This window comes from Capra hircus, chromosome 23 (genome assembly GCF_001704415.2).
Source record: "Capra hircus breed San Clemente chromosome 23, ASM170441v1, whole genome shotgun sequence".
NCBI classification, from domain to species: Eukaryota; Metazoa; Chordata; class Mammalia; order Artiodactyla; family Bovidae; genus Capra; species Capra hircus.
In genome coordinates this window covers 10,518,799-11,018,776 of record NC_030830.1, presented here as the reverse complement: position 1 = coordinate 11,018,776, position 499,978 = coordinate 10,518,799, and the positions used below count along the sequence as shown (strand labels likewise).

The window sequence follows — 499,978 nt, the reverse complement described above, 5'->3', positions numbered from 1 at the left end:
ACATGCCGCAACAAAAAGTTTGCTTGCCGCAACTAAGATCCGGTGCAGTCAAATAAAGAAATAAATAAATAGACCATCCTCTGATAGAGGATGGCACTCAGAGAGGGTGCTGGGTAGACAAGAAGCCCAGGGGAGGCAGAGGAGAAAGAGTTTATGGGGGGTAAGGTGGATGGTGGTAAGCGTGGAGAGAAAACCAAAATAAGAAAAACTTAGTAATTCAGAGAATTTAAAGAAGCTCATTGATTTTGGCTGGAAGATTGTTTGCTAGGGGCAGGAGTGGGAGCGTTTAGGAGGAAGAATGTAGAGACAGCTAGAAGGGTAAGCAGATCATGCAGAATCTTCTTGAAAATTGCACTTTATTCCACAAACAATAGTGAGGCATTGGAAAGATAATGACAAGATTAGATTTTTACTTAAGAAAGACTACTTGCTGCAGGCAGGGGAAAAAAAAAAAAGAGGACAAGAGATAGGAATGAGAGAAAACAGGGAGAAGAGCTTTAGAAAGGGCACCTGGTCAACGAATGTGTTGTTGCGCTAGTCACCCAGTCCTGTTGGACTCTTTGTGACCCCATGGCCTGCAGCTTGCCAGGCTCCTCTGTCCATGGGATTGTCCAGGCAAATATCAGAGTGTGGATCCTCATGCCTTTTGGAAATCCACCCCACAACAAGCTCATAGAGAGGGTTGGAGGGAGGAGAGTCAGTGATTGTCAACAACTGGGAAACAATAGAGCTAAATAGAAATGAGAGACAGAAAACGGTATGTTTGGGTTTGGGGCTTTTTTTTTTTTTTTACAAAACGCTTTATTTATACATAACTCTATTTTTATTTATACATAACTGTACCAGGCTTCCCTGGTAGCTCAGAGGTTAAAGCATCTGCCTGCAATGCGGGAGACCCAGTTTGATCCCTGGGTTGGGAAGATCCCCTGGAGAAGGAAATGGCAACCCACTCCGATATTCTTGCCTGGAGAATCCCATGGACGGAGGAGCGTGGTGGGCTACCGTCCACGGGATCGCCAAGAGTCAGACACGACTGATCGACTTCACTTCACTTTCTAGCTCATATAGCCTTCCTTGGTGGCTCAGATGGTAAAGAATCTGCCTCCAATGCAGGAGACGCAAGAGATGCAGGTTTGATCCCTGGGTCCAGGTCAGGAAGATACCCTGAAGGAGGAAATGGCAACCCACACTAGCATTCTTGCCTGGAAAATTCCATGGACAGAGAAACCTGGCCTGCTGAGAGTCGAACATGACTGAGCACATCCTCAATTTTCCTTCATATTTTTTCTTTTCTATTTCTCCTCTCCTCTTAATTTTAACTACCTCTTCACTTCTCTTTTTCCTTTTTTCCTTTCTCCCTTTCCTTTTTGCTTCATTAATTGACTCACAGATATTTTTGTATCCAGTATCTATTTTGTATCTACATGGTACAATGTACTTTGATACTGGGGTAAGAGCTGAATCTACAAAGAAGTCCAAGGCAAGAGCCTTATCCTTGAATTCATAGTCAGTGGATTGTATGACTCAGGAGTCTATGGTTGCAGGTAATAGAAATGTAGTCAACATAACTTCGGTAGGGGGGATGGGAGGAAATTGTTTAAGAGGTAACTGGGCTATCACCTGGAAGCCAAACATATAGATACAGACAGGCTTCCTCAACCATCTGAAATGGAAATTGAATACAATCAGGAATCTCTTTCCTTCCCTTCTTTTTTTTTCTTCAACTCTGAGACCTGACCTGCACACACCTTGGATCTCCCAGAGGGGCAATTTCTAAAATCCCATGTGACCATGTCAAAGGAAGGCTGTGCTGGGCCTGTAACCCTTCTGCAAGGTCTTCCTATCTCCCCCTTGAGCTTTGACAGATGCTGAAACTCCCCTAGGTGGGAGAAGTGAACTGTCTGCTGCCTATAAGCAGGGAGACAGACCACAGACTGGCTGGAACCAGCTTGATGGTGCTGACTCACAATTGCCACATCACCAAGCAATCAGAAGAATGCCCACGAACTGATCACAGCTTCCCCTTTGAACCCATGACGATAAAACTCCTCTCTGCCCCTTCCAGGTCAGGACACAGTTTTGAGGGAGTTAGCCTGCTGTGGTCCTCTTTGCCTGGCAAAGTAATAAAGCTGTTCTTTTCTATTTCATAAATAAGTAAGTAAATAAATCTAATAAAAAGAGAGGAAACTCCCTGGTGGTCCAGTGATTAGGACTCAGCGCTTTCACTGCCATGGCCCAGGTTCAATCCCTGGTCAGGAACTATGATCCCGAAAGCTTCGCAGCATGGCCAAAAATAAATAAATAAAAATAAAAAGAGGAGAGGTATGCTAGAGAATGGGTTTAGCTTTACTATGTTGAATTTCAGATATTAATGGGATAGTACGTGAAGAAATCTAATAGGTGATTATAAGAGTAAGATGCTCAAAGAACAAGTAAATTATTAAATATGTTGATTTGTACTTTATTAATCTAGACATCATTGATACCATGGGTGTGGATGAGATTACCCAGGAAAATCATGTGTAAGGAACCAACCAAGGGGCCTGTGGGGATCTCTGAAGAACACCAACTTTCAAGAGGATAACAGATGCAAGATAGCCAGCAAAGGAGAAGATTGAAGAGAAAGCAAGGTCATGCAAGTAAAGAGAAAAAGCTTTCGAAAGAAAGGATGCTGAACAGTACCAAATGCTGCATAGAAACAAAGTAAAAATATAGGAGTAGGGCTTCCCTGGTGACTCATTGGTTAAAAAAAAAACAACAATAAACCGCCTGGCAATGCAGGAGACAGGGCTTTGATCCCTGGGTCAGGAAACACCCCTGGAGAAGGAAATGGAAACCCAATCCAGTACTCTTGCCTGGGAAATCCTATGGACAGAGGAGCCTGGTAGGCTATAATCCCTGGGGTCATAAAAGAGTTGGACACAATTTAGTGACTAAACAACAATAAAAAGTATGTGTGTGTGTTAGTCGCTCAGTCCTGTCTGTCTCTGCAACCCCATAGACTATAGCCCACCAGGCTCCTCTGTGCATGGGATTCTCCAGGCCAAGAATACTGGAGTGGGTTGCCATTTCCTTCTCCAATAAAAAGTATAATAAAAAGTATAGGAGTTTCTAAAGAAGTCTTTCAGTTGTCTATTCTGAGATTATTGGTCTTTATGAGAGCAGTTTAACTGCAGTGCTAGGATAACAAAATACTATACGTTGCATTAGGTTAAGATTTCTTAATCGCAGCACCATTTTTTTTGTTTGTTTGTTTTTTGACTGCACCAGGTCTTAGTTGCAGAATGTGGGATTTTTTTTCTTTTTTGAGTTACAGCATGTAGGATCTGGCTTCCCTGGTGGCTCAGACGGTAAAGCATCTGCCTCCAATGTGGGAGACACTGGTTCGATCCCTGGGTGAGGAAGATCCCCTGGAGAAGGAAATGGCAACCCACTCCAGTACTCTTGTCTGGAAAATTCCGTGGACAGAGGAGCCTTGTAGGTTACAGTCCATGAGGTCGCAAGGAGTTGTACACGACTGAGCGACTTCACTTCTTCTTCACTTCACTTATGTAGGATCTAGTTCCCTGACCAGGGATTGAACCTGGACCCCCTGCACGAAAGCCCCAGAATGTTAGCCACTGGACCACCGGGGAAGTCCTCTCAGTACTACTGATGTTTCGAACCAAATAATTCTTTGTTGTGTGACCTGTCTTGTGCATTAAAGGATGTTTAAACAGCATTGGAGCCTCTACCCACTAGATGCCGCTAGCATCCCCCCTCTACGTGTGACCAAAAAATGTCTCCATATTGCCAAATGTCCCCTCAGGGTATAATACCCTGTCCCCTACTTAAGACTCACTGCATTAGATTGATGTGGGAAGGAGAAAGAGACAAAACAAGTTTATTTTTTCCAAAAATATATTAGGAGGTAACATCTTTAAAAAAAAAAAACTTTTTCTTTTCCTAGTATGCAAACATCTGTTTATTCTAAATTTCATTTTTTAAGCCCAAGCTGCCTATGGGTTTAAACCACTCAAACCTTCTCTAATTCCTTTAAATGAGTAATTTGAAAAAGGAAATGTTTTATTTATAAAAGTTTGAACTTATTTATAAATTAAAAATAGAATTTGTGGGGAGGGGAGGGGGGAAGGAAGGGCCTGTAGCTTGCAGGATTTTAGTTCCCTGACCTGGGATTGAACCTAGTCCCTCAGCACTGAGAGCATGGAGCTTAACCACTCGACCACCAGGGAGTACTAGATAGAAATATTTTAGAGTTACACATTTATTTTCTAAGAGGACATTCCATTTTGACAATCTTGTGACAATACTGAGGATTTCTAGCCAACTTGCAGTGGAAAACATTTTTCTGCCTCTGATATTATGATTCTGCCAACAGCAATGTCATTAAATATAATCTAAACATTGAACGATAGTCCATAAGCAGAAAAACCCCTCTCAACAGAGATGGTCTCTTTATTTTACAGCAAACAAAGGAAGTAATATCAAAGCTCTATCATCTCTATTTCTTTGGTCTCATACAATGAAACAATTGATAATGATATATTAATAAATGTGTTATAAATGATATTTGCTAAATTTAGAGCAAAATTAGATTCTAGGGCCAAAACTTGGTAAGCACTTATTCTTTGTTCTCTAGCTTTTCTTGTCTCACCATTTCTCTCACCGCTTCCTACCATTTCCTATGAACAGTATTCTCTGGTATCGTCAGAGCTAAAATATTCAGTCTATCAACCAGCTGGGTATCATTGCACTCACGTATTTTCTAATCTCAAATTACTAACCTGTGGACTTTGGCTAACTCTACTGAGACAGAGTATGATATCTGGTTTTTAGAAGAGCCAAATGTGTCACTATATTTACGCTTATGACCGGGTTAAAATGAGAAACTGGTCATCGGTCATGAATAAGCCACGATCATTTACGGAGCTGATATTGCTGGAAGGTCTTTAAATAGCATCCAGACAACAGCCTCATGCCACTGTCTTAGAACCCAAAGGGGATGCATTTCAATTAAACACATATTTTAAAAGTATTTTGTGTCAGGCATCGTGCCAAATACTGGAAGAGAATAATAAGTAGCATGGACGTGGGCTCTGCCCCTGAAACCTGTAGTCTGCAAAAGAGAGATACATGTGTGTAAGAGCTAGATGTGTGCAGAAGAAAGATAAGATATCTGTGTGCAGTAGATGTAAAAACTCCTCAAGGCACAAATGAAACAAAAAACTTAAGAATCAGGATTTTTAATGTTTCTAGAATAAAACCAACAAATATCTTCAAGCACATTCCCCACTGATCTCAATGGTACCTTATTTGGTTGTAATTATGAGTCTCTCTCTGAGGATACAGCAATGTCACCAGTTACTTCATATGTGGCCCCAGGTTGCTAGATTCTTTCTAGTTAGGTGGGGTGGTATGGCCCATCTGGCCAATAGCCAATGAGCAGCACCCTAGAAGAACAGGCACAAGTTCTTATCCTGTTCTGTTCCCCTAATACTGTGAACACTAAGGACTCATATTGAGATGATGAGACCTCAAGACCTAAAGGAGCTTAGAGCAATCACTAAACCACAGGAAAGAAAGCCCCACGGAATTGCCTAAACTGACCAAGAGCTTTATAGAGCGAGAAACAAACTTTCCATTGTTAAACTGTAAATTGTTTAACTGCTGTTGAGTAAACTTTTACCAAAAGAACCTATCTTATCCTGATATGTCATCTCATCACAATAAACAAAAAAAAAGCTCTGAACCTTCACAATAAAAGGTTGTTTCCATGTCCATGCATTTGGCAAATCCTTTTTTTTTTTTTTTTGGCAAATCCCTGTTGATCACTTACTAGGTGTCAGGGCCTATTTCAGGTGCCAAGAATACTGTGATGAACAAGACCAAGTCCCTGGATCTACAAGGAGCTTACATTTTAGTGGGGAAGACAGACAGTAAGCAACTAAAATTTTCAGGCAGTGGTAAATGCAACAAAGGAAATAAAGACCTTCCTTCTTCATCCTGCCCATGTTCAGTATGTCTCACCCTCTCATGTTGTTTCTTTTCACCCTACTCAGCTCTGATTCTCTGCTCCATCATTACATTCATTGTCCCACCCACATCTTCAACTCACCTTTCTCTCCTCTATTTATACTTCTCTGACAAAAGGTGAACCCGGTTAAATCCAAATCTTCACCACCTCTACACCTACTCCTAGTAGTTGAATATGGCTGCAGAAAAAATATAATCCTGGCTGGTCTCACTCTGACTTCATGGCCACTAACATCAATGGGTCCTCCTCGCCTCTGCCTGGCAACCCTACCACATTCATCCCCCATTCTCCCTTATGAATAGCTCCCATTCCTCTCTCTGAAACTGCCAACTGTCCTCTTCCACACTCACTGTCAAGGATTCTGCTCCTGATGTCACTGATATCTTAAAGGAGTAAGAACTTTTAAAGCTCCCACATATTTGCCAAACCCACTGGCTCATCTCCTTTGCTGCTTCAGCTTCCTCTCTTGAACCTCTAACTGCTGGTGAGATCCAGTGTACAGTCTTGACCCTCTCCTCACCTCTATTGATATTCACTCTGCTAGTGAGGCCCTTCAACCTAGACAGCATATTAAAAAGCAGAGACATTACTTTGCTGACAAAGGTCCGTGTAGTCAAAGCTATGGTTTTTCCAGTAGCCATGTATGGATGTGACAACTGGACTATAAGGAAAGCTGAGCACAAAGAATTGATGCTTTTGAACTATGGTGTTGGAGAAGATTCTTGAGAGTCCCTTGGACTGCAAGGAGATCCAACCAGTCCATCCTAAAGGAAATCAGTCCTGAATATTCATTGGAAGGACTGATGCTGAAGCTGAAACTCCAATACTTTGGCCACCTGATGTGAAGAACTGACTCATTGGAAAAGACCCTGATGCTGGGTCAGATTGAAGGCGAGAGGAAAAGGGGATGACAGAAGATAAGACTGTTGGATGGCATCACCGACTCAACGGACATGAGTTTGAGTTAACTCCGGGAGTTGGCGATGGACAGGGAGGCCTGGTGTGCTGCAGGCCATGGGGTTGCAAAGAGTCGGACATGATTGAGCGACTGAACTGAACTGAATGAGTTCCTTCAGGCTAAGGGCTTTCAATACCATCTACTGGATTGCCATTCCCTTTTCCAGGGGGGGGTCTTCCCAACCCAGGGATTGAACATGGATCTCCTGGATTGCAGGCAGATTCTTTACCATCTGAGCCATCAGAGAAGCCCTCTTATATGTTGACAATTCCCACATCTATATCGTGAGCTAGAGCTTCTCCTGAATGTGACTTTCACATCCAATTGCCTAGTCTGAATCTCCATTTGGAGTTAACAGGAATCTGACTGGGCTTCCCTGATGGCTCAAGTGGTAGAGAATCTGCCTACAATGCAGATCGCAAGTTGGACATGACTGATTGAGCACACACAGGTAAACCTAACAGGCCTCAGTGAAATAACTGATTTCCACTCCCCAAAACAAATACTCCTCCTCAACCGCTGAGGGCTTTTCCTCATCTCAGTAAATGGCTGTTTATTGGGGCTTCCCTGGTGGCTCAGATCTAAAGAATCTGCCTGCAGTGCCAGAGAGCCAGGTTTAATCCCTGGGTCTGGAAGACCCCCTGCAGAAGGGAATGGCAACCCACTCCAGTATTCTTGCTGGGAGAATTCCACAGACAGAAGAGCCTGGAGGGCTCCACCCCATGGGGTTGCAAGGAGTCGGACATGAATGAGCGACTAACACGTTGAATGAAAACCCTCAAGTCATCATAACTCACATTCGAAACTCTAGAGAATTCTTAGGAATATATCCACTTTCTCCACTGCTCTCATTTATTAATACGTAGGATCTCTTTTCAAATGTTATCTTATTAACAAGATCTTCCTTAAGTATCAATATGTAAAATAAAACCCCATCCATCCTACTGGTACTTCCCATCTCCTTTAATCTGCTTTACTTTTATAGCTATTCATCGTATAGTGTATTCACTTGTTCACTGTCTCAACTAGAACATAAGCTTGAAGATGGCAGCTCTTAGTGACTGGAAGAGAGGAGGTTTGCAACAAATATTTTTGAATGAATAAGTGAATTACTGAAAAAGAATGGAAAGGGAATAGTGATGGTATTGGGGTAGGAGAAGCACTTGAGCATAGAGCTATTGGAGAGTTTTAAGCAAGAGTTTTTGGGGCTCCAACATCACTGCAGATGGTGATTGCAGCCATGAAATTAAAAGACACTTACTGCTTGGAAGGAAAATTATGACCAACCTAGATAGCATATTGAAAAGGAGAGACATTACTTTGCCAACAAAGGTCCATCTAGTCAAGGCTATGGTTTTTCCAGTGGTCATGTATGGATCTAAGAGTTGGACTGTGAAGAAAGCTGAGCGCCGAAGAATTGATGCTTTTGAATCGTAGTGTTGGAAAAAACTCTTGAGAGTCCCTTGGACTGCAAGGAGATCCAACCAGTCCAGCCTAAAGGAGCTCAGTCCTAGGTGTTCTTTGGAAGGAATGATGCTAAAGCTGAAATTCCAGTACTTTGGCCACCTCATGCAAAGAGTTGATTCATTGGAAAAGACTCTGATGCTGGGAGGGATTGGGGGCAGGAGGAGAAGGGGACGACCGAGGATGAGATGGCTGGATGGCATCACTGACTCAATGGACGTGAATCTGAGTGAACTCTGGGAGTTGGTGATGAACAGGGAGGCCTGGCATGCTGCGATTCATGGGGTCCCAGAGTCAAACACGAGTGAGCGACTGAACTGAACTGAACTGAAGCAAGAGTAACTGAAAACAAAACTCCCAAATGGATTACCTTGGCTGCTGTGTGACTAGTAGGAGGTGGAGGTAGCAACGTGTAAGCCACCTAATCAGTGAGGGACTATGTCAAAATCCAAGCAAGAGAGTGGACAGGATTGAGTGGCACCAGTAGAGTGGGAGATGGTTTAAAATTTGAGGGAAGAAATGACAGAATTTGCTTGTTTTCAGACAGAACTTGCTTATGTTTTCCGTAGGGGCACAAAAGGAAAAGAGAAGATTCAAAGACCATGTCTAATTTTTGCCATACAAAGAGGAATCCATTCGGGCAAATTTAACTGACCCTGTTTCTAATATAAATACGTCCAATAAAAGAATCCTTTGGGCAGACAGTGGTGGGGCAGGCGGGGGAGGGGGGGCGGGGAGCGGGGTGGGGGGGATGTGAAACAATGGGAATCACAGACACAAAGGTGGAGCATTTGAGCAAGGTGTGGGGGAGGAGCAGTGTTCCGTTTTAACAAAGCCAAATGTGAGTTTATTGCGAGGGTTTTGACCTACAGGCCGGGAAACTCAAGGCTATGGGAGCAATGTGTTGTTGTTGTTTTTAAGTTTTAAAGGATTCTGCGGAGACGTCTCCAGAAGAGTCTGGACTGAGCGATTCCGTTTTTTCTTCTATTATAACGAACACAAACGACTTCCCCCTAACATTTACAGGTCTGGAAATCTTTTTGTCTCCGGTGACGCGAACTTTCTATGCAGTAGGATCTTCCTCGCGATGCACTTTGCAAAGCGATGGGGTCCTCCTAACAGCAGATTCAGGAGTCATCACCAGCGTGATCTCTGGGACCCAAAAGAGATCACTCAGTAATTCCCCTCAACCTTTGGGAAATAACTGTAGCAGGGACTTAACTGGATGTAAACTTCTTCACCCTCCCTCCCTCCCGCCGCCTCCCGGACCCACGGCCGCTCCTCCTCCTTTCCGGGAACGAGCCGCGGAGACAATACACAGGCAGGCCCCCTAGCGTTCTTCCGCTCAGCGCCGCCACGCCGGCCCCGCGCCCGCTCCCGCCCGCCGCCGCCGCCCGCGACGCGGCCTGTCCGCTTTCCCGGCGGAGCGCCGGATCGGCGACGGGACGCCACCGGGGCGGCGCCGGGGCGCGCGAGGCCCCTGCGCTCGCGGCCGGGGCGCCCTCTCGAGGCTCCACCCCGGCTCGGGGGGCTTTCCTCAGAGGCGAGCGCCCGCCCCGCCCCCCCAACCCCGCGCGCGCCAACTCCCAGCTCGCGGCCCTGATTGGCCGCCGCATTCCCGCTTTCCTTCCCGAACCGCCATTTTGAAAATCGTGTTGATTCTGGGCAGCCGAGAGCGCGGCGCGAGCGTCACGCCAGCGAGCGGCCCGTGCGCGTCCTCCTCGGCGCCCGTCGCCGCCTCCGGGAGCCTCTTCGTGCCCTCGCGCGCCAGGCCCGTGGCCGCCAGGACCCGCGGTGAGGGCCGCGTCGGCCGAGGGGAGGCCGAGAGGGCGCTCGGGGCCCCGCCCGCACCTCCGCGGCCATTTGGACGGCGGCCTGGGGCGGGGGGAGGGGAGGGGACGCGGGGCGGCCGGCGGCGCGGGGCCGGGCGGTGGGAGGGGCGGCGCGGCGCCCGCGCTTTCCCGCCTCGGCACGCGCGACGGTCTGCGGGGCCAGAGAGAAAAGCCGCCCCCCGGGGGAGTTAGCGCAGTCGTCCCGGATACGCGGGGAGGCAAACTTTGAGGTCGGGGCTCTTCGCGGCTCGCTGGAGCTGCGCAGGGTGGGCCGGCCGGTCGGGGCGGCCGGGGGCGAGGGGAGACCGAGCCAAGGGGTTTGGTGTCCTCCGCGCCCGCAGGTCCACAGCATGTCCTCCTCGGGCACAGCTGCGGAGGGAGAGGCAGCCCCCGCCCAGCCCGCGTCCGAAAAAGAGCCCGACATGCCCGGCCCGAGAGAGGAAAGTGAAGAGGAGGACGAGGACGACGACGAGGAGGAGGAGGAGGAGGAGGAAGAGAAAGGTGGGGACAGGACGTCGTCTTTCCTAGTGATGGATTGTACCGAAAACGCTTTTTCTGGCTCTTTGTGCACTTACAGACGCTCAGTAGGAGTGATTATTATTTTTTTTTTTTTTTCAGTAAGAATGTGGAATTATCTGGGGTTTGTCTGTGTGTGCGCGCGCTCCGAGCAGCAGCGGAGAAAATAACTTTGTGAATTCTATTTTAAAAAGAACAAAATCCTCGTTCCGTTGTTATTTCGGAGTGTAGTTTACTTTTCACCAGCAACAGACGTTCATAACATTGCACTGTTTGACAGGAAGTTTCTAAGTTTCAGATCTGGTTTTTTGCTTTTTTTAATTGCTGGCCTTGGGGTACTACGGTCATCTTTTACTTTTGCTCTTCAGTACACATCCTTTGCGTTTCGAAATTGTAAGTCTCTGACAGTAAGAATTGAAGAAGTTGTTAATGCTAGACCTGGAAATATTTTAATCGTTCGAGTATATTTGTTGAACTTAAGCAGACGTTCGTTTCAGAGGCTTGGGAGAGTTACTTTCACGGGGAAACACCGGTGAAAGCGGTTGCTCCTTAAAATAGAGTACGAAAGCAGTGAACTGTGAAAAGAAAGTTAAAGAGCTCAGAGTTGTCTCAGTTTTGGTGTAGAGGGAGAACAGTAGTGATCTATGTGACTGGACGCTTGAAACGGGGAGAACCTTACAGAATCGAGGAGTGGTCCTGCGGTCAGTCTTGAGGTATGCCAGCTTCATGAAATGTTTCCAGCCACTTAAAACTCCGTGTCAGAGATCTTAGCATTCCTTGATGATATTAGCCCAATCTGGATTTATTTAATACTTGATTACAACTCAGCCAAACTTGGGAAGAGGTTTGAGATTTTCGTCCCAAACCCAGGTTTCACTGTTTTGTTTTTTCCCAAGCCTAAACCAGTCCATAATCAGCATTTTATGAATACAATCTGGGTTGAGATTACTCAGTGTGCTCTTTTGTTTGTCTAAAGTGGTAGGTGCTCTAAGAGGGGAAGCATGTCTGCATTTAAGTACAGAAACGCTTAGGAGAAAAATACGGATTAATTTTAAATTATTCATAATGTAATAACTGAAAATTGGCTGCAGTATCTCACTGCTAGTCCAAGACTTTCTCAGCACTTTTTCCTGCAGTCTTTGCTTTTGGATACCAATGAGATGATGAATTTCTTCATGTCAGGAAAAAATTATAGAAGTCATGTGTTCAATAAAGGCACTGTAAATGACCAGTACAGTAATGCTTAGGAGATTGATAGTTCAAATTGTGGGTGTTTTTTTTTAAACATGAAAATTTTAAAAAAAAATTGCCCAGGCAGTTTTGTAGTTGTCTTAAATTTGTTACTGTTCTCTTTTCCTCCTCTGAGGAGTTTGTGTGACAATTTAAATGGAGGATGTTTTTATCCTACTGAGCCCTGAAAATATAACTACTAGTGAGGCATCTAGAAACACGGCACTGAAATTTGTGCCAAATAAGGTGTGGAACTGACTTGACTTGGCAGCGGTTTGGGGAGTGAGGGGAAAGGTGGCAGGAGATGCCTCATAAAAGATGACTTCGAGGTTTCTGTCGTTGGCAGCTGGGTAGATTATACTACCATTTTCTGAAAAGTAGAATTCACGAAGGTGAGTGAGTGGAGATGATTATGATTTCTGTTTTGGGTGCATTGAGTTTGGCGCCTGTAGGACATGAAGTGGAGCTGTCCAGTTGACAGTATGAAGCTCAAGAGAATGCTCTGGACTGGAGGTAGACCAGGGAAGTCATTAGCTTATAGATGGTAATCAACAGCCAGTAAAGGACATAAATCATTCAGGGAAGGAAAGCGGGGTGATCTTCAGAGTTGCTTTAGAGTGCTGTCTGTCCATTTTTCCTTCAGCTAATATACGCCATGGCCAGAGCACACCTGCTGGAGTCCCTTTTTTTTTTTTTTTTTTTTAAATTTCTGGGCTGAGCGTTACATCTGCAGATCTTGCCTGTCCTTCAAGCCAGCTCCAATGTTTTGATCCTTTTTCCATAATCCTAAAACAATGACTCTTTCATCAACTCACAGAACTTCAGTTTTATCTTTCTTGAAGTGTATTATCTTCTTTGGAGTATATTTGAGTCTCCTAGACTCTAGTAGATATAGTCTCTTTTCAGGAAATATTCAATTTCTTTTTTTAATATTATTTTTATTTCTTTATTTGGCTGCACATGATCTTAGTTGTGGCATGTGGGATCTAGTTCCTCAACTAGGGATCAAACCCAGGGTCCCAGCATTGAGAACTCAAGAGTCTTAGCCACTGGACCACCAGGGGAGTCCCTCAATTTCTTAATCCTCTGTTGATGCCCACTTAGTACCTAGTGCAGCTTTGCACAAAACAGGCATTCAGGTGAATGAATGGAAGGCCTTCTAACAATATGTATCATCCTCTTATTTGTCTGAGTTTATCTCAGTCAGAAAATAAATGGGTTTTAGAAAATCCAGCTTAATATTTTAAGTGTTAAAGTATATACTACCTAGCTTAAAAAAATGCAGTCCAGACTAAACATTGCAAAACTTTTTTCCCAAGGTTTTATGACCATTATTATGAATATCATTTATTGAACTACAAAGTAATGGCATCCCAGTTGATTGCCTTAAATGTTAACTTGCAGAATTTTACCCTAGCTGTAGTAACTAACCTGGGTGCTCTGTCTTATTGTTCTTCTTTTTCTTTCTTCTATCAGCTTACTAAACTACTGCTTTCCTTGGATATCGCTTGAAATTCTTTATCTCAATTTTAACTTGCTGTTTTCTGATGTACAGTAAATGGAATCCCAATAAATAGAATATGTCTAATCAAATTGTAGGTTAATGAGCATATTGGTGATTTTTCAAAAATTGACTTCTGTAGCAATAATTGTAGCTAGATAAAAGTTTGTTTGCTTTCTGATTTTTTTTCTTTTTAAAGCACCAGTTCCTCTGTTAAGTTGGCCAGGTCGATAAAATATTACATTTTTAAAATTTCAGTGATGATACTAACTTACCAAGTATTTTCACCTCTGTTTGTGTCATTTGCTTCTCTAAATCATACTTAGGAGGTACTAGGTTTCTACAGTTTTTTTTCTCCTACATGTTGATATAATACATCCTTTAAGCTTTTTGTTACTTAAGAAGTGTTAAATTAACTTGTAGAAAAGAGCCTCATTGTGGAAGGCAAGAGGGAAAAGAAGAAAGTAGAGAGGTTGACGATGCAAGTCTCTTCTTTACAAAGAGAGCCATTTACAATCGCACAAGGTAAGTTTCTATTCCTTTCATTCTGTAGTGAAAATGCCTCAGTATACAAAATGATGGTTAGCAATGTTTAGTTTTTAGTGTTTATTAAGTACTAATATATTATAGGTGTAATTTAATTTGTCCTGTGAGAGCAGAAGTTATATGTAAACTAAGCTCTAAAAATAATTCTCATTAAATGTTCTAACACATAATGGGTGTTTAACATGGTATTTTTTCCCCCCTAGGAAAAGGGCAGAAACTTTGTGAAATTGAAAGGATACATTTCTTTTTGAGTAAGAAGAAAACAGATGAACTTAGAAATCTCCATAAACTGCTTTACAACAGACCAGGAACAGTAAGACCTTTTTTATACTTTTTACCTAGTAGTGTACTTATATGTTAAAATACTTTACAACAGGAACATAATTTTAGTTCTGGAAAGGACTTTAGTTCCAGAACTAAATCAACTAGATCAATCTCCATTCCATACAATGTAGCTAGTTATAGCCATTAGTATTGTAACATCCAGAGCTCTTTATATTATTGTTTTTAAGTGAAAGTCGCTAAGTCGTGTCCGACTCTTTTCGACCTCATGGACTATACAGTCCATGGAATTCTCCAGGCCAGAATACTGGAGCGGATACCCTTTCCCTTCTCTAAGGGATCTTCCCAGCCCAGGGATCGAACCCAGGTCTCCCGCATTGTGAGCAGATTCTTTACCAGCTGAGCTGCAACGGAAGCCCAGGAATACTGGGGTGGGTAGCCTATCCCTTCTCCAGCAGATCTTCCCAACCCAGGAATCGAACTGGGGTCTCCTGCATTGCAGGCGGATTCTTTACCAACTGAGCTATCAGGGAAGCCCATAGTTGTTTTTAAGCCAAACTAAAATTTCAGATTGTGAAATCAAAGTTTTGATTTAGTGATCTTTAACTGTGTTAGAAGAAATTTATTTTTTGGATGTTTCTAGCCATTCAGAATAAACGATACAGAATATTGTGTCTCCTTATGAGGAAATATCTGATAAACCAGGGGATAATTTTTTGCCAGCAGTTTGTTAAAATAAATCAGTGTTTCATTTACTGGTCATAATACTGTACACACAACTTCAGTGTTCCATACACCTGAGGACACTTCGCTTTGGGCTATGCATGGGCAAAGTAAAGCTTAACATTGTTTGGCTGTCTGAAGAGTGGTAAGCTTTGTTTTCATGTGTGTTACCTCATTCCACCCTGACAATAGTCTGATCTACACAAGTCCCATTACTGCTAAATGGTATTGACTTCTGGAGGGACTCTGTTCTTTACTTTTTAAAGAATAAATCCCTGACTTTCTTATTTGAAAAATTAATAGTACTGGTAACTTATGTTACTTAAGGAAGGAATTTTTTTTTTTAAGTTATTTATTTATTTTGGCTGCACTGCCTGGCTTGTGGAATATTTATTCCCCAACCAGAGAATGAACCTGGGCCTTTATAGTGAGAACGGGGAGCCAGAACCACTGAACTGCCAGGGAATAAGAGTGTCTTTTAAGTAGAAGCTTTCCATATCCCTGGGTGTTATCAGATAACATTTAATTGTGGTTTTATAATTACTCGGGAAATTTCCCAAATGAAATACATTTTAATTGAAATTGGTATTTTCAAAGAATTAAGTTTGTAAACATTTTATAATGTTAATATTTTAGTAACAAATGCACTTTTCCATTGTGAATTTTAAAATGTGGAATAAACCGCTATTGTAACGTGGAGAAAATGTGAAAAGAAAAATGTTGGCTTTGAAATTTTTCTTGTTTACATTACTGGGTAATAAGTAGCATTAATAATAGGAGAAACGTTTTCAGGTGTCCTCATTAAAGAAGAATGTGGGTCAGTTCAGTGGCTTTCCGTTTGAAAAAGGAAGTATCCAGTATAAAAAGAAGGAAGAAATGTTGAAAAAGTAAGTTATCTTTATAAATAATCATGTTTAGATTAATGTGCTTCAGCTTTTTTTTTTTTTAACATTTAAGTATAACTGCCCTTACATTTTCAGTAGACTGCTGATTCTTTGCTTTAAATTCCAAGACCATGTCATCAGAAACTATTAACTTGCCTTCTGAAAAATAGTGGCTATCAAGATTATTGAAAGCTCAAAGACATTTCTGTTCCTTAGAAGAATGATACACAGAGGTAAATCATTCACACAGCTCCAAATTCAGAAGGTCCAAAGGGAATGTAAATATAGTAAAAACTCTTCCACTCCTATTCTGTGTCAGCCACTCCATTCCCTCACTTTTAAGTGCCATTTAAACTATTTTGAAGATAGTCAAGTTAATAGAAATAATTTCCACCCTAATGCAGACAAGATGATATATTCTTTTTAAACAACTTTTTTAATAAGATGATACATTGTTAAAAGTTTTTTGTTAAGGCCCCTGTAGTTTAAAACTTGAGTATTAAATGTGATTACCTATTACCTTCTTTGAGACATTGTCAGTAGGAATGCTCAGGGGGAAATGTAGTATTTAATCACCAGCCACAAGAATTAACAAGTTTGTGAATTTTAAGTAATGAAAAATTTTACATAATTTTCTAGTGAATGAAGTAAGTTTTTTCTTACACCACAATTAAAACTTAAATGGTAAATGATGTTTTCTGTTTACAATAGTACCTGGCTATGTTTTGTGCATGCACCAGTCAGGATTATTGGGAGTGCTTCTAAGATTCAGAGAAACACTGGCTGCTTGCTTAATGTTTGTGGCTGAGCCAGTTGGGTTAGCTCTTATCTTTATATTGTGGAGAATGTTTATAAATTTTCCTATGTAATCACATTGGCTTTTTCCGTTTTCTGTTTCAGATTTAGAAATGCCATGTTAAAGAGCATCTGCGAGGTTCTTGACTTGGAGAGATCGGGTGTAAATAGTGAACTGGTGAAAAGGATCTTGAATTTTTTAATGCATCCAAAGCCTTCTGGCAAAGTGAGGATCAATTCTTACTATTTCAGTAACAAATCAATTCTTTTTAGCTTCTCCTTTCTCTCTTTTTTTTTTAATGAACATGTTAATAGTTAGCAACATTGCTATCAATATTCAGTAATATCTTCTACATTCAAAGACTTTGCCTTTGGTTGACATACACGCAACAATTTTGATAGAGAAAACAGAAAAGGCATACAGATGTGTTCTCCCTTATCAAGCATAAAGGATATAAGATTAAAAAAGATAGATAATTGTTACCGAAATGTCAAATGGGACAGAAATACAAAGAATCCACCGTTATGTATCTAGAAGACACTTGAACAGAAATAGGGCTGAGGAGGAAGTGTTGGGCTGGTGAGGGAGGGTGTACAGCCTGTAATTAGATCCAGAAAGACAAGGTAGTGTGCTCGAGCCAGAGATTTAATAGATACTGGAATAAGGTGATGAAAAAGGGGTGAAAAAAGCTGGCTTTTTGAAGTTTCTTGGGTTGGGTTTCTGGACAGGGGAGTGAAATGGTCTTACGGTTTTTGCCATTATTCTAAAATCTGGATTCAGTTCAGTAACTCAGTCCGACTCTTTGCAACCCCATGAACTGCAGCCCGCCAGGCCTCCCTGTCCATCACCAACTCCCGGAGTTGACCCAAACTCATGTCCATTTAGTTGGTGATGCCACCCAACCATCTCATCCTCTGTCGTCCCGTTCTCCTGCTTTCAGCCTTTCCCAGCATCAGAGTCTTTTCCAGTGAGTCAGCTCTTCGCATCAGGTGGCCAAAGTATTAGAGTTTCAGCTTCAAATCTGGATTAGATTTGCCCAAATTGTTTAACAGTAGCAAAGGACATCACTGAATTGAAGTGTTACTTATCTGAACTTGCCTTTTCAGCTTAAGTCTTGTAGCAGTTATTTTCATATATTCTCATCGTAATGGGAAAGAATTGAGAAGAGATCTAGAAGGCCTAAGAGCTCAGAGTCCATTAGTGAGGAGAGAAGGGCGTTAAGATTAGAAAACTGGGAAATAACTCTGGGACTTTTATTTTTGCCTGCTCTTGGTCCTGTTGCTATTAGCTGGACAGTGATCCCTAAGGATATTTTTGTCATGGAGCTACAAATTGAAGAGGTGATGGGGATGGAATTCTCATTGGTTTATCTAAAAGATGAGTTTGAACACTGTTTCCCCAGAAGCAGTTACTAAGCTGCCTGAATTTTGAGGAATGTGTTTAATTCAATTTTTCCTCAGTGGTTTTCAAATGTATTTAGCTTCAAGACCCTATCACTCTCTTAAAGTTAGTGAGGACCTCTAGAGCTTTTGTTTTATGTGAGTTATTTTGATATTGGATAATGGTGACTTAGTCCCTAAATCGTGTCTGACTCTTTGTGACCCCATAGATGATAGCCCACCAGGCTCCTCTGTCCATAGGATTTCCCAGGCAAGAATGCTGGAATGGGTTGCCATTTCCTTCTCCAGGGGATCTTCCTACTCCAGGGACTGAACTCAGGTCTCCTTAGTTGCAGACAGATTCTTAGAGACTGAGCCACCAGGGAAGCCCATTTTGATATACACTGTATTCTAAATTAAAACTGAAAAATTCTAAAATAGCAACAGGCCCACTGCATGTTAACAAAAGTAATATTTTGTCTGAAAAAGAGCTATACTTTCCAAAATTTTAATGAGAAGAATGACATTCTGTTTTTGCAGATCTGTTTGTGTCTTGACTTAGGACAGATCTATTCTCATTTGCTTCTGCATTTCCTTCTGTTGCAATAATGTATTGTTTTGCTTGAAGTATAAGAAAAAAAAATCCAACTTCACACAGCTATGTAGTTAGAAAAAGGGGGGATATTTTAAAAAGCCTTTCCAGTAATTTTGGATAGTCTCCTTTGATACAGCAGTAAACCTCCATAGTTGGGGGGGATGAGTCTTAAAGGTTAGCTGTAATGTAGTATCTAAAATCATGCTAATAAACTTGGATCTTTTACCTGTGTGTGGTTTTCTGATAGGTACCCTCCATTTGGAAAATAGTGATTCCCTGAATTACGCATATCTTCCAAATGTTAGCACATTTCACTGTCAAAAAACGACATTCATTAACATAACTATTATCAGGGGGGAAAAAATCTTCAAGTACTGGGAGGCTGTCAGGCCCATGATAGTGGAGGTGAACTTTCCAAAATTTAATTTTCACTTGAAACTTTGAAATTTATCATTGGAAACAAGTGTTGTCGGTTTGGGGTGTTTTGGGGTTTTTTTTGAGATGACAGACTCAAATTCATTTTTCAGAATATGTCTTTCAAATACGAAGTCTGAATAGGCATCATTTTTCAATTATCCTTTTAAAAATAATGTTCCAGAGAAAAACGTAGCTAACTTTGCAACCCCGTGAACTCTAGCAGCCCACCAGGCTCCTCTGTCCATGGTATTTCCCAGGCATTTTCACTGCTCAGTTGCACAAATGCTTTTCGTCAAGAAAATCCGTGAACTTCCTCCTGGAGCCAGAGTACTGTATGTGAACCTCCCATTTTGTTGTACGGATGTTTTGAAGATGTGCTCAGAGGTTAGGTTGAGAGTCAACATCAAGGACTAGTGTGTGTTGGTTATGAGGTGGTGAGGAGTAAAATGACTACAAACCCAAGTTTCTGCCTCAGGCTCCATGAGGTATCAGTAGGTTTGCCTACCTTGTTGCTTAAGCAATCACTACAAATGTCAGGGCAGTGAAAAGAGCAAATAAATACTCTCTTGGTATTACTATGAAAATAGTTCTGACCTTTAGGGCTTTGGGGAAGGTCTCAGGAAACTCCGGGGTCCATGAGCCATACTTTGAGAACCATTGTTTTATCTTTTTTTTAATGATGTCTTATTCTGATATCCATTTTTCATATCTGATTCTGTGTTGATTACTCCTTAATCTAATATCATCAATCAGGCTGTTTTCTATGCTACCATCTGCTTCCATCATTTAAGGGAAACACTATAAAGTCTTAAGTATTCATCGTTTCTGCTCTAGAATAGTCTTAAAGGTGCTTGAAAGGGTTGATTTAACATTGTTTTACTCTCCTTTTGTACTTCTATCTTGTTTGTTAGGTTTTGTTCCTCAAAGGGATGGATGCTCTTGACACTGGTTTCCGATGAATATATTCAACTATTTTTAGAACCTCTAAGGCACTTATATATTATTAGTTTTAAAAAATGAAGATCTCTTCATTTATTTTTAGAAGTTGAATTTTCTTGATTGGGTTCTTGAATGATGAAACATCCTTTCATTTTCTTGTGCAGATTTATCCAGCACCCCCCCTCCCCGTTCCAGTCCTCATCTTAACTGATTTCACATACAGATTATTTTCTCAACACCTGCATCTGGTTCCTGAGCTGACATAGGGAGATCACTTTTTTCAAATATATTCATATCTTGGATTTCATTTAATGAGTAGTGAGTTTAGACAGAGTTAGCTTTTCTCTAAACACATATCAAAGAATTCATCAAAATGGATTGGTTCCTGGTAATGGCAGTAGTTCACCTAATGAGATTATCTGTATATGTTTATCCTACGAGATTTATGGAGAACCTCTCTGAGAAATATCTTTGTCCACTAACTTAGTTTCTGGAGGCACCTAGATTGACTGTTTCCCAGTCTGCCTTTAGAAGGGTAGGTTGGGCAAGTTGGAGGCTGTCCCGTGGGTTGTAGATAGCCTGAAAGTGCCACATTACACAAAACAGCCACTTCTTAATTTTGGTGTGGATAACAGTGACTCCAAAGCCTGAGAGTTTCCGGAAGGGAAGGGAGCTGTGGTTCTGCTGTATTCGTGAGAGATACTACTTAAAGTTACTGAGAACGTGTACACAATTGTGTATCTTAAGATTATGTTATGGAATTTTTCTTAATGTTTCTGCTTATTGTAGAAAATAACAGGCAAAAACAAAGACAAAAGATAAGCATAATTTTAATTCCTTAGTGTATATTTTTTCAGAATCTTTATGCAAAGTTACTTTATGGTTTTCAGTTTCTGAAGTTACCAATTACTCCCCTAAGAAAGCATTTAAAAATTAAATTTGTTGGTTAATATAATCAAATCATTTTCCTCATGTGATCTCTGCTTTTTAAATATGCAAGATTTAATTGAATATCAAAGTAATGGCAGTGGCACTTATTTTGTAGTTCCTAATTAGTTTCATAATTAACATACTCAACACTTACTGCTTACTGTGTTTAAACACTTACTGTGTTTAAAATCATAAGTGAGAATGTAATCCTGGCATTACTGAAAGTAGAAGAACCCCTAGGTAATATGAATATAAAATATATGGTTCATAAATTCAGGACGTGTAAAGTGAGGTTTTATTTCCTTTATGGATGATGTCTGTCAGTCTGTTGATTGGAGGAAAGCAGGGAGACAGTGACAGTTTTAATGTTGATAGGAATGAAATAAATTGAGTCTAACTGAAAATATTGTCCTGATGAAGTATAAGTAGACGTCTTAAATGTCACACAGTGTACACTCAGACTTCTAGTCCTATATCAGTATGTGAAGAGTCTCTTGCCTGGGTGTTGAGAGTTCTAAACAAAATGAAAAGCTATCGGTAATGCAAGCAAAAAGGTTAACGTGACACGTGAAGTTAGAGGTGTATTACTCTGTAAAGCTGCTAAGCTTGTGTCAGGAAAGAAGCTGTTGAGTTGAGAGGTAGTTATCAGAAACAGGTGATTGACTTGGAACTGTAGTATCTCATTGGTATTCTCTTAAGACCTCATTGGTATTTTTTATTTTACGCAGCCATTGCCAAAATCTAAAAAAAGTTCTAGCAAAGGCAACAAAAAGGAACGGAACAGTTCTGGGATGGCCAGGAAAGCTAAGCGAACCAAATGTCCTGAAATCCTGTCAGATGAATCTAGCAGTGATGAAGAGGAAAAGAAAAACAAAGAGGAGTCCTCAGAGGATGAAGATAAAGAGAGTGAAGAGGAGGTAACACGTTGGCGCTTTTTCCTCATTTCTTTTCATGCGGAGAGTTAAATATTAGTCTGTATAATAGATTGATCAGAAAACATACATGCCATGTTGGTGATTTTTAATTCCAAAGACACAGAAATGATGAAGTGTAAACCCTTTATTTTTCTTAAGGAGATTTTAGTTTTATTACTGTGCCAGAGTGTAAGAGTTGGAAGAGTGAGGTTGGTGTGGACTGGATTTGAGCTGGACCTTGTAGATGAGAGTATGTAAATGAAGGCGGGGCTGGGGTGTGTGTGACAGTACCATAAAAGAGATCTTAGGAGAATTTTTCCATAGTATATCAGTATTTTTTAATTGACTTGTGCTATTTTATTCTGTTTTATGCAAAAAAGGGATTTAAGGACCACTGTTTTATCTCACTTTGGGATTACTTAATGAAACTGGCAGCATTTGAAGTATATTTTGTTGGTGGGCAAATTTCGTATCATTTAGGAATGCCTGCCATTTTCTTTTATTTGGGAATATTTTTTAAATGTTGAGACTTTAAAATGTTGTCCATGGTGGCTCAGTGGTAAAGAATACTCCTGCCAATGCGGGAGATACGGGTTCAATCCCTGGATCAGGAAGATCCCTTGGAGAAGGAAATAGCAACCCACTCCAGTATTCTTACCTGGGAAATACCATGGACAGAGGAGCCTGGCAGGCTACGACAGTCCGTGGGGTTACGAAACAGTCACATGACTTAGCAACTTAACAACAATGAAATGTTGAGAATACTTGGACAACAATGAAATGTTGAGAATACTTAGTTTCCAGAGAGTTCGGAAAGAGAGTTGCTGAACCATTTAAGGGGTTAGCTTACCCTCTTCCTGAAATGTACCTTGAGCCAAGTAGATGAGGACGAGTGGGTACAAGGAATGATTTCCTGTTGTTAATAGTGGTTTGCTGACTGAACTTGTTTGGGTAATCTCCCTTGTTTTACTTAGGGACCTCGTTAAATTAACATGGCTTGACCTGGGTGGAGATGATTTTTTGGTGTGGAGGGAGGGCTGTCTTGGGCATTATAGAGTTTGCCTACTAGAGGCTAGTAAGCACACCCCTGCCCCCAACCTTTAGTTGAAACCAAAAGTGTCTTTAGACATTGCCAAGTGTCCCCTGGAGACAAAATCGCCTTCAGTTGACAACTACTTTATTAGAATAAAGATGTGGTAAACTATGTTTTTAAAGGTTTGTGCTTTGTGTTTGTCTTTGGGTATTTAAAAATCCGTGCGTGTTTTAACGTCAGATTCTATAAAGACTTCTGTAAAGCTAAGTATGAAACACTTCCTAGTTTTAAAAAGAATAGTACAGATCCAGCAGGTGTTTCATAAATAGTATCTTAATATATTTTTGGTGTGAGGAAGATGAGTAATTTGAGCACTGAGGTTTTTATGGAATAGATTTTAAGGAAGTGGGAGGAAAACATGTTATATGTGAATATGTAATAGTAGCAATTCTGCAATAGATTTCCTCATTCAACACATTTTTGATTATCTACTATGTATATTCATTAAACTTTTCAAAGGCAGATTTAAAGCATGAAAAGTTGTCTTAGAATATAAACATTTAATTTTTTCATAGAGGTACTATGGTTAGGAGCATGGTCTTTGGAAACTGAGTTCAAATCCCAGCTATGTTCTGATCATCACTGTTTGGCTTTGGGCAAGTTACTTACAAATTCTGTATTTCAATTTCCCATCTGTATAATGGGGATAATAGTAGTAGTATCTTCCAAGGGTTGTATTAAGCACTTAGAGCAGTATATAGCACAGTATTAAGTAAAATATTAGCTGCTATTACTGTTATTATTAAGATTACATTTTATCATATGTAAGATTTCTAAATCCAATCTTCTGTCATTACTAAGGTGTAACTTTAAAAGTGAGGATATTTTATACTCATTTTTTCCTTCAGATTATTGTCCCTTTGTTCTGAGTAGAGTTAGTTGCTGTCGGTGAATGCAGATAACTCCTGATTCATGACTATGTTGGTTGTTGTATAAGGATCACACGTGGAACTCTCCCACTACAAATCAGAGCTTTTCTTTCTACAGTGCCTTAAATGAGGGTCTTGTTAGGAATCTAGGTCAAGTGATGAAAATCGATAAAGGGAAAAAACACAAAAATGCTTTTCAGACATTTAGAATTAGGTTGGTGCAAAAGTAATTGCGGTTTTACATTGTTGAACTTTGCCATTTGATATTGGAGTACTTTATTTTGGAATACATTCTTAAATGTTATATTACTCATTTTAATATGCACATCTCACTTTTTTTTTGCTAATGACTTATTATTTGCTGTTTATATTTATTTTAGACTATAGAAATGATTGTTAGACATAAAGCAAATTTGAGCAATTTTTTTATTCAAGTTCAAAATGGTTTGTAAAGCAGCAGAGAGAACTCACAACATCAGCAACATGTTTGGGCCAGGAACTGCCTATGAAAGTACAGTGCAGTGGTGGTTCAAGAAGTTTTGCAAAGGAGAGCAGAGCCTTGAAGATGAGGAGCATAGTGGCCAATCATCAAAAGATGACAGTGACCAGTTGAAAGCCATCGTCAAAACTGATGCTCTTAAAACTACACAAGAAGTTGCTGCAGAGCTCGTCAACCATGCTGTGGTCATTAGGCATTTGAAGCAAATTGGAAAGGTGGAAAAGGTTGATAAGTGGGTGCCTTGTGATCTGACCGAAAATAAAAACGTTTTTCTTTTGAAGTGTTGTCCTCTCTTATTCTACACAACAATAATGAACCATTTTCTTGATCGGATTGTGATGTGCAACAAACAGTTGATTTTATTCAACAACTGGTGAAGACCAGCTCAGTGGCTGGACCGAAAAGCAGCTCCAAAGCACTTCCCAAAGCCACACAGGCACCAAAAAAAGGTCATGGTCATTGTTTAGTGGTCCCGTTTGAGCCACTACAGCTTTCTGAATCCTGGTGAAATCATACCCGAGAAGTATGCTCAGCAAATCAATGAGATGCACCAAAAACTGCAGCACCTGCAGCCAGCAGTGGTCAACAGGGCCCGATTCTTTTCCACGACAACACATGACTGCATGTCACACTTAACTAACACTTCAAAAGTTGAAAGAATTGGGCTACAAAGTTTTGCCTCATCTACCATATTTACCTGATCTCTTGCCGACTGACTACAACTTCTTCAAGCATCTCGACAACTTTTTGCAGGGAAGATTCTTCCACAACCAGCAGGAGACAGAACGTGCTTTCCAGGAACTCGTCGAATCTCACAAAATGGATTTTTTCACGCTGCGAGAATAAATTTATTTCTCGTTGGCAGAAATGTGTCGATTGTAATGGTTTCTATTTTGATTAATAAAGATGTGTTTGAGCCTAGTTATAATGATTTAAAATTTATGGTCTGAAACCACGGTTACTTTTCAACCAACCTAATATACAGTCACAATATAAAAGCTGTATCGTCATGCTGTATGGTTTTTCTGCTTGGGCTGGTATTGACAGACTTCATAAAATATACTAGTAAAATCTGGACTGAGAAATCTTTGTTTATCCAGTTAAATCACCGTCTCGCAAACAGTAATTTTTCATTTAAAGACTTTCAGATTTAGGGCCATTCTCACAAACTTTATTGTTGATTCCGTTACTGTGAAAGGCTCCAGTTGCCTTTGAAAGGTAAGTGCTGGCAGGAAGGATAGTATTTCTATAGTAACTTTGTTTTCCCTTTTTCTTCTATTTTTTGAAGACTCAGTTAAGTGGCAGCCTCATTAGGGACTTCATAAATGGAGATGTTTTTGTTCAGTACTATGAAAAGACCTCTTATTTCTAAGAGGCCATACAGAAGAGTTGCTGTTAGATGGGGAAATTTGAGGATTGCATATAGATAGAAATTTTTTTGCAGATTATTTTTCCATGTAAAATTGGAAAAATATTACTTTGTTGATATTTTTTATTTTTATTTCCTGAAATGAATTTTTCCTTCATAGATAGAACTTTTCCCTGTTAAGATTAACTTCTTGTTCTATTTTAGATTCTTGGAATAAATAAATGAACTTGTTTGTTTCTTCTTTCCTCTGTAAATTGAGAGCTTTGGATCGTATAATTTATATCGTATTGCTGAAGTCAGAAGTCTTAAGCAGACATCCAGTTCCAGTTATAGTGTTCACTAGCCAATTAAGTGAGGCTGAGTATTATTCACCCGGTCCTTTTCATATTTAGCTGTATGAAAGACCAGGATGCTTAATTTATAAGTAAATTTATTATTTTTAAAATACAGGATTAAACTCACTGAAAACTACTTAAAGAATTGGCAGGGTTTTTTGTTTTTTTTAGTCTTTTATATGAAGTATGTCACATTTAGCGTGTTAGCCAGCAACTGCTGAAATACTTTGTTTGAGGTTCTCTGTACCTGTACCTCTGTTTCTGTGATAGACAGTGAGGGGCTCACAACCATTTTTCATTCTCTTTTTCTTTTGAATTAATTCAAACAAGATGCTCTTTCTGAGAGTGACTGGGTAATAATTTCTTTATAAAAGAGCTGTTGTAAACCTCTCTATCATTTTGGCTCTTGGACATTTGCTTATTACTCAGGGTGGTAGAAGGAGAGCATTTTGGAACCAGGCAGAAACTGGTACGTGAGGTTTCTTTACAAAGAGAATAGAGGTTTAATTACTTATTAGGAAAATCAGTTGATTCCCACATTGGAATAGAATTTTTAGGAGAAGATTGCTGAGATTAAACCATGCTCAGGCATGCCTTTCACTACGTGTCACCCTAAGCACAGAAAACTCACTGAAGAGTACAAAGAAAGGAGAAGCGGTGCTTTCCACGTTAGTGAAAACAACTCTAATAATACTTTAGATCCTTAAGAGCTAGCTTAGTGCTGCTTCAGTTTTTGTTTTCTAGTGTTTTTATAAACACTCTATGTCTAGGAAAGTATAAAACTAACTGTGAATATTTACTTTGTGAGTATTGAATTTATCTGAAGATTCCCAAATACATCAGGAATATCTTCAGCTCTGTACTTAAAACCCCTACTACTAATGTCCGAAACAGGAGTTACTTTTTCTTTCAGGACAAGGAATCCAAAAACAGGCAATTCTGGGCCAGGACAGCAGCTCAAGAAAAGTGTTAAGAATTTAGGGACTATCTCCTCCTGAGCCCCGTCTTGACGTGTGCCATTTAACCTCATGATCTCAGGAAGATTATTTTACCTTTAGGCATTGTGTCCCTGTGCCAGATAGAGAAGGGCAAAAAGCTTTCTTTTAGTGTTTTCTCCCCTGGCAAGGATACTTTTCACCAGAGATCTCCATGTGCATTGCATGGGCCAGAGCACTATTACCTGGCCACCGCTGGCTCTAGGGGAAGCTGGAAAGACCCAGGTGTTAGCTCTCCTGCATCTGTCGGAGGAAGACAGATAAAAAGTGGGATGTTGAGTGAGCCATCATACAGTGTTTACCCAGTCAGAGAATTTTGCAGTTACAGTTTTGGTGAACATTTGGACCATTTGAGGAATTTGGTAGTGGTGGGAGGGTGAACGTGAAAGCTTTCTTAGCCCTTAATTATGTCTTAAAAAATAAGAAACCCCCCCCCATATTATGAAAGGAATTACAGAATATATAAACTATTGGAATGTTTTGTTGGAAGGCAAAAGTGAATAATTACCGAAATAAAATCTTGTTTTAGAGTTAAACTTGCTTTCCTGGCCTCTTGTGGGTTAGAGCAAGGCTTGCACATTCTTTACTCTTGGCGTTCTCGAGTTTTCTCGGCCAAGTTGTTAAAAGGATAGTGTATTAGAAGCTAATGCTTATTTTGTTCATCTGTTCACCCAGTACAACCTTTCTGCTGTGAGGACAGAATTCTGGCTCTGTGACAGGCGTCTTTTTTGAAGACCCTCCTTCAATAGCCCTGCTCCCTATAAAAGATAGGTAAGCTTTCTCCCAAGGGTTTTTTTTTTTTTTTTGCCCTGCTTCAAAAAGTGCTTGTGTCATTCCCCTGCTTCTGTACCTTCATGGTTATTAGATTACAGTACATTGTACTGTCTGAAATTACTGGCAGCAGTTGGTTTCCCTTTTATCTGTTTCCCTTTAGTGCATCAGAAACACCTACAATACTGATGGTTCTCATTGAACCACTCACAGCATCTTCAGAAATGGCAAGCCAGAATCTAGAAGTAAATCGCAATTTGGAAACTAGCTTTTTTTTTTTTACTTTTTTCCATTTTTCACCTAATTTTTTTCCATACATTTTGCTGAAAGACTCAAAGTCTTAACTTTGTTTGATTAAATGCAAAAGGTGTTAACTGTCATGAGTTCTTCCAACCTTTTATGCTACATAATGTGTTTATTATAATTACTAAAATATTCAAAGTATTTTTTAAAAGACTTAAAATAGGCCAGATCTTAGTTTTTAATGTAATCACTTTCAGTTGCTCAGTTCAATAAATTGAGAGTGTGCTATGTGCTGTTGGGGTTACAGAAGATATTTTCTACCCAAATATCATGAGTACTACTTGGTACAGGATTTTAAAAGAAAGAGCCTCTCTGTGTTGATGAGGGAAAGCTTTGGGAAGACGCTGGAAGAAAACCAGTTGTAATTGACTTTGGGGATAGAAAAGAAAGTTGCACATGTGAACAGAGATGGGGCATGGAAAGGCACTACACACGTGTCTGTGATTAGGTGGTTTGTCCAGAAGGAAAGCAGCTAGAGCAGTATACACTGAAGCCAGACTATAGGGAACCCACATGCTGGGCCTTGTTGTGTGAGTAATACAACCTCTGGGGACAGATTCAGCATTCTTGTTCCTTCAAAATGATTGCTTATTCTACCTGAGCATTTTGCTAAGTGGAGAAAAAGAGACATAGCTTCTGTCTTCCAAGAACTGACTGTTTAGGTGGGGAGAGCTACCAGTCTTTCAGTAAGCCTTTATTGGTGCATGACAAGGAGGATGGGCTTCTGCAGTGGCTCAGCGGTAAAGAATCCTGCAATGCAGGAGACCTGGTTTGACCCCTGGGTCAGGAACATCCCCTGGAGAAGAAAATGGCAACCCACTGCAGTATTCTTGCCTGAGAAATCTCACTGATAGGGGAGCTTGGTGGGCTACAGTCCAAGGGGTCACAGAAAGTCAGACACGACTGAGTGACTAACGACAGCAAGGAGGATACTGTTGAGAATCTACATGTGCCTTGTCCTTTACATCTTGTACCTTGTGTAGTCTTGACTCCATGAGAGAAGGTGGTACATTCTTATTTTTTGCTTTGGATATTAATTATCCAACTTTCCAGAGCTGCTAGTTCATATACTTCTGTCTTCAGCTCTATATCCAAATCTGATTTTAAGCAGTAGCTTTAGGAAAGTTTAACATGGGCATATATCCACGTCTGCTGGTGTAAATTTCAGCCTGTTGATTTCTGATTCTGCCTATTCTCTGTGTGTCTCCAATAGTTCATGACCTAGAACAGGAGTTGGCAAACTATGGCCTGTATGCAGATCCAGTTTTCATACAGCCTAGAAGCCAAGGGTGATTTTTCCAGTTTCTTAATATTTGTAAGACAAAAGAGTAAGACTGTACAACAATGACCATAAGGGGCCAGCAAAAGCTAAAATATTTACTATTTGCACTTCATAGAAAAGGCTTGGTGACAGACCTAGACCATACATTTTTCTCATTTTACATAGTTTATAGCTAGGTGAGTAAGCTGTGGGGCTTTTAAGAAATACATAGGTCCTCCCCAGCCCCCACCCTTAATTTTTTTTCTCTCTCTTAAAGTATACAATCTATTTAGATAAGTTGTGCCGAAAGACTGATAATAAAAATCAAAAAGTTTGGCTAGCTGCTATTGATAGAAAAAAATGTCTTAGCAAGCAGAGTGATTCTAATGAAATAGAACCTTGGAATTAGAATAGATCTTGAAAAGTTGTCTCCAAGGATCTTTTCCCATCTCAATTTTCCAAATAATTACATAGCAACGGCTAAGTGGTAGTTCTAAACTTGGCAGTGGAGATCAAGAAACAAGATAGAGTCTCGGTGTTAAGCCGTTCAGTCTAGTTGGCAGGAGGGGAGAGGTCAAAGATTAGGAGGGGAAAAGTATGGGAAAAAGAGTTAAGAAAGTGGTTTGCTCAAGCTGGAGTATTTCTTTCTGTCTATGAGCAGGTAGGGAGCAAAGATCCAGAGAGGGAAACCTCACAGGAGGTTACAGTTTGATCTGAGCCATAAAGGATAAACAGAGGTTGGCATAAGGAAAGAAACGGATTTGGAGAAAATGATACAAAATTGAATTACATGAAAGGCCCATCTTAGCATCACCAAAAAAAAAATTTGTAGAGAAATGATCCTGGAGCCCATACAGAGTTTGGAGGAAAGGGCCAGAGAGAGCCCTAATACTGAGTTTGGTTACATTTTGTTGCCTTTCTGTATTTTCTCCCAGCACTTTTAATTCTTTGTTATTATCAGTAACATTTGTATGTAACAGTGGGTTAGATCATGGTATTGACTGCTGCACTGGTTCAGTTCAGTAATTTGACCTGTGGCTTACAGAAAACTGCAGCTGCTTTGGTCCTCTTTAAGCAGCTAGTGCAGTAGGAGGCACACTGGACCTAACCGGGTCTTGCTTCTTCCTAGCTGTAAGGCATTGTTTCACTTAACTGCACAGATGTATTTTCCTCATTTATAGTAATGTCAGTTGTTTGTCATTGTGGGTTTTTTGTTGTTTTTTTTGCTTTGTTTTTTTAGGTCATGTGAGCGTGTGTATATGAAAGCAGTGCTGTACAAATGCCTTTTTCATTTTCCTTTTAATTTTTAACCACGTTCTGGGTTCAAAGTACAGATAAACCAGATCCTGCAAATGATATAGAGATGACCATAGCCAGAAGTATTGAAGTGGCTACTTTATGGCAGGTGCTCTTGTAGTTTTCAGGGACAGAGCTAAATTAGATAGGTGTCTCTTCTCATGGAGATTATCAGATAGGCCCCTAAGAAACTTGCAATGTAGTGGGGAACAGACATGTAAATACCTACACTTTGAAACACATAAATACGTTAAATGTTTTCTTTGGTGCCTTTTATGTATTTACTCATCTGATCTTCACAGAAGTTCTACAGATACGGCCATAGATGGTCGAATCTGCAGCGCCTGGAAGGCATCATTTAAATATAGATTGTAAAATGTATCCCAGTGTCTAAGATGTGGGAGTGGGGGAATGTTAAATTTAGCCAAGTCTACTATTATTACCTCTACTATGCAGATGCGGAATCAGACACAGGAAGAATAAGTGATTTGTCTGAGAATTCAGAATTGCTGTCTGGTGAAGTCAGGACTTGAATCAGGAAGTTTGGCTCTAAAAACCTGTATTCTAATTCACTGCTTCACAAAATCTTCCATAACGACAGAGCAAATAAATTGTAGGTCACGTACTGTGGTGGCTGCCAATTAATCAGGTTGGCTGAAAGATTTGGAGAAGGTGATTGCTGAGAGAGGTTTAGACTTGTGAGTGAAATTTTCCTAAATAGAGGAGAGGGAATGGAACTAAGGAAAACTTGAAAGGTCATGTAGAATTTAAGTGGGTGTGGTTTTTTACTTTCCTCCTCAGTTTTCCCAGGGCCTCTTTTCATTGCCTCCCAAGTCCTAGGTGATCTTGTTTGCCTTAACTTCCAAAAATTGTCTATTGTTGCAATGTCAAGGTCTGTCTGTTTGAGATTCCCTGTTTTCCAAAGTACCTAACATCTTTTTCCTATACCCAGTATCTTATATTCAGGGCAGCTGAAGTGGTTTTTAGCACCTGTAAGGCTAAAGCACGTGATGTGACTTATCTGATTGCCTCTCTGCTCAAGATGAAACACATGAGTTTCTACAGTTTGTTACTACTTGGCTTTCACTGTTTCCCTGTGCCAGCACTTACATTATGAAAAAGATACTTTACTGAATTCCTACCATGAGTTTGTCACATAGAGTAATGACCGCCCCCTCCAGGGTTCTTGCCTGGAGAATCCCATGGGCAGAGGAGCCTGGCTGGCTGCAGTCAGTGGGGTTGCAGAGTCAGACACAGCTGAGCAGTTGACACACTAAAGATTTTTTTTTAACTGTAATTTTGTCATTTTAATCTCCATATGTGTGTATTTTGCTTTTACTTGATTAGCTGAGTTAGTGTTTAAGAAAACAGGATCCGGATTATCCAGAGATCTGTTTGAAGCTCTTTATTTTATCATGTGACTGGACAAAACCTCTCTGAGCCTTCATTTCCTCATATGTTTATAAAAAGTTATTGAGAAACTACTTTGCACTATTCTAGGAGTTAGGGATACATCAGTGAACCCAAAAAGTTCAAAAAAATACTTGTTCTCTTGGAACTTACCTTTTAGTTGGGAGAGATTGATAATAAATAATAGAATAGTAACAGTACTTATATTTTACAGTTTTTTCCCCCAAGAGTAAAGTCTTCTGCATATAAAGTTTTCTCTCCATAGTGTGTAAGAAATGTGAGCACCTATTATTTTTAAAGTTTGATTCTTTACCTCACCTGACTAGTCCTGTGTTGGGATAAAATTAAGTTCCTTGAATGTTATTCATCTCAGGAGTGGACAGTTAGTAATAATTTTTCACTGGTGATATTGACCAATTAAGTTTCTCTAGTATTGTTGAGGGGTGTGGAAAGTAGAGGAATGGCAGTTAATCACTCATCAATATATATACTTTGTTTTTATTTCCAGCAGCCACCAAAAAAGACATCCAAAAGAGAAAAGCCCAAACAGAAAGCCACTTCTAAAAGTAAAAAATCTGTAAAAGGTGCTAATGTTAAGAAGGCAGATAGCAGTACCACCAAGAAGAATCAAAATAGTTCCAAAAAAGGTATGTTAGAAACAACACATTTTCAGCAACCCTAAAGATACAACTTATATGCTATAGTATGGTTTTTAAACATATATGAAAAATAGGTAAACGGAAGAACATTGAGGGGAGTATACCAGTTTTGTGTAGTTTATAATTTTTCAAAATTGACAAAAATTTCAGTGCGTGTTTTATAGGTACTATAGAGCTATCTATAATTTTTTTAATTTAGTACCTTTTGAAGAATCTGATGAATGCTTATAGAATCTTTCCTAATCTGTCCTGAATATTAATTTACTTTTCTATGTAAGAAAAAATTTATTTTCATGTCATAAAATATCTTACTTTTAGAAAGTGAATCTGAGGATAGTTCAGATGATGAACCTTTAATTAAAAAATTGAAGAAACCTCCTACAGATGAAGAGTTAAAGGAAACAGTAAAGAAATTATTGGCCAGTGCTAACTTGGAGGAAGTCACAATGAAGCAGATTTGCAAAGAGGTAAATTGCTTTTATTTGAAAAAAATCTTTTACCCATCCCTCAGGCTTACATGCTTTCATTCATTGAATAAGTATTTATAGAACTACATGCCAGCTGTTCTTGCAGGTGCTGGGGTACCACTTGCAGTAAAGTAGTCAAAACCTCTGCCCTATTGGAGTCATTTTATAAACAGTAGAATGTATACAGTGACTGAAGTTGAAGTGATACATTCCAAACTGCATAGGAATAAGTAATCTTTTTTCCTAACCTGGAAATAATTTTTATTGATGCATCCCTAGATTGTTAGTTTAACCAAGCAAAATCTCTTGGGCCACCTTACTTTGTGTACGACTATGATAAATGAGAAGGTTAGATTCTAGGTTAGATTCTTAGCTCAAATTTTTGTGAAATTCTTCTGATACTTCTCAGGAAATGATCTAGTCTTGAATATGATTCCATATTCTAGATTGAGATTAGATTTTAGAATCTAGTTTCTTATGGTAAAAGGAAACTAAAATGTTAAATGTACTAAAGGTGGAATATTCCTAACTTTTTAAAGATACTGATTATTGTTTTTCTAATTTATTCAGCATTAGCTGAGCCTCTGCTACACATCAGGCCCTGGGACAGGTGTTAGGAGTGGTATAGGGAAATGTACTCTCATTCTCTATAAAGTGTAACAACTTTGGGGAATAGTTAGGTAATATGTTAAAATTTAAATGGCAAGTACCCTTTAACCTAGCAATTCCATTTCTAGGTCTCTATCTTTAAGACATAGTCACATCTACACAAAATGATTTCAATAATGTTCAGCCTGTCTGTAATACTGAAAAATCAGAAACAACCTAAATGGCCTTCAATAGGGAAATGTTTAAACTGTACATCTATACTCTTGGAATACTGTGTAGCAGTTCAAACATCGAAAAACCTTCCAGGTATTTTCAAGTTTTTAAAACAGGTATTTCCCTGTTATGTAAATACAGAAAAACTATATTGCCTTTGACACGTTCATATGTTTGTATATAAACTCATTTCTAAAGATCTGGAAGAATAATGGCAAACTGATAACTGGTTTCCTCTGAGAGAAGATGACTGAAAGGAAAGTTGAAGGAAGACAAGTACTGTTCATTTTAATGACTTTGTGAACACATTTATGTAATTTTAAGGGGATTATTAATAACATGGAGAGGTCAGGTGAGAAGAACATAGGGTTTTTTTGGACTCTGTAAATTCAGAGAGAATTGTTCGCCTAATAGCAGTTTTGCAGGATGGTAGATGCCAGGGTTATCTCTTTGAGAATTAATAGGAAAGTGAATTAATTAAAGTTTCTGTGTTAGTAATTAAATTGGAGAATGATACAAGCTGATAAAATATTTACTAAGGTCAGGGAGGGAGAATAGAAGCTTGTGTTAGGCTAAGGGACAGTTGTGAGAAAGGAGAAGCTGAATATCCTGAGCCTTGAGAGATGGTCCCTGCAAAGGTAGAGAGAGAACTGTTGATGGATCCTGTACACATGAATTGGAGAAGGGGCAAGTTAGAAAGCTGAGGAAATTCAGAGTAATGCCTTCTCAACTGAGAGCGTGTGTGTGGGACACAAGGAGATAAAGTTGCCACTGGTAAGAATGCAAGGGAGACCTAATTAGAACTCCTTGGGATTTCTAGGGAGGCTATGACGTTGAATACCACGAACTTAACAGGACCATTCTTTTTTTAACTTTATTCAAGTATGGTTGATAAAAGACCATTCTTTTTAAATTTGTTACATTTTCCTCCAGAACTTAACCGTAGAAAAATTGGTAGTTAGACAAATTAAGGGTTGGAGTTTTGCAGAGAAAGAACAAAGGGCAAACAATTAGAGTAATGTAAGTGATTGACCATGTTCGCAGAGGTTGGCAAAATACAGCCTGTGGGCCATTGTACCACAGCCATACCCACTCCTTTGAGTATTGCCTATGGTAGCATTTATGCTGCAGTGGCATGGCTGAGTAGTTGTGACCAAAACTCATTGGAAAGCTGGAAACGTTTTCTGCAGAAAACATTTGCTGACCTTGAATTGTACAGTAGGAGTGAAGCCAGCCGGGTGTATATGGGCAGGTCAGGACTAGAAAGTCATTGTGAAACTAAGCAGCAAGTATCAGGTTGAGAAATCTAGAGGCTAAAAATTTAGGAGTGGACTCAAAGATATAACTGGATCTCAGTGATAATAGCTTTGGAGAAGGGATGGAGCAGTGATGTGGAGGCTGAAATTCATCAGAGTTGAAAATCATAAATTAAATGCATTAGATGCTATAACAGAGAAGAAATAAAAGGATACCTTTAAAAAATGACAGGTAACCTACCAATATAAAGAATTTAATCCACTTAACTAAGATCTTTCTAAATGGTTTCCTAATGCATGTATATTGTTAATTCAGCTGTACTCCTACTATATAAAACACTGAAAATATTTGCACGCTAGTTTATTTTCTGCTGTATATACACTGTTACTAAAACTACTCATTTGCTGTAGAATTCTACATGGTGAATGAACCATTGGTGGTTAGCATGTACTGTTCAAAGCTACATGTAGCTCTTTGTCCATGGCACAGATTTCTTCATTATCCAAAGAGAGAATGTTCTTGGATTTTTAAATCTACTTTTGTTTTCCCTTTTCACTATAGGTATATGAAAATTATCCTGCTTATGACTTAACTGAAAGAAAAGAGTTCATAAAAACAACTGTTAAAGAGGTAACTATCCAGCTTTCGCAGTTTTGATCATTTTGGACTCACAAGACACAAGAAATACGCGTAAATATTGCATATTTCTCAAAATATTTATGTCACTAAATATTTGTTGCTCAAAATTTCCTCAAAATAGATAGGAAAAGATAGTAATTTTCATCCCCATTTTAGAGCTTAAAAATAGAACATTAGTGACAAAACTTGGCCTCAGATGAAGATATAGGCTCAGTGTACATGGGCAGGCAGTCAGCTCCAAGGAGTTCACGCGACCACTTGAGCACATGGTCCTTCCTGTCCACCAGTGAAAGGCAGGAGAAAATCAACAGTAGCTGTAGTCTTCTATTGATCCCAGCTGATTTCCCAAGGTCACAGTAGTAAAGGAGAAGTTTAAAAATAAAGGGAGGTTTTGATTTATGTGTACCACATTCTCTTTTGTTACAGCTGATTTCTTGAGAAAGAGGACAGAGACAGATGACCCATGCACATGGAGCTAAAGATCTGATTTATATACCATTATACCAGCAAAGAGAATGTATTTCCTTTTCTAAATCTTTGCAAGCATTGTTGGTAGAACTTCCTGCTGACCTTTTTATCTCAAGTGTTAGGTGAATTGCGTTTGCCGTTTTAAATTGCATTTTTATGCAGTTTTTAGTTTAAATTTTTGCATGGCTACAGTAATTGTCCCTTGCTTTTATAGTTGTATTTTGTACATTTTGGATTTCTTTATATAAGACTATAGATTCTTGAACTGTTGTAGTTTTTAGTGTATGTGCGCAATATTAGCTTAAGTCATACTTTTAATCAAGTAGAACAGAAACTATGGTAATTGGCATTTATACATGCAGAGACTGTTGCAGTATTTAGTAGATAAAATATTTTGAATACACGTCTGTCAGTGTTAAAACCAGTGGCGGTGTGTTCATCATGTTAAAAATATATGAGCTTCAGCAGCCCAGATTACTAAATTGGAACTTCTCTCCTGCATGTATATATATGTCAAAATTGTCAGCATGACAGGAGTGACAGATGTTATTTTTGTATTTTTAAAAACGAATTTGTTGTATATAAAGTTTTTTTATTTCTTTTGTGCAGATCAATTTTTAAACTCATATAAGTAGGTATCTTTACAGTTATAAACTATGAAATGACAGTGTTCAACCAGATGGTATGACGGAGCAGTGAAAGTCAGAATTCAGTGAAGAAAACACTGAAGCAATAGTTAGTTCTCTGCTTTGCCTCGAAGTGTCATCAGTTTATAGTTTTAGTGTTAACTCCGCAAGTGTCTGTAGATACATTTTATATTAAGGGTAGACCAAAATCAAAACTTCAAAAATTGGGGGGATCTGGATCAAGTAGAAGCACGTTTGGCTTCAAATAAATATGCTGATTTCTAACTGCTTTTGCCCACATTAAAAGCTGGTGTTTACTGGAAACCTGGCCACCTTTATAATTATGGTTGAAAGTATCAAGTGTAATGCCAGAAGATGATAATGTATAGACAGTAGTGGGTATCTGACAAAGTATTTTTCAAAGGTGATGGACTTATTTCTAACGTTAAAGAAACGTAACATATTCACAGAATCAGGGGTGTTAAATTTTGGCCATTCAGGATTCTAGGTGATCAACACATGGACCACTCCTGAATGAGACTAATTTTGTCTTTTGATTGTGTTAATAAATTTATTAAATAATCTCTGAATTTTAAAACTGCTGCTTATGTGAGAATTAGGCCCTTGATGAACCACTGAGTGTTTAAAATATCTTTGCATCATAGTACAGAAATTTATAAAAATATGTTGACTGCTAACAGGTATTTTCACAGGTTTGACTTGTTTCTTGATAAAGTTATTAAGACATTAAAGAAAGGTTGAAATAAACAACTAAATGAGACTTGAGAACTGGCCTTTGGTTTTAAATACTTGATTTGTTCCTATAAACCTTGTCAATAAAAACAATAAATCAACACCTCTGTCTCTTTGCATTTGATATCTTAACATGTATTTCAGAGTAGAGATTTTTTTTTATGGATTTATTAGCCTTGTAGCCCGTATAATTTGGAGTGCTCATTGCTGGTAATTGATCACTTTTACTTTGAAAAAATACATTACAAAGAAATCGGGGTGGGGGAAGCTTGTGCTCTCACAAAACTAAGTTGATCAGAGTTAACTTAACTGTGATCATTCACTTGAAAAGCATACACAGTAATGCCTATGACCTGCACAGTCTAAAGAGGTTTGGAGTTTGAAGGGATTGAGCTGGTGTGTGTGAAAGACTGTGGTGAGGGTGTTTCTGCTGAGGAGTGTGTATTCATCACTACAGTGCACAGTGTATTTGAAAAACACGTTTTATTAAGCAGTTTACACAATCAGTTGTTCACAGTCAGCAGTTAAAACACATACATATTCACTGCTATTAAAATCTTCAGGCAGCAGTGAAAAACATACTCAAATAAGAAAAAAAAAGTACCGTGGCTCCTTAAAGAACAAAATGTTAGGTGATGTCACTTGAGACAGGAAATGAGGGGTTTTTTAAAAATACACGTTTACCGTACTTTATTTAGATAGGTCTCCCCCCTTGTTTGCTTATAGCACTATACAAGTTTAAGTGCCCAGAAACCAAAGTAACAATGGACTGTGAACCATTTCAACTTAAAGTTTTTGCATTTATCACTTGACACATGCTATTTGAACATTGTAATACAGGAAACACTTGAAGCAGAATACTTCCCAGTCAGTACCAATGACTTTCATTAGATAACCCTAAATATCAACCTTTTCCTGTTAACTTTGAAACCAATTTACTGCTTTTTTCTTTCTTTCAGTTGTATCATACTTCTGGGGAGGGAGGTGTGTCTAAGCTCTTTCTAAAGTTCACCATATATTCTTTGCATAAAATACAATTTCTACTTACAACCTGACTTTAAATTTTAAAAATACCTAATATTTTGAAAAGTGGTTTCAAAGTCATTTTGAGTCCTTTTTTAAGCTGACCAACGTACTGAAATAATTCTTCAAAGACTTTTTAAAACAAAAGCACTTAAGTTACCCATATTTCTAACCTGTAAACTGACGTTTCTTGGCAAGATGGGCATCCTGAAGACCCTGAAATCAGTGTTTATTTGTCATGAGTGAAAGAAGGAAAAAGAAAATATTTACTATGTTCTCAGGCTTTTAAGATATGGCTTATAAAATGTGTAATATGTATCCCAGGATATTTCACATTTTTCTGCAGTTTTCCAGTGGACCTGCCTATGGAATACTGAAAACATAATTCTATAAAAAATATTCCTAGAGACTTAATCAGTTATTTTAAAAAGAGGCAGTAGGGAGAGACTTTTATTAAATTATTCTGACAAGACCCTTATGCTAGTGGTTGCCAAAGTTAAGGCTATTTAAAATGTGCCATCTGCACAAACATGGCTCTAAGAAAAATAGCCATATTCTGAGTCTAAAGTATGAAGACCACACAATCTCTTCTCCATTCTCAATGATACCACAACGTGTACTGTTGAATTGAAAATTTTGCCAATGAGTGCACAGATCTAATGTTTTATTATAAAAGATACCTGAATTTAAATTTCTTTTGAACACCTAATGGGAGGAAATACGTACAATATAAAATACAGGTTTTATTTACCTTGGAAGAGTTTGTACTGTATCCAAAAAGGGAAGATTTCTACCTAAATTTAAGTAAAAGTCAATATTAGAACTATATAAAAATCTTAAGGCTCATTGGCAAAGATACTGATTAATTGTCACAGAAGTACATGGCTTTGTTTTTTTTTTAATGATTCCTGCTTGACTTGGTTTTTCAATGTGTGAAAATTGGTCAGCCAAAAAAAAAGTCAGATTTAAAGAGAATCTCTTAACCATGGAAGAATCATATCCAAGGTCTTAACTGAAGGTTATATTCTGCCTTACTCTGAAATTGGAACATTTAGCACTAGTCAGACCAATGGAAAATGCTATTAAATATAAGTGCTTAAAAAGGATTCTTGTAACCCATGCTTTCAGAATGGTAAAAACTGGTTTATATTACCATACCACCTTAGAACATTCAAGTTTTGCTACCTAGAGAGGATTGTTTGATTTTATCAAAGTGAGGTCTAACATGTTTTTCAAACCTTTCCATTTGGGATACAGAAGAAAGCTGCGTCCAGACAAATTCGATTTAAAATGCTGCAATCTTGCTTGCTTCTCGAACACCACTCAAATATGCCCCTGTAACAGTCTGTGGGAAATGCCTATTTGTTGCCTGTTAAAAAAAAAAAATTATAATTCGAGATCATGTATAAGAAATTTAGATGACTATCAAAATATAATACGAACTTAAACTTTTCTCCCATCCTCCTAAAATGTTGCCCCTCCTGTGTGCTCACAGGAACACTCGACTCACCCATCACAGCACCTGAACATTTCTGGCTTAGCTCACCATGTTTCACCAAATTCATTCTACACAGTCAGCACTCGTGTGAAGTACTGTGTGACATTCATGAAGGTATTATGTATGCCAGGGACTGGAGTTAAGAATAATGAGTAAGACACAGCCCCCTCCCATCAGACAATCACAAGAAGTGAATCAGTCCATCCTTGGCTGGAGTTTTGCTGGATGGCTACTAATAAGAAGAGGTGTAACAAACAAGAAGGGAAAGAAAAGGTGAGGACTATCAACAGAGAACCTCACCTGCAAGGAGGGTATAGTGGGAAGAGAATAAGCAAACCAGGACAGGAAAGTTAGGCTTGGATTTACAACTGTTAGGTATTTTCTGTCATTGTTAGGCATTCTTGCCTGGAAAATTCCATGGACAGAGAAGCCTGGCATATATAGTCCATGAGGTCACGAAGAGTTGGACGTGACTGAAGTGACGAGCACACATGCAGCCAAGACAAAATCTGGGATGTGATTATGGGAGAAGAGTAGCTAGAATGTTGTCAAGTAGGTCATAGAAATGGAGAAGGCAATGGCACCCCACTCAGTTCTCTTGCCTGGAAAATCCCATGGACGGAGGAGCCTGGTAGGCTGCAGTCCATGGGGTCGCTAGGAGTCGGACATGACTGAGCGACTTCACTTTCACTTTTCACTCATGTAATGGAGGAGGAAATGACAACGCACTCCAGTGTTCTTGCCTGGAGAATCCCAGGGACGGGGGAGCCTGGTGGGCTGCCGTCTGTGGGGTCGCACAGAGTCGGACACGACTGAAGCGACTCAGCAGCAGCAGCAGGTCATAGAAAAAGGAATGTTTAAGAAACACGAAGTTCCATGTGAATTTAGGTTACATGTTACCCAAACTGGCAGCTGACATGAAATGGAAAAACATCCTGGTGCCAAAGACTTTAATAAGTGGGAGGATGATCAGGAGGTCAGGGGGACACCATTACTAAGGGGAAAAGAGTAGCGGAGTAATAGAAACCTCAGAAGAAATGGGTTTTATACTTAGTCGCTTCAGTCGTGTCTGACTCTTCGACCCTATGGACTGTAGCTCGCCAGGCTCCTCTGTCCATGGGATTCTCCAGGCAAGAGTAATGGAGTGGGTGCCATGCCCTCCTCCAGGGGATCTTTCGGACCCAGAAATTGAACTCGGGTGTCCTGCACTGCAGGCAAATTCTTTACCACTGAACCACTGGGGAAGCCCTTTATAAGAAGCTGAGGTAGCAACTGGAGAAGACTTGAGAGTCCCTTGGACTGCAAGGAGATCCAACCAGTCCATCCTGAAGGAAATCAGTCCTGCATATTCATTGAAAGGACTGATGCCGAAGCTGAAACTCCAATACTTTGGCCTCCTGATGTGAAGAACTGACTCATTGGAAAAGACCCTGATGCTGGGAAAGATTGAAGGCAGGAGGAGAAGGGGACGATAGAGGATGAGACGCTTGGATGGACCGACTCAATGGACATGAGTTTGAGTAAACTCTGGGAGTTGGTGATGGACAAGGAAGGCAGGCATGCTGCAGGCCATGGGGTTGCAGAGTTGGACACGACTAAGCAACTCAACTGAGGTAGCAATTGTATCAAAGCAGCAAAGAAAAGTCAAAACTTCTAAAGCCCGTTCGTGGCCCTTTGGCCCTATTAGGGCCATCTTTTGGAAGCAGCTGACAATTGTGGCCTGGAAGGCAACCATTATGTTCTGTTCCTACAAAGTTGGCGCTTTATAGCCCAAAGAGGAAATCAAAGTCAGCTGGTTTTAAAATGATATTCTTTTGTAATAATTCAAAAACTCTGAAAAGAAAATATTAAAAACACTTAGATGAATTGAGGAGAACTGTATAACCTAAATGGTATTAGGGTATGAACACAGATGAAAAGAGTGCTGAGAATTTACTCTATTTTGATGAACTGGATGGATGTTGGGGGTGAGGAAGGGGTGGTGGGGAATAGCAAAAGCAAACTAATTCAACCCCAGAAATCTTTTTTATCATAATTTCAACAATAAGTACTGAAAAGAGAGATCTAGGAAGTATGAACCCCAACCCTGGAAAGTGGTAAGGAGGAATCCTGGGAGGATACAACTGCAGGAGTCCCCAAGATAAACTAGAGCAAAGAGAAGTCAGGAAAGGGGGTTTCAAGGAATGGAACCTACAGGCTGTCCACCAAGTGGGGAGGCTTGTGACTTCCCTGGTGGTCCAGTGGTTCGGTTCAGTTCAGTCACTCAGTCGTGTCCGACTCTTTGCGACCCCATGAATCGCAGCACGCCAGGCCTCCCTGTCCATCACCAACTCCCGGAGCTCACTCAGACTCAAGTCCATTGAGTCGGTGATGCCATCCAGCCAGCTCATCCTCTGTCGTCCCCTTCTCCTCCTGCCCCCAATCCCTCCCAGCATCACAGTCTTTTCCAATGAGTCAACTCTTCGCATGAGGGGTCCAGTGGTTAGCATTCTGCAACTCTGCGTTTCCATTGCAGGGGGCATGAGCTGGATCCCTGGTTGGGGAATTAAGATTCCTAGGCATGGCTCAACAACAACAGAAAAAAGTGGGGAGGTTTAAGAAGCAGTATAAAAAGAGTTATGGAGAAGGAAATGGCAACCCACTCCAGTATTCTTGCCTGGAGAATTCCACAGACAAGAGGAGCCTGATGGGCTGCTGTCCATGGGGTCGCACAGTCAGACATGACTGAAGCGACTTAGCAGCAGCAGCATAGAAAGGGTTAAGCTAATGAAAGAAGAGGCTACTATGATTGAAGAGGAAACAGCTGTGTAAGAAAAGAATCAGCGGTCGCCTTCCTGGCTCAGCAGTAAGCAACCACATCATATAAGCACTGACACTAATTTAAAATTAAACTGTGAAGTAAACAGAGGGAAGGGATGAAACAGGCTAAGTCTTTAACCTGACAGGAAGTCTGGAGGTGATGTCTTAACTTCTTAAATCCAAAGACAACAAAGTAAAAATCTTAAGGTATGAAGTAAACTCCAGAAGAAAACAGCAAAAAGAGTTAAAAATGGCTGCTCAGGGAATTTGAGGAGAATATTGTCAGGGTACCTGCCGTTCGTTGCCATAAGACTTTTGACGGTATTTGATGTTGCTTTTAAACTCTGAACACAGACCACTTCAACTAAAAGCAAGTGATCCAAATGAAAGTAATCGGGGTCGGAGTAATGAAACCCACCTCGCCAGCAAAAAAGACGGTTCCTTGTATTTCCTCAGCAAGGATGTCATAGGCCTCACCGCTGCCCCCCGTCTTCACGAAGCTGTACGCCATCTGGATCCAGGGGTCCGTGCTCCAGCGGGTGACAAAGTACTTGGTGGGATCTGGGACCTCCTGTGTCAAGCAGAAGGGATCGAAAGGGACTTGGACTGGGTGCAACCCAACCATTCTAAGATTACAGCCCTCCCTCCATCCGGAAAGTGAGTTAATCCCTGTGGCATCCTGGGACAGCAGTTCCCAGTATGACCCTCCTGCCCGCCTGTTGCTCTGCCCAAGCCTCTGTATCTGTGTCTCTTCCTCTGTCGCTCCCCCATCTTTCTGACTTTTCCCAACACCCACACGTCTCCTCACTTCAACACCTTGTCGTTCTGCCAGAGACAATTTCCCCACCTACCAGAGGTCATCACCAAAGGCTAAGAGTCCAGGCATTCCTCTTCCCTGGGGCTTCCCTGGCGGCTCAGACAGTAAAGAATCTGCCTACCAATGCAGGAGACCCAGGTTCAATCCCTGGGTTGGGAAGATCCCCTGAAGGAGGGCATGGCAGCCCACTCCAGTACTCTTGCCTGGAGAATTCCATGGACAGAGGAGCCTGGCGGGCTACAGTCCATGGGGTCACTAAGAGTCAGGCATGACTGAGCGACTGACACACACCCACGTTCCCCTTCTCATCACCTGGAATGCGCTGGACCAGAGGAGGAGAGGGACGGGCAGGGTCTGAGGACCTCTGACTGGAATTCTCAACAGGCTTCTCCATAGAACAGCTACACTGGTCATGTTTCACTCTTTAAGTTTCAGATAATTCTGTAGGCTGACCACTGCCAAGCGCCACCGTGAAACAGATTTCTGTACAAACTGTGTGCTAAGTTCCAAATAATTGATTTGGAAACAAATTTTGAGACAAAGTCCCAGGTGAGGGACTACTGTGAGAGAGAACTGCACCATGTGAAATAACTGCACCATGTGAACCCCGAGGGCCCCCCTCTTTCTAATGTACATTATGTCATTTCTCTTCTTTCTACTTCTGCTCCTTTATTGGGAAAAGACATACATCGTGCCATTTATAACTCTCCAGAGACGGTGAGATTTAGTAAACTGGCGAATAGAAAGTATCTTGAGCTTCTTGGAGAAAAGGGAAAGAGACTAGCAGTGAGGGGGGGGTGCAAGAAAATTCTGGACAAGGTCCCTTTGAATGGAAAACTGCTGTCAAAGCTTGTGAGGGTTTGGGAACAGGATACCCAAATATAGGATCTCTGGAAAATGCTGAGTCTTTTCCCTCTTGAGGAGAGAAAGGGGATGTGCATGATGTGAAGGAAAAAAAGGAAGAGAGTGTAAGAGGAGGAATGGGGTACTATTATAAGCTTCACTGTGTCCCCTACTCAAATTCAGATGATGAAACCCTAACCCGCAGGACCTCAGAAGGCAAGTCTATTTGAGATAGGAGTTTGATGAGCTAAGTCAATGGTAAGGACTTTGATGAGGTCATTCAGGTGGGCCTTGATCCAGGATGCCAAGTGCCCTTCTAAGGAGAGAGGATTTGAACACAGACAACATAGAGGCGAGACCACGCAAGGACACGGGGGAAGCAGCCTTCTGTGAGCCAAGGAGGGAGGCCTCGGGAAAAACGACCCCCCACCCCAACCCCTCAATCTGGTGTCTAGCCTCCTTAATTGTGAGACAGTGAATTTTTGTTGCTTGGACTACCCAGTCTGGGGCAGTCTGTCATGGTGGCCCGAGTAAACTAATGCTTAAGAGGAAAGTTGGGGCTTCCCTGGTGACTCAGACAGATGGTAAAGAACCTGCCTGCAATGTGGGAGACCCAGGTTCAATCCCTGGGTCAGGAAGATCCCCTGGAGGAGGGCACAGCAACCCATTCCAGTATTCTTGCCTGGAAAATTCCATAGACAGAGGAGCCTAGCGGGCTACAGTCCATGGAGTTGCAAAGGGTTGGACACAGCCAAGCAACTAACACTTGGATATTAAAAGAGAGAGGAAGACTGTGGCCCATTGCCCTGAGCCCCTTCGTACTCAGTAGGAACGGATTTTTTGGGGCCCACGCCACTCTGAAGAGCACAGGAAGTCAGCGGCAAGTGTGTTTTTCTCTTTTCAAAGGGTGTGTGTCTGACCTGCTCCTTGAAGAGCTCGCGCAGGGTGGCCATGCACTGCTGCAGCACCTGCTTGTCCTCCAGGCTCCGGACGGCCGCCACCGCCTCCCCTGCGATCACCGACATCAGCACGCTGTGCTGCTTCTGGACACGTGACAGGGAAAAGCACTTTACAGGCCGGGCTTTGGGGGCCCGAGTCTCCAGACGCGCGGGTCTAAGCACTGGGTTGGCCAAAAAGTTCGTTCGGGTGTTTTCAGCCGATCTCATGCAAAAACCCGAATGACCTTTTGGCCAACGCAACAGACGTGGCCCTCATCCTCACAGGACACAGGTCGTCATTTCCTACTGTCTTGTGGCCCAGGCCACCCACCTTCATCTACGCATTTTATTGTTCCCTGCTGGAAAAACTCCAGAAGTCATGTACATATCAAACCCCTGGGTTCTCTTGGCTTTTCCCTTCTAAGAACTTGTTTTAGAAGAAATGGAATGAGATTGAGAAGGGAACTCTGGACATAAAATAATGGGGGGGGGGGCGGGAAGAGCCCTTCTTGAACAATAAGGACATTCTGCTCTTGGCTCCCATGTGGAACCTTTGAAGATAAATTGTCTTGGGACAAATGCGCCGGAGGGAAAACAACTGTGAGGCTTTGGCAGGACATCAGCACAACCATCACTTTCTAGCCCAGGTGGTCCTCTCCTTGGTCCTCGTCCCCCAACCAATCACGTCTAGTGAACCCCAGACCCGCCCTCATGTGGGCCAATCATACCTGCCCCTCTCCCCTCAGAGGACCCTTGGGGAGTATATTTCAAGTACCATTCATTACTGTGCTATCACCAACTCACCCTAAGAGGAATCTGGAAGAATTCCTCCACTTCCATGGCAACGAATTCATTTCCCAGGGACCAACATTAGTACTTTAAGAAAATATGAGAGACACAGGGGCTCCTTTCCTACAGGGAAGCATGCCCTCCAAGTGTCCCCCCAGCATACAAACAGACATCCAGAGTATCCACAATGTCTATTAGTTCCTGGGCTTGACACGGGAGTAATTACCAAACCAAATTCTAAACTGTTAACAAGGGAATTCAAACCATGTTCTAACACCCATGACTTTACCTGGGGATCCATATCATAGAACACGGCAAAAAGCCCTCGCTTGCTGGCACTAGGAGGAACGTGACCAAAAAAGTCAGCCCCTTGAACTTTACTGTCCCAAAACCTGTAAGGAAATTGCAAGGCAATCTGGAAAGCAAGCAAGAGAAAGGTGGTTATTAAGAGTTCACTGAAATCAAAAGTGTGGCAGTCTCTAAGAAGCCACCCATAGCTCTTAAATACTTATGTTTAAAAAAAAAAAACAGATGTTCCAAAAAACTCAGACATACTCCCTTTCCATTCTTCTATCCTTTGTTCTCTCTGTGAACATCTGTTTTTTAATGCCATTCAGTCCTGTCTTCCCACAGATAATGGTGGGACCCACTGACAACCTCTAGGCTAATCTGAAGATGTGGAGTACTGCTGAGACTTAGTCTTGAAGCTTATGTTCAGGAGATAAAAGTCTTACTACTCATAGGTCTGTTGCTACCTACTGCAGCACTGGCAGATTCTGCTAAAGCAGTTTTTCAAGGCAAAGGAAGTAAAACACTCTCCTCACTGGGGCTAATTAGTGAAGGGTATGAGGGGTTCCCTGGTAGCTCAGCTGGTAAAGAATCTGCCTGTAGTGCAAGAGACCCGGATCTGATCCCTTGGTCAGGAAGATCTCCTGGAGAAGGAAATGGCAACCCACTCCAGTATTCTTGCCTGGAGAATCCCACGGACAGAGAAGTCTGGTAGGCTATAGTCCATGGGGGTGGCAAGAGTCGGACATGACTTAGCAACTAAACTACTATTACAACCACTACTAGTGAAGGGTAGATATGGAAAGCAGGAAAAAAAAAAAAAAGAATTGCTTATTTATATTCCCAGTTCAAACCCTGAATAATGAAAAGTCTTTCTTCTGAATCAAAACTTGCAGAGCTCTGTCCGCTCTGCTCTTTTTGTTTTGATGCTATCCTTCTGTATTCTTCAGGAACAATTACTCAAAGGAAAAGGAAGTCTTCGAATGTGATGTGGATTCAAAAATCACCTATTTCCCAATACCAGAAGTTTGGGGATCCCTGTCATCTGATACTCATCTCTCTAGTTGCCAGGCTTAAGTAATTCAGTCACCTTTTCAATGATGCCTGCTCCTAAGCTGTTGATGGCCTTCATCTTCTTGTCTGACAACGGTGGATTAAACTGAATGGCACCTTTCTGCAGTAAAGCCAGTGGCACAGTGACTAACACCTGTGGGAAATAATGAACCGTTTACATTTTGTCAAGTGTTTATCAATGTACTCTGTAGGGCTGGAAATCTTTCACTTATAAGCTGGGGTAACTTCCAATTGAAACTGTGTGATGCGTGCTGACTACTAAAAATACCTGCTTTCATCATTTCAGAGCAGGCTTTTTGAATCACAGCCTGAAACTCCACTCTAATTTCTCTAAAAGCCAGAATACAAAGAAAAAGAGCAAATGGGCCGGGTCAGGGTCAGGCAGAGGGTGACGCAGCAGGGTTAGCGCACCTAGCATGTTGTCCTGAACCACGAGCTGACTTGCAATTTTATAAGGCCTGTGAGTGTCAGTCACTCAGTCAGGTCTGAGTCTATGTGACCCCATTGACTGTAGCCCACCAGGCTTCTCTGTCCATGGGATTCTCTAGACAAGAATACTGGAGTGGGTTGTCATGCCCTTCTCCAGGGGATCTTCCCGACCCAGGGATTAAACCCAGGTCTCCTGCATTGCAGGCAGACTCTCTACCATCTCTACCACAGATTCAGTTCAATTCAGTTCAGTCGCTCAGTCGTGTCCGACTCTTTACAACTCCATGAATTGCAGCACGCCAGGCCTCCCTGTCTATCACCAACTCCCGGAGTTCACCCAAACTCATGTCCATAGAGTCGGTGAAGCCATCCAGCCATCTCATCCTCTGTCGTCCCCTTTTCCTCCTGCCCCCAATCCCTCCCAGCATCAGGGGCTTTTCCAATGAGTCAATTCTTCGCATGAGGTGGCCAAAGTATTGGAGTTTCAGCTTCAGCCACAAGAGAAGCCTACAATTTTATAAGGTAGTATTTAAAAATTTTTCTTTACCATTAGGAGGAATATTAGATATTGGCCTGATTCTCACCTGGGGAATCACAAATACGGATGCTACTGACAAGTAGTTTTCAACTCTGGTCACATGTTGGAATTACTTGGGAAGCTTTAAAAACATGACCAGACCAGTTCAGCAAGAACCTATGTAGGGTGGGGCTCTGTAACCTTTCTTGTTAAGCACCTCCCAGGTGATTCTACCCAGAGAAGGAAATGGCAACCCACTCCAGTATTCTTGCCTGGAAAATCCCATGGACAGAGGAGCCTTGTGGGTTACAGTCCATGGGGTTGCAAAGAGTCGGACATGACTTAGTGACTAAACCAGCACCACAGGTGATTCAGAGGTGCAGCCAGGGCTGAGAACTACTGCTAGTCCAAAGTCTATATGACCAATACTCACGACTTAGCTAGTTAATGGCAGGAACAATATGAGGAATTATCCATCCCCCCCGGAATTATACACTACCCCATCTTTCCCATTTGACATGCAAACCATCATTTCTGTGTGAATACCAAGGACTATGAAATATTTTTAGTTAACTGAAAAGCATAAAACACAGCTAGTCTAGGAACTGGTGACAGTTCATCGGTTTTTGGTTAACACTTCAGACATAATTAAATAGATCGATGTGGTTTATTAAGCCCCCTCCACCCTCAAAACTTTGTTTTCTAACACTACAGAAATCTCAATGTGTTTCATATATCACATTACAGCACCTTTCACAGTCTGCCTACTAAAGCTGTTTACAAAAAATTCAAATGATGTAAAAGTACTTCTGCCAGTTTCAAGATAAAAACACAGAGTGTTCTCGATCTGAAAAAAGGTTCTGTGGTACAAAAACAAAGACACCGCCCACTTAGAAACCACTGAATTAAACAGAGGAAAACAGGTTGCTCAAACGCAGGACTTCTCAGAGCCTTTAATATGCTCTTATTTAACCCGAAACACAGACTCATATATCCTACTTTACAAACTTATTTGGCCAAAGAATTTCTTTCCTTGTTCAACTCTCAAAACTAATGCAGCACTACCCAGAATTCCATCTCCCATGAATCTATATGCTGGTCAAATAATTAAATCCGCTTTGTACAACTACACACAACTAGTGGAGATACAGAATTCTTCAGAGGTCAAATAAGGTTCCAGGGAGATGGCTAAAGGCAAACTGCTTGGTGGAAAAGCCTGGTCTCCCTCACTCCCAGGCCCCTGGCAGCACCCAGTGGAAGCACAGCGCTTACCTTCTGCGCTGTACACACTGTTCCATCGGCAGTGGCAACTTGCACTTCATCTCCAGAATAGTCAATACTCTGTACCTGCTCAAGAAAAGCAATTATGGAAAACATAACGAGGGATGGAACCACACGATCTGGGGTCCTCTCCAATTCTTTGAGGATGGGAGTTTACATTTCCCAGGCTATGGGGAACTACTTCCTGGCATTTGAAGAACTAAACAGTTATCGCTTCCTCCAGGGAACTCTCACTCAGTCATTAAAATTTATAAACACTATGTCAGAATATGCAAAAATCTTTATAACATCGTGTAAGGTGAAACACAGACATATATATGTAATTGCCTCTATGATTATAACCACGTACATGATTTCATAGAAATGTATATTTGAAGGGAAAATTTAAGTGTGAAAAGAACCGCACTGGATCAGGGAGGCGGTGAGCAACCCGAACGCTTGATTATTAATAAAAGTGCATCTCAGTCACTATTGTTTCCAACAACAGCAGCGACCTAATCGACAAGGATAGTGCAACTGATCATAGTATCAAAAAGTACCTGCAGACACTGGCTGAACATCAAAGCAGGCGCCTGTCTGCTGTCTACAAATCCCAAACGCCACCAAACCTGAGCCACCCACCGCCGTGGACACTCACCGGAGACCTGAGCCGGATGTCCAGTCCCTCAGCCAGTTTTTCTAAGATGACGGAGTATCCGGGAGTGAGGAGGGTGTGGTCACCGGCAAACTGGGCAAAGAATTCATTGTGGTCCCAGGAGCGAGCAGACACCTGGGAAACACCAGGAGAGGTTGGAAAACAAGAGATGGTGGAGACTGCGGCTGCACCTAAGGGACAAGAAGAGGAGCCCAGGGTGGGGAAAGCCATCCCAGGCAGGGGGACAGAGGGTGAAACAGGAAGGGAGTGGGGGTGATGGACGAGCAGCTACAGCCAGGTGGGTACTGCGCCAGGTGAAGGAAATTTCTCAGTAATACACAGGAAAGCTTATTTTAGAACAAAATGTAGATATGATTTGGCCATGGGTACCACTCCCTGACAAAAAGATGTATTATACATCAACAACACTGGAAAAGGAGAATTCTATGAGAGGAGACCCGCATCTGATCAACTCCATATAGAAATATGCCACCTAGATGTCTTCGACATGGAAATTCCATAGAAGCTGAAATGCAGCATGATTTTAGAGAAGTGTTATTCCAATTGCAAAGAATCACCGAATGCAACGTTAGTTGTTGTCCCTCCCCCACCCCTACCAAAGAGGATAATTAAGTCGGGGATCATCCACAGAACCATGATTCAACGTGCAGCATATCCAAGTTGCAAGATCAGAGCTGGTGACATGAATTGAAAAGTGAAAGTTAGTTGTTCAGTCGTGTTCAACTCTTTGCAATGCCCTGGACTGTCACCCGTCAGGCTCCATGTAACTCTCCAGGCAAGAACACTGGAATGGGTAGCCATTTCCTTCTCTAGGGGATTTTCCTGACCTAGGCAATTTTAAATTTATTTTAGCAAGACAAACAGATCCTAATTGCAAAGATGCTCTATTCTGGCTTCTTAAGAGCAGTGTTTTCAGCTCCCAGTTGCACAGGCACGCCTTGAGGGCCCCCTGAAGAGGGCAGTGGACAGACACAAGCCTGTGACCCCTGCCCCTCAGCACAACAGCCTTCCTGTATTCAGGTTTATAGCGTGAGCATCTTCACAGAAATAATGCTTTGCAGAAATAATGCTTCTTTAAAACGTCTCCTGCTTTAAAGAATTTGTTTCAAAACCACCATGGGATTTGTATACTCTAAAGCTGTGGTTCTGGGACTTTTAAGCAGCAGACCCATTGATCCCCATTATCCAGACCATCATGGGCTCAACATTTCAATATGGAAACACACACACAGAGAAACAAGCATGTTCAAAGCCCACCTGATGGAGGTTGCTGCCACAGGCATATTCCAGGTTACTGAGATGGAACTGAAGCACCTGCTCCTCCAGCTCACTGAACTGGATTCCAGACTCTTTGATAAAAGCTTTGTAGATCTCCTCTATCTTTTCTGCAATGGGAATGGAGCAAAGCAGAAAAAAAAAAAAATTTGGATATTATGGTCCAATTCCTTATCCTTTGTGCTCCACCTCCTTCAACCCGCAAGGCCTCAAACTTTGGAAGATCTTTCCCAGGTGGTCCCGGGGGAAAGGGTCAATGTCTTGACAAGGTTGGTTTCTCTCAGGAAAGAAAAGCTATCTTAATGGGGAATGAAGCTATGAGGGTCCTATGTCTTCAACCCTGTTTCATTTTTGCTTAGTGGAGAACCAATTTTTTCCTTTGCTTGAGATAAAGGAGAAGTAACCTCCTGTCTGTATATATAAATACAGACAGAGAATTCCCATTCCCTTTCCGCTCCTACTGAACCACCTTAAAGTCAAGTTCTTTAACAGCTCTCCTTGACCAAAAGATTTATCATAGACTGACAACTGGCTATCGTCTCTCACAAACATTCCAAATATTCCACCATGGACTTTCACGAAGGTAACTCTCCGGCTCAACACCTTTAATTACCGGTTCTCCATTGCCTATGTAATAAATTCCAAAACCCACAGCCAGACAGTGTGAACACATTTTTAGCCTTTCCAAAGACAGCAAACCCCACCTGCCCACTCACTCAATCTTTTCCTGGTAAATGCCAACCCGGCAACATCTGCTACTACCATGCTTCTTCTTGGAATGCCCTCCCCCCCGTACCTCGGTCCCATCCATCCTTTATAGACTAGCACCACCTGGTCACTACCAGCCTCAGGAATCGCTCCCTTGGTTATCAACACCCAGCACTTATCTATCCCATTCAACTAGAACTTTCAACTACATATACACATCCTGGTGTTATCATTCCGATGATTATCTTAGATTCCTTTTGTGGGGAGGTGGAGGGGGAAAAGGCTTGTGCCTGACAAATATCTCAGCAAAAATGACTTCTTTATAATGTTCCCAGTGATGACAACCATCCGACGGAGACACGGCAGACTCAAAGCTTCTATAAGGTATTCTGCACATGCTTGACTAGAAACAGAACTGGGTACCAGTTAACTTTTTTTTCGACAACTGAAGGTTCTCATTAATACGTTCCATTCTTATGCTAGACTGCTGTACGGAGATATCCACGGCATCTCTGTGCTGCGCTCTTGTTCCTAGACCTCTGGGTTTTTTCCACTTTCAGGACCTTCTCATACCAATACCATCCTTGTCTCCCGCTATGCAGTTTCTGTTTTTCTTTAGGTTTCGTAAAGGTGTGGGAAACATCAAGATTGCTAAAATAGTACATAAAATTAAAGCAGAAGCAGGCTGAGAGAAGCCTTAATGTGATTTCTACGTAAATAACATTTTAAAGCTTTAGTCCATTTGCTTTGTGAAATTCACTCTAACTTCTAACTACTTATACTTTTGTCTTTTGAGCTAAATCTAATAAGGTGAGAGCTCGACAGCTGAGAAACCACTAGGCAGGCTCTAATGTAACCTCATGTAGAGATGGGGGCATTATTACTAAAGCTTTTCAAAAAAATATATCACTATGATAAAACAACTACTTATAGAGTAAATATGGTTGGTCCTCCCTTAATAACTTGTTTTAAGTAAAGCCAAAACAACATTATTAATTTCTGTAGACGATGATCCTGCAAGAGCTGTAAAGAGAACGCCGCCCAGCAACTATCACACAAACACTAAGCAAATTCTGAGAACATCCTGCAAGTCTGCCTAGTCGCTGTCTTCCAGAAAATTCAACAACTTGCCACTTGGTCTGGACACTGCCACATTTGGCTAAATGATCCCAGTCAAACCCAGGATGTTTCTAAAAATGTTCTGTTATGGTTTGTCTGTCAACACTTTTACTAAGGGCGGTTAGAAAGTGGGTCGGTCTCAGAGGTGAAGAATTAAGGTCATGGGGGTGGGGTGGGATGAGAGGATTAAAAGAAGAGACAGACAATCCCTGCTGAGAAATTTACCCCAAACAGAGATGGAGCGTATGCCAGAACCCGCACACAGAAACACAAAGTTGAAACCAATTAACACCCTGACAGTTGAGTTAAAATGCTTACAGTGTAAGTGACTCCACTATGCTCCGAGAATAACAAATGAATACATTCAGGTCATGAAATCATAGGTTAAATAAATATCAATTTAAGAAGCAATACAGTAAGATCTCAGCTGGTGCCCTCAGGGAAATGAACTGTTACTGTTAGGTTTTCTAGAGGGTTGCGATGAATATGGTCCATTTGGTACCAAAGCCTAAAAGTTTTGAATTAAAATTCTTAAATTATAGTACAGAGTCTTGCATTCTTAAACAAAATATATATACATTAAAAAAATCTTAACCTTCTGTCTGAAAAAGGAAAAGAAATCCTGGCACATCGAAACTCTTATCTAGAAAAGTCGTTATATGGTGGCTAGTTATTCACATAGAGCTTATCACATGCTTTCTTAAAAGCAAGCTCTTCTGGGAAACTGAAAATTAAACATTTATGTGATTTTTTAAAAACATTGGCTATGGTGTGAAGTAAGCTGTGTGTGTGTGTGTGTGTGCACACACACACATATCTAAAGGTCCCTGAGGCAGTTTTGCTCCCCTTTGTGGAATGGCCAGTCCAAAAGGGATGCTCCGAAAGTCTGTTCTCATTGGGTCCACCCAGGCTCATGGATGAATGATGCTACCGCTGATCAAGCTTAGGTTAGAATGAGACTCAGATGGAACAATCAGAACACCATTCTCCCCATACCTCCTAAAGGGACATCTTGGAGCTGAGTCTTATCCTTCCTCCACTCAGAGACCACATCCAAGAGAGCATTAAAATGAAAATCCATGCGCTTGTCAATAGTGGGGTCAGTTATTCTTCCACCTTCCTGAATTAAGTCACATCTTTCTCCAAACTTATGCATGCTGATGCCAAGCTTCAAAATAATAAGAATAAGAAGGTGAAAAGTTTTCCCTGGAAAAAATAGGTACAGGTTCTAAGCTGCAATCAGACAGAGCTCTTGTGGAGCAAAGGGTCAGTCAGGATCTCTCAAAAATACAGGCTGATCAGGGCATGGCCGCAAAGGCAGGCAGTGAAAAACCAGCATGGCACCGGAGAATGGAAGGGTGCCAACAACAGCTTCCAGGCCATGCCCTCCACCAAGATTTATCCGTGCTTCAGACGCCAGTGCTGCACACCGCCCCTCCCTGCTCTGACACCCCCTCTCCTCTGTGGAGTCTCACGGGAAAGAGCACACAAACGCACAGACACTCACAGAAGCTGAGGCTGAACTGACCGTCAATCAATAGTTCACAAAAAGCTTTGGTCTTCAAAGAAATCAGGTAGGGTTGCCCAACGAGAGACAGGAAGCCCAATTAATTCTCAGATAAACAATGAATACTTTTTTTTTTAAGTATAAATAGGTCCCAGATAGTGCATACAAAATATTCCATGTGATACTGGGACATACTTATATCAAAAAAATTATTGGTGTTTATCTGAAAGTCAAATTTAAATTGGCATTCTGTATTTTTGTTTGCTTAATCTGGCAACCCTACAGCAATAAGCTAATTAAGTGGCCTGCAAATTAACACAAATATAATTACAGACCGAGGCCGGGGAGGGGGGATGAAGTCTTCCAGTTCCACCTTCGGAGAAAGGAAGAACTGTACTTGTTCTTATTTACTTTTCAGAGGGGATGAGGGGCAACAAATCATTCTGGGTTTATTGCATGTTATCTAGAGGCATATTAATACTGCACACAAGCAAACTGAGACCATCTTTTGTTCACCTACAGTACAAATCTTGAAGAAACTCACTTGTTCACACATGAGTGCTACTGGGTTGTTAACACAGCCGTTGACAATCTGGGCTCCTCGTCCCACCGTAACGCCTGTGAAAGACTTATCATCCCATACTCGGCCTCCGATTCTGTCTTTGGCCTCCAGGACAGTCACCTAAAAAGACAGACAATCGGAGAAGCTGAAGAAGATGGAACAGTCATCCCAAATGCAGTACAAAGGTGAAGTGACACAGTAAGATGAGTTTTGCATCTAGTTAATATATTATCATATTATTAGAAAAACGACTTTAAAAAGAAGGCAGTGTGTCAAGGATCCAGCAATTCCATTCCTGGGCGTCTCTCTGGACAAAATTGTAATTCAAAAAGATACACGCATCCCCATGTCCGTAGCAGCACTATTCACAATAGCCCAGATGTGGAAACAGCCTAAGTGGCCTTCGACAGATGAATGGAAAAAGAAGATGCAGTGTGTGTATATGTACACACACACACACACACACATACAGCCACAAAAAAGAACAAAATAATGCCATTCGCAGCAGCATGGATGGACCCAGAGATGATCATACTAAGTGAAGTCAGTCAGAAAGAGAAAGACAAATACCCCATGATATCACTTATACATGGGATCTATGACACAAATGAACGTATCTGCAAAACAGAAACAGACCAAAAAAAAAAATCACATGTGATTCTATGCATGACCCCAGGGGCTTGGCCAGCACAGACTGGTCCCACAGCCAGATTACTTTATCTCCTCCAAATTTCTGATGCTGGAGGCGGGGGAGCTGCTCTCCAGTGGACAGCCCTGTGCCTCAAAGAGTGACTCTGCCCTTGGTTGTAGAAGCTGAAAATGGGAAGCCTCTTCGGTCCAAAAGCAGTCCTTTCACTTCTGGAGCCCTAGGAGCACTCCTTCAGATGGCTCCAGGAGGCTCCCCGAGCTAAGCATCTCTGAGGTTATTCAGAGGAATCTATTTCCTAACCAGGAGGGGTGGTTTCCCCAGAGAAAGGGGAGAACAACAGAGGTCCCCTGAATATTCTTCTTCCTTGGACCTAAATTCCTTATTTTCTCCAACTAGAAAAGGCTACAACTCCTGACTCTCCACCTTCTTTCTGACTTCAGATGACCCTAGAACCATCCATTTCCAGTTTCTTTTTTCATTTATAAGAGGAAGGCTGAATGTTAAAGAAATTTCCTCCTCCCCCGAGTTTGGCTAGAAATAACTTTTTTTTTAATCAAAATATAGTTGACTTACAATGCTTCTGGTGTACCACAAAGTGATTCAGTTATACATATAAATACATATGTATACATACAGTTTTTTTTTCAGGAATAACTTTCCCGTAAGATAATGTGAGTTTCCCAAGCAAAAAACACGTAAGAAACCTTGGTCCTAATATCTATTGCTGAAATATACATATGGCCAATTAAAATACCTCACAGCTTAATACCTCTTAGACAATAATTTGAAATGCAAACACACTTCCTATAAACTCAACTCAAATTCTCCCGTTTTTGTCAGTAGTATATATAGAATCCAAGACATAGATCTTGCATTCCACCAAAAGGAAAACCTCTGAGGCATAACCACTGAAAACTTTCTCATTTCTGAAACTCTGCCAGCAGAGAAGATGCTGTGAAAAATGTTGATTCTTTTAGCCACACAGAGCACGGAGAAAGACTAATTCAATTCTACCAAATTGATTTTCACGTTTGGTTTAATGGAAAACCAAAGTCCCTGCAAAACAAGTTTTTAAAAAATGGAGAAATGAGTCAGACCTAGGAAGTCCCAGAAATCTGGGAGACTTGAATGAATCTAAAGGAAATTAGATACTGAATTGCACAATTTTTTTGTAATCGACTCTATTTTGGCTAATTTTTAACAAGTAGAATAAGGCAACACACTAAATAAAAAGAAAGAATATAGCTAGCTAGTGGGAAGCTGCTATATAACAAAAGGAGCCCAGTTAGGTGCGTTGTGATGACTTAGGGATGTGGGGGGAAGGGAGGTCAAGAGGGAGGGAATATATATGTATAATTATGGCATACTCATCATTGTATGGCAGAAACCAACACACACAGAAAATAAAGGATTTCTAAAATTAATAAAAATAAAATGCATTTTGATATGAAAATAAGAAAGAGTATCTTTCCTTGGGGAAGAAGGCTACCCCAAATATGGTAGTTTAGTCGCTAAGTCATGTCCGATTCTTGCAACCCCACGGACGTTATAATGTATGCGGTATTCTTTGCTAAAATCAGGAACTAGTTTCCCAGTCTTAGAAAATTTGGACCAAAGGAGCAGTTAACCATCTGTTTTTGCCTCCATGTCCCCCAAGTCTTACCTTAATTCCAAAGTTATGCAGTTGCCTAGCAGCTGCTAATCCAGCTGGACCAGCCCCAATAATGATGACTGATTTCTTTACGAAAAGAAAAAAAGAAACAAAAATCCAATTAGAGCAATGAAAAAAAACGTACTAGAAGGAGCCAACTCCCAAGCAATGTTAGTTCATCTGTATTTCTTTGCTGTCCCATTTGCAGAAAGTTATTTCCCTAAAGAACACATCAGTACTTGTCCTAAGCCATCCACCCTTTCCTCTTTTCTACCGTCAAGGAGAACAGTAATTTATATTCTTTCCCCTGAAGAAACACAAAATCTACAAAAGTCTCGCTAAAGCTTTTACAGCGATAATGTGAGTTTTACTTGTATTATTAACGTACAATCATGTATCATGACCGTCGGTAGCAGCGCTGCTAGAGTTACCGTCACCTACGTTGTGGTAATCTTTAGGCAGAAGATGCTGGTCAGGGCCAACGCTGAGCACTCCTGTGTTGATGAGACCTTTCCTCGTCATAAAATAAAGTATCCTCTCCACCTCCTGAACGCATCGAATGCGCACGAGACCCCGGACGATGATGTGAGGAATACATTTCTGAGGAGTAAGAGCTTCCTGTGTTTGGAAATAAAACCAGATTGTTAAACTAACTAACCGAAAACAAGCCTTGGTTCCTCAAAAAGGGAAAACACAGAATGAACCATATGACCCAACAGTTCTACTCCCATCTACGTACTGGAAAGAGCTCAACGCACGGCAGCATTATTCGAACTGCCAAAAGGTAGGAATGAGCCAAGCGTCCATCAGTGGATGACAGTATACAGCAAAAGGTGGTCTGTCCATACACGGAATACGATTTGGTCATAAAAAGAAATGGAGTACGGACACACGCTGCAACAGGGAAGAACCTTGAAAACGTCATGCTAAGTAAAGAAGCTGGTTACCAAAGGCCACATGTTACATGATTCCATTTATGTGAAACACCCACAATAGGCAGATTTTACAGAGACAGGAAGTAGGCAGTGCTGTGCTTAGTCGCTCAGTCATGTCCGACTCTGTGTGACCCCATGGACTGTAGCCTGCCAGGCTCCTGTGTTCAAGGGCTTCTCCGGGCAAGAATACTGGAGTGGATTGCCATGCCCTCCTCCAGGGGATCTTCCCAACCCAGGGATCGAACCCAGGTCTCCCACACTGCAGACGGATTCTTTAACCATCTGAGCTATCAGGGAAGCCCAAGAACACTGCAGTGGGTAGCCTATCCCTTCTGCAGGGGAACTTCCTGACCTAGAAATTGACCCAGGGTCTCCTGCATCACAGGCAGATTCTTTACCAGCTGAGCTACCAGGCAAGCCCAGAAAGTAGGCTAGGGTTGCCAGAAGCTGGGAGTAGGGAGTCACTGTTTAATGGGTGTGGGGTTTCCTCTTGGAGTAATGAAAAAGTTCTGGAATTGCATAGAACTGATGGTTATACAACACTGTATATGTACTTAAGGCCACTGAATTGCACGTTTTACAATGGCTAAAACGGTAAAAATGATAAATCTCACGTGCACGTTTTGTGTGGTGTTAGTGCTCAGTTGTGTCCGACTCTTGGCGACTCCATGAACTGTAGCCCACCAGGCTCCTCTGTCCATGGAATTCTCCAGGCAAGAATACTGGAGTAGATTGCCACTCTCTTCTCCAGGGGATCTTCCCAACCCAGGGATCGAACCCTGGTCTCCTAAACTGCGGCAAATTCTTTACCATCTGAGCTACCAAATGAAAAAACAAGCTCCCAGGGTAACTGGAATCTACCATTTATCACTAAGACATAGTAAGACCAAAGGGAGGTCTGCCTGGTGAAGGAAGAAAGAAAGGAACAAAAGAGGCACACGGCAATCTCTGTTTTATCACCGAAGTTTCCCCTCGCAGAGAATGACTGATACGGGGAGTGTGGGTGCAGAGCACACCACAAATATATTCCTGACTCAGTAAACCACACAACAAAGCCCATCATAGAAACCCAGGCTGCTGCTGGCCCTGGGATCTGAAAAAGCTGGGTTCTCATCACTGATAAGATATAGGAGGAACGGACTTAGGAACTTATCAGAAAAAAAAAAAAAAAGACCCTGACTTTGTTTACTCCAGAAGCTTTGGCAAGGGTTGGTTCATCTCAAAGATTCAAGAGTAAGGTGGCCTCCTCGCAGGGTCGTGAAGTTAGAACAGGTTTGGGCCATGGGGCGCAGGGGGGAGGTGCCCGCTCTGGCCTTTCTTCTACTTGTCCCCAACCCCCAGCTCCAAGAGAACCTGATCAAACACAGGAAGATGACTACAGGCTCAAAATACGAAAGAAATAACATGTACAACGTTGGCTTGGATTGCTGCAGAAGATTAAAAACTGTGTTTGTATTCATGACTTAAAAAAAAAAATATTTAGTCTGACTCCTTGTTTGTTTTTCTGACTCCTTAAAAGCAACCATATTCCCGCTAGAGTATTAAATAGATACATCTTATGATCTTATTACAAATTAAAATAGAGCCACACTGATAAGCGGAGGACTTTTTAAATCAGAGTCTTCCACGGTATAAGTCCAATTTCAAAGTCAACTAAAAAGAAATGTCAAGAAAAATGAACCCAAGGCTGTTTCTGAAAAATGCATCTTCCTTCACAGTTTATTTACAGGAAAATTCTGACTACAGTTTTGTTTAGTTCAGCAAATGTTTACTACTTAGTTTAATACCTACTTCAAAGCTGCTGGAGAGGAAATGAGTAACTCTACCTTGCCCAGCCCACTCACCTGGGTGTAATTCATATCAACTGCATTTACAGCTGTAACTTAATCAAATCATCTAGGGCTGGGGTCTAATTCAATGAAATACCAGGGCAGACCCAGAATATCTTTCCTTAACCAAGACTGGCAGTCTGGCAAAATGTTCTACATTCAGCAGTCACTCAAATAATTGCAGAAGAAATTAATAAATTGGAAAAATACGAGGGTCAGGAAAGACTTTGCTTAAAAAAAAAAAAAAAATTGTAGTACCCCCACCTGGCCCATCCCCCAATTTATCTTCATCCCTTTCAAGGTAAGTGCTGTTTGACGCCCCTAACATTCATTCAGTCCCAGAAAAGAACCAATCACTGGTTTCAGATGCTTGAGGATAACAAACTGAGGAAGAATCCTGCCCTCCGGGGGGTTTATGATTCAGTCTTTAATGTTTCATTCCTTTTTCTCCCGGCATTGTCATCGAACTCCTTGACCCAACTTGGCACTGTACATGCTCACTCACCAGAGAGTCAGAATTCTGGTGACACATGGTCTAAAGCGGTGGTTTTCAGGTGGTGAGTCTTTGCCCCGTTTGGCAATATCTGGAGACATTTTTGGCTATCACACCAGGTTGGGAGGGATGGTGGTTGCTATGGCATCTAGTGCGTATAGGCCAGGGATGCTACCTAAACACCCTACAATGCACAGGAGAGCCCCCACCCAAACGTGTGGTGGAGACACACAGATCTAAGGAGATCAAGCCACTCCTCTAAAAGAAGTCTGTGTCCACGTGCTGCTGGCCAACCTGCCCCCCACTCACCTTGCAGTTAGTGAACCACAGGGCGAGGACGAGATTCCTCAGAGCCAGGTACATGGTGGGGTCCCGCGAATACTCTGGGAACTCATAGAGCTCATCCAGCTCCATCACGTCCGGCCTCACACACAAGGCTTTGCCGCACTCGTTGGGTTGGTAGAAAGGCTGGAAGTACCGGTTCATGCCTGGAACTGAGGGTAGAAGCAAAGGAATAAATCCCACAGGCTGTAAATTCCAAATCTGGGGAAGCATTAGTCGCTCAGTGGTGTACGACTCTTTGAGAACCCATGGACTGTAGCCCGCAAGGTTCCTCGGTCCATTGGATTCTCCAGGCATGAATACTGAAGTGGATTGCCATTTCATTCTCCAGGGCATCTTCCTGACCCAGGGATCGAACCTGGGTCTCCTGTATTGCAGGCTGATTTTTTACTGTCTGGGCCACCAGGGAAATCCGGGTAAGCTGAAGAGCATAAACAAAACCAAACCAGAAAGAAGGGCCTAGACAAGCTTCCTGGTCTGTCCTATGTAAATGCCTCCACTTCCTCTGTCCAATTAGACCTGCTAGGTGGAAATTAAAAAATATTTCCCTATTCTTTCCTCACAAATTCAATTTCTGTGGCACAGAAATTTTTTTACTTTTTTTTGTTAAAGAAAAACATGTGCTATAAAATCTGCCATCTTAATCATGCTTGAGTGTTACATATTCACATTGTTTCTCAACAGATTTCCAGAATGTCTTCATCTTGCAATCTGTGGTGTTGGAGAAGACTCTTGAGAGTTTCCTTGGACTGCAAAGAGATCCAACCAATCAGTCCTAAAGGAAATCAACCCTGAATACTCATCGGAAGGACTGATGCTGAAACTGAAGCTCCAATACATTGGCCACCTGATATGAAGAGCTGACTCACTGGAAAAGACCCTGATGCTGGGAAAGACTGAAGGCAGGAGGAGAAGGGGGTGACAGAGGATGAGATGGTTGGATGACATCAGTGACTCACTGGACATGAGATTGAGCAAAGTCCAGGAGATAGTGAAGGACAGGGAAGCCTGGTGTGCTACAGGCCACAGGGTCGCAAAGAGTTGGACATGACTTAGCAACTGAACAACAACTTCATTTTGCAAACCTGAAATTCCAAACGCAACTGAATGCCAAATCCCCATGGAAATATATCTTAAAAGAAACTATTATTGGAGTTTTTCTGATTAGAAGACAGGTTCACAGAAGTAAATAACAAATCACTAACTCCTGATAATCCTTGTGTAGTGTTAAACCCAGTCTAACCTACGTTGTTTCTAGGAAAGAAAGAAAAAAAGCCCCAAAAATGCACTGAAAAGGCTGCTTTTCTTACCTGCTCTTCAAGAACATTGTCCCATGTCATTAAAGACGACTTCCATGAACATACAATGTTATCTTATTTATTATCTACTCCCATATTTCTGGGCATTTTGATTTTTTCCAATTATTTTACTACTATAAACAACGCCACACATCTTTGGACTTACTTTTGATAATCTTTGATAATTTAGGATAAATTCCTACATCCAAAGAGGATCTATAGTAAGGTTTTTGATTCTCACTGCCAAATGGCCTTCATATATGTACACACCGACTAATTAGCGTCTTAGGGCCTGCTTCATTCCACCTTCGGTAACACTAGGATTTATCATTTTAGTTGTGATTTTGACCACATCCACATTTTTAGAGGGTCCAGTGCTACTAGTTAAAACCTTAATAAAAGCCCACAATGTCAAAATCTACTTGCACCAAAGATGAAGTCTGTTAGTGTGCAAGAGATGATCTAGAATTCTCGCTCGTACACAGAGAATTCTGATGGAGAATTTTTTAAATCCCCTGAAAGTAAACAGTCATCAGTCTGCTTGCCTTGACCTGAAGTTTTTTCAAGAGCGGGTCATTTGACTATAATTATCAATGGCATAATTAGAAGAAGAATGACTCAAAGAGAAGAAAGAAAAGTGGCTCAAGTCAAAACTTTCTTCCGGCATGTCAGGGTGAGTAGGCACGATCATCAAGTTACGCAGCTATCCAACTTTCAAAGAAATGCTCATTAAACTCCGTGGGTACGATTCCTAGCCAAGTGTTACAGGCCTTCCCAATGATTAAGGGAAAAATGAACAAATGTATATAAATAATACGAGTGATCCACAGTAAAACCAGATTCATGAAATAATGAGGTGCTTTGTACTAAGTGAACACATTTAAAACAATCAAACAAAAAAACCCATCTTTTCCATTCTGCTCACCCACACATTTCCAGGGCAAAGTAGGGGAGGGAAGGCAGGGAGGGCCAGGCCCAGCTCTCACCCAGCACAGAGGGGACCGCCTTGGGGTGCTCCAGCTTCCCAGGGCTGGCGTCGCTGGTCACGCGGCGCGTGCTGGTGCAGGATGGACTCATGCCCACACAGTCTGGGTAGTAGGCTGAGAGCAGGGGGGCGGCCACGCTGTCTTTCAGCAAAGGAGGTAAGATGAGCATGGAGTACCACCAATGGTTGGACACTTCCGACACTCTCTGCAAGGGGGCAGAACAAGACAAAGAGGGACAATGGCGGACAAGAAATGGACCTGCAGGGTCCACCAAGGACAGAGGGTTCTTGCCCTGTCATTCATCCTCATTCATCCCCAACCCTTCTCCTTTGCCTTCGCCCACTCCTCAGTCCTAGGCCAGAGTCCTATACAGGCAGATTCAGAAACAAAGTCCCCTGAGGAGACCTGGAGAGAATGTTTCTTAGGCCGAGTTCCTTCAGATCTACAGCAAGAAGTCTCTCTTCATTCCCCCGCAAAAAATGCCACCAACGCCAGTTAAGTCTTTTTTTTTTTTCTGGCTGCATCTTGTGGCATGAGGGACCCTAGTGCCTTGACCAGGAATCAAAAGCGTGCCCCCTGCATTGGGAGCAGAGTCTCAGCCACTGGACCACCAGGGATGCCCCAACATCAGATAAGTCTTAATGGTGCCTCCACTAACTCTCCTGGAAGCCTAGGTTTGTTTAAGTCTGACACGAGGAACTTCCTTCTGTTCAGGAATCATTTATCACCTGGCCCTTCCCCCTTTTAACTTAGGATCTAAAGATAATGGAAACTGCGAAATTCAGCAAAAAAAAGAAAAAAAAATTATCTGAAGTAGCAGTCAAATATTACTGCTTTTTGCTAGAGGTTACTAAAAATTTTTTTCAGAGGGAAAAATACATGACAATCAGCAAAATAAGATGCTCCATGTAGACTGAAGAAACTATCTTTGGTCTTAAAATATGTGATCATATTCCAGATTTTGAATTAACATATGGAGTCATTCGATCAAAGCAGCCTGGTGATGACTGTTGTGATAAAAATAAAATTTACCTGCTTCTAAAACAACACTGCCAGAAATCCTATACTAGGCAGTCTTTGCTAAACATGATCTTGAATGCATGCTTCAGGAAATTCTAGGAATCTAATAGAGGAGAATCCTGGGCTCAGGAACCCTCTCACGTTAGTTCTCCAGTCTCCAAGCAAATGCCACCTGCCATCAAGCTGTGGTTTGTGAATTAAAGATGCATTATTTGCCCTGCAGATTTCAGAGTCCAAATCTCAGGCAAGCATTTTCTCAGCTTACTACAAGCCCCAACATCCCTCATAAATTATTCCCAGCTGCTTCACACATTTTTTTTCTTTTTTTGATGCAGACCTTTTTTTTTTTTTTTTCACTTATTAAACCTGCTACAATATTGCTTCTGTTATATACCTTTTGTTTTTTTTCGGCCATGAGGCACGTGAGATCTCAGCTCCCCGACCAGGGATTGAACCCCCACCTCCTACACTTGAAGGCAAAGTCTTAACCACTGGACCATCAGGAAAGTCCCTCACACACTCATTTTACTTGCCTGGCCCCTGATGGCTTTTCAGTTTGCAATCTTTGTCCTCAAGGCTTATTTTAGGTTTGGCTACCCTTGACCAGCCTGGGCTGGACCAAAAAGAAGGAAAGTTCCATTTCATAAACCTGCCCCAGACTCTTTCTCAACTGAAGACAAAAATAAGTAACTGGCATATGAACATCCAGGGATGACTCTTCTGAACTTTTTGAGGTTCTTATATCCCAAGAATATGGCCTCTGTCCTAAAGTTCAGATTCCTTGAGAGCACAATGGTCTGAACAGTAGGGGAAATATTCATAAAGTAATTTTTAAAACTGTATTTAAAGTTATTTTTTCCTTTCTTTCTATAACGTCATCTCGTTTACCCCGAATCCAGAAATTATTTGGGCCACTGCTTTACTGTAAAAATGCTTGAGGGTACAGCTATTTCTTTTTTTTTAATGTGGGTGTATGTGTGTAAGCTATTTATTTATTCTTTTTATGTGTGTGTCTCACACAGCCCTTTATGTAATAGAACAGACCTGCCAGGTGTCATTTCGCCCTTTGCCTGAACATCAATCACAGTTCCTGAGTTTCACATGTAGAAAAACTACAAATTAACAATCCTGAATCACTGTCACGCAGAATAACTCAGAAACTAATAATTAAAAAAAAAATCATCTTCTGAAATAGCCGTTGGATCTGGCTTATGTGGCAAAATCAGTCAGCTCAGGGAGTAAAGTTTCCTAAGACAAGCAACACGTGGCCAGGCTTTGCCAGCTGCTGCCCCTTCCACATCTGGGCAGAGACGGGACAAAGCAGTTACGCTGAGGTCAGAATAACACAAGAACCCTCTCACAGCTGAATCTGGGCCAAGACCATCAAATCATGGGCCTCTTGTTCGTTTCCTGGAACGATTCAAGTGGCGAGAAGGTCATAAAGTCCCCCTTGGAAAACAAGTATAACAAGTCTGATCCTTGTAGGAAGGCATGGTGTCAGTTTCTGCCTTTTTATTTCCTTTAAACATAAAGCGATAAAATTTTAGTGTTTTTTTTTTCAAGTTGGGTGAGGATCACTCATAACACCATTCCTGCTAGCATTTTCATCACATAGTTATCACGGGAGATTAAAAAGCCTTTGATCAGCAACCAAATAAAGGCACTCATAACACTGTTACTGTGCTTTACTTATTGCACTTATCGCTGAAAGTGTGATGCTGGCTAATCTGAAACATGCAGAAATACTCACTAGATCCTCTGGGAGGGAACAATGGTCTGAGGTCTCAGGCTGCAAAACAAGACAAAAAGTATTAATTAGGTTTGATTATAAAATATAGTCTTTTTTTTTAAGAGTCTTTAATGTGGACCATTTTTTAAGTCTTTATTGAATGTGTTATACTATTGCTTCTGGGTTTTTTGGCCCCAAGGCATGTGGGACATTAGATCCCTGACCAGCGCTCAAATGTATACCCCCTGCACTGAAGGTGAAGTCTTAACCACTGGACCTCCTGGGAAGTCCCTAAAATACAGTCCTAAGTGTCAGTTTACCTTTAATAAGATATCTCTTTTCATCAATTAGACTGGAAAAGAGAAAGTGTGATAAAACACCCACATGAGTGAGGGTGCGAGGAAGACAGCTCCTCTTGAAAGGATATCCTCGCTGGCAACCTACAACAATGTGTAATAATTCTGGAGAAGAATCTGACAAAATATGAAACCTTTAAATGCATGATAATTTGGCATTATCTTGTATAACTGAAGATGTACATACTATGATCAGTTCCACATCCACAAATTCAGTCAGCCTTGGATTAAAAAATACTCCAAAAAATTGCAGAAAGTTCCAAAAAGTAAAATCTTAATTTGCCATGCACCAGCAACTATTTATACAGAACTTACATTATATGAAGTATTAAAAGTATTCTAAAGATGAACTAAAGTATACGAGAGGATGTGTGTAGGTTATATGCAATACTATGCCATGTTAGACAAAGGACTTCAGCATCTTCAGATTTTGATACCTGCAGGGTCCCGGAATCAAGCCCTGCAGATATGACTGCATGATGCCCAACAATTCTAGTCTTGCTATACAGACATATCTCAGAGACATTGTGGGCTCAGTTTGAGACCAACCATTGCAATAAAGCAAGCATCACAATAGAAGTGACTCAAAAGAATTTTTTGGTTTCCCAGTGCATATAAAAGTTATGTTTATACTATACTATAGTCTATTAAGTGTGCAATAGCTTAAAAAAAGAAACCTGCACATACTTTAATTAAAAAATACCTCAGGGACTGTCCTGATGGTCCAGTGGTTAAGAATCCACCTGCCAATGCAGGGGACAGGGGTTTGATCCCTGGTCAGGGAAGATCCCACATGCCGTGGGGCAACTAAGCCAGTGTGCGAAAACTACAGAGTCCAAGTGCCCCCGAGTCCTTGTGCCAAAATGAAGATTCAGCACAGCCAAAAATAAATAAATACATAAAATAAAAATACTTTATTGCTAAAAATGCTAACCATCATCTGACAATACAGAGTTGTCACAAAGCTTCAATTCGTGAAAAATTCGTATCTGTGAAGCGCAAAAAAGCGAAGTGCAATAGAACAAGGCATGCCTGCATTTTCTAGAGAGACGCTCGTCCACGTGCACCAAGAAAAGTATTAGAAAATTCTTGAAGAAGCATATTTTGTAAGAGAGAAAAGCTAAGCACAAGCCAGAAGTCCATCGAGAGCAGCAGGCTGAAACAAACTGTACTACAGTCAAACAACGGCACAGCAATGAGAGTAAACTGTATGGATGCACCTTCCAAACGTCACGGTGGGTTGAAAGAAGCCATACCCAGAACATGCATGCTGTATTATGCCATTTACATAAAGTTCAAAAGGAAGCAACATCCACAGTAAGTTGGAAGGGTAAGTAGGGACCTATAGCCATACCACCCTGAAAGCGCCTGTCCTCTCTGATCTCAGAAGCTAAGCAGGGTCAGGCTGGTTAGTGTTTGGATGTGGGAGAAGAGGAAGTAAGTAGTTACTCTGGGCAGGGGAAAGGGATGGACTCTTTGAGTGAAAGGCGGTGCAAGGGTGCTTCTGAGAGGCTGGTCAATTTCTTAACTGTTCAGTTCAGTTCAGTTGCTCAGTCGTGTCCGACTCTTTGTGACCCCATGGACTGCAGCACGCCAGGCTTCCCTGTCCATCCCCAACTCCTGCAGCTTGCTCAAACTCATGTCCATTGAGTTGGTGATGCCATCCAACCATCTCATCCTCTGTCATCCCCTTCTCCTCCTGCCTTCAACCTTTCCCAGCATCAGGGTCTTTTCCAGTGAGTCAGTTCTTTGCATCAGGTGGCCCAAGTACTGGAAGCATCAGTCCTTGCAATGAATATTCAGGGTTGATTCTTTTCAGACTGACTGGTTTGATCTCCTTGCAGTCCAAGGGACTCTCAAGAGCCTTCTCCAACACCACAGTTCAAAAGTATCAATCCTTTGGCGCTCAGCTTTCTTTACTGGGACCTGGCTAAATGTGGACTCTGAAAATTCACTGAACTATGGCATTTTGACTTGTGCAGTTTCTGTTTGTATATTTCAATTTAAAAAGTTACCTAAATAAAGTGAAGACTGGCATACCATATGGTCTGGGAAATCTAGCCCTTGGAATATATTCCAGAGAAACTCTCTGCGCGTGTGCACTAGGTAAACTGGAACAGGAAATGGCACCCACTCCAATATCCTTGATGGAAAATCCCACGGACAGAGGAGCCTGGTGGGCTACAGTCCATGGGGTCGCAAAGAGCCGGACACGACTGAGCACGGCACCAGGAGAGACGCGAAAGAACATGACACTCCCAAACTAGAAACAACCTTCACACACCTATGAGCAACGGAACAGACACACTATGGTAGATTCCCACAGTACAAAATTACACAGCAGGGACAATTAGCCACGCAGAGCTGTAGGCATCAGCATGGAGGCAACCCAAAAACCTCAGTGTTAAGGAAAAGAAGAAAGCTGCCGAAGAAGGCAAACAACAGGGTACAATTTCCAACCAACGTAAAATATGCAGAACTTCACATGTTATTTAGGGTTTCATACATATGTATCAACTCAAAAACAAAAAGCAGAGGAATAATAAATACGAAATTGGAAATACGGCTTGCTCTTGCAGGAGAGGCAGAGAAAGATAACCACTGAGGGGCACCCAGGGGGTTACAGAGGCATTGGTCACGCTCTGTTTCTAAAACTAGGGGTGAGTGTTCAACTTCATCCTTTATTCCTTACACACAAATTATAAATCCTCTTGTGGGTCTAAGAATTATTTCAAATTAAAACAGCTTTGATAGGACTTCCCTGGTGGCACAGAATATAAGAATTTGCCTGCCAATGCAGGGGACACAGGTTCTGTCCCTGAGCTGGGATGATCCCACACGTCTCGGAGCAGCTAAGCCCGGACGTCACGGCCACTGAGTCAGAATTCTAGAGCTCACGAGCCACAATCACTAAGCCCGCAGGCTGCAACTACCGGAGCCCGTGAGCCTAAGCCTGTGTCTGCAACAAGAGAAGGCACTGAAGCGCGAGGCCCTCGCACTGCAATGAAGAGTAGCCCCCGCTCGCTGCAACTACAGAAAGCCTGTGTACAGTAAGGAAGACCCAGGCCACCCAAAAATAAAAATACATAAATAAAACTTGCACAGGCACGAAGCTATTCACTACAGCGCACTCACTGACGATAAACGTTTAAATGTCACCTAAATGCCCTTCGACCATGGCAAATTCATCACGATCTATCCATTCAATGGACTATGTATTATACAGTCTTTACAGGGAAAGAGATCTCTCTGCACTGAGATGGAAGCATCTTCAAGATACATTAAATGATAAACAGTGAGCTCCCAACAGTGTGTGTTGTTTGCTACCATTCTTTTTAATGTTGTTTTACAAATAAACCTTTCCAGACTTTGGTCCTTGACAGAAGACCAAGCTGAAAACCAAAGGGCCTCTGAGTCAATAAACACCATTTAAATAAATATTTCAAAAGTTGAGGTTAATAGATGGTAATCAATCAGAATGGAGCTAGAGGGTCTCAAGGGAGGATTTCTTGGGCAGAGGGGATTTAAAAGATATGATATCATCCTTAGAGGCTATGATCGGCTATGATCACTCTGAGCTATACTTCTTTAAATCTTTAAAAAGTAGTTTAGATATTTGTTTCCAGTGCTTTAAAAAAAAAAGTGCCTACCATAAATACATAATGAGAGCATAAAGAAAGTTCTAGTAGGATAAATGAATCATTAAGAGTTGTTATCTATTAGAGTGGGAAGAAAGAGATGGTTTAAAGGGGACTTCCATTTTTCATTTACAGATTATGTGTGTGCATGTACTTACATATGCACACATATGTTCAATTTGCTTTTTTAAACTTGAGATTATATTCATGTAATGCTTATGTAAAATTTAAAACTATACAAAACAGAACTCCTAAATAGTCATACCATTTTTCTCACCAGTTTACTTTGCAAAATCTTCCAAATATGTTAATAATTATGAGTTACTTCAATAACATTTGTATCTTAAATCCCAGGCTTTGAAAAACTTGATCGTAAACATTATAAAGCTTTTCAAATGTTTCTCATTCATTCTTTAAAGAAGAATTTGAACTAAGAAAATATTTTGCTGGTGATAACTGCATATCTGTGAATATAATAATACCACAAACCAGTGAATTATATACTTTAAGAGGGAGAATTTTGTGAATTAAGCCAAAATTTTCAGAAAGGAAAAGCATCTTGCATCTGAGATTACAATTCCGAATATTCTTTAACGTACTGATAAAACAAGACACATTCTATGGATGAATGCTTTAACACTTTGAAGCAATTAGCACATTTTTAAACGCTAAGCAATTGTCAAATCTCCAAAGAGGCAGAATATACCAATTAAGAAAGACTGCTAACAGCTCAAACATGTTGTTGTCGTTCAGTCGCTAAGTCGTGTCCGACTGTTTGCAACCCCATGAACTGCAGCATGCCAGGCTTCTCTGTCCTTCACTATCTCTGTGTTTGCTCAAACTCCTGTCTATTGAGCCCAAACATATTCATCCTTTTCTCTTTACTAACAGGATCCTAATTTCGACGCTGTTATGAACGATTTCCCTCCAATTATAAAATATAAAACATGCAACAGTTATGGAATATCTTCTTCCTTTGTCCCCACTGTTGTTCAGACTAGCTGTGAGATCCTGTCCTGGCCAAAGAGCTATAAATAGAAATCTACTGTTGGAACTTCCAGGAAAGCTCCTGGTTTCCCAGTAAAAGGAGGAGAGACTTGGCTTACGATACTCCAGCCTTTCCCATCTTTTCTGCTTTGAACTTGGAATGATGGGTGATGGTGCAATAATGATCTTGTGGGAGAGCTGGAAACTAGAAGGAGAATTCCCTGGGCAACTATACCAGCTCTGGACTGCCTGCTTCTAAACTGTTTATAATGAGAGAAAAAGAAAAGCCTTAATCGGTTAAGCTATTATAGTGGAGGTTCTCTTTATACATGGGACAGTACCATCCTGAAACAATGACCAATACGATAAAGGAAAAATATATGTCATTACTACCAGCTGACAACTAAACTAACCCATCAATTAATTCAAACAGAAAACCAAAGACATCATACCTTAGCAGCAGTATTTGGTTTCATACCGCATCGGTAGGTCTTTGCTATCTGGGGAGTCAGCTGGATCTCCTTGGTAAGCTGCCTCCATTTCCTACACTCAGGTTTTGTACATTGAACCTAGATGGAAAGTAAGAAGTCAAGGTCAGTGAGTTAGCGCCTCTTGAGTGAGCATTTCTTCTCTCTTCCTTTGCCATCTCCTCCACATGATTTGGGTTAACAAGTGTTCAGCATCAAATGCATGAGGTTAAGTGAAAGAAGCCAAATGTAAAAGGTCACACACTGCCTGATTTCTTTACACAAAGCATCCAAAATGGTAAATTCAGAAGGACAGAAAGCAGATCAGGGGTTGCCAGGGGGTAGGGGTAGGGAGGAATGGGAGGTAACGGCTGAATGGGCACAAATCTCCTTTGTGGATGATGAAATGTTCTGGAATTGGATATTGGTGGTGATTGGACCACACTGTGAATGTACTGAATGCTGAGTTGTACATTTGAAAAGGGTTAATTAAAAAACCTTTTTAAATTTATTCTTTAATTGGAGGATAATTGCTTTACAACGTGTTGGTTTCTGCAGTACAACAATGCGAATCAGTCATAAGTGTGTGTGTGCTCTTTCTTCTTGAGTCTCCCTTGTGAATTTTTTGTGAATTTAAAGTTATGTAAATCTCACTTCAATTAAGAAAAATTTTAAGGTATGCACAGAAAAGCTCAAATTACCTATAACATTAAATAAACTAGCAAATAATTTATTGAATGATGGTATATTTATATTATATACACAATCACCAAAGTGTGTTTTCAAAGAATGGCTAAATAGAAAAAATAAAAGTTAATTTAAAAAAACCTAAAAGCTACTAAAAACTTACATGCAAAGTATGATTCTAAACCAAATTAGGATTTGCATACTAAGTGTGAAATTGTGTTTAAATAAACACAGAAAAACATGAACAAAGAAGAGAGATATGGACCAAACTTAGCAATGGCTATCAACAGCTGGTAATGAGTCTTTAGTTTCTTCTTTATGCTACAGGTCAAGTTAGGTGATTTTTCCACAAAAATAAAAAAAGTGGTTGGCTTTCATAGTTACAGAAAGAATAAATGTAATTAAAGAACACTTTCCTAAAAATTGGAATTTTCATCCATTTCTCTTGCATTTAGTGCTATAAATGCTTTTTCTGTTTAGTTGCTCAGTTGTGTCCAACTCTTTGCTACCTCATGGACTGTAGCCTGCCAGGCTCCTCTGTTCATGAGATTATCCAGGCAAGAATGACTGGAGTGAGTTGTCATTTCCTTCTCCAGGGGATCTTCCTGACCCACGGATCAAACTCCCATTTCCTGCTTGGCAGGTGGATTCTTTACCCTGGAGCTACCAGGGAAGCCCTATAAATGCTTCACAAAATCATACAGTTTTATCTTTTTTACCCAGTAGGGGAGCTGCTGGTCTGCCATGAAAGCTTTGGGACTAGGTTCAGTTTTTCCATTGCTTGTCCATATTTTTTTCCACGTAGTATATTTGTCATATCCATCCTTATGGCTGAAAAACAATAAAAATAAATATATCAAACAATAAGCTATTGAGGTTTTCAAAACAGGAGGCAGATAGAAATCTTATGTGAAGGACTTAACTAGCCACATTATAAGGGGGGAGGGGTAAGTTATCCTAGCACGCACAGAACAGGTTGCATTTTTAGTATCTAAAACTATCAAGAAGGGATGGTTACCTGTCTGTCCAGCACCCTCTAGCTGTCAGCATCCCCCACAAAATCTTTTCATTCCTGCCCCTTTGCACTGGCATAGAAGAGCAAAGCAGTGCCTTAATTTTTCAGAATTTGTGAACTACAGAGAACAACTGTCTCATGGCAGATACTTTCTGAGCTCTGAGTGTGCACACACAAGCATACACACATGCAAACTATAGCATCAAAGTTCTGGAACACCTGTAGTCAGTTCAGGTATGGATGAAACAGTGAAATAATTCAGTAACTCCGGGGAGGGGAGTGCTCAGACTTAACCATCTGACCCTCACCACTGCCCACGCCACCATCCCTTCCACCCTCAAAACTTCCAACAATCATCAGAACAAACCTTCTGTAGTAATGGTCAAAGCATTCATTACAGAAATGCTCCCCACAGGAGAGGTGATACCATCGGGATGTGTAGCCATTCTTGGCACATCTGAAAACAGCAAAAACAGATAGATTTGGTAACAAATAAACATGTCTTGCTTTTTCTGTTAACATTTATCAAACATCTCCTATGAGCCCATTTTACCTTACCTTCACTTAGAATCCTAATGACTGGATATTACAACAGAAGAAATGGCTGACTGACACAGAACAACGCATGGGGAGGGCACAGGGACTTACATCCGGTACCCAGCTGCCTGCTCATCAAAAGGCCCTGGGACTTAGTTTTATCAGGACTCCATGGAGTGATGATATGGTTTTAGGACGTGAAAGAAGGGATGGCAGCGGGCTTGCCGCATGTGTGTGAAGGAGGGAAGTGTGGTCTCTAGCAGCAACATCTGGCCAGCTGGGATCAGACCATCCCGTGGGCAATCTGGCAAATAAAACCTAACACACAGCCAATAATGTAGCAAAAGAATGAACTATAAAGCCACTATGAACACTAACACCACCACTTCTTTATGATTTAAAAAAAAGAAAGAAAGGATTTGTTTTCCAGGTTTCATTGAATCTTAACTGAAGATTTCTTTCCACTGGAAGTAAAAGGTCATGCTTGGATCATCCCAACAAAATGGCAAGAGTGCAATTAGCGACGTAGTTTGAATGAGCCCTGTATGTATCTTTGGAGGCAGAGGTATGCTCTAAGAGGGAGAAAAGCAGCCCAGAGAAATAAGCAAACACTGGTCTCTGTAGGAAGCTCAAGGTTCTCCCTACTCCCCCCTTACCTCTTACCCCATCCCATCCTCAAACTATCCTCCCATTCCCAACCTCCAGAGGTACAACTATGGGGGATACAATGTGAGCACAGGGGGTTGGTCACTGTGCAGAGCTCATACAGGCTAGTCTAATGGGGGAGTGAGTAGTGGGGTATGATGTGTACAAAATGTACCAGCAATGTCTCTACTGCAGGATAGCAGTATCTCTATGTATCTTTAGGAAGACTATCTTTGAGGATGAACGCGCTCATTGGCAGGAAGGTGAGGCCAAGACACACCGTCTAAACAGACCTTTCAGAAGTACTTGCAAAGCACACCGGACATGTGGCTGTACAGCCTGCTTTTTCACATTTCCTGTACTTCTTCTCTGACCCACCATCTTCATCCTCATCTGTCATCTCCGTGGCCTTTTTCTTTGCCTGAGAAAGAACCAGCTGAGGTTAAGATCAACACTGGCATGGCCCAGGGTGGAGGTGGTGGGAGGTTTACTCCTGAAATCACTTCCATGTTAGAAGTTCTAAGTGTGAAGATCAACAGCATCCTGGCAGAGGGGTAGGGGCTGACGATAACAGCAATTTCCTTGAGACTGCATTGTGCAAACAATTCACTAATCTGCTAGAAATCTGGAACCAGCACTTCGAAAACAGGTCTCTAAGTAGAGATCGAAAATGCATACTAGCTTCTTTTAGGAAAAAGCTGTTTCAACTCTACTTCAATATTGATTATCTGACCCAGATAATCTAACCAATAAAAAATTAAAAAGAAAAATTTTTAGGCTGTATCATAAAAAATGAAAGCCACTTTCAAATTGATTGTTCTCTTTGCTTAGAGAAGTTCTATCCTCTCAGTATTGTAGATTTAAAAACTACAATAAAAATCTGTAGACAAATTCTAGAGAAAGAATTACATCATTCAATATTTTCCTTAAAAAAAAAAAAATGGCCCTACAAGAAAGATGGCAGCAAGTAAGCCATCAACAGCACCCAACTAACTATGAATGCCTATGAATGATATCAAGCCAAGCATGATCTGGCCCCAGCTCACATCCTGGAGGCAACCACACAGCTGAACACCCTGTGCTGTTTCACAGCAATGCCTTTATCTCTGCCAGATAAGCTTTTTTCCCTACATTCTATCACTTTATCACACTGGAAATCGCAAGGTGAATTTTTCCACTAGACTGCAAGTTCCTTGAGGGCTGGAATTCTACTCTTTCATCTTTAATTCTTCAGTCCCAATCACAATAAGTCCGCTGGCTCAAAACAGGGTCAACGAATGAAGAAATAAGCGATACCTGCCTACCGGAACTCCTCAAAGGAAGGCTATCTGGAGAATGATCAAAAGATGCTTTTTTCTTTGTTCTCCCCCGTGAGGTCGCCATTGTATCAGAAAATCTGTCAAAAAAAAAGAAAAAACAGAAAATATTAAATAAGAGCATCTGCTAATACTTTCAACACTCTGGAGTCAAGTTATTAAGTAGTTTTGGTGGTAAGAGTGCATGCCCTACAGTTAGATGGCCTGAGTGTGAAACCACTGCTTTCAAGTTATTTAAGCTAAGACTAAGCCTCAGTGTTCTCATATATAAAATGGGCACAACTAGTGTGTACCCTAGTATTGTTGTGAGGATTAAGTAAAATAATTAATTGAAAGCACCAGGCCTAGTGTAAGTACTCAACAAATGTTACCCATTAGTAGTATATATATTTTACATATATACAGAAATGAAGGACCTATAAACAAAAGACACTGTTTATAAAATTCAATGAATAAAAACATCTTATTTTTGTTTATGTTCCTCTCTTTCTCACTATGTCTTAGTTCCCAAATTTTGATCTATTTTACTTTATAAGGTATACAGGCTTCCCTCGTAGCTCAGTTGGGAAAGAATCTGCCTGCAGTGCCGGAGACCTCGGTTTGATTCCTGGGTTGGGAAGATCCCCTGGAAAAGGAAATGGCAACCCACTCCAGTATTCTTGCCTGGAAAGTCCCATGGAAAGAGGACTCTGTAGGCAGGCCACAGTCCATGGGGTGGCAAGAGCTGGACACTACTTAGCGACGAAACCACCAACCACCACCATACTTTAAAAAGAAAAAGCATTCATTTCTTCTCAGTAAAACCCAACAAATAAATCTCAGGCACACTATCTGGTCGCTATTGAATACAGGAATCTGGGTTAGACAGTCACTGGACAAACTGAGTTCTCAAACTAGTTTAATCACAGCACAGTTAAAACATTAAGAATCAAAAGTCTACGCAAAAAAAAAAAAATGCATAAATCCATGAATGATCAAGACTTGTCATACTACCATTTTTTTCAATTAAGTTAAATAAGGAATGAAAAATGCTTAGCATAACTAAGTACTCGCTAGTATAAGGATCCTACAGTTATCAGACATCTCCTTCCCTGGTCCATATTTACTCCACACACATACTCACAATAGCATGAGAAATAAATAGGACATACCTACAGATAAGGAATTGAAAGTGGAATTTGAAAGTGGAGAAGTGTTGTTAAGACACAAGTCCCACATATATGATCTTAATCTTGGGGAAAAGCTTTGAAGGGCTTGTAATCCTATTGCTTCACTACATAAACTGTGATCCTACTGTTTACACCAGGGCTTCCCTGGTGGCTGAGAGGTTAAAGCATCTGCCCGCAATGCGGGAGACCCGGGTTCGATCTCTGGATCAGGGAAGATCCCCTGGAGAAGGAAATGGCAACCCACTCCAGTATTCTTGCCTGGAGAAGCCCATGGACGGAGGAGCCTGGTAGGCCACAGTCCACGGGGTCTCAAAGAGTCGGACACGACTGAGCGACTTCACTTTCACTATTTACATGAACATTTGTAAATTATGGATTTACGAACATCACATGTAAAAACTTTCAATCTGCCATCTACAACAACTTTGAGAAATCTTGATACCAACGTTATGGGTGGTTTTTCTTTGACTCAGTCTTCACTATCTCAAAATCATTATGTTAATATAGGAACAAATATACTGTATACATATTCTGAAATGCATTACAGCTCTTAGCCATTTTAAAAAATTGCCATTAGTCCTACAGCACTCATTATGTAGCTGGATAAAGCACTGCTGCTGCTGCTGCTGCTAAGTTGCCTCAGTCGTGTCTGACTGTGTGTGACCCCAGAGACGGCAGCCCACCAGGCTCCCCCGTCCCTGGGATTCTCCAGGCAAGAACACTGGAGTGGGTTGCCATTTCCTTCTCCAGTGCATGAAACTGAAAAGTGAAAGTGAAGTCGCTCAGTGGTGTCCAACCCTCAGTGACCCCATGGACTTCAGCCTACCAGGCTCCTCTGCCCATGGGATTTTCCAGGCAAGAGTACTGGAGTGGGTACCATTGCCTTCTCTGGGATAAAGCACTAAGTGGTTTTAGAAGTACTACAGTCTACCTTAATTCTTATACCCTAAGAAGGGCTTCTGGCTCACATTTTCAAAATAATTTACAATCTCTTTACATAAAACTTATAACCCACATTATTCATAAAATGAACCACGAATAAAGCATATGTAAACGTGTACACTGTATATGTTAAGTATTGCAGCAAAAATACTTGTGTCTAATGTACGGTTTAGGAATGCAAATAAAATCAGTTCAAGCAACATTTGACCATGTTACTTGGGAATGCAAGCACTCTCAAAGGAAAGCATAATTTCTGGAAATTTCATCAAACATTTTAACCTAACTGTATACTGAAAAACATATTTTTGATTGCAAAAGAATGATGTAATCCAAGAAATGGTTAAGAGGAAATGAAAACATTAGCTATGAAAGCCGTTAAGAAATCTGTGTGGTCTGGGAAAAATATGATTGAAGATTTTCAGAGTAGTACATTTTCACCTTTAATTATACAATTAACAGTTATGTACCTTCATTCTTTTTTGACACTGTAATTTCTTTATTTTCACTGTTGCTGGGTTCTTGGGGCCTCAAATGGAGGAAAAAATTTTAAATTGGGAGGACTACAGTTACTTATGCTTTTAAATATAATCTTAGAAATACTGACCAAGTGTTAGTAAAACAAATTAGTATACTGGAAGTGCTTTCCCGCTTTTCCCTCAAATTAATAAACACACCTAACTTTAAATATAATCAATTTGTTTCAGGTTCAGTATGACCTTATTAGCATAGTTCTTCCTAATTTTAAGTTCGTAGCTTTGGTTTTCTCTTAATATGACAAAAAAAAAGGAAAACATGGTGGGGGGGTACCTAAATATGTGTGAATATATCAATGTCTAGATTTCTAGTTTAGTAAGTTCCAAGATTTTTTCAGAAGTAACTGATTCAAAAAACTGAAAAAAAAAACCCACACAGAATCCATAAAAATATGAATTAAAGGACTCCAGGTTGAAATAAACACGTATAGTGGCATTAACATAATTTTTCGAAACTGGACAAACTACTAGAAACTTCTCCAGAGGCAACAGGGGCAAAAATTTCCCTTCGGGCCACTTAAAACTGCACCCACAAGAATCAACTTTCAGACATATGGATCCAGTTCAATTGCCCGAATGCTTTGTTTAGGACTTTCTCTGCACGGAGTATAATTAATTATTGGTCATTTTCTCCTGTACCTCCTGAAGAAAACCTTCTCTCCCACTCACCTTTCTTCCACTAAAGGCGGTTTAAAAAAATAAAAACCACCAACCAACCAAAGTGTAAAAGCCTTGAGCTGTGTGTGCACTGGTGGAGTGACCGATCCTCCAAACGAAGTGGTGTGGACGCCTGCATGCTCTCCCGAAGGAAGGCCTGGCCTCCATCTGGCTAGGTTCCAGGTCACAGAACCCCCAACTCGCTACAGCTGGGCCTGTCTCTTCCTTCCTCTTTCACCTGCCAGCTGCTGGGCTGTTGACTAACAGCTACCGAAATCGGGCCGCCCCCTCCGGGACCCGGGACCCGGAGGAGTCACCCCAGCAACCTGGCAATGCCGATAGCGTCTTAATGCGTGGTCCCCGCGCTGCAGTCCAGCTAACAGCACCTGCGAGGCCGTACCGGCTTCTCGTCGCCACGCTCTCAAAGCTGGGAGGCAAGCGACCGAGTTCCAGCCCCCGGACGGTGGGTGCCCCCTTCCTCGCAGCAGCCTCTCCCCGAGTGACAGGGCTCTGACAGCCCCCAGGAGGGAGCCCCCAAAGGCTCCCTGTGCCACGGGCAGCCGCCTCGCTTTCCGAAAAGCTCTCTCGACTCCTCCGAAGTCGGAGAAGCCGCAGCCTCCCCAGGCTCACCTTTGCGCTGGAGGCGTGCAAGGAGTCTCGGGGAGACGGCACCCCTGTACAGAAAGCAAACATTGTGAGGAGGTGGATTAACCCGCAACACCGCGAGGAATCCGGGAAGCCGGTCGCTCCAACACCCCAGGCCAGGAATCCACCCTCTCCCCAATTCCTCGGGCTGGGACCCTCCCCCGCACCCCTCGCCCCTTTCCAACCCGAGGACGGAGGTAGAGCCCCGAGGGACCAGTCCACCTCCCACCCGGGCGAGGAGAGCGGCTCAGGGGCAGAAGAGCTTGCACCCCGGCCAGGTTGCTTTGTGCAGAGCTGTCACCAGAAATCCGCCGCTGCCCCCACGCCCGCCCCCGGAGCCGCGCGTCCTCCCCGCCCCGCCCCCCCCCCACCTCGGAGCACAGGCGAGACCGAGCGCGCCGCCCCGGGCAGCGGGCGCCTCTCCGGAGCCGCGCGCTGCGCGCACAGGACAGCAGGATCCGCGCCGCGAGCCGCAGCCTCAACTCGGCCGCTGCCGCCGCCGCCGCCGCTTCCGCCCCTGTCACGACGTGACCCGTGGTGGGAGGAGCCGGCGGGACCGGGGAGGAGCCGGGTCCCCGCCTTCGCCTCCGCCGCGCGGCTCGCCCCGCCCTGACCATTTCCGCCGCTGCGCAAAGCCAGGGCGCCTGGGGAGGGGGGGCGGGGTCTGTGCGCCGCGGGAGGGGCGGGCCCGGGGGCGGAGCTGAGTCGGGGGCGCGGGTCCCCAGCCGGTGCGGCCCCTGGGGCAGCGCCAGAGTCAGCGGCCGGCGGGCGGACAGCGCACGAGGTAGGGGCCGCTGGGCGCGGAGGAGGGTGCGGTGACCAACGGGCACTTTGCGAGTGTGAGTGTGTGATCGGAATCGGGAACGGGGCACCCCACGGTGTGCGCACCGCCTGGCAATCCGCGCCCTGAAATGGACTCAAGGAGCGCAGTGTTCTGAGTCCCTGATTAAAGTGACCTCCAAATCACTGTCGGGCATGGTTGATTTTAAGAAAAGAGAAATACTTGCCAGAATAACGAGTGATGCGCTGGGGGCGGGGAAGTGGGAGAAATGGAGTGTTGTAAATATCCTGTCTTGCTCCATGGTAAATGCATAGGTGTATGCATATGTAATAAGAAATCACTGAGCCACACTCTAAAAATTTGTGCCCTTGAGTTTAAAATCTTCAATTTTAAATTTACTTCAGTTTTCTAAATTCTACAATTTACCAAAATTTTTAAAATAAATTTACTGAATTTTACTAATTTTAATTTAGGAAAATTTAACTTCAATTTACTAAATCTTCAGTTTGCTAAAAATTTTAAAATAAATTTAAAGCAGAAACATGGTTTTATCGAAAAGGTGAGGAGGAAACCAGACTTGGGAGAAGACCCAAGGAGATTTGTGCACATCTGCTATTTCTGCGTATGGGTAAGAATGATTATGAAATTAGCCTGTCCTGGTTCTTATAATTTTGCACTTTTATCTTGTTATAGAAGGAAATTTTTTCTTTCTCCAGAAAGGGATGTGGGCAAGTTAAGTACATGTTGAGAAGCTATGAGAACGGCTAAGAAATGACTAAATTATATTCATGATACCAAGTCTTTGTGAGAGGGGTATGTGTGTTAAGTTGCTTCAGTCGTATCTGACTCTTTGCGACCCAGTGGACTGTAGCTCACCAGGCTCCTCTGTCCATGGGATTCTCCAGGCAGGAATACTGGAGTGGATCACCATTTCCTTCTCCAGGGGATCCTCCTGACCCAGGGATTGAGCCCAGGTCTCTTAGGTCTTCTGCACTGGCAGGCAGGCTCTTTACCACTAGCGCCAGCTGGGAGGAGAGGTGGTTGTTGTTAGTCACTCAGTGGAGTCGGAGCTGAACTATTCCAGGCTGCCCTTGTGTTTAGTTGCTCAGTCATGTCCAACTCCTGCAACCCCACAGACTGGAGCCTGCCAAGCTTCTCTGTCCATGGGATTCTCCAGGCAGGAAGACTCAAGTGGGTGGCCATTTCCTTCTCCGGAGGATCTTCCTGACCCAGGGATGGAACCGTGGTCTCCTGCATTGCAGGCAGATTCAAAGAGAATATTGCTTGTGTCAGTCAGATTCTTTACCGACTGAGCTAGAAGGGCCCAATAGGTTGGCCTTGTTCCATGATAAAATGCTTCCCTTTTAGAGAACTGTTTTAATCAGGCTCAAGTTCAGGTGTCAAAATTTGTGGCTGAAAATGGAAATGGGAAAACTACAACTCGCTTTTCTGTACACAATATAGTCAGATACTCCTCTCACCTCTCAGAAGACTCAAGGATCACCTCCTGACATGTCAGGGCCTTTGAAAAAGCCATTTGTTAACAAATGTTGGCTGGAAAGTGATGTGTTCTTAATTCCAAGGGAGGTGCCTTCTCCGTTTAATCCTAAGCACACTGAAGCCCAATTTATCATAAAGGGAACTTTTTCTTGAATAACTTCTTATCCGTGATGTTTGCTGTTCTCACAGATGAATCATTAAATTAACTCCACTAAGATTAGCCTGCTAGTGTAATCCAAACCAAATTAGTTTCACTAATGATTCAAAGGGTACGTTAGAACTATTGTGTTGTATTGTCCTTATGTAACAAATTTCATATTGAAAAGACAGACATTTTCCACATACCTTCAGGTAGATTTGCAGTTATGTTCACATGTCTTTTTTCCTTAGTTCTCTTTGTAAAGGAAAAAAAATAAGGAACAAAGAGTATTGCTCATCATCCAGTTACACTAAGGGTTAAATTGCAACCCCCTGCAGAGAGTGATATTTATTTGCCAAGTGTTTCAGGACTTCAGGAAGGAAAATAAGAGTGAGGCATTATGTGTTTTGGATCAATGGCCCCTAGATAGCATGCTTCAGGGAGAATTATACAGTGGTCCCAGATTCCTGCAACTTTTTGTACACAGAAATCACTAAAATCATTAACTTGAAGTATCTGTTCTTTGTGATTAGCAGTAATCTTTTAGCAAGATGTGTGCTAGACTACGGGCTTCCCCAGTAGCTCAGCGGTAAAGAATCTGCCTGCAACGCAGGAGCCACAGGAGACGCATGTTCAATCTCTGAGTGGGGAAGATCCCAGACTTCCCCACTGAAGGACTGAAGGAGGGCATGGCAACCCTCTCCAGTATTCTGGAGAATCCCCCTGGATAGAGGAGCCTGGCGGGCTACTGTCTATAGGGTCACAAAGAGTCAGGCACGACTGAAGTGACTTAGCATGCATACGCACGCTAGGCTACATATTTTTCCTAGTTAAAAAAAAAAAAAAAGATCTTATGTATACAGAACATACATATTAGGAGCATTTTCCCGGAGCTATGCTCTGAAAGACTGTGCCCCTGAAAGACTCTCTCCTAGGCTATTGTCCTCAGTGAGGTCCCCAAATAAAATTGAAACTCATAACTCTTAGGTTGTGTGTTTTTCTTTAGATCAACACCTTTGTATGCATTTTCCATTCAAAAAAAAAAAGGTTTAAGAAAATTATTTGAAAATGCAGACTTGTGGGATAGAGGTAGGATACTGAATCCATGCATCTGCTTTTATTCCTTCTTGAAACTCCACCAAAACAACAACAGGATTTTTAAAGGCATAAAGGAAGGACAAAAGAGAAGAATTTCTAAATCAAGAAAGCAGATGGACAAGTGGTGAAGGATTTTGCAGACTGAAGAAGGCTAAATTCTAAACCAGCAATGGGGAAGCCAATGAGCAATCTTACTTGTAGTGTAGAATTCCCCAGTGCTCCCAAGTTAGCAGCACCAGGTATCTCTGGGAAATGGAAGGGTCTGGTCTAAATTAAGGCAATTGTTTGAAATTCTGATTCCTGAAAAGCTAAGTTCCTGATCCCTTCCCCAACTTCCTGCTCCTCTCGGCATCAGCAGACGTTTGGGGCTTTATTCCCTGGAGAGGGTGCAGTCTTTGGACTGGGAAGATACAGTTCACAGCTGGGGATGGGAGTACCATACTGAAGGTACAGAAATTAACTGAACACAAGCAAATGAATGCTGGCACCTTCTTCCGTTTTTATCCTTTTCTCATGGGCGGAGGAGCCTGGTAGGCTGCAGCCCGTGGGGTCTCAAAGAGTCGGACACGACTGAGCGACTTCACTTTCACTTTTCACTTTCATGCATTGGAGAAGGAAATGGCAACCCATTCCAGTGTTATTGCCTGGAGAATCCCCAGGGACGGGGGAGCCTGGTGGGCTGCCGTCTATAGGGTCGCACAGAGTCAGACACAACTGAAGCGACTTAGCAGCAGCAGCAGTAGCATGTGAGTATAGAATCATGGTCCCAAGGACTCAAGCTTTCAACAGGAATTAGAAGGTCCATTTATGGAAAGTCTTAAGTCCAAAAAAATAAAGATCATGACATCTAAGTTTCCAAATGATATCTGCTCACATCATTCTACAGTAAAGCTTAGAGTCAGTAAGCTCCATCCACAAACTTAACCTTATAATCAGCTTTTACTCTTAAATGTGAGTAGGTAATGGGGCTTCCCTGGCTGCTCAGTGGTAAAGAATCCACCTGCCAAGCCGGAGATGCCAGCTCAATCCCTGGGTCAAGAAGATCCCCTGGAGAAGGAAACAGCAACCCACTCCAGTATTCTTGTCTGGAAAATTAAATGGACAGAGAAGCCTGGCAGGCTACATACAGTCCATAGGGTCACAAAATCAGACATGACTGAGTGACTAAGCAATTGCTAGGCATTTAAGGGCAATCACTAGTTTGGAAGACAAGACAAAGCCAACAGAAAAAGTGACTCAGTAACAAACCATGCAGGTAAATAAAAGAAAATATTATAGCCTTTCTGTACATAAAATAAAATGAAAAGAGAGCATCAGAAACAACAACAAAAAGGAGCTCTTAAGAAGTAAAGACTTCAAAGCAGGAAAGAAAAACTAAGTAGAAAAATAAAAATAAGGTGATCTCTCAAAACACAGGGCAAACGGTGAAGAGCTGGAATATAGAAAAAATGTGAGCGATTTACAGTATTGGGTCAGAAGATTTTATTGCTGTTGTTGTTTAGTCTCTCAGTTGTGTCTTACTCTTTTGGGACCTCACGGATTGTAGCCCGCGAGGCTCCTCTGTCCATGGGATTTCCCAGGCAAGAATACTAGAATGTACTGTCATTATTTCCTTCTCCAGGGGATCTTCCCAATCCAGGGATCGAACCTGTGTTTGCTGCACTCTAGGCAGATTCTTCACCTCTTGAGCCATTTGGGAAGTTCTACAACCACATAAAAGGGGTCTGAGAAATAGAAACAGAAAAAAAAAGGGGGAGGGATCAAAATCATCTGAATAATTCAAGACTTCTTCCAGAATTGCAAAATATGAACTTCCTGATTAAAAGAACTACACCAAACAGATGTAAGTGGACCCAGAGTAAGGCACAGAATTATGAAATTGCACAAACTAAGGGACAAAGAAAAGCTTTGAGAGAGAGAAAAATATTGGCCACATCGAAAAACCATCAGAATCCGAATGTCTTTGAATTTAAGCATTAACTCTGCAAGCTAGATGATAAGGGAATGATTTCTTCAGAATTGTGAGTGAAAATGTTTTCCACCTGAGAATTCTTATGCAGCAAAACTACACATCAAGGATGGGGAATGCTCAGTGGCCCAGTCACGTCCGACTCTTGGCAACCCCATGGATTGTAGTCCTCCACGCCCCTCTGTCCATGGGATTTTCTAGCCAAGAATACTAGAGTGGGTTGCCAGTGGGTAGGGAATAGTATGAAGATATTTTATATATGCAAAGTTGCAGAAGAAACCCTTTCCTCCCATACGCCCTTTCTCAGAAAGCTGCTGAAGGTTATACTTTACCAATATAAGGGTGATAACAAAGAAAAGTGGGGGATAGCCAATTAAGGAAACAGGGGATCTAGCACAAGATAAAAAAGAAAGTTTCAGGATGATGATCAGGAAGGACCCCAGAAGGCCAGCTATGTACCAGGAGAAGAGAGCATCCACGTATGAAGGCTCTTCTCTAAGATGACGTTGATAGGATATCTGATAACTGCAGAGACTGACAGTGTACTGATAGGAGATTGGGAGAACTTAGTGCTGAGTTAGTAATAAGTACATAGAAATTTTATAAATGAAAAAGCCAGACAGTTATTAACTATAGATTTAAAAGGTTGTACAGAAAAGGAAAAGTAATCATAGAATTCTACATGGCTTAGCTGAGAATAGTATTTATCTAGTCATTGTAATATATACTTGAAATATTTAATCACAAATATGCTATGTGTGTATGGATGCAATAGGAAAAATGAGAAGGTGATGTGTGTGTGTGTGTTTGTGTGTGTGTGTGTGTTGGCAAGTTGAAAGAGGGCTAAATGCTGATATTTTCTAGATGCTTCCTAGAAGTGAAAAATTAAGATACAAAATAAGCATGATATTTGAGTCATATTTTGAGATATATGTCAAGATTCAGCTAAAAGAACTAAAGATGGTTGCCTCTCAGAAATGGGGACCTGCTTTCATAACTGTTGAGCTCTGAATTGTGTACAACATAACATTGGTTAAAAACAATAAGTAAACAGTAAAAGAAGTTTTCAAAATTAAAGAATGAGATGTTAAAGGGACTTCCCTAGTGGCTCAGTGGTAAAGAATCCGCCTGCCAATGCAAAAGAATGAGATGTTAGGAAAAGTTCTCAGCTAACAAAAGTTATACTGCCTGTTTATTTTTTTTATCCTCTCTCTCTTTTTAAAAAAGTTAAACTCTTTTACTCTAAGATGTAATTCAATTTATTTAAAGATCTTTCCTAATATGGATTATGAGGTATGCCTAAACCATCAGACTCACTGAAAAGTAACTTTCATGTGGCTTTTCCTTGAATATTGAAATATTTTTTTAAAGCTACATGGCTGAAAATATTAGGGTTTTATTTCATTTATCATAGAATTGAAATGCCCTTAAATGACAGCATTACAGACATTTTTCATTTTTAGGCACTGGGGACATTTGTTTGTGAGCCAGAGCCATCTACAAAACCATGGCTGATACAAGAGCAGTACTTGACAGTGAAGAGTACCCAGACACTGAGGTTCAGAAAGACCGGGTGCTGACTCTGGAAGAATGGCAAGAAAAGTGGGTGAATCGCAACACTGGATTTCATCAAGAACAAGGACATCAGTAAGAAATGTTTATATTAAATGTGGGTGTATAACAGAAATGCCCCATCAGAAACTGACTTTGGAAATAGAAATAATAATATAGGTACACATTACTTGACTGATTTTTAAGATGCACAGGTTTAGTTTTTCACATTTGAGCATCTCTGAAGTCAGAATGAGTCTGTGGCATGTCATGGTGTAATTGGCAGTGATATTTCTTCCCGTGGAGTATAAATCATGGTGCGACCTACAGTTGATGGCATCTTCAATTTTTGAAATATGTCTTTCTTTAATCCCCTGTAACATCTATTCATTGGTCATGTGTGTTTATACATACCCAGATGCTCAAGCTATGTTAATGCTGCTATCTCTTTATACTGAAAAGTAGTGGTGGTGTGACTTCGCTTTCCAATAGCATATGTCCAAATGTTAAAGTACTGTCTACATGGTGGAAGAAGAGAAGTTGAGAGAAATTAATGTGAGCTACATGCTGAGCAATGTAATGGTAGTCGAAGCCAGCTTTGAAGCAGCAGCAATAGACAATGGCCCATTGCTGAGTAAAGTGGTCGTGACAGATGTTCCTTCGTCCAGGCAGCCACCCTGACTGCCCAGGGGACACTGTTACTATTATCACGTTTGCACACTGAGTAATAGTTGGGGTATCTCCCAGAATCATTGTATGAGTTCTCTCTGTCGTGTAGCTGGCTTTAGAACATGCACACAGGTGGTGGTGGTGGTGGTGGTGGGTGGTCCGACTCTTTTACGACCCCATGGACTATGTAGCCGGTGTAGCCAGGCTCCTCTGTCCATGGGATTCTCCAGGCGAGAATCCTGGAGTAGGCTGCTATTCCTTCCCTATCACATAGGTATACATTTTTAAAACATAGCAACTAACGAAAAATAAAATTTTGTTTTTAATTACTAACCAGGAAAATCCCAGGTTTGGGTCAGGTTAACCCCTCACTAGTTACATGACTGAGCAAGCTGCTTAATCTTCCTGTTTCTTCATATGTAAACTGGCAATTTTAATAACCGAGGTTCTCTACTGAGTAAAAGTTGTTGGGAAATATTGCGTGAGATAATTCATGAAAAGTACTTAGTGTTATATGATTGTAGTCCTTTCCTCTGTGCCTTGGGCTAATAAAAACAATTTTTTTTTTCTTCCCAGGCTATTAAAGAAGTATCTGGATACTTTTCTTAAAGGCGAGAAAGCACTGAGGGTATTTTTTCCCCTTTGTGGAAAAGCAGTTGAAATGAAATGGTATGAGCAGATAAGCATGAACATCCTCTCTTGTCTTGATGATAGATACTATGGGTGAATATTTAACAGGATGTGACTTTAAAAAGTTCCTTTCTCAGGAAATGTACAGGGATTCTATATTTAGTAGACTATTACTGATGGCTTCATAGAGGTAATACTCTCAAACAGTGAAGACACTGCCGAAACAGAGGGATGAACTTGTGTTTCTGTATTGAGTTACGAAAAAGGATTAGTTTAGAACCATTGAGATGGGAGAGGGAAAAATGGAACCAGTCTTCCTTCTTAAATCTCCTTCACCTTTGTGCCTGGTTTAGTTTTTGTAGGTGTTTTAGGAATGTGGCTAAGTTAATTTTAGATATTTTAAATAGAGGTGGACAGAAAAATGAATTACTGCTTTTTGGCAAGAATGTGTGTAGTCCACAGTTCAACTCAACCCTCCCCTCCCTCAACCAGCACGTAGGAGTTTTTGTTTTCATGAATCATTGCTAATAAAACCAGTGATAGAGAAAGTGTTTCTTGTGAGTAATTCTCTGTGAAAAGAATTCACTTGAATTAACAAGCCACCCTCACTATGGGTTACCCTAAAGTCACAAACCTGACAATTATTTCCTATACAGAATTTGTTGTGATGATTGATGTACAGATGCTATCTTATGTGCCAAGATGTACTATTCATTTATAAGCATGAATGCTGAGAACTTTGATCATCAAGCAGGAAAGAAAAATAAAATACATGAAAGCAATTAGTAAGTGAAAAATACAGTAACTTAAAAATGCTCTGTTCCCTATGTAAACATAGGTGGCCAAACCACAGAATCTCTATGCATTGGGAGTGGATTTCTGAGTGGGGACAGTGACATTTTTGCAGCCTGCCACCGCTCCCGCAACTTGTAGCTGAGAGCTTTTGCGAGTGGCTGCTGTGGCTTAGAGTCTGCTGCTGCTGCTGCTGCTGCTAAGTCGCTTCAGTTGTATCCAACTCTGCGCGACCCCAGAGACGGCAGCCTACCAGGCTCCCGCGTCCCTGGGATTCTCCAGCCAAGAACACTGGAGTGGGTTGCCATTTCCTTTTCCAATGCATGAAAGTGAAAAGTGAAAGTGAAGTCCCTCAGTCGTGTCCGACTCTTAGCAACCCCATGGACCGCAGCCTACCAGGCTCCTCCATCTAGGTGGCCACAAAATTGAGAACATTACATCCTAACTGACTCACTGAATCAGACAAGAGAATTACTTTCGAAACTACCTGCAAGAAAAACATTAACTCTGTGAACAGAGTATCTTATTGTCGTAAGTGTTAACAACCTAGTTCTAGCAGAAGCTTGGAGGCAAAATTAGAAAACAGTGTAAGGAAACAGCCGATTAAATGTGATTGCTGAAGGTTCCTTTAGACTTCAGGGTCTAAAGTCATTTGTAATAGGAATTCCAGAACTAAGCTACTGTAACTGTATGGGTTTTCTAGGTGGGTCAGTGGTAAAGAATCTGCCTGCCAATGCAGGAGACATAAAAGAGGAGGGTTCGATCCCTGGATGGGGAAGAAACCCTGGAGTAAGAAACGGCAACCCGCTCCAGGTTACCTAGAATGTTCCATGGACAGAGGAGCCTGGCGGGCTACAGTCCATGGGGCTGCAGAGAGTTGAACATGACTATTATTGTATAAAAGTTGTTATGTTAGAGGATTTTTCACTTATGTAATAAATTTGTGTATTAAAGGTCTGTACAGGTATCCAGTGTGAATAGATAAACTATTAGCTGAAACTCGAAAACATCAACGTAAAGTGTTTAGGACATTTTCTTAGTTTTGGGGTTTTCTTAGGGCAGTGCATTACAGTATAATCCAGTCTGCGTGAATCTACCGTAGGCTATGCTTCATTTTTCCACATGTAAAAATTTGTACTTTTTGACTTCCTTCACCCATTTCACCCATCACTCACCCCCAGGCTCTGGCAACTACCAGTCTGGCCTCTGTATCTATAAGCTTGTTTTTGTTAGATTCCACATGTAAGCGAGATTATATGCTATTCTTCACTGATTCATTTCACTTAGCATAATACCCTCAGAGCCCATCCATGTTGTCATAAATGTCAAGAGTTCAATTATTTATGACTGAATAATATTCCAATGGGACAGTATAGTTTTTTTAATGTGTACCCCAACTCCCATCCCCATAAACTTCATGATTTTATTGCATGATTTTGCATGGTGCAGTGGTTTTTAAGAAGGCATGTATTGCATTATAGCATAAATGAGTTATGTGTTTATTTAATGTGGCATAAAAATCAATATTGTACCTGGGTAATTGTGCCACTAGTGTTGTTTTCTCTGAAGTCTAAGATCCCAAGACTGAATTCTGTAACCATAAAGCTAATCAGGAAAATACTAGCTATTTGCATATGGTAGTGAAACAAATTTCTGGACAGAGTTTAGTGTAAATAAGTGGAAATTTTAACATTTTTAACAGAGATGGATGTACTCCAGTACTATATCTATCAGCCCCATGTGGCTATTTAAACTAAATCACACAAGCCACGTCTCAAGGGCCCTCAGCTATGTGGTTAGTGGCTGCTGGATTGAACAACACAAGTAGAGATTCTCCTCTCATCACTGACAGTGTTAATGGACAGAGCTGATTTCGAGAAATGGAAAAGCATATCAAATTCATAGGATGCTGTTAAATCAAAAACTCTTCCAATCCAGTCCATTTGTAGTAAATCAACATTTTAAGGTATAATTTTCCAAGCTTTTAAAATTTCCCCAAGGTCCTATAAACCCTTTTCTCAGAACTCCACATAGCATAGGGTTTGAGAATATATAAATTGTATTGCATAGAATATACAGAGAATATAAAAATCTGCTTGCTATGGATCTACACGTTCTGTGAAACCCTGTGAGTCTGAATTCATACAAATCTCTTAAAATTAAGGAAAATATATGCTCATTGGTGTATACCCTTTTACTTAGTATCGTACTCAAAAGAAAACTTTAAGTGTAATTATATGATTTTATGCAGGTTTGCAGACCGAGGACACAGTGTAGTAGGCGTGGAAATCAGCGAACTTGGGATACAGGAATTTTTTATGGAGCAGAATCTTTCTTACTCAGAAGAACCAATTATGGAAATTCCTGGAGCCAAAATATTCAAGGTGTGTTTTGGTTTTGGCAAATATTATTTCCATACCCCCCCAAAAAGGTTTTTCTCAGCATGAGTAAGTGAAGGCACTGTACACATCAGATGACCCCTCTTAATCTTCAGATTTACCAGGACTTTGTATAGCATAAGGAACATAAAAAGATAGACCATAGCTAGATGTGAACAAATAGACATGAAAAGCCAAGATCAAAGCTTATTTGTCATATTTTTGGTTTGGGTTTGTTGGCTTTTTAATTTATCAACAAATGTTTCTGAGAACCTGTCAAGCGCCGCACCCTGCGTAAGACATCGAAGAGATGAAAGCACGGTCCCTGCTCTAAAGAATCGCTTAGCTTAGGAGAAAAGAGAAGCATAGGAGATTGTTTGTCATACAGGGAGCTCAGTGAAACGACTTGGGGTATTAAGCAAACCGAGAGGGAAGTTTCCTAATCCAGCCTAAGGGGAGCTTCCTGAAGTGTGATGACAGTTAGGACTGGGACAGGCAGGGCGTCAGGTCAGCCAGCTCAGATGCCCTGTGAAGCTGGTACCTCATTCTGCACCACAGGGTTTTAAGTAGGAACGTGACAGCCAGGTTTTCTTTTGCAACCAGCTACAGTGGCTCAGATGGTAAAGCATCTGCCTGCAATGTGGGAGACCCAGGTTCAATCCCTGGGTGGGGAAGATCCCCTGGAGAAGGAAATGGCAACCCACTCTAGTACCCTTGCCAGGAAAATCCAATGGACAGAGGAGCCTGGTAGGATGCAGTCCCTGGGGTCGCAAAGAGTCGGACTGAGCAACTTCACTTTCACTTTCACCCTTGTAGCCTCAAGGGAAGTAAGTTTGAAGGGCGGTAGCCCCCTGGCAGAGAGACCAAATAGGAGGTTGTGAGCAGTGGTCCAGGAAAGAACTTGAAGGGCTGCACTAGAAGAGCGATGGGGTGCTTAGAGGAACAGATGGCTTAAAGCTATGTTTAGGGTGTCACACTGGGAAGGCTTTGGTGATTAACTGAATGGGAATCCAGAGAGTGATGAGGTTACATTTCCAGCTCAGATGACTGGTTGGATGGCAAAGAATAAAGGAGAAACAAGTTGAACAGCAGAGAAGATGAGCGTTGTTCTGGAGATGATTAGTTGAAACGATGTGTGGTATGATAAGGAGGTACTGGCAACTGTCTCCAAAGCGTTGGGGGAGCGTCTGGGCTGGAAATGATAGATTTGAGAGTTGTCTTTTGCCTGTGACCAGAATGATCCAGTGAAACTGCTGCACTAGCTTGGAATAATAATGTGGAAATAAACAGAATCTACCCGAATGAGAACAAGTAGAGACTGTTTGTTCAGCGGGAGTCAGCCAATTGCATCTGGCAGAGGCTCAAAGCCTGGCAGTGGGGTGGGAAAGCTTCCTGGTGAAAGATGTGAAGGCTTCAGGTGCGATCAGCTAACTTGGAGCAGCACCCCGGTGACTGCTTTGGGAAGCGTGTTTGAGTTGGAAGAGAGAGGGAGGAAGGGTGGTGTTGTAAATCAGGGAGGATGGCGGTCAATTGACCACCGTCCTGCAGGGTTGTGGTTTGACTTCCCAGGCTGCTTGCTGCAGAAGCCATGGGTCCGAGTTCTCTTATCAGACATGAGTTGTTGGTACGTGCAGTCTGGCCACTGTGTGTTTGTACATTCAGTCTCTCGCAAAGTACTCGCTTCTAAAGATTGAAATTAATCCCTCAGGTCAGTAGGAAGCTTGAGAGTACTTTATTTTACAGCTTCCTCCCAGGTCATTCTTAGATCATCTAAGAATCCCAGTTGCCTCGGTCCAGAGAAGCTAGTCCTCCTGGGGGCCATGGTTCTCAGCCCCAGTTGCTGCTGCTGCTGCTGCTGTCACTTCAGTTGTGGCTGACTCTGTGTGACCCCATAGACGGCAGCCCATCAGGCTCCCCCGTCCCTGGGATTCTCCAGGCAAGAATAATGGTGTGGGTTGCCATTTTCTTCTCCAATGCATGGAAGTGAAAAGTGAAAGTGAAGTTGCTCAGTCACGTCTGACTCTTAGCGACCCCATGGACTGCAGCCCACCAGGCTCCTCCGTCCATGGGATTTTCCAGGCAAGAATACTGGAGTGGGGCACCATTGCCTTCTCCGTCTCAGCCCCAGTGGCACCTTTCAAATTGTCTGTGGATCTTTTAAGATTCCCAGTGCTCAGGCTAATTAAGTCATAACCTCTAGAGGTGGGGCCTGGCACCAGGTCTGTGTAAACCTCCCCAGTGAGTCCCATCTGCAGCCCGAGTTGACATTCATGGGCTGTTCTCCTGACCTCTAGACCCCTCCTCCTTGTGTTTCCAGACAGGTCTGCAAAGACCTGCGCTTCTCTCATCGTAGCCTCTGTTGGCGCCTCATTTCAGAATAAAATCCAGTATTTTTAGGTCCTTCAGTACCTCTCCTACCCTGCCCCTCCCGTAACCCCAGGCTCCTCACCGCCCACCACCGTGACGTCAGCAGATGCATCTAGCCGGTTTGTCCGCGGCCGCCTTTTGTTCCTCCTTTCCCCGAGCGAGGGCAGTGAAGTGAGGCCCCGCTCTGTCTGCTCTGTTCCCACAGTTCTGGGCACACAACCAGAAGAGCACAGCCCATCGTGTACCGTGGTGGCTCTCTGTTCCCACGCCTCGCTGCCCCACCAGGCTGTCCTCACCGGGGTCAAGGCCTGTCTCAGATTTACTGCAGTCTCTAGAACCCGGGCTAATCCTGTCCGCTAGACGCTTGGGAAATAAATGCTCGTCGGCCAGTGAAAGAAAGAGAGAAACTGGGGAGTCAACAGAACTGCACTTTTAAAATGTCTGCCTGGTAACTGAGCAATCTGTGTGCTCGTCTTTAGGGAGTTAAAATGTCAAGACTCTGCTAAAGGAAACCTTGCTAAAATTTAACAAGTTCCAGAGGGAGTAAGTGCTAACTGATCTTCAGGGTTAACCAATATCTGATTTTCCTTTTTTTTTTTTTGAGTTGATCCCAAAGAATCCCATACTGGTTTTTAATTTTTCTAAGTGCCATTATTTTCAGTTAAAAAATATTTGCGAAAGTTGCAAGGTGCAGGAAGTGAGAGGGGAAAAAATCGAGAGGAACTCACCGAAATGATTGAAAATCACTGTTCAGATGGTGGCAGGCAGGTTTTTTTTCTTTATTATGTAAATTCTTTATAATGTGGTCCATATTTATTTTACAACTTAAAAAATAAACATTTAACAAATGATGTTGAAAGATGATTTGCCATGAAATTATGTCCTTTATGTTTAATTACATATTCTTTCTCTACTACCTATGCTTTGTTTTGTCCCCTTTTTCTTTTTTTTTCCTCTGACCATTCAGGTACCTCCTAATAAAATGGATTTTTTATTTTTTACTTTTTCATTGCAGAGTTCTTCAGGGAACATTTCATTGTATTGCTGCAACCTTTTTGATCTTCCCAGGTAGGACTGATGTCTTCCTCTCCACTTTTAAAAATCTGAGTGTTTGCTAGACAGTGATGAGGTAGGTTAAGAATCTTTTTATCACTTCCATCCAATTTGCAGTAGCATCCATGAAGCATTCATTTGAGTCTGTTCTGCAGCTGTTTTTACTAGAGCCTACATGTCTGCACACGTGATATCTTTGTCCTTGAGTAACTTCTGAGCTCTGGAAAAATTATTTTGATCCTAGGAAGGTAGGGAAAAGGAGGGGGAAGAAAATGTCTTCCACTTCACACCTGTGTCTGTAACAGAAATGCATTTCAGTCTCAGATGGACAGAGGGGAGATCTCTTCTGAGAGTTCCTGATACCTGTTCCAGGGGCTGAGAGCAGAGTTGTTGCAAACTGTCCCTTGTGCTTCCTTTGTGCTCCCAAGTCCAAGCTGCTGTCACCAGTGCCTAGAATTAGGCGGAAATGGACAGCTGCACACACACACATACACACACACACACACACGTGTACACACGTGTCAACACATCCCTAGAGATTCTGAGGGAAAGCATCTGTGAGATCCCAGTTCCTTAACTGCTGGTGAGGTTCCAGCACATACTGTGGGGAACCCTGTCTTGTTAAAGATTCGGTTTTTCTTACAGAATTTTTTTTTCTTTTTCTTTCTGGTAGAGCAAATATTGGCAAATTTGACCGGATTTGGGATAGAGGAGCCTTAGTCGCTGTTAATCCAAGTGATCGCAAACGGTTAGTGATTTGGTTTCTTTAATTATGTTATTTCCCCCTCTCCCCTTTTTAGCCTTAATTCAGTATCTCATACTTTTTCTGGTTTCTAGAAGATTCCTAGACTTTTACTAGTTTGGAATAGCTTGCTGTATTTGGAATTAGAAGACCTGTATCTAACAGTATCTTGGTCTAAAAAGTATAGGATTTGGCCACGGGGGCACAGGTGCAAGACTTGTGGCCCTGTCACTTCTAAGCGGTGTTACTCTCATCAGAACAGTCAGTTCCTCTAAGCCTCAGTTTACTCCTCTGTTAACCTGTAATATTTCTACTCATACCACCCTCCTCACTTCCACTGACCCTGCCAGCTAATAATATTTGTTGGCTTGTTGCCGTGTGCCAGACTCTGTTGAAATTCTTTATGTCTATCAACAAGTTCATCCACTAAGTAGCCCTGTGAGGTATTAGGCCATCATTATTCCCATTTTACAGATGAGGAAAGTAAGGTCAGAGAGGTTAAAAGTTATATGTCCACAGGGTAGCAAGCAAGTGCATGACAGAATTGAGATTCAGGGACTTTCCCGCTGGTCCAGGGATTAAGATTCCACAGTTCCACTGCAGGAGATCTGTGGTATAGGAACTAAGATCCCACACGCTTCACAGTGCAGCCAGAAGATAAAATAAAATAAATAAAAATAGTTAAAGCCACGCCCATGCCTCGGCCCCCTCATACGGTTGTTGTGGGTATGGAAAGAAATGACACGTGCAGAAAGTGCCGTGTCGACCCTAAATGACAGTTTAAATATTAGCCGTTACTGCATTAGGGCTTTTGATCTGGATATTTTGAGTGGCCTTTCATCTGTACCTGGTCTTATTAGAAAATTAAACTATGAGAAGCTGTACTGAGTGAAATGTGATCTTTCCTGTGTGCTTTCCAACCCAGATGTCATTCACAGACTCATGTGGGTGTAGCACATAAATATTGAATTATTTAGTTTTATGGAGGCAGACTCATAGCACATGGCAAAAAGTGAAATGAAATCTCAGATTTTAAATGTGAATTGTTTGACAAATTAGGCTTGTTGCCACACCTCATCTTTTTTTAATTAGATCATGCCACATCCTCTTAATATGTCTTTTTCCCTTTTCTTTCTGACATTGTGCCTCTCTTCTTCCTTCTCTGGGACCCTTCCCTACCTCACATGCTTGAAAGACAGTGTTCCCTGAAGGACCATCCTTAGTGGGACTGTTCCTGCCTCTCCCCGTCCGCCCTCCTTCAACGATTGCTTCAGCTCTCCTGTTACTGGAAACTTTCATTCCAGTGTTCAACAAATACACGTTAAGCTCCTACTGTGTCTAAAAACACACGATGTTGGGGAAATAACTGAACAAGCGCACGTTGGTATTGGCCCTCGTCGTTTCTGTATTTCCAGTTCTGTTCTTTTCTGAAAGCTGCTGTGGAAAAAACCCAAACAAACTTTTTGGCCAACCCCAAATAGATATAAAATGTTAACACACAGTAAGTGAAAGTGAAGTCACTCAGTCATGTCCGACTCTGCGACCCCATGGACTATAGCCTATCAGTCTCCTTCATCCATGGGATTCTCCAGGCTTCAAGAATACTGGGGTGGGTGGCCATTTCCTTCTTCTAACTCATAGTAAAAGCTTAATAAATATGTGTTGAGTCAATAATTGAGAACAAATTAGACTCAAAGCCAGGGAAATGCAGTTTCCCAGTAGCCACTATTGCCTCCTCTGTCCTAGAAATGAAGGCCTTCCAAGTGGCCCCTGAACCGTCTAACTCATGGTAAGAAAGAGTCATGAGGCTCCTCTGGAGCTCTTAGAGAATCTAGTTCCAGTTTGGCTGTGGACTCTATTTCTGGCGCCCTTCTTCTCTTTTCTCCCCTTTCAGCCATCTCTGTGTGTGTGAGAGTGTCTGTGGTCACAGCCCCAAGAACTCCTGAGAACACTGGCCTTTGTTTCTGGAATAACTGTTTATTTTGAGCCATTGGACAGATCCACGACTTTATCTTACATTTAAGATACTTAGTGCTTTATCCCAGTCCTGCCCTCAGTACTGGGTGTCTTCCTGCTGAGATTACATGTGGGTGAGAACTGCTGTGTTTTCTGCTGTGACTCTTAAGCCTTTTGTCTGACATCAATCATATCTCTCATTTTTCTGAATTTTTGGAAACGAGTTGAGAAAGTCTGCATTCCAAGAAGAAGGATGCTGGTGGGCCCCAGGACACCCTGCCGAACCCGTCTGACTCATCACTTAATGGGGACAGCAAGTTCTTTCTTCTTAAAAATGATAATGGAACGTTAAGACAAGAAGGTTTCTGCTCAGAAGTTTGCTTAGGGCTGGTTCTTTCACACGCGAGGAAGAGCGACCAGCTCAAACCAGCTCGAGGTTTAGGGGAGTTTATGTCATGGATGCCGAAGGAAGAAGTCACTGACTTCTTAATACATACTGTGCTTAATACAGGTGCTTGCAAATATATACCAGTGCCTTTCTGTGCACTTTCTATGTGTGAGCTCACTGAATCCTCACAACCGCCTGTGCGTTCACTGCTAGTCTCATCCCCATTTAACAGATGGGGAAACTTGAGGCACAAAGGGGCAAAGACTTCGTCAAGCTTACACAGCCAGTAGGTGGAGAGGTTGGACTTTGAGCCTGGGGACCTGGTGGAGCCTGACCTCCTAATCCTCACCCTGGACAGCCTTCCTGATTTCTCCCAGGGCTCCGGACAGGGCTGGCATCACAGCTGGACCCGGTGGAAACCCGTATGCCAAGTGCCAAAGTGCCTTACCCAGAGCTGTGCAGCCTGTTGGCCTCTGTCTGTCTCTCTCACGGCCACTCCCCTCCTTGTGTGCATGTCCTCTGTCCTCCTGCCTCAGCACTCGGCTTTCTCCACTGACACACTCCTGTTCACACGGATCTGACTCACAGCCCTTAGCCTTCTCAGCTCCAGCCACCGCCCGGCACAGCAACTTCAGTCTTTAGTTCAAAGACCACAGCAAACTACCAACTCTTCTTTTTTTTTTTTTCTTTTAAACTTTTTATTTTATTTTAGGGGCTTCCCTGGTGACTCAGTGGTAAAGAATCCACCTTTCGATGCAGGAGACACGGGTTGAGTCCCTGGGTCAGGAAGATCCCCTGGAAAAGGGAATGGCCAACCCACTCCAGTATTCTTGCCTGGAGAATTCCATGGACAGAGGAGCCTGGTGGGCTACAGTCCATGGTGTCGCAAAGAGTCGGACACAACTTATCCACTAATAACAGCAAACAATATTTTATATTGGAGTATAGCCCATTAACAATGTTACGATATTTTCAGGTGGATAGCAGAGGGACTCAGCCATACATATACATGTATCCATTCTTCCCCAAACTCCCCTCCCGTCCAGGCTGCCACATAACATTGAGCAGAATTCCCTGTGCTATACAGTAGGACCTTGTTGGCTATCCATTTTAAATACAGCATTGCGTCCATGTCCATCCCAAACTCCCTAACTATCCCTTCCTCCATCCTCCCCCTCTGCCCCTGGTAACGGTAAATTTATTCTCTTAAGACTGCGACTCTGTTTCTGTTTTGTAAATAAATTCGTTTGTATCGTTTCTTTTTAGATTCTGTAAATAAGGGATGTCATAGGGTATTTATCCTTCTCTGTCTGACTTACTTCACTCAGTATGACAATCTATAGGTCCATCTATGAGCAACTTCCCTTTGGATCTAACTCAGTTTCCCAGTGGAGTCATCTGATGGGTCAAATTCATCATTCTGTCTCCTGGTTGGTCTGCTGATGGGCCCTGTTAGCATCTGGTCCCCACTCCGAACCCATCAGACACGGCTGGGAAGTGGTACTGCCTGCTGCCCAGGACACCTGCTCCAAAGGACAGTTGCAGTAGCACTCAGGGATCATGCCATACTTGCAGAACTTTAATGTTCTTGAATTTTGACCTGTTTATCAGTCTTGCATGTGGGCGTGCTAAGTCACTTCAGTTGCATCTGACTCTTTGTGACCCTGTGGACTGTAGCCTACTGAGCTCCTCTGTCCATGGGATTGTCCAGGCAAGAAGACTGGAGTGAGTTGCCACGCCCTCCTCCAGAGGATCTTCCTGGCCCAGGGATCGAACCTGCATCTCTTATGTCTCCTGCACTTGGGAGATGGCTTCTTTACCAATAGCGCCACCTGGGAAGCCCATTTATGAGACCTCTCCTGCTAAAAAGAGGAAAGGGGTGGTTTTGTGCCTCTTATCTGAGCCCCTGGCGACCACCCCGTCACCCAGAATATTTGTTAGACTGCAGCATCCCCGGCCGCACAGCAAACCTACTGACTCAGTCTTGGGATGACTGACGCCCAGGCATCTTTTCTTCCCATAGCTGCCCAGGTCATCTCGATGCCAGCCTGGTCTGGGAATCACTGCCCTAGAACTGACAGTGCTTCGGGAAATACATGTTCAAAGCTGACCAGCCTCCGGGGTCCAAGTCACTCTGGAAGGAGCCTCTCCTCCACTTTATTTGACGTCTTCTGGTCTGAGGGGCTCCTTCCTGAACCCGACTTCCTTTTTTTTTTTTTTTTCCGGTCTATTCCCCAAGGCATTTGGATCTTAGTTCCTCTATCAGGGATTGATCCCACGACCCCTGCTTTAGAAGTGCAGAGTTTTAACCACTTGACCTCCAGGGAAGTCCCAAGAGCTCCTTTTGATTCCCATCTTCTCTATCTCCCAGCTTAGCTGGGTAACATCATTTGCTGAGCCCATTTCTGGCTGTTTAGAATAAGACTCGACTTCATGTGATTTTTTCGGAGAATTAAACTCAGTAACAGATGAAAGGAAAGCTGGGCTTCCCTCCCTGCGTCTGGTCTTCCACAGGCCTTGACTTTGTAAAGAAATGTAATGTGTGCCTTTTTGTATTCTTTTCAGCTACTCGGATGTAATGTTGTCCCTGACGAGACCTGGGTTTCAGTACCTCTTGTCTGTTCTTTCTTACGATCCAACTAAACATGCAGGTAAAGTTTCCTTTTTGTTCTTTTTCCAGTTGCCTTGTTTTCTTGATTTCTGTGACGGGATAGCATTATTTTCTCCTACTTTATCTCATGGGAGGCGTCCTGCTTATATACATGGAGTCTGTGTCAGCCATGATGGGGGGGTGGGATGCGTTGGGCTGATGCCAACAAATACAAATACATCTTCATAGGAAATAGGGTGAGAAGCGCACGTGGGAAGGTAGGAGGTGGGCAGGAAAATCTCTGAACTATTCCTGCTTTTTAATTGCTGGAATTTTATAATTTATTGCATGTTAAAAATGTTCTCGTTCGGTCACTGAGTTGTGTTCGACTCTCTGTGACCCCATGGACTATAGCACATGTTAAAAATAACTATATATTTTTTGAATGTGTAATAGGGATGTTTTCTTCTGGATTCATTTAAATGTGTTTGAACATTAACACTTGACCTTTTAAGTCATGGCTTTTCAGGAAGAAGTGAAAACCAAGTGCATATACTTTGAATTTGTAAACATTCCCGTTTTGATTTTTAATGGAGCTTTTTAAAAAGTGCCTTGTTTTCTACATATTAATGTTAGTGGGGTTTTTTTTTTCTGTTTGAAGAAGTCAGATCTTGAAAACTCATTAAAAGATGAGACCTAGTGGCTATAATTAAGTCTGAGAACAGTCAGATGGAAATAAAAACTAAGGGCGACAGATGTCAGCCCTGCAAATGTGATTTGGCAACTTACTGACCAGAGAGATGTTAATACATCTTTCGTTTGTGTGTTGTGTGTGTGCTCAGTTGTGTCTGCTCTTCGCGACCCCATGGACTATATGGCCCACCTGGTTCCTCTGTCCATGGGATCTACCAGGCAAGAATACTGGAGCAGTTTTCTGTTTCCTCCTCCAGCGGATCTTCCTGGCCCAGGGATGGAACCTGTGTCTTTTATGTCCCCTGCACTGCTGGCAGGTTCTTTACCACTCTGCCTCCAGAATGTTATTGACTGAGCCATTTCAAAATTCACATACATCACAAATCGCCAGCCACAGGTGTTAGTTTCAGCAAAAATCCCCCAGTCAATAATGTGTTAAATTCCCTTCCTGAGCAGTAGGCCTAAGGAAGGGCCTGTGGGAAGAAGACAGAGCAAGCTCTGTCTGGGGCGGAGGCTCAGAATACCTTCTAGAATGGGGAAGAAGCTGTTTCCTTTAAAGTGCCCGCAGCAAAATGGGCAGAGTGTGTGGAATGAGGGACTGTGCATGGTCGAAAATCTATACTCTGGAAGCAGCAAGTCCCAGGGGCATTTGTTCATGAACTCCACTCTCACATCCCTTTTCCCAAGTCCCGTGGCTGACTCAGCGTCTCATGGAAGCTGGAGGTGCGCGTCTGCCGTTCCCAGTGGTTAGCTGGTCTTTGGTATAAGATGTGCAAAATAAGAAGCAGAAAAGGTGTCCCATCCTCACCTGTTTGGATAACCAAGTTGTATGTGGAATGAATATCCCTAGGTCATTGGGAATAAGCTGAGAAGTGGGCCCTGAAGGTTTGTTTCTCTTTAGAATTAGATCTGTAGAGCTTACTCTTCACCATGCTTCTTTTTTACTCAGGTCCACCGTTTTACGTTACAGATGGGGAGGTTAAAAAATTGTTTGGTAAGTTACAGATATGTGCTATAACTTTTTAAGTAAAGTCAACTGTTTTGAGCTGTTAGCAAACCATTAATATCTAAAGTACTTTAAAGTCCAAAGCCATTTTATTGGAGACTATTTTAATCCCCCCAAAAGGGACCCATCTCTGTAATATGCCTTTTTAGCTAAATGGTACGTTTATGTTAAAGACATCTCAATTCTTCTAGAGAGATTGTATATTTATTTTAACTCTTAGGAGTTAAAAAAATTATAATAACCTTCAGAGTTGAGAAAATGTACTCAGTATTTCCCCCTTTTCATTAAAAAGAAAGGAAAAATCTTCAGTACACACAGTTTTTAAAAATCACTTGATATGTTTTTGAAGAATTGATTGTATTCGTGATAAAATTTTAACTTGCCACTTTCTTTTTGTTTCAGGTTCAGTATGCAATATTCAATGTCTAGAGAAGGCTGATGTGTTTGAAGAACGACATAAAAGTTGGGGAATCGACCAGATTATTGAAAGGTTATATCTATTTACAGAAAAGTAAATGAGACCTAAATAGAAACAAATAATACCAAAATGTTTTTGAACAATTGAAAATTGTGCTAATGCTTGAAAATGGGTGACTTTTGGGGGAAAAAATTGTTCGCAAATCATACCACAGATCTTTGCTAAAAAATGCTTATGACTTTTTAGAAAAAGCACATATTTTAGAAAGGAGTGTATGACTGGGAATAAACGATTATACTTGTATGTCTTACAGATTGTAAGAATTTTTTACAATCAGCATGTATTACTTATATAATTAAAAAAGAAAAAAGAAATGCAATGTATGTAACAAATATAATAGAGAAAATGGTATCTTTTTGAAGTTTAGAAGCATTGAAGAGATGTAACTTTTAATAGGGTTCAAGGTAAAAGCTAACCATCTAAGACATTATAATAAAACATTAATTTTTACTATAAACCGTCAAATTGTACTAAATCCTAGCATTCCTTTTCACATTTTTCTTCTTATATAATTTTATATGTGACAGAATGAAGAAAAAAAATTTTAAACTAATGAAATTGACCACTCTGTATGGAACAAAATATTTTTTTCCCAAACTGTAAAAATAAATTATTTTTAGAAGTTGTTTTCCTGTGTTGGGCAGGTTTCTCTTAATTTCATCTTGTTTAAATGATGAAGTCTTCAGAAGTGAAGGTGTACTTAGGGCTGGGTTCGTGTCTGTTCATTATGAAATTTTAGATTCAAAACTTTTCATTTTTCACTAACAGTCACATTTTGTTAAATCAGACATTCCTCTTTTACTGCACCACCTAATACCTAAACGATTTAGCTTGTTTAGCTCATTTTAGTAGGCTGGGATGCATTATTAAAATTATTTACTGGTGTGTGTGTGAAAATTTGAGACGCGTTGACATTTCCAGATTCTCATTTCCAGCCATATAGCTCCAGCTCATTTTTCTGTGGGTGCTCAAAATGTTCAAGCCTCTACCACTTACCCCTTACCACTTACCCCTCACCGCCGATCCCTCACCACTGGAGCCGAGCACGTGGTGGGGCACAAGTTTATGAAATTAGATAGGCGGGTGAGTGCTGGAGGACAAGGTACCCTTGGGGAAAAGCAGAGCTGGAGACGTCACCTGAGCCCAGGTCGGGTCCAGGGACGGAGGTGACGGAGACCTGCCTATTACGGAGGTCCCCCAAGGCTGGCCTGAAGCTCAAAACTCACCAACCCAGGAGGGGTTCAGGCTGGCAATGGTAGCGAGTTTTGTTTCCTGTGTGCTCACAAGCTCGAGCTAAGGTGCCTACTGTCTTTGCTCCTTCTCGGTTCAAAGGTTGCATCTGTCCTCCTGGACTGAGATGCTTCTAGTCTGTGCCACTGGCTCTCTTCCTGCCTCTCTGATCCTTGTCAGGTACGCTCTGCGATACAGCTGTGTCCTTGGACTTGTTCTGGGATTCCTTCTCAACTGCATGTATGTGGTGTGTCTTCCCACGCTTGCAAAACCAGCAGCCCGCCTGCTGGAGCTCTCCCAGACTCCACGGCCTGTCGCCCGGCACCCCCTCTCTGCTGTCACCGCTTGAGCTGGGTCTCCATTTCCCCCCCTCTTCTGCCTGGTACTTTGCACAGGAGTCAGCCACTGACCACAAGACCCATTCTTCAAACCCTTTGTCCCCTTTGGGGCTCCTTCTGGGTGGAAGCAGGAAGAGATGGTCGTGCTGTTCCTGGGCCCTCTAAGGGAGGAGTATTGGAGGAAAGTACACAGGAAATCCATGGAGACTCCACCATGGAGGAGGAAAGATTCTTCATAGGAAACTCAGAGTTAGACTCAAGGAATTTCTTTTATTAATCATCATGTGTATATATGTGACAAGTACTCTATAAGGTACTTGAGAAACCCTTCAACATGGACTTTAGAGATAAGAAAGTGCTTAGCATGATTCCTAGATAAATGCTATTTTCCTAACAATGCTTCCTGTAAATACTAGAGAACCATCAAAGGATATATAACATTGGGTTTGCTGCCTGTATGTTGCATCCTTTTAAGTGTTCATTAGTTCATCCATTTAAAAAACGTGTTAGAAGAAAAGCTATGATCAACCTAGACAGCATATTAAAAAGCAGAGACATTACTTTGCCGACAAAGCTAGTCAAAGCTATGGTTTTTCCAGTAGTCATGAATGGATGTGAGAGTTGGACCATAAAGAAGGCTGAGTGCCGAAGAATTGATGCTTTTGAACTGTGGTGCTGGAGAAGACTCTTGAGAGTCCCTAGGACTGCAAGGAGATCCAACCAGTCAATCCTAAAAGAAATCAACCCTGAAAATTCATTGGAAGGACTGATGCTGAAGCTGAAGCTCCAATACTTTGGCCACCTGATGTGAAGAACCGACTCATTGGAAAAGACCCTGATGCTGGGAAAGATCGAGGGGCAGGAGGAGAAGGGGACGACAGAGGATGAGATGGTTGGATGGCATCACTGACTCGATGGACATGAGTTTGAGCAAGCTCCAGGAGCTGGTGATGGACAGGGAAGCCAAGCGTGCTGCAATGCATGGGGTCACAAAGAGTCAGACACGACTGAGCAACTGAACTGAGAACTTCCCTGGTGGTCCAGTGGTTAAGATTCCACATTTCCACTGCCGGAGTGCGAAGGTTCCATCCTTGGTGGGGGAAGTTCCACATGCCACAGGGTGAAGCCAAAAAAATAAAATAAAAAATTACGTGTTGGTCTCCCTCTGTGTACACAGGCGAGCACTAGGCGCTGCTCTCCTGGAACTTGGTTTCTCTCTTCAGAAAAAGAAGGGATGAAGATAACAGTTTTAAGATTAGATAGAAAGGGAAATTAGACTCCATACACTTGGTAAAGTAGAAAAAGGACAAGTGGGGGGAGGGGGTTGGGTGGACAGGAACGCTGGGGCAGTATCCCAGCTGTGAAAGATTGCAAACCTACACGTTTTTAGTTCTGAAGCTTTGTGTCACTGAGAAGGCCTCAGCTCTCAATCAAATGCCACGAAGTTAGATTTCCATACTCTACCGATTAGAGTCTTGACAGCAAATGGTTAGGGTCGAGTGTGTGTCGATTGTGCCACGGTGCCTTCCGGAACCACTGTGCTGTCTACTAGGACAAGCGATAGACCGATTATTGTGAACATTCTTAAAGAACGCGGATTTCTTGCAGGTTTGTCTGGATTTACCTTGCTGAACACCGTCAACCTCTTGGCGCAGTACCGCCGGTTGCCATGCGAGGGCAGCACAGGATCAAGAAGAAGGCAGGCTCTTCCCCAAGCGGAGTTGCCCGTCACAGTCAGCAGTGAGTGGCAGGGCTCGGGTGGTGGTCTTTGGATTCGTTCTAAAACAATGTGGGAGCAGAGACAAGTTAAAGGCACATCAAACATCCACGAAATCCGTCTGGAAAGCATCTTGAGAAGGTAATATACCAGAGACTTGGTCTAGATCTCTTAACTAGAGGTCTAACTGTTCCGCCGCCGTAATCACTCGCTGCATGGGGTGACTGAACTGAAAAAGGATGTGCTATAAATTTAAAATACACACTGGACTAGTGCTAATAAAACAGAAAGTGTAAAATATCTCAATAATTTTTACAGTGATTATATGTCATAAGGATAACATTTTGGATATTTTGGATTAAATAAAATATGCATATCCAATTAAGCTCATTTCACTAGCTTCTTTTCCTTTTTAAAATGTGCCTACTGGAAAATTTAATTTTATATACGTGGCTCTTATTATATTTCTATTAGACAACATTAATTCTAAAAACATTCCACTTTTAGGTGGAAATTTAGGTTTCCTGAATGTTTTTTCTTAAGGATTACTGCAGAAAGCAATTTCTATTTGGAATGAAAATGTATTATAGTCTGAAATTATAATATTAAGTTGATTACTATGTCCCAATACACAGATAATCTTTGACTCTTGTAATGGTAGGAAAATGTTCTTTCTTATCTTACATTAAATCTTCCTCCAGGGGATTTAATGGGATAAAGATTTCCTGTTTTCTCAGAAGTCTAGCAAATAAGAGGGTGAATGATCATGGTAATTATCTCTAAATGAGGAGAAATGATCTGATAAGTGATTTTGCCAAAGACAATGTTCATGCAGACATTGAGGGAGAATTCCTGAAAGTGATTGCTTGTAGTTCCACAGTAATTCCTGACAGACTATGTTACCTCCTGTTTGAAGATTTTTTTTTAACATATTGTATATTCTCTGTGTTTTCCATATTGATTGAAGTTGAAAGAATTTAACTTGATGTCATTTGAGGGACTTTTGTATCACTGGTTCTCAAACTTGGCTGTACGTGATAAGCTCAAAGGGAACTTTAAAAAAATCCCAGCTGCCCAAGGACTTCCCTGGTGGACCAGTGGCTGAGACTCCACACTCCCAATGCAGGGGAACTGGGCTCGATCCCTGGTGGGGGAACTAGATCCCACATGCCAGAAGTAAGACCCAGTGCAACCAAATAAAAATAAAACATCCCAGCTGCCAGACCACACCCTGGACAGATTAATCATTGGAGGATGAGACCCAGGTATTTGCCATGTGCAACCAAAATTGAAAATGACTGGGATAGTTAAGAACGTGGGCTCTGAAAACTGCCTGGCTTCAAAAGCCCACCCAGCCTGGTCGCTTCCTAGCCCCGTGACCCTGGGCAAGAAACTTAACCTCTGCAAACTCTATGGCAGAAACAGGGTAATGAAAATAACACATCCTGTCGGACTGTCGTGTGGTTTAAATAAGATAACCTATGCAAACCACTTACAAGAGGGTGGGCACGCAGTAAGTTGATTATTAACTATCAGCTTTCTAATTTCATATTCATTTCTCTGGAACACATTTCCAGCCTTAGTCCTTGCCTCTGACACAAATTCACCTGTGTATTTCATGTATTGTCCTATGACAGTCCTTCGTTCACATTGTTGTGGTTGTTCAGTCGCTCAGTCATGTCCAGCTCTTTGCGACCCCATGGACTGCTGCATGCCAGGCTTCCCTGTCCTTCACTACTGTCTCCCTGCGTTTGCTCAAATTCATGTCCATTAAGTTGGTGATGCCATCCAACCATCTCATCCTCTGTTGCCCCCTTCTCCTCCTGTCTTCAATCTTTCCCAGCGTCAGGGTCTTTTCCAGTGAGTCGGCTCTTTGCATCAGGTGGCCAGAGTATTGGAGCTCCAGCATCAGTCCTTCCAATGAATATTCAGGACTGATTTCCTTTAGGATTGACTGGTTTGATCTCCTTACTGTCCAAGGGACTCTAAAGACTCTTCTCCAGCACCACAGTTTGAAAGCATCAGTTCTTCAACACTCAGCCTTCTTTATGGTCCAACTCTCACATCATACATGACTATGAGAAAAACCATAGCTTTGACTATTGGGACCTTTGTTGGCAAAGTGATGTCTTACATAAATTCATTTTGCCAGTGTTCATTGAGCATCTACTTTACTACGAGAGGGTTTCCTTGGTGGCTCAGTAGTAAAGAATCCACCTGCCAATGCAAGAGTCACAAGTTCGATCCCTGGATTGGGAAGATCCCTGGGAGAAGGAAATGGCAGCCCATCCACTATTCTTGCCTAAGTAAACCCATGGACAGGAGCCTGGCAGGCTACAGTCGATGGGATTGCAAAAGAGTCGGACATGACTTAGTGACTAAACAACAACAACAACCTACTATGAGAATTATAGAAGGTCCAAAAGAAAATGCACACACCTGCCTCATCCACTTGGGTTTTAATTTCCCTCGTGCATCTGTGTTTTCCCAATAGTTCATAAGCGTCATGAGCTCTGAGACTAGGTTTCACACCTGGCCAGCCCGAGCCCCTAGCACCCAGCGCTGCTGACAGGAAATCAGAGGGCACTTTGCTGGGTACCAGGGGGCAGCCTGCTTGTCCTCAATAGGTGTCCTCAAGTGTAAAGGGAAGATGCTCCATCCATGACTGGTGTGAAGATTACAGGTCTGACCACGTGCTGTGGATTGTTGTTCAGTCACTCAGTCCTGTCCAACTCTCTGCAACCCCATGAACTGCAGCACGCCAGGCTTCCCTGTTCATCACCAACTCCCAGAGCCTACTCAAACTCATGTCCATTGAGCCGGTGATGCCATCCAACCATCTCATCCTCTGTCGTCCCCTTCTCCTCCCGCCTTCATCTTTCCTAGCATCAGGGTCTTTTCCAGTGAGTCAGTTCTTTGCATCAGATGGCCAAAGTATTGGAGTTTCAGCTTCAGCATCAGTCCTTCCATTGAATATTCAGGGCTGATTTCCTTTAGGATGGGCTGGTTGGATCTCCTTGCAGTCCAAGGGACTCTCAAGAGTCTTCTCCAACACCACAGTTCAAAAACATCAGTTCTTTGGTGCTCAGCCTTCTTTATGACCCAACTCTCACATCTATCCATACATCACTACTGGAAAAGCAATAGCTTTGACTATATGGACCTTTGTTGGCAAAGGAATGTCTCTGCTTTTTAATACGCTGTCTAGGCTGTGGATAGTTTCAGTTCAGTTGCTCAGTCGTGTCCGACTCTTTGCAACCCCATGGACTGCAGCATGCCAGGCTTCCCTGTCCATCACCAACTCCCAGAGCCTACTCAAACTCATGTCCATTGAGTCAGTGATGCCATCCAACCATCTCATCCTCTGTTGTCCCCCTTTCATCCCGCCTTCCATCTTTCCCAACAGCAGGATCTTTTCCAATGAGTCGGTTCTTTGCATCAGGTGGCCAAAGTATTGGAGTTTCAGCTTCAGCATCAGTCCTTCCAATGAGTATTCTGTGGATCAGTTCAGTTCAGTTCAGTCGGTCAGTTGTGTCCGACTCTTTGCGACCCCATGGACTGCAGCACGCAGTCTATTCTGTGGATTAGAACTTGTTAAAATCCACTGTCCGCCTCTCCGGATACAGTGCCGCGCGCGCCCACAAGGGGGCGGCAGGTCTCGGCCGAGCGGCCGGACAAAGTGGACGTCAGGCCCAGCGGCCCCGCCCCGTGGCCGTGACCCCAGGCCGCGCCGGCGCGGCGTCCTGCTCTGCGGGCAGACGGCGCGGCCGGGCGTGCGGGGCGGGGGCCGCGCGATGGGGGCCGAGGCCGCTGGGAGCGGGCCGGCGCTGCGGGAGCTGCTGCGCGAGGCGGAGACCAGCCTGCTTGAGTGCAAGGTGTGCTTCGAGCGGTTCGGCCACCGCCAGCAGCGGCGCCCACGCAACCTGTCCTGCGGCCACGTGGTCTGCCTGGCCTGCGTGGCCGCCCTGGCGCACCCGCGGACGCTGGCCCTCGAGTGCCCCTTCTGCCGGCGGGCCTGCCGGGGCTGCGACACCAGCGACTGCCTGCCGCTGCTCCACTTCCTGGAGCTCCTGGGCTCCGCGCTGCGGCCTGGCCCGGCCGCCCCGCGCGCCGCGCCCGCCGCCCCGGGGGTCCTCACCTGCCAGCACGCCTTCGGCGGCTGGGGGACCCTGGTCAACCCCACCGGGCTGGCTCTGTGTCCCAAGACGGGGCGGGTCGTGGTGGTGCACGACGGCAAGAGGCGAGTCAAGGTCTTCGACTCCGGGGGAGGCTGCGCGCATCAGTTTGGAGAGAAGGGGGACGCCGCCCAGGACCTTCGGTACCCGGTTGACGTCACGGTCACCAGCGACTGCCACGTGGTCGTCACCGACGCCGGCGACCGCTCCCTCAAAGTATTTGACTTTTTCGGCCAGATCAAACTCGTCTTGGGAGGCCACTTCTGCTTGCCGTGGGGTGTGGAGACCACCCCGCAGAATGGGGTCTTGGTCACGGACGCGGAGGCGGGGTCCCTGCACCTCCTGGAAGTCGACTTTCCCGAAGGGGTCCTCCGGAGGACCGAAAGGTTGCAGGCTCACCTGCGTCGCCCGCGGGGGGTGGCGGTGTCCTGGCTCACCGGGGCCATCGCGGTCCTCGAGCACCCGCTGGGGCCCGGCGCCTGCAGCAGCACTACCGTGAAGGTGTTCAGCGCGAGCATGCAGCTCATCGGCCAGGTGGACTCCTTTGGGCTAAGCCTCTTTTTCCCTTCCAAGATCACCGCCTCCGCCGTGGCCTTCGATCACCAGGGCAACGTGGTGGTTGCCGATACTTCCAGTCCGGCTGTCCTCTGTCTAGGCAAACCCGAGGAGTTTCCAGTGCTGAAGCCCATCGTCACCCACGGTCTTTCACATCCCGTGGCGCTGACCTTCACCAAGGAGAGTTCTCTTCTTGTGCTGGACAGCGCGGCCCATTCTGTAAAAGTCTACAAGATTGACTGGGGGTGATGGGGCGTGGTGGGGGTCCTGGGACCTGCTCCAGAAGCCCCGGAGCCGCCCCTGTTGAGCCCCGGATCAACAACTTAATCTTTTTATTCAACAGAGATGACTGTAACTGCCTGGTAGACTTAACAAAGGTGGGGGCCATTATTAAAGAATAATAATGAAATCTACCATTGATGGATTATGTATTCCTAGTGCTAAGAAATCTGTGAATATTCGCCCCTTCAATCCCTTCAGTGGCCCAGTGGTAATTTCTATTACCTATCTCATTTTAAGGAGGAGAAAACTAAGACCCAGAGAGGCTAAAGAGATTTACCCAAGGTCACATTTACTTACTCTGACAGTCACAAATGGAACTCAGTTCTGACTCCAAAACCCCTTCCTCTTAAATAAGACAACAGATGTGGAAAAATATATATGAGTGTATATTGTTGCTCCATGTACTCTATTTACAAGTAGCTATTTACTTAGAGGCACAGAGAAAGGAGACTTCATAGAGTTCAAGAGAAAAAGGATTTTGTGGTGGCCGTCAGTTTAGTTCAACATACAGTTCCTTTGATGGCTCTTTAGATGAGGTTGCTGTGGATCTTGAGTTACTTGAGAAGCAAAAGCAATCAACTTTGCTCATTCAAAAGGTCAACACTTCTCTTAGTGCCTATAACTCCTCTGCCATAGGCACTTGGGAAATACTACTTGGTTGGTTAAGAAAAGTTTGTGTTTTTGGTTTTTTTGTGTGTGTTCTAAGAAATCTTTACTTAATCAAAATAACTAAGATTTTTTTTTCCTTATGTTTTCTTCTACAAGTGGTATATTTTTGGGTGTCCCATTTCGAGTTGATTCCTGTCTACAACATGAAGTATGGGTTGAGGTTATTTATTTATTTATTTATTTGATATGAGGGTGTCTGATTATTCCAGCACTATTTGTTGAAAATAATTTTTTTTTTTTTTTTTTGGCTTCCTCGTGGCATGAGGGAGCTTAGTTCCTTGGCCAGGGATCGAACCTGTGCTCCCTGCATTGGGAGCGCAGAGTCTTAGCCTCTGGACTGGGAGGGAAGTCCCAGAGAAAGACTTGTGTTGATGTAAGTTCTGAACTCCTGTGGAGTGCTCTACACATGTACTTGTGTTAGAGGGCCGGATGATTTTTCTGTTAATGTAATATAGAGATAAGCCACCACAGTCAGTTCATGGCAGAAATGATTTTGCTTGCCTTTTTATGATCAGTGGTAATCTGAAGAACTTTTGTGATGGGGTTTTTCTCTGTCTATTTAAATCTGTCCCATATGTTGCAAACACCAGGCACTCAATAAATAATTCCTTTGACCCTGAGTTGGCATTTAACCACTGGCAAATCCCTCGTGGCTCAGACAATAAAGAATCTGCCTGCAATGCAGGAGATAGGGGTTTGATCCCTGGGTCAGGAAGATCCCCTGGAGAAGGGAATGGCAACCCACTCCAGTATCCTTACCTGGGAAATCCCATGGATCTGGGAGCCTGTTGGGCTACAGTCTGTGGGGTTGCAAAGAGTCAGACATGACTTGGTGACTAACACTTCCGCTTTTCACTTTCAAACACTTCAACTACTTCTTGATGTGATGGCTTGACCAAGATGATGCCTGCTTTAAGGTTGCATTGATTAAGTGACTAGGTGGAGATTTTAGGAGAAGTAGCTGCTTCTCTATAAGCTGTGTGTCTAGCTGGTATAACATTTCAGAGTTGAGGGCTGTTGGAAAAATGCCAAATAGCCAGCACCTCAGAAGCAGTAGCGAAACTTTTTCCTCGGGGAGGAAATAGTGGTTTTGAAAGGCGAGGGTTTGCTTTAGGTAACAGCTGATGCTTTATCAGCAATAGGATTCTAATTTACAAAGCATTTTCATAGATATAACATACATTCTAGAAACAGCCCCCAAATTATGAAAAAGATTGTAGTCTGTTCTTTGAAGCTAAAAGAGAGAGCTAGGCTCCCGCACCAGTCCACAGAAGCCCATTTTGCTTCAATGTTCCCGTTATGTAGCACTGATATGATTTCAGGCATCATGGACCAACCACCATTTGTGAATGCATCATCCCAAATAGGGCTTCTGGGAAGAGCCCCCAACACCCCCACTGTCACCCTATCCTTAGAAATCACCCTCAGGTCAGCAACATCACAGGTATGCTGAGTTGTATAACAAGAAAAGTTGTCTCAGATGGAGATACAGGTTCATACTTGGTCATTTATGAATAGGGCAACCATGGATTGAAGTTACAAATGTTTTCCTTGGGAACAATGACATTTTAAGGCCTTGGGGTCCATTGAGCCAAGAAGGTCCAAGAGACCTTCTCTTCTTTGGAATCATCAGTCGTATCATATTTGCCTCTAGAGCTGAGTGTGTCTTTCAGGCCAGGTGTGGAATATATGCAGCATGTATGAAGAGATCCCTTGTTACCATGTGGATTACCCAGCCGGAAGAATGGTGTGTGAGCTCCCAAGATGATGTGGGAGCAAATCACAGAGGTGATCACAAGTGATCTTGTTAACGGCTACCTTTTCTTGGTAGATGATCAGGCTGCAGATAGAGAGCAGGGTTTCCGAAGACACCAGTTTTGCTGTTTCTAATCCACAGGCGTGCACATGCTGAGGGGATAGGTTCAGTAACCTGTAACGGAGATGCTAAATTCACCTTCTGGGTGGTGCTCTTTAAAGCAAGCTGGTTAAAGTGCTCAAGCCACACCCTGCTGAACACCACCAGATTGTTAGAGGAACTGGAGAGTCTGAGGTGGGCCAAAGGAAATCATTGCAGCAGAAAGAAAGGTCCCTCGAAACTGTACCTTTTGCAGAGACCTGGATGGACCTAGAGTCTGTCATACAGAGAGAAGTCAGAAAGGGGAAAACCAACACTGGATATTAACACATATACGTGGAATCGAGAGAAATGGTACTGCTGCTGCTGCTAAGTCACTTCAGTCGTGTCCAACTCTGTGCAACCCCATGGATGGCAGCCCACCAGGCTCCCTCGTCTCTGAGATTCTCCAGGCAAGAACACTGGAGTGGGTTGCCACTGCCTTTTCCAATGCATGAAAGTGAAAAGTGAAAGTGAAGACGCTCAGTGGTGTCTGACTCTTAGCCACCCCATGGACTGCAGCCCACCAGGCTCCTCCGTCCATGGCATTTTCCAGATGATCTTATTTGCAAAGCAAAAATAGAGACACAGACATAGAGAACAAACGTATGGCTACCAAGGGGGAAAGGAGGGAGTGGGATGAACTGGGGGATTGGATTGACTATATACACTATTGACACTATGTATAAAGTAGATAACTAATGAGAGCCTGCTGTGTGGCACAGAGACCTCTCCTCAGTGCTCCCTGGTGACCTAAATGAGAAGGAAATACGAAGAAGAAGGGGATACATGTAACAGTAGCTGATCCCCTTTGCTGTACAGCAGAGACTAACACAACCTTGTAAAGCAACTACACTCCAATAAAAATCAATAAAATAAAAAAAAAATAATACAGTAAGAAGTTCCCAGGGATGGAGGAGAGTTGGAATGACTCTCCAGAGGTCAGAGACAAAAGAACTCAAGCACAAATAACTGGAGAAGGAAAAGGAATGGGCTTTTCCTGAAAATCCCCCTCAATCAGGTGCCTTTAGGCCAGCGCTACCCACCACCCCTCGCCACCTGGTACGTCCATAAAAGCAAGCAGAGGCCCAATCAGCAGCACTCACGTCACCCTCTGTTCTTGTTTTGCCCAATTCCTGAGGCTCGGACTGTCTCCTGGTTTTGGCCTTGTTCTGCCCTCTGGACTTGATTTTCACAGTCTTCTTCCTTGGCATTTCCTGAGGACTGTGGTTCAGATTTATATCTCTTCCCTCTACTTAGAGACACAAAGCATCGCAACTTGTTTGTGCCTCATCCAGACCTTCCCTGGTGAGTCCGGCGAAGACCTCACTGAAAGTAAATGGTGTGCCTTTTGAGGAAGTATTCCATATACCTCAGAAAAATGGGGAAGACCCACTGATGATGGCAATTTAACCATCCTCCACCACCACCGAGAGACGAGATGTAGGCTGGTGGCTGGCGCTCCACTAAGAGCGACCCGCTCCGGGGCTCCTGAGGCTTCCCTGTAGCTCAGTCGGTAAAGGAGCCTGCAATGCAGGAGACCCAGGTTCGATCCCCGGATTGGGAAGATCCACTGGAGAAAGGAATCGCAACCCACTCCAGTATTCTTGCCTGGAGAATCCCATGAACAGAGGAGCCTGGCAGGCTACAGTCCATGGGGTCGCAAAGAGTCAGACACAGCTTAGCGGCTAGACCATCACCACCCTGGTGGTGTACTATGGTCAATAAGGAGATGAAGGGTTTTCTTGAAGAATATGTAGGAAATATGAGAGGGAGGCTGCTGGGACTCACCACAGCGACTGTGCTGAGCCGTCATGGTTGTCTACCGTGCCCACCACCCCTTCTAAGGAAAACCTACTCCCCTCCCTGACAGGCCCTGCTGATGAGCTAGCCCTTGGCCGCCGTGCTTCCTAGTTGGATAGGAGTGCCCACCAATATGAAGAGCAACCTGTCCATCAATGTCCTGGCAAATAGATTCAATTAGATCAGGAAGCTAGCCTATGACTTGGCTTCAGATGAACAGCTTTTCTCAAAAGGGACAAGGAGATCCAGTTAGATTCTTTTCTTGAGGTGGTGGGTTGCCTTTTTTTTTTTCAATTGAAGTGTAGTTAGTTTTATGGGGTTCCCTCTTGGCTCAGTCGGTAAAGAATCTGCCTGCAATGCAGGAGACCAGGGTTCACTTCCTGGGTCAGGAAGATCCCCTGGAGAAGGAAACGGCAACCCACTCCAGTATTCTTGCCTGGAGAATCCTGTGGACACAGGAGCCTGGCGGGCTCCAGTCCATGGGGTCACAAGAATCGGACATGACTTAGTGACTAAACCACCACCAGAGTTGGTTCACACTATCGTTTTTGTTTCAGATACACACCAAAGTGATTCAGTTATACACACATCTTTTTTAGATTCTTTTCCCTTATAGGTTATTATACAATATTGAGTGTGGTTCCCTGTGCTGTGTAATCTATTTCCATTTTCAAACCGCTGATGGATAAATCTGGATGGACTAAAAGTGACGATACAGGAAGGCCAATTCCATTACATTTTGGAGTTAATTTCTGCAAAATTGTTCCAGTCACCTCTGGTGGACACTAAAATATAAATCTTAAAATTAGTAACTTTTCTTCTCTGACCAGTCAGTACGAAATACGTTATATGAATTTGTTACATTTGCTAGCAGCACTATCTGTGCAAGCTGAACACAGGATATTCAAATGCATTCTGATTATAGACAAAATCTGTTAATTCACAAGGGTTTTGGGGACAAGGGGAGAGTTATGTGTTTGTCAGGTTTTACTGTTAGGGTGGTGCCGGCCTCATAAAATAAATTGGGAAATGTTCCTTCCAGCTTTATTTCCTGGAAGAATTTGTATGACAGTGTTGTCATTTCTTCTTTAAATGTTTGATGGAGCTCACCAGTGAAATTTAGTGGCCCAAGAAATCTCCTTATGTGTGTCCTTTCAGAGTTTATGGTTGTTTTCTGTGGAAAGATGGGCTAGTTGGAGCTTACTCAGTCATACTGGAACAGGAATTTAAAAAACCTTTTAAATTTATTTGATATATATTTTTTGGGGGGGCAAGCATTTTATCACTGACCATTTCCTGTGTGCTCATTTCGTGTTGAGCAAGGTGCAAAGCTGTGAGGATGTGAAGGTTCCCAGGCGCTGATGGTCAGGGGTCAGGTGTGGAGACGGACAAGCTAATTAGAAGAATACGGCATAGGATGTTGAGTCCTCTGGAACGCACAAGCTGGGGGGATGGGGCGGGGGGGTGGCACGGGGAGACGGGCCCAGCAGCCAGAACAGAACAGATATTGGAAGAGATGACATCACCCTAGAATTCCAGACTGATTGACGTCATCAATGCTGGACACTTCATCCAAAACAAACTAAAAAACTAAAAGTAAACATTTGTCTTTAAGTATTGATTCTTCGTGGTCCTGACGTTAGGATCTATTTTTCTGTCGCTGTAGCCTGTCAGCATTCGGGGACTGTGTAAAGAAGGCAAGATGACAGCTGATGGTCAGTGATGCTCAGCTGAGTTTTTGAGCATCTTGAGGTATTTTTTAAAATATTTTTACATTTAGCTAAACACCACAGTATAAGTGTATTCTAAAAAGGTCAAAAGTGCCCTCTTTGGACAAAGCTCATCTGTTGTTACAGTGCAATCCTCCCCACAGTGAAACATTTTATAATCCTCTCCCACATTTAGTCCTTTCCCATCATTGTGCCGGTGACAGATTTTATGGGAGGAGGTGTCACGTGGACCTAACACGTACTTCCCCGATCCAGAGATGCTTGCCGTTGGAAGTGTCCTCCTGTTTCCTGTGGTCTTGACACCTCTCGATGCTTGGCACCTGCTTTGTTGCTAAATCAGGACCTTGCTGGGCCTCTTGGCCCTGATTACTCGAGTCCTCCCCTCCCCCAGCTTCAGCCACTCAGGGGACATCCCTCCTGTGCTGTAACAGGTCAAACAGAGGCAAACTATTCAAGAGAAAGACACTGCAGGTTTTCACCTGCAGCTACTTTTCATGGCTCGTAAACTGTATGTCAAAAGAGGCCAGAAACGGGAACTGCTTTCAAAGAACCATGATGGAGAAACATGAAAGATTAGAAGAGTTTTGGCTCCAGGCACCCAGCACTTGGTCAGAATATGAGAAAAGCTTCTCCAGGTATTGAGGGTTGATTTGGTTGATTTGGGATATTTCACAACTGAGTTTGAAAGTATTTTAGGGCACCGGGGGGTGCCTGGCACCCCACTCCAGTACTGTTGCCTGGAAAATCCCTTGGACAAAGAAGCCTGGAAGGCTGCAGTCCATGGGGTCGCTGAGGGTCAGACACAACTGAGTGACTTCACTTTCACTTTTCACTTTCATGCATTGGAGAAGGAAATGGCAACCCACTTCAGTGTTCTTGCCTGGAGATCCCAGGACGGGGGAGCCTGGTGGGCTGCCATCTATGGGGTCGCACAGAGTCAGACACAACTAAAGCGACTTAGCAGCAGCAGCAGCAGGGGGTGCCAGAGCGTGTGTCTATAAGATCCTGTCTTTGTTATGAAACATGCCAAATAATTTATGAATACTGCTTAGCACTATGTCTTCATGTGCACACCATCAATGAAAGGCTTCCCGTCAGGATGTGACCTTTGCTTGGGTTCCGTGCTGTCTCTCCCAGCCAGGTCGACTCGTTACCGTCTCCCTCGCAGGGAGGAGGGCTCCTGCCTGCAGCTCTCCTTTGGACACACTCCGAAGTTGGACCCGGTGGAAGCTGGTGAAGTTGGTCCACTCTGAAGTGGACATTCCGCCCCCGGACCCCCAGGGGCAGTATGAGAGGCTTCCAGTTAAAGGTTTTCCTGTCTGGTGCCTGGGGTCTGCTATCCAGGGCGTAGGCCTCACTACTGGCTCCCATCTAGGCTCCAAGGGCAGCCTGGACTTGGAGCTCTTACCCTCAGCACCGTGCTACCAACCCAGATATGACATCTGAACCCCAGCTTTGCTCTCGCTCGGCTGCTGTAGGCATCCTTGCCTCCATCCTTAGCTATGACCCATGGTGACACTTTCTGTCTTCCCTAATGCTGTTAGAGACCAGGGAGTGTATGAGGCTGAGTATTTTTGGACCATTACTGGGACAGAGGCAGAGGATAAGAGAGTACCAAGTGGAAACGGTGCCGAGAATGAATAGCTTCTCACTGGATGCAGAGACTCTGCACCGGGCACCAGCCTTCGTTTCTTACACAGACTCATCTCATCCTCATCATAGCCTAGGAAATATTGGGTTGGCCAAAAGGCCGATTCGGGTTTTTCTGTGAGATGTTCTGCATGTCCGTAAGATGCTTTCCATAATGTCTTACAGAAAAACTCAAAAGGAACTTTTGTCCAGTCTGTAGTTGCTAGTGGCATTTTTACAGGTGGGGAGACTGAGGCACAGAGAAGCTAAGTAATTTGCTGAAGGTCACATAGACAGTAGATAAACTGTTTAATCTCTCTGAGCCTTAGTTTCTTTCTGTAAAATGGAAATTTAATAGTGCCCACTTTGCAGACTTGTGAGGCCTGCAGAAGTCTATGCGTGTGCAGCAGAACACGACAGGTGTCCGGCCTCTCTTAGCAATCATTATTTTGCCTGAACTGTTTTGGGGTAAGGCAGTACCTCCGTTTTTAAGCACAGAGGTTAGCGATCATGAAGCTTAGACCTGCAGGAAGCCATCTGTGCTCGAGAGTAGGGAGAAACTGTCTGACAACAATGCGCGCAGAAAAGAAAGCAGAGCTGAAAGCCGGGGGAAGATGACATCTGTGTAACATCGTTGGGTCTCCCAGTTTTTCTATTCCTAAAGCTGGGTATCACCCTGGATGTCCTGTTTTTCTGAGCTGACAAGTTTCCTGTTCTAAAACAAGTTTGACTTGTGTGTCTGTGTTGTTGTTATTGTTTAGTTGCTCAGATGTGTCTGACTCTTGTGACCCGTAGACTGTAGCCCTCCAGGCTCCTCTGTCCATGGGATTCTCCAGGCAAGAATACTGGAGTGGGTTGCCATTTCCTTCTGCAGGGGTTCTTCCTGACCCAGGGATCGAACCCACGTCTCCTGCATTGGCAGGTGGGTTCTTTACCACCAAGCCACCTGGGTGTCTATGACTTTCATCTAAACGAGCCTCAAGAGAGTTCAAGGTCAGGCTCCTAGAAGATATCATGTATTCATATTACAAGGACTTTGCTTTACACCTTATGTCAAGGCAGCACAAAGCTGGCTTTCAGTTGGTACTCAGAGATCCACAATAGAAGAAAATGATTGGCTCCTTTGAGTTTTGAGTGAGGTGTCAAACTACTAATATGTTGTTGGACTTTTTCGTTTGTTTGGCTACACCACGTGGCATGTGGGATCCTAGTTCCCTGACCACTTCATTTTGAAGTACAGACTCTTCACCCCTGGACCACCAGGGAAGTCCTTACACTGTCTAATTTTTTTTGAGGAGTGGGAGGAGAGTCACCTGCTACCCATTGAAAGGATTTTTTTTTGGATTATCAGAGCTCCTGTGATACAAAAGGTTCTCAAGTTTGGTAGGACCATAGAAAGGGCTTCCCAGGTGATGCCATTGTAAAGAATCCACCTACCAGTGCAGAAGACGCAAGAGACATAGGTTCAATCCCTGGGGAGTAGGCAATGGCCACTCACTCCAGTATTATTATTTTTAAAAAAGATATGGAACGCTTCAGGAATTTGCATGTCATCCTTGCTCAGGGGCCATGCTAATCTTCTCTGTATTGTTCCAGTTTTACTATATGTGCTGCCAAAGTGAGCGCCCGCTCCAGTATTCTTGCCTGGGAAACCCCATGGACAGAAGAGTCTGGCAGGCTACAGTCCTTGGGGTTGCAAAGAGTCAGACACGATTGAGCTGGCACACTCACACACTCCCCCACACACCCTCACACACCGCCACACATACAGGATAACAGAAATCTTGACGTCTAAGTCCCTCACTTTCTAAATAAGTACATTGAAGCCCAAAGAGGTTAAGTAGCTTGGACAAGTGATTAATCTTTTAGGAGAAAAACCAGAATTCTAAACCTTGCTGCCATTGGAATTCTCTCTGATTTTGGATTTTCAGCAACATAAACTGCACACAGTGTATTTTCTACATAGATATGCAGAATCAGAGAGTCAGCAGCTGATGTCAGCTCTGCTGACTCCTAACCAAGTTTGGTTTTCCCATTGTTATCCTGCTTTTTCCTATAAGTAAACACTTTTCTTGTAACCACGGTATTTACTTATCTTACTGTAATGTATATAAGCATGTGATAAACATCTAATGTATAATTCTAGCCCTACAGGATATTACTAGGTGGTAATGTGGAAAAAGAGGTTCTGTATGTAATTAAATTTATGAGTTAAATGGGTTTCTTTATTGCAATAGATCTCAAAGCCAGCAATAAGCTATTTTGCATTATAAATTGCAAAATAAAGGGAATGGTTAGATACAGGGTACAGTGTTATCCAGACTTACCCAACCCCAGGTCTGCTGCTGGAAATACTGTTCTGGCAGCCTGAATTTTCACATTTTTCACTTTCTCCCCATGATTCCATTCTGCCCTTTTCTTTGGTGTTCTTGTTTCTGGGTCTTCATTTTCTAATTCTTACCTTCAAATCTCATCCTCCCTCCCAGGTTTCTGTCACTCCAAGTTCCTGCATTTGGGTGCTTTTCCAGTGATAACTCTCCTTCTCTAAGTCTTTGTGTGTGGACTTTTTTTTTTCTTTTTTTTTGCGGGGGAGAGAGGGTGAAGGAGGGGTAAAGAGCTCCAATGAGCCAATATCTCTTGCAGGTTTAGAGAAGAATGACCAACCTGGGCTCACTCAGATCAGCCTTGACTTAATTGTATCTCAACATATCCACGCCCCAAGGTGGGCTTGTGGGAAAGAGCAGTTCATACTGATGCCTTGCAGAGCTTGCCCAGAAGTGCCACGAGAGCCACTGGCCCCCTTTGTTGAATTCTCCTCACCTTTTTAGGAACAGCCCAGCAGCGAAACTTCTCTGCACATTATCCAGCCATTGGAGGCTCCCTCTAGACATCAGGTGTGTCACCCACAAGCCAGTTCCAGCCCCACATTCAACCTTTTGTCTCCAGACAAGGTAGCTCTCTGTGCAAGGTGGCATTTGCGCTTTCACTTGTACTCTGCTTTGTTCCTGCTGTTGCTTGGGCACCGCTTGCGGGATCTTAGTGCCCTGACCAGGGATTGAACCCGTGCCCCCTGCAGTGGGAGCCTGGAGTCCCTACCACGGGACCACCAGGGAAGTCTCAACATTTATACTTTGCCTGGGAGAATCAGCCTCCCTGATGAGCCCCAGCAGCTATCTCTGAGTGTTACTGTCTTTCATCTTTCTCAAATGTTCTGTGTTTTCCACATCATCTGCCTTATTGTATCCACAAAAACTCCAGCAGTAATTCTGAACATCCTTTACACATAGGTATGATTTCTCTTCATTTAGAGTTTTAAGGTTTAAAATCCCCTAATTTTCAAGGTTCTTTACAGACTTCATGGTACAGTTTTGCGTAGTACCGTTCTTCTTCCATAGGATAAATGGTATCAGGACCTACATTCATGCTGATCCAATTGAATGAACACCTCATGTACTTTTCTACTTCTCACAATTTGTCCCTCAGAATTTTTCCCATTCATTCTGAAACTGTGATGCATCCTACACAAGTCAGTTTTTTTGAGGCGTTTCGGGCCTGTGGCTTCATTGTGGAGACCACAAAGCCAAACAAAGCCATCTCTAAGGCCAGATGTGAATTATTGACAGGTAGTGCTTGGGATGGGCTTCCCAGGTGGTGCTTGTGCAAGAGAGGTGGGTTCAATTCCTGGGTTGGGAAGATTCCCCTGGAGTAGGAAATGGCAACCCACTCCAGTTTTGTTGCCTGGGAGATTCCAAGGACAGAAGATCCTGGCGGGCAACAATCCATGGGGGTCCCAAAGAATCAGACACACACACAGCAGTTTGGATCAACTTTATACTCATCTATGTTCATTTCAAAATTTGGTACTATCTGCAAGAGTAAATCAGAAAGCAAATTCTGAAATGTTGACGGTAAGTAGATTTTCTGTGTTTTCTATTTTAATGGCTTTCCTAGAGACATACATACCCTTCTTACTATTTTATATTGAATCAGACCTTCCTATGGCTGGTTCTTGTCACACAGGGCTGTCAGCTAGCGCTGACCATGTGTCATCTTTAAGCATTTTGGTGTGCGTTGGGATTTGTCCATAAGGAGCATAGACTCTAATAGGAAATAGGTAGAGAGCTACAACCAGCCACAGACTATCCCATGTACCCTTCATCCAGCCAACCAGCCGTGCCTCTGGGACTCACTAAGTGGTGATAGCCAGTGCGTACTCAGAAGGCCCTCTCCAGGTACAACTGAAGGAAACCGTAGCAGAAACGATGCCTGATCTGATAACACCCAGATCCAGGAAAGAAGAAGCTAAAGAAGGTTACTTCTGCTATATACCTGAGCCTCAGGTAATCTGATCGGTACTACCTGGCTGGCCATTAGTTTAACTAAGTTACTTGTTTGGGCTCAGGTATCACATCAAGGTGTTAAATTTAATCTCTAAAGACCTATGTGGTTTGGACTCAGAATGTTCTATGAACTCAACTTCTTTCCTTTCTAGTATTGCATCTAAACTCTGTAACTGACCCAGATTTCAGGACTTGGCTGGGAACCACAGGGAAGGTCTGAGGCAGTTACAAGATTCAGTTCAGGATGCTTTCAGTTCTGGTCTGGCTCTTTATTTATTTACTTTATGGCTGCACCAGATCTTCATTGCTGCTTTCCCTAGTTGTGGCAAGCGATGGTGGCTTCTCTTGTGGAACACAGCTCGAGGGCTTCAGTAGTCGCGGCCCATGGCTCACAGGCTTAGTTGCTCCATGGCATACAAGATCTTCCCGGACCAGGGATCGAACCCATGTCCCCTGCATTGCAGGGCGGACTCTTAACCACTGGGCCACCAGGGAAGTGTTGGTCTAGCTCTGACAGCCCAGCCTGTCCAAGGTTTCCAGTTTTCTGTCTCTCCTGAATGAAACTTAAAACCCTTGGACGGTAGAGTACCAGACTTTCACCATGAGAGTCCAGGGTTCAAGTCTGTTCAAAACTATGGCTCCATTCCTTTCTTCTATCATCATAGATAAAAGTGGCCACAGTGGTGAATTCAGATGGCCAGCTATTAGCTCACACTCTTCTTATGGTATTATTAATCACTTTGTAAGCATTCAAGTAACTTTTTGTTTCTCTTCTTTTCCTTCCTTGGACTAGAGTGTTCTCTTTCATGCATAGAATAATACAAGCAATTTCTACCTCTTTCCTACATAGAAATTTTGGCCTTGGACACACCACTAACAATCACAAATCCAGAGGTTTCCAGGGCATCATTCAGGTAACACATTGGATTAGCCAGGATAGAGAACCACTGACTTAGATGAATCAGGACTTATCCCCGAACCACATCAGGGAGAAGTGAAATCAGAGGTCAGCCAGAGGACAAGGGGAAATAGCTGTTAGATAGGCAACTCACAAATGACAAAGAAATATATGTTGAATTTCTCCAAAGAAGATGCACAAATGACCAACAAGCACATGAAAAGAAGCTCAGCGTCGCTAACCACTAGGAAAATGCCAGCGAAAATCACAATGAGATACCACCTCATACCCATTAGAATGGCTCCTATTAAAAAATCAGAAAAAAGCAAGTGTTGTTGGAGTGGGGAGAAATTGGAACCCTTGTGCACCACTGGTTAGAGTGTACAATGGTGCAGCCACTGTGGAAAACAATATCATAGTTTCTAACAAAATTAAACATGGAGTTACTGTGAAAAGTGAAAAACATTGAAGTGTAAGTTGTTCAGTCGTGTCTGACTCTTTGTAACCCCCTAGACGATAGCCAGTCAGTCTCCTCTGTCCCTGGGATTTCCCAGGCAAGAATACTGGAGTGGGTAGCCATTCCCTTCTCCAGGAGATCTTCCTGACCCAGGGATTGAACCTGCGTCTCCTATATTGCAGGCAGATTCTTTACCATCTGAACCACCAGCAATTCCACTTCTGGCAAAGCCCTCGAAACAATTGCAAGCAGGATCTGAAGAGATATTTGTCCACCATGTTCATAGCAGCATTATTCACAATAGCCCAAAGGTGGAAGCAACTTAAGTGTCCACTGACAGATGAATGGATCCACAAAACACGGTCTATACATACAATGAAATGTGATTCTGCCTTAACAAGGAAGGAAGTTCTGACACACGTGACAGCAGGAACAAGCCTGGAGAATATTATGCTGAGTGCAATGAGCCAGTCACAGGAGAACAAATATTGTATGTCTCAGTCAAATCCCTAGAGACAGAGTACAGAGTGTGAGTACCCAGGGACTGGGAGAAGAGGGGAACAGGGAGTTGTTTAATGGGTGTAGAGTCTCAGTTTCATAAGATGCAAAGAGTTCTGGAGATGGACTGCACAACAATGAATATACCTACCACTTCTGAACTGTACACTTAAAGATGCTTAAGATGGTAAATTTGGTACCACGTGTATTTTGCTACAACTGAAAAATAAAATGTTCACCGAATAGACGCAGAGCTGAGAACACCAGCTGGCTTCTGTACTGGAGACTTGGTGGAGAACACAGGTGAAGAAGCTGCATGGGGTGGGAGAACCCTGAAAGCAGCGTACTGCACTTCTTCAAAGAGCAGTGAACTTCAGATGCCTATGGTGTTCAGAAAGAGGAGGGAGGGTGGGAAGTAAGAATAGAGAGAGAAAATCCAGCAAGAGCCGGCACCTAGATAGTGATCAGCCCACAGGGGAACCCCTGCCAGGTGTTCTTTGCAAAACAGCCTGAGGACCTGGCAAGATGAGGCAGCCCAAGACCTCGTGGATTTTCTAAGTCTCAGAGGGGATTTTGCAAGGGGCAGGCTGAGCAGATGTCTGCTCACCCCTCCGTTTCCCGTTCTAATGAAGCCACAGGGACTGGGCAACCCTAAATCACTGGTGATAGCAAAGCCTCTTCTGTTTGGCTTAGGGCTGTGTATGAGTACTGATGTTTACAACTGAATGGATGTGATGGAGAGGGAATTTATAGTTCATAAAGGATGAAAATGAAGTCGTACTTCTAAGCTCCAGGTGGCGATGCAGGAGACATAAGAGACGTGGGTTCGATCCCTGGGTCTGGAAGATCCCCTGCAGAAGGTTATGGCAACCCACTTAAGTATTCTTGCCTGAAAAATTCCATGGACAGAGGAGCCTGGCGGGCTACAGTCCATGGGGGTCACAAAGAGTCGGACTCAACTGAAGCGACTTAGTCCTGGTGATGTAAACTGGAAGCTCTCCCGTCCGTCTCACCTCTTGCGTCTCCAGGTCCAGCAGAAGCCATCTGCTAAATTGCTCCCTACTCACATTCGCCAAGGAGTGTGGCCAGCATTCTGTAGGCCAATGAAAACCACCAGCTTTCCCCACCCTCTTCCACCACTTCCACACCTCCTCAGCTTACTGTCTTTTTCTTTTTTTTTTTTTTAACCTCAGCACTTCCTCAACAGGGCGGAGCACCTAATTAGATATTTTGGTGTAAAGGGGTTTTTCTTCAGGCTGTTGCCAATGAAAAGGGAAGTCATCTTAGTGCTAAGACAAAGACTTTGAAGTTTTCAAACTGCTTCCAGAAGTGTGGACGGCTAGCCACCTGACTTGGAATTACCTGAGAGAGCTGTTTAAAATGACACTTCCTAGGCTGTAAGGCCCACTGTTCCACGGTCTTTGGAGGTGGAGCCCGGGAACTGCCTTTTAACAAGGTGATTCTTAAGCCACTGAGAATTGAGACAGTCTTCAAGGGCAGTTACCAGAGAGAGACTGCTGAGTGAGTGACCTTGAGGCAAATAGGTGCAGAGACAAAGGAGGAAATATTGATTGATTATCTCCTTTCAAGTATTTTGTATATAAATTATACCATTTAAAGTTATCAGTGGAAGATTGCCAACAAAGGTCCGTCTAGTCAAAGCTGTGGTTTTTCCAGTAGTCATGTGTGGATGTGAGAGTTGGACTATAAAGAAAGCTGAGCACCAAAGAATTGATGCTTTTGAACTATGTTGTTGGAGAAAACTCTTGAGAGTCCCTTGGACTGCAAGGAGATCCAACCAGCCCATCCTAAAGGAAATCAGTCCAAGTGTTCATTGGAAGGACTGATGCTGAAGCTGAAACTCCAATACTCTGGCCACCTGATGCAAAGAACTGACTCACTGGAAAAGACCCTGATGCTAGGAAAGATGGAAGGCGGGAAGGGAAGGGGACGACAGAGGATGAGATGGTTGGATGGCATCACTGACTCGATGGACATGAGTTTGAGTAAACTCTGGGAGTTGGTGATGGACAGGGAGGCCTGGCGTGCTGCGGTCCATGGGGTTGAGGAGAGTCGGACACAACTGAGTGACTGAACTGAACTGAACTGAAGTGACTTGCCTAAAAGCTGAGAAAACTAGAAAGTGAATCTAGTTTGTTGTTTGTTTGTTTTAGACTGAAACACATGACTTAGCAGGTTCTTAGTTTCCCAGCCAGGGATTGAACCTGGGCCCCTGGCAATGAAAGCATAGAGCCCTAACCCCTGGGCCAGGGAATTCCTTGAATCCAGTTCTAACCGAAAGCCCGTGGCTCTGCCAGCTCCCAGAATCTGTTCACTTTTGCATTCGTCAGGAAAGCCTAGAGAGTGATGAACTGAGTGGCTGGGTCCTGTTTACCTCCAGACTCTGTGTTCATTTACGTCCATTGTACCCAGAGACCATTATATCTGTAATGCAAGCCCTTCACCCAATAGGAGGCTCAGGGACCTTCCAGGCACCTACTTCGTTAAACTTAGAATGTATAAACAAAACATTAAAAATGGAAACAAACAGCTCCTCCTCATGGGGCGAGTGTGACATCTGACAAAAGGAAGCGACACACCCTCAAACAAGGAAGAACGAGCCAAGTCCACGGGTGTGGTCTGATACAGCAAATGTTCCCCTTCAGATCACATTTGAGCTTTGACCAGCTGCCGTTTTCATTCACCAGGAAGAGTTCACTTTCTGAGCTCCTGTGTAGTTGGTGCCTCTTCCTTCACACCCTCGTCCTTGGAAAGGCTCTGGTGGTCACGGCAGTCACAGTTCTTGGGGAGGAGATCAGGCAGCGAAGCCAATCAGATGGGCATCCCACCAAGGTTTGGTAAGAAGCTGCAACTGTGTGCAAAAGTTAAAAATAAACAAGGCATCACACCTGCTCCCAAGGAGCTTACAGTCCAGTGGGGAGAGTCACAGTAGACAGCCTGTTTGAACAAAGATCCACACACAGTGAGTTTGGGGAGCACTATGGAGCAGTGCTGAATCATTGTGGCCCAACCCAGGACCGGGCAGCAGGAGAGGACAGGGAAGGCTTCCTGGAGGAAATTACATCAAGAAAAAGGCTTGGAGGGATGAGGGGGAGTGACTAGCTGAAGGGGGCTGGTGGAAGAGCCACCATGAGCAAAGCCAAGAAGGGAAGAAAACATAGTGTTGAGACTAAGGATAAATCTGCATCTACTGCAGGGATTCCCATCAGCCATTTCCATGTGGCTACATCAGCATGTCGTTTTCTAGCAGATTTTCCCAAAGCCTTTACTTCCCCAAAGGCCTTTTGGCTGTTGCCCTTTGTAGTTTCCCTAACCAGCTTTTTGGTGCTGAAATTAGCAGAAGTTCATCTGGTCTACCTTTCCCTCGATGCAGAAATCTCTGTTTTTTCCATTTGAAGTTTAGAGCATTCGTATTCTGCTTTCCACCTGCACTCAACAATTCCTTAATGTTTAGACATTCTGTTGGGAGACAGTTTTTAGTTGAAAAGGCTGAAACTATCTTATTTGATTATTGTGAGATGAGAGGGAAGAGTAAGGTATGTATCTGATGATGTTAATCTGGAAAGTAGAAAGCTTTCTTGAAGAGGTGGGATGACTCTGAGGGAGAGGATTGCCCATCCATTCGAAACACAGCCCCCTTGAAGTGTGAAGTGCTTTGGTCTGGCCAACCAACAAATGAGAAGAGTTCCCTCTTTTGGCCAAAGTCTTGAATTTTAATCAATGTATTTCATCATTCAGAGCAGGCCCAGCGCCACATAAACAATCTCCCACGTTTCTTTTAATTACTTCCTCATGAGAACAGATTTTTATGGATTGAAAGTCTATATTAATACAAATAGGACAAGAAACAGAGAAGTCTGAGCCAACTGACTATTCCTATGGGAAATGCCGCCACACATTCAGAAATTGATTGGAAGGGCCCAAAGATGTGGAAATCCTTGGAAATTTTTCTGCAGGAAAATAAAAGTTTGTGGAATTCCAATAATGAGCAGCGGGGCAATGGAGCATCAGTGATGACACATTACAAATATAATAAGCTTTCTTTTGACCTTAAAGGAATAACCCCAACCCAAGCTATGTGACCACCAGTGGAAGTCTTACAGCACAAAGTGTGACTCCTGACAGAAGAGTGAAATTCAGTTGTTCTCTTAAGTTCTCTATCATGCCTTTGTAATAGAATGATGAATCATAATTGCAGAGCCCAGGAATGACACAGTTATTAAGGACCCCAATCCTAAATGGAAGGCTAGACCACTGTGTCTTAAGTCAAGACTGACTACACAATTTGCAGGACCCAGTGTGAAATAAAAACATGGGGCACCTTGTTTATGAATTATTAATAATTTCAAGATGGCAACAGGAGAGTGTTAAATCAGACACAAGGTCTTTCATAGGTCACACACACGTGAAGCTAGCCCTACTTGAGTACTTTCTTTGCACACCCTGAGACTCTAGTTTATTTGGGAGGTAATTCCATGAAGCATCAGCAGGAGGGTGGGGAAGTGCCAAGGAACTGAAAATGACCATGTCCCTGGAGAAAAAGAAGAAAAAAATTAAAAGGTTTTAATATCTTTGTTATTGATTTTTAAAACATATTTATTATTTCTTCGGTTGTACTGGGTCTTAGCTGCGGCACTCAAGACCTTTGATCTTCATTGTGGCGTGCAGCATGTGGGATCTAGTTTCCCCCTCCAGGGACCAAACCTAGGCCCCATGCATTGGGAGCACGGAGTCTTAGCCACTGAGCTGTGAGGAAAATCCCTACCCTGCCTATTCTTGCACAATGTCTGTTTTTTCCATTAGACCCCTTAGCATATTAATCATAGTTATTTAAAATTCCTGGCTTGATAATTTTAACACCTCTGTGATATCTCAGCCTAATCTCATTCTTGCTCCGTCTCTTCTGTGTTTTTTGCCTTTTAGTCTGCCTTGTAATCTTTCATTCAATGCTGGATGTGGTGTACTGAGTTTTAAAAAAGAAACCACTCCTATAAACAGGCCTTCAGTGATGTGCTGACAAGGGGTGACATAAAGGGGAGCATTTCTTTTTAAAATCATCCTATGATTAGGACTCAGTCTTTTTTCTTTTCTTAAAAAAATTTTTTTTGTCTGTAGCATGCACGTGGGATCATAGTTCCCCGACCAGGGATTGAACCCACTCCCCCTTCAGTAGAAACACAGAGTCTTAACCACTGGACTGCCAGGGAAGTCCTGGGACTTGGTCTTTTAGTGCGCCTAAGCCTCTGGACTGTGAACTTCACACATAATTCTCAGTTTCCCGCCTCCTCTTCAAGTAGGACAGGATGACTGGAGTGGGCTCTGGAATTGGGTATTTCTCTTCTGTCACGTGGAAGGCTTGAGCCAGCTAGTTAAGTATTTTCCTCTCCCAAGATCAGTTGCTGCTGCTAAGTCACTTTAGTCATGTCCGACTCTGTGCGACCTCATAGACAGCAGCCCACCAGGCTCCCCTGTCCCTGGGATTCTCCAGGCAAGAACACTGGAGTGGGTTGCCATTTCCTTCTCCAATGCATGAAAGTGAAAAGTGAAAGTGAAGTCGCTCAGTCGTGTCCGACTCTTAGCGATCCCATGGACTTCAGCCTACCAGGCTCCTCCGTCCATGGAATTTGCCAGGCAAGAGTACTGGAGTGGGTTGCCATTGCCTTCTCCCCCAAGATCAGTTAGTCTTTGATAAAACCCCAGAAGATTAGCTCTGGTTAAGTAGTTTCTCCCAAGAACAGGGCTTGTTAAGAGCAGAATGTATTTCAGGTGTATTTCAAAATGACTCCTTTTCCTCTTCTGCTGGAATCACAAGGAGATTTTTCTCTGAAACTCACTGTGAGGACCTGATAGAGATTCTGAAGGCAAAGCTCACAAAAATGTGGAGTGGCTCCCAATTACTGGGTCCTAGTCTTATCCACATGGAGCCTCCAGGAATTTGTCAACTACAGCTCAAGTTCCCTACTCCAGCCCTGGTTCCCACAAAGGTTTCTGCTCCAGTAAGTTGTGATTCTTCTATTTGCTTGTCAGTCTGTCTAATTCTGGGGGCAGCAGTTTGTCCTGTGACCTCCCTTCTCTTACAGATTTAAAAAGAGTTGATTCTCAAGTTTGTTCAGATTTTTACTTGTTAGGGTGGTTCAGTTCAGTTCAGTTCAGTCGCTCAGTCGTGTCCGACTCTTTGCAACCCCATGAACCACAGCATGCCAGGCCTCCCTGTCCATCACCAACTCCCAGAGTCCACCCAAACCCACGTCCGTCGAGTCGGTGATGCCATCCAACCATCTCATCCTCTGTCACCCCCTTCTCCTCCTGCCCTCAATCTTTCCCAGCATCAGGGTCTTTTCAAATGAATCAGCTTTTCGCATCAGGTGGCCAAAGTATTGGAGTTTCAGCTTCAACGTCAGTCCTTCCAATGAACACCCAAGACTGATCGTTAGGATGGACTGGTTGGATTTCCTTGCAGTCCAAGGGACTCTCAAGAGTTGTTAGGATAGAGAGGTGACTTTTAGCTTCTTATATGCTGGACCAGAAACCAGAAGTCTTATTAGAGTTTATCTTTGTTTTTATTGTTAAATAACAGATTACCACAAATTTAGCTACTTAAAATAATACTGATTTATTATATCACAGTTCTGCCAGTGTGAAAACCAGGTACAACATGGCCAAGTTCTCAGCTCAGGCTCTCACAAGGCTGAAATTATGGTGTCAGCTGGGCTTGATGTGGAGACTTGGCTGATGAAGAATCTGCTCTGAGCCTCACTCAGGTTGTTGACATAATTCAATTCCTTGTGGTTGTAGGACTGAGGTCTCTTGTCTTCTTGGTAGAGGTTAATCTCAAGTCACTCTCGATTTTTAGAAGCCATTGCCCTGTGTCTCCCTCCATCTTCAAAACCAGCAGTAGAGAACCTTCCTGGTATTGAGCCCCTTTCCCACTTTCAATCTTTTCTTCAGGGTGAACGTACATGACTCAGTCAGACTCAGCAGGTAACCTCCCTTTCTAAGCTCTGCCATACGACATGACCCAATCAAAGGAGTGATTCTCATGTCATAGTCACAAGTCTTGAGGATTATGCAGGGTGTATGTACCAGGGCAGGAATGTTAGAGGCCACCGTAGAATTTTGCCCACTACAGACTAGGTCCTGGAGGGCAGAGATTGTATACAAAATGCTTCAGAGCTTAGCAGAGAAGCCTGCCCATAGAGTTGTTGTTCAGTCGCTAAGTCAGGTCCGACTTTTTTCAACATCATGGACTGCAACACACCAGGCTTCTGTGTCCTTCAGTATCTCCCGGAGTTTGCTCAAACTCAAGTCCATTGATACAGTGAGAACTGAACAACTATTGTTGAGCTAAAGAAGCACATCATTGACCATTGCATTTAAAATGGCCCGCCCTCAGTAACCTTTTATGTAGTTTATCTTCTTAGCACTTGTTACCACCTGACATTATATGTGTATTTGTTTATTTATTTATTTGTTCGTTTTCTGCCCTCCTATCACTCCAGTGAAAGCCACACTGAGGCATGGACTTTTTCTAGCTTATTCGCTCACCACTGAGTCCTCAGTGCTTAAAATGAACAGTGCCTGGCTCCTTGTGGCACCTGTTAATAAAAATTTGGTAAACGAATGAATGGCTGAACAATCGCAAACCATCCACACGTTAATGAAGGTGCTACTTTTGGACTATAGAGTTATATGAGTAAATGTTCCCAATTTCAATCAAGGATAACTTGCATGTATTTGAGAGACACCAAAACATGGGCATTCATGGAATGTATACCATGTGCCCAGGAGGATGCCAAGTATCTTAACCAGCATGGTCAACAGAGCAACCAGAGACAAAAACTCAAGACCTAAATCGGACCACGTCCCTCTTCTGCTCAAAAGCTTCTGATGGCTCCCATCCCACTCTGGGAGAAAGCGGAAGTCATCCTAATGGCCTGTAAGGCCCCAGTGACCTGCCCCATCCCCGTTGCCCCCTGCCTCATCTCCCTGTTTCCCTCTCTGTCTCCCCTGCAGTCCTCCTGGCTCCTGGATGTTGCTTGTACCAAGCTCGCTCCCAGATCAAGGCCTTTGCGCCTTCTACTGGGCCTGCTTGCATGAATGGTTCCCTCCGCTCTTTCAGTCTTCACTCAATTTCCACGTTCTAAGTGGAGCCTTCCATGGCCACTCTATTTACAGTCATAGGTATTGATTATCTCTCCTCACCTAGAACTCGCTCTCTTCCCTGCTCTAGTTTTCTCCTTGGCACCACGCACCACATACATTTTCTTTATTTGTTTTGTTTATTGTATTGCCTTCTCCCTCCCACCGGAATGAAAGAAAAGCAGGGATTTTTGCCCAGGTTGTTCATTGCTGTATCCCCAGCAGCTAGCACAGTGCCTGCCGCCTAGTAGGTCCTTGATAAATATTTGCATATCCTTGAGAGCTGACAAAGATACAGCAGCAGCTCCAGTGAACTCTGCTTCAATATTTACCTGGTTAATTTCAAATTCCCAGGCTCTCAGGCCCTCATCCCAAGGCAAAATGCAACCCCATCTCCCACCCTTTAAACAATTCCTAAACCCCTCAGGAGAAGAGATTTTGATGTCTTCTAAGAAACCTGGTTGTCTTATTCTTTTCAATAGCAAAGTGCTTCTTAGCAACTCCTAGTAACATCTGAGCCTCCTGTTGCGTTTGTAGTTGGCAGGAAGAAGTAGGCTAAAGTAACTGAGCCTTTTATCTGAGCTAATGAAAGCACTTTGAGTCATTGTTTGCAATGGCTCGACCCTCCTTAGGAGAACCGTTGAACAAAAACATAAATGTGAGGTCTTGGGAATTCAAAGGGAAGAGCAACAAAGGCTCAGGAGAGAGGGGAGTACAGAAAACCCTGTAGTTATTACGATGCCTGGGCATCATCCAGAGGATTTAGGCTTGGACGGTGGAGCTGTGTTTGAATCCAGTATTCGCAGTCTGTGATTGGCTCTCCTCCTCTGCCAGCCCCTGTTTTCATTTCATTCACTTTTTAATAATGCCACCTCACGTTTCATACAATTGCAGCTCTTGAACCTCACTCCCAGCATGACTTTATTCTAGTAAGCTAACCACACACAGCAGTTTCTAATGGATTCTAAACGGTGGCTGGACAACATCTGTAATTTGGGGTTTTGAAGAAAGTGAAAGGACCGTAATGGTCCTCTCTCCTGAGTCTCTCTCTGCAATAGATTTGTCCAATAGAAACTCAGTGCATGCTCGCAAGCCTCAGGTACTTAGAAGAATAGACACATCTCTTGGTGTTTTCTCAAGAACTAACCCCCTCAGAGCCTGCTCTGGTTAGCCTGACTATTGATATTTTCCTCAAACATAAGCGGGACTTCCCTAGTAGCTCAGTTGGTAAAGAATCTGCCTGCAATGGGGGAGACCCAGGTTCAATCCCTGGGTTGGGAAGATTCCCCTGGAGAAGGGAATGGCAACCACTCCAGTATTCTTGCCTGGAGAATTCGATGGACAAAGGAGCTGATGGACTACAGTCCATGGGATCACAAAAAGTCAGACACGACTGTGTGACTAGCTTTCCTTTCCTTGTCTTTCAGATATAAGGATGAGCCAAGATTTCATTTAACTAGTTTATACCATAAGAGATGAGGTCATTTGGACTGGCCAGGATGTGTGTTGTTTTTGAGTCCTAAGATGGATGTTGCATTGTCTATATGATAATTGCATTTTATATAAATATAAGCACCTGCTTATATGTGCAGAGCAGAAAAAAATGTGGAGAAAGAGAACAGTTCAGAGGTTGCCTGGGATTAAGAAGTGAGAGAGCAAGGATTGACTGCAGTACACACAGGGAACTTTTGGGGGGTGATGGAAGTATTCTAAAACTAGATTGTGATGAGTCTTGAACAATAGTATAAATTTACTAAAACTCATCAAACAGTACATTCAAAAATTCCAGATTTTTAAAATTCAATTTACACTAGCATCAAAAAGAATGAAATGCTTAGGAATAAATTTAATCCAGAAGATGTAAGACTTGTGCTCCGAAAACTACAAAACATTGCTCAAAGAAGGGAAAGAGCATGTAAATAAATGGAGAGATAGATTGGAGGACTTATATTGTTAAGATGTCAATACTTCCCAGATTGCAGAGTCCGTGCAATCCCAATCAAAATGTCAATGGCCTTTTTTGCAGATGTCCTCAAATTTACATGGAAGTTAGAAGGATCTCAAATAGCCAAAACAATATTGAAAAAGAAGATATATAAGTGACTAATGAGCATGTGAAAATATGTTCAACTTCACCAGGCGTTAAGGAAATGCAAATCAAAACCACAATGAGATACTGTTTCACACTCACTAGGATGGAAATGGTACCACCACCCCAATAACAACAGAAAATAAGAAGGATTGGCAAGGATGTGAAGAAACTGGGACCCTTGTACCTTGCTGATGAGAATGTAAAATGGAACAACTTCTATGGAAAACAGTTTGGTAGTATCTCAAAAGCAAAACAAAAAATTACCATAAGACCAAACAATTCCACTCCTAGGAATATACCCAAAAGAACTGAAAGAAGAGAGTCAAGTGGACACTTGTATGCCAGTGTTCACTGCAGCATCATTCAAAATACTCAAAAGATGTAAGCAAATCAAATACCTATCAACAGATGAATGAATAAACAAAATATAGCATACACATACAATGGAATATTATTCAGCCTTAAAAAGAAATCCTGAAGTCCTGACCCATGATCCAGCATGTACCCACCAGCATGGGTGGACCTTGAAAGCATTTTCCCAAGTGAAAGAAGCCAGACACAAAAGGACAAATGTTGTAGGATTCCATTTATATGTTTAGATGAGGCAGATTCATAGAAGCAGAAAATAGAATGGTGGCTGCCTGGAAAATGGGAGGTTATCATTTAATGATTACAGAGTTTCTGCTTGGGGTGATGAAAAGTTTCTGGAATAGACAGTGGTGATAATTATACAACACTTGTCAGTGTACTTAATGCTACTGTACACTTAAAATGGTTAAAATGGTAAGTTTTATGTTACATATATTTTACCACAATAAAAAATAAATAGAAGCAACTAGGGTCACTCTGGCGAAGTTAACTTGAAAATTCTGATTTCAAAAAATAATAATAATGTGTACTGTGTGCAACGACTCATCTGTTTCTTATCACCCCTGAGTAAACCCGGTCCTGTGTCATACAGAATTTGAGATACAGGAGCACTCATTCAACGCTGACTAACCCTTTAAAATGGGATGATAGAAAAATCAGTTATGAGGGGGATAGCTCTAATCTATAAAACTGGATTAAGATTTACTGGGTAACATTCATGGAGAGCAATCTTCCAAGCAATAAAACATGTTTCCTGAGTGAGAGAAGAAACTTCTTGCTATTGAAACAGTTGCTAGTCTGGTATGCTGCCAATGACGGAGTGCGGAAGATGCTAGAATTTTCCATGTACATGAATGACAAAAATGATAAATAAAGGGCACCAATTAAAACATCTTCCCTACTTGTTAAGGCAAAATATGCCCCAAAACACTGCCAACGATTTTCAGATGTCAGCCAGCAAATGACACCATCATCAAAGCTTTGCTAGAATTTATTTTTCACTCACGTCCTTGCCAACTCAAGCTTTGTAAACTTTGCATCTGAAGTTACATAGGCTGATGAGGACTGTTCCCACTCTGGTGATGGAATTTAGTGCAAGGCTTAGAGGGATGCTGGCTTCCGAGGTGGCTCAGATGGTAAGGAATCCGCTTGCAATGCAGGAGACCCAGGTTTGATCCCTGGGTCAGGAAGCTCCCCCGCAGAAGGAAATGGCAACCCATTCTAGTATTCTTGCCTGGAGAATTCCATGGACAGAGGAGCCTAGTGGGATACAATCCATTCAGTCGGACTCGGCTCAGCGACTAACACTTTCACTTTTCTTCAAAGGGGTTGTTCTGAGGCTTCCTTGTATCAGCCACATGTGAAGGACTACTGACCTGAGGAATCATCCACACTGGTTAGAGGGGCCACCGATGGGAAAAATCTTATTTTTTTTCTTGTCACATACTGCTTTCCATGTTACCATATCCCTCTTTTTTTTTTTTTTTTGATTGAAGTGTAGTTGATTTACAATGTTGTGTGAATTTCTGCTCTACAGCAAAGTGATACGCATATAAGAGGCTTCCCTGGTAGCTCAGATGGTAAAGAATCTGCCTGCAATGCAAGAAACCTGGGTTCAGTCCCTGGGTTGGGAAGATCCCCTGGAGGAGGATATGGCAATCCACTCCCGTATTCTTGGCTGGAGAATCCCCATGGACAGAGAAGCCTGGCAGGCTATAGTCCATGGAACTGAAAAGAGTTGGACACGACTGAGTGGATAAGCACAGGATGTATATATATACATTCTTTTTTATGTCCTTTTCTATTATGGTTTATCCCAGGACATTAAATATAGGATCTTATTATCTCCTCTATATATGATTTGTATCTGCTAGTCCATTCTAAAGAGACAGTCTTGGGTATTCTTTAGAAGGAATGAAGCTAAAGCTGAAACTCCAGTACTTTGGCCACCTCATGCGAAGAGTTGACTCATTGGAAAAGACCCTGATCCTGGGAGGGATTGGGGGGAGGAGGAGAAGGGGATGACAGAGGATGAGATGGCTGGATGGCATCACCGACTCGATGGACATGAGTTTGAGTGAACTCCAGGAGTTGGTGATGGACAGAGAGGCCTGGCGTGCTGCAATTCATGGGGTCGCAAAGAGTCAGACACAACTGAGCAACTGAACTGAACTGAACCCTAAACCCCCAGTCCATCCCTCCGTCTTGGCAACCATGCATCTGTTCTCTCAGTCTGTTTCTGCTTCACAGGCAGGTTCATTTATATTTTAGATTTCACATATAAATGACATCAGGTGGTATTTGTTTTTCTCTTTGTGACTTACTTCACTTAGTCTGATAACCTCTAAGTCCCTCCACGTTGCTACAAATGTTATGATTTCTTTCCTTCTTACAGCTGAGTAGAGTATTTCATTGTATATATGTATCTTATCTTCTTTATCCATTCATCTGTTGATGGACATTTAGGTTCTTTCCTTGTCTTGACTATTGTGAATAGTGCTGGTATGAACACAGGGGTGTGTATATCTTTTTGAATTATAGTTTTGTCTGGGTACATGCACAGGAGTGGGATTACTTCTGCATTGCCTGCATTGCAGCCGGATTCTTTACCACTGCAAGGGATCTGGGTTCAAAACCTGGTCAGGGAAGTAGATCTCACATGCTGCAACTAAGATTTCACAGGCTGCAACTAACGATCCTGCTTGCTGCAACTGAGAGCTGGTGCAGCCAAATGAATACATATGATACATAAGTAAATGTTTTAAGAAAAGGTGGTGAAGCAGACATCAGAGTTCTCCCTAAAGAGCACTCTGGGCCACACTGAGGACCAGGTTGGCTCCTGTAACAGTGGCACCTGCTCTCCTTCAGCCAGTGCCGGGGTTGGCCTTGCCCCCCATGACCGCTTTGTCAAGGTCATTTCTTGGTATGGCAATGGCTTTGCCTACAGCAACAGTGTGGTTGGGCTTAGAGCCCACGTGGCCTCTGAGAAGTAAGAGCCCCTTGGGCCACCAGCCTCAGTGAGAACATGAGAAGACGAGAGAGGCCCTTAGCTGCTGGGGAGACCTTGGCCCACCCCGGTTCCCCAACACACTGAGCATCTCCCATCCTCAACACGGTTTCCACCCCAGAACCCTGAAGATGAGGAGGGGCTAAGGAGCCCTACCTTGTCATGTGCCATCTATGAAGTTTCCTGTACCCCCCCCCAATTAGAGATACACTGTTAAGTATTAAAGCAAATATGCTAAAATGTTAATAGAAGCATTGAAAGGGCAGGTATATGGAGGTTAACTGCACAATCTTTTCATTTGCCCATACTTTTGAAACTTTTCCACAATTACATGTTGGGAGGGGGCTTACTGCAAGGTTGAGACTCATAATAGAATACAGGTAGCAAGTTATCAGGAATCATGTTACCACGGGGTTGAAGCAATCTGCAAGTAGCATGAGAATTAATTACACATATGGACTAATAAGTCTGTTTACACATCATCTAAAGACTTAATTGAGTGCTTATCCAACATGACCTTTGCTTTTAATCTCTGATGGGAAATGATTAAAGAGTGCGCCAGCAGAAAAACAGCAATCAGTTGCTACTGTGTACAGGTTAAGTCGTGTACAATGAAGACAAAGAAGAGCTTGTATTGCAATTCCCTGCCCCCCTCCCCAAACCCAGGATGGTGGTCGCAGGAAAAAGATTTGGGTTATAAACAATTAGAAAGTATTCAGTAACCTTATACTTCAAATGCTCTCTGTGGTCACTCCGTCATTCTTATTTTATGTAGTTTTGGTTGTACTGGGTCTTTTGCTGTGCTCAGGCTTTTTCTAGTTGGGGCAAGGAGGGCTGTTCTCTAGTGGTGGTGTGCAGGTTTCTCATTGCAGTAGCTTCTCTTGTTGTGGAGCACGGGCTCCAGGCTGCATGGCCTTCAGTAGCTGCAGTGTGAAGGCTTAACTGCTCGGAGGCATATGGGATCTTCCCAGGCCAGAAATCCAACCCGTGTCCCCTGTACTGGCAGGCGGATTCCTATCCATGGTACCACCAGGGAAATCCCATCCAATCATTTAATTCATTAGACAACTATTTATTGGAAGCTCATGATATGTTGGCACTGTTCAAGATGCTGAGGATTTTTTATTTTTTATTTATTTATTTTTTTAATGTTAAATTTTGTTTTTAATACTATGTATAGTGAAGACATAGCATGAACACATCTTACAAGAAAAGGACATGATTTAAAGATTTACATTTATTATTACCATAGTACCTTTGTTGAGAATTCCATTTACATTGTTATTATATCTACATTTGATCTGGTAACAGCTCACTTTTAAATTACACAAAATGACCATGGATCAGTCTACCTTATACACAACATGTATGTAGACAGCACCACGTAAACTCATCAGTTCCTTATTTTTAATGAGATTTATGTATAATTTTAAAAAAAGTTTTAATTAAAATTGTACAGTCCATGGGACAATCCATGGGATTCTCCAGGCCAGAATACTGGAGTGGGTAGCCATTCCCTTCTCCAAGGGATCTTTCAAACTCAGGGATTGAACCCAGGTCTCCTGCATTGCAGGCAGATTCTTAACCAACTGAACCACCAGGGAAGTACCTTTAATTAAAATAGTGACAAATTTCAAGATAAATTCTGTGACTGACGATCATAACTACTAAAGGTGCATCAAAAGTGGTGACATAGATAAGAGTAAACATCTTCACTGGTGAATTATACTATACATTTAATGAAGAAATAATGCCAAATCATGTAAATTCTTTTGGACAATTGAAAGGGAGGAAGTATATCCCAACTGATTACCCTGATACCAAAACAAGACAGTTCAGTTCAGTCCAGTTGTTGCTCAGTCGTGTCCGACTCTTTGCGACCCCATGAATTGCAGCACGCTAGGCCTCCCTATCCATCACCAACTCCCGGAGTTCACTCAGACTCACGTCCATCGAGTCCATGATGCCATCCAGCCATTTCATCCTCGGTCGTCCCCTTCTCCTCCTGCCCCCAATCCCTCCCAGCATCACAGTCTTTTCCAATGAGTCAACTCTTTGCATGAGGTGGCCAAAGTACTGAAGTTTCAGCTTTAGCATCATTCCTTCCAAGAATACCCACAACTGATCTCCTTCAGAATGGACTGGTTGGATCTCCTTGCAGTCCAAGGGACTCTCAAGAGTCTTCTCCAACACCACAGTTCAAAAGCATCAATTCTTCGGCACTCAGCCTTCTTCACAGTCCAACTCTCACATCCATACATGACCACAGGAAAAACCATAGCCTTGACTAGATGGACCTTTGGTGGCAAAGTAATGTCTCTGGTTTTAAATGTGCCATCTAGGTTGGTCATAACTTTTCTTCCAAGGAATAAGCGTCTTTTAATCTCATGGCTGCAATCACCATCTGCAGTGATTTTGGAGCCCCCCAAAAATAAAGTCTGACACTGCTTCCACTGTTTCCCCATCTATTTCCCATGAAGTGGTGGGACCGGATGCCATGATCTTCGTTTTCTGAATGTTGAGCTTTAAACCAACGTTTTCACTCTCTTCTTTCACTTTCATCAAGAGGCTTTTTAGTTCCTCTTCACTTTTCTGCCATATGGGTGGTGTCATCTGCATATCTGAGGTTATTGATATTTGTCCCAGCAATCTTGATTCCAGCTTGTGCTTCTTCCAGCCCAGCGTTTCTCATGATGTACTCTGCATATAAGTTAAATAAGCAGGGTGACAATATACAGCCTTGATGTACTCCTTTTCCGATTTGGAACCAGTCTGTTGTTCCACGTCCAGTTCTAACTGTTGCTTCCTGACCTGCATATAGATTTCTCAAGAGGCAGGTCAGGTGGTCTGGTATTCCCATCTCTAGAAGAATTTTCCACAGTTTATTGTGATCCACACAGTCAAAGGCTTTGGCATAGTCAATAAAGCAGAAGTAGATGTTTTTCTGGAACTCTCTTGCTTTTTCCATGATCCAGCAGATGTTGGTGATTTAATCTCTGGTTCCTCTACCTTTTCTAAATCCAGCTTGAACATCTGAAAGTTCACAGTTCATGTACTGCTGAAGCCTGGCTTGGAGAATTTTGAGCATTACTTTACTAGCATGTGAGATGAGTGCAATTGTGCGGTAGTTTGAGCATTCTTTGGCATTGCCTTTCTTTGGGATTGGAATGAAAACTGACCTTTTCCAGTCCTGTGGCCACTGCTGAGTTTTCCAAATTTGCTGGCATATTGAGTGCAGCACTTTGACAGCATCATCTTTCAGGATTTGAAATAGCTTAACTGGAATTCCATCACCTCCACTAGCTTTGTTCGTAGTGATGCTTTCTGAGGCCCACTTGACTTCACATTCCAGGATGTCTGGCTCTAGATGAGTGATCACACCATCGTGATTATCCAGGTCGTGGAGATCTTTTTTGTACAGTTCTTCTGTGTATTCTTTCCACCTCTTCTTAATATCTCCTGCTTCTGTTAGGTCCATACCATTTCTGTCCTTTATTGAGCCCATCTTTGCATGAAATGTTCCCTTGGTATAAGGCAAAATGGCTGTCTGGGGAGGCCTTACAAATAGCTGTGAAAAGAAGAGAAGCGAAAAGCCAAGGAGAAAAGGAAAGAGATAAGCCTCTGAATGCAGAGTTCCAAAGAATAGCAAGGAGAGATAAGAAAGCCTTCCTCAGCGATTAATGCAAAGAAATAGCTGAGGATTTTTTAGAAAGCAGTGACTAAAAGGGTAAAATAATGCTAGCCCTTATGGTGCTGACATTGCAGTGAAGAGAAAAAGACCACAGAAATAAATACAGTAGATGTCACCTGGTAGTAAGTGTGATGGAAGGGAGGGAGATAAATAAAAATACAGATGGGATGGAGTTAGGGGGTGCTGGGGTGGAGATGGACTGGGTTGCAGTTCCTGGGATGGTTAGAAAGGGGATTTCCAGAAGGGAGCTCTTGATCAAAGACCCTAAGTCAGTAAGGTAGTGAGCCAGGTGGGAACCTCGGAGAGGAACATTCCAGGAAGAGAATAAAGACCTTTGTAAAGGCGCTAAAGGGAGAACGTGCCCAGTGGGTCAGAGAACAAGAAGGAAGCCACTCTGGGCTGGAGTAACTGAGGGGGTTGTGAAGGGAGGTGAGGGCAGAGAAGCGGGGTGCAGGCTGGGGAGATGATGCCAGTCCTTTGAAGCCCTCATAAAAGTGACCGTGGCCACTGGAGGATTCTCGACAGAAGACTGACATGATGTGCCCGACATTAAACATTTGTTGGCTACTGGTGCTGTTCTAGAGTTTGAGCCTTCCAGGCCTGGAAAACCATAAGCGTAGGGCTTAGTTATTAGTTAAGGTTAATCTGGACAGTGAGGTTTCATTTTGATTTTTCCTTTCATTGGAAATAAATTTTTAAAATTATGTTGAAAACACATTCACATAAATTTTTTACCATCATAACCATTTTTAAGTATGCAGCTCAGTAGAGTTAAGCCTGTTCAGAATGTTGATCAGAACATCTCCACAACATTTTCATTTTGCAAAACGAAAACTCAGTGCCCGTTAAACAACACCTTTCCATTACTTCCTCCTCCCAGACCTTGCCAACTACCATTCTGCTTTCTCTGTCTATGAATATGACTGCTCTAGGTACTGCATATAAGTGGAATCATACAGTATTTGTCTTTTTGTGACTGGCATCTGTCACTTAACATACTATTTCTCAAGGTTCATCCATGTTGTGACATGTGACAGGATTCCCTTCCTTCTCAAGGCTGAATAATATTCCATTGTATAGCTCTAGCATATATTTTATTTATTTAGTCATCCATTGATGGATACCTGGACATTGCTTCTATCTCTTGGCTATTATCAACAATGCCACTATGAACATAGGTGTGCAATCATTACTTTGAGTTCCTGTTTTCAATTCTTTGGATATAGGCCCAGACGTGGGATTGCTGGATCATATGGTAATTCTGTTTTAATATTTGAGGAATCACCATAATTTCCATAGGGCTGGCATCATTTTACATTCCTACCAACAACACGCAGTGGTCCTAGTTTCTCCACATCCTTGCCAACACTTGCTTTTTTTCTAGTTTTTTGATAGTAGCCATTCTAATGGATCTGAGATTTCTCTTTCTTTTTTTTTATTTAATACCGCAAATACACAGATTCTTTATTTTTTTTAAAGAGACATTTTTTAATGTGGACTTTTTAAAAAGTCTTTATTGAATTTGCTACAATATTGCTTCTATTTTATGTCTTGGTTTTTTTGGCCGCGAGGCACGTGGAATCTTGGCTGCCTGGCCAGGGTTCCAACCCACACCCCCTGCATTGGAACGCGAAGTCTTAACCACTGGACCATCAGGGAGGTCCCTTTTTCTTTGTTTTGAATTGAAGCAGTCACTGTTCTCCAGTTCTCTTTACCAGTTTTCATTTCATCTCTTACACCAAGCAAACTTCCACTAACCCGTCTATTTCTATTTTTCTGGAACCGGTTGTCTGGATACGGAGGCCAGGCTGGAAAAATCCGGAGTGGCTGCGGTCCTTCCTTCCCCTGCCCCCCACCGCCCTCCCCGTTTCATATCAGAGGAGCTGCGCATAAACTTTGCTAGGTTCTGGGGACAAAAGGTCATTTTTAGCACTGTGTGTTAGGCAGATTTCACCACACAACACTTCAGAAATCTAGGAGAGAGGAGTTTGATTTGTATTAATAGTTCCCTTAAAGCGAAAGTGTCATCCTCTGGGCATGATGATAGCCACCCGACCAGAATGTGTTTTGGCCTCTGTCGTGATCCATACTTAGACCGAATCCCATGTTTATTGTCTGACCGTTAAGATGTGTGTCTCCAGCTGATTAGATAAGGGATTCTGAGCACGGGTGGAGGAGGAAGATGATAACATTAAAGACTTCTCTCTGGCAGTCCCGCTCAGCGAAGCCGGCCTTCACGCTCTGATTTCCCTCAAGGAGAGCCACTCAGTAACCATATCCTTGGCAAGTGTTGACACTTGTTTGAAAGTTTTCTGCTTTGAATAAAAAGTCTTTGATTTTTTTTTTTTTCCTTCTGCCCTTAAAATAAAAAATGCTGTAGTTAAGTGCCCTGGGCCAAATTCTGCTCTTGGTTACTATTTCTATGGCACTTGGGCTGTACACACAAGCAAACCCTGAAGTTGATTCCATTGCAGAGTTTTAATAACAGTTTACATCTTTGTATCATTTTATGTTGTAGAAAAGGATTGCATGTACATTTGCTCATCTGATACACACACACACACACACAACTGTGCAATAGGTAAGGTAGAAATATTTAATTCTATTTGATAGGCAAAGTAACTGAGACTCAGAGAGGTTAAGTGGCTGGTCTGAGGTCACACAGGCAGAGATGGGGCTCAAATCCAGACATTTCAGTTCTTAAATCTGTGCTATGGAGGGTTTTGTTTTTGATGATTATGAAATTATCAGTATACATAGATAATTATATTATTCCCACGTCATGTATGGTGCGTCCAAAAGATGTAAAAAGTGAGGAAGAAAACATAATTGAATAAAAGTAACCAAATTTGTCACCACACAGCTGGCTCGGGGTTAAAGAATCTGCTGGGCCATGCTAAGAGACACAAAGGACATAGATTCAATCCCTGGGTCAGGAAGACCCCCTGGAGGAGGAAATGGCAACCCGCCCCGTATTCTTGTCTGGGAAATCCCACGGACAGAAGAGCCTGATGGGTTACAGTCCATGGGGTTGCTAAGAGTCAGACACGACTGAACATATTTGCATGCAACTAGATTTGTGAAATGCAGGATACAAGTAAGAACTTTGCGGGAACCGTTTGAAAAGATTATGATAGACTGCAAGCTGCTAAAGGACAATGACTGAGGCTTATTTATTTTTGCATTTTGTATAATCCCCAGCACAGCATATCTTGTACCTAGTAAGCACTGAATGTATGAAAGAATGAATGAGAACAATCATCTTAAGTCCTAGAGGAAGCTCGCCAAGGATTCAAAGTGGCTGGGAGAACTTCATGGAAGTTTAATGGAAAAAAAAAATTTAATAAAGAGTTTAATGAAAATTTCATGAAGCTCTTCAGGAAATAAGGCCCAACTAGCTAACCGGAGATTCTGCTTCCGTGCACCCAGAGAACAGGAAGAGGGGAGGAAATAGATGAAGAGCTGGCATTGATTTACTGTGACTTTTATTCCGTCTACCTAAGGATCATATGGGTGATAATAGATGCAAAATTGAGCGAGCAACTTGTGCTGAGAATTTCCATTTTTTTTCTAGCCTGTCATTATTGCTTTGACCTATATAGTAATGTTAATGACTCACCAGCTGACCTGAGTGTCTGGGGTCAATTGGGGCAGCACCTGACCCACAGCAGGTGCTCAGTAAATGTTACTGAAAGAATGAATGAACGTCAAGCATTAACCAGACAAAAGCAGCCTGCAGGGATGCCCTGGTCAAGGACGAGCCTCAACACCCTCTCCCCTAATAGCCGCTAAAGAGTGGGACCCCCAGATTGGAAGAATAGCACCCCTCTGTCACTCTCTCCTTCAGACTTAGGAAGGGGAAAAACCCATAATCACCAGGCAAGCTCTTTGGCAAGAGCTCCTTAAGAGGTTGTAGGTATGCTGGTCACATCGCCAGTGACATCCATTGATGCTTCTGAGGTCCACTTTTCCAAATATCTAGAGGGGATGATGATGGTTTATTTTAAAAGATACAGGAAATTTCTAACTGGATTCGTAATTTACAGGTTTGGGTGTGCTCGGTTGCTCAGTCATGTCCAGCTCTTTGCAGCCCCGTGGACTGTAACCCACCAGGCTCCTCTCTATGTGGGATTTTCCAGGCAAGAACACTGGAGTGGGTTGCCATTTCCTACCCCAGAGGATCTTCCCAACCCAGGGATCGAACACTGTCCCTTGTGTCTCCTGCACTGGCAGGTGGATTCTTTACCACTGAGCCATCTGGGAATCTTTAAATGTTTAAAGGGAAAATTTAAATGTTTAAAGGGAGGCTATAACAATTATTAGGTACAATAAAGAATAGACATACACACTTCAGCAAATTGAAGAATTCTTTTGTATATTATTGCACCTAAAGTTACTGGTTTCCTAAGTGTGTTTTTCATATTTCCAATTTTGTTTAAAGTCAGGTAGCCTATATTTTGTAAATGTCAATTAGGTCCAGTTGATTGACAGTACAGTTCCGTTCAGCGATGTCCTTTCTGATTTTCTGCCTGCCAGGTCTATTAACTACTGATTGAAGAGTGTTGATGCCTCCAGCTATAATAGTGGCTTCATCTGTTTCTCCTAGCAGTTTTTGCCTCCCATATTTTGATTCTCTGTTGTCAGGCACATATACATTAAGGACTGTTATGCTTTCTTAAAGAAGTGACCCCTTTATCATTATGTAATACTTCTTTTTATCCATGATAATTTTCCTTATTCTATAGTCTGAAATTCACATGCTACCCTAGCTTTCTTTTAATGAGTGTTGGCATGGATTTATCTTTCTCCAGCTCTTTACTTTTCACCTGTCTCTGTCTTTATACTTAAAGTGTATTTCTTGGATCTTGTTTTTAAATTCTGACAGTCTATATCTTTTAATTGGTGTTATTTAGACTATTCACATGTAAGGTGATTATTGATATATTTGGATCAATATCTACCATGTTTACCACCATTTTTTTGTTTGTTGCACTTGTTATTTTTGAAAATTTTATCTTGTTTTCTTGCCATTTAGTTGAGCATTTTATGTGAATCCATTTCCTCTCTTTTCAGTGTATCAATTATACATCTTTCAGAAAAATTTTTCTTGGTGTATGCCCTAGAATTTGCAGTACATATTTGCAATTAACTGAAGTCTGCTGCTGCTGCTGCTGCTGCTAAGTTGCTTCAGTTGTGTCCAACTCTGTGTGACCCCATAGACGGCAGCCCACCAGGGTCCACCGTCCCTGGGATTCTCCAGGCAAGAACACTGGAGTGGGTTGCCATTTCCTTCTCCAATGCAGGAAAGTGAAAAGTGAAAGTGAAGTTGAAATTATCATATCATTTCAAATAATGCTGTACAAATTCATGGAAAGTGCAGATAGCTTTTCATAGAGCATTTCTGATTTCTTCCTCCCATCCCTTATAACATGGCTGTCATCAATTTCACTCACCTATATGCTATCATCATCTAATACATTGTTATTACTATTACTTTGCTCAGCTGCTAGTAGATAAATTAAGAATAAGAAAAATAGAGACTTCCCTGGAGGTCTAGGGGTTAAGACTCCAAGCTCCCACTACAGGGGACATGGGTTCGACTCTGGTCAGGAAACAAAGATCCTACATGCCATGTGGAACAGCCAAAAATAATAAATGAAATAAAAATAAAAACAACCCTGTAAAAAAGAATAGGAAAATAAAAGATCTTATTCTATTTTCATTTATTCGTCTCCAGCATTCTTCATTTCTTCATGTAGATCTGAGTTTCTGACCTATATCATTTTCCTTCTCTCTGAGCTACTTTTAATGTCTCTCATAGGCAAGTCTACTGTGATGAATTTTTTGTTTGTCTGAATAAGCTGTTTTTCTCTGTCACTTTTGAAGGACAATTCCACTGGCTATGGAACTGTAGGTTGGTGGGGTTTTTTCCTTTAAATGCTTTACATATTTTGCTCCACTCTTTCCTTGCTTGCATGGTTTCTGATGAAGCCAGATAAAATTCCTATCTTTGCTCATATATAAGTAAAACTATTTTTTTCCCCCATGCTGGCTTTGTTGTTTTCTTATTGTGAGAACAGGAGGAATGACTTCCAAGCATTTTACATGTTGTCACTGAAACTGGGCCTCTATACTTAGAAAGATGCCTACTCTCTATTCACCCTTCCTTCTGGTGGAGAGCTGAGAACACTAAAGCAGAAAGTTAGCAAGGAAGGGAGGCGAAGTGATAACATTCAATCCACATCATTCTTAGTTCCTAACCCTTGATGCTATAAACTGTGTGCTTATCAGATATACTCCTCCTTCCTCTTGACTGGGTCATGATAGAAGAAAATACTACCCTGGAGAAGAGATTTGAACAAGCTTTTCTACTCTGCCAAGGGTTTCATTTAAGCATGCACAAATAGGTCACATAAATCAAGGGCTTCAAAGTCTAGAGGAGGGAGTTGTAGTTGCCTTGTTGAAAGAAAGCCATTCATGGAATACATGTGAGTGAAGGCAAGGGAGGGGGAGTCACTTGGCTAGATCTCAAGATCTGACTAAACCCACTTCAGATGAGGAGGTTCCACTGTTTTCAGGCAGAAAAAGTGAAACTCAGCAATTGCCATGATGGCCAAGTTAGCTTTAAGCCCAAGACATGGGGTTTGAAGGGGAAAAAAAAAAAATGGGAGAAGGATCTGGAGGGTTTATCTTTGGAATCCTCACCGTTTTCTGTTATCTAGGCTGCCTTTCTCTAGTTCTTATGGCACAATCCTCTCTTCTATCTTTCTGAAAATATCCAGTACCCAGTTTTTGAAAGTCTGATTCTCAGGTAGTCATCAGCTACAGGAATGATCTTCTTGCTTGCATGACCACATCCTGGAACATGCAAAGGTATGACTTTCCCAAAGAGTATGTAAATCTTGACAAGGGCTCCCTTAGCAAGAAGAAACTCCTAAGATAGTCACCAAGGATATGTAGACTATGCTTCTCAGGCAGAGGATCCTATCCAACCTCTGACACCATATCCTCTCAATGCTTATAGATCCTCTCATTTCATAGAAATGATTTACCCTTAATCCCTTTCATTAGTGGGCAGAGGAAAAGTTTAATATTAATCTCTTTAGAAAAAAAAAAAGTAATTTTAGAACCACAGGAAAAGTGCCAAAGGAAGAGACACTGGGATGCAGCCCATGGGTACCCTACTTCTCCTTGAAAGGATAGCCAAATGCCATTATTCACAGCATACAATTTTCATTTTGAAACTGGTGGAGAAGTTTTTCAGAGAAAAGAGAAACTTGTGAAAGAGCTATTTAAAATCCAGTGTAGAGTAACTTCCTGGTTTTCACCTTCTTCTTTTGCCCCTGTTTCATTTTTTCAAAGCAAATATCTTCTACATTTTGGGGAAAGATGTTAGAATCCAGATTACTTTTCTCTATCATGACTTTATTCTTGTCCACCTCCAGTATGACTTTGAAGTGGAACTTATGAATGTCAGTCCTGGACAAAAGCTTATATTGTAAAAGAAGAAAGAAATCTTTATTTTTAACTAGAGAAAAAAATCCCAAGAATTTTTCATCACTTAGTGGATAAGAGCACCCATACATCTACAAGCCCAAACCTGTAATAATGCATTTAATCTTGGGCAATTCTTTTCTAGAAAGATAGATGGAAAACAGAGTAATTCAAAGAGGGGTAATATCTAACAGTATTTTAGGGATTGAGTTAAAGCAAAATAAAAAGACATTTTGGATACCTTATTTTTAGTTATTTAGTTGCTATTTAAGTTAGCTGTTATAATGGTATTGCAGTGAAGATTTTAAATATCCATAAATTCTGAGATGCATTCTAAAGTATATAGGGGTGAAAAAACATGATGTTTGGAATTTGCCTTAAAGCATTTCAGAAGAGAGAGAGTATTAAAGAAAGGAAAAAGAATAGGTAAAGCAAATATGGCAAAATTGTAGTTTTGAATCTGCATGATGGGTATATGGGGTGTACTTGTTTCCTGAGGCTGTCATAAAAAAGTCACTCTAAACTTGGGGGCTTGAAACAGTAGAAACTTATTCTATTGCAACTCTGGAGACCTGAAGTTTGAAACCAAGGTGTCAGTTCAGTTCAGTTCAGTCGCTCAGTCATATCTGACTCTTTGTGACCGCATGAATCGCAGCACGCCAGGCCTCCCTGTCCATCACCAACTCCTGGAGTTCACTCAGACTCACGTCCATCGAGTCAGTGATGCCATCCAGTCATCTCATCCTCTGTCGTCCCCTTCTTCTCCTGCCCCCAATCCCTTCCAGCATCAGAGTCTTTTCCAATGAGTCAACTCTTTGCATGAGGTGGCCAAAGTACTGGAGTTTCAGCTTTAGCATCATTCCTTCCAAAGAAATCCCAGGGTTGATCTCCTTCAGAATGGACTGGTTGGATCTCCTTGCAGTCCAAGGGACTCTCAAGAGTCTTCTCCAACACCACAGTTCAAAAGCATCAATTCTTCGGCACTCAGCCTTCTTCACAGTCCAACTCTCACATCCATACATGACCACTGGAAAAACCATAGCCTTGACTAGACAGACCTTAGTCAGCAAAGTAATGTCTCTGCTTTTGAATATACTATCTAGGTTGCTCATAACTTTTCTTCCAAGGAGTAAGCGTCTTTTAATTTCATGGCTGCAGTCACCATCTGCAGTGATTTTGGAGCGCCCCCAAAATAAAAGTCTGACAGTGTTTCCACTGTTTCCCCGTCTATTTCCCATGAAGTGATAGGACCAGATGCCATGATCTTCATTTTCTGAATGTTGAGCTTTAAGCCAACTTTTTCACTTTCCACTTTCACTTTCATCAAGAGGCTTTTTAGTTCCTCTTCACTTTCTGCCATATGGGTGGTGTCATCTGCATATCTGAGGTTATTGATATTTCTCCCAGCAATCTTGATTCCAGCTTGTGCTTCTTCCAGTCCAGCGTTTCTCATGATGTACTCTGCATGTAAGTTAAATAAGCAGGGTGACAATATACAGCCTTGACGTACTCCTTTTCCTATTTGGAACCAGTCTGTTGTTCCATGTCCAGTTCTAACTATTGCTTCCTGACCTAGCGTACAGATTTCTCAAGAGGCAGGTCAGGTGGTCTGGTATTCCCATCTCTTTCAGAAATTTCCACAGTTTATTGTGATCCACACAGTCAAAGGCTTTGGCATAGTCAATAAAGCAGAAATAGATGTTTTTCTGGAACTCTCTTGCTTTTTCCATGATCCAGTGGATGTTGGCAATTTGATCTCTGGTTCCTCTGCCTTTTCTAAAACCAGCTTGAACATCAGGAAGTTCACGGTTCATGTATTGCTGAAGTCTGGCTTGGAGAATTTTGAGCATTACTTTAGTAGCATGTGAGATGAGTGCAACTGTGCGATAGTTTGAGCATCCTTTTGCATTGCCTTTCTTTGGGATTGGAATGAAAACTGACCTTTTCTAGTCCTGCGGTCACTGCTGAGTTTTCCAAATTTGTTGGCATATTGAGTGCAGCACTTTCACAGCATCATCTTTCAGGACTTGAAACAGCTCCACTGGAATTCCATCACCTCCACTAGCTTTGTTCGTAGTGATGCTTTCTAAGGCCCACTTCAGCAGGCCCATATTCCCTTTGTACGCTCTAGGGAAAGGTCCTTCCTCACCTCTTCCAGCTTCCTCTGGCTTGAGGCATTCCTTGGCTTGTGGCTGCCTCACCCTGATCTCTGTTTCCATGGTTACATGGTCTCCTTCCTGTGTCTGTGTCTTCTCTTCCATCTCTTATGAGAATACTTGTCATTTGATATAAGACCTGCTGGATAATCCAGGGTGATCTCATCTCAAGATCCTTAATTACATCTGCAAAGATTTTTTTTCTGCATAAGATCACATTCATAGATATCCAGGGTTACAGCATAGCCTTTGGCGGGGGCTTCCCAGGTGGCACTGGCGGTAAAGAACCCGCCGGCCAATGCAGAAGACGTAAGAGCTGCAGATTCAATTCCTGGCTCAGAAAGAGGCCCTGTGGGAAGGCATGGCAACCCACTCTAGTATTCTTGCCTGGAGAATCCCCATGGACAGAGGAGCCTGGCAGGCTAAAGTCTATGGGATTGCACTGAGTCAGACACAACTGAAGCGACTTAGCACGCATGTGCATACTTTTGGTTCCCAAATGGAACCAGGCAGCCGTATTTTCCACTGGCCTCTCCTGAACATGGCTGGTTGGACCAGGAAGAAGTGCCTGAGCCAAACAGGGGTGGGCTATTCCTGAGCGGCCCATGACTTGCAGCCTGAACATGGCCAGGCAGCTACTGTCTGCCCCCGATTTGAACGGAAAAGCAGCCAGGAGTTGGCAGCTGGAAGGACAGAAGCCAAAAAGATGCAGAGAGTGATGCCCAAGGTACTTGCTTTGCGGCCATGAGGCCAAGCCAAACGTAAGGAGTAGAAACTACGATGACGCAGAAAAAACTCCCAGAGGGGAGAAGAGAAGTGACAGAGAGAGAAACAGAGGGGCGCCGTGTTCCCTGAGAGACGACAAGGAGGCTCAGGTCCCTGGAGCAGCCCCATTCCTGGCTCCTTTCCAGGTTGAGGGCCAGCGCCTATTCCATTTTTTCTCAAGATAATTTTTTTTCCCTTTTTAAAAAAATTTTCTTTTTTCTCTCAAGATAATTTTATTGGATCTTTCTTAACATCCAAAGTATCCAAGTCACATCACTTCCCAACTCTGTTCTGTTACTTGGAATCAGTCGTGATGGTGAGTGTTTACACCATGGATATAGGCAAATGGTGCCAATCAGGACTTTCTCCCACCCAACGTCCTTTGGAATGAGAGAGAAGGGGTAGGAGAGAAAGGAGTCAAAGCTGACTCCCAGGGATGTGTATAATTTTGGTTTATCCCAGTTACTCTTACCCCTGTTAACATCCCTAACTCGTAGAAACACAAATGTTAAGAATGGATTAGCTGTAATTTTCTTGCCCGGAAAAATCCCATGGACAGAGGAGCCTGGTGGGCTACAGTCCATGGGGTCATAAAGAGTTGAACATGACTGAGCAACTGAGCGCAAGCAAGCACCTTTACTTTTACTAGGCTGTTGGTAGCCAACACTGAATACAATTACTTAAATGTTAAAAAACAATCTAGAGATGTACTCCTATTTGAAGAACGAGTATATTTTCACTTGTTTTAGAAACAGCTTCCTTATTCCTTTAAAAATATTATGTTACAAGCTTGGTGTTCTTTATTTTGTTTGACGTGTGGGTCTATACAACATTCTGATTCTAACATTGGCCCCGAAGACAGGCTATGCCCAGAGTTTCTTTTAGTTAAAAGTTTGGGAGAGGCTATAAGGAATGTTGAGGGGATTGAGAATAAATAGAATTGTAGAGAACAACTAGGCTTCAAATGATCCCAGAACTCAGGGCCCCAGATTCCTAAACCCTCTCCAGTTGCTAATGAAACAGCTGTCCTCCCATATGAGTTTTTCAAGAGACACATGTGCATAGCCTCAGGAACACTTGATGAAAATGACTTTGGATCCGAAACCTCAGTATTGATCTCTAGGGAGCTAGGCTGGATCTTATTGGTTACATCACCTTAACTTGCTTCTCTGGCCAAGGCTTACACTTTAAGTGCAGAATAAGTCCTTTGTGCTTCTTCCCTAGGTCACAACAACCAATATCTCACACCTGGCCACTCCCATGTCTGTGGCTCCAGTGGATACTATCGTATGCTACCCAGACCTCCCTTCAGGACCCACACATGCAGTCCCCCAAGTGCTAAGAATCTTGGCTGCTGATGGCTTACAGTTGCATCCTTCTCCAAGGTTACAGCCCTCCAGGGTCAGTGTTGGGGAGAGTTGGGGAAAGGGGTTAGTGTTCAGGCCTGGCACTTTGGCTGATTTGGGACAGCCAGTTCCAGATTCCCCCATGAAATTGGCCAAGGCCCCTGCAATGTCTCCTATTACCTCCCTCGTTTCCTTACAAGTGTTGTTCTTAGGGATACTTCCTGCAAGCAAGTCTCTAAATCTCAGTCAGTTTTTGTGGAATCCACCTAAAACAGTAGCCATTTTGGAATATATTGCTAATTAATCACGTTGCTTGCTTTCTCTTGCTGAGCAAGATTAAATCGTGAGGGTCCTCAAAATAGCCTTCTATATAATTACAAAAACAAAAAAAATGCAGTGATAAGTTCAAACCCATTTATCATCCCTGCTCCAAGCCCTCACTTTAATATCACTTCTTCTTTTTTTTTTTTAAATATCAGTTCTCTAAACCTTAGTGTTCTAGTGGCAGGAAGAGACAAGGAGAGATAAGCCTAAGGAAAGAGCATCAAGGAAAAAGGGGGCTACTTGAATTTAGCTTGAGCAAAGCTAATCTAAATTGTTTTCCTCCAATTATCCATGGGTCCCCTACCTAGGTGGGAAACAGCCCTGAGCCAGTCAGCTATTTAGGGGAAGTCAATCCAAGTTGGATCAGTCGAACAAGAGGACCTGTCACTTATTTTCAACAGCTCTACTGTCTGTCACATCAAATTTCCACCACTCCCTCACACCAGAGCCATAAAATATCCTTGGCCTTGACCATTCATGCAAAGATCCAAGAACTATCCCTTGAGGTCAACATGGACTAAAAATCTGGTGAACTGTGGTCTGTTCCCAGCGCTTCCAAGAAAATCTGCTTATATTAGAATAAGACACTGGGTGCTAGCTTGCTCAGTTATGAAATATCTTGGTTAAACAATAAGAACCTAAATACTTGCTTCATTATGAGACCTTAGTAAAAATCCTTTGGTATCTCTGAACATTGTTTCTGAATCTATCAAGTGGACTGTATTTGTCAGAGATTTTGGTTGTGATGTCAGAAACACAACAGAAAATATCTTATATAGTCACTCCAAGCTTACACCTTTCTAGTTCAACAACTCCAGAGGAAAACAAGCTTCTGTCTTCGGAAGCGACTCTGAGTAGTGAAGCTGGGGTCACGAGTCACAAATCATCCCTGAGACTATCACTGTAGCTGGCTAGAGTCCATATACCCTTAGAGTCAGGGAGGAGGGGACACCTCTATCGGCATCGCCACTGGTACTACATAGAAGAGTAAGATGGCTTTCTTCAAGGAAAGATACTGGTAAAAAACTTGCTTACTAAAACAATGAAGATGATGAGAGTGATGATAATAATAAGGCCTACTCCAAGGCACTTAATTATAAGTTTTCTCAAAACTGAGGATAAACGAAGGACTTAGTTAATTTTGGATGCTTACATGCTGTCGCTTCAATTGTGTCTGACTCTTTATGATCCTATGGACCGTAGCCCGCCAGGCTCCTCTGTCCATGGGATTCTCCAGGCAAGAATACTGGAATGGGTTGCCATGCCCTCCTCCAGGGGATCTTCTCGACTGAGGGATCAAGCCCAAGCCACTTACGTCTTCTGCATTGGGAAGCGGGTTCTTTACCATTAGCACCACCTGGGAAGCCCAGTTTTGGATAATCATCATCAAAAATACTCCTTGCTGAGGACTGAGATGATCATGCGTGTGTTTCCTGCAAAAGCTATGTTTTCTGCAAATGTTCTCTTCTTTTATTGAAAGCCACTATTATTTTCCTTCCTTCTCCCCTTTGAATTCTGCCCGCCATAAAATAATAAGCCAAATCTCTTTTCTCTTGCCAGCAGAAAACTGTCAAATATTCAGGGGACTCATTCACAGAGTAGAATTCTCAAAGGAAAGATCTGGAGTCCTGTTGCATACTAGGGTTGGCTAAACTAGTTAACGAACCTCAGCCAAGTGATGCTTTTAAATTCATAACTCAATTGGAACATAAAGGTGTCCTTCTCTTGAAAGGCTATTTTTCAAACCCTCTAATGAAAAAGCTAGGGAATATTGCTATCAATTCTGCCTTTCCTCCCCAAGCAAATAGCATTCCTCCACCTTGAACAGATGGGGCTCTGTGTGATAAATGGCCCAGTGTTTCAGTCCAGCAGTGGATGGCACTGACGTCTTGTCCCCAGTGTTTATAAGCTGGGCTGTCCCTCTGCCTTCGTTTCCTTAAGAACTCATAAGCAGCAGGGGTTTGTTCCAGCCCGCCTTGCATTCCAGCCATTCTTTAGGATAATGATGAGCAGGGTGAAGTGCCTTCTAGGAAGGATTCTGGAGAGAATGGAGGTGCGGAGGAGGAAAGAGCACAGCCTTTCACGCCTGCACTGCTTTAGTGCTCGCTATATTAATAGCTCGGGCACTGACTGCTGCGCTGAATTGCTATTCCCAGAGGGTTCAGCTGGGTTTCCTTTTACAGAGGCAGTTCTAACAAAGAGGGTACACACACATGCATGCTACACACACACACACACACACACACACACACACATACACACACTACACACATGCCACTATTCCTGTTCTTCCAACTGTCTCCTGATGGTCTTCACTGGAGGCCCCCAGACTCACCATCATTACTAAAAAGAATGTCAATCACCACCGAGTGAGAAAATCACCCATCTCTTAAGGAACATCAGACCAGAGTGTTTGCTGTTCTAATGATTTCACCTGCATTGGATGGAGCTTAGAATATGATTAACGTGGCATCAAACTCCCCATTGTCATGCTCTTGCAAATAAGGGCAGACTGCAGCAGCTCCCTTCCAAAGGAGAAGGGATAGGCTATGTGACAGCAAAGGAAAGAGCCACTTCGTTCTGGAGCAAAGGGATCAGTGTCCATTTCCAGCCTGTGATATGTTCCCTGTGATGTTGAATATTCTTCATAAATATTGTGGGTTGGTTCAAAACCAATGACATTTGCATAGTTCTGCATATAAATACCTTTGGATACAATTTTCCTTTCTGCCTCTGTTTGACACTCATTAAACAAACAAAAAACATGTAATGAGGATCAGTTGCCAAGGGCATAATGTACATGATCTCTAAACAGTGAACCTCAACAAATCTTTCTTGATAGGCTCTGAATGCTAGGTGCAGGGGATTCTAGACCTCATGGAGCTTCCAGTTGGATCATTTAACGTGTCTCATGAGTGTGGAATCCAGGTTGCCTGGGGTCAGAAGTGGGAGGAGCGGCTCTTCAAGAAAGACAGTACTGGGGAATTCTCTGGTTTTCCAGGGGTTAGGACTGGGTGCTTTCACAGCTGTGACCTGGGTTCAATCCCTGGTCTGGGAAACTAAGATTACTAAAGCTGGACACAAACCATCCCAACTAGTGTGGCCAAAAAAGAAAGAAAGAAAATATAAATGTACTATGCCAAACTAAAGTTGAACCATTTTATGAAGACCTACAAGACCTTTTAGAACTAACACCCAAAAAAGATGTCCTTTTCATTATAGGGGACTGGAATGCAAAAGTAGGAAGTCAAGAAACACCTGGAGTAACAGGCAAATTTGGCCTTGGAATGCGGAATGAAGCAGGGCAAAGACTAATAGAGTTTTGCCAAGAAAATGCACTGGTCATAGCAAATACCCTCTTCAAACAACACAAGAGAAGACTCTACACATGGACATCACCAGATGGTCAACACCGAAATCAGATTGATTATATTCTTTACAGCCAAAGATGGAGAAGCTCTATACAGTCAACAAAAACAAGACCGGGAGCTGACTGTGGCTCCGATCATGAACTCGTTATTGCCAAATTCAGACTTAAATTGAAGAAAGTAGGGAAAAATGCTAGACCATTCAGGTATGACCTAAATCAAATCTTTTATAATTACACAGTGGAAGTAAGAAATAGATTTAAGGGTCTAGATCTGATAGATAGAGTGCCTGATCAACTATGGAATGAGGTTCGTGACATTGTACATGAGACAGGGATCAAGACCATCCCCAAGAAAAAGAAATGCAAAAAAGCAAAATGGCTGTCTGGGGAGGCCTTACAAATAGCTGTGAAAAGAAGAGAGGTGAAAAGCAAAGGAGAAAAGGAAAGATACAAGCATCTGAATGCAGAGTTCCAAAGAATAGCAAGAAGAGATAAGAAAGCCTCTTCAGCAATCAATGCAAAGAAATAGAGGAAAAGAACAGAATGGGAAAGACTAGAGATCTCTTCAAGAAAATTAGAGATACCAAAGGAACATTTCATGCAAAGATGGGCTCGATAAAGGACAGAAATGGTATGGACCTAACAGAAGCAGAAGATATTAAGAAGAGGTGGCAAGAATACACGGAAGAACTGTACAAAAAAGATCTTCACGACCCAGATAATCATGATGATGTGATCACTAATCTAGAGCCAGGAATCTTGGAATGTGAATTCAAGTGGGCCTTAGAAAGCATCACTATGAACAAAGCTAGCGGAGGTGATGGAATTCCAGTTGAGCTATTTCAAATCCTGAAAGATGATGCTGTGAAAGTGCCGCACTCAATATGCCAGCAAATTTGGAAAACTCAGCAGTGGCCACAGGACTGGAAAAGGTCAGTTTTCATTCCAATCCCAAAGAAAGACAATGCAAAAGAATGCTCAAACTACCACACAATTACACTCATCTCACACGCTAGTAAAGTAATGCTCAAAATTCTCCAAGCCAGACTTCAGCAATACGTGAACCATGAACTCCCTGATGTTCAAGCTGGTTTTAGAAAAGGCAGAGGAACCAGAGATCAAATTGCCAACATCCACTGGATCATGGAAAAAGCAAGAGAGTTCCAGAAAAACATCTATTTCTGCTTTATTGACTATGCCAAAGCCTTTGACTGTGTGGATCACAATAAACTGTGGAAATTTCTGAAAGAGATGGGAATACCAGACCACCTGACCTGCCTCTTGAGAAATCTGTACGCTAGGTCAGGAAGCAACAGTTAGAACAGGACATGGAACAACAGACTGGTTCCAAATAGGAAAAGGAGTACGTCAAGGCTGTATATTGTCACCCTGCTTATTTAACTTATATGCAGAGTACGTCATGAGAAATGCTGGACTGGAAGAAACACAAGCTGGAATCAACATTGCTGGGAGAAATATCAATCACCTCAGATATGCAGATGACACCACCCTTATGGCAGAAAGTGAAGAGGAACTTAAAAACCTCTTGATGAAAGTGAAAGTGGAAAGTGAAAAAGTTGGCTTAAAGCTCAACATTCAGAAAACGAAGATCATGGCATCTGGTCCCATCACTTCATGGGAAATAGACGGGGAAACAGTGGAAACAGTGTCACACTTTATTTTTGGGGGCTCCAAAATCACTGCAGATGGTGACTGCAACCATGAAATTAAAAGACGCTTACTCCTTGGAAGAAAAGTTATGAGCAACCTAGATAGCATATTCAAAAGCAGAGACATTACTTTACCGACTAAGGTCCGTCTAGTCAAGGCTATGGTTTTTCCAGTGGTCATGTATGGATGTGAGAGTTGGACTGTGAAGAAGGCTGAGCACCGAAGAATTGATGCTTTTGAACTGTGGTGTTGGAGAAGACTCTTGAGAGTCCCTTGGACTGCAAGGAGATCCAACCAGTCCATTCTGAAGGCGATCAGCCTTGGGATTTCTTTGGAAGGAATGATGCTAAAGCTGAAGCTCCAGTACTTTGGCCACCTCATGCGAAGAGGTGACTCATTGGAAAAGACTCTGATGCTGGGAGAGATTGGGGGCAGGACGAGAAGGGGATGACCGAGGATGAGATGGCTGGATGGCATCACGGACTCAATGGACGTGAGTCTGAGTGAACTCCGGGAGATGGTGATGGACAGGGAGGCCTGGCGTGCTGCGCTTCATGGGGTCGCAAAGAGTCGGACACGACTGAGCGACTGAACTGAACTGAACTGATGCCAACTGTTTATTTGAATGAATGTAGAAATTAACAAAAATTTGTAAAAGAGGCCCATCTGAGTGAAAGACCCATCTAATAAGCCTTAAGGCTCAAATGTTTCATGATAAATCCTCTGATGGGAAGTTAGGTATATCTTATCTCAGTTTGGGGCTTCCCTGGTGGCTCAGTGGTAAGGAATCCACTTGCAATTTAGGAGATGCAGTTTCGAGCCCTGGGTAGGGAAATTAACCTGGAGAAGGACCTAAACCCACTCCAGTATTCTTGTCTGGGAAATCCCATGGACAGAGGAGCCTGGTGGGTTATAGTTCATGGAATCGCCAAGAGTCAGACACAACTGAGCACTTGCTAAGCTAAGTCACTTCAGTCATGTCCGACTCTGTGCGACCCCATAGACGGCAGCCCACCAGGCTCCCCCATCCCTGGGATCCTCCAGGCAAGAACACTGGAGTGGGTTGCCATTGCCTTCTCCAATGCAGGAAAGTGAAAAGTGAAAGTGAAGTCACTCCAACTGAGCACTAAACAGCCACAATATCTCAGTTTTAGATATGGAAAACTCATACTCTGTCAATCGATGTCTGATTTGGGTTCAGTAAGACAAAGCATTCCACTACTTGTCAATCGGGGAAGTATAATCAAGGACCAGAGGGTATCCAAGTGGAAACTGCTCTTCCTCAGTCAAGGCACAGCTCAGATCCTGCTGGCAGGGAAAACAAGAGGCTGCCCAGACATCTCTGCTTTCATCCAAACCCGGGGACAGTTTGCCCCTCAAAACATTTATCACAGTCTTTGGTCTTATTTTCCATGGGGTTCTGGTCCTGGCAATTTGGATATTTCTGACTTTCATTGTGGCTGAATGTGCTCAGTTACTTCAGTCGTGTCCAGCTCTTTGCAACCCCGTGAACTGTAGGCTGGGGCTCCTCTGTCCATGGGTTTCTCTGGACCAGAATACTGGGGTGGCTTGCCCTGCCCTCCTCCAGGGAATCTTCCTGACCCAGGGATTGAATATGCATCTTCTGAGTCTCCTGCCTTGCAGGCAGATTCTTTACCGCTGGCGACTCAGATGATAAAGAATCCACCTGCAATGCAGGAGACCCAGGTTCTATCCCTAGGCTGGGAAGGTCCCCTGGAGAAGGGCATGGCAATCCACCACAGTATTCTTGCCAGAAGAATCCCATGGACAGAGGAGCCTGGCAGGCTACAGTCCGTGAGGTCCCAGAGAGTCAGACACGACTGAGCGACACTTCTTTACCGCTAAGCCACTGGGGAAGCCCCTCACTGCGGTTGGGCCTGGTTTAAAATTCCATATCTGGCCTTCTGTGACTGGTGTGTAGAATAAAGAAGATGGACTAGGTTATCATTTCCCAAACTTTTCCTCAGAGCATTAGACCTACAGGATGTGTACAAACACGGATAGCCTTTTGTATGCTTTACGACCTTGTAACCGAAAGTGGTGACAATCTCTAGGTTGTTCCATCATCTGCCACTAATAAGGTTGGGCTGTTCTTGATGATGATGGTGACAGTTATCATATATTTCTCTTCACATGTACCATCTGTCATCCTTACAAAGGCTCTCTGTGAGCCTGAGGAAGGATGTGTATCTTGCCCAAAGCCATACAATTGAAAAAATGGATCTGGGATTTAAACCCATGTCTGTCTGAATCTAAAATCCATCCCTGTTACATTTCACGGCTCTAATTCCTCTGGTAGGAGTTTCTTTGCTACTGCTACCATCGTCTTCTCCTAATTCCAATGGAACTCCGAACTTTTTCAAAAAGAAACTGCCAGGAAGCCTCACACATGACATTCTTACCCTCAGAGCCTCCTGAGGGTAAGTGGGGTTGTCAACGCAGAGTAGGGCAGCCCCTCGAAGCCTTTTCCTGTTCTTTGCGTAGCTCCTTCTTCAGTCTTGCTAACCTGAACTGCTCATTGGCACTTGACAATATTCATCTTTATATCTGATAGCAACACATACTGATTTATCTTCTTAAATATATGTCATATGCTATTTATGCCAGTAGACTGGTAAACCTATTGTATTTTTTGGAGGACTGTTTGGCTACCTTTCAAACGTCACTAAAATATTCATATTCTTTAACTCACTAGTACTGTTCCTGGGACTCGATCACAAGGAAAATACATTTCGAAAAAGTGACAGGTCATGATGCTTATAGTGGCATTTATATGATATTTCAAAAATCAAAAGTGAAGTGAAGTGAAGTCACTCAGTCATGTCCGACTCTTTGCTACCCCGTGGACTGTAGCCTGCCAGGCTCCTCTGTCCATGGGATTCTCCAGGCGAGAATACTGGAGTGGGTAGCCATTTCCTTCTCCAGGGGAACTTCCCGACCCAGGGATCAAACCCTGGTCTCCCACATTGGAGGCAGATGCTTTAACCTCTGAGCCACCAGGGAAGCCAAAGACCCCCTCCAACCCTAGGTGTTTAACAGTTCAGAGTGATGAAGTAAATTATATCTGAATGCTGAGATATTATACAGCTACTGAAAAGGATAACTGTGATAGCTGTCCTAACATTGAAACCAGTGAAAGAAGCTATGATCTAACTATGTGAAAGCAACATGCATATATCAGTACAGGTTGGAATGAGTTTCATAATTAGAAAATAGATGTACAGTTATAGTGGTGTGAGAACGGGTGGAGATTTTTTTTTCTTTTTTATTAGAATTTCTTCTTTACAATGTTTTTAAATTGATGGAATGGTAGATTGTTAAAATTCTAGGACAGTTTTTTTGGGGGAGGGGTCTCTTCATTAATACTCAAGTTCATCTATAGATGGCAATGGCTCTTCACGCCAGTGAGCGGTGCAAGTCCCAGGCAAGAGAGCTCTGGCTTCTCAACAGGTCTCATATCAAGAGTAACCTGCTAGAGAATTTAATTAGGGAGGAATGCATCCCATTGACATTGGAGTATGAAGGGCCAGGAAACAAGAAAATGGGATTGATTTGCACATCATTTTCAGCTCGAATACCAAACCAGGCTGGTCTGTAAACAGATAGGAAACTCTGAGGCAAGCTCAGTAAAAATGAATAAGGTAACCTAGTAAAAATTCAGGCTTTCCCCCAAATCAGAGATTGTTTAATTTTCTCCTCCCAAAATTCTTTCTTAGATGAACCCCACCTCATATGTTGCTCAAACACATTCTTCTTTGCACAGTAAAAAAAAAAAAACCGGGAATTTTTAATGGTGATAAATTAAATGTCTATCACTGACCCACTAGGATCCAGATAGTAAAATGTTAATCAGAGAAGTTAAGTAAACCATTTAAAAAATCTTCTGTCATACCAGTACTTCATCAGCAATGAAACAGACATGACTGATCTAGCCCCAGAGACAGAGGGCAGACTCACCTGCAGAAGTCATCTCAGAGACATTCCACAATGATGGTGTATCGTACAGGCCACGACGTGAAAGGGTTTGGTCAGGTTGGGACTCAGCAGCTCTCCCAGGAAGCACCTCATGCTTAAAAACTAATAACATTATCCCAGAACTCGGAGAAATAATGAACAGTTGGGCTTCAACCTTCAGATCACACTTGGTTTCCCCAGAATATCTGAATCCTTGAAGCTGGAAAAATAGGAAGGATGTTTGCAATCACATCATAGCTCTGGAAATACTGAACTTTCTTCAAAAAGGCAGGATGGGTGGATGTTGAACTAAATTCAAGGGTGTGTCTGTTCATCATGGGGTGGATCAGGATGATGCATAAGGGCTGCTTCACCTCCAGACAACAGGGTGATCTCAGCCCTGAGGAACACCTCTGTTCTCCAGGTACAGCCCCTATGGAGCCCAGGTTGAAATAGCTTCTTTGTATTATTAGTCAGGCACCACTTGTTTTTAAGATGAATACTCCATTCATCCTTGCTGTGTGACCACTGAAGTCTGAAGGCCCTGACTCACGGCCCTACAGACTGAATGTTCTCTGGCTGTATCTCTATAGTTCAGAGGCAAGATGCTGTGCTCAGCTGAGAAAAGGGGTGATTCCTATTGCATGACCAGAGCCTGGAGCAGGAGTCAGGAACCAAGGATCCAACATACAACTCGAGTTATGATGGGTATGGAGGGAAAGTACCGATACACACATTTAATGGCTACAAGAACAAGAAGCTCGGGTTAGCACAGGCCCTCCAAGAGTCAGATGTCCAATTGGGATTAAAGTGAGATAAATTTAGCAGGAAAACCCCGTGTGTGAGAGAAGATGAAGAGAAAGCCATGTGAGGCTAGGAGGACTATCAGACCATCATGCCAGTCTGGTTCTAAGTGAAGGTGAGAGGGAGGGAAGATTGGGTAGAAGTGTCCTCAACTGCCACGCAGTCAAAGAAGGCTCAGCAAACCATTGCGTAGCTCCCCAAACCACAGTCGTCAGCTGGAGAGGTGTCCCCTGTCTTGCTGAATGGCCCACCTTAGCATCTTTGCTTCCCGCAGTCCCCAGCAGGCCGTGGGGCGGGGCATCGCCTTAACCCTACATACTTTAATGGGTTTCAGAGCACAGGGCTGGTGTCTTTGGTCAGTTACACTCTCCAGAATTGAAGGTCTGTAAAGCATAGTCTCAGGGCTGTCTCTGAGTTGCCTACAAACCAAAATCCCACTAGTACTGGCAAAAAGAGTGGTTTGGGTTAAGATATAGATTGGTTTTTTCCCTTTTTTTAAAAAAAATTATGTATTTGGCCGTGCCAGGTCTTAGCTGTGGCGCATGGGATCTTTAGTTGTGGCATCTGGTTCCCTGCTGTTGTTCAGTTGCTAAGTTGTGACTAACTCTTTGAGACGCCATGAACTGCAGCACGCCAGGCTTCCCTGTCCTTTACTATCTCCTGGAGTTTGCTCAGATTCACGTCCATTGACTCAGTGATGCTATCTAATCATCTCATCCACTGCTGCTGCCTTATCTTGCCCTCAGTCTTTCCTAGCATCAGGGTCTTTTCTAAGGAGTTGGCTCTTCACATCGGGTGGCCAAATTACTGAAGTTTCAGCTTCAGCATCAGTCCCTCCCATGAAAATTCATGGTTGATTTCCCTTAGGATTGACTGGTTTAATCTCCTTGCAGTCTGGAGTCCCCTGTGTTGGGAGCACAGAGTCTTAGCCACTGGACCACCAGGGAAGTCCCTAGATTAAGTTAAAATAGGCAACTGATGGAAAACAAAACAGGAAAACCAAGAACCAAGCTTTGGGAGAAAGTAAGAAGGTGAAAGTAAGAAGGAAGAAGGTGAAGGAGAAAGTAAGAAGCTACTGGGGCTTCCCTAGTAGCTCAGTTGGTAAAGAATCTGCCTGCAATGCAGGAGACCCGGGTTTGATCTCTGGGTTGGGGGAGAAGGGAATGGCAACCCACTCTAGTACTCTTACCTGGAGAATTCCATGGACAGAGGACCTGCCAGGCTACAGTCCATCGGATTGCAAAGAGTCAGACACAATTGTGTGATTAACTTTCCTTTTCCTTTCCAAGAAGGTGAAAAGAGAAATGGCAGGATCAATTTCTTATCTTAATTTTGAGTGTAGCCCACTAACCTGCAAAATTAAACCACAAAAACAGACAAACTGACACTAGCCAGCTATTTTGCTGTAGAAAAGTCCACATTCAGTGACTACTGATTGTTGTGGGTTGGACTTCAGTCTCAAAAGATGAAGAAGACTGGATTTAAGCAAATGGAAGATTTTAGAATATTTTCCCCGAAGAACAACTGACCTGTTGGATATATTGCTCTGGATGGCATTGGAATAAACTTCTACCAGAATCTTGGCTATCTGCCTGTTTATTTTGAATAATACCAGATTAATGACATACAGGCCAAAGCATCACTCTGAGACAGATCGGTTGAATCAAATGAAACGTATGGAAAAAGACCCATGTGCAAATGAAAATGTACTATATGATAGAGCTGGCATTTCTAATTAATAGGCAAAAGATAATATGATTATATCGTGTTGAAACAATTGGCAGCCAATCTGGAAAAAAAATTTTGGATACTTATCTAATATGTTATACCAGAATAAATTAAAGAAGGATTAAAGATTTAAATATTAAAATAAAAGTATTGATGGTAGAATTTTAAAATCCTCTCTCAGTGGCAAGGGACTTTCAAAATGTGAAACAAAACCCTGATGCCATGAAAAAAATTGAAATATTAATTTGATAACAAGTAGTTTTTACATGGGGAAAAATCCTTAAAAACAGAAGACAAGCTATAAAAATATTTCTGCAGTTTGTATTTCAAAGGCCCAAATTCCCTAAAGTATAAAGAGATCCTATAAGTCAGTAAGAAAGACCATCAACCCAATAAAAAAGATGGGCAAAGGAGATGAAGAGTATATATAAATGGTTCTTCAGTTTAAACATGCAGCTTCACTCATAAGAAAAATATAAGTTAAAATTATGCTAAAAAGTGAAAAAGCGGAATTTCTTGAGATGCTAGATTTTTACCTATCATTCTGGCAGAGATGACCAACATGCTGTTGTAACTCTGGTATCCTGAGAAGCAGGGATCAAAATGGGATTAGGCATGCAAGAGGTGGATTAGGGGAACTCCAGTGAAGGCAGAAAAGAGCCTTTTAGCCCATGAGGCTAACCTGACCCTTGGGAAGGCAAGAGGGAAAGAGGAAGGAGGATGGAATAGGGAGAGTCTCAGGCTTTAGCACTTCTAAGAGAATTTGGCCAGATGATGGAGAGCCCTTGAGCTGAAGTCACCTGCAGAACAATCCCACATCTTTCGGGACTGGGCCTTCCTTAGGGTCCTGGCTGCACTGAGCCCCCGACTGGGAGGAGCCTCTGGGAAGCCTGGCCTCTGTGCGTGGGCAGTGGGGGATTCCGACCCTTCGGAGATTACATTTTCTGCAGCACAAAGTCTGAGTGGTGCGTTTTCAAGGCCATGTCATCCATGCTTTGGTAGCAAAGGTAGAGGAAAGCAGGCATTCTGCATTGTCGAAGGGACTGTAACTTGGTATCACCTCTCTAGATGGCAATGAGCAACACCTCTCAAAATTTTAAATGTACAAGTCATTTGAACCAGCAATCCCACTTCTGTGAATTTTTCCTAGAGACCTTTGTATGTTTGAGAGCATTCACAATAGCAAAAGACTGGTAAGAACCTAAATTGAGCCCTAATGTAAAGGTTTAGGCTCTGATGAACGTATACCCTTGGCCCTGCAGACTTCTTGCGCCATGAGAAGGGGTCTGGCTGAAGCAGGGCAGTCCTCTAAAGCAGAGCACCCAGGTCAGGGTTCACAGATGCCCAGGAATAAGAAAACAGCCCAGGGTAAGAGGACAGAAGGTACCTGGAGAAAGGCAGCTATTTAAGACAGATGGTCAGGGAGATTGTGAGACATTTTCTATTACTTTAACCTTCCGATTTCTTTATCACGGTCATGCTACTGTGTTCAATATTGTCATTGTGTCTGATCATGAATTATTGACGAAGTTCATGGAAAAACCTAATTTGCTTTGCACTAGGTTTGCAAATGACCTATTTTTGGTTCATCATTATCTCCATTTGCAAAATGCATCTACTTGTTTTGTGAGTAATGATCTGTTTCTAGTATTAAAGTCTTTCTTTAGAAATTTTTAATTAGTATTTTTATTTTAAAAACACTTTATTATGAAATCTTCTTAAACATTATGAATCAAGAGACTATTATAATAAACCCCAGCATAAAGTCACCTATATTAACTGGCATTAAGTCACTTTTGCATCATCTGTGATACATATTTGATAAAGAATTTAAAGCAAATCCCAGACATATTTGCCTTTAACTATTTCAGTATATATCTTTTTAAAAAATGACATAATTTACATAACCAAAATATTATTATTACTTCACAAGAGTAACAATTTTAAAAACATTTTACTTAATGATCTTGTAATACTCAGTCCATATTGAGATTTCTCTGATTGGCCCCAGAATGCCTGTTCATAGCCAATTTGTTTGAACTGGGATCAAATGCTCCATACTCTGGATTTGGTTAAGTTTTGTATGAAAGACTTTTATAGGAAAATTTATTGTTGCTCCTTTCTCCCTTTGTCAAATATATGAAGATATTTGACCTTTTATGATAATGATTTCATAGACTATGGAGTCAATACATACATATGCAGCTAGAGCCTTTTCAAGGTCAATAGATGCTTGAACTTCACAGAGCTCTCTGGAGAAAGCATTCAGTTAAACAGCCAGGGTCTCAATAGCCTCACAAGTGTTGCCTTACAACCTATTTTTGGAAACACATCTGTCCGCGGCCACCACAATGCATTACTCCCTCCTCAAAAATGTGGGGTTTTTTAATTCAAAAGGGAACAGTCATTTTTAGAGCTGTATTTCTCTCACTTGTCTCAGAATTTTGCCAAAGTCTTTAGGAAATGCTTTCTAAAATTACAAAGCTGTACCAGCAGCGCTACCTGGAAAGCAGAGCAAGTGAGAAGGGAAATTAACCATCCCTGAGCAAATGCTTCATATGGAAACCTGAACTCCTCAAAGCTCTTGCAGAAGATGTGTAGAAGTGTTTAAGGAGGCCCTTGGAGGTTAGGAATCCTAGTTCAAGGAATGGGCACACATCCTGAATCTTTGTGAAGGAAAAAGGGATTTTTCATTCCCATGGTAAGGTAAGGTGAAGTAAGGTGAAGTCGCTCAGTCGTGTCCAACTCTTTGCGACCCCGTGGACTGTAACCTACTAGGCTTCTCCATCCATGGGAGTCTTCAGGCAAGAATACTGGAGTGGATTGCCATTTCCTTCTCCAGGGGCTCTTCCCGACCCAGGGATCAAACCCGGGTCTCCCACATTGGAGGCAGACGCTTTAACCTCTGAGCCACCAGGGAATGTTTGGAGTCAATGAAAGGCAGCTGTAAATGAGATGGTTGGATGGCATCACCGACTCAATGGACATGAGTTTGAGCATATTCTGGGAGATGGTGAAGGACAGGGAAGCCTGGCATGCTGCAGTCCATGGGGTCGCAAAAAGAAACCTGAACCCCCTGCATTGAAAGGTGAAGTCTTAGCCAGTGGACCACCAGAGAAATCCCTGTCTTTTTCTCTTTTAATATGAAAAACTTTTAGTAGTTTACTCAAGTATCTAAGTGTGACAATTCTAGTAACAATTACTTTACTGATCTATAAAAACCCTTATTATACATATTATATTTTAGTTTGTATTTCACTCTTTATTGCATTTCTGTTCTGATCTGTTTTTCCTATTCTACTTGTTTCAAAGTACATTATTTATTGAATTTATAATACATATTTTAAGTAATTACTATTATAGTAAATCTTATTTTATTATTTTAAATCACTATCAATACTTATATGTTTTAATATTTATTATGTATTAGGCACAATGCTAAGTGCTTTAAATGGATTATAACACTTAATACTCAGACTGCTACAAACGGCATATTATATATCTATCTTAATCAACTGAAGTAACAATGGTTCAGAGAATGTAAGTAAATTATCCACAGTTACATAGCTAACAACTAGTTATCTGTCTTGATAGTAACATGACTAAAAGAAAGCTGTTCTTTTTAAACAAATGTGTCAGTGCTTGTTATTTCCAAGAGCATGGTCTTTACTGAACATCCCATGTAGGCAGGGGTTTGTGGGAGGTGGGGGCAGGAGCAAGGTAAATTTGTATCTTTGGTCCGATCTCAGAATCTGACAGATCAGTATTTATAGGAAAAGCCAATAGGAACCCCTCTTCACTGGGTTATGCAAGAGAATTAAGCTCCAACGCTCCATTGTGTATACTGAGTTAACTTTTCTCCCAGGCATCTAGAATGGGGCTCAGTTCAGTTCAATTCAGTCGTTCAGTTGTGTCCAACTCTGCGACCCCATGAATCGCAGTACGCCAAGCCTCCCTGTCCATCACCAACTCCTGGAGTTCACTCAGACTCATGTCCATCGAGTTGTTGATTCCATCCAGCCATCTCATCCTCTGTCGTCCCCTTCTCTTCCTGCCCCCAATCCCTCCCAGCATCAGGGTCTTTTCCAATGAGTCAACTCTTCATATGAGGTGGCCAAAGTATTGGAGTTTCAGCTTCAGCATTAGTCTTTCCAATGAACACCCAGGACTGATCTCCTTTAGGATGGACTGGTTGGATCTCCTTGCAGTTCAAGGGACTCTCAAGAGTCTTCTCCAACACCACAGTTCAAAAGCATCAATTCTTCAGTGTTAGCTTTCTTCACAGTCCAACTGTCACATTGATACATGACCACAGGAAAAACCATAGCCTTGACTAGATGGACCTTTGTTGGCAAAGTAATGTCTCTGCTTTTGAATATGCTATCTAGGTTGGTCATAACTTTCCTTCCAAGGAGTAAGCGTCTTTTAATTTCATGGCTGCAATGTTAACCTTGGGAGAAATGATTAAAGTGTCACTGGAATCATTTTCTTAGTTTTGTAGCTCAGAGGAGGAACTTGGGTTGATACAAGTCTACAAAACATCAAGTTAGAAGGCTTGGGCAGAGTTGAGGTCAAGTAAGATGCTGAGGCTCTCCAGGCCTGCAACTTCACAGAAAAGGAGTTTTAGATGAAAAACCTGTGACCTGGCCAAGGGTTAACATCCTGAAAGATGTTAGGGACTGTGGGGGGCTGGTGCGGACAGCCCTCTTCAAAGCCAGTCCACAAGTTCCACTGATGACATCTTAGCACTTTGAGGACTCCTCTTTTGAAATTGCCATAACTCTTATGAGAGCAAGACAGACTATTTTCACTTTTCACAGTTTATTTTCACTCATATCTTGGTTTTGAACCAACCAATATTACTCAGCGGATTCACTCATTTTATCTCCAGACTTAACTACAAATAACTTTAGTCTGTTTATGAAAAAAGTGAGAAGACAGTCCATGGAATGGGGAAAAAAATTTGCAAATCATATTTGGTAAGAGGTTACTAACCAAAACATATAAAGAACTCATATAACTCAATAGCAAAAAGCCAAATAACTCAATTTAAAAATGGGCCAAGAACCTAAAGAAATATTTCTCCAAAGAAGATATAAGAAAGGCCAACAGGTATATGAAAAGCTGCTCAATGTCATTAATCATTAAGGAAATGCAAATTAAAACCACAATGGGATATCACTTCACATCTGTTGGAATGGCCATCATCAAAACCAGACAAGAGATAATAAATTCTAGTGTGGATGTGGAAAAAAAGAGAACCCTTGTGCACTATTGTTAGGACTGTAAATTGATGCAACCATCATGGGAAACAGTATGGAGAATCCTCAAAAAATTGAAAATAGGGCTACTGTGTGATCCAGCTGGGAATATAACCAAAGGAAACTGAAACACTCACTCAAAAAGATACCTGCACCCCTATGTTCACAGCAGCACTATTTATAATAGCCAAGCAAGCCATGGAAACCACCTAAGCTGTCTCCGTTCATCAATGGATGAATGGAGAAATTGTGTGTGTGTGTGTGTGTGTGTGTGTGTGTGTGTGAAGGAATATTATTTAGTCATAAAAATGAGGAAATCCTTCCATTTGTGATAACATCATGGACCTTGAAAGCATTATGCTACATGAAATAACTCAGAGAAAAACATACTATATGATCTCACTTATATGTGGGATTTAAAAACCTAAACCAAAAAACAACAACAAACTCATAGTAAAAGAGATCAGACTTGTGGTTACCAGAGGCAGGGGGTGAGGTGGAGTGGGGCAGAAATGGAGGAAGGTGGTTAGAACATCCAGATTTTCACTTATAAGCTAAATCAGTACCAGGAATGCAAAATGATATACTATAGTGAACACTGCCGGTGATACACAGGAGAAGGTGGATGTTTGCTGAACCTATTTTGGTAATCATTTCACAATATTTGTCAATCAAACCATCCTGCTGTGCGTCTTAAACTTACAGTGATGTATGTAAATTATTTCTGGAAAAATAAAACTGGAAAAGATTCACACCCATCTTCCTGGCCTTGTTACTGACTGGCTGTTTAACATCCGTCTCACCACCTAATGTCTCAGGGGCCACTTTTTCTAAGACAGTGACTGGATTAAATGATCTCTAAGATTCCTTCCCGCTGGAAAATCCCAGGACCAGGCAACCAGTAAAGATCTGACAATGCTGAGAATGTTCAAAAGAAGGGATCACAGACTCTGAAGGGAAAATAATTTGAAAACGTCACAATAACCTGTGCCTTTACTTCCATGGTATTTTGCAAAGGACAGAGACCCTGCTACTCCATTCATTCATTATGGACTGGCCACATTCAGACGGGTAGGGCAAGATTCTCCCATACTCAACAATAGTAAGGATAAAAATAACTATCTTTACTGGGGTCCTTCAAAGTGCCTGTCACTTCATAGATTCTAATTCTTTAAGGAGTTCACAGTCCAAGAGGCAGACAATCAAACCAATGGACTACAGCTGCCTTTAACTAACTCCAAGTAAGTTTACTAATTTCCCATGGAATTCTCATTGCCTTGAGTCTGTCCTGATAGTAATTTGACTTAAAAAAAAAAAGTATCAGTGCTTGTTCACTGACAGAAGCATCATCCAGACTGAACATCATTACTAATGATGTTACTAATAATGCCCCGTCATCACCCATTTTTCTCATCTGTCTCCCACAGTGTTTTATGATGCTTTTATGGGAGCTACATACTGCATTAAACTGTAAATCATAATAGTAGCAGACTATTATTTATATTGCCTATTTCATTTTTTTTGGTGCCAGAAAAATATAGGTGAGTCAGGGGAAATCTATTATCCTTCTTATGAAAACCACTCACATGCATGTTTCAATTTGTATGTGCATTGAAATCCCAAGGCTGCCACTTCCCTTCCTTGAACAGCTTACCTAAATTTTCTCTTTTATTTTTTTACCTATCATACAGTGAAGGATAATAATAGTGTGTGTCTCAGAGGGTACTGTGAGAATTAAACAAAGAACCTGTGCTTGGGAGGTAGTCAATGTTGAATAAATATTTGCTACCGTGAACCATTGTGAGATGTAAATATTATCTTGGTAAATGGTTTGGAGCCCTTCTCTAAAGGAAAAAACCCACTTTGTTGTCCATCTACTTACTGAATACGTCTGTACTCCAAACGGGTAGGGTTTTTCCCCCGTATTAAGCAGTTCTCCAGTTTTCAGGAGATTCCAGCTGGTTCCCTACAGAAGTGTTAGTCACTCAGTTGTGTCTGTCTCTTTGTGACCCCATAGTCTTTAGCCCTCTTCTGTCCATGGAATTCTCCAGGCAAGAATACTGGGTTGCATTCCCTTCTCCAGGGGATCTTCCCAACCCAGGGATTGAACCCAGGTCTCCTGCATTGCTGGCAGATTCCTTACTGTCTGAGCCACCAAGGAAGCCCAATTTAATTCAATTCTGACAGCATCCGCCTGGACGTAGCGTCAGATCCCACAGGTTAAGGGTTCAGTCCCTCAAGACTGTTTTCCCTTCCCACTTCAGACATCAATAGCAAGTCCAGGTCATCCTGTACATTCCCATGACCCTCTCCTCTGTTCAGTAATTTGCTAGAGCAGCTCACAGAACTCATGAAAAAAGCTTACTTACTAGATCACTGGTTGATCATAAAAGGATGCAATTCCGGAACAGCCAGATGAAAGAGACACAAGGGCAAGGTGTGTGGCAAGTGGGATGGAAGTTCCATGTTCTCCACAGCAAGCAACCCTCCCAGCACCTCCACATGCTCACCAATCTAGAAGATTCCCAACCACCATCATTTTTTTTTTTTTTAATGGAGGCTTCCTTGTATATGACTCATTTGAAAAGACCCTGATGCTGGGAAAGATTGAAGGTGGGAGGAGAAGGGGGTGACAGAGGATGAGATGGTTGGATGGCATCACCGACTCAATGGACATGAGTTTGAGTAAACTCTGGGAGTTGGTGATGGACAGAGAGGCCTGGGCATGCTGCAGTCCATGGGGTCACAAAGAGTCGGACATGACTGAGCAACTGAACTGAACTGAACTGAACTCTTTGTATATAGATGGTTGATTCAATCACTGACCATTGGCGTTTGATTCAACCTCCTTGCCTCTGAGATGGAGGTAGAGAGGGTGGGTGAGCTTTTAATTTCCAGCCTTGTAATCACATGGAAGGTTTCCCTGGCAACCAGCCCTCATCCTGTGGTTATCTTTCCAAAAATCACCTTGTTTCCCCTTTAGTGTTCTGGAGCTATTTCAGGAATGAAGGATTAAAACCAAATATTGTAATGAAAGATGCTCCTATGTTCTAATCACTTAGTTAATTACAAGAGTTATAGGAGTTGTGAGCCAGGATCCATGATGAACCCCAAAATATATATTTCTTTAAAAAAACACTTTGCATCTTTGATAGAAAATGACAACACAAAGGGTGCACTAGAATGGCCACACTTTTATTTGGATGGCAGTAATTTTTCCTATCAGTTTCTCTTGGGAAGCAATTTGTCACCAGGCATAAATACATTCCTATCTGGTTCTCAGCTTTCTGGGAATCTTTCCTGGCTTTAATAATCCAAAATGCAGAAGGTGCATGAATGGAGATGTTTCTTGGTCCAGTGGAAACTGAGAAATGATATGCATAATTTCTGAGCAAAATCTTGAGCCATTGTGTGGTCTGCCATCTTTTTCTTTCCTTCGGCCACAAAATTGACATTGTCCCAGGAGGAGGCTGTTTCATTGGCCTGGGACTTGAAAATGACAGGAGCAGAGCCACAACCAAGCTTTGGGGGACAAGTCACCTGAGTTGGGCATAAAGCCTTGTTTACATGAGCCACTGAGATTCAAAGGTTGTGGGGTTACCATGGCATGACTTAGCCTAGGCTGACAGACACTGTTGTTAAAGTAGATTTATGGAAAGCCTCTTATTTAAGTATTTGCCTATGCCATCATTACTCTTTGATCCTCGGTAGACTTAAGCCATTAGCAGTTTTGACATCAGCCTGGCAGCCCCCTTCTGGCTGAAATAGCTTGAAATCAGATGATTCCAGAGTCCTTGGGATGTTTGTGATCAGGTGTCTGTCAGGTTCTTGAGATCCCAGGGCATTTCTGGTTTCTAAAGTAAAGCCCTACCAACAAGCTCTTCCTAACAAAGACCATATGTGTAAAGTACGTAGACTGGGTGGATGGGGATGTGTCTAGAGGACGCAGTAACTGCATTCATTGGTTATGTTGGACTTTGGGGATTGTAGAGATGCTTGAAAAGAAATCAGCAAAGCTCCCCAAAGCCTGTGCATAGCTCGGACCCACAACCAGGATCTTCTCAGTCTAGACTAGCTCTCTGATGAACCTTTAGTTTTGTACGCCAGTCTCGTGACTACAGAAATCCCAGTGGTTATCCATCTAAAAAGGAGCTGCCTTGCTGTTCCCTGAGCTGCTTTTTCCTTAGACCGACTCCAGAGTGTGACACTGTCTGTCTGGTCCCAGAATCCCCCTTGCTGCCACTAGAGAAAAGCACACCCATTCTTTTATCAGCGTTTTTTTTTTTTTTTTTGCTGCTTACTTCAATTAAACAAAGATGAGAATAAACCACAGCAAAATCCAACAAAGCCTTATGCAATAGGAGTCCAGATTCTTTTGAATAAGCCCATCCAGTTAAATTCCCTGGTCTACACCCTCCGACACCTTCTTAGATGGATAACCACTGGGATTTCCACCTGCCAAATGCCTGAGGTTGGGGTTCCCATAAGCACCCCTCACACCCTTTGGGAACTTCTAAGGGCCCTGGGAACAGCCCCCACCTCATCCCTTCATAGCAAACTGGCCTGAAGAGCCAACTGTGGCAGGACAACAGGCTCCTTTGTGGCCTTGAGTGGGTAGTGTGCACGTTTGAGGTGTTGCCACTTGAACATGTCAGAGCTGGAATCAGAACCCCGGCTGCATGACCCCAGGGAGGATGCCTTCCCTGCCTGCCCTGCGCTGCCTTTCATTCTTCATCATGTTTATCATCTGTGTCCTTCCTCCACATACGCCCCTTCTCTGGATGCAGGTCAATGCCAACAACATTTTGCGTCACTTGTCAACATTCTCCAAGCAGACAAAATACCATTGCTACTGTTCCATGAGCATCTTCTGTCTTCTCAAGCCCGTTGCACTTTTTCCCAAGTTAATTCTATTCTCTGTGTAGATTTTAGGAGTGGGAATTGAGCTCAGCTTAACAGAGCCTAGAAGAAGAACCTAGAAGGGTTTTAGAAACCTGGAAACCCAAACAGTTCTCACTTCCCTAAATGTCCTGCACAACGGCTTCTTTTGCGGTTGTGGGCCTCCCTGTGATCGTGAAGAATAGTCTCTCCACAGCCCTCAGGCTGACTACAGGGAGGTGCCAGCTTCCACTTACAATGCTGGGGTGAAACTGACACAGATATGAACACCTTTTATCCTCATAACAACCCTATGTAGTAGAGACTTTTCCCATCATCAATTCCCATCATCCAAATTTTTTCTCCAGGAATGCATCTAATCTTTATAAGTAAACACTGGGTTTTACGGGCTTCCCTGGTGGCACCGTGGTAAAGAATCCACCTGCAATGCAGGAGACGTGGAGACATGGGTCGGGAAGATCAGCTGGAGAAGGAAATGGCAACCCATTCCAGTAACCTTGCCCAGAAAATGCCGTGGAAAGAGGAGCTTGGCAGGCTACAGTCCATGGGATCGCAAAAGAGTTGGACACAGCTAAGAGACTAAACAACCACAACATCATCCCAATAAGGAAATTGAGGCCCAGAATAGTTAATACAGATTTTCTTGCTCAGAAAAGGAAGTTTCAGGATTCAAACCAGACAATTTGATTCCAAGAGTCGTAACTCTCAGTCACAACTCTCCGAATCCCAAGCCTCGATTTCCAGGGGGGAAGAAACTGATAGATTCAGCTTGTGGCAGGAATTTTACCAGGAATGTGGGGTTATACAGTACAAATATGGTAGCTGAGGTCCAGAAGTCAAGGGGTGATGGAGGGAGAGGGAACAGCTGTTCTCAGAAAAAGTGAACGTTGTATGCCGGGCATTTACTCAAAAAGGTGTTTAGTACATCTTGCGGGAGAGGAGTTCATAGTTCTTACTCATGAACCAGCTGAAAATTTGTTGTGGGGAGTTCAAAATTTGTTCCAGGCTACATGTGAGACAAGATTCAAATACAGTTTGTCTCATTCCTAAGCCTTATCTTTCTTTTTTTTATTTTTTTTGGCTGCACAGAGTGGCATGTGGGATCACAGCCACACCCCCTGCTTTGGGACTGAGGAGTCTTAACCATTGGACCACCAGGGAAGTCCCCTCACTTTGCTACAATCTAGTTTCAGAGATGGATGCCCACCACAGTTGAGAGAATGCAATATGCGGCAAACTGCATTTTCCAAAAAGGGCTGCAACAAATGTCTCCCACATCACATGATCTTGAAAGATTAACTCTGACGTTTCCCCCACTGAGATAAGGGGGCTGTAGTTCTCTCCTGGGATTGGGGAGGGCTTGTGAGACCACAGGAGTGGCACTACAGAACTTCTAAGGTAAGGTCATAAAAGCTGGAGGAGCTTACACTGCGACTCTTAAAATGCTCACACTTAGAACCTAGCCACCATGCTGTGAGGAAGTGCAAGCCGCCCATGCAGAAAGACCGTATGGAGAAAGCTTGAAAGTATTTAGAGAAAGAGGAATGCCTGTCCTGCTCCAGCTGCTCCAACTCCCACGTTCCCAGCTACCACCTGACTGCCATCTCTGCAATCTCATGATTGAACCAGATGAGCCCTTCTCAAATGGTTTTAAGCTGCTAATCTGCCGGGAGGATGTGTTATATAACCGCAGTAACTAGAACAGCATATTCTTTTTTAAAAAAATTATTTTGTTTTTATTTATTTATTTGGCTGTGCCAGCTCTTGGCTGTGGCATGTGGGATCTTCTATCTTTATTACAGCATGTGGGGTCTTTAGTCATGGCCTGCAAACTCTTGGTTTTGGCACGTGGGCTCTAGTTCCCTGACCTAGGATGGAACCTGGGCCCTCTGCATTGGGAGCATGGCGTCTTAGCCGTTGGACCACCAGGGAAGTCCCTAGTATAGCATGTTCTGAAGAACAGAGGTCTTCAGAAGAGCATGAGAGCCATTTTCAAGTGTCTGAAGGGCTGCTGGTGTAGGAGTTTAATTTGTAGTGGGGGAAGCTCCAGGAGGCACTGTATATCAACAGTTGCAATTTACAAGGAAGCAAATTTGATTCTTCTTGGTGGTTTAGTTGCTAAGTCGAGTCCGACTCATGCAACCCCATGCACTGTAGCCTGCCAGGCTCCTCTGTCCAAGAGATTCTCCAGGCAAGAATACTGGAGTGGATTGCTATTTCCTTTTCCAGGGGATCTTCCTGACCCAGGAATCGAACCCTGGTCTCCTGCATTGCAGGCAGATTCTTTACCAACTGAATTAGGAGGGAAGCCCTGTACAGAGCCCTTCTGTATCAGTAGAATGTTAGGGTCACCCATGAGAGAGCACTCTGCCAGCAAACAAACTCAATCAGAGGGATGACCATTTGGGAGGAGGGTTGTAGAAGGGTTGTAGGGACATGCTAAGTCATGGACAACTCTTTTGTGACCCTATGCATTACAGCGCACTAGGCTCCACTGTCCATGGGATTCTCCAGGCAAGAATACTGGAGCGGGTTGCCATTTCCGTCTCCAGGGGATCTTCCCGACCCAGGGATGGAACCTGCATTGCAGGTGGACTCCTTGTGGATGGAGCCACCAGGGAAGCCCAGTCTCACATGAGTTAGGGTTAAAACTGTTTTGAAGAAGAAACATTTGGTAAACTCTTCTCAGAGGAGGTGAGGGACTTTCAAGTTGAAGAGGGTTGGGAACGGTGGAAAAACAGGACTACTTGGCAAAAAACAAACAAACAAAACCCCAACCAACCAACCAACCAAAAAAAAAAAAAAAAGAGGAAACTATTTAACCAGCAATAGCAAATTAACCATGCCCCTCTCACCTTAAGACTTCTTATCTATTTATGGTGTGTTATGAGCCAGCATGGGCTTCCCTGGTGGCTCAGAGGATAAAGAATCTGCCACCAATGCAAGAGACCCAAGTTCAGTTGCTGGGTTGGCAAGATCCCCTGGAGGAAGGCATGGCAACCCACTCCAGTATTCTTGCCTGGAGAATCCCATGGATAGTGGAGCCTGGTGTGTGGGCTACAGTCCATAGGTACACAAATAGACATGACCGAGCGACACACACACTCACATGTGCACCAGCATCCTCCCAGACCCTCAATTCTCACATCCCAGTGCTGCTGAGTTATTTCACTCTTATCTCCACAGTACGTCCTGCTTCCTGCGTCTTTACCACGCTGGCTTTGCTCTAGCCATCATCACCTCTTATCTTGATGATAGTCTTAGAGTCGGTCCCGGCTCCAAACCCAAAGTCTCCATTCAGTTTCCCCTTGCCTTTAGAATAAAGTTGAAATTTCTTAGGTATTCCAGGCTTTCATGATATGACAGAGGATAGGGGTTCGGGTGGGGAGAGAGTCAAGCCCCTCCCTACTTGGCACCTGTTGGAGACAGAACTGAACATCTCAGGGCATCTGCCAACAATCCAGCGTCACACCTGACTCGGTGCTATTTTTCCCGCCACAGAGTGTGCGTCTGCAGTACTGGATGCAAGACTATTCACGTTTTTGTGTCCTCCACAGTACTTTGCACACAGTTGGCCCCCAAGACAACTTCGAATGACCCTATGAAAGATTGAATTTCTACATTTAAGCGACCTGGAAAGATTTCCCCTGATCTCAACTCGGGATTATAGACTCTGTGTAACGCTTCAACAGGCCCGGCACCTAGAAGTGCACGCCCAAGAAGCACTTGTTGAACCGCACAGAATAAATCAGATCCCCCCCCCCCAGTCCCGCCCTGGCAGCGAGGTGGGTCTTTGGCAAGCGCGCGACCAAAATCCATGACTCTTAAATTCTTATGTAACAGTTAATGACCCTCCCAGCCCACACTGGACATCTCTCCCGTCGGAGAAGCGCAAGGGCCGGAAAGGAAGCGAGAGTAATCTTTGCAAACACGCTCATTTGGTGGCGGAGGCACGGATTGACTTCCAGCCTCGGTTCACTATCGGAAAACGCCGCTGCGCGCTGGGCGCGGTGCGGTGAGGGGCGGGCAGAGGGGGCGGCCGGCCGGTGGAGGCGCATTTCACCCGGTGGGTAAGGCCTGCCCACCCGGCACGCCCAGGGGCTCCCGGGGGCTGCGGTGACAGCGGCCCCAGAAGGTGACTCGAGTTCAAGGCGGTGCCCGTGAGGTTCCCGCCGGCGCCGGGGCCGCGGAGGACAGGCCGGGCCCCGGGGGAAAAGCGAGCGCCCCGCTCCGGATCGCTGCGCCCCTCTCCCCTGCCCAGCCCCGCGCGCCGCCCGCCGGCCCCCGCTCCCTCCCCGGGTGCCGGCCGGCCGGGCCTCCCGGCGCCGCGAGGCGGGGAAGATGGCGGCGCGGCCCGGCCCGGGGCGGCCGCGAGGGGCGGCGGCGCTGTGCGCTCGGCTGGGCCGGCGCGGCTAGAGCGGCGCCTGGGCCCGGGCGGCGCGGCCTCCTCCCCGCCCGCCGCCGCCGCGGCCGCCGCGCCCCGCCCCGCGCGCCCGCCCGCCCGCGCGCCCGCCCCTCCCCGGGCCCGGCCGTGCCCCGCGTCGCGCTCCCCCGGGATGGCCCGCGCGCCTCGGCGCTGCCTCGCGGAGCTCACGGCGGAGCGGCGGCGGCCGCGCTCGGGGGGCGCGCGTGAAGGGGCCGCCTGGGGGCCGAGCGGGCGCCGCCAACATGTCGGATACCAAGGTAAAAGTTGCCGTCCGGGTCCGGCCCCTGAACCGACGAGGTGAGCAAGCTTTCCGCTCCTTTGCGCTTTGCGATCGGGGCTGAGGGCGGGGGGGTGGGGGGCAACTTTGGAAAACTGCGGGGCCGCCGGGCTGGGGCGGCGGGAGCGGGAGGCGAGCCGGGGCCGGGTAGCTCCGGGGAGGAGGCGGCGTCCGCCGCGGCCGCGGGCACCCGGTGCGCCGGCTCCCGGCTCGGGCCGCCTCCCGGGGGAGAGCGCCGCGCGGGCGCGCAGAGGCGGGCTGCGGGCGCGGATGCACGGCTCTGCAACACTGTTCCTCCCCTTTTGCTTTCAGAACTGGAACTCAACACCAAGTGCGTGGTGGAGATGGAAGGGAATCAAACGGTCCTGCACCCTCCTCCTTCTAACACCAAACAGGGAGAAAGGTAAAAGCGGGTGCCGACGGCGGGCGGGTGCAGCCCCGCCGCCTCCTGCAAGTTTGAGCCAGGAAAATGGGAGTGCTCTTTCCTATTGTTAGGAGGACGGCTTCAAGTTTGTCGCACGCTCCCGTCTGAAGCTGTTGCAAGTCCAAGTTCCTCTCTCTCCTCCCTCTGCCCCCCTCTCCCTTGTCCCCTCCCATCTAGAGGCAGGACATCCCGGGCCAGAGCTGGGACCAGTCCTGTGTCCCCGGCCCGCGGCGAGACACCCCGAGAGGGCCTGCTGGGACTCTCGAGATGATGGTCCCACGGCCACATTTTACAGATGAGAAAACTGAGGCCTGAGGCGAGGAATGACCTCCCAAGGCCGGCACCGTGGAACCCGGTGCCCCTGGTTCTTTCCACCCCTGCACTGGTGGCTTTATTTGGCAGACACTTGTTAAGGAACTTTGTGTAATATAGGGAGTGGGAGGAATACCCCCTCCACTCCCACCGCAGTTAAGCAAAACAGTTTTGTACGATGCTGGCTCAGGCCTGCACCATTTAAGATCTATTATTTTGTTGGTGCTAGGTTGAGATAATGTCTGAATGTAATGCGCGAATTTTGATTTTCAGGAAGACAAAAGTAGTGCCCCGGAGCTGTGTAGACACTGGGGGGATGTTTAAGAGGGGCTGCATTTACTAGATGGCAACATATTTGCATTTGAAAAGTGTTAACTGTTGGATCCTTATTAATTCAGCTCTATTCCACGCAACAGTATGGGAAAATGCCCTAAAATAATTTGAATATTTGGCATTTTTCTGGTAAGCCCCTGAGAAGAAAAGGGTTGAAATTCATTCAGTATAGCGGTGCAGTAGCTTGGAAAAATAGGAAAGAGAAACCAGGGAGATTTGAAAAATTAACTCTTCTGGAGTGAGTTTTTGTTTCCAAAAGTCGCCTGTTACCTGTTGATTGATGTGATACAATTTAGTGACGTTTTTGCTCTTTGGAGCTTTTTTTTTTTTTTTTTTTCCCCTCACTGAACAGCAGCTCTGAAGTAGGGTTTGTTACTTTATTGCTAAAGGAAGCAACTGCCTTCATTCTGTAATCATGCAGTGTCCAGGCATAGTTTACTAAATTTGGGGGAAGAAACTATCAGGAGGTAAATTTGAGAATTTTTTGCTTTTTGTGCTGAGGCTAGAAATTTTTATCTATTGTGCAAACATTCTGCTTCCTATAGCAGACTGGTATGGTGAAGGTAAATAGCTGTTATATTTAAAATGTGTTAAATGCTTTTTAACAGTAATGGTTGTATCCTTGGATAATATTTTTAGATACATTTTAAATATTTATAGTATTTTAGATCCATTTATAGCAATATAGTTGTATATTTCATGTTAATAGCAAGTAAACTCATTGAGTAAATTAAGATATTTACAAGTTACATTGGCTGCCTAGATCACCAGTACCTTTCCCTCATCTCCCCCACACCCAAACTGAATATTTTCTCATGTTTAAGAAATAAATTCTGCTGGGTCAGATTCTTCAAAGCAATCTACGAAATAGGTAGAATTGTCAACTCCTGTGTTTCTGTGGCTTCTGCTGGTTTGGCACCTGCTTCTTGCCACTCTTAACCATAAGGATTGTTACTGTTAGCTACTATTTAATGTTATAAAGCTTTGTCCATTGTGGACAGGCAGGGATTTAATTTTGTGGAATGTGGATAGACTTTACAACTGCAGACACTTGGCTGGAAAGGCTAAATAACCAGTTGATCATTTTTAGGGCCACCACTGTCATTACTAATCAGGATCTTTTAAGTAACGATTTGTAGTGTGATTTGGGGATTTCTCCATATGCTTGCTTCTTGGAATAGCCCGTTATCCAGAGCTATAAGAATAGGGCTGAAACATGTTCTGACCTCCTGACAGAATTATTTGAATGGTGGATGGGCTCTTTCTGCGGGTTTTGCCTAGGTACGTGTCATTCAGTTTATAGACAAACTGGGAGGGTTCAACCCAGCAGTACTGCTTGCACGTTAGGATTACTGTCTTTGCAAGGATGGAGACATCAAATGCATTTTGATTTTCATTATGCAGCTTGGTTTCATCTTTCTCCAGTGGATTTTCCCTTAAAGCAACAGCACATTTAAAAATAGAAACAGTTTCTCCCTTGGGTTCTAGGTTGATTAGTTGCAACAATGCTTCATGTTATGTTTGCAATTCATTTCTTTTTCATTTGTTTTGGACTCAAGCTCAGAGCTAGGTGAGACTAGTGTTTTTCTTACCTAGAAGTCCAAGGCTTGAAGTGTAAGAAGTTTTTAAATGAATCTTGGTAAACCTTATCATTGAAATAGCTGTTTTTCCAAATATTGCAGGAAATTACTAATGTATTAATGGTGGTTGGAATTTTAAGTTACTAGGTCCAAGTTTTCAGTCCTACTAGTAAAAACAAGCAAGAGTACATTGGTTTCCAGGAAAAGAAACAGGCTTAGCTTTCATAATTTCCCCCTTTATGGAATCGAAGCCAAGGCTACATGTTACGGTCTAAAAGAGTCACAGGGCTTCTGAGGTTAAAGATATTTGTTTTGGTCCTAAAATTCTAAGATTATAATGTACCACAGAAGTCTAGATTAATAGTTGATAGTTAATAAACCATTCTGAAACATTAAGAGTTATATGAATGGGTTTCTTAACATACCATTGCATTACAATGCAGGAGACATGTATGAAGTTCATTATGAAGTTCAGATCATGCAGGTACCATGCTCAGCACAGGGGATCCAAAGACCACTGTGGACCCAGAACCTATGCCAGAGGCTTACACCTTTGAGAGATGCGAGAAGAGAGAAGTAAAAATAGTTAAAATATAGTGTGGTAGATTATTTAGATTATACTTTTGCCATTATGTTTACCATATCACTTGAAAATTGCCTGTTTCCTCTTCCTTTCCTCCTTTTGGTTGTGAGCTCTGGGAAGGCAGGAACCTTGTCCTACTGACTTTTGTCTTCCATACCTCCAAACAGCACCTGGCACATAGCAGACCTTCAGCAAATGTCTGCATGGTGATGGTTTACACTGTGATGGGAACGCTGAGGAGGGGCTGTGGGCGTGACCCGGGGTCTTGGCATCTTGTAAAGACAGGTGGCATTTGTGCTGGCCATGGGGGTTGCTAAGAGTGCAGGTTCACTTTTTCAAGATCGGTAGAAAGTCCTTTGTCAAAGAAACTGAAAGCATACCTGCCACAGATTACTTCTGGCTGATTGTGTGTGCGTGCGTGCAGAATGTGAAGCAGCGTGCAGAAGCCAGGCAATCCAGGAAGGAGGACAGAATGAGAACCCCTAACTTGCCAAACTACATAATAGTTTAAAAATCAACGTATAACCAGGTGTCCATTGCAAAGTCTTCTCATTCCTGCTGTCATCCTTACACTTAATATCCTCTCACCTCTCCCCAAACAAAAAAGGTGACCTCAGTTATTGATTTCCCATGCATATTTTCAAATACACACACATATATATATATATATATTTTTTTTTCCGCAAATATCTTTTCTATCCTTTAATAGCAGTATGTTGACTCCTTAAAAAAAATCCAGTATGGGTGGTAGTTGTGGTTTTAAAAATACACATGTTCATCTGTGCTCATTCGTGTCCGACTCTTTGCAACCCCATGAACCGTAGCCCACCAGGCTCCTCTGTCCCCCATCTTCCTGGTGAGAAATACTGGAGTGGGTTGCATGCCCTCCTCCAGGGGATCTTCCCAACCCAGGGATCTAATGCATCTCCTGCATTGCAGGTGGATTCTTTACTGCTGAGCCACTGTGGAAGCCCATAAAATATATATATATATATATATATATATATATATATACCCATGTATATATCAATCTGATCTTTGTAGCTTTTAGGAAGTGAAGTTTTATCATCAGAATGTAATGGAACTTGCTTTGTACAGAAATTTTTGTTCTTGATTGTTTTAAACCATTTTAAAGTAAGTAACTGAAAGTAAGTAAATTGTAGGGTAAGCAACTGAAGCCATGTGCAGATATATCCTAGCTAAGTTAAAAGAAAAATTGGATAAATTTAGGCTCTTCGTAAAAGAACATCAAAGTTTTAACTTCTTGCCCAGTTTTTCCATACTGTAGGGTGGGCAGTGTAACTTACAAGGTACACGAAGGTCGGTCAGTGGAAGAAAGCTACAGCTTGGTCGATTTGACTGCATCTATATTTTCCAGTTTATGAATTATACGTTGCAAGTTTTTGATTGTTTATTCCCCCAGACTGGTTTCCCCTGCTATTACAGTGGTTTCCAGGATGGTTTCTTCTCCTCAAGTAAAACTGTAGAGTGAAAGTTGAAAAATTAGTTGAAATCATATCAAATGAAAAAGATCCATCACCAAAGAAGCAGTAATATTCTACTTTATCTAGGGACTTTGAGTTTTATTGTGTTTTCTGTGTTGTTACTCCTCTCTCTGGCTCAATATTACAAAGTTGATTGTAAGAAAGCAGAGTATTTAGATTTCACTAATATAGGAGTGAGCATTCTTCATGCATGATATCAGTGGTATTTTGAAGACTGTTATAATGGAATATTTTCATTAGATGTCCACGTTTTCCATTTTTGTTTTAGAATAGCTGGTCATCTCTCACTTTAAAAGACAAGCCTCAAAGTAATTATAATGTACTAAAGATTAGTGACTTAAAATTATTTTGTTCACAGTTAAAAATGTATTTTACATTATGCACCGTTGTGTGCACCTATATAAAGATTCAGGAAAAAATTTACTATGTGCAATATCTCTGTTATTTTTCTACCCCTTTCTGTTCTCATTCATTTTAGAAACGTTGGTTGTGACTTACCAAATTAACTTCAAAACCTGCTAAAGGGTAACAAGTTTAGAATTTGAAAAATACAAGTTTAGTGGGTAAGAAGTTGGGTTCTGCATACATACATATGTATAAATATTTTAAATCAGTGTAAATACTTTGAAGTGTGGAGTAGTTTTATAATTTATAAAGGCTCTGCCTGATGTAGCTGTCATCCTGGGGGTTGCTGCCACATCATTCTGAGAATTGCTTTTACAGACTCTTTTCTGTGCGAAATCTCTTGTTTTTCTGTTTCTCTTTCTTTCTTTGCTGCCTCAATTTTGTAGAGCATGTCCTTTGGTTGCTTCCCCAGAAAGAATTTTGGGAGGTGAAGTTTTTCATTTCAAAAATGAAAATATCTTCATTCCACCCACTTACCTCGTTAATAGTTTGGATGGGTGACAAATTCTATTTTAAAGATGTTGGTTGCTTTAATGTCTTCTTGCTTCCAGTCTTTCTGTTGAGAAGTCTGAAGCTATTTGGATTTCCAGCCCTTAAGACATGACCTAGATTTTCCCTTTTTGGAATCCTATAGAATATTCTTTGTTCTCCTTTTTGGTGAAATCACAGTGGTGGGCCTTTTGGACCTGGAAACTTGTATCCTTCAGTGCTGAAAAAATTGATTGAATTAATTCATTAGCAAATGCTCTCTTTTTATTTATTCTTTTCTGGAGCACTTATTTAGGCATGGGGTTTCCTGAACTGGTCATCTGATTATTTTATTTTTCCTTTCTGCTTTTCATCTATTGTTTTTGTTCTGCCTTCTGGGAGATTTCATCCACTTCATCTTCCAAACTTTATGTTAATTTTTTCCTCTGATACCATATTTTTAATTTCCAAGAACTCTTTTAGACTTAAAAAAAAATAGCATCCTGTGCTTATTTTCCAGTTGTGGCATTTTCTGTCTTTCTGAGGACACTAATGATATTTTTCTCTATATAGTAGCCTTTTCTTTCTTCTTGTTTTTAAAGTGCATAGTTTTGTTAGTGTTGGTGTCTGTCTTTTATGTTAAAGGCTTTTCTCAAATATATAGATTTGGGGCTTTCTCTAGCACAAGGACTATATATGATTTATCTTTGTATTCTCAGGGCCTAGATTCAACAGTGCCCAGTGGACAGAAAGCATTTTTGTAAATTCTTTGTTGTTTAAAAAAAAATTATTATTAAATGTTCTGTCAAATCCCTTTTCAACTTTCAACAATAGAAATAAAATTGTTTTTTCTTAAGAGCACGTATAAACGCTATAATTAAAGGTGGTAGTTGCCTTATGCAACTCTTAGTTACTAACATTCATGAAGATAATTAGTTGTAATCAGTACAAAAGTTGAAAAAAATTAGAAAATCTTAATTTTGTATTACTATTGCAAAAATGTTAGTTGAATTTTTCCCTTTTCTTTTGTTTTTTGGTTATTGTTAAGTTTAAAATACATATGCTTGTTGGGCTGGGGAGATTTTTCAAAATGATACCAAACTAGCCAGTTTATCATTCTACCACTTGGATTCTTCTGGCAAAATCTAATCAGAGACAAGTGGATAACTTGAAATGTTTCCAGTTTTCAATAAAATTGAAACATATGCTATGCACTTGTATTTTAAAAACATTTATAAGAAAACATCTTCCCTAAATAGTAGGCTTTCTGAAGACATCAAGGTTTCTCAGTTATTCAGCCACAGTTACCCTTTCTCAAATCTTTCCTGGAGCTAGAACAGAGAAGGTGTTTGTGCATTTAGAATTTAAAGGACTTTGGAGAACATTACTGGCAGAGGAAACAGAATGGCGGAGAAACCAACAAAATATATAGAAATACTCAGAGAATTTTGTACCTTAACAACAAAAATGAAATTTACTAACAACAGAACTATCAGTAGAGGAAGTATACTAAAATTCACATGAAAACAATCAAGAGTTGATTTATATGGAATTCAAGAGCTATCTCTTCAAGATCACTCTACAAAATATTATATCTTTGGGAATTTAGCTTTGCAAATATAAGAAGAAAATATCAGAAATTCTTCCTTGGAAATTAGTTTATTTGGTGTTTTACCATCCAACAATGATATGAAAACTAAGCATGGAAAAATGTCAAGTTTTCATATCTCTAAAATTTTATTGTAAAAATGAGTAATTTGTTTATTTGATTGTAAGATCTAAGGTTAAAAAAAAAAAGTTTTTTTTTTTTTTTTTCTTATAGGCCCTCATAGACCCTCAGAATTAGGAGGATAAACAGTCCAAGCCTCATCATTTGCTTGAATGCAGTCTCGATTTGATGTTTTACCAGCTGAGCCACCAGGGAAGCCCCCCGATTTTATTTTTTGCACTGGAGTATAATGGCTTTACAGTGCTGTGTTAGTTTCTGCTGTTGATTTCATTTTACTATGAGATGAACAGTTCGGTGAGTCACTAATAAAGTACTAGAACTATTTTACCAAATTGTTCTTGAAGTGAACTTTTCACATCAAAGCACAATTGTGTCTTTTTAAAAGATTGCTTCTTTAGATAATCTAAAATGTTTTATAAGAAGCATGGCAGAAATTTAAAAGCGGGGGCAGGGGAAAGTGTCGTTATTCAACCAAACACCTAACAAATCCATTATTCTTATTTTTCCTCTTCCTTCATTTTGTCCTTGTCCATAAATATAAATATTTGTAGTTAAAATGCTGTGTTTTGCTTTTGTCCCATTTATATTTTGTCATGCAACATGGTTTTCATAATTATAATTTTAATAGTTGAGTACTGTAGTCTGTTGAGTTTCATAACTTTAAAACCGTATTTCTGTATTTCTGGACCTGAAAGTTGCTTCTCTTAACAATTATAAATAACTGAGAGCATAAAAATAACTGGAACTTTTTAAAGACTCCTTTGCCAATTGCAAAGCGTTTCTTCCCAAGTGAACTTACTCAACACAAAAATGCATCTCTGAAATTGTATGACAACATGAACCATTCCCTTACATTACTATGGAGTTCAAAGTTGATAGCTTTCATATGTAGGTATGAGCTCAGTTCAGTTCAGTTCAGTCACTCAGTCGTGTCCGACTCTTTGCAACCCCATGAATCACAGCACGCCAGGCCTCCTTGTCCATCACCAACTCCCGGAGTTCACTCAGACTCACGTCCATCGAGTCAGTGATGCCATCCAGCCATCTCATCCTCTGTCGTCCCCTTCTCCTCCTGCCCCCAATCCCTCCCAGCATCAGGGTCTTTTCCAGTGAGTCAACTCTTCACATCAGGTGGCCAAAGTACTGGAGTTTCAGCTTTAGCATCATTCCTTCCAAAGAAATCCCAGGGCTGATCTCCTTCAGAATGGACTGGTTGGATCTCCTTGCAGTCCAAGGGACTCTCAAGAGTCTTCTCCAACACCACAGTTCAAAAGCATCAATTCTTCGGCGCTCAGCCTTCTTCACAGTCCAGCTCTCACATCCATACATGACCACAGGAAAAACCATAGCCTTGACTAGACAGACCTTAGTCAGCAAAGTAATGTCTCTGCTTTTGATTATGCTATCTAGGTTGGTCATAACTTTTCTTCCAAGGAGTAAGCGTCTTTTAATTTCATGGCTGCAGTCACCATCTGCAGTGATTTTGGAGCGCCCCCAAAATAAAAGTCTGACACTGTTTCCCCATCTATTTCCCATGAAGTGATGGGACCAGATGCCATGATCTTCGTTTTCTGAATGTTGAGCTTTAAACCAGCTTTTTCACTCTCCACTTGTACTTTCATCAAGAGTTATGAGCTAGGCCATGGAAAAAATGATTTTGTGTGGACAGTAACAGCCCAGGGGTTCTCACACGGGAGAGTGCATTAGGCTCGTGTGGAGAGCCTCACTCCAAAAAGTCCTGAGCCATAGCTTGGCCTGAGATCTTGCACTTGTAACAAGTCCCCAGGGTATGCTGATGCTCTGAGCTCAGGACCAAGCTTTGAGAATCACTGCTCTAAACCAGGGCTGGTCCATTAGAATTTTCTGTGATGGTGGGAATATTCTACACATCTGTTGTCCACTGTGGTAATCGCTTGTCATGTATGATGACTGAGGACTTGATATGTGGCTAGTGCAACCAAAGAACAGAATTTTAAATTTTATTTCATTTTCATTCAATTTATTTTACTTTTAGAATTTATTTATGGCTGCACTGGGTCTTCACTGCACTGGCTTTCTCTAGTTGCGGCAAGCAGGGGCCAGTCTCCAGTTGCAGTGCATGGGTTTCTCACAGTGAGAAACCCTGTTTTGGCAGAGCATGGGCTCCAGGGCTTGTGGGCTTCGGTACTTGCAGCCTATGGGCTCAGTACTTGTGGCTCCTGGGCTCCAGAGTGCAGACTCAGTAGTTGTGGCGCAGGGGCCCAGTCGCTCTGGGGCACGTGGGATCTTCCTAGATCAGTGATTGAACGCGCCTCCTGCATTGGCAGGCGGATTCTTCACTACTGAGCCATCAGGGAAGCCCATTCGTTTAAACAGCAGGTGGCTACTGTGTTGGACAGGACAGGCCTGGACATGGTTCTAAACCTTGGTTGCACATCAGAATCATCTGGCATGCTTTAAAAATTGATGCCTGACTCCTACCCCTAGCATTTCTGGCTTCATCGGGCGGAAGTGCCCCTCTGGCATTGGGATTTTTAAACACTTGCCAGGTGTCCCAGTTACTATTATTGTTTACAATTCATCCCCAAAGTTAGTGGTTTGAAAACATTATTTCTTAATGCCCCTGAATTCTGTGGGTCAGGAAATTGGATAAAGTAGACATCACTGTCTCTGCTCCTCGGTGTAGGGGTCTCATCTTGAAGACTAGAAATCTGCGCGTGTAGTCATCAGAGGGCTTGAGCGGGTGAAATATCTGAGGTGGCTAACTCACTTGGTTGGCAGTTGAGTCTCATGTGTAGCCAAGGTTGATAAACACTGATCTAGTTTAATAAATTTGGTTTTAAAGCCCATGGATTGTGATTATGTATGTACATTCTCAGAACCATTAATGTTCTCAAAACTAAAATCTGAAAGCCTCAGACAGTAAGCCTTCAGTTAAGTTCAGTCGCTCAATTGTGTCCGACTCTTTGAGACCCCATGAATCGCAGCACGCCAGGCCTCCCTGTCCATCACCAACTCCCGGAGTTCACTCAGACTCATGTCCATCGAGTCAGTGATGCCATCCAGCCATCTCATCCTCTGTCGTCCCCTTCTCCTCCTGCCCCCAATCCCTCCCAGCATCAGAGTCTTTTCCAATGAGTCAGCTCTTCGCATGGAATTTCAGCTTTAGCATCATTCCTTCCAAAGAAATCCCAGTTCTGATCTTATTTTACCTTATTTACCTTACTAAGTTAAGTGTTTTCCCTATTAAGGCAACTTATGGAAATTTACTAGAGTCTTCCTGTGCCAAGGGTATGTATGATTGTGAAAGTGAAGCCTCACAAAGTTAAGTACTCTCCCATTTTTTTTTAAAGCCTCCTATTTAGAGGTTTTTTAAAAAAACCTCTCAAGCCAGGTGTATTTCATCAAAATGCCTCTTTTTATTTGTTTTTACTTGGAATTGTGGCAGAGAGGGAAGGAATTGCCTCAGTTATCTAGATGCAGGGTACTTGCTTAGCCTTTAATCAACGGCTTCACCTGCCTGCTTGGGAGGCACAGGTTTTTCATCATTCTAAGAGCCTCTTGATGAAAGAGGAGAGGGAAAAAGTTGCCTTAAAGCTCAACATTCAGAAAACTAAGATCATGGCATCCAGTCCCATCACTTCATGGCAAATAGATGGGGAAACAATGGAAACAGTGGCTGACTATTTTGGGGGGCTCCAAAATCACTGCAGATGGTGATTGCAGCCATGAAATTCAAAGATGCTTACTTCTTGGAAAAAAAGTTATGACCAACCTAGACAGCATATTAAAAAGCAGAGACATTACTTTGCCAACAAAGGTCTGTCTAGTCAAGGCTATGGTTTTTCCAGTGGTCATGTGTGGATACAAGAGTTAGACTATAAAGAAAGCTGAGTGCTGAAGAATTGATGCTTTTGTTGGAGAAGACTCTTGAGAGTCCCTCGGACTGCAAGGAGATCCAATCGGTCCATCCTAAAGGAAATCAGTCCTGGGTGTCCATTGGAAGGACTGCTGTTGAAGCTGAAACTCCAATACTTTGGCCACCTGATGCAAAAAGCTGACTCATTAGAAAAGACCCTGATGCTGGGAAAGATTGAGGGCAGAAGAAGGGGATGACAGAGGATGAGATGGTTGGATGGCATCACCGACTCAATGAACACTAGTCTGGGTAAACTCTGGGAGTTGGTGATGGACAGGGAGGCCTGGCGTGCTGCAGGTCATGGGGTTGCAAAGAGTCGGACACGACTGAGCAACTGAACTGAACGGCCTGTGGACCACAGTTCCCTGCTTCAGGCCCTGGAACTGTATGGCATTCCTAGCCTTAGCTCCTATATCACTGCAGGATCTCAGGCACCCCTTTTATGTGGAGGGTCAGGATGGCGTGAGAGCTGGTTGGGAAGTCTGGATACTGCCTGGTCCTGCCGCTAACATGATCTGTATCCACTGAGCTAGTAATTAATCCTTTCCATCTGAGTCTTCATCTGTCAAACTGCAGGCTAAACTAGATAATCTGTAAGGGTTTTTTTTTGGTTGTGCTGGGTCTTCATTGCTCCATGTGGGCTTTCTCTTGTAGTGGAGAGCGGGGGGCTACTCTCTAGTCGTGTGTAGGCTTCTCATCGCAGTAGCTCCTCTTATTGCCTAGCATAGGCTTTAGGCACATGGGATTCCGTCATTACAGCACGTGGGCTCAGTATTTGCAGCTTGTTGATTCTAGGGTGTTCGGGCTCAGTAGCTGTGGCACATGGGCTTAGCTGCGCCATAGCATGTGAGATCTTCCAGAACTAGGGATCAAATCCATGTCCCCTGCATTGGCAGGTGGATTCTTATCCACTGTACCGTCAGGGAAGTCCTGTAAGGTTTTTTTAGCTTTAAAATTCAGATTTATCTCAACTGTTTTTACATGTAGGTGGTGGTGGTGGTGGTTTAGTCGCTAAGTCGTGTCCGACTCTTGCAATCCATGGACTGTAGCCTGGCAGGCTCCTCTGTCCATGGGATTCTCCAGGCAAGAATACTGGAGTGGGTTGCCATTTCCTTCTCTAGGGGATCTTCCCAACCCAGGAATCAAACTCAAGTCTGCTGCATTGCAGGCAGACGATTTACCAGCTTACATGTAGAGTTGAGTCAAATAGAGTCATAGGTAACATTTACAGCGGCTGAAATGGTTGGGTTGTAATTTGCTTCTTGTCAGAGTGTTAGGAAAACCAGGGAGAAAAGGTCACTGTTCTTGGGAGGCTGAGTTAGCCTGCAGTAGCTGATGGGTGAGAGGAAGGTGTCAAGTGAAAGAAGGCAGCCATGAGCTCCAGATAGTGGAGGCTGTTATCAGCCAGCCGGGGAGCGTGGGTTCCTTGCAGACATTCTACGAGCGTCTTGTCTCAGCTCAGACAGCAGCTTTTTCGTGTGCCTACCAGGCATTATAAATCTTCTGACTTGGACCTTTCAGTTAGTTTTCATCTGGTACAGCTGTGTTCTGTTGGGGAAAACCAGTGATTTTAAAGCTATTCTTGCTGGCATACAGCTGTTTTATGTGATAAGTATGTATGTATATGGGGGTGGAGAAATTACATTTCCAAAGCCTGTTAGCCTACCACTTCCTTGGGCGGCTTGTTTTGTTTGGGTTTCTGTTGTCACCCTACCAAAAGTATGGTTAATCCCCAATATTTCTTACCTTCCTTTGTGAGATGGATTCTTATCAATAGGCGATAGAGAGAGAGAGAGAGAGAGACGGGGTGAGAGAGAGAGAGAGACGGAGAGGAAGGGAGAGTGGGTGTGTGTTTCCCTTCTGGTCTGTGTCTTCTTAGCCATTCTTCTGAAAGCAGAGTGGAGTTATTGATTCTGTCTGGCCCTTTAGAGTCGGGTCTGTAGGTGTGATGAGCTCTGCTGCTGTTAGAAAAGGCCGAGGAAAGCAGCTGTGCAGTTCCCTTGAGGGAAGAAGTTCATTTTTTTTGTTTTTTAAACAGACAGGGATCAGGAAGGAAGGCTCTGAGGAAAGGGAAGCTTTGCTGTGGGCTCTTTGTGCTGTCTTAAAAAAAAAAGAAAACACTCCCTAGGTTGTCCACCCACTAGGAATGACCACAAGCATTCGTGTGGGGAAAATCAGAAAGGGCAAACCATGCTGAACCGCTCGGGCGTTCCGCTGCAAGTCCTGAGTCGATTCAGCCCCACTTTTGGAAAGCCCATGCAGTAAACCCTCATGTGGTTCGTTGAGCAGATTAACAAGCCTTTAGTATACTTAACATTTTGTAGTTTAATAAAACAAGTCCTCAGAATCGATGCTTTGTGTGCCTACCAGTCTCTAATCCCAGCTCAGTAGAGAATGTGTCTCGGAGCTAAACTTGTAACTGCCCTTTTTTAAAATTGGATAACAAACTGTTAGGGGTTTTTGTTTTGTTTTGTCTTTTGTTCTCTATCCTTAACGACTTCTATTTATATAGTTAATTAAAGTTTAGTAGTCACAATCCAAATTGTAGTGGGGATGGTTACTTTATTGCCTTGAGAAAGATCCTTAAAATTACTCGTTTGAAGAGCAATGTTTTGAGTAAGGAGGGAGGAGAGTGGTGGGGAAAGCTTATCAAGAGAATGGTGTTAAATTTGAGCAGCCTTATCCAGTTTTAAACATCTCCTTTTTTTGATCTAGAGTTACTGTAACAAATAGGTAACATTAGCATGGTAAGGTAACTAAGTTTTTTTTTTTTTTTTTTTTTCCTGAAGACTAAGTATTACTGGCTTTGAGAGAATAGAATTTCCTTCTCTACAATGACAGCTTAGTATGCATTTTTGTGTGTGTGACGAATTAGGAAATGGAAATAATTCCCCCGTTTTCCTTTTAAATATTGAACAAAGACTCTTCCCTATTTGTGTGTATAATTGAACTTTTTGAATGGCAGGGTACATCTTTGCTTTTGTAGTTTGATTCCTTGAACTAAGCTCACCTGTCTGTTTAAAAAGTAGCATAAAGTTGAAACATTCATAAATAAGCATGTGAATTACTTTGTGTTTGAGCCAGAGGTTTTACTCAGAAGAAATCTTGTGTTTGCCTTTTGTGTGTTTCTGTGGCCATCCACTGGGTGTAAATTACTAGTTTTGTAAAACACTGTCAAGTACTGTGACAGAGTGATGTGGTGGTCAAGAGCCGCTCAGAGGACTTGGGACAAACTGCTTATATTTGAAACTGACTGTGCAACTTACTAGCTGGGAAATGTTTGGCAAGTCCTTTAACCCTCTATGCTTGAGTTTCCTCACCAGTAAAATGGGAGTTATAAAATTATAGACCCATAGGGATTCTGAAAATTAGTTACCCAAAAGACTGGCTTCTCCTGTTGGTGGGTGTTAAACCAAAGACACAATCAAGAGAGAGCAGGAGAAGGAGGATTTATTACTTGTAGCCAGTTAAGGAGAACATCAGGGATCTTTCCCGAAGCTCTGGCTCCCCCATAGCAGAATTGGGGAATTTTTAAGCCCAGGGTGAGGGGGCTTGGGTAGTGTATGCATATTCATAAAGGGGCTTGAGCCAGGAGAATTCAGCAAAGAATTGGGGCAAAGGTCAACATTATTTCCATCCTCCTCCTGGGTGGATGGACTCAAAAGTATGTCTGCAAGCTCCAATACTTTGGCCACTTGATGCTAAGAGCCAGCTCATTGGAAAAGACCTTGATGCTGGGAAGGATTGAAGGCAAAAGGAGAAGGGAGCGGCAGAGGATGAAATAGCATCACCGACTTGATGGATGTGAATTGGCGCAAACTCCAGGAGAGAGTGGAGGACAGAAGAGACTGGTGTGCTACAGTCCATGGGGTCGCAGAGTCGAACACTTGATTTAAATGTGACACTCCATGCAGTGTATGTTTGAAAGACCACCTTTGTGGTATCAAATCAGCCATTTGCCATGTCTCAGCTGACAGACCTGCTCTGTGGGGATGGGTGTGTTGAATTTTCTTGAAAGGGAAATTCCCTCTATAACAAGTGTTTACCAGTCTGGTCATTTGGCAGTCATTCATTTGGGTAAAGAGTGTATGTCCAGAAATCGTATGTGAATACATTGAGAAGTAAAATGTTCTGGACATAAGTGTGTGTGTGTGTCTGTGTACGCTCAGTTGTGTCTGACTCTTTGTGAACCCATGTACTGTAGCCCACCAGGCTTCTCTGTCCACGGAATTTTCCAGGCAAGAGTACTGGAGTGGGTTGCCATTTCCTTCTCCAGGGGATCTTCCGCAGCCAGGGATCAAATGTATCTCTCTCTTTTTTTTTTAACATATAAATTTATTTATTTTAATTGGAGGTTAATTATTTTATAATATTGTATTGGTTTTGCCATGCATCAACATGAATCCGTGAATTCTTTACCACTGAACCACCTGGGAAGCCTGACACAGTTTTGACACTTTGGTAAAAGTTTGGGAAGAATGAAGGGCTGGTGGTGGGAGGGCCCCGGAGCCCTGGAATAAGATCTGAGGGGGAAACCTCATGGCAAAGAGCCTACCCCGGAATTTGACCCATCACCAAACTATCTGAGTAAAAGGAGAGCCTGTTTGGAGACCTGACCTGGGCCCTAGGGATGGGACTGTGGCTCTAACCCTGCAGCTTCAGCTCTGTGTTCTAGGTAGTTCATTGTTCCCTTAGACATAATGCATTCTCAGTAAATACCTGTTGTATTTGATCACACCTGTTAATTGGATATATGTTACCAGGCTGTGGTTAGTATAGGAGATTTGTAGTGGTTAGTCCTACCTGGTCATAAATTGACTTCTGAGGAAATGAACATCTGAAACTAACAAAACATTGTGTTCAATAATATTGGGTTTCTATACTTTTTAACTTCTTTTTTTTTCCTGAGGAAACTGACTTTATTGTCCCAGTCTGTAGGGCAACTCTCATTCCAGTGTTTATCATACTGGAGACATAGACTCACGGCCTCTCTGTTAAAAATTCAAAGTGGGGAAATAGTTTTACTTGTATATCTGGTTCTCTGGCATGCCTTAAGTGAGTGTATTTTATCGTGAACTCTCTTATTTATCTGTTTGTTGTGATCTTTTGGTTTTTAATAGCCTTTTACTGGCACTCTAAAATTCAGAAAATATATTTAGGGATATTTCATAGAAACATTTGAGTTTCCTATGAACTTGCTAGTCATTGTCCTCAATGTTTTTCCAAAAAGATGTACAAATATGGAAACCTGAACACATGCAGATGTTTGGTGTTTCCTTTTTTTTTTTTTTTTAATAAGGGAGAGATGTAAGCGGTCTCAGAAATTTTGATCGGATTATCTAATTTCCTGTGTGCAGAAATACACAAAAACTAAAGAGGAAGATGAAGAAAAATTTTGATGTTGTAAATACTTTGTGCCTTTACATGAATGAGCATCAAGTGTGTGTTTCGCTCTTCTCCTTTCTCCCTCTCTGTGTAAAACATCTCAGGCCCATCTCTTTGTTAAGTGGGGAAAACGTAGGCGTGTTGCTCCCATGTACCTTGCCCTGCTCTCAGCTGTGCTGTCTGATGTCTTCCAGGCTCTCCTGACTTCACGGCTGCTGCCCTTGTTCCACTCCTGGAAGCAGAGTGTGTGATGGGGGCGGTGGGAAGGAATTAAAGAATTTGATTGGCCTGGCCCCAAGCCTTGCAGGCCCTTCCCAAAGCCTTCTCTGTGATCTGGGGTCAGCATTAGGCCAAGATTAGGGGGGACAGGCTCAGACTTCGTGTGCTCCATTCCACAGCTGGAATGATTTTTAAAATATCAGAGGTATGTATTAGATATCTTGAGTTTTCAGTTGGGAAGATAAAGCCCTTTACTTGATTAGCCCTTCGTGATTAAATGGCTGTTGATCGGCCTGAGTCAGAGCCAGGTATTCCAGATATTCTCTCTGGATGCAGAGGAACATTTTAGTTTTCAGGATTCTGAAACAAGAGATCTAATGACAACATGGAAAGTGGATAGATTTCAGATCAGTTCTGTGCTTACAGCGGTTGGCCTGCTTCAGTTGCCAGTGTGGTTTGATTTTGGCCAGTTTCAACGCAGCCTTTGAAAGATCTGGATCCTGGATAGACCTGGCTCTGAGTGTTAGCGAGGAAACTCCTCCCTAAGCCTCTTATTTAGTGAATTCTTTCTAGGAATGTCATTGATCAGCCCTTGTAGGAGTGCTGAGCGGAAATAGGGTACAGTCCTTTAAAAGCCTTGAATCTGTTCTCCTGATCACTCTGCCCTTCCTCCATCCATGTGGTCAAAACCCGAGGCCCTGAGTGAAGACAGAAATAAGCATTGCAGAAGGCCGGCTTGTTCACAGTGCTCGGCTCTGTGGGCTGCTGTGAACATGCAAGCAGATTGGTCCTTGATGTGTTTCAAGGTTTGGTTGAGTAGGAGTCAGGTGGCATTCGTGAGGGGACTGAAAACTCCTGTTGGTATTTGGACATGTGGAAACTCAACCAGACCAAAGCTCCCTCTTTCTGGTATCCCCTCCTTTATTTGACCAGGCCCCTGGGTGGAATGAGGTAAGGTTATCCTACGTTTAATGTGTGCAGTGCAGGTGCTTACTGGCGGGAGCCCCTCAGCCCCACGCTTGAAGCCTCCCTCAGCCCTGCTCGTCGCACAGGTGCCCCGTGTCATTAGGACATCGAAGGCTGCCCTTTCTCTGAGCAGCGTGGAGTTGAGAGAAGCTGTAGTTCAGGAATTAATGTACATTTTGAGGCCTGTACACTGGGGGGATAAAGATGCCATTCATGTTTCTGTGTGTGTGTGTGTGCTCAGTTCAGTTCAGTCGTATCCGACTCTTTGCGACCTTGTGGACTATAGCACACCAGGCCTCCCTGTCCATCACCAACTCCCACCCAGAGTTTACTCAGATTCATGTCCATTGAGTCGGTGATGCCATCCAACCATCTCATCCTTTATCTTCCCATTCTCCTCCTGCCTTCAATCTTTCCCAGCATCAGGGTCTTTTCAAATGAGTTAGTTCTTCTCATCAGGTGGCCAAAGTATTGGCGTTTCAGCTTCAGCATCAGACCTTCCAATGAACATTCAGGACTGATTTCCTTTAGAATGGACTGGTTGGATCTCCTTGCAGTCCAAGGGGCTCTCAGGAGTCTTCTCCAACACCACAGTTCAAAGGCATCACTTCTTCGGCACTCAGCTTTCTTTATAGTCCATACATGACTCCTGGAGAAACCATAGCTTTGACTAGATGGACCTTTGTTGGCAAAGTAATGTCTCTGCTTTTTAATATGCTGTCTAGGTTGGTCATAGCTTTACTTCCAAGAAGTAAGCATCTTTGAATTTCATGGCTGCAGTCACCATCTGCAGTGACGTCGGAGCCCCAAAAAATAAAGTCGGTCCCTGTTTCCACTGTTTCCCCATCTATTTACCATGAAATGATAGGACTGCATGTCATGATCTTTACTTTTCTGACTGTTGAGCTTTAAGCCAACTTTTTCACTCTCCTCTTTCACTTTCATCAAGAGGCTCTTTAGTTCTTCTTCACTTTCTGCCTTAAGTGTGGTGTTATCTGCATAGCTGAGGTTATTGATATTTCTCTCGGCAATCTTGATTCCAGCTTGTGCTTCCTCCAGCCCAGCATTTCTCATGATGTACTTTGCTGCTGCTGCTGCTAAGTCACTTCAGTCGTGTCTGACTCTGTGCGACCCCATAGACGGCAGCCCACCAGGCTCCCCCGTCCCTGGGATTTTCTCTGCATGAAAGTTAAATAAGCAGGGTGACAATATACAGCCTTGACGTATTCCTTTCCCAGTTTTGAATGAGTCTGTTGTTCCATGTCCAGTTCTAACTGTTGCTTCCTGACCTGCATACAGATTTCTCAAGAGGCAGGTCAGGTGGTCTGGTATTCCCATCTCTTAAGAAATTTTCCACAGTTTATTGTGATCCACACAGTCAAAGGCTTTATTATAGTCAATAAAGCAGAAATAGATGTTTTTCTGGAACTCTCTTGCTTTTTCCATGATCCAGTGGATGTTGGCAATTTGATCTCTGGTTCCTCTGCCTTTTCTAAATCCAGCTTGAACATCTGGAAGTTCACAGTTCATGTACTGTTGAAGCCTGGCTTGGAGGAGCCTGTAGCCCACCAGGCTCCTCTGTCCATGGGATCTCCCTAGCAAGAATACTAGAGTGGAGTGCCATTTCCTCCTCCTGGGGATCTTTCTGAACCAGGGGTCAAGCCCAAGTCTCTTGCGTCACCAGCATGGGCAGGCGGATTCTTTACCACTGGCCACCTGGGAAGCTCTTATTCATGTTTCTGAAAAGCTGTCTTTCCTGAGAGGTCTTCAGTTGGTTGTAGCTTCTCACTTGCAGAATGTAGCCCTTAAAGAAGACTTTTCTCTGCTGATCTAGTGGTTAAGAATCCACCAGCCAATGCTGGGGACATGGGTTCTATCTCTGGTCTGGGGAGATTCCAGACTAAGCCCCTGGACCACAGCTACTGAGCCCACGTTTTAGAGCCCAAGAGCTGCAACTTGAGCCCTCGTGCCTGGAGCCCGGACTCTAGAGAAGCCGCTGCAATGAGAAGCCCTCGCATGACAACTAGAGAGCAGTCCCTGCTCGTCACAACCAGAGAAAGCCCGCATGCAGCAAGGAAGATGCAGTGTAGCCAATAGGAAATAAATACGTAGAAAATTAATTCTTGAAAAAAGACTTCTGCACTGAAAGCAGGTTGTTCCATCAGTACACAGAGCCACGTGGCACTGGAGTCCTGACTGTGAATGTCCCTGCGTGAAAACTATCAGTGGGGCCAGAAGCCCTGGCCAGGGTCTGGTGCCAGCTGCTCCGGGGGCTGTAGCGTGGAGGTCAGTCAGGTGGAAGCTGCCTAGAATCTTCTGTACTCCCTCTGACGAGAGTGGCAGACGCTAACGGGGCTCCTTGCTGTCCTGCACGGCTTAGTGAATGATCTTTGGGGTGTGGAATCTTCCAAACTTGAGGCACCTGTTTCTCATTTTGGCAGGCTGCATCCCCTTGACATTGGGCTGGACTTCTGGGAGGGAGCATGGCATTTTTACATTAAATAGACCATCCAGTCTTCTTTGTTGGCAGTTGGGAAGCTCTGTGGGTGGTAGAGAAGAGACAGAGCACGTCTAGGAATCACGTGGGTACCTTGGTCCAAGTACACTGACCACTTGCCACCTCCTTCCCTTGGGAGGGTGGTTGCATCCAGACAGACTTGCTCTGAAGAGGGCACGCAGGGGGTTCGGGTTACATGGCTCAGGAACTGTAGGTCTGTGAAGAGTTATTCCAGGCTTCCGGTCCTTCCCCACTAGTTTCTAGCGTGTTCTACAGACTTGAGACCTGGCTTACCGTGAACATTCTGTTAGCTCATGCGTGCGTGCTTCTGTACTTGCTTGCTTATTTGTTTGTTTAGCTTATTTACAAGCAGAATGATACTTGTCTAGCGCCTTGTGTTCACTTGTTGGCAGTTCATTATAGCTCTGTGAGTTCTGTCATGGAGTCCTGAGTCAATATTTTGAAACACTTGAATGTAAGAGACTAATAACCAATTCCATGGCCCTGGAGAATTTGTGCAAACAGTTTACTGCCTCTGCTAGATGTAAGCGTAGGGAAGAACGCCTGGTCTTGATTATCTTCGATGTTTCCTTTGTACCTTCCCCTTAGCAGCCAGCACATGCCGTGTGCATAGTAGGTGCTCTCTAGATGTTTATGACCAGACATGTGAAAGGTATGGATATGCATTTTGCAAGAAGAGCTGCTCCTGGTACGTGAGTCTGTGGGTGGAGTGTTTTTATTTGATTCTCAGGCTGTGTCTGTCATGTCACTAGTGGTTCTGCTGCTTCTAGTCAGGTCCTACAAGATCTTTAATTTTTGCCTTCTATCGTTACATAATGATAGGCTCTGCACTGTTTTGTGATTTGTTTGTTTGTTTCTGATAATGGCAGTACACATACGTCTCCTGAGTCTTAAAACTTTGACTAACACTGCCTGGAAAATCCCATGGACAGAGGAGCCTGGTAGGCTGCAGTCCATGGGGTCGCTAAGAGTCTGGCACGACTGAGCGACTTCCCTTTCACTTTTTACTTTCATGCCTTGGAGAAGGAAATGGCAATCCACTCCAGTGTTCTTGCCTGGAGAATCCCAGGGACAGAGGAGCCTAGTGGGCTGCCGTCTATGCGGTCGCACAGAGTCAGACACGACTGGAGTGACTTAGCAATAGCCGCCTGGGGCTAACAAGCAGAAACATAGCTGCTTAAGTAAGTAAGTAAGTGTTAGTCGCTCAGTGTGCCTAACTCTTTGTGACCCCATGGACTGCAGCCCACCAGGCTCCTCTCTGTCCATGACATTTTCCAGGCAAGGATACTGGAGTGGGTTGCTAGTTCCTTCTCCAGGGGATCTTCCCAACCCAGGGTCTCCTGCACTGCACGCAGATTCTTTACCGACTGAGCTACAAGGGAAGCCCATAGCTGCTTCATGTCACTTAAGTAAAGATTGATCCGGCCAAGGTGTCACCCAGACTTTGACAGAGTTTGCATATTTAATGTCAGCAGCACAACATACGTGGCAGCCTCAGCAGCGAGCTGTGTACGGGTAACTAGCAGAAGGGAATCCTGTTGTGGGCATGTCATGAGGCTAGGTACATTTCGCTTCCTGTAGCGCTAGAGCTGTTATCTGTCCCAGAGGCGGTATGTGGTCCCAGACTTGGGTGGGTCCCACAGCAGGCTGACTGGGCACTGGTGTGAGTCAGTCTGGGAAGAGAGGAAGTGTTATGGGGAGAGAGGGGAGGGGAGACAGAATGAGAGGAAGGAAAGATACTGGGTTGGGGGGCGTTGCCCATGTACCTGCTTCCAACTTTATCTGGAGTCCGGTGCCAGGTAACCTGGGTCAGCTCCCTGGGTGGCAGGGGCTGCTGGCCCACGTCCTCTACTTTCTCCTGGTGGATTAGGGGCGCCCCTCATCCTCTGGTTCCTAGGCAGTTGGGTTGATCCCACATCTTCTGTTTGTCCTCAAGGCAGTGTTTCTGTTGTTAACTCTGAAGCATGCATACCAAAGGATGCTGCTAAGATTATCACTCCCCCAGGGGTTCTTTGAGGGTGGTAGTCAATTTGTACCATATTGTCCAAAAATGCACGTGGGAGTGGAAGTCATGTGAGAATGGCCCTCACATGGGATAGCCAGTCTGTTTTTATTTGTATTTTAAGTAAGGTATTACAGACTTTACTGCCTCTCTGAAGTCTATAGAGACTTTATTACGTAAGCACTTTATTAACAAGTTTTGATACATCTCACAGTGACTACCAAACAGTCACTAGTAATAGTCCCATGGATGAGCCTTGTTGCTTCAGAAATCAGAGCAGGAAGGCAGAAGGCTCAGAGGCGAGCCAGCTGAGAGCAGCAGAGAACCCTGGCTGCAGGTCTTACTAGTGAGAGAGGCAGGGCAGTTACTGGGCGTCATTGCCAACAGCAGTCTGTATGGTCAGGTATTTCTTGACTCTGGAGAGAACCAGGCATCCAGGCCCTCGGAACATACAGGCTTCTGGAAAGCTTTGGAATGCAGATAATTTTCTCTGCTTTAGGCAAGTTTTTCCAGTCCTTGAGCAATCAAGTGTAAGATGAGGATGGGCTACTGCAGTCTTTCCTTTCTCACAGCACTTTTGAAATGACAAGAGTAACAAATAAATCTGTTCTACTTTTATTATTAGTTTTTCTAACTCAAGGAGCTGTGTGGCTGACCTCTTGGGAGCTCACAGCTGACTTTTGCATGGCTTAGGGCTTCCAAATGCAGGAAAGTAGGAGGCATATATCCTTCCTTCTCTTTTTGGAATCTCCAGGAACTTTTTAAATATCATTTTTCTTCTAATTATAAAAGTGATGCACAGTTATTGTTAAAAAGCTTAGAAAAGATAGCCTATTAGAGAGATGTAAATGAAATTTGCTCATCATTTGCTGTTAATATTTTGATGCAATTCCCTTTTCTTGTGCGTGATATTTTACACCGCTGAATGAAGAACTTACTTCGTGAGGTTATGAAAACACAGCAGTTGCACACTGCCTCTCGGCTGTGACGCTATCTAAAATTTCAGAACGCTAACTTCAGCTCAGAATTAGTCTAAATGAGTTCTCACTGACATTTTACATGTGGCTTTAATATCTCCCTTCACCAAAGCCTTCCCCTCCTCAGACTACTTTTTCCTCGAGAAAGTGCTCAGCACCAAAGGGAATAGAACCTCTACGCAGTCAGCCAAGCATGATCTGTGGAATATTTGGAATGTTCCCTCCCTCATAGATGAAGCGGCATCAGTGGCACTGGCTCTGGAATCCGGGCTCCCTGGGTGTCAATCTCAGCACCTGCTTAACCTCACCGAGCTTCAATTCCCAACTTTGTTTAAAATAGATAAAGCACTGAAAACGATTTCTAGCACCTGGAAAATACAGTGCTAGCTACTTTTATCGGTGCATTGTCACTAATGCAATATAAGAACTGTGAGAGGGATGATGCTGATGTATGATGAGTAATGATGAGAAGAACAGAAGTACTCTGAGATAAGTTCTCAGTTACTTGATGGGAGGATGCAGTTGTCTGTGCCTGATCTATGTTGAAACAAACAAACATTGTACTGTATTGGGATTAGATCTGGTTTTATTCATACCCTCCTTTTTGTAAATGCTCAAATGGTCACCAGTAAGAATCTTCTGAATTGTGTTCTTTCAGCTACGCTTCAGAACTTTTCAAAGTGTACTTTGCTTACTGGCAAAAGTATGTTCCAGAATCTTGAATACTTTGTCAAGCTATAAACTCATTTAGTGGAAAAGAATATTAGAGACAAATTCCAGTGTTGTACCACGTTATTTCTCGTAAGTATTAAACTTGCTGTGTTAAGTCACTTTAGAGATAGAATTAAAAATCTACACTTGCAGATTGTTAACTTTTTTGAGTTGACATTGATAATTTTAATTTTAACCTTTCTATGATCATCTTTGCATGAAAGAACTCTGGACGGAGGTTCGCTTGCTCCTTCGATGAAAAGCTATGACCAACGTAGACAACATATTAAAAAGCAGAGACATTACTTTGCCAACAAAGGTCCATCTAGTCAAAGCTATGGTTTTTCCAGTGGTCATGTATGGATGTGAGAGTTGGACTATAAAGAAAGCTAAGCACTGAAGAATTGTTGCTTTTGAACTGTGGTGTTGGAGAAGACTCTTGAGAGTCCCTTGGACTGCAAGGAGATCCAACCAGTCCATCCTAAAGGAAATCAGTCCTGAATATTCATTGGAAGGACTGATGCCGAAGCTGAAACTCTAGTACTTTGGCCACCTTATGTGAAGAACTGACCAAGTGAGAAAGACCCTGATGCTGGGAAGATTGAAGGTTGGAGAAGAAAGGGACGACAGGAGATGGTTGGATGGCATAGCTGACTTGATGGACATGAGTTTGAGTAAGCTCCAGGAGTTGGTGATGGACAGGGAAGCCTGGCATGCTGCAGTCCATGGGGTTGCAAAGAGTCAGACACGACTGAGTGACTGAACTGAACTGCCATGATCATACTATTTACCTATCTGAAAGTTTTTAGCCCCACTGTTGTATTTCTTTTTTATTTGATGAGCTTGTGATTATTCCTTAATCTAAAACTGTGACAAAAGCTAATGTGTGCTTTATCACCACAAAGGTAAATTTAAAATAAAGCAGTAAGGTCAACATCAACCCTGATAATAAAACTACTGAATAAGTTATAAGATTTAATGTCGCAGATGTCTTCGATGGTTGTGCTTGGAAAATATCTCACTAATGAAGCAAAGTTAAATTACTTTGTTTTGAGTCACTTGTAATAATTTCTTTCCCTTCCTGCTTCTAAAAAAAGAATGGAACTTTTGACTTAGTAAAAGCTATGTGAAATTTTGTAAGGGCCAGGGAAAGAGTTTCTCTGTCCGAACAGTTTCTCTCAATAATTCTTGAAATGCTGGCCAATAAAATGGCCTTTAGGAGACTTGAATCAAAATAGAACAAAAGCCTTATTCTTCCCCACCTATGATTTTTAGTATTTGAATACTGTTCTCAGATAGTCAAGTTTTAGTATGTTTAGCATTATTGGAAGTATTTATTTATCACCAAATTAAATATGTGGACAGACCACATATTTAGTTGTTTAGTTTTAACCATGTTATCATGAATTCGTTCACTTACCTTTTTATAGTTAAAAAAACCCCCCAAATTATAAGCTTGTTGAAAGAAAGCTTATCAGTTGCCTTTATTTTGATGCATCAAAGGTGTCTAGTGTGACAGAGGGCACTAACAGCATAGTGGGGGAACTGGTGATTTGTGGTGCTTGGAACTTCCTTTTTAGTGGTGGAGTCAGTAGGGCCTTCTTTCCAGCTCCCTTCGCTTTTGCTTTGCTGTTTCTCAGGCACAGCTCTATGATGGATAGTACATTCGCCAGGGAATTCTTACCCGTATTTTTCTGCGGATAACATTTTTCTCCTGAGCAATGACATAAAAAGTATTTCTCAAACATTTAAAACCATGGCCCCTTTGGATCAACCTGAGAACCTCATATCCCGCCGAGAGACAATATTCTCATATATCCTCTTGAGAAAAGGAAGGGAGAATCCTTTTATTTTCTCCCAATTACAATTGATATGACTCTCCTCTTACTTACTGATGTTGAAGGTTATTACTCTAAATTAATGGCTACTTTTTAGGCCAACCTGATTACATTCATAAATGTATATTTAGGGTATGGAAGGGAAAATTGTATTTGTGGAGAAAGTCTTGCTGAATGAAGAGGTCTTGGTTTTGAAGATCATCATGGTTGTTTTTAGTTATATTCATTTGTTAAGTTCACAGCAAACTGGGAAATTCTTAAAGAGATAAGAATACTAGGCCACCTTACCTGTCTCTTGAGAAACCTGTGTGCACGTCAAGAAGCAACAGTTAGAACTGGACATGGAACAACTGACTGGTTCAAAATTGGGAAAGAAGTACAATAAGGCTGTATATTGTCACCATGCTTATTTGACTTATATGTACATTGTGTGAGATGCTGGGCTGGATGAATCACAAGCTAGAATCAAGGTTACTGGGAGAAATATCAATAGCCTCAGATATGCAGGTGATACCACTCGTAATGGCAGAAAGTGAAGAGGCACTAAAGAGCCTCTTGATGAAGGTGAGAGAGAAGAGTGAAAAAGCTTGCTTAAAACTCAACGTTCAAAAAAACTAAGATCATGGCATCCGGTCCCATCACTTCATGGCAAATAAATGGGAACAAAATGGAAAGAGTGACAGACCTTATTTTCTTGGGCTCCAAAATCACTGCAGACGGTGACTGCAGCCGTGAAATGAAAAGTCGCTGACTCCTTGGAAGAAAAGCTATGACAAACACAGGTCGCGCTTTAAAAAGCAGAAACGTCACTTTGCCAGCAAGGTCCATATAGTCAAAGCTATGGTTTTTCCCATAGTCATGTATGGATGTGAGAGTTGGACCATAAGAAGACTGAGCGCTGAAGAACTGATGCTTTTGAACTATGATGCTGGAGAAGACTTGAGAGTCCCTTGGACAGCAAGGAGATTAAACCAGTTAATCCTAAAGGCAACCAACCCTGAATATTCATTGGAAGGACTGATGCTGAAGCTCCAATACTTTGGCCACCTCATGTGAAGAGCTGACGCATTGGAAAAGACTCTGATGCTAGGAAAGTATTTCCAGTCAAAGTAAAATCCAAAATTATTTTTCATGACCCTCTGTCCCCAAAAAGTTTTCAAACTGAAATATATTTGTCATATAACATTGTGTGAGTTTAAAGTGTACAACATGTTGATTTGGTAACTTTATGTATTGCAGTATGACTGACATTGTAGTGTTAGCCACTGTCTCTATCCTACCATATAATTATCATTGCTCTTTTGTGGTGGAAAAATTAAGATCTAGTCTCAGCAAGTTTGATGTTTATAACTCGGTGTTGTCTATAACTGCTGTACTGTGCATTAGATCGCCAGGATTTGTTTATCTACTCGTTGCAAGTTTGTATCCTGAAACATCCTTCCCCACCCCTGATAACTACTATTTTATTCTCTTTTTATGAATTCAGCTTTTGTTAGATTCCGCATGTATGATAGCATACACTATTTGTCTGTCTGCTTATTGCATTTAACATAATGTCTTCAAGGCCACCCACATTGTTGCAAATGGGAGCATTTCCTTCTTTCTCATGGCTGACTAATATTACACACACACACGCACACACACAGTATCGTCTTCATCCATTCATCCATTGACTGGCACTTAGGTTGCTTCCATTTCCATATCTTTGCTACTGTGAACAACGTTGCAGTAATCACGGGAGTGCATATGTCTCTTTGCTATCTGGTTTTTATTTCCATTGGGTGTATACTCCGAAGTGGAATTGCCTGATCACATGATCTTTCTGTTTTTAACTTTTTGAGAAACCTGCGTGTTGTTTTCCTTAGTGGCTACAGCAGTTTACATTCCTACCAACAGCGTAAAAGGGTTCATCTTTCTCCACATTCTTGGCTATGCTTGTTATCTCTTTTCTTCTTGATGATAGCCATTCTAACAGATGTGAGATGATAGTTCATTGTAGTTTTGACTTGCCTTTCCCTAATGGTTAGTGATGTTGGTACCTATTTGTGTACCTGTTGGCCATTGGGATTTCTTTGGGAAAATGTCCCTTTCGTTCCTCAGCTAGCTTTTAAATCAGATGTTTGGTTTTTGTTATTGAGTTATATGAGTTCTTTATGTATTTTGGACATTAACTCCTTATCCCATATATGGTTTGCAAATATTTTCTCCCACTCTATTTTCATCCTTTTCATTTTGTTGAATGTTTCCTTTGCTCTGAAGAATTTTTTATTTTTTATTTCCATTGACTCATACTCTTTTCTTATGATTCTACTGTTGGCAACTTTTAACTCCTAACATTTCTCTGCTGGTTGTGGAATCACAAATGCCATCCAAAATGAATGGACAATGCAACTTTTCCCAGACTATGCCCATAAGTGCCCTTGAAGGGGTCATGCTGATTGGTGGAAACGGAGAACTTTTAATTGCATGAAGAAACCTATCATTAGATGTCTCCAACATTCATATTCATTTTGGGGGTGAATACAGTGGTTTAATAAGTGTACATTGAAAGTTCCTGTCTTGTCTAAAGAGGAGTCCTCTTTACTTCAGGCAGAATGGTGTCTCAGCAGTAAAGAATCTGCCTGCAGTGCAGGAGACGTGGGTTTGATCTATGGGTAGGGAAGATCCCCTGGAAGAAGAAATGGCAACACTCCCCAGTGTTCTGGCTGGGGAAACCCCATGGACAGAGGAGCCTGGCAGCCTATGGTCCATGGGGTCACAAAGAGTCAGACGCAAGTGAAAGGATTGGGGATGCACACACAGGATATATCTCTGCTTGTTGGGGAGAAAACTACTAATACAAAGGGGTTGGGATCATCTTATTTTGGGATTGTTTAGTGACTGCCTGTTTCCAGCTGGTTTATTTTTCTAAGAATACATTCTTTCCTCTCCTGCTTTCCAACTCTTAACTTGTATGTGTCCATACAGAGAAACATCTGGTATTCTGAGAATTTTATTTTTGGTGGCAACTGAATATTTTGATAACACTCTTGTTTGTATTGTAGCTCCCAAACATAATGGAGCATGATTAATAAAGAGCGATTTGCAAATGTACATAACATACATGATTTTGTATGAGTATGATTGAATGTTCCATGAGGCTCTGTGAGCATAAATGAGAATTTCTCTCTAGAAGCACTCATGAGCTTCTGGCATCATGTCATTTTCACTTGTCCTTGTGTACTTAGCACAAAGACTTATAGTAAACCTTGAATGAATGGTAAGATGTGTATAGTTCCTAAACATGACTTGTATGTGGCGTACCAGCCTATTCATTTTTTACTTAGAAATAAATACATGAAATGTTCACATTGCCAAAGTAAGTTCATAGTTGGATTTTTATACATTCAAGAAAATAAATAGGGGATGAAAATCAGTTTAGTGTTGGGGTGACTAAAACCATGATGATGGGTTAGATGGAGTAAATGAAATTAAAATACAAGAATAAGTCATACATCAAGAATTAATTTGAAGTCTCACATTATACATTCAAGGTGATGATGAAGCAATTGAATAGAAGTTTGAAATATGAAATGCTATGAGGATAGTAGATTGGAAAAAGTAAGTTGTTGTTAGAATACCCAATTGTTGTGGTCTTTGCCTCTCAAAATTCAAATAACAGCTGTATTACATTTATAGTCTTCACTATTTATAGCTTGAGAAACAATGTTATAAGCAAGAAACTATGTATTAAGATATTTATAGCAATTTTACTTTATAATTTTAGATGCTTGGAAGTCTGATGTATCTAGTTTTCACCAGTTTTAGAGTTAGTCGTGTGCTGTGCAGAACCCTGTATGCAAAAAAACATTTTCTAAAAGAACAGTTGCAAGAAATTTTTCTGCTAAGAGGGGCCAGAGATCACATTTTCCAGGGAAGAGTTTTTGCAAGCCACTTTGGTGGGTTTTGAGGAGTTCAGGTTGACGTGAGGGGTCATCTGGACATAGTAGATGAAATCAATTTCACGAAGACAAATTACAGTTGATTAGAATGGATGGTGACTGTGCTTTGGTTAAATCCCTCATTGTGCAATAAGGTATAATTGTAACTAGATGAAAATGCAGCGGCTTGTAGAGGCGGATGTCTGTTATATAAAGAGTTTTCTATTTCTGTGTCAGGTTTCGGACGGAAGGCTGCTTCAATAGCAGGGCTTGGGGATAGTTTTTAGCGACATTTCATGGTTGAAATGTCTCTCTGTGATTGTTTCCTGTAATAAGACCGGTGCCAAGACTTTAGAGTGTTCCTTTAAAGCTTTTTGAAAAACCGTGGGAGCCATTGTGGTAGTTTCATGACAGTGTGAACGGGAGGGAACAAACCTCTATCAGGCTGTTAGATGCTCCATACATGTCATGTCTTCAAATGTTGTGAGAACCCCAGCACTGCTTTCACTAATTATTTTGTTTAGGCATAACTTCTCTCCCTAAATTAGATGATTAATTTCATGTGTATTGAGATCCTGTCTTGGATTCCATGTTTTTATGTTGGTTGTTCTTACAGTGCTAGGCAAGAAGTAGATGATTGGTAAGACTGTGCTAATTCATTTGGAAAGGTTGGACCATAAGCAGGTGGCACTCATAGCTTGAAAGTCTTTGATAGTCTTTGAAAGAGTGTGTTGATAATCTTTGAAAGAGTGTGTATACAACTGGATTTCTATGGACCTTCTTCACAGTGGACCCATAGAACAGTGGTTATAAGCACAGACTCTGGAGCCAGACTGCTACTGCTACTGCTAAGTCACTTCAGTCGTGTCCGACTGTGTGTGACCCCAGAGACGGCAGCCCACCAGGCTCCCCCGTCCCTGGGATTCTCCATGCAAGAACACTATCTCAGTTCAAATCCCAGCTTTTTTCAAGTATTGCTGTGTGACCCTGGACAAGTTCCCCGACCTCTCCATGCAACAGTTTCCTCATGTCAGTGAGGATGACACGACCGACTTGGGGTGGATATAAGGATCACAAGAGTTAACACTTGAAGAGTGTTTAGAACCGTGCCTGTTGGGACTTCCCTGGTGGTGCAGTGGATAAGAACCTGCCTGCCAGCGCAGGGGACATGGGTTTGATCCTTGGTCTGGGAAGATTCCACATGCCACAGAATAACTAAGCCCGTGCACCACAACTCCTGAGCCAGCGTGCTGCAACCACGGAAGCCCGCATATCCAGAGCCTGTGCTTCACAAGAGAAGCCATTACAATGAGGAGCAAAGAGTAGCCCCTGATTTCTGCAACTAGAGAAAGCCGGCACAAAGCAGTGGAGACCCAGAGCAGTTAGAAGGAAAAAAAAAAAAAAAACAAAAAACGGCACCTGGCACTGAATCTATGTATCAGCTTGCTCTGCTTTCTGTTCACCCTCAAATTGTTAGCCAATAAGATTTAAAGTAATATTTACTTTAAAAAATTGTATTTATGATCTGAAACAGATGGAAGTCATTTCAGAGAAACCTGTGCACAGGGATAATAGTCACTATCAGTGGCATCATCTTAAATATAAAAGACAATGGTTGACTGGTGTGATGAATAAATTTGCATGTATTTAAGCAATTATATGGATGTGTGAACACCAAGTTGGTATAAATTAACTCACAGGTTAATGCATGGAAATAAACCATATTGATTTGGTGCAACCTCTTCCTGGGACTTGGCAAGGAGTCACAGTAAATGGGGGATTGCTACCTTATACATAGCCCACAGCTTCTTTGGTATAATAAACCGTGATGTTCCTTTTAGCTGTTATCACATCCAAATGGCCAAATCATTAAAGGTTAGTTCCTTTGGTGTATTGAAGTAAGATAAATTTTGACCCAGAAATGGATACCTCTTGTATTCCAAACACTGAATAAATGTATATTGTTGTATTTGTTTAAGAAAGGCATTTGTTCAAGAATATTCTGAAATTACAGGGAAGATTTTATTTAGCGTCTATGTGATTTGTTAGCCAGATACCCAGATTGGTGTGCAGGGAGAGAAATTCACATGAAACTTTGTCCAATCAATTCTTTACCTGAGTGGTTCAGAGCTGAAAGAAAGCAGAGTGGCTGTTCAGTGAATTGGTAGAATAGATTTGTTGTTGTTTTGTTATGTTTAATAAAAACAGATGGAAACCCAGGTTCTAGTTCTGGCTTGGCTGCTGACTGCCTGATCCTAGACAAGTAAAAACAGCCCCAGTTTGTAAATTGAGGAGGTTGTACCAGATTGAGGAGGTTGGACTTAAGGCCTCATCTGACTGTCATGTTCAGCGATTCTGAATTTAAAGAATTGTTTGAAAGTCCTTGTAAAGGGGCATATACTATAACCAGTTGAATTCGGGTCATAGAATCAATAAAATTCTACCTATCGTGAAAATGTCTTCCATGTAAAGGAAGATACAATGTTGAAAACCAGGCAAAATCAAGTAATTGGAATGAAAACTAAGAAAAGGTTTTCTGAACACACCTAATACTGTGTTTTTCTTTAATTGTTTTTGGCTGTCCTGGGTCTCTGTTGCCGCGAGGGCTCTCTCTTGTGGAGCACGGGCTTCTGTAACTGTGGGGCAGGAGTGTAGTTCCTCTATTGAGTGTGGAACCTTCCCCAGGCAGGGATCAAACCTGTGTTTCCTGCATTAGCAGGATGATACTTTACCACTGGAACCCCAGGAAAGCCCCTAATACTGTATTTTGGTGGTGGTGTGGTTTGGTCATTAAGTTATGTCCGACTCTTGTGACCCCATGGACTGTAGCCCTCCAGGCTCCTCTGTCCATGGGGTTGTCCAGGCAAGGATACTGGAGTGGGTTGCCATTCCCTTCTCCCATTCTGTATTTTAAATTATGCGATATAGTATACTTTAAAATGTAATACTGGTAGCACGTTTAGTAAGCTGCATTTATTGAGCAGCTGTTCCAAACCCACGGAAGGATGGAGTTTGTGAAGACCTTAGTGCTCCTCCCCTCAAAAAGCAGAGGAAGACGTTGTCTTTGAACCTTAGGAGTTTATTATCGGTTCAGAGTTGCTGATCTAATTGTCTAATTTCCAAATAACTTTTGCAATTTCAATTAAGTGATACCTCGCACAAGGGCTTAAACTTTTCTTTTTTTTTTTTCTTGCCTTTCCTTCCGGTTGTTAAGAGAATAAATGATATACAAGAAACCTCCGCTTTCTCTTTTATTCCCTACCTCGCACAAGGGTTTAAACTTTTTTTTTTCCTTGCCTTTCCTTCTGGTTATTAAGAGAATAAATGATAAACAAGAAACCTCCGCTTTCCCTTTTATTCCCTAAAGGCAATCATTTTTAAGTTTGTATCCTTTGAGAAAGAGAGGGACTATGGATGTGTATCCAGGCACATGTGTTTACATGTATTTGTGTGTGTGCCCAGTCACTGAGATGTGTCCGACTCTTGCAGCCCTCCAGACTCCTCTGTCCATGGGATTCTCCAGGCAAAAATACTGGAGTGGGTTGCCATTCCCTTCTCCAGGGCATCTTCCCGACCCAGGGATCGAACCAGCATCTCTTGCATCTCCTCCATTGGCAAGTGGATTCTTTACCACTGTGCCACCTGGGAAGCCCTTTTACCTAAATAAGATCATCTGCATGAACTGTTCTCTAAACTGCTTTTTAACTTAACAGAATAATGCCTTCCTTTCTCTGTGAATGCATATGCAGCTACCTCAGTCTGTTTAACTGTTTCATTTTATGGAAGAATAATAATTTATTTACTCATTGATGGATACACATGGATAACTTTCACTATAAACGGTACTTTAATGAGCATCGTTTTTCCTTTAGAAGCCACAGAATGAGTTTATTTGGGGTTTGTTAGGACTGCAGCCCAGGAGACACAGACCCAAGAAGCCCTTGAGTTGTGTTCCACCAAAGTACAAAACGGGGCAAATTTATTCCAATGAGCGTCATTTTATATTTATCTTTACCTTCTTAATTATTTCCTTACAACAAATTTTTTGATGTAGAAACCTGAGTAAAAGGTTATGAGCATTTACAACTTAAATACAAGCCATCAAACTGCTTGCAGAAAAGTTGTATATAAAATATTTTTGAAAGTTTAAAGTTTGTTTAAAAAGTTAATTTTTAAATTAAAATATATGTAAATAAGTTCAGAAAATTTTAAGCACAGGGAATATAGCCAATATTTTAAAATAACTGAATGAAGTATAATCTATAAAAATTTTGAATCACTGTGCTTTATACTGGAAACTAATATATTATAGATCAACTATATTTTTCTATATATGTGTGTACATATATATATATGCATATATAGATAACTGAATCTCTTTGCTGTACACCTGAAACTAACACAACATTGTAAATCAACTGTTTCAATAAAAATTTAAAAAATTTTTTCAAGAGAAAAAGATTTGACAAATATGAGGCCCTGAATGTCTTACAGCTGATGACTAGATAAATAAAACATGATCTGTCCCTACAATGGAATATTACTTGGCAATGAAAAGGAACGAAGACCTGATGTGTGCTACAACACGCATGAGCTTTAAAACACTATGCTAATGAAAGAAGCCAGTCATAAAGGACCACATACTATATGATTCCATTTATATGAAGTGTCCAGACAGGCAAATTCATAGAGACAGAGTATGCTTGGTGATTGTCTAAGCTTGGTGGAGGGAGGGAGTTGAGAGGAAATGAGAGTGCAAACAGGTATAGAATTTTCTTTGAGGGTATTGAGAATGTTCTACACATAATTGAGGTTATGGCTGTGCAACTCTGTGACTATACCAAAACCCAGGGCTTTTCTGGGGGCTCAGGTGGTAGAGAGTCTGCCAGCAATGCGGGAGAACTGGGTTTGATGCGTGGGTCGGGAAGATGCCTTGGAAAAGGGAATGACCACACACTCCAGGTTTCTTGCCTGGAGAATTCCATGGGCTGGGGACCTGGGGGGCTACAGTCAACAGGGTAGCAAAGAGTCAGACACAACTGAGTGACTAACGCTTTTCAAAGAATTGTGTACTTTAAATTGGTGAATTGTATGGTATATGGATTATATCTCAATAAAGCTGTTATTTAAAAAATGAAGTGTATGGAGAATTGCATCAGAGCAGACATGGAAAGTGGATGTTGGCAGCATGGAGCTCTTTAGGCATGAGTTAGTAATGGGCCACATATTTAGTCATTCACAGCCAATAGTATTCTTTTAAGATATTTAAAATCAAGAAAAAAAAAAGTCCTGTAGTAATTAGAGGCTTTTCTAGGTGGATGGTTAAGGGATATTTCTAATCTTTATAAGTGTTTTTTAAAATGTTTTATTTGGATTTGGTTAGGTATGATTAAAGTATACTTGAGGATTATTAGAGGAATAAGGATAAATTCCTAAGATGGAGAGAGAGTTATTGCTTTGTGGTTTTGCAGATGGTCAACTGTTGAATAAATAATGCTTTTGTTAAAATTCCATGGGGCACTCATCCGGAAAATAGGGTATAAGAAAGGAATGTGTGTTTGTGTGCATGTCTTCCACTATCTGTGGTCCTAAAGAATGTAAGAAAGTAAGTTTGACCAGTGAAATTCACAATTACAGTGCTTTATTTGGTAGTCCATTAATGAATTATTTTGTTATATCACATGTATTTGAGTAATTATATTTTAAATCTTCGGTTTCTCTAATCAGAAATAAAGTTTGCAGTCAGATTTGTTCAAATCCCTCTGGTTTGTTAGAATTGAATCAGTTCGCTCATAGCTCCTCTCTTCCTTATACTTTAGGAAGCAGCGATTTGTAATTTTGTATTTACAGAGATCAACAGAAAAGATCATTTGCCCCACACTCTGAGACTCTGCCAGATGTAATTTACATTTGAACAAGGATTTACAAAAGAACAAGGATTAAGTTAAACAATTAGAGCAGTATGCTACAGACTATATCCTAGGAAAACTATTTGGGTCAATAGTTTTTGTTTTCAACAGGCTCTTGCATTGTGAGTGCCCAGTAAATTGGTTGTAATTAATAATGGTCTTAGTGCTATTCTTTGTTTAGGAAGAAGGGAGCTAACTAAAAGAAGTTTGTGACTGCATTTTGTATCATCTTGGTTAATCAGAGAATTTTATTAATCTAACAACCATTATTACGCTTACTTTTAAAGTCCACCAGTAGTGTATTCTTAACTGTGCTTAGGTCTTCCCTGCTGGCTCCATGATAAAGAACCCACCTGCTAATAATACAAGAGACGCAGGTTCGATCTCTGGGTCAGGAAGATCCCCTGGAAAAGGAAATGGCCCACTCCAGTATTCTTGCCTAGGAAATGCCCATGGACTGAGGAGCCTGGTGGGCTACGGTTGTGGTGTGCGCGCTCACGCATGCGCACATACACACACACTCGCAAAGAGTCAGACACAACTGAAAACACACACACACAGATGTGTTTGTGGATGCATGTGTAATTTCTAAGGGTGAAAGTCCATATCCTTCATCAAAATATCAAAGATCTCCACGACTCCAGAAAATTAAGGACACTGGCGTCAGGTGTATGTTATGATTGTGCTTAGTTAGAAGCATGTTTTTCTTTCCCTGTCTGAACTGGTTTCTTATTCCAGCTTCACTAACAACAGAATGCATTTAGAGAGCCAAGGTCTCTAGACTTTAGTCACATTGTTGTTTTTACCAAAGTGCTGAAATGTAACAGCAGCTGCCTGTTATTTCTCTAATCACTCAGTAGCCAGAATTAAAATGTTGTGGCTGGCTTTCATTCATTGCAGAAAAGCCTTTGTGGTCACTATAATAAATATTAATCAGAACTTCCCCAAAAGCCATTGGTCACATGCTTTGTCTCACTAGTAATTAACCTATCAGTGAGCTATGGCACACTCTGGTGACGTTTCCCTAAAAGATTTATATTTAAGGCAAACCAGGGCATGATAAATTTTTCTATGCAAAGTGCCTTTTTGACCCAGAGGAGGCTAATGTAAATTTCTAATGAGCTATGATGTATCGCGGTAGGTGAGTTTCAGCACTTCCTTTGAGATGGTATACACCCCCGTCTCATCTGGCCCTGTTTTTCCTTAGGCCGTGTTGTATAGTGTACATTTGACTTGAGTATTCATAGTGAATGTAATATTCTAAAGCAAGAAGCTATTTATCATTAGCTTTTGCTTTCAAAGAGCTGGTAATCTCCTGCATAGCCCTTCTGTGCTGTGAAAGTGGACTTGTGATCCACTATGTGTCAAGTTGAGGAACAAAAACATTTCCCTTCAGTGTTTAGGCAGCATAACTCATTTTGCTCTAGAAAATCCACAGTGCTGGAGAGAGTGAATCGATCCCTGTCACTGTTTTCAGAAGTTGGCAGACATCTTTTTGTGTTTCTTAGTCTGCAAAGAAAGCAGTGCTCTTTGTAAACAGTCGTTTGTGAATCCACAATGTCCTTATCCAAAGCACCAGCACTTGTGATGTCATAAGAAAGCGATTCACTATTGGATGACAGTTTTAGGCCAGGACCCCTTACTAACATCCTGTCGAGTGCTTCAGTCTGGTCATTCCAGAGTCTCTTCATCGGAGACTAGTGGGAGGGAGCAGGTAATGTAGTTCTGTGATTATTTACAATCCAGCATGATTAGAATAGGATCGAGGCATAAAAAAAGCATCCTCAGTATCCAGTGACATTTCCTATGCTGAGTTTTTAGTCTCTCTTTTCCCCCCCCCGCTCAGTCGTGTCCGACTCTTTGTGGCCCCATGGACTGTCCATGGAATTCTCCAGGCCAAAATACTGGAGTGGGTAGCCTTTCCCTGCTCCAGGGGATTTTCCCAACCCAAGGATCGAACCCAGGTCTCCTGCATTGCAGACGGATTTTTTACCAGCTGAGCCACAAGGGAAACCCAGTCTCTCCTTGGGCATCAATTTAACAATTTTTTTTGCAGCTTCCACCTTTTAAGCCTTTGTTGCTTTTGCTTTGTGATATCTTTCTGTGTATATGAGATATATATATATATCAAACATATATATAGTTTATTTTTTAAACTGTTTGAGAGTAAGTTACATACATCTTAGCCCTTTAGCCCTGAATATTTCAGGGTGTATTTTCTAAGAATATAACCAAAATTAGAAAATTTAACAATCAAATTTTGAAATTAAGGGGGAATGTGGAAATAAAATACGGATCAAGCCCAGGTCTCCCACATTGCAGGCAGATTCTTTAATAGCTGAGCTACCAGCGAAGCCTGGAAACAAAATAAAGTAGCTAGCCTTAATTATTATTTGTTATCACATTTTGCTAAGATAAATTTGTTCTTTTACAGTCGAGCTCTCTAAAACAGAGCTATGTAAATTACCTTTATTAAAAAGTTTTTGAAGCATTGCGTGTGTAGTGAAGGAGTACAGCATTCATATATGTCGGGTTTTAACAGTAAAGAAAAATGTTGAAGTACCCAATCTCACTACCAAGTTTGTACTTTTGAAGTCCCTTGTAATGACTTTTCCTCACCCCGTTCCTCTCCATGGCCCCAGAAGGAAGCTGCTCTCTGACTTTCATGTACTTCTTTCTCTTCATTTTCCTTATGACGTAACTAGACTTAATTTCCTGTTTGCCTGATAATCATGTAATTAAATCTTTTTCTAAATGGACTGATACTCTTTGTACTTTCCTCCCCACATCATTTGCTTCACTTTTGTGGGGGAGAGCTTTATTAAGGCAAAATTTGCATGTGGTAAAATTTACCCACATAATGTACAGTTTTTGGTGAGTGTTGGTACATGTATACCATTGTGCAGCCACCTCCACAACCAGCTTTGTTTTGATTCACTTGTTCCTGTTGATGGAAGTAGCAGTGGTTTGTTCCCTTCTGCTGTTGTGCGGTAATCCATTGTATGAATATACTACAGTTTATCCTTTTGTTGTTGATGGACATTTGGGTCGTTGCCAGGTTTGGGCTTTTATTAGCAGTGCTGCTATGCACATTATTGCTGGATTGTGGGATGTGCGTGTGTGTGTGTGACATTTTCTCCAAAGTGGTTATATCACCATCAGTGGTATAGGATAACGATACTACTCGTGCCAATGATAGTACTTTATATTATGCAACTTTAATTTTTTTTTTGGAGCATGTGAAATACTGTCTCAGTTTAGGTTTTAATTTGCTTGTCCTTCATGACTAATGGCTTCCCTGGTGGCTCAGATGGTTAGGAGTCTGCCTGCAGTGCAGGAGACCCGGGTTCTTTCCCTGGCTTGAGAAGATCCCCTGGAGAAGGAAATGGCAACCCAATCCAGTATTCTTGCCTGGAAAAGCCCATGGAAAAAGGAGCCTGGCAGGCTACCGTCCATGGGGTCGCAGGGAGTCAGACACAGTCCATGGGGTCACAAAGAGTCAGACTGAGCAACTAACACTTTCACTTTCGCTTTCTTTCATGACTGATATGATGAACATCTTTTCCAGTATTTATTGGCTATTAATTTGCTTTCTTTTTAAAGTGCTTGCTCATTATTTTGCCCACTTTCCTTATTTTTTGCCTTTTTTCTAATCGAGTCCTAGAAGTTATTTCAGGCTGTTCATATTACTCTTCTGTCATATACAAATATCTTTTCCCCAGCTTGTGGTTTCTCTTTTCACTTGGTTTTAATTGCTTTTGATCATCAGAAGCTCTAGTTTTAAAAATACTCAAATCTACTGTTTATTTAAGATTAATATCTTGTGTGTCTTGTTTTAAAAAGTCCTTTACTGCCTGAAGGCTATAAAATATCCTTGAATTTTCTTCCATAAATTTTGAAATTTCACATTTGAATCTTTGAAGTCCTTGAAATTGATTTTTTAAAATATGGTATGAGGTAAGGATTAATTATCCTTCTCTATAGATAACCTGTTGCCCAGCACTGTTTATTGAATAGCCCAGCTTTTCCCACTTATCTGTTCTACTAATTCTGTCATATCAAGTTTCCAGATAACCAAGGATCATTTTCTGAGCTCTTGGTTCTGTTTCAGAGCCCTTTGTATCTTTCCCTGAATACTCCATCCTCTGCAATTACTGATAACCATAGTGCCAGCTTCCCCTCTTTGTTCTGCTTCATGGGTAGATTGGTCCTTATAGATTTCCATTAAGAAATTATGTTGTAGGTCTGTCTCCCAAGGCAATAGAAATAAAAGCAAAAATTAACAAATGGGACCTAACCACATTTACAAGCTTTTGTACAACAAAGGAAACCATAAGGAAAACAAAAAGGCAGCCTAGGGACTGGGAGAAGATATTTGCAGATGACGCGAACAAGGTCTTAATTTCCAAAATACACAAAAAGAAATTATGTCGTGATGGCTTTGGGTGTATAGCTCAAGATGGAAAGAACTGACATCTTTATGGTATGGAACTTTCCAACCCAAGAATATGATGTCTTTCTCAATTTCTTCTTTAACAATAGATTTTAAATTACAGAAGTCTTCATAAAGTTCTTACACGGATTTTCTTAGATTTGCACATAGGCCCTTAAATTTGTTATTTTGCTATTATTACATGGTATCTTTTAAAAACTATTATTGCAGTATGTAATATGATGTGCAGTTTTTTTTCTGTATGTATAAATGCAGTTTGCTGAGTTTTAGAACTAATCACCAGCACCCTAATCAAGAACCAGAAGATTCTGTAGCAGCTCTGCTCATATTCCTTTAACTGCCAGCCCCCAAGGGCTGCCCACTGTCTTGACTTCCAAAAGCGTGGGTCAGATTGGCCTGTTTGTAGACTTGATGGAGATGAATTAGAGGGCTTGTCTTCTTCTCTAACTGGCTTCTTTTGCTTAGTGTTTTATTTGTGTTCATCTAGTTATAAATGTACAATAGATTCTCAATGTGTAGTATTCAGCTGTGTGCCTATACCACAAGTGGTCATTTTAAGTTGCGTTTTCTGAGTCTTTTTGTTATGCTAATGACTGTAGCAGATACTGATTTTTACAGGCTGTAAGCTTGCTCAATTCTCGTTAATTCTAATATCTCTTGGTAGATGGTTTGAGACTTTCTTTAGAGTTTCTCATATTGTTTGTTAATAATGATTTTCTATTTTGGGTTTTTTCCCCCCCTTAGTCCTTATATCTTTCATTTCTTTTGATTAAGATAAGAAACCAGCATAAGAGAAGCCAGAAGTGAAAAATCATGGGATATGTACTTTCTGAATAAATTAGACAGGTTTTCCTTCGATCTTGGAACAGAAAGTGGGCTGGAATTTCTAGTGTTTTTTTTTTTTTTCCCAGCCCTGAGTTCTGCTCCCTTCCAGTGCCTGTTCAGTTTGGCCAGGGGAGTCTTGAAGTCGGTGAGACCAAGGGCAGTAGCTCCTTTGCCTCTGGCCTCTGGTTCACATCTGTGTGACCGGAAATGAGTCTTTTTCCTGGGGATCTTGCCAGGCTGTCATAATTGGTTACTCTGTTCTTGGTTTACCAGTGCAGTTAGAGAGCCAAAGGATGTGGAGGTCATCTGTGTTCTAGCATATGTTTGTTGTTTAATTGAATGAAAATAGATTTGGGATGCACTGAACCCAGAAAGGCACAAGGAAGTTCCAGTCTCCTGGATCTGCATCTGAAGCACTCCAGTGTATATGAATTAGTCAAAACTCCTAGAAAACAAGGTGAAGTTTTAAAAGAAACTTAAAGTCACAGAAAGTCTTGAATCACAAGTTACCATGTGATTTCTCAGGTGATGACAGTGATAAAGACAGTAAGGCTCACCTGTGAAGTCTCAACAGGGAATTTTCTTCACCTGCAAATGAAAGCTGAATCGATCATCTGTATAGTAATGTAATTATAGCTTGAGATGCTGAGTAGTGAGAAAAGTCTTTTTTTTTTTTTTTTTGAGAAAAGTCTTAAATAAACATGTGATGATTAGAAAAGAATATTTCTAAGTCATGATTCTTTCCCCCTATGTGTTGAAAGTAGATGTGGAAAAGTGTTAGGCATCATCTTAGTACTACTGAAGTTTTCTTAACTGATCTCCGTTTGCCCAATTTGCAGCATTGACTGGTGTTCCCTGCTTTTTCTGTACCACAAATCAACTGATGTCCATGGTAGGTATAATGTTAATGAAGATTCCACTTGGACCCCCAAGCATTGCCTCCCCCTCCCAGTGGAAGCTACCAAGCATTTGTCCTCAAGTTGTGGAATTTAAGAAAATATTATGTAGGTCAATGAAATATGAATACAGAAATATTCCCATTCTGTGAAAGATGGAAATCTCAAATTGGCAGCATCAGCATCTTCTGGGAGTTGTTAAAAATGTAGATTCTTGGGCCTCATCACAGACCTGATGAATCAGAAACTCTAAGAGAAAGGCCCAGGAATCTCTGTTTTACCAAACCCTCCAGCTGATTGTGAAGCATGCTAATGTTTGAGAACCACTGTGCTGAGAAATATTGCAGTTGGGGGATTCCCTGGGGGTCCAGTGGTTAGGACTCTGGGCTTTCACTGCCAAGGGCAGAGGTTCAGTCCCTGATTGGGGAACTGAGATCCTGCAGACTGCATGGCATGGCCAAATGTATTGCAGTTGAACCAAGTACAGGAAGGAAGAGGGATTATAGAAATATAGGAAGCTTCTGCACTCAGATTGTGTTTCAAAGGTCTTTTAGTTCTTGAGTGTCTTTAAAGAAACACAAGCCAAAAGTTGATTACGAATCATGGTGTAGTTTACATAGAAAAAACAACCAGAACTTCATTCAGCAGACCATTTTCAAAGAAATGGCCTTCGCCTCGCAACTTAAGGTTGAGGAATGAATGAGCATATGACATCAATTGACATAAATGTGTTTAGAAGTGCTAGTATCAGTTTTTATGATTCTCCGCTTTAATCTCTTTTTTCCACTGACTGTCCAGCTGCTGCAGTGAGTCTGTAAGTGAGGAAAGCTTTGACTCTGTTAGATAAATCTAATAACCAGGGCTGATAGACATCTAATACATACTGGAAGGGCTGATCAGCCAACGTCTGTTCTGAAATCGGTTGTGTCGTTTAATCCATATCATACCTTTATGAAGTAGGTACCCATTTTAGAGGTGGCTGGGGCTCAAATTTGAAGACTGTACAGCTAATTAAAATGGCAGCACCAAAATTTAAATCTAGGTGAGCTGCAGGTTGTTCTGCTGGTGGCTTTGTGTAAATGTCAGTGAACAGAAGTATATACTGATATAGAATACCTAGCATCGTTAGGTAGAAAGAGAGCAAATAATTTGGTATCTGTGACCAGGCCTTCTAATTCTCACTAGGGGCTCCCTGTGCCCCAGCGTTATGTTCATGTGCTGTGCAAAATCGCTTCAGTCATGTCTGACTCTGTGCAATCCTATGGACTGTAAATTGCCAGATTCCTCAGTCCATGGGATTCTCCAGGTAAGAATATTGGAGTGGGTTGCCATTTCTTCTCCAGAGCGTCTTCCTGACCCAGGGATTGAACCTGTGTCTCTTATGTCTCCTTCATTGGCAGGCACATTCCTTACCACTAGTGCCACTTGGAAAGCCCTAAATTTTAACATGGTTAACTTAAAAGGTTTCCTAATAAGAAAGTGAATAGTATTCTCTGAATATAGGAGTATAGTGAGTTTCTGCTGTTTCACTCTGATTTGAGAATGAAAGCAAAAAGCAAATATATTAGTTTGCTAGGGCTACTGTAATAAAGTGCCGTAGACTGGGTGGCTTAAATAACAGAACTTTATTTTCTTGTAGTCCGGGAGGCTAAAACTCTAAAATTAAGGTGTGGGTAAAGTCGGTTTCCTCTGAAACGGCTCTCCTTGGCTTATATCTGGCTGCAGTTGCTCCCTGTCTTCATGTGGTCGTCCCTCTGTGTGTGCCCGTATCCTCACCTCCTTTTCTTATGAGAACACCAGCCATATTGGATTAGGGTCCACTCTAACGATTTCATTTAACTTAAAGACCTCCCCACCTCCAAATCTAGTCATGTTCTGAGGTACTGGAGATTAGAACTTCAACTTAAGAATTTTGCAGAGACCCAGTTAAGCCATAACAACAACTAAGATGCTTTTGGTAAATTCGAGTTTTTCCAGAAGGTCAAAATCCTTTATTTGAGATTTGAATGTCTTTCCCTCTTTTTCTCAACACAATTAGACCAGAGTTCAGGAACCAGGCTAGTTCGAAATCCAGGTAAGAGCAAACCAGCTTCTTAATGGGTTTTAGGAGAGTCATGTATTTGGGTAGCAGAATGGATTCCATCCTTCAAAAACCAATTAAAGACTCTTTGATGATTTAGAATCACATGCATTAATCCTAACCAATTAAGATTTCATTATAAAAACTGCCAACTACAGGAATTCGTGTTATAGAGGGAACAAACTTGTAGGATTTGAAATGTAAGTAATCCTGTTTTATGTCAGGTTAATTATTCAGTCATTACTCCAAGTCATGCCTTCAGCTGTATTTTACATACGTCCCTCCTATGATAGCAGCTTCTGAAAACACGTCAACTGTGTCTGCTAAGGAGAAATGGGATTTCTCCCTTCACTCTGCTGGTGCATCTTGAAAGAGGGGAAATAGTCATTGGCAGGACAAAGTATACACTGTGAATGATTGAGTTTTGACTGCTAGTCAGGTTGAATCTTAAGTTCACTCACAGTGTTTTCTTCCCATGTGTAAAATCCATGAACAGTAAAGCTTTCTTCTTGGCAAATAATTCCTGTGCCCTCATCTCTCATTACTCAGTGTGACATGTGTGAGAAGTGTAGAATCCCAGCCCCCACTCCCAGGTTTCATGAGCTGAAACCTGTGTCTTCACACGATTCACAGCTAATCTGTTGCATAGTCACGTGTAAGAAGCACCACTTTGAATGATGATAGTGGCAGGACTTTATGGAATTTTTGAAAAATAAAAAAATGTCCTACAGTGTGCTTTGCTCTGTTTTCTGTTCCAATGTTATATCCAGTGGGTCTCAGCAGAATTCTGGAAGACTCTGTGGCTTGTAAGTTGTGGCTTGTTGGTAAGGATTCACTTACCAACTATATAACTTTGTTTTCCTTTCCATTTTCCCCTCACTTATAAAAGAAGATAAGATCTTAGGAAAGATTAAAGGAGTAAATGTACATAGGGTTCTTAAAACAGTGCAGGGCACAATGAGTTCAGTCATGTTGACTTTGTTGTCATTATTATCCTCATTAATTATTCCTACCAGTCACCACTACTGCTACCATAACCAAATCAAACAGCAATTACTTAGTCTAGTAAAATGCCTACTACAGAAGTGAGTGATAAATATCACGATTACTTAATGAAGAGCAATCCCTACCATGAGTACAGATGTCATACCAACCTATCAGATAATTCACCCAGGCTTTTAAAACCCTCTTTGAAATAAACACCAAATTATAACAAAATATTTAAAAGCTTAGTGGAGAAAAAGTGTGCATAAAACCATCCATTTTCCCTTGCCTGTCTCCCATGAAGAAACTCAAGCTCTGTGTTCAGTCAGGATTTCTTTAACAGAAAATGTTGTATCCTTAACCAGAGAAGTTCTGGCTGCAATGGTACTATGTGTATGTATTTGGTACAACTGGCAGTCCAGAAACCTGGGCTCTGCTCCTGTGTGTCATTGACCAGCCATGCTGACCTGAGCGAATTTACACATATGTGAGATGAGATTGGACTCCCTCATCGCTATAGTTCTGATTTTGGGTGTCAGTAGCATGCTAGCCAGTACAACCTCCGTGAGCCTCATTTCCATTTCAAACGGTTAGATTCTCAGGCATTGACAGTGGAAGAGTTTAACGATAAGCTTCTGTTCAAGGAGTAAAGATAAATCAAAACACATCAAGTATAACTTCTATTTGTTATGTCACAGTGAGGTTTATCATCCCTGATTTAGATGATACTGGATTTCAGATGTACTAAAACATCTGTTGCTAGGATATGCACCAGGATGCCTTATGTCTTCCTCACAGGAAATGTTGTTTATAGACATCTTCTGTTGTTTTAGTATTGTTAATATGTAGCAGATGCCTGGGGCCGTGAGGGGAGGGGCAGGGGAGAAGGGGGACGCAGCCTTGAGCACCTTAGAATTGTTCCAAGATTTAAATTTGTTTCCCTTTGAATTTTTATTCTATAGGAACAAATAACGGAGGTCTTGAAGAAGAGATTTGTGCCAACTTGCTTGCATAAGAGTCACATATGTATTAGGGTGAAATGACGCTTGTCTTTATCACCATAGGGTTTTTGACATGTAAAGACTATAAAATTGAATGTGATTGGTTGACTATATTGAACTGATTTTACAGAATGAGTAAATAAAAATTAACTGAGTACATCCTACATATTAAAGCAGTGCTTTTACTGGTTAAAGATGTAGCTGCTTCAGGAGTTAGGTTCGAAAGACTTTCAGTTCTCAGAGAACGGTTTAAGGAAAACCTACATATGGCAAGGAGGTAGAGGAAAGAGATATTTTTTTTAAAGTACCATATTGAATCCATTATAGTTCAGAAAACTAAGGTGCCAGTTTCTGACATTTCGGTGAGACTTAGTTGCCAGGTTTCGAGGGAAAGATATTTCAATTAGTGCTTCTTTATTCTTCGAATGAAATTAATTTTAGATGAAGTCATAGTTGTGTGTTTCAAGGCTGCCAGAATAGAATAAGCCCTATCCTTCATTAGGTGGAACGGTAGACTGACAAATTCCCTCATCGTTCAGGGCCAGGGTGTATAGTCCATCTCCCTGAAGACAGTCATGATTTCTTCTGCTGTCATCTGTGTCTCCACCCCCCAAACTTCAGGAACACGTCATACCTTTCTTATCCCATAGTTCACATTTTATGTTATTCTACCATTTTTTTTTGGTATGTTTGTTTTATCTCCATCTCTCCCTCACCCCTTCCTTCCACAGGCTTCTGTTGAGCACCTACTGTGTGTCAGGTACCCTGCTTCCTAATTGGATTGTCACCTGTTTAAAAGCAAGATAGGTTCTTGACCATTTTACATCATACGACTAATAATTAAGGAACACTGATGCTTGAGGTGCTGAGTCTATCTCTAGAATTCTCTAATTTCACTTGTCAAAGGCCCCAATAAATCACCCTAGTTCTGCACGTAAAAGTCACCTTTGTTTGCTTCCCATAACTACATGAAGAGACCTTCTGTCACTTTTCCAAACCATGCAGTTAGACACACTATCTTCAGGGCTATGGAATAAGCTCTTGCGAGCTATGCTCAGCAGTTGCAAGAAACATCTACAAGGGTGACAGAGTAAAGCAAACACAGATCACTGCTATTAATACATCAGAATGTAATCCATACTGAGGGTGTGCTTTCTCTAGACTTTAGGACCAGCCAGCAATAACAGCTCTTGGAATTACCAGAGACATCGAATTGCTGTTCTTGGCTTTGGTTTGTTGGTGGCCTATGTGAAATCCTGACTCCCTTTTCTTTTCCCCTAACAAACTTTCCAGTTGTTGCTCTTTAGTTTTCCTTTTACCCCTAAGGAAATGAAAACACATTTAAAGGTAATACATAAATCTGCTTCATAGAAACCCTACTATGCATTTTAAAATGAATGTTTTTTAAAAATAGTATGTTAGTGTTATTGTTGTTCAGTTGCTAAGTCATGTCAGCTCTTTGTGAGCCCATGGACTGCAGCGCACCAGGCTCCTCTGTCCTTCACTGTCTCCTGGAGTTTGCTCAAACTCATGTCCATTGAGTCAGTGATGCTATCCAACCATCTCATCTTCTGCCATCCCCTTCTCCTTTTGCCTTCAGTCTTTCCCAGTCTCAAGGTCTTTTCAAAGACCTGTCTCAAAGTATTGGAGCTTCAGTTCAGCATCAATCCTTCCAATGAATATTCAGGGTTGATTTCCTTTAGGGTTGACTTCCTTGCTGTCCAAGGGACTCTCAAGAGTCTTCTTCAACACCACAGTTGGAAAGCATCAGTTTTTTGACACTGCCTTCTTTATGGTCCAACTCTCACATCCATCTATGACTACTGGAAAAACCATAGCTTTGACTATATGGACCTTTGTCAGCAAAGTGATGTCTCTGCTTTTTAATATGCTAGTTAGTGTTGCTCATTAATTTTACTTGTGAATATAGTTGAGACTGTTGCCTTGCTGGTTTTCAGGAGGGTTGTTAATTTTCATGAACCTCCTCTGTGAACCAGGGTAGTGGTAGCAACATCATGGGATAATGGTGCTTAAATGAGATGATACTTGGCACCAGGCCTGGCACGTTGTATTGGGTTGGGCAAAAAGTTTGTTCAGGATTTTCTGTACCATCTTCAATTTTTAAAATCTCCTTTCTCTAATTACAACATTGCTCATGCTTGTGAAGCCTAGGACAGTGCTTACATTTAAGCCTCTCAAAGATGTGAGGCTTGTGTTTGGGGGAGTGGGTGGGGTGCAGAGACATTTCACTGGCTTACTGAAAATATAGGGCAATGTGAAATAAGAACTGTGTAAATAGCCTTTGCCTATGTTCCTGACACAGAGCTCCTTAAATCCATTGGAGCTTTCTGGGTGATGAGGACATCTTTTGTTCTAATGAAGGAACTCTTGGTGGTCTCCTGGTTGAGGACTGTTCACAAGAAAGACCAAACCATAGAATAGAAACTTGGATCCTTCAACACCTTTCCCTACTTCTGAAAGGTGATTGGAAATGTAGTTAATAATCTATCATGCCTAGGCAATGGAGCCTCCTTTAAAAACCCAAAAGTTTGGGATTCAGAGGGCTCCCAGGTTGGTGAACAAATATCCATGTGCCAGGAGAGTGGCCTGTCCCCACTCTACAGGGAATAGAAGCTCCCACACTTATGACCTTTGTGGATCTCTGTCTGTGTATCTCTTCATCTGCTTGTCATCCATATCTTTTCAGTTCAGTTCAGTTGCTCATTTGTGTCCAACTCTTTGCGACCCCATGGACTGCAGCATGCCAGGCCTCCCTCTCCATCACCAACTCTCAGAGTTTACTCAGACTCATGTCTATTGAGTTGGTGATGCCATCCAACCATCTCATCCTCTATCATCTCCTCCTCCTGCCCTCAATCTTTCCTAGCATTAGAGTCTTTTCCAGTGAGTCAGCTCTTCTCATCAGGTGGCCAAAGTATTGGAGTTTCAGCTTCAAAATCAGTCCTACCAATGAACACCCAGGGCTGATCTCCTTTAGGATGGACTGGTTGGATCTCCTTGCAGTCCAAAGGACTCTCAAGAGTCTTCTCCAACACCACAGTTCAAAAGCATCAATTCTTTGGCTCTCAGCTTTCTTTATAGTCCAGCTCTAACATCCATCCATGACAACTGGAAAAACCATAGCTTTGGCTAGATGGACCTTTGTTGGCAAAGTAATGTCTCTGCTTTTTAATATGCAGTCTAGATTGGTCTTAACTTTTCTTCCAAGGAGCAAGGGTCTTTTAATTTCATGGCTGTAGTCACCATCTGCAGTGGTTTTTTCATAATACCCTTTATTACTTAATGAACCAGTGTGTGTGTTTCCCTGAGCTCTGTGAGCTGTTCTGGCCAATAACTGAGCCTGAGGAGGAGGGTTGGGAACCCCTGGTTTAGAGCTGGTTGTTCAGAAGCACAGGCGATAACCTGGACTTGCATCTGGAGTCTGAAGCAGTGGCGGGGGGTGGGGGGCAGTCATGTGGACCTGAGCCCTTAACCGCAGGATTCTGATGCTCACTCCAGGCAGACAGTGTCAGAATGGTGTGGTAGGGAAACCCGCAGATCTGGTGTCGGAAGGGCTGCGAGTGTGTGAGTAAAGGGCGAACAGTGGTGTTTTTCTAGACAGGCAATGAAGAGGCGGCCCAGCTCTCTCCTGTGATGTCTGATCAACTGTTCTAATAGTGTCGATTTATCACTGACTTTTACGTAAGTGCTAAGAAGTCACGATTAGTTGTTCATCTTCATTTGTGTTGGTTGTGTAGGGGCTTCTGTGTTATTCTCATTGGAGGAAATTTCTGTTTTCATTTAAGAACGACCTCTGCACAGTCAGTGCGCTAAGATGAAAGGAGGTGAGGTTTAAAAAGTAGAGGTCATGTGGTTCTAAGATCTCTTTAAAGCCAAGTAAACCACCAGATTCTGCCTTAACTCAGAAATTGGATTGGAAATGAATAATTTCTCTTTTTAAAAGCCTCATTTTACTAACCGGTATAGTAGAAGTTAACCTTTGAATTTCTAAATGAGCCAGTATTTGTTATACCTGTATAAATTGAAGAAGATAACAAAATTTTATTTACAAGGTAATCTTATGGAATTGTCAAGGGTAGTCTTCCTCCGTCCCCCTTCCCCTCTTCTGTAGATTAGGGCAAGAGTCCTGGATTTTGAAAGAACTGTAATTTCTTCTCCCTTGGGGACTTGGTGCTTGGAGCTTCATGGACCTACTAAGGTATTAATTCTCCGTACCTGGCTATATGTTCAAATCACTTGGGTGCTTTTAAAAACATATTCTGCATAGCCTATCCTCAGAGCTTCTGAGCTTCTGATCACTTCATAAGGGCAGAAGGATACAAGATGAATTGCTTTTGTTGGGTGGTTGGGAGGATTGTATGCTCAGGTATTCCACATCCCCTTCCTCAGGCAAAGCTGCAACTGAGCCAGGGGTCAGGGGCACTGAATTTCCTTCCCTGAGCCCCTGGGGACTCAGGGATTTTCTGCTTCCTCCTGCCTTGGGTCTCAAACTGGCTATACTTAGCAGGAATTATCTGCTAAAGACAGGAGGTGGTTAAGCAGGAATTTTTTTTCCTGAAGAGTATAAATGTTTCTTTAGCATCTGCTTGTGAAGTTTACTCAGGAGAGTAACTATCTTAAAAGAAAAGAATACTAAGGCATTAAAATGCTCATTGTAGAGAATTTGAGAACTGTGGAAAAGCAGAGACAAGAGAAGGAAAAAGTATCTGCAGTCCCCTCTCCGTGAAGGAGAACCACCATTAGCATTTTGGCCTTTTAATGGCCTTTCATCTTGCCCAGGTAAATGAGGAAAATGACAAAAACAGGCAAAACTAATCTTTCATTTATTGAGTACTTATTTGGGGCCAAAAAGTGAAGGTGCTGTTACCCTTAGAGTGGTAAGAAGCCTGAAGTTCAAGGTGTAAAGGAACTTGCTCCATGTGTTGCAGCTGATAAGCCAACATAGGATCCACCTGGTTGCAAGGTGAGGAGTTCTGATCCCTGGGAGATGGATATATGTATTGCTTTAAAAAAAAAAAAAACTGGGTCACATTCTACATTGGGCATTGGCCATATTTATGACGTGCAGCAGTTAGCACAAGAGTATTATTTTTAGATGTTGTCTTTCTATTATGACATTATAGGGGAGGGAGTCTGTGTTTATTAGAATATTGAATATTAGAATATTGCCAGAATATCTCATTTGACATTCTAGCTGTGGAAGCATGTACCATGGGGAGAGTTCAGAGTTCTTAAATTAGGAATGGGGTGGTATTCAGCCTCGTCTTTAGTAAGCAGCTGGCTGAGGTTTCTCGTGTGACCACCTGCCAGGGAGTAGGAGCTGCAGTCTGGACTCTGCTCTGACCCCATTGGGGTCACTTAAGGATTTGAAGAAGGGCAGCACCCTCTGGCCATTAGGCAGTAGTGACCAAGATATTGCCTCTTTTGTACTTACAATGAAAATCTGCCCTAGATTTTATTTAAAATTTTTTCCCTTAAAAAAATTTTTTCCACCTAAATGCTTATTGCCTCCATTTTTTTTAAAAGATGAAATTGACCCTAAATGACACAATATACATGGAACTCAGTGATAAAAAAGCAGCTCTTTTTGTTTGTATGAGAAAATACAGCTCTTAAGTCCTGTGTTTCCATAGTTACATTGCATTGTAATAAGATAAAAGTCAGGCTGAAAGATTGGAAAGGCACTCCACGAGCTGATGGAGATCAACGTGGTTAGAAAGCAGCAGCGCCAGGATTTTAGTCAGGTATTCGGCGGGCAGGCTGAACTGGTTGAAAATTCGCATTGGAAGAAAGGCGTTTCTGATGCTTTGTGTTTAAGGTAAAAATGGATCGAGAAAACTTGGACCATTACTACTGTGTTGGAAATTTGTCTTTTACCAATTCTTAGAAACACAATTTGCTAATGTTGTTCATTTTGGAAATGTACACAGTGTTCTTCCCCCATGCGGGAAATAAATAAAATGAAAATCTTAACTGCCAGCTGATCATTCTAATTTCTACCCCTTTTCAGCTCCCATTCATTTCATTATTTTCTTCATTCCATGAGTCCTGGAGACTTTAGGCCAAGTGTATACTTTGTATGCATGTGTCTGCTCAGTCACCCAGTCGTTTCCAACTCCTTTTGACCCCATCAGGCTCCTCTGTCCACGGAATAGTCCAGACAAGAATATTGGCGTGGGGTGCCATTTCCTACTTTACTGGCCCCAAATTTTTTGTTTGTTTTATTCTGCTTATTCAAATAGCATTACCAACAAGGACCTACTGTATAGAACTATACTCAATATCTTGTAATAACCTATAATGGAAAAGAATCTAAAAAAAGAATATAATATATGTACATACATATATATATAACTAAATCACTGTGCCATACACCTGAAACTAATACAATATTGTAAATAAACACAATTTCAATAAAGATTTAAAAATAAATGGCATTAATTTTTAAAAGTTATTTAGCGTGCTTTTGTGATTCCTTGATGAGACTTGGAGTGGGAGAGTGAGGAGGAAATGGCACGTGATCAAAAAATTCACCAATAATATTTTCTATTTGAAGCATTTATTATTTTTTTCACAGTAAAACGTGTGAAGTCATCCAAGTTGTTTGATTTTTGTTTCATTTTCTAAGCTTAATAGAAACTCAAAAAGGATTGATTCAAGATTTGGTATAAAGATTTCAATAGTGATTAATAGTCTCCACTATATAGTTGTAATAAAAGTGTTTGTCACTCAGTTGTGTCTGACTGTTTGTGACCCCATGGACTGTAGCCTGCCAGGCTTCTCTGTTCATGGGATTCTCCAGGCAAGAATTCTGGAGTGGGTTGCCGTTGCCTTCTCCAGGGGATCTTCCCGACCCAGGGGTTGAACCTGGGTCTTCTGTGTTGCAGGCAGATTCTTTACCATCTGAGCCACCAGGGAAGCCCTCATAAATTTCCTCTAACTCAGTCTTTTTTTTTTAATAGTTTAATCTTGGCTGTGCTGGGTCTCTGTTGCTGTGAGGGTTACTCTCTAGTTGTCGTGCATGGGCGTCTCATTGCAGTGGCTTCTCTTGTTGCAGAGTGCAGGCTCTGGGGTACAAGGGCTTCAGGAGGTGCAGCTCGTGGGCCCAGCAGTTGCGACTCCCGGACTTGAGAGCACAGGCTCAATAGATGTGGTGCATCGGCTTAGTTGCTCCGTGGAGTGAGGGATCTTTTCCACACCAGGACTTGAAGCCACTTTGTCTGCATTGGCAGGCGGATTCTTTACCATTGAGCCACCAGGGAAGCCCCTACCTTTAACTCCCTCTGCACTGGACCAGTGCAGATACACTGCTCTGAGGGTTGGTAAGGGTGCTTGTTTGCACAGCCGTCTGTAGTTTATGGATTAATTTATGCTGTTTTCGGAGATTCATAGCTGCTCTTTCTGTTTGACGTATCACAATTCAGCCTGATGTGTTTTGTGTATGAGAATATAAACAACTAACTCTGAAGATGTTTTTGGAACTTAAAGCAGGAACTTTAGACAGGCCGTGAGTGGGATTTTATCATTTATGAAGTTACTAATCTCATGGATGATCATTTCCTTAAAAGTCTGCTTTGTAGGATAATATTTATTCTTATTTACAAGAAAATGGAAGGTAGTCCCTGCTTTTTTAAAGCATCCCTCTCCCCTAAGCAGGGCAAGTTTACCATTTACTATCCATGGCATCAAGTTAAAAGGACATTTTAATAGCATAAAATGTCTGAGGGTAAAAAATGAGGTTGGAAAACCTGATTGAATTACTCTCTTAAGAAGAAAAGTATAAAATTTCTTCCATTTCCCCCCATCCCCTCTGCTTTTTTTTTCTGTGATTAATTTCAGGAAGTAGCTGCTCAGAACTTTTCATGTTTTTCACATAAAATGTATTATAAACATGGGTTTATTTCCAGGGCAAGGGCCTAATTATTTTTATGGTTCCAATTTATTTATATTGGTTTCAGTTATTTATTACAGTTCCTTCTTTTAACTTTCTGTCACTCTTTCAAAGCGCTTCTCCCTGTGGCCAATGTCATTCATTTGCTACCCTTATATTGTGCTTGTATTACCAGGGGTTGCTGCTGGAAGTTGTTTTCAGGAGCCTTCATTTCATAAACTGTGTGTGACATTTGCCTAGTGCCTGAAAAATAGCCATTAATAAAATGATTTTATTGCAGAATCAAATAAGATGGCTTTCCATGAATGAAATTCTTCATCATGTCATATTACTGCCTGATAAGAAGAGCCAACCAGATTATGGATGGGGCAAACATTCACAGGGGAAGTTGGTTCTGTCTTTTGTTTCCTAGTTACTTGATATGGAGAGTGGTGGCTCCATTCATTTTGGCCCTGGCCTATGGATTGTGATACCACTGGACTGGCCAAAACGTTGGTTCAGGTTTTCCATAACATCCTTTGGCCAACCCAATACAAATTGCCATTGTTAATACATGTGACATGGTTAATTTTTTAAGAAACAAAGCGTGCAATTAAAGCAAAGTAAACCATTTAAGACAGAAGAAGCATAGCTATTTTTGTAACCCAATGACAAAAACATATTTTGGTGCATGGTTTTGGTTTTCAAGGAGGGTGAACTCTGAGCGAATCGGTGGATTCTGTGGTTTGGCCTGGGTCTGATCAGTACCGCTCCGCTCCCTTTGGGTCATCTCTGCCTAATGCGGGCTGCTTTCACCTTCCTGGTGCGGGCCATAACTCTCAGTTTAAGCAACTTGTTGGAAGCCACACAGCTCAGAACTGGAGGTGCTGGGTTTTGAACTCAGTTTCTCTTCTGACCTATAGCCTTGAGTCTTTTCTTTGAGCTACTTTGTTTTCGTTTTTTAACTTTTTGTTTTGTATCGGAGAATGGCCGATTAGCAGTGTTGTGATAGTTTCAGGTGGACAGCAAGAGGACCAAGCCATACATACGCATGCATCCATTCTCCCCCAAATCTCTGAGCCACTTGGATCTCTAGATGCGCGTGGACAAGTTGCCCTTTGAAAAACAGTGCTGTCGTAAATGGAGTAGGTAGTCTCCAGTAGAATTTAGGACTAACTGACCCAACCCATTGTCTGCCTTGTTGGTGGTCCCAGGTCATCTGAATACATATTATGTGGTTTCTGGCACAAGCTATATTTTAGTGGTGCTTGCAGCCCATAGCTGCTTCATAGTTTCTACCTGTTAAGAACATAGTAGTATTATGAACAATATTGTTGATCATTCTAATGGCTAAAACATATAGATAAGAAGTCATTTTATGTACTTTGCACAATCACTTAATCCTCACAAAAATCTGTCAGTCCCATTTGCTAAAGGAGAGAACCGAGGTTCAGTGATGGGTGACTCGGGCAGTTCACGCAGTTGATAAGGGGTAAATCCTGCTCTCCAGTCTGGGCATTCTGGCTCCAGCCTGCATATTAGCTGTTCTCCACCATGCCTTTAATCCTATGCCTGCAACACCTTGTCGAGCTCTACTTGTGAAGTTTCTCACAAAGAAGAATGTACTCAGAATGGATTCTTTTCTTTGTTGTTGAGGGGAGAGAGTGCGAGCTAGTAAGTCTCTTACAGATGGCTGCAAATCTTGTTATACTCATAGCCCTGTCTTGGGTTTCCTTTGCGGCCATCATTTGTCAGCTCTTCAGGTCACCTTCTCCAATCATATGGAGAGGAAGCTGAGGCCCAGAGAGATTTAACAACGTGCCCAAGGTCACCGAGCTTATGTGTTTTATAAAGTAATAAGGACAGAGTGACTTCCCTGGTGGCTCAGACAGTAAAGCGTCTGCCTGCAATGTGGGAGACCTGGGTTCGATCCCTGGGTCAGGAAGATCCCCTGGAGTAGGAAATGGCAACCCACTCCAGTACTCTTGCCTGGAAAATCCCATGGATGGAAGAGCCTGGTAGGCTACAGTCCGTGGGGTCGCAAAGAGTCGGACACGACTGAGCGACTTTACCTCATCTCACCTCAAGGACAGAGTACAGATATTCTTATCTTACCATGCAATCTTTTTTTTTTTCCCAGTTAGGCTTTTTGGATAACCTTGAGCAAATAAAAAGCTTGCCTTTTTCCTCTGCTTTCCTCTATTGTGGTTTCCCGGGGGCTGGCAGAGATTTTTCAAAAGCTATGTGTTCCAGGACTCGAGAAATAACTTGGCGAAATTGAGCAAAATCCTCATTGGATATTGGTGCTGCTTGCTCCGGCTTTCTTTTCTTCCTGTTCTCACAGACTTCCTTCTTGCTTTGACCCTTGCCTGGTCATCTCACTCAGGAACCCTGGCCTGAACACAGGCTTCCACAGCTTGCGGTGCTTTTCTGGAATTTGTGCTGCGGTGGTCTGCTCTGGTGGGCAGAGGCGACACCAGCAATATTTGGGTGACAGTTCCCGTGTGTGCAGACTGGCGGGTCAGGGAGCTGCTTCTCACCCTGGGATGTTGGAAAACAAAAGTAAGTTTCTAAGTAACCCCAAAATAGAGTCATGGACAGGATAGAGAAGCTGTTACACATGTTACTTATTTTGTTTAAAAAATAAAAAAGAAAAGATCTAAAAACCTTATGAAACTGTTTAGGGATTTTTTTTAAAAGTGGAGTTTGTTAGGTCCCCACGTTGCTAACTGACTTGTTTATTATTCAGCCATAAGTGTTTTAGGCTGGCTGACTCTGATGTTTAGTTGCATCTGTTACATGAACCATTTTGTGATATTTTTCACTGAGGCAGAAGACATTCAGGCATAAAGAGTGCAATATTTAGGTAGCTTACGAAGTAGAAGTCTAATATGGGTTTAAAATTTTAAATAATGTGTATATCAACCCCATTTTGGGGAGAGAAAGGTGTCTGTGTGTTGTGTGTGTCTGTGTACGTGGCCTATGTTCAGTTCAGTTCAGTTCATTTCAGTCGCTCAGTCGTGTCCGACTCTTTGCGACCCCGTGAATCGCAGCACACCAGGCCTCCCTGTCCATCATCAACTCCAGGAGTTCACTCAGACACGCGTCCATCGAGTCAGTGATGCCATCCAGCCATCTCATCCTCTTTCATCCCCTTCTCCTGCCCCCAATCCCTCCCAGCATCAAAGTCTTTTTCAATGAGTCAACTGTTCGCATGAGGTGGCCAAAGTACTGGAGTTTCAGCTTTAGCATCATTCCTTCCAAAGAAATCCCAGGGCTGATCTCCTTCAGAATGGACTGGTTGGATCTCCTTGCAGTCCAAGGGACTCTCAAGAGTCTTCTCCAACACCACAGTTCAAAAGCATCAATTCTTTGGCGCTCAGCCTTCTTCACAGTCCAACTCTCACATCCATACATGACTACTGGAAAAACCATAGCCTTGACTAGACGGACCTTAGTCAGCAAAGTTAGAGATTCTCAAACCTTGGCACACATCAGAATGATCTATACATAGGATTTCTTATTCTGTAGGTCTGGGTTGGGAGAATTTGCTTTTCTAACAGGTTTTCACACACTGATGCTCCTAGTTGGGGACCACGTTTGGAGAACTATTGTGGGAAAGAGAAGCATAGAAAAAAGTCTTCAAGGGTGCTGTACCGTAATGTTGACAGCAAACCTCATTTCTGGGTAATGGAATTACAAGGGCTTTTTATTTTTATCATTATGCTTTTCTGTATTTACCACCCCACCCCTCATGACTATTACTGTTATCATCAGAAGAAACAGCATTTACAGTGTTCTTAAAAGTTCTAGTATTTCTATGCTGATGAGCACACATAGAGTCTATTCTCCATTATACCTCTGCCATTATTTTTTAAAAGTTCCTAGAACTCAGTGTTTCATGTCCCTAGTTTTTATTTTGTCTTCCCAAGATGTGATTAACGGGGCATTTTTGTCACATGGAGTTCTTCTTCCCAGTCATGGTGTGAAACATGACATGTTCGGTAGGTCCTCAGTGGCTCAGTTAGTTAGAATATCAGATCCTTTTCTGCCACATCAATCCTCTTGAGACCCCATGGGATCCTATTTCATGAATCCAAATTATATTTGACATGCCTTTGGAAGAGGAAAGTCTCCTCAGTATCTGAAAAAAGAGTAAGAAATTTGTCTAAGACAACCATGAGACCAAAATGATCATGTTAACTCTCTTGACCTCAGAATAAATCAACCAGCCGCCAACCAAAAAAACCCCCGGGACTGAACTATCACTTCATTATGTAAAAGGCCTTCCCTAGTTCACCCCTTAACAGTTTTAAAAATAATATGTGCATAATAATAGACATGAAAAGCAAAGCCTCAAGAATGCAGTGCTTTGCCACAAAAGAATGGCAAGGGTATGACGCATATATATGAGTTCCATTGATGTTTTAGAAAGGACCTCTCTGAATTGAAAATATATTTAGATGTTGACTCGCTGAGAAAACACAGTACTTAGAATCTGGAGAACTAGTTTCTGTGTCCAACTCTTATCAAACTGTAGGTGCATTACTGAGCCCCTTGGATTAAACCCTAGTGGGTCAGTGGGTATATCGGCCCTGTGAACACCCTGGGCAGTTACCATGATCAAGTAAGTCAGCTGTCGGGAAAGCTGGTTAAAAGTGTTTTACAACCTAAGGCAGTGGTGTGGTCTGAACAGAGAGACCAGCACTGCCCTTTCTCTTCCCCAGCCCGGGGGTCTCTGGTGGAAGCTGACGTAGCTCGTGGTCTTTGTGTCCGAGAGAAGGTTGTGACTCAGCTTGGCAGATCCAGGTACTTGTCCACCCTCTGTCCCGCCCGGCCCATCTGGCAGTAACACTGATTGACCTCTGGATGACCTCTGAAGTCAGACAGCTTTAGAACAAGCTAGATCTTTTCTGAAGGGTGTTTTTCCTGATAACACTGTTAAGTTCCTTTCCAATTATGATGTTTCCAGGAAGTTAAAGTAGTTACAGTCTCTATGGAAATCCATAAATCTGTTATATATAAAAAAAAATGATCTCTCACCTGAGGAATTTGTCACTTCATTGTTCACTCCCTGTCTTAGGAAGCTAGGGAACTAAGCCTTTGTGAACCCTCCCTTATGAGTTCGTACTGTTCTTCACTGTTTCAGCTAAGCTGACACTTCATCCGTCCACTTCCTAAGTATTAACAAATGTTCCAGAATGATTTGATGTGCACTGATGAAAATGTCAAAATTGTGAATTCTTAAGGAAGGGGGGGGGGGATTTGCTCTGCTTTCTGGTTCCCACAGTACCTGGCCAAGTTTGGTGGTACCTCTTAATTCATTCTATCCAGTTCATTCTATCCTTCAGAGTGGAAGGGTAATGCACTTCAACAGTGGTGCCATCTTTTTAAGTGTAGCCAGCAGACTCTAGCACCGTGTGTAGTTCCTTTTCTTTGTCTTAAGGGCTAGTGAGTCTCATGTAACTGTCTTCTTGCTCATCGGCTGTCCTTCAGTTGTATTCTGTTGACTGTGTGTGGTCTGTAGTCATGGAGTTGTTGCTGTCAGGAAGGTTGGTGAAGACATGCACATGCCAGGGCGTCATTCCTGCTGGAAAAGGAGGACAAAAAGGTAAAACCAGGCAACCGGAGTATGGTTTTTAGTCTAAAACATACATTATTCTCAACTCTACCAAGCAGTTAATGATTTAGAACATTAGTTATGGGAGTCTTACACCTTTTTCTTGAAGAGCTCCTCTACTTGTTGGAGAAATTCTTGTTGGAATTGTTGCTTATGACATAGCTTGTTCTGGAATGCTCCCGCAGTGTTTGTCATCTTGTTTAGCTTTTATGTTATTTATAGTGTCTGTGATCTTACCTTAAATTCTTCCTCAGCATTTCCATTGCATACTGGTCTTTCTATTAATAAGTTCACCTTTAAAATATTCGCATGACTCAAATTGTTCTGAAGTTGAAGTTTAGGATTTGATGTGACCTCTATTAGGTGTTTTTGCTAATGTCTTTTTAAATATTGTCACTTTTTTGGGTTATCTTATGATGGTATTTAACACAGTAGGGAAGGGAAGATCATTTTCCCTCTATCCTCTTGTGTTCATGGTTGAAACCCCCTGTAATGAAAGATTAACAAGAGAAAAACACACAAGTTTATAAACATGTATACGTGAGAAGGGGCTTCCCCAGGTGGGTTGGTGGGAATCCACCTGCAGTGCAGAAGCACAGGAGGCGTGGATTTGATCCCTGGGTTGGAAAGATCCCCTGGAGGAGAGTATGGCAACCTACTCCAGTATTCTTGCCTGGGAAATCCCGTGAACGGAGGAGCCTGCTGGGCTACAGTCAATGGGGTCACAAAGAGTCAGACACGACTGAAGTGACTTAGCACACACGCACGCATACATGAGAAGACCCAAGGAAGAATGAGTAACTCCCTGAGTTACATACCTTAAATATCATCTTTCGCTAAAGACAAAAGAAAAGGGTGTGTGTGTGTGTGTGTGTGTGTGGTCGGGCGGTTATGTGAAGTTACCAGGAAAAGAACAGTATAAACAAGAAAGAGGAAGGTTTGTTAGGCTGAAGATCGTGCCATCTCCATTGAGTTTCTTGTGATTTAAAGTTGTCCTTCTCTTCCTGGTACAGTGAAAGAGGTAATCTTAAACAATGGTAACTTCCTTTATAAATGTAGATATCCCTGAAAAAAGAGGAACGTCTCTGTTTTCTGAGCTTTCCCTACATCTGCTATTTCTCAAAATAATCCTCATGCCAAAGAAACATGTTTTGGGGTGGCACGATCTGCTACCCTTCAGCGCACATGGCCTTACTTGGAGCAGGGAAGGAGTTCTTGCTTCATACTGTTGTAATAGTAAGATGTCTTGGACTGCATGCTACAGAGCAGCAAAGAGAAGGTATTTATAGTGAGGCTCTTGTTGCTTTGCCATCTACTTGAAGCACGCAGATGTGGAGGCCCGACTGTACTTGGCCATTTTATATAAGGGATGGACTTGAGCACCTGCAGATTTTGGTATTTGGAGGGTGTCCTGGAACCAATGCCCTGCAGATACTAAGGGATGACTGTCTATAGCAGAATAAAATGAACTCTGGACTCTCTTTTCCTCTCCCTGAGTAGCACTCTGGTCAGTGACGTAGAACTCACTGTAGCTTGTTTCCCAAAGTGTCCTTTGGTGGTGGCCTCTGATGTAGCAAGCAAACTGGTTTTGCCAGCTAATAATTTGTTTCACCGAATCCCCAGCTTTTTAGCTCCCTGGCCCTGCTGCCACCACCATCCCAGGCTTCCTGAGACCATCTTGCTTCTTGTTATCTGTGCTAACTGGTGTGAAAAGGTTCCCTTTGAGCTCCATCCAAGACTGGTGTGGAGCACTTCAAACATTTTGAAGAATAAGAGATGTGAAGACAGCAAGGGCAGTATAGGGGTAGGGGATTAAGAGGTCCAAACTGTTGTGTATAAAATAACCTACAAGGAGGTATTGTACAGCACAGGGAATACAGCCAGTATTTCGTAATGACTGTAAATGTAGCGTGGGCTTCCCAGGTGGCTCAGTGGTAAAGAATCTGCCTGCCAGTGTGGGAGATGCAGGTTTGATCCCTGGGTTGGGAAGAGCCCCTGGAGAAGGGAATGGCAACCCACTCCAGTATTCTTGCCTAGAAAATTCCATGGACAGAGGAGCCTAGCAGGCTGCAGTCCAGGGGGTTGCAAAGAGTCGGATATAACTTAGTGACCGAGGACACAATAGCACATATTGCATACCTGTAACTTACATTAATATTTTACATCGACTCTACTTCATTTCAAATAAAAATGAAGCTCCAGGAGTACATTTACACAGAATACCCACGCTGTAAAGAAGCGTATACATATACAAGTGTTGTTCATTTTGGTTCATCAAACCGTATTTGGCAAAATCTGAAGGTGAGATGTGTTGGTTCAACTTACTGTCAACAGCTCCCTGACTCTGACTTATTTTCATGCTTAAACCAGCCTGGGAAGTAAAGGCCTCAAATTCTGCGGAAGATTTATCGCTTTCATGTATTGTGTTTTCTTACAGCTTGCACTTTTACCCAGTGTACCTAACAGGATGGTCCCGAGCGGCTTTTCTCTTCCAAGTCTGTCTTCACTTATCACCTGGCTACTGATGGTGAACAGTTCAAATGTCACTGCTCGCCAGGATCTGTCCCCGGGGTGTTTGGAGGTTGGGGCGCCAGTGCTTGAGGGGTGCACGTGACTTGTTTTACCAGGAGTCTTCTTGCCTGGGCCAGATGCCTCTGGATTGGCACCCTCCTGTTCCTTCTAGGAGAAAATCTTGCTCTCTTATCCGTCTCTGAACTCAGTGGTTATGAAAGTAAGGAATTATCTATTACTCTGGTTAGATTGCTTATTGTGGTGAAATATTCATGACATGCAGTTTGTCATTTGAACTGTTTCAGTGTGGAATTTGGTGGTTTTCAGTCCGGTCACACTGCTGTGCAGCCATCACAATTTTTAGAACGTTTTCATCATCCCAAACAGAAGCTTTCAGTTCAGTTCAGTTGCTCAGTCGTGTCCGACTCTTCGCGACCCCATGAACCCCAGCATGCCAGGCCTCCCTGTCCATCACCAACTCCCGGAGTTCACCCAAACCCATGTTAGTTCCCGTTAAACAGTAACTTCCCATTCCTCCTCTCCTAGGCTCTGGTAACCACTAGTCTACTTTCTGTCCACGTGAACCTGAGTATTGAAAGTATTGCAAGTATTGAAGTGGAATCTTTTCAATATTTGTCTTTTGGTTTCTGGTTTATTTCGCTTAGCATAAGGCCTTCAGTGGTTCATCCATGTTGTGGCATGTATCAGAATTTCCTTTTTAGGCTGAATAATCTTTCCTTATGTGGAGACATCTCATTTGGTTTATCCATTCTTTTGCTGATGGTCATTTGGGTTGCTTCCATGTTTTGGCTGTTGCCAATAACGCTGCTATGCACATGGGCATGTAAATACCTCTTTGGATCCTTACTTTCAGTTCTTTGGGGTTCATACCCAGAAGTGGGATTTTTGGATTCTGAATACATTTTAAGACACCGTTTTCAGATCTGACCACAAGGTAGTCTTCATCCGAATATTCCCGAGTTTACTTAAGCATTCTCTACTTATTATGCATTTAAATTATAGGTAATTTTTACATCACAGAAACTATCAGCTTCCTTCTTATTAGTCCTCCGCTTTCTCAGTGAGTGTGGGATTAGGGATATGGTCTAGTCAAGAAGCAGCTAGCTAAACTTTTTTTTGAATACCGGAAAAAATGTCTAACTGTGTTCTCAGAAATGCACCAGGAGATAAACAAGTTGTAGGAGCTCACGGAACTATTTAAGAACTGAATTTCTTGGCAGCCTTATAGTTTAACAAAAGATAATGTCTATCTTTTCTTTAATAGAAACTTGGACATAGTGACCACTTCCATTCCATGTTTGTCTGACGTCTTCATTGCAAGATGAGTAGGTTACTCAAGGATGAAATAAATAGGCCTGCATCTTCTGGTGTGATGGGCACAGCAGATTCTCATAAGAGTTGGATTAGGGGCAGGTAGAAATCACTGACAGCTTTAGTAAATGTCACAGTTTGTACTAGCCAACAGGTTTCCTTCTGAATTGTCTCTCTCCTAGACAAATAGTCACTTTAAGTAAGTCATTTCCAGAGCAAACTGAATCTAAGTATCTCTTTAATAAGTGTCCCCTGCCCTTCTAAGACGTAACACTTTGCTTTTGTCTTTCTATGTCTACCCTCCATGAATGACTGCAGTCAGTTGAACCTGTTTCTTAATGGAGTGCTGAGATGATGAACTCTGCTTGAACGCCCTGGGCACATATGCACACACTGTCTGAGATCTGGACCTGCCGCCAGGGATGTGTTGTTTAGATGTTCTTCTAAGTTCAGTGTCTGGGACGTTCTTCTGTTTTCTGATGTGAAACACTTGCTAGACTGTCTCTCTGTAGTGATGGCGAAACCGTCTACACAAGATAGAATATAATGTCATCCAAGTCCGAAGCTTGGAGGATCGTCTTTATTCTGACCTCTTGTGTGTCTAGACTGCCCACCTGCCTTCTCCACTTAGATGTCTGATTGGCATTTCAGACTCCTGCTTTACCTACCAAACTCATCTCTTCTCACAGTCTTCCCATTTTAGTAAAAGACGATCCCGGGCTTCCTCTTGCACAGGTCTATGCTTGGAGGCACAGGTCTCATCAGTTCCTCTCTTCCCAGACATTGCACGTTGGTTCATCCACACATCCCTGTGCTCTAACTTCAGAACATGTCCTGAAGGCGACACTTAACATCTTGGTCCCCAAGCGTGGACTTGCCTCTGTTTTTGCTCTTGTCAGTCCTTCCAGCTGGAATCTCCTCCTCCCTGGTTTCTGGTCAATGGATTTGAAGCATTTATTGATTTTTTCTTTTTCTTTTGAAAGGCATGTTTGAGGAGGAGTGAATTTAATTCCATTCTTAGATGGAGATCCTATGTAAGATAATGGAGAAGGCAATGGCACCCGACTCCAGTACTCTTGCCTGGAAAATCCATGGATGGAGGAGCCTGGTAGGCTGCAGTCCATGGGGTTGCTAAAAGTCAGACACAACTGAGCGACTTCACTTTCACTTTTCACCTTCATGCATTGGAGAAGGAAATGGCAACCCACTCCAGTGTTCTTGCCTGGAGAATCCCAGGGATGGGGAAGCCTGGTGGGCTGCCATCCATGGGGTCACACAGAGTCGAACATGACTGAAGTGACTTAGCAGCAGCAGCAGCAGCAGCAGCAGTGTGGAGTTAATACGTTTTCTTAAGACTATAAGACTATCTGTCCCTTTTCTTCTTAGATACTGCACATCATAAGGTGTAGGGGAGGTCAGTTAACCCAGGTTTTAGGCATTTGTTGCTGTCGCTTCTGTTTTTATTTATTTATTTATTTTGTCCATGCCACAAGGCAATGTGGGATCTTAGTTCCCTGACCAGGGATTGAACCCACACCCTTTGCCTTAGAGGCTTACAGTCTTGACCGCTGGACTACCAGGGAAGTCTCCTGTTGCTATCACTTCTGAACCAACTAAATGTTGCTAAATGTTCATATCATACCCACCTACAATCAATAACATGAGAAAAAATTGTACACAAAATATAATAATAATTATGCTATGTATATTTCCATCTACACAGGGAGCCTTTGCTGTTTAATAGTCTTCCCTGAAGGGTCTTTTTCTCCGTCTTGCCCTTTCTAATCCGTGTCTTCTCAGATCACAGTGCTGCCCTTTCTATAACTCTTTGTCCTTGTTCTGTTGTCTCTAACAGAGACAAATTTTTTCTTTGGGCAAAGAAAGAATATTTAATCCCCTGAAATGCAAGCTTTATTTAAGAGATGCTGTCCTCAGTAGAAATGTGTTTATTGCTTATAGACTTTTCATTTTACCTGCCAAGTCCTATTACTTGAAGGACTAAAAAAAAAAAAAGCTTATAAAAGTACTTTTATTGATTAACACAAGGAGAAAATTAAGCTTTTAAATTAGACAAAAGGAGAACGAGGCACACTTATACACTGAACTGTAAATTAGCAGCCTGAAGTGCAGCCTATGGACCCATAGTATAACTTACTTCAAGTCCAAGACTGGAAGTTGTGCAGAAAATCCCCAAAATGTCTGTTGTAAGCAGCTCTAACAAGTGTTGTAATTAGTGGCAGGAAAATATGCCAGACCAAATACAGGTCCTGCTGGAACCTATGGGTGTGACTTTTCTAAAATGTTAGTAAACTGTATCTCAGATATGTAACTAGAAATATAATCTCTGCTCACGATAGCATCTTTTAGCTTTAACAAACATTTATTCAGTAATCCTGAGTTTTTAAAAAAGTTTTAAATAGAAATAATTTAAAAATCCTAGAATCTTATTTTAACGTTGAGCACCTCCATGTATCAGCTGTTGAAGAAGCTGCTGAAGATACTGTAGGACTGAGATGTGGCTGACCTAACTTGCTTACTGTGTGTAATGTGCTTACGTGTATATGTGCATACTGGTTAGTATCTTCCTGGGGCTGCTACGCTGGATGAATCTCAGGGAAACATTCTTGAGAGTTTTGCCCTCCCCGCCCGTCTGAGATCAGACACCAAGACTGCTGGCATATTCCCAGCTGAGATGCTGGTGAAAGGTGACTGGAGAATTGGGGTGTGTTGGGAAAGAGTTAAAGAGCTTTTATGTGAACCTTCAAGTGCAACCGGAGGAAGGTTTTGGTCCCCTGCCTTTTTGCTCTCCCTTGTCATTTGTCTGTGTGGTTCACCTGAAAAGTTGTCTATTAATGCAGTACTTATGTGAGGAGGGTTGCTCCTAATCACCATATATTGTCTTTCCACAAGCATGAAAAAAATCTAGACTGCCAACTACCAAAAAAGCCACAGGGACTTGCATCTGGCAGCCTCCAAGTCTCTGGTACAGGGAAGATGTCATGGAATTTCCTGTTTTAATTACAAAGACTGATTGAATTCCTGGGGTGTTTTTGACCTCACCTTGGTTGATGAGTCTCCTGACTCATCCACTTTATTTAAAAAAAAAAACAAAAAAAAACTTCTTTTTTTTTTTAACTTTTTTTCTTTTATAGGAAAAAAGGAAAGTCAATTATTTTAAGTTTTGAAATCATATCTGTGTATGAGTTAGTTGCTCAGTCATGTCGACCGTTTGCAGCCCCATGGACTGTAGCCTACCAGGCTCCTCTGTCCATGGAATTCTCCAGGGAAGAATACTGGAGGGGATAGCCATTTCTTCCTCCAGGGGCTCTTCTCAACACAGGGATCACACCTGGGTCTCCTGCATGATAGGCAAATTCTTTACTGCCTGATCCACCAAGCGTATAAAACACACATGATGACTAATAATAATAAAAATGAACACCCATATGCTCTATTCATCTGAAGAAACAGATTACCCATGCTTAAGAAAAGGCGAGTAGGCAGAAAGCAGTATTGCTTTCAAAATAACCACATTCCTGATTTTTGTGTTCAGTATTCCTGAGCTCTTTTCTTTCATTTTTTTGAAACAGTTTTACTTTTAGCTCTGTATCCCCCAGATAATACTTTGTTTAGTTTTGCCCTTCTTGGAGAACTTTATAGAAATGGAATTTTGCTGAATATTTTGGGGGGCTTTTTTCTTTCTCTCAGCATTTGCTTTTGAGGTTCATTCAGAGTGATGTGTAGTGACTGTAGTTCATGTTCTTGCCCTGCTGCAAAGGATCACATTGTGTGGATCACCACTGTGTATTTTTCCATTCTCCAGGTTTCTTTCTTTACTGGGGTTTGGAAAACAATGTGCTGTGCTGTGCTAAGTCGTTTCAGTTATGTTCAACTCTGTGCAACCCTATCGACTGTAGCTCACCAGAGTCCTCCGTCCATGGGGATTCTCCCAGCAAGAATACGGGAGTGGGTTGCCGTGCCCTCCTCCGGGGGATCTTCCCCACCCAGGGATCGAACCTGCATCTCTATAGTCTCCTGCATTGACAGGCAGGCTCTTTTCCACTGGTATCACTGGGGAAGTCCCCCGGAAAGCAGAATGGACCCCAAATTCAGCAAGTCAGCTAGCCATAGAAAGCTTCAAAGATTGACCCCTTTCTAGCCAAAATCCCAAGTGGTTTGCTTTCATTTGTGGGAATGGTGAAGGCCTCATTTTTGGAGACTTTCCAGAGAACGGACTTGCTTTGCCTTCTCCAGGGGCTGTTAGCTCTTGACCTGATTTTACTCGGTCTGGAATCACAGCCCTGTTTCTGCAGGATCTTCCCGAGGCTTTCTTCCCTGTGTCTGAGTCCTTCCCCGTGTTCACCACACTCCTTTTAAGGGCTGATCTGTTTTGGGGGTGGGGAACAGCTAGGAAACCAGATGCTCCAGCTAGAAGGAGGCTAGTCTTCAGGGTACAGGAAGGTACTGAGGCTTTCTTCTTCCTGCGCTTGGCTTCCTAAGGGCCTTCTCCTTCCTTCCGCTCCGTGCCCACCTTGTTTCTCATCAGAAATTGGCAGATGTTCTGATGCACCCCTGTCTTAGTGTATCTCACAGTAGTAACCCTCCCTTGAATACTGTTTGGGAAAGGCATCGTTAATATATTTTCCATTTATTTACACTGGCTTCTTTTACCTAGATCTCAGGATTGCAGTGGAATCTTTTAGTACCTTAAGATAAGTCCATTTATCTTGAGGGAGAATGTGAACCGTTAAGGGCAAACTAATTTTCAGTTTACATTTGATTTAAAATGTATAGGCCAAATGATTTTGTGTGTATGTGTGTGTGGGTGTGTGAATGACAGTAGGGCAAAGAAGGAATTTTGTAAGTTGACAAGAAGAATACAGTCTTAGGTTTTAAGGGATATTCATTGCCCTTGGAATTATATTCTGTGAAAGTAGGAGAGTAACAGAAAGGGCCCAAACCAAAATTATCTTTTTGTAAATGTCTCCAGGCAGAGAAAGATTTTGTACGTAAAAACACTATGAAATGATTGATCTTCCTAATGATGGTAAATCAAAAATTCTACCCTCTTTCCACTCTTCCCTCCCACCATGCCTCCCTCTCTCCCTTCCTTTTTGGTAAGGGGGCAGAAGTGAAGGTGAAGAAGTCGAGGACACTGATTTATCCTTTGTTAAAAGACTTTGCTTTATGACAGGTACACGCTCTGCTGATCAGGGTATATTAGATAGATTTTGTTTGGGGCTTTGTCTAGAGTATGTTTTCTTCTGTTGGTTACTTTTCTAAATCCCCTTGACTTTGAATGTATTAAAGAGATGGAGACTGAAATGAAAACTGCATCTAATTACACCTTTTCCACCAAAATTTTAAACCTCAAAGCAGAGAAGCTCAATTCTGAATAACTGAAAATTGGGTCCAGTCCTTATGTAAAATATTTCTTATCCTGATTTTAAAAAAACTTCTTCCTGCTGCTCAGATTTTCTTACCCATAAGTATTTTATTGTGAGTAAAATTTCCAGCCAACTGGCTCCTCTTCCTTCAAACACCAGACCTTAACCATTTTGCCCTGTTTTGCACTCTGTCCTAAGCAGAGGCCAGAGGTGACGGGACGTGATCACGAGCAGCTGTTATTGTCCATGCGGTGAAGCGAGCTTGGCTTGCTCTCAGCTTCCCATCTCTTTTCACAGTGATGGGCTGTCAGGAGACCCATCCTGCTGCCACCTCCCTTTCGCCCTGTGTAGTGGCTGTCCTGTCTGCTGCATGCAGGAAAGCGAGATAACAGATGGGGGTGAATATTGCAGCCTCAGAATGGATGAGTTAGGAGTGGAGGCATGGCTGACCTCTTGGGGCTGTCAAACATCTATTTCTGGGGCTCTTACGCTTCCCTCTGGACACAGGAGGACTGAGGTCCCTGGGAAAGGGAGTACCTGCTGTTCTCAGTTCCCTGTAAAACCTTTGGAAATTTGTAACTACTTGTTCGTTTCTCCAATCTGTGTGTGAATCCTCCTTGACTCAGACATGAACAGAACTTTAAAAACTCTCTAATAGCCTTATCTCAGGAGCATCAGCTATTCCTTATATACACAAGACTGGCTGTGTGTGCATACTTCTCAAGGATGGGCTTGTTATGCTCTGTTGTTATATGGTGGATGTGGTGTGATGTTCCATGATGCTATATTACACTTATTCCCTTTCCATTTGTGTGTGTTTGAAATTTCTCCCAGTAAAGCTTTTGTGAAAATGCAGCACTGCATATGTATTTGATTGGTCTTCAGACAAACCCAAAAGAATGGAGTTGCTCAGGGAAACATTGCCGTTGTCTCAAATGGTACTATTAATATTAATAGTGACCTGGTGGTGTGTCTTCATGTATTTGTTCATTCACTTATATTTATGGTGCCTGACAATGTTCTAGGCACTGGGGACAAGCTAGAGGGAAGCCCCTATTTCTGTGAATCTTATAACCATTAGGTCCAGGGGAGAAGGTCTGTAGATAAGTAAGTAGGTAACAAGGTGGTTTAAGGCGGTGCAAGGTGCTGAGGAAAACAGAACCAAGTACTGTGAGACAGTGGAGGTGATTTGGTGCAGACAGTTAACGTGAAAGTTAAAGAAGGCTTCCCCAAGAAGGGGAGCGGGGTCATGGGGAGGGAGGGGTCCCCAGGCAGGGGGAGCTTCTGAGCAGGTGTCCTGGATGCCAATTCTCTGTGGGAGGTGCCTCTCATTTTTAGGAAGGCGGCCCCAGAGAAAGTGCAGTCCAGCCAGTTCATCCAACATATGACATACGTACCTCCCGACACCCAGAGTCTGAAATTCGCCTCCTGCCCAGTACCTGCTGCTTTAAGAGCTACCGAGTGAGCCAGTAAATAAGCCAGTAAACATATCCATATTAAAAGGGCTTTCAAATTAGTGGTTAACCAAAACAGTCACTTTTCTACAGTAGTAAAATAAACATACCCAGTTATTTGCGTAAAAATGGGCTTCCTTTCAAGTGTGACCATCATAAATGGCCTTGTGGGACACCAACCAGCCTACTTTCTGAACGTGGTTCTGAGGTTATTTTTTAATGACTGTGTGTATGTCTTTGGTAAACACATGTTCCGTCCTGTGCAGCAGGAGCTGTAGAGACTGGAAGGACAGAGCCAGGACAATCGTGACCCAGCCTCTGCCTGGGGGGCACCAAGAGTGGGAAGAGGCAGGGGTCTGTGACCAGCCCAGGTACTTACCATGTGCCAGGCGCAGGGTCAGTGATCATGAGCAGAGCAGACCTGGGCACAGCCCTAGTGCAGCTCAGCTTCAAGTGGATGAGACAGACAATAAATCACGATGCTGGCAAAGTACAATGGATGCCACGAGGAAAATTGATGGAGAATTCCAGATGGGATGGTCAGGGAAGGGCTCTCAGGGGACGTGACGGTCACACCTAGTGTGAAAAAAGAATCAAGGAAAAGGACGTTCCTGGCAGAGAGAGGGGCGTGGGTGATGGCTGTGAGTCAGAGAAGAGGTTTATGAGTTCATGGTGGGTAGAAAGGAGGAGACGAAGGATGGAAAGGTGAACAGAGGCCGGATCCTATTGATGACATTAAAGAACTCATTGACATCATTCCAAGTGCAGTTGGAAGTTATTGTAGGTGTTAAACAAGGAGAATGGTAGGAAATTTGTTTTCAGCATACCATTTTAGTTACAAGGTTAGATGTAGGGTTAAAGGGATTCATCAAAAGATCCTAATCCTAGTTTTTGCCTGGTCTTTATCCTAGCCATGCTGCTTACTTAGCTGTGTAGGCTGTTTGCTCATCTGAGAAATGGAGGTAATACAGTCCAACTCCTCTTGTGGTGAGGATTGAGTGAATAAGATAAGGTGTCAAGACCATGTGCAATGATCAGGATACGCTCAATAACATCACTGCCCTCCTTGTTCTCCCTCCTTCCTATGGAGTAAAATCCAGGAGCAAAGTATTCTGGGGTCAGTCTCTGCTGGCCTTGGGGCCAGCATCACTGAACCCAGTGGTAGCTCCATGAGGTGCTGGCCACCATGTCCCACTGTGGGGCTGAGCACGGAAGAATGGATGCTTCTGAACTGTGGTGCTGGAGAAGACTCTTGAGAGTCCCATGGACTGCAAGGAGATCAAACCAGTCCATCCTAAAGGAGATCAGTCCTGAATATTCATTGGAAGGACTGATACTGAAGCTGAAACGCCAGTACTTTGGCCACCTGATGCTTACTCATTTGTAAAGACCCTGATGCTGGGAAAAATTGAAGGCAGGAGAAGGGGGCGACAGAGGATGAGATGGTTGGATAGCGTCAGTGATTCAATGGACATGAGTTTGGGCAAACTTTGGGAGACAGTGAAGAACGGGGAAGCCTGGCATGCTGCAGTCCATGGGGTCACAAAGAGTCAGACACGACTTAGTGATTGAACAACAAGTTCAGGGTTGATCTGGCCCATTCAAGAACTGGATTAATAATGGAGGCTTTATCAATGGCTTGTTCCAATTGAGATAATTAGTTTAGTCTCACAGAGTTTCTCCTTTTTTCTTGATGCCCTTTGAAGGAAAGAACCAAGTTGCAAATGGAGCACCACCATTGCCCTTTCACTGATAAGTCTGAGTTCTCTTAGGAGGATCTACAAACCTTCATGCTTCTTGTTCATGTCTGAGACTCTGATTTAGACAAAAGACATGTTCTTCACTTGATTTTCTTGGACATTCTTGTTGTTTTGAATCTCTAAATATCTTCTGTAAATAATCACTTTCTTATACACTCTTGAGGGAGCATTTAATTCTCATGGACTCCATAATAGTGTTCATTGGGTTTATGTTACAAGTTTGCCTTGTGGGTGCGAGGTTTATTTGTTTTTAATGATGTAAATAAAACATGTGAAGAAAATGCTGTTCAGTGGTGTGGGGGTAATAAATATGACCCAGGAGAGTAGCAGCTGCCCTTGAGGTGCCTATAGTGTTAGGAATCCTGAACCTTCATGAATCAGCATTAGACTTAACGCGTAGTCAGTTATGCCCTGGGATGGATAGGCATTGTAAGGAGGTTTACACATGCAATGCTGGTTAGATGGTGTTATTTTTGTTGTTATTTTGTTTTTGTTATGTTTTTGAGGGGGTTTGTTTATTTTCGGCTTGGCTTAAAAAAATCTTTTTGAGTAAAAGCTTTTATTAGAGCCATTTGAGGTTCACAGCAAAATTCAGAGGAAGGGAGAAATTTCCTGTGTGCCCCCTGCCTCCACTCATACATAGCCTTTTCCATCATCAACGTTGTGCGCTCCAGGGGTACGTTTGTTACAGCTGATGAACCGACACTGACGCGTCATAGCTGCCCAAAGTCTGTGGTTTCCATCAGGAAGGGTTCACTGTTGGTGTTATACATTCTGTGGGCTTGGGCAAATGTATAATGAGATACAGCCATCATTAGATCACACAGAATATTTTCATTGCCCTAAAAATCCTCTGTACTCTGCCTGTTCATCTCTTCCTACCGTCCCAAACCCAGGCAACCACCCATCTTTTTACCGTGTCCGTAGTTTTGCCTTTTCCAGAATGTCATGCAGTTGAAGTTACACAGTATGTAGCCTTTTCAGACTGGCTTCTTTCACTTAGTAATATGCATTTACGTTTCCTCCCCTCTCTTCCTGGCTTGATAGCTCATTTCTTTTTAGTGCTGAGGTTAGATGTAATTTAATATCGACCCATGCATCCTGCCTTGAATGTTTTTAGATATACCTGGGCTCTGGAGTCAAACTGTTCCTAGTGGGCTGTCCACAGTGGAGGCTGAATTGTCATTTTCCTGCCGTCATGATTCAACTCAGTGTGACCTTGAAACTTAATGGTTCTGCATAGACCTCTTTCAGCACATGTGGGCTGCTGAGTCAGGGATGTCTTGGTCCCACAGCCCTCAAGGAGGGGGGTCCTGCAGGCTCGCAAAGCCCACAAGCATCTGGTGTCAGCAGTGCAGCTGTAGGTATGGCAGATGGAAGGAAGGAGATTATGTAAAATAAATGGCTAAATAGGTAAAATAAATGGCTGGAGGTGGGAGAATTCCATCACTGGAAAGTGGTAGTGGCAAGAATAGAACCGTGGCATCTGGTTTCTGCCTCCCTGCTCTTAGCTACCATGCTCGACTGGCTCTCAGAAAAGGCTGTTACCTGTCTCCACTCCTCAGCTCTGCTTTCATGAGGCTGTTGCATGGAGCGTGATGTTTGGTTCTGACTCCCTAATGTAGGAAATGTAAATATTGTTCATGCAGTTATAAGCTTGATATCATAAGTATATGCTGTGCTATGCTTAGTCGCTCTGTCGTGTCCGACTCTTTGCGACCCCATGGCTGTAGGCTGCCAAGCTCTTCTGTCCATGGGGATTCTCCAGGCAAGAATCCCATAGTGGGTTGTCATGCCCTCCTCCAGGAAGTATTTGCTATCTAGGTACAAATTCTCACATAAGTGGAAAATTAATCCTGAAAGACAAGTAAAACTGATAAGATGTATGCTTCTTCCAGACAGCATGTTAATTGAGGTCCTGTCTAGTAGTAGCAGCTGAGAACTAGCCCGAGAATGGCCTCACAGAGGGGCCTGATTCTTGATTTAAAATGAAGAATTGGTGCTTACTGCTGCCTTCTTTTTTTTTTTTTTTTTAAAGCTTCTCTGCATGGTCCTTTTGAAGACACAGCAAGAAAGTTGCACAAGAGCCATGTTTTCTCTGCTCAACTTTGTTTTGGTTAATCTAGTGTGAGTTCTTGCCAGGCTCCCTGAGCTGGGAGTTGCATCCATGGTGATGAGAAGCTAGAGCTCTGTGCAGTGGCTCAGAGAACTCTCCACAGAGACGGCCAGGGGCTTCTCAGAGGCCTGTCACCCACAGCAGTAGCTGGCTGTGTCTCGTTAGTCAGGGGGAATAATTCAGGCGTTTTCCTTGACAAATACCAGAAGAAAAAAGGCAGGAAGGCTATATCAGTGGATAGTAATTCCATCAAATAATGCCCTGTAACTTGCTAAACTTTCCAGTTGCTTTGTGTATCCATTTTAATTCTGGAAACACACACACACACGCACGCACACACACACACACACACGCACACACACACACGCATATTGAATGAACATCATTAGGTTGAGTTAATAGTTCCTGTGGATATGCTCATGTATTCCCCTCAAGTTTTGCATTTTATTGTAGCAATCTGTTTGAATTAACCAGGTCATTAATGTTTTTGCCATATGCATTCTTCTTGTGGTGGGTGTCAAGGGCTCTTCAAAATGTATATGTAACCCCATCTGCTTTTTGGGCTTCCCTAGTAGCTCAGACAGTAAAGCGTCTGCCTGCAGTGCGGGAGACCTGGGTTCAATCCCTGGGTTGGGAAGATCCCCTGGAGAAGGGAATGGCAACCCACTCCAGTACTCTTGCCTGGAAAATTCCATGGGTGGAGGAGCCTGGTAGGCTACAGTCCATGGGATCGCAAAGAGTCAGACATGACTGAGCAACTTCACTGGATCTGCTTTTTATAACTCATAGAAGTGCTTGCTATATAGTTTTGTATCTATGAATGTGTTCATTTGTTGGTATACAAGTATATGAACTTATCTTCAAACTACACTTAATAAATCATTGTGGATGATAAACCTTTATAGCCACTTATCAAACACAGTCCAACCCTGTGTCCAGTCTCTTTCTGTGGACAAACTACTGAGCTCGCACAATGCTGTGGTCCTCGAGCAGGCTGTGTGCTCCAGTACTCTTTTGCACTCAGGGTTCTTCCTGTTGAAGGGCCATTTCTTTACCCTATCAGCTGGGTGACTCTCTTCGCCTCCTAGATACGGGTGCAGGGGTTTCCTTCTCTGAGAAACTTCCCTTCTTCCCCAGGTGATCTTTCCCTCTGGGGCTGCTGTGCACGTCACATTGTATCAAGATTGTGTGTATAAGTTGCATTTATTGATGGCTGAAAGGCAGCATGTCTAATTTGTTTCTCAACAAAGCGCACAGTATATGTTAAATATTTGTGGACTTGAATATAATTCTTTGTTTCTGTCTGTGCTCCATCCCAGGCATCCCAGTCTACTGGATATTAGTTCTTCATGAATGTATCTGTCTCTCTCACAAGGTGTTGAGGTCAGAGACTATGCCTCATTCCTCTCTTATCCCTATGATGTTCAGTGTAGTGATCGGTACTTAGTAAATGCTTGCTGGTTTAACAGGGTTACTTGGACTCTGATGTTTAGTTCTCCAAGTGGAAGGTGAAAATCAAGGGCGTTATAAAGTATACGTCGTTAGAGTAGTCTCTAAGAGTAAAATATCATTTAATTCTGTATCTTTCTGATGTAGGTTGGCAATTTCCAACAATTAATCAAAACATTTTTTAGCACATGGAAGAGAATTTTCTGTTTCTGAAGAAAGCACTCATCATTCGTGTCTCTTGCAGTGCTGACTGGGGTTAGGGCTTGTGGATATTGGAATTTGGGGGCATCTGACTTGTAAGTAGCTCACTCTGTAGTTGATGGGCTGTAAATACTGGACAAAAGACTCCTTGCCCCGAGCATCATCTTTTGGTGTAAGGTGTGAAGAGAGAATGACAGCTACATAGGATTGTTGTCATTGTAATATGCTATTTATACTGCCTTATTTATTTCACTCTCTTGTTAAACTCTTATATAGCCTACTAAATTCAGTACCTACTCCTCATTTCAAGACCTGGCCAGATACAGGTCCAGGTTATCTTTACAGTCCCGTGTGTGTGTGTGTGTATGTGTGTGTGTGTGTGTGTGTGTGTGTCTGTGTGTGTGTGTGTGTGTGTGTGTGTGTGTGTGTCTTGTGTCTTCAAACTGAACCTGCATTTCTGAGTCTAGCTGACTTCTGAGGCTCTTGAGGACTTGATCCTAGCTAACATCCCATTGAACTTCTCTGTGTAAAATGCTCATCTAGAGAAATAATTCTATTTAAATAAGACATAGGAAATGGTCTCCATTTTCTGACAGTCCTTGACACCTTCCCCAACTTTGGAATTGTGAGATTGTGGTGATGATGAAAGAAAGGCTTCACATCTAGATTATGTTTAAGCCACAAGTGTACAAACTTACTTCTGAGTTCTTCCTGTGAGTTCAGTACTACATAACTGGGTGGGCTTGGCGTCTGAGATATCATGCAAGTAGTATGTGGTATGGCCTCTGCTTTCAAGAGTTTAAGTCTTAAGGATGCACAAGACTCGAATTCAGACAGGATCACTGAAGGTGATAGGACTTTATGTGTGGCCGTGATGTTAGGCTCTTTTGTTGACCGTAGGAATCCTCAGCTATCAGAGCTGGTGAAGGCCATGGTCTGAAACAATTGGTGAGGAATTGAGAGTGGAGCCTGGAGCTGGGTTTTGGAGAGGGGCGATTTGCTCAGGCAGAAGGGAGAGACCAAGTGAGTGAAAGGCATGGAAGTTATAAGAGTTGTGTGGGGAGTGCATGAAGTGTGGGTGACCTTGAAGAGGCCCATCAGCTTTTTTGTCCTGAGAGAGGAAAGAACCTTCGGTGTTTACAGAGTAGAGTTAGCGTCAATCAGTGTAGAACCACGCGTTCTTATTTTCTCTCTCAGCCTGTGTCTGCAGGTCAGTGAGTTCTCTTTGACGGAGTGTTCTTTGTAGTTCATTGGATGTTTGCTTAGCCAGGAATATTGTGTCTTTCTGTAAAGGAACCATGTAGGTACCAGCAATCGCCTGGACCTGATTGAGAATTAGAAGGAACTCTTTGTTAAGACTTTATTGATATAACCAACAAAGGCTGTAACTTAAAAATATATACTTTTAATATTGATTATGTTCATGATAGATGTTTATATTCATCTTTTTTCATAGATACATGAGAGAAAACTTTTATCTTTACATTGCAATATCACATTAGTTTTTCCTTTTTTCCCCTCAAAGGATAACCTGCTGCATTTGGTTATAGTATCAGTGTTACTCATGTTGGAAAATTTTTTCTTCACAATTACCAGAAAATGATACAGAGCCTCTGGAAATGGGGCAGTAAACTATGGTTCTGGATTAGGATGCTTAGTTTTTTATCAGCTAATTCAAACCTCAAGAAATGTTTATCAGTGAATGAAGTACAGTTGTGATAAACCAAATGACTTACTTTTCCTTCTGCAGCCGGGATCCTTGATCTAAACTAAATGATGAGTAATTTGGGTGGTGGCAGTTTCACTTAGTGACCTGCCTTTTCCCCTTGCATCCTGGTCTCCATTTTTTATTATTAATATTTTATATTTATTTATTTGTTTTGGTTGCGCCAGGTCTTGGCTGTGGCATGTGGGGTCTAGTTCCCTGACCTGAGATCAAAGCCAGGCCATATGCATTGGGAGTGCAGAGTGTTAGCCACTGGCCACCCGGGAAGTCCCTCCATTTGTTCGTAACAAACCATCCTTAGAAGCATAAAGGAAAGCTGAATTATACTGGCATTCCCATATCATGTGCTTTCTTTCTAAGACAAAGAGATACACTTACAGAGTACTTAAAATGCTGAAATAGGATTGGTTTCCTAATAGGAATAAAGAGAACTGTGTTGAAATGTCAATAAGGAAAGGCTCGCTCTATTATTGGATGCCAAAGGAGGTCAGCGTACTACTGGCTAAAAACCAGCACTTATTCTTTGCTGCTGGTGATGATTATTATACAGTCGTGAAGCACAGGAGAACCCTGGGGAAATCCCTGGGATTTCTGTGAGCATGTTCCACCCCCATTAGATTCCTTGGTTCATTGTAGCCTTAACGTGAAACATATATTTTACTAATTTGTCCCATGCTGTTTCATATGGTTGGTTTATTGTAGGCCAAGTCAAGCGGCTTTTCTTTACCCCGCTAAATAAAGCCGTGATTTAAATGGCTTTTAAAAAATAAAGCAGGCAATATAAGAGAGGGCTTTATCAAAAGTGCTGTGAGTGAGGTTTTTATTATTATTATTCTTCTACCTGTTCAGAACAGATGCCTTTTAGAGCAGTTGTTCCACTTAAAGAAATTTTCTTGGAAGAAACCTGAAGTTTTATGTACAGAGCAGAGACCCATGGCTCTCTTATATTTAAAAGCATGCATGCATTGTTATAACAACATCCATGAATGTTTGTCTTGTTTAAAAGGATAGATGCACAGAATGTTGAAACTTCTTAATAGCAGCTTGAGATACCAGTTTTTCTAGGTAGTTTCCCTCTGAAACCTGAAGACAAAAATCACATTCCTCTTGTCGCTGCCTGCGGTTATGATATAAGGATTCATTTCTTTTTAGCTAATTCATGGAATTTGAAGAAGATAATTCTTTACCTTCATCATTATAAGAAAGGTCATGATTTTCTTTCCGTAGATTTAAAGGTTAGGGTTATCTACCTAATTGTGGAATCCATGGAGTTTCTTTTCTTGATATTGAGCTCTGGGTTTTATTTGGGGGCCTCATAGTTCTGGGACAGATATTGAACACAGTTCAGTTCAGTTCAGTCGCTCACTTGTTTGACTCTGCAGCCCCATGGATTGCAGCAGGACTCCTTGTCCATTGCCAACTCCCGGAGTTTACTCAAACTCGTGTCCGTTGAGTCAGGGATGCCATCCAACCATCTCATCCTCTGTCATCGCCTTCTCCTCCTGCCTTCAATCTTTCCCAGCATCAGGGTCTTTTCTAATGAGTCAGCTCTTCTCATCAGATGGCCAAAGTATTGGAGTTTCAGCTTCAGCATCAGTCCTTCCAATGAACACCCAGGACTGATCTCATTTAGGATGGACTGGTTGGATCTCCTTGCAGTCCAAGGGACTCTCAAGAGTCTTCTCCAACACCACAGTTCTAAAGCATCAATTCTTTGGCACTCAGCTTTATCTATAGTCCAACTCTCACATCCATACACAACCACTGGAAAAACCATAGTTTTGACTAGACAGACCTTTGTTGGCAAAGTAATGTCTGTGCTTTTTAATATGCTGTCTAGGTTGGTCATAACTTTTCTTCCAATGGGGAAGCATCTTTTAATTTCATGGCTGCAGTCACCACCTGCAGTGATTTTGGAGCCCCCCAAAATAACGGCTGTCACTGTTGCCACTGTTTCCCCATCTATTTGCCATGAAGTGATGGGACCAGATGCCATGATCTTAGTTTTCTGAATGTTGAGTTTTAACCCAACTTTTTCACTCTTCTGTTTCACTTTTATCAAGAGGCTTTTTAGTTCTTCTTTGCTTTCTGCCTTAAGATTGATGTCATCTGCATTTCTGAGGTTATTTATGTTTCTGCCAGCAATCTTGGTTGCAGTTGAACACAATGATGGAGAAAGTGCAATGTGCTGTTCATGCCTATACCTTTTAGTTCCCATGCCCTCTGCCCAGGAAAATCCTTTTTTTTTTTTTTAATTCTCATGGTTCTATTCCCTATGAAGAAAGATTAAAGCCACAGGAAAAACCCCCATTTCTTTTTAACAATCATTTTGTTAATGGAGATGGTATTGGAGACTGGTTAAGAATAACTATATCCAGAAGGCCAAGCCCCTGTGATAGAATTACATACCATATAAACCATAGTTCAGCTCCTTAACTTTGTACACAATCAAAACATTTACCGAAGTTAGTCTAATGGTTTGTTAGTTTGAAAACTATTTCCTTTTCAGAGATTTTACTGGATGCAGAGGTTTTTTTTTAATGCAAAATTGAATGATAAAAAAATTCATGTGTGGTTGATGATAAGGATTCAATTTGCTTTTAAATTTATACTCAGGGTTGAAATATGTGAAAATTGTCATCTAAACAATGCTTTCTAAGTGGGGGAGAAATCCCATATTGATTATTTTTCAAAGGATATATATGTATATGTCAATTTAAAAAAAATTCAAATATGAAAATTGATTTTGAAGTATTTAACCACAAGCAATATGATTGCAGCATGTTTCTTTCTTTTTTTTCTGATGTTCTTTTTGTTGGCTATTTTATAATCATTAAAAATACTGAATGACTGGATAGATTCTATTAAGCCAAGGAAGAAACTTATTATGCCCACACTGTGTTTTTGAGCAAATATAAGAGTTTATTGCTTCAGGCAGTGGAGTAAATTTGGCTCTGATCTTTGTGAAGTAGAGCATATATTATTAGATCATGTAATCAAGATGCTGAGTTTGCCTTGTTTTTTTTTCTTTCATTACTTCCTTCTGATGTATCGCTGCTGTGTGGACAACCCTCTCTACTTCTGCTGCTGAAATTTTTTGTTTCCATCATTCAGGAAACCTCCTAAGGTAAGCACCTACATGGAATTTGGTATGCATGCTGGCCAAGTGTGCCAAAATTTCGAATTTCATCTATCACAGTGACCCCTCTGAAACACCTCTGCTTTTGAGAAGACAGCTCAGCATTCTAATGTAAAACTTAAACCATGAACAGTTAATGTTGGTAATGTTGGTCCTCTACATCTTATAAAGCACTTTCATACGTTATTTCATCCTTGGAACTAATGCATGGGTTTTCAGAACAAACCTATCTGGCTGTTGTTTATATTTTGTTGATGATGACATGAGGCCCAGAGAGAGGAAATAACATGATAATAACAATAATTCACAGATAGGGTAATGGAGAGTGAAAGTGAAAGTTGCTCAGTCGTGTCCGACTCTTTACCACCCCATGGACTATAGTCCATGGACTTCTCCAGGCCAGAATCCTGGAGTGGGTAGCCTTTCCCTTCTCCAAGGGAAATCTTCCCAACCCAGGGATCAAACCCAGGTCTCCTGCGTTGCAGGCGAATTCTTTACCAGCTGAGCCACAAGGGAAACTCAAGAATACTGGAGTGGGTAGCCTATCCATTTTCCAGCGGATCTTCCCGACCCAGGAATCGAACCGGGCTCTCCTGCATTGCAGGCGGATTCTTTACCAACTGAGCTATGAAGGAAGCCTTCATAGGGTAATGCAAAACTATATAATATCACCACCTAGAAAAAGGGAAGACAAAAATGGTAACATCATGGTAGGCTGGTAACTGGGTTATTGACTGGACAAACTATCTTTTCTGGGTCCTACTAAGAATCATTGATGTCATCCGAAAAATTCTCCAAACTTTTAGAGTTTCAGACGTCTGCCAACTTTATGTGCCCCTTTGGAGTTTCTAGCCAATTGCAAAGTCCACTAATTAGAACTAGCCCCCATGCTTCAGCCAGCCTTTGTTGGCATGTGTGCCAGTGAGAATTAAAGAGTAGGTAGAAAAAGAAGACAATGAGAAGCACGACATCAGCTGAACGATCAACTCTTGAATGAGTGAAGGCTGATTTCTATTACTGGTGAGTATTTTATTGGTTATCCAAGGGACACTTGGTACCAAAAGGAAGGACAAATGCAACCAGCCTCTGACCAGTGATGCTGGTTTGGTTTTTGAGATGGGATCAAGTCAGGCTACACCCACATATATTATATGGTCAGAATCTAAGACACGTTGGGTAAAGGGAAGAAATCCAGGATAGATTAGACTTACTCATCTCTGGGATTGGCTTCCCTGGTGGCTCAGAGGTTAAAGCGTCTGCCTCCAATGCGGGAGACCTGGGTTCGATCCCTGGGTTGGGAAGATCCCCTGGAGAAGGAAATGGCAATCCACTCCAGTATTCTTGCCTGGAGAATCCCATGGATTGAGAAGCCTAGTAGGGTACCGTCCACAGGGTTGCAAAGAGTTGGACACGACTGAGCGACTCACCTTCACCTTATCTCTGGGATTATGAAAGAAAATCTAACTTAGCTTTTGGAGTATTGAGACCTCCCTAAAATGCTAAATGTTATCCTTTATATTTATTAATGGTAGTATGGCAATTGTCCTTGGCCTTAAGAATTCCAGCCCCAGTAAGGAAGCCATGCATTGAACAAATAATATGAAATCTTTTAAGAAAGAGGCAGTGTATGATGTTTAGAAATATAAGCACTCACCTCCTGGCCAAATCTGAGGAATTAGAAGGTTATTCCTGAGCAATCATTGATATGGTGGGTGTGATCACTCATTTCTGAGTCTTTTGCGACCCCTTGGACTATAGCCCTCCAGGCTCCTCTGTTATGGGATTTCCCAGGCAAGAATGCTGAAGTGGATTGCCATTTCCTACTCCAGGGGATTTTTCCAACCCGGGGATTTTTCCAACCCAGGGATTGAACCCGCATCTCTTGCATTGACAGGCATCTCTTGCACTGACAGGCGGGTACTTTACCACGCCACCTGGGAAGCCCCTGTTGATGTGCAAAAGTGTAACCAAAAATGTCTCTGCTACTCAGAAAGACGTGAGCTCCCCTTAAGTAGCTCTTTCTTCCCTTGCTGTTGGTTCCTAAAGGTTTCAGAACAGACAGCCAACCTTGTGATGTATTTAATTCTCTCCTTACAGAAAAAGGCACTAAAATCCTGAGCAGTTCCACATAGGGTTGCTTAATGAAGGAGAAGCAGTGAAATGAAAAAGAGGCACAAAACCACATTTTTTAAAAAATCACTAATTGCTTTATATACAGAAATGTTCTGGTTACTTTCTGCTGCTGCTGCTAAGTCGCTTCAGTCGTGTCTGACTCTGGGTGACCCCAGAGATGGCAGCCCACCAGGCTCCCCTATCCCTGGGATTCTCCAGGCAAGAACACTGGAGTGGGTTGCCATTTCCTTCTTCAGTGCAGGGAAGTGAAAAGTGAAAGTGCAGTCGCTCTGTTGTGTCCAACTCTTGGCCACCCCATGGACTGCAGCCCCCCAGGCTCCTCCGTCCATGGGATTTTCCAGGCAGGAGTGCCGGAGTGGGGTGCCATCGCCTTCTACCTGATATATGATAGTTTCGTGCTTTCACTAGGTGTTCTAGTAATAGTTCCTATGAAGTGTCATGAAATTTCCAAGATTAAATGAATGGCATTAAATGTAAATATATATATACATGCAAGCACACACACAGGCACATATGTGCCTGTGTATGTGTGTGCTCGCATGCACATGCCGTAAGGCACATCTAGAAAGTATGAAGATCATCTTAAATTCAAATAAATGACATAGCAAACTGAAATTTTTTAAAAAGACGCTATGATAGATAAGGTGTTTTCATGCAGAAACTGTGAATATTGAAAGCAAATGGGAAACATATTTTTAATGATGACTATATAAGCATGAACTTTTACTTATTTCAGACAATGAGATTTTGACATGCATAATTAGTAAAAGCATCAAAGAAGACAAGTTGGTTTCATTTAACAAATATTCTGGGCAGGGGCCAAGTGCTGCGTGAACCAGACCAGATCCTAGCATTCTAATGGGGTTGGAGTACAGAACATGTGCATAGTGTAACAGAAAAGCAAGAGGAAACTATCTGTCAGACACATAGGATGGAAAGTCCTGTTCTGACTTCTGCAGAACTGACAGCTAAGACCGGGCAAAATATTAACAACCTATACTTGAACCTGTACATGGCATCTACACAATGACTGTTGAATGAATGAAGAAAAAAAAAGAAAGACCTGTTGTACCAGAAGGACACGTCACCAGTTTAGTAGAAAGAAGATTGAAATTTAGCTAAATTATGTGTTCCCTTCACTGGTGGACAGAACCACTTTGCTAAAGACTAAGCCAGAGAATAGGTGGGGAAACAATGGAAACAGTGACAGATTTTATTTTGGGGGGTTCCAAAATCACTGCAGATGGTGGCTGCAGCCATGAAATTAAAAGATGCTTGCTCCTTGGGAAAAAAGTTATGACCAACTTAGACATATTAAAAAGCACACAAAGGTCTACCTAGTCAAAGCTATGTTTTTTTCCCGTAGTCCTGTATGGATGTGAGAGTTAAGACTATAAAGAAAGCTGAGTGCCAAAGAATTGATGCTTTAGAACTGTGGTGTTGGAGAAGACTCTTGAGAGTCCCTTGGACAGCAAGGAGATCCCACCAATCCATCCTGAAGGAGATCAATCCTGAATATTCATTGGAAGGACTGATGCGGAAGCTGAAACTCCAATACTTTGGCCACCTGATGCGAAGAACTGACTCATTCGTAAAGACCCCGATGCTGGGAAAGATTGAAGAGAGGAGGATAAGCGGGTGACAGAGGATGAGATGGTTGGATGGCATCCGCGACTCAATGGGCATAAGTTTGAGTAAACTCCGGGAGTTGGCAATGGACAGGGAGGCCTGGCTTGCTGCAGTCCATGGGTTTGCACAGAGTCGGACAAGACTGAACGACTGAACTGAACTGAGCCGGAGGAAACACTCTGTCCTAGTTCCGTTCTCAAGGAGACCCAAATGCCCAGCTGGGTTGTAATCCTGATCCTCTTCTGTGGCCTGTCCCCAGAGGGAAAGTGCCCATTGGACCTTACAAATCTCACCAGCAATTTGGATTTTCTTGTCATTACATTAATTTGTGTCTTCCTGAGTAATATCTGCCTTTTCCTGTAGTCTGTGTTCAGACGATTATTGAAATCATGCCTAATGATGATGGTAAATAATAATCACTTCCCTATTGTATTTTCTGTTTGTATTATGTGTGAGGATTTTGCACATTTTACTTAAAAATATTCTAAGGTAGAGGTGTGATTAGGAGAAAGGAGGGGCTGTCTCTCGAAATATTTGGTTGAGTTATCACTGTTCCTACCCAACTGCTATACCGGAAAGAAGTCTCACAGTCTTCTTATCTATCTTTGGAACTGTACTCTTAGAATGCTCTGCTATTTTCATTGTTTCTATTAATAGTAGCTGTCTTTAATTCAGCACTTAGAATATGCCAGATCCACTTTAAATCCAAATTAAAATTTAATGCAAACTTGGATGCCTTCAGAGAAATAGGGGCAAAATCAGTGGTTGCCAGGAGGAGTGAGAGGAGAGGAGAGATGAATAAATAGGTTAAGTACAGGATTTTTAGAGCAATGAAACTGTTCTGTATGCTGCTATAAAGGTAGATATATGCCATTATGTGTTTATCAAAACTCATGGGACTGTATAGCTCAAAAGAGTGAACCTTGATGTATGGAGTTTAGTTGTTAATAATGTATTGATATTGGTTTATTGATTATAATAAATATAGCATAACTAATACAAGTTATTAGTAACGACAGAAACTGCTGAGGGGGTGTTTGCGAAGAGGGGGTATATGGCAACTCTGCACTAGCTGATCATTTTCTGTAAACCTAAAACTGCTTTAAAAAATAAAGTGTTAATTATGAAAAAATAGATATGCTTGGTATTCACAGAATAAAATAGAAAAAACTATGTGGAAAGCATTTGACAAAGTTCAACTCTTGTTTATGTTATAAACTTGCAGCAGGTCGTAGTAGGTAGAAACCTCCTCAAGGTGGTGATGGGCATGCATTAAACATATACAGCTGTCATCATATTTAATAGTAAAAGACTGAACACTTTCCATCCAAGATGCAAAATAGGTGAGGATTTAGCCACTTCTCTTCAGCATTGACTGGACTTCTTAGCCAGTGTAATTAGGCAAGAAAGAGAAAAGAAATTCAGATCAGAATGGAGGAAGCAAAAGCATCTTTATTTGTAGACAATAAGGTCATGTATTTGATAAACATTAAAGAATCTTTGAATAAGCTTCTAGAACTTACAAGTGGCAGGGTGGCAGGAAAAAGGTCAAAATACAGATTGTACCTCTTTAAAATAGCATGAGCAATTAGAAAATAAAAATGAACAGCAACCCAATAATTTACAGTAGCTTCAGAAACATTAGATATTTAGGGATATACTTAGTTGAAAATGAACAATACCTTTTTATTAGCATCTCAGATATAGTTGACCATTGGATTGCAGGCAGATGTGCCAAGAGATGGAGAAAATATCAACTGTATTCAGAGAATGACATCGTGTAGAGTTGGACTGCTGGTCCCTGGAAGGGAATCCTGGGTGACACACCTAGAAGGAGGTTGAGGAGCTTCGCTGACGGTCCACTGGTTAGGACTCTGAGCTTTCACTGCCAAGGGCATGATTTCAATCCCTGGTCAGGGAATTAAGATCCCCCAAGCTGTGTGACATGGCCAAAAAAAAAAAAAAAAAAACAGAGGAGGAGGCTGAAACCAAATCCTGCTGTGGAGGGCCTTGATACCAGGATTGCATCTCGATACATTCCGTGTCTCTGTTTTGAACAAAACAGTGGCCTGATTCAAACTCCCTTTCAGGTTAATCTGAAAGTAGAGCTTAAAATAAATTGGGTTTGGTCAGTGGGTGGGAAAAGGATGGTATTCAATAAAATGAGCCAGGGACGAGGTAAATTCATTACCTGTTTTTCAATACAATGAGAGATAATGAGGGCCTGCATTGGTGCCGTGCCATGAGAGAAGAGGAAGGGAAGAATGATCAAAACATTGCAGAGCTAAAGTGTCCAGGACTTGGATGCTGATAACACGTGGGAGAAGACAGTGCCGCAAGAGGAGCAGAGATGAGTCTGGAGTTTGAAGCCAAGTAACTGAAAATTCAGCAGGAACTGAAGAAGAAAGACCTGGTTTGGAGCAAGGCAAAGTGAAAGAGCACAGTTTTAGAATGAATTGAATTAGAAATGATGGCAAAGCATCTGAGAGACGCCTAGCAGGTAATTCACAGTTTGTAGTCTGCCCTAGAAAGGTCAGGTACATCCTGATGGGAAGGAGATAGGAGGTAAAGGAAGAGCGATTGATTATGTTGTCAAGGAAGAAAGGATTAAGTAGGATAGAAGACGTGAGAAAATAGGGGTGAGCAGGGTCCCATCCTGTTTTCGGGAATGGATGGGGAAGAGTCAGTGAAAACTCAGAAGAGAAACCTGAGACAAAGGCTCTTTATTTTAAACTAACGAGGAGGCATAAAGCAGGTGTCTCTATGTTTGTCTAAAAGCTTATTTTTCTTTTTAAGGGAAGTAGAAGGCAATGGCACCCCACTCCAGTGCTCTTGCCTGGAAAATCCCATGGATTTGTCTCAGGTACCCCAGTGGTGCTGCTGCTCATGGTGACACCAAGGACACTTATACTATTCTCGCCGAATTGTGTTTCTTTTGTTCTTAAAAGTTATTTTTTCTAGTGTTGTATTAGGACAAGGAAAAAATATTCTTCTGGTTGAACTGGAGAGTAAGATTGAACATTTTTTTCAAATTGCACGTGCATGTACAATAGAAAGAGAAATTTCCACAAATGTATCCTTGTATAAATTGTTTTGTACTACTTATTTGGATTTTCTTTTTGGTGTTACATTTTGTAAATTTGTACTCCAGAGTAGAGAAACATTTACTTCGGCATGGGCCTAGTGCATACCATTTAATCCTTTCACCAGTAGCATATCATGCAGTGTTTATTAGAGCATGTTCTGCTGCTGCTAAGTCACTTCAGTCGTGTCCAACTCTGTGAGACCCCATAGATGGCAGCCCACCGGGCTCCCCCGTCTCTGGGATTCTCCAGGCAAGAACACTAGAGTGGGTTGCCATTTCCTTCTCCAATGCATGAAAGTGAAAAGTGAAAGGGAAGTCGCTCAGTCATGTCCGACTCTTGGCGACCCCATGGACTGCAGCCCACCAGGCTCCTCCATCCATGGGGTTTTCCAGGCAAGAGCACTGGAGTGGGGTGCCATTGCCTTCTACTTCCCTTAAAAATAAAAATAAGCTTTTAGACAAACATAGAGACACCTGCTGTATTCCTCCTCGTTAGTTTAAAATAAAGAGCCTTTGTCTCAGAATTTTCAGAGTTGAGATAGGTGTGATTTTCCTTATTGTGTGTGTGTGAAGATCTTTGTCTAGATATGTGTTATGCACGCTCTATTGATGGAAACCAGGAAAATGTCCCAGTCATAGGAGCTTTGCCTTTCAAAGCCCAGTTCCAGGTCTCTCTGACGGCCCTCTGAATGTCAGACATGTTCTCGGACACTTCGCTTTTCATGCCTCTGTCATCTCTGGCACAAGTATCTTACTTTCCCAGGGAGCTACACGGAAACACATGCAGAGAAAAACAAATGAATTCTTCCTCCTCTTTCTGTTTTCTTCTTCACCCTTCAGTACTTGTTGAGGACTATCCATGTGCCAAGTGAGCACTTTGGAGCTGGAAGAAATGTCTGAACTGAGCCCATTCAGAGTCTGAGACTAAGGAGATGGAGGCTTAAGGAGTGAATTGGCCCAGACCATCCAGTGAGAGAGCTTTGGGCTGCAATTCTAGGCCTTCTGATTGCTGCTACTGTCTTGTAAAGTGGTTTTTCTGGTTTTGGGGTTTTATGGAGTGAAAAAAACAGGAAAGAGTAAGAAGGAAGAGTCTGAAGCAGAAGTAAATATCTGCAAGATCACTTTGTGTACAATCACATTCTTCGTTACACCGTTTGCTCATTTTTAAAGCCATGATCATCATTTTAAGATCTCTATAAGTTAATGTAAGAGTCATTTGAACAATTTGATCTTACTAATTAAACTCACTTTGAAGTGAAAATCTTAGTAGCTCAGTTGTGTCTGACTCTGCGTGACCCTATGGACTATATCCTGCCAGACTCCTCTATGCATGGGATTCTCCAGGCAAGAATACTGGAGTGGGTTGCCATGCTCTTCTCCAGGGGATCTTCCTGTTTTTTATTTATAAGCCCTGTTAGGAACTATTGAATTTAAGGGTGTTTAATCCCTCTTTTTTTACCCCTCTCTTCGAATTACATAAGTTTGTTGGCAAAATCTTGTTTGTATAACAAAATAAAATTGTTACTTTTTGGAGGCAGTATACTTTCAAGGGTCATACTGCTGTACCAAAAAACCTGACTTTACCAAAAAAGGCTCAGAAATAAGGAGGGAGAAATCGCTCTATACAGCTTATGCCATCTGAAGTGCAGTTTCATTCAGACTCATTTTACAGTCTGTGACCACCATCATTTTCATCATTCACTTTGTGCGTTTCTGAAAACTGAGTGGTGGCCTGAAATGAGTTGAGTTCTAGACCTGTTCTGTCCAGTACAGCAGCCACTTAGCCACACGTAGCATTTGAACATGTGCTATGTGGCTGGTCAAAACTGAGATTTTTGTGAGGGTAAAAATACACACCAGACATCAAAGACTTGGTATGAGGGAAGAAGTAAATATTTTTAAAAGTGTATTAGGTTAAATTAAAACATTATTTAAATTGTTTTATCTCTTGACTTTTGAGTGTGCCTACAGATACCAATTTAAATTACTTTTGTAGCTTGGATCATATTTCTGTTTCAGACCAAACATATAGCTGAATATGGAACTTCTTTTTAGCATCCATCCTGAGGTTTTTGCTCAGTTTCTCTTAACCCTGTTAAATGCAGCCACTCTGCTGTCACCCCTTACATTTCTGCCTTTATATCTGAGCTCATGAGTGTTGCAGCTGTATGAACTGAATGACAGCATAGCCCTACCCCACTGCGTTTTTTCCTAGGAGGCATTTTTACTTTATTCATTCAAATGTCATTTATTAATGACTATAATTGAGAACGTTTGTGGAAAGTACAGTGTGAAGAATTTGTGGGGCTCAAGAGGCGATTTAACTAGTGGTTCCTGCTCTCTGGAACTCCCAGTATGGTGAGGAAGATTAAACATGTACAGCGTGGTAAGTGGTGGAAAACAGATCATGCTAAACACCATCATGTCGACATGGCATGACTGCAGGGCTTTAATTCTTTTTGGTCTGGCTCGGTTCTCCAATAGTGTGGTGACACGTGAACGCATTTGGCACACCACGTCTCTCATAGGCATTGTACTCTTTCAAACGAACAGAGTTGAAGTAACCACCAACAGGACATGGGCTCGCCGATATTTATAAAACCGGAGAAATGGGGTTTGTGGAGAGATCTCAGGTGCAGTTCCAGAGTCGACAGCAGCCAGAACAAGCTGTGAGTAGCAAGCAGCTCAGTCCGCAGATGTGAACAGTGGGTGAATTGTACCCGGAGAGGAGGATGGCAGGATCGTGTGAGCACAGAGAGACACACTTCTTCGTGCAAAGCCCAGCCAGCCCACATAGAGTGGACTGTTTTCCCGCTATGGGAAGCCCTTTTCATTCTGGACTTGGGGGCTAGGAAGTACACAGTGAGGCTTGTGTTGTTCCTTTTGATGAGGAACTCGGTGAACTGTAGCAGCTCTCTTCTCATGGCCGTATGAACCTTCTTTGCCTTTTCATTTTTCTTTATTTGACTCAGCAAATACAGAGCACCTATCTACTGTGTCTGTGCCTGTAAGGATTAAAGAAATGAATTAGCACAGTACCCTGGCTCAGGAAACCTCCAAGCTTGATGAGAAAGTAACACGCTTAGGATAGTCCCTGCTACATAATAAACACTCTGTAAATGGAAACTGTGCCGTTCTGTTAACTGGGAGAGAAGCCCGTCCGTAGAGACTGTCAAAACGGATAGCAGTAGCTGCCGTAGACTTGAGTTTTACTGTGCGCCATGCACTGTATTGGTAGACACTTTGCTTAAATGCCCACAGCCCTCATTTAATATAAAATATGTGTTTATTCCAGTGGACTGTGTATTCGAGAGCTGAAGCTATTGACTGAAAGAGCGCAGAGGAGGGAAGTCGGGGACGCACTGGAGGAGGTGACCTTTGGGCAGGTCTTGAAGAATGGCCAGGGGGTGAAGAGAGCCAAGGCACTGTCAGAGGGGAGATTTTCTTAGACTTCCACGTTTTCCCTTCTCCTTTTTACCCCTGGACTTCCCACCGTGCTCATCCACCCAGAAGATTTCTTGGTCATTGGTGGAACCTCTCAGAGCTGGAGAGATGCCTGACTCTTGACATAATATGCTGGTGAATAGGGGAACTTGCTCCTGTGTTTTGGGAAAGGAGTGGGAATGCAGGAAACACACAGATCATGTCTGTAAGGTGACATTGGTCTTGTCACTTTCACAGTTGAGTGGGAACAGGCTTTGACCAAGTACTGTTGGCTAATCTACTAGCCTACTCACCAGTGTGGCCTGTTTTATTTAAGCAGCTGTCGTGTGTGACAACACAGATTTACGAGATCATCTTTAAGTGAATGGTCATTCACTGTGAAGTTGCTTTAAAAAGTAAATTCGCAGAGTATTTTTGTTTGGTGGGATTGTGGGCAGTAAAATCATTAGGAAAACCAAGGTCTTGACCTCTTAGAATTAGTAATGTAGAAGAACAAAGGGACTCTCTTATACATGTGAACACATACAATCTGGCCAGAGAGGTATGAAATTCAGAGTAAGAAAAAATAGTGTCCTTAAGAAAGGTTTCATAAGGGAGTGACATTTGAGATGATGCTAAAATAATTTAATAAGGAGAAATTAGAAAAGGAGTATGCTTTGATGCATTTTGCAAAAACTTTGATATGTATGTTTGGAGATGTTTCTTTGCCTAAAATTAAATTATCTTGAGAAAAGTATTGGGTTAATCACTTTCTGCCTGGAGAGGAGTTGAAAAGTACAAAAATTATTTTGGGGAAAAAAAACATGCTTTTTGGTTTTCAAGAATTCTTTTGTTTTGTCTTTATAACTAGACCAAAAGCAACTAGAGGACAGAAACACATGCCTAACGTGTCTTTGAGTTCCCTGTAGTACCTCAAAGTGAGAGCAGTGGCAATTAGCCATTGGTTGAATGCTTTCTGGATCACCTGTTTTATAATTGGAGAAAGTGTGCAAGTAGAAAGAGGTATACAGTTGAAAGTACCTTTATATTTGGTATTTATGGATCAGAAAAATGATTACAGGTCACATTTCTTAGAACCCTGATGCCCTCTCTTTCTTCAAGGAACGTAAAAGATGCTTTTTTTCTTTTTTTAAAATGGCAATTTGAATTTTGCTGACATGCCAGTGAAATGAGACTTTTCAATAAGAGTGGAGTTTCTCTGCGGTGCATCCTGCCTCTGTGTCCTAAGGCACGTTTGCCTCAGAGTGTGTATCACCCACCACATCTGCCTTATTGAAAACAGCTTGTGATCACTTTACAGGACGTTCAGTGGTTCACAGAGATGCAAAGTGAACATTTTTGGAAGTGTGCTGAAAGTGGAACCCATGTGTCCATCAAGCTTCAGAGAATTAATGCTGGTCTGAGTTTTACGAACTGGAAACCAAGAGGAGGGAGTGGGATTCCAAGCAGGTGGAGCCGCATTTCATTGAAAACAGTGAAGACAGTGGTTTTCAGATTTTAAAAACAACTGGGGAGCATCTGTACCTTTGGTTCTTTTTCTAGCTGAAGGCTCTTGGAAAATGTGGGTTGCTTTACCAAAAAAGTTCACAGTGTTGATTGGCATTGGTGAAATATGAAAATTATGCTTGGTTTATACAGATTTGATTTTGGGGGGAGAGGTCAGTTGTATGCATTAAAAAGTCCCCCAGCTCCTATACTCAAGATGCCAGTGACTTCATAATGAATAGGTAAAATAAATATTTAGGAATTCTAGTGAAATTAGTTAGAAGTCTTGAATAAATATATTTCTCTAGTATAATGTGCTGGCTTCAGAAAAAATGATTTATTTCCTTGTTATTTGAAGTGGTTAGTTTCCAAAGAATAACTCTCAGGAAAACAGTTATCTCTTTTGAAATGTCAGTGATTTTTTTTGAACTTTTTATTTTGTCCTGGGGTATAGTCGATTAACAACGTTGTGATAGTTTCAGGTGAACAGTGAAGGGACTCAGGCATACGTGCATATCTATCCGTCCTCTTCTAAACCCTTCTCCCATCCAGGCTGCCACATAACATTGAGCAGAGTTCCTTGTGCTATATAGTAGGACCTTGTTGGTTATCCTCTTTAAATACAGCAGTGTGTACATGACCATCCCAAACTCCCTAACTATCCCTTCCCATTGGCAACTGGAAATGTCAATGATTTCTATATGAGAAAATCAAAATTTCTCTAAGACCTAAGAAAACCAAGTCCTCTTTTGTTACAAACCTTTGTGATTAAGTTAAATAATTAATTTTTTTAAGCCAGGAAAAGAAAGATAATTGTTTGTGAACACTAGTTTATTTATAGTACTAACAAGATAGCAGGGGAAATGATCATGCTACCTAAGATAAATTATTTTAAACTTTTACACACTGTTTTCATAAGTCATACCAAATAATTATTCTCACAACAAATAATTATACTTGATGTGGTCATACTAGTTTATGCTCGTGAACCCTGGAATGATGGTGCCGGAGAGGACTCATCTAGTGACCAAATCTGTATTTGACCTTTAAAGGCAACAAGTTCCCCAAAAACCTGCATCTGAAAGTAATGAAACATCCAAAAATCTGTCTTGCAGTTTGAACTTCTACTTTTTCCTAAAAGTTCCTCATGCCCATTCCGTGTTCTTGTCTGCATTTCAACTTCTTCTCCTGGTATTATGTTTATTTATTGAGAAAATGTTATGTACAGTACTGCTCTGTATGAGATATGACCCAGACACTAGCATAAGACAAAGCCCCTGGCCCCAACAGGTTTGCCTTTAAGTGGAGCTGAGACCCACACAAGAAGAACTAAGCCGTGAAACAGGACCACATGTGAACTAAAGCTATGGGAGATGTAGAGTGCTATGGAATTTCATAGAAGGGTTGGCGGGGGAATCACTGGCAGCCTTTGTTAAAGAAAAAAATGACAGCAAAAATCTTTCCAGTTGCTTTGAGTTTTTAGGGAAATCCTTCAGATTTCTGGGCTTAACTTTCTTATGATAAATGTTGAGTAGAATCATAACCCATACTCCGTGACTGGCTTGAGGCGTGCCTATTCTAAAATGCTTGTGATCACAGGTTTTGAAATTTGAGACATAATTCAGTCTAGGGAGAGGCCAGTATTTGGCAGGCAATGAACAAGTGTGTCTGCCAGTACTATCAGAGCCCTTTGAGAAAATGTTTTTAACATTTGTCTGAATTTGGGAGTAGGGGCAAGCGCCTAAAATGAAATTTTCATCTTCCTTTTTATGATCAAAACCAACTTTAGACTCTTAACTAGTTTGTTAGAAATGAAAGTTGGCACAGAATTTGGAATGATTATTATTAAGCGTAGACCCCCAGTTTTAGAATGGATTTCATTTTATTTCAAGTGACATTACTGTGAATATAGCTTTCTAATCTTGTATGCAGAATAGCAAACTGTTATCAGGAAGTTTCTGGTAGGTGTGAAAAATTAGCATACAGGAGATAAATTGTGATTTCACTGTATGTAGCAGCTACTAAGAGGAATTCATTGGAGTCTCGAGGGAAACAGTATTTAGAAATTGGAAAGGAGCCTCTGTTGGCCATTTAAAGTCAGGAGAGTTGACTTAAGTCAAAAGGAAAGGAAAATACCCTGGAATTGAAAGTTAAGTGTTATAAAGATGCCATCAAAGGGAGGTTGTGGAATCTCCTTTTCTGGAAATGTTTAAAAACAAGACAGATCTTCATCTCTCAGGAGAAGTGTTGAAATTCTGTCCTGCCTTGAGGCAGGAAGATTAACTGGATTATGCCTGTGTGGTCTCTCAAGTCTTTGGAAGAGCACTAGATTGCAGTAAATATTTCACACTCTGTTGGCTGGAACTGTTGTTTCATAGCTGTTCATTTTAACCTTGGTTATTATGAGACCAGAGTGAATGTTCGTATACATAACAAAATTGAATTTGGATTTGAGGTTGATGATATAAGTTGTGTGTGGACCTGAATCCATTTAAAACCACTGAAGTACAGGTGGGGCTGAAACTATTCAGAGTGTAACTTAGTCTTTTGGTGATGTGGAAGGTACCTGCTTTCTTCCAAGGTCTCAGTGCCAGTAATCATTTAATAAATAATTATAAAGCAACTACTGTGGACACTGCATGATACAAATAATTAGGTATGGTTCCTGCTTTCAAGGACCTTTGTCTAACAGTGGAGGTAAAACCTATGCACAGATCATATACATGGTAAGTGAAAAAATAATTGTGATAGGAGTCACAGAAATAGGATTTAACAGTGTTGTGAGAGTTCAGAGAAGAGAAAGCTGATCCTTTTGGGTTTAACCAAAGAATGCTTCCTGGACGAAAAATATATTGGCATGGGCCTTAAGGAGTATGAAGCATTTTAAAGGGTGGAAATGAAGCAAATGACAGGGGTGGAATTGTACCTAGTAACTCCGAGGTTCGGACAAGTTCAGCTGAAGCATATGGCTGTTGGGAGACTTAGGCTGGAAAGTTCCCTTAGGGCCAGTTTCTAGGGCCAGGTCAAAGTGTTTGTTTCTGATTGCCCAGTGTTTACAATTCCTTGGAAATGATTAAACGTTCAAGAGTCTCTGGCCACAGGAGGATTGAATTTTACTATTCGAGTTGCATGGGGGAGCAGGGAAGGCTGGGACAAGCAGCCAAGAAAACAGCTGCTGAGTCACCTGAGTCAGTTAGCTTGAGGAATAGGAGGGTGATGCTGAGAAACACTAGCTTCAGGGCACATTAATGGCTGTTACTCAAGAAAGGGTCGCTGGGCTTCCCAGGTGGCTCAGTGGTAAAGAATCTGCCTGCCAAGCAGGAGACACAGGTTCCATCCTGAGGTCAAAAAGATCCCCTGGAGAAGGAAATGGCAACCCACTCCAGTATTCTTGCCTGGGAAATCCCATGGACAGAGGAGCCTGGCAGGCTATAGGCCATGGGGTCGTAAAGAGTTGGACATGACTTGGCGACTAAACAACAAGAAAGGGTCTCCTCATCAAAAGAAATTGGAGAAATAAAGTTACACAATCAAATGAGTTTATGTATGGATACCAAGGGGGAAAGGGGAGATGGGAAGAATTGGGAGATTGGGATTGATGTTTAATATATATATACTGTCGATACTATCTGAAAAATAGATAACTAATGAGAACATACTGTACAGAACAGGAAATTATACCTAATGTGCTGTGGTGACCTGAATGGGAAGGACAGTCCAGAAGGGAGGGGATATATGTCCCCATATATATCCCCATATATGTATGGCTGATTCATTTTGCTGTATAGTAGAAACACAACATGGTAAAGCAACTATACGCCGATAAAAATGAATTTTAAAAAAATGGGTTTATTTGCTGAAGACTTTTCAGCACCTTTAATATTGAGAATTGCATAGAAAATCTTAAACAGGGAAAATATGTACCATTTCCAACATGGTGTAATCTTTATTTCATGGACTATCTCAGGAAACTGCCGTCCCTTGGTGCATACTTTGGGGAGCATTGCCCTGTGCATGTGGTAAAGATGGCTGGAACATGAGTGATGGTCATATGCATGGAAAACAGCGGTTAGAGGTGTGTCTTTATGGAGCAGGGAAGCTTGGAGTGCTGCAGTCCACAGGGTCGCAAAGAGTTGGACACGACTGAGCAACTGAACTGAACTGATAGAGCTGCATCAACCATTCCTAGTACATAGTAGGCATTCAGTAACTATACAAAAAGCTAAAGCATGCAAGAGTGAATTGATATATTAACGATACTTGGCCCAGGATTGGGAGTCTAAGATTTCTGGAAATGTGGGAAGTTTTGACAAACCTTTAGCTATGCTAGAAATGATAGCGTCATGGAAAGTTAGGTGGGACTGATTTCAGTGAAAGTTGATCACTTTAGTATTTCTTGTGAAGCCATGGAAGGTCCACCATAGAAGGTCTACCTGGTCCACCATTTCAGCATCTGCTGACACTGCAGACTTGGGAGAGAAGCCGTTGTCTTTTCTCACTATATGTATAATTTAAAATACTTTGGCTAAGAGGTGTGTTTGTTTGAATATGGAGTAAGTAGCAATTTTCTTATACAGTTTACTCTAATACAAGAAAATAACCTTGTATTTCTTGTAATACAAGAAAATAGCCAGTTTAGTCTGAAAGAAACTTCAGGGTTAATAAAGCATCAGACTTCTGGTTTTTGTTTGTTCTTTTAAATCAGACAGAAGCAGGCATCCTCATCAGTGAATTTTTTTTCAGTCTGATTTACTCGTGGAAGTTAATAAGTTTTTAAGTTTAATATTCTGTTCTTTCATCCAGGTATTTGCATTTGATTATTGCTTTTGGTCCATGGATGAATCTAACACAACAAAATATGCTGGTAAGTTGATTGTCTCTCTCTACTTGATGTTGAGCCTCTGGCCTGTTCTTCTGTTACGTCAGTTTTCTTTAATTATTCCGGGGTTCTGTTTTTTCCATAAAATTTGCACTCATTCTTTCCAATTCTAGCATGTGGGCTTTGAAGCCAGTAAGATTTGGTTTCAGGATCTGGCTCAGCCATGTACTTGCTGAGAAACTGAAGACAGGTTCCCCCTCCCTGACCCCAAGCTCCTTAAGCGTCAGGTTCTTCACCTGTAAAGGGGGTATGAAGTATCTTTAGAGGTGTTCCAAGGATTAGAGATAACGGGGAAACACCTCGAGCTGTATTGTGGTTATCACACGAAAAGGAGGTTGAATGTGTCCTGTCTTCCCTCATCTCGGACTTGTAGAGAATGCTCTGCTCATTTAAACAAGCAAAGCACAGATGCTGTTGGTTTTCAGGACCCTCTCACGTCCTGAGTGTTCTAGAGTAGTCAGTGGTGATGTGAACTGAAGTTCTTCTTTCTTCAGGGAAACATGGCCTCCTGGCCCCACATTTTGCTACTGTTCCTTCCTTTTGAGGCATTTTATCCCTATTTCATTAAATACAAATGACTGCTATTAATAATTTTATTATTTGTGATCACAGGTGAATCTTTACCTTTCCTAGGAGTTAAAATAAGCTCAAGAGGGAAGCACTTGTTTTACTGGAGGAGGTAAAAGTCCTTCTGACTGTGACTCCTTTTCTTAAATACATCGTCTTAATGAGCATTTCTCCTTACTTCTACTTATGAAAATCTCAGCTGGGACTTACTTCCCTGGTGGTCCAGTGGCTAAGACTCCAAGCTCCCAATGCAGGGGGCCCAGGTTCCATCCCTGGTCAGGAGACTAGATCCCACATGCCGTAACTAAGAGTCCACAGGACTGACTTAAGACCTGGTGCAGCTAAATAAATACACACAAACATAAATAAATATTCAAAAAAAAGAATCTCAGTTGACTAATTTTTCCATTTACTGAACGAAAGGGCAAGAGGATGATGGAGAGTCTGTAGATCTTAAAAGATTAGAAGCCAAAGGAAGTCATCTGCTTGTAGGAAATTTTGTTTCTTGATAACCTTTTCCTTGCCACATAAAGAAAATTTGCTGAGAAATTATTTGATATGTAGCTTTTTCAAAAGTTAATCTTGAAGTTGGAAAATTCCTTCCGGGGCTCACGTTGGGTAAATAAGCCTTCTTTCCAAACATCATTCCTGCAACTTCAGTAGTGTATTTTATTAATGTGAATAAATAATTTTTTAATGTTGGCTGTAATTAATTTGTCTTTTTATTAGTCCTTTGAGATGCTAGATAATATATTCTACAGAGTCTGCCTTGACTGTTAGCGCTGTGTGTATTTTCATTCTGGGTGTGTGCTTTTGGATTTAAATAAAACACTTTGTACTGTGACAGAAGCAAATGAGGACAAATGCTGTGGCTATGCAAAGCACAGTCTCTCATTCTGTTCAGTTGATATTATTCTGGATGTAGTCCGATATAGCTCCCTGGATTGAAACTCTTAGGAAATTCTCAAATACTTTAGAGGACTCCTCATCACTTATAGATAAAATCTATACTCCTTGGATGACATTTAAGGTCCTTTATTATTAATATATAACCCCATCTACCTTCCCTACCCGCTGCTCCCGGTCTGCCTACCATCCATTCTGTGCTCCAGCCCGGTGTGATTGTTCTTCTTATTTAACCCAGGAAGCCAGAAAGATTCAGAATAGTTCCTTAAATATTCATTAAACCCCTACTGTGTGTGCAGCCAAGGAAGCCCTTGAGAAATTAAAACCTAAGTTGGAAAGCAAAAGAATGCAAACAAACAAAATCTCCAGGCATTTGGAGATAATATTTAAGCTCAAAATATTACAGGTTTTAAGTACTATAGAAAACCCAAGGAGAGGCAAAATCTGAAAAGACTGAAGTGGCCTGGGAAGAAATCATAGAGGAAGTGGGACTGTAACTGGACATAAAACTTTAGCATAGATTTAACCAAAGGGCAGTATGGAAGGCAGGCTTCCCAGGTGGCTCAGTAGTAACGAATCCACCTGCCGATGCAGGAGATGTGAGTTCGATCCCTGGGTGGGTGGGGAAGAACCCCTGGAGGAGGAAATGGCCACCCACTCCAGTATTCTTGCCTGGAGAATTCCATGGACAGAGGAGGCTGGCAGGGTACAGTCCATAGGGTTGCAAAGAGTCGGGCAGGAGTGCGCACACGCACAGTATGGAGGGCATCCAGACGAGAAGAAGCGTATGGTGTCAAGGAAAGCATGTGGACTCTGAAGTCCGCTCTGGTTTAAGTCTCAGGACGCTTGCTTTGATTCTCTTAGACAATTTAATCTCTCTGAGCTATAGTTTCTTTTCTGTAAAATGGGAAGCATGTCAATTATAGTACTTAGATGTTGTTATGAGGGTTCCGTAGGTAACTGCATGAGCTGGCCAGTGGAAGGTGCCCGCAAATACTTCATTTGGCTTTTTCATGAGTGAGGGTGCAGAAGTGGAAGTGAGCATGGTGTGTAACACCGGTCCAAGCAGAAGATGCATCTTATGGGGAGTCAGTGAGAGACTTACTTGTACATGTTGAGTGAAGCCCGATAACAGGAAATTTTAAAAATCTAGGCTAAGAACTGTTAAAAAAGAAAAAAAAAAAGAGGCTGTTGGAGTGATGTGGTTAATAAATGTTTTAGGAAGATTGTTTTTCTCTTCCTTTTCCACATCTCTACAATCATGTCCTCCATTAACTACCCATAGAGACCATCCTGGTGTTCTGCAATGTATCACTTATGCCTCTGAATGTAAACTTTTTTCCTACTGGAAATAACTTTATTAAGTACAGATGATACAATTCAAATGTGGAAGTCAAGATTTCTGTAGCTTTTCGCTACATATAGTATGTTGATGAATATATAAATAGATAAAAATGCTTTCTAAACATACTGATAGCCTAAACTTTACTAAATCTTTGTTTGCATGATCACAGTAAATTCCACGTTCCAGTTAGCCTGAAATAGGATTTTCTTGATTGATAGAGTAGCATCTATTTACAGAGTGTGGGGAGAAAGTTTCTTATTCTTTAGACATTCTTGTTGTGCAAATGCTGTGACCACCTCAGCAGTAAAATTCTTGCTCGCCACTCTCTTAGGTTTTTTGATACTCATTGCAAATAATCTGCCTACTAAATATATTGCTAGTAGATTAGTTGAGTGGTTTCTATACTAATTTTACTTTTTTAAATTCAATATTAATTTTTAATTGGAAGATATTGCTTTATAATATCATATTGATTTCCACCATATAGTCAAGTTTTATTTTATATTGAATTATAGTTTGATTTCTTTTCTGTTTAGTTTAAAAAAAAAAAAACGCAATTCCGTCTTAATTGTGAATGGAAACATTAAGATAGAAGCATTCATTCTCTGATTGGGCATAGAGGAAACGGAGAAGGGGAAGCACATAGTTCCTGAAACCGACCTATTTGTCAGGCTCAATAAAGAATGGCATCATTGATACTGAATCAGAGCTCTTGAGGCAGCTCTCAAAACTCGGGGGCCAGAAAGGAGGTGGGAGGGAGCAAGATGAGTGCCTGGACTGAAAGAGCAAAGGGAGGCTCTTGATTTCATGGGGTGTGTCAATGTTCAATTCTAAGTTATGTTTTATGTTACTCTATTTATTAAAGGCTACTACACCAAGCAAGAGCTTCCACTCTCAGGCTGCTGTAGAAATCTGTAATTCTGTAGTAGGTTTAAGGGCACAGCACTGGGTTGGGTGGAGTGATGGAAGCATGTGGGCTTTTAAATCAAACTGCCTGGGTTCCAGTCCCGCCTCCAGCACCTTTTTATCTGTGTCGGTTCAGGCAGTTCTGTTTCCTCTTAGGTTATATAATTATATTAATCCTGCTCCCATAGGTTGATTTGAGAACTGAATGACCTGTTCATGTAAAGTACCTTAAACCATAGGAAAAGCTCACTTAATATTTATCATCATCTTTATCACTGTCTCACTGTAGCAGTAGTAAGGATAGTAGCATCAGTCCTTTGGAGAGAAAATGCATTGTACGTGCTGGTATCTATGAGACCTGGTTTTGCCACAAACTGCTAAACTTTGGGAGTGTCTTTTTCTTCATCTGTAGAGGGAGGATCTATAGCCTAGAATGGTCTCAGATCTCCTCCAGCTCTCGGATTAAACATGAATCAGACATTTTATGCTGGCCGCACAGCTGTTGCAGTGGACTTTTCAGAGGCAAATCAAAGGCTTGTTTGTTAAGCCGTTTGAATTGCATTGAATCATGCTTTGAGACATTGCACATTTTAATTATATTATCGCTTATTAGTACCTTTTGGTTAGTGAGTCATAATAATGCTTGTCTGTGCATTGTTCCGAATCTTTAAGCAAAAACCTTTGTGACAGGGCTTAAAAAAAAAACAAGTAACCTGCAGAATTAGGCATTCAAAACATGGCATTTCTACGTAAACCCAATTCTCCTCCGCTTCCCAAGCCCATAAATATATATACATAAACAAAGATCCACACTTGGGATTAAAAAGTCAGCAAGTGATCTGCTAAAGGCCCGTTATTAAGAAAACCATTACTTCTCCATTATTTTCAGTAATAAGAAAAAGGTTATTATAGTGAAATTTTAGAGCACCATAACAGATAATAGGTCTTTGTAAATGTTTAAATCACTGCTAATTTCATTTAAAGACTTCTTGGCCATAAACCAACACATTTTTTATCATACGCCTAAAATGTGTCAGGTTGGCAAATAACAATGACTTCCAGTAACCTTGGTTTCACTTTCCTTCCTATTAGGAGAATATTTTTCATAAACCTGTTTTTCTATAAATCTTCATACCAAATAGAAATTGGTCTGTGATGGTATTTCTGGGCAATCTATGTGGACATGAACGTTTCCTGACCTGAGAGTCTAAACTGTTGACTTAGAAATTATATAACAGTTCTCACCATATGGTATGTTGCTCAGATTTGCTGAAGCCTGTGTTTTTAGTTTTTGTAGTACCCTGCAATTCAGGACAAATGTTTTTCATCTGATTCTTGTTCTACTAATGTTTCTTTGTACCATGAGGGGCCGGCTGAGTGCCCCCCAGCCATGGGCAATCTCTGTGGGGAGAGTAGCCATGTCTGAGTCTGTTCTCTTGATGGGAAAGTTTATGTGCTCAGAGGTAGAAACGATTTCTGTTTCATATTATTTAACTGTGCATCAAAATTTACATTCTAAAAAGTGACAGTAGCCAAAATAAAACCAATTTTTAAGCAGAGTTCCAAAGTATTCATTTTAGCATATTGTATTCTTTTTTAAAAAATATTCAAGTGTATATAAATCCTCAGCAAGTACCTTGCATCACAGAATTAATACTCAATAACTGTTAGCTATTGAGTTTGTCAAAACTGTGGAAGTTTTCCCTGTGATTATGAGAAGCAATAGTACTTGACTATGTGAAAAGTTAGAGATTCACTGGAAGTGGAGCATGCCATCTTAAAAAGATGTTTATGAAACAATCTGACTGTAGAATCCTTCTAGATTTTTCTTTGTCTTTTCCAAATTCTCACCCATTCCTAATTTGACAGTTGTTTTAGTGACTTGCCCTTATCAAGTTGTCCCTAAGCATCCAACCTTGTTTTCTTAAAACTAGCAACTCCCTTTTTGCATGTGTTAATTATGTAATTGTGGAGAAGTGCAATTGATATAAGCCAGTCTAGGAGCAAACACAACTGACCCTTTGTAAGAACATAACTCATCTGGTGGGAGTCTAGTGAGTTGTCTACCAGCTGGATGATTTAGTATGCAGCGGGCATGCTCCAGTGTATTTTACTGGGGAAGAGAAACTGTTCGTTAATTCAGAAAATTGGGTAAGTGAAGGTCAGTTAAGAAAAATTTTTTGGAGTAAGCTAGGCTGATACTGTTTAATTTTTTAAAAGAGTATATGTGTATTCTTTTTTCTCATCTCTACTCCCAGATTTTTTAATCCCACCCAACCCTACCTTCTTCCGCTTTCCTTTCTTTGTCCATATCTATTCCTTGGGGCGTCCCTCGTAGCTCAGAGGTAAAGAATCCTCCTGCAGTGCAGGAGATGTGGGTTCGATCCCTGGCTAGGGAAGATCCCCTGGAAGAGAAAATGGCAACCCACTCCAGTATTCCTTCCTGGATAATTCCATGGACAGAGAAGACTGGTGGGCTACAGTTCATGGAGTTGCAAAGAGTCAGACATGCTGAGCAACTGAGCATGCATACACATTCCTTAGGGCTGCAGTCCCCAAGCTTTTTGACCCTAGGGATTGGTTTCATGGAAGACAATTTCTCCATGGACTGGGCAGGGAGTTCGGGATGATTCAAGCACATTACATTTATCGTGTGCTTTATTTCTATTATTGTTACATCAGCTCCACTTCAGATCATTAGGTATTAGATCCTGGAGGTTGGGGAACCCTGCCCTAGAGTTATTTCTTGGCACCCAGAGACATTGCTTCACTTAGCTGGGTGCGTTTATGGGATGGATAATAATAATAACAACAGACAGTAGAATCCTGAGCACTAGGTTCCCAGCACTGTGCTCACTCCTTTACCTGCAGCAGATCATTTAATTGTCAAAATGCCCAATCAGTAGAATCTGATATTGGCCCCATTTTACAAAAGAGGAAACTGAGGTTCAGAGAGGCCCTGCTACTTGTAGGAGAGCTGAATGCAGTGGTAAAGGTGAATCTGGGTCCATGACAAGTACGTGTGAGGACTTTGTGGATTCTGCTGCAATCCTGGGCCCTCCACTCTTTTCTCTCATCCCAGCAGGAGGCTGTGCTTAGGAAATCATACTGTTGAAGTGTTCTGGCTTGGCATCTAGCCAGGAATAATACTGTTCGCCTTCTCCCTCCTGTCGGAAGTTCTCTGGAATCCTGATTGCCTGTGTTTGGTTTGGCTTTCTTCTTCCCTCGCCTCAAGTGCTGTCAGTCCCATGCACCCCACAGTCCAGAAGAGATACTGAGTCAGACCTGCCTCTGTGTCAGAGACTGTGGCAAACCGTCAAGCAGGTGGGGATGAAACACAGTGACTTTTTCAGCAGCTGTTGAATGTGAAAGCACCCTCCTGAAAATAACTCCAAAATGCGTTTTCTGCTGAGGCGGGCCCCACAGGTCTTTCCTCCGGGGACCCGATGCCTGACCCTCCTCCCCCCATGACTCAGCCACTTTATCAGGCGACAGAAAAAGGCGCTGAAGTTCACCGCCAGCTCATGACGGGCCCCAGCGCTGTCTCTGGGCTGGGCACGTCTGTCCGGGTGAGTCACCCAGGCCGTGCTGTGAGGAGGGCTGCTGCGGACGGCGGGGCTGGCCGCTCCCAGAGGCCACTGTGGAAAACAGCCCGCGTCGACCTTTACGCTCCAGGCCTAGGTTCTCGGGGTCCTGGTTCTTACCCAGCCCCTCGAGGGCAACCTTCTGTAGTTGACTAAAACTTAAATCTCATGTCACCGAGTCAAGCCTTGAAAGCCCTAGTCCCGCTATCTAAAGTCTGTAGTTTGGGGTCATTTAATGTCAACCAGGTTTAAGGCCTCTACCTGTGACCGTTTCTGAGAGTTGTGCTAATTGGGGGAGAGATTTACCGAGATGCAGCCCTCGCCCCTTCGGGTTTGTGTGTGGAGCCTGACGTCTCTCACCCCGTCCAGGTGCTTGGCTTGGGAGCCGTGCCACCTGCCAAGTCCAGACTCGTCACAGTCGCCAGGGCTGTCAGCCTCGGTTAGGAGTGGAAAAACACCCTCCCAAACGCGCAAGCCCAGGAATTCCAGGTCATAAATATATGCATTTTATTTTTTCACTTGAACTCCAGTGAGAAAAGAGATGGGAGAAAGAAGGAAGACTGGAGGTTCTGTTTAAAGTGATAAAATGGTGTTAAAATTCTGACTGCTCTTCTAAGTCACTACTTTAGAAATATTCAGTGCTTATGTTGTGTCCAACCCTGGATCTCCAAACTGAGTGCTTTGGTCAGGCCTGATCTATGTGAAGCTGGCTTGACTCATGCAGATTGTGAATGAGACAAGATTGTGCCCTCTTCGGGGCTTTCCCGGTGGCTCAGTGGTAAAGAATCCGCCTGCAGTGCGGGAGACTCAGGAGATGCGGGTTCGATCCCTGAGTTGGGAAGATCCCCTGGAAAAGGAAATGGCAACCCACTCCAGTATTCTTGCCTGGAGAGCCCCATGGACAGAGGAGCCTCCTGGGTTACAGTCCATGGGGTTGCAAGAGTTAGACACGACTGAAGTGATGAAGCATGCATGCCCATGCCCTTTTTGAGTTTCTGGGGGTTTTTTGGCCACGCTGCCTGGCATGTGAAATCTTAGCTCCCTGACCAGGGATCGAACATGTGTCCCTTGCACTGGAAGTTCATAGTCTTACCCACTGGACCACTAGGAAGTCCCAAGGTCACGCCCTCTTAGTTTGTTCTCGCTTTTCCTAGAGCGTAGCCACTGTGCAGAGTTGGCGTATGTGTGGTATGCACTTTCCCTCTCCCCTGGTTTCTCTTCCTCTGTACTTTGGTACCAGGGCCCTGCTATAGAGAGAATTCCCTTGCTTCTTCAGCTCCCAGTGCACATGCCTGGTAGCTCTGAGGCCATTACTGCTGTTCCCAGGAGGGATAGGCTGTGCACAAGTGTGGAGACTCAGGGTGTTAGCAATGGAGAGGTCTGTACCATGTGTGACTCAGGGCTGGGTGGGTCAGGTCTTCTGTGACTTGGCTTGCAGAAATTCCAATCAGGAGCCCTCTCTACAGTTCTGACATTGTGTTGTGGGTTGCTGCGGGCATGCCTGTGTTTTAAGACTTGTCCACACGGTTATAGGTGTCTAATCATAAGCCCCACAGAGGAAATTGGCATCTTGGTCATGGTTCTGAACAAGTGAGGTCAGGTTTGCCCCGTGGACTCCCCGCACCTGGCACGTGGAGCTGGCATTGGCAGAGTGGCTGTCTCCTGTTGGGCAGGGATCCTGCGGAAAAGTCACAGGCTCTTAGGTTGGACCAAGTTGTGCCTACGCGTGGTATGTCTGGGACAGAAAGAAATTCTCATAGATCCTTCTACTTCCATCGGGACTTCTGGCTTTCCTTTCTGGGCTGATACACATTCTCCTAGACAAGGGCACTTCATTCCATTTGTGAACTGGAGTCAGGAAACATTAAGGGTGGGAGCAGAGCATCTTTTATGGATTCCCCGATTCCCACCATCCAGCAGAAGCAGCTCCTTTTTTTTTGTTAGTTAACTAAGTTTCTAAAAGCAGTGGACAAGTTGCTTTTTCCTGTACTGAAAAAAAGGGATTCCTGTGTTTAGAAAGGAACAGATTAAAAACAAACACCTTCAGACTTTTGGATAAACCAGACTCTCCTTACTCGACTGTGTAAGGGGTCTTTGATGGTTAATATTCTCTGTCCATCACAGAGTGAAGTGTAGCCACTGTTCATGTGTCATGGAAAACTGATTATGCTGAGGAGGGCAGAAGAGTGTGTGGCACCTACGTGGAATTTTTAGGCTTTGGGAGACAGTCTTGGCTTTTTTTAAATGTTTGTTTATTGTACCAGTGGTGATTGACAGTCACCAAACCAAAGAATTGATTAAGTAGAACCCCAGGCAGGGATTCATCAAGCTACAAGGCACCAGAATAAAAAAAAAAAAAAAAAGAGGGGAGCTCTTTAGAGAATACTTCTGTTTAGTTTTATTGATATGATTTATTAAGTTGCTTTTTTCCCTGTACCTTTCTGAGATATCTTAATGTTATTAAAAAATGGTAAATATCTTTCCTCCGCTGGACAACCTGGGTTGGCATATACAGCTCCGAATAATTAATGATACTGTTCCTTCTTCCTCTTCTCATTATGACGCAGAACACACACACACACACTTGTTCACATGCTCCCTTTTTTCTCTCACATGTGAGTACACCATCATAAAATTTTGAAAGTGGGACCCCTAGAGGCGCTAGAGAAATAGCAACAAATGATTCCTAATTTTTGTTTCTAAGAATAAGTGTCTTTTATCTTGAAAATGGGATTGGATTGTCTCAGTGATTTGTTGCAAAGATGGAGGAGCTATTTAAGGAAAAATAATTAAATGAGTACCTCTATCTTTATACCAAAATTAGTTTTAGTTGGTTAAAAATTTAAGAGATGATATTAATTATGGATATTAGCTAAAATATATTCTAGACTTACAATGGCCAGACACTCTGGTAAGTGCTTTACTGTACTGCCTTATTAAATCACACCAGCAATTCAGAAAGAGAACAAGTATTATTCCCGTTTTATTAATAAAGGAGATCTTGCCCAAGGTTACACAGCTGATAAGTAGCATTCAAGTTTGGAAATAAAACTGGAAAAAACAAAATAAGACTAGAAGAAGAGATGCATAAATAGCTATGTAACTTGAGGTAATGATAATCCAGAAGGATTTTGAAAGTGTGATGTATACCATAAACGAAAATCATAAAGGAAGAGAAGAGATTTGAATGTGAAAGACCAAAAGCTTTTGTATGACAAAGAACAACATAAGACTGAAAGGTAAATGACAGACTGGGAGAAATATGTACAACATGTGACAGACCAAAGGTTAATATCCTGAATAAATGATGGGCATTTTTGAATGAATACTTAAGCAATTACTAAACCAATTGATTTATACAAGTAAACATAGGACTCAGTCAATTTACTGAAGAGTAAATACAAATGGACAATAAACTAAGGAAAGGAAAATTTTAATTTAACAAAGCAAGGAGCTTGCTTTTTCTGTTAATCACAATCAGGAAGAATGATAATAGCATTGTTGAAGTTGTAGGAAAAAAAGACTCTTGCATTTCTAGAGGAGTTAGTAATTCAATGTTTTTGGAGTTTTGCCTAGTAAAGTTAATAGAAAAGTGTACATAGATAAATACGTAAGGATAAATATTGCAGAAAAAAAGAAAAGGGAAACAACCTGAGTATCTCTAATAGGGAACTGCCTCAGTAAAGCATACAGCAGAAATGAAGCGGGGCTATTAAAAAATATAATGTTGATGTATTTTTGTAGAACAGGGAAAGTGTTCATTATTTCTTGTCTTAAGAGTAAATTTCCCTCGAGACATGAAGCCATAGTGATAAAATGGATTCTAGTCTTGCTAGACTCCAGCCTTGCTTAGATTTGTAAAAATCCATGGACTTTACAATATGGTTCTTTGTATTTACCCTTTTATAAATTGTGCTTTGGGGGTAGCTATTTAAAGACAGAAAGAAGAAAGATTCTTTTCAGAAACAGAGTATAACTGTTTTCTACTTTTTCATATTCCATTTTGTGTTCCCAGTTTTTTTCCTTTCCTAGTTATAACCAAAACTTTATGAAATACAGTAAGTCTGAATTACATTGTCTGTCAAATGTAACTAAGTACTTAACTAAAAGACCTTGACTTCTTGGAAAACTTACGTAAACATTTAGTGGACATCAAAAAGACTGAGTTATTTTTTTCAGTCACATAGATTTTGTTTTAATGACTAGAAGGTAATGTGGGTGTCACTAGAATCTGTAATTTTTGTCAAAATTATTCAGTTGGTAGTTACAGATGACGTTGACATGTGTGTGTTCACACCCTTGTTACCTTGTTCAACAAAGACTATTGTGGTCTTTGGGGCTCATTGGAATTTCAGAAACAGCTGTATTTTGACCAAAGTGTAAATCCTACAATTAACTTTTTTAAGTTCAACAAACAGTATTTTGAAACCTTTGCCATCATTTACGAGGAAAGGGGCCCCCAATTAAATACACATTAGACGGACGATGAAGGATCTGGGTAGCACTGAAGGCTTTTCAGCTTCCAAATACGATCTGTTTACGCTATGTTTATAATGTATTTAAATAAAAGTTTTCTCTGAAAAAAAAAAACACATTAATCTGAGAACAGCAATATCACCAGGGACAATTCTGTAATTAAGAGTGCATACGTGTGCCAGGTACTCTGCTAAGATGCCACAGCTCTTGTTTTCAAAGGAGCTCATAATTCAGTGGTGTAGAAGGATGTGGGGGAAAAGGTACTGGAGTGTAATGGGTTCTGAGAGTTTGTTTTTTTTTTTTTTAAATTACCATGGAAACCAGAGATGGGAGTAACTGATTTCCAGTGTCATGCGGCCTGAGTCACTGATGATGGATGGGCCTCGGTCCATCTGGGAGTCATCACCCATATGCCAGGTCCTGCCTCTCTCTGGTGGCCACATCTTGGGCAAATGACTTCCACTTTCTTAGTGGCCCCCTCATCTCCTTATTGATCACAGTCCATACCTACCGTATCTGGGTATTGCACAGATGCAGTGATATAGATAGAATATGTAAATTGTACTGCAAACAGAGCGGTTGACAAAAAAATTAATTTTTCTTAACATAAATAATAAAGGTATATAGGTTTAATGGGTTTCCCTGGCGGCTCAGTGGTAAAGAATCCACTTGCTAAGCACGAGACGAATTCAATCCCTTGGTGGGTAAAACCTCTTCCGCCTGGAGAAGGAAATGGCAACCCACTCCAGTATTCTTGCCTGGGAAATCCCATGGACAGAGGAGCCTGGCTGACAGAGTCAGACAACTTAGCAACTAAATAGCAACAATAATACAGGTTAAATAGGTTAATTCATATCCTGTTTAATATTTGCGATAATTTAGAAATAGGTCAAGCTGAAATTTATTCTTATATTTTTACCTGGAACATTCTTTTATCATTTGTTATTTTTAGTGCAACTTGAGTTTACATACCCTGAGTTGTTGTTATCAGTTGATTCATCATAAACCTATTTCATATAGCTCTATATATAGCATTCATTCTTGGGTGGGTTTTTTTTTTTTTTTTCCTTTCTGTTAATGATCTTTGGTTTAAAAAGGCCTTTCCTACCACGGTAAATGAAACCTCGTGACCTGGCCTTGAAAAAAAACATTGAGAAAATAATCCCTCATAATTCCAGCCTACTCAGCATCAGAGCAGAAACCAGAAAGTATTCCATCTCACTCCCTGATAAAAGAACAGATATAAATCCTTGATGAGTTAATGACTTCAAACTCTGTGAAACCAGAGTAAAAGCTCTTTGACCACAGTGCTTCCCCGCAGTTAAGTCCTTTTCATCGAGTCAAGTTCTTGCTTTTTTATTTTTTCAAGTTACTAAATATGAGTCAAAATCATGAATTACGGTCAGGATGTTTGATCCAGCCAAGTCTTAAAGCATCTTGTCCCCACCCTCACCAGATTCCCTTTCTCGGGGCTGGTTAACCAGTGTGGAAGATCAAACGAGATTGCTCCATTCATCTGTTTGTGCCAAGAAAGCAGTGCTTTTTGAAGGCTTTCAGTGGCACTTGGGTCCTGGCTAGGAACCACCATCAGGTCGCACAAGCCTGAGCAGAAGCTGTTTTTCATTCCCCTACGCTATAGGGGTATAGTGTAATTCTGCACTAAAGGGCTCAGGTCCAGATTTAAGCCTGTGTTTTGGCATGGGCCTTGGGAATACATGTGGAATAAGGAAGGTCCTTTGAGCAAATATATGAGAAAAAAAAATATCAATGGATATGAAAGATTGGCAACAAGGTGGGTAAGATACTTTCTTTTTTAAAAAATTAATTTGTTTTAATTGGAGGCTAATTATGTAGTGGTTTTTGCCATACATTGACATGAATCAGCCATGGGTATACATGTGTCCCCCCATCCTGAACCCTCCTCGCACCTCCCTCCCCATCCCACCCCTCAGGGTTTTCCCAGTGCACCAGCTTTGAGTACCCTGTTTCATGCATCAAACTTGGACTGGTGATCTATTTCACATATGGTAATATACATGTTTCAATGCTGTTCTCTCAAATCATCCCACCCTTGCCTTCTCCCACAGAGTCCAAAAGTCTGTTCTTTATATCTGTGTCTCTTTTGCTGTCTCGCAATAAGATCATCATTACCATTTTTCTAAATTCCATATATATGCAGTAATATACTGTATTGGTGTTTTTCTTTCTGACTTACTTCACTCTGTATAATAGGCTCCAGTTTCTAGATATTTTCTTAATGAGCACAAGACTCTTATACTTGACTATAACATAAAGGCAATTTTGGAAATGTGTCTTTAGTGGATAAGAATTTTGACAGTACTTTATTCTTCTCCATGTATTTGTGTATGTGCGCATACAATAGTCTTTAGGTAGTCTTCCTAACCCTTATTTTTAGGAAGCCCCCTACAGTTATAATCTTCTAAAAAAAAAATCCACATATTCCACCAACATGTTTTAAATGCCTCTTTTGTAGAACTCAGAAGTTGAGAACTAAGTTTATATAAATTTGGTATATTTTCTTCTGATCCAATTTTTTCTTTAACTTTAGCACACATAGAGAACACACATACATACTATTGGACATAAATTTTTACATTATATGCACAGTCTGAGCACGACTTTTTAAAAAACAATGTTTTTGAATTCTAGCATTGCTTAAACACATAGATTTGTTTTGCTTGTTTTTTAAGATGGTGTGTTTAAATATTCCATCATATAAAATAAATTTTATGTATCTACTACTCCCTTACTGATTGGCATTTAACTTGATTCTAACTTTCAGTATTATAAATAATGCTGTGTGAACATCCTTTTACTGGGGTCTCTTGGGGAGTGGGTCTCTAGGGCAGATGCCCCATAGTGGGCCAGAGAGCCAGGGCATATTCCTTTTTCTTGGTACTGTGAGTAATGGCTTGGAATGGCTGCATTCATTCATTCTCCCATCAACAGTTTATGAAAATACCTATTTCTTCAGTTCACTATATTGGATATTGTTGTGTGTTGTGTGTTTTTTTTTTTTTGCCAACCTGATGATTGAAAATATTGTTTCATGTTTACACTTTTAATTTGAGTCCCATTCTGTAGCTGTGATATGTCATAATGTAATGAGACTGCTAAAATCAGATGCATGAAAGAAAAACATACACCCAAGAGCTTATGTTATATTGCATTATTTCCAAATGTAAAAGGAATTGTCATTTGGATAAAATGATTAAACTGACTAATTCTCTGGACAAACATTTATTAAGCATTTCATACTAGGCACTAGGATTACAGAGATAAACAGATTGTGGACTGACAGATGTGTGACTGACATCAGTCAGGGGCTCCAGTAAAGGAAAGAGGTACTTCAACCAGTAATTTCTGCACAGAGGAAGGAGAAAATCACTTTAATTCTCTTGATGGTGGGGATTGCATGTTAGAAAGACATCCATTTTAAAAGGCGGTAAATGCCTCATTAAATGTTTAAAAAGATTTTCACACCTTTACCCTTCAGCTGGGCACTACATGACATAAATAGTCCATGATGGAACACCCCTAAGAGTCGCAGCGAGCTGTAGAAAGACTCACAGATGAGAACTTATTCCCTAACCCCCATGGGAACACCTGTGGGTTACCTGTGCTCAGCACACCTCCTCTACCAGCGATGAATGGTTTCTCAGCACATGGCATGTACTTAGCACCACGCTAGGTGCAGCGGGGCACACACATACCAAGATATGGGCGACATGGTTCCTGCTCATCAGAAGCTCAGGATCCAGGTGGGGAGACAAGGCATTTATATTGAATGACGCTTTCATACTAACTCAGGAAAAGGAACTAAACCGAATTCAAATGATGCTTCGATGCGACCCACAGGAAACAGAGAAATGTCTTAGAGGGAAGCGGTGGGTAGAATGATAAATTGTCCCAGGTACTGAGTTACGGTGTAGAAGAGTAAATAATAAAATTGCATTCATTATGCTCTTAATCCACAGCCCTGGTATGCAATACACTCAACATCTTTTTTGGATTGAGAGAATGTTACTAGTGACTGGGGCTCAGTTACTAATACAAATATGTCAAGAAAAATCAGTCTTTCTGTTTTTGTTGTTTTAGGTCAAGAAGTGGTTTTCAAGTGCCTTGGGGAAGGAATTCTTGAGAAAGCCTTTCAGGGGTATAATGCTTGCATTTTTGCATATGGACAGACAGGTAAGTAGCTGCTTTTCTTTATAGTCAGTGATATTAAACGTACATTTCTTAAAACATAGAAATTGAAAACACTTTGGAAAGCCGTAGAAAAATGCTTCTGACTGCACAGGTTTAGCTGAATTAAATGATCAAAAGTAATCTTTTTGAAGGTTCAACAGTTGTGGAATGAAGTAATTTAAGTGTTAGTGAGCATGCTAGTTTCAAACTATTAAGTGTCATTTTCCTAAATTATAGTTTTAACCTGTATTTGAGCTAGGAAAATAATTACCAGTTTCTTAGTACAAATGTTATAGTGAAAAACTGTAGAAAAACTCTTAGTATCTATCATCCTATACAGAGGACTTCACAGGATATAGAAGTGATGATAGGTTATTAAACAAAACTATACTAGTGGTTCAGCAATTAACACTGTGAGCCACCCATTATTTTAACTATAAAGTTGGAATAAATTAATTAAATAATAACAATACTGCATATTGTCACATCATGGGACATCAAGGAGAATATATAGCAAAGCACTTTCAAAAGTGTGAAATATTTTGTGGGTCAAATATGTTAATGTTACTTGATGTATAGTTGATATTTACACACTTTTTAAACTTTTCTGTCGTATGTTGGAGTATAGTTGATTAACAGTGTTAGTTTCAGGTGTCCAGCCAAATGATTGTTATACATATTTAGGCTATTGCATAATCTCGAACAGAGTTCCCTGTACTATACAGTAGTTCCTTTTTACTATACATACTTTTAAAGATTACGTATTTGTAGTGCTTACATTAGTACGCATCCATCTGTAAAGGAGATACTCTCTGGGTCTCACAGTAAAAGTCAGACTGGCGGTCAGGAATGTAATAGAAGGAACAGTAACTCTGGTGTCCGAGGGCCTGGCTCTGGGGGCCAGATTGTCTGTCCCCTTCTCCTGTGTGACCTTGGCCAATGTGCAGGACACACTTGTACGTTTGAAGCGTTACACGTTGCCTCCTCTACCATCCTCTCTTTCTGCTCACCTTTCTCCAGGCTCAGGAAAATCCTTCTCCATGATGGGCAATGCTGAGCAGCGAGGGCTCATCCCAAGGCTCTGCTGTGCTTTATTTCAAAGGATCTCTCTGGAGCAGAATGAGTCACAGACCTTTAAAGTGGAAGTATCCTATATGGAAATCTATAATGAGAAAGTCCGGGATCTTTTAGACCCCAAAGGGTAAGTTAGTGGTTGACATGAACCTTGTAACAGGGGTAGTAGTTTTAAATGATCCTGAAGTTAAAGTTGCAAGTGAGTTTATGTGTTTGAAGCCCTCGGTCACCACTCCCGTTTTAGATCGTTTTACTGAGAGATATCAGCTTCTTAAAGCCTGTCGGTATACCCAGGATTCATAGTTTATCCTACGCTCATGTATAAAGTTGCTTACCTATGCCATTTAGACGACTGTTTTTACTGTTTTGGTATTTTTGCCACTATGGTTTATTCATATTTATTTGTTGAGTGAAGAATGACGCAGTGGTATTTCCATCTGCTCTAAACTGGAGGTAAAGCGGTCTAAGGTTTTGAGCGACCCAGGCTAGACAAGCCATTCTCTTCCAGGAATGTACATTGGAATCACTTGGAGGCTTTTTAATGCGACACTGGCCTGAGCCCGTCCCTTAGGGCTGATGATTCAGTAGACCCAGGAGGAAACCCAGGCATCTGTATTTTTTAAAAGCTAGGTGATAAAAACCAGATGAGTTTGATTCATAGAGGAAGGAAAGGGCCACTTATCTTTTAATTAAAATTTTTATTGATTTAAGAATAATATATATAAAAATTTAGAAAGTAGGTAAAATGTAAGAAGAAATAAAAATGGCCTAAAATCCCATCACTCAGAAATAACTGCTGTTAATACTTAATGCATTTTGGTGTCTCAGATCTATGGAGTGGATATGTAGTGTGTGTGTTGAAGTTCTCTCTGAAATCAATTCAGTAGCCTGAATTTTTTATATAATATGATGAATACTTTCTCATGTTATTAAAAATATTTTTTAAATGCTTTCAGCAGCTGTATAATCAAGGATATAATCAGAGGTATAAGATAAAAATTAGGGATGGCAAGGAAGTGACCCAGTCATCAGAAATGTTTTTACTTTTAGCTAATAACTGTGTAATGCATATGAAAGAACACTTATAATACATGTAAGATGTAAAGAATAATAAAAATCAATGACTGTTCTGCTCACCATTTGGCTTAATAAATGGAATGTTTTTATATTGCTCATTATCTTCCTTCTCTTTAAGAGTCTATGCATAATTTTGCACAGTTTTTACCTGTGCATGGCTTCATTAATACATGTGTCCTTTGATGACTTGCTACTTTCCCCCTCAATGATTTGTTTGTTCTGATGTATGAAGAAGTAATTCATTAATTTTTACTGCTCTTTGGTATTCCATTGTATGAGACACCATAATTTGTTTATTCTATCTCCTCTCGTTCCTGTGGTTTCCATTTTTTACCATGACTGTCCTTCTCTGAGCATTCCTGTACATTCCTCCTGGTGTGCAAATGCAGGAGTTCCTAGGGAATGCATCTAGGAGTGGAATTGTGGGTCGCAAGCTATGGAACCTTCAGCTTTGGTATTGCAAAACTGTTCCCCAAAATCATTGTACCAATTTATACTCCCCCCAGTGGTGTACAAGAATCCCAAATGTTAGACACCATCAGAAGGACTTAATATTGTGCTTGATTTACTTTTTCTTGCCCACGAATAGCGATAATCTCTGATTATGCGAACAGAGTGAGCCAGGTTCTGGAGGCATGCGCAGCTAGGCAGCTCTCTTGAAATTGTGCACTTGGTGTGCCCTTGTTTTGAATACAACAGAATTGCTCATTGTCATTGCATTCTTCAAGCTTAAAATAAAGTTAGTAAAACCTACTTTATGGAGTTGTGAGATTAAGATTCAGATTAAGATTGAGAAGTTTTTGGGGAGCAAGGTCTAGATTTAGGGATGTGTTCATTGTTACTTTCTTCTTTCCACACTTGAGTGATGCTAGGCATTGACTCTTTTTTTTTTTTTAGTTTAGGCGTTGACTCTTGATTTGAAAACGTGATCAGTATCTGATCCCATGAAATATGTGACGTAATGCATTACGGCCATAATATATATTATATAGTTTTACCTTTCATCTCAGTTGTCTGTTGATAAGCTCTTCAAGTGGGTCCCAAACGAGGTTTGCCATTTAGAAATTCAAGAGTCCTAAAATCTTGACCAGCAGAGCCGGTTCTCAATATAGGATAAATATCAGTAACTACAAACAACTGCTTTCCTGTAACATCATTCTTTGTATAAAATGGTCAGCACAGCATAAATCAATGCTCCTAATATGAAAAGGTAACTTAAAAGTAAAACATTTTAATATTGTTCAATTCTTGCTTAAAACTGTAAGACATTACTTATTGAGAATATGCTTACTTATAAAATAGCCCGAAGGTTAAATTCAGTTCTGTTTGTTCTTTGCTTCGCTCCCTTCTCCCCACTCCATGTGAAATTAAAGTTCATCTACTAAAACAAGTTAGCCTAACCTAGTATTCTGTGTGCTGGTTGTTTAGTTTGGGAGTAGAGATAGAATTTTTAAAATAGTATGTTACTTTAAATAGAAATCAGAGTATAAAAGACATTCCTCATAAGGCATGCTATTTTGCTAATCCAAGTAAAGTAGCTTTTAGAATAGTTTTTGATTGTTAAAAGAAAAATCCTTTTGAAATTGCAATCTTAACTTCTGAGTACTTTTGCAAGTACTTTTTTTTAGAGAGAAAAGCTCCAGGTTGGGTATGATTCATTCATTCCTTTTTCCTTTCTCTTGAAGGAGTAGACAGTCTCTTAAAGTTCGAGAGCATAAAGTTTTGGGACCATATGTAGATGGTTTATCCCAACTGGCTGTCACTAGTTTTGAGGTAAGCGTCATTAAAAAAAAAAAAAAGACATTAAAAGCTGACAGTAAATTGAAGTGTATAGATCATGTTGAATATATTTTTATGTGAATGTTTTATAGCATATTGTTACAATTCATGGTCTCAGAAACCCAGTATCAACCACCCCAAATAGAAAATAAAGGCTTTTAATCACAGTCTTCAAGCCGCTTGATTTTGAAGGGTTTGCAGTGTTGCTGGGGGTCCAGCATCCTGAGGTTGCTGAATATTTTCATGAATAACACTCTAGTGAAACTCTTCTCCCTGAGGTTGCCAGCGATGTCTTTCTGGACAGATGTAAACACTATTTGGTAGTTATTTCAACCCTTTCTCTTTGACAGCGTCTCCGATCTTAGTTTGCATTGCTTTTCACTCTTCTGATTCTTCTGTTTTTCTGAATTGATCTCCCTCTGTTGACCGATCTGTTTCTTTTTCCTACTTCTTGACTTCTGTGCTTTCTCACATCCTGGCTTGATATTTTGTCTGTATTTTTATTGTCATTGCTTTGGGAATCCCATAAAAGAAACCGCTATCTGTTACCAAAGAATGCCGATCAATAAATGAGTAAACACATCCATCTACTTAGAAGTGCCATCTCTGTGTTATTTGTCCCTGCATCACTTTAGACTCAGTAGAACTAAAATTGATCTGCAAGGTAACTCTCTTCAGCCATTTAAATGTAGATAGTTTTAGTACTGCTTAAATCAGAAATAAAGGGCAGTTATCACTCCGTCATCAGTGAGATCCGGAAATCAAGACTCCTCTGGCAGAAAAGTGCAAAGTCAGCACTTTTGCTTAGATGCCTGGCTCAGGGTCACTGGGACCAGTGACCGTCTCCTCCTGTCACTTATTAGCAAGAGCTGGGACATCCGTGATTTGTGTCCAGTTCTGCTTCTTATTGGGCTCTCCAAGTGGCTCAGTGGTAAAGGATCTGCCTGCCAAGCAGAAGATGTGGGTTTGATCCCTGGGTCAGGAAGATCCCCTGGAGAAGGAAATGGCAACCCACTCCAGTATTCTTACCTGGGAAATCCTATGGACTGAGGAGCCTGTTGGGCTACAGTCCATAGGGTCACAAAAGAGTCGGACATGACTTAGCGACTAAAAAGCAAACAACTGCCTCTTATTAGATGTGGGAAGAGTTATTTGACCTCCATGAACTTCAGTGTCCTGTGTGTATAATCAGGTAAATACTTCTTTTATAACATTCATCAAACATTGTTTAAGAGTCCTAGGTTCTGGGTGTTCTAAAGCAAGTTGCATAGAGTTGAATAAGGAAAATTTATTTTTCCTTATTCAGCCACAGTGTTGGAAATTCACTGAGTGAAAGTGTTAGTCATTCAGTCATGTCCAACTGTTTGGAGCCCCATGGACTGTAGCCCACCAGGCCCCGCTGTTCATGAGATTCTCCAGGCAAGAATACTGGAGTGGGTTGCCATTCCCTTCTCTAAGGGATCTTCCCAACCCAGGGATTGAACCCAAGACTCCTGCATTGCAGGCAGATTCTTTACCATCTGAACCACCAGGGAAGCCCCTTGTTGGAGAAGGGAGGCTACTAATCATACGGAAGAGAGCTGTGCAAGAGAGAATAAAATAAGGTCATCATTGCTATTGAGTATCTGAGCACAGTAAATGTTAGCTCTTTTCTCCTTAGGAACTTGCAGAGGGAAAAATAGGTACTTAACAGAGAAAGAAGACAGTTGCAGTTTGGTAGGAATGGGTGAAACATTGCATCCACTAGAAAGCGCGGAGGGAGTGGGAGTTTGAGCCGGGCTCTGTGGAAGAGAGGTGGGAGTGTTCCCTGCAAGGGTGGTGATGGAATGCATCATAATGAATACATCCGCGGGTGGGCAGGACGCTGTTCTGAGAGGTTTTTCGCTCATAGTGTTTTTCTTGTGCCTGCCTCTAGGACATTGAGTCATTGATGTCTGAGGGAAACAAGTCTCGGACGGTAGCTGCAACCAACATGAATGAAGAAAGCAGCCGCTCCCATGCTGTGTTCAACATCGTCATCACGCAGACGCTGTACGACCTGCAGTCTGGGGTGAGCGATCGGGTAGAACTTTGGGTGACGGTGAAGGGGCTCACCATGGCTGGATTCCGTTCCCAAGAACGTTAAGCCAGCTCTTCTGCTTCCTGGATCAGCTACTCTGCTTACATCATGTCATTTGTTAGGTCTTACTTTATATATGTAGGGGTTCCCTGGTGGGTCTATGGTTAAGGCACCCACCTGCCAGTGCAGGAGACGTGGGTTCGATCCCTGGGTCGAAGAGGTGTCCTGGAGAAAGAAATGGCGACCCACTCGAGTGTTCTTGCCTGGGAAATCCCATGAACAGAGGAGCCTGGTAGGCTGTAGTCCATGGGGTTGCAAAAGAGTCAGACTCCACTTACCAACTAAACAAAGCAACAACTTTATGTATAATGTTAAAAAAAACTGGAATCTTTGTATAAACTCTCTAAAGACCAGGATGCTTTCACCATACCACTTCTAATATGTATCCTTCCATAGTGAAATTCCCCTAGAAACAGCTGGGTTTACCTCATAGTCATTAAAGAATATGAAAGAGGAAAGCACGACATTCAGCCTAAAGATAGCCTTTAAAAAAAGAAAAAGTGAGGTATTTGACCTGAATGTGCAGGAATCCTCATGTCCTGGAATGTTCTCATAGATGCATAAAAGCTCCAGCTTTCTGAATATATTCTGGAAAGGCCAGTGCCCTTACTACCCAGCTACAGAACAGAATCCCAGGCTGCCACACCAACTTTAATTTTTACCCTAAAACTGCTAGTCCAAAGAACTCTTCTTACCATTTAAAATCTTCTCAAGTTTGCCTCCTTAAAGCAGGATGGCTTCAGTCTTGGAGCTGACGTCTACATAGGTGTCTGTGTGGTTTCTGCACTCAACGTGTGTCTGTTGTTTCTCTCTCGTCTCCCACAACTAGAACTCAGGGGAGAAGGTGAGCAAGGTGAGCTTGGTGGACCTGGCGGGCAGCGAGAGAGTGTCTAAAACCGGAGCTGCGGGAGAGCGCCTGAAAGAAGGCAGCAACATTAACAAGTAAGGGGCCTGTGCGATCCCCACGGTAAACGTCCCACCGGCTTCCTGTGTGTCTGAGGCAACTGGTCCCCTTATCAGGGGTCAGATGGCTCTGATCACAGGTGATTCAGAGTCTGTGTAGCTTTAGAGAACTGGGTTGAAGAAAAACATCAGCCTGCCTCTGTTGAGATGCATGAGGTTTATTTAAGTGAAACAGCACGAGGCAGCCGGGGTCCAACGCTGTCCATACAAACACCCAGAATATCATTGTATAATGTAATTAATCTTAGGTCAATGCAAGTTGCAGTTTTATAAATCAAATCATATCTTAGATCTAACTCTAGGAGCTTATTCTAAAGAGAAAATCTACTTCAAATCCCTTCATAAGGCTAATACTTGTCTTCCCTGGTGGCTCAGTGGTAAAAGAATCCACCTGCCAATGCAGGAGATGCAGGTTCAATCCCTGGATCCGGAAGATCCCCTGGAGAAGGAAATGGCAACCCACTCCAGTATTCTTGCCTGGGAAATCCCATGGACAGAGGAGCCTGGCAGGCTACAGTCCGTGGGATCCCAAAAGAGTCGGACACGACTTAGCAACTAAACAACAAAAACAATGACTTCCCCCCAAAAGTAACAGTTATATAATAACTGCCATCCTGAGATCTCATTCTTTGCCTTGAGTGCCTGTAGCGTGCCCAGGGATGTGGTGAAGGCTGAAGGAGAGCTGAGGGGTACAAGGTGTGTAGGAGCTGGCCCAGTGGACAGGAGGTGAAGGCTTTCCACGTGGAAGATACAGCAAAAGCGCAGATGAAGGATTTGCCCTTTTATTTTTTTAATTGTGTATTTGTTTGCATTGGTCTCAGTTGTAGCATGTAGGATCTTAGTTCCCCCGACCAGGGATCGAACCCACGTCCCCTGCATTGGAAGGTGGACTCTTAGCCATTGGGAAGTCCCGAAGGACTGGTTCTTTGGGATGTGCTATCCAAGGATTCCCTGATAAACCGGGCATCTGTCTGTCTTCCCCAGCATGAGAGGGAGCGGAGTTCACCCTTTTAGGCGTGTATGCTTGAGCAGGACTGCCTGGGTTCATTCCTGCCTCTCCTCCACTTACTAGACACATATGTATCCTGGGCGAGTGAATGCACCTCTGTGTGCTTCATTTTTCTCATCTGTATAATGAGGACAATAACAGTATCTGCTTAATTGAATTGTTGGGGATTAAGTGCCCGGAATGTGCTTAGAACAATGCCTGACACATAGTATGCACTGAAGAAATATTAATGGCTCTAGCTATTATTTTTATAGCTTGTGTAAACAGCATAATCATTATTTCAGGTTCAGCAGAAAGAAACATGGTTTGTACTTGTATGTTTCTTTTGGGACATAATAAGTTGGGGTTTATATGTATACCGTATAGCTGATTCACTTTGCCGTACAGCAGATACTGGCACAACATTGCAAAGCAACTATACTCCAAGAAAAAATTAATGAAAAAGAAGTAACTTGAGGTTTTGTTTAGGACAGAAGGGGACAAGAGGTAATAGATTCAGGAACATCTTTGTGCAGCTTTCATTGCAAAATGGCACTAGCACTTTGTAATCTCACAAAAGTTTACAAAAGTAGCGGTGAAATATCACCCCCTCTATCAAACGGACATAGCTGTGCTCACTGCACAGGCTGCTGCTTGAGAGGGTCAACTCCCAGTCATTCTGTCTCTTGCTCTGATAACAAAGGATTTTGCTCTGCTTCATGACAAAGCATTGTAGGAGCCCAGACTGGCATACAGCTCTGCATTCTGAAATAGGTGCAAGACAGGGAACTCTGCTCAGTGTTATCTGCCAGCCTGGATGGGAGGGGAGCTTAGGGAGAATGGATACGTGTATAGGTATGGCTGAGTCCCTTTGCTCTCCACCTGAAACTATCACAACATTGTTCATTGGCTATACTCCAATCTAAAATAAAAAGTTTTAAAAATACAGAAAAAAATAAATGAGTGCAAGCACCAGGATGGAGAAACAGAAATGGGGGTGTGAGGAAGCAGGCACCAAAGAAAAGACTGTCACCCCCCTGGAGGTTTGTTTACTGGCGCTCAGCCACGCCAGCTGTTTGCCTGTGGCTGCGCTTGTGGGAACACACTGAGAGTTCTCTGAATTCGTGGAAACTTAGAGTATGGCTGGCCTTGACGTGTAAGGACCACCAACTCCCGTTGACCTCTTACTGTATCCTAGGCACAGTACTGTGTACTCTGTATGTAATAATTCATCTGAGCCTCACGTTTTACAGACGAGGAAACCAAGGCAGAGAGCTGTTAAATAATACGTCCAAGGTCATAGTACTCTAAGCGTGGATCTTAGACTTGGCTGTAGATAGTTTGGCTCCAGAGCCAAGGCTCACACACTGAGCTGCCCAAGTGTTGTATTGGCCTGGAAGAGTCCTGACTGATACATTCGTCCCAGAGGAAATATTAATAGTGCCCCTCCCCAATTTGGACACTAAATTATATAGTGTCGCAAACTGGACTACATCAAAGCCACATATAACATGATTTAGATATTCTAGCTACTGGCTCTTTTCCATTATGACTTAATGAATTGAATGGATTTCTCTTAGCATCTTGCTGTTTTTCCTTATATCCTGGCTCTTTCACAAATGGATATATGTATTCCTTACTGATAATCTGTGAAGTACCTACATTTTTGGAGTTCTTTTTAGTTTGGGGACACTTTCATATGCATTATTTCAAGTGAGGTTCATTATATGTATTTATTGTCTCTGTTTAAAGATGAGAAAATAGATGGTTGGACATACACATTTATATAATATAAATAAAAGCTGAGCAGGCCTCTGCTATGTGTCTGGCACATTAGATGTGGGGATGCAAGAGGAACTTTGTTCCTGACAGAATATTGCCTCCCTGCCCCCCTAAATACATCCAAGTCCTAATTCCCCAAACATGTGCATACGTTACCTGCAAAGGGGTTTTGCAGGTGTGATTAAGTTAAAGATGTTGCAATGAGAAGAATATTTGGATCAGTTCAGCACAGTTCAGTCACTCAGTTGTGTCTGACTCTTTGTGACACCATGCACTGCAGCACACCAGGCTTCCCTGACCATCACCGACTCCCAGAGCTTGCTCAAACTCATGTCCATCGAGTCGGTGATGCCATCCAACCAACTCATCCTCTGTCATCCCCTTCTCCTCCTGCCTTCAGTCTTTCCCAGCATCAGGGTCTTTTCCAATGAGTCAGTTCTTTGCATCAGGTGACCAGAGTACTGGAGCTTCAGCTTCAGCATCAGTCCTTCCAATAAATATTCAGGAGTGATTTCCTTTAGGATGGACTGGTTTGATCTCTTTGCAGTCCAAGGGACTCTCAAGAGTCTTCTCCAACACCACAGTTCAAAAGCAACAATTTTTCAGTGCTCAGCTTTCTTTATGGTCCAGCTCTCACATCCATACATGAATACTGAAAAAACCATAGCTTTGACTAGGTGGACCTTTCTTGGCAAAATAATGTCTCTGCTTTTTAATATGTCTCAGCATATTAAAAAGGTCTAGGTTGGTCATACCTTTTCTTCCAAGGAGCAAGTGTCTTTTAATTTCATGGCTGCAGTCACCATCTGCAGTGATTTTGGAGCCCAAGAAAATAAAGTCTGTCACTGTTGCCATTGTTTGCCCATCTATTTGCCATGAAGTGATGGGACCAGATGCCATGATCTTCGTTTTCTGAATGTTGAGTTTTAAGCTAGCCTTTTCACTCTTGTCTTTCATTTTCATCAAGAAGCTCTTTAGTTCTTCTTCACTTTCTGCCATAAGGGTGATGTCATCTGCATATCTGAGGTTATTGATATTTCTCCTGCCAGTCTTGATTCAAGCTTGTTCTTCATCCAGCCCAGCACTTCACATGATGTACTCTGCATGTAAGTTAAATAAGCAGGGTGACAATATACAGCCTTGACATACTCCTGTCCCAATTTGGAACCAGTACGTTTTTCCGTGTCTAGTTCTAACTGTTGCTTCTTGACCTGCATACAGATTTCTCAGGAGGCAGGTATGGTGGTCTGGTATTCCCATCTCTTCAAGAATTTTCCACAGTTTGTTGTGATCCACACAGTCAAAGGTTTTAGCATAGTCAATGAAACAGAAATAGATGTTTTTCTGGAATTCTCTTGCTTTTTCTGTGATACAACAGATGTTGGCAATTTGATCTCTAGTTCCTCTGCCTTTTCTAAATCCAGCTTGAACATCTGCAAGTTCTCAGTTCACATACTGTTGAAGCCTGGCTTGGAGAATTCTCAGCATTATTTTGCTAGCATGTGAGATGAGTGGGTCTGTTGTAATCGCAGAGCTCCTTACAAGTGAAAGGAGGTTGGAGAGCCAGTGTCAGAGTGACGTGGGGTGAGAAAAACCTCATAGCTCACTGCTCACATGTGGATGGAGGGAGGGGCCATGAGCCGAGACTGGGGCACCCGTGGAAGCTGGAAAAGGCAAGGCAACTTTTAGCCCAGGGAAACCCATTCTGGACTTCCAGCCTCCAGAATTATAGGATGATTTGTGTGGCTTTGAGCCACTACCCCTGTGATTATTTGTTATAGCATCATCACTGCCCTCGAAGAGGAACACATAGGTTGAGATACAGTAAGTTATTAATACTTTATGTGAAAAAGCAAAAGGCACATTAGAAGTATGCCATCGCCCAGCACTGAAGCATGAAACTGTCTTTTTTTAGGACACATTTACCAGCCCATGGGTGTCTGCCAAGTTGGTCTTGTGCTTTTCCCAAAATAGCTGGCTCGAAGGGAGTGGAGCTGCGTCTGAACCCTTTCCCTTGAAGCTCAGTCAGGCTGTTTTCATCCCTCCACCTGTTTCTCTCAGCTCCCTGAGTGGGTCCATGTATGCCAGGTGCCCACCACGGATCCAGGTCTCCACCAGGTGTCCTCCAGCTCTCCACGTGGTCACTGGTTTAATGGGACATCTCACAGGATGACCATGCCGTGAGGTCTTCACAGCTGTCTTAGAGACCTTCATAGAAAGACAACTACCTGTGGGCCCAAAATCCACAGTGAAGCCACTCAGTTGTGTCTGACTCTTTGTGACCCCATGACCCACCAGGCTCCTATGTCCATGGAATTCTCTAGGAAAGAATACTGGAGTAGGTTGCCATTTCCTTCTCCAGGGGATCTTCCCGACCCAGGGATCGAACCCCAGTCTCCCGCACTGCAGGCAGACTACCATCTGTGCCACCAGGAAAGCCAAAGTGCTCTGAAAACCAAACGCTTTTGCTGTTTCCTTTGTAGTTCACTTGTTGGTGAACCCTCATCTGAACTCGGATGAGGTCTTTATCTTCACATATGGGCTTTATGTACTCATTTAGTGTGGCCATTCATATGTTCAGCTGTAGAAATGTTCATGGATTTTACTATGGGCTGCTGTCCCAGATCCCCCTGGTGGTCTTATGTAAAAGTGTATGCACTGAGCTTCCTAAAATCCCAAAACATTCTGAATTTCAAAACAAACGTGGCCCTAAGGCTAGCAGATAAGAGATAAATGGACCTGTACTGCTTTGCTCCATCTAGCAAATAAGTGTCAAACATTGACTGGGCATAAGAAGAAAGGGGTGACTAAGATGAGACCCTGGCCTCAGGAAGTTCAAGGTCCAGTGGGGAAGGAGATCTTTGGTGGCAGAGTGGAGGAGGAGGGGGAGGAGGGAGTGATACTAATACATTAAGTGCCATCAAACTTAACACACCAGGTGTGGTGGGGACATGAATGACAACACGGCCGGAAGATTTGGGAGGGTTCTCAGAGGAGATACAGGAGTTTCTTAGTTACAGAAACTAAGGGTGTGACCCTTTTGTGCCTCAGTTTCCTCACCTGTAAAATGTAGATGAGGAAACATTCGGAGTAGGGCTTTTGTGGGGATTCAGTTAGTGACGACTCTTCGGCCACTTAGAACAGACCTACCCGTAGGAAGCTCTCTGTAAGTGTGTCCTAGTAACGAAAATAAATAATGTATCAAAACTGCTGCGCATTAGTTCCACAAATGGCTTACTAAGCCTTAACGTCAGTGCCCAGTGGAGGGCTAAACTGGAGGAACTCTCTGACATGTTTCCTGAGCTTTCTCTCGGCCGCCTATTGGGGTTTCTTTGGATGAAACACAAATAATCCTCTTAAGCAGACCTGGCGGGGACTTCACATAGACATTAGTGTCTGCTTAATGGGCTGTGGGTTTAAGAGCTCCATCTCTCCTTAAGCTCTTAAGAGCTTTACAGCACACGTTATTCCTTCACGTGGCGCGCCAAGGCACTGTGTGGCTGCTCCACCGTGGCCTGTTCAGGGCTGGGGAGGGAGGGGTCATCTGGAGACCATCTTCGCAGAGGACACACCTGGGACTGTCTGCTGTTCGCCCTTCTGCTGAGGGTGGAAAGACAATGTCTTTCCCTGCTGCCGGAGCCTGGCTGGTTCAGCTTCTCTGGGAATTCACTTATATCATGGGACACTCTCATACCCCGAGGGATGTCACCAAAGATGGTTCTGTTTTATCCTCAGCAACAGCCAACCTTTAATGCCAACAGTATTCATCTAATGAGTATCTTTCCCAGTCTATTTTCTATTTCAGTTACTGCGGTTAATAGAGTATATACCAAACATTTCTAAAAAATGGATTCTACTGAACACTTGTTCGAGGGATATTAATATATGTTATCCCTAGGATTCTGTCTTATAATTTATGTTGTCATAACTTTTAAGTACAGTGTTTGTAATGTTTCATGTGACTCAGTCCTCCTTTTTTTCTTCTTGAGTCCCTCCATGAAGCTGCTGATTTCATCTTGGAAACCTCATGTCAGTGGGTTTTGCCTGCATAACTCGACATGAGCTTGTATCTCGGAAGAGTAAAAGTGGCCTGCCTTCTGTCCATTATTCAAGGGCAGGTGGTGGTACTTGTTAATTTACCACTTGTACATCGAATGGTCCCCGTATGTGAAGAAAGATATCCACATATCTTAACACAAAGAGACCCATGAACGACACAGCAAAGATCTGCTCCTGGGAAGGTAGTAGCCACATCTTTGGGGCAATGTGCCATTGTCACTTTAGGCTTTCTCAAAGAATTCTTGTGAAATACTAGTTCCTCAGGTAGCTCTAGGGAGAAAATGACCCCTAGATAAATAATTTTGAGAAAGATTAGTTTCTAAAACCTTCCTTCAGAGGGACCTCCCTGGTGGTCCAGTGGCTAATACTCTATGTTCCCAATGCTGGGGGCACGGATTCGACCCCTGATCAGGGAGCTATATCCCACATGCTGCAACTGAAGATCCCGCATGCCACAGTTAAGACTTAGCGTGGCCAAATAAATTAAAAAATATTTCAGGGCTTCCCTCGTGGCTCGGTGGTAAAGAATCTGCCTGCAAAGGCAGGAGACATGAGTTTGCTCCTTGGTCTTAGATCCCACATGCCGTGGGGCAACTAAGCTCTTGAGGAAGCCACAGCTACTGAGCCCACATGCCCTGGAGCCCGTACTCCACAGCAGGAGAAGCCACAGCAATGAGAAGCCCACAGACCACAATTAGAGAGTAGCTCCCACTCTCCGAAACTAGAGAAGAGCATGCCCAGCAACGAAGACCCAGCACAGCCAAAAATAAATAAAATTATTATTTTTTAATACTTAAAAAAACAACAACAAATCTTCCTTTGGAGATTCCCAGTGCTAAAAGCTCTGAGAACCTGTAATGAATCTCATATAACTCTATCATTCTTGAATTTACTTGATGTCAGAATTCTAGGTATAACATTTTAATGTGTCCAGAACAAATGTGCCAAAGAACCTGTTTTGGGAAATGTTAGGACAGGCTTTTTAATTATAGCACAATCATTGGAATGGAAATGAGATTGCACTGGAGGAACGTTGATTTTAATGATTTCATCAGTCACTGGATAACAGTGGTGAGTGGAAATGAGGCCCATAACTATAGACGTCACAGTGTTCTTTCCTGTCCTGTCATATGATGGTGCTGTCCTTCCCCCATAATTTGCCACATTTTGCATTTCTCCTTTCCTGTAAGGAGTGGGGACTTTCTGGGGAGGAGTGCTAAACTCAATGCCACTAACTTGATCACCTTTCAACTAATTCTGTAAAAGCCAAGGATTACATTCTGCTGCAAGCAACAGAAGGAGCAGGAAATGGCAACCCACTCCAGTATTCTCGCCTGGAGAATCCCAGGGACAGAGGAGCCTGGTGGGCTGCCATCTATGGGGTTGCACAGAATCGGACATGACTGAAGCAACTTAGCAGCAGCAAGCAACTGAAACCACTCCAGTGACAACCAAGTGATGAATTCATCCTTCTTACTTAAAAAGAAGTCCAGAGGTTGGTCCAGCACCTCAGAAATGCCATCAGGCACACAGCTGTACTAACCTTAGTGTGTGTTCATGTGGTTCTCCTGACCCCAAGACAGCTGTACCATTTTAGGCATCGTATCCATGTCTTTGTTCCAAACAAGATGAGGAAAGGACCTTTAGCTTCTATAAGCTGAATATGTGCTTTTTTATCCACAGAATCATAACTTGCTTGAAAGCCCCTCCCACAAATGTCTCCCTCTCTGCCTCTCATTGGCCAGAACTGTGTTTCATGGCTTCTTCAAGCTGCAGAGGACTCTGTAGAGTTCTTAGCTTGACGTGTGCTTCCCAGCATATTCAAGTGTCTGTTAGCAAGTGAGAAAATGGAAAATGGGTATTGGGCTAATAGCCACAGAGTGTACCAAAACCATCATTAAGTTAGTCCTTTCTAGAAAGAGGTTCGTGTTCTGTTCTTCAGTGTATTCTAGATTCCCTGTAACTTGGCAAATATTGAATGCATGCTTTTTGTAAGCAAGGCTCAGTCATCTCTGCTACTCAGGTGATCACAGTCTATAGAAAGAGAAATACACACCTGGCTCTGATAAAGTTTCATAAGTACTACACTTATGATCTTAGAAAAAGGTAACTGGAAACATGATAAAATAAATTTGAAATCCATCATAGACAATACAGGTAACTCATATCACATCATATCTACTCCTATGGGAAGGAATCTGATGGTTAGAGTTTCAAGGGAACTAGGTTTAAGGAAGGTATCAGTTCAGTTCGGTTGCTCAGTCGTGTCCAACTCTTTGCAACCCCATGGACTGCAGCATGCCAGGCTTCCCTGTCCATCACCAGCTTCCAGAGCTTGCTCAAACTCTTGTCCATTGAGTCGGTGATGCCATCCAACCATCTCGTCCTCTGTTGTCCCCTTCTCCCCCTGCCTTCAGTCTTTCCCAGCAAACTAAACTGCAAAGTCAGTTCTTTGCATCAGGTGGCCAAAGTACTGGAGTTTCAGCTTCAGCATCAGTCCTTCCAATGAATATTCAGGACTGATTTCCTTTAGGTTGGACTGGTGGGATCTCCTTGCAGTCCAAGGGACTCTTAAGAGTCTTCTCCAACACCACAGTTCAAAAACATCAATTCTTCGGCGCTCAGCTTTCTTTATAGTTCAACTCTCACATCCATACATGACTCCTGGAAAAACCATAACTTTGACTAGATGGACCTTTGTTGGCTTGTGCAGTTATATAGAGCTTGTACATAAACTTGTTCAGTGATATAGAGCTGGAGGACCACTGTTAACCTCAGAGTGGCTGATATTGACCCTTGAGTCACTGAGCTCTTTATAGATGGTATGAATTAAAGTAATGTCTGCCGCATTTGGATATTAAAAATTAGGAACAGTCCAAAGGATTGCTTCCAAATGAGAATTCCATTTCAGTAGTTGCAAAATGGGGAAAATGCCCTGTATTCTTTATCTAGGCAGAAATGTGTTTTTGCCTTATATTGAACTCTTTCTTCCTCTATTTCATATAGGTCATGCACATTTTTCTTTCTTAAAATTGTTAACCATTGGTTGGGGACCTCCCTTCCTGGACCAGGAATTGAACCCATGTCCCCTGCATTGGGAGGCAGATTCTCATCCAGTGTCCTACTAGGGAAGTTCCTCATTCAGCTTTAAGAAAAGTAAGAGACATTTGCACCAAGAACTTTATTTAACAATGTAGTCCCTATTTGAATGAACTTTCTGGCTAACCCAATAACTATGCAAGGACCTTATTTTCAAAAAAGGACACACCTGAGGCTCTGCTGGACATGAATTGGATGGTGAGGGGCACTATATAGCCCAGGACAGTGGCTTTTTGTGTTTGGGTTCTTTCTCTTATCATTTTCAAGGTTCTTCATGTCATCGCACATGTCAGAACTTCATTCCTCTCATATGGCTGAATACTTCTCCACTGCAAGGACACATCACATTTTATTCTTCCGCTCATTATTCAGTGGACATTTGAGCTGGTTCCACACTTTTGGCTGTTGTGACTGTCACTGCTATGAAGATGCAAGTTTTCATATGGACATATGTTTTCGTTTCTCTTGGGGTGGATTTGTTTAACTTTTAAATTGGTCAATTATGATGTACATCTTTATGTCACTTGGCAGTAATGGGTGTTAGTTATTAAAATTCTGGCTCATTTCCTGCCTCTTGGCATTGCTTTGTATTTCAGTGACTTCTCCAGTGACTCACCTTTGGAGAATTTTATTTTGTGGGAAATATGGTTTTACTCCTTTCAGCTTATTTAATGGAAATCTACTGTTAACGTTAGGAAGAAACCAATGTTGTCTTTCACTTGCTAACCTCTAGTCCCCGGCTGATCTTCCTGGTTTTTATAAATAAGTAGTAGCATTTAATTTTTTCATCATTTACAAAACCTTTTGTCTTTGGGGTATCATGTTACCTTCCTAGCAGTCCCAAGAGATGTCCTGAGACTGATCTTTTCTGGCTGCTAAACTTGGAGGCCAGTTTATTTCTTTTAAAAGAAATATTAACTATGATATGAGGCTGCCCTTCATTCTTCAACACCACGAATCTGTTGTTTCTATGGTGATCTTTTTTCCAAGGACAGAGAATATGTATTAACCGCCAGTGGAGGTTCCCAGCTGGCACAGGTGGTAGAGAACCTGCCTGCCAATGCAGGAGACATAAGAGATGTGGGTTCAAGCCCTGGGTCAGAAAGATCCCCTGGAGGAGGGTACAGCAACCCGCTCGAGTATTCTTGCCTGGAGAATCCCATGGACAGAGGAGCGTGGCAGGCTACAGTCCATGGGGTCACAGGGAGTTGGACATGACTGAGTGACTAACACTTTCACTTCCACCAGGGGAAGTTCATTAGCCTAGACCAGTGGTTCTCAGACTCTACTTGCATTAGAATCTTCTGGAAGGCTTGTTGAAGCTCGGTTTCCTGACTCAGTAGGTCTGCATGGGTCTGGAGATAGTACATTTCTAACAAGATCTCAGGTCGTGTTGATGCTGCTGGTCCCAGCACCATTTTGAGACTCATAGGCCTGGCACCTGAATGTATGCATCCCTTTGGGTATTGTTCAGCCATCACGTCTCAAAATTTAATGTGCACGTGAATTGCCTGGAGATACCTTTAACTGGTTGTGACTGAGTAGGCCTGGGAAGGCTTCCAGGATTCTGTTTGGGTGGTTCTTTGTTTTTGTTAAACTGTGGTAACTCCACATTGAAAAAAGCTTGCCAGCTTTAAGCAGATAAACAGGATATACTTTGTAACCTATGGTGGAAATATGCTTTACAAGTTACTTGGTTACTCCTAGAAAATCAGAGGCCAGAGTAGTCCTGGTTAGACTCAAAGAGCAGATGGTTGAGACTTTAAACATAATATTCAGAGTAAATTATAATTCTCTCGAGGAATCTTTTAAATGTATGTTTCCAGGTTCTGAAATGTTTCACAGCTCCTGTCTCTTGAACAAAATAGATTCTACAGGGATTCTAAATTCATTCTTTTAAACTAAGGGAGTTACTTTTTGTTTTTCATTTTCTCAGCTTCTCCGGGAATGTAGACTTGATGAGATCAACTTCAGGGACTTACTGTTTTGCATAATTTTATACTTAGTGCCTAGAAGGATTATTATGTAAACAAAATAAATTCTCCATAAAACTAATTTTTTTCTTTTTCTCTTGGCAGATCACTTACAACCTTGGGGTTGGTTATCTCATCGCTGGCTGACCAGGCAGCTGGCAAGGGTAAAAACAAATTTGTGCCTTATCGCGACTCAGTCCTCACTTGGCTGCTTAAGGTAATTCATTGCTCTCATGTTCTTTCCCAGTTAGAAATTGGCTCTTTCAGTGGTGACAGCTGAGAGATGTGTGCAAAGCTAACCAAAGACAACACAGCGAACTTCTGACAGTAGCGTTGCTATGATCCCTAAACGTGCAAGGATGAAGACTCATTCCTGTTGCCATTTTTCCATTATAATGCTGTTCGACAGGCATTGTGCTTTGATGTGAATAGAGAGAGATCACCGTTCCTCTTGTCACAGAATTTTTTGTGAAATACAAGCCCATTTCCACATCAGGTTCTCTTCACAGAGAAGATCATGTGCACACATTTGCCACTTCCCTCTTGCCCTGTGTCTGGAACAGGCCCTGTTTCCTAAGATGCTATTTGAAATATGTTGCAGGACAATCTGGGGGGCAACAGCCAGACCTCCATGATCGCCACCATTAGCCCAGCAGCAGACAACTACGAAGAGACCCTCTCCACGCTGAGATATGCAGATCGGGCCAAGAGGATCGTGAACCATGCCGTGGTGAATGAGGACCCCAACGCGAAGGTCATCCGGGAACTGCGGGAGGAGGTGGAGAAACTGCGGGAGCAGCTCTCACAGGCTGAGGTACGGCGAGCCCGGTGCTCCCTGTGATCCAGGCTCCCTGGCTCCCGGTGTCTGAGTGTTGAAGATGAGCTCGCTCGCAGCTCAGCTCCCCTCGTGTCCTTCAGCAGCGCTGAGCTGATGAGCATCTTCTCCGTGCTAAGCACCGGGAGGACAACAAGCATGAAATGCAAGGCTGCATCCCAGGCACTGACGGTCGAGGAGGCAGACAGTTAAGAGAGTTGCTGCCACGGCCTGACTGTTTCCGGCAGTCAGTTGGCCCTTCACACTCTTCCAGTGTGAAATCCTAAGACCCAAAGGTGCTGCTTTGATTAACATTGTAGATGACAACTTCCACGTGGCCTTGCCATTTTCAGCGAGCTTAGCTCTGTATCATCTCCTTATTAAGTGGGGCAGACAAGGTGGTCAAGAATAATTAGTCTTAGGAGTAGTTAATTTTGTACTTTGTTCATTTGTATCAACTCCTGACAGGGAACCAAATCACTTTTACATTGTTACCATCTTCCTTGGCTTTACCCAGACTTCACAACCATACCCACTTCCCAGTAGCTGTTGCCAGGAGAGGCACTGTCTCACTGCACTAGGAACAGCACTGAGATGGGGGCCAAGTGCCTAAACTTCGGTTACATGCTTCTGCCTGCCAGGACTCGGGTGTGTACCCAAGGCTTCTGAGTTCACCTTCCTTCACACTGCTGTCTTCTGACCCCACAAACAAAGGGAAGTCAGAGCTAGGGACCTGAAGATTCTATCTACTGCTGATCATGGAGTTGCATTGTAACTGTTTGCTTATATGTCTTTCTCCTCTCCTGGGCCATGGGTTCCTCAAGTGCAGGAAGCATGTTTTATTAATTGTGTTTATCCCTAGTACAATAGCGATACTGGAAAAGCACTTAGCACAATGAGTTGCCCATGGGAAGTGCTCAGTAAATGGTGCTCTTTTTTATTATCATTCTAATCATCACTGAGTGCCTCAAGCTTAATTTGTTTTTCATTGATGCCAAGAAGGGTAGTAGAACACCTGGAAAATTAAAATGCTGATAAACTGTGATGAGAGTCATTCCTCGGAGGAGCGTGATGACTCTGGAGTTGGTCTGTAGGTGGCTCATCTCTGTCCTCCCTCCTGTCTCGGAATCTGCATTTCTGCTGTGACCCTGTAATCCAGGCCTGGTAGCCAGAACAATGCCTGGCCAAAGGGGTAGACCAGAGGAACCACACAGCAGGTTCATGCCGTAGCTCAGTCGTGTTTGACTCTTTTCAGCTCCGTGGACTGCAGCATGCCAGGCTTCCCTGTTCTTCACTATCTCCTGGAGTTTGCTCAGACTCATATCCATTGAAGTCAGTGATGCCATCCAACCATCTCATCCTCTGTTGTCCCTGGCTCCTCCTGCCTTCAGTCTTTCCCAGCATCAGGATCTTTTCTAATGAATCAGCTCTTCGCATCAAGTGGCCAAAGTACTGGAGCTTTAGCTTCAGCATGAGTCCTTCCAATGAATATTCAGGTTGATTTCCTTTAGGATTGACTGGTTTGATCTCCCTGCTGTCCAGGGGGCTCTCAAGAGTCTTCTCCAGCACCACAGTTCAAAAGCATCAATTCTTTGGTGCTCAGCCTTCACATAGAATTTTCGTGTGTGTCCCCTTGGGCCCAGCACTAATTGTCACTCTCAGGTTCTGTTAACACAGTGAGACACAGTTAACACATCCTCAGCCAAACCCACATCATCACCACTTCAGCTTCCAGTCCAAGTTCTGCCATCTTTCTTGTTTGTAGGGTTATCCTTTGCAGAGCCTCATGTTACTACAGAATGTCATAAAAACATATGGGGGCCAAGAAAAGGCCCCCCGAGATTTCTTAAGCTGCATGTCTATATTTAGACCTCTTAATTATTCTCACTGAGCAAACTCAGAGGGAAATTACCGCCCTTTTAACCAGATGTCCTGTTTCCAAGTGAGTAATAAGCATGCTAAGTTTATTACCATCAGTAAGGAAAGTAGTTCAAATGGCCCAGACTCAAATTTTAAAATGATTGAGAAGAGTCTCTACCTTTCCTGGTAGGTTAATATAACTGGGATGTGTTTATTAGTGATTTGTGTTGGTCTTTGTTTTATTGAAAAAGAAATCTAGTCAAGTAACTTGTTCTCATACTTTGCTGGTTTGAAGGTGAACTTTAGCATCTTTGAGGTCTTTAAATGTGAAATTTAAGTATGATGGATAAAATTACTCTGGGATGATTTATATCAATTTAATTCAGGGCACTGGAATTTCTTTTTCTGGCGTTAAGAGGAGCAGCCATTTATTCTTTCACATCATTTGATTAAGAAATATCTAAAAAAAACCCTGACAGTGTGTGGCTTAATTGCTTCCAACAGACAGTTGATAACCTCTTAAGGACGACAATAAGGGATTGTCTTGTACATAATGGTGGAAAAAATGAGAAAATCAGATATCTCTGCTTTCATTTTAAAGGCTATGAAGGCCCCTGAACTGAAAGAGAAGCTTGAAGAGTCTGAAAAGCTGATAAAAGAACTAACGGTGACTTGGGAAGAGAAGCTCAGGAAAACAGAAGAAATTGCACAGGTAGCTTAATCACCCGAGCCTAAAATATTGTGATTCTTTTTTTTTTTTTTTTTTGAAGTACAGTTGACATAGAGTGTTGTGCCATACAGCAAAGTGACTCAGTTATACACATATAGACATTCTTTTTAAAGATATTTTTTTCCATTATGGCTTATCACACAGGATGTTGAGCATCGTTCCCTGTGCTATAGTGATTCTGCTTCATTTGCCATCTTTTCTGTAAAACTACTTGTCATCCTCGAAGAGTCTTAAGGGGATGTCACTAGTGGTCCATTGAGTAAGACTCAATGCTCCCAGTGCAGGGACACGGATTCAATTCCTGGTCAGGGAACTAGACCCTACGTGCTGCAGTTGAAAATCCTGCATGCTGTAACTAAGACCCGAGATAGCCGAATAAAAAAAAAGCCTTAAGGAGCTTTTTCTGCTGAACTAGAGCCTATAAAAATCCATTTTTAGACACTTCATTGTCTTGTATCAATTACTGCTTGGTCCCTGTGTTTGCTAGAAGAGAGTTCAGAATTTATGCAGGCCTGGTACAGGAATCATCTTTAATGTGTCCTGCTTTTCACATTTTAGACAAAAATCTGTGATTTCAGATCACCTGGCAAAGCATTGGCAGAGAATTTATAATATATAGCACATCATAGGATTTTCAATGTGTTTAATTCTTTGGCTCATTAGAAAATGCTGTTATGAACTTTATTTGAGATAAAAGCAAGGACTGAGCATGCACACATGTGTGAGTGTCTGTATGTGTGAGATATGAATTCTACACTGTGCATTTCATGATGTTTTCATCTCATTGACCACCTGTAAGCACTGAACCACCCCAATCAGGTAGCTGGAAATCAGTAACTGGGACCTGGGCCAGCCTTCTGCTTATATGTTTTTTGTAGATATCACAAGCACACACCTAACTTTCTATGACTCCTACTTTGCTTTATTTTTCTTCATAGCACATATCACCTTAGGAAATTCTGTATTTTACTTGTCTATTTTGTTATGGAGAAGGAAATGGCAACCCACTCCAGCACTCTTGCCTGGGAAATCCCATGGATGGAGGAGCCTGATAGGCTACAGTCCATGGGGTCGCAAAGAGTCGGACACGACTGAGTAATTTCACTATTTTGTTATGGTCTGTGTCCTTCCACTAGAATATAATTTTTGGTGAAAGAAGTAACCTTGTTTTGCTTGCTCTTGTATTCCTAGCCCTAGGTTAGTACCTAACACAAAAAACGTTTCATGAATGACTTGAATGAATTCAAGGCCCTCTGCAAAAAGGAGAGGCCTGCTCTTCCAGCCCCATCTCCCACTACTTTCCCACATTGACTAAGGATTCTTTTCTTTTTTTAACTTTTTATTTTACATTGAAGTATAGCCGATTAACAATGTTGTGACAATTTCGGAGGCACAGCAGAGCGACTCAGCCATACTTATACATGTATCCATTTTCCCCCAACTCCCTTCCTATCCAGGCTGCCCATAACATTGAGCAGAGCCCCCTGTGTTATACTTGGGGTCCTTGGGCTAGGGGTTCTTGACACCTGCATTCATCCAGTGCATCCTGAGTCCTTACCATACTTTCCTCTGCCCTTACCTTGGAACTGCCCCGTTTCTTCCTCTTGAAATTCTTCCTGTGCCTCAAGAACCATCTCAAATGTATTCTCTTCCTGAAGCCTTTCCTGGACTATAAACCCATCGCAGTCTCCCTCCTCTGAAGCCCTGCAGCACGGCGTTCCCCTTCAGAGGCTCAGGGCTCTCCTCTTTCATTTCTAGCCGTGTGGTCTTATCCCCTCCACCGGACTGGAAGCCCCTTAAGGGCTGGACGGTACCTGGTTCACCCTCGGTGCTCCTGTGACACCGACCCAAGATGTCACATGTCTTAGACGCTCAGAAACTTGGTTGAGCTGAGTAGAATGTGTCATTTCCCTGGCATTGTCCCCAGAAGTAGTGACTTAAGCTTTGCATAGGTACATCTCCTGACTCGAGCAACAAACAGAGCTTTCCTGCTTTTGTCTGTCTCTGCACAGGAGAGGCAGCGGCAACTTGAAAGCATGGGGATTTCCCTGGAGACTTCTGGTATCAAGGTGGGAGATGACAAGTGCTACTTGGTCAACCTGAACGCAGACCCTGCTCTCAACGAACTTCTGGTTTATTATTTAAAGGTAAGAGAGTAAAATAATAGATAGTTGCCTACCTTATTCCTTCATGTACAATCCCACTTGGGTCTGGGTACCTGTCCCCATGATTTTGCTTTTTGTATCCAGCTTAGCTCTCATTAAAAGTAAGAGGAATAGTAGTTCAGTCAAGTTACCACTGAGCGAGAACTAGCTGTTTTGTATTGGGTTGGCCAAACATCTTTTCTATGAAATGTTATGGAAGGACCCCCAACAAACTTCTGGACCAGCCGATATTATACTGGGGCTGCCTAGCTGGGCTGATTTCAGAGGGGGAGGGGGGCCACCAAAGGTGTCAAGGTGATCTCTGGCTATGGCAACAGGATTCTGAGAAGCTCTGGAGAGTCACCATTATGCGTCTGAGTAATCCTAAGGGGATCTTGAGGTCAGCACAAGCCTGAAGCGGACTCTGATGGGAAATTACACAGCTAGGGTTTTTCCCTAGGGTTCTTCCATGTCCATCCCTTCTAAACCTGCATCCTCAGGAAGTAACTGTTGGTCCCATGATCACCCTCAGGTGTGGAGACGGGTGTGGGCTTTGGGGTTTGGCCCTGTGGCCTCAAGGTCATGTCACTGACCATACTGCAGGGGTCGCTGCAGCGGTTGTCAAACTCCTTCGTTAGGGCTTCTGAGCTGCCTCATGAATATGCAGAATACCATGGAGAGTAAGCTTGAGGTGAAGAAAGGAGCCGTAGTCTTCTAGAATCCTTGTTATTCTACCTTTTCCAGAAATAAATATGATACAAATAGCCCCTGACTTACTGAGGGTCCACTCACAGACTAAGGTCTATTCATTTAAGAAAGGATGAAGTGGTAAGGGATTGTTTCTGAAATCTTAATTTTTGAAAGACCATGTACTGCCCTTTCTCTGTTGAATAGGGAAGTGTTATTATCACAGAGACTGCATGATTTTTAGAGCAACAGAACAAGCAAAGGGGCTGCACACTGGGCCCAATCACCAGGAATCACAGTCCTCACATGTCTGCATTTTGAAGTACTTAAGAATCATGCTGACGTGTACACTGTATAACCCGCAGGCATGAATACTCTGTAATTTAGTATTAGCAAGTCAACTGTTTATCATTTTAAAAGTTGTGTACTTGAAAATATGATTTTCCGTGAAACTATTTTCAGTGGTTCTTGAGTTTGTATAGCTTTTCTCAAAGACTTTCACTGTTAATTCAGGTGATTCTTGAGAAAGAATCCTATTCATTAGATCATAATAATACTGTTTTGGTTTTGCAGGGAATAAAAAAAACAGGCTTAGAATGAAATGGCTTCGCCATGATCACATAAATAGTCATCAAGTTAAAACTGGAGCTCAAAGTATTCTATTGTGAAATCTGACTTCTTTATGTTCTAAAATAATAGCTAATCACTGTTGATTAGGGTTTTGTTTTGTTGTTTTCTATAGTATTTAAACATGTTTTAAATTTAGAGTGTTGAGGTAAGCTTTTGACTTACAATGCACCAGATCTCACATCTCCTGTCTGATTCACCTAATGTTGTTATCCATGTTCTGTTGGGTTATTCAGATTGACTGTGATAAACTTTTACTGAGTTACCTGCAAGTAAAAGTGTTTCTTTCTTGAACAATCTGTTACCAGGACCACACCAGGGTAGGTGCCGATACCTCTCAGGACATCCAGCTCTTTGGGATAGGAATTCAGCCTGAGCACTGTGAGATCGACATTGGCTCTGATGGAGAGGTCAGCCTCACTCCAAAAGAAAATGCACGGTAAGAAAAGTACCGTATAGATAACTAATGAGAGCCTACCGCATAGCGCAGGGAGCTCTGCTTAAATGCTCTGTGAGGACCTAAATGGGAAGGAAATCCGAGGAAGAGGGAATGTATGTATCCACATGGCTGATTTACCTTGCCATACAGCAGAAACTAACAGAACATTGTAAAGCAACTATTGTCGTCGTCGTTGTTGAGTAGCTAAGTCCTGTCCAGCTCTTAAACCCTATAGACTGTAGCCCACCAGGTGCCTCTGTCCATGGAGTTTTCTCGGCAAGAATACTGGAGTATTCGGTTGCCACTTCCTTCTCCAGGGAATCTTCCAGACTCAGGGATTAAACTCTTGTCTCCTGCATTGGCAGGCGGATTCTTTACTGCTGAGCCACCTGGGAAGCCCTAGACTCCAATAAAAATTAATTTTAAAATAATAAAAATAAAGAGATGGTAGGGAAGAAGTACCTTAACATGGCTTAAGTGCCTCATTTTCAGGAGTAGACTGCCCCTTTCTGTTTGTTCAGTTATCAAAGTTAAGGCCACACTAGCTTTTGCTTTCTGCTTGTAGAGAGCTGTGTAAGCAAAATTTAGAGCACCAGCTTCCGTGTGGCTGATTCTGCCTTCACTAGCTGGGTGATCTTAGATAAGATACCTCTTTTATCTAATCTTCAATTCCCTCATGTGATAAATAAGGCTAAAGGTAGACAAAACATACAAATCGCTTCCCTCAGTGCCTGACACATAAATATTGAATAAAGTTAGCTGTTACCGATATAATGCATTATATGAAAGCAGTTATTAATCACATAACCCCATTATATGAAGAATTCCTAAGGTAAGCTATAATATGTAAAAATTTGAGAATTGACAGGGTAATATATTTACTTTTTAATTTATACTAAATGATGTCTTCAGTTATTTTATAAGCATGTATAAAATGAAGTCTTAAAACAATATTCATTAACACACAGCATTATAATTCAGAACATACATTTTTATGAAGAAAACTGCATTCTTGTCAAATTATTCTGTTAATATCAGCCATATACATTTCCAACTGATGAAAACCTGAGACTAAAACTACCAACATGCATGATTCGTGAAATTTGTAGGTCTTGTGTTAAACTGATATATTGTTAACATATTTAATGATAAAATGATATTATTTCTTAATTTTTATTTATTCCAAGTTCAAATAAAATTGAGCTTTGTGCTGTACCCCACATTAGAAGCTCTGGAGTTTTTTTCCTGCTTTTTTAATTGACAAAATTATGTGTGTATGTATGCATACAGGCACGCACACACACACAACGTGACAATTTAATCATTTTCTCTTTCAACTCTATATCTGAAAATGATCTTATTCAGGAGATTTCCTGATACCTGATTTTACCTCCAAGTCTTTTTACCCTGCTTTTCTTCCCTTCGCACCCTGCCCAATCCTCCTTTCCTATACCCTGAGGGCAGCGGTTCATTCATTCAGTATGCTTGCTCTAGGCTCTGTGCTGGGAGTGTCCAAGTATAGTGACTCAAAGCCTAGTGGAGGAGGATGTATAGAAACAAGAGTGATTTTACAGGAAGCTCTGTGCTCCGTCTGAAGTGATCTTTATAACCTGCAAATCTGATCACTATAAAAGTGTGTGGGGGTTGCAGGACTTAGGATATGCTCTTGTCTTGGGAATACACAGTAGCAAAAGAAGTGAAGAACAAACTATATTTTAGAATTATGTAAGAGTTGGCGAGATTTAGTGATGTGCTCAGAGACAGCGTAGGAACTCAGTAAAGGAAAAGGAGTCAGCACTATTAAGTTTCTGTCTTAGAAATGAGATAAACAGTGGTGCTACTAAATCAAGATAAGGTATATTAGAGGAGGAACAGGCTTGCAGGATGATAGGTAATGAGTAGTAATGAGTTCAGTTTGGAATATTTTGAGTGAGCTGTCCTTGGGATATCAGTGTGAAGATTTCCAGGTGCACGTTGGATTTAGTGCAGTAGACCCTACACTAAAGATACAGAGCTGGGTGTTATGTGTTGCCTGTTTTGAAAGTGGATCTAGAATGAATAGTAGAAGCATTAAACCAGTGTCTATGGGATGATCTGAAGATAATCCATGAAGGGGGCTGAGACAGGGAGTCAGAGAGGCAAGGTACGATGATGGAATCCAAGGAAACAGAACATTTAAAGAAGAGGTCAGTATAGAAGTTCAAGAGCTTCTGTGGGACATAGCAGTTAGGAAGACATTAACAGCCAGTGGATGTCTGGGTACCAGGCAGTTGTGGGTATGGAAGGAAAATAAACAAAAAAGGAAGACTAGGAGGTGAAGAAGTGGGCAGAGAATCTTGATTGTGAAGATGGGAATGGGATTGGAGACATAGCAAGAGAAGGACTTGGGGTGAAGGGATAGTCATTATTTCCCTGACTCTTCCCCAAGTCTCGCTTCTCATGTCTTACCTGCAGCTTGAGTTGAATTGAATTGAAGTCACTCAGTCGTGTCCGACTCTTTGCAACCCCATGGACTGTGGCCCACCAGGCTCCTCTGTCCATGGGATTTTCCAGGCAATAGTCCTGGAGTGGATTGCCATTTCCTTCTCCAGGGGATCTTCCCAACCCGGGTCTCCTGCATTGTAGACAGAAGCTTTACCATCTGAGCCACCAGGGAAGTCTTAACTACAGTCTACTGAGTGTTAATCTCAGCATCTCTGTTTTTCATTTGTAGACGTCTAAGAAGTCTTTTTTACGATATGCCTGGTCTCTATTGGTAGAATTTTGTTTTTACTCCATTGTATGCTTTAGTAATTTTGTTGTTACTTACTTCATTGCCTTCATTTGGAACTGCTCTTCTTTGATGTTGTTGGGGCTTCAGTCCAACTATTTGTTGTATCTGCTGATAACTTTGCTTCCTGAAGCAGTTCATAATTTTTTAGATTTGTTCCTCTTCAGCGGTTTGTAGGAGTATTGTGGCCTGGATGAGGCTACACAATTTCCTGCAAAGAGATTTTATATTTGCTTCCTCCATGTACCCCTGGCATGTGTCCAAGTGGAAATTACTTCTATGCTAATTTCTTGGCTTGGGTACATTGCCAAACCAAGCAGTTTCCGTAACTTTTTCTTTTTTATATTATTGTAGTAAGAGCTTGATATGTTCATGTGTATGTTTGTGTGTGTATGTATGTGTGTGTATAAGCAAGTACCTAGAATAGTGTATCTAAAGATACAGTCACAGAAGTAATAAGTAAAAGAAGTAAATATTATTATAGTTCTCTCTGATTTACTCTGGAACTGTGTTTAGTTTTATTCTAGAATAACACTGCTCAGTAGAACTTTCTGAGACCACAGAAAGGTTCTCTATCTGCTGAGACCATTTTGGTAGCCACTATCAAGGTGGTGTGGGCTTTCCTGGTGGCTCAGCGGTAAAGAATCCACCCGCCAATGCAGGAGACACAGATTCAGTCCCTGAGTCAGGAAGATCCCCTGGAGCAGGAAATGGCAACCCACTCCATTATCCTTGCCTGGAAAATCCCACGGACAGAGGAGCCGGGAGGGGCTACAGTCCATGGGGTCGCAAATAGGTGCACACACACATTGAGGTGGGGCTCTTGAGAATTGACATATGGCTAGTGAGAATGGTGGCTTCCTTCCCTGGTGGCTCAGAGGTTTAAGTGTCTGCCTGCAATGCGGGAGACCTGGGTTCGATCCCTGGGTTGGGAAGATCCCCTGGAGAAGGAAATGGCAACCCACTCCAGTACTCTTGCCTGGAGAATCCCATGGACAGGGGAGCCTGGTGGGCTACAGTCCACGGGGTTGCAAAGAGTTGGACACGACTGAGCGACTTCACTCACTCATAGTGAGAATGAGAAACTGAATTTTTAACAGGATCATTCAGCGTTTAGAATAATAAAGGACACTGCATGACCCATTACATCTATTAAGAGAGTGTTCCCCCGCTCACCTCTTGCGCCCCTGGGTCGGAGTTTTCTGCTTTTTACTGTTCCGCTGACATATCCCCCACTTCGTGTCCCCCAGATCCTGTGTCAATGGCACCCTCGTGTGCAGCCCCACCCAGCTGTGGCATGGGGACAGAATCCTGTGGGGAAACAACCACTTCTTCAGGTAAGCGCTTTGTGCTCAAGATTATGTTCACTGACCCATCTTTTCTGTTACCCGAATGTGAAACACATTGATTTTCTCTAACGGTCAAAAACCCCACAGGATTAATTTGCCTAAGAGGAAAAGGCGAGATTGGTTAAAAGACTTTGAAAAAGAGACAGGCCCGCCGGAGCACGACCTGGATGCGGCCAGTGAAGCTTCCTCAGAACCAGACTATAACTACGAATTTGCGCAGATGGAGGTTATCATGAAAACGCTGAATAGTAATGGTGAGACTCTAAACAGTTACTTTCTCTCTCTCCTTTTTAAATGACTCCGAGAAGAGAGAATTGTCAAATTTCTGGCATATCAAATTGGGTATTCTGTTGCAGGAATAAAGATTTTGACCTTTTTTGTTTATTTCTGAATTTTTAGCTTCAAGGACCCCTCTTTTTAATTATAAAAATGAAGTATCAAGAAAAGGCCAGGTGAAAAAACAAGTGTGATGTATTACTATGTAGGGTATAGAATAACAGAACAGAGCACCATTAAGATTAGGGATTAAGGGATTTCCATGGCAATGGTTAAGACTCTTCTTCCAGTGCAAAGGGCACAGGTCCCATCCCTGGCTGGAGAACTAAAATCCCACGTGCCATGCTGTGGCCAAAAATTTTAAAAAGAAAAAAAGATTGGAGATTAACTACAGGGGCTTTTGACAGCGCAGCACAGGGAGGACCACAGCCGGGACTCAAGCTCCAGCCCACTCTGCCACTTGCTCACCAAGTTGGGAGGAGTCCCGACAGACATTTCATGCTCAGACAGAATCACGTTAGTGGGTCATTTAACAACATGCCTGAGCAGCAAGTTTCCTCTGAGTGGTTGTTTGGAAGCCCCAGTAGGTGCAGGGTGTGACAGGAGCGTGCAGTTCCAAACTCCAGGTGAAGGAACGCCCATTAGAAGGGAGCTTATTTCTTTAGATGCAGTTATAGACTTCTGGATGTCTCTGTTCTCCAGCTCTGCGAAGTATCTAAGTGGTATCCATTTAATCATCTATCTATCATCCTATGGCACACACTTCTAATTTCTCCAATCACTACCTGCTTATCATATATATATATGTATGATCCCCCTGGATAACCAATGAGTGTGTAGTATTTGTTAATCCCTCCAGTCTTCTTAGCCAGAGCAATTGGTCATCAGTGGCCTGGCTCATGGTGTTAATGTAAGTATCCATTTGTGTTCTAGATCAGACTTTGATCTCTAGTGTTGATTTCATTCATTTAAAAGTAATATTTCCCCGTCACTATGCTTTAGCCACTCCCCTTGCTAAGTGGAGCTCCCCCGTAGGGCACACCCATGTGCTCCGATACGATGCTGAAATGCTGGCGGCCGGACAGAATTCATACTCTTCACCTCTACTGCTTAGGTGGCTTCCCGATCATAAGCCTGTCTGCCTGGTGGTCGTCCCCTTGGTGGTCCTATTTGAAGATTCTCTTCCCTCTCATGTGGTTTCAGACGAAGCTCCTCCACAAACACTGGGATAAAGGTTTTAACTGATTGGCTTTAGCTTGAGGGAGCTTGATTGGTTTTTAGCAGGGCTGCTTGTCGGCGCTTGTGCTTTATGCTTTGGCCGGATCTAACATGATGGGGAAGACACCGCAGTCTTCTGCCTGGCAGAGGTGCTCTGAATTCTTGTTGGAGGAATGTTCTCTTTTCAGTTATGACTGCTTCCTCCCCGTTTCCGAATTCCATGGCCTTCCCAATGGTTAGAACCTGGTGGCTGTTCTTTTCCTCATGTATCTGACAGCAAGAAGTGTCTCTGGTATTTCTATTTCTGTCGACAGCACAGGAGTTCAGGATATGGTACTTCTGGGTAAATAGTCACCTGCATTATCCCAGTGATAAACTAAAATAGCGTATCTTCAAATCTCTAGAATAATTAATGGTCTAAAACCCAGTTCATTTGAATTAAGAGTAAAAGCAAACCTAGTATTTTTAGACCATAATGTGTTTTTCTCGACAACTGTTTTCACAGAGTCAGTGGCAGCTCTAAAGTAAAGAAGAGCTGAGGGGCTGGTGAAGGGTCCCAGAGCTTATTCCACCTGGAATTAAAAGGTTCCTTTTTCCCTCGAAGGATCTGTTCTGCCCTTTGATTCAGTGCCTTAGGCATCTTGATATGAATTAATTCTAATTCTCTGGGTCACTTTTTTTTTTTTTTTAAATTTTCTGGGTCCCAGGGCTTCCCTTGCAGCTCAGCTGGTAAAGAATCCGCATGCAATCCGGGAGACCTGGGTTCGATCTCTGGGTTGGGAAGATCCCCCGGAGAAGGGAAAGGCTGCCCACTCCAGTATTCTGACCTGGAGAATTCCATGGGCTGTATAGACCATGGGGTCGCAAAGGGTCGGACACAACTGAGTGACTTTCACTTTCCTCTGGGTCACGTAAATGCCCTTCAGCCTTTACACCATCACCCTCTCTCTTTCCCATACTGGGGACAAACAAGGAAGTTTGCGCTCATTGCGTAGGTATGTACCAGGCAGAGAATAAAGTAAGGAAGAAGGGAGCATGCATGCCCAAAGGAAAAGAGGTCCTTTCTCTTCTCCTAAAACACTCACCCCTTTGGTTTCTTGGCCTGAGGCTCCAGGCTCACTGAGTTTTAAAACAGTTCATTCAAGAGGAAGAAAGTGATGGTGAAATGAAGGAAACTGTTAACACTCTGCTGATAGTGGACTGGTGATTTGAGAACAGGCCAGATCATCTTTGGTTTCTGTCCTTGCACAGAGTCAGACTGACATGCCGAGTAGAATGATCTTTTTAAGAGTATGCGATACAGGGAGAACATGTACATGTACAGACATGGCTGAATCCCTTCGCTATTCACCTGAAACTGTCACAACGTTGTTAATTGACTATACCTCAATACAAAATAAAAGGTTTAAATTTTAAAACAAACAAAAAAGAATATGCTATATAGGGAATTCCCAGCGGTTAGGGTTCTATGCTTTTACCTCCAAGGGCCTGGATTCGATCCCTGGTCGGGCAACTAAGATCCCACAGGCTGTGACGTGTGGCCAAAATAAAAAGAATATGCTGTATAGTGAGAAAGGCTTAAAACAGGTCAATTAATTCAGAAAGGAAATGTTATCAAATATGTCTAAGATAAAAGTGTTTCCAGACTTGTATTGGGATCAGAAGAAAAAAGAAACCTCAGCCTCTGTACCTCTCCTGGACTCTGTGTATCCCGGCCGCATCTGGAGTCCCCGAGCAGGGCTTTCAGGCTGGTCCATGGCAGGCGAGGGGAAGGATGCTTGGAGTTGCTCTCTGGCGCATCCGTGTGTTGATCTGTGGCTCCTGAGAAGGCCTGGTGAGCAGTAGGGATGCTGTGTCATGACCGGTCACATCACCTGTGCGTTAGCGTGGAACCCCCTCCCCAGCCACTTGGGAATGTGTGTTTCTACACACCATTGACCAGCAAGTAGAAATAAGAATTAAACATCTTATTCAGTGTCTTTTAGCCAAAGCCCTAGATTATGATTTTGTGAAAAAAAAAAAAAAAAAAAAAAAAATTGGTGTGTTTTCCAGTTTTCTTTATCTGAAAAAAGGTTCATACACACTAAGTTAGGGCCCTGTAAATGGATGGTGAGAACCTGTCCTTTCTTTTTGACACCTAGAGTCTAAATAGAAAAAATATATATCTCACTGTTTGAGAAATATATATATATATAATTCTGAGAGAACTTTTCTTCTCTAGCCCTTAAATGTAAAAATATTTTACAACTCTCTCAAAAAATATTACCATATTATTCACAACTTTTCTTCCAGCGGTTATAAGGCTGAATCAGAAGTTCTAATCCTTTCAGTTCAGTTCAGTTCAGTCGCTCAGTCGTGTCCGACTCTTTGCGACCCCATGAATTGCAGCATGCCATCCAATCCTTTGGAGTATATCAGTTTTCACTGTGGGAAAGGTCTTGCCCAGCCATGGTCTGTCTTTGTGTAAGAAGGATTTTTTTTTGGAGTCCATTTTTCACTGGCCTTTCAGGTGATGCATTTCAGGGACTCTTACATCAGGACTCTATGAAGAAAAGTATTCTGCTTTGGAAAAAAAAAAAAGAAAATTTTAGAATTTTACATCAGCAAAGAACAGTATTTTTTAAACATCTGTTCTTTGGCAGAGGACTAATTCTGAGGAAAACATTGGAGGTAAGAGTATAATTTATTACTAAGTTTGTTTCCTGCGCCAGATAATTAATTCTGGTCTGAGTTCAAAACCCGGCTCTGTTGCTTTGCTTATTAGCTGTGCCATCTTAGGTTGGCCACTTAACTTTTCTGAGCTCCAGTTGTCTCCTCTTTAAAATGGGAATGCTGCCCACCCCTAGGTTTGTTGCAAGGCTTTCATGAGACGATGCATGCAAAGCATATAGTGTCTCTACCCTGAGACATAAGCCAACAGATGGTAGCATTATTATTGCTGTTGTGGTCATCATTCTTATTAAAACAGCTCACCTATACTGTGCATATCTAGTGATTTTTAAAATTACTTTTACTCTGTTTTGTATTCTTTAACCTCTTTTAAGCTAAAGTGCTATTTTTTCCCCCTCTTCTCATATAGAAAACCAGTAAAATATGAATGCTTATTTCACAAATTGATAGGGTCTTCTGGTCTAGTCAGTCAGTATCCATCATCAGTTGATGTGAAGATTCCTCTTAATTTCCTTCTGTTATCCCAGAAATTAAAATGAGAGTCAATTTGTAGAAATAGGACACTGCACTGAATAATAGGCAAGTGTGTAAATCGCAGGCTAGTCTGAGAATACAAGTAAATCTCCTAGGTCTTATGTACTTCAAGGAAATATTTACCGTTATGGTAAATTTCTTTGTTTACCATCCAGATTGTCTAACATACTGTTTCCCTATTATGGCCTCCTCACTTAGATGCATCATAGCTTTCTCTTTTGTACACGTGGTCTGTGCTTTCCTTAGTCTTTGTCCACTGCATCCAGGTCATCAGCTGTTACCGAGCTAATGTCCTGGGACAACCAATTAGCTCTTTAGGATTGAGTCCTACCTACACCATAACCACCCCTAGTCATAGTCAGGGCCCCTTTAAACAACATGTTAGTATTTCTAATACCTGTTCACCCACACGTCTGTTGGTCATCTCTCAATCTGCAAAAGCGAAAAAGCAGAAGTAGACTTTTGTTTTTGTAAGCGAATTGCTTTCTTGGCTATTAACACCTGAGAAATTGGCAGACCATATACTCAATTCATATTTTCAAACAGATGCTGTGATCTGTAAGTTTCCTCCCACATTAGAGGAATTCAGGAGAAACAAATTTCTAGCCATATTGGAACTATAAGCCCTTTGTCATTGGGTTTGTCAATGGGAACTATAAACCCTTTGTCAACTAAAACCAATGGTAAATGCACCTAAAAAGTGACGACATAAAATCAAATCTTGTGTGGCTCTGTCTTTGAAATCACCTTAGATTTCATCGAGTCTTTCTTCTCGGTGGATAGAATACCATCCCTTTTTCCTCTACCCTCTTCTTTTTGTAGTTGAGCCACCTATCTACACATCAGGGCGAGCTCATCAAATTGAAGAACGTAATAATAGATGTGAGGAATGTTTCCATACAAGGTGTTTAATCTGAAATGTTAAGAAAAAGGAAATGGAGAGAATTCCACCTGACCGGGCCCGGCCGGCCGCTCACAGACAAGCGCACTGAAGGGCTCCATCTGGGGGAGGAGACGGTTCTTGTTAGAAGCCTTGCTGGGGGTTGGGGGGCGCTGCCTGTCTGAGTCACCGCTGAAGAGCCCCTTGCCTTGTCTCTTGGCTCACCAGACCCAGTTCAGAACGTGGTGCAGGTCCTGGAGAAACAGTACCTGGAAGAAAAGCGAAGCGCCCTCGAGGAGCAGCGACTCATGTACGAGCGGGAGCTGGAGCAGCTCCGCCAGCAGCTGTCCCCGGAGAGGCAGCCCCAGATCAGCGGCCCCGACCGCCTGGCCTACAGCAGCCAGACGGCGCAGCAGAAGGTGACCCAGTGGGCCGAGGAGAGGTAGGAAGGGGACCCGGGGGCCTGGGGCAAGGCCTCGGGGCCTCGGGGGAGGCCGTTGTAAGGCACGTCAAAGGGGGACAAACCTAGCAAAGAGGGAAATCTTACTTCCATGTCTGAATTGTTAGCGGTCGCCTTGTCTTTCAAGGAAGGTCCCCCTGGAGGAGGAAATGGCACCCCACTCCAGTCTTCTTGCCTGGAAAATCCCATGGATGGAGGAGCCCAGTGGGCTACAGTCCATGGGATCCGAAAGAGTCAGACACGGAGAGACGTCACTTTTTCACTTTCAAGTATGTTTACTGTGATGTCAGTTGTTAAAGATTACACCTGCCCCCTTACCCTTCAGTAAAAATGGTGCCAAGTTAGAATATCACAGTTTCGTTTTGAAGTAAAGAACAATTGAATAGTTCTAAAGCATAAAAGCACGCTTCCCTGGTGTCTTTGACGGTAAAGAATCCGCCTGCAATGCAGAATAACCCGGGTTTGATCCCTGGGTCTAGAAGATCCTCTGGAGAAGGAAATGGCAACCCATTCCAGTATTCTTGCCTGAGAAATCCATGGACAGAGGAGCCTGGTGAGCTACAGTCCATGGGGTCCCAAAGAATTGGACATGACTGAGCGACTTTCACTCACTCAAAGCATAAAAAGCATTTTTTGTTCTGTTATTTCTCTTACTTTGGAATCAGTGTAAATGCAGTTTTAATGTTAAGAAATCTGTGAATTTTTTAAATTTACAACTTTAAAATATTTGTATCAGAACTGAGGCAGCAGTGGAGGAAATGGTAACAACGGTAAAGATAGTAAATTATTACAAAGCTCTGTTGTATTCTTGCCACAGTCTAGGAATGATGCTTTTTTATGATCCCAACAGCACCAAGTCATGGGAAATATTATTTCAATCAATCGAAATACCCTATCAGTCATGCTCTCAGTAAATGAAAAGGCCAGGCTTTGTTGACAGTCCATTAATAACTCCTCTGTTGTAATAATAATAGCACCGGACATTTCTTAAGCATTTATTGCGTGTCGACACTCCATGCCACAGAAAATCCGAGTGTAACTTTGCAGTTGGTCCTTGATATCTACATTCCACATCCACAGATTCAACCAACCATGGATCACAGAGAAAAAATTCCATATCTAAGCAGACCTGTGCGGTTCAAACTCATGTTGTTCAAGGGTCAGCTATACTCTTTCTTTTGTTCAGTGGGTAATTTTTGCATATTCTATGATGGGCCATGTACTTGGCCAGGAATTAAGTGTAGTGACAAGCAAAAAAGACATGGCCCCTGCTCTAGGGGTGCTTACTAAAGCTTCATAGGGGAGATGGATGTTATTAGTCAAATAATTATACAAATAAGTGAAAAATTGTAACTATGATGAAGACTGAAAATGAAAGTCACTCAGTCATGTCTGACTCTTTGTGACCCCATGGAACAGACCATGGAATTCTCCAGGCCAGAATACTGGACTGGGTAGCCGTTCCCTTCTCCAGGGGATCTTCCCAACCCAGGGATCGAACCCAGGTCTCCCGCATTGCAGGTAGATTCTTTACCAGCTGAGCCACCAGGGAAGCCCAAGAATACTGGAGTGAGTAGCCTATCTCTTCTCCAGCGGATCTTCCCGTCCCAGGAATCGAACCGGGGTCTCCTGCATTGCAGGCGGATTCTTATCAGCTGAGCTACATGACAAAGACTACGGAGGCAAAAGATGTGGCTCCGGGAAAACATGTAATAGGGCTTGCATCTAGTTAGGATGTTAGAGACACATTTATCAAGAAGCACTATCATTTAGAGTTGAAAAGCAAACTTCTGCTGCCCCAAAAGTACATACTTCTCACATTTACCAAGTGAAGAAATCACATAAAACACTTTCTCCTTATTCTAGATCTCCTCCACTGTAAAGTTTACAAAAGTCATAATGATTTCTTTTTCCTAAAGGAATGTTTTATTGGGCTTTTTTTTTTTTTTGCATTTTCATATCAAAATCTATTCTTTTTCAAATATTATATAATTTAAAACATGGTTGGAAGTTAAGTTACCCCATACATTTGCTTCTCATCCCTGGTTACCAGTGGATAACCCATGGAACCCCAGTGGGAAGAGGGAAGGATAAGAGGTGAATTGGCAAAAATAGGTTGAGAGATAATTGTCTGAGAGGAGATTCTTAACTACTTTCTAACAGTATGACTCACTTGGAAAACGGGATTGCAGTTTTCTTCCGGATGTGCTCACTTCCTTCTCTGCTGCTCACAGGGATGAACTCTTTCGCCAAAGTTTGGCAAAACTGCGGGAGCAGCTGGTGAAAGCCAACACCCTGGTGAGAGAGGCAAACTTCTTAGCCGAGGAGATGAGCAAGCTCACCGACTACCAGGTGACTCTGCAGATCCCTGCTGCGAACCTCAGTGCCAACAGGAAGGTAAGAATGCTCTCAAAGGGGAGGAGGGCAAGAGGTGCAGCAGTAGCTTCTGAGAGGTAGAACATCACCTTGACGTCCGCAGAACATCTGTGAAGAGACCCTGACGTGAGCTGGAGGGTTTGTTCTTTTAAAGACCCCCCCTAGAAACCTCTTTGGGTATATATGATCAGAATATGAGAATCTGGAGGGCTGAAAGAGTTGCTAGTTTAAATGCTTTCTTTAAAACATTGCAACTTGGGAATTCCCTGGTGGTCCAGTGGTTAGGACTCTGCACTGTCACAGCTGTGGTCCAGGGTCCACTCCCTAGCTGGGAAACTAAGATCCTACAAGCTACGCGGTGCAGCCAGAAATAAATAAGAAAACTAGAAATGGATATAACTAGCTCCTCTTGCTTTTCTCTCTCATATAAATGCCTCCTGAAGTGGGGGATATGTAAATATCTTATAATAGTACCATTCAGAGAGAGTTACAAGAAAGGAAAACTCCTATGGTCCCTGTTTTATATACACAGAAGGATTCTTTGCAGCCACTCAGAAGTTTCCATCATTAAAACTTCAAGGTTTTTTTCTTTAGGGAGAAACCTTGAGAAGTAATTTTTCCTCCATTCATTTTTCCCTCCGACAAGTGAGTGAGAAATGAGTCAGAGAGTATCTCATCAGCCTTCTTGCATTTTAGTCTTTTGACCAAGTAGTTCTCCTTTGCAAAATTTACTCAATCCATAATTACAAAAGTGTTTGTAAAGGTTTATGTGCTTTTGTACAAGGATGCTTATCATAGTTACCTTTGTAATAGCAAACATTTGAAACAGCCATGATGTTGGGCAGTAGACTAATTAATCAAATGAGTGATACATCCCCATAACAGATCACTTTGTTGCTATTAAACATTTTGCTCCTGAAGAATATTTAACCACACAAAAAGGTTCACTGTGGAGAAAGAATTGGGATGGGAAATTTGTATTTTTGCTTGGTTCTGAGTGTGATTAAAAATAAAACGTGCATGCACGGCCCTACAAAGAAGATTGAAAATAAACTAGAATATTCTGTATATGGTAGATTTCATCTTTCTTTGTATACGTTATGTGTCTTTTTCAAGCTTTCTACTTGGTGATAATGCATATTGCTTCAGCAGTCCAAAAACGTTATAACAAGATTTGCTGTTTGGTTTTTTGTCTTTGTTTTCCTATATTCTACAGAGAGGAGCAATAGTGAGTGAGCCAGCTATTCAGGTGAGGAGGAAAGGAAAGAGCACCCAAGTGTGGACCATTGAGAAGCTGGGGAATAAATTAATTGATATGAGAGACCTTTATCAGGAATGGAAGGAAAAGATTCCTGAGGTAAAAGGGACAAAATGTCAAGGAGTTTGGTTGCATTAAAAGGACAGAATATGAGTGACTTAACCATTAGAACTGGAGAAGGAAATGACAACCCACTCCACTGTTCTTGTCTGGGGAATTTCACAGATAGGGGAACCTAGTGGGCTACAGTCCATGGATTCGCAAAGAGTCGGACACGACTGAGTGACTAACACACAATCGTCAGAACACACACATGTGCATCACTGCGTATTTGTAGTGATGCTGGGGACATTTATATTAGAAATGTAAAGTGAAAGTCAGGTGGATGGGTCATAAAATATGTGATCCTCACACAGATAGGAACTACGTGAAGAGAACACCTAGCACCTTCTGCATCTTTGGTACATTTCAAGTGAAATGAAGTGGGAAAAGTGAATTTGTGCCGTTTTGTTGGTGGTGTTAAAAACCAGCTTAGATGGGCCAGCATGGGTTTTGTGTTCATTAGCATATGCTCATGCTCTCCTAGCGGTATTCATGGCTGGGTGCATGCCAAGAATAATTTTAGAGAGCATGGTCCATTGTTCGGACGTTAGTAATGGAGAAAAGGACTCAACAAAGGAAATGAAGCAAAGCTCAGGGAGTAGAACCATGCAGGTAGGGTGTGCCAGGGAAGAGGGGGAGGGTTGGGGTGGGGTGTGTGGTAGGTGGGGCTATAACTGATAGAAAGGCTTTCCACACCTTTTCATCAGTTATCGCCCTAACAAGCCCCTCCCGTGTGCTAGTTTTGTTTTATTTGTATGACATGATTCTGATTTTACTTTTAATCAATGTGGATAAATGCTTTCTTTTTGAAACATTTTTAAATAGCTGGTTTTAAATAGTATTAGGTTGATGTTTTCTTTCCCTACTCACCCTCTACCCCCAATCCCCTAACCTGTCCTGCCACTCAGGCAAAGCGACTCTGTGGGAAACGAGGTGACCCTTTCTATGAAGCCCAAGAGAATCACAACCTGATTGGCGTCGCGAACGTGTTCCTGGAGTGTCTCTTCTGTGATGTGAAGCTTCAGTATGCAGTTCCTATCATCAGCCAGCAGGGGGAGGTAAGGACAAGCCAGGCTGGGAGAAAATGACCATGGCCCAAGTGTGGTTTTTGTTGTTTTAACTCGATTTAAGTTATGTTCTTGGTTTAGATCCAGAAACTAGGGTGAAGCCTCAGGATCATGTTCTTTTTTCCCTACTAATATCATAGGAACTATCAACATTAATTCATGGCTTTAAAAGATTACTAGAGCATATTTTTTGTTTGTGGCTCACAAGGATTTTCTTTGTTTTAATCAAGTTAGAAATCTTTTGGAGACCAGATTCGGCTCTGTGCCCACATTGGCTTCTCTTTTAAGCTCTTACCTTCGTAATACCCTTTAGCTCCTTCCTGGCCCCTAAGTGGTCCTTACAAGATATAAAAGTGAAAGTGAAAGTCGCTTAGTCATGTCCAGCTCTCTGTGACCCCATGGACTGTATAGCCTGCCAGGCTGCTCTGTCCATGGAATTCTCCAGGCTAGAATACTGGAGTGGGTAGCTGTTCCCTTCTCCAGGGGATCTTCCCAACCCAGAGATTGAACCCAGGTCTCCCACATTGCAGGCAGATTCTTTACCATCTGAGCCACAAGGGAAGCCCTTATAAGATATAACTTGAGGGGATTATTTTGAAATCTGAAATATTCAAAGCAAACAAGCTGAACCATTCCATTGTTACCACCTCTTTAAAAAAAAATACCTCTCATATTTCAGTTATTTCATTATATTGGCCTTATGTCAGCCTGAAACATTTTAGAAAATGTTCAAGTTCAAACATTTTTTTTATTACCCAGTTCATTAATGAATGTCTTCATTTTAAATTTAGTAGCATCAATATTTCATGATGCTACTAAATTTAAAAGTAATTTGCTCTTTAATAACATGCAAACTTGGAAATACTAAGTTGTTTTTCATGCTTCTTTTTTTTTAAGTTACATTTTTATTTTACTTTTAAAATTTATTTTTAATTGGAGGATAATTGTACAATGTTGTGTTGCTTTATGCCATACATTGACATGAATCAGCCGTTGGTATACATATGTCCCCTCCCTCTTGAACCTTCCTCCCACCCCTTCCCACCCCTCTAAGTTGTCACAGAGCACCCGTTTGAGCTCTCTGCATCATACAGCAAATTCCCACTAATTATGTAGTTTACATATGGTTCGTGGTTCTTAGAGCAGGCTGAGGATAGGGCTCCACTCTGCCTGAAGTGAACCCAGAAAATAAACCCTAGGTTCCCAGCTGTGATGTGTAAATACATGTCTCATATTCCCACATGTGTAACCCTCCTGTGAACACTATGGTGTGGGAGACTAGTGAGCTAAGTTGCTTTTTCCCATGTTAAAAGTGGGCACAACTCCAATGGCAAAGATACCTAGTAGCTGAGTCCCTAGTCAGGGTTACTTAAGCTAGGGTCCATGGTGGGCTTTGCGTGTTCCATTGATACCCCTAAAATTTTACTAAAAATGTATTAGGTTCTCAAAAAACATTAGGAGTAAAAAGCTTAAGAAGTACCATCTTCTAACTGATTTCTCATATTTCCTTTCTTCCCTTTCTCATACTCCTTCCTCCACATTTGTCTCACTTGTCAAATACCATCAACTAATATCTCACAGGTCCTGGGTGCCAGGGCCGGTTGCTCTGCAGAAGGTGATCTGAGCTGTCTTTGAGAATGAGCCTCACTGTTTAAGATGACAGCAGCACCCCCTGCGCGTGTGTCCCCTTCGCAACTTGTCGTTACAGCCTTAAAGTGTGGTATCCAAGATAAACCTGGTTGATTACCGCACTCCAGGTCTGCGAAGGTTGGGGTCATTCCTCCCATCAATTTCAGTTCTGTGCCACAAGTTACAGGAGAGACACTGCTAAACTCTCAACGATCCAGAGAAACCACTAAGATATTCTGGAGACTTCAAGCCCCACCCACCCGCCTTTTTTTTTTTTAGAAAAACCATCCTAAAGGAACTGTTTCCTTATAACTTAGTGGCTTTGTATTTGTCCTCCCTGCTGGAGTAGGTCTCACCCCTCCCCCTGCTTCCAGCCACCGTGTAAGGTCTGTTCACATTCTCGCTCCCAAGAGGATAGAGGCTGTATGAGCCTGACTCTTTGGTTTGCTGTTGTAAACGCAGTGCTTAGTCCTTCCCTGGCATCCAGTCACTTCTCCGTAAATATTTGTCAAGTGGATAAATTCATCTCATGACAACCCACACATATCTCTGTTAGAGCAGTTAGTCTATACTGTTGTTCCTGGATTTTTAATTCTCTGTCTCCTCGTTTGACTGTGAGCATCCAGACAGCAGAGCCCGTGTCTATAAAGACATGTTCTCGGTGTTCCCCACGATGCCAGGTATTTGATCAGATGAGTATGTGAATGAATATATGAATAAGGGAAATAAATGACTCCAAGTAGCATGTGTTAGCTGCCTTTGTGCTGTTCGTGAACTGTCCTATAAGAAGGGTAAGAATGAAGATGATTCTGGGAGGCAGATTTTGCTCCAAGTAAAGCCTGGTGGTTGCGGAGCAGGTGATGGAGTGGACTAGCTCTGGAAGTTTCCTGTTGCTGGAGGTGGCCTGGTAGTCACAGTGGAGCTGCTCACTTGGGGTTATGGTTGCATGCTTTCCATCTCAGGTCGGTTTTGTCCACAGGCTGCCTTTTAACCCCATGGTGCTCTGGTTCCTTGACCCAGGTTGCAGGGCGTCTCCACGTGGAAGTGATGCGAGTTACAGGCGCCGTCCCAGAGCGCATGGTGGAGGACGACTCCTCGGAGAACTCCAGTGAAAGCGGGAGTCTTGAAGTTGTAGACAGCACTGGGGAAATCATTCACCGAGTCAAGAAACTGACATGCCGGGTGAGAGGGCGGGGCTGCGGAGGCTAGGATCAGTGACCTTTCCCATTCAAAACAATTTGATGGAAAATCTTGGGCATTTTGCATATAACATGAGTGAGTGAGTGAGTGAAATTCGCTCAGTCGCGTCCGACTCTTTGCGACCCATGAACTATATAGCCCACGGAATTCTCTAGGCCAGAATACTGGAATGGGTAGCCTTTGCCTTCTCCAGGGGATCTTCCCAACCCAGGAATCGAACCCAGGTATCCCACATTGCAGGCGGATTCTTTACCAGCTGAGCCACCAGGGAACCCCAGGAATACTGGAGTGGGTAGCCTATCCCTTCTCCAGCGGATCTTCCCGACCCAGGAATTGAACCGGGGCCTCCTGCATTGCAGGCAGATTCTTTCCCAACTGAGCTATGAGGGAAGCTCCTGCATTAAACATGGTACAAGTTAAACTTTCTGACAGCAAACATGGTGAGGGATAGTACTTCTTCCAGAAGTATAGCACACTTTATGATGACAGTTGTGTGAAGTTTCAAAAGTTTCTATGTATGTGAGCTGCAAGGAGCGTCTGTTGTTTAGTGAATCATGCTTTTCTAGTAAAGGTTGCAGCTGTGTCTGAAACTCAGTCATAGGAAAGTTTGAGAGCGATGTGTGCCTTTGTTGCCATGCTCATATACTGTGGTTACAAATGTGGTTCAGACTTCATTACAGATGCTCTTGTATGACTGTGTACTCAGTCACGTCCGACTCTTTTCCACCCCATGGACTGTGGCCCACCAGGCTCCTCTGTCCATGGAATCTCCCAGGCAGGAGTGCTTCAGATGTCAAATGGATGACTGATTTATTTCATCCCTATGAAAAGCATGCATAGTTTGTTTTCTTTATGAGAGTTATATTTGCGTTTTTTTTTTTTTCTTCTTCTTCTTTCTTCAGGTAAAAATTAAAGAAGCAACTGGGCTGCCCTTAAACCTCTCAAATTTCGTCTTCTGTCAATACACGTTCTGGGACCAGTGTGAATCCACGGTGGCCGCCCCTGTCGTGGACCCTGAGGTGCCTTCCCCACAGTCTAAGGATGCCCAGTACACCGTGACCTTCTCTCACTGTGAGGTACAAATGCCACTGCAAAATGAACTACTTGGGAGGCTGCCGGCCGGGGCTCAGTTCAGAAGTCGACTTGTAGCTTAGAGGTTTCCCCCATTATGAAACATAATATGTTTATTAGGCTTTTTAACCTCCAAGTGTACTTTATGTTTTACATACAGTTCCACTATATATTACAGTTATATTCCATGGGCAATTTGTAATAGATTCTCGAGATTACTTTTTTTTCCAAATTGTGCCCATTTTTTTTCTGGTTCTACACCTAGAAAACACCACTTGTAAAATTTAACATATGTAAAGTCTATTAAGTCTTTTTTTTTTTTTTTTGGCTTTTTAAATATATGTATTTAATTGAAGGATAATTGCTTTACAGAATTTTGTTGTTTTCTGTCAAACCTCAACATGAATCAGCCATAGGTGTATATATGTCCCCTCCCTCTTGAACTTCCCTCCCATCTCCCTCCCAATCCCACCCCTCTAGGTTGATACAGAGTCCCTGTTTGAGTACCCTGAAACCTACAGCAAATTCCCTCTGTCTATCTATTCTACATATGGTAATGTAAGTTTCCATGTTACTCTACCCATATGTCTCACCCTCTTTTCCCCTCTCCCCATGTCCATAAGTCTGTTCTCTATGTCTGTTTCTCCATTGCTGCCTTGTAAATAAATTCATCAGTTATCAAGTCATTGTTATTATGAAAACAAGTAGCCCGCTTTTTTAAAGCTGTGTTTACCAAGTCTATTTGTCAATTCTTTATTAATCTTTTGTGGTTGTTGTTTTCTGTATATTCTTTTAAATATTCCTCATATTTCTTTATAGCTAAAAAGTTGCTCCTTTAGAAGGGCGAAACCTGGATTTAAGATACATCCTAGTTAACAACTGGCTTAATAAATACTAGCATCAGAGGCCTTGGACTCACTATGTGACCTGGAGTTTTTTTTCGCCCTAAAATGTGTAGTTTGTGCTAATTGGTCATTAAATTTATTTTCCTTTTAAAAGTCTGACTATCTTCAAATATTCCAATCCCAAAGAAAGGCAATGCCAAAGAATGTTCAAACTACCACACATTTGCACTCATCTCACATTCTAGCAAAGTAATGCTCAAAATTCTCCAAGCTAGGCTTCACCAGTACATGAACCAAGAACTTCCAAATGTTCAAGCTGGATTTAGAAAAGGCAGAGGAACCAGAGATCAAATTGCCAACATACACTGGATCATAGAAAAAGCAAGAGAATTCCAGAAAAACATCTGCTTCATTGACTACGTTAAAGCCTTTGACTGTGTGGATCACAACAAATTGTGGAAAATTCTTCAAGAGATGGGAATACCAGACCATCTGACCTGCCTCCTGAGAAATCTGTATGCAGGTCAAGAAGTAACAGAACCGGACATGAAACAATAGACTGGTTCAAAATTGGGAAAGGAGTACGTCAAGGCTTTATATTGTCACCAATATATAATATACCAATATACAAGGCTGTATATTGGGGCAGGAGTATGTCAAGGCTGTATATTGTCATTTAACTTATATGCAGAGTACATCATGTGAAATGCTAGGCTGGATGAAGCTCAAGCTGAAATCAAGATTGCCGGGAGAGATACAATAATCTCAGATATGCAAATGACACCACCCTTATGGCAGAAAGTGAAGAGGAACTCCTCTTGATGAAAGTGAAAGAGGAGAGTGAAAAGGATGGCTTAAAACTCAATATTCAGAAAACTAAGATCATGGCATCCGGTCCCATCACTTCATGGCATATAGATGGGGAAACAATGGAAACAGTGGGAGACTATTTTCTTGGGCTCCAAAATCACTGCAGATGGTGACTGCAGCCTTGAAAATTAAAAGACATTTGCTCCTTGGAAGAAAAGCTATGACCAACCTAGACAGCATATTAAAAAGCAGAGACATTACTTTGCTGACAAAGGCCCATCTAGTAAAGCTATGGTTTTTCCAGTAGTCATATATGGATGTGAGAGTTGGACCATAAAGCTGAGCACTGGAAAATTGATACTTTTGAACTGTGGCGTTGGAGAAGACTCTTGAGAGTCCCTTGGACTGCAGGGAGATCAAACCAGTCCATCCTGAAGGAAATCAACCCTGAATATTCGTTGGGAGGACTGATGCAGAAGCTGAAGCTCCAATACTTTGGCCACCTGATGGGAAGATCTGACTCATTAGAAAAGACCTTGATGCTGGGAAAGATTGAAGGCAGGAGGAGAAGGGGACAACAGAGGATGAGATGGTTGGATGGCATCACCAACTTAATGGACATGAGTTTGAGCCAGCTCTGGGAGTTGGTGGACAGGGAAGCCTGGCATGCTGCAGTCCATCGAGTCGCAAAGAGTCAGACATGACTGAGCGACTGAACTGAACTGATCTCCAAATAAGAAGTTAGGTAGTATAATGTTAAACCAATTCAGCACAACACAGCCCTTCTATTTCCTTCCCTTTCCTGCTAATGGGAAGGAAATGAAAGTGGTTCCTTGCCTGCTGCTTTGTTCTGGGTGATTTGCTTTACTGCTCCGTCCATTCAGTGTCTATCTCTTCACTCATCTCTTTGTGAAAAGTTGGAGTGGGAGGGGCCTCCCTGGTGGCTCAGTGGTAACGAACCCACCTGCCAGTGCAGGAGCCGCGGGTTCAATCCCTGACCCGGGAAGATCCCACATGCCGAGGAGCAGCTAAGCCAGCGCACCGGAACTGCCGAGCCTGTGCTCCAGACTGTGGGAGCCACAGCTGCAGAAGCTCATGCACTCTAGAGCCTGTGCTCTACAGCAAGAAAAGCCACCACAGTGAGAAGCCCGAGCACTGACATAAATAAAGAGAGAAACCTTTTTTGAAAAGTTGGAGTGGGAGCATTTAAGAGCAAGAGTGCAGACTGGTGAAGATAACCATATAAAATTTAATTCTGTTTTTAGTCTCCTAAGCCATAGCAAGGAACAATCATAAATTCCTCTTTTTTTTTTTGCTGTGCTAATTGGTCTGTTCCAGTTGAAAGTTGGGGTAGTCTGGGGAAAAGAGACCGAACCACAAGGAAGGGAGGACAGGTTCAGCTCTGCAACAGCAAGCCGTGTGACATGGGGCGGCTACTTTCCTCAGTGTCCTCTTGTATTAAAGAAAGGAACTCAGTTCAGTTATCTCAGGGTATTCCTTCCCATCTAATATGCAGCAGCAGCAGCAATGGGGTTTAAGGTTGGGATCAAGCTAACATACTCTAAAGTGAATCTGTGTACAGTGAATCTGTGTAAAGTGAATTTTACAGATACCTTTCTGCATAATTCCTGTCCTGTTCTGTTCCCCCCGCTTATCCCAGGACTACGTGGTCAACGTAACAGAAGAATTCCTGGAGTTCATTTCAGATGGAGCACTGGCCATCGAAGTGTGGGGCCACCGGTGTACCGGGAATGGCAGCTCCATCTGGGAAGTCGATTCCCTTCATGCTAAGACGAGAACGCTGCATGACAGGTGTGTGCTTGGCTGAGGGCTTCAGACGCGGGGTAAAGGCTTGCACTTGGACAGTGGTTGAGAATTAGGACTCTGTGAGCCTATTTCCTGCTTTGTGAAATGGGAATGATGAAAGGAACTACCAGGTTTTGGGAAAATTCAGTGGGGAAAGGAACATCTTTTCAACAAGACTGAAACATCTGGGTATCTACTTGGGAAAAAACAACCTTGATCTTAATTCACCTGATTCCACAAAACCTAATTGGAGATGGATCATGACTTTAAATGTAAAAGATAAAACTGTATAGCTTATAGAAGAAAACAGAAGGGTATCATCTTTTAAAGTTGATTCTTTGCCTCTCCCATGACCCAGAAATCTTCCTTCTAGGTATTTACCCAAGAAAAATGAAAATGTGAGTCCATAAGCAGCCTGGTACATAAATGTTTATGGCAGTTCTATTCATAATGTCCCCCGAACTGTAAACCACCCAGATGTCCTTCAGTGTGAGAATGATGAACTGTGTTAGTAGTCACACAATAGAATATTATTCAACAAAAAAAAGGAAAAGGACTCTGCCCCACTCTTACCCATTTGGACGAATCTCACAAACATTGTACTGAATCGGAGAAGCCAGAGCTAGAAGAGCACACTACTGCATGATTCCATTTATATGAAGTTCTTGAACAGATAAAACTAATCTGAGGTTATACGGCTACTGCGAATGGTGTGGGAATTGAGTGGGAAGAGGCCTGAGCAAACCTGCTGTGGTCATGAGCAGACAAGGGGCACAGATGCGTGCATTTGTCAAGACTCATCCAGCTCTACACCTGAGAGCTAGACAGTTCACTGTGTCACACCTCCATAAATAAAAAGAACCTATACCATAAGAGGTTGTTTTGAGAGCTAAATAGGAAAATAATCTGTGATACACATAGCGCAGTGCCTTACACATAATAAATGCTGAGTGACTAGGGGCTTCTTCCTGTTGCTAATAATGTGTTTGGTTAATAATGTCATGGATGTGACTTTCCTGAGGCTCCAGTGGTTAAGAATCCATCTTCCAGTGCAGAGGACGTGGATTTAATCCATAGTCGGGGAAGTAAGACTCCTACATGTTGAGAGGCAACTGAACCCATGAGCCGCAAGTAGAGACTCTGTGAAACTACTGAGCCCAGGTGCTGCAACTCACCTGCCAATGCAGGAGATGCAGGTTCGATCCCTGGGTCAGGAAGATCCCCTGGAAGAGGAAATGGCAACCCACTCCAGTATTCTTGCCAGGATCATGCCATGGACAGAGGAGCCTGGCAGGCAGTACAATCCATGGGGTTGCAAAGAGTTGGACGAGATTGAACACACATATATGCTGCAACTAAGACCCAGCAAAGTCAAATAAATAAGAATAAATAAATGTTAAAAGAATAATGACTTGGTTGTTTGCTGGGACGTGTTTCTGCAGGTGGAACGAAGTTACTCGCAGAATAGAGATGTGGATCTCCATCCTGGAGCTGAACGAGCTGGGGGAGTACGCCGCTGTGGAGCTTCACCAGGCCAAGGACGTCAACACGGGCGGCGTCTTTCAGCTCAGACAGGTACCCGGTTTGCCTCAGCTTGCTTCATGCTTTCTCCCTGTCCCACCATCACAGACAGTTTCTGGAGCTCTCTAGTTCTTTGCCTCTCTGTTCCCTCATTCTTCCCCCGCTTTCCTTTATCCTCTTCGCCTGTCCCTCCCGGTTCCCATTCCTGGCACCCATTTCCGCATCGCACCCCCGCCTCTGCAGGGTCATTCCCGGAGAGTCCAAGTCACAGTGAAGCCTGTCCAGCATTCCGGGACACTGCCACTCATGGTCGAAGCCATCTTGTCCATCTCCATCGGCTGCATCACTGCCCGGTCAACCAAGCTCCAGAGAGGGTTGGACAGTTACCAGGTGAGACCAACAGGTTTGAAACAGAGTTCAACAAAGATTGGTTAATACAGAACTAAGGCAGTCCTCTTTAGGAATATAACTAAGCTCTTTGCCTTAACCATGTATCTGCCCCACCCCCACCCATTCATATGTCCATCCGTTGCCTTTTTCTAGGTTTAAAATACCATATTGGCTTAGTGCTGCATAGTAATAATTTTATTTATAAACACACATTGACACTATTGTGCTCGTTTACTTTAGGCAGGTTTTATTTTACATCAGGCCCAAATTATGTTGGATATGTGACATTGCTGGCTTTGGCCTGATTCCACTTTTATTAATATAAAATTGCCCCCAGATGCTGCCATAATTAACCAGCTCTCTGAAAGCTTTCCTTTTTTCTTTAAATTGAAAGTTGTCCTCATGATCGTTTATGTTCATTAAATCTCCTTTTGCTAAATCTTCTGTTTTAATTTTTTTTTTTTTAATTAAAAGGTGGAACCATCTAAGAGTTCATCACATTTGCCAATCACAATAAACTTTGAGATCAGGGACTTGTCCCCAGGTACCTGAAAGAACTCATGTCCTTCACTGAGTCCCTGGCTTGCTATCAATTATAATTAGAGACAAGCTTCCCCGATGGCTCAGTGGTAAAGAATCCACCTCCCAGTGCAGAACACCCTGGTTCCATCCCTGGTTGGGGAAGATTCCCCTGGAGAAGGAAATGATAATCCACTCAAGAATTCTCGCCTAGAGAATTCCATGGACAGAGGAGCCTGGCAGGCTGCAGTCCATGGGGGTCGCAAAGTCAGACATGACTTAGCAACTAAACAACAGCAATTTAGAGACTTGGAAGCATCAGATCATTGAATCCTGGTTCTCTCACTGGCACAGGTGAAGGCAACATGTGCCGTGTCATGAGGGGGAAAAAAGTTTCTCTGTAGAGCCTGGGCAGAAGCCCAGACTATCTGGAGAATGAGTCATCTTCCAACGCAGTTTCCTTTTGGCTTCATGGCAGCAAAGACTTTCCCGAAAGCTACAAAGGACATTGACTTGGACTGTTGGGCCAAAAGGAAGGCACAACTTTGTGAGACTCACCCCAGGCCAAAACTGCCTCAGACTCAAAGGCTGGGAAGAGTGTAAATGGAGCTATGAGGCTGGAGTCTATTGTTTCTGGGGAGGCTTCTCCACCAGACTTTTCCTTGTTTGTGGAGTAGATGTTATTATAGGCTGTCCCTCGCTTGGCTATTAACTTTGAGGGCAGCTACAGGGCCTGGTAGAAAGAGCTCAGACTTGGAGTGAGGATACCTAGTTTTGTTTGATTTAACCGAGTCATTTAAACCTTGAATTCTAGGACTTCCCTGGTGGTTGACTGGTTAAGAATCTGCCTTACAAAGCAGGGGACACGGGTTTTGGTCCCTGGTCGGTGATCCCTTTACCAGCTGAGCCACAAGGGAAGCCCAAAGGAACACTTATAAGTGTTGATTATTTGCACTTTTTAAAGCAGCTATACCTCTTGAGTTAAAACCTCAAAGAATATAGTACCTGCCATGCAAATTTAAGCAGTGACTGTTTTAGAGCTTTTGTTTTTCTTTGCACCATCCTGCAGGTCATGTCCAGTACCGTTTTTGTTGGTGGAATAGGACATTAGAATTATTTTGATATGATAGCTGGAGCCAATCCAGAAAAAGCTGATTTCAGAATAGTTCTCCATCATGAAAGCTCAAGCTGGTTTTCAGTGAATAGAAGTATCTCCTTGGTCTAAGAAATAATGATAAATTAGGGCTGTTTGTACTTTATTCATTAGTATGGGGAATTAATTCGAGGAAAGTTATTTTAGTATTGGGCTTGCATTTAATAAGTTAGAGTTATCCAAATGAAAATGATGGTTACCAAACTAAACCTGAAGTTTGTTTTAAAGTATACAGAGAATAATTTTGACAGTATTTTTTTAAGCACTTTTGAAAAGCAGTATATTTTGAAGTATACTTCAATATGAAAACAATGTAATTATATATTTTTTAAAGTGCTTGGAACAAATAGTCTTTTATATGACCAGGCCACTCCACTTCCTTTTTAACATTAACCCTGTAATAACTGCAGAAAAATGAAAGGAGGATGTTTCATTTTAAGCAGATCCTGCCCTCCATAGAGATGGATATTCTCTACAAATGGGGATTTCTTTATTTTTGTTTCTTTCTCTGTTTTTTGGCCTTGTAGCTTCTGGGATGTTAGTTCCCTGACCCAGGATCAAACCCAGGCCCTCAGCAGTGAGAGCCCAAGAGTCCCAACCACTGAACCACCAGCGAATTCCCTTTCCATCCTTGTTTCTAAGGAAAATCGTCTCAACTAAAACCCTTTTATTTTCAACACAATCATTTTGTTTGGCAAATGTTTTTGCCAGAATGCGTATTTTATGTAGTTATTGTAAAGTGTCGTCTTGGGTTTAGGACAGTTTTAGTTTTTCTCACCTGACTGGTACATGAATACTGGTCTGTCCTGCAGTGGTGGATGATAGAGCTGTGTGTCCAAAATCATGGGCTGTGCTCTTACCACGAGTGAGTGATAGTTGCTCACTCCTGTCTGACTCTTTGCGACCCCATGGAATTCTCCAGACAAGAATACTGGAGTGGGTTGCCATTTCCTTCTCCAGGGGATCTTCCCCACCTGGGATCCAACCTGGGTCTCCTGCATTGCAGGCAGATTCTTTATACCGTCTGAGCCACCAGGCTAGCCCCACGTAGTCATAAACTCTTACTGTAGTGGTTTAGTATACAGAATCTCTGCAGTCTTCCCTTGGTATCCAGGGGCATTGATTCCAGAACCCCGCTTTGGATACTAGAATCCGAGAATGCTCAAGTCTTTCACATAAAATGGCCCAGTACACTCCTCCCTCTGTATGAGGAAGCATCTGTGGTTGGTTGAATCTCCAGATGGGGGACTTGCGGATACAGAGCACTGACTATACGTGGAGCCTTAGCTTCTCAGTGGTTTTTCCCCTGGGATCATGTCACAGTAACTGAGGTGTGGTGCCAGGTCAAGGGCACAGACCTGGCCTCAGTCCTGACCCTGCCACTATCCGTGTGAGCCTTGGGTTCAGTCATTTCATCCTTCAGGCCTCAGCTGAAAGTGAAAGTGAAATCACTCAGTCGTGTCCAACTCTTTGCGACCCGTGGACTGTAGCCCGCCAAGCTCCTCCATCCATGGGATTCTCCAGGCAAGAGTACTGGAGTGGGTTGCCATTTCCCTCTCCTGCCTCATGGCTAAAACCAAGAGCCTGAGCAAGAAACTCCCCAGAGTCCTTTCTAACTTGGCCCACTCTAAATCTCAATTGACAGCTCACCCAAAAACTAATAGCAACTTTGGGGTAAGTCTTGACCCAGTGGGGTTCGTTCTTCTCCCCAGCTAAGAGAATCTAAGACAGTTCCTATTTTTAAATGACTGCTTTCTCGATGAAAGAAAAAAAGTAAAATCTTAAATTCGCTAAGTTAACTATAGGCAAGTGAATTAAATCCAGTTTTTGAGATTCCGTTCAGTGTTTATTATGCCAATGCTGTTTGTGTGTGCTGTCCTTTGTAATGTGTGTGTTAAGCTTAAAGATCTGTTTTCCTTGTGTGCTGTTTGAGAACCAAAATGCATGTCCTTTGTGTTTATTTTTTTCCTACCAGAGAGATGATGAGGATGGTGATGATATGGATAGTTATCAGGTATTACTGCTGCTGTCAATCCTGTGGCATGGGGCACAGCTGCTGCTAATTGCCAGCATCCGCAAAGCCGAGGGCAGGGAGGAGGAAGGACCGTAGAGCAAGAATATGCCGTTTTCACTCGCTTTTGATTTGCTTTCAGCATAATCAGGGACACAATCCTGTTTCTACAGATTTCCCCATCAGTTCAATATGTGTATGCAGATACTTCAATTTTGCCATGCCATCTCGAACTGCTAGCTTGTAAAGCCTTTCTAAACAATACCACTATCACTGTATTAAACTGATCTTAAGAACTGTAGTTATCCATCCATAATCTTTAAATAGACCTGTGTTTCCTATGTGAACCTGCAGTTAGCACCTTACATCCAAGTGAGTCACGTTGTTCTAACACGCCATTTGATTTTTAAAGATTTTTGCCGGATAGGAAAACTGGAGACATTTTAAGCACATGGTTTTGTTTAGCCAGTTTTCTTCTTTCTGTAAAGCCAGCCTTAGTTATTCATAACCTGGCCTTAAATCTTTCTGGAAATCTAGAGGAAAAAGTGCACAGGTGAAACTGTACTTGGTGCTGACCAGCCTGCAGTCAGTGGAATGTGGGATTACAGCAATGTCAAGGTGACAAACCAAGATGAAGCTTTCTGGGTCACTTCCCAGTCTCTGTGCTGATTCTGTACATAAATGTCAAGAGCATGTTTTCTGGTGTGCCTTCCTCCAAGTAAAGGGTGGGTCACCTCAGAAGTCCTCAGGTGTCTGTTCTTAATGGACCATCTTATGGGTTAGACTGGAATTAGGCAGTCAAAGCCTTCTGAATAGGGTTGGTAGGTGTCTTTCCTGCCTCGTAGTTTTACTGAGAAAGAAAACAAACAAGTGAAAACAAATCTTAGGGTAAATACCAGTATCCCCTTGAATCTCAGCAACGCCATTAACTAACGTCCTGTGGCTGGCTGTGCACTTCCTACCCCGTGGTTCACAGTCAGGTCCAGCATCCGCTTCCGGGATTTCTCAGCATGGCTGACTGCATGTTGGCTTTTTGCATGGGGCATTTTTGGTTAGCCTCATGGTAGCAGTTAGAGGTAAGATCTTTGCAGCAAGTGCGAGAGGTTCTCTGCTGATCTCTTCTCTGCCTTTCAGAAAATACACGTTACCCAAGCCATTGAGCTATGAATGGTGAAAATGTGATTCTCCATTTGCTGTTTTGAAATTGAGGGTCTGTTTCTGGTGCCCTTCCTCTTAGAATCACAAACCTCTTCAAACGAACAGCTACAACTTAAATACATAGATGCACATATTGTATAACAGGTGGTGTAGTTGGAGCTTCTCTTGCTTTTAAGTATAATTATCCTTTCGGAAGTCCAGGGGCTCTGATTTTCTGAAAATCAGGATCCTCAATCAGCATGCAGGGTTCCTAAGGCTTCTGTGCTTTCTTGCATATTAATCACACAGCAACGTTTAATGGCCTTTCCTAATGAAAAGTTTCCTAATCAATTGAAACACCTTTTGTTAAAAAAGAAGAAGGAGTTATCTGTGCACTTTACAGGAAAATGTTTTCCCTTCCTGATGCCAGGAAGAAGACTTAAACTGCGTGAGAGAGAGGTGGTCGGATGCCCTCATTAAACGGCGAGAATACCTAGACGAACAGATTAAAAAAGTCAGCAACAAAAAAGGTACATGAGATGTTACTCTTGGCTGGGAGTTGCCTTTTCACTGGACAGTGCGGGTAGGCTGTTTTCCTCCCTTAGCTACACAATAGTATCTCAGATTTTTGACCCTGTCACAATTATAGATATTAGTGAATTGTTGTGCAAGGTTGGTTTAAACAGGCCTTAAATTTGAAAGTAGTAAGTTTCATTACTTGAGTGGACTATGACATTAAATGTTAAATTCAGTTTTCATTTTGATGAATGCAAATGCCATCAATATCAACACGTCCATATGAGGTATTCCAGGCTCAGATCCTGGAACTGCAGTGAAAGGGTCCCTTCTGAACCCACAACACGTGGCAGGTGGGCCCCGGCTACCACTGGTCGGTAACCATGTGCTCGGCTTGTTGAGGGTGGCCAGAAGTCAGCCTGCGGCTCTGCTCACCACTACCCAACTTCGAGGATTCCATTTGCTTCCAACGGCCAATAGCCATTTGGATTCTAGAGCAGAAATATACTTTTAAAATGCCAGTTTCTCATCTAGACTGTGTGCTTCACTCAGTGAGGTTGATTCTCTACCAAAGCACATGTCCTGAATGTGAGTCCACTTCACATAGAAGTCAGCGAAAATCCTCTCAGCAAAACATCTTGGTGTCAGTTTCTGTATGTGCTCAGCCTGCTAATGAAAGCCCACTTTGGATTTCCCTGGTGGTCCCTTGGTTAAGAGTCTGCTTACCAATGCAGGGCACGCCAGTTCAGTCCCTGGTCCAGGAAAATCCCGCATACCATGGAGCAGCGAAGCCTGAGCACCACAGCTACTGAGTCTGCGCCCTACAGCCCGGGAGCCGCAAGTGCTGAAAGCCGAGCTCCCTAGAGCCCGTGCTCCACACCAAGAGAAGCCGCTGCGTGAGAAGCCCGGGCACCGCAGCTAGAGTAGCGCCTGCTCTCCGCAACTAGAGAGTGCCCGAGCACAGCAACGCAGGCGCATCACAGCCAAATATAAATAAATACATTAATTTTTTCAGGAAATGATAAAGTGCTGGGAGTTAGAACTTCAACATATCTTTAAAAAAACAAACTCACTCCAGAGTTAAATTAGGCTAAGAGGATTGCAAAATAGATCAAATAAAATCCCTTGCATTACAAGTATGAAGGAGAATAAGTTCATTTTGCAGAGTGCAGGAGACCGTGTTTAATCCTCTGTAAAATGATGTGTGGTTTCATAAAGCAGTGCCCTGTCCATTATTCCACTGGATCCTTCTGACAGGTGCATGAACTCGACATGACTTGTAGGATCCCTGTTGGACAAAGTAGGAAATGAAGACCCACCTGTGGAATAACTTTCCCAAATGACAGAGCTCTTAAAAAGACCCGCATCTTCTCATTCCTGCTCCACTGCTCTTTCCACTTTTCCTGGCTGAGGCTCTGCTAGGCCGGTGTTCTAGCCTCCATGAGCTGCGCAGGCTTAAACTTCAGAGCCTCAGATCCTTTTTGAGGGGGACATCCCGGATAGTTAAGCCACACGTGGATACCACCCGGTACAAACCGATTTAAATTTAGAAATTGTCCCTTCCCCCCTCGGTGCTCATGCCCCCGTTTTGCCCGCAGAGAAGACAGAGGATGACGTGGAGCGGGAAGCCCGACTGGTGGAGCAGTGGGTGGGGCTGACGGAGGAGAGGAACGCTGTGCTGGTGCCTGCGCCGGGCAGCGGGATCCCCGGGGCGCCTGCCGACTGGTGAGTCCCCCTCTCTTTCTGTGGTGGCCTGGGGCGGGTCAGGCGAGTGAGCTGCTGAGATTGTCACAGAAAATGTTAAGTACTCCAAGCTGCCCAGGGAAGGGCCGCCCAGCCCCAGTGCTCCTGTCCCTCTTGTCCTTGCCGTCTGCAACCACTGTCCTCTCTCAGGAAGCCAGAAATCATTTATCACTGGCCAGGAATCAGATACCACGCCCCTCGGTTCCCCAGAAGGAGCACCTCGGACACAACTTCCTGATCTCCAGAAATTCTCATTGTTGTTGTTCACTTGCTCAGTCGTGTCCAACTCTTTGCGACCCTATGGACTGCAGCACACCAGGCTTCCCTGTCCTTCACCATCTCCCGGAGCTTGCTCAAACTCATGTCCATTGAGTCGGTGATGCTATCCAATCATCTCAGCCTCTGTCATCCCCTTCTCTTCCTCCTTCAGTCTTTCCCAGCAGCAGGATATTTTCCAATAAGTCAGTTCTTCATATTAGGTGGCCAAAGTATTGGAGCGTCAGCTTAAGCATCAGTCCTTCCAATGAATAGTCAGGACTGATTTCCTTTAGGATAGACTGGTTGGATCTCCTTGCAGTCTGAGGGACTTTCAAGAGTCTTCTCCAACACCACAGTTCAAAAGCATCAATTCTTCGGCACTCAGCCTTCTTTATGGTCCAGCTCTCATATCCGTACATGATTACTGGAACAACCATAGCTTTGATTAGATGGACCTTTGTCAACAAAGTAGTGTCTCTGCTTTTTAATACACTGTCTAGGTTTGTCTTAGCTTTTCTTCGAAGGAGCAAGGGCCTTGTAATTTCACAGCTGTGGTCAAGAAATTCTCATATCTTGACTTAAAAGAAGGGTGCTTCTAGAGCATACTTGAAAAGGGCAGAAATGTCTTCTTATTTGTCTTCATGCCTATTTAGTTTGGTCACTAGCATAGAGTCAACACTTAAGTATTACATCAACAATGATCCATTAGTCAGTTGATTTTCAGTCAGTCCTGATGCTCGAAAGAAGCTAGGCAAATCAATCCAGCTTTCTGTACCAGCTCTAAAATAGTCACTTCTCTTCTTCCCATCACTAGAATTATTCTCAGAAAGACTTCAAATAATCTTTGTTTCAATTAATTACATGTAATTCATATAACTGGTAGTTCTTTATAGAAATCACACAAATCCCATGATTTGTGTTAAATAAGGATGATAAGAATTGTGAGAATGTTTCATTTTATAAGAGCTGTATCTATCTCCACAATGGTTCTCTTCTGCTTCCCTGCCTCTGTGATGTTTAGTTATTTGACAAAAGGCAAAACACGTATTTTGTTATGATGAAATATTGTTTTTAAATTTAGGATCCCACCACCTGGAATGGAAACCCACATACCAGTTCTCTTCCTTGATTTGAACGGTAAGTAGAAACCTGTTGTTCCAAGGCTTGTCACCCTGAATGAGGTTTGCAATCTAATCAAACACACAGCATTTTAGCCCTTAAATGACCTGTCTGATCCCCTCACATACCTTATCGAGGTAACAACCAAGTCTATAAAACCATGACATATAGAATCACTAAAAGACAGATGTAGAAATTTATTCTTCAGAAAAAAGCACTCGAGAGATTGAGAGCTGTATACAAAAACTGTAGTTCAGTTATTGCTCAGAAACAGTAACAGACATGGAAATTACATGAGAAAGTCATCACCCTTACAGTTCTGAATCCTTCTGTGTTGCCGGCGCTCAGGAATCTGCATTTCTGACTGGTGCCCTTTGCTCCCCACTGCCAGTGATGGTGTTTCTAGACCATGATGACTTATAACCCTACATGAAGGGTTGTCTGTTATCTAGATTGAACCTGGGTGAACCTAGGACAAGTGTTTTCCATGTGTTTTAGCAGCAAAATCTATTTTCAGTATGAACTCGTAAATGGAACCCCACATGTGGAATATGAGAGTAGAGCTGCTGAGTTTAGGGATAGGCAGGCCCTTCTGCGGCGCCCTTGGGATTCCCGAAGCACAGCCTAAGAACCTTTCTTCTGGAGGGAAGACCAGTAACCGATGAAGATATGGGAGGTTGGCTTTGTCTCTTCATACAGGCAATTTTTTTAAAAGCCTAGAAGTAGACTGTTACTTCATGAAGCAATGAGTTCCCCATTATTGGAGGTTCCCCATTATACAAGTAAAGGCTGAATAACTGTATCCAGAGATCTGTAAAGAGTGAATCCTACATTGGGTAAGGCATTGGAGAGGATGGTTGTCAGAGTTCTCCCAAATGCACAGAACTTTGTTTCTAAGTTGGAAATATAACCAAACAAGTCTCTGCTGCTGCTAAGTCGCTTCAGTCGTGTCCGACTCTGTGCGACCCCATAGACGGCAGCCCACCAGGCTCCCCCGTCCCTGGGATTCTTCAGGCAAGAACACTGGAGTGGGTTGCCATTTCCTTCTCCAATGCCTGAAAGTGAAAAGTGAAAGTGAAGTCGCTCATTCGTGTCCAACTCTTAGCCACCCCATGGACTGCAGCCTACCAGGCTCCTCCATCCGTGGGATTTTCCAGGCAAGAGTACTAGAGTGGGTTGCCATTTCCTTCTCCAACAAATCTCTAGTGTAAATTACATAAGTGGTACCATAAACTTAACACTAGTTTATAAGAGGAATTGAGTCGCACAATTGTAAGGTATGTTTACATGGTGAAAATGTTTGTTCCTAGGACTATATATGGAATATATTTAGTCCATTTTATAGGAGAGTCACAAAGACACCTTTTTGGCTCCCAGAGTTGTTTTTGTAAAGGATAGAAGCTGTTGTGGGCACTGGAATCACTGTTTTAACTGCAGAATAAGGGATGAAAAAGATAAATAAATAGCATTACCTATAAACCTCATCTGTAAAAAGCATATTTAAAATTTTGGGGTGCTTGCTTAAAAGAAATCTGATGTTTCCCCCACTTTTGTATCTGTGCCCTGGACTTCGTCAGCGGATGACCTCAGTGCCAATGAGCAGCTTGTGGGCCCCCACGCATCAGGAGTGAACTCCATCCTCCCCAAGGAGCACGGCAGCCAGTTTTTCTACCTGCCCATCATAAAGCACAGTGACGAGGAGGTAATGGGCCTTTAAGAGTCTCTTAAAGGGCTTCAGATTAATGCCCATGCCTGTGGGCCTGTCTGCCCATTAAGCTGCTATGGTCTGGGCTTTTGGAGAAGTGGACTGGGAACTTTAAAATGTAGAATAGATGTGTTATCCAAAAGGCAAGGGAAAGCATCTGTGATTCAGTAGAGTTGCATGTGGTTTTCTAGCTCATGATGTATAACTGCTACAGCTAAGCTGTCTTATCTCCATGTCCCCCTCCTTCCTGGGTCCCTAGGTTTCAGCCACAGCCTCCTGGGACTCCTCGGTGCATGATTCCGTTCACTTGAACAGGGTCACCCCACAGAATGAGAGGATCTACCTGATAGTGAAGACCACGGTCCAGCTCAGCCACCCGGCGGCTATGGAGCTGGTCTTACGAAAACGGATTGCAGCCAACATTTACAACAAACAGGTAGTAACGGGCCTGATTCTGCCGTTGCGTGGTGGTGTTTAGTCACTCAGTCGTGTCTGACTCTTTGCGAGCCCATGGACTGTAGCCCTCCAGGCTCCTCTGCCCATGGGATTTTCCAATCAAGAATTACTGGAGGGGGTTGCCATTTCCTCTTCCAGGGGATCTTCCCGACCCAGGGATGGAGCGGTATCTCTTATGTCTCCTGCATTGCAGGCAGATTCTTTACTGACAGCTCTCTGGTAGCTTAGCTGGTAAAGAATCTGCCTGCAGTGCCGGAGGCCCTGGTTTGATTCCTGTGTTGGGAAGATCTGCTAGAGAACGGGTAAGGTACCCACTCCAGTATTCTTGGGCTTCCCTGCTGGCTCAGCTGGTAAAGAGTCCGCCTGCAATGTGGGAGACTTGGGTTCCATCCCTGGGTTGGGAAGATCCCCTGGAGAAGGGCAAGGCTACCCACTCCAGTATTCTGAGCTGGAGAATTCCGTGGAATGTACAGACCATGGGGTCACAAAGAGTCGGACACGACTGAGCAACTCTCCCTTCACTTTACCGCCAGCGCCACCTTTGTATGAGCACCAAGTTTCTTGCTCCTTGCTATCACAAAGTGGTGTTTGGGGGGTGTTAATTCAGTGGCTGTGCAAGTCGCTACCAGGTTATAATCTGATTCTCATTTATCTAAGATGACAGGGTCTGAGGATAGCAGAACTCATTGTCATCCAGCAAAGAACTCTTCCACCTTGACCAGTTTGAGACCCATAACCCTAGGAGGCAGTGAAATTATGACATTTCTCTGTTTGAAAAAGGTTAAGTGCCTGGCTCAAGCAGGTTAATGACAAAAGCAGGACAAAGGCAGGCTGCATATAAGTCCGTCTGCTAACGCCTCCCCAGATCTCATCTCAGAAGCACTGTCAGCAGAACGGATGCTCTGAGCTGACTTCTGATGCTGCCAGGATGGACTGATTAAACCCTGACAGCATCAAGAAGAAAGATAGCAGATGGGATGGGAAAGAGAAGCAGTGAATCCCAGATTTCTCCTAAGAGAGAAACTTTTCCAAATGTGCTTTTTCCCCTGGAGTAAAAGCGAAGAATCTCTTTTCTTGAAGAAAATGTACAGCTTAAAAATCACTTTCAGGTTTTTTTTTTTAAACAGTGGTAAAACTTTTGATAGGCAATATTAATTATATATCATGATGATGTATAGTGTGTTAATGTATAACGTGGGCTTCCCAGGTGGCTCAGTGGTAAAGAATTGGTCTGCCAGTGTAGGAGACACAGAAGACCTGGGGTCCATCCCTGGGTGGGGAAGATCCCCTGGAGTAGGAAATGGCAACCCACTCCAGTATTCTTGCCTAGAGAATCGCATGGACAGAGGAGCCTGGTGGGCTACAGTCCACTGGGTCGCAAAGAGTCGGATACAACTGAGTTGCTAAACATGCACGCAGTAAAGAGAAGCAACCACAGAAAGCCCTGGTTGGACTGCAAGTTCTGTCATCTAATCGCCAGATTCAATAGCTGGATGTTACTGTCCTTCAGGATTGAAGACAAAGATTTTTCCATTCAGTGTTCTTCTGTTTTACTTTGTAGTGTGTGTGTATCAAAACCATAGTCATCATTTTTTTTTTATAATTTATATACTACTAAATAGCTTATATTTTCCACATTGCTTAATTCAGCTTTCCTTTTCTACCAGAGTTTCACCCAGAGTTTGAAGAGGAGAATATCACTGAAGAATATATTTTATTCCTGTGGTGTAACCTATGAAATAGTATCCAACATACCAAAGGTAAAAGCACGTATTACTCTTTTTTTAAACCATTTTCTCACCACAATTTTGAGAGAAATATTGTTCACATAACAATATTTACAAGTATTTGTAATTTTTTGTATTATTTTTGTAATTATTCGTATTTGTAAATATTTTTGTAACAATATTTACAAATATTTACAATCCTTGCAAGTAATGTAGGTGCCTGCTTGTCTCCTTAGGCAACAGAGGAGATTGAGGACCGGGAGACGCTGGCTCTCATGGCTGCGAGGAGTGAGAACGAAGGCACGTCGGATGGGGAGACGTACATCGAGAAGTACACGCGGGGTGTGCTGCAGGTGGAGAACATTCTGAGCCTGGAACGACTCCGGCAGGCAAGTAACTGCAGGGTCTGGACCAGAGGGTGAGATCAGCAGCAAGTGAAAACTGACAGTGGTAGCCGTTCAGCTGTGTCCAACTCTTTGCAACCCCATGGACTATAGCCCACCAGGCTCCTCTGTCCATGGGATTCTCCAGACAAGAATAGTGGGGTGGGTTGCCATGCCCTCCTCCAGGGGACCTTCCCAACCCAGGGATCAAACCCCGGTCTCCTGCATTGCAGGAAGATTCTGTACCATCTGAGAGATCACCAGCCTTCACCCCAAATGGATAAAGATGAACTTATTTACCAACACACCTCTCTCAACCCACGAGAGAAGGAAGACTTGAGTAGCCATCTCATTACACAAAATAGTTACTTTGACAAAAGAGTGACACGAATTCAGATGAGTGCATTTTACTGACCCCCTCCTAGGGAAGCCCCATCATTTCATCTTCAAGATGGATGATGGTGGGAGTTGCGCAACAATGGGAATGTACTTTGTGCCACTGAACTGTACAGTTAAATATGGGTAAAATACTATGTTTTATATTATGTGACTTTACCATAAAATTTTTTAAAAAATAAGTAAGCAACCCTGCGAGGTAAATCCTGTCATCATTTCCATTTGTAAATGAGAAAATTGAGGCTGACAGCAGTGAGCCACCCCGCCCAAGGGCACCCAGCTAAGAACTGGTACAAACCCAGAACGCTTGACTCTGAAGTCCACATCCTTAACCACATTCTCTCTCTCTCCCTAGTGTTTGGACCAAGGTTAACCTCTGTGGCAAGATATTGCCAGGTGAAAATAATCCACTAGGTCATGAAACTCCAGAGGAGGGGTCACTCGATAGAGGCAGTAGAAGTTATGAAAAGTGTGCTTTGAGCAAAAAGAGGACCAAGATTGGCATCTCTCAGAAAAATCTTCCTTCAGTGGAAGTCCCACCCAAACTGTGGCACAGTGAAACGCAAGCTGCATGAAAGTTGATTGTAGCTTCACAAGTAACATATATAGTTAGTGGTATTTCATCCGTGCTTTCTCTACCCACCTATATGTAAAGCTACAACGTAAAATACCTTTGGTTCATCAGTCTTCCTGGTTTTATTTATGAAAAATATTTTTCATAAATTAAGCAAAAAAAAATATTAGTGAAAACAATAAGATTCCAGTTTTATATATACAGGGTGGGGAGGGCTGGTAGTATAGGCTTGAAATGACATTTATTTCTATACTTCTGAAATCTGTCACAATAAACATATATTCCTTTTGTCATCGGAGGAAGAAAAATCAATGTCATTTTCAAATTTGCAGGCGGTGACGGTCAAAGAAGCACTTTCCACCAAAGCTCGGCACCTGCGGCGAAGCCTCAGCACGCCCAACGTTCACAATGTGAGCTCACCCGCGGCGGGGCTGTCGTCCAAGTGACTCATCTCAGGGTTTGGGGTGCGGCAAGTCAGGGGAATCAGGTCAGGGTGTATCAGCGGGAAGGTTTACATTTGGCTCAGGTGTAGGCATCCCAGGGTGCCAAGCCTGCTCCTCTGAGATGCCCATCAGAGAGCCATTACAAGTAACAGGACTGAGCTTTTTAGAGTTTATGTGTGTGTGTGTGTATGTTGCCCACAAACTGTTATGAGTAACAGGACTGAGCTTTTAGAGTCTGTGTGTGTGTGTTTGCGTTAGTTGCTCAGTTGTATCCGACTCTTTGTGACCCCATGGACTGTAGCCCGCCAGGCTTCTCTGTCCATGGGAATTCTCTAGGCAAGAATACTAGAGTGGATTGCCATTCCGTACTCCGGGGGATCTTCCCAAGCCAGGGATCCAACCTGGGTTTTCCACATTTCAGGCAGATTTTTTTACCATCTGAACCACCAGGGAAGCCCCAAGCTTTTAGTGGAATCTTGCGAATTTCTCCACATGGAGTTGCATGTCCTTGGAAGAAGTTTCTTGGGATGTGAACTGCATGCTGGTTTAAAGATGGTGGGGTCAGAGGTCCTGTGCCAGCGCTTCGGAGTACTGCTCTCCAGTCTGTTTCTGTGCCCGCTTCTAGCTGCCCCAAGGATCTCACTATCGGTGTGATAGGGCGCCGAGCACCTCCACATAGACCCTCCCATGGTGCCGGCTGTTTGTGTTGATGACCTTCCTCGACAAACCATTTCAGCCAGGAAACCCAGCTGACAGACACTGTGTCTAGTGGAAGGTGACACTGTCATAGGAAGAAAGGACAGAGGAGTGCGTGGACCACTTCAGAGTAGCCTGCTTCTCGAAGCAGCAGAGTGAAAGACAGATCCTCTCAAGGAAAACTGATTTGCTTTCCCATTCTCAAGAATTGCCAGATAATGGTTACAAACACAGTGAACATTTATTTAATATTTTTTGATTCTGCGTGACGTGTAGGATCTTAGTTTCCTGACGAGTAATTGAACCTGTGCCCTTGCATTGGCAGCTTGGGGTCTTAACCACTGGACCTCCAGGGAAGTCCCCTTGGTGAACATTCATGAAACTTGCCTTACAGTAGTCCGAAAAGCAAATCCCTATAATCACCTTCAAACAGATCACTTTTTCTGACCACATTTCAGTTTTTTTAATTGATGAGACTCATAAAGTTGTAAATTGGGGGGGGGGACACGGTCTAATTAATTTAGGCATCAAAGAAGAGATCATAATGGAAATTAGGATGTATTTAGAACTGACTGATTTAAAAAAAAGCCAATGATACATATACCAATACTTGAGGGATGCAGTTAAAGAGGGAGTTCCTTAGCCCTGCTGCTGCTGCTAAGTCGCTTAAGTCATGTCCAACTCTGTGCGACCCCATAGACAGCAGCCCACCTGGCTCCTCTGTCCCTGGGGTTCTCCATGCAAGAATATTAGAGTGGGTTGCCATTTCCTTCTCCAATGCATGCATAGATGCTAAGTCACTTCAGTCGTGTCCGACTCTGTGCGACCCAATGGACAGCAGCCCACCAGGCTCCTCTGTCCACGGGATTCTCTAGGCAAGAACACTAGAGTGGGTTGCCATTTCCTTCTCCATGTTTAGCCCTAATTTTCCTGTTATTTCATTTGTACTGCAGAATGCTAGATGGTAGAAAAAAATGAAAGTATTAGATCTATTGTTAGGGTGAAAAAAAGGAAAGCTCAAATTTAAAAAGACTTATAATATATATCATCTAGTTGCAATGGATGATCTGCTTTGATCCTGACTCAGAATTAGCTGTGATAGTGTTTATAGACATTTAACCACTACTGGGATATCTGATACTATTTAGGAATTGCTTAATCTTTTGAGATATTACGGTTTCACAAAGAGAATAGGAATTCCTTATCTTCTAGAGAGTCATAGAGAAATATTTATGGATAAAATATTTTAAGTTAGAAAAAGAAAATCTGAATACTTTTTTAAAGGTAATGATAAATATTACAGCACAATTATGATAAATTCAAATAAATAAGGAAATAATAAATATTAGGAGAAAGAATGAGGGGAAGGAGACGGTCATACAACCTTCAACTGTATGTGTGATATTTTATCTAATTAGTTATGTTAAATATATAAACCACACTGATGAAACCATTCATCTCTTACAGGTCTCTTCCAGTCGACCAGACCTTTCTGGTTTTGACGATGATGATAAGGTGTGTGCCTGTGGGCGTGGCCAGGTTATTAGTGGGATCTAAGTCTGGAAATTTAAGTTATCTTGGTGTTTTTAAAATCTCTGAACTTCCCACCTTAAACTGATGCAGATCATTGTCTCCACGTGTCCATTTCCAAGTTCAAGTACTTGATGTGAAATTGCTATGCACTCTGAGTATTACATTGTTACCTAGCAGGATATGTTCCATATCAGGATCATTGCATACATAATCAAATAAATATGTGTTTATGGATCTAACTCTAAATGACTACATCCGCCATAGCAAAATCAAAATTATTTCAAATGGGGGAAAATTAGGAACTTGAAATTAAGGATATTGTACAGCATTATCTTATTCATCTGTAAATTATTGGGGACTATAGATGATTCAGAAAATATCAAAACAGATTATGCCTTCAAGCATTTTAAAATCTAGTCCTTAGAGATGACATTTCCTGAGAAGCTGAAGTAAGATTAGCTAAGTATATATGACAAAAAGGAGGTTTCCCCATTTAGTATACCAGTATCTTTGCCAGCTTGGAAGTTTTACATATCAAGTATATAGAGAGTAACCATACCACCTAATCTGCCTGGGGCAGTCCAAGCTTATGCCTGCCACCTAGGAAAAATTATCAGTGGAAATGTTTCACTCCCAAGTCTTGTAGGTTGATCTTTAAATTACCTGGTCATCTTAGGTACATAACAGATTTATAAAAGTGGAGCTTTAATGAGTCCTGTAGGGGAGGGAGGCGGGAGGGGGGTTCAGGATGGCAGAACCTGTGGCATACCTGTGGCAGATTCATGTTGATATATGGCAAAACCAATACAATATTGTAAAGTAATTAACCTCCAATTAAAATAAATAAATTTATATTAAAAAAAAATAATGAGTCCTGTAGGGGTCCAAAAGAGGATTTCACTATATCTGTAATGATTTTATTAAATCTTGAACAAATAGAATAAACTATCAACATTTCTTCACTTGGTTACAATAGCACTTGTCACATCGTTCCGTACTTTTCTACATGTTAGATCTATTTTATAATTTAAAAGAAGAGCACATACTGCCATAAAAAGAAATAGGAAAAAACTCCAATCAGGCCTCTTCTCATTTTAGAGGAACATAATTACAGTTAACCCATGCTTCTACCTTGTAGGGTTGGCCAGAGAACCAGTTAGACATGTCTGACTACAGCCCGAGTTACCAGGATGTATCGTGTTATGGAACTTTGCCTAGGGATTCACCTCGAAGGAGTAAAGAAGGTAGTGGTGAAATATTTTTTTCTGTGTTATCTCTTTATAATCTCTTAGGAAAGGCGTGGGGAGAAATTCTTTTCTAGATGGCTTTAATAAGATAGAAAGCTGAAATTCTAGTTTGCTAGATGATCCAAAAGTGTCTTCTTGAAGAGAACATATCCTGCTCACTTATTTGATTTTCTTTTCTTTATATCCATTATATCATCCAATTAATAATAGGCTTTTTGTGTAGCACTTGTAATTTTCAAATCACATTTCATGTACCATTTCCTGATTTGAAATCAGTTTTGAGACACATATAAATCTTAGTATTACATTATGGTTAGATTTCATTCTTTACCAAAAGCATATCCACCTCCATCATGGTTTTGTACTCAAATCAAAGTATGTTTTTTTAAGAGAATATGTCTCTGACTCCCAAGGAAATTTAAAAAATGATACCAGAAATGAATTTGGTCAGTGACAACATTATTGCCTAAATATGTAATTTCCTACTGCCCTGAAAGGAATAGCATTCTTAGAATTTGTCAATCAGCTCTATTACCTTATCTATATCTTATATTTTACCTACTATGTTCCTTTGTACCTTCAATAGTGAATTGAAGAGAAAAATATAGAAGGAGAAATAGAGGCCCCCAAAAGTAAAAAGTGAGTAAAAGCAAGAAAAAAGGAATTGTCCTTCCTTAGTCATATGGAGCAAGGTGGCTTCAGGGAACAGCGGCTTGCGAGAGAACTTACATAGTACTCAGTTACTGAGTTAAGACTGAGTCTCTCCCTTGCCTTATGCAGGGACAGAAACCAAAAGATGCCAAGATCTTAAAATCCAGCTGTGAAGATGAGATATGTAGAAAATAAGCCAGTAAATCAGAAAGTGCCAAAATACGTTTACAGATAATACGGGCTCTGAGAATTCAGAGAAATACAAAATCAGCGTGTGTTGAAATTGGTCTGTGAAGTGATGCTCAGGCTGGATCTTGACAAGAAGGTAGAAAATTTGGTTTCTGATTTCTTTGCTGCTGTCCAGGCCTGCGACGATTCTTTTTACCTTTGTAGATACATCTCCATTCTTGCCGACCTGTTTTAATGCTCAATCAAATATAGCCATCACTCGGTATCTGAGGTCCACTGGTTCCCGGAGCCCCTGCGTACAAGTCCCATAGTCAGTCCTCCGTAGTCCTCGGAGGCAAAACCCTGAGGCTATTGAGGGCCGACTGTACATTTAATGAAAAAAAATCCATGTGTGAGTGGACCCATGCAGTTCAGACCCGCGATGTTCAAGGTCAGCTGCATTCACACATTAATTCTTTTGTTCCGCCAGATATTCCTTCTGGCTCCGTCCCTGCCTCGCTCCCTGTGGGTTGCTTAAAGTGCTCTGTGCCTGTAAACCCGTGCCTTTTGTCTTCCCCAGGTTGTACATCAGAGAATCCTCATGCCTTAACAGTCAGCCCTTTCAAAGCATTCTCTCCTCAGCCACCAAAGTTTTTCAAGCCCCTAATGCCTGTAAAAGAGGAGCGTAAGAAAAGGATAGCGCTTGAAGCAAGGCCTCTTCTAAGCCAGGAGGTAAATGCTTTACTTTTCTGTACCGTGTACAATAGAATGGACACGCTGTGCCCCTGCAGAAGTAACGCTTTGCATTAACACAGTCAGATGCCACAGGTTGGCATGTATGGGTTATCACCCCATGGATCCTGTTCAGGAATAAATAACCTCTTTCTCAAGCACACAGGGTCATAGTAGAATTTCTTGTTTGTTGTTATTGCTATTATTTTCCTTGTGCTTATGGCTTTTTTCAGAGTATTTCAAATGAGAAAGAGGTGTTCCCTTGGTTTTTTGCCGATAGAAAAGGCTTTTTTTTAATGTGATAAATCCAGTTACACTGTTTGCATAGAATCTATGTAGTCTTGGGAGATTTCATCAGTAGCTGACCTCAAGCCTGCAGAACTGTTGGCTGTACTACTCACACATAATACAAGTGTTTGCGTTGCTTTTCTAACGTGCACGTACATACTTAAGGTGTTTCTTGGCCACCGCCGTCTCCTGTGTGATGCATCTGTGTGTCTTAACCTTTGCAGAGCATGTCTCCATCTCAGGCACATAATCCTGGCTGCATTGTGCCCTCGGGAAGCAATGGCAGCAGCATGCCAGTAGAACTCAATAGCAAACGTGAGAAGAAGATTGTAAGTCCTGGAACCATTTCTGTCCTATTGCCTGGTGGTGGGTTTAAAGCCCTTTCACAATCATCCAAATACTTTAGAAGAAATTAAGAGATGTATTGAGTCTTGGCTTTTTTTTCTCTTCTTCTTCTTACACATGTGACCATCAGTAATGAAATTTTGCATGAATGTGGCCGTGACCTGTGATTTTTCTGTGTTCCATTTACTGATTTATTATTATTTTGCTTAGTACAAATTTGCTTAGAAAAAAAAAGGCACCTTTAATGATTCTAGTCTTTCAAATGTGTAACAATCACTTGAACTAATATTGAATCTTTCTATTGAGCCTGTACACATTGCCCAGATTCTGAAGTTAATCTACCTTGAGGAATTGCACTTACTTGGAGTAAGTAATCATGTATTTAGGTGTGGATGTGTGATAGCTTTTCTTGTGTTGCCTGATGCTGTTGCCAAGATTATCCTGTAGTTTGTAGCTGCTCCGCCATCCATCACTGGCCATCCTCATCATCTGGACCTCTCAGGTAGCCTCTTTACATTTGCTGGCAAAATAGATTCCAGCTCCGTTGGTGTCAGTCTTGCTTTCAGGATGGCTTCTCTGTTTTTACCACGGGTAGGTTGAAACTCTATCTGAAAAACCTCATTCCCTAGTGCTCGGTTTTCACATTTCAAATTTGAGAAATGCTGTTTTAAAACACTACATCCTAGGCACTGGGGATCATAAGCACTACCTTAATTTAAAAACGGAAGTGTATGTTCTGGGGCCTGGAGAGAATTCTCAGATTCTGTGCCTCAGCTTTCATTCTCCTGTGGTTTCCCAGGCTTTGAAAACGGGAGGCAGCATGGAGCAGGAGGGGTCTGCTTGCTGCTCTCGTCTGCATGTGGTCGGCTCTGCGGGGTGGGCCCTTGCCTTCCCTGGCTACACCATCTCAGATTCATTCCAGAGTGTCATCAGTGCAGGGTCTTTTGTTTGAACCTCTAGATTCTGGAAGACGCTGCTGATGCACACGGTGTGATGCTAACTAGAACCTCCCCCTGGATGTGCAGCAAGCCAGGCTCCTGCATGCTTGGAGCGCTCAGGGATCATGAGAAATGATCATTCCGCATGTTCACTGAGGAAAGAAGAAAAGGCACCATTGCCCCCTTCCGTCTCTCTCTCTCTTTCCCTCCCTAATCCTTGCTGGAGAAGAGCGTGCACACCAACAGCTGCTCCTCGTCTCCGCCAATGTTAGTGAGCTCCCCAGTCACACACTTGACCTCCCCCTGCTTAACTGATAAGGGCTGCAGCATGGGCCAAAGAGTGTGTGTGTGCGCTTAGTCACTCAGTCGTGTCTGACTCTTTGCAACCCCATGGACTGTAACCCGACAGGTTTCTCTGCCCATGGGATTCTCCCAGGCAAGAATACTGGAGCAGGTTGCCATTTCCTTCTTCAGAGGATCTTCCCGACCCAGGGATCAAACCTGCATCTCCTGCATTGGCAGGTGGATTCTTTACCACTGTGCCACCTGGCAGGGCCCAGGTTAAAGGAGCCAGGGTCTACTTTTGTTACTCCTTCAGTTCTCTGGCTGGTTGACTATCTGTTTATTGACATGGCACCCATCTACATGGTGCCTGGGTACTACATTGTAACCTATTTGAACCATACGTTTTGGTAGAACACACCATCAAGAAATTGCTGGATGGCCCTTCAGGACTGCCCTGCAGATAGTCTCACAGTTCTTCGTAGTTATTTTCTTCACTTTCCTTTTATTATTTTAAAATAAAACCCATCTCAGGACTGTTAGCTAGCAGAGAATAGGATAGAACCAGATTTTCTTGATCCAAGAAGCTTTGATCAGCAGTTAGATTCTCTGTGATCAGACACACCATGAAACCTACTAATCAGGGTTCAATGGAGCCATTTTTCTTGCTGGGGTCTTACTTGAGATACTTGCATCTACTTTCTTAGAAATCTGGCTCACCGCACACTCTTCATCTCTGAAACTATTGAACCGTTTGATTTATTTCAGATAGCAGCTTTTCCAGGATGTTTCGGTAGATTTTAAGGTACTACTTGCTTAAACTGAGGTTCTAGTTTCTCTCAGGGAAGCTTTCATTTTATTTCTCCTCTTATAAGTGGATATAAACTGCTTCATTCCTGAGTTCCTATTTACTTTCTTTCCTTTTCCACTGTTGGAAAAGTAGAGGGCAAATCAGTGGTTGATTCTGATCAAAGGAGTTTGAAATCATGTTTGAGAAGCAATATCAGGACATTGTTCCTTTTATTTTTCAGCCCATCCAATTACCAAAGTAACCTGTCATTTCACATAAAATGCAGTAAATATAGCTGTGCTTGATTCTTCAAGCAATGTTTTGTTGTCTCATCAACTTGGGAAGATAGACAAATGCACTTTGTGTCTTCCATGACTAAGATAAAAGTAACAGGGTGCCTTTGCAGTCTCTGTTTTAAAGTCTCACAGTAGACGGAAGAACAGAAAGTCACCTCTCCCTCTCCTGGGTCCTGCACAGACAGCGTGTGGCTTTTGTCTCTCATCTTACAGAGAAAGAAATGCGAAACTTGCTGAGTGATTTGCCCAAGGTCTCACAGTAAACGAGAACATGGGAACAAAAGCCCCATCCATCAGTAGCATGGAGCTGACCCCAGTGACTCCCTGGGCTCCCGGTCACAGGGCAGTTTCCTCGCCCTGCTGCTGCTGTTTCTTCAAAGGGTCCACCCTCCCCTTAGTACCATGGACAGAAGTACTAGGGCCCCTTGGCTGATGGAGCCTTTCTGAAAACACAGACCATCTCTCTGATGGATAACTGATGAGAATGGGAGTGAAAATGACTTTAATCGGGGAAGGTCCTTACAGAAGGTCACTGCTTTAATGTGAGTTTTGATTCCTCCTTAAAATCAAGGTGTTTTGTCTAGAGGTAAATATCAGCTGCACAAACAGAATCTCAAAAATCAAATCATGAACATTGCAGCTTGTAGAGAAGCTGGAGAGCTTGACTCTGTGTCCTACTTTTAGGAAGAGTTTTCACTCTGTCCTAAAGACATAGTGGGGAGGTGCTTAGTTTAGTCTCCTTTAAGGTAAAATGATAAATAATATCACTGGCATAAAATTTTTCTAATATGTAAAATGGATAAGCAACAAGGTCCTACTATATAGCACAGGGAATATATTTAGTACCTTGTGATAACCTATCATAGAAAAGAATATAAAAAAAGAATGTGTGTATATATATATGTATGTATGTATGTATGTATAACTGATTCACTCTGTTGTGCAACAGAAACTACCACAATATTATAAATCAACTATGCTTCCATTTAAAATTTAATATACAGAGTGAAGAGATACTGCCAAAAAAAAAAAAAGTCTGTCTAACCAAATTCCTTTAAAATGCAGTTTAAGCCACTTAAGTCCTCTTTTCTCCTTGGAAACCATAACTTCATAAACTTTCCGTCTCCTTTTACATGTTGGAAAATGATTAATCTCTACTCAGTTTTATTTTTTCTGGAACTAGGTGTTCCTATTCCTTTAGCCTTTCTCTTTAGGTCGCTCCCCCACTCCCAACCCCACCCCAAATGCCTGACTTTGTCCTGAGCCCTGTTTGTTTTGGTAGACCCTTCAGTCTTATTAAGGTCATTCTAAATCGTTTATCTTTCTGATTTTAACATATGTATACCTATTTCTACACATTCAATTTGTGATTGAATATTTCACTCAGCCAAGTTATATTTTAGGTTGACCTTTCCTCAGTGTTCAGAAGAAATAGCTTCAAGCATAAAAAGGGACCCAGATTATTTAATTCTCATCTTCAAATTTGGTTTTCGTTGCAACAACTAACTTTTTAGTAATCAATTGCGTCATGTATTCTTGGGCTTGGGGATTACGCTTCTTTGCCAGCTGCAATTAGAAGGAATTATAAGAGAAACAAACACTTGAAATCCAGTTTGGAATCTGAACAAGTCTAGTAGTGTGTGAGCTCAGTTGCTCAGTTGTGTTCGACTCTTTGTGGCCCCATGGACTGTAGCCCTGCAGGCTCCTCTGTCCATTCTTGTCCAGGCAAGAATATTGGAGTGGGTTGTCATTTCCTGCCCCAGAAGATCTTCCCACCCAGGGATGGAACCCTCATCCCTTGTGTCTCCTGCATTGACAGGCAGATTCTTTACCACTGAGCCATCTGGGAATCAAGTCAAGTAGAGAATCTAGAAAATAGAGCGAAGGGTACAGATTCAGACAGTTCTATCCAATTTGTGCCCGTTTTTACAAACGTTTTCCCCTAGCCCTCGGGGAGAGAACTCTCTACTCCACCCCCCATTGAAACAGTGCTGTTAACACTTGATTAAAATGTAGTTAAAAATAAGATAGCAAGGTTAGTATTGCCAAAAATTTGGTTTGCCAATTTCTGGAATTTTATCACTGATATGTAATAGTCCCCTCTGATTAACAGCCAAGGAATGAAGACTAGTGATGCTTTTAAATCATTTATATTCAGGCTGTTTTAAAATCTAAGAGGCATTAAAACACAGTAAGCTATTTTTTAGGTATTTAGCATCTTGTGAGATAGGGAATGTTGCTGTGAAATTCAGTGGATGATATTTATGTTCGTTTGTGAATTCCATCTGCCGTGTCTGTGGAGTGTGTTCTTCTCCCCTCCCTATCCTTCTCTCTCCCCAATTTCTTCGCTCTCTTGAAATGAATGAGGGAAATGTTTACAGGTCTTTACAGTCACCCTGTTGTGATACTGAGTGAAATGTCATCCACCCAGCAGTGTCCAGGGGCATCCTAAGAGCAAGGACCCACTGCTGTCACTCCCCGAGGGCAGGGGCCATACCTGTCTTTGCTCAGCATTGGTATTCCTGGGTCTTAGGGCAATGCCTGGCACGAAAGTCACATTTTAGAAGAGAAAAGGAATATTTGCCATGTCATCAGATGTTTATAAATGTTAGAAATGACTAGATAGTAATAGACAAAAGGAGAAGATGGCGACACAGGAGGAGATGGTTAGATGGCATCACTGACTCAATGGACGTGAACTTGAGCAAACTCCGGGAGATAGTAGAGGAGAGGGAAGCCTGACATGCTGCGTGCAGTCCATGGGGTCGCAAAGAGTTGAACACGACTTAGCGGCTGAACAACAACAAGATAGGAATATTATTTTTTATTTGGAAAGCGTTCTACATTGCTTTCCACCTAATATAAAAGAATCATTCACTTGGAAAGAGAGACTGGAAGTTGATAATACCTACTCTTGCATATTTACCAACCTTTATAAACAGAATCCTAAAGCCATTTGACAAAGGAGATTTTCATATAATTCTTACTATCTTCCTCACCTTGTAGTCAAAAGCTCTATCCCTGGTTCTCAAAAATCCTGGAAAATAGTCATTGTCAGATTTAGTATTTTATAGATTTACAGTGTTCAGTGGAATACTGAGAATGACTGTTGAAATTGTGTTCTTTGCCCTTTTGCTATTGTGGGGGCCTTTATTTCCTGCTTTTCCTTCTCGTAATATAGCCCAGAAACCATTTGCAAATCATCTTATTTTTCTGTACTTTACTCCCCAAGGTGAGGATTGTAAAAATAAAACAGCAGCTCTTCCCTGCCTCTGGCAGTCCCTCTACTCATTTAATTAGAAAAGGGAAAACCTCCAACAGGAAACTAATCATGAGGAGCTAATCAAAAGTCCACTGCACTTCCTTTCATCCTTGCCCTTAAAGCAGGAAAGGTTTCTAATTATTAGCATTGAGTGAGCACCGAAGAAATAAATCTCCTTCATCCTCAATGGTTAAGAGTTTCATGCTCATAGATCTCTGAGGATAAGGTGCTTGTGTCCACAAACAGGTGACAGGATTTAACCAAACTCAGAACGGAAAAGGAAAAAATCCTAAACATGTGAAGGCAAGTGCTTTTAAACAGTAGAGTATCTAAAACTTGTCTGAACCATCCAGTCGCTATAAGGAGCTCATGGCTGACTTTTGCTTTGTTTCTATAGGACTCTGAGGAGGAGGAAAATGATCTAGAAGGTCTCAGCCGGAAGCTGATAAGTTCACAGCCTTATGTACCTGTGGAGTTCGCTGACTTCAGCGTTTACAATGCCAGCTTGGAGAACAGAGAGTGGTTTTCTTCTAAAGGCGATCTGACGAACTCAAAGGTCCTAGAGAAGGAGGTGTCCCGCAGCCCTACCACCAGCAGCATCACCAGTGGCTACTTTTCCCACAGTGCCTCCAACGCCACCCTGTCTGACATGGTGGTCCCTTCCAGTGACAGCTCAGATCAGCTGGCCCTTCCGACGAAGGACACAGATTCCAGCGAGCATCCCGGACCATCCCTTGTGCAGGATTTCAGACCATCCTCAAACAAGGAGTTGACAGAACTAGAAGGAGGCTTGGGAAAGGATAAGATGACTGTGGTGCCACTCAAGGAAAACAGTGCCTTAGCCAAAGGGAGCCCATTGTCCCCCAGCATCCCGGAGAAAAACTCCAGAACCCTCTGTAGGACCAGCTCGTGTTCAGAGCAGGATGCCTGCTCCAGCAAAAACGGCCAGCCGGCCAGGGAATTCTGCCCCAGGGAGGTGACTGTGGAACACACCACAAGCATCCTCGAAGATCACTCTTTCACAGAGTTTATGGGTGTGTCAGATGGGAAAGATTTTGATGGTTTGACGGATTCTTCTGCTGGAGAACTTTCGAGTAGGAGGAACCTACCAAATATAGCAGACAGTAGGAGTATCTCACATGGGCCACAGGACTCTGGCCAGCTATGTTCCTCGGCAGAGAATGACCAGGTGATAAATTCCAGGGGTGGTCCTTTGGGTTTGGTGATATCAGTGATGGCCGCTAATTATGCCCCAACCCCCAGAGGCCCTTCCTCACAGTGACTTAGTAGGAGAGATTCATCCAGGTGTTTCTGACAGGGTAGATGAGCCCTCTTGGACCATGCTCACATGCTGCCCAACTAGCTGGCTATGGGGGAACAAGTCTATAAATCTACTTTCTTAGTTTCAGAGGAGAACTATGACTTACATAGGACCCGTGGCTTTTTTACCTAACATATAGGTTCCTGTTGAATTAAGCATTCGCATGGATAAGGATTGATTTCATATTCATTCCCTGAGATGTTTAATTCCTGGCTATCTCAAAGGATTCTGATATGAAATATGGTAGATTTCATCAAATCAGTGATTTCTTTTATTAGATACACTTTTTTTTTTGCCAAACTGTGAGACATGTGGTATCTTAGTTTCCCAACCAGGGATCAAACCCATGCCCCCTGTATTGGAAGTACAGAGTCTTAAACCACTGGACTGCCAGGGAACTCCCAAGATACACTGTTATTTTATGTATCATTAAGAAAAAAAATACTTCCAATTAAAATCAACCATATCAGCAATTTCAGAGTTATAAAGTGCAGGCAGGGGGAAGGTATGCCTCACAGATTTGATAAAATATAGACGTTTGGTGCCCATAGGATAAAAAATGTGTTGAGGAAACAGAGGTGGGTTCCCTGAGAAATTAAAAGTTTGGGCTTTGGAAGTTACCCAGGCTGGTTTTTTACAGTATTTAATTTTAATAGTGGAACAAAAAGAAATGGGGTCTTGCTAATATTCCCAAGGAAACCAGTGAATTATGCAAATAAGAGATGGTGTGCTTCTGAGTCCCACCGTCCCTTCTCACCCAGGACCCCAGCCGCAGCCATGCAAAGGGTGTGGGAGCACCAGGCTTAGCAAAGCAAAGAGCTGACAGAACTAGAATGGCGCTGGGTGAAGGCAAAGATGATCGGGGTGCCCTTCAGTCTCTCTGTTTTGCGGAGGAAGCAAAACAACCCAGCTTGGTGCTATTCCCTGCCCTCTCCCCCAAGTTTTCTGAATTAGCCCTTAAAATTTCAGTATATGGTCAAATATATAGCGTATTCATAAATTAACTGCAGATACCAAAGAGTGGTCTCTTTTACAATTCAAAAAAGACTTCTTTGCCCAACATAAGCATAAAGTTACTCATTACTTTTCTAACAAGCTAAACATTGATTTGTTTCAAAATCTTCAGCTTCCTTTTACACTGATCTTAAGCAGAATCTGCTTTGCTGGTACATTAGCTTTTCAGTCCTTTTTCTAAGAAGTCCAGGAAGAATGTGGTCCAGGTTAATTCTTCAGTCTGGAACAGTGCTTCTCAAACCTAAATGTGCAATAGACCCACTGGAGGGTGTAGGGAGAAGATACTTCTTAAAAATACAGATTCCCAGGGGCTTCCCTGGTGGCTCCATTGGTAAAGAATCTGCCTGCAATGCAGGAGACCCGGGTTCAATCCCTGGGTCGGGAAGATCCTCTGGAGAAGAGAATGGCAACCCACTCTAGTATTCTTGCCTAGAGAATTCCAGGGACAGAGGAGCCGGGCAGGCTACAGTCCATGGGATTGCAGAGAGTCAGGCACAGCTGTGCGACTAACTATTCCCTGGTGACTTAGTGGTAGAGAGTCCGCCTGCCAGTGCAGGGGTCATGGGTTTGATTCCTGGCCCGGAAAGATGCCACATGCGTGGGGCAGCTAAGCTCATGTGTCACACTATTGAGCCTGTGCTCCAGAGCCCAGGAGCCAAGAATGCTGCAGCCCGAGTGTGCTAAAGCCCGTGCTCTGTAACAGAGGAAGCCGCCACCACGGGAAGCCCAGACGCCACGACTGGAGCGTGGCCCTCACTTGCGGCAACTCGAGAAAAGCCCGCACAGCAACGGAGACCCAGCACAGCCAAAACTAAATACATAAAGAAAATTATAATAGCAGCAAAAAAAAATATACAGATTCCCATTTGTGGCTGCCCTGCACACCTCAGATTGTGCTTCAGTACCAGGTTGGGGGAGGGATAAGCTTTTCACAAACCCTCTGCTGGAGGAACATGGGGTAGGCTGTCTGAGGGCCACACTGTTTGAGGCATGGCCTAGAGAAGAGGGAAGGGGACCGCAACCCCCTCACCCCCACCCCCATTTCTTGACTCGTTGCCTTGATTATTTAGAAGCCAGTACTCCAGTACTCTTGCCTGGAAAATCCCATGGACAGAGGAGCATGGTGGGCTGCAGTCCATGGGGTCGGTAAGAGTCGGAGACGACTGAGCGACTTCACTTTCACTTTTCACTTTCATGCACTGGAGAAGGCAATGGCAACCCACTCCAGTGTTCTTGCCTGGAGAATCCCAGGGACGGGGGAGCCTGGTGAGCTGCCGTCTATGGGGTCGCGCAGAGTTGGACACGACTGAGGCGACTTAGCAGCAGCAGCAGCACCAACAGGAGCAGTACCTGAGTTCTGCCCCAGAATAGCATGTCCCTGCCAGAGATCTTGGTTTAAAAGTGAAATTTACAAAAATATTTATGGCATCAGGGTAATGTTGGAACTATGGTGAGTTTTATCTTTTTTTTTTTAAATTGCTTTAGTATTTTTGTTATCTTGATTTTAATCAGTTGTTTCTGATTAAAACAGTTTTAACTGTGTTAAAACCTGAGGACTGTTGAAGTCCTCAGGTTTGACTTTTGTGCTCACCCTGGTCTGACTTCGAGTGTGGACCCAGCAGTGACGTGTTTTTCACTCTCTCTTCGGGGCTTGTGGTCATTATTTTTCCTAGAAGCTTCACCTTGGAGCTCGAGTCTTCCTGGTACAGTATAAGCTCCAGAACTGGATTCCATAGTAAACTGGATCCTGTGGTATCCTCTAGGAAGAGCCCCTCATAGGGGCTGGTCCCCGTGGGTGGGGAGGGCAGATGGGGACTGGAGCTTGCACTCACCCGCTTTTGCGTTCCAGGGGAGCACCACTGCTCGGTGAGAGGCACTGAGCACTTCCTCCAAAGGCCACAGCATCTCTGCTCCGGTCGCCTCCAAGAGCACCAGCCCATCTATCAAACACACTGCGGCTCGGCCGGATCTCACACCAGCACGGAGAAGCCACGGCTTCCGGGGCCACCTCCTCCCCTCTCCCCTCCCTAGCCGGGAGAAGTGGCACTTTGTCACTTGGGTGACTCAGCAGCCTCTGCTTCCTTCCAGAGAACCGAAAATCCTGGCTTCACAAAGTGACAGTATTTTTGTTTGCACTCACTACACACCCCCACTGTGTAGAAACCTCCACAGATTCAACCAGACTTTATTCTTGTACAATTTTAATCAGTTCTTACTGTAGAATCTGGAGTCAATGCTCTAATTTTTTTTTTATAAATAATATATATTATGTATATGAAATGTATATCTATAGTATGTCTGGAGAGACAGGACTGCACACTGAAATGGATAAAAGTGGTTTGTAGAAAATCGTAAGGTACTGGGCTTTCTTACAAAGCAGCTCGGGCGATCTCTCAGAACACAAGCAGATGAAAGAGATGGTCTTGCCTGAGAATGAGGTTGCAAATCCCTCTTTGCAGCAGAGGTTGCAGAATGCCGTTCCTTATAACCAAAGAACTTACCTAAGACTGAATGTTTTTTGCTGTCCACTCTTGTTTGATGTGTACATACGTGTTTGACTGCAAGTTCGGTGCCAATGCCCTGTGGCTCCCAGGCCACGTGCTGCCGTTCTCTGTCGTGTTTCCTAAGCACACTGCAAAATCTCACGGCTCCGTTCTTTGGTCTTCCACCTGGTCCTCTGCCTGCTGACTTGACGCGGTTCGGGAACCGTTGACAGTGACTGGGGCTCTGATCCCAGTCTTTCCTGTCCCTCGGTCCAGCCCAGCCAGGCAGGTGGGATGCAGAGAGCAGTATTACAGAAAACACAGGGACAAACCAAGAGTGGGGTTGGGGGGGTGGGTGTTGATTTTCGTCTCTTTGTGGTTTTGTTTGGGGTTGGTAGGTTTTTGTTGTGGTGTGGTTCTGCCGTTGTTCTATTTCGTTTCTGGAAGACGCTGAAGGGATGACAGGAGCTGTGAAGTCCACAGGTGCCCGCTTCACAGTGTTCGCAGGAGATGGTTGAAGACAGATGGCTCTGCTGTGTGTCTTCATTGGTAAAATTCTTTTACCGATGGAGACTCTGAGAATTATGTGTGCGGAAGTTTTTACAAAAGTACTCTCTGTACCTATTGTGTAGATGCTTGTACAGTTGGTCAAGATGTATAGCAATAAATGTGTCGTGGGAGCAAGCGAGGACGTACAGCCTGCTGTACCTTTTCCCTTGAAGTTCGTAGCATCCGTAAATGAGTAAGATATTGGAGATTTTAATGCGAAGCTGCTGTTCATGATTTTTGTGTATAGTGAGCTGACTGTAGTATTTTCCTATTGACTGTTTAAAAAGAGAAAGACTGTAATTTATATCCCCTTTCAACTTTATTGTATTTAATTGGTACAGATTGTGTGTGCGTGTGTGTGTTTTAGAATACAGACTAATTCCGATTTTAAAACATCCATTGTTTGTCTTTAATAACACTGCCACTAGTTTCAGTTCAGTTTTCCAAATTTGTTTGTATGCAAGTCCCTGTGGCTTAAATAATAATAGTAACAGCAAACATTCATTGAGGGTTTACTATGTACTAGGCACTATTCCCACCTTTTGATATTTATCTTGCTTAATCCTCACAGCAGCGGATGCCATGGGTTCTGCTGTTATTAAGTGCTGGATGAAAGGAAAACAGAAGTGGAGTGGCTGGCGACAGGGAGCAAGCGGCAAAGCCAGGATTCAACCCACGCTTCCATCAGCATCTCCTGGTGCTCTGTCTGGTGACGTGGCGTGGAGGGACAAGCCTCCGAAGGGAGGAGAGAGGAGGAGGGCTGTGGCAAGAGTCCTAGGTCTGGACTGAGCGACATTAGCAAGGAGCCGCTGCAGCAGGCAGGCCGAGGTGGGTTACACAAGGTCCTGACATTCCGGCACTTAAAAAGGAGCAGGGCCTGCCACCCCCAGGCTCAGTTATCTAAAAATGGTTTTCCAGAATCCTTTCAGAAAAACTTCCATTCACAACAGCCTTTCTGATGTGATCAGGAACTAGTTCTAGCCTATTCTGGACAGAGCATGACTTTTGTAGATTTCCAGGAGAAAGTAGATGGGGAAGAAAATTCAAATTATTTTCATTTTGTAGAATGGGAGTTGGGGGAGGGAAGCAGCTATTTAATGTTTAAATCATATGACAACCACAAATACAGTTTAAGACAAAAGAAGCTAATTGTCACCACTGCCTTTACTAGTATGAGATAAGTGGTATTTGATCGTGGACATTGTCATTTCTCATTGGCTATGGGAAGGCGCACTGGTTTTAAGATGTTTCGGATAGTTAAATATAGGCCTATGTTTACCAGTTCATTTCCAAAGTACAGTATCACTGCTGTCATTGCGTTTGTTTATCATTGTTTGAACACACATTTTATCATAGCAAATATTTAGCTTTATGTTTCTAAGGCACCAACTTGTGGGAAGAAAGAAAAAGAAAGAAAGGAAAAGAAAAAAGGAAAGAAAGAAATAAGAAAGAAAGAAAAAAATATACCTTGAGGGTAGCTAAGGACTAGATACGGTCTTTTAAAAATTACCTTTTCTAGCCAATACTTATTTTAAAAATTATAATATTCAGCTTTAGAATTGTGTTGCTGAAAAAAAAAAGAATTGTGTTGCTGGGGGGAGGCACTAATTACATGGTTACTCTTTATTTTTTAAAAGTAAAGCTTCCTGGTCATGTACATTTGAAGAGTCTTAAAAGAAGATGTAATGGAGTAAGAGTTCTTGCTTTTTTATTCTAGACCAAGAGATAAAAGTAGAAAAGGATGCTACCAGTACACAACCACACAGAGATTTTCGTATTAAGCCTTGAACTTACTGCCCTAGCACACGTGTCTTTCTGTAATATTGAGCCTACTTCCTGAATTAAAAAACAAATAGGAAGTCAGTCTGTAATGTATAGCAGTTTGTCTCAGGGTTTCTCCTAACCTGGAGGAAAGGCAGTCTATTCTCATGCCCAGACAGCTGGGGGTGGACAGCATCCTGCTGGCGGGGGAACCTGGAATGTGGAAGATACCATGAAAATGTCAGGAGGCAAGTTCTGCTCTTTAATACAGTATGAACTGGAGCTAACAGGAGTGGAGCTAAAATCTTCCAATCAACCTGCTTATCCTTTGTTTCCAATCCCCTGAGCTGAGGGGAAATATAATTGTAGGCTTCAGTGCCACTTAATAGTCTTTTTTTTTTTTTTGCGGACACTGTGAGTTAATTTAAGTTGAAATAAAACTTAGTCTTCATCTTCCTGATGTTCTCAGCCACACACTCACCTCTGTGTATTTTTTGGAAAGACAAGTTATTCTCCCTTTTGTGAGGGGTGCCTGGATCATTGTGTTCAGTTCTAAATCTGGAGCTCAAGAAGATGCTTGGGATGGCTCCGTCTCTAATCTGAGCCCAGCCGGTCACAGCCACCATCTTGGAGCTTATTACTGTGGGTATCTCATCGCCAGGTGGCCTTTCCGAGAAAGGAACTCTCAAATCGTTGTGGAACCATATTTATGAAGAAGACTTTGAGACGCTGATTAATAGAACAATAAATGTTTCACACACAACAAAAGGTAAGTTAGAACTGGAGTCTGGGGAAGAAGATCAACTTGAAGCGGGGGGAACGTCCAGTCTGGTTTAGAATTAGAGTAGTACAGACCAACTTGACCCTTTCATGATACCTAAAACACTTGTAACTGTTTACGTTTTAAACCCAGAGAACATTGGTGTTTATAACAACTTTGCATACCTGAAGCAAATCATATAGGGATGTCCTTAGGTTTGTTATTGTTTGTCTTTTCTTAATGTAGCATGTGTTTGGGGAACTGTCGCAGCAGAGTAGAAGTAATTTTCTTTGACTGAAAGTCCTTGGAGAATGAATCTGAGACAAAAGCCCCACCTTCATGTGACTGATTAGTTACATTTGTTGAATCAGCATAATCTTTACCAAGTGTACAGTTAAGTAATCCAAGCTACTTAGAAACACTGGAGTTAAAGTACTTAGCCACAGCAACACCCAAGAAGAGAGCAGTTCACAGAGAATGGTTTAAGATCTAACCTCAGTACCACTTGTATCCAAGGCCGTCTTAATAACGGTATGAGAATCCCAAGTTACTAATATTTTTTCCAGTTTTTCTATATGTAGTGGTGTATATTTTGTGAGAAAGCCAGTGCATTAATGTCCAGTGCAAAATGAATTACCCTTAAACTCAGCAGCTTAAAACAATAAAAATTTATTATCTCATGATTTCTGCAGGTCTAGAGTTCAGGCATGGGCATTTGCAGGTGGTTCTGCCTCTGCTTGCTCGGGAGGTTGCCGTCAACGTGTCAGCCAGAGCCGCAGTTATCCGAAGGCTCGACTGCAGCTGGGAGGACCCGCTTTTCTGGTGATTCAGTCACACAGCCTGTGAGCTGGTCTTCCTCACCGCACAGGCCTCTCTGTGCTGTTTGAGTGTCCTTACCACGTGGTGCAACGGTGGCTTCCCCACAGTGAGCAGTTCTGGAGAGCAAACACAAGCCACGGAGCCTCAGACGTCATAGATGGTCAATCGTACCATGTTCTATTCATTTTAAATGAGTCAGGAATCCAGGGTAGGGAAGTGGGCTGTTTCATGTCTTTTCATCTTTTTTTTTTTTTTTTGGCTGCACAGTGTAGCTTGTGGGATCTTAGTTCCCTGACCAGAGATAGAACCTGCGCCCCACTGTGGTGAAAGCATGGAGTCCTAACCACTGGACTACCAGAGAATTCCGAGACTCTCCCTTTTGAAAAAAGAGCGTCTAAAAATTTGTAGGCATATTTTAAAATGGCTGTAATTTGTTCAGAGGTATATGGCTGAGGCCATGGGGCCAAAGCGAAGCTAACTGGAACCTATAAATGAATGTGGGAATCCAGCTCATTTATAAACAATGAGGTCACATGGAATAAAAAGGGGAAATACTAGAATTATCTGAATATATCCTTTATAGCCAGTAATCATACTGCTCTACCAATGTTTCTGGTAGATAGTTCCTGGCAAATGATCAGGAACTATTAATTATGCTTCTATGTATAGTTATATTTTCAGCTTTGATTCTTTTCAGATTTGCTTCATTAGAGGAACAATGAATAAATTTGATGGCTTTGCTCAAAATAGAAAATGAATCTTGGGAAATTCAAATACATTAGTTATAAAGGCAAGCAATATTCGTGATTAGCTTTAGAAATCAAACTGCCAGTAAAAGAAGTTTATGAATCTAGGAATTTTTTTTTTTTTTTTTTTGTGAAGATACTGAGAAAGGTAGGATTATTTTACTATGAAAATGACACACATATCCAAATGTTTGGAAATATGCAAAGGGGTTGGTTCAAGGCTCTTGAAGCTTGTAAAATAAAACTTTAAATCCAAAAGAGGATGACTGGGGAGGAAAAAAAAAAAAACTTTTAAATAAAGGGACTTTAAAAAATCATTTAAAGAAAAAACAGTTTAGAAAAGTAAAAGGTGAGCAAAAAGTGGTACAGATACTCAGAAAAGGAATGCTGCGTGGTTTCTTCCTGTTTAAAATTGTGTCCTCAGTTGTGTCTGACTCTGTGATCCCATGAACTGTATGTAGCCCACCAGTCTCCTCTGTCCATGGGATTTTTTTTTCAGGCAAGAAAATGAGTGGTTTGCCATTTCCCTCTCCAGTTTAAAATTAGAGTAGGGTAAAGATTCAGTCAGCTCAAACACTGCTTTAGGGCCGTTTCTCCCTCTCTGTGTCCCCATACCTTGCCTTCCAGTCCCCAGATGGGTCTAAAAACACCTTTAGCTGTTCTGCCAGCCAGGAGAGGTACCTATAATCTGCACTCTGCTGCCTCCTGCTGGCCCCAGCTCTGTGCGTGCGTGCGTGCGTCTGTGTGTCTGTGTGTGTGTGTGTGTCCATGCATGCACGTGCTTGTGTGTGTTGCTCAGTAGTGTCTGATTCTGTGACCTGCCAGGCTTCTCTGCCCATGAAATTCTCCAGGCAAGAATACTGGAGTGGGTAGCCATGCCCTCCTCTAGGGAATCTTCCCAACCCAGGGATCAAACCCAGGTCCCCTGCGTTGCAGGAAGATTCTTTACCATCTGGGCGACCATACCCCAGCTGAAGAGTAGCTTTTATTTTAATTTTGGGGCACAGATTTCTGTCTTCATCCACCGCTGTCGTCAGCGATGGTCTGTCCTCTGAGAGACTTTCTGCAGGATGGTTGTTTGCAGGAAACCTGGCAAATGCCCTCTACTGGCCTGCTTCCCCCACTGGCCTTGCCCTGGAACATGTGAGGCTCAGCTCTCCCTGCTCCAGGGGCTGGGCTGTCTGCCACACAGCCCCTGCCCGGGCACTCCTGTGCCATGCCCATGCATGGCGGGTGAGCCGGGAACGCTCACAGTGACTTAATGCTCCTGCATCACTCGTGGTGTCTTTCAGAAACCACCTGAGCCACAAGAAGGACCAGCGGGGTGCTTTCTGGAGCCCATCGCTTCCCTCCATCCAAGGCAAGGCTGGGAGGGCGCCAACAGGGAGAAGCAGACATCAGCCTCACCAGTCTCAAACGCCATCTCATGCTGTTGTAACGTCTACCGGTTTTCCTAAGGTCTTATCCCGAAGGCTTGGCGGGCTGAGTTTCTTCTCACAGACCAAGAGGCATCCCCACAGTGCTCTCAACATTTAATTGCCTCTGTCTCTTCTCGCGTCCCCTTTCTAATTCCTCCTTTCTCCTTCCCTTCCTGTCTCACAGGAACTGCCTTTATACCACAGAGCCATTCTCTGTACACTCTTAATTCATAACAAAATGCTCAGACTTCCTGGGTTTGAATACGTAAAGGAAGGCTCTTGGAATTAAAACAACTCTTTCCTCATTCAGTGAAACTTGGCTCTCAAGGTTACTTATATACCTGGGTGAGGTCTGAAAGCCAAGCTGTGTTCAGGATACTACCCACCACTCTGTGAAGGGAGGCATGGCACTGACTGACAGTGGAGAACCAGAGGGCACCATGATTTGTAGGCAAAATGATACCTCTGTTTAATATTAACAAACATCCCCGTTGCATCATTACTGAGCATAAAGGAGCATAAAGGACATCATATGTAGTGTCTCCTGAAATGTCAGCAACCCTGTGAGGTAGATACTGTCATCACCCCCTACTTTGTAGATGAAAAAACATAGTCTTAGGTTAAGGATTTGTCAAGATCATAAGGGCCAAAAAATGATGGAGCTGTGAGCTTCAGATCCAGCCAGATGGTCATAATCAGGCTGTCAGTCCCCAAATCCTGTCCAGAAGAACCGTATAGTGGTTGCCCTGTTATATTTGACTCCCAGTTTTTTGACTTTCCAGTGGAAAAGGGAAAACTACAGGCGGGGTGGCATTCCTCCTTTCTCCTAGTCTGAGACTGCAGTCTGTACCTCCATCATTGGTGATCTCCAGTCTCTAAGGAAATGAAACAGAGCTCTTAACTAAAGGTTGGGACATCCCTGATGATTCTGCAAAGGGATAGGTTGGATCATTCATCAAGAAATAAAAAAACCAACAACTTAAAAAACTTGAAATAAGCTTATTCTAGTTTAAAATCACTCAAGGTCAGACAGTAGGTGAATGGTAGCTCCAGACCTGATGTCTGTTTGATGTCAAAGCCCAGCTCTGGACTTCCCTGGTGGCTCAGAATTGCAAGAATCCTCTTGCAATGCAGGAGACTTGGGTTCGATCTCTGGGTTGGGAAGATGCCCTGGAGGAGGGCATGGCTAAGCACTCCAGTATTCTTGTCTGGAGAATTCCATGGGCAGAGGAGCCTGGTGGGCTACAGTCCATGGGGTTGCAAAGAGTCAGACACGACTGAACGACTAATACTTCAAGAGGTGAGTTATATTCTCAGTAGGGGGCAACCGCCACCTCCCGCCAAAAAAAAAAAAAAAAAAAAAGCCCAGATCTTTCTGTGGATTTAGGTTAATCCTGCCTGACCTGACCCCAAGCACATTTTCAGGTCTATGCTCACTGGTCATACCCTTGCTCCGGGGCCCCTGTGCTGTGTTTAACTATATGAACCGTGCTTAACTGGATCTCCAAAACTCATGCTCTTTCATGAAGAGAGCAGTGGAATAGCTTCAGAATTCTGAGAGAAAGTCAATCTGTGCTTCAGTTTCTGGTTTGTTAATAATTTCAAAAACAAGGGCAAAAGATAACATTTTAGGCCAAGACACAGAATTTACCACCTATAGACAATCCCACTGAAAGTCGATTAGAGGAAGTACTTCAAGAAGAAAATTAAACTGGAAGGAAGGAATAAAAGCCAAGAAATTGATGAGCAAAGAAACTGGCTGATATATGGTTAAATCTAAAGAAGCATCAACAAGGAATTCCCTGGTCGTCCAGTGGTTAGGACTCCTGCTTCCCCTGTAGGAGGCCCAGGTGTGATCCCTGGTCAGGAAACAAGGATCCCACAAGCTGCGTGGTATGGCTAGAAAACAACACAAAGGAAAAAGCATCAACAGAACAAAACTTGTGTGGAAGTGTGACAATGATGTGGGAAAAAGATATCGTCAACAGTTGAGAGGAGTGACTAGAGTGAAAGCATTCTATAATGCTTCTATGTCCTGGAAGAGGAAAGACTGATCGATTTCATATGATCTGTGTTAAAATGGAAGGAAGGAAATGTTACGGCTTTCCAACCAACAGATGGGAGGACAGGCAGAGACAACAAAGCCATTAGTCCATTAATAAGCAAGAAAGGAAGGGAAAGGCAACATAGAAAAAAACAGGGTAGATAATTAACAAAACAAGATGGTAAGAGTAAATCTAAATAAATCCATAATCACAATATTTGTTCTTTTAGTCGCCCAGTCATGTCTGACTCTTTGCAACCCTATGGACTGCACAAGCGTTAAACTTACCAGTTCTGTTAATCCTTTGTTGCACTGATGAGAAATAAGAGATGAATTTTTTTTTAATTAGTCAATGAAAACAAAGTAAGAACATATCCCCAAAAGTATAAAACTCACTGGAATTTGAGTCAGGAGATATCCATCCTGTTACTAAGTCACAAAGTTGTGATCTCAAGTATATAGCCTAACCAGTATGAATCTCAGTTTCCTATAATGAAACACAATTAAAAAACATATGAATAAATAACAGAATGGGGAAAATGCTTCAAAATCTGACAAGCCATCACAGCGAAGTTTATATTTAAAGTGTAAATACATAAAACAATGCAAATATTGAGAGAAAGAGTACACTTGTTGGCAAGACTTGCTGATGAAGTCTCCCTGGGGTTAAGTCCATCCAGGCCAAGAGCAGGTGCAGAGCTCATCAAGGAGCAGCAAGTGGCCTTCTTCCTCCCAACTCCCACTAGAGACAGCAGCTGTCCCCAGCCAGGGCTACTCTCCACCCCTCAGGAAGCACAGATCTTCATTTCTGTAAACAATAAAGCCCCAGTACAACGGACACTTACGAAGTTGAAGAAAGTCCATTCGTGAGACTGGCTTAAGCAAAACCTGATGGTTGGTTTCAACCTGTGAGGTCTGATTTCTTTGGTTCCTAATTCCACGTCTGTGTTGACCTTTTAGGAAAGAATTGGTTACTCTGTATAGGAAGGCTAGCTTCCTTTACTTACAGCATCTAGCAGCGTGCTCCGTAGACAGTCAGTATCTGTTATAATATTTCCTGATCCATCAGCTTTGAACAGATACTGCTGCTTAATCGACTTTTTTTCTGCTAATTTTATCAAGATGTGATTGATACGTGGCACTGTATAAATTTAAAGTGTACACCATGATTTGAATAAAATCATAAAAGGATTATCACAAAGTCTAGTGAACATCCATCATTTCATATAGATGCAAAAGTTAAGAAACAGAAAAAAGTGTGTGTGTGTGTGTTTCTGATGACAACTCTTAGGATTTATCCTCTTAGCAACTGTCTTATATAACATATGTGCTAAATCACTTCAGTTGTGTCCAGCTCTGTGGGACCTCATGGACTGCAGCCCACCAGGCTCCTCGGTCCACAGGATTTTCCAGGCAAGAATTACTGGAGTGGGTTGCTGTGCCCTCCTCCAGGGGATCTTCCCGACCCAAGGATGCTCGAGCATCTCATGTCTAACCTGAAATGGCAGGGCGTGGTTCTTTACCACTAGTGCCACCTCAGTGTATTCTATATATATCATGTTGTACATTATATCCCTGGGCCTTATGTATCTTGTAACTGGAAGTTTGGGGTATCTTTTGACCACCTGCATCCAATTCCCCCTCTCTCCATACTCCTATCCCCACCTCTAGTAACCACAAATCTGATCCCTTTGAGTTTGTATATGTATTTGTTTTTGAAGTATAATTGACCTACAACACTACGTTATTTCCTGTTATACAACACAGTGATTTTTTTCTAGATATTTCAAAATGTTCACCACCATAACTCTGGTTACAATATGTCACCATACAAAGATGTTGTTGTTCAGCCACTAAGTCGTGTCTGACTCTTCACAACCCCGTAGACTGTAGCATGCCAGGCTCCCCTGTCCTCCACTGTCTCCAGGAGTTTGCTCAAATTCATCTGCATTGAGTTGGTGATGCTGTCTAACCCTCTCATCCTCTGGGGAATGACCGTAGTCCACATACTGTATATTTCATACCAAGGACTCACTTATTTTGCAACTGGAAGTTTGTCCCTCTTAATCTCCTTGTCCTGTTGTTTAATTCCCCCCTCCTCCCTCCCCTCCAGGGACCACTGACTGCTCTCTGTTACACATAACTCTGTTTCTATTTTGTTAATTCACTTATTTTTTAGATTCCACGGATAATTGAAATCATACAATAGTTGGGTTTTTCTGTCATTTCTTAATCTTTTAAAATTTATTTTAATTAATTAATTAATTGGCTGTGCCAGGGTTTAGATGTGACATGTGGGGTCTTTAGTTCTGCTCTGTGGGATCTAGTTCCCAGATCAGTGTTTGAATCTGGGCCCTCTGCCTTGGGAGCATGGAGTCTGAGCCACTGGACCACCAGGGAAGGCTCTGCTTAGTCAGGGTTAAAGGGAAGGATACATTTCTCAATCATTTAAACCTGGGATGAGATATTCAGTGTAAATTTACTCTCCTAAGAAAAAGGAACCGTGGGTACCTACTTAGATGACATTCACTTCTCTGCTTCTGCTCAGTCTGCCCACCCTCCTCATTTTTCAGAACCTTTGTCCTGTTATTTAATGTGGAGTGATATTCTGATATCATAGTAACAGTACATGACTTTTTGTTGAGTCAAGTCAATAAGCATAGCTGACTTTTACAAATATCAACTACCATCCTAGGGAGTGAGTGCTTCCTAACATTACTTGTGAACGATTTTCAGTTAGTGTGTCTATTATCACTCCCTAGGATGTAATCCTATAAGAGCCCCAACTTAGTTCAATACTCCTAATGTCACTGTAGAAAAAAAATAGGCCAATGATATTGCCAACCTGACATGTCCTACCTAGCCATATTCACTTTTTAGAAAGGTGAACTGGTCTCTCCAAATAAATTGACAATGTTTAACAATAATTTAAACAAATCGATACAAGGAATTTTTTAAGAACCTTCCTTTGTAATTTATATGTGTTGGGAATACATCTTAATTGTGTAAGCCTTTCTTCTGGAAGTATCCCCAAGCTGTGAAAAACTGGGATGCTTAGATCTGCTGATGATTCTTCCTAAGAACCAAGCAACATCTAGGTCTCTGGGAAATAGTTTTGAAACTGGGCTCCAAAGAACTCTGGTACCACAGTCCTTTATGTCTCAGCGCAGAGAAGAATTCAGCAAGAGCAAAGCAGTAGAATAAGAAGTGATTTATTAGAATAGGACATTTGTGAGGCTGACAGGTGGGTGGGCGAGAAATGCTGTGTCCCAGGAACTTACCCAGCTACAGTTTTACAATAAAAAATGTGGGCAGGGGGAGAAGAACTTCCTTCTTTTTCTTGAGTAGACATCATGCTTCCACCATCAGTTCCTCCTCCAGGTTGAGCAGGGGAGTTTTCTTGTCCCTTCAGGGGCAAGCCAGATCCACAAATTATTGCTTTTCATGTGTGCAGGCAGCGTGTCCTGGGCTTCCCTGGTGGCTCAGTGGTAAAGAATCCACCTGCCAATGCAGGAGACGCGGGTTCCATCCCTGTGTCAGGAAGATTCCCTGGAGAAGGAAATGGTAACCCGCTCCAGTGTTCTTGCCTGGGAAATCCCATGGACAGAGGAATCTGGGAGGCTATAAGATGAGGGGGTTGCAAAAGAGTCAGACACAACTTAGCGACTAAACAACAATACTCAACATCCCTAGACAGTACATCCTGCTGCTGCTAAGTCACTTCAGTCATGTCTGACTCTGTGCGACCCCATAGATGGCAGCCCACCGGGCTCTCCCACCCCTGGGATTCTCCAGGCAAGAATACTGGAGTGGGTTGCCATTTCCTTCTCCAGTGCATGAAAGTGAAAAGTGAAAGTGAAGTCTCTCAGTCGTGTTCGACTCTTAGCGACCCAATGACTGCAGCCCACCAGGCTCCTCCGTCCATTGGATTTTCCAGGCAAGAGTACTGGGGTGGGGTGCCATTGCCTTCCCCGGACAGTACATCCTAGGGGTCGTTAACTTGCTGAGCTCACTGGGAAGTTGTGGGTCTCCCATCACCAGGGTTTTATTGTTTGGGGGTCTTGGCTTCTCTTGCATCGTTTTGTTGCTAGGCAAGCCTGCTTGGTTTTGTGGTTAAGCAAAACTGCTCTCTTGAGTAATTATTAATTACAGGGGTCGCCCATGTTTTTTCTACCTACAATCCCCTAGTGGAATTAACTATTTAATCATCTACTTTTTGCCTTTATTCTGCCCCTATCAGTTTTGCATTGAGATGGATGGAAACATGTTGTTGGATGGTCCTGTTTGGTGGGTTAGACTAAGATTCCCTTCTTGAAACATGGACAGGACACTGAAGGATGAGAAAACTGGGATAAGACATAAATAAGAGGAGATAAGACTCTTGAACATCCTCTTGCCTTCTAGGTTATCTTCATTTTGAAAGATGGATACAGAACTCCACACTAGATCTTGGTTTTATGCAAGGAACCTTTAACTGGAAGTTGCCACACCAGGGATAAGAAAGAAAGGGAAAGAAGGCAGATGTGGGAAAAATGGGGGAGTTGTTCCCAGAAGCAGGCCAGTGGACAAGAGTAACTGAGCATGTAAGAAAAATGTCCAGTTTTTAAAAATACACCTTCCTAGATTCAACCCTAGAGATGCTATGCATCTGGGTGGGATCCTGACAACCCATGTTTTAAATGCTTTCCATCTGATACTGATGCCATATTTGGGGACTCCCGTGGAAAAGCAAAGTTTGTGTCCAAACAAATCAGGATCTAATTCTTAAGATCTCACTTCGGGGGCGGGGGCGGGAAGGAGGAATGGGGCCTGAGGATGTTTAAAGTCAGTTGGTTAAAATACTTCCCTCTGTTCTAGCCTTATCCTCTCTCTCCCTTCCAAGCAAAATCTTTTGTATTCATTGTTGGCATGGTGGTGGTAATAAGTAAGGGTGAACAGGAATAACCTTCCAGTGTCTTCCAAAAACCTAAGATCCTTAAGAGAATCGAATACACAGGAAAAATATTGAGAGCTAGAGGATGGGCCATGCCCAGAAAAAGATGGTCTAGGCAGAGGGTATTCACAGGGTGGAAGGGAAACAAGAGGACATGAATGCCTGGAGTCCTCCAGAGAAAAGATGTGCCCTTCCCTAGGGGAAGACCCCTGGGAAGAAGGCAAAACCTGAGATAGTAGGATTTGATGGCAAAGAGCATCAGGCTTCCCACCCCAAAGCAGATGCCCTGGAATGCAAAGAGACCCTGGAGAGGGATGGGTGACCCTGAGCATCTCAGCCCAGGAGGAAGGACAGCAAAGGGGACGGAAGGCCAGGAAGGCAAGGTGCCTTGGCAACAATTTGCAGGGCCAGAGGACATCAAGAAACAGGTGCCCCGCCCCTACAGCAGGACATGTACCCTAGGAGCAACTCTAGGAAAAGGCAGTGTGTTGAGACCTGACTTGAGAGTTTATGTTTGTGCTACCTCTAAAAAAATGGGGTTTTGGAACAGAATCTTGTTGAGTTAAAGAAATAGGAATTTACATGTCTCGAATACCTGAGTCATGTCTGACTCATACCTATGCCTGACTCATGTCAAGACATATCTGCTGCACCAGAAGCTAATCACATGAATAACAGCAGCATCCCATGATAAACCACTGAACATCCTGGGTAGGTATTGGGCAGGTATGATGTGTTGTAGAGTTTCCTACAATTCTGGTCCATAGACTGGAATTCTAAGTTGAAGATCACCTGTTGTAATCTTTAGAGTTGTAAGTCACTCCAGCATGCATGCAACTCTTTCTAATTCTAATTCAAGACTTTCAAATAGGGTCAAAAAGCAGGGTGGCCAAATTTAGCAAAGAAGTTGTCCCATGCAATATTTGCACAACTGGCACATTCTTATACTAAAAAAAATTATTGCTGTTCTAAAATGCATATTTATCTGGGCATCTTCTAGGTTGTCTGGGAACCCTACAAAGAAGGGAACTCACAGGTGAGGGGGCCCACTAAGACATCTGACACTGTCCCCCTGACCTGGTAAGCCGAGCTCTCACTTCACTCCAGGAGCCCTGCCAAAGCCCTGGCTGAGAAGCAGCAGCTGGACAAACGTTGGTGAGAAGAGGCAGGAATGCCAGTGGGCTGAGCGGCTTTCATAAACATCTCAGGCTTCACTCCCTGCACCTGCCCATTGGCAGTGGGAAGTTCTAGAATGCTGCCTGGATTAAAGAAAGGAATGTAGGTTTTAAAATCAGTCAGACCTGAGCCCATCTTGTCAACTACCAAGTATATGACTTTGAATGAAATACTTTCAGTTCAGTTCAGTCGCCCAGTTGTGTCTGACTCTTTGAGACCCCATGAATCGCAGCACGCCAGGCCTCCGTGTCCATCACCAACTCCCGGAGTTCACTCAGACTCACGTCCATCGAGTCCGTGATGCCATCCAGCCATCTCATCCTCTGTTGTCCCCTTCTCCTCCTGCCCCCAATCCCTCCCAGCATCAGAGTCTTTTCCAATGAGTCAACTCTTCGCATGAGGTGGCCAAAATACTGGAGTTTCAGCTTTAGCATCATTCCTTCCAAAGAAATCCCAGGGCTGATCTTCTTCAGAATGGACTGGTTGGATCTCCTTGCAGCCCAAGGGACTCTCAAGGGACCACAATTCAAAAGCATCAATTCTTCAGTGCTCAGCCTTCTTCACAGTCCAACTCTCACATCCATACGTGACCACAGGAAAAACCATAGCCTTGACTAGACGGACGTTAGTCAGCAAAGTAATGTCTCTGCTTTTGAATATGCTATCTTGGTTGCTCATAACTTTTCTTCCAAGGAGTAAGCATCTTTTAATTTCATGGCTGCAGTCACCATCTGCAGTGCAGTACTTTAACCCTCCTCTTTTAGCCGACTCCCTATAAGACGCTTTAAGGATGAAAAAGAATGCACGTAAAGCACACAGTGAGGTGCATGGCCCTGGATTCACCTCAGTGCTATTATTTCACGCACTTAATTACTAACTAAGAGTGTGTTGCCATTTAGTCGCTAAGTGTTGTCTTTGCAACCCTATGGACGGTAGCCCAACAGGCTCTCTGTCCATGAGATTCCCCAGGCAAGAACACTGGAGTGGGTTGCCATTTCCTTCTCCAGGGCAACTTCCTGACCCAGGGACTGAACTCATGTCTCGTGCATTGGCAGGTGGATTCTTTACCACTGAGCCACTAGGGAAGTCTAAGTAAGAGTGTAAGAAACTTTCAATCACATTCCTTGGTCTCTGCCTCCCCTCTGGAATATCCTACTTGGATATTTCAATTGTTCGGTCACACAGTTTGTCCCACTGCAACCTCAGTATCTGTCTACAGTTTACACTTTATAGTATTTTCTTTTACCCTTGTCTGTTATACTAAAGAATTTATCTACATCTAAATCAAGGAATAGGGGAATTCCTTGGTGGCCCAATGGTTAGGACTTTGTGCTCCCACTGGAGCGGGGCTAGGTTCCATCCCTGGTATGGGAACTAAGATCCCAGAAGCTGAGCAGCCATAAATACATAAAATGGTTAATTTTAAAAATAAATAAATGAATAGCACTCTTAACACATTCCCTAGTTCAGCGTCCTGATCACAATTCCACGAAGCCCAGGGAGTGAGGACAATGTTGGGTTTGTTGTTCAGTCGCGCAGTCATGTGCGATTCTTTGTGACTCCACGTACTGCAACACGCCAGGCCTCCCCGTCCATCAGCAACTCCCGGAGCTTGCTCAAACTCATGTCCATTGAGTCGATGAGGCCATCCAATGCTGGTTTAAGTGTAGCTTTTTTTCTGACCAAAAATTGTTTAAAATAAAGAATGTAAACATACAGCCATTTATGTAATACAAATTTCCAAAGGGAAACTTGTCTGCATAAGTATTTATTCAAAACACTTAAAAATAAAGTAAAAGTATAGCCATTTCTACTTGTCCCTAAATGGCAGGACCTATATCACCATCATGTTCCTATCTGCAGAACATATGGCTCAGAATATAGTAAATATTTGTCACATGGTATTCTGAAAGTCTGGTTTTAAAGGCTATATATTCTTCTCTTGTGATTCACAGTCTCTATTTTGATATAATCCCTGAGGGAGAGTACTATCTTCATCTGATTGCATAAAAGTGATTTTTTTTTTTTCTGTTTACCTCTGACACAGCAAGTAGTACATGGTCTGAGGTAAGCTGTGTTTAAAAAGAAAGGGAGGGGCACTCCCTGGCGGTCCAGTGGCTGGGACTCTGCACTTTCCAGTTTGATCCCTGGGGGCCCCCACTTGGATCCCAGGGCAAGGAACTAAGATTCTACAAGCCAAAAAATTTGTGCTTACAGATATAAAGAACAGACTTTTGGACTCTGTGGGAGAAGGCGAGGGTGGGGTGATTTGAGAGAATAGCATTGAAACATGTATATTACCATATATGAAATAGATCACCAGCCCAAGTTCGACACATGAAACAGGGCACTCAAAGCTGGTGCACTGGGACAACCCTGTGGGATGGGCTGGGGAGGGGGTGGGAGGGGGGTTCGGGATGCAAGACACAGGTACACCCGTGGCTGATTCATGTCAGTGTATGGCAAAAACCGCCACAATACTGTAAAAAAAAAGTTATTAGCCTCAATACTGTAAAAAAAAAGTTATTAGCCTCTAATTAAAATTAATTATTTAAAAAGAGAGAAAAAAAAGTGTGCTTACTTAGTTGCTCAGTGTGTCTGACTCTTTGCAACCCCATGGACTGTAGCCCACCGGGCTCCTCTGTCCACGCGGATTCTCCAGGCAAGAATACTGGAGTGGGTTGCCATGCCCTCCTCCAGGGGAACTTCCTAACCCAGGGATGGAACCCAGGTCTCCTGCATTGCAGATGGATTTTTTTTTTTTTTACTGTCTGAGCCACCAGGGACGTAAACAAAAAGAAAGGGGGAGTTTAGAGGTGCTTTAATAATAATAAATTATTTTTACATATTGTAAAGTATTTTTGAAATACACCAAAAAAAATTCCTTCATATAAGTGGTTGAGGGAAATAACGAACTGCAAATGCTCAGTGAATATGCATTCAGCCTTCTAGTAAACATGTAGCCAATCTGCACCTGGTACTCTGGATACGGAACTCAGGACACCATGATGTGGCAATACGGAGGGTCTTTTCTTTCTAATGTATTATTTATCAGTCCTTCATTATTTACGACACTAGTAAGTGATCTTCCGCAGGTCTGAAGCACCATTCTTGCAAGGTACCCCTCATCTCTCCTTCATTTATTTTATAGCGTTTGAATTTGGGTCAATGAGGAGTCAATGTAGGTTCAGAAGACTGATCTGAAGAGGGTCAACCCGCCAAAGGTGAGTTCAGGTCAGCTTCGGACCCAGCAGAACTTTTGATGGCGAGTTTTCAGAAATTGCTTGTCGTGACTGTCAGAATTCACAATTTGCTCTCCGCTTTCTCTCCTCATCCCTCCCTTCTGCTCTCTTACATCACCCCTTAAACATTTCCCCCTTCTTTTTTTCTATATTGCTGGGACAGGTAGGAAGTTGTCGGTGAAAGCTGCTGAAAAAAAAATCTAAACAAAGGATCTGACTTGGCTTGTTTCGATCTGATGTAGAACTCGCCACTGTAGTTTTCTTTAGCTTGATCTTAGAAAGCTTTTAAGAACTGTTGTACCTTTTTTCCATCTTGGTCTTATAGACTTTTCTAAAAATGCTGTTTCAAAGTTAATGATAGAGCAAAGGAAGGGGAAAAGTCGGTTTGCTTGTAAACTCAAACCAAACCTTGAGAAAAAGAAGCGGTTATCTGAGGAAGTGTAGCAAAGGTGAGGCCCTGATGATGAGAGAAAGGAGAGGCCTGTGCACAAGGGCTGGCAGGGAAAACAGAAAAATGGCTTTTCCTTCCCAACAGTCTGCTCCTAGTGGCCTTTTGTAGATTTGTGTCCCCTCTACCAGTTTACAGAGTAACTGCCGTTCCGCATGGCACTACCTAGTCAGGAAGAAAAGGGGGTTATACTCTCACATTAGCAGCCACAAAGCTAAGAACAAGCATTGATCCCAGCACCTCAGCGGAAAGGCATGAGCCTAAAAGCAGGTGCTTCTAATACTAAGTGCTTAGGAGTTACGTGCTGACTCACAGAAAGGGTAAGATGTGAGGACCACACAAGTGAAAAAGCGCTAAAGTGTCGAGCTGTGGCTTGGATCTCGTCATGGCTGGTAGAAGCTGTGCGTTGGCTTGGTGAGGGCCTCGGTGGAGACTTTGGATGTGCTTTGATGTTCTAATTCTGAATCCAGACCTTCGTAGGCCTTACCTTTCCCAAACCAGAGATGGGTCTGTTTAACCAGCTTTGCTCCATGGCTGCAGAGTTGCCTTCTGTTTGACAATACTGCCGGTTTAGTATTGTATGTAGAATAGTATAACTCCACTCATGTTTGCTTTGGAGAATGTTGGATGAGTTCTTTTTGATTTTTGGTTTTGAAGAACCACATTTGTGCTGACTCGTGGTATCCTCTTTTCCTTATAATGAACCCAAACAAGGTGAGATAATTTGAAGACAGGCCTCGGGTTATAGGTACTGGATTTAAAATCATCTTGTTAACCATTATGTCTGGTCAGTTGAACCAGCTCTGCTACTTATGGTAGTATTATAGACAGTAAGAAGGTACTAAATCCAGAATTTCATTTCAGCTAATAGTCTAGCTTCCTTTGGAAAAAAGCTGCTAATGAAAATTTAAAATGCTTAATTTCATTTCTGCCCACCTTGTGGTAAAGATGAAATGTACCAAATGTTAAATAAGAGGGGAAAAAAAAATCTACATGTGCTTCAAGCTGCTGGTTCATCAACTCTTACTTAAATAGCTGGCTGGAGGCTAATGGTGAGCAGGGATTCCTCAGCCTGCCCTTTGTAGAAACTTCAGTTATACTCCATTATCTTGATGTTTTGATGCGTAAGTGTTCTTATGAACAAATGTATTTACGTTTGGCCTATAGGAGGGGAAGTGTGTGTGAGCCCTTTAAAAAACGATTTTTCGTTTCTTGTATTTCACAACTTTTTAGGCCTTCTCTGTTGTGAGAGTTAAGAGCTGTAGGTATGTTGTGCAAAGAATACTTTTGATGACTAATGTCAGGGAAGGAATATTTAGTCTAAAAATCTACTATTAGTTTTTTTTTTTTTCCCAGAAGTAATTTTTGGAGAAACATTGCATTTGAATTTTGTTTTGACTTCAGAGCACCTATGTAAGAAATCAGGCTATTAGTAGGTAATTATAGAATTGCTTTTATGATTTGTTAAGCAGAAAGCTGCCATCATTCCTGTCCTGACAGTTTAGGAAAGTGACGTCTATAAAGATTTTACTCCATGTTGCTTGACCTTTTATACAGCATTTTAGATATTAGACACTCACCTAGTCCCAAGAATATTCCCTCTTAGAATTTCTACCTTAAAATTAGTTTTGTGAGTGCTTGGAAAAGAGAAAAGCCACAGCAATTCTGAGGAAGTAGTCTGATATTTTTCAGAATTTCTCTTTGCTCACAGCTTCTTGAATTTTAAGATGGTTTACTCTCTGTTCATGTCTTTTGTTTTTCATGAATTAATTCTAAAAGAAAATTTGTACAAATGAAGAAGGATAGTGGGAATTACAAGGTGCCCTTTAAAGTGCTCAAGCATATTTTATATCTAATGTTTAGTCTCAAAGACTGCTAACATTTCAGATGGGCTTTATGACTTCTGCAGCATGGTTAATTCTTAAAATAGTGCCGCTTCTCAGATGTTCTGTGCATACGAATCACCTGGAGACCTTGTTGAAAGGCAGATTCTGATTAAGCAGGCCTGGGATGACCCTTTACTCTAACAAGCTCCCGAGGAACCGTGCTGTTAGCCCCTGAGTAGCCAGAGACACCCTTAAGATGGGGAGGTTGTGCCTTTCTGGTGATGGGGGGCGGTGACTTGTATAGTAGGGTTGTTAACACAATGATTAGTAGACTGTTCTTGGAAAGTGGTCTTAATAAATCTATAAAATTCCAGCATCCTCTACAAATGCTTTTTAAAAATAAAAAAGCTTGGTCTCAATGTGAGCAAACTGAATTTTGCAAACTTTATAGTTTTACATGGACTGCAACTTTAATAACGAATCCAGTTTTCTAATGTAACTAAGGAATTATATTTAAAAAATTAAACTAAGCCATTAGATTTATTGTATCGGATGAATTCAGTAGCAGGTGTTTAGAATTTAGAATGTAGAATTCGGGGGTAGATTATTAGTGTTACGTACCAGCGGTTGAAAGAGCACAATACAGAAAGTTTTAAGGGAATTCATTAAGATGATAAAGTATAATGTACTACACAGACAGAGGTGGTTTAATGTTTTATACACGGACATATATACTAAATGCTCAGATTCGAAATGAACACTTAGTGTGTGTGTGCTTAGAGTTGTGTGCAACTCTTTGCAACTCCATGGACTACAGTTGGCCAGGCTCCTCTGTCCATGGGATTATCCAGGCAAGAATACTGGAGTGGGTTGTTATAGGTTCTTAATAAGTGTTAATGTTTAGATTGTGTTCATAAATCGTTTAACATATCTATATCCTTCTTTAGCCTTGATCTCAGTTGTTTGCCCTAGTTTACTTTTTGCCTATAGGTCAATAATGTATGTTTAATGTATGTATGTTTAATCTTTGTTGATTTGGATGGCACTGGTCTTCCTGAATTTGGTTATTTCATTCAGTAAAACTGGATTTCCATTTAGTATTGATGAATTTAAAATGTGGCTTCAACTTTAATGGAAGATACATAAACATGTATATGCTAAAGACTACTATACATTGACATATGCATTCAGGAAGAATAAAATATCTTAACTGGCATATTGGAATTAAGTGATATAGATAGTTAATCAAAATTTGATTATATTAGTTAATTTGTTTAGTCTTAAGTATTACTTTACTCCCCAAAGCCAAAGAACACAGTAAGTTAATGAGACCATAATAATGTACATCTTTAAATTTCTTCCTGATGCTGTGACCTCTCTGTCCCTAAGATACAGACAGAAACTCCAATACCTTTGTAGAATTCCAACCCCTTTTTTGAGTTTCTCCCTCTGAGATTGAAGTTCATTATAATCATCACAATACATTTGGAAAAAAATCCCCACTAGTTTAACCTTATTTTTCTATCTAATAAAATGCTTGGTAGTAATTATCACATAGAAATATCTGCGGAATATCATAGAGAGAGATCTAAAATTACTCTCAATAAAATAAATTGCTTCAATACATGTCATAGCAAATACCACATTTTGTGTAGGTAGGCTAAATATATACCTTTCTAACTTCTTGTAACTGTCATTTCTAAATACTCCTTTGGCTAGAATTTTCTTGCCATTTGAAGAAGATAGAAATGCTGTTTGTGTGTTTGTTTGTTTTAAATCCTCGTTGGGTGTAGACCAAATTGTATTTCATTTATAATTGGTGGACATTCTTTATCTTAAAGAAAGGCCAGCAATCTATTTGCTAATTTATAATTGGCAGACAGATACCATATTCTATGAGAAAAAATAAAGACGTTTCTTGGGGGAGAGGGACCCTCGTAGTAATAGGTTGTCATAAATTAATTTTCTTCCAATATACCATCTGTTTTGGGTGAAAAAAACTGGATCCAGATTTAAGTACTTTGGCCACCTCATGCGAAGAGTTGACTCACTGGGAAAGACTCTGATGCTGGGAGGGATTGGGGGCAGGAGGAGAAGGGGATGACCAAGGATGAGATGGCTGGATGGCATCACAGACTCGATGGAGGTTGAGTCTGAGTGAACTCTGGGAGATGGTGATGGACAGGGAGGCCTGGCGTGCTGCGATTCCTGGGGTCTCAAAGAGTCGGACACGACTGGGCTACTGAACTGAACTGAAAGTTGTTCTAATTTTTGTTTTCAAGTAATTGAGAAGGAATTCCTATCCTTCTGTATTTTGTTTCAGTTTCTGCCACTTGATCTGAATATGAATAGCAGTTTTTTTTTTCCCCTCTTTATCCTTCATAGAAACAAACACATTGAATTCTACTGATATTCCTAACATGGCTTCTTTTCTGTGATTTGGAGGTCTATTGTACAATGCCCTTCACAGTCAAATGCCCCTGTTGATGTACTCTTCACTCCCTTCCTTCAATATATCCTCATATGCCCATGCCATGATGGGAATCCTGTAATTTCCAGATGATCCTAAGCCAGCTATTTGAGTCTTGTCTTTCCAATGGCTATCATATCATACACTTGGGAAATATCTATTCTCATTATGCAATAAGACAGTATTAGGAGAAGACTCTTGAGAGTCCCTTGGACTGCAAGGAGATCCAGCCAGTCCATTCCGAAGGAGATCAGTCCTGGGGTTTCTTTGGAAGGAATGATGCTAAAGCTGAAACTCCAGTACTTTGGCCACCTGATGCGAAGAGTTGACTCATTGGAAAAGACTCTGATGCTGGGAGGGATTGGGGGCAGGCAGAAAAGGGGACAACAGAGGATTAGATGGCTGGATAGCATCACTGTCTCGATGGACGTGGGTTTGGGTGAACTCTGGGAGATGGTGATGGACAGTGAGGCCTGGCACGATTCATGGGGTCACAAGGAGTCGGACATGACTGAGCGACTGAACTGAACTGAGGAGCTAAACATTTTAGTCAATGTGAAGGCCATCAGAGATAGAAATTTCTAAAGTGTGGAATTCTTCACTGAACTGGAAAAAAAAATCTTAAGAAAAAAACAACCCCAAACTTAAGTATCAGGTAGCTTCCTAAATTTGCTACGAAAACGACAGAGTGCTGGCAAAGGTAAGAGGATAATAATTCCTGCATAACTTTTTCGTAGGGATCTGTTCATAATGTTCATGAATGCTTTATCATGTGTAAATGAATGAATTTGAGAAATATTAATGTGTTATGATATACTGAAAAAGAATGTATGCAAGCTAGGGAAGGTTATAGAAAGTAGTTTAGCTGTATTCATCATTGTATTTATTACAATAAGATGGAAACAGTTGGCATTGGTCATAATTGGATTGTGGGCAAATGAGCCACAGTATATGTAGAGTTGCTGGTATGTGTCAACACTGTTCTGTGTGTTCAGATTATATCAGTGAGGGAAAAAACCCTGAAGTCTAAAACCTAGTAGGGGAGAAATTAGTTTCTAATAAAATACACCCAGTGAAACAACCACGGAGAAGGCAATGGCACTCTGCTGCAGTACTCTTGCCTGGAAACTCCATGGACGGAGGAGCCTGGTAGGCTGCAGTCCATGGGGTCACTAAGAGTCAGACACGACTGAGCGACTTCACTTTCACTTTCCACTTTCCTGCATTGGAGAAGGAAATGGCAACCCACTCCAGTGTTCTTGCCTGGAGAATCCCAGGGACGGGGGAGCTTGGTGGGCTGCCGTCTATGGGGTCGCACAGAGTCGGACATGACTGAAGCGGCTTAGCAGCATCAGCAGCAGTGAAACAACCCAAAACATAAGATCACTTCTCAGAGACAGCCATTTCAGTTTTGTCTAGCCCAAAAGACTGATGAAAATAGAAGTTATGAATAAAGTATGATTAAAGAAGATAGCTACTTTAAAACAGAAAATCTACAAGTGATAGCTTCCAATTCTGTGAGCTACAGAATATCATAGGTTTTATAGAGATTAAGTTTTATCATTTCTAGAAATTGCTTAATTGCAAGTTTGAAATAATAATTATTCCCTTCCCCCTAAACTTAACTCCTAATATAGCTAGAAGGAATTCAGGAATCCCTATTATTATTCCATGACATTTGATGTTTTCCCCAATTCACATAGAGTGTCTCTTAGAGAAATGTTCAATAATTATTTGTATGTTTGAAGGTGGGCAGTTTTTTGTTTCATAATCAGAATATTTGTTATAACTCATTCTACTTCTAGTAATTCCTAACTGAACAATAAGTTCTCTACCAAAAATATGTGAAGAATTCTAGATTTGTTGATTTGTGACTCCAAACTGAATTTCAGCACAGAAACAATGTTAGTTTAGAATCTCAAATTACGTGTAAGAAATTATTTCATCCCATAGTTGAGGCTGATACTATTTCTGGGTAAAATCAGGCAGCGAGAAATTTAGATTTCTAAATTTAGATTTCTAAAAAAAAATACAGATTTCTTTTTGTTTCTTATTTCTTCTCAAGCTTGGAAAAGTTGCTAGTAACTCAGTTACCTGAATCTGGGACTAATGCATTATTGTTCCTCACATTTGCTTAACTTCAAAAACTGAGATAAACAATTAAGATCAAGGCTAAAGAGGAATGTGGATTTATCTCCCTAAATCCTGCTAATCTTATATCCTGAAGTTTTATCTGAATTTATCCCCATTCTTTGCATGTCCTTTTCTTTCACAGCTGGGATAGGAATGCTGTGTGCACATGTGTGTGTGTTCGCTCAGTCATGTCTGACTCTTTGGGATCCAGTGAGCTGTAGCCTGCTAGGTTCCTCTGCCCATGGAATTTTCCAGGCAAGAATACTGGAGCGACTGGCAACTGGAGTTGCCACTTCCTACTCCAGGGGATCTTCCCAACTCAGGGATCAACCCCATGTCACTCATGTCTCCTGCATTAACAGGCGGATTCTTTACCACTTGACCATTTGGGAAAACCCAGGAATGCTGTCCCATATACCAAATAACAAGCCCCTAACAACGGAATGATTGTTGAGTCCCAGCCAGTCTCCTGTGCTAGAAATCTTGACTTTGGGGGGTGAAAAGGGTAAATGGGATGTGGCTACGTTCAATCTCTTATATTTGTGTAGTGCAATTAAAGATTCAGGTACGTATCTTTCATTGGAAGGACTGATGTTGAAGCTGAAACTCCAATACTTTGGCTACCTGATGCGAAGAACTGATTTCATTTGAAAAGACCCTGATGCTGGGAAAGATTGAAGGCAGGAGGAGAAGGGGATGACAGAGGATGAGATGGTTGGATGGCATCACCAACTCAATGGACAAGAATTTGAGTAAACTCTGGGAGTTGGTGATGGACAGGGAGGCCTGGCATGCTGCAGTCCATGGGGTCGCAAAGAGTCGGACACAACTGAGCAACTGAACTGAACACATCTTTCCTAGAAGTTAGCTTATTATGAATTACTTTACTCTGCTTTCCTAGCTAAGAATCTTGAAGACAAATAATTGTATTGAAGAAAGATGAAGTGCTTTAGGAGGAAGAGATTTAGGGGGAAGAGAGTGCCCTGGGGGAAGACACTGAAGCACGAAAAGGAGGTAGATTAGTTTTGTCCATCATATTTGGGAAATTTTTATAGTCTTGGTGGTTTTAGTCAGAGATGCCATTTGTTCTGTAAACCTATGCTTGATATGGCATGGTTCCTTAGGTGTTGGAAGGCACGACAAATTTCAAGGTACTGTAGGTTCGGCTTCACATTTTGACTTATGTGATTTATATACTGATTGGAGTCATGCAGTTTGGTGGTAGTTTGGTTTAACAGTCTTACAGTTAATTATTTGTATCTGATAACTGGATGCTATTAGATGCTTTCTAAGCAGTTTTTATGAACTATATATATAAATCCTTTCATCAGAACCACCAACATGTTGAGGTTAATACTCATTCTATTTGTAGATGAGGAAACTGAAACTTAGGAGACGGATAACTTTCCCAAGACTACGTATCTACTGAGTGATGGATTTAAAATTAAGTGTGTGTCTGTCTGCATAGTCATGTCTGGCTCTTGGAGACCCCTTGGACTGTAGCCCTCCCAGTTCCTGTGAAACTCTTCAGGCAGGAATACTGAAGTGGGTAGCCATTTCCTTCTCCAGGGGATCTTCCCCACCATGGATTCAGCCCTGGTCATCTGCATTGCAGGCAGATCCTTTACTGTGTGGGCCACCGGGGAAGCCAAATGGACCATTAAGCCTGTTTTCACAGTAGTAGACTTTCTTGCTAATCATTTGGTTACTTTGTTTGAACTCTTAAAGAAGAGTTGAGTTATAGTCTTGGCTTTGTTTGCCCAGCTAAGGGTCCTCCAATATGCCACCTGAATTCTCTGGACCCCTGTCTTGTCCGTTGAATGAGGTCTAGACCACCTGAGCACCAAGATCTTTTTAACGGTCAACTCTTAAAATATCTATACTTTGTGGATTCAGTGTTTGAGCCTAGCTCGCTTACGCACTTTCCTAAATACGTCTTCTATTTGGGGCAAATATATGTACAGTTTTATTGCTGCTAATATATCCTTTACCTCTCATGTGAGCTGACTGCTGTAGGTAGTCACTGTACTCATTTACTGCATTTCCCATATACTAGGAAATATACTAAGTGCTCCACTCGTATGATCACAACAGCTCTATAAGGTGGATATTAAAGTTCCCATTTTATAGGGAGAAGGAAGGTTTTGACTTATCCAAGGTCAAACTAGAGTGGTGGAACCAGAATTCGCCTTCTTTGACAACAGCTCTTATGTAACAATGGAACATTAATGACACTGTATGTTTTTCTAATTCTGCTTTAGGCTTAAAGATCATGAACATTGTTTTTTTCAACCGGTTTTTTTCTTTTTATAAGATAATGTTCGCTCCTGTCTGATTTAACTATCTGCTCACTTTCTGTCCTCTTTACCAACCACGAGGAAGGAGGCGAGTAAGAAGGAGGTTACTGCTTCTGTGTTAAATGCGTCTTTCAAAGTCTACGTTTATAGCCGAGCACAGGAAAAGGAACGGAACCCTCCTGGCTTTGTGCCTCTGCGGCAAACCGTGCCTCTCTCCTTCCGCGTCCTTTCTGAGAATTAGTCTTCCTCCCGTTAACTACATTTCCCAGCGGCCCGCGCGGTCGAGAGCGCGGGCTCGACCAGCCCTTCCTTCCTTCCTCACCTATCAGCCGGTCGCAGCGTGATGACGCAGGCTCGCCGGGCGCTGACGAGTGACGGTGTTCTGGCTCGCGACCGCAGCGGCGGCCTTAGCAGCGGCAATAGACGCAACAGCGGCGACTGCAGGGACGACGGCGACGACGACGACGGCGGCGGCGGCGGGGCGGGCGCTGTGCGCAAAGGGGAGGGGTAGGCGGGCGGCGCCGGCGGCTTCAACTGCGGCAGCTACACGGCTGGGGCGTGCGGAAGAAGAATCCCCATCAGCCGGCGGCCGAGTTAGGCCCGAGCAGCGCCGGGGGCCGCTCGCGTTGTCCTCTGCGGGGGAAATCTCCATAGAGACGGTGACACACACAGAGGCGGGGGTCCGCGGGAGCCTGCGGGACCGGAGAGCCAGCTCCTCGGCCTCTGTGGCCTCCCCGCCCCGCTCCCCCCACCTCGCTGCCGCCAGCGCGCATTCTCTTCTCCGCTCCTGCTCGCCGCTCCGCGGTTCCCGGTGGGCCTGGGCCCCCGCTGTGAGGGCAGCGCGGGCGGACTCTTGGGGGCTGGGGCCGGGCGAGGCGAGGCGGGGGGCGGGGGTCCTCTGAGGCCGCCTCTGCCTCTCCCGCCCCGGAGGGGGAAGCCGCGGAGGCTCCGCCATGGCCTCGGGAGCCGGAGGCAGAGGAGGGGGCGGTGGCGGCGGCAAGATCCGGACGCGGCGTTGCCACCAGGGCCCGATGAAGCCTTACCAGCAGGGGCGACCGCAGCACCAGGTAAGGGAGCCCCGGCGCTCTGTGTGAGGAGGTCCCTTCGCGGGCCCTCGGGGCGGCGGGGGGGCAGGGGGGGCGGCCCTGGCGCCCCACGTGGAGCGTCGGGGAGGCCCCGGGCGAGGCGGCGGGAGCCGAGGCCGCCGGGGCGGCGACGGGAAGTGGGTTTGAGGCCGGCCAGCCCTGCGGCGCACACGTGTGGCTCGGCCTCCTCTCTCCACCAACCCCCCGCCCCGCACCCTGGCCCTCTCCGCCCCGGGGCTTTCCCCGGGCCTGGGCGCAGGGCGGGAACACAAGTACGAGGCCCACGGTGGGCCCAGAATTCTGCCCCTTTTTTTTTGGCGGGGATTAGGAGCTTGGAGGAGGGGGGGTGGTTAATTACTCATGTCCCTCAAGGGAAAAGGGAAAAAGCTGTGGTTGGGAGGGCCCCCTCCACGCCTGCAGATTTCTAGTCTCCCGCGTTTCAGCGCGTGCGGGGAGGGGGGCTGCCCCAAGGACTCCTCCGATCCTCACCCCGCCAGGGTACCTACCTGGGGCTTGACGGGGGCGCTGTTACAGGGAAAGCGAAATAACTTATTCTCCATCCTTTAAATTCTCCATCTCCCCGTGGCCCTCCCCGATCTAAGAGCTCTGGCTTATTTATTTTTTTCTTCAACCGGGATATGGTTAGTGGCACTGGGGCATTTTGAAAGTCCCTCTCCGCACTTACGTCTGTTTTTCCGTCGCGAGACTCTTCCCTCCCCACTTTTGTCCAACCTTTTTCCCCCCCCTCCCCACACACACCAGCGCGTTTTATTTTGGAGACTAGAATTGGCCATTATGCACAGTTGACTGGGACTCCAGTTCTGATCTCATGCACAAAATATTTTAATATTGCAATGGGTATTCTAGAAGTTTAGGTACTTTCGACACTACAGGAATGTTGGTGGTCTTGAAATTTAACCACCTTGTGCACTCGTGGGTGTTTGAAATTATAAAAATAGGAGTTTATCCTCAGATATTTGATCTGAGAAAGTTCAGTATTTTAAGTTTTGCTTGTTAACGGGGGATTGAGTGGGAAAATGTTGAAAACTTTCTAATAAAAGTCACTTATAAAACTTTTCACTGATAGTAAGGTAGGAAGTAAGTGTGGGCCTTAAACCTATAAAAAGTATAGCAAAAGGGTCTGATAACTTGTTGAATACTATAAAAGGTAGACTTCTAGATTGCTTTATTCCAGATGATGATAAATATTTAACAGTTAAACATGTTTGGTGCTGTTGTTAAATTGTATCATTAAAAACAGAATTTTTAAAGTAAAGATTTGGGAGAAGTTTCTTAATAGTGAAATTTGTAGTTTATAGTATTAGGTAGCTCTCTACTAATGGTTACAAGTCTTGGCTACTATTAACTCCCACCAGTGTTCCCCCAGATAGGCTTGGTTTTCAAATTTTCTTTGTGAGGAGCAAGATTAGAATTCAGGTCACAAGCCTGGCCCTTTGACCTAATCCTTTTGTTGCGAGGAAGTTTGACATATGTGCTTTCTGGTTTTTCTGGAAAAAAAAAAAAAAAATAGTGCTTTCCTTAGGAGAAAGTTACTACATAAAAAATGAAATGTAAATACAGATCATAGGATGGTTTGGACAGAGTTTAGAAAGGAGCTCGTATATTCCAGGTGGCAAAAGCCAAAGTCACACCTTATTTTTAAATATACTTGGATAAAAACCTAATTTGAGGGAGATGATGCCTTAACAGCATAACACTTGTGATCCAAATTGTCTTAGAGCTGATATGATTTCAGACTGTGCAGTTTTATTTTAAAGTTTGGTAGTTTATCATTTCCCCCTGTTTAAAGTATTCAGCTTTTTGCCACAGCCATTTAATTGAAAAAGTACATTTGTAGCTTTTGAATTGAGATTAAAGGTGTTTGGAAGTTTCTTAATCAACTCTGCAGGTATTATTAGTATTGGCTAATATGGTTGGATAGCATGACTCACTGACTCAATGGACTTGAGTTTGAGCAAACTCCGGGAGGTAGTGAAGAACAGGGGAGCCTGGCGTGCTGCAGTCCATGGGGTTGCAGAGTTGGACACGACTTGCCACTGAACAACAATTAGTATTGGCAATTACTACCAAAGAAAAGTATCCAGGCATATACAAAAGAATATTTGAGGATTTTTTAAAATCTTAAAAGATGTTCTTTAGTCCTTACCAAAACTTTTTCTGTGAACTTGTAGACCACCTGCTTGCTGTCAGCTATCCTAGGCTGTCACCTCTGTTTAGCAGCAGCTGCTGAGTCATCATGAATAGCATGGAGCTTCATGACATGGCATGTTTTATATACTAATGTGTTTTGATTAAACGTCCACTGGTTTCTGAGCAAAAACAAAGTTCTTTGGTTGTGCAGTTGAGGACTGAAAAAATGAGAGATCTGGCTCAGTTAGTGGGCTTTTGCCATTGCTTGTCGAGATAACTGGCTTGTGTAGTCAACCCAGTACCTGTGACTTTCGCATGTGTTCCACTGACTTGCAATTTCCTGTTTTGACTTCTGGTTTAGCTCTGCTGAGGTATATCTAAAGTTTACATTTTTTCCTTTTAACTTCTGATCTTTAAAATGGCATCTTGCTTGAAGTTGTGGAGAGAAAAATTCATTGTCAGTTAATTAACTGAAGGGTGGTAACTTAAGCGAATGTAAAGAACAGCACTGAATGATTAAGTTGATCATTTTCACCTGCCCTCTTCCCTACCCCTTAACTCTTAGCCCAGATGCATTTAGGAAATGGTATCATTTTTCTAGTGGGAGTGAACAGGTCCCTAAGGAGTATGTGGTTAGTTCTTGTTGCCTGTTCAGTCTCCTTTCCCATTTCCTTTTTGTGCAGATTGTCAGGTCCAGAAAGTGAGCTCTGGAGAGGTCAAGCTGCTTTTCTTAATAGCCGCCACAAAAAGCTTGAGCCCATGGGCAAATCAGAACCTTGCCTCTTGAAGAATCTACTGCCACCTCCTGGTGAGAGGGGGACTACTTATTTTTGCCCTTTTTTGGGGAGTGTGCTTCAGAGGTTTTGTCTTCTGGTTTGGAGCTAAGGGAATCCACTCATTTTATCTTCTTAGAGGCAGTTTGTCCTTCAAGTCAGTTTCTGCATTTAGCTATTTTTTTGGAGGCAGGGAGTGGCGAAAGCTCCTTTATCTATTCAGTAGCTTAGATCGGGAGTCTATAAAGTTCTTCTGTAAAGGGCCAGATAATAAATATTTTAGGTTTTGTTCCTGCATGTTGTTTGTTTTATAACTCTAAAAAATGTAAAAATTATTCTTAGCTTGAGGCCTGTATGCAAACAGGCTGAGGGCTGAATCTGTGCCACAGACTATGGTTTGCCTCATTGGTTTATAAGATTGTGTGGTTTTTTGCTGTTTTGGTAGCTTCTGTATGATATTTTGTCCCAGATAATTATGTCCTGTTTGGTATTGGATGGCTGAAGAGCATTCTCAGTTTTGAAAAAGAGGGATATTGAAAGATTGAATACATAACTCATCCCAGAAATCCCTGAGTTGTTTTGACTTTTATCTTTATTTGCTTTATCCTAGATATTTAATTAATACTGTCAGCGAAAACAAATGGACATAGTTGTTAGAAAAAAGTGCTGTAATCCACTCAGAGCATCTGGGTTTGAATCCTTGTTCTGCCAGGACTTGGAAAGTTCTCTGTGCTTAATTTACTCATCTGTAAAGTGGAAATCTGTTGTGAGGGGTTGAGTGAGATAATGTAAGTAAAGCTCTTAGAACTGGGCCTGGCGTATATAGTAAGGACTCATTGGAAACTGTTGTGGTTAAATAGAACCTTTTGATTTAAATGTTTAGTCTCTGATTAGTAGAGGTATCTTTCTTTTATATACCCAAATTCAATCTTTTATAGGCTTGTGTTGGATTTTACGACTTGTTTTCTGAGTATGAGGCCAAACCTTTAAACAGCCGTAAACTATTTAAAAATATATTATTTTTAACATTTTCCTCATAGATGCCAGTCATTTAAGTGTATAGGAAAATAAATCCACATACTTTTTAATGCATAGTAGAAAATTTTGTTTGTGATGAGAAGCCCTTGTGAAATAGTTTTATCAGTTTACTCACCAATTTTTCTCATGACAAAAAAAGCCTAAATGTCTCTCTTTCCTGGAAAGCCCTTTGGGGCAATTACCTATTAGTTTGAAATAAAATGGTCTGATGTCACTAATTAAAACCATTTCATTAGGCACAGAATATTATTGGAAAGATGTAATGTTAATGACCTTGTGTTTTCAAAAACATTTTACTTGTAGCTACTTAGCTTATGGTCGTGGTTATAATATATTTTTGAACGATTCTTCTGTGTTGGGAAGCCCAGTTGAAAAGTCTTGCCACCAGATACAATTTTTACTATACAATTTACTGTTTGAAACAGAGTGATAGAATGCCTCTTCTGTCTAAATATATTTCAGTTTCCCTGCCCATTTGCTTGTGACTTAATACACTTTTACATCCAGTTTCCAAATAGATTGTGAAAGGAAAGTGACAGTATCTTTTTGGGATAACTTGCAGTGGGTTAAATTGCCTTAGGCTTTTATTGGGTCTCCTGTTGGTGATTTGGAAGGTCTTATAGGGAATCCTTTTCTTGCCCTTGTTATTAGATTACTGTTAATTATCTATTAATTCTGCTTCTGTAATATGAATCTCTAAAAATAAGAAACTAAGCCAGGTCATGTTTCTCCTACCTGAATTAGTGTTAAAGAGCCTTAAAGGAGGCTGAAAATTGTGGCCAGTTATAAATTATTTTTAGCTAGAATAACTTGTATGCTCACGTTTTTTGACTTAATCTCTTGACACCTGATGCGAAGAGCTGACTCATTGGAAAAGACCCTGATGCTGGGAAAGATTGAGAGAAGGAGAAGGGGACTACAGAGGATGAGATGGTTGGATGGCATGATTGACTCGATGGACATGGGTTTGGGTGGACTCCGGGAGTTGGTGATGGACAGGGAGGCCTGGTGTGCTGCGGTTCATGGGGTCGCAAAGAGTCGGACATGACTGAGCGACTAAACTGAACTTGACATTGAAAAGAGAAATGAAATATATAAAGAATGGATGGAAATCCATTTACGTGGCTGGAAAGATTTAGACTTGTTGGATAGGGAAAGCTTAACTATAGGTTGTAAAATGTGACAAATAACAGCTTGGGTTAAATTCAGATTATTGAAATCAGATTCAATATTACTGCATTAGAATTGAGTACTTTCTAATAGATACATTTTTGAAGTAAGTAATGTAAGAATGAATGTATTAAAAACTGGAAATAACTGAAAGATTTAGAGTTGCATTTAGGTTTTTACTATTTAGTGTTAAAAGATATTTTATAATTAGATATTCAAGTCTCACATGAAGCCTTTGGTTCTTAGCTCTTGTTCTTCACTTGGGGTTGGATGGAGCAAGGGGAAAACTGATTAGGGAGTCTATTTGAAATGAAACTTCCAAAAAGAGTGGAAAGGGAAGACTAGTGACATGGGAGCTGAGGGAGTAAGGAGAGAGTTCACAGACCCCTGGAAGAAAACTAAGGGTCATTGGCAAACTTCAGCAAAATCTAGCCCAAAGAGCAGATAAAAACCAAAACAACAGTGTTTTCTGGGAGAACAGGGCCCCAGAACCTTCAAGCTGAAGATTATGTTTGATATTTATAGTGAGAGATCCAGTGAAGTTTATGTGAGAAAAGAGATTTTATAAACTGAATTCTACTGTTTAATAGAGGATAATGTGAAGAAAAGAGTTGAGTAGAACTGAAATCAAGAAAACTAGTAGGAACAGAGCAAGATGTAAGAAGGAAGACTATGTAGTGCTTATATGGAGAGTGTCTCTGCTTATTCTGAGATTCCAAATTGATGAGAAGATATATAGGCAAAGAATTTCTTTTTCATTACAAATGAGTTCTGTGTTTGGATTGTAGAAGAGCCTTGTGCCCTACCTCAGCCTTCTTTCATTAACCCTTGAACTCAGGTTCAATATAATTTGAAAAGCTAATGTAGTCACAGTTCAGTTCAGTCGCTCAGTCGTGTCTGACTCTTTGCGACCCAACGAATCGCAGCACGCCAGGCCTCCCTGTCCATCACCAACTTCCGGAGTTCACTCAGACTCACGTCCATCGAGTCAGCGATGCTGTCCAGCCATCTCATCCTCTGTCATCCCCTTCTCCTCCTGCCCCCAATCCCTCCCAGCATCAGAGTCTTTCCCAATGAGTCAACTCTTCGCATGAGGTGGCCAAAGTACTGGAGTTTCAGCTTTAGCATCATTCCCTCCAAAGAAATCCCAGGGCTGATCTCCTTCAGAATGGACTGGTTGGGTCTCCTTGCAGTCCAAGGGGCTCTCAAGAGTCTTCAACACCACAGTTCAAAAGCATCAATTCTTCGGCGCTCAGCTTTCTTCACAGTCCAACATCTCACATAATGTAGTCACAGTACCTTACAAATTGAATGTACTTAATAGAAGTGTATAGTATTGAATTGAATTTACTTCTGGCCCCTAAATTGAGTACTTGTTCTAAATCTCAGTGGCATCTTGTTAAGGTTTTTGTTGTGGTTTGTTTTGCCAAATGAAGAATTGTTAGTTCTTGGGGGAGAAACCGAATCGTTGTAACCCGTCTCGGTTTAACGTTTTGCTCCTGTAGTCCTTGAATTCAGCTTCATTACTTAGGATCATCTAGTGTAGACCTTTGGAGAAGGCAGTGGCACCCCACTCGAGCACTCTTGCCTGGAAAATCCCATGGATGGAGGAGCCTGGTGGGCTGCAGTCCATGGGGTCGCTAAGAGTCGGACACGACTGAGCTACTTCACTTTCACTTTTCACTTTCCTGCATTGGAGAAGGAAATGGCAACCCACTCGAGTGTTCTTGCCTGAAGAATCCCGGGGATGGGGGAGCCTGGTGGGCTGCCGTCTATGGGGTCACACAAAGTCGGACACGACTGAAGCGACTTAGCAGCAGTAGCAGCAGCAGCAGTGTAGACTTTGCTTTGGGGCTACAAGAAGTATTTTTAAGATTTTAATACTCTGTTTTGTTGCTTTTTCTAAGCCATTCATTAATTTTTTCTTTGACTTTTCTGCCTCTCTTCATTTAGTTGGCTTTGTGTTATTTATCATTCCAAAGGATGGTTTGATTTTCCCATGCTCTTGGATAGTTTCACAAATTGTTTTTTGGAGGAAGGGCTATTAGTGTGGCAACTAAAATATTTAAACCAAAACTGTTATACCAAGCAAATGTATTATTTATTTTTTGAATTCTAGGATTACTAATGTCCTTTTTTTTTTTTTTAAACTTGCCACAGCATATCACATGTGGGAATGAGAAGTTGGTTGAGTATTGCATCCATAGATAACTAAAATCATGCGGCAGCTAATCTGCACTGTACAGACCTGCTGCTGCCTTCACAGAGCTGATCCTCTAAGCAGAGGTGAGAGATTGTCATCACCATCCCATTTGACAGATCACCTCCACGTAGGGAGTTCAGGGCACTGTTGGTGCATGTGAGTGATGGTCCTAGATTTGGAGGATCAGAGAAGCTTTTCTTGAGGGAAACTACATCAAGTTATAATGAAGCCTCTGAAAGTGGAGAGAAAGCTACTCTGGTAAAGTTGGGCTTGAGTATTCACTGCTTATCAGACCTTTACTCCATGTACTTCTGTTTCCACCTCAAGGTTAGGTTGTTTGTATTTAATATCACAAGACAGGGAATTCCCTGGCTGTCCAGTGATTAGGATTCTGAGCTTTCACTGAAGAGGTTATGGATTTGGTCCCTGATCAGGGAACTAAGAACCCAGGCTGCATGGCCAAAAAAAAGAGAGGGAGTATCTTTGTATCACAAAACGTTCTTTCTCCTGGGTCCATACAGGAAGCTGATTTGCCCCATTCCTGGAAAGACCTGAAACGTCTTACCTACATAACTCTTGAAAAGGTTATTGAAATAATAACCTTTATCTCAGTAAGAAGGCCCTTATTTGGTAATACAGTCAAAGAAACCTTTGGTAAGAAAACGATTTTTCCCTTTTTCTAGCTCTGCTTTTTTTTTTCCTGCTTTCCATTAGTGGCTGAAATTCATAAAAATTGCCAGCCAAGGAAGTGCGTCTCCAGATCTGTATGGTAGATAGGGTTTCTCACTCTTGGTCTGCCTTGTCCTCTGCGTGATCAGATTTCTTGTCCCTAGCAGTTCTTCAGGGCTTCCTTGGTGGCTCAGACAGTGAAGAATCCACCAGCAGTGCAGGAGCTGTTCTTTAAACTTCTGGTATCTGGTAGTTGATTATTTACTATAAATAAATGTGTTAAGTCATTCAGTTCAGTCGCTCAGTTGTGTCCGACTCTTTGCGACCCCATGGACTGCAGCATGCCAGACCTCCCTGTCCATCACCGGCTCCTGGAGCTTGCTCAAACTCATGTCCATTGAGTCGGTGATGCCATCCAACCATTTCATCCTCTGTCATCCCCTTCTCCTGCCTTCCGTCTTTCCCAGCATCAGGGTCTTTAACGATGAGTCAGTTCTTCTCATCAGTTGGCCAAAGTGTTGAAGCTTCAGTGTCAGTCCTTCCAATGAATATTCAGGACTGATGTCCTTTAGGATGGACTGGTTTGCTCTCCTTGCAGTCCAAGGGACTCTCAAGAGTCTTCTCCAACACCACAGTTCAAAAGCATCAGTTCTTCAGCGTTCAGCCTTCTTTATGGTCCAGCTCTCACATCTCTATGTGACTACTGGAAAAATCATAGTTTCGACTAGATGGACCTTTGTTGGCAAAGTAATGTCTCTACTTTTTAATATGATGTCTAGATTGATCATAGCTTTTCTTTCAAGGAGCAGGCGTCTTTTGATTTTATGGCTGCAGTCATCACCTGCAGTGATTTTGGCGCCCCAAAAAAGTAAAGTCTCTCTCTGTTACCATTGTTCCCGCATCTGTTTGCCATGAAGTTACGGGACCGTATGCTGTGATCTTAGTTTTTTGAATGTTGAGTTTTAAGCCAGCTTTTTCACTCTCCTCTTTCACTTTCATCAAGAGGCTCTTCAGTTCCTCTTTGCTTTCTGCTATAAGGGTGGTGTCATCTGCATATCTGAGGTTATTGATATTTCTCCCTGTAATCTTGATTCCAGCTTGTGCTTCATCTAGCCTGGCATTTCTCTTGATGAACTCTGCATGTAAGTTAAATAAGTAGGGTGACAATATACAGCTTTGACATAGTCCTTTTCCGATTTGGAACCAGTCCATTGTTCCATCTCTGGTTCTAACTGTTGGTTCTTGACCTGCTTACAGCTTTCTCAGGAGGCAACTAAGGTGGTCTGGTATTCCCATCTCTTTAAGAATTTTCTGCAGTTTGTCATGATCCACAGAGTCAAAGGCTTTGGCGTAGTCAATAAAGCACAAGTTGTCTTTAACTGGGAATAAAATAGATTCAGAAGTATGCTATTTTGTGTTTTACTTCTCTTCTATGTTTGATTTTTCAGAATTCATACTATAAAGTAGATAGTTTTGAAAATTGATACAAGTGGCATGGCATTTGAGATAATGTCAGAAATAGTCAATTTTGTTGTTAAGCTTGTTCTCACGATTATGTTTATCATGGCCTTAGCTGGGAAGCCTGTAATTGAGTTTTCAGATGATTTTAGTATAGTGTTCTTCAAACTTTAATTTGCATAAGAATCACCTCAGGAGCTTGTTAAAACAGATTTCCATTTTTAACATGATCTTAGGTGACACCAAGGCTGCTGGTCTGAAGACTTCCAGTTTGAGGACCACTGTTTTAGGTTTTAGAACAAAAGGTTTACACGTGGATTCTCTCTCACACACACGTGCATGCACACACACACCCAAATGATCAAAGGGGAATAAGGATTTAAGTAGTTATTTCAAGTCTATTAGATTAAGCGTTTATTAACAAGGTCACTGGAAGCTTGGATAGCATGTGCCAAGGACACTTCTACATTTGAGTCTTTGCATTTTTTGTTCCCTCAGTCTGTAGTACTTCTCTACTAGAAATGTGCAAGGCGCCTTCCTCACTTTTTATCAGGTCTTTGCCTGTATAAAACAGCTGCCCCATTTTGCTTTTCTGCTTTGTTGTCCATAGCACCAAATCACCATATCGCGTGCATTACATGTTACACTTGTTTGTCTCCGTAACTTAGCATCTAAGTTGCAAGAGGGCAGGAACTTGTTCCCTGCCTTACCCCCAGTGTTCTTGCCTGACATGTAGTGTATGATCAATAAGTATTGATTAAATTAATTGAATGAAGTAAAACAATGTTTGCTTTTACCTCTGTGAGTTAGATAAGATTTTAAAATATTCATCAGGATAAGCCTCTTTCCTGGTCCATTTATGTACTGTTTTATAGAGATAAAAGTTGGATGTCACTTTTAGGTTATAAGTGCTTCCTGGGGAATTCCTGGTTGCCTACTGGTTAGGACTTGGTGCTTTTACTGCTGGTGTTCCAGGTTTGATCCCTGGTCTGGGAACTAAGGGCTTCCCTTGTGGCTCAGCTGGTAAAGCATCTGCCTGCAATGTGGGAGACCTGGGTTCGATCCCTGGGTTGGGAAGATTCCCCTGGAGAAGGGAACGGCTACCCATTCCAGTATTCTGGCCTGGAGAATTCCACCTACTGTATAGTCAATGGGGTCACAAAGAGTTGGATAGGACTGAGCGACTTTGACTTTCATGGGGAACTAAGATACCAACCTACGGCCAAAAAAATGTGTTTTCCCCGAATGTGGCACATGTGTTCCATTGTTGCTGAAGAAGATGAATCCAATGACTGGGCTGACTTTAATTTTCATGTTAATTAGAAAACAAATTTAACAAAAGTACACTGCTGTATCAGTTAAGGACCCAGCAAGAAACAGTTAACTCCAGCTGAAATTTCTTTTAAGAGTCTGCTCAGAGATAAATGCTGGTGGTTAAAGGAATACATAGAGGCTAGCAGGATGCTCAGACTTAGCAGTAGTGGGAAGCTGCCGCCACTGCTAGGACTAGGCAGATAAACGGAAGAAACCGTGTAACTGGCGTGGAGCAAGAGCTGGCTGGCTGGAGCTGTAGTTTTAAAGATGGGGTGTTTGAGCAGAGAGAGCCCAGGAAGAGACTTCACTTTCCTTCCATCCTCTGAGAGCTAATGACCTCCAGAATCTCTCATGAGCCACTTTGTTGAGACAGTCATCGGAGATGGTGTCAGGGAAGTGCAAGTTGAGGACTGCTACAGAATCAAATCTGTGATTTGGTAGATTTTATTGTGTAGAAAGAGCTGTTTATTAAGAGAAATAAACTTCCTGGTGGCTTTCCTAGTGGCTCAGAGAGTAAAGAATCTGCCTGCAATGCAGGAGACCTGGGTTCGATCCCTGGGTTGGGAAGATCCCCTGGAGAAGGAAATGGCAACCCACTCCAGTATTCTTCGCTGGAGAATTCCACAGAGGAGCCTGGTGGGCTACAGTCCATGGGGTCACGAAGAGTTGGACGTGACTGGGCGACAAACACACACACAGATAGAAAACCGTTAAGTAATAGTACAGGTAAAAACCATGGCTAAAGTTGGGAAATGCTCAGGAAATAGTTATGTAAGCCACATAGTATCAGCACTGTCTACTCTAAGCTTTGTTTTTCTGATTGGTTACATAGTATTTTGATATATTTTAATTAGTGTCTGACTAGGGCTCCACGTGTACATTTTCCAGGTAACTGAATATTAAGATTTAAGTATACATAATTTTATTCACCTCTTGTAGAGGTAATTGTACTGTGATTTCCTGAAATGTATTTGATTTCCTAATCTCTTTAACTAGATTGGTGGTTCTCAAAAATATAGCATACATCAGAATCACTTGTGAGGGTTTGTTAAAACAGGTGAGTCCTACCTCCTGTATTTAGCCGGGCTGGAATGTGGCCTGCAAAGATGCTGATACAAATGGTGAAGAGACCACATCTTGGTACCCATGAGAATTAGGGTTTACTGACCTTACTATAACTTTTCTTGATGACTTAGGGTCATTTACCCTGGAGATGGATATTGAAGTATGGGGAATATTTCTGATAGTGGTTCCAGGTCAATTTTAGCATCTTTATTTCGTTATTTCTATCAAGCACATCGTGCTTTCTTTCATTGTGCTGCTAGTATTTCCCCTCTCTCTCACTGTAATCTTACACTAAGCTGCTCTGCACTGTGGTTAAATAAATTGGTTACATTTTAGTTTAGGAAAGAGAGGATCTGCAAGCAGAATTCATGAGTTTCAGTGATATCTATTTTGACTGTTGAATTTTAACTGATCTTTTCTCAACAAAACCTACGCATGTGTGCACGTTAAGTCGCTTTGTTTGTGTCCTACTCTTTGTGACCCTATGGACTGTATAACCCTCTGTGAGATTCTCCAGGCAAAAACACTGGAGTGGATTGCCATGCCCTCTTCCAGGGGATCTTCCCAACCCAGGGATCTAACCTGCCTCTTACGTCTCTTGCATTGGCAGGCGGGTTCCCTAATGCTGCCACATAAGTGACCTTTGGTTACAGATGGTGTTAATTTAATTTGTGATGTACTTGCCTCCTTAGGTGAGTAGAGATCACAGGAATCTCTTAATACTTTTAGTAGCTAAACACCTTAGAGGAAGTCTATGCAAGACTTATTTTACATATTATACAAATTTTTCCTATAGTGCTTCATATCAGGATCAATCCCTGGTTAGGTAACTAGATCCTGCATGCCACAAATAAGACCCAGTGCAGCCAAATAAATAACTAGATACATATATTTTTTTAAAGTATGCCTTTCTGAAAATTTATATCTTGGAAGCACTTTCAAGTATTTTGGAATATGGGGGAGTAAATAAATATTTAAATGTAAATAGCAAAATGATAAACGTGTGTTTTTATAGATACTAAATCTTGGAGTAGGTGTAGAATCTTTGCCAGAAAAGCTGGTGCTCTGTAACACCAGCGTAGGAAAGGGGAGCAGTGGCTTCTTTTCAGTAGTATTCCATGGCTGTCGGTTTCATGTGCTGCTAGAGAGCTGACATTACAGATCTGTTCCGAATGTCTGTTTGGAGCAAAAATAATTGCTTATTTCCTAGTTGTTCCCTATACCTTTTCAGATAATCAGAAGATACTGTCCAAGTGCCTATATCAGAGGTATCTTCCATCTTTTCTATTGACAGGATTTTTCGAAGTCCTCTTTGTCTTGGGTTTGCTTTAAAGCTTTATGTATACTACCTTAACTTTATTGTTTTTTTGTGCCTACTGACTCATTTTTTCCCCTTCTGTGACTTTCTGATCCTATTCTGTGAAACGGACTGTTGCCTGAACCTGGCGACCTCACCCCAGGTTGTTTCTGCCAGCCTTTTGTCTCATTACGAATGAAATTATCAGTGTATGTTTCTGTTAATACTTAGTAAGTTGAGAAGTGCTTTCACATTATTTCATTTGATCTTCTTTATAATTCCTATCAAGTAATAGTAGGAAAGGGTGTTATTCTTATTTTACCGAGAGTAAATCAGAGTACAGCCTGCTGACCCCAAAGTCCATGCTGGATATTCCGCAGCAGTTGTGTTTGTACCTTGGGCACATTACTTCATTATTCCTCTTCATTCATCAAGTGGCACTGTTAAAAGCAGTTTTATAAAATTGTTGTGAAGATTGAATTGAATAATGTGTATAAACTGCTGAGACCAGTGTCTGATGCATAGCAAAGCTATAATGAACGTTAATAATGCTGATAATTGTTATACCACATCTTTTTTCTCCCTTTAAAAGTTATTGTAATATAATTCTTGGTTTTTAGGCAACATTTAATATAACAAAATTTTACCATCAATGAAAGTCTTAGATTTTATGTTGCATTTGTTGTCTTACTGCCTTTTTGTCTAAATTTTTGTTGTTGAAGAATGTACAGTAAAATATTTGCTTGAGGAAGGTGTTGACGGTATTATATTGCTTTAATATGCTGGGATCAAGATGGCTACCTTTTGTCTGGGATTATAGCATTTTAGTACGTATCTTACTACTAAATCTAAAATTTATATTGTTTAGTTAAAAGCCTGTTGGGGTTTTTTAAGGATTAGAGTCATTTGGGGCAGTTATGGCTCCTGGACACATGCATGTAGAAGAAAGAAAAAAGTAGGAATTTCATAAAGTCTATAGAATTTGTAAAATGCATTATGTCAGTGCTAAGTAACTAAATTTAGGAAACTTTGTTGGAAATAGTTATATTTTGCTCGGTATGGCTTTCTGTATATAGGTACTTACTTTAAAAGATAAATTTCTAAACTGCTTTCCATGTTTTCCTCTTCAACAGGGCATTCTTAGCAGGGTTACAGAATCTGTTAAGAATATTGTGCCTGGATGGCTACAGAGATATTTCAGCAAGAACGAAGATGTATGTAGCTGCTCAACAGACACAAGAGAGGTGCCACAGTGGCCAGAAAATAGGGAAGATGACCATATATACTCTGATGAGGAGAGTGCGAACATTCATGATGGGAGAATCACTCCTGAGCCAACAGGCAGTAATACAGAAGGTAAATAGAATGTGGATATTTTGTTTTGAATGATAGGTTTTCATGCCTTAATCTAAAATATTTTTATATTGCCTAGCTGTGGTAATCTAATTGTGTAGTACAGAAACCATGTTGGTGGAGGGTGAGGATCACCTTCAAATTGGTATCTTTTTAATTTAGCAGCTTTTTGTTTATTAAGGGAGGTTGAAATACTGTATCAGTTGAGCGCCAGCTCTCCTGTTAGACATTGGGTTTGAATTTTCACACCACCGATTGTTAGTTGTGGGATTTTGGTCAAGATAATCTGTTCTCCTCTGTGCGCTCCTAAGTGGTTTTGAAGAGTGAATGTGAATGGGTCCTGGAACTAGGAGCAGAGTGGCAAGGCCCCCCAGCACGTGGGTTGGGGTGTGGTGAAGCTGCGGTTGGCTCCCGTTTGCTGTAGCCCACTCAGCTGGGCTGTTTCCTTAATCATAGACTGAGCAGCCCTGTTTTAAATGCGTTTTGGATTTACTTAAGGTGTTTTTCTGGGGTTTGCAAATATTTAATAGCTTCAGGTAAAGCACGAATGTGACATATTTGGGACTAATACTCTGTCATTGCACTTCATGTCTTTTTTATAGCTTTAGTGAGATGGACTTCAATAAATGGGTTCACCCATTTAGAGTGTATAGTTCAGTGATTTTGTTGTTGTTGTTGTTTAGTGATTTTTAGTATATACAGAGTGTTTCACAGTCGATTTTAGAACATTTTAATTATCCTTCCCCACCCCATTCCCCTGAAATCCTACACCCATTAGTAGTCGCTACCCATCCCTGTCCCTCTGGCCCCAGGCAACCACCAATCTGTATCTATAGATTTGTCTAGACTGACGTTTGATACAGATGGAATCATAAAATATGTGATCTATTGTGACTGGCTTCTTGCACTTGACATGACGGCTTTGAGGTTCATCCATGTTATAGCATGTATCAGAACTTCTTTTTATTGCCAGATATATTTCATGGCTTGGATGGACTACATTTTATTTATCCATTTACCAGTTGATGAACGGTCGTGTGGTCTCTGCTTTTGCAGTATTGAGAACACTCCTGTTTTGAGTACTCCTGTGCACGTTGTTTCGTGGATGTGTTTTCTCCTAGGCAGGTACCTGGGAGTAGAATTGCTGGGTCATCTGGTAATTTAACATTTTGAGGAAAAAACTGTTTTTCTAAAATGACTATACCATCTTACCTTCCCACCGGTGGTGTGTGAAGAAGGCAATTTCTTTACCCTGGCAGTGTGTGAAGATGCAATATCTTTTTTACTTCTTTCTTTCTTTTTTTTAAATATAGCTCTTCTGGTAGATGTGAAGTGGTATCTCATTGTGATTTTGATTTGCATCTTCCTGATCACTAATAATGAGCATCTTTTCATGTGCTTACTGACCATTTATATATCTTTGGAGAAATGGGCTATTCAAATCCCCCTTTTCCGTTTTTCACCAGGTTATTTTTCTTTTTATAATTGAATTGAAAGAGGTTTTGACATATTCTGGATATAAGTCTCTTATCTCTACATGATTTGCAAACATTTTTCTCCCATTTTAGCTTCTTGATGGTGTCCTTTGAAGCACAAGAGTTTTAAATTTTGAGGTCCACTTTATCTCTCAAGTATATATTTCTTTTCAATTTATATATTTTTTTCTTTCGCTGCATGTTTTGACTTCCAGTTACACAGCAGTATTTTTGGTAACTTAAGTCTTGTCTTGCCTCAATAATTGATGTGAATATGTGCCTATTAATTTTGGTATACTTAGTAACTTATTTTCCTGCCTGATTTGCTTTTAGTCAGAACTAGTGAGCGTGAAATGGGCTGAAAGAGGGACTCTTATTTTGGAGAAGTGGCAAATCTAAGTTTTCTTTAGTTCAGTTCAGTCGCTCAGTCGTGTCTGACTCTTTGCGACCCCATGAATCGCAGCACGCCAGGCCTCCCTGTCCCTCACCAACTCCCGGAGTTCCCTCAGACTCACATCCATCGAGTCGGTGATGCCATCCAGCCATCTCATCCTCGGTCGTCCCCTTCTCCTCCTGCCCCCAATCCTTCCCAGCGTCAGAGTCTTTTCCAATGAGTCAACTCTTCACATGAGGTGGCCAAAGTACTGGAGCTTCAGCTTTAGCATCATTCCTTCCAAAGAAATCCCAGGGTTGATCTCCTTCAGAATGGACTGGTTGGATATCCTTGCAGTCCAAGGGACTCTCAAGAGTCTTCTCCAGCACCACAGTTCAAACGCATCAATTCTTCGGCGCTCAGCCTTCTTCACAGTCCAACTCTCACATCCATACATGACCACAGGAAAAACCATAGCCTTGACTAGACAGACCTTAGTCGGTAAAGTAATGTCTCTGCTTTTGAAGATGCTATCTAGGTTGGTCATAACTTTTCTTCCAAGGAGTAAGTGTCTTTTAATATCATGGCTGCAGTCATCATCTGCAATGATTTTGGAGCCCCCAGAAATAAAGTCTGACACTGTTTCCACTGTTTCCCCATCTATTTCCCATGAAGTGATGGGACCAGATGCCATGATCTTCATTTTCTGAATGTTGAGCTTTAAGCCAACTTTTTCCCTCTCCTCTTTCACTTTCATCAAGAGGCTTTTGAGTTCCTCTTCACTTTCTGCCATAAGTTTTCTTAGTGATACTCAATTTGGCTTAGTCTTTTTTATTAGAGTAACTTAGGGAGTTTTAATATCTGTACTTTTTAAGATCTCTTTCTAATATATTACCAGCAACCATCTGGAGGTTTTACTTGGTAGGTCTCGAGTGACTGCTTCTGTGTCATTCTCTTTTTTGACATCAAATGGGACCCCAGCTTCTCTCTTTTGTCTAGAGACTTGGAGTGTGCACCACCATATATCTACCGTGACTGAAGCTTTTTCCATCCTAATGCTTGTGGGGATTAACTAACTTGAAGAATTCAGTTTAGGTGTGAGATAAATGGAGTGTCTCATTGTACAGCTGTGAGGTTCCTTTTTGTTTGTGTGTTTGTACTTTTGTTGAAATGATGGCAGTCGTCTGCCAAGGTTCATTCCCATTTGGATTTTATTCATTATATTATTAAGTTTACACAGTAGCTTTCTATTATATCTATACATAGTACACACACCTTTGTGAATAATTTCTAAATTTAAATTATTGTGGAAATTTCCAAACTACAAAAGGAAGGAGGAGGATAATACAGTAAACCCCTCGGACCTGTTAGCCAGTTTCAAGGACAGCCAGCTTATGGCTGACACTGTTTTCCTCGTTCCCACATCTGTTCACCCACCTTCTCATTCGAACTCCTCTGATTTAGAAGCAAGTTGTGAGCAGCTTTTGATACTAACTTCAGAAACTTGGTTGCATTTTCCCTCTGTCTTGTCCTAGAGCTGACTCCTGCTCCTGTCTTAAAATCTGTAAGTTCTAGGCAGTTCTCTTTTGGCAGTCTGCCTCTATCTTTCTCTAAGTATTCAGTACTTACAGCCAGATAATGTGTGACTACAGTATCAGTTGATAACTCTCCTGTGTAATGAATGTAGATCTTATTAGAAAGTGCCATCAATTTGTTTACTCTGTGAAACATTATTCTTAAATTTGACAGTGCGTTCTCAAAACAACTTAAACATACTTGCTTTTAAAGTAGTGTAAAATTATTGAAAGCTTAAAATAATTAGATGTAACAATCCTGCATGTTGCTTACTAATTACCAGTGTAACTCATATATTAATGGTAACTGGAGCAGGAGAATATTGTACATCCTTCAAATAGCACAGTGCAGTATGAGCAGTTATAGAATCTGCAGCCTCTTTCATATCTGTTGTCTGCAGGTTTCTGCTTTCATGTACCTCCTTGTATTGCGTGTTTTAATGATGGTGAGCCATTAGGTGTCTAGGTTTCTTTTACTCAGTTAATGGCATTAATCAGTGAGGAGAACCTCAAATAATGTACAGGATAGATTTTTTTTGATTCAGTAAGAGTTCAAACCTTGGAGGGGGACGCCCACAATGGTGCATCTAACATGCTGATCAGCAGTGGACTGAAATTGTAGGCTGTGCTGGCTGATTAATACTGTGATATCATAGGTGTACTCTCAGAAACTGAGCATTTATGGCTGATGTGAATCTGTAGATGACATGACCTAATTTAGTCTTACTATCCCCAAATGTGTCCTTTATTGGGCCTGGTTTAGAGAGTAAGGAAGCTATGTAAACCTAAAAAACTGGCATTGCTGTTAGCAGCGTACCTTCCAGTAGAAGTGTATCATACTAGATTGCTTTTTCTCTATGGCTTCTCTATATACTAGATTGAGTAGATGTCTGCCAATATCTTGAAAATATCCTATGGGATAAACTGCTGCGGGGGTGAGAGAATGGGTCAGTAAAAAGCACCTTTAGGATCTGCTACAAAATTAGAATACCTCATGCTATAAGAAACATTTCAGCCTATGTGTATATGAATCCTGACTCTGGAGATAATTGAAATATGATAATGTTTAGATACCAATAGGTGTAAGTGCCAATTCTGGTAGATTTCAAAGCTCCTGCCAGTTTCTCCCTTAACTTGAGCAAACTTGGTAAGAAATTATTACATTAAACACTAATTCCCATTCCCTTCCCCTCAGCCCCTGGCAAACACCATTGTACTTTTGCTATGACTTTAACTGCATACTTCAAATGAGTAGAATCATAAATATTTCTCCTTCAGTGACTGACTCACTTCACTTAGCAGAATGTCTTCAGAGTTCATTCACATCGTTCTATGTCTCGGAATTTATTTCCTTTTACAACAATAATATTCATTGTATGTATTTACCACATTATTCATTCATCTGTTGATGGACACTTAGGTTTCTTCCAACTTTGGCTTTTGTGAATAATGCTGTTGTAAACATGGTTATACAGATCTCTTTGAGACTCTCCTTTCCGTTCTTTTGGATATATACCCAGAAGTGGAGTTGTTGGGTCATATGGTAATTCTGTTTTTAATTTCTTCTGATAGTAGCTGTCCTTAAGAGTGTGAAGTGGTATCTCACTGGTTTCGATACGCATTTTTCTGTTTAGAAATGTTGAGAATCTTTCCATATGCTTGTTGACTGTGTATCATCTTTGGACAAGAGTCTGTTCAAGTCCTTTGCCCAATTTTTAATCAGATAATTTGATTTATTATTGTGCTGCTAAGTCACTTCAGTCATGTCCGACTCTGTGCGACCCCATAGACGGCAGCCCACCAGGCTCCGCCGTCCCTGGGATTCTCCAGGCAAGAACACTGGAGTGGGTTGCCATTTCCTTCTCCAGTGCATGAAAGTGAAAAGTGAAAGTGAAGCCACTCAGTCGTGTCCTACCCTCAGCAACCCCACGGACTGCAGCCTTCCAGGCTCCTCTGTCCATAGGATTTTCCAGGCAAGAGTACTGGAGTGGGGTGCCATTGCCTCCTCCGGATTTATTATTGTAGGAGTCCTTTATATGTTCTGGATATTAACGCCTTATCATATATATGATTTGCAAACATTTTCTATTTTTATTTGTATTTCTTTTATTCCTTAAGTTGCCTTTTCCCTCTTGATTATCATGTCTTAGTTTTAAAAACTTAAACACAAAAGTTTTTTAGTTTGATACAGTCCCACATGTCTTTTTTCTCTTGTTGCCTGTCATATCTGAGAAATCATTGCCAAGATCGGCATCTTAAAGCTTTTCTGTTTTTTTTTTGTAAACATTATATTTTTGAGTCTTATGTTTAGATCTTTAATCCATTTAGTTTTATTTTTGTGTATGGTGTAGGAAAGGGTCCAGTTTCCTTCTTTTGCCTGTGGATATCCAGTTTTCCCAAAATTATTTATTGAAGAGATGGTTCTTTCCATTGACTGGTGTTGGTGCTCTGTCAGGGACCATTTGACCGTGTGTGCAAGGGTTTATTTCTTGGCTCTCTGTTCTATCCTATTGGTCTGCATATCTGTCTGTGTGCCACCACCATGCCTTTGATTGCTGTTTTGTAATAATTTTTTGAAATCAGGAAGTGTGACAGCTCCATTCTTGTTCTTTTTCAGGATTATTTTGGTTATTAAGGGTCCATTGAGATTCAATAGGAATTTTAGGACGAATTTTTCTATTTCATCAGAAAAGGGTCATTGGGTTTTTTTTTAAAGGAATTGCATTGACTCTGCAGATCACTTTGGGTAGTATTGACATTTAACAATTTTAGGTCTTTCAGTCTAAGAATATGGGGTGTTTTTCCATTTATTTACATCTTAAATTTCTTTCAGCCATGTTTTGTAGTTTTCATCATGCAAGTTCTTTCACTTCCTTAGTCAATTCCTAAGTGTTTTATTCTTTGTGATGCTACTGTTAATGGAATAACTTTCTTATTTTTCATTGTTAGTGTATAGAACAAAACTGATTTTTGCATGTTGATTTTGTATTTTGCTACTTTGCCAAATTTGTTTATAAGTATATTTGATCACTAAAGTGTATTTTGACAGTAGGTTAGGCAAGTTAATTTCAGTTAGTTGAAAACCTTGTTTGAGTAAAGAATGTCTTAAATTGTGCTTATCACAGGAGGCTTCAGTGTTTTGAATGGAAGTTATATTTATTATATAGTTATATAGTACATTTTCTTGAAACAAACACTTTTATTTTGATAGTATATTGCTTTTTCTGAACTGAGTGTTAATAATGTTATTGCTGTTCTCTATAGAACCCTCAACAACTAGTACTGCTTCAAATTATCCAGATGTATTAACAAGGCCTTCTCTTCATCGGAGCCATTTGAATTTCTCCATGTTGGACTCTCCTGCGTTACACTGTCAGCCCTCTACATCTTCGGCATTCCCCATCGGCAGTTCTGGATTTTCCCTCGTAAAGGAAATTAAAGATTCTACCTCTCAGCATGATGATGATAACATCTCAACCACCAGTGGGTTTTCTTCAAGAGCTTCTGATAAAGGTATTCTTGGCATTTGGTAGTAAATAATTTTGGTAGTTGAAAATAAATTTCATGGGATAATTTTTTTCTAACTTGGCTGTCATTTTCATTTTCTATTTATAAAAACATAGGCATTGTTATTAGTGTTATTACTGTGCATTGCATATTTTTATTTCAGATATAGCTGTTTCAAAGAACACTTCAGTGCCACCTCTGTGGTCCCCAGAGGCTGAACGTTCTCATTCATTCTCACAGCACACTGCCACCAGCTCAAAAAAACCAGCATTCAACTTGTCTGCCTTTGGAGCACTTTCTCCTGTGAGTCCTAATTTGATTTGATTTAACCACATTAGTTTTGAGTGCTTGTCTTATAATTTATCGTTATGTTTCTGTGCAGTCACTTGGGAACTCTTCAATTTTTAAAACAAGTCAACTTGGAGATTCTCCTTTTTACCCTGGAAAAACAACATATGGTGGGGCAGCAGCCGCTGTAAGACAGTCTAAACTACGAAACACACCATATCAGGTCGGTTTGAATAGAAGGGTTTATACCTTTTTTTCTTTTAAAAATAAGTTAACTATTGTCACTCAAAAAAAGTTTTGGTCCATTTATTCTTTGGCGAAATGATAAAACTATGGATTACATTCTTTTCATTTAGGAACTATATTAATATTATTTTGGACCAAAGTGAACATTTTATCCATTATTTTAGTGTGTGTGTTTTAGAAAGTATGGTAGTTAATTCCTTTTTTAAAAAGTTGAGGTATATGTAACATATAGTAGAATTTACCCTTATCACAGTATTTGTATTTTAACTAAATAAATACAGTTGAATAACTACTTCTGCACTCAAAATACTGAATAAACATTTCCATCATACCAAAACATTACCTTGTGCAACTCTGTAGTCAACCCTTCTTTGTACTTCCACCTCTTGGCAACCAGTATCTGTTTTCTTTTCCTGTAGTTTTGTTTTTTTTCCCCCAGGATGTCATAAATTTAATCATATACTGTGTATTTTTTGAGTGTGGCTTATTCTGTTTAGCATAATATACTTATGCATTATGCAGATCAGTCTGTATTTACATATATCAGTAGTTAATTCCTTTTTATTGCAGTTATAATACAGTTTGTTTATCTACTCACTAGTAAAAGGATGCTTAGATTATTTCTAATTTTTGTCTATTGTGAATAAAACTGCTGCTGCTAAGTCGCTTCAGTCGTGTCCGACTCTGTGCGACCCCATAGACGGCAGCCCACTAGGCTCCCCCGTCCCTGGGATTCTCCAGGCAAGAGTACTGGAGTGGGTCGCCATTTCCTTCTCCAGTGCAGGAAAGTGAAAAGTGAAAGTGAAGTCACTCAGTTGTGTCCGACTCTTCGCGACCCCATGGACTGCAGCCCACCAGGCTCCCCCGTCCATGGGTCTTTCCAGGCAAGAGTACTGGAATGGGGTGCCATTGCCTTCTATGAACATTAATTTTCATTTCTCTTGGGTATATTCCTAGAAGTTGGACTGCTGAGTCACATGGTATATGCATTAATTTTATAATAAACCACCGGAGTGTTTTCCAAAGTGGGTGCTACCCCTTTGCATTCTCACCATACGGTCAGCACTTGTCATCAATTTTTTAATAGGCATGTAGTGATAATTCCAACTAACTGTGGTTTTGCATTAATGGCAACCCACTCCAGTACTCTTGCCTAGTACTCTGTCCCATGGACAGAGGAGCCTGGTAGGCTACAGTCCACGGGGTCGCAGAGTTGGACATGACTGAGCGACTTCACTTTCACTTTCACTAATGACCATGATGGTGCTTATTTACCATCAGTATATCTGGGGCGAAATACGTGTACAAATGTTATTGCCCATTAATAAAAATCTAAATATTTTATTGAGTTACAATATGAAATATTAGTTTTAGGTATGCAACATAATGGCTTGATATCTTTATACATTATGAAATAACCACAAGACCAGTTACTATCCATTGCCATACAAAGTTGTTAAAATATTGTTGAATGTATTCCCTATGTGTACATTACATCCTTGTGACTTATTTTATATATGGAAGTGTAGACCTGTTAATCTCCTTTGGCAATTTAGTCTATCCCTTTTGCTCATTTTTAAATGAGATTTTTTTTCTTATTTATGAGTTTTGAGAATTCATTATTCAGGGTGTATGTCCTTTATTAGATACATGTTTTGCAGATATTTTCTCCCATTTTGTGGCTTATCTTAATACCTTGTCAAGAGAAGTTTTTACTTTTGATGACATTCACCATATCAGGTTTTTGTTTTTTTGTTGTTTTTCCTTTTATGGTTCATGGCTTTGGTGTTATGTCTAGAAATTTTTACCCAGCCCAAGGTCGCAAAGATTTTCTTCTGTTTTCTTTTAAAAGCTTTATAGTTTTAGGTTTTAATTTAGACCTTTGATTCATTTTGAGTTAAAATTTTATGTATAGTATGAAGTGTGGATCAAGATTCATTCTTGTAAACAAATGAATGTCCATTTTTTTCTAGTACGTACTGTTTGTTGATAAGATTGTACTTTATCCATTGAATTGTCTTTGCACCTTTTTTGAAAATGAATTCACCATATATGTGGCTCTATTTCTGGACTTACTATTCTTTTGACACGTGTGTGTGTGTGTGTGTGTGTGTGTCCTTTTGTCAACACTGTGCTTTGTCTTGATTGCTATATCTTTATAGTAAGTCCTGAAATCAGGTACTCTGAGTTTTCCAAACTTCCCTCGCCCCTCACAGGATTCAGAGAATTGAAATTTTCAATTAAGGCATAAAGAAAAAAAGTTGAACATGAGCTTGATGATACCACCCAAAGACAGGTTGCTGTTAACAGTTAATTCTTTTTCACTTTGCACATAAAATTCTGTTTCATAGTTATTTTCACTCTCTGAAATTTGTGCTTTAGAGTATAGAGTTCTAGCAAATAACTCAAGGTTTACATTATAGGCACCAGTCAGAAGACAAATGAAAGCTAAGCAACCCAACGCACAGTCCTATGGTGTCACTAGTTCAACAGCTCGGAGGATATTGCAGTCCTTAGAGAAGATGTCAAGTCCTCTAGCGGTAAGTTTTTAAAATCACACTTAAATTCAGGAGTATAGCAAAATTTAAGCATAGTGAGAAATCTTAATTTCGTTATTTCAACATTAACAGGATGCAAAAAGAATTCCATCTGTTTTTTCTTCTCCTCTGAATTCTGTAAGTAGACTTTTAAATCTTTAAAGAGGTACATTTTCACATGTTGGTGATATCATATTTTTCAGTTTCCCATCCATTCTAATGGTATTTTATTTCTTTAGCCTCTTGATAGGAGTGGGATGGATACCACCACAGACCTTCAGGCCAAAAGGGAAAAGGTAAGCCTTTAACATTTATCTAAGGTACTGGCGGTTTTGTATTTATTTTTAAGTTGACAAATACACAAATTGGCTTTAGTTGATGGTCATTAGGAAACATGTTTGAAAAAAATGGATTTCTTTTAAAACTTGGATTTTGCAGCTTCTTGTGAGGGCCTTAGCACATGCTGTACATGTAGTAGATGGGATATATTGGTTATGTCTTGGCATTTCCATTTTCAGTAGCCTGGCAGTCTTTTTATAGTTGATTTACAATATTGTGTTAGTTTCAGGTATACAGCAAAGTGAATCAGTTATGCATATACCTGTATTCCCTCCTTTTTTAGGTTCTTTTCCCATATAGGTTGTTACAGAGTCTTGGGTTCCCTGTGTTGTACAGTAGGTTCTTATTAGTTAACTATTTTGTATATTTCTGGCAGTCTTTATATGAGTAACTCTTAGCTTTTGATAAATGAAGATAGGCTTGAATAGAGCTTGACATGTTTAATTAGCAGTTCAGTGAACTAAAGTTCTCATTGAACATAGTTATTTTGTAAACTTTCCTCATAAACATTATGTCAAATCAGTTATGTGTGATAGGATTTCCAGTTTGCATATCTTCTTCTATCAGTCAGAGGTAATGAAAAATATAATACAGTTATATCTTGATAACTCTTTTTATCACATTCTATTTGGTTAAAATTAGTTTGGGGTTTTATTGTGAGAAATAAAAATGCTTGATAGTTAAGCTTAAAGAGGTACAATTTTTGTCAGTTATATTTATGGCTAAGTTCCCTTAAGGGAAAGCAGATTCCCACATCATTCCTTGTAAAGCATTTATTACACCACCAGGTTCCCTCAGGAGTAATTGATTAAAATTATCATAAATCTCTGAATTAATTGTAGGAACTGTGTTCAAGATATTGGTAAATGACAAATATTTTACTGCAATACTGATGCAGAAAAGAAAAGATTAATTGAGCTTTTTCTTGGGATAGCATTGTTTCTCAATTTTTAGTATTACCTTATGGCTCAGCTGGTAAAGAATCCTCCTGCAGTGTGGGAGATCTGGATTCGATCCCTGGGTTGGGAAGATCCCCTGGAGAAGGGAAAGGCTACCCACTCCAGTATTCTGCCCTGGAGAATTCCATAGACTTTATAGTCCATCAGGTTGCAAAGAGTTGGACACAACTGAGACTTTCCCTTTCAGACATTTGTAATAAGGCAAGAGGGAATTCATTATTGGCTGCTGTGAAGGGATTAAGTTAAGCCATTATCTGCTTTTCTGTGACTCATTTATATCAGATTGTTTCAAAAGAAATAAAATTTTAAAATTGTGTCATAAGAGAAGTTCTCATCAACAAAAATTTTATTGGTGATTGAGTATAGTATCAGTTGATGGGGTTGCAAGAGTCCGACACAACAAGTGAACAACGACAACAGTGGTTTCAGTAAAATTTTGGTAGCGAATGCTAGGAAATACAAAGGCCAGGATACAGTATTGCTGTTGAGGTTTCACAGTTGCAATCAGAACAGTCTACAGAATAGACTTTCTCATTGAATTATAGGATCACATTTGTGATGAGGATTTAGGGAAGATCTAGTGACTAGATGGAGGCTTTGCCCTGGAAACCAACATTGTTCACAGCTGCTGCTGGATGAAAGGACTGTATTCATAGTATTATAATCTTTGGACAAAGTAGAAGCTCTTGGCTTTATAGTCATCTCACACCAACTGGAGTTTTGCTGTGTTTCAGTGTACCAAAAGACGTTGACATAACACTTGTGTTCTTTGATAACAAAGCCAGTTTATCTTAATATTTGGAATTCTTCACTGTGCTTTGCTAATTAGACTTAAATTGTAAAGACTTGGTTTTTAAATAACAGTGGAGGAAAGTTTACTTGGAGAGATTTGCACACATTTTAAGCAATTCAGGTTTTCATAGCTAGTTAAATATTTATAACTGAAGAAAATATAAATAGTAATTTGGGGAAAATGTGGCAAAATCAATTTTGGTTCATATATTTGAAATTCATCCTGTAAAATCTAAGAGTAGTCAAAATGCTCTGCAGAAGTTTCCTTGTGTGTGTCACGTGTGTGAAAAGTCATTAAGTTTAGAATAAAATAGTGAAACCGTTTTGAAAGTATTTGTATATATAGGTATATGTCTAAATAAATTAGTACTTACATAAATTAATAATATAAATGTTAATACCCATTCGTTTACTTTTAGTTTTTCCTCTTAGTGTTTCTTTGCACCCACTGTATATTTCTCTAGAACTAGATAGTCTCTAGGTTATATTAACTATTGTCAAATAATTTTTAGACATGCATGGCTGTTATATGAAAATAAGTTTGTCTTTGATTTCTGCCTCTCTGTAAGGTGGACTCTCAGTACCCCCCTGTTCAGAGACTCATGATCCCAAAGCCAGTTTCCATAGCAGCAAACCGAACTGTTTATTTTAAACCATCTTTGACTCCATCTGGTGAATTAAGGAAGACTAATCAAAGAATAGATAAAGAGTACAGTGTGAGTATGTGTTTATTTTCACTAGTCTTTGAGTATTGATTAAAATGAATAAGAACACATTGTAAAGTACAAATAATTTACTGTTGCAGTCTAGCAACTAGATAATGTGTAAAGTTTGTGAATTAGTGATTATGAATTGGTATGGCTTTTAATGGTTGACACCTTGGTCATATCCTGAATTAGTGTTTACTAGCAAGCATTGTTTATATTAAATAATTTTGCCACACTACCTTCATTTGTGTGTTTCGTCTGTGTTGTTGAGCTGTTTGAAAATTTCAGATATCATGACTGTTCACCCAGAGTACTTTGGTATACTGTATGATACAATAATATCTCCTATGTTACCATGTTTAAGAAAGTTAATGTCAGTTCCTTCCTAATATTATCTAATAATCTAGTTCATATGTTGTTTATAGCTGCTGTTTTTTTGCCACTGCTCAGCTTGTGTGATCTTAATTCCCCAACCAGGGATTGAACCCTGGGGCTCTGGCAGTAAAAGTACCGAGTCCTAACCACTGGGTAGTCAGGGAGTTCCCTATAGCTGCTTTTTTGAGCCTGTATCCAAACAAGTGTGTTACTTATGGTTTTGTCTTTCTAGACCTCAAATCTTTACCCTCACCACACTGTATTTATTTTTATATAACTTCTTTATTGAGATATGATTCTCATACCTTGCTGTTCACCTTAAAGTTGATAGCTCAGTGGATTTAGTGCATTTACAGTTCATCTTTGTTACTTGTCAGTTGTAGAACATTCTCATCGTCCTCTCCCCTACATCTCAGTAGTCGACTACATCCAGTAGTCGTCACTTCCCACCCCTCCACCTCCAGCCTGAGGCAGCCGTTTATCTTTCTCTTTAGATTTACTTATCTGGACATTTCATATATATGAAATCTTAAAATAAGTAGTTCTTAGTGTTTGGCTTGTTTCACATTTTCATCATTAGCATAATGTTTTTAGGTTCACCTCATATCAGACCATCAGTCCTTTTTATTGCTGAATAATATTTCATTGTTTAGATGTAGCGATTTTGTTTATCCATTCATCAGTTGAGGGACATTTGGGTTCTTTTCACTTTTTCACTGTAATGAATACTGCAATGAACTTTGATACAAGTGCCAGTTTTTTTGTGGACATTGATATTTTTCTCTTGGGTCTTACACCCTGGAGTAGAATTGCTAGGCACATTGGTATTTGAAAAGGCCAGATCATTTGTCCTCTACTTTGTCTCATATCCTGGGTCTGTGTGTTTTCCTGTATCATTTAACTAAAGTGTGTTCTTTTTCCATTTATAAAACATCTTCCTATTTGTGCCTTTGTTGGTTTAAGCTTATTGAATCTTCATGACAACTCAATTTCTTGAAAAATTTCAAACTGAAATTGAGAGAATAGTACGGTATTTACCTATTTCCTTTAACTTGACTCACCCATCTTTAACATTTTGTCATATTTGCTTTATCAGACTTTAAAAAAATAATTCGAACATAATTTTGGACTTGCAGGAAAAATCTTAAGAAGTCCACGTTTTAATACATTTGCTTTATCTTTTTCTGTATTTCTACAAACAAGAAATTCCGTCACATACCTGAAGAAGTTACCCAGACCAGAAAGAAACTTATCATCAGTACAATACTGTTAGTTGCAAATTTTGTTAAGATGCCAGTTGTCCCAAAAGAAAAAAAATGGAAGATCATGTCTTAAATTTGTCAAATCTCTTTATCGCCTTTAGTCTAGAACGGGTTTTTTGGCTTTTTGGGGGTTTGTTTTTTGGTATTTCGTAACATTGATATTTCTGAAGGAGTACAAGGATGTTTGTTGGCTCATGATTAGATTCTGGTTAGGCACCTTTGGTAGTAATACCACAGAACAAATTCTGAACTCTTCTCAGTATCATATTACAGGGCACTTTCTGCCAGTTTGTCCCGCACTGATGTTGTGATCAGCAGTTTAGGTGGTGTCAATGGGATTTCTTCACTGTGAAGTTGCTAGTATTGTACCTTTTATAACTAATAAGATAACTTTGAGAGTATAAATATCCTCTTTACCCACCACTGTTAGCAGTTTTGATGATATTTGCCTGAATCTTTTATTTGTAGATGCCAAATGGTGGTTTTCTAATTCTACTATTTCTTCTACCTTTATGAAGTTGGTTTTCTACTGTAGGAAGTTTTCTCTATGTATGTATTTCTCTATGTATTTATTTGTTTAAGTCAGTGTAAATTCTTAAATTTGATAAGATTGTAATCTTTTGCTAGCATTATTTATTTTGATGCTCACTGTCCCATATTTGGCCTTTGAACTGGCTCATGTCCTTTTAATATTTTCACATCATTTTCCAAGCACTTAGTTGCTTTTTAATATTGTAAAACAACTGAGGCTCATCTTGTGAGTTTTCAGCCCCAGCCCTGAAATCAGCCATTTCTCCAAGGAACCCTGATTCCTTTAGATGGAAGAACTCTTTAAGTTGCAGAGAATCATTTCAAAAGGACCATCCGTGTAAATTTGATTGCACATTTAATAGGCCATAAGTAAAAGTATTTGTGTGGTTGATAATGTGTATTAAATTTGTTTGCTACAGTTTTGTTTAAAAGACAGTTGTGCTTATTATCAGTTTACGTATATAATCTCACTGTAACTCTTGGTCATCATTCAGGTGACAGGATATAAGTTGTAGATTTTAAAATTCATTAACTAAACAACTGTCAAATTCCTGCTTCCAAATATTAAAGTTCACAGATAAAAAGGTGGTGTTAAAATTAAATAAGCAGCTATGTAAATATGTTCTTTTTTTTTTTAGACTGATTATGAAAAAAATACAACACCAGGACAAAATAGAGAGCAACAAGAAAGGTAATGTCATCTTTATAGTGAAGCTTCTTTATATTTTTTGTAAGGCCTATATTTGATATGTATCTGTCTTCTCGAAGATTAAAATGTTTAAAGAAATAGAAACTACGCATAGAAATCTACACACATAGAAAACTACACATAGAAATCTGTGAGCTTTTAAAATCACATTCAGCTGAAAATTTATTTTCTTAATTGTTGGCAGATCGATTTTTTTTTTAGTATTAATTAACAAGTTATGGACCAGAGTAATATATCATTTGTTTTAATTTTCTATTTCTTTGCCTAGTGGCTTTTCTTATCCAAATTTCAGTATGTCTGCAGCCAATGGTATATCTCCTGGAGTAGGTGGTGGAGGTGGCAAGATGAGGCGAGAGAGAACACGTGTTGTGGCATCTAAACCTCAAGAGAAGGAGGTAAGGTTACACTCTTTGTATTTTGAAGTATCTTAATACCTTGAAGTTCATTATTAAAAGTTTTGATGCGGTGATGAGGGGACACCTGGAGGTCCCTTGGAAGGATGCAGTTAGGAGAGACCCAGCACAGGAATTATCTGCCATTGAAACAGTTCCTTAAAAGCGTGTGTGTGTGTTTTAAACTATCAGGCTTTTTAAACCATCTTCACTGTGACCTAATCTAATACCTTAAATTTCTTGGGAATCACTAGTCTAAAGCCATAATTTTTCAAATAAAACTACTGCAATTGAAATTATTTGACCATTGAAATACTATTATTTAGTTAGGTTTTGCCCATTCCTGAAACATGATGTGTTTGTCTCATGGGCCTTTTCCTTATTATTTGTGAAATTTATCAGTTTTGCAAAAAATAGCAGGTTTTCCCTGTTACATATTTATCCAGTATGAAGACTCAGCACAGTCCATTTTGCAGAGTGCATTTGGGTTGATTCCTGTACACACCAGTGTGAGCATATATGCACATCTCCCCCAGCACACATGCAGTACTTTCTCCAGGCTACTTGTCTAGGAATGGAATTGTTGGATTGTAGGGGATGATACACATCTTGCCTTATTGCTCTTCAGGGTAGTTTTATAGTTTAATGCTTCCACATAACAGTAGATAGATCTGGTTTTCCTTAATTTTTACCAGTACTTGATTTTTTTTTTTAATATTAATGTTATGAATGTGAAGTGGTATGCCATTGGATTTTTAATTTGCATTTCCTTCTTTACTAGGGTGAGGACACGTCATTTTGGGCCATTTTGTGTTTTCTCTTGATCCACTTTTTTTCCCCTTTGGGTTCTTTTACTGGGAAGAATTCTTTATGTATACTGAACTTGAAAGTTTGAAAACGATAAGGACTAACTGGAGATTGGTTAAATTAACTTTTCTGTCTAGGTTGCACTGTATATTTTCTAACTACGTGGAGTTGCATCTGGGTCCATTTCAGTCTTCTGTAAATCAGTTTCAGCCTAGCTCAGTCTTTGAAGTTATTTACATCGTACTTTGATTTGTGCTTTTTTTTCTAATTGAAATTGTATTTGTGACTTTCTCATTGACCCATGAGGAATTAGGAGTATGTTTTTAGGTTTTTAAGTAGGAGGTCTTCTGTAACAGTTTCTGTTGACTGAAATTAATGTTTTGATTGAAATTGCTCTGTGTGTGTGTCCTTCGTATCTATTGGTATTTTGTTTTGCAGCCTTGCTTAGAGTGAGAGGTCTGTGTTTTTCATGATTTTTTTTTTTAAATCTCCCCTTTTCCAGTATAAGAGTCCTGGGCTTGTGCCTCTCTGACTTATCAGAAGCTTGACTTTAGCAGTTTGGGCTTTCTGCCATATGCCTGTTGGGTTCTGATATTTGAGATCATGCTGGGGACCTTGGCTCAGTTACGGGTCTTGAGACTCTTTGCCTTTAGGTTCTACTTGTTGCTGCACTAGAGTGTGGGGAAGGGAGGGAGTGTATTACTGCATTATAACATCTTAAACATAAAGTTGATCATGTAGCATATAAAATTTTGTACTTAGCAAATTTTTCTTTTCTGCTTGAAACTCTCTATATTGATTTGATTCATTACATTTAGAAAATGAGTTATTTGCCTTGCCTGTGTATACATAACAAAGTGAGTATCTCATTAATAAAGGATTAGTTAATTCTTTAGAAAAGATTTTATATTTATTAGTAAAATGTGTGGCCCCACCTTCTTAAAAGTTTATCCTGATAAGAGGAAAGCATTAGCTTGGTTTATTGTTTACCAGGTGATAGATTGTGAGTTTTATTTCCCTTTAGTTTCTGTTTTTAAAGATACAGTTTCTAGGATCTTCAGCTGTAGCTTAGACTGATCTATATAGCTCAGTTTTAGCTGTCTTGCAGATAGATATGTGTTTAATATAACTTTGCTGCTTTGAGACATTTGGAGGGGGGTTAAAAATTTGTTGACTTTTACTATCTGGTTTACTGTGAGGAGTTTTATGAAAATCACACCGCCTTTATCACCTTCTCCCTTCTCTGGACCCCCCTCTCTACTCCTGCCAACTGCTGGTTTTGCACCCCAGGATGCCTCCCCTAACCTGTCTGTCCCTGCTTTGTTCCACTCTCAAGTTACGGTCTCCACATTTCTGAGGAAAGAGATACTAATAATTTGTGGCTGCCCAAATTGGTTGCCTAGCCTGTGGGGTTTCTCCCCCAAAACTTTTCATCTTATATTGGAATACTGCTGATTTGTGTAATGTTGGGATAGTCTCAGGTAGACAGCAAAGGTAGACATGAAGTTCTGAGGCTGTATGATATATGTTTAACTTTTTAAGTGACTCACAGACTGTTTTACCCAAAGCAATTGTAACAGCAGTGGATGGGGCTTTGGTTACTCTACATCTTTATCAATAGTTGATTGTCATCTTTTAAATTTTAGCCATTCTGCTTTGTGTATGACGATGTCTCATTGTAATTTTAATTTGCCTTTCCCTCTTAATATTTTGTTCTTGTTTATGTGTTTATTGGCCATAATATCTTCTTTTGAGAAGTGTTAGTTTAGAACTTTCGGTCTTTTAAAAATTGGGTTGTCTTACTATTATTGAGTTGTAGGAACTCTATAAATTCTAGATCCAAGTACTTTGTCAAGATATGTGTCTTAAAATATTTTCTCCCAGTCTGACTTGCCTATTCCTTTTTCTAACAGTATTTTCTGATTAGCAGATGTTCTAACTTTCATGAAGTCTGAACTTAAACATTTTTCCCGTTATATTTACTAAGAAACCTGTCCCTGTCTACAAAAAAAGTCTTCCTGTGTTTTCCTCTGGAAGATTTATAGTGGTGCTTCTGTTGAGAAGATTTTCCTAGTTTTCTTTTTGATTTCGTATATGGTCCATAGATTATTTAGAAGTGGATTTAGTCATGATTTTAATGTTTTGAAATGTATTGAGACTTGCTTTGTACCCGAGCACATGGTCTGCTTGTTGAGTCTTGACCATTGTGTATTCTGTGGTTGCTGAGTGTCAGATACGATGACTGATACTAATTCTAACATCATCTTTGTTCTTACTGAATTTTGTGGGGAGTGGGGAAGGGAGGTATGTGTCTAGTGAATTGTTGAGATATGAGTTAAAAGTTGGCAGTTTTTACTTGGTGAATTTGTCTTTCCTGTTAATTATGTCATTTTTTGCTTGTTTATCTTGAGGCCCTCTTTGGTATGTACACCTTATCTAAGGTGGCCTCTCAATAATTTGCCCCTTTTAATATTACTAAATGTCCTTTAAAAAAGTCTTAGGAAATATTCTGTCTTGAAATCTACTTTATCTGGTATTTAATATAGCCAGCCACTCTGATACTAAAATATGCCTTCTTAGGATTACTATTTGCAAGTTAAATTTTTGTCCATCCATTAACTTCCAATCTATTTATCTGTCTTTATGTTTAATGTAAGTAAATATCTTACAGACAGCATGTTATTGAGTCTTGCTTGCCCTTTTTAAAATTTTCTAATTGACCTGTTTACTTATAAATAACATAATTACTGATATGGTTGGATTAAGGTCTACCTTTTTTATTTTCTATTTTCCCCATTTTTTAATTTCTCTCGTTCTTTTTGAAAGCTTCCTTCTTTTGGGTTAATTGGATATTTCTTAGCATTCCATTTTTTGTTGGTTTTATATCTCTGACCCTTCTCCTAATTTACACAGTCCTCTTGGGATTATGGTGTCTTTAACTTTCTAAATTCTACTTTGTGTTAATATTGATCATTTCCTATAAGATTTAAGAATCTTGTAACTTTATAGTTTGATTTACCACCCCCTTTTCCTTGGTATTTTATGCTGTATATCATTTATATTACATTTAGATATGCTGTAAATCCACAATACATTTTTGCTTTACATACTTAATTTGTATTTTAAAGAAACTAAAAGAGATGTTTACTCACATATTCTCCACTTCTTCTAGAAATCTGAATTTCCATTTGATGTCATTTCCCTACACCCTGAAGAACCTGTAGAGCAGGTTTTAGTTTTGTTTTATCTAAGTGCCTTTATTATACACCTGTAGTTTACACAGATTTGCTCTGCCAGAGATTTGGAGAGTTTATATGCAGACTTGGGACTCCCCTTTTGTGGCACTTCATCTCCCCTTATTTTCTAGCTACTGTGGTCACCCTAGTCTGTCCTTTGAATGCCTCAATCAACAGATTTGCAGTTTTCTCTGAATTTCAGCTGTACAACTGGCACCAACTCAAAGAGGACAAGAAACTCCTCCCTTCTTCTCAGTATCTTCTTCCCTCCAATATCTACTTGCTTTTGGTTGCTTTCTAATGTTTTCACATGGTTGTTTTTAATATATTGTCAAGCACCTATAATTGTTACTTGTAAGAGCATTGGTTAAATACAGGGTCTTCCACCATTAGCGGAAGTGGAACTCAATTTTTGTCTGTTCTAATATGGGTCATTTGAGACTAGTGGAGATCTTTGCTTACCTTGAAATAAAAACCGAAGCAGTTCACCAAACTCATCAGTACTGATGTTCATCGAATGCTTATGTTACATGCTAAGACCAAAAGTGACTTTGTTTTGTATTTAAACCACAACTCTATGTTTTTTTTTTTTTTTGTTTTTTTTCATTTTCACCAGCTAGGAAATTGGTACTGAGGACAGATAGGCTCACAAAGTCACATTTCTGGATGGTGGCACAGCTGGGATTCAAATCTTGTTTAGTTTTTTCTTATTCAAGAGCCTACATTGTTAACACTGCATATGCTACCTCATCCCTGTTTGTTCTGAATTTGCATGTAACTATATCCGTTCTAGCTGAAAATACGTTGATACAACAGAATGACACAAAAGATGAAATTTGTCATTATAGAATATGTTGTGTTTTAGGAAGTGGAAGTACCAGTATTACCGAAGATCTCTCTACCCATCACCAGTTCTTCACTGCCTACCTTCAATTTTAGTTCTTCTGTGATCACAACTTCCTCTCCGTCACCCATTAGTCCTTCACAATCATTAACAAATAAGGTAAAAAAACCATTGTACCATAGAGGTGCTTTTTGTTTTTTCTTTATTTTTAAAAAGCTAATCTGATTAAATCAGTGCTTAATTTTCACTATGGGAATTAACAACTCAAATTTGAGAAAAACGGAAATAGCATTGGCTTTTAAAAAAAAGGTACATCATAATGGGAACATTCTTCAATTCTTGTGAATGTATTAGAGGAAGAGTGTATTGCTGTTTTCAAACAACATTTCCGTTTAAAATACTTTATTTATTTTTGGTTAATAATGGATTTCTGCTTTTTAAAAAAATTTCTCAAGTAGGATTAACATCTTTAGGACTAACATGCTCCTAAAATTTGTATGGTTTTTTCCCTAACTTTTACTTTTTCTGAACATTTTCTTATATATGTTATTTTATTCCCTTAAGTAATTATCTCCCTCCAAGATCATGTATATTCCTCTTCGAAGAGGAAGCCAAATCTTACAACAGTTACATGTTGAGTAGTTTTCAGAAGTTAAAAGTGATTTTTTAAATTTAAAAGGGAAAAAAATGCTTTTGGCTTCTTTGTAATTTGCTTAAGGTCTATTTCACTGCCGATTTCTTTTTCTAAAAAGCTTTTTGTGTCATTTCTTTAATAATTTGAAAAACCAGGTACAAGTGACCTCTCCAAACAGCACTGGCAGCCCCTTGTTTAGATTTTCATCTCCAATTGTAAAATCTACTGAGTCAGATGTACTACCTCCGTCATCTGTAAGTAGCAAAGAGTATTTCATATTGATTGATTCCAAAGGCATACTGGATTTTTAAGCTCTAAGATACCATTGGTGGTAAGAAATGCCATTTTTCTTACCAAAAATTTCTGGTGTACAGAAAACTTTGAAAATCTATACACAAAATATATGTGTATGTATATATGTATGTATCTTCTCATGTACCATTTCAAAGTTAGGATGGAGATATTTTGGTACCCTTAATTTTCTTTGTATCACCTAAGAAAAAAGGTACTCCTTTGTATACCCATAATACAGTTGGCATACCCAAAAAATGTAACATGATGTTAATAGTAACATCGTGTGCACATTCAGATTTACCCATCAGCCTCAGACCCTCATTTAATTGCTGTTTTGTTTCTCTTGGTACCGGATCCAGTTACAATTAAGACTTAGCAACTAAGTTATATTGCATTTAGTTAGCGTGTCTCTTGGATTGTCTTTAATCTAGAAAAGTTGGAAGGTTTTATGTGCCACTATATATTTGTTTCTTCATAATAAATATTTTGAGTAAGAATGGTATATAAGTTGGAGACTTCCCTGGTGGTCAGTGGCTGGGACTCTGCCTACCAGCTTGTGGCCCCTCCACCCAGTGCAGAGGGCCCAGGTTTGGTCCCTGGTTGGAAAACTGGATCCCGCATACCACAACTGAAACCTGGCATAGCTAAATACATAAACAGTAAAAAAAAAAAAAAAGAAAATAGTACATAAGTTTAATGTTCTAGTTGCCCTATCTCTATTTGGCATGTGTATCATTTTAACATATTCAGTTCAGTAGTTCAGTCGCTCAGTCGTGTCCGACTCTTTGCGACCCCATAAATTGCAGCACACCAGGCCTCCCTGTCCATCACCAACTCCCGGAGTTCACTCAAACTCACATCCATCGAGTCGGTGATGCCATCCAGCCATCTCATCCTCTGTCATCCCCTTCTGCCTCCAATCCCTCGGAGCATCAGAGTCTTTTCCAGTGAGTCAACTCTTTGCATGAGGTGGCCAAAGTATTGGAGTTTCAGCTTTAGCATCAATCCTGCCAAAGAACACCCAGGGCTGATCTCCTTCAGAATGGACTGGTTGGATCTCCTTGCAGTCCAAGGGACTCACAAGAGTCTTCTCCAACACCACAGTTCAAACGCATCAATTCTTTGGTGCTCAGCTTTCTTCACAGTCCAACTCTCACATCCATACATGACCACTGGAAAAACCAGAGCCTTGACTAGATATGTTACCTTCTGTTTTTTTATTGTGTCCTTGTTTTCTGTTACAACTAGATGTTCCAGATCATTTTGTAATTTCCCTGCCAAATGCCTGAAATCTACTCAATGTCCATGAAATCTCATACTTTTTATTAGGAAATGGCATTTAGAAACCCAAAAGTGAGCATCAGGAACACATTATTATTTTATGTAATGCTTTGAATGAAAAAATGCTTTAGAAATTTAAAATGCTCTTGTTAAAGACACACCATTCATTATAAGAAGCACACTGATTTCAGAGATTTAAAATAGGAAAAACTGTGAATCTTAGAATATGTGAAATCCAGTATACTTTTTGGACTTGAAATAGAGCTTTATATTTGATAGATTGTTTAAAGCTAAATAAACAGTTAAAGGACAACTTCTCTCTCTACAGATTGGATTTACATTTAGTGTGCCTGTGGCAAAAACAACAGAACTTTCTGGCTCTAGTAGTGTTTCAGAACCAATTACAAGTAGTTCAGGTAAGACACTTTTTCTCATAATATTTTACATAAAAATTGGTTAATATTTCAAATTACTTATTTTACCTTTGGTCATTCTTGTAAATGCTTTTATGTGAATATAATTAGCTCCCTAAATGTGAATAAGTTACAGCTTGTGAAGGGGATGGTCACAATAGCAAATTTATCCAGTCTTTGTTTAATCCCAAAAAAGTGACAGTTTATTATAAATGAAATCTCAATACAAGAAATTCAAGGGTGTTCCACATTGTAATTACAGTGGATTCCATCTCAGAGTTTCTCTTGAGTTCACAAGCATTTTTATGCATAAGGATTGTATTAGCCTCTGCAGACAGTAGTAGTACATAATTTCTCAAAAAAATGGGCTATTTCTCAAAAAATTATCTATCTGAATAGATAAATAGACCATAGGAATTTGCTGTGGTGGTCATGATGTGTGCTCTCAAGTATTGGGTGCTTGGGAAATGAAGAATCATCTGGGCTAAACTGCTCAGGTCAAGAATTGAGAGGAACGGCTTCTCCCCCAACAAACAGCAAATACAAGCGAACAAGAGGAGAAGTCTGATGAACTTGGAAAATAGTGACTAATTTGTCATGAGATTGAGAGGTAGCTTTAAGTTCTAAAGATTCTTGAGTGCTACGCTAAATAACTGAATTTTAATTTGAATGATAGGAAAACACGGCATGATTTTTATACTGTGCAGGGCACAGTGTGAGATGGTTCCTTGGAGTAACAGCAGTGTGTTGAGGAGGTGTGGGTGGGAGAGAGGGGTATTATGGACTGAGATATCAGTTATGGGGCTGTTGCCTTATTCAGAAGTGTTGACTGTCTGCTGAGTTTGGGAATCTTAAAAAACTAGATCTTCCCTTATAGATAAGATTTTAAAAAAAAATCAGAATATCAAAGAACCAGGACCTATAAGCTGAGAAGGTCTTTGGTTTGTATGGTCTGGAAGACAAGAGTATAGGTTCTGCAAGTAGCACAGAATAAGAATTTTACTGATATGTTTGCAGTCCTAACTTCTGTTGAATAAAACAGCCCTGTGTATGAGAAAGTAACAAGTATATTTCGGGTGTACTTAACATGTGATTTTTCTTTCTTTAATGTTACTGTGAATTCAAGAAAGAATAAACCTATTCAAATTGCATTTTCATGCCTGGGTATGAGGGAAAGGCATTAAAATGCTTCCATTTTTACTAATGCTTTACAAATGATCCCTGAGTGAGTAACAGTTTGTTAAAACTTCTTTGTTTCATTACATGTGGGGAAATTACTCAAGAGATTTTAAGACGTGTATTTTCAGTAGTATATATAGAATTGTTCTTATATTGACACCTCTGTTTCTTACCACTTTGGTAATTGAAAAGCTGATTGAAAATGTGGAAGTCATGGTTAATTACTGTATGATAGGAGCTAATTTTCACATTATCATCTTTTCCCTTCTCTTTGAGTACACTTGAAGAAATCCTTAAAATTTACCTTAAATTCTAAAAGCAATTCAATTTTGACTGTAAAGGAATATAGAATGTGATAATGCATAAAAGGCGATTTTTCTTTGTTTTAACACAGTTGTAAGAAGTAGGTATGGTGTTTTGGTTTTTGCACATTTATATTATTGAGGTGAAATTGAGATAAGATGTAATCATGGGCTTCTCTAGTGGCTCAGTGGTAAAGAACCCGCCTGCCAAGGCAGCAGACACAGGTTCGATCCTTGAGTTGAGAAGATTCCTGGAGAGGGAAATGGCAACCAACTCCAGTATGCTTGCCTGGGAAACCCCATGGACACAGGAGCCTGGCGGGCTACAGTCCATGGGGTTGTAGAGACAGACATGATTAGAGACTAAACAGTGACAGGAACGACGTTGATCATTTAAAGGGAAACATTCAGTGGCGTTTACAAAGTGGACAGCGTTGTGCAGTCACCACCTTAACTAGTACAAAACACGTTTATCACTCCTAAACCTAACCAGTTTGTCTCCATTTCCTGTACCCCTAACTGCTGGCAGCTAGTGATCCATGTTCTATTTCTGTGTATCCACCTGTTCTGGAATCACACAGTGTGACTGTCTGCATCTGGCTTCTCACGTTTCAAGGTTCATCTGTGTCGTAACGTGTACTGTTAGCATCATTCCTTTGTGGCTGAAAGATGCTGCGCTCTTTTGATACATCATAACTTACCTGTTTATTTGTTGGTGGACATCTGGGTTATTCCATCTTTTGACTATTGTGAATAGTGTTGCTAATAAAAGTACATGTGCTTGTATTTGTTCAGTACTTTAGAGGATGTACCTAGGAATGGAGTTGACAGGTCAGATGGTTGTCCTACATTTAACTTTTTGAGGAATTAAGGAAACTTATTCTCAGCAGCCAGCCTGTTTCACATTTGCACCAGTAGGACTCTCCATGTTCTCACCATGCTTATTTTCCTTTTTTTGATGATAGCCGTCCTAGTGGGTATGAAGCAATGCTTCATTGTGGTTTTGATTTGCATTTATTTCCCTGAGGACTATGTTTAGCTTTCTTTTTTCTTTTTAATGGAAAAAGATTTATTGCAGGACCAAGCAAGGACGATGGATGGCTTGTGCTTTAAAAAACTTGACTTTGTGTTTAGCATCTTCTCATGTGCTTTTGGCCTTTTACATATCTTCTTGGGAGAAATGTCTGTTTAAGTCCTTTGCCCATTTTTTAAATTGGTTTCTCGTGTTGCTGAGTTATTTGCCTTTTTGTATAGTCTGGCTACTAGATCTTTATCAGATATGTGATTGGCAAGTATTTTTTTCCTGTTCAGTTGATTGTCTTGTTACTTTCTTGCTTATGTCCTTGGATGCAGAGATTGCTAATTTTAGTGAAGTTTAGTTTTTTTCTTGTGCTTTTGGTGGCCTAAGAATTCATTGTCATGGTCATGAAAATGTACCTCCTAGGTTTTCTTTTCAAGAGTTTTATGGTTTTAGTTCTCTTGTTTAGATCATCAATCCATTTTGAATTAATTTTTGCTCATGATGTGAAGTAAGGGTAGATAGGTTTTCTTTAACTGCTTTACCCATTACTACTAAATTGGTGAAAACTTAAAAAAACCTGGTTATTCATACTTTTGAAAATCTCAGGCGTTCTCAGAAATAGAGTAGTAGACTACATTCCCAGATGCACTTCACTGAGCTTCAGCCTTTGCCATTTTGTGACCAGTCTTGTTTCTCCTACCTTCACTACTCCGCTCACACACACAGATGCAACTGCCAGGTAATTTTCAAACGATGCTTCATCTGTAAACAGAAGCACTCCCCCTTAAAAATGTGTTGACAAAATGATCATCATACTCACAGTGTAGAGTATTTTAAGTATAAGAATATTGTACTTATTTTAAGTATATGTTCATTTTAGCAAGTTTGGGAAACATAAAAAGTAACAGCATTACTCTAGATGTAAACAGGCACAATCTTCTGGACTTTCTAACCTACTCTTTCCCGTAACTGTTCTTCTGAGAATGATTTTTGTGGCTGCATAGCATTCCATCATGTCAGTGTTCTGTAATTTATGTAGCTAGACCCTTTTATCACGTATTTATCATTCAGGTTTTCAGCATAATAACTGACAGGTATTTTCAATCAGAGGGTGAATTTTTAGAAGAAGTATCTGACTTAAACAATCATTTTTAAAAGCTTTAAACATTTTTAAAAATTCAAAAAACTTTATTTTTGACTGCACTGGGTCTTCTTTGCTGCACACGGACTTTCTGTAGTCCGGCAAGCAGGGGCTGCTCTCTGCTTCTTGTCTTGGTGGCTTCTCTCTTGGGGGAGCACAGGCTCTGGAGGGTGCGCAGGCCTCAGTAGGTGTGGTTCGTGGGCTTACTTACCCCAGGGCATGTGGAATCTTCCTGGACAAAGCAATTGAACCCATGTTTCCTGCATTGGCAGGCTGATTCCTAACCACTGGACCACCAGGAAAGTCTGAATGTTGTTTTTAAATCAGTTGTTAAAGTTTCTGTATAATCAAGGCATATTTCATACAGTGTTTGAGCGTGTCCCAGTTGCCATATCTTCTGTAAGATTTGTTTTGATTTTCTTGATTACTGGTGAACTCATTGACTCATCATTATAGTGGATGTATAACTGACTCATTTATAGGTTATATATAGTTTATATATATATTTGTTTACTCTTTTGGAGGAGAGATGTACAGTCCTTTGTTGTTCATTATCTTTGGGTTATGGTAATTTTTTTCTGTTTTTTAGAAGTTAATTGAAAGATCTTTCTAATGCATGTAACTTGCTTTTTCTTGTCGTAATATCTTTTACAATTACAAAAATTACAGCTCAAGATACCACTGCAGTGAACAGTACAAGCTATAAGAAGAAGCAAGATGAAGATTGCGAGAGCCCTTTCAGAGCGGCGAAAACCCTGAAAGAAGGAAGTGTCTTAGATGTTCTGAAGAGCCCTGGTGAGATGCCCTTGAGATAGTCAGAAATCTTAATTATAAAATCATGATTTCATCTCAGTATCTTTTGTTACACTTTGTTGTACTTCAGGCTTTTAAAAAATGGTGTCTTGTCTTTTGAATGTAGTGATAGTTCAGGTGTAAATTTTTTAGGCGAAAGACCTTAGAAACTATTCCTTTAGAATTCAAGGACTGCACTAAAATGGAATCTCTAAGAGGCAAGTATAGAAGAAAAGAATGTGAATTGCATGTTGAGATGGGCCAGTAATTAGAAAAAGTAGATTAACTTGATGATATACCTGGACATGTCTCTCTCAGAGCATTGAACTGCCTTGTCCTCAGATTACTCCCCAGTTGTGGTGTGTATATAACAAAGCCAAGTGGAAAGAAAACATTAGCTAATTGTAACACAGTGCGTGTGGGGGCGGGGGGAGGGTAGTACTGGAAAAGAAAGAAGATATGAATGCTGGTGGGTAATATTTGAAGATGATGAATAGAAGTAAGTGCTCAAATAGGAATGGGTTTTCAGTTTGAAAATCAGAGGATAGCATAATTCCAACTGGGATGTATACAATAAGAATATAAAAGGATTTATAAGATAATGTAGTAGCTTCGAAAGAGTTTAGATTTATCCAGTACATGTGTTCATGTATAGGTGAATAGGAATTTCAGTAATAAGGTTGGCTGCTACAAGATATAGAGAGATTGGGGGTTGAGGAGGTTTGGTGTAGCTCCCATTTCATAGATTAGTATACTGCTTACTGGAGTCTCAGTATAGATGATTTTATGCTATAGGCAGAGCTCCAGAATCCTGTGCTGGGATGAACCAAATGCATATATTATAGTCTATCATCATAGAAGTTTCACTCTGCCTGGATCCATAATGCCCACTCCCTCTTTTAAACTGTTTCAGAAAGCAAAAATTTGGAGTAGTTATATGTTCTCTTGAGGGAAATTTTAAAAGCCCAAAAAGAAAAAACTAACACCTTGAAGTGGTTGCTGTTAGAATTTTGCCAACTTTCGTGACTCAGGTTAATCATTAACAAAACAGTACATTGTTGTCTGTCGGGAGTAACTGAAGCATTTGGAATTGCTTTGTCTTTCAGGGAAAAATAGCTCTAGGTTGGATTATTTCTTGGTGCCACTAAAAGCCTCTAACAACCTTCTATATCATCTTTTCCTCTGTTTTTCTTTCCTTTGATGCTATAGTCTAGAGGGTTTTTTGGTGAATGTAGAATAAATGTTAATTGGTCCAAAGTAAAAGGATTGAAAGGTGGTTTCTCCAAATAAAGTATAGCTTGAGTGAATCAATTAAATGATACCACAAAACCTTTCCTCATTATTTCATGATTGTACCTGTATACCTTCAGTTCAGTTCAGTTGCTCAGTCATGTCTGACTCTTTGCAACCCCATGGACTGTAGCCTGCCGGGCTCCTCTGTCCATGGGATTCTCCAGGCAAGAATACTGGAGTGGTTAGCCATTCCCTTCCTGGATCTTCCTGACCCAGGAATCGAACCAGGGTTTCCTGCATTGGCAGGTGGATTCTTTACCGTCAAAGCCACCTGGGAAGCCCCAGGTCATAAATTAGGTGTTGACTGAACTATAGTAAACTAAAATTCCTAGAGGAGGATGATACACTATAAACAAAACACCTTCTGTAGACTTTTAACTGGGTTGTCGGTTATTAACTATGTAATTAGTACTAGAAATACAGCTTAGGTGAAAACTCGCAAGTAGTTCTTGGATTGTAATAATTCTGTAATTAAGGTAAAAAATGTTTTCTCCCAGGAATAATATTACTAACAGCTATAAGCGTATCACATTATTGGGTTGGCTGAAAAGTTTGTTTTGGGTTTTTCTGTAAGATCTTACGGAAAAAACCCAAATGAACTTTTTGTCCAGCCCAATATTAATTAATGTTATTAATATTTATTAACAGTAAACAGGGAGACATTCTAATCAAAACATTAACTAATTTTTCCCCTCCCACCCACCTCTTCCCCCCGGTTGTAGGTTTCGCGTCACCGAAGGCAGATTCTCTTGCTGCTCAACCTGCCACCACAAGCCCGGTAGTTCACACAAGACCAGCAATAAGCAGCTTTTCTTCTAGTGGAACTGGGTTTGGGGAAGGTTTAAAAGCTGGGTCGTCGTGGCAGTGTGATACTTGTCTACTCCAGAACAAAGTCACAGACAACAAATGCGTAGCCTGCCAAGCAACAAAATTGCTACCAAAAGACTCTGCTAAACATACTGCAACCGGGACACCAAGTAAAAGTGGCAGACTGACTGTTTCCACACCAGGGACGGCAGGCTTCGGAGACAGATTTAAACCAGCAGTAGGAACTTGGGATTGTGATACCTGTTTAGTGCAGAATAAACCTGAAGCGATAAAATGTGTAGCTTGTGAAACACCGAAACCGGGAACTGGTGTTAAGCGAGTCCTTACGTTGCCAGTGGCTTCAGAAAGTGCTGTAACTGTGGCTGCTTCCTCCTCCAGCTGCACTGTGACCACTGGTGCCTTAGGATTTGCAGATAAATTCAAAAGGCCCGTGGGATCTTGGGAGTGTCCAGTGTGCTGTGTTTCTAATAATGCAGAAGACAATAAGTGTGTGTCCTGTATGTCTGAGAAACCAGGTACGTTTATGGCTGTTTGGAATAATTTTGTTCATTACTTTAATAGAACATTTTAATTCTATTCTCTGTAAAACAGCGAAGAACAAACCTCAGTATTTTAGATGTTTCAGGATAAGCATTTCCTCCTATGTCATAATTTTCCAAACTGTCTTGAGATGAAAATGACTTGCCTGGAACTGGCACTGCGTGTTCTCTTAAGCTAGGTTGTGTGTTAATCAGTCCAGCATTTGCTTTGACCTCTTCTTTGTGTGCACTTTTATTAGAAACTTCTGGCTCTTCGTGATCATTTTCAAAGTTGGCTGATACGGATGCAAAGGTCTTAGAACGGAGCACTCTTTCTCAGACCTTTACACAGAATAAAATACTACTCTGTCTCTTTTTCTCAAAGAGGAAGTGAGGATGGCTAGCGGTCATTTCCACAGCTAGTTTCATTAAGGAGTAGACAGTATTGCGTTATCAGAAGAGTGTGGCTGAGCACAATGATGATACCTATACCTGTATGTGCTATCTGCCAGAGACCCTGCAATGATCATAAATTATTAAATCGTTAATGAAAAAGTACTATTGGGCAGACAGAAAAATGGAGCTAGAGTCGAATTTTTCCTGTTTCTCTGTTCAATTTTGAAAGAGTTACTGAAGATTTACACTGATCTTTAATTCATTTGGAATTAATTCATTTGACTCTTTGATGTTTTTGTAATGCTATTATATAATTCTTTGGTACAGATACATGGTAACATAGATACTAAATAAAACATGTTATGAGTGTCCTGGGAATTATACTTCCTATTCTTATTGCATTATTGATGGATGCGTGGTTTTGTGTCTACAGTGAAAAGCTCTTCATAGCCTAGAACCCTATCCTAACACAAGGGGTGTGCTGTATTTCTTGATTCCTGCTAGACATCTCTACAGGAGTAAGATTTCAGAGTCTTTATTCTGAAATATCTTTCTCTTCCCATCTGTCATCCTCATTGTCCCTTTAACAAAAAAAGCTGTTGATGGATGTGTGAGAGCAAAATTAATTGAGTTGATGGGTCAAACTTGTACTTTTGTTCAATCATCTGGTGGCTTTTTGGAGGATGGATTTGAAGGCAACAAAATTTGGAGACCAGAGCACAGATTAGGAAGTTGATCAATAATATAGATAGAGATAGTGGTGATATGTACTAGTGAAATCAAATGGAGGGGGATAGAATAATGTATTGAGTTGAAGATACATTAAGTTCAAGCTGCTGAAGTTGACAGATATGTGTGAGAAGACTTTTTAAGATATAAAACTGATTATAGACACTCTGGACTGGAGACACAGATTTGGGAATCATTCACTCATAATTTTCAAATAAATGATGAGAGAAGAGGTGATGTAAGGTGAGTGAGTAGAGCAAACAGAGAGGATAGCCTAAAACTGAACTCTGCTTAGCTTGAGAGTAGCAAGAATAGAACTTTGAAACAGTTAATTGAGAGGAAAGACAAGAACCAAACAAGAACCACGTAATACTGGTTGCTTCTTACGAGGATGGGTTTCAAGGCAACCAAACCAGAAGTCTCAATAAGGCTGTCCACTAGAAGAGCAGCAGAAGGGTCCGAGGAAGGAATGAAACAGATTGCAGAGATACATCAGGGAGGAGTTGTCTTCTCACCAGGCCAGCCAGGTGCGTAGTGGAACTCCCATCAAAGAGGTAGTACAGCACTGACGCCCGGAAGTATGGGTCTTGGGTGCTAATGGGAAAGCATTTGTTGGTGATTAAAATCATCAGGGTAGATGAGACCTTGTGAGAGGGCAGTGGACCAAAGACGGTAGGATGTTATTGGCAAAGTGGAAGAGAACATAACGATAAAAACCACAGAGCAGGTAACTGGGAGAAGTGACAACAGCCAGAGGACATTGAGAGAAGTGGGGCTTCCAGAGCGAATGGCTTTACTTGCAACCCTGCATTTCTTCACGCAGCTGCGCCTTACTGAGCCGTCCCTCCTATGCTGCTGCCTCTCCCCACGAAATTGCTACGTCTGCTTAAAAGTGTAAATAGGACCTCTGTGAATCCTCCTGTCTCGTAGTAGTGTCTTCTCTGTGCGCTTATTTAGATCGTTTGTCATTCCATCTTGGCGATGGTGGTACTATGCATTTATGTTTGTTTTACTTTCCCCTTTTTAGACCAGAAGCACCTTTAGAATCGACACTTTACTCATCTTGATATTCCCAGAACCTAAGAACATTACAGTGCTTAATCAGTGTCTGTTAAAGGGCTGCGTTTTAACAGAAATGCCTTGAACATAGTAGGTCATGTCTACTTGAGTTGCAAAGTGGATAATAGAACACTTCTGTGCAGAAATGGTCATTTCAGAGTCAGAGATCTGTGCTTTGGAATCTTGAAATTAATATGGCCATGACTGTGTATTTTATGTGTTAGGCTCTTCCCTACGATTTATAACTTATGTTTTATAATCTGTGATGCTTAACAAAATTTGACAAACATTATTAAGGAAAATTTAGTCTTTTATGCCCTGATCTGTGAGCATCAGTTTGAAAAAAAAAAAAAAAACATGGCTATTCAACCTTGGGGTTAAGAGGACACTCATCAGTGAGCAAGGTGAGTGTGAGTTGCTCATTTATAAGACTAAAAGAAATCTGAGATGTCTGGACCGTTTTTAAAAACGTGATGTTTATATTTCTGGCATTTTCTTTATCTTAATAGGAAACACTGATAAAAATTGTTCATTTGGACTTACGTGGTGTCATGGAGATCGTGACATAATGTAAATTAGAATTATTGTATTTTTGCTTTGTTTTTTAGGAAGTTCAGTACCTGTTTCAAGCAGCAGCACGGCCCCCCCAGTCTCCCTATCATCTGGAGGCTGCCTAGGATTGGACAAGTTCAAGAAACCTGAGGGAAGCTGGAACTGTGAAGTGTGCCTAGTGAAGAATAAAGCAGAGTCTACCATATGTATAGCATGTGAAACTGTAAAGGCACACACAAAGCCCGAGTTTACAGGTGAGGTGTTGGTAAAGTGCCTCCTTATAAAGTAAAATGTTTGCACACAGCTTTGTTTTTAAAACCATTCTTTCTTGAAAATTCTTGTAAAATGAGGTGTTGTCCTGGACTTTCAGCTCACACTCTACCTCTGAATTACCGTGTAGTTGAGTTATTTGGTGGTCAGGAGTGAGGATATACATTTGGTATTTTACTAGTTTTCCTTTGAGAAGGAAAATGCTTGTTGCAGCCCATGGAAGTAATGACATGACTAAGGGTTACAGCTGGTTTGAAGAACACTGCACTTGGATTTTAGGAGGTCGCTAGAACTCATTCTGTGACTGTTGCCTCACGGTCTCTTTCCCATTTTCCCCACTGGTAGTAATCACCATACCTTAAACCTTCTTTCTCAGGCAGAAGTGCCATTGAACTCCTTTGAGGCAGAGGTGATGATTAGTTAATATTGTCTTTGACCCCTTTATTTTTTTGCTTTCTGTCTGATGTCACATAAGGCATTTTCAAGCCCATGTGGATAGTAGCCATTTGCTCTTGAGATGCTGATGTAATTTTTCAAGTAAGTTTCTTAGGGAAAGAAAGTTAGGTGGGTAACCATTAAAGGAAAGGAAATCTGAAGACAAATGCTTTTTACAAGTGCTTGGCTGTCACTTGTTAAGTTACGTGTTGGTAAGTGGGAACAGTGCTTAAGTATCTTGGTACCGTTCATTGATCTCTGTGGAGCCAGTCAGTCAGGTGCCTAATTTCTAGTTTATTCTGCGACAGAAAAGCATTCTGAAACCAAGACTTTGATCTTGTCATTACAGTATTTGTATTTTTTAAAATACTGCTTCCACTCATACAATTCTGGTTCTTTCATGCTAAATACTTGAATTCTTAAGTAAATAACACATTTACTCACAAGATTTAAGAAGCAAGTTAACGACAGGACTCACAGTGAAAGGTCTGTCTCTTGTTCTCATTGGCTCATTTTCCATCCTTCCTGCCCTGCCAACGGCAGTAGTCATCTGTGGTTAGTTTATTGTATCTCTTTCAACGTTTCTTTATGCACATCACAAGCAAATGTACTTCTCTTCTCTGTATTTTTACTTCTCTCTGCCTTGTTGGGAAAGGTTGTAGGCACCATCACCTTTCTGCACCCTTGTCATTACCACAGATGCGCTCGGACGTGTCTTAGTTCTTCATTTCAGCTGCCTGGGTGGCGTGTGGCATTTTACATACTGTGAGTTTATCATTCAAATAGACTCAGCTATAGACTTGCTGGGTTGTTGACAAGTTGCCTCCCACCAACTTTGTGTTGATTTATGCATCCACATGCCATATCAAGACTGTCCGTTACTCCTAGTCTCATCACCAGCACTGATTTATCAAACTTGTCTGATCTCTGTCAGTCTGATGGATGAAATGTGCCTGTGAGGCTCGAGATGATGGATGAGATGTGCCTGTGAGGCTGGAGATGTACTTACGCTGAAGGAGGGCCAGCTTGGTTCATGTTCACTGTCATTGTTAAACTAATGCTCTTTGAAGTAGGCCTGGTCTGAGCTGTTCCTATCTCCTCCTGCTTGTCAAGGTTGACATTTTGTTTGACTGAATGGTATTTAGTGATATTAATCCAGTGTCTGTGTGGTGTCTTTATGTTTTTGAAGGCTTCAGCACATCTTCCTCATCTTCGAACGCAGCAACCTCATCCTTCAAGTTTGGCATTCCATCACCCTCTTCTGGGCCCTCTCAGACGTTAGCCAACACTGGGAACTTTAAATTTGGAGATCAAGGAGGCTTCAAAATTGGCATGTCATCAGATTCGGGGTCTGCAAACCCCTTGAGTGAAGGCTTCAAATTTTCTAAACCCATAGGAGATTTTAAATTTGGAGTTTCATCTGATTCTAAACCTGAAGAAGTCAAAAAAGACAGTAAAAATGACAGTAACTTTAAGTTTGGACTTTCTTCTGGTTTAAGCAATCCAGCTCCTTTAGCTCCATTTCAGTTCGGGGTGTCTAGTCTCGGGCAGCAAGAAAAGAAAGAAGAACTGCCTAAATCTTCATCGACAGGCTTTAGCTTTGGTTCAGGTGTCATTAACCCTACCCCCGCTGCTGCTGCTGACACCGCGGTGACCTCTGAGAGCAAGAGTGGCTTCAGTTTTGGAACCACAGACACGAAGAGTGTGTCTGTGGCTCCTTTCACGTGTCAGACTTCAGAAGCAAAAAAGGAAGAAACACCTGCTACCAAAGGAGGGTTTGCTTTTGGCAGCGTGGACCCTGCCCCTCTGCCATCAGCCTCATTATTTGTTTTGGGAAGGACAGAAGAGAAACAGCAAGAGCCTGTCACTTCTACATCTCTCGTGTTTGGGAAGAAAGCTGACAATGAAGAGCCGAAGTGCCCACCGGTGTTCTCCTTTGGGAATTCAGAGCAAACCAAAGATGAGGGCTCTTCCAAGTCAACCTTCAGTTTCAGCATGGTGAAACCATCTGAGAAGGAATCCGAGCAGCCAGCAAAGCCCGCTTTTGCTTTTGGTGCTCAAACCAGTACTGCAGCTGGTAAGCATTAAACCTTTTTTTTTTTTTTTCCACAAGGTGTCGACAAATGCAGCGAGTCAAGGGGTGGTTTACACTGGACATAGTTGAGAGAGTCCCAGTCACAGAACTCTGGGAAGGAGTAGAGGACTTTCCGTTTTAGCTGCTCTGTACCACCCCCGCCAACCCCTCCTCCACCCTCCGTGATTCTGACGAAGTTATCTGCATGTCTGATTTTGAGAGATGTAGCTCTGATGGAAAGCCCACAATATTTGCATATTTGTCTGTGACTTTTTCCCTTCTGTTTGAGCTTTTAAAATCAGAATTGACACATACTATTCAGGAAGATAAGCATTTTTTTCCTTAAGCTCAGGAAATAACTTTCCAATAAAATCTTTATGTACAGGCCTTCATATACAAATAGCAATAGCCAGTCTTCAGCTGGCATTCAAGGAACATAGACAACAAATACAATAAATCTCTGACAAACAGAGGTGGATATGAAAACTAAAATTGCAAAGAAAAAAATGAAATAGCATTTTTAAAAGTAAGAAAACCAAAAACATAGTTGGTGAAATAAAATCACTGCATGGACTGAGTAGCAGGAAGGAAAAAAAAAAACAACAGCTGATAATCGGATTAGTGAACTAGAATTTCCCAGAACACAATGTAAAAGAACAGATCTAAGCCATATCCACAAGTTCCATTGGAATAGGAGTGCGTAGAAGATGAGGACAGTATGAAGGAAATATCAAAGAAGCAACAGGAGAAAATTCCCCACATGTAAAGAAAGACACTGGTCTTACAAACGACGTGTTCACTGCGAAGGACCAGTGAAATTTTAGGACACCAGGGCCAAAATCCTGACTGCTTTCAGAGAAAACAGTTTGCCACAAGTAGATTATCAGATTAGCATCAGACTTCTCATTTGTAACATGGAATGCCAAAAACAGTAGAGCAGTGACCTCAAAATGAAAAAATGGTCTTGAGTTGAGAATTCTGTTAACCAGTCAAATACTTTCAGACTGTAAGAGCAACATACAGATGTTTTTCAGACAAGCAAAGAATCAAAAGTTGAATACCTATGAACACTTTTGAATAATAAATTGGAAACACAAGAAAATGAAAAATTAACCTGAAAATATTTGTATGGAATTCAGCACCTAGGTATGAGCAGTTTTTATCTATAAAATTTTACTTAAATTAAAAAACACCCTTCAAAGAAAGCAAAAACTAAATTATCCATTATTGCTTAGAAGGAATAAAAATGAGATAGGGTCTAATCAAATTTAATCCTAGTATTACTATACTACTTCCATTGAAACATGCATTTTCAACATCCTATTAAGCAACTTGAAAGTGACCTGTTACATTTACTGTCAGTTATATTGGTGCCCATACTGCAGTGTGACCAGCCCTGTCTAGTAGATAGTGTTGGAATTGAGAGATTATTGGAACAAGTTTTTTAAAAAAGTCATCTACTAAAGGTAGCTGGATTCAGGGTCACCATATAAAGAATCAGTAGCTTTCCTCCAAATCAAAAGTGAATAGTTTGGTAGCATATCCCATTTATATTTTCTAACAGTTCCAATTTGTGTTTTATAATATCAGCAGAACCTGCAACATGATAAATAAGAGAACATAAATGAGGTATTTTATACTTGTTCCTGAGTGAATATCCTTTCCTCTCTACCTCAGCCCCAGTAGAATTTCAGTTCTTAGAGGAATTTTTGTGAACTTAACATGTGAAAATAATTCTAAAAATTCATATGGAAGGGAAAACTTGAATTGTGGAGAGAAAGGCTGACATACCGTCAGGTTTGCCCTACCTGATATCCAGCGATGCTATAAGGCTGCAGTATTTGAAACAGTCCAGCAATGGTAGCTGTAGAGGTTTGGCAGTTTAGTATGTTGTAGAGTTACAACTTAGTGAGCAGGCTAGGGTGCACTAGTCTGGACAGCAAATTCAGATAGTGGTGTCCAGTGAGATTTGGATTTAAGGAGTATTTAAAAATATATGTATATTTTGCAAATATGCATAAATATTACGTGCATATATATATGAATAGTTTTATGTGTTTGACTATCAAAATTTAACAAATTTCCATTCGATGAACTAATTTATATTAAAATCTTAATGATTCTCGGAGAAGGCAATGGCACCCTGCTCCAGTACTCTTGGCTGGAAAATCCCATGGACGCAGGAGCCTGGTGGGCTGCAGTCCATGGGTTCACTAAGAGTCTGAGATGACTGAGTGACTTCACTTTCACGCATTGGAGAAGGAAACGACAACCCACTCCAGTGTTCTTGCCTGGAGAATCCCAGGGACGGGGGAGCCTGGTGGGCTGCCGTCTATGGGGTCGCACAGAGTCGGACACGACTGAAGCGACTTAGCAGCAGCAGCAGCAGCAGAAGCAGTAATGATTCTATTTGCTAATGGATGCTAAGATTTTGGGGTAGGAAAAAAATGCCTTCTGTTATTACTTGTTCTTAAAGAATTTTGTTTCTTAATTTCCATCTTACAGATCAAGGTGCGGCCAAGCCAGTTTTTAGTTTCTTGAACAGCAGTTCCTCTAATTCAAGTGCACCAGCCACTTCAGCTGGTGGTGGCATATTTGGTAGTTCCACCTCGTCCTCCAGCACGCCTGTGGCTGCCTTTGTGTTTGGACAGGCCAGCAATCCCGTGAGCAGCTCTGCCTTTGGAAATGCTGCCGAATCTAGTACATCTCAGTCTTTGCTGTTTTCTCAAGAGAGCAAACCAGCAACCACATCAAGCACGGGTACAGCTGTCACCCCATTTGTCTTTGGCACGGGAGCCAGCAGTAATAATACTGCAAGCTCTGGCTTCAGCTTTGGAGCTACAACCACATCTAGCTCTGCAGGTACGTTTAAAGACAAAAACATGTTGTAGTTGAATTGGCTTTCATTATAAGTAGATGATCTCTTAGCGTATAATATCACAAGAAGGCATGGCTGCATTTAGGTCATCTCTAGCTGGGATGTTGTAATTACTCAGTGTGGAATGAAGTACATTTTGAGTTTAATATAATTCCGGACCACAGCCTTGTCTAACTCAGTGAAACTAAGCCATGCCTTGGTGGCCACCTAGGACGGGCGGGTCATGATGAAGAGGTCTGACAGAATGTGGTCCACTGGAGAAGGGAATGGCAAAACACTTCAATATTCTTGCCTTGAGAACCCCATGAACAGTATGAAAAGGCAAAATGATAGGATACTGAAAGGGGAACTCCCCGGGTTGATAGGTGCCCAAATATGCTACTGGAGATCAGTGGAGAAATAACTCCAGAAAGAAGGAAGGGATGGAGCCAAAGCAAAAACAATACCCAGTTGTGGATGTGACTGGTGACAGAAGCAATATCCGATGCTGTAAAGAGCAATATTGCATAGGAACCTGGAATGTCAGGTCCATGAATCAAGGCAAATTGGAAGTGGTCACACAGGAGATGGCAAGAGTGAATGTCAAGATTCTAGGAATCAGCAAACTAAAATGGACTGGAATGGGTGAATTTAACTCAGATGACCATTATATCTACTACTGCGGGCAGGAATCCCTTAGAAGAAATGGAGTAGCCATCATGGTCAACCAAAGAGTCCGAAATGCAGTACTTGGATGCAGTCTCAAAAACAACAGAATGATCTTTGTTCATTTCCAAGGCAAACCATTCAATATAATGGTGATCCAAGCCTATGCTCCAAGCAGTAATGCTGAAGAAGCTGAAGTTGAACGGTTCTGTGAAAATCTACAAGACCTTTTAGAACTAACACCCCAAAAAGATGTCCTTTTCATTCTAGGGGACTGGAATGCAAAAGTAGGAAGTCAAGAAACACTGGAATAACAGGCAAATTTGGCCTTGGAGTACAGAATGAAGCAGGGCAAAGACTAATAGAGTTTTGCCAAGAAAATGCACTGGTCATAGCAAACACCCTCTTCCAACAACACAAGAGAAGACTCTGCACATGGACATCACCAGATGGTCAACACTGAAATCAGATTGATTATATTCTCTGCAGCCAGAGATGGAGAAGCTCCATACAGTCAGCAAAAACAAGGCTGGGAGTGACTGTGGCTCAGATCATGAACTCCTTATTGCCAAATTCAGACTTAAATTGAAGAAAATGGGGAAAACCACTAGACCATTCAGGTATGACCTAAATCAAATCCCTTATGAGTATACAGTGGAAGTGAGAAATAGATATAAGGGGCTAGATCTGATAGAGTACCTGATGAACTATGGACGGAGGTTTGTGACATTGTACAGGAGACAGGGATCAAGACCATCCCCATGAAAAAGAGGGGCTTCCCTGGTGGCTCAGAGGTTAAAGCGTCTACCTGCAATGTGGGAGACCTGGGTTCGATTCCTGGGTCGGGAAGATCCCCTGCAGAAGGAAATGGCAACCCACTCCAGTATTCTTCCCTGGAAAATCCCATGGACGGAGGAGCCTGGTGGGCTACAGTCCATGGGGTCACAAAGAGTCGGACACAACTGAGCAACTTCACTTCACTTCATGGAAAAGAAATGCGAAAAAGCAAATGCCTGTCTGAGGAGGTCTTAAAAATAGCTGTGAAAAGAAGAGAAGCAAAAAGCAAAGGAGAAAAGAAAAGATATAAGCATCTGAATGCAGAGTTCCAAAGAAGAGCAAGGAGACATAAGAAAGCCTTCCTCAGCGATCAGTGTAAAGAAATAGAGGAAAATGACAGAATGGGAAAGACTAGAGATCTCTTCAAGAAAATTAGAGATACCAAGGGAACATTCCATGCAAAGATTCCCTGCAGAAGGAAATGGCAACCCACTCCAGTATTCTTGCCTGGATAAAGGACAAGAATGTGCTGGATAAAGGACAGAAATGGTATGGACTTAACAGAAGCAGAAGATATTAAGAAGAGGTGGCAAGAATACACGGGAGAACTACAAAAAAGAGCTTCACGACCCAGTGATCACGATGGTGTGATCACTCACCTAGAGCCAGACATCCTGTAATGTGAAGTCAAGTGGGCCTTAGAAAGCATCACTACAAACAAAGCTAGAGGAGGTGATGGAATTCCAGTTGAGCTATTTCAAATCCTGAAAGATGATGCTATGAAAGTGCTGCACTCAATATGCGAGCAAATTTGGAAAACTCAGCAGTGGCCAGAGGACTGGAAAAGGTCAGTTGTCATTCCAATTCCAAAGAAAGGCAATGCCAAAGAATGCTCAAACTACTGCACAGTTGCACTCATCTCACACGCTAGTAAAGTAATGCTCAAAATTCTCCAAGCCAGCCTTCAGCAATATGTGAACCGTGAACTTCCAGATGTTCAAGTTGGTTTTAGAAAAGGCAGAGGAAGCAGAGATCAAATTGCCAACATCCACTGGATCATCAAAAAAACAAGAGAGTTCCAGAAAACATCTATTTCTGCTTTATTGACTATGCCAAAGCCTTTGATTGTGTGGATCACAATAAACTGAGGAAAATTCTGAAAGAGATGGGAACACCAGACCACCTGACCTGCCTATTGAGAAACCTGTATGCAGGTCAGGAAGCAACAGTTAGAACTGGACGTGGAGCAACAGACTGGTTCCAAATAGGAAAAGGAGTGCATCAAGGCTGTATATTGTCACCCTGCTTATTTAACTTATATGCAGAGTACATCATGAGAAACGCTGGGCTGGAAGAAGCACAAGCTGGAATCAAGATTGCCGGGAGAAATATCAATCACCTCAGATATGCAGATGACACCACCCTTATGGCAGAAAGTGAAGAGGAACTAAAAAGCCTCTTGCTGAAAGTGAAAGAGGAGAGTGAAAAAGTTGGCTTAAAGCTCATCATTCAGAAAATGAAGTCATGGCATCTAGTCCCATCACTTCATGGGAAATAGATGGGGAAACAGTGAAAACAGTGTCAGATTTTATTTTGGGGGGCTCCAAAATCACTGCAGATGGTGATTGCAGCCATGAAATTAAAAGACGCTTACTCCTTGGAAGGAAAGTTATGACCAACCTAGATAGCATATTCAAAATCAGAGATATTACTTTGCCAACAAAGGTCTGTCTATTCAGGCTATGGGTTTTCCAGTGTTCATGTATGGATGTGAGAGTTGGCCTGTGATGAAAGCTGAGTACCAAAGAATTGATGCTTTTGAACTGTGGTGTTGGAGAAGACTCTTGAGAGTCCCTTGTACTGCAAGAAGGTCCAACTAGTCCATCCTAAAGGAGATCAGTCCTGGGTGTTCACTGGAAGGACTGATTTTGAAGCTGAAATTCCAATACTTTGGCCACCTCATGCGAAGAGTTAACTCATTGGAAAAGACCCTGATGCTGGGAAGGATTGGGGGCAGGAGGAGAAGGGGACGACAGAGGATGAGATGGCTGGATGGCATCACTGACTCGATGTACATGAGTTTGCGTGAACTCCAGGAGTTGGTGATGGACAGGGAGGCCTGGTGTGCTGCAGTTCATGGGGTCACAAAGAGTTGGACACGACTGAGCAACTGAACTGAAAGGAACTCTTGGAAGCAATTTTCTCATCTCATTAAGAGTGTCTTTAGTTTGTTCAAGTGTTTTTTAGTGTAAATAACCAGACACTGAAGATTATTTTATTAGACGTTAGTCCTCTTTATGCAGTGGATACATGATCACATAATAGTCAGTATCTGCACTATGTTGCCTCTCCGATAGGAGGTCAGTTGTCTTCTTAGATATTTAAAGACCTGAACATTTTTGGCTGCAGAATAGGAATATTGTTAATTGAAGTTTTTATGGATTCTGTATGGTTTTACTAAATAATGGTAGCAAGCATTGTATTTTCTTCATCAGTAATTCAAAACTCGTCCTGATAAGGTCTGTTCAGCAAGGTAAGAGTCTGCAAACAATCTTGATATGTGCATTTCAGTTTACTGACATTTGAGGATTATCCTCTATTTAACCATCCGTGGTGATTTAAGTGTGTCTCTGGGTCTCTAGGATCCTCCTTTGTGTTTGGCACTGGAGCTTCAGCACCATCTGCCAGTCCAGCGTTTGGTGCTAACCAGACCCCAACATTTGGACAAAGTCAAGGTGCCAGCCAGCCTAACCCCCCAGGTTTTGGATCTATACCATCTTCAGGGGCATTATTTTCTGCTGGTTCTCAGCCTGCACCACCTACTTTTGGGACAGTGTCAAGCAGTGGACAGCCTCCTGTGTTTGGGCAGCAGCCTAGTCAGTCTGCATTTGGCTCTGGAACAGCTCCTAATTCCAGTAAGTATGCAGTAATGGTGTAGTTTGTATCCCTACTTGAGTTTTGTATGTCTTCAGTACAGTTTTTTTTCTTTGAGTTTTGAAACCATGCACATCTCTTTTCTTCAATCTCTTGTACTTGGCAGAATAGAGACATGTATGTTTAGATTTACCTATAAACAGCATTCCCAACTCTCTTCCCAACACAGTTAAGCACTCTTGTTTTGTTTTGTTTTTTAACAAGGTAGGTGCAGGTTTTAAATAAACTATTGGTTTATTACGTATGTATGTATTTATTTACGTTTGGCTGTGCTGCGTCTTCGCTGATGCGCTCAGGCTTTCTCTAGTTGCAGTGAACAGAGGCTCCTCTGCAGGGCTCGGCTTCCGCACTGCAGTCGCTTCTCGCGCTGTGGAGCACAGGCTCTGGAGCGCGGGCTTAGTTGCTCCATGGCGCATGGTATCTTCCCGGACCGGGGATCGTGTCCCCTGCATTGGCAGGTGGATTCTTAACCACTGGACCATCCGTATCCTGTTGATGAAAGTTTGAGTTGTTCTTAGCTGTCAGAACATGCAGCTCTGCGTGCATCTTAGTACGTCACAAGGTTATACGCACTCTTTCTGATGGATTGTGCCAGTTCACATCGTTCCAGCATTAAATGAAGATCCTCATATTTGGATGCTACTTGATTTCATTTTTTGTGAATTCTTTCTGTAATTTTTTTGGGCCCTAATACTAATTGGTTGTTTTGCTTTGCTTATTGATTTGTAGAAATTCTTTATGTATTTTGAATGTTAGTATTTTGTTAGCTAGTACATGTAGCAAAATTTCTCTGTTCTGTGACACATGATAATCATTTTAATCAGAATTTAATGATTCCCAACCCCTCAATACAAAATTGAAGACTTTAGCTCTCTTTCACACAGCTAGGAATGCCTTCAGTTCTAATAGAGTGATACTGTGTGGTTAGATCACTATGCTAAATATGCAAACATTGTATGATATACTGTGATTTTCTTTCCTAGACAACATTTTGTTTTTCCTAGCCTTAGTGATTTCTTCTCATGGTTAATATTTGCTTCTCCCATTTGTATATAACTACTTTGTTTTTTCAAGTACTTTGGCTATTTCTCAGTATCTGAAATTTTACCACATAATTTTTTTGTTTTTTTATTGGTTTTTATTTTTGCTTTTGTATTGATCTCGTTGATGACCAGTATTATTTAAGTGTACGACATAGTGATCCACAATTTTTAAAGGTTTATACTCCATTTATAGTTACTGTAAAATATTGACCACGTTCCCCATGTTGTATAATATATCCTTGTAGCTTACATTATACAGAATAGTTTGTACCCCTTAACTTCTCCCCTGTCTTGCCTCTTCCCCCTTTCTGCTCACCACTAACAACCAGAAGTTCTTCCTGTGTGTCTATGAGTGTGTTGCCTTTTTGTTATATTCAGTAGCTTGTTACATTGTTTGGATTCCTCAGATAAATGATTTCATACAGTATTTGTCTTTCTCTAACTTAGTTCACTTTGCATACTCCATTCAAGCCCCTACGTGTTGTTTTAAATAGCAAAATTTCATTCTTTTTGTGTGTATGCTGGGATACTACCAGGCCACGCAAAAGCACCCACACTGCTGCCGCTGCTAAGTCGCATCAGTCATGTCAGACTCTGTGCGACCCCATAGACGGCAGCCCGCCAGGCTCCTCCATCCCTGGGATTCTCCAGGCAAGAGCACTGGAGCGGGTTGCCACGTCCTTCTCCAAAGCATACACACTGCATCTTCTTTATTCATTCATTTGTTGATGGACACTTTCGTTGTTTCCTTAATCTTGCTATAAACATTGATTGGGATGTGTGTGTTGTTTGGGATTAATGTTTTTGGTTTTTTTTTTTTTCAGATACGTACTTGGGAGTGAAATTGCTGGGTCATATGCTAGCTCTATTTTTAGTTTTTTGAGAAACTGCCTTACTGTTTTGCAATAATTAGTGGCTGCACCAATTTACATTCCCACTGACAGTGTATGAGGGTTCTCTCTTCTCTGCATCTATGCCAACTTTTGTTATTTGTGTTCTTTTCGATGATAGCTGTTCTTACAGGTGAAAGGTGATATCTCATTGTGGTTTTAATTTGCATTCCTCTGATGTTCAGCATCTTTTCATGTTCCTGTTGACCACCTGGGTACCTTCTTCAGAAAAAAAAAATGTTTATTCAAGTCTGCTCAGTTTTTATTGGGTTGTTTGTTATATTGATGTTGAGTTAGGTGAGCTGTTCATGTGTTTTGGATATTAACCCCTTATTTATCATACCATTAGCAAATATTTTCTCCCATTTTGATAGTCGTCTTTGCTGTGCAAACGCTCTGAAGTCTAATTAGGTTCCGTTTGTTTTTGCTTTAGGAGACTGATCCAAAAAAATATCGCTACAATTTATATCAGAGTTTTCTGCCTTTGTTTTCTTCAAGGAGTTTTATGGTTAGGTCTTTATGTTTTTGTATAGGGTGTGAGGAAACATTCTGATTTCACCCTTTTACGTGTGGCTATCTAGTTTTCCCAGCACCACTTATTGGAGTGACACTCTTTTCTCCATTATATATTCTTGCCTCATTTGTCATATACTAATGACCATTAGTGTGTGGGTTTGTTTCTGGGCTCTCTGCTGTGTTCCTTTGGTCTGTGTGTCTTTGCTCTTTGCTCTTTGTGCCTATACTGTACTGTTTTGATTACTATAGCTTTCTAGTGTGGTCTGAACCCAGGACGTGTGACTCCTCCAGCTCTGTTCTTTTCTCAAGGTGGTTTTGGTTATGTGGGTCTTTTGTGTTTCCATACAAATTTAAAAATAACTAGGGACTTCCCTGGCAGTCCAATGGTTAAGACTTCACTTTCCAGTGCAGCAGGTGTGGGTTCGATCCCTGGTTGGGGAGCTTAAATCCCATGTGCCTTGGAGCCAAAAAACAAAGCATTAAGAAAAAAAAAAAAAGCAGCAGCAATATTGTAACAAATTTGATAGAAACTTTAAAAATGGTCCATATTAAAAAAATCTTAAAAATATTAGTTCTGTGAATAATGTTAAGGGTATGGGTATTTTGATAGGGATTGCATTGAATCTATAGATTGCTTTGTGTAGTATGGCCCTTTTAACAATATTAGTTTTTCCAGTCCACAGACTTAGTCTGTCTTTCCCTCTGTGTTGTCTGCAATTTCTTTCATCAGTATCTTCCAGTTTTGTGAGTACAGATGTTTTACCTCCTTAGATAGGTTTGTTCTTAGGTATTCTACTCTTTTTAATGTGATGATGAATGGGGTTCTTTCCTTAATTTCTCTTTCTGATAGTTCATTGTTAGTGTATAGAAATGCAGCAGATTTCTGTGTGTTAATTTTGATTCTGCAACTTTGCTTAATTCATTGATGAGCTCTAGTAGTTTTCTGGTGGTGTCTTTAGGGTTTTCTCTGTGTAGTATGTCATCTGCAAAGTGATAGTTTCCCTTCTTCCTTTATAATTTGGATTCCTTTTATTTCCTTTTCTTCTCTGATTGACTTCCCAAACTATGTTGAATAAAAGTGGTGAGAGGGGGCATCCTTGTCCTGTTCCTGATCTTAGAGGAAATATTTCCTGTTAAATATGTTCACAATGGGCTTGTCAAAATGGCCTTTATCTTGTCAAGGTATGTTCCATCTATGCCCACTTTCTGGAGAGTTTTTAACATAAATGGATGTTGAATTTTGTCAAAAATATTTTCTTTTGAGATGATCATATTGTTTTATTCTTCAGTCTTTTGATGTGTATCACATTGATTTGTGGATATTGAACAATTATTGCATCTCTGGGTATCATGGTATATACTTCTTTTAATGTATTGTTGGATTCAGTTTGCTAATGCTTCGTTGAGGATTTTTGCATTGGTATTCATCATTGATACTGGCTTGTAATTCTCTTTTCCTGTGATATCTTTGTCTGATTTTGGTGTCAAGGTGATGCTAAGTCACCATTCTAATGAACATTCTAATGGAGATTCCCTCTAGCTTCCTCTTAAAGGAATCTGTTTCCTGAGTGTCATATCTTTTTCCTCCTTATGCCCTTGTTTTGGGAGAATACATCTTCCCATGATGTCTTAAGGACACAGGGAAGAAAAGTTTGAGACCTTATATTTCTGGAAAGATCTTTATTCTGCCCCCATGTTGGGTAAGATTTTGTTTCAATGTATATTTAGAATGAAAATTACTTTTTTTTTATGATTTTGAGGGCATTTTCCCATTGTGGATGTTCTAGCTCCCAGAGTTAGTTGCTCTTGCAGTCTCTTTACTTTTGCTTTTGGTCTGTTTTTCCTTCTGGAGCATCATTAGAGTACATTTTTGCCTCCAGTGCTCTCCTTATGAGGATGTTCCTGGTCTGGATCCATTTTATCCTTGGATGATGTTAGGAAGGCCGTGTGTCCTATTTATTATAAGCTGCTTTCATGGGAATTTTCTTGAATTATTTCTTTGGAGATTTTGCACCTCATTCTTTTTTATCTTCCATTTTTTTCTCTTTGTCTCCCACTTTTTGTTGTATTTCCTGGGAAGATTTCCTCAATTTTATCTTGAAACACCTGCTAAGATTTTACTTCTGCATGTATTGCTTATTTTCTTAGTGGAAATTGTTCGTCGATGTTCTTTTTTTTATCCTTCTGCTTTTGTTTTATATGTGTTATCTATTGATCTCTTGAGGATATTAACAGTGAGTTTTTGTTTTGTTTTTCCGTTTGATAGCTTTTGCTTTGTTTTCTCCAAATTGCTTTTTTTATTATTGCTTCAGTCTTAGTGTTTCTTACGAAATACTTTCCTCAGATGTCTGGTGCTTCTTGCCTCTTAACTCATAGTGTTTGGGTTTTGTTTGTTTTAAATTGTAGTAAGAATGTTTAACATGAGTTGTGTCTACTCATCAGCAAAGGCACAGGTAGTGGTAACTGCAGGCACAGTGTTGTAGGAAAGAGTTCTAGAATCTGAGCATCTTGCATAACTGACAGTTTACACCTGCTCTGAACAGCGCCTCTTCGTTTCTCCCCACCCCCACCTCTCCCTGCAGCCCCTGTTCTTGCAGCTTGTGTGAATTTGGTTATTTCAGATTCGTCATAGAAGTGAACTCATGCGTTATTTCACTTAACGTCCTCCAGATGCGTCCATGTTTTTTTCAAATTGCAAGATTAATATTCCATTTTATGTGGACACGTCATTTCCTTTATCTGTGCGTCTGTCTGGGGATGTCTGGGTTGTTTCTACTTAGGTTATTGTGAATAATGCTGCAGTGAGTAAGAGTCCAGATACCTTTTTGAGATCCTGGTTTCAAGTCTTTTGGGTAAATATCTAGAATGGGATTGCTAGATCATATGGTAGTTTTCTCTTTAACTTTTTGAGAAGCTTCCATACTGTTTTCCTTAGTGGCTGTGGCAATTTACCTTTCCACCAGAGGTTCACAAGGGTTCACTTTTCTCCACATCGTTGCCAGCACTTGCTATTTCTTATCGATAGCTGTTCTGAGAGATGATATCTCCTAGTGGATTTGATCTGCATTCCCCCTGATGATTGCTGAGGTCGAGCATCCTTATTATATATGCCCATGTGTTGTCTGTGGAGAAATCTCTGTTCAGGTTGTTTGCCCATTGGGCAAAGGGTTTAATTTTAATATCATTGTAGGTTTCTCTAACTGGCTTGTCCTCTTGCCAAGAGCTGAATGTTAGTATCTTTAGGTTTCTCCTTTTGGGCTGTCACATTCCCCAGAGAAGGTTCTTGAAGCCTCCTTTCTGAAGGGCATAAATCCTCGTGATTGCCAGTGTTTTGGGAGCTGAGTCAGGGCGGAAGGCTGCAGTTCTCAGCATTCGTTATACTCAGCCTGCTCCTAGTCGTTCTATTTTCAGTAGGTATCCTTGCCTCTGTGTGTGATGGGCCCCAGTCCAGAGGCCTCTCCAGAGACTAGAAGTCTGTACTTCTGCTAGGTAGAGGAGGAGAGTTCTCATCCTGTTTGTTGGGGAGGGATTGATCTGGGTATCTGCTTCTTAAACAGTTACTGGGAAAAAAAAAAAACAACAAGGCAGGATGGTAGAGTAACTGTTTAAGAAGCAGACTTCGTTCTCACTTCCAGAAGTACCTGGAACCTAAACCTTGTGGAGATGGTTAGTGTAAATGGAATGCCTTCTGTGCTTTCTCTTGCTACCAGTTTAGTATTTGGCTCCCGTCGTGCTTCCAGCTTCTAAATTTTGTTCTGTTGTCTCTTTCTCTCCCTACCTTTGTAAATTCCCCTTGCTGCGATTTTAACATAAGTTTTGAAAAAGGTAGCCTCAATATGTTGGTTGCACAATCTCAGTCAGAAGTCCACTCAGCCCTTTTTCCTCTTGGTCACGGGTGAGTTGGGTCGCTTGTTGGAGGGTGTCAGATATATATATTTTGTCTATAGAGAAATTACTTATTTTTTTTTAAGTGACCATAGGAGAACTTAACCCTTCACATGTTTTTGTATGTAAAAGTCAGAGTCATTACTAGAAAACCATCATTTTTACCTTAATGAGGTTTTTCTGCTTCAACGATTTCAGGTTCCATTTTCCAGTTTGGCAGCAGCACTGCGACAAATTTCAACTTCACCAACAACAATCCGTCAGGAGTGTTCACATTTGGTGCGAGTCCCAGCACACCCGCGGCCTCAGCCCAGCCCTCTGGCTCAGGCGGCTTTCAGTTTAGCCAGGCTTCAGCAGCGTTTACTGTGGGGTAAGAGAACTTTCTGTTGAGATATGTGCGTGTGTGTGTGTTTAGAATCACCAGGGTGCAGTATGCTGCTGCTAAGTCGCTTCAGTCGTGTCCGACTCTGTGTGACCCCATAGACGGCAGCCCACCAGGCTCCCCCATCCCGGGGATTCTCCAGGCAAGAACACTGGAGTGGGTTGCCATTTCCTTCTCTAATGCATGAAAGTGAAAAGTGCAAGTGAAGTCGCTCAGTCGTGTCCGACTCTTAGCGACCCCATAGACTAGAGCCCACCAGGCTTCTGCGTCCATGGGATTTTCCAGGCAAGAGCACTGGAGTGGGGTGCCATTGCCTTCTCCAGGTGCAGTATAGTTGAGGTAAAATCAAGTATGTTCTCCACCAATTTACCGTATTACTATCAAGCAAAAGAGCATGGGTGTGTGTGTGTATGTGTGTGTGTGTGTGTGTGTATAGGTGTAGGTATGCGGTGTAACAGTGTGCTTCCTGTAACACTGTCTCGCCACCCCCCATCACCAGTCACACAGTGTTATGATTGTGAGATTTTATGTGAGCATCATGTCACGTTACAGAGTTTTTATTTTTCGCAGGTCAAATGGGAAAAACATGTTCTCTTCTTCTGGAACTTCGGTTTCTGGTCGAAAGATAAAGACTGCTGTTAGACGCAAGAAATAAAGGTCATGGTGTGTTACACACACTGTTAACAGCTGGTGCACTGCTTTCAGATACTGGATTGTACTATAATACTGGGTTATCTGAAGTCAGATCTGCCTAAGGACTTCTTTAATTTGGGAATTTTCCTCCTTTTTTCTTTATAGAAGCCCAACTTCACCTCTCCCACCCCCCCTTTTTAAAAAAATAATAGCTAGACTGGTGACTGATTCTTCAGCAAAATTATTTTATGATCCAGCAAATTATTCACTGATTTGGCATAGGCTGGCAGAACCCAGGAATCGAGTCTGCTCGGAGAATGGCTTTGTATAGAACCTCTTCGTCTGCACCACCGTGCGCGTTGATATGCGTTTATGGAACGCATTGCAATTGTAATTATATCTGAGGAATTCTGTATAGACTAGAGAATGTTGAAATGAATGATTTCTATGCTGAGTTTGTGCTGGTGTATGTGTGAAGTGAGTGAGTTGGGTGTATCGTGCACTAAAATTTTCTGATAGAGGAAGCCTGATTAAAGAATGGTCCATGCTAAGGACTTGTTAGATCTAGTTCGTTCTCCATTTAATAATTATATGCTATTTCTATATTGTCATTCTTCTGACTATCACCTGTCTTGCCTTTTTCATTATTTTATTATGAAACTTGTGTAAATACAATCTTGTTTCTGTACTTTTTTGGCATAACATAAATCTGTGAATTTGAAATTTTAATTTTGTGTTAGAAATTTTTTTTGTTTGTTTAGTCTTGTCTCAGATTTTATTATGTAAATCCCATTATTCAAAGTTGCCTAAATCCATTTGGAAATCTTTAAAAAAAAAAAAAAATTGGGGATTCTTAAAGTGAGTTTATTGGCTTTTCTGATCCAGTTTTTGTTTGGACCAAAAACCAGTATTGTACAAAGTATTAAGCATATATTTTTATATTTACTGAAATGGACTGTGGTGACTTTGGATAATAAGGAAAAGTTTAATATTAAAGCCATGTTTATTACAGTATAATTAACATGTTAAACCATGGGATAAATGCCATCAATAAAAAATTATGAAATACTTTTTGCTCTAGTGTTAAATTATAGTGAAGGTAAAAGTGTTAGTGGAAGGGAATCTTTTTATAGAAGTTGACAGTGGTCAGTTAGAGAAATTCCAAAGAATACATTTAAGTGATTTGGACAGCTCCTAAGTGAAAGGGAAATGTCTGAAGGTACGCTCGCTGCATTTTTGTCTGGTGCTAGGAATCATGCCTACTTTGCATATAAATTGACATACCTTTTAAAAGTAGAAAATAAATGGAAACAACAATTTCTGTTTGTACTTGTATCTTCCTTCATTGGTGACTAGACAGTGTTTATTGACTGAATTTTTGGAGATACATACCCCAAGTGGCCCACAAAAACTTCAGTGGTCCTTTTGTCCGATTTCTTTTGGATTGTTTTATGGATTTTTTTTTTTTTTAAGAAGTAGATTTCTTTGTTATGGCCCATAAAAGAACTCTTGGGGGAGAGCATTTGATAACTTTATTCTTCAATTTGAACATATAATTTTATGGTGACTTTTATTTTACTGAACTTGTAGTTAGACTCTAAAATCAGTACTTTAAAATGTTTGAGCTTTTCTGTGTTTCCAGGGAAATGATTTCTGTTACTGAAATGTCTTAGGCCTTCATCACGTGCTAGCTTTGGAGTAGGAATTTTCTATTTATAATTCTCAACTTATTAAATAATAAATGTTTGACATGAACCTGTTTGGAAGGCAGAAGATGATGGTGAATACTAACGGAGTAATTTGGAAATGTGTGGGGTGTTAATGTTTAACTAAATTGCATGTTCCTTCCTTCTTAGTCATTGTTTTAGACCCATATGGATGAGGATATTAAGCTTTCTATTCTGGGAAAGATTTTTCATTAAAAATGTACCAAAACATTTCTTTTTTTTTTTAAAGCTAGTAACCAAAAACCAAACAGGGCGAGTTATAAAAATGAAGTCTCCTATCCCCCCCAAAACTGAGATTTCTAGGGCTAGAGTTGTTTGGGACTTGGGACTTGTTTTTTCACCTCTATTGCTTTAACTCTCAGGCTGCACATAGCAGCTATAGAATACACTCCTGGTCGCAGTTCCAACCACATATCTTTCCCTACTGAAGCCCAGCCAACGTATCTCTTCATCAGCTTGGTGCAGGCTGCAGACCCACTCCTTGTGGCTGTAATAGCAGCCTTGGGTTCCAAACTCCATACACAGATGAAAGTGAAGTGCTGTTTGTGGAACATGGGGAAACGTTATGGAAAGAAAATAAATAGTCCACTTTTCATGCTGGATCAATGAGGAACTGTTTTTAACTGAAAATAATCTGACGGTAAGAAAGCCATATGCAGAAAGATTGAATAATCAGGTATGTTTGTATAATTCAGTTGATTTGCAAGAGTCAAGTTGTTCTCAATGTGTATCAGTATGTTTGGTGGGGTGTTGCAAATGTATATTCTCAGACCTATGCACCAGAGATTCATGCACTCACTGGGTTCAGATAGTGTTCAAAAATCATTAAATAAGTGCCTGGAAGACTTGCGATGCCTGAGGTCCAGGCGTGCCACTTCTAGCGTTTTTTTGTTTTTTGTTTTTTTTAGTAATTTACAGTTTGAGATGTTAAGAAAAAGTACAGTTCAGACAATTGAAGTTTAAGTCTTTAGCTAATATGTTATGAATTTCTCTTAGAATTATTCATGTAATTAGGATTTTATTACTTGAGATAAAAGTGTTGGACTGTTAGCAATTTATAACCAGTCCATGAACTTCCTGGTTTAACCTGGGCAAGAACTTACGGTTTCTTTAGTATTAGTATGTCAGGTGCTGGCCCTGCCCTGTTTTGCAAACTGACAAACTTGGTATAGTAAAATTGAGAAAAATGGAATGTGTTGTCTGGCTACACACAACAGCTTTATGTCAGAGCTTTCCTTTCCTTTTCATGTGGGGTGACTTTTAGAAACTTACCTCTGACATCCACTGTAGTTCAAAGTGGAGTGGCTGGGTGCCTAACAGCACATTGTCTACAGGACTCAGACCACACTATAGTTAACTCCATTTAAGTTTACCTTTTATTATCTTTTTATTTCTTGAGGAACCTGTTTTGTATCCTGTCAGTCGAGTGTTGTTGTAAATGTTTGAATCGGGAATGCTCATAAGACCGGAATAAGATTAAATTGCCCAGCTCCTTGACTAGCTGTGACTGAATTCTTATTCCTCGTGTGTCACGTGGGTCTTTAATCTTGCACGGTGGCTGGAATGGTTAACAGCTTTTACGGAATGGACAGGATTAGTTTAACATCAAAAGCTTAGTCATCTACAGCTAACTTGAGTGACTTGCTAAAAGAATATACCTCAAAGTGGATGATGATTTTTTTTTTTTTTTTTGGATAGACTTCTGTTTCTGAAAGTACTCATCTCCTGAAGGCAGAGAATGCTAGAGCAGCTGTATTTGGAAGCAAGAGATTCTAGAGCAAACCTCAAAGAAACAGGCAAAACACAAAAGCATTGGTGACCAGGTATTTATTGAGACAATACAAAGTGGTGGCATATCAATTATTAAAAATAGAATGCTGAATTTTTATTTAGTAGACAGGCCATCAGATTACTGTTTGTGGGTCACACCATACTATAAATGAAACTTAAAGGAAATATGCATACAATCTGAGATGAATTTTACCCAGGCAAGTACATGTTGATAAATTTTGGCCTTTGGCATAGAGGGGTGAGAAGTGGCAAGTACTTGAAATACTTGCCAGATTTTAGGAATACTGCCATTATTTAGGAATATTCTTTAAAAGGAAGAATAGCCTATTTTCATAGAGATAAGTATAGAAGAAAAATATTTAATACCCATGCTCCCATCAAAAAGCCCTTTATCCCCAAGTAGCAACAATTTTTCAACTCCTGTCTTTGTTTTGCTGGAACTATTTATGCCTCCATACACCCAAGCAAGTTACTTAAGGGAAAAAATCCTTTTTTAAGAGTTGAAACAACTTTTATTGTCATTTGAAACAAATACTGAAGACTTCTACAAATTTAAACAAAATTCTCAAATATAATGCATTTTTTTTCAGTCCTAAATATTTGGCGAGAAATGAGGTGACTATTTAGGTAGAAAGCAGTAGCTTCTGAACCAATGTCACATGAGTATCACAGAAAGTATTGGCTTTCTCTCTTAGTCATGGATTTAAAAGCACATTGCTTGCCACCACTCACTCTCACCTGCCTCAGCCCAGCATACACATTTTTCTCAAGGTCCTGGGGCTACTCAAGCTGCTTTAGTAATGGGTAGGTTTTCTAGATGCCTAAATTATCTGCCTGTTTTGTCGTTTTATGTATGGTATGTTCATTGAAATTGTGTTCTCAGCATGACTTCTAATTTTTGTTCCTTTATTATCTTGTACAAGTGACGAATAATATTTATACTGTGAAGACAGCTTTCTTTTTGCCTTTTTAGGCTGTAGAGCTGCAGTATGAGGCTCTACACAGAAAAGTCAGCATTTCTATAAATGAAGTATAATAAAGTATACTGAAAATAGAGGGCTCCATCCCAAAAAACCTTCCCCATTTTGTCATTTATTTCCCCTCAAATTTGGAAATCCAAAATTTCCCTAAGTCATACATTCATAATCAGACTTGGATTTTCATGTAAAGGCAGACAGAGTAGGAATAATGTTTATTTTGTAGGGCTACATAGTTTAACTTGAATCCTGAGATAGCTCTAAATGCATCTATATAGATATTAATCTGAATCAACTGTGTATAGCAGATGTGTAATATTTTAATGTATAAAACTGGACTATGTATTTACTTTTGTTTTACTGTATAAGTAAAAATAGCCCAGGTAGTTAACCATCCAGTTATATGAGAGGAAAGTATACATTAAAGATGAATTCCACAGCTATATGTAAGAGTACATTTCAACTCGAATTCCCAATCCAGGACAAAGAGATGTGTTTATGTCAATAATGTATACACTACTAATCAGTTAAGTATGTAACCATTTATGTAACCAAGTATGTAACATTTCCTAATAATCTGCTTTAACAAAGTTAGTGGATAGTTTTGGTTTGTTTACTGTGAAGGGCCATAACACTTTATCTTCCCAGAAACGACAAGTGAATGATCTGTTTAGTAATTTAACATATTTAACTAACAGGCTTTCTGTGATGTTTTTTAAAATAATTTTATATTAAATCCATGGTTTATGAAATTTTACAATCAGAAGTATTAAGGACATTGTTAAGGTTTCTATAAACTGAAAATACATTTTAAATGTCAAAAAGACCCACTTTAAAAACTGATACAGTAATATAGCAATGTATTTATTATGACCAAAATAAAGCCTCCATTGATCCTGTAAGCACCTGAGATATGAACTGTTCAGTACAGCTTAGTGTTTTGGGGGGAAAAAATAGAGAAAATGCAGAAAATGCCTAAGAAAGAAAACTTTTAGTTCAGATATATCTCAGCACAGCTAACTGGGCCATCTAACAAAAGCACACACACAACTCAGCGACAGAATACACAGTATTACACATTTCCCTCAAAACGTCATCCCTGACAGACTGTACGTGAGCTGGCGGCCCTCAGAACCAAAGAACTTAGAACAGTGTCTAGACATGCTGCTCTTGTTAAAGAATAGTCCCTAATGGGAAGACTGCTAAGTATTTCATAGGCTACTATATTTAATCATGGAATGCCAGGATTACTGAACTCCTCGATGTTTCAAAAGTTATGGAGTATAATAAACTAAAACTAGTATGTGAATATCCTGTATATAAAGAGAAGTTACACTCAGAACACTGAAGAGCACTAATACTTCATGCTGTGCACATACTGGGAGTATTGTTTTACAGTAAATATGCCACAGTTTGATGGAACTAACTTTCCCCCACATATTTATAGTTCGATTTAGGGTACAGAAGACATCTGCACATGAATTTCAATTTAAATTTACAGTGAAAATTTACCCCCCCACCCCACCCCATTAAAAGCAATCACTAACTTACCTTTTTCTTAAAAAAAAAAAAATAAGATAGCAATATGACTTAATACTTTTTCATCATGCAATACTTATCCTGAAATACATGTGTACGCATTAAGAGTAGCTGTTAAGTCATCACTCCTGCAGTAAACTGCAGTACAGGTGTTAACATTTCAGATCAGGGAACTGCTCCGCTGGCCTCAACCTTGCCCTTGTAGTTAACTCACCACCTCCTGGGATGGGAGCTAAGTGGATTATAAAGTGTGTGTCCCCACTCCCTCCCGGCAAAAAGCAAAGAAAAAAATTTCCTCCAGACTGTTAAGTAAAAGAATAATGTGTTTACAAAACACAACTGGACGTATTCCATCATTTTGGGATAAACCAAAATAATTTAAAGTTTCATTTGGAGATTTCAAAGCTGAAAGTGTATTCAGCAAATTTTAACACCTTAGATCTTAAGTATATACTGTCTGTTGTTGATGATGACACCACTTGCTTTCTGTTCGATATACAAATTTTAACACTTGGACTCAACAGGTTTTTCTTCTGGAAAAGTTCTTTGGCATTCAGGTAACATCAATACTTTCAGCATAGTCACCTGCATCACACTGGATCGACTGCTTTAATTTCTAAATCAATTAATGTAACCCAGGGATACTGATGGCCTTGACACATAATTTAGTCTTGTCATTATTCCAGAGAATATGGAATTCACGGCTTTTGGGGGCATCATCTGACCCCATTTCTTTTTACTACAATGGTTCCGGCTACAATGTCATAGGCTGTTCGATTATGCTGAAAAAACAGCAGTGTGATGAAGGCAGGGAAAAAAGAAGCAATAGAAAAATTCTTGATCAAAGCTCGTATAGTGGACCTGGAGAAATTAAAGCCAAAAAAAAAGAAAAGAAAAATCATAGATTAGTAGACTATAAGTTCAAAATGTATTTCAAACATTCAAAGTATAATTGAGAGTTTTAACCTTTTATATCTAAATTACTTTCAAGTATGGCACCCCACTCCAGTACTCTTGCCTGGAAAATCCCATGGACGGGGGAGCCTGGTAGACTGCAGTCCATGGGGTCGCTAGGAGTTGGACACAACTGAGTGACTTCACTTTCACTTTTCACTTTCATGCATTAGAGAAGGAAATGGCAACCCACTCCAGTGTTCTTGCCTGGAGAATCCCAGGGACGGGGGAGCCTGGTGGGCTGCCGTCTGTGGGGTCACACAGAGTCGGACACGACTGAAGCGACTTAGCAGCAGCATTATTATGATCAAACCACCTGGGCCAGTTGTAAAGACTTCATAACATAAAATTAGACTTTAGAACTTTCAGATGAAAAGCAATAATGTCTGAGAATATGAGCTAACAGTTTACAGTATTTTCTAGTATTTTGCCAAAAGAACAGAGTAACTTCCCTTTACTACCTTTTCTATGGTCACTCACTACTTTTAATGTCTTTATTTTCTGTATGTTTTCACTATCTTCTAAACTGAGGAGGTTTAGTACAGTACTATTTTCTATCTTCTGTGGAGAGCACCAGCATTTCACATTAATGTACTGGTTTATCAACTCTCTTTGCGGGGTCCTGTGGTTTATTTTTGGCTGTGCTGTGGGATCTTAGTTCCCTGATAAGGAATTCTACCTGCACCCACCCCCTGCAGTGCAAGTGAGAAGTCTCAAACACTGGACCACCACAGAAGTCCCTGTTGTCCTGTGATTAAGGAAAGCTTTAAAAAGCTTTCAATAGGAGCTTAGAATGGGAAATTATTCTACTATCATTAGATTTTTACCTTTTAGTGCACTGAACAGTTACAGAATAGCACAGCAGCTGAATGTGGGCTCTGAATCCAGACTGACTTGGTTTTAGGTTCATTTTCTACCAACTATTAGGTGTGTCCAAACAGTGCCTGGTTTACAGGGTGTTCAACAAATATTAGCCAATATTGATTCTCAGTAACAGTAGTAGCCCAAGATATGAGAATCACAAAAGTAAGGAAATTTTGAAGATATCAGCAAACCCCAGGCTTCTAAAGTCTCTCTATATTTCTTTATATAACCATCTGACTCTGAATCATTCTGGCAGCAATTCCAGTCTGAACCTTGTTTTGCTCAGCTGATGACCATCTACTCACCACCACAACTTCCATTATCACTATCTGTACACCACCCTTATGGCAGAAAGTGAAGAGGAACTAAAAAGCCTCTTGATGAAAGAGGAGAGTGAAAAAGTTGGCTTAAAGCTCAACATTCAGAAAACGAAGATCATGGCATCTGGTCCCATCACTTCATGGCAAATAGATGGGGAAACAGTGTCAGACTTTATTTTGGGGGGCTCCAAAATCACTGCAGTTGGTGACTGCAGCCATGAAATCAAAGACGCTTACTCCTTGGAAGGAAAGTTATGACCAACCTCAGTTTAGTTCAGTCGCTCAGTGGTGTCCAACTCTTTGTGACCCCATGAATTGCAGCATGCCAGGCCTCCCTGTCCATCACCAACTCCCAGAGTTCACTCAAACTCACGTCCATTGAGTCAGTGACGCCATCCAGCCATCTCATACTCTGTCATCCCCTTCTACTCCTGCCCCCAATCAATACCAGCATCAGAGTCTTTTCCAATGAGTCAACTCTTCGCATGAGGTGGCCAAAGTACTGGAGTTTCATCTTTAGCATCACTCCTTCCAAAGAACACCCAGGACTGATCTTTAGAATGGACTGGTTGGATCTCCTTGCAGTCCAAGGGACTCTCAAGAGTCTTCTCCAACACCACAGTTCAAAAGCATCAATTCTTCAGCACTCAGCTTTCTTCACAGTCCAACTCTCATATCCATACATGACTACTGGAAAAACCATAGCCTTGACTACCAGATCACCTGACTGGCCTCTTGAGAAACCTATATGCAGGTCAGGAAGCAACAGTTAGGACTGGACATGGAACAACAGACTGGCTCCAAATAGGAAAAGGAGTATGTCAATACTGTCACCCTGGTTATTTAACTTATATGCAGAGTACATCATGAGAAACGCTGGACTGGAAGAAGCACAAGCTGGATCAAGATTGCCGGGAGAAATATCAATAACCTCAGATGACCAACCTAGGTAGCATATTAAAAAGCAGAGATACTACTTTGCCAACAAAGGTCCATCTAGTCAAGGCTATGGTTTTTCCAGTGGTCATGTATGGATGTGAGAGTTGGGACTGTGAAGAAAGCTGAGCACCGAAGAATTGATGCTTTTGAATTGTGGTGCTGGAGAGGACTCTTGCGAGTCCCTTGGACTGCAAGGAGATCCAACCAGTCCATCCTAAAGGAGACTAGTCCTGGGTGTTTACTGGAAGGACTGATGCTGAGGCTGAAACTCCAGTACTTTGGCCACCTCATGCGAAGAGTTGACTCATTGGAAAAGACTCTGATGCTGGGAGGGATTGGGGGCAGGAGGAGAAGGGGACAACAGAGGATGAGATGGCTGGATGGCATCACCGACTGGATGCACATGAGTTTGGGTGAACTCTGGGAGTTGGTGATGGACAGGGAGGTCTAGTGTGCTGCGATTCATGCGGTCACAAAGAGTCGGACACAACTGACTGAGACCTTACCCCAGAGCCAGATGCCAACAGCTAGCCATGAATACTTTGAGTATTACAACCTCTTTCACTGAAAAGCAGGAGCATGTCAAAACTCCTATTGCCTATTTAAGATGGGGTACTCACAACTGTTACCAAAAGGAAGCTTCAAGGCAGAATAGTTAACTAAACTCCATAACTACTGACCTAGAGAACATAAACAAAGGTAGGCCTGGAGCACTGATACAGAGAGCAGCACACCCCAATCTTCTCATTATTGTGGCCTCCATAAAATGCTTACCCTTGAAGATGTGTATACTGAAAAGGAGTCAATAAATGTTATTGAAAAACATTCAAACTTTGTTTTAAACTTATTAAATGTAAGTCTATTATATGCCAAGAAGAACCAACATCCTAAAAACACTTTTTTAAGTAACATCATTTGATAACATTTAAGTACAGTAATTCATAAGCACATAGTAGATTAAGAAAAGAACTTACGTTGTAATGCTAACATTTGAGGACGGAATCACTAAAACCCGACTTGGTGCAATAAGCACTGATGTATCACATGTCACAACTCGAAGTCCTAGTAGGAACTTCCCTGGGGTAGCTCCACCTGCTCCCCAAATGCAAATTATCTAAGGAAAGAAGGATAACTGTAAAATAACTTAGTGGCTCAACTATACCAATATTCTTTTCCTGCCATATGGTTAATGTTCTAACATTTTCAAGTTGGAAGAATTCCATAGAAATACTTAAAGTTTAATCTTTTAATGCATTTCTGTAGGTCTCTAACATCCTCAAATACCACAAGATGTCTACTGCAGTTATTTCTCTATAAGCCATATTTTTCAGTAAGTTGGTTCTATGGGAAAACACACTACATGTTCCACAACCAACTTAAAATATTTTTGGACAAACGACTGAAATGTATTACCAAGAAATTTTAAAATTTCTCCGCTCAGAAAATTTTAACTTGAAAAGGTACTATGTTAAAATTTAGAAAAATGACATCTGACAAATACAAGATTAAAAATCTCCATTACAATATTTCTGTCTTGGGCTGATAATCTAAAATTATATTGTTAAATATTTGTTGAAGTCAGTAGCTTACCTCATAGAAACAAACTAATAATCTGTATATAAGTGCCACAACCATCATTTTCTGCAAGTCTTCCATTGATGTGTCTTCATCTATTTCTTCTATTATATAATGCATAGCAAACTTAGAGATATCCCTACAAAAAACAGTTTTGGGTTATAGAGAATGTGTTACCAGAGCAGTTGCACTGGTATTTTTTCATCAGGGTAAGCCATAAACTCTAACTGAAATCACAAACTAATCTTTTCTAATTATCTAGTTTCACAAAACATTATCTTATTCAACAAATAAGTAGCACTACCATGAGTAAGCGCTGTACTAGCTCTGGGGATAAAATGGCAAGTAATGAAGTGGGGAAAGGGTATAACAGAGAAGCACTGAGTACTTGGAAACACATACCAGGAACACATCTTAGTGGAGGCTTCGAAAAAATGACATTTAAGTTGAGATCTGAAGGATGAAAAGAAGTTGGCCCCGCCTAAGGGAAACATTTGAGAGAGCGGGACTAATGAGAGGACTTGGAGAGTACGATGGAAGCTACAGCCATTTCCGTGTGGCTCAAATGTGTGAGAAGTGAGTGAGGAGGAAATAAAGCATTCATGCTCAGTCATGTGCGACTCTGACCCTTCAGACTGCAGCATGCCAGGCTCCTCTGTCCATGGGAGTTTTCAGGCAAGAATACTGGAGTGGGCTGCCATGTCTTCCTCCAGGGGATCTTCCCGACCCAGGGGAAGGGTTGGGAAGATCCTGCATTACATGAAGAAGGGTCGGGAAGATCCTGCATTACATGAAGAAGGGTTGGGAAGATCCTGCATTCCCATGTCCTGCATTACAGGCAGACTCTACTGCTGAGCCATCGTGGAAGGAGTTTAAGAAACAAGGGTATCTGTTAAAACATATGAAGACATTAAGACTTATAATGACAATGAGAAACTACTGAAGGATTTTAAGGTGGCAGAGTGGCAGAATCAGAATTTATGAGATTAGATGTAAGACAGGACATGGTAAACTGAGATACCGGTTAGAAGACTTGTGTTACAATCCAAGCAAGTGATGATGTGACTGGGACCAGGGAGAAGCAATAATGATGAAAACTGAAATTCTGACAGAAATGAGTTAGTACTTGACTGGATGTGTAGGGCTAAGGGAGGGAGAGATATAATCATGGTAACCATTCAGGTTCCTGACAAAGGCCCTGAAATTGAACTATCAGGGTCTGAACTTAACTCTGTTTTTGTAAATTTACCTTTGTAAATTCTGGGCTTAACCTTTTTTAAGTCCAAATTTCAATCTCAATAAAATGGAGGTATTAATCTCTACTTAATAGTGGTAGCAAGCTTATGAATCCATACAGGAACCCCCCCTTGTGTCCAGTGGAGTCCATGCTTTCCCTGGAGTCCACCTTTTCACTGCAGGTGGTGCGGGTTACCCCACATGCTGTGTGGTGTGGCCAAAAAAAAATCCATACAAAGTCCAGCACGTACAAAGTGCTTACCAAGTGATAACTGCTATTATGACTATTATTCTGAAAGGAAGACTATTCAAATAAATGGCTCACTTTGCAATTCATTTAGAACTTGCCTGAAGTATATAGGCAGCCCCATTTGGAAATGGCATCTAGCTGATTATTAACAGTTTATGCCTTTGTCTTTAGGTACTCCACTCTGAAAACAATTATAAGAGAAAAATTTGTACCTAGCCTAAGAAAATACTGAATAAAATCAAACCAGGGTTGGGGATAGCTTTTACCTACTTTTATAGGTGAAATTCTCCCACATCTTGCAGTATTTGTTGTTTTTCTCTTTTGTGGTTATTTCTTAGAACCAACAAGAAAGTAAATCTGACAAAGTTCCTATAAAGAAATTGTTGACCCTGGCAAACAAGTTATCCACACAATCACTGGCAAGCATGGAAAAAAACTTAAAATAAGACCTCTAGACAGTAGACATTAAAACCTTCCTGCAAGTGGCCTTAACTTACTTTATTCCACTCAGGTGCATAATGCTTAAGACAATGGTCGCTTTTATAAAGAAGAGAATAAAGAAATCCACCATCTCTGCCATAAATCTGTGGGCCAAGGATGGAATAACATACTCTCTGCCTGTAAATTAAAAAAAAAAAGTTAAGAAAACTAATCGTTCCCTTGTAACCCAAGCTAGGCAATGAATGGGGAATGTAAAGTCAAGGTACAACTTACTGATAAAAAATTTGTATAACCTTGAAACAACTACTGGTATTGACTTCAATAGGGCATGTTATTAAAACACAGCAATGTTACTTCATAGCAATTTAAAGCTGTTTTTACCCCCTTAATGTTTAAAAATTATTTCACAGGTAAATTTCATTATTTAAAGTACTCAGTACATTTCACCAGGGATTCAAATGAGAACCCGAGTAATTACAAGCTTATGACAGAAAATTAAACCCTGTGCGGCTCATCTTACCCCTATTCATTTGTCTGGCTTTCTATGTATTTAACAAATTCAGTGATTAATAAGCTGCCATCCTAAATTCTGGATCAAATTCAGGCAACTTCTCATATTACCTGAATAAAATAAAAATAAACTAAAAGGTGTCAATTCAAAACATTCTAATATCCATACAGAAGTAAAGAGACAATACAATACAGACAATATACAGGATTAAGCCAAGGTTCATAATTCCATTTGAATTCATGAAAATCTCTCATCTCCGTCAGTTCCATTGTCGCTAATTTATAAAAGTTATCATATAAACTATAAATCCATCTCTGGATTATTACCAGCATTACCGGCCAACACCTCCCCTCCCCCCAAACCGGCTTTGCCATCGGAGAATTAAGCCTGGGTCCCACTCCAGAGAGTGGACAGCAAGGTAACAGCAAGTGGTTTGAGCAGCAAACATTTCTTTACGTTTGCAAGCGACTAGTCCGGGGAGTAAGGGAATGGATCCGGAGCGCCAGGTCTAAACGAAGAGGAAAGTGGGGCCTCGCTGGACACCCTGGGAACTGAGAGACGCGGCGAAACAACGGCGAATGGCAGCAGCAGCAGCGACAAGCGCAGGGCAGAGCCTGCGGGCTCCCGCCCCACACCTCCCACCCCAGCACGTGCCCCGAAGAGCCTCTCACCTGCCTGCCGCCCGGTCTCGCTCGGGGCTCGCGAAGCGGCGGCCGGTCCCACCCTCGTGGCCGCGGCTGCGCGGACCGGCGGCTGCAGGTGAGGGGCGCGGGCTGCCGGGCCGGCGACCGGAGCCGGGGTGGTGATACCGGCGGACGCCCCCGGCTCGGGCCCGGCTGCCGCGGCGCTTAGGAAGTAGAAGGGGTTGTAATAGCCCAGCTGGAGGGGCGGCGGCGCGGCTGCCGGGGAAGCGGCGGCGGCTCCGGCGGCCGGGAGGCAGCTGGGCGCGGGCGGCTGGGGGCTGCAGTAGGCGGGGAAGGCGGCCAGGCCGCTGTGCCAGGTGAGGTAGCCGCAGTAGGACTGCCACAGCCACTCGTGCACCTGCCGGGAGTACTCGCGGGCGCTCAGCCGCGCCGGCTTCTCCGGCGGGGCCGCGGCCTCGGACGCCTCACAGCTTGCCGGCTCCTGCAGCCCCGCGCTGGAGCCAGAGTCGGAGCCGGAGGCCGCCTCCCCGCGATTCTCGAGCTCGCGCGGCGGCTCCGATTTGTCAGCCGCGGCCGCGAGGCCCAAGGCTGGGGGCCGGCCCGGGGCCTGGGGTTCGGCCTGCGGGCCGTCCCGGGACAGTGGGGCGGCGGCGGCAGGAAGGCCTCTTAGGGAAGGAACGGACTCTTGGTTCCCTCCGCCGTCGTCCTGCCCGGGAGGGCGGCCTCTGGCTTCCTCTGGCCCCTCCGCCATCGTCGCCTCAGCGGCACCCTCGGCGGTCCTGTCACTGCGCCGTCTCCCTTCCCTACTGGCCCCTCCCCAACGGCCCGGGGGCCACCGCAGCAGCCGCTGGCGTCAACAATCCTCCACCGGAAGCGGAAACCCCGCCCCGTGGACGTCGCCGGGACGGAGCGGAGCAAGGAGGCGGGGCGTGGAGCCGCGCTCGGAGCTGCCAAGCTGGTTATGGTTGTTGAGGCGCTACTCAGCTGGGCGTTCTGGGATTATCGCTAGTTCAGCTCAACTATCACCCCTCCGCGCCCGCCACTGCCCCCACCTCCCACACACACCTCTTGTGGATTTTAACGAAGTTGAAGGCCCAAGGCTTCTCCAGATAGTCTCACGGGTTGTAGACTCCGGCTGCTCCTGGAGGAACAGCTGATGGAGGAGGAGGATTTCAGAGAGAGGTCCGGGGGTCAGCGCTGCCTTTTCCGTTTGCATCCGCGAGTTTTGGTCTTTAAGCACAGGACCTGTTACTTATTTCCGCCTGCATTCATTCCAGTTAACTGGTCCCTTCACCCATTTGTACTCAAGGTGATACAAGGCATATCCTCAGAGGTTAAGAAATTAATAACCAAACTAGGACCTATCAAGGTAGTATGGCTCAGCTGCAGCGATCTTGATTGTAAGAGAAAAGGGGTTATGTTGATTTAAGAGCTAGATTCTGTCCTTGTCCTGGAGCTAACCTGAGTGTGCAATATCTTACTTCCCACTGCTGCAGACACAGCCTGCCTCAGCAAAACTGTGCCTTTCCTCAGACTCGTTGTCTCAAACCTTTGGCGCCTGCCTTTCATTTTCTGTTCAGGAAAGGCCTTGTTCCTATCTTGGGGCTTTGGAACCTCCTCTGAGTGCCGTAGCCCAGGCATGATTTCCCCTTCCTCTGAACCATATATGGCACCTTAACGTATTTATATTTTAGTATGCCTTCTGAAGTCCTTAAGTTGGTTAAGTGATAGGTATATATCTTTGTTTCCCCTGTCCCACACAGGAAGGAGAGCCACAGATCCACAGGGGCCAGGTACTGTGGGTATAGTTGGAAACATGATGAATCCCAGAATCATTCTTGACTCTGCTCTGGGAAATGAAAGTAAAAGGCTTAACTTTGGGCCTTAAGGAGCTAATGGATAGGTTATAGGGAAAGACTTTCATGAAGCACTGGAAGACCTATTTAAATCAATACCGATATAGTATGTATCCAAAACAAGGGAAAGATCGTGGTGGCCTATAGCTAGGTTTATTCTTACAAATGTGGTTTTAAAAATCAACTTTCCTGGTGGTCCAGTGGTTAAGAATCCACCTGCCAATGGAGAGGACACAGGTTTGATCCCTGCTCTGGGAAGATCCGCCATGCCTTGGGGCAACTATGCCTGTAAACCCCAAATGCTGAAGCCTACCCCTCGAGCTGGTGCTCCAGAACAAGTGAAGCTACCGCAATGAGAAGGCCATGCACCACAAGGAGGAGTAGCCCTGGTTCCCCCGTGCTGGCTGCAGCTAGAGAAAGCCCAAGCGTAGCAATGAAGACACAATGCAGCCAAAAATTCAATAACAAGTAATTTTTAAAAAGTCAACTGTGAAGAAATTGTAACGTTTAAACATGCATTCCAAGTTTGGGTAGGGGAGGAAAGGGAAGGAAGAAAGAACAAATAAATGAAGAGAATGGAATGAGTGTAAATACTGTGATTATTGGAGACACAGACTTTGTTTTGAATACCACTGATTAGGCAGCACCTGGCATAGTGCTGCTCCACGTAGACATTTATATTAATCAGGACTCCGCTGCAGTTGTCAGGAATCCACCTGTAATCGATTTACAGGAGAAAAAGTAAATGAATTTATTGACTTGCATAGAAAGTTCAGAAATAGTTTAAGTTTCAAGGATACCTAGTTACAGTTAATCACATAGCTTCAGGGACCACCTTTTTCTTTGCTTTTGAGAAAGTAAGAGTGTTCCTGTTTCAGTAATAAATCTAATTCTAATTGGCTTAAGCCAAGAATAAAATTATTGCCTTTTGTAACCAACAAATTCAGAGGTTTTATATAAGAAGGTTCAACAGTATATCTGATAGGCATTCCAAAAGAGGGGAAAAAGCAATAATGGCCAGTAATTTTCCAGAATTGAAGAAAGATGACTCTTTACATTGAAGCCACACATCAAGTCTTGGGAAAATAACATATACATATAACACATACATGATGAATTTAAACGAAGAGAAAAATAATGATCTTAAATAGGAGCAGTTAAAACATAACCTAACTAGAAAGAAATGGCATTTACAATGGAAGCCATATTGTCAAAAGTAAAAATATCCTGAAGATAGCGGAACATTTATAGTACAGAGGGGAAACTGTGGACAACCTAAAAATGTTATAACCAAGTAAGTCATCAGTCAAGAATGAGGATGTGATGTAACACACCATTGCCAATCCAGACAACACCCTGAACAACCTTAGTACCTTCCTGTCATGCCCAGCTAAGGACTGAAAGGAAGTATTCATGAGTCCGTAAAATATAAACAGATTCTGGGAAGAAAGTAGTACATGAATCTCAAATCTCCATGAATCACCAATTCAAAACAGACTGTATAGTGAAACCAAAAATGCATGGATGGGGCAATGTTTACAAAACTAAATAATAGATAACGCCACAGGCCCCCGAATACAAGAGTATGAGATCAAACCACAAATGCAAAATTACATAGTGTCAATGCCAGAAAAAATCAGATCAAAACTGTGAAGATACTAAGAAAATTATATAAAACGTGAAAGAGAAATTGGAATTTAAAAACCTTCAGAAAGTAACAATTGGGGAAAGAATTACAAATAAGGACAAAAAGTAGTTTCAGATAAATACTGATCTAGAAGGAACACGGAAGTAAATACAGATGATGCTCAAGAAAACTAGGCTTTGAAGATGAGATTTCAAATAAATAAAACAGGTAGGAATGATTTTAGAGAAAAGATAAATATTGAGGACAAGTAAAGAAAATCCAACATATGGATTAAAAGTTCTTGATAAAACCATAGCTAGCTAACAGAACATAACAGATTGTAATTCAAGAGAACTTTCCCTGAAATAGAACATATGTACATATATTCTATTTATATATATATTCACATATATATTCATATGTGTATTTGAAGTCTCATGCTGAAAGAGTATACTATGTACCTGAAAACACTGAGAATAAACAAGATATATTCTAGGTAGTAAAATTACTATACTTTACATTTCTTAAAATGGTCATTTAGGTAAAAAAATATTTCTGAAAGAAAATTGGATTACCATAATACTTCAAAATTACTGCTTCATGTGAGGAGAAAATGGTGAAATATCTAAAATATTCAAAGAAAGAAAATGAGAACCAAGAGCTCTGTGTCCAGCAAAACTGACTTTCAAATATAAAAATGTATTTGTTATCAAAATGAAAGAACTCAGACTATCATTTATTTGAATTTTTTCCTGAGGAGTGAAGCTCAGTAACCAAACTTACTCACAGTGACTTGAAATGTTACATTTAGAACCAAGACTAAAAGAGGGTTTGTCTCAGTCAGGGTCTAGTCAAGAGATAGAAACTACATAGTAATTTGAACCGAGGACTATGTTCAATACTATGAAGAATTATTAATAGAACTGGAATGAAAGGAGGTTGACTGCAAACAGGCAAAGAGAACACTTATAACATATGGGAGGAAGAGTAGATACGGAGAGAAGCCACCACTCTTAAACTAAGAAACACCCTGGCCCTGGCCCCTGACCCCACGCCCCACCTACCTCCTCCTTGAGGAGGGCATGACTGCAGCTCACTGCCGTGGCCCCCATCAGTCAGTCAGTCAGTCAGTCAGTCAGTTCAGTTGCTTTGTTGTGTCCGACTCTTTGTGACTCCATGGAGTGCAGCACACCAGGCCTCCCTGTCCATCAGCAACTCCCGGAGTTCACCCAAACTCATGTCCATCGAGTCGGTGATGCCGTCCAGCCATCTTGTCTTCTGTCGTCCCCTTCTCCTCCCGCCTTCAGTCTTTCCCAGCACCAGGGTCTTTTCAAATGAGTCAGTTCTGATCTCCTTTAGGCTGGACTGGTTGGATCTCCATGCAGTCCAAGGGAGTTTTCTCCAACACTGCAATTCAAAAGCATCAATTCTTCAGTGGCCCCCATGGAACCCATTAAATCCTCCCTGGAGTTCTAGGAGAAGCTATCCAGAGAGAAGTGACTTTATCAGAGTGTACTGCAAAGTGCCCAGAGCAGCCACTTACAGGAAGGTGATATGCCAGCAGCATAACACTCCATGAAGCCATCTAAAACATGGTGTTTTGGGGGAGACTGCCCTGGGAAGCTGCTGCTTGTTGTGGGCACTGCTGGAAGGAACCACTGGCTCTGCAGGAGAGCCCAAAGAGATAAGCACACAAGAATCAGAAAGAGAAGCCTCTTTCTTCTCCAGTGCCTCCGCGCCTCCACTCCCAAGAGCATCCTCCATTAACAAAGCCTAACATTAAACCAGCTGATATTGGAGAAGTATTTGCAGAGTTCAGCTCCATTATTGCACAGTAAACAAAGATTTGGAGCTGAGAGCCACAAAGAGTATAATCTGAGATGGATTTATAATCTGAAATATTGGTACAAAATTACTGTAAAACTCGGGAGGAGTTTGGGAAGAGCATTAGCAAAAATTTAAATTTTCAGTGTATTGATGATGGCAATATTAGAGGAAATGGCAACCCACTCCAGTATTCTTGCCTGGGAAATCCCATGGACAGAGGAGTCTGGCAGGCTATAGTCCATGGGGTTGCAAAGACTCAGACACGACTGAGTGTGCGCGCGTGCACACAGACACACACACACAGACACACACATATACATATATATATATATAATATGGGGTGAAATGAGTAATTATCATGAGTATCAAATATCTAGTTTCCTGCATTATTTTCACTAGTAGTGTTCACTCTTACCAGCTAGACTCTAGTTTTGAAATACCAACTCCCACTTAAAGAAGCAAAGATTACTTGGAGAATTGGATGATTCTAGATCTGGGGGAGGAAAAGTATAGAATCAACATAATATATCTTGTAATACCAGAGAGCAGAGGAACTATTAAACACTTCTAGGGTCACGTCCAGAGGACCCAGGAAGCCTAACTTGAGAAAGTTCTCCATTGGTCAAAGATGGGACAATTTGAGTTTCAATAAGGGTAATAATTAGAATGGATTAAATAAGTTTACATAAATTCATAATAATGTGTAGTCTTACCAAAGAGATTAAAGCTGAATCTGATCAAGCCTCTGGATTCAACTGCCAATTTACAGGAAATAGAGGACAAAGACATACTGAAATACGCCATTAGTATGAAAGTTGCTCAGTCATGTCCAACTGTTTGCAACCCCATGGACTGTAGTCCATGGAATTCTCCAGGTCAGAATACTGGGGTGGGTAGCCTTCCCATTCTCAAGGAGGTCTTCCCAAGCCAGGGATCAAACCCAGGTCTCTTGCGTTGCAGGCGGATTCTTTACCAGCTGAGCCACAAGGGAAGTACCATTAGTGCACATTCTGCAAAATCCAGACTGTGGGGAACCCAAGTCAGACAGCTGAGTTCAGTAGATAAATTGTATGAAAAAGAGTGAGGAGAACCATTAGATTAAAGGAAATAAAAGACATTAGATTAAAAGGCATCAAATTATCCTGAATGATACATTAGAACAGTTAGACTAATTGATAGTTTCAGGACATTACATTAACAAAACGTAGAATACACATGCTTGTCAAGTGCACATGGAATATCCTCATGTTGTTGTTGCTCAGTTGCCAAGTCGTGTCCAACTCCTCACAACCCCATTCATTGCAGACCTCCCTGTCCCTCACCATCTCCCAGAGTTTGCCCAAGTTCATGTGCATTGCATCTGTGGAACATCCTCATACCACATACTAAGACACAAAGCAAGCTTCAACAAATTTGAGAATATATAAATTATTTCAGTCAGCTTTTCTGACCACAAAAGCATTAAACAGCATGAAACTAGAAATCAACCACAGAAAAAAAATTGAGAAGAAAAAGATTACACTGAGACTAAACGACATACTACTAAGAACCCAATGGGTCAACGATGAAATCAAAGAGGAAATTTTAAAATACCTTGAGACAAATGACAATGAAAACACAACCATACAAAATCTATGTTGCTGCTGCTGCTAAGTCGCTTCAGTTGTGTCCAACTCTGTGCGACCCCATAGATGGCAGCCCACCAGGCTCCTCCGTCCTTGGGATTCTCCAGGCAAGAATACTGGAGTGGGTTGCCATTTCCTTCTCCAATGCATGTATGCATGCTAAGTTGCTTCAGTCATGTCTGACTCTGTGCGACCCCATGGACAGCAGCCCACTAGGCTCCTCTGTCCATGGGAGTCTCTAGGCAAGAATACCGGAGTGGGTTGCCATTTCCTTCTCCAGTTGGTTATGGCTAGCCAGCCCCAAGTAGGGAATTGGGGGGACATTCCTAGCTGCTGCCAAAACCATTTGTTTTGAGGATCCTCCCTGTTTCTCCCCTGCTTGGCACTGGTTGCCAACTTACGCTTTTCTTTGGTGGAATGGAAACTTGCATTTGGGACGAGGTGACACACTCCCAAACCAGGGAGATCCACTGGTGTGCGCATGGGCACCTTCCCATTTGTGAGTACTAATGCTGTTTGGGCATTCTTGCCAATTGGTTCTGACGGCCGTTGAGGACTGTTTGTGAGCACTGACTGCTATTTGGACTTTTTTGCCAATTGCTTCTGATGTCTGTCTGCCTTTGAGGACCGTTTTGAAGCATGAAGTACTATTTGGGCCTTCTTGCCAATTGATTCCGACATCTGACTACTGTTGAGGACTGTTTATGTTGGGGAAGTGTTTGTTTGGGATTTCGTACCGGTCACCTTCAAAGAGTGTTTGTAATAGCTGTGTGAGTGTGCATTCTTTTTGTATGATTGGTACTCTTGTTGACTTATATAAAATGGTCCATTCAGGTTCAATTCATTAAGAAAAATTTTACCCATGAAATTATGACTAAAAAGAAATGATTTTTTTTGGACAATATATGTTTGGCAACAGTATTCTTTAGAGTCTGGAGAAGATAGGTTAAGATGAAATTCTCGAAATTTAAAAAAAATACAAAAATGCTTCATTGTGCATATGCTGTTAGGGAAAGCCAGCTTGATAAAACACTTTCTTTCAGACCCTGAGGAAACAAAAATATGCCTAGCAGAAAATCTGAAGTTAACACTTATCATGTCCTTGAAATACAAACACAGTCCACTTTGCCTGGATCTTCAGCCTTGGGTTAATGGTAAAAATTCAAATCAAAAAGAAAAAAGAAAAGAAGGGAAGCCTTTTAAAATTGAGTGTGTAAATTTGGCTATTCTGACTGATAAGTTTAATTGCAATGCCTAATTCATGAAACATAAAAAATAATGAAACAATGAGATCTCTGTTTATCTGGATGTTTGTATGTCTCAATATGTGTTTTTGTCTTTGGATAATATTGCTGAGGTTTATTTGTAAAAGAGCTCTATTTAATTGGCCTTAAACAGAAATAAGCACTTATAAATCGAACAAATCTAAATTTACCTGCTTTTGTCTTCTCGTAAGACCAAGAGGGAAACTAAAGATGTTTTGGTTTATTAAACATGTATGTTGTAACACTGAAGAAAAATTATGCTATGAAAAAAGTTTTTTTTAAGGTTATAGAATATGTTCTTAAGTTTGCCAAATAGAAAATGCTGGTGTAACATTTTAATCACTTGTTTCTTGGTTTTGTTAATGTATTCAAGGATTAAAAATTGTGATATATCAAAATGTTAAGGGAACCATTTTAGTATGTAAAGCAAGTCAGATATGTGTTGTGTGTGAAGAAAAGGTATGAAAAATGGAGATGTTCTTGGTTAGAAAAAAATGATAATAATTTTGTCCTACAGTTGTTTCTGGATGAGGAAATACAGGACAAATTTCTTTGGATCCAGAAGATGATAAAAGGTTTATTAAAAAGGAACTCTGAGAAAAGAGTTTTGTATGTTGTCAGGATTAAGATTAGACTGAATTAAATTAGGTAAATGAATTTTGTTATTAACAGTAAATTGATGCAAGACTGAACTTGGTTTTGTCTCTCTGTTAAGAAAGCAAAGTTCTCCTGGAATATTGATCTGACTTTGATTAACACAGACTTCTAATGGAAGATAATTGCGTTGTTTCTAACCATACTTTTGACCCTAATATTCAAGATGGAAAAGTTGTCCAGTAAAGATGTTACAGAGTATAACTACGCATGATCTGTAGCACTGCTGCCTTTGATTTACTGCTTAAAGCACATGTGCAATGTTTGTGTGACAGTTGGGTATAGATGATAAACTGTGTGGCCTACAAAGCATTTCCTTATTAACCTCTGAGCCTGTTCATGGTATCTGATTAGTTTCACCCCAACATGGACAACTAGGCAAACATATAAATAAAAAGAAGGCCTAGCAATGAGAGATGTGGATGGGCCAGAGCAAGCAGAAGAACCACTCTGGCAACGCTGGAAAAATATATTGATTATCAGTGCTTCCTATGAAAGGAGTTACAGTTAAAAGGGGAAAATGATGGAGGAAATTTTCACATCCTGAGGTGTGGGGAAGTCATTCTGACCTTTACTTTGAACTTTAGGCTAGCCAAAGCAGCCTGTTTGTGGCCTATGAAATATATATGTCCATCTGCTTTAACCATTAAGAGAAAAATATATTCAGAGAAAAATACAAAGATGAATTTTTATTATTATCCTCATTTTAATGTGTCTAGTGATTTTCCAAAGTTTGTCCAGGTACTATGAAAGTTTATTCCTGGTCTTGTTCTGTACCTGTCCCTCCTCCAAAGAAAAGCAGGGATTGAAATGGAGCAGGACCATATGGTCCTTGCCCTCCAGTCCCCAGCCCCAACCATGTCTTCTGCCTGCCTTTTGCCTGTGGAAAACTTTAGTCAAAGAAGTTTAATCAGAGAAGAGAGAAATGTAGAAACAAAGGATAACAGTCAAAGGAGACTAAATAACAATAATGTAGTCATTCAGCAGAGTCAAGGCCCTTTAGTTCTTTCTCAAGGGCTGTAGATAATATTCTGAGCCATAGCCTGTGAGCTGTCTTATAGATACTAAAACACCAGGTGGAGAAGTTAACTGCAGGATGACCAGACTGTACCCAGGAAGTGAGCTGCTGCAATTCCAAGAACTGGCCACAAAGAAACGGGAACAAATGAACCCTGGAACTGGAGATTAACTGTACCTAAAACCACCAAGATGACGCTGGCCAGACCACTGATGATCAGTTTGAAGATGACTGTTAGGGATGACTGTGCTATTTCTGCATGTGGCCGCCCCCCACTTCTGTTTATAAAATTTCTTGCCCCACTGCTTGTTGAGAAGGGAGGAGTTGGCTTTTGGACTGATGTCCCCTACCCTCCCCCACCCTCAGTTGCTGGCATCTGAAAGAAAGCAAATTTTCCTTTCCACCAACTTGGCCTGCTTACTGGTTTTTGAGCGACAAGCAGCTGGACCCACCACACTCTTTCTGTAACACAAAAATAAACACAAAATAGCTTAAAGACTTAAATATAAGACACGACACCATAAAACTCCTAGAAGAGAACGTAGGTAAATTATTCTCTGATACAGACCTAAGAAAACATTGATATTATCTAACTCCCAAGGCAATAGAAATAGAGACAAAAATTTAAAATGGGACCTAATCAAACATGAGCAAAGGAAACCATAAACAAATGAAAAGAAAACCTACAGACTAGGAGAACATATTTGCAAATGAAATGACTGACAAAGGCTTAATTTCCAAAATGTTAAAACAGCTCAGACAACTCAATATTAAAAAGCAAATAACCCAATCTAAAAGTGGGCAGAAGACATAGACATTTTTCCAGAGAAGATGCACAGATGCCCAAAAGACATGTGAAAAGATGCTCAACGTAACTATTGGAGAAACGCAAATCAAAACTACAAGGAGGTACCACCTCACACCAGTCAGAATAGCCATCTTTAAAAAGCCTACATATAAGAAATTCTAGAGAGAGGGTAGAGAAAAGGAAACCCTCTTACACTGTTGGAAGGAAAGTAAAATTGATGCAGTCGTTATGGAGAACAGTATGAAGCTTTCTTGAAAAGCTAAAAATAGTGTTACCTTATGACCCAGCAATTCCACCCCTGGGTATGTATCTGGACAAAATTATAATTCAAAAAGAAACATGCATCCCCAGTGTTCATAGCAGCACTATTCACAACAGCCAAGACATGGAGACAACCTAAATGTCCATAGAGAAATAAATGGATAAAGAAGACGTGATATATATACATCTTCGTTATCATACACATATATACATACAATGGAATACTATTTTCCTTTGTACACTTCCAAGGGGTGAAAGGGTGGGAGACGTAAGGGTTGGGAGCTTGGGATTAGCAGATACAAATTATTATAATAGGATAAACAATAATGTCCTACTGTATAGCACAGGGATTCAATACACTGTGATAAACTATAATGGAAAATAATAGGAAAAATAATATGTCTAACTGAATCACTTTGCGGTATAGTAGAAATTAAGAAAACACTATGAATCAACTATACCTCAATAAAATATTTTTTAAAAGACATCAAATTGAAAAATAAGAGTAAGATGATAGAGTCTAAATATATACTTAAAGAGTTTTTTAAATTGTGACTATCATAGTTAGGATAGTGACTACTTTTGGGTCAGTGAGGGGTTTGTGATTGGAATAGAGAACACAGGCTTATTGTGTGGCCGACAAAACTCTGATTTGGGAAGCAAATACAAATATGTTCACATGGTAAAAACCCATCAAGCTGTTAGTGAAAGTGATAAAAGATGGAGAATTTTTCATTCACATACCTAAAATCTAAAGGACATACTTTAGTAAGAGGGAAATGGAACTCAAAAGCAAGGGATTAAAGGCAAAAAAGAAAAGACTTTGAGAAAATCAGACCCTAAGGATCTAATTCCTGAGTTAAATAAATTTGGGAGTCTGGAAAAGCATGGTGAATTGACCACATTCACTCCTTTTCTTTCCAAAGCACCCACTGAAATGAAACAGAGGAATAAAGTTATAGAATTAACAAGGTGGCTGCAGTTTTGCAAGACAGAAGGTCACTGACTTGAGGACAGGCTCAGAACTTGGAGGTACATATGGGTTCTTTGGGAACTGGTAGTGGAGTACAGTGTTCACAGGGAAATGATAAGTGAGTCTGTATGCTGAATATATTTGTGTGTTCATTCGCCCAGTTGTATCCGACACTTTGAGACCACATGGACTATATGGACTTTAGCCCGCCAGGCTTCTCTGTCCATGGAATTTTCCAGGCAAGAATACTGGAGAAGGTTGCCACTTCCTACTCCAGGGAATCGTCCCGACTCAGGGATCAAAGCCCCGTCTCTTGCATCTCCTGCATTGGCAGGCGGATCCTTTACCACTGCACCATCTGGAAAGCTGAATATGTGTGACTCCCCACACCCCAATTTTTTCCTGTTCCTTTTTTTGAAATCCCATCAGCTAAACCCATGCCTCCCAAACTGAATACTGGAGTGTTCTTTGGAGAAACCAAATGGTTGCTGAAAAAGCCTTCTATATGTTGCCATTTGGAGTACCAAGAGCAAAAGTTTGGTTTACCAGCTTATCACTCCACCCTGAAACCTATTAGTATATAAAAATAAGAATAGAAAAGCTTATGGAAAGAAGTCTCCTACACAAAAGTGAAATCTATAGATCTTAATCTATGAGTTGTGGAGCATAATAATTGATGAGTATTTGACAATTAAAAAGATGATTGGATAGATATACGGAAGACCTGGAGGGCTCCCCAGGTGGCACTAGGAGTAAAGAACACACCTGCCAATGAAGGAGACATGGGAACCTGGGTCTCCTGCATCACAGGAGGGTTTATTACTGTCTGTACCACCAGGGAAGACTGAGCTTTACTTCTGAAAAAGATCCTGAGGAGGCTGCAAAGGAAGAGCAGGCTGCTGCTGAGAAAGGCTGTGACCTAGGGAGAATTTCGGGGTGAACGGACTGCTCCAGCTCCTGGGCTGATGGCTACTCAGCCTGAGGACACAGACTGGTCTCGAGGCGCACAGGTGCCCCCTGTAGACACAGACCAGCAGTTCCCTGCTGAGGACTGGAGCTCTCATCTGGCCACTGGAGTCTCATCCGCAGCTTCCACCCCTCAGGACCCTGAATGAGGAAGAGCCACCTCCGAGTGGGGCTTAAGCTGCTCTCCTACAGACTCTTCAACAGAGAGAGGAAATAAGGATGAGAGGAAAGAAACCGTGAAAAAAATACCAAGAAAAAAAAAAAAAAGACCCTGGACAGGAAACATTAATCACAGTTACTACTCAGCCCATCAGCAAATAATATTTACAGAGTCATAATAATATCAATACAGTTATTTTAACCAGAACTTGTGATGTATTTACTATGAGAGAATGGGAAATAGAGGAAGTAGGGGAGGGGATGTCAGCTCAGGGCTGATCTCATTAAGTCAGTCAGTCATTGACATCTCAAACTGGGACTTCTGTTCTGTCATTCTGAGTCATGGGATGAGTGTGCGACCCGAGCTCAGCAAGTTGGATGGGCTCACCTGGGACTTGGAAACTTGAGCCAAGTGATCCAGGGATGGCACAGATGTAATGCCAGCAGAGATCCCTGATAAGACTTTTGATTAGCTCTTGCTACCTGCATGTCTTCAAGTTTAGAGACTGATGTTCTTCTAGTAAATTCCTCTTACATGTTAAGTTAGCACAGGCTGGTTTATGATCTTTTAACTAAAGAAACTTAATTGGATTCAGCCATTAAAGAGTCATCGCTGGCTTTACCTGAGTAGTTCCTTGGGGTGAAGGGCAAAAGGCTGATTGAAGGTGTGGAAGGAGACATGGTACTTGCATTCTAATCTTCCAGGAGTTTATTTTGGAAGAGGAGGCATTAGGAAAGTAGCTAATAATTGTAAGCCATGTTTGAATTCATGAAGGAAATGGCAAACCACTCCAGGATTCTTGCCTGGAGAATTCCACGGGCAGAGGAGCCTGGTGGGCTACAGTCCATGGGGTCATAAACAGTCAGACATGACTGAGTGACTAACATTTTCACTTTTTTTATGTTAGGGTAACTGAGGAGTTCCTAAAAATTGGGCAGCCATGGAGCTGTTGTTTTAGAACTGATTTCTTTAATCTTTAGTGATATTTAGTTTATCAACATATTTCAACTGTTCTTCTTAGTAATATTGACAAACCCACTGCCTGATGACAAATTGCTTTTGTCTGATCTGATATGCTGGTGGAAAATAATTTGAAAAAAAGCATATAACCACTACCAGAAGTTTCATCTGAAAAGATGTTCCATGCACCCAATAAAAGATTAAATATTAACATAATTTGATTTCTTTTAGAAATGTACATAAAACAAGGTATCTTTTCCTTCTCTAGCCAGACTTGCAGCAAGTCACTATATGATACTTTTCTGCCCTCCAGTGGTTGTCAAACAGCATTAAGAAATTTATCATCTGCTTTATAATATTGTTTAAGAATACATTCTCTTCGTAACAGAATTTTTGGAATTCAAAGTGATTTATAAATGTGTCAGCATCCATAGAGGCACACGATATTCTTGAAAATGGGCAGACTCATAAAGCAACATTGATCTCAGTGTAAACTGACTTCAGACAACCAGTAGGTGGAGGAATTTCCAAAGCTAAGAACCACCACACTCTTGAAACCCGATTTCAGAACCTGAGATCTTAAAAATCATCCCTCCAATTTTGTCCATTTATACGGACAGAAACCAAGAACTGTTGACTAGCTCTGAGTCATGTATACACATACACTGTTGTTGTTGAGTTGCTAAGTCGTGTGCAACTCTTGTGGCCCCATGGACTGTAGCCTGCCAGGCTCTTCTGTCCATGGGATTCTACAGGCAAGAAAACTGGAGTGGGTTCCCATTTCCTTCTCCAGGTTATCTTCCTGACCCAAGGATTGAACCCATGTCTCCTGCTTGACAGGCATATTCTTTACCATTCTGCCACCTGGGAAGCCCAGACATATACATAGTGCCCAGGCAATTCCAGTAAAAAGAAAGACTATTTTAGGTTAGGATTAGATTTTACTTGTGAAATATGAGAATTGGGGGTGAGGTGAAAGCTTTTTAGGTATGAATGGTTTGATCCTTGGGTTGGGAAGATTCCCATTGAGAAGGGGAATCTCCAAGGCATGCCCACTACCCACTCCAGTGATCATGCCTTGAGAATTCCATGGATAGAGGTTACAGTCTGTGGGGTTGCAAAGAGTCAGACATGACTGAATGACTTTCACTTTCAACTTTCAAGCTTGAGATAAAAAGCTGAAAATAAGTAGGGTGACTATGATGTAAGGGAGGAAAGAAGCCAGAAAGAGAGAGCCCCGGTGAGATGTTGGAAAGTGTTAGGATATACAGAAGGGTCAAGAAAGGGGGCTGAGTTTGCCTTTTGTACAGTCAGCAATGGAACACTGTTATGAAACACAAAGAAAAATATTTATAAACTATTGAGTGTTGATACATCATGATGTACATGAAAACCACTCATTTGCCTCTGTCTGCACGACTGAGTGACTTCACTTTCACATTTTACTTTCATGCATGGGAGAAGGAAATGGCAACCCACTCCAGCGTTCTTGCCTGGAGAATCCCAGGGACAGCGGAGCCTGGTGGGCTGCCGTCTATGTGGTTGCACAGAGTTGGACATGACTAAAGCGAATTAGCAGCAGCAGTAGCTGCTGCTGCTCCTTTATTTATTAACACTGGAAGCAACCAACCCAAGGAGAAAAATCATGGAAGCTTTTGACCACCAGATCAATTCAGCCCTCATCTCACTAACTCAGATTCTTCCCTTGAAATTTCCCCCTTGACCTTGCGTACCTCCTGCCAAACTTCTTCCTGAGCTCCCTCCACAGCACCATTATTACTTTTTTTACATGGTTTTTCTTATCTTCATGATAAAGTGAGATTCCCCCTGAAGGCTAATTTGGAGTGATAACATGTAGGACATTAACGTGATATCAGCTTCATCTAATGCCAACTCTGTTCTTGGCCCCCATCATTCTTTTTAAAGAATGAAAAATTCCATAATTCTGCTGACTTCTTCTCCACTTTTTCCTTTATCAGAGAGTTTTGTTGATCTTCTAAATTCAATATCCTGGCTCATTTGACTCTCATTTGCTAACCATGATAATATACATGCTTTTTATATAGTAGGCTGCCCTACCTCCATTCTGTCAGCTTTGTGCATAAATAGGCCATATCATATTTTTACCTATCAGACTGGGAACATCACTAAGATTGATGGTACCCAGTGTTGATGAGATATGGAAAAACAGATTCACTCATAGTTTGTGGAAGTGTAAGATTGCACAGCTTTTTAAAAGGGCAATTTGGCAGTACTCATTAACATTAAAAAAAACTAGACTAGTGACTCATTAATCCCCCTTTTAGAAATCTACCTTGTAGAAATATAAACACTAGGGTACAAAGATGCAAGTCAAGCATATTTCCTGTAGGATTATTTATAATATTAAAACAATAAAAAAATGAGCTAGTCATCAAAATTAAAAGATTAGAAAGCAGAATGATAGTATAACTTGTCAACAAATCCAATAACTAGTTGTTTTTTTTTTTTTTTTCTTTTTTCACTTACGAAAGGTACTCTATGTTTATTTAGAGTCACAAGCAGTTGATTGACTCAATGTGACTCAGACCACAAAGACACCATTTCTCCTTCACTCCATTCTGGGTCCTGGGCTTGGCTGGGACCCAGTGTGGCAGGAGGGCTGCCCGTGGCCCCTTCACAGGTTCACAAGCTTCTCATTGAGGGCAATTTGTGACTGTGTGAGGTTGGCCAGATATGTCACCATCAACAGGTCGTTGATATTGCTGTTGAGCATGGTCTGGAAGTCCTCAGGAACTATTTTGGGTACTTGGTTAACCAGACTCATCAAGAAGCGGCCCACGGTATTGTCGGCTGACACCTTCCCAGACAGCAAGTCCTCCGCATACTGCAACACTGTGCTGAGGGCGTCCTGGATGCGAGCGGAAGCCCCGCCCACTTGCTGCAAGTCACTGGAGAGGCCGATCACCCGGTTGGGGCTGAAACAGGTCTTCATGATCAGGTCAATTCCTATGCGTTCAGTGTCGTAGTATGTGTATTTCACTGTTAGAGGGGTGAACATCACCCCCATGGTCCTCCCAGGAACACCCATTAAAGTGCTGACGTAGGCCTTGATGCTCATGCGGCCATTCTGGAGGCTGGTGTCCACTGTGAGGTGAATGGGGTTGGGGGCTTCTCGGCTGTAGTACTCATGGATCAGCACTGAGTGCTCCGTGATGTCATGGCCTGTAGCGTACCAGCTCAGGATGAGCTCGTTTGGAGAGACTTTCTTGTGCAACTCATACATGTTCTTAGCAAATTCCATGTCAACAGCCACCTCATCTTCTGACTCATTGTGTGGCACTGAAAAGCAATTGGTGACTTCCACTGAGTGCTTGTCAACGGTTCCCAGCAGGGTCCCGATAACTCGGGCAGCTCCCTCGTTGCGTCGCTCGTAGCTGTCCACGATGGAGGCCAAAATGACCGGGTGCAGCCGGACCACGCGGCCGCCGGGGAAGGGGCCTGGGAGAGCAGGGCCAGAGAGAGACTGTGCGGGGGTCTGCGCTGGGGCTGGCGCTGAGGCCGGGGTCTGGCCCGGAGCCGCGGTCGTAGCCGCTGCTGCTGCCGGGTCTGAGGATGACGCGGGAGCCGGCGATGAAGCTGGAGCCGGAGCCGGCGATGGAGCCGGGGCCGAGGCTGAGGCTGGGGCCGGGGCCGGGGCCGAGGCCGAGGCCGGAGATGAGGCCGCAGCTGGGGCTTCGGATGGGGTGGCGGGAGGCGCGCTCGCCGGTACTGCTGGTGTGGCCATCTTGTCGAGAGCCAATAACTAGTTTTCAGAAAGGAAAAACAATACATAAAATTCTGGCAATGCTAATTAAGAAAAAAGAAGAAATTACAACTAAAACATTATTAAAAGGTATATGTTTTTTTTTTTCCCTTGGGTGATTTTATTTTATTTTAGTTTAGTTTTTTATTTTTTTAATTTTAAAATCTTTAATTCTTACATGCGTTCCCAAACATGAACCCCCCTCCCACCTCCCTCCCCACAACATCCCTCTGGGTCATCCCCATGCACCAGCCCCAAGCATGCTGTATCCTGCGTCAGACATAGACTGGCAATTCAATTCTTACATGATAGTATACATGTTAGAATGCCATTCTCCCAAATCATCCCACCCTCTCCCTCTCCCTCTGAGTCCAAAAGTCCGTTATAGACATCTGTGTCTTTTT

General features: G+C 41.8%; 9 protein-coding genes across 25 annotated transcripts; 5 read left to right on the top strand and 4 right to left on the bottom strand.

Annotated features, from left to right (window-relative positions):
* DEK (DEK proto-oncogene) lies at positions 9,883–37,935 on the top strand. 3 transcript variants are annotated; one of them, XM_018039022.1, is made up of 11 exons: positions 9,883–10,250; positions 10,630–10,789; positions 13,959–14,060; positions 14,285–14,394; positions 15,879–15,973; positions 16,871–16,991; positions 21,755–21,943; positions 32,653–32,788; positions 33,119–33,267; positions 35,908–35,976; positions 36,412–37,935. In XM_018039022.1, exons 2-11 carry the CDS (start codon positions 10,639–10,641, stop codon positions 36,421–36,423), a joined length of 1,134 nt encoding a protein of 377 aa, XP_017894511.1. In that variant the 5' UTR covers positions 9,883–10,250; positions 10,630–10,638; the 3' UTR covers positions 36,424–37,935. The 3 variants fall into 3 exon arrangements, with proteins under 3 accessions (XP_017894511.1, XP_017894509.1, XP_017894510.1); XM_018039020.1 differs by having other exon boundaries at positions 32,650–32,788; XM_018039021.1 differs by lacking the exon at positions 9,883–10,250 and adding an exon at positions 10,393–10,518 and having other exon boundaries at positions 32,650–32,788.
* Positions 38,299–80,989, bottom strand: KDM1B (lysine demethylase 1B). Its single transcript, XM_018039181.1, has 22 exons — positions 80,852–80,989; positions 80,466–80,509; positions 76,515–76,614; positions 75,512–75,639; positions 74,404–74,493; positions 73,741–73,852; positions 72,320–72,436; positions 66,908–66,946; positions 64,138–64,342; positions 61,821–62,005; positions 58,696–58,872; positions 58,267–58,341; positions 55,937–56,074; positions 54,882–55,053; positions 52,041–52,168; positions 50,766–50,897; positions 50,120–50,194; positions 47,918–48,034; positions 46,829–46,954; positions 45,733–45,855; positions 43,571–43,723; positions 38,299–40,224 (listed from the first exon to the last, which is right to left on the bottom strand). Exons 3-22 carry the CDS (start codon positions 76,599–76,601, stop codon positions 40,141–40,143), a joined length of 2,463 nt encoding a protein of 820 aa, XP_017894670.1. The 5' UTR covers positions 76,602–76,614; positions 80,466–80,509; positions 80,852–80,989; the 3' UTR covers positions 38,299–40,140.
* TPMT (thiopurine S-methyltransferase) lies at positions 81,162–103,886 on the top strand. Of its 6 annotated transcripts, none has more exons than XM_018039232.1 (10): positions 81,192–81,264; positions 81,797–81,889; positions 87,431–87,614; positions 88,764–88,856; positions 91,861–91,993; positions 95,370–95,422; positions 96,081–96,155; positions 101,059–101,144; positions 102,726–102,770; positions 103,185–103,885. In XM_018039232.1, exons 3-10 carry the CDS (start codon positions 87,475–87,477, stop codon positions 103,295–103,297), a joined length of 738 nt encoding a protein of 245 aa, XP_017894721.1. In that variant the 5' UTR covers positions 81,192–81,264; positions 81,797–81,889; positions 87,431–87,474; the 3' UTR covers positions 103,298–103,885. The 6 variants fall into 6 exon arrangements, with proteins under 6 accessions (XP_017894718.1, XP_017894719.1, XP_017894721.1 ...); XM_018039231.1 differs by having other exon boundaries at positions 87,414–87,614; XM_018039233.1 differs by having other exon boundaries at positions 81,209–81,264; positions 81,821–81,889.
* On the top strand, positions 110,307–111,688 carry NHLRC1 (NHL repeat containing E3 ubiquitin protein ligase 1). Its single transcript, XM_005696873.3, has one exon. The coding sequence runs from the start codon at positions 110,340–110,342 to the stop codon at positions 111,522–111,524; it is 1,185 nt and encodes a 394-aa protein (XP_005696930.3). The 5' UTR covers positions 110,307–110,339; the 3' UTR covers positions 111,525–111,688.
* Positions 181,132–376,021, top strand: KIF13A (kinesin family member 13A). Of its 3 annotated transcripts, XM_018038721.1 has the most exons (40): positions 181,132–181,310; positions 181,603–181,693; positions 261,773–261,785; positions 278,377–278,437; positions 294,356–294,448; positions 295,466–295,646; positions 298,282–298,369; positions 300,291–300,425; positions 301,324–301,436; positions 313,464–313,575; positions 313,960–314,172; positions 316,634–316,744; positions 318,775–318,909; positions 320,529–320,659; positions 324,680–324,766; positions 324,866–325,032; positions 330,585–330,798; positions 333,051–333,213; positions 334,409–334,549; positions 335,461–335,610; positions 338,269–338,430; positions 339,351–339,524; positions 342,835–342,986; positions 344,423–344,555; positions 344,745–344,891; positions 348,539–348,577; positions 350,142–350,241; positions 351,826–351,952; positions 353,310–353,365; positions 354,925–355,049; positions 355,312–355,488; positions 357,176–357,268; positions 357,472–357,624; positions 358,921–358,998; positions 361,195–361,242; positions 362,399–362,504; positions 363,907–364,058; positions 364,571–364,675; positions 370,657–371,448; positions 374,444–376,021. In XM_018038721.1, the coding sequence occupies exons 1-40, from the start codon at positions 181,256–181,258 to the stop codon at positions 374,462–374,464; spliced, it is 5,394 nt and encodes a 1,797-aa protein (XP_017894210.1). In that variant the 5' UTR covers positions 181,132–181,255; the 3' UTR covers positions 374,465–376,021. The 3 variants fall into 3 exon arrangements, with proteins under 3 accessions (XP_017894210.1, XP_017894211.1, XP_017894212.1); XM_018038722.1 differs by lacking the exon at positions 364,571–364,675 and having other exon boundaries at positions 374,444–376,019; XM_018038723.1 differs by lacking the exons at positions 348,539–348,577; positions 364,571–364,675 and having other exon boundaries at positions 374,444–376,019.
* LOC106503510 lies at positions 378,801–404,306 on the bottom strand. Of its 8 annotated transcripts, XR_001917076.1 has the most exons (4): positions 402,022–402,656; positions 384,020–384,127; positions 383,571–383,661; positions 378,801–379,082 (listed from the first exon to the last, which is right to left on the bottom strand). XR_001917076.1 is itself a non-coding variant. In XM_018038728.1 (2 exons), the coding sequence occupies exon 1, from the start codon at positions 402,652–402,654 to the stop codon at positions 402,025–402,027; it is 630 nt and encodes a 209-aa protein (XP_017894217.1). In that variant the 5' UTR covers positions 402,655–402,656; the 3' UTR covers positions 378,801–379,082; positions 402,022–402,024. The 8 variants fall into 8 exon arrangements, 3 of the variants coding, with proteins under 3 accessions (XP_017894217.1, XP_017894215.1, XP_017894216.1); XR_001917074.1 differs by having other exon boundaries at positions 383,463–384,127; XR_001917075.1 differs by having other exon boundaries at positions 383,571–384,127.
* NUP153 (nucleoporin 153) lies at positions 402,179–469,777 on the top strand. The gene is made up of 22 exons (XM_018038724.1): positions 402,179–402,766; positions 417,056–417,278; positions 423,962–424,210; positions 424,368–424,507; positions 424,587–424,715; positions 427,162–427,278; positions 427,369–427,413; positions 427,515–427,571; positions 429,935–430,081; positions 432,879–432,931; positions 433,218–433,344; positions 438,250–438,387; positions 439,018–439,116; positions 440,766–440,853; positions 445,163–445,288; positions 447,301–447,921; positions 450,717–450,914; positions 452,555–453,442; positions 455,945–456,301; positions 460,382–460,654; positions 467,206–467,377; positions 467,960–469,777. The coding sequence occupies exons 1-22, from the start codon at positions 402,653–402,655 to the stop codon at positions 468,042–468,044; spliced, it is 4,446 nt and encodes a 1,481-aa protein (XP_017894213.1). The 5' UTR covers positions 402,179–402,652; the 3' UTR covers positions 468,045–469,777.
* On the bottom strand, positions 471,562–482,652 carry FAM8A1 (family with sequence similarity 8 member A1). The gene is made up of 5 exons (XM_018038725.1): positions 481,818–482,652; positions 480,692–480,812; positions 478,724–478,847; positions 478,108–478,247; positions 471,562–474,917 (listed from the first exon to the last, which is right to left on the bottom strand). Exons 1-5 carry the CDS (start codon positions 482,539–482,541, stop codon positions 474,773–474,775), a joined length of 1,254 nt encoding a protein of 417 aa, XP_017894214.1. The 5' UTR covers positions 482,542–482,652; the 3' UTR covers positions 471,562–474,772.
* Positions 498,286–499,562, bottom strand: LOC102172503 (eukaryotic translation initiation factor 3 subunit F). Its single transcript, XM_005696838.3, has one exon. The coding sequence runs from the start codon at positions 499,554–499,556 to the stop codon at positions 498,447–498,449; it is 1,110 nt and encodes a 369-aa protein (XP_005696895.2). The 5' UTR covers positions 499,557–499,562; the 3' UTR covers positions 498,286–498,446.

Coding starts and splice junctions, on each gene's coding strand:
- DEK (XM_018039020.1), top strand. CDS start 10,639: ATGTCCTCCTCGGGCACAGCTGCGGAGGGAGAGGCAGCCCCCGCCCAG. Junction 15,974..16,870: donor AAGGAAGAAATGTTGAAAAA/GTAAGTTATCTT, acceptor TTTCTGTTTCAG/ATTTAGAAATGCCATGTTAA. Junction 16,992..21,754: donor ATCCAAAGCCTTCTGGCAAA/GTGAGGATCAAT, acceptor TATTTTACGCAG/CCATTGCCAAAATCTAAAAA.
- KDM1B (XM_018039181.1), bottom strand. CDS start 76,601: ATGGCGACCTCACGGGGGAGAACAAAGAAAAAAGCATCTTTTGATCAT. Junction 72,437..73,740: donor ACCAGCAGCTCCCCTACTGG/GTAAAAAAGATA, acceptor CTTTCCATCTAG/GTTCAATGTACAAAACCTGA. Junction 40,225..43,570: donor CCGTCTTTTTTGCTGGCGAG/GTGGGTTTCATT, acceptor TTTTTTTAACAG/GCAACAAATAGGCATTTCCC.
- TPMT (XM_018039229.1), top strand. CDS start 87,475: ATGGCTGATACAAGAGCAGTACTTGACAGTGAAGAGTACCCAGACACT. Junction 96,156..101,058: donor AATCCAAGTGATCGCAAACG/GTTAGTGATTTG, acceptor TATTCTTTTCAG/CTACTCGGATGTAATGTTGT. Junction 102,771..103,184: donor GGAGGTTAAAAAATTGTTTG/GTAAGTTACAGA, acceptor TTTTTGTTTCAG/GTTCAGTATGCAATATTCAA.
- NHLRC1 (XM_005696873.3), top strand. CDS start 110,340: ATGGGGGCCGAGGCCGCTGGGAGCGGGCCGGCGCTGCGGGAGCTGCTG.
- KIF13A (XM_018038721.1), top strand. CDS start 181,256: ATGTCGGATACCAAGGTAAAAGTTGCCGTCCGGGTCCGGCCCCTGAAC. Junction 344,556..344,744: donor GCGTCTTTCAGCTCAGACAG/GTACCCGGTTTG, acceptor CCGCCTCTGCAG/GGTCATTCCCGGAGAGTCCA. Junction 353,366..354,924: donor TCTCTTCCTTGATTTGAACG/GTAAGTAGAAAC, acceptor GGACTTCGTCAG/CGGATGACCTCAGTGCCAAT.
- NUP153 (XM_018038724.1), top strand. CDS start 402,653: ATGGCCTCGGGAGCCGGAGGCAGAGGAGGGGGCGGTGGCGGCGGCAAG. Junction 402,767..417,055: donor AGGGGCGACCGCAGCACCAG/GTAAGGGAGCCC, acceptor CCTCTTCAACAG/GGCATTCTTAGCAGGGTTAC. Junction 438,388..439,017: donor CACAATCATTAACAAATAAG/GTAAAAAAACCA, acceptor TTGAAAAACCAG/GTACAAGTGACCTCTCCAAA.
- LOC106503510 (XM_018038728.1), bottom strand. CDS start 402,654: ATGGCGGAGCCTCCGCGGCTTCCCCCTCCGGGGCGGGAGAGGCAGAGG.
- FAM8A1 (XM_018038725.1), bottom strand. CDS start 482,541: ATGGCGGAGGGGCCAGAGGAAGCCAGAGGCCGCCCTCCCGGGCAGGAC. Junction 480,813..481,817: donor CGAGACCGGGCGGCAGGCAG/GTGAGAGGCTCT, acceptor TTTAATTTACAG/GCAGAGAGTATGTTATTCCA. Junction 478,248..478,723: donor TATTAGTTTGTTTCTATGAG/GTAAGCTACTGA, acceptor TTCTTTCCTTAG/ATAATTTGCATTTGGGGAGC.
- LOC102172503 (XM_005696838.3), bottom strand. CDS start 499,556: ATGGCCACACCAGCAGTACCGGCGAGCGCGCCTCCCGCCACCCCATCC.